General features: G+C 45.7%; 2 protein-coding genes across 4 annotated transcripts; one reads left to right on the forward strand and one right to left on the reverse strand.

Annotated features, from left to right (window-relative positions):
* Positions 1 to 9367: 9367 nt before the first annotated feature.
* Positions 9368 to 278580, reverse strand: PROSER1 (proline and serine rich 1). 2 transcript variants are annotated; one of them, XM_085621762.1, is made up of 14 exons: positions 277081 to 277804; positions 214050 to 214115; positions 194656 to 194724; positions 193055 to 193149; positions 184022 to 184115; positions 168210 to 168320; positions 166636 to 166719; positions 149239 to 149317; positions 127336 to 127431; positions 101501 to 101545; positions 74048 to 75779; positions 48534 to 48693; positions 15307 to 15354; positions 9368 to 11289 (listed from the first exon to the last, which is right to left on the reverse strand). In XM_085621762.1, exons 1-14 carry the CDS (start codon positions 277123 to 277125, stop codon positions 11164 to 11166), a joined length of 2850 nt encoding a protein of 949 aa, XP_085477888.1. In that variant the 5' UTR covers positions 277126 to 277804; the 3' UTR covers positions 9368 to 11163. The 2 variants fall into 2 exon arrangements, with proteins under 2 accessions (XP_085477888.1, XP_085477889.1); XM_085621763.1 differs by lacking the exon at positions 15307 to 15354 and having other exon boundaries at positions 277081 to 278580.
* NHLRC3 (NHL repeat containing 3) lies at positions 278212 to 443269 on the forward strand. 2 transcript variants are annotated; one of them, XM_085621765.1, is made up of 7 exons: positions 278212 to 278897; positions 326734 to 326853; positions 353640 to 353790; positions 380079 to 380279; positions 425067 to 425158; positions 436629 to 436741; positions 441105 to 443269. In XM_085621765.1, the coding sequence occupies exons 1-7, from the start codon at positions 278808 to 278810 to the stop codon at positions 441331 to 441333; spliced, it is 996 nt and encodes a 331-aa protein (XP_085477891.1). In that variant the 5' UTR covers positions 278212 to 278807; the 3' UTR covers positions 441334 to 443269. The 2 variants fall into 2 exon arrangements, with proteins under 2 accessions (XP_085477891.1, XP_085477892.1); XM_085621766.1 differs by having other exon boundaries at positions 278218 to 278272.
* The last annotated feature ends 133447 nt before the right edge of the window (positions 443270 to 576716 follow it).

Raw genomic sequence — 576716 nt, forward strand, 5'->3', positions numbered from 1 at the left:
CTCAGCTGTAGGGCCCCCATGGACCTCGCAGTCTCGTTTTCCTTCTTGAGCTGGGTGAGCTTTTCGTCCACCGTTGCTCCGAACAGTGTCTCTCCGTTGAAGGGGGTGCCGAGGATGTTGTTCTGCACTTCCGGTTTGAATCCCGAGATTCTTAGCCATGCATGCCTCCTCTCTGTGACCCCTATGGCCATGAGTCTTGCTGAAGTCTCTGCCCCATCCAACGCCGTCTTTATACAGGAGTTGGCGATGTTCTTGCCTTCATCCACCAGGTGAGAGGCTCTCTGGCGGTATTCTTCGGGGAGGTGCTTTACTAGCTCCCCCATCTCATCCCAGTGTTGGTATTGGTGTCTATTGAGGAGTGCATTCGAATTCGCCATGCGCCAGTGCATTGCGGCGTTCCTCTCGACCTTTCTGCCTGTGAGGTCGATCCTCCTGCTCTCTTTATCCGGAGGTGGGCCCGAAGTTGCTGGAACGTTGGCCCTTCTCCTGGCCGTGGAGGCTATGATGGAGTCTGCGGTGACGCTACCCTTGATGTAAGGTGGGTCCAGGGAGGAGTGCTTATATTTCTTCTCTGTCCTGGGCGTGATCGACCGGCAGGTGGCAGGCTCCTTGAAGGCTTCTCTCCCCTGGTTCATCACGCTTTGTAGCATGGGGAGGAACTGACTCCTAGTCTGGATGGGGAGCAGTGTTTCGACGAGAAAGTCGGCTTTCGGCCTCTCCTCGTCGAGTTTGACGCCGAAGGCCAGTGCTGCGCTCTTCACCACCATATTGTATACCCCGATGTCGTCGGGTGGCGAAGGCCTCGAGGGGTACGTGTCCACGGGCTCCTCCGGGTTTTCGGTGTCGAGATCGTGCCATTCGACGTCGTTGCTGTTAGATGCCGCCGATTCGAAGAACGACTGTTGGTCTTCTTCCTCGGCTTCTTCCTCATAATAGGGCGCCTCTTCTTCTTCGAGATCCCTTGTCAGCCCTTCGGCGTCGAACTCGTCTTCGACCTCGACGACTTCCGCCGATGAAACCGTTGGAATCTTGAATTCCTTCATCCTGGCGTCGAACTCCTTCTTCCTTTGAAGGATGTTCTCCATTTCGGCCTCGAGCCGCCTCTTCTTTTTCTCCATTTCGGAGATGCTTTCGGCGTCGACCGCGGGTCTTTTCGATGAAACTTGCGTCGACGTCGAACGTTCTTTCTGCGTCGATCGGCCCGTTTCATGGGATGATTTCGACGACCCTTGCCTTTCAGCGTCTTTCTGCACCAGGGAGTCCTTTTGTAAGGATCCGCTGGGCCTTTTGTCCGAAGTTCCCCCTTTGGACGTCGAAGTTTTCGGCGCCGGGGCTCCCTTCGTGGACCTTGACTCAGTTTTCCTCGAGTCACCCTCGTGCTTTCGAGGTGTTTTTTGATTTGCGCTCGACGATTCTCTTACCTCGTCTTCTTTTTTCTTGTCGGTCTCTACGACCGTGAAGTTTTCGGCTGTCTCGGCGACGTTGTCCTCGTCGTCCGTGTCGAGGCCCAGCTCATAGAGTGTCGGGGGTTTCCCTTTGCCATCCATGTTGGCGTTGGCTCTTCTCTGCCTCTCTCTCACCCTGAGTGTCTTCGGCGCGAAGGCTGAGCAGGCGTTGCAGTCGATACTCTGGTGATCCACCGGTAGGCAGAGGTTGCAGACCGGATGCTGGTCTTTCTGCGCGAACTTGTGGTGGCAGTTTGGGCAGAACTTGAATGGCGTCTTGTCCATTTCGCTCAGGGTCTCTGAGCGTGCATTCTCCAAGGCTGTCGAAGAAAAAAGCTCGCTGGTCCTCTTTCTTCGCGCTCCTGATGAAATCTGTTCTATTCCGGATGTCTTCTCTTGATTCTATCGATGAAACTCGCTTTTCTTCCTTCTTCCTCCGAGTGAATTTCTGGAGCTTCCCGATGACGATCCAGACCCAACGGCGGAAAAAAGAATCTGAAGATGGCGCCCCAAAGGTGGGACTTCCGCAGGAAGCACGACAACGTCACGGGAGGTGCACCAAATGGTGGACGTCGACGCCCACCTGGGCTACAAAAAAAAAAAAAAAAAACAAAGAAAAGACTACGAATCCGGACCCAACCACAAGATCGCGGAATAATGCACAGCATAGTGAATCCAGAAAGATTCACGCTGCAAAACCTTTTATTTTGAAAAGTTGTCACGAATTAGAAAATGACGTGCCATAATAAAAGACTTCATAGCTACATGTAAATGTTAAAAAACACAATCGGACAAGGTTGTATGTCAGTTTAAACCACTGAGTGAATTTAATTATAAGAGTGCTTACTGGTAAGTAATTTACCTCCAAGCGCTTTCGAATAAGATGCACGACGAGCTGTTGAATTCAGACCAAAAGCGGCTTACAAGTTAGGTATTTCTTTCTGAAGATCTCATGCTTGAAAATGGCTCTACAATCCTAAACGTGTTATTGTGCTTCCGTGTGTTATTCATGGGTTAAAATATGTTCTTTACTTCCTGCCTCAAGGGTCCTGATTTATTTAATCATGTTTTTGATAAGTGTGAGCGATATTATCTGCAGTTTAATCTAACTAAGCACGCTCCTAGAACTCTGAGCACGGATAAAGTTAAAACATTTCTTCTGATCTTAGAAATGATTCAGTGCAATATAATCCTGAGCCCATGTCGTTTATCTCATTTTGTACTTTAAGTTCACTGACAGACTTTAATAACCTCTGATTGCAATGCTAACCAGGAAGTGAACAAGTCACGCCCCATGCAAGTCATCATTTTCACATGCCATGGCTGTCTGCCAAAATTAGTGAAATATTGTGACTTCAACCTGGACTGATTTTCGACATGGCTGCTGTGTCTCTGACAACAAGATGTGCCAAAAAACATTGGTAAAGCCAACGGGTCTCGCTATGTAAGATCTATTAGCTTTGTCAATGTGTTTTTAGCCATGTTGTACTGCAGCATGGCTGTTGTGCCGCATGGCTGAAAGTGAAACAAGCACTGGCATAGCCAATAGGTCTCACCTTTGGGACCTTATAAGTGTTTAGCCATGCAACAGTTGTTGTTGCACCAAGGATATTGTGCTGCATAACTAAATACTTATAAGGTCCCAAAAGCAAGACCTATTGGCTATGCCAATGCTTGTTTCCATAGGAGGGTGCTAGTCTCCAAGCTGATTTGCACTTCTTTTTTCTGCAGACTTTGTAAATTGTGACAGAGAATGTGATCTGGTGAGATTTCAGCCTAGCATGAAAGCTTGTTTCTATAAGGGCTCATTCAGGGTGCCCTGGTATTTTGGCAGGAAATACTGCGCCCAGTAAATACTGATACTGCTGGAAGCGATATTTACTGGGTGAGTAATAACCTTCCTACTCAAAATTAACCTCAGAGGAATCAGGATTTACACAGCAATATTGTATTTTTCCCCTCCAAGCTCCAAAAATGAAATATATATGTGGTATTTTCACAGCACCAATTGCACTAGGCTTTATCTGACCAAAAGAAGCATTGCAATAAAGTGATATTAATGTACATATTGTTCTCCCAAATCAGCTGCAAAGCACTAGTTTGTGGCTGAATAAAACTTTTTCTAGCTATCTCATCAAGAATTTTCAATTCTATTAAGGACACATAGATGATTAAGCTTTTCTTTCTTTTCCCAAATTACGGCAACCAATCAGAAAACAGTAAACACAAAAAAATACATTTCACACATTTTACCCCCCCACATAGTCCACCAATCACAGCCTTCACTGCTCCTCAAATATGACCAGCGCCATCTTGACTGCCACTCTCCTACTGTATGCTCAGTCTCAACAATTCAACCATGAGCAACTAGATCCTCAACTGAAATCAGGGATCGCCAACTCCAACACACAACGGCAGCCCTGTTCTGATCCTCGTAGATAAAGATCATTGAGCCTCAGAATGATCAAAGCCCCCAGGCTTGGTGTTTCGGGACCGAATAAGGGACACGTACACCACCGTTGTTATGAGGGATTAACGTCGGCTTCTTCTCAGGTTCGGCACCGTCTGGGGATTAGCTTCAGCTCCACCTCCGTAAAAGAAAGTAGGAAGGATAGAACGGGCGTCAGCTCTGTTTAACAGTGAGATTTGTTAATGGGAAAGGAGGTGAGGGAAAACACTTGTGAATCACTCCTTCAACACGGTGAGGGGATTTCAGATTAGGAGTGTGTAGTGAGAGTGCAAGGGGTAGGGTATTTACAAATAAATGAGAGCAGCTGGGGAACGCCGGGCTATTTAGCGGTGCTCTGCCTCCTCCCAACCCAGCCCGCGAAGCGCTCACGTACCTGGCCGAGCCACGCTCCTCCTGGGGCGTGGCTGGACGAAACGTGTTGCCATTGGCCTCCGGGCTCTCCCACGGCGTCTGGCAGTCCTTCGGCACGATTCTGCTTCTCTCTTTTCTCTCGGCTTCTTCCTCCGTCTCGGGCGTCTTCTCTGGCTTCCGGGTTCTCCTCTCTGGTGTCGTCACACACTGGCAAGGGGGAATCCCATACCTTTATTGGTCCTGGCAGTGGCGCGTCAGCAAGAGGGGGCGTGTTTTTTCTCTCTCGGCCTTCCCAATTAAAGGGACCGTCATATTCCTCGGGTTGGTGCATAAAGGATGACGTGGCCCATTCCTCCGGCTGTATGGAGACAAGAAGGAAGATAGGGATGTCGGGATCCACCAGTCTACTTCAGTCCCCTCCTCTCCCTGCCCCGACCTCCCTTTGTCACACTTGGGTACACTCACTTTTGAATCTGGCCATTATCTTTGACAGCTAACGTATAGCGTAAACTTTGTCACATATACAGTAATAATGCATAATACCACATATAACCCATCCCATTTCACCTAGAGCAACACAGTCAATGGGTGGGCAACATACACCAATCATTAAAACAAAATATGGTGTTTGCTGTATTGGGAGGAATAATCCTCGCTTCTGTGTACTTAATGGAATTGAACAATCTTGACACGATGGGTGGAACTTTTTTTATTCTGTCAGGACTAGATGCCCAGACTAAGATCGTTCAAAGATGCCCCACCACCACCAAAGCTACATCCACAATAGGTTTATGATAAAAAAAGTACAGAAAGTAGATTATTTCGACAAATTGGCCACATTCATGATATCTTCCAAGCATGAACCCACAGCATAACGTTTTAAGGTCATGGCTCATCTTATGGAGTGCGCACCAAAAACAGAAACATCAATCCCAGCCTCCCCCGATAACCATCGTAACCGCCTAGCTAATATGGCCAATGATACATGTTTAAATGACTTTTTTAAGGCAATCAACAACTGACCTGAAATGTCCAGCCTATACATCCTTGTAACATCTTTGAGGCAACGAGCAACACATTGCTTATAATGGGAAAGGAAAGCTGGGCAGTGAATATTTGTAGGATTTGTTTGAATACATTTAGTAATGTACAACGTCACACCATGAGGAGAAAATACTCTACCTGTTAAGTCCAGTGCAGGAACATCAGACACCCTTTTACACAAAATCATACATAGGAGCATGGTTGGCTTATTTGACAGGTGTTTACGAGAAAGAACAAAATTATCTGGCCGCTCAAACCAAATTAATATCCCACATGCTATTGTAAAAGGTCTAGGGGGATTAGAGAATTCAATACCTCGTAACAGTTTACTTATGATAGGGGACTCTCCAATAGGATGACCATCCTCCTGAAAATGTCCAGCTGAAATCACAGACCTGAAATTGTTCGTAGTTCTATAAGCTAGCCACTTGTCACTAACTCAGACAAGTACTTTACCACCATGGTAACAGGGGCTGCCATAGGATCCAAACTTTGTTCACCACACCAATGACCCCACCAAGCCCAGGCTGAAGAGTATCTTTTATGTGTACTTTTCAACCATGCCTTTTGGATGAAGAAAGAAGCCTCTTTCAAAAGTCCTGACATCTGCCAACGACTCCAAAAGTCTAGATGCCATGAGTCACAGTAGATTGGATTGAATTAGAGGGTGATGGAGCCCAGCTGGATCCATGAGGATCGTTGGGAAATTTGACAAAAGAATCAGAGGCTCGCAAGCCATCTTGAAAAGGACTGGAAACCAAGCCTTAGTCCTCCACATAAGAGTTATAAGAAGGCCCGGTAAATACACTGCTATCACCAAAATGCAGTGCAGGAGGCAAAACTGCCAAGAGTAATTGGAAATTTCCACCAACATTCATGACCTCGCTCCACCGAACTTGTTGATATAATGGATAGCTGAGACATTGTCCAACCTCAACAAATTCGTAGCTTGCCCTGTATGGCGACAATGTCCTAATTTCAAACGAGCCAGCAATGAGCTCAAGACAACTGATGTGTATCTTAAGTTCGTCTTGTGACCATCTGCCCTACAAGGAGAATGTTCCGCACATAAAAGATGGATCTCTTCCATTTTGAAATGCCTATATAATATAAAGTGGTTGAACTCCCTCAGGTTTAATACCAAATGGTAACCTCTACCTTTCGCAGGAAGAAAAGGGTACTGTGGAATCCTCTTGGGTGAGGAGAGGACAAAGAAATTGCCCCTTTAGTATGAAGATATTTAATTTCAGCATCTAGGAAATTCTGCTGTGTCTGGGGAAACAAGGAGAGGGTGAGATCTGGTTTCTTGGACTGGATTACCCTAAAACTCCAACTTGTTACCTTGCACTGTGTCGAACACCCATGCATCTTGTGATAAAGCCCAAGTGCGAAGGAATAGTTGAACTCTCCCCCCAGTATTATAATAAGAAGATGGAATGACGCGTACCTGTAATTCCTAATGTTTGTTTCACAGTACTGATCACCTCTCTTTGGCAATGGTATCTATCTCTGAGCCCGCGATAGCGGGATTGGAAAAAAGGTTCCTCCTCTGGCATTGTCTGTCCAGGTTTTGCAACTACTGGGGTGGAATTCTCTGTGGGGATCTGAGTATGAGGATTTGTCTGGACATCGTACTCGATAGTGCCAGCCGCAGCCAAAAAGACCAGGTTGAAAAACCTTTTTAATTTACATTTGGGCCTTGTCTAAGTCTGTAAAGGTCTTCATAAAGTGTCCTAACTCCCAGACAAAGTGATCATGAAAAAGGAGGCCGTCAGCCACTGGACTGGCTTCCGCGATTACCAGTTTCAATACCTTAGGGTCTATTCTCAGTAATATAGACTTACTTATGGCAAACAGTAGACATAGCACTGTTGGCGTTACACAACTGGCAAATGGCCTGTTTGGGCCCAGCCCACCAAAACACTGGGGTCAATAGGGACATTCGTTTCTTTCATCTAAAAGCCCATCTTTAGGATTTTCATCAAGGGGCCAGACATGTGCCTCAGCTTGTCTTGGCATGCTTTCGAAGATTTGTCCAGACTTTCTTAGGATCTCTTGAAATTGTTTTCATAAAAGTGTCCATATGGGGATCCACCTCAAAGGATTCAGCCACCTTACAATTCTTTCTCGAGGGACTTGCGCAGCTGAGCCGGCATATATTCCACAACCCCCTCAAATAGAGTCCATTTAGATGACCTCAGAAGATATCGTCTGGGTTGAAGGTAGAAGTGGGTGTCTTAGGATGTTTAGATTTACACTCCAGCCTCACCTTACTAGGCCCAGAGGGGTCTTGTGAGGAATCTGAGCGAGTGGAATCAGGGTCGGAGTCAGTAGAGCTAGGTCTAGTTTGAGAAGGTGCATCATAGAAATTGCTTGCCACCACATATTTGATGTGGACTCTAGGATAGGATTTGGCCTGCCTATCCATAGCCTCCGTGTGCGCCCACGTTGTACACAGCTGAGAAAGGCCTGCAAACTCCTTGTCACTGGCAACCATGTGTGTTTTGCCAGAGGACCCTGCTATTTTATGTATGTTTGAGCACATAGCTGTGTAATTCACTTGAAATAGGCTGAAGTGCTTTAGCTAGCGCTTTATTCACTGATTGCTGTAATGAATCGTCCAGAGTCTCAACCAGTGCTTCAGCAAAGTAGGCATCTGGGCCCCCTTCTTGTAAAATTACGGATAGCCTACCATATCAAAATATGACTGATCTATAATTATAATAGTAACAGGTTACAAATCCCAAAGATTAAATTGGGAGGGCAAATCCTCAATGGGCCAAAGGCGTTAATATGGCTAATAAGTAGGATCATTATGATGCAAGATGTGAAGTGAGTGGCCAGCTTGAATCCATTGGCATAGCGAACACGTTTTGTTTTGTGTTGCTAAAAATGCAGTATGACCATGTTCTCAATATGCAGCCAGACTCCAGCAGGAGAGCAAAGTCTTAGGCCTATACGCTCCCCTTCCATGCAGTAGCATCAATTGATTATTGGAGCCCGACCACGGTATGTCTTCTGAATGATTCGGAACTGGCGAATTGAGCCGCGCATTCAATTGATGGTGAGAGAACTGAGCACCCCCCAGTTAGAGGGAGCGCAGTCCGCCCATATCTTCTGCTCCACTAAGCAATTGAAGACTGTTGTCTGAACCTGTGGGGACGGAAAGAACCAGCAGTGCACAAAGCGTTAGGGGTTGGAAGAGGGTTCCCTGCCCTAATTAGCAACCATAAGCAGAACTGCCGGGGGCGATGGGTGCCTGCAGTTGCGTGACTAGATTCTCGAACCAGTGGGGTAAATGACATAAATCAATATATCTACAGAGGATATAGAAGACAAATCCAGAATAGTGATCAAAATCAAGGCAAATAGCAAAACTTCCAAGTACATGTATATAAATACAAGAGACAACAGCACTTATCCTGACTGCTGAGCAGCAAAGAAAGAAGCAGTGAAGATGGTGATGGCTGTATTTGAGGGGCTCTGAAGGCTGTGATTGGTGGACTATGGTGGGGTAAAACGTGGGAAATGTAGCTTTTGTGTTTACTGTTCTCTGATTGGTTGCTGTTTAATTCAGAAAAAGAAAGAAAAGCATAATTTGAGCCTCCGGTCCTGACAGAATATGAATTGCTGCAGGACGTGAAATGGAGCAGTAAGAATTTTGCACTTCACTGCCTCATTGTACTTGCACATGTCAATATCATAGTGGTCAGGCAAACAAAAGATACTGAGAATCTTTCATAATCATGTTCCTCCTACATTTGGTGCTGTTTCTAAGCAAAGTAGAAATGATTTAAAAAACTGTAGCAGAAAAACAAATAGGTACTGTAACTGCAGAAACCTTAAAGGGGCAGCGCCCCATTACCTGGCTAGTCTGCCATTGCTTGTTTTTTTTATTTTAGAGGACTTCATGTGTCTTATATTACAATTTCTGAAATAAGTAAGGGTACAGTATCCTAATGGACTCACTGATTTTTTAATTTTTTGTAAAAAAATTTTTTAAAATCGATCAGCAAATAGAGAAATCTCATGACTGAAAAATAGATGCAGACAACGATTGACCATTTACACGGTTTATTGAACTACAAAACTGCGTGCATTATTCAGTGTCCATTTCCAATGACATATACCTTTCACAGTGCCCAAGTCTTTTTGGAGACTTCAAAATTTGTTAAAAACCAAAGTGTGAACCAGTGCAAAAAACCAGGATACAACCATATAGTATATCAATAAATAACCGTTGTACACCATATTTTAAATAGATTTAGCCAACTTAAAAATTTCAGTACAATGACCACCTAAAACCAAGTGGATCAAAACGTTGGGCTGCGCATGTGGTTTCACCGGAAATCGTATGGGTAAACCGCAGACATACAAGAGGCAAAGTGCATGCTACAGAGTCTAATGGTCTACTAAATGTTACATGGTAGTTCAAAAGTTAGTGACATTTGTATTCTAAATATTACCACATATTTTTCAAATCTTTATGTTTAGCATTTTGCATCATTTGAATATCAAAGAATATTTCTTTATGTTATGTGTGTGGTGTGCTTATGCAACAACATGTATAAAGCACTAAAGTTCTGTTCACATTTTCAAGAGCCTACTTGTAGTCAAATGCACACTTGGGGAACCTTAGAGCACCAAAGTTAGGCAGTGTGTATAAGCATACATTATAAAACAGTTTTCATTACGTATGAGCAAAAGCCACATTACCTAATACGTTATTATTCCACTGTTCTATCTACTGCTAAAGGCTATATTGTATCTTTTCAATCCCTTCAAGCAGTGTATGGAGCTCAAAGGAGCAAAGACTAGCATCAAAGTCTCAAACAATAAACATTAAAGTATGCAAAATTAGTCAACACCTGCTTGCGAGGAGGGTATACAATGAACGCCCCAAACACAAGATTTTGATGGTTACATTTAGAATCCATTTCCAATAGAATTGAGATGTGCCGTTTTGTCTCAACATATTTTCCTTTAAATGGATCAAAATCAAGTCTCGAAAATTGCATTAATGCAGTTATCCATCTTTCACCATCCTTTAGAAATAACATGTTAGATTAGCTAGCAGAGGGGACATCTGATATTTCTACAGCTGTAATGTAAATTACACACATGCATTATGTTTTATTCTTCTCACATCCCGAGGGGCAGGGCAACATAAAAACAAAGTTCCGCACTGCAAGTTAAATATATAAAAATCCTTTTTAAAAATAGTCCATACCTTCTATTTTTGCTGGTTTCACATTTTTGCATCTGCCTATATTAAAATATATTTCGGTCAACATTCTGCTAATATATGTCAGCATTTATTGTTGAGGGTTTTTCTTCCTACGTAAAACCAATTTAAAAATACCTACCGCAAAAATGTAGACACACTTCTAACAAAAGACTTGTATGTTATTTCCTTGTACATATCCCACCTCAGACATGAGGACCCACTTAGCACCAAATACTTATGTTACCAGGGTATTGGTTGCCAAAAGCTGCAAATAATAGTGCACTGTCCACATTATAACAAGCTACTACATTTAAATCCGGTACCTACCTACCAAATTCATTTATGTAGGTTATTTAACTTAGGACCAAAAACGATGAATAAGAATCACAGCGTGCATCAATATGATACTGAACTGTAGTTTTATAACTCGCCTGCTCAGTAGAATTGACTGAACAGTTTGATATATTCTGATCTGAAAATTGAGCCACTGACGCTGCAAAAAACAGTATTCATTGGCCTGGATCATTGCCCATGAAGTCTCCAATCCCTCCACAAAGGTTGATTTCTGTTACTATGCAGGCATCTGTCTCCTTGTTCAGTGGGTAGCGAAACACAATTTGTGTTTATTATTGCCATCCGCGCTGTGGCATCCCAGCTTGTAACGAAAACGGTGCTCCTGGTGAAGCAGCGTAGTTAACAAGTCCATCTGCCTGGACCTGGAAGTTCTCCAAAGCAGCTGCAGCTGACTGGGCCTTAAACAAAGCAAAAGAACAAGGTGAAAGTGAGCAGACAATCTTTACATAAGCAAGTTTAACGTCCAACGTGAAGAAGAAGCATATGAAACAAGCAGTGGCAAAGCCAATGGGTCTCGCCTTTGGGATCTTATAATTTTTTAGCAGTTGTTGTTTTTGCACTAAGGATTTTGCTTTGGATAATTAAACATTTTTTTGCTTTTATTGTATATGGAAATAAGCTTTCTAGCAGTTTGGCTTATCCCTGAGTTAATGTGTAAAGCGTTTGCGCAAAACGTACATAGCAACACCATACCCTCCTTTAACTACATACTATATCTCAAGCTGAACTAAAACTTAATGTAAAGAATGTTTAACAAAATGGCAAGCAGAGAAGTTAAGGACAATGTAGCATTTTGTCAAGCTGTGAAGTGGAATCCTTTAGCAATGCATCAACACCTTGTTTGAAAAAGACTCCCAAGTGTAGCCGCCATCTAGTCTGGACTGGTGTGAAACGTCCGAACAGTTACTACCTGTGGTTAAATGGGAGTCTGCCAAAGTTGAATAAAGACAATGGTTTCCTCCTCATAAAGATCAGTATCAGTGTTAGGAGAGGCAAATGTGGCGTCACTGCAGTTGCACATATGGGTGAAGTTTTAAAAGAAATTTAGGATGTTTGTAGCAGTCAAAAGCAGAGACCAAAACAGAGATGTTCAATAATGAAGTCAAAACAAAAAAAGTTATTTGTACAACAAAAAGAGAAGCAGGGTTGTTTGGCGTTTAGTAAATGCTTAATTTAATAATAACCGTGACAGAGGGAATTGCGAAAATGAGCTCCAATTAGATAAAGTATTTTACTTGTGGACGAGGTTGGCTTTAGGGAAACAGCACGTGAGTTCAATATCCAAAAGGCCCGCGCTATATTTATTTTTTAATAATAAGCCGGAAACGTTTAAGAACGAAAATGTTTCTAAATCATGTACGAGGATGGCTTTGATGAGAGAGCACCTAAGTTGAAAATGCAAAAGGGCCGCGCTCTATTTATTTCACAATTATGCGCCGGAGATGTTTGTTTAATGCCTAAAAAGTGTATCAATTGTGGACAAGGCTGGCTTTGAGAGAGAGCACGTGAGTTCAAAATGCTAAAGGGCCGCGCTCTAATTATTTAATAATACCGCGCTCTAAATGTTTGTTTAATAACGCAAAAGTGTACAAATTGTGTACGAGGCTGGTTTTTGTGAGAGAGCAGGTCAGTTGAAAATGCCAAAGGGCCGCGCTCACACGCCACATGCGTGCTTGTAAAAGTAAAACAAAATCACACTGCTGGCACTGCAATGATGTGTTTGCTGGGGCCGCGCTCTATTTATTTAACAATAATGCGCCATAGAGGTTTGTTTAATGACTAAAAAGTGTATCAATTGTGGACGACGCTGGCTTTGAGAGAGAGCACGCGAGTTTAAAATGCTAAAGGGCCGCTAATAATAACACGACAGAGGTGTGTGTTTAAATAATGAAAAAGTGGTGTGCGATGTGTGCCCGCTGTAAGGGTGCCCGCGAGCGATGCGCTTAATGAGCCATGACAAGAGAGGAAAACCAGATGGCGCCTGTGCGCGTAACCGCAAGCTTTAGGCCACAAGCAAAAGCGTGTGGTCAGCTTTTTGAAGCCCCCTTACTAAAAGTCTCGCCAAACAGTGCATGCGCTGCCTCAGGCGAGACCTAAAAATACTTACATGGAGTAAAAAGCTGGCTACAAGATATTGTGGATGGTGATGTAATCGACCAAAGAAACATTGCAAAGCAAGCAAACCAGTAACAAGGGGAGTAGTCCAAACCCTCTATGAAGCTTTGGCAATTGCAAACAGTTCCCTAATAGCGTGGCCCGTAGAAAAGTCCCCAATGTCCCTGAAGTGACCGTATCCACGTCTAAAGCCAAACTCAACCCACGGTGTTGTTAAATAGGAGGAGGGCTGCCAAAAGCACCATATGAAAACTTTCACCCAAACAGTTCTTCCTGGTACTATAGATGAATAAAAGATGTTTTTGTAAACCACCTCAACATTACACATATTTTCAGTTTTGGGAGCATGAAGGCTGAGTGGACACTCTGGGATTCGAACATGTAACCATGATGTCCAACACAGTTCCCGATAGTAGATACATTAGTCCTATGAACAAGCAGATCATCTTACGTTCTTCACATCACCTATTTAATTGGAACACCCAGAGGCATAACCCTAGAATTTCCTACTTCTAAATATTTTACTTAAGAACATCCTAGGGAACAAGTTACGTACCTTCAGTAACGCCATTTCTGGTGGAGACTCTATCTAACTGCAGATTCCTCACTTTAGAATATTCCCCATGTGGCAGACTGGATCAGGAGACTTTGAAGCAGTACCCCTGGTGTGCCAGGAGGTGGCATTCCCGCTGGATGTGACGTACGCATACCTATATAGGCACCATCCATGCATGCTGACTTCAGTTGCTTTTGTTCCTCTTCCAAGCCTGGAGACTCAGAGGCAAAGCCAATTTGGTCATTTCCAGTGTGCAGATACCTAAAGTGGGATCTTTTTAAGTCAAAGAGTCCAGTTCACAGAACAGGGCAGATCAGTGAGAAATCTGCGGTTAGATAGAATCTAATAGCAGAAAAGGCTTTACTGGTAGTAACTTGTTACCTGATAGAGACACTTCTAACCGTAGATTACATACCTTAGAATAGATACCAGAGCAGTACCACCCAGGAGGTAGGTTCGTGAACTGGCTGAAATCAAAAAGTAACTGAGGACCGAACAGGCATAATTGCACGTTGTGTTGGACCTGGCTGTTCAGGGAAGTGCTTCATGACTATATGAAGTGACGTCCACATCGCAGCAAGGCAAATGTTAGTACAGGCACTCTGTGTGCTAACGCAGTAGAAGCAGCCTTGGCTCTGGTTGAATGAGCTCACAAGCCGTCAGGAAGGTGCTTATTTACTAAAGAGTACAGAGGCAAACACACCATAAGATGTGTAGAGATCAATCAAGAAAAAATATATAAAGTAGGAAAAAATTATATAAGTTCCTCCATGTGGGCGCCTAGTCCCCAGGTAGTTACTTTAAATAATTAACCACTCACCGAACTTTCCACAATTCTTTCAAACCAATATTAATGTCTTTTTTGTAAAAACTTTTTAGGTAGTTTCACACAGCCCGAAACATTACACATAAAACATTAGAACTCGATGTTTAAAAAACAAAAAGCGTTCCTAGCCCCTTTCTACCCATCCATTCTATTACCGGTTGCAAAACAATACAAATATGTAGGCAATCCGAGGGGAGATAGTCTATTACACACAAAAATGAGGGATGCTTTCACCTCCACTTGGTCCATGTCTTGTGTGTATTTGTACAGTACTACATATAATTTTGATTAAATATTGAAAAAAAATAAAAAAATTGGTTGACCAGAAGAAGAGGAGGGGACCAACAAATTGAAAATTATATGTAGTACTGTACAAATACACACAACACATGGACTGAGTGGAGGTGGAAGCATTCCTCATTTTTGTGTGTAAGGAACTGATATAATTTTTTCCTACCTTATATATTTTTTCTTGATTGATTCCCACACAACTTCTTGTGTGTTTGCCTCTGTTTGCTTTTTGCCCAGATGTGCTGGGGGAATTAGTGCGAAACCCCTTGCTCTTATATATATTTACTAAAGCGTAGCAGATTATTAATGAAGAGCAAGATCCAGTGGGATATAGCCAGTTTCTTCAAACCTAAGAATCCGATTAAAAGACTGATCGTCCACTCGGTGGGGGTGTCTAGTTAGATCAGTACAGAAGCTCAGAGCCCTCTTCGAGTCTAGGCAATGGAGACGTTCCTCTTCTTTAGAGGGGTGAGGTGGAGCAAAGAATGTTGGAAGGGTAATAGTTTGACCAACATGAAAAGGCATCACCACCTTTGATAAGAAGGATGTACACATCCGGAGAATCAACTTGTATGAGTAGTAGGAAGTATAAGGAGGGTTAACAGAAAGTGACCGAAGCTCACTCACCCTCTGGGGAAGAAGACAGTCTTCAGGGCAAGCAATCTGATGGAACATCTATGGATGGGTTCAAATGGGGAACACATAAGAAGGGTCAAAAAACAAATTCAAGTTTGTTGGAAATTGGGCTACTGATTGAGAGGGGTGAAACCTCAATCAAGCAGCAACCACATTTTCTGTCAAATTAACTTGTACTTAACCCTCTAGTAACATGGCACAAAAGCAGTTATGTTTAACTTAAGTGGCAATGTGTAAAGTATTTATGCATCACTTCAAACAGTACTAAAGTAAAAACACAACACAAGAAAAATCCCACACAAATATAGAAAAAAAATGTAATGAATCATTTGAGACCAAAACGACAAACATCCAATCAGTAGAAACAGAGATTTGCAATTTTAAAGATTTAAGCAAAAATAGTGCCAAGTAGCTGAAAGCACCAACTGTGGCTATCTGGCCACACCGGACCGGGACAAAGTCACAAATTCAGGCCAACCGCGATGAAGTGCAGGCTACATACAGGGACCAAGTTAGACCTGCCGAACAAGAGTACCTTAAATCCTGGATCAATCATTCAATCAAGTACTTGTATAGGGTGGTTTCTAACCCCGGGGGGTATCCATGTGCTGGGAAACTGATGTCCTCTAGTTGAACAGCCAGGTCTTGAGTCCTTTCCTGAAGTCAGAGAGGGTGGGCATGGTTCGCAGGTGGAAGGGGAGTCCGTTCCAGGATTTGGCGGTGAGGAAGGAAAAGGAACGACCTCCGCAGCGGTTTTGACGAATGCGTTAGAGGTCTGCGAGGAAGGTTGAGCGGAGTTCTCTGGTGGGTTGGTGAAAAATCAGGCAGAGGTTGATATGATTGGGTCCGATGTTGTGTGGGGCTTAGTATGCGAGGGTCATTACAATGAAATGGCATCTGGTGCTGACGGGGATCCATCTGAAAATATTTTGTAGCATGTGGAGGATGTGAAAACAGGAGAACATTGCATTGATTTGTGGCTTGAGGGTGAGTTGGCTATCGATGATGATGCTGAGGTTGCGGGTTTGGGCTGTTGGGACAGCGGTTGACCCGAGTGAGGTGGGTCACCAGGTGTCGTCCCATGGTGAGGTGTTGTTGCCTAAGGTGAGCACTTCCGTCTTGTCTGTGTTCAGGATCAGACCGTTGAACCTCATCCAAACAGCAATGCTGGTCATGGCGTTCCTGAAATTGGATCTGGTGGTGGGGTGGCCATCGGTGAGGGAGAGGATGAGTTGAGTGTCGTCAGCATAGGAGGTGATGTTGACGCCATGGGTGTGTACGATGTCGACCTGCGGCATCATGTAGGCGTTGAAGAGGGTGAGGCTTTAGGAGAACCCCTGGGGGACGCCGCAGATGATGTTCTTGGGTTCAGAGGTAAAAGGTGGTAGGCAGATTCTCTGGGTGCGTCCTGTGAGGAAGGAGTTGATCCACCCTGAGGGCGTTGTCCCGGATGCTGATGTGGTGGAGTCTAGCGATGAGGGTGTGATGGGAAATGGTGTTGAACACCGCTGAGGGGTCGAGCAAGATTAGGGCTGCCTTCTCTCCTTGGTCAGGGAGGGATCTGATGTCATCCATTGCAGCGATCAGTGCTGTGGTTGGCGTGGAAACTGGATTGAGAGGTGTCGAGCAGGTTGTGTTCTTCCAAGTGTTCACAGAGATTTGTGGATGGTTTCTTCAGGAGTGGCTTGACCTCTGCCTGCTTTCATGAGTCAGGAACGGTGGCCGTGGTGATGGAAGCATTGAGGATGGGAGTGAAGGTGCTGCTGATTTCCTCGGAAGGCATTGTGGGGCAGGGGTTGGTAGTTGCTCAAAAGTGAATCGTGTTCATGATGGCTGTGGTGTCCTGTGTTAGCGGAGTCCAGTCGGTGAGCAGGTAGCTGTGGGTGGCGTTGGCTGGTGTCAGGAGTTGCTTGAAGTTGGTCGGTTAAGGATCAAATTTGCAGTAGATGTCTGATATTTTGTCGAAGTAGTCTGCTAGAGTGTCGCAGAGGTCCTTAGAGCGTTGGATCGTGTACTCGGTGGCTGAGGGTCAGGAGAACCCTCTGATGATGCAGAATAGCCCCTTTGTGCGGTTAGCACTAGCCTCGATGCGGTTGTGCAGGGTGTCCTTCTTCGCCGCCCTGAGGTGGTGGTATTTGCCGAGGGCTGCTTTGAAGGTGGGGAGGTCTGTGGGGCTTTTCTGCCATTGTCTTTCACGTTGCTTACATTCTCTCTTTAGTGGTCGAAGTTTGGGTGAGAACCAGCTGGGGTGCTTGCTGGATCTGCTGCTGTTAGATTTCCTTATACGGGCGACAGCATTAGCGCAATTAAGGATCCAGTCGGAGAAGATGCGAACGTCGTGCTCAATGTTTTCGGGGGGTTGGGTCTGTTGGTGTTAAGGGTGGTGGTCCATTTGGTGTCAAGGATTCTTCCCCACTTGTGGTGTGGGGGGATGCGGATGAGGGTACTGGTGAGCTGGTGATGGTAAACTGTATGATGCTGTGGTGAGTCCAGAGTGCAGAGCGTTGCGAGGTTGCACGTTGAGGATGTGCTGCTCAGCCGAGGCGATGAGAGATCCTGGTGTAGAGATGCGTTGTGCAGTGGCGGGTCAGAGGAGCTACGAGGCTGTGATGCAAAGTCCTGCATCGTTGTCCAGGATGCCATCGTAGAGGGGTTTATGATGCAAAGTCCTGCGTCAAACATGTGTTGCGCACCGTCCCGTTCCGATGAAGTTGCGGAGCTTGTGATGTGGAGTCCTGCGTTGTTGTTGAGGATGTCGTCGATAAGAGGCTTGCAATGCGAAGGCGTGCATAGAGGATGTGTAGTGTAGTGGCGGTTCTAAAGAGACTGCGGGCTGTGGTGTGAAGTCCTGCGTCAGGGATGCATTGGCAGCGGTTCTGATGAAGAGTTTTGGGAGGCACTGCATTGGTTCTGCTGGGACCACAGCTGGGCTGGCAGAGCACCTTCAGGTCAACTTTCAAGGGTCTGGAACTGGGGTGGCACAACTTGGGGAACAAGGTGCACAACAGACGGAGTTCAGGTGCTGGGTTCAAGATGGGAGAAGCCTGTTACATCCCTGAGGCTTCTGAACAGGAGGGAGGCCAACTCGACCTTGGAGTCAGTCTGGTGGTCCTGGGTTCAAGAAACAGGGACAATCCTTTCACTCAGGCAGCAGAAGTTTCTAGAGGCTTCCACCCCTCTGAGGTGTCAGGCATTCACTTCCTCCTTGCCCCGGCCTGAGATTGTCTAGGGTCACATTAGACTACTGTCAAACACTTTGTGATGAGCGAGTGTGGTAGGTGACAGCTCTGTCCCCTCATCAAGTCAGAAAAGGCTCATCCTGACAACACCTGTGGCCCTTTGTTTTACTGTCTGGGAGCAATACACTAAGATCAACTTCCAGCTACACCTAGTCATGTGACCCAGGATATAGGCAGAAGACAACAAATGGTTAGGTCAAAAACATGGCAACAAGATAGCAGGACCATTCCTGCGTGTGCAAAGCTCTTGTGTACACCCAGAGTTAAGGCCAAAGAAATGAGCAGTCCTCTCCCCTGTCCACTCTAAACCAGTTCTGAGGGTTGCATCCCTCCCGCTCAGTTCGGAGCCAGCCTAGCTAGTGTGGGCCATGGTGACAACGCCTTTCCCTTCATCAGATCTCTCCTTACACTAAACTATGAATGAGCAGGCATTACCTCCGTCCTTTTCAAGTTAACAAATTTCCTGGGTACACCCCCACGTTCCTTCCTGGGCTGATACCCAGTCAATCTTATCACAAGTCCTTAGCCATTATTCTGCACTGGGAGCAATTTTCACAACTTATTAAGGTCAAGCATTTGGCTAGACAGATGCTGGAGAGCCAATGTAAATGTTGCTGCACAATATACAAGGGACAGGTAGGAAAGTTAAATAAATATGTAAGGGGTAAGCCAATTTAACCAAATTGAAGAGGAGAGCACAGATACTTTGCGCCTTTTTAGCAGTGGTAAAGCACAGAGTTAGAACATCGAATAATCTATGGTGGCTATGCAGAAAAGACAGATTTACTACATATATGAATTGTGCAGAAAAAACCCTGTTAGATTTTGTTCCTGAGGACCTGATCAATAACCTTGTGTTAGTTTAAGAGCTACAATCATAGTAATTTTCATTGTCGGTGATGATATAGTAGCTGGCTATTTCTTTGTTTACCTGTGCAAGACATGTGAATGTGATAATCTCTGAAGCCTACAGATCGCAATGAAATCACCTCAATGTGGAAATATTTCAGAACTTGCCAAGAAAAAAACAGAAGGCAAGTTGTGCCGTTCTGATGTTATCTGGCATAGGCAGTTCCAATGCTAAGCCTATGACTTTCCAGTTCTTTAACCATTATAACTAGTATGGAAAGATTGGGTAGCGTCTGAAGAAGTTATGCTAGCAACAATAATTTTCACTATAGAACATACTGAAATAAGCATTTAGAATCAACCCAATATTCTTCAATTTGGAAAGGTGACACTGATCAAGGACACATCAGAGACTTGATGTGTGAGGACAACATTGGAAAAACATTGCACAATGCAAATTTATATCTGCACTCCTGAAAAAACGATCTTGGGATATTCCATGGGGAGCTATCGGACGGAAATTCTGAATTTAGTATCACCTATATCTTGACCATGTTTATGTGATCTACCAGTGCCCCTGGTTATGCTACATCTTTCGCAGGCTTTCCACTAAAGCAATCTGTAAAATGATCCTAAATTCAATTACAATGCTTGTTTTGATCTGATGTCCTGCGTATCCAAATTGTGATCTAAGAGGTTGTGATGTGGTGATATTTTAAACCATGTTCTCCGTCTTACACGGTTTGCTTTCTACCCAGACCAACTCGCACATTCTGATGCTAAATAGTTTAATGTGGGCAAATCTATGTGGAGGTCTGAAAGGCAGATGAACAAGTACTCACTCAAAGGTTACTAGACTTCTTCAATAGATGGAAAACGTTTGCCTACATAAGGGGTGGAAATTATTCAACTCAACACCATCTGAATGCTATACTTTCATATTGTTTCTAGTGCTATCTCAGATGCAATTTACGAGCCAGTCTCTAGATTTTAGTAGGGAAATTTGTGTTTTGTTTTTAAAAAACAGGCTAACTTGCAAATTCCAATTTTTAGAGGGTAGAGGATGTACCTGAGATGGTGAGAGGGCTTTCAGAACAGTCAAAGGAAGGGTACAAACAATGGAGCACGGTTCGACTACACAAGGTAGATTGGGTCCAGTCTCGACTTATGTTTGGACCTAAAAGAAATTTAGAGGAAAAGTTCCTGAGAAGGTCAAGTTCAGTGGGGCAGGGCAGCAGTGGTGTCCGAGGAGACATTGCCATCGGAGAGCCGCTGGACTGAGTAGCAGTGAAGATTTCTACATTCGGAACTTCTAATTTTTGGGGAATTTGAAAATCTCCAGTGGGATGAAGCTGCAGGCTGTAGCCAGAGAAGGCTCCACGAGGCTGGATACCGTTGCTCAGAGGTCCAGCTGAACATTATTTTGCTGCTGTTGAGAAGACTGTAGTGGGAGCTACCACACAGTCAGGCTGACTGGCGATGTACTTTGGCCGTATTGGCGATCAGGTAGGTCCTGGTCTCCTGCCAGTTTTCAGGCCACTTTTTGTTAGAAATTATTTCTACGTCTCAAGTTTCAGGTTTTGGCTGAGAGATCCCCTTTAGCACCCCTTTCAAGGATTCAGGACTGGTTGAGCACCACTTGGTGGGTTAGGACTCACTTCAGGTAGAGGCCAGGTGCAGGGTTAAAGGACTCTGAAGCATATGTCATGTCCCTGTAGCTCACACTGGAGGTCATCAAACTAGCCCTCGTGTCACTTTGATAGTTCTAGGATCAAGCAACAAGGTAAACCTCAAGGAGTACAGTCTTCTGAGGGTAGAAGGCAAGCCTTACGGGACAGAGCAGTCCTCTGGTAGCCGCGAGGCAGTCCTCTGAAGTACAAAGCAGGCCTTAAGCAGAAGGGCAGTCCTCTGAAGTGCAAGACAGCCCTTCTGGGTGGCCTCCGCAGGTCCAAAAGTGTACTGAAGAGTTGGTTTGAGGGGCCAATATTTGTATCTAGTGGCAGCCTTTTAAGTGGGGAAAACGTCTAGGCTACTCCCACATTTGCCTCTGGAAAGTTCCTTCCTTCCCCCGCCCAGACTCCATGTAGTCTAGGGTGACAAAAGACTGGTATCAAGTTTCTTTGTGAGTGTTCTGGAGGCAGCCCTTTGAAATGTAAGTGGGGCAGAGAACAGCCCCACCCCTCCCATCCGGGCAGGATGGCCCATCCTGCCAATACTTAACCCCACTTCATCTCACTGCCTGGGAAGATATAGAATGGCCAACTGCCAACTATTAACAGTCATGAGAACCAGGACACAGGCTGCAAGCAGCAAATGGTTAGGAAATGAAAATGGCAACTTTCTAAAAGTAGCATTTTCGGACTGTGGAAATTTAGCGTGCAAACTGAACATCATCTGCGCCATCTTGCCTCTCCCCAGCGTCACGCACAACGAATGCACGGCCGCCATTTTAGACACCCCACTCATTGTCAATCGCCAGCGCGGTCCCCTTGGCGCTGCGAGCATCCCCCGCGCGCTGGCCACCCCCGCTCTCTCATACAGGCCATAAACCCTCTCCTTCTGCGCGATCCTGCTACGGAACCACTTCCGACCGACAAACCCATACATGGTCATGCCTCTCCTTTGATAACCCCCTTCCTCTGCGCCCCATTGACCGAACTGGTCCCAGGCCATCACCTAGCCCTGCGGATGCAGTTTATTGCCCCTACTGTAAAGGAAACACCCCACATCAAAGGGATTACAGTAGAATCAAAGCCCCTACCCCCTGAGACCCGGCCAGTTGCACACACCCCCGGGAATTAGCGGAATTCCCTGCTGCGCGATAGCCATCTCCCACTGCGGGTAGGGTGAGAACTTCTACTGTATCTATGTGTGGGATCGGATCTGAACCGGGGCTTCAGGGGATATTTCCCCGCACATCAAGGGAATCACAAGAATGTACTATGTGTAATAAAGCAATAAACCAGTGTATAAGAGACCAGGTCTCAGAGATGCAGTTAGAGCACCTCGTGACGATACCTTGCTGTCTGATCTGATGTGTTCTGCTCCGACGGAATAAAACCTTGTTTCCTGCCTTCCAGTCTCCGGCGCCTGCCTCTTTTATTGGTAAATTATCGAGTGGTATGAGAGGCGATTATCGCCGGGCAAAATACTTGGAAGATATCGACTGAAACTGCCGCTACCATTTAACAATTGGCGGCCCAAACGTGGGGCCCATCAGCGACACGTGGATCCAGTGGGAGAGGTCCCGACGACAGAGTGAACGACTGCAACGATCGGGAGAGCTCCTGCCCAATAGACCCTCGTCTGGCAGCCGATCATCCGAACTTCACTGGTTCCGAGCAGACCTCTCTCGAGTGATCTACGGTCCTGACTGGGAACCATCAGGAGTGCCGCGGCAAATACGGAGAATAGAGGACGATCGGGCGCTGGAGGCGGAAGACGAGAAACTGTCCATGCGGTCCGGGTAAGGTCGTGAAACACGACAAAAGTGCGAAATAATTGATTGATTGATTGAATACTAGTATTGCTCATTGATTGTGCTCATTGATTGTTCTCTTTTGAGATATTCGCTGTCTACAAACGGGGAGGAGTAGAAATACTCTCTCTCTCTCTCCCTTTGCAGATAGTGAAGGGTAGGTAACGCAGACTTTTGTCCCCGTTGAAACCCGTCGTGCCTATCTTTATCTCCCCATTGATTGATTGTCCGAACATTGATTGTTTTGAAGAATAGTGCTTTTTGAGATATTCTCTGTTTGCAAATAACGTAGAATAGGAATATTCTGTCTAGTCTTTGCAAATAGTGAAGGGTAGGTAACGCAGACTTTTGTCCCCATTGAAACCCGTCGTGCCTATCTTTATCTCCCCATTGATTGATTGATTGATTGTCCGAACACTAGTTGTTCGATATTGGTTCTTTGGAGGTATTCTCTGCTTACAAATAACGAGGAATAGAGATATTCTGTCTAGTCTTTGCAAGCAGTGAAAAGATAGGTAGTGCTGACTTTTGTCCCCGTTGAAACCCGTCATGCCTATCTTCTCCCCACTGATTGGTAGTTGGTTCTGCCCGGACCGCTTATTAGAGGTGAACCACCCGGCTCCACTGGAAGGCACCCCTAATAAGGACATGTTCACTAAATATGGACTAGTCGCCGTGGCTTATAGCAAGCTGTGGCATAAATATACCAAGAAGGAGCCCGAAAGTCAGTGGCCACTGATGGGATCCTTCGACGATCGCAAGATAGAAGCGCTAGAAGTAGCTCTGCGTAGCAATAAGACGACGCCTACTATGCTTGACAGTATTGGCATGTGGCGTAAAGAAGCGACGCAACGGAAAAAGAGGGAAGAAGTAAAAGCAGAAAAGGAATTACGAAAGGCAGCTCACCTTGCCGCTAAAAAGTTAGAAGAAGACATAAAAGAGAGAAGGGAAACTAAGCTAAGCCAGGAGCCCGAAACCTCAGGCCAGTACGCTGTTAGGTCCCCTTCTTTGCTCTACCCTGTGTTGTCCTCCAGACAGCAAACGAATGACGAATTACTGTTAGGTCCCCCGACCATTTACATGCCCCCTCCGTATGCACCCTCCCAATCAGTAGTGCAACACCCACAACCCCCGAACACGAACGAAAGCAGTACAGGGGCCTCGGCCCTCACGGCCTCCGCGCCGGCTGAACCTCTTGTACTGAACCTAACGTCGACTACAACGCTAGACGACCATGAGATAGGAAAGAAAGAGTCCACCAGAATGAATCGGTTAACTAAAGATGAACGAGCAGGAATTGACAAGATAGTAGGGACGCTGGTGGAGCGAAAAGAAAGTGAGGAGTATATAACGGACGTGTATAAATCGTATGCCGACAGCCGCAGACGACACTTCGTCGTACGGCTCTGTTATCGCACCCTGAATACATATGAGAATAGGTACCACGATAAAGGTCCCGAAGGCCTAGCGGCCCTATATAGGAAGGTAGACATTGGGGAAGAAAGAGAGGGCGATGTAACGAACCTCTTCACTCGTACACTCGAGGTCTACCGACACCTTAAAGAACATGGACAGACAACCACAACGGAAACCCCCATGGCAACTAAGCCCCAGGGAGGAAGGGCCGAGGCCATGATGCCCATTAAAGAAGCTGCCCCCTACTGGGTCCCCCCACGGGGTCAGGGAACACACGACGACATCAACCACCAAGATGCGAAGGGAAGGGTTGTATATAACTGGGTCTACCAGCCGTGGGACCGGCAAGATATTTTGACCTTTAGAAAGACCCTACCCGACTTGAGAAAGAACCCGACTGCCTTCTACACTGAATTAGGTACAGCCTTAGGCTCAACGATAATGACGTTAGCAGATATCGACTTGTTCTTTGGGCTATGTCTGCCGGCTGATGTGTGGAAACAAATCCGGAAAGTTGACCACGCTGAGCCGTTCGGATATACCTGGGTACAACTCGATACCATAGATAAACAGCGAGAACCAGGACAGAAACCCCCGAAAGCCATCCTAGAGCTCCCAGATAAGATTGTACAAAAGCTGAAGACTCTAATCCCTGAAAGAAAGGTAGACTGGTCGATAGTGACGGCTTGCCGCCAGAAACCCCAGGAAGACGTGTCTGAATACTTCTCCCGATTCGAGACTGTGTTTTCCGACTACAGTGGCCAAGACATGACCACCGCAACCGGACACCACCTCTTTGTCCAGAATTATGTAAAGGGTCTGTCGCCAGAAGTTTCCCAGAAACTACAGACCAGCGAGAGTAGTTGGGCAGCCTCCAAACCCGCAGCAATTCTCCAGATGGCCCAATACTACGAAAACCAGAAAAACGAGAACGATAGGGCGTCGGAGAAAAAGAAAAAGGAATTAAAGGAGAGGGTGATGATAGCTCAGTTGCAAGGGGTGACCATAGGAAGGGAACCCCCGAAAGAGAACTACCAACCAACCGCCCCTAGAAAGCTACCCCCTAGAGACCATACACCTACACCCTACAACGGACGGAGAGACTTAGATGGAAATCAATGTGCGTTCTGTAGAGGGTTCGGACACTGGAAATCCCAGTGCCCGGTCCTTCTGGAATTGAACAAGAATAGGGGCCCCAGAGACGCAGCATATGACCCCAGAAATAGAGAACAGGGACGAGGGCACACGAACAACACCATCAACGACAGGCCAGGCAGACCAAACACCTTTGATCGCCCCCGGCAAAACCAGTGTCAGCAGTCCGACTATGAAAGCACTCATGACTTCGCATAGGACCGCCAGGGGCAAGGGAGGGATCCAGTCGAACTCCGTGTTGACCAGCAAGGTCCTTACGTCACCGCTAAGGTCTTGGGCACAAAATCTCCATTCCTGGTAGATACTGGGGCGACACGTAGTGCGTTATCTAAACGACTGATTCCTAGGGCACCCTTGTCTGGCTCACACGTAACCTCAATAGGCTTTGACGGAACGCCCTCCACTAACCCCTTATCGGCACCAATCCCCTTTGACTTGGAAGATAACACCACTGACACGACCTTTCTGCTCTCCTCCAACACCCCCGATGCTATTATGGGACTCGATTTGCTAAAACATTTTCGAGCCACTATCAGATGCTCCCCAGACGGAGTTCGAGTCATCCTACACGATAACCCAGATCTGTTCAGACCCTGTCACACTCGGCACATGCTCTCTATAACCGATGCTGATATGTCCCTACTCGACACATTACCTTCACATCTATGGGCTAAAACCGACTCAGATGTAGGGCGCATGGTGATCGACCCGGTACACATAACCGTCCGACCGGACGCAGTGCTCCCAAAACTTCCTCAGTATCGGATATCCCCCGAAGGCGAGAAGGCATTGGTGGAAATCATCGAGTCCCTGGTCGAGGCAGGAGTGGTAGAAGAAGTAGTGAGTAATGTTTGCAACAGCCCTATCCTACCCATTGTAAAGAAGCAAGGCGAGGGGGATGAGAAAGCCTACCGTTTCATTGTTGACTTGCGGGAGGTTAACAAAGTAGTCATACCCCAGTACCCCGTAGTCTCAGACATCACCACCATCCTCACCCTGATTCCATCCACCGCCACCATCTTTACTGTTATTGACCTCAAGAACGCATTCTTTTCCATCCCCATCCACCCAGACAGCCGCTACCTGTTCGGCTTCACCTTAAAAGCCCGTTCGTACAGATTCTGTAGGGCACCCCAAGGCTACACTGAGAGTCCCAGTATTTACAGCCAAGCCCTCAAGAGGCAGCTAGATGCAGTCCAACTACCCGATGGAGTGGCATTGATACAGTACGTCGATGACATTCTTTTGGCGGCCGACACCACCCCTCTTGCCGTCACGGCCACCATTCACCTCCTTCGCTTCCTTGCGGAGAACGGTCACAAGGTCTCCAGAAAGAAATTGCAATTCTGCCAGCCCCAAGTAACGTATCTAGGCCACCTACTATCCAAAGATGGGAGGAAACTTACCCCTGACCGAATTCAAACCATCCTAGAAACCCCTGTTCCCAAAACTCAGAAGCAAGTGCGGTCCCTAGTGGGCCTCACCTCCTTTTGTCGTCAGTGGTTGCCAAATTTCAGTCTTATCGTAAAACCTCTGCTTTCCCTGCTGGCCAAAGATACCCCCTTCCCCCTCCCATGGACACCCGAATGCCAATCCTCCTTCAAGGAATTACGAGACGCCCTCTGCTCAGCCCCAGTCCTAGGAACCCCAGACTACACTAAACCTTTCTCCCTGTACACCCACGAAAGGGAGGGATGCGCATTGTCTGTCCTAACCCAGTCCATAGGCCCTAAACAACGCCCTTGTGCCTACTTCTCTGCCACTCTCGACCCCGTAGCCAGAGCCTTGCCCGCCTGCCTTCGAGCAGTAGCCGCCGCTGCTGTCTCTATCCGACAAAGTGAGGGGATCGTGCTCTCGAACCCCCTCACTGTATTGGTGCCCCATGCTGTTGATACCCTCCTGAACCAAACCAAAACTCAACACCTGACTAGCGCACGACTGACTGGGTACGAACTGACTCTGCTTGCACCCCACATCACATTGAAACGATGCACCACTCTGAATCCAGCCACTCTACTACCTCTCCCTGACACTGACCCTAATGCGTCCCCTATACATGACTGTGTGACCCTCACCGACGAACAGACCAAGAGTAGGGTTGACCTCCGGGATACTGCCTTCCCGAACCCTGACGGAGAACTGTGGGTGGATGGCTCGTGTATCAAGCTCCCCGATGGCACCACCTCAGCTGCCTATGCAGTCACCACGGCCCGAACCGTTGTTGAGACAGCCCGCATCACCCAGCGATCCGCACAGGCGGCTGAACTTATTGCCCTCACACGAGCCTGCATCCTGGCAGCAGGGACAACCGCAAACATTTACACAGACAGTCAGTATGCCTTCGGGGTAGTTCACCACTTTGGGCTCTTATGGAAAGAGAGGGGATTCTTGACCTCGCATGGCACACCCATCCTGCATGGAGATCTAGTCTCTGCCCTGACCGAAGCAGTCCTCCTCCCCACACGGCTGGCTGTGATCAAATGCCAGGCACACAAGAAGGTGACAGACATTGTAGGACAGGGAAATGCACTAGCTGACGTTACTGCCCGAACCACAGCCGAGAATAGGTCCACGACCCGCATGTACGTGACCAGGTCACAAACTGAGAATTGGAAGGATGCTAGGGAAACGATTAGGGATATCCAATTAGCCAGCACACCACACGAATTAACTGAATGGGCCCGGGTAGGATTGAAGGACGATGACGGTTGTTGGCGAACTAAAGACTCGAACAAATGGTTGCTACCCGACTCATACTTGATCCCCATGCTGACCATGGCACACTCCCCCGCACACATAGGGTCTGCCCCCATGATCGAACTCATCTCCAAAGTCTGGCACAACGACAGAATACCAGACTCAGCCAAACGACTGGTCCAACAATGCCTAGTATGCCTCCAACACAACCCTGGGAAAGGAACTGCTGTACCCCGGGGAGGGTTTGGGGTCCCCAATCACCCCTTTGAAGTCCTACAAATGGACTACGTCCAGTTAGAAAGGTGCCGAGGTTTAAAGTATGTGCTTGTCGTTGTGTGTGCCTTCAGCAAGTGGGTGGAAGCCTACCCAACCCACGACAACACCGCTATGACTACTGCAAAAGTACTACTGAAGGAATTCTTCCCCCGATACGGCCTTTGTCGAATTTTGTGGAGCGACAATGGCCCCCACTTCGTAGCCGAAGTTATCCAACTCATCTTAAAAGGGTTGGGGGTAAAACAGAAGTTCCACGCGGTCTTCCATCCCCAATCTGCAGGCTTGGTTGAGCGACACAATGCCACGTTGAAGCTTAAGATAGCAAAAATAGTCGCCACCACAGGGCTAAGATGGCCAGACGCTCTCCCGCTAGCATTGCTATCAATGCGTTCCACCCCCACCAAACACCACTTAACCCCCTACGAGGTCGTCTTCGGGCGGCCCATGAACCTTTGGACTGCACCAAAACCATCATCCATCCACGACGTCCCGGACGTCCTCATGTCTGACTATTTGTATAACCTAACTAAGACATTGTCTGTTATCCATCAGCAGGTGCTGCACGCCATTCCCGATGTTTCCAGGGGCCCGGGACACGACATCCAACCCGGCGATTTCGTCTTAGTGCGTAACTTCCAACGCACCAAGAGTCTGGAGCCCCGGTGGACGGGTCCCCTGCAAGTCCTGATCACCACCCGAACAGCTCTTCGAGTGGAGGGGAAACGCAATTGGCTGCATGCACACCACTGCAAGAAGGTATCACCGACCCTGAACAGCATCACCGCCCAAGAAGAACTCCTGGACAAAGATCGACCATCCCTGAGCCGCTGCCCAGATACAGAGACACTCGAGTTAGTAAGATATCCTGATCCCACTGTGCCATCCAAAGAAGGGTATAACTTACGACGAAAGGAGAGAACTTCGGCTAAGCAGACCACAAGCTAAGTGAGAATCTCAAAGCGGTAGCCTAGTCACCCCAAAGGCCACCAGGAGAGAAACCAAACAAAGTCTGTGGTTCTGCCCGCTACCGAGTCTCTTGAAGGTGATGGAAGCGCCCAACATGAAGATGATGGAAGCAACCGGACGTCCGAAGATCCACTACAGAAACCCAAAAACTGACCGAATGCACAGCTTAAAGACTATTGCACTTTTCATTACCCTTCTCTTTTGCCTTCTCCTCATGGTCGCCTTCTGGATCATGGAGGAGAGCACACCCGCTCATAAGACATTACTGGCCACCGTTCAACCTACCACCACGAAAGAACATCATCTGATCTCGCTTTCACCCCAACTCCGAGAAAGGCGTAAGGAGTTCTGGAATAACTCCTTTGTGCAGTTGCTCCACCAACACAATCTTGCTACCAACGCCACTAATTGCTGGATCTGTGGACTGCTACCACATGCCACTGGACACTCTATCCCTTTCATCCCTTCACCTTTTTCTGTCCATGGCTCCTGCCTCGCCTGGCTAATCCTCCTGCAAGAAAGCTACAAGGACAATGCCACTTCCGGCAGAACCATATCACACTTCTACCATGGGTTCTGGCTGAACAAAACTGGAAGAACTTCTGCCCTCTTCTGCCCTCTGAGATCGAACACTTCCTTTCACATGGACATCCCTGCCAAAGAACGAGTTGAAATGCAAGTGTTCAACAATCCAGCCAGACCCACCTTCTCCTACCTCCGGAAACGAACGGCCGCCACCCTAACAGTGGCCCTGTCCGTCATCAACGTCACTGGGTCTGTATGCCTCGAAGGCCTGGGGGCACAGCTGGTGGGCCACAGCTCCTGCCTCATCACCCGAACATTGGACTCAGTTGACCCACCCTCCTTTGTTGCCTCCCCGAATATGTACTTCATCTGCGGTACTAAGGCCTATACCTGGCTTCCGAAAGGTTGGGGAGGCACCTGCTACATCGCCTTTGTCCTTCCTCCGACGTATGTGGCTCCAGCAAACCATCACCGACAGAAACGGGCCAAAGACATTGTTCAGGCCGACTCCACCAGAGCACAGTTCATGGACGCAGTCAAAGGCCTTGTTCCTCTCTGGGGTCCAATGGCAAACAGCCGTGCCATCCGCCACTTAACCCAGGCAGTCGAAACGGCAATGAACATTACAGCTGGCGCCCTCGCCGACAACACCGCTGAGCTTCAGGCCGTCCGCCTGGTGGCTCTCCAGAACCGCCTTGTTCTAGACGTGGTTCTAGCAGATCGTGGAGGAGCATGCCGCATCATTGGGTCCAGCTGTTGTACCTACGTACCGGATAACTCACCCTCAGTCTACAAAGCAATTGAACACCTCCACAGACTGTCCGCAGAGGTCCATCAAGAACAAGAAGAATGGTCGCTGGGGAGTTGGTTTTGGGACACTATTAAAGGTTGGGGATGGAGGCTGTTTTCATTTATCCTGATACCCATTGTGATACTATGTGGATGTTGCTTGGGGATTCAGTGTCTGCCACCTTTATGTTCGCTTTTTATGAACTGCATCTGCCCTAAGACTTTGGACTTTGAAACCGAGCGGATGAAAGCTCTGAACGAGGTGGAGGTACGGGGTATTATGGGGATAGATCCAAACTAGGCAAGCTGGCGAGATATGTTAAAAGGGAGGACTGTGGAAATTTAGCGTGCAAACTGAACATCATCTGCGCCATCTTGCCTCTCCCCAGCGTCACGCACAACGAATGCACGGCCGCCATTTTAGACACCCCACTCATTGTCAATCGCCAGCGCGGTCCCCTTGGCGCTGCGAGCATCCCCCGCGCGCTGGCCACCCCCGCTCTCTCATACAGGCCATAAACCCTCTCCTTCTGCGCGATCCTGCTACGGAACCACTTCCGACCGACAAACCCATACATGGTCATGCCTCTCCTTTGATAACCCCCTTCCTCTGCGCCCCATTGACCGAACTGGTCCCAGGCCATCACCTAGCCCTGCGGATGCAGTTTATTGCCCCTACTGTAAAGGAAACACCCCACATCAAAGGGATTACAGTAGAATCAAAGCCCCTACCCCCTGAGACCCGGCCAGTTGCACACACCCCCGGGAATTAGCGGAATTCCCTGCTGCGCGATAGCCATCTCCCACTGCGGGTAGGGTGAGAACTTCTACTGTATCTATGTGTGGGATCGGATCTGAACCGGGGCTTCAGGGGATATTTCCCCGCACATCAAGGGAATCACAAGAATGTACTATGTGTAATAAAGCAATAAACCAGTGTATAAGAGACCAGGTCTCAGAGATGCAGTTAGAGCACCTCGTGACGATACCTTGCTGTCTGATCTGATGTGTTCTGCTCCGACGGAATAAAACCTTGTTTCCTGCCTTCCAGTCTCCGGCGCCTGCCTCTTTTATTGGTAAATTATCGAGTGGTATGAGAGGCGATTATCGCCGGGCAAAATACTTGGAAGATATCGACTGAAACTGCCGCTACCATTTAACAATTGGCGGCCCAAACGTGGGGCCCATCAGCGACACGTGGATCCAGTGGGAGAGGTCCCGACGACAGAGTGAACGACTGCAACGATCGGGAGAGCTCCTGCCCAATAGACCCTCGTCTGGCAGCCGATCATCCGAACTTCACTGGTTCCGAGCAGACCTCTCTCGAGTGATCTACGGTCCTGACTGGGAACCATCAGGAGTGCCGCGGCAAATACGGAGAATAGAGGACGATCGGGCGCTGGAGGCGGAAGACGAGAAACTGTCCATGCGGTCCGGGTAAGGTCGTGAAACACGACAAAAGTGCGAAATAATTGATTGATTGATTGAATACTAGTATTGCTCATTGATTGTGCTCATTGATTGTTCTCTTTTGAGATATTCGCTGTCTACAAACGGGGAGGAGTAGAAATACTCTCTCTCTCTCTCCCTTTGCAGATAGTGAAGGGTAGGTAACGCAGACTTTTGTCCCCGTTGAAACCCGTCGTGCCTATCTTTATCTCCCCATTGATTGATTGTCCGAACATTGATTGTTTTGAAGAATAGTGCTTTTTGAGATATTCTCTGTTTGCAAATAACGTAGAATAGGAATATTCTGTCTAGTCTTTGCAAATAGTGAAGGGTAGGTAACGCAGACTTTTGTCCCCATTGAAACCCGTCGTGCCTATCTTTATCTCCCCATTGATTGATTGATTGATTGTCCGAACACTAGTTGTTCGATATTGGTTCTTTGGAGGTATTCTCTGCTTACAAATAACGAGGAATAGAGATATTCTGTCTAGTCTTTGCAAGCAGTGAAAAGATAGGTAGTGCTGACTTTTGTCCCCGTTGAAACCCGTCATGCCTATCTTCTCCCCACTGATTGGTAGTTGGTTCTGCCCGGACCGCTTATTAGAGGTGAACCACCCGGCTCCACTGGAAGGCACCCCTAATAAGGACATGTTCACTAAATATGGACTAGTCGCCGTGGCTTATAGCAAGCTGTGGCATAAATATACCAAGAAGGAGCCCGAAAGTCAGTGGCCACTGATGGGATCCTTCGACGATCGCAAGATAGAAGCGCTAGAAGTAGCTCTGCGTAGCAATAAGACGACGCCTACTATGCTTGACAGTATTGGCATGTGGCGTAAAGAAGCGACGCAACGGAAAAAGAGGGAAGAAGTAAAAGCAGAAAAGGAATTACGAAAGGCAGCTCACCTTGCCGCTAAAAAGTTAGAAGAAGACATAAAAGAGAGAAGGGAAACTAAGCTAAGCCAGGAGCCCGAAACCTCAGGCCAGTACGCTGTTAGGTCCCCTTCTTTGCTCTACCCTGTGTTGTCCTCCAGACAGCAAACGAATGACGAATTACTGTTAGGTCCCCCGACCATTTACATGCCCCCTCCGTATGCACCCTCCCAATCAGTAGTGCAACACCCACAACCCCCGAACACGAACGAAAGCAGTACAGGGGCCTCGGCCCTCACGGCCTCCGCGCCGGCTGAACCTCTTGTACTGAACCTAACGTCGACTACAACGCTAGACGACCATGAGATAGGAAAGAAAGAGTCCACCAGAATGAATCGGTTAACTAAAGATGAACGAGCAGGAATTGACAAGATAGTAGGGACGCTGGTGGAGCGAAAAGAAAGTGAGGAGTATATAACGGACGTGTATAAATCGTATGCCGACAGCCGCAGACGACACTTCGTCGTACGGCTCTGTTATCGCACCCTGAATACATATGAGAATAGGTACCACGATAAAGGTCCCGAAGGCCTAGCGGCCCTATATAGGAAGGTAGACATTGGGGAAGAAAGAGAGGGCGATGTAACGAACCTCTTCACTCGTACACTCGAGGTCTACCGACACCTTAAAGAACATGGACAGACAACCACAACGGAAACCCCCATGGCAACTAAGCCCCAGGGAGGAAGGGCCGAGGCCATGATGCCCATTAAAGAAGCTGCCCCCTACTGGGTCCCCCCACGGGGTCAGGGAACACACGACGACATCAACCACCAAGATGCGAAGGGAAGGGTTGTATATAACTGGGTCTACCAGCCGTGGGACCGGCAAGATGTTCTAGACGTGGTTCTAGCAGATCGTGGAGGAGCATGCCGCATCATTGGGTCCAGCTGTTGTACCTACGTACCGGATAACTCACCCTCAGTCTACAAAGCAATTGAACACCTCCACAGACTGTCCGCAGAGGTCCATCAAGAACAAGAAGAATGGTCGCTGGGGAGTTGGTTTTGGGACACTATTAAAGGTTGGGGATGGAGGCTGTTTTCATTTATCCTGATACCCATTGTGATACTATGTGGATGTTGCTTGGGGATTCAGTGTCTGCCACCTTTATGTTCGCTTTTTATGAACTGCATCTGCCCTAAGACTTTGGACTTTGAAACCGAGCGGATGAAAGCTCTGAACGAGGTGGAGGTACGGGGTATTATGGGGATAGATCCAAACTAGGCAAGCTGGCGAGATATGTTAAAAGGGAGGACTGTGGAAATTTAGCGTGCAAACTGAACATCATCTGCGCCATCTTGCCTCTCCCCAGCGTCACGCACAACGAATGCACGGCCGCCATTTTAGACACCCCACTCATTGTCAATCGCCAGCGCGGTCCCCTTGGCGCTGCGAGCATCCCCCGCGCGCTGGCCACCCCCGCTCTCTCATACAGGCCATAAACCCTCTCCTTCTGCGCGATCCTGCTACGGAACCACTTCCGACCGACAAACCCATACATGGTCATGCCTCTCCTTTGATAACCCCCTTCCTCTGCGCCCCATTGACCGAACTGGTCCCAGGCCATCACCTAGCCCTGCGGATGCAGTTTATTGCCCCTACTGTAAAGGAAACACCCCACATCAAAGGGATTACAGTAGAATCAAAGCCCCTACCCCCTGAGACCCGGCCAGTTGCACACACCCCCGGGAATTAGCGGAATTCCCTGCTGCGCGATAGCCATCTCCCACTGCGGGTAGGGTGAGAACTTCTACTGTATCTATGTGTGGGATCGGATCTGAACCGGGGCTTCAGGGGATATTTCCCCGCACATCAAGGGAATCACAAGAATGTACTATGTGTAATAAAGCAATAAACCAGTGTATAAGAGACCAGGTCTCAGAGATGCAGTTAGAGCACCTCGTGACGATACCTTGCTGTCTGATCTGATGTGTTCTGCTCCGACGGAATAAAACCTTGTTTCCTGCCTTCCAGTCTCCGGCGCCTGCCTCTTTTATTGGTAAATTATCGAGTGGTATGAGAGGCGATTATCGCCGGGCAAAATACTTGGAAGATATCGACTGAAACTGCCGCTACCATTTAACAGGACCTGTGACTTAACGTCTGACCTTCATCAACAAAGAGGGCTTTAAATGACATCTTTATACACCAAGCCCCTCACTAACAGGACATATAAAACTTAAAAGTTCATTTCTAACTTCATAAATACACTGCACTCTGCCCTGTGTAGGGCCTACCCTAGGGGTGACATATATACTAAAAAGGGAGGTTGAAAATGTTGAAGCCCTTTAAGGAAATGCATCACCACTGGGTGTAGGAAACTGTCATTGTGTTGCAATCCCCCCCCACACACAATTTGTGACACCATTAATACCACTAGGTGCTGGATTTCGACTCGGACAGTGCACTGAAGCCTGCTAATAAGACTCCAGTGTCAAGTGCTCTTTCCCTAAAACAAAGTAACTGTTTGTCACAGTTGGCACACACGCTAGCACCCCTGTAAGTCCCTAGTAAATTGTACCCCTGGTACCTAGGGCCTGGGTACTAGAGAGGGTCTCTAAGGGCTGCAGCATGTATTATGCAACCGCAAGGGACCAAACACAAATTACATGCAGACTGCCATTGGAGGCTGCGTGACATTGTGCAAACCATGTGCGAAAACATAACATGGCTGGCTTAGTGTGCCATGCCAAAGTCACTGCATGTAATATATGCAAGTCACCCCTACAGCAGGCCTTGTAGCCCTAAGGCAGGATGCTTTATATTATATATGAGCGCATATCTGCATGAGCAGCTATACCCCTGGCCTGTCAAATTCATTTACTAGATGGTACAAGTGAGCAGGGAAGCCATTTTGGGTATATGAACTGGGCACTGGTCATTACGAATTACCCAGCTACATGATGGCTTTTCTGAAATCTATGGTGTTTGGTATCAAACACCTTGACTTAATAAATCTGTACAGCTACCAGTACTAGATTTGTTATGACATGCACATAAAGGGCAAACTAAATGTGCTCCCTGAAAAACCTACCAGTATCTAGTGTGCTGGCTGACTGGTATCAGCCAGCCTGTCACCACAGACAAGTTTCTGACCCCCTGGAGGTAAGAGCCCACGCTCTCCGAGATCAGAAATAATGTCTGCTCCGGAGGAATATGTTCACACCTCCTCTAACATGATGGCTAGTGATTTATCATACCAAGGCCAGAGGCTTCAAAGCCCCTGCTGTCTTTAATATGCAACCCCGGTCTCCTCCAGATCTGGGAGATGCCACCCCCTGCTTGAGGCTCATTTGGCACCAGGACAGTTGGGAAATTAGCTAAGCAGTAGGCATGTGGCACCTTCAGGCTAGTCACACCCCCAAAGGTGGGCTACCAGATGTACTGTTTTTTGTGGAACTAGGAACCCTGGGTAAGGGTTATGAACACTCCATACAGGAAGTGACCTAATAGGGGAGAGGATGTGGTCCGTCGGCTAAACTGCCGACTTTGGTGCTGGAAACCAGAGTTCGAGCCTTGAGGTCGCGTCCACATCCTGTGATTCTGGGCAAATCACTTAATCTCCCCGTGCCTGAATGTGTAATGTAAATACGGTGCACGTAGAGCACTCCAATACCTTCGGGTCGAGTTCGCGCTATATAAATATGCAACAAGAAAAAAAATAGGGTGTGCAGTGAGCTCAGGGGTAAGTAGCCTTTTGGCTACTACCCTTCTCTCCCCTTAACACTCCTAAATTTAGTATTTAGGTGGCCCCCTGACACCAGGAACTTTGATTCGCCTGCCTGTAAGAAGAAGGACAATGTAGAGCTGAAGATGTGAGAACTGTGGACCAGCACATAACCTGGCGCAAAGACCTGTCTGGCTGCTGCTCTCCTGACAATCATCAACTCAGACACGCCCAGAAGCAAAACAGGCTCCCCAAATCCTTGGAGGTCTGCTCAGGACTTCACTGACCCAGCAACATTTCTCTTCAAATGGAGGAGCCACTTCGTTGCAGCAGCAGGAATTAATAGCATCTGCCCGGTACAGTGTTCTGTAGACCCCGTGGCCCACCGAGGGAGCACAACCACAAAAAGAAGTCTTTGTTGCTCTAGGAAGTCAGGTCCATCCCTCTCCCGAGTTTGGAGATGCCAGGACCCACAGGAACCGCCCAGCACCATTAACCAATATATTGCAGACAGTTGCAAGTACCAAGGCTTGCTTGTGTTCTGTCAGAACACTACAGCTGCCAAAACTTACCTGCATGTCGAGGGTCTTCAAGAGAGGCCAGCCCCACACTGAGAGTGGCCCTGCTGTGTTTCTTTTCCCTGTTCTGCAGGTACACCAAGAACCGTGAGCCTCTAACTCACCGATCTGCCAGAAAAAAACACTTCTGCACCCGAGCTCCCCAGCCCGGGCCCACGTAAACCGATAGTATATCTCTGGTCCGGAGACCCTCAAAGCCGAGCCCCTCTGTTGAATTCTGCCAGACTGGTCCCCCAGTTCCCTTTTGCAGCCTTTTTCTTACAGGTACTTTTCCCCATTGACTTTAGCGTGTAGCGTTCAAGGCTACCGCTGCTTAAAGCACCTCTGCACCCAGGCACCCCAGGGCAGGTAAATTTGAACTGTTTGGGCTTTCTTGGACCTTGACCCCTACTTACCTTAAATCCAGAAGAAGGGTGTTGTAAGTCGTCTGTAAGTGTGTCTATGCAGTGAATGTTTCTCCCATAGGATAGCACTGCTGAGTTTGAGGCTCATGCCAAATCTGACAGCTGTCATTTTCTTCTGTAAAAATTGATAACACCTAAAGTACTTACCTGATTCTGATAATCTTGATGTCAACATTTAAATAAAAATCTGTGTTACTTTTTCTAAAATGGTCTTGAGTTTCTTCTTGTGTGTATGACTAATTATTGACTTTTTGTTTACAACAAATGATTAACACTACCCTCTGATAAGACTAAACTGCTTGCCCACATTGAGCATTTGGAATGATTAATTTAAGCCCTGCAAACAAATAAGGGCCATCTGGACTTTCTATATAGTATATCTCATTTTTGTACATTAAAAGCCAGCTTCCTACACTGGGGACTTAAACAAGGAAGGCTGGTCCGCAAATTGCAAAAAAGCTGAAATGGCCGACAGAGAACACTTATTTGTCCCAAAAGCAAGACTTTGCTGGGCCAAAGACGCCAAAACATCAGACAATTAAGTAGGTCGACCTATTTATCGTGTACCATGCCACAAACTTGTCCCATCAGCAGGCATAAACAGATTTGGTAGAGGGATGCCTGGCTGCCAAAATAACACCCACAACCACGGGAAGAAGGTCAAAAGCACTCAAATTCCGCCAATGAATCTAAAAAGCAAGGAGATGAAGTGTGCGTAGGCTCCGGTGCTGCTCTGTTGTGACAGGAGGGACTCCCGAAGGGGCAGCTTGATTGGAAACATGCTCAGGAGTTCGGGATACCAAACTCTTCTTGCTCAGTCTGCTGCCACCAGCATAACTTGGGCCCAGTCTTTCTTAATCTTCCTTTAGAACTTGAAGCAAGAGGGGTATCAGTGGAAAAGCATACAGTAGTCCAGAGTTTGACTCTACGCGGAACGAGTCTACGAACAAAAGCCGCTTTGGAAACTCCAACACACAGAAATGTTGACATTGTGCGATCTAAGCAGTTTAGAACAGATCGAGGCGAGATTCTCTCCCATTAGCAGAAGAGACTTTGCTCCACCTCCTGATGTAACTGCCATTTGTGATCCGCTAGACACCGATGGCTGAGTTTGTCCGCCCTGGCATTCAAAGATCCTGCTAGGTGCTGCACCACCAGGAAAATCCCCTGGTGCTCCAGCCACGTTCAGAGGTGAAGGGCCTCCTGGTACAGAGTACATGACCCCACCCCGTCCTGCTTGTTGCAGTACCACATTGGGGTGGTGTTGTACATGAATACCTGAACCACCCTTCCCTGAATGGAGGGCAGTAAGGCTTTCAGCATCAAGTGGATGGCTTGCAAGTCCAACAGGTTGATGTGGAGCGCAGCCTCCCCCGGAGACAAGAGGCCTCTGATCTCTCCTTCTCTCAGAAGGCTGCCCCCGCCTAGAAGTGATGCATCAGTTACCACTGTCAGCTGTGAGTGGGGTAGAGTAAACGGTATGCCACTGACCAAATTGTGGTCCTATAGCTAGTACTGCAAGTCCTGTACAGTTTCCTCCAAAATCTGTACAAATGCGGAGAGGTCCCCTTTATGTTGCAGTCACTGGGACTTCAGATCCCACTGCATATGGCACGTGGAGTGCTTGACCAGCAGGAGGCCATCAGCTTCAGAGAGTATATCATATATATATCACGACGTAACAGGACTCAGCTGGGCCTCCACCAATGGGATGTTGACTTCCAGTATGAATAGCGGACCGATGCAGACACCTGGCTCCAAGCATATGATTAAGGTGAAACCGCCAAAACGAGTCATGCGGATGCTGTCTGTCTTGCAATAAAGCTTTGGCTCCATGGAATCCCCTGCTGTGTCCCCTCCGGTTCTTCATGTGAAGTAATCCTTTCCTTGTATATATATATATATATATTTATATATATACACACACAAAGCACTTCATCACAACACTCCAACTGTGCAGGAAGGACGAATGCACAGCAAAGTCTTCGTGCAAGGTATTTATTAGTTTAACCACCGAGCACTACCGCCATGACGCGTTCCGGCCTTCGGAGAAGCCTTGATCACATGACGTCATGAGGAGTGACCGTGCTTTTAAAGTGAAAGTATAGCAGCACGTGACATTTTACAGCAAAGTGCAATAAACATAGAGACAATATGCATTACTTAATATACCAGTCAATTGGTAGTATATAATCTGCAGCAATCCAAGTATTATGTGCAAATATAGTAATAAATACAATACTTAAAAAATGTGCATAAATTCATGAACATTTTTAAAAATTGACTAAAAGCAATATCTTTCATAAAAACGCAATAGAGACCCAAATATCTATGGTCGTTGTTCATAGGTAATTTAAAGAATAATACCCAAGTGGATGTACCTGTTTACTGTTGACAATGCAACTACAACCAGAAATTATCATAGACCATGTCAGATTTTTTGAATTGCACGTTAAATCATGAATAAGATTGACAATCTTAGTAAAACGAATTGTCCTGTATAAATATGCACAGATAAAAATCAATCTTTTAAGAATATTAACATCCAAAGGTGCAGATATTCAACCCCTTATCCCTAGTTGTGTATATTTTTTTAAGGTGCATATCCTGCACATATACCGGTTACTGTGCAATTTTAAAACACCATAAAATTTCTAAAATGTATAAATTCATAAATAATTAAAAATAGTTCATAGTGCAAATGGACAGTTCATGCAGAAAAACAGTTGTGTTTCAAATGACTGTATGATATCAACAACTTTTGAATGTTTAGAGGCTGACCTGGCTTGCTGGGGTTATCTCACCAATTGGATGCTACTATCAGCATGAATGCTGAGATGATCTCTACGTTAGACTATTGCTGTATTTGAATGTGAGCGATATTACCCTAGTGGGCTACGGCTGCATCTCCATGTTAGTTATAACAAAGTGCAAGTGCGCGGTGGTACCCAATAAAAATTATATATGTAAAAGTGTTAAATTTGTACAAAAAATATATATCATAGGATGCGAAATATTGCAAGGGCATCTAAAATGATTACAAGGCTGATTGGAAACATTATAAACATGTATATAGGTCATCACTGGAGTTGAGTCCATTGGGCACCTTGGAATCCAGCTCCAGGATGTACCTAGTTTCCAATTTTCTAAGTAAAGCCTCGCGATTACCACCGCGTTTGAGTGGTGAAATCATATCTACCACAAAGTAGCTTAGGTGATCCAGGCAGTTGCCATGGACCTCCTTGATATATATATATATATCTCCTCCCAAAGCAGCCTTGTGTTCCTCATCTCTGGGGCTAATACATATTTGCAAAGGGGAGGTGTTGCCTGCCTCACCTCCCTGAGCCACAGAGGGCCCTGGGGACCCCCAACCTCTGGGGCCTTTAAGGGGAGGGGGCACCTACTCTCGTTCATTAAAATATCCGCCGCAGGGATGGTGTCCCCAGGGTCTCTTAGAGGCTTGGGGAAGGTGGCCATATGCCCTCTCCCCCTAATTTATCTATGCGTCGCTCCCCCCACCCGAGTTTTTTTTTCAAAAATCGCATGGGAGCGTTACTTTTTATTTATTTATTAATTTTATTGCGGATTAGTAGTTCTTTGCCGCAAAATGTTTTGAAAAACCAAACGTTTTTGGACCCAGCTGGGGTCTTTCTGAGACCACACAATCAGGCATAAGGGGTCACGGTCCTCCTTCCTACCATGCCCCCTTATGTCTTTTTTTCCCTTTTGTTTAGGACTCAGGACTTAGTCCCAAGTCTTAAGATGGCTTTTGCCACATCGTTGTAGATGTAATGGCAGTCAATCAGATCTTCCCAAGAGATCTCTCGAGTCCGCAGATCCTCAGCAGTGTGATGGATAACGTTACTTACCCAGTAAACGTCTGTTCTTGGCATGTACAGCAGTAAATTCACATGCTTTGCATACTCCTGCCATCTAGTGTTGGGTCCGGATGTTTGCAGTTTGTTGTTGTTCGAAGAAGTTTTTTCCAGTCACAAGGTGATAGGGCGCATGGGCATCGGCTCCATTGTTAGATTGTTTTTTCTGCCAGAGGGTGAGAATGGAGTTAGAAAGAGTAGAATAGAGATGTCCATGCGTATGTATGTATACTAAAGAGAGAACTGCAACAGCTATAGGTACCCGGGGAGGCGGGTGGGCGCATGTGAATCTACAGCTGTACATGCCAAGAACAGATGTTTACTAGGTAAGTAACGTTATCCGTTCGAGGCATGTGAGCTGTAGATCACATGCTTTGCATAGACTATATAGCAATAATCTCCTAAAGCAGTGGCTAACCTGTAGCTGTTGGAGTTGTATGAAATAGTCTTTTAAGTACTGCTTGGCCCACATTAGCTTGTTGTCTTGCTAACACATCTACACAATTGTGTTTTGTGAATGTGTGCGGTGTAGACCATGTTGCAGCTTTGCGAATGTCCCTATGGGAATGTTTCCTAAGAAGGCCATACTTGCCCCTATCTTGTGAGTGGAATGCGCTCTAGGGGGTACAGTTAAAGTCCTTTTTCCTTTTGCGTAACAGGTTTGAATGCATTTAATAATTCACCTTGCAATTCCTGATTTGGAGATAGGATTGCCTTTGTGTGGTGGTGCAAAAGCAACAAAAAGTTGTTTGGTCTTCAATGTAGTAGAACAGTGTTCTTCTGACATCTAAGGTGTGTAGAGCTCTCTCTGCAACAGAATCAGGTTGAGGGAAGAATACGGGTAATTCTACCGACTGATTTATGTGAAATGCAGAAACTACCTTAGGTAGATATTTAGGGATCATACCTAGAACCACTTTATCTCTGCACTTGAAAAAATGGTTCTTCTATGGTTAGTGCCTGTAGTTCACCCACTCTCCTTAGTGAAGTGATTGCAATGAAGAAAGCAGTTTTCCAAGAGAAAAACTGTGGCTCACACCTATGCATGGGTTCAAAGGGTGGTCCCATTTATCTTGTGAGGACTATGTTAAGATTTCACACTGGGGCAGGTGGAAGTCTTGGAGGTATAACTCTTAAGTCCTTCCATGAAAGCTTTAATTACAGGCACTCTGTAAAGCGATAGATGTTGCCTATTTTGTAGGTACTCAGCTATTGCAGCAAGATGTAGCCGGATGGAGGTGGAAGCCAATCCTGACTGCTGCAAGTGTAACAGATAGCAGATAATGTTTTGTATGGAAGCATCAAGAGGGTTGATGTGATTGGTATTGCAATAAATACCAAAACAATTCCATTTTGCCTTTTGGCCTCCCTGATGATGCTCATTCAGTCTGGTGGAAGGTTCGGATAGCCCAACTCTATGACTTCAGGAGCTAGATCGCGAGGTTCAGTTGTTTGGGATCTGGGTGTCTGATTTCACCATGGCTCTGTGTAAGGAGACTGGGTGTTAGGCGCATCTTTTGATGCGGGACAAGACACAGCTCCAACAGGGTTGTGAACCATGGTTGACGGGCCCATCGGGGAGCATCTAGAATCAATGTGAAGGATGTTTGCCTGAGCTTCCGAACCACTGGTGGTATGAGTGGGAGAGGCGGAAAAGCGTAAGCAAATATCCCAGACCAGTTCATCCATAGTGCATTGCCCTTGGATACCTGGTGCGGGTACCTGGAGGCAAAGCTTTGGCATTTTGGTGTGTGGCGAACAGATCTATCTGAGGGAATCCTCAACTTTGAAAGTATGGGAGGAGAACCGGAGGGGGAAGTTCCCACTTGTGTATCTGCTGCCTCTGTCTGCTGAGGAGGTCTGCAATCTGGTTGTTCACTCCTGGGAGGTGTTCCACTAGGAGATAGATTTTGTAGTGAATGGCCCCTTTCCAAATGTCCTGGGCTAAGTGGGACAGTTGGAAAGAGTGTGTCCCCCCTGTTTTTCTGTGTAGTACATGGCCGTCATGTAGTCGGTACGGACTAAGACAGTTTTGCCAACCAGGTATGTTTGAAATTCCTTGAGAGGTCGGAAGATCGCAAGCAGCTCTAAATTATTTATGTGGGGCAACTTTTGTCGTTGGCTCCATGGGCCTTGTACTGTGTGGTGCTGAAGATGAGCTCCCCAGCCAGTGAGGGACGTGTCCGCTGTTAGTACTATCTGTGGAGCTGGGTCAGTAAAAGGCCGTCCTTTTGGCAAATTTTGTGTATTCCACCACTGCAGAGAGCGGTGAGTACGGCCGCTTACCAACACTAGATCGGTTAACAGACCCTTTGCTTGGTTCCACTGACTCGCTAAACAGTCTTGAAGGGAACGTAGGTGCAGCCTGGCATGGAGAACTATTATGATGCAAGATGCCATCATTCCATGTAGTTGCATATACAGCCAGGCTGGAAGCGAGTGATTGGATTGAAACTGGAGAACTAGAGCATGAATGTTGTGAATTCTGGCTGCATTGGGAAAGCCAAAGACTTTTGCGTATTTAAGGTGGCTCCTAGATAGTTTTGAGTATTTGCAGGTTGGAGATTTGATTTTAGCACATCGACTGTGAACCCCAGTTGATGTAATAACTGAATTGTTTTGTCGGTATGTTGGAGACATTTTGGATATGTGCTGGCTTTGATGAGCCAGTCGTCCAAGTAGGGGAAAACATGGATGTGTTCTCTCCTCAGGTGAGCAGTGACTACCGACAGACACTTTATGAAGACTCTGGGGGCAGTGGTGACTCCGAACGGGAGTACCTTGAACTGGTAATGTTTACCCGCTTCCATAAATCTGAGAAATTTACGATGAACGGGATGGATTGGAATATGAAAGTAGGCGTCCTTTAAGTCGAGTGTAGACAGAAAGTCGTCCTATTACAGAAGTGGTAGTACTTGCTGAAGTGTTACCATGTGAAAATGGCCTGACTGTATGTAACGGTTTAGTTCTCGGAGGTCCAATATTGGTTTGGGAGAACCATCCTTTTTTGGCATTAGGAAGTAAAAGGAATACACGCCCGACCCATGGTGTTGGGATGGTACGAGCTCTATAGCCCCTTTTAGAAGGAGAGACTGAACCTCTTTTTAGGAGGTGTAAGTGATCCAGAGAGAGTTTGTGTGACCTTGGGGGAATGTTTGGAGGATTGTTGGTGAACTCCTGACAGTAACCAGAATGGATAATTTCTAGCACCCACTTGTCTGTTGTTATAGAATGCCAGACTGGAAGGAATACCGAAAGGTGTCCCCGACAGTTGTTAAATGTTTGGGGGGGGGGGGGAGTGTAGTTAAGTCACTGTTTTGCATTGGAGGGAGAGGCGCGTGTGGTTGAGCCTCGACCTCTGCCTTTGCCGTTGTTGCCTCTATACCCCCCTCTGAAGTAACCCTTAGAGGGAGAGGGTTGGTGGTTACCCTTGTACGTAGTGGTGGTAGTCTCTGAGGAGGTATTTTTGAACCCTTCACGATAGAAAGGGCGCCGAAAGGAACTACGTGTTTGTGTTAATTGAAGGGCTCCCATGGATTTGACCACTTCCGTATCTTTTTTAATTTTTTCCAGTGAGGAATCTACGACCAGGCCAAAGACGTGCTCCTTGACGAATGGTGTGTTCAGGATGGTAGTCTGAACCTCAGGTTTAAAACCTAATATGCTTAGCCAAGCGTGTCTTCTTAAAAGGATGCTGGTGTTTACAGCTCTAGCAGCTGTGTCTTCAGCATCTAGATAGCACCTGGTCGCATTATTTGAAATAATTTTGTCTGTCCCGCACTAAATATTGCGCTTTGGCATTGTGTTAATCGGGCAGATATTGGAGCAAGTGCTCCATTTCGTCCCAATACGCACTGTCGTATCTTGCGAGCAGCACTTGAGTGTTAGAGATGCACCAGAAGTTTGCTGCCCGAGAGACTACCCTTTTCACTGATGCATCAAGAAGCTTGGATTCTTTATCTGGGGGCGGAGCATCTCCTGTAGTTTGGGAGTTCGCCCATTTATGTGCGTTGGACACCACTAGGGAGTCCAATGGTAATTGCCCCTTAATGTAGGCTGGGCCAGATGGTGCTGGCTTGTATTTCTTATCTACCCTTGGGGTAAGAACACGGGCTCTGACAGGGACATTAAATATGTCATCAACGTGCCTTATCATACCCTTTAACATGGAGAGTGAGTGTGATGGCTTTTTGTGTGCTGCTCAATATTTCAAAGAGGAAATCCTCCTCAAGGGATTCTTTGTGCAGCTGCCCACCATGATAGTTGGCAGCTCTACCTAACAACTATGTGGCCTACACTGTCGTCCGGTGGAGAGGGTTTCGTAGGGTAAAGATCAGGATTGTTTCCCGTGGGAGAGTTGGTATTGTAATCTGTCCAGGGGTCTGGAACTAATGGTACTTTGTCCCCATCCCCATCCCTAACCCCATCATCATCATCCTGATCTTCAGGTGGGTGTGGTGGTGAGTGCTCAGGTGAAATCATTAAATGTTGAGGTTGAGGAGAAAGAGGAGATGGAGGAGGAGAAGGATTAGTCCCGACATTCTTCCTCTTCAAAGGAATATGGTAGGCCTCCTCTGATTCAGGTTTTCTCTTCAGTGTCAGTTTTGTTGAGGTATGTCCAGTAGTTGGATGGATGTACAACTCTAGTTATTTTGGTTCCGGCTTGCCATGCAGAGCATTGAAAAGTTGTTCCAGAGATGGAGCGGGCACATCCAGTTCGTTCAGTGCCGAATCTTTTACTGCAGATGGTTTCTGAGAGGGGTCTTGGGTCCTGAGGATTTCGGATCCGAAAGCGTTTTCAGTGTCGAAGGTGGTTGGCCAGAGCCGGTCTTCGATTTCGTTCAAGAAGGTTTCGGATCGGAGCCCGATTTCTGTTGGCGAGAGTCTGAACCGGAAGGCTTTTGGCCGTGTTTTGATGCCGAGCCAGAGCGTCAGAAATGTGTTCTCGGTGGTGACCGTGGCCCGGAGGCAGGGGTTGGACCGGAGCCTTTTTCTCAGGTTGAGGTGTAGTCAGAGATGGCGATGGGATCTTGTTCTTCCTCGGCTCCCATAGCGTCTCTGGCCTTTTGTTCCGAATCTTGTCCGAAGAAGTCCGGAACGGAGCTTGCATATTGGCTCTGCATGTCGCGACATCGAGTACGACAGTTGCGAAGTGTCTTCTTGGAGCAGAAAGCCTTGCATGCGGCGCAGTCCTGTTCTCTGTGCTACAGAAACAAGCACAGGTTGCAAATTTCATCGGTGCGCGGAAACTTCCCGTGGCACCGAGGGCAGAATTTAGATGGAGTCCGTTCTTTCGACTGCAAGGCGGACCGACGCGGGTAGGCCCGAAGGCCTTCCACGAGCTTCCCGATTGAAAGAAGGTTTTTTAGAAATAAATACAATATGCGGCGAATGGGATACGTGATCAAAAACAATACCGTCGAGGGTGAGTGTATTGCGCACCAGGGAAAACTGAAGAAACGTTGTTGAACCCGGAAAAAAACAATCTAACAATGGAGCCGATGCACATACGCACTATCAACGAAAGGAGGAGTCATCTAACTCGTGATTGGAAAAGACTTCTTCGAACAAAAACAAGCTGCAAACATCCAGACCCAACACTAGATGGCAGTAGTATGCAAAGCACGTGATCTACAGCTTACATTTCTCGAACATATAGTTTTGGGGCATTATTTGCACAACATATACTGAACAGAATTACAGCAAATCTCAAAAAGTACTCTTTCCAAGATCTAGCTTTATGACAAATTTGCTGTAAATCCATTTAGCCATTTGGGTTGTAGCTGTTTCTAAATTTCCCGTGGAAAAATTGAGAAAATGTGTTTTGGAACTCCCAACCCCTCCCCTTTTTCTAAGACCCCGCTTGACAAATCCCCCCAAACTTTCCAGGCACAAACTAGACAAAAAATAGCACTTTTTTGGATTGTCTTGTGGAGATTTGTCAAATGGCGCCAAAGTTATTAGCAGCACAAATAAAGAATTTCCAATGGAAACACGATTCTAACTAAAACTACCTGGTGGCGACTTCCTCTAGGTAAAACACACACTTTTTTCTTGGGAAATAAACAGACCACCTTAGATGCCTGGGACCAGGTTTTTTGACTGATTTTTTAAGGGGATGCTTCCAAAGAAAGAAAACACACCACATCTGTAGCTCAGATGGCATTGTGCAGATATTCTAGGAATATGTACACTCTCATCTCAAGGCCATTTCCAATATTCAGTTCCCACTGGACCACTGTGTTGTCTTTTTGGGCACTCTACATCAGATGATACATAGGATCCCTCTGTGTTGCATAGTGCTCTCCTTTTTCTATTGCTACTGGCTGTCTGAATTACACAAGCTCACAAATGGGTGGGTATTTGCAGCCAATCAACTTATTCTGAAGTATGGTCTAGCTTCCATGGGAAAAACAGCAGCAAATCTCAGGAAAATGCTACAATTTCACCTCACACTTTGGCACGGTTCCTTAATATAATTGCCAAATAATCCAACAATATTACCACCCAAAATCTTATAATCATGGTAAAAAGAATGCAAAACACCAAATGTTCTCAATATGTTCAGGGTTCTGAATTTACCATAAACTGGGTACACTGACCAAATATATTTTCTTGTTGTTGCTGAGCAACTGATTGTTTTCCCTTTGCCGCCTCATTGATTATGCCCCCAATGCATGCTTTAATGTTGTGTACCTTGGTAAGAGATTAGTTTCTCAAAAGCACTGATACCATCCAGGTGTTTGTGTGTTTATACCAGACATTTGACTTCCTGAAGCAAAACAATGGCAGTGAAGTACAAAAATTAAGAGGCAGGTAGAATGTGGTATTTTGAATAAAACACATCCAGCAAATTGTTTCGAAACGCCAAATCTTACTCCATTTATATTAACAAGAATTACATAAGCAACAGTACCTGCAAGAGTGCTGACTGTGCTGCCACTGCTGCTGCCGCACTTTGCTGTAAACCTTGCAATGTGGATGGGGAATGGCTTGGAGAAAACCCTGGGAGACCCGCGAGTGATAGAAGTCCAGGAAAAGCAGCATTACCTCCTGCTGGTAACCCAGAAGACAAGCTGAAACAAATAACATTTAGTTGGAATTAAACTGTTTTTGATCTATGTACATTCTTTTCTGCAGAAGACTTCAGAGTGGCTTTTGAACATATCTTGGCAAGAAATGCAGGCATATTTGGCCACTAATCAGTGATGACTGTGTCCTTTCCATTAAAAATATTATTAAAATTCCAATCATCCTTAATACTAGCAGACTTGCTATGAACAAAAGTCTATCCATAGACCAGAACATAGAGACTCATACTCAATAAACAGTTTATTTCAACAAAAGTGTCATAAAACAAGTTAAAATACCATAAAACAAGTACAAAGTCCTCAAACCATATGACAGTGTAAACAAATAGTTTAGTCATAAGCATCAAGAAACAAGGATAAAATTGGATAATCTCAACCACCATCATCTCCCTTACTGAAATAGCAGCATGAAGTGAAATGTAACAATAAATGTTTTAAGAAATAGGTTTAAAGTCTCCTTTAGAGGTTATTACAGGTTTAACGATTTATTCCCAAGACAGCAAACAATTTATAAATAAAAAAAAAGAAAAGAGAAAAAGCATGCATGACTGAAGTGATATACAGCATGGAACTTTCAGCTCTGGAACCCTAGTTTTAGTAAAATGAAGGAAGACAGTCAGGAGGCCAACTATAAAATACTTTAGAACACTCCCATCATATCGATATAAAATCATGACATTTAAGATAAAATACTGAACTAGTATTTAACAAGGAGATATGCTTAAATGGGGGATATCAATGGTTCAGACTTCACACTCATCGGTAATTTCTGCAACAAAAAAACAACACATAGAGCTGGTATGGAAGTTGACTGAAGAATGTCAGACCACATAGAGCTCAAACACATAGGCCCAGTCAAATGTTTACATAAACAATCATAACAAGGTATGCAATTCATCATTTGAGTTTAACCCCTTCGATGCTCATGACGGAGCGGTTCCGTCATGAGCATCGGTTGGGCTGTGCTTATGACGGAACCGCTCCGGGGCATCGATCTTGCCCCCACAGAGGGTGATGGCAGCGGAAGAGTTTCCGCTGCCACCCCCGAGCCCCCCCACGCTTCCCCATGACGTCAGCGCGCACAGCGCGCGCCGACGTCATCAGGAAGCGCTGGGCCGCCTGGAAGCCATTTGCTTCCAGGCGTCCCAGCGAGGAGGAGGTGAGTTTTGTTCTCCGGTGGGGCTGCGGGGGGGATTTTTGCAAGCATTGAGGCATCGGGGGAGAGGAAAGAGTATTTCCTCTCCCCTGATGTCTCAATGCTGGGCATTCCCGCTTCGCGATCGCGCACAGCGTCGCGATCGTGGAGCAGGGATGCCCCACTAAACACCAGGGATGTCTTTTTTAGCTTACGGAAGCGACCCCTTGGGCAAGGGTCGCTTCCTGGGGGGCTAAATTATTATTAAGACTTTTCTGCTCCCCCTGGGGGCAGATTGGTCGTTTTTGTAGTCGTTTCTGCTCCCGGGGAGGGCAGAAAAGCCCACTAGACACCAGGGATGTCTTTTTAGCGTGAAGGAAGCGACCCCTTGGGCAAGGGTCGCTTCCTGGGGGGCAAAATTAATATTAAGACTTTTCTGCCCCCCCTGGGGGCAGATCGGTCGTTTATGTAACCGTTTCTGGTCCCGGGGGGGCAGAAAAGCCCACTAGACACCAGGGATGTCTTTTTTAGCGTTAAGGAAGCGACCCCGTGGGCAAGGGTCGCTTCCTGGGGGCCCAAATTTTTATTAAGACTTTTCTGCCCCCCCCTGGGGGCAGATCGGTCTTTTGTGTAGCCGTTTCTGGTCCCAGGGGGGGCAGGAAAGCCCACTAGACACCAGGTAATTAGTTTAAATAAAAATGGAAGTGACCCCTTAGGCAAGGGTCGCTTCCAGGGGGCAATTTTTTATAATATGTATTTTGCTCCCCCCCTGCCCCGGGACAGATTAGCCTGTTTTTTTTTCCTGCTGTTTTCTGCCCCACCTGGCACACAACCCGATTGACCATTTGGGTAGTAACATAGCATGTTATAATGTTTATTGTTATATTTTTTGTGAATTGCAATGTTTTTTCTTTTTTACGTTTTTGTTCTAGGTGAAGGCTTTTGCTCTTTCCAGTTTGCGGTTTCGTTACTGGTGGTTCTGCTGTTTGTGTAGTTTGGTAAGAGACTTTTTTTTGTACAATGTAAATGTGTTTGATTTGTCTGCATGAATTTTTTTTTGCAAATGGTGTAATAATAGCAGTATGTTTGGTTTTTGAGTGTCAAAAACTGTTTGCATTTGTGCTCGATGTGTATTTTGTTGTCTTGTGAGTAATTTTTTTTTTTTTCTTCTTTCTAGTTGGATATCGTTGGTTTTTGCTGTGTCACTGCAGAGTAGGTTCTGGTGAGTGTAGCTGTCTCTTGTAATTGAATTCTATAGTTTTTGAGTACATTGATCTTTGTGATAAAGGTACACATTTCTTCACTTACTTAGTTTGCACATTGTTGGTTGTGGTTGACTGGTTTGTGCAGTCTTCTATCATAGTAAGTATAATGGCTAGCCGCAGGATTACTGCTCAGCAGGTTGTTGGTTTGCTTTTTGAGTCTTCCTCTGACCATGGTTCAGAGACTGACTCTGCATCTGAGGCAGAGGAGGCAGGGGACGATTCTGGCAGTGAGTTTTCTCTCCATATGGAGTCATCGGATGATGAAGATACTCTTAGTGCGGATGAAGTGCCTGTGTTAGAAAAGGAGACTGATGTGCCGATAGTGCGGCAAGAGGCATCTGGGCTGCAGCCTGGGTCTGCAAGGCTTCCCGTTGGTGTAGTGCGGCAAGAGGCTTCTGGGCTGCAGCCTGTGGCTGCAAGGCTTCCCATTGGTGTAGTGCGGCAAGAGGCATCTGGGTTGCAGGCTGGGGCTGCAAGGCTTCCCTTTGAAAGTGATGACCTCTGGGTTGCCCCTGGCATGGTGCAGCCGGCATTGCCAGACTTTACTGGTGTTCCAGGGTGTAGAGTGAATACTGAAAATTTTTTGCCGATAAATTTGTTTCAGTTGTTAATGGACGATGTGTTTTTGGCAGAGATTGTTGAGCAGACTAATTTGTATGCCGAACAGTTTTTGAGGGACAACAGTGCCAGTCTTAAGCCACACTCTAGAGCTACCCGGTGGACTCACACAAATCTTGGAGATGAAGAAGTTCTTGGGTTTAACTTTTTTGATGGGCTTGCTAAGGAAGCCATCAATGTCTTCATATTGGTCTACTATTCCCTTGATGTCAACTGCTATTTTTCCGGCAGTCATGAGTCGTAACAGGTATTTGCTTCTGCATTCGGATGATGCATTTTGTTGATAATGGTTTAGCGTTGCCACAAGATCACCCTGTGTGACCGTCTTTTTAAGATTAGGCCTGTCCTTGATCACTTTGTTGATCGATTTTCTGAAATCTATGCTCCTGGGAAAGAAATTGCAGTGGATGAGTCTTTGGTGTTGTTCAAGGGCCGCTTGGTTTTTAGGCAATACATTCCTAGTAAGAGGGCACGCTATGGAATTAAGCTGTATATGCTGTGTGACAGTAGGACTGGATATGTCTCTAATTTCAGGGTGTACACCGGTAAGGAATCAAGGATTAACTCCCCTGGTTGTCCGTCCACTTTTGGAGTGACTGAGAAAAATGTTTGGGAACTTGGTAGAGGATTTTTTAACAAAGGCCACCATTTATATGTAGATAACTTCTACACTGGTGTGCGGTTGTTCAGGGAATTGGCCAAAGTGGACACTGTTGCTTGTGGCACAATCCGCTCTAACCGTAAAGGTTTCCCGAAAGAACTTGTTTGTCAAAAGCTTGTGCGGGGACGGGACAGTGCGTTGCGTTGCGAGGAGCTTCTTGCTCTGAAGTTTTCAGACAGGAGAGATGTCTACATGCTGACTACCATCCATGATGAAAGCACTGCACCTGTGACTGTTTGGGGTCAGGTCGCTGAAGTGCGCAAACCTGTGTGCATTTTAGACTATAATAGGCACATGGGTGGTGTTGACAGAGTCGATCAGAGGTTGGAACCTTACGCTGCTCTTCGTAAGGCTTACATTTGGTACAAGAAGTTGGCTATCCATCTTTTCCACTTGTCAATCTTTAATGCTTTTGTTGTGTTCCAGGATTCTTGCCCTGAGTCAAAGATGACTTTTGCTAAGTTTCAGGAGTCTGTAATAGGCAGCCTTGTTGTAGTGGAACAGGCAAGTGTTCCTAGAGTTGGAGTGGTGGAGGATGTTGCTAGATTGAGAGATCGCCACTTTCCTGATCACATTCCTCCCACACCCTCAAAAGATTTTCCCAGTAGGAGATGTAGAGTCTGTTGGCGAAGAGGTACGCGGAAGGAGATTCGTATGTACTGCCCCGACTGTCCTTCTAAACCTGGGCTGTGTGTCCCTGCTTGTTTTAGAGCGTACCACACGCAAAAGAATTTTTGGGAGCATTCATGAGTGGTAAAGTGAACTGCCTGATCTGTATTCTTTTGAAAATTTGATTCTGTTTCAAGGTTGGCGTTAGTGCAATGTATTTAGTTGCTGATTTTGTGTTTGTAGATTTGTATCTATTTGCGATTTGTTTGTGTTTTTTTTTTGTCTAAAAAAATCCTAAATGTGATGGCGGTGTGTGTAGGCTGGCGCTTGGCTGTTGGTGTGTGTGGACTGGCACTTGGTTGGCGGTGTGCGTGGAATGGTGCTTGGCTGGCGGTGTGCGTGGACTGGTACTTGGCTGGCGGTGTGCGTGGACTGGCGGTGTGCGTGGACTGGAGCTTGGCTGGCGGTGTGCGTGGAATGGGGCTTGGCTGGCGGTGTGCGTGGACTGGTACTTGGCTGGCGGTGTGCGTGGACTGGCGGTGTGCGTGGAATGGTGCTTGGCTGGCGGTGTGCGTGGACTGGTACTTGGCTGGTGGTGTGCGTGGACTGGAGCTTGGCTGGCGGTGTGCGTGGATTGGCGATTGGCTGCCGGTGTGCCTGGACTGGCGATTGGCTGGCGGTGTGCCTGGACTGGCGATTGGCTAGCGGTGTGCGTGGACTGGTGTTTGGCTAGCGGTGTGCGTGGACTGGCGCTCTGCTAGCGGTGTGTGTGGACTGGCGCTCTGCTAGCGGTGTGTGAGTAGTGACTTGCTGCTGGTCACTACACACACTGCTAGCTGAGTGCCACTCCACGCAATCCATCAGCTTGTGTAGTTGCTGTGTCAGGAATGTGGGCGTGTGAAAGTGATGGGCCCTTGAATGGCGCTGTGTGCTGGTGTGAGTTTTGTTATGTGATGGGCCCGCGGCTGGCAGTGTGAATGGTTTTGTGTGTCTCACACGTGTGAAAGGTGTATGAATGGTCTGTAAAGAGGTTGGTGCCTTGTCGTGGCTTTACAGCTCATGAGCTGTGAGTCAATGGTTCAGTTTCTCGCCCTTTCATTTTTGTGAAATCACTTGCTAATACAATTGTATATACTGAACCATCACTCACCCTCGTGCCAAATCCAACCAGTATGTGTGTGTGCTTGAGGATTAGATGGCTGTGCAGTAATATTTGTCTTTCTGAAGCAGGGTGTACCTTGTCCCTTTTTGTGAATTTTGTAATGTGTTGCTTTTGTGCCTGGTGGTGCGAATCGTCTTGTTTGTATCACGTATGAAAGGTGTGTGAATGGCCTGTAAAGTGGTTGGTGCCTTGACGTGGATTTACAGCTCACGAGCTGCGAGTCATTGGTTTGGTTTTTTGTGAATTTAATTATTGACAGTGCATTTCATTTTTGGGAAATCTCTTGTTAATAAAATGTAATACACTGAACCATGACTCGCCCTCGTGCCAAATCCAACCAGTATGTGTGTGTGTGTTTGAGGAATAGATGGTTGTGCAGGAATCTTTGTCTTTAGTTTCTCTGCCAAGGTGTACTTTCCATGTAAGAATAACCCACCAACTGTAGATATTGTCGAAAACCCTTAGGAGTTCATGGTGATGTCTCTCTTGTGAATTCAAAAAGTTTTTTTATCCCCAATGTCCTGCAAACCTCAAAATGTCTGTCACATTTCCATTGCAATATTGTTCCAAAATTCTCACGCTGTAGAAACAAACCAATAATTATGTCTAAACAATCTGGTTTTGCAAGGGGGGTCACTTGGGTTTTTGGCCCGGTGCTCGGCGGCCATCTAGGGAAACCTACCAAACCCATACATTTCTGAAAACTAGACACCCTGGGGCTTCCAGGGAGGTATGGCTTGCGTGGATCCCCCAACATTTCCTTACCCAGAATTCCCTGCAACCCTCAATTTTAGCTGAAAAAAAAAATCACTTTTTTCACACATTATGGTGTAGGAAAGTTGTGGCATCACCGGGCTCACACAAATTTACCACCACCCAGCGTTCCCCCAGGTCTCCCGGTAAAAATGGTGCCTCACTTGTGTGGGAGGCCCAAGTACTAGGGGTAGGGTTCAAAAACTACAGCTAGGCACTTTGCCAAAAAAGGGTCATTTTTCACTGCAAAATTGAGGTGTGACCACGTTGCGTTTTGCGCCGTTTCCTGTCGCGGGCACTAGGCCGATCCGCACAAGTGAGGTACCATTTTTCTCGTAGGACTTTGAGGAACGCGGGGTGGGTGGAAATTTGTGCATCCATGCAGATTCCAGAACTTTCCATCATAGAAATGTGGGGAAAATGTGTTTTTTGTCAATCTTTTACGTTTGCAAGGGATTCTGGGTAACAGACCATGGTGAGAGGCACTCAAGTCACCCCATCCCGGATTCCCCTGGATGTCTAGTATTCAAAAATGTATAGGTTTGCCTAGGTGCCAGCAGAGCTAGGGTTCAAAAACTACAGCTAGACTCTTCGCAAAAAATGTGTAAATTTTCATTGTGAAAATGTGGTGTGTTCACGTTAGGTTTTGAGCCACTTCCTGTCGTGGGCACTATGCCTACCCACACAAGTGAGGTACCATTTTTATCGGGAGACTTAGGGTAGTTCATATTTGTAAAGCAACTATTATTACCTATTGATTTGTGATGCATTTCTCCCTTCCAAATGAAAGACCTTGTGTAAAAAAAAAAGTCATTTTGAAAAATGACCAATAATTCTCATGCTAGTAAGAGTATTCCCAATTTCGAAAATGTGCAAATATGCACTGTTTCTAAACTCTGTAATTTGTTCCCATTTCAGAAATACATAGGTGTCTTTCATACCAATTTTTCCATGTATACATTTTCCCACAATAATTGCTATATACCCGGAACAAAAAAAAAAAAACATTACAAAATGCTGCTCAGTTTTTTACTCTGGGTTCGTTGGGCTCTGGGTGAACCTACAAGTCCTATATATCCCCACAACCAGGAAGGTCCAGCGGATGTAACGGTACATTGCTTTCAAAGAGATGTCATAATTAGAAGAAGTTACAGGTGAAAACGTTGACACAAAAGGCTGCTTTTTTCAACTAATTTTTAATGTTTCCTATATTTAACTGTTAGTTTCTATAAAGAAACCTTGATGGATCTACAGAAATGACCCCTTGCTGAATTCAGAATTTTGTCTACTTTTCAAAAATGTATAGCTTTCCAGGATCCATTATTGCTTTTGTACCCATTTCTACCATTAACTGGAAGGAGGATGAAAGCACAAAAAATAGCAAAAATAGGGTATGTCCCAGAAAAATGTCAAAACTGTGTAAAAAATGTTGGATTTCTGACAAAATCTGTTATTCCCTAAAAGCTGGAGAAATGGTGATTTCAGCCCCACAAACCCTTTTTTGATACCATTTGCAGAGAAAAACCCAGACGCTTTAATTTGCAGCCAGTTTTTCCCATTTTTCACAAAAAAAAAAAATGTTGCTGTATTTTGACTAATTTCTGGGAACCCTCTAGGAGAATCCCCAAACCCTGGGTACCTTTAGAATCCCCATGATGTTGGAAGAAAAGGACGCAAATTTGGCGTGGATACCTAATGTGGTCAAAAAGTTACAGGGGCCTAAGTGCGCACTACCCCAAATAAGGCTTAGCACAGAAGGGGAAAAGGCCTAGCAGCGAAGGGGTTAATAACATAATTTAAAAACTAATCCGTTTAACATCCCCCAAAAAATTACCTAGACCAAAGTCTTTCATTTACATATGGCAGTCAAGGCGCACAACTAACTAACTGTAACTAACTAACTGTAACTAACTAACTAACTGTAACTAACTAACTAACTGTAACTAACTAACACACACACACACACACACACAGGGTGACAATTACCAACCTAATAAACACAATCTGGTTTGGTCAAAATACAGTCCTGAGAGAATCTAAACTCATCTCCTTATTGCTAAGGCAGAAGCAGCAGGCAATCATCAGAGAAGTGTTTGCTAAGTTCAAGAAGTACCAAATATTTTGAAGTAAAGAACACAAAATTCTCCCAAAAAATGTAAAAAAAGAGAAGTTAGTGAATGAAAATACATCCAGATCCTTAAAATAGGATAGAAGTCATCAGAGATATGCCTCTTTGAATTTTAAGACAAACAGGACCTAGAAAAAGTAACTTGTCATTAAAACACACAACAGTTAGCAGTTGACTGGGATCTTCGGCACAATTTCAGGCTAACGCGATGGAGCTTAGGTCGGATACACAATATGGGGCATTATAGTGAAGATTTTGCCTTTGGTCTCTGAAATGGTAGTCAAACTTCTTTGGGATGAGGTCCAAAGATGAGCCCAACGAGGGCCCCTTGAAGCCAGATAACTCATTGTCGAGATCCAACTGAAGCTCTTGGTTTTGTAGCCAAAATCTCAGAGCAAGACAAAGCTGGATTTGTGGGCCAGACAGATGCATCTCCTGACCCTTGTACATGGTCTAAGCTTTGGACTTAGTTTCTTTTTTGGTCATCAAAAATCCTCCAGTGGGAAAAGACCAGACAATGGGTACCCACAAACATTTTCTCAGGGGTCTAAAGGTTTGGTCTGTGATGTTCAAGAGGGGCGAAATTGATATAAGTGGGGTGGCGGTCGTGTAATGGGGTTACGGGAATTGGTGGTAAGGTAGGTGAAGCGAAGGATATATATCTAGTAGCTGAATTGAACAATGTGAAACCAGAAAATCTGGGGCTAATCGCGGCTTCCCCACTTTACAAAAATGTGCGATTCTAGGCAATTATTTAGTTTTACTTTTGTTCCTTTTTCTTCATTATGACATATAAGAGGACCTCAATATACATGATTTCAGGGTGTGCGCAGTACAAAATCTCCTCCTGTGTTTGATTTAATAAACTATAATTTTGTTATTGCATAATAGTAACTCAGGCCACCCAAAGAGTGCATATAAATGACTCGCCTCTTTAGTTTATTATTGGGGATGTTGTCATGGTAGGGAGAAGAATTTGGCCCAGATTACGAGTCTGACGGTCCACGGACCTGCCAGACTCGCGGGGTCATGTGGTGTCGGTCTCCCAACCATCCTATTACGATATGGGTAGTGGGACTGCCAAAGCACTGCCGCAGCCCCAAGGGAACTGCCATTCCCTGGCAGTGTTGTGGCAGTCAGGAGGTTGTAATAAGCTGGGAGGGACCACTGCAGTCCCGCCAAGCATATTATAGGTTTTGTCTCCACCATGGTTTTCATGAAGCCCTACAGGGCCCCCCGGTGCCTCATGTCCTGTGGATGCACAGAGGAGAGCACAACATGGCCCCCTTGTGTGCATGCACCCCAGTTCCTGCACAGCATGGACTTTTCAGTCCATGCCATGCAGGAACTGTTTTGGCGTTCCCATTGCGGTGCCCATTTTCGGGGCACCGCCTTGGGAATGTACAAAACAAAGCCCATCAGACTCGAGGAAACTCTTAATCTGGTAGGACCACGGCTTTGGCGGTGTGGCCGCGGGGCAGGACCTGGCGCAGCACCACCAAAATGTAATCAGGCCCTTACTGTTTCTAAATTCATGTTTGAAAAAAAACCTATAAGTTTTAAATGAATACTTGTCCCCTCACCTCATTTTGCAGCACTTCCTCTTTGGCTTATGCAACATTACCCAGGAGCCACTGTCAGTACATCATTAAAAAAAAAACACTCACTGAAAATACACAGTCAAATGTCGATTACAATTCAGCAAATCTGAAAAGCCCTCGCCAGTTTTAGTGTACAAGAGACTATGCACACCATAATTCACACATATGCTATTTACACTTCCGAGCTGACAGTATGTTAAACAAGCATTGGCAAAGATGTCTCAGTAAGATGCTGGGCATCATAACACAAAAGTAAAATAGAAATAAATGGTGAAAAAAGGGTATAATTATGTGGTCTGCGTATGCGTGCCTACAAAATGATGCTGGCACCTTTTTTTCTTCTTCCTTCCATTTACTGTTCCAAGATAGATTGGTGAATACAATTTTGTTTTAAAAGTACTGTGAAAGTTTTTTTTTTGCCTGGTACTCCCACACCCTAAAAAAACAAGAACGTGGGGGCAAACGAGTGGCAGGTGAGTGAGAGGAAGCAACACGGAGTGAGGAGGGGAAAAGCAGCACAAGAATCAGAGCAACAACACAGAGGTGAGAGGAGAAGCACACCAGTGTGTAAGAAATATGGAGCGCAGGGAAGGCAGGAAGTCTGGATAGGAGAAGCATAAGATAGAGAGCTTGCAAAATGAGGGAAACAACACAGATGGGGTTATTTGGTTGTAGGGAGAAAAACACTTGGGAGGGTGCTGGAAAACAAAACATGCACTGTCATGAAGTGTTTAATGAAAAAAAAAGCAGATTATTAAAAGTGAGTAGTGGACCAGCTGATCAAAGAGATGGTAAAGAGACTGATAAAGAGACTGTGCTTCAGGGGACGGGCAAGCTGGGACAAGAAAATCCATTAAATATGAAGCAAATAAAAGAGTGACTATAAAGCCAACCAATGGTAAGGAATGGGTGGGATGTAAGCCCCCTGTAAGTTCTTGGTAAGCCAACATTAAGACTTTTGCATTCAGCCAGCTTGTGTGGTCTGGTAGGCTAGTCCATAAAAAACATGAATGTCTAGAAAGCTCAAAATATAGCGGGATGTGAATTATGGTGAGCAATTTAAAAAATAACATTGGTTGACCCACAGACCTCTACCTCCACCTATATTTCATTTTGTGCCTTTTCATATTCGTTTAGAAGCCCATAGTGGTGCAGCAGAGCTAGCACATTCCCTACTCCTCTGTGTCTCACAGCATTTTGCAGCCCAGGGACAGGAAAGATTAAAGCTCCCTCAGTGCTAAATTTGCAAATGTGAAGACGGCAACTGGTAGCTGCTATGAACATTTTACAAACAAGCTCCTGTTCTTGGGCAAGGTAAGGGGCTACTAAAGAAGTACCAGTACACTAGGGCAAGTGGGGGGAGGGAGGAGGCGGGGGGTGGAGCAACAAATATACCACCACCCGTGGTCAAGGCCGGGGGCAGCAATGGAAAATTCCCCCATTTTCAGGAATGCTGTGGTTTGGGAGATATATGCACCCCCTTCTTCCACGAGTAAGCCATGGTTGATTACAATGTTGCAATTTCCACATTAGGGGACACAGCGAGGTAGACTTCCTAAGCCCTTAGAGCTATGACTACAGCAATATCTCTTGCAAAGAAAGGGAGCACTGACGAGAAACTTACACTCCTATCTGTAGGCGACACACATTTGGTAGAAAGACATTTTAAGGAAAACATTATCTGGCACAAGAATAAAGGGAATATGAGGAACCAACTCAGTTTTGGAGCCCCCTAATTAGTACATACACAATATTCAATTCTATTAAAATTGAATTATTATGCCCCAAACTATTGTAAACAAGCATTGGCATAGCCAATAGGTCTCGCCTTTGGGACCTTATAAGTATTTAGTTATGCAGCACAATATCCTTGGTGCAACAACATCAACTGTTGCATGGTTAAACACTTATAAGGTCCCAAAGGCGAGACCTATTGACTATGCCAATGATTGTTTTTGTTAGGCACGGGGATTTTAAGTGATTTACCCAGAATCACAGGATCTTCAGCGTTGTTGCCAAGACTCGGACCCAGTTCCCCAGATTCGAGGTCGACCGCCCTAGCCGTTAGGCCAACTCCTCTCCCTCTCAGCTATGAGGTGAGGCTGCTTAGACCCTGCTAAACTGTGACTGAGACTCGGGCCCCTAATCATGATGGGTAGGTTACCAAGCTTCATACTAATTAGGACGGGAATCCTAAATAACCCAGGAGCAAAAGATTGTACAGTAGATAGTGAAATATCAACTGTCAAGGGTAAGCATGTCAAGCAAACCAACTTCAGCCAGTATTGGCTTTTAGCTACCAGTATGTTTGTTGCATGCTGGGAAATGAAGTCCTTACTTCTAATGCGAACAGTACAGTTAGAAACCCAGCCATGCAAAGTGTGTGGTACAATGCTCTGGATTTACACTGGATTAGCTATTTGCGATTCTCACTGCCTGTGTCTAGTTGACATCACAGTCTAAAATAATCCACTGCATGCTGGAGTTAGCACAACACCCAGTCACGTGTTACAATGCTTGCTGCACGCTGCAGACACTGATGTTGATCAAAGCAGTGCAAGTTACATATGTATTGAAGAACCCTTATTTGCTGCAGTGGCATTGCAACCTCAGTATTTCAGGACCAAGTGTGCCTGGCTGCAGTGTATGACGGCCACTGAAGGCCACTAAGGGTCACTTGTTGTCTTGCATACCGGGTAGTGCAGTATACAGGGTTACTCTCCACATTACATGATAGGTACTGCAGAACCCAGCTTGTTGCCCTGCAGACTGGGTATTCTAGGACGAAGTGTTACTTGCCGAATTTCAGAATGGATATTGCAGACCCCAGGCTAACGTGTTGCCATGCATAATTTGTACTGCCGGATGAAGAGTTATTTGTAGCACCGTATACTGGGTAATGCAAGGTCCAGTGTCACTTGTTGCATTTAAGCTGAATATTGCTGGACCCAGCGTGACTGGTCTGGCTGCACTGTATACTGTCTGCAGGACCCAGTGCCATTGGTTGCAGGGCACCGTGGGTAGCCCAGGACCGAGGTCAATGATTCCACTGCATGCTAGGTATTCCAGGACCCAGTGTCACTCAGTTACAGTGCATGATGGGTATTGAAGGAAACAGTACCCTCTCTACAATGCATGCTGACTATTACTGGACCCAATATCGCCTGACATACTGCATGCTGGACCATGTAGGACCAGGTAAACCTAGTTTCTGAATATGCTGGATTGGCATCACTTGCTGCGACTGATCCTTTTTCGCGCATTACATATACTCTGAACAGTTCACCTTTGCACCGATGCCCGCCCCATCTTCAGCCTATTCCTACTTGCTCAAACGAAAAATGTGTAGTTATCTACCTGCCCTCACGTCTCTCATCCATCAATGTTAATAACTCGTTCACTGTTGTAGGTGTTGCAAAGTGCAACGCCTTTGTGGCTTTGACAATACACAGTGCTTTAAGTGGGAAAAAAAACTGGGGGTGCTCTAAAAGGGGCGTGGTTAATGTCTTGAAGGGGCGTGGTCTATCCGAGTAGGGCGTGGTCTATCCGAGTAGGGGCGTGGTCTAAGTCAAAATAACTAGCACTGTGTGCTTAAGAAAATCATGAGTACCGGCACTTCTCCGTGTTCTCCCATTGAGTACCGGGACAACTGGTGCATAAGTGACTGTCACTCTTTGTGCTCTGCAAATAGGCAAAGGATCAGATGTGCATGTTTTCTGAACACTTTTACATGAGTCACTGATGGTCACCGTGAGCAGCTCGCATTGCACTCAACTCCTACTACAGAGCTCTCAATAGTGGCCTGCCATAAAGACCCAACTACAACATGAATTCACACCCAGACATATGGAGGCAACTCAGTTCACTGTGCTCTATACAAGAGCTGCATGACAAAAACTACAGAAACACAGCATCAGCAAAAACAAACACTTACGAAAAGAGAGATGAACTAATATATGTGAAATGTAATCAGAGACTGCAATATTGATATGGATTACCTTTGGGTTTTTACAGTTATTGTTGAATAAGCAAGGCGTGTGGTTGCCTGTAAATGTAAGGACACGAATATGGGGTCCGGTAGGGAACGGCTTCAAGTCAGTTTTTTATTACTAATGGGTATGAGACCGAGAGGACCCGTCCAACTTAAAGGCCTGAGTCCAAGTACTTCCACTCGTTATGGAGTAATGGAAGGCAATGTCCGTCGGAGGGTGCACAGACAGTGATAGAGATGTTGCATTGTATTGATCGGAGTTAGGTGCTCCTGGGCGTTTTTTCTTAGCCAACTGTGCAGACTTCAGGCTTGGAGTGACTGGTCTGTCAGTCTGATGCATGAGTGGGCCGCACAGAGCTCCTACGTGCATCATTTGGAAGGTAAGGTCGTGTTTGCAGAGGGATATGCCTTTTCTTGTCTACCGCAAGCCCCAGAAATACAGAATGCTAGTATTCGGTGCTGCCACTCTAAGGGCAGAGGCGCCCAGTGTCGTCGGATCGTCTGGAAACAAACAATGTGTGATGCAACTAGGGCGATTACGGGTCAGAGGCGCAACTAGAGCCAAATTTCGGGGGGGCTGAGCAAAAGTTTCGGGGGGGGGGCTGAACTTTAAGCAATAGGCAGAGTGGAGCTGCAGGGGCTCTTAGAAGGGGTGAAATAACAGCAAGGCCTCATTAACATGCAAATGGTCTTTTAAAGACCTGTGAAGTGCTCGGGTGCGGCTGCTTTTTTGCCCGGGAAGGTGTCTCATCCCGGGCTGCCATACACGACGGGGGGGGGCTGAAGCCCTGTGAGTCCAATGGGTGTTGCGCGCCTGTTACGGGTTGCATATTAACTTCGGTCTCTGGCGGCACACGATGTAAGGTCTTGTGCGCTTACAGAGTCTGAGCACCGGCAGTTTTTTTTTGGGCCCTCAAAACGGGTCCGAAAAAAATAAATAAAGAACGGACTACCTTTAGTAGTCTCGAAAATAGAGCCCGATAGAGACCCGTTTCGAGGGCCCCCCAAAAAAACTGCCGGTGCTCAGACCCGGACAGACCCGGCCCACTTAAAGCCCTGACAATACATGATTGCCAAATTCAGCTCTTCCGTTCAAAGTGCTTCGGCTAATCGTGAAATAACTAAGGGTGGGCGTAGTTCGCGAAGTAGCACTTCGCGAAGCTACGCAAAGTGAAGTTCGCACTACGCGAGCTACGCGTAGCACTTCGCGAACTGCGTAGTAACATGTTCGCACTGTGCAAGATGTTGTTTTCAATGATTGCACAGTGCGGACAAGCAACCGGCACTGTGCAATCATTGAAAATGGCATCTTGCACAGTGCGAGCTGTAGTTTTCTGCTGCTCGAGTAGATTTTTACTCGAGCGGCAGCTTTCTCAACGCGAACTGGTAGTTTCTCATCGCGAGCAGTCGCGAGCATACGCGACCCCTCGCAATGAGAAACCTGACCTCTTCGCGTTGGGAATCTCGCCGGGAGGTTTATTTTCCATGCTCGCGATCGCGAACAAGGAAAAAGTCTCGCCGGGATGTCATTTTGCTTGCTCGCGGTCGCCAACTTGACGTTGAGGACCGCGAGCAAGCAAAAAATGACCGCAGCACTACGCAACACTACGCTACGCGTGTTCGCACTGTGCTACGTGCAGTTCGCGTAGTGCGAAGTAGCGCGAACTTCGCAAACTACGCGAGCGTAGCGTAGTGCTTCGCCCAGGCCTAGAAATAACCCGGTGTCCATGTCACACTGCGCATGGGGTATGTGGATCGGCACTTGTTGGGTATTACTGGACTGGAAATCATTGGCTGCAGTTCATGCCAGTCGTTGCGGGATTGACGGTCACAGCTACAGTGTATGACTGACTGAATGTTGTTGGTCCCAGCGGGTGCTAACTATTGCAGAACCTGGCATTGCTATCTCCAGTACATGATGTGATTATAGAAGCCTATGTCCGTTCAGGCTGTTCATGCATTGCAGCGCCCTGTACATCACAGTGTATCACATTCTTGGAAACAAAGCCTCTCACAGCACTGCCAAGGCCAAATAGCCAGAGCCCCCGCGGGCTTCGTTTGTACAAAACAAAACAAAACAAGGGCCGATGCAGCAGGGGCAGCTGAAACCCTCCGTGTCCCAGTTCGCCCAACCCCGGCACCTGCCGTACTCACTCACCTCTGCCCGTACTGGACCTGCGCCTGAAGCTGTTCCTCAGGAAGTTGGCAAACTGCGCCATAACCCGGTCCCTCGCAGAGCCCGGCCCGCTTCACCTGTGACCCGCTCCGCACCGAACAAAGGTGCTCAGGCACCCTGCGAACCCCGCACGCGGAAGTGCTACACGCTGCCATCTTTCAGCTGACTCGGTCACCTCAGACCTGCGCACACCACTTTCGCATTCAAGGGGTGCGCGCGGCTTTCGTTTTCTCTTCACCTTTCAGGACGTGCCCTGGAAGTCCCTGTTTGGAGCCGGAGGAGTTGGTGCCTGTATTCTAAGAGCAGCGAGGGAGCGCGACTATGAAAAGTCCCCTTCAGCGCCATATGCCTCGGATTCACGAGCCGACAAAACTGGCGTGCTGTCTTTCTTAGAAAGATGCACGAAAAGCCCAATAGACTGGGAGAAAAAGAAAAGCACGAGCGTGTGGTGAGCTTTCTGAAGCCCATTACTAAAAGTCTCGCAAGGGCTCGACCTAAAAATATGGATAAGAACTGTCAGATTATCATACAAACACAATCAAAAACCAAACCAAAATCAGAGTAATTGTTGCTGCCTAGTAGCGAGTTGCTGGGTTAGAACACTTCGTAGCCTTTTACTGGGTATTTTAGATTAGTTATCGGTTACTCTCAGCAAGGTGATACAGCAACCACATGCTGTAGAGAGTTCACTTACAAACACAGCATACAAGCCATTAACTTAGCACACATTATTGTTATGGCTGTGTCAAATTACAATCTGATTTCTGTCAGAAAACATAGAGTTAGACCTATAATACTGTTACCACAATATAGACACAGCCAACCTTAGGAATGATGCATTACACCCTTAGAAGTGGTTACTGTGTTTTCCTATTAAGGGACTAAACCCCATAAAGTGACTTTTCCGATGGGCAAGGCAGGGGTAGGAAGCTAACGAAAATGTAGGTTAAGCAGTGGGGATAAAGGCAGCCCACATGGTCTCTCTTTTCTATTGGGTATACCTCCACCTGCATTTTAAAAATTAAAACAAATAACTCTACAGATTTTCACAGAAATCAGAAGAGATTAAAAAAAACATTTACATATAAAAAAAAGCCTCCATCCAGAAATAGAACAGGGAAGAAAGACAAGTCACAGTTCTTGTGCAACACAAGGGGATTACGCCCTACAAAATAGCAGTTTAGTTTAAAACAGACATTTTTCATAATAAAATTGCAATTTCATCAAAAAAGCAGGCACTGCATGCCAACTTCTCTTCTGCTTCTCACCCATACCCCCACCCCCTATGTAGGGGAACAAGCCAATAAAGAGGTTTAGAAAAGAAATAAGGCTTTGCAATGTCCTCAGCGATGTGGGGTTGCAGGATGGAAGGAGCAATCTGTCCCAACACCCTTGGCTAGGGTGTTAAAGCACTTAAATGTACTCCTCCACCACCCCCTGACATCCTAGAGAAAAAGAGGATGAGTCAAAGAAGCCTATTTCCTATCTCTACTGAAGTTCCAGGAGAATTATAAATGCAGCACTGGTAATGCTACAGAGATTGATTTTTTTGGGGGGGAGGGGGGTATACACCATCACCCTTGACAAGGGCAAAGGGGGGGGGGGGGGGTATACACCATCACCCTTGACAAGGTAGGGTTGCCCAACAGTAATCCAATACTCCAGGTGGTAGCATAAAGCCACTAAACCCATCACTATTGGGCAAGGCAGGGGGCAAATAAATGCTGCAATGTTCCATTGAGAAACAAACACCCCTTTGGAAACGTTGAGGGAATAATAATAATAAATAAATAAACCACACAGCCCACATGAAAACATGAGGGGGGTAAGCATCGTAAACACAACCCTTACTTTGAGAAAGGTGTATGTGCAGCGTTTGGGTCAAGTACTTACCCCTGTCCATGGGAAAGTCAGTGGTGAACAATGTGTTTTTCACACACCAGGTGAGAGTACGTATGGTGAGTAAACTATAAGTAAGGTGCTAGTTGGAGGGTGTTGCAAAGGACTGAAACAGAGTGAAGCTCAGACTGTGGAGGAGGAAGACAGTGGTATGGGTGGGAGGGAGACACTGCTGTTTGTTTGCACTCTTGATTTGCCAATTATATAAATAAGGGAATACATGAATGCACAAATAACGCTCATTCTGATAAGAGCAAGTACCACGGTGAGGCATTTTGTGAACACTCTGGGAGCAGTGTTGACCCCGAATGGCAAATCTTTGAATAAATAATGATGAGCACTTACTACAAAACATAGGTAGCGGCGATAAGTGGGATGGATAAGTACGTGAAAACAGGCGCCCTTCAGATCGAGATCTGTTATAAAGTCGCATTGCTGCAGCAGAAGAATGACATCCTGCACAGTAACCACGTGGAAAAGGTTTGAGAGGTTGCACCGGTTTAGGGGCCTCAGGTCGAGTATTGGCCTTTTTGGGCTTGAGGAATTAAAGGGAGTACATCCCGTTGTCATGATGTAGCAATGGTACCGGCGCTATTACTCCTTAAAGGATAAGCGGCTGAACCTCTTCCTGAAGGCGGCACGGGTGCTGTGTGGGGAAGGTGTTTTTGTGGGGCAGGATGTTTGGTGAGGTCTCAGTGAGCTGCAGGAGAACCGCATTTAATGATGGAGGACCAACTGGTTGAAGGTCATCTCTTCCAAGTGCAGAAGGAACCCCTGTAGTTTCCCCCGACAGATGTAGTGTGATCAGGGAATGTGTATTGGGGGGGGGGGGGGGGGGGGGGTTGGGAATGCAAGAGATTCACTGCTTGGTGGAGGCAGCTCCTTTGGTCAAGCCTCCTTCAGCTCTCATTTTGGCGAGAGAATCTGGGAAAGTTGTTTATCTGTCCCTCCTATACTGTGAACTGCAAAAGGAACCAAGGAGAGTTGATGTCTGAAGGATATCCATCACCTTGCCTGTGGTCCATAGAGTTTCACTGTTGAGCAGCAGGTTCGGAAGATGCTGTTGCACTACTGGCTTGAAGTCAGAGACAGGATGCTAGGCTAGTATTAACAACCCTGGCTGCAGTGTCAGCTGCGTCAAAAGCAATGTAATGGTGGCATATGAAATGGTTTTTCCTTCAGTAACCAGCTCTTGTCCACACAGTCTATACTGCTCTGAGAGGTGATTGAGGAGTTCTGCAATCTCGTTCCAATGTGCCCTGTCTTTTCAGGAGAGTAGGCCAATGGAGTTAACAATTGGCCAGTGTACGGCTGATTGCACTGCCACCTCTTGACTGCTGCTCAATATTTTTATTCTCCTTGTCAGGTGGAGTGTCCCCTGTACTGTGGGCATCAGCGTGTTTCTGCATCATTGAAACAACAAGGGAGTCTGGTGGAACGTGGCCGCAGATGTAGGGAGGGTCATTGGGTGAGTATCCCTTCAGCAAGGGGAGGAACTGGAGGGTGCACTGTGTTTTTGAGAGCATTTATATCAAGAAGTCATTGTCTTCTTGGACGACGTTCATACCTTTATGAAAAGTAGCCACCTTTGTATAACCTCCTAGTACGAGGTATTGTGATCAGGTAGGGAAGGTTTTGCCAGGCACAGATCACGGTCTGTATTGCCCGGGGGAAATCAACATCTTAGTCGTCCCTCGGGTCGTCCTGGGTTCAGGATCACAGAGGGCACTACAGCGTTCCCCCTGGATACAATGAGATGCCCTCTCCATAAGAAGAGTTTTGTGACACTTCCAGTGAAGATGGCACATATGGGGGTGGCAGTAAGGTAGGAGGGGAAGCTTGAGCAGGGAGAAGGGCTAGTGCCCCTCTGTTATGAAGTATACAGGACGCCGGGTAAACAAGAAGACTCCTTTATTTGACCATCCACTCTCCAACTACAGATCACTACACTCAACATTCTAAGGTAAGCTCTAACCGAAGATTCCATTAGGGAAAGAGGGGAAGGGGTGGCAGAGTGTACCACTATAAAGTACAAGTTACAACACACCTCCCTTACTTATTCAACATTTTACAATTTTGTCATAGCACCACAGTTGACTATTTTCCAACAGAAGTACATTATTGAAAACTTTAGACACATTACATTGTGGGTAAAACATGCTTTGGTTACTGTGATCTTTGAAACTGCGTCTGACCTGTACCAAGTCTCCTACCTCATAATTGTGGTGTTTGACACCATATCTGGTGTCATACCAGTTCTTGTAAGATTCTTGATGGCGTAAGATCTTCCTTCCCACCTCCTCAGTGTCAATATTAACAGGTTTACCCCCACCTAGCCAATTAGGGTTGAGTTTCGTGCCCGGTTCTCTACCCCTGAGAGAAACAAAAGGGGAGATACCAGTAATGGGGTTGGGCGTGGTGTGATAAGCCCACAAACATTCACACAAGTATGATTCTACTTCAAGATTACTGGCTATAGCCAACTGAAGATGTTCCTTTATGAGTCGGTTGGCCCTCTCGACCAACCCGTTGGCTTTAGGGCAATACAATGCTGTTTTCTCAATTTATCTTTCCGGTGAACCTTCTCTCCAAAAATGCTCAGTTCTAAACAGACTTCCCAGACATTTTTTAGGTCGTCATCAACTTCCGTACGCTTGTCTGGCCAGCCCTCTACTATGACCTTCTTGAGTTTATTGAGCTGATCGTCTAGTTGCATAGCTTTTTCCCATTCTTCTTCAGTGATTGCTGGACCATTCACAGCTAGAATTGGACTATCCAACAATTCTTCTTTAAACTCATTTTCAAGAGGTGACCTGGACAGAAAATCCGCAACTTGGTTCTTGTTTCCTGGCATGTATTCAACTTTGAAACAATAATTTTCCAGTCCCAATATCCACTTTCCTATTCTGGGAGTACTGTTTTCCATACCTTTCACAGAGAACACATAAATGAGCAGCTTGTGATCCGTTCTTATGGTAAATTTTAGCCCCCACAGGAAAAATTTGAAGTGCCTCACTACCTAGAAGCACGCCAGCGCTTCTTTCTCTATAACAGAGTAGTTTCTTTCGGCTCCTGAAAGGCAACAGGAGGCGAAGGCTATGATCTTTTCTTCTCCCTCTTCTTTTTGTATTAGTGCTGCTCCCAATCCTTTATTGGAGGCATCGGTGACGAGAATAGTTTTCCTCCTGGCATCAAAAGTGCTCAAGGCAAGTGACTTGAGAATTAATTTTTTCCTTCAATGCGTCCACAATTCTCTTGTGACTGTTTTCCCATACAAATTCTGCATTCTTTTTAAGAAGACTGCGCAAGGGGTCACATTTGGTGGCAAAATTCCTGACATACTTGGACATATATTCTAGTAATCCTAGTAGTGACTTGAGTTCTTCCTTGTTCTTCGGTTGAGGAGCATCACGAACAGCAGTAAGAAGGTTCAGTTTGGGACGGAATCCCTTCTCAGATATATAGTGCCCCAAATAGTCCACAGACGGAACCCGGATCCTACACTTAGACTTTTGAACTGTTAGGCCAGCATCCATAAGTTTGGTGAATACCATTCTGAGGGTGTGGTTATGCTCCTCCAGAGAGTCTCCATACACCAGAATATCATCCTGGAAACCAGGCATTTTTCCTCCTTCCCCAGGATATGGTGCATAATGTTTGGGAATACGGCGGCCGCCGATGCCAGTCCAAAAGGTAACCGCTTAAACATGAATGCGCGCAGTGGGGTTATGAATGCAGTCAAGGGTGGAGATCAACTTGATGGTACGCTCGCGATAGATCGAGGACACTAAAAACTTTGGCGTGACCTATGGTACTGAGCATGTGATTTATGTTAGGTAATGGGTACTTTTCCACCCAAATGCTCTTGTTCAAGCTACGTAAGTCTACACAGAGCCTAATACCATCACCACTAGCCTTAGAGGCGATAACAATCAGGGCCAGCCACTCCGAAGTGGTGATGGGTTGAATTATGTCTAACTCACACAACCTTCTGATCTCTTTCTCCAAGGGTTCCTTCATTAGATGAGGAACGGGTCGCAACTTGTGTACTACCGGTTTTGTGTTGACTTTGATCTTGATCTTATGCTGGAAGTCATGGAGGAGTCCAAGTTTGTTCTCAAACAGCTTGGGAAATTCTTCACATATGTCACTACCTTTAGGGTCTTCATTGGTCAAAAGGACTTGTTCCAAGTTGTTGGGGTCCAGGATAATACCCAACGCCTTCTGGTGTTGCCACCCTAGTAAATTGGAACCAGATTCGACAATATAAACTTTCCCTTTAGTGCACCTCCCTTTAAACTCTATGTGCATCTCTTTCATGCCAACTAGAGGTATAGGTTCCTTGGTGTACCTAGTGGGTGAGATGTCTGGCTTCATAACAAATGAATCTTCCTTGTTGTCCATACCTTCAAAATCATTACGGTTAATTAGGGTGAAAGGAGAGCAGGAGTCGGCGAACATAGAGACGGTAGAATTGTCAAGTAGTACTTCACATTTGGGGTATACCATGTTAACACAGCCAGATCCATCCTTGACTTGGAAGACATACTTCTTCTCTTCAGGATTGTCATTACTAATTTCTTTTACTTGGTTATTATCCTTGTTAGGTCCTTCTTTGCTGTGTGGTTCACCTTCTTTGCACACCCTAGCAAAGTGACCTTTCCTATTGCATTTTTTACAAGTGAAAAGCTGGGCAATGAACGTAGTTGGCTAGATGGTTATTGCTTCCACACCTTTAACATCTAAGTTTCCTACTAACATTTGAACTAACACCCTGTTGTACATTCTCACCACTTTTAACTTTGCACACTTAATTTTTTACTTCTGGTTCCTGTACATTGGCTACTAATTCAGGGGATGCTTTCATTTCTTTAATACATTTCGCCGTATGTTCTACAGATATAGCAATGGCTACCGCTTCTCTGAGATTAGGGTTTCTAGCAAGTAGTTTCTCCTGGATACGTGTGTTGTTAGTGCACCGCACTAATTGATCTCTAATGAGGGAGTCAGTCAGATTACCAAAGTTGCATAATTGACTGAGTCCTCTAAGGGCTGCTATATAATTAGACACAGTTTCCAGCTTCCCTTATGACCTAGTAAAACATGTATGCCTTTCAAGAACAACATTTATCCTGTCCCCAAAATGTGTCTCCAATTTTAACATAGTGTTAGCAAAGACATCAATACCCTCTGCTTGTTCTCCCTCCACCATTTCTGGTTCAGGTAAGGTCTCATATATTTTCCTACCATGCACCCCCAAATTATGCGGGAGGATCCCATCCTCGTTGCCAGTGTTTTGAAGTATACAGGACACCGGGTAAACAAGAAGACTCCTTTATTTGACCATCCACTCTCCAACTACAGATCACTACATTCAACATTCTACGGTAAGCTCTAGCCGAAGATTCCATTAGGGAAAGAGGGGAAGGGGTGGCGGAGGGGACCACTATAAAGTACAAGTTACAAAACCCTCCTTATGTCATTTGTGCTTTGGAGTGGGGGGTGGATCCAAGGCAAGTTGCTCCTCAAATGACTACTTTCTCTTACTTGGCAGTCTCCTGTGGTTTGGTGGTAGCTTGATGGAGATTTTCCCAGTTTGTGGGTAAATGAAGTCACTTTTGGCAAGCGTTCTGATCCTGGAGAATCGGTTGCTCCGAGTCGTCAGGGCCAACTGTAGATGGATATTTCAGTGGAGAATGGGTTTTTGGCGTTGCCAGGGTCCTCAAGGTTGATGTCTTTGGTGCCAATGGCAGCTTAGATGCTTCAGTGCGGAGGTCTGCTTTGGTGTCAATTTTGGTAACACCTTAAATGCCAGAGCCCGCCGTTTCAGTGGAAGGCCACAGCTTATGTGGGGTGTTTGTGCCTGGAGAAGGGAGCAGTGTCAGCTCCGAAGGCTTCTGTCAGGGGACAACCATGGCCCCAAGGCAGTGGTGGAACAGCAGTTTTTTGCTGAGATTCTTGGCTTGACGCCCGACCCCCCCACCTCCCCAGCTGCAGCAGAGCCCTGCCTGTCCACAGGATCACTGTGCAGCAGTAGGTTGTGACTAGATAGCGACCCCACTCAAAGACGAAGTACTCTGGGTTGGTGGACCTTGGATCTTGTTGCTTCTCACCCCCTTTGATTCAGAGAGCAAACTTGCCTCTGAACTGCAGCACACCAGTTGGGCCTCGGAAGGGCAGGCTTCGTCCTCCATCCTGACGTTGGGCGTTTACCGAAGATGTTGGGGGTGTTGTCTTCACATCTGCATTCTTCGATGGACCTACCTCCATTCACATTAGTATCGGAGGGTCTTTTCTTCAGCTGGAAGGAGAGGCAGATATTTCACGTGGTCTAGTCGTGTCTGGAGGAGAGGTAGAGATTACAGACTATACGGTGGTCAGTCCAAGGAAACTTGGAGTGACACTGGGGCCAGTATTGGGAAGGTGTCTTTTCCATCACTGACCTGGAACTCTCATTGAGGAGGTACTGGAGACGAGGGGTGAAAGGCCCCAGGAGAGGGCTGAGACCCGGCCAGAAGAAGTCGAAGTGATTTGGGGTGTCAAAGGTTCGCGAATGAGGAAGAAGGGGGATCAAGGATACATGAAGATGGTCTCATGAATACGGGAGTTGAATACTCTAAGAGGCCTGGCAGTAGCACTATTAGACACTGAACACGGAGCACAATCTGTACACATCCAAACCTGATGGTGGAAAAGAAACAATCTAACAATGAGCCAGTGCCCTGCATATTACCAATTAAAGGAGTCGCTCCATCTTGTGACTTGAAACACTTCTTCGAAGAAAAACAAATTGCAATGTCAGAGCCACAATGCCAGGAACCTTGTATTTCTAGTATCAGTATGATAAATATAAAGTAGCCTACATCATTGGACACAACAACTCTAAACACTGGTGCAAGTTCACAGTTCAGAAACCCCAAAATATCAAACAGCTCAAACCCTATATAGGAGTCAAACTATCACAAATGAAACTGAAAACACACCACTTTTAATCCACATTCGGCTACATTTTCATCAAAGAAGTACCTGGTGAAGTCAGTTTATCATGACAGCTATAAAAGGTTTGGATACTCTGAAGCAATGCTCAGAAAACTGCCCCATTAGATTACTTTCACATTTTTACCACTAACCCAACTTTCAGAAAAATATTTCAAATAGCATTTGGAGCAACTGCCATACAAAATCCCAGCAGGATTGCCCTGAAGCCATATGGGCCTTTACCCACTCAAAGCATTACAACCACAAATTATTGTTGATTAAATGGTGCTGAAACAATTTGTTAAATAGGTCCTACGAATAAAGGAATACATACGTATAATCTTCCTTGATTCGTGATCTTACCTTGCTTGTGCAACTAGTGCAGAATTGAAATTCGAACTAAAAGCCGAAGCAAATCCTGGCAGAACAGAAGCTGCTGATGGGCATGATGAAGGTGGTAGTGGAGCGACAGCTGCAACTGTAGAAGGAATTTGCATGCCCGGGAATGTTGGAAGACCAGAATTTATAGGTGGTGTGTTTGAGACTGAAAATCCAGGGAAGGATGGATTGGATGAGGCCAAATGTCCTTGAGGAACAGAATAAAGAGAGGGTACAGCAGCAGATAGGTTCACAGGAAAAGGGGACGCGCAAGCTGTGGAAACAGAGACAGGCAGACCGGAGAAAATTGAAGAAGCTGAGGTGGAATGAGGAGAGGAAGCTGCTGAAACCATTGTGGTGTGGTCAGAGAATAAAGATCCTGCCAAGCTAGCAGATGAAGTGAGGATGTGGCTGCCAGGAAATGATGTAGTACTAGAGAGGGAAGTGAAAGGGGGAAGTGAGGAAAAACCAGTGGGGACAGTAGAGGAACTATGCTGAGCAAGAGCCATTGAAGAAAGAGTTGAGTTATTTAATGTTGTACAGAAGGATGATAAAGCAGCATAACCTGGATTCATGGCATTAGATAAACTGCCTGGTCCTGAAGCACCAGGGGCAAAGACATGGCCTAGCACTGTTGACAGATCAAGACCGCTGTGAGAAGGAGTAGTGGAACGAGAAGGACCCTTAAAGGCAGAAGGGATGGGACTTGCGGGTTCAGGTTTTATAGGAACAGGAGTACTTGGAACAGGTGTTGCAGAAGAGATGGCACGCTCTGCAACAGGTGTGGCATTGTTGTGGAACAAAGGGCCAACAGAACTACATCTTGCTGACACAGATGAATTGGATGGAGTTACTGCAGGAGAGTGGGCAGGCACCTTTGGAGGTGTAGCACTGTAGCTGGATGCTGGAAGAGAACTGGGGCTTGGGAAAATAGGCACTCCTGGAGTAGAAGCCTTCTGAGGTGTTGGTGTTGAAGTGGGGTTGTAGCATTTGTTTGCAAAGGTCCCTGAAGAGTCAGACTGTTGCGAAGAAGCAGCTGTAAGAGGAGAAGGTAACGGAGAGGAATTTAGTAATGAAGCATCATTTGGTGTCAGAAATCCTTTCAGGACAGACAGAAGAGGGTTACCCATTGCAGTTTGTCCTGGGCTGCCTACAGCAGAGGCTCCAGTAAGCTCAGATAGGGCTGAATTAGGTAAACCCTGTAAAGCGGGATTTAAAGGCAAAGGAAGACCAGTAAAAATGGAGGACATTGGATGGCTACTCACAGAGGCAGTTGAAGTAGTGGATGAATAAGGAAAGCTTGGGAAAGGGGAAGACACGGATGTGAATGCTTCATTCTGTACAATAGTAGGGCATGGTGTGGAGGAGCCACGAGGTGTTGGTGGGGCTGACGGAAGTCCTGAGTAAAGTGGCGGAACAGGTGTGGTTGGAGAACTACTAACAGATGATGGAGGCAGAACAGATGATGGGCGGCTTTTTATAACAGTCGGTGTAGGAGTAGAGCGCTTAGGGGATGGGACAGCAGGGGAGACTTGTCCAGGGAAACCAGTTAGTGTGGGCGCTGGCAGGTTCTTCCCAGAAGCAGATGGAGTTGAAGGATGACTCATGGGCTTAGCTGGTGAGGAAATCGGAACTGGAGTAGCCGCTGGAGTGGGTGGAGCAGACGAAATAGGAGGAGCAGGAGGAGAAAATAACTGATTTGCGGGTGCTGAAAAAGCTGAAAAGAAAAAAAACAAGGTTTTTTTCAAACTGTAGATGAGTAGTCAAAGTTAATTAAAACACAAAGAAACATATCAAAGCTGTTCATATGTATTCATACATACATAGCAAACATGTAATAGGGAGTTTATTACCACTATTGAGGAAGTATGATACACTTCTACCCCTCAACAATAGTAATACAAATCACAACATAACTGGCTGATTTACATATATGGTTTATGAAAAAAGGTGGTGGCTATCATTTGCAGTAGCCTAGGTAAAGAAAACCATATTAGGGACTTGTAAGGAGGAGATCGTATGAAGGACTTATTTTAACAGACCTTCACAGAAACAGCCTTAGACAGTATGTGCCTTTTTGAATGACTATCTGGGAAATAGTAATTCAAATGCATTTCAATTAACTATTTAAAAACCTTGGCATTGTGGATGTTGGAATGAAGGGAAATTTGCCAAACTATGTTCATTCATACAGGGAGTACAACTAGAAAGAGTGGTATTTTTTTCTGTAAATCATTCAGCATCACAATGAGCCTTCAGAAAGTGGTTCTATGAAATGTGTTCTGTTGTTTTGTTGAAGGTAAGTCCAGCTGACATATAATAATAGCTTTTAAATATGTATTGCACCTGGTGTGTTGTACTAGATATTACACCTTGATGCATTAAAATAACTGCTGTTTGATGACAAAAAAAAACTAAGCCTTACTAAGAAACTAAATGAATTTTGAATGTAGCACAGAATGCCACCTTTAATTATTTTTCAAACTGTTCATGCTGCGTCACTGAAAATATATTTATGCACTATAGTTCATTTAACTTACTAACAAAAGTATTTCAAACAACATTACACCCCTATGCAGTTATCTAATTATTATACCATAAGTTCCACATTGTATGTGTCACTGAGAACCAGGCAGAAAACTGAAAAAACCTCTAACAGACCTATATTTCTTTCAGGTATAGCCTAAAGCTTATAAACGCCCCCAACAAGCACAATTTTTCTTTTACCTTTTACAAGAAAACATTTCAAAATGACAATCTTTATTTGAAAAAATATATTATTTTTTTATTTTTAGATTTTACTTTTCAAAGAGTGATAATTCATTCATAAAGACAGTGAATTCGCAAATCGCAAAATTCCATAATTACTATATAATAGCAAAATTCGAGATAAATACGCACAAAATAATTTTTTTAATAATTCAATTCTATTTAACTACCTACCCCAACCAACTCATACAAACGCACTGAGAACCACCTTGTGTCCTATGATAAGTAACAAACAGCTCCAGTACAAATGATTACTGGATGGATTGAGGTACCCGCATTGTTTTGTATCACAGTGAAGCACTATTTATGAGGCAATGTATATTTCGGGGACAACAAAGTAGGCTGCTGCTATGCGTTCCTGTGTTTTTAGTCTTTATTGTGCTTAACTTTTAAACATAATGAAAAATATCAGAATAACTAATGTTGTGGCATTGAAAGCACTGCCAATCTTGTTGGTCTTCAGGCTCTCACCACTCTATATATACAAGATTCATTATTACAAAATTAAAAAACCTCAACACTATAGGTCCTATTCCCGAAAAAAGTAGTAAATCTGCACCTACAGAATAACACCTACATAGGTTGCAGATGTAATACTAAAGAAAATTCACAAAGATTCCCAGAAGTAGAACTAAAGACCTGCACATGCCACAGGTCTCCTGGCATACTACTGAGTATGTCATGTGACATCTTCTGCAGGCTCCTATTGACAAGTTAAGGGAGTAGGGGAGGGCACGTTTGTGCACATTAACAAACTTACAAGCTAACGGCGCTTTGTAATGCCCACTTCCCACCACTTGCTTGAGATGAACTGCTGTGGAGATCTCCGTATTCATAGCAGAGACTACTGCAACAGAAAATCCATTTACACCTGTCAGGAATCCTCCAGTGAATTCCTGGCATAAATGGAGGCATTTTCAATCTGCAACGTATTTAGAGCTGAAAATGCCTTTGTGAATTGCGCCCTGTGTTTCAGGAGGCACTACCATATGCTATTACACAATGTCACCATGTGTTTGTTAATATATTTTACAAGGGTCCTAATTTCTCCACTCTATCAGATGATTACATCATTTAGGCTTGTTTTATGAATGGCAATTGACTTTGTAAAACGTATGGTTTAAAAAAAAAACCAGTTCTATAATAAATTCTACATCAGCTTAGGTATTTTAATCATGTTTCAAGTCACATCTCGCCATGGAAAGATTTGTTTTTCTGTACTGATGCTGATGCCAAATGTCATGCTCCAACACTGTATCGGTGGTGTAGTACCAAAGCCTTTATTAAACACTGTGTGGTCGCCACTGGGTAGTTACAGTTAGGATCATGTCTCCATAGAAAAAGCTTTTTTTTTTTTTCTTATAATTTTGGCGCCGTTTCACAAATCTTCCCAAACTTTCCAATAAAATGTCTCATCCACCAAAAATCCTTCCTGGAAAGTTTTGTGATGACGCAGTGATACCACAAAAACAGCTGAACAGGATTACAGGATTACATCACATTTGGCAGAAAGCTAAATGTTGGTCTAGAAAACGTGCTTTTTGTGATTTGGTCTAAATCCATTTATGAGTTTTTGAGTAATTAAGGCTCACGTTTTTTTTATATTTCATTCCACTGAAAATCTGTGGAGCAGACTGATCTCCACAGGAGATCTGATTGGCTGCCACCACATCAACAACGGAGTGAGTTTTATAGCTGGTATTAAGTGTGATTTTACAATTAGGTTGTTTGGGCTTAGTTTGTAGCTCGCCATTATTTATGTACTATATCTGATGCTATATATCTTGGCTGTTTACTCTTATTTTTGTGTATTTTCCTGTTCAAAACAAAAAAACAATGTGGTGGCAACCATCTTAGGACTCTGGACTAAATCTTGAGTATTGTAAAATCCAAAAGAAAAAAAGATATACTGCTGCATATTTGCTGAGGATCTGAGAATCTGCTGCAACATTTTTGCGGACTCCAGTACTACCAAAATAAATACCCTATGGGGTGGCTTGGGGCCTGGGGGCGGCACAACTAAATATTTAGGGGATGGGTTGTGTGGCCCTGATCTTTAAGCCTGAAAAGACCCCAGGGACCTTATCCCCTGGGGCCAGCTCACCCCCAGTTTCATGGAGAGCCCACCCAGACACACAGTAGTTTCCCTGCCTGCGAGAGCACAGCCAGGAAACACCTGCCTGCTCCCACCCTGCAAGAGCTTTACAAATGTGACACGTATGAAACTCAGAATGCACCTGCCCCGCATGCATGCATGCAAAAACAGCTCCTCCTGCTAGGCGAAAGCAATGTCAGCTCCCGATGCTCCCAGGATGGGTGCATGCAGGCTGCAGGCAGGCAAAGGGGACCCTAGGGCTCCCCTCACCCCAACATAGTTTTTTTGGGTGGTGTCCTGGGTGGGTACTGGGGCATCCATGTACCCACCTCCTTAAACTACTGGTTTAAGGAGGGGGGCTGTGTGTTCCGCCCCTTAAAATAATAAATGCCTCGGCGAATGGGGCCACAGTGGCTCGAGGAGGAGGGTGCACACCCCATACCCCTAAAATTTTTAAAAGATAGGCACGTACGGATGGGGTCCTCCTCCCCTTAAAATAAAAAAGGCTCGCACTATCATTGCCCGTATTTTGAATTTTCGCGATCAGGATGCAATCCTTCAAGCAGCTAGCGTGAAAGGCGACCTCCCTTACGATAATGCGACGATCAGATTCTTCCCGGATTTCACCCTGAAAGTGCAGCGAGACCGTCGTTCCTTTGAAGGCATCAAACGGGCGCTCAGGGACAAGGGACTTAAATACATGATGTTCTTCCCAGCTAAACTCCAAGTACTGGATGGGGACAAATCCTGGTTCTTTACGACGCCAGAAAACGCACAACGTTGGCTTGAAGGGATTACTGCTACATCCCAACACCGAAGAGAAGAAACCGCCAATGGAAACGCCGACTATCACTCCAAAGACTCTGAGCGCAGACGTGGAGACAGACAACGCTCCCCGTCAAGATCCAGACGTTCCAGATCTGGGAGTCCTGGCAGCGACGTCGCACGCTCCGGTAAATGAAGGACTGCAGGGACTACAATGGTCTGTAGATATCTCATTTATTGTCCTGTACATGATGGTGGGTAGAAAGATCCCGATTTGAACGCCTCAGCGGCCCACTACGAACAAATTTGGGGGGCACCGCTTTAGTGGGAAAATAATGACAATTGTCTGTATTCTTAGGGGACTACTATGTGATTTTTAAGAATGTTGCGGGCCTGAGAGGGAGAGACTGTTAGGTGCTAACACCGCACGACCCTGCGTTTATGGTTTATTCATTGTTGGGGATCATAGGCACTCTGCTATTGGGGTGGTGGGTAGTTCTGAACCTACTAGGCAGGGATGCAGGGAAGGGGAGGGGGGAGGTGTTCGGGGGGAGGAGGGTAGGAAGGACCTTACCGATACCTATTTATTTCCAAGGTAGGAACGTTTTTCATTTTATAGTTCTAATGGTTATTGATCTGCAATTATCACTGTATATTCACTTCAGAAATGTGCGAATACTGGCCTTCACACCTAGACACGTCAAGACTACAAACATACCCAATGACATCACTTGACCCAACGGCACAATGCACCACACAGCCAATGATGTCCTTCCTCTCTTGGAATGTCAATGGGCTAAGGGACAAGATAAAACGGGGGCTGGTATTACAATACTTAAAACGCATGTCGCCGGCCGTTATACTGCTACAGGAGACGCACTTAACGGGCTCCATGTGTAAAGCCCTTGACAGATGGGGGTTTCAATTAGTGGCACATTCAGAGTTCACCACCGGATCCCGGGGGGTAGAAATTCTGATACAAAAACGGTTTGCCCTCATCATCCATCGTAACTTTAAAGATGACCAAGGCCGCTTTACGGCAATCTCGATTCAATGGGAGGGACGTAGGATCAATTTTGTATCTGTCTACATACCGCCTGCGCTGCAATCCCCCGTCCTTCAAGATCTGGGTAGATTTCTCCTATCGTTGCCAGAAGGGGACTTAGTAATAGGAGGCGATTTCAACATGACCGCAGATGATGCACTAGACCGTACCCCTATTCGCCCACAACACCGGGCCAGCTCGCCTCTGGCCGAATTCTTTAACGCGCACGGCCTGCTAGATGTGTGGAGGTTTCAAAACCCACGTGAGAAACAGTACACATTTCACTCAGGTGCTTATAATAGCCTTTCTCGTGTAGACTATGTACTAGTAGCAATAGACAGCTTAGGTAAGCTCGGCAAAACCACACATTTGCCCAGGGGAATCTCAGATCACTCCCCGGTTAAAGCTGAAATGCTGGCACACTGTACTACTCAAAGTCGAATGTATACTATTTATCCGGGGTTTCTCCTGAGCTCTAAGATCAAGAAAGCCTTAATCACGGCAACCACACACTATTTTCAAGACAACGAAGCGTCAGTCTCCTCCCCGGCTACGTTGTGGGAAGCATACAAACCAGTGATAAGAGGTCAGGCTATCTCACTTATCGAGGGACATAAGAAGGGGAAAAAACAAGATACAGAGGCGATGGAACATGAGTTAGAGCACTTGGAATCCCAGCAAGCAACAAATCCCACAGAGGGGAACAGTCACACAATGCGCATAAAAAGACAGGAATATCAAGAATATCTCCAGAATGATGCCATGTCCCGTATGACAGCAACCCAACACCGGATCTATGAATCTGGAGATAAAACGGGCAAGCTCCTCGCATGGCTCAACAAAAGGGAACAAGCACATAGATGGATAGCGCAGATAAAAACGGATAAGGGCAAAATTACATCCGACTCTCAACTCATAGTTAATACACTGGCACAACACTATGAGCGAGTTTACACCTCCACAAATACCACCACTGTACAGGAAGCACTTGCCTTCCTTAAGGATATTCATATGCCGTGGCTCACACCCCAAGAAACTGACAGTTTAGAAGTCAATATTACAGTGGACAAACTCAAGATAGCCATCACCAAAATACAATCTGGAAAGGCATCCGGTCCAAATGGTATTCCAAATGAACTATATAAATGCACAGCAGACAAAATCGCCCCATACCTGTTACGTATGTATGAAACAAGTCGGGACATAGGGACCCTCCCTAGAGATCAATGGCTGGCTACTATTGTGGCCATACATAAGCCGGGTAAACCAGTGGAGGAATGCACATTGTATCGCCCGAACTCCTTAATTAATGTGGAGGGGAAAATATTAGCCAAAACGCTGGCGCTTCGACTTGCGCTCTATCTCTCCAAACTGATTCACCCAGACCAGTCCGGTTTTATGCCCGGTAGAAACACTGCTCTAATCTTAGACACCTACACGGCGAGTTGGGCAGAAATCACACTATACTGGAAGATGCCGCAGTCCTCTCTCTGGATGCAAAGATGGCCTTCGATTCAGTGGAATGGGCCTTCCTATTCGCGGTCCTCCAACATTTAGGATTCGGACCGAAATTTTGCTCATGGATACAACTACTCTACACCAACCCCATAGCGCATGTAGTTGCTAATAGTCACATATCAAAGGAAATCACCCTGGGTAGAGGGATGAGACAGGGCTGCCCATTATCGCCCTTACTATTTGTGTTGGTCCTAGAGCCCTTGGCGTCCTGGATAAGGTGGGACCCCATGATCCGCGGTCTAAAGTGGAGGGAGGATTGGGAAGATCGTATCTCCCTCTATGCCGATGACTTATTACTATATATCTCCTCACCCACGCGATCCCTCCATGCAATACTTAATATCTGCGCTGTGTTCGGCTCGGTATCGGGTTATGCCATTAACTGGGCCAAATCGGTATTATATGTCCTACATGGAGCACCCCCATGGTTAGCGAGAGGCTGCAAGGTTAAGGTAGTCATGAATAGTTTTAAGTACCTGGGCATACATATCACCTCGGATCACGATTCCTTTTTTGCCCTTAACCTTCAGCCCCCTTTGCAAAAACTGAAACAGGATATTAAACACTGGAAGGCGCTACCGCTCACGCTGCTTGGCAGGGCGGCCCTTTTTAAAATGATGGCCCTGCCCAGGTTCCTATATGCCCTGCATAATACGCCGTATCCAGTCCCTGACGCATATTTTAAAGCAGTTAACTCAGGGTGTTGCAGCCCTTTTATGGGACAGCAAACCGGCCAGAGTGGCTGCACATAAACTGATGCAGAGTTGGTATGATGGCGGGATAGCCCTACTGGATGTAAAGGCATATTACTGCGCCTCACAACTCACAGTGATCAATCAATGGCTGCATGTACCAGACACAGACCCCGCATACCACCTAGACAGAATGACCCTGGGGAGTGGAGGGGTTATTAGAGCACTTTACAGCCAACGATGAGCTCGCAACTTCATGGGCCCAGCGATGCACACTATCCGCATATGGCATACGGTTAACAGACATCTGGGGTGGGCAGGCAGATTTACACAACACACACCCTTATGGGACCCAAGCCGACTAGGAACATTAGGCAACAGTAAAGGGTTTCGAAGCTGGGACCTGAATGGTGTCTCCCAGCTGGGGGACCTTTGGCGTAATGGAGAGGTAGTCAGCTTCGCCTATCTGCAGGAACAGTACGCAATGGACCCGAGAGAGCAGTTCAGGTATATGCAAAATAAACATGCTATAGAGGCGGTCCTTTCTCCTGCCGAGACTCTCCCGGAGTCATCACCTCTAGAGGACCGATTGCGAATGGACTAGTTATATAAACGTGCGACTTCACTAACACATAAGAAAATCATCAATAACCGGGCAGATCCGCTTGTCCGGGTCAGGGCGTCCTGGCAGTCAGAGGTGGGAGATATGGATGACCCTGACTGGCGAGAAGCCATAGCGTCGCCGAAGGAGGTGGCAATCTCCTCCAGCTTACGACTGGTGCAGTTCAATATATTACACAGGACCTACTACACCAGGGTTGTTTTACACAAAATGGGGAGGACCCCTGATCCAGGTTGCCTACGACAGTGTGGTGACATAGGTACCTTTTATCATACCTTATGGGGCCGCATGAAACTTGTACCATACTGGGAGACAGTGGTAAGAACCATTGCAGAGGTTACAGGGAAACATGTCCCGCTAGAACCTAAATGCCGTCTTCTTAATGTGTGGGGACCTGCGGATCTCACTCACACCCAACGACAAAGGGCAACGACAGGCATGACAATAGCCAAGAGAAACATTGCGCAAAAGTGGGGGAGCGAGAATGTACCATCTGTAATGCAATGGGGTAATGATATGGTAATGGTAGCGGAGAAGGCCACATTTATTAATAGGAAATGCCCCCAAAAATGGGGAAGAGTGTGGGGAAAGTGGAACACATATAGGGGAGACATCTGTACCCCCCCAGAAGATAAGAGTGATTCAGACGATGACATGTAATAGTGTTGGGGACATATGAGAATTAGTGAGTTTGCAAATGTATTGACTAAATGTAAAGACGTGATATTAAGAAGGTGAATTGTACATGTGGATCTCTGTTGTTTTCAATAGAAAATATTTAATTTTTTTAAAATAAATAAATAAGAAAGGCCCTAGGAAATGGGGTCCCAGAGGCCTGTAAAGTGTCTAGCAGGGGGCTGTGCACCCTCCACCCCTTTAAAACTAAAACGACACAATGGGACTGTGTCTCCAGGACCTGTAAAGGCTTGGGTGGGGAGGGGGGCAGCCCACTCTCCTCCCCCATAATTATAACAACAAGCATTTACAATGCAATGGTCTTGGCATTGGTAAAGTTAGAGCTATTGGCATTGCTCACGACATTATTTTTGTTTATGTTTTTGTTTTTAAAACATTTAAAGAAACGGCATTGTCATGAGCAATGGCAATAGCTCTAACTTTACCAATGCCGAGACCATTGCATTGTAAATGCTTGTTAAATCTCGGATCGAGACTGCGCAAGCGCAGCCTTCGAGCCGAGACCTAAAGAGTGCCTAACTCGCTGAGTTACCTTGCCTTGTACCTCGCCCCCCAAATGCCGTGAGATAGTATACCAGCGACGTGAAACCATTTACAGAGAATAAAATGAATTGAATGAACAAACGTGGGTTGCCCCCATACGCAACAAAATCTGATATGCAAGTATATAGGTGTACAAGGGAAACCTGTTGATGGAATTTGGCGTATCGGTCTCTTTTTACACAATTATAGCAACCGCCCCAAAATAATAACGCCCCCACCCCCGCTACAAGCACTTTCGTCAGAGGGTGAGAACCTAGCCCCCGAGAGTTCGCGTTTCTGAACACAGTATTGCTGCGGCTTGAGGTATGCGTCTCTGTAGCTGGAGGGAGGACGGGCGGCATCGGGCGGGAGGGGGCTTCTGGTGGATGGCTGCAGACGGAGTGAGGCTGTTTGCAGGCGCCAGCAGCGGCAAGATGAAAGGGACGCTCCTGGGGGAAGCTGCTGCTGAGTCTGACCGGCTCCAGGAGGGGGCGGGGGAACCTCCTCCTCACCAAACCCCAGAGACGGGGGCCTGTGCCTGCCAACCGCCCCGTGTCCCTCCCCTGCCAGGAAGAAATGGCAGCATTAACAGTCATTAATCATCCTATTATGAGGAACCTGCTGATCTGAGTGACTGGCACATGGACGCTCTGCGTCCAGGCACGGCGAAAGCGCAGCCCAGAAGTGGAGCACGGGAGCTGACTGGGCTCTACCAAGAGATGCGAGAGGGGGCGTCGTGGGGGCTGGGAGACAGCATGGTAGTGTAAATGGTGTATTAAAAGAGGCAACGCAGAACCGTCCACACAAAAATTAATAGAACCTCAACCAGGACCTTTTATCTATTCCTGAACTATGGTGAAACAAAACTTCAGTAGTCAATGGTAGAAAGTTACAGGTAAAGTCGAGTGGCTACTTCAAATAAAGCTCAGTCGTCTTGAGTAGTAACCGAGTCTCACCGTTTAATACGGCGCACTACATTTGGATATTGGATGGAGAGCTTACTTTGTGCCTTTTATTTCTGTGTATCTGGTTCGCCTCTTGAGTCTGTCTGTCCATCTACTTGTCCATCTGAATCCCTCTGTATCTATGTGCATTACCCTGTCTGTCTATGTGCCCATCCTCCTGACTCATTTACCTCTACCCATCCTTCTGTTTCTATATTTATGTGCTTCCATGATCATCTCTCGTCGTTTTCACTTTCCATTTCATGTGCGTGGTTCTTTTTTCCCCTGGACTAATGCTCCTCTCCCTACGTTTCGTTGTTTCTGCCTCATATTTTGAGCCTTGCAAACTTTTCTTGGTCTATTTTTCCTTTTCTCTACATTTCGTGTTTTTTTCTGCCTGTCCCTTTCGGTCTCTTTACTTATTTTATCTTTGCTTTTAATTCTATCTTTCCCGCTCTGCCTCTGTTTTGACTCATGTTATAATTCTCATTCCCTATTTCACATCTTGCTGCACACGACGCTCCAAGCCACACTGCGCCACTCGGTTCACACCCCGGGATTGTTCCAGTCATCCCTCATCCGCGTTCCCTGCGCCCACAGTCCCCTTCAACCGTCTGTGTCTCGCCCTTGATCCGCACCACATCTTAAACACTGAGACGTTGTAAACACACATTAAGCGGCTTCTCTGGGGAAGAATTACACGGAGGTTTGGACTCTTTTTGAAAGAGTTCTGAACAAGCTTACAACTTTTCGCGAGCAGAAGGCTGCTGGGATTGAGGGGGGTTCCTGAACCTTACAAAGGCTGACTCTTAAAAATGCCATTAAAACAATTAGTGCCCCACGGAAGCCTAAGCACGCTGCTTTCAACAAGCGATTACCTTTGTCAGGTCTGTTAAAAACAAGCATTATCAAGCACACCACCGCCTTTCTCCGAGGCAGAGCAGAAATGCCTCGGAGAAACGCAGCGTCCAATGGCTGGAGGAGATAATTAGACTTTCTGCAAAAAACACGCCCCCCGATCCGAAAAGGACGGGGCCTGATCGGAGTGACGGGACCTCTTCTCCAATGGCTGGCCAGCATTGAAGAGGCCAGCCAATGGAGAACAGGGGAGAAGAGGGGCGGGTTCAAGCCCCTCTTCTCCAAGTCATTAAATCTCTCGACTTCCGGTTCTGCCTTTGGCAGACCGAATGGTCCCGAGACCTAAAAAGGGTGTCCTGGGTGGGCACCGGGACACCAAAATGAAAAATAAATGAGCAGCAGAAGCAGCTCTTTTAATATTCACTGTTCCTTGAAGGAGTTCCCCATTTTGCCCTGCAAGGGCTTTACTGTTTATATTTTTTTTTAGCTTGGTGGTGCCCCAAGAATTAGGAGGAGCACCACCAAGCACTTTCTTATTGTTGTTGGGGTGGGGCTGAAGGGAGAACAGCAGCCCCCCAGCAACATTAAAAATAAAAATTAAAAAAAAACTAAGACTCGTGAGTCATTACATCCATCACCGAGGAGAACTAAGCATATTTTTTAAAGCACACCTAGCTGAGTTTGAGCTCAATGCTCTTGCTTTTATTCCTTTTGTGGGATGAAAAATGTTAAGAGAAAGTTTCAGAGATCTGCTGGCTTAAACTTTTTTTAAATTAAAACCAAGTTTCTGATTTTGTTTTCTGGTTTTGTCACAGGCAAGTTTTTAAAAAACGTTATCACGCATTTTTATATTAATCACTATTATAGTGAACTATACATGAGATTAAAAATATTGGTGATTTTAGGAGAAATAAGGCAGATCTGGTTTATATGTATTGCTATGTTCACCCCATGATAAAGCCAGTAGGCTCACATTTTATATTTTAGAGTTGGGACTCTTAAAAAAAATCATTAAGCCAGTGTGACCAGCACCTGTGAGACCAACCACAGGCTGCGCATGCCAGAAGGCTGTGCGTGGTTGGCTGCTCACAAAGTGTAGGACGCAGGTCAATGGGCCAAGCCCTGTGGTAAACTCCACTCTGTGCACTGCCAATGGTCGGCATGGTGGGGGCGCGAGTTATAGTTACTATATGGCACGAGATATAGTTATCTCAAGTAAGTATAACTGGCGAATTTCAGTGGTTTTGCATGTTTAAAAATTGTATGTCGTCACTGGGTGGTTATGGCTAGGACCACATTTCCATAGGATAAGCATTTTTGGTTTGTTAATAACTTTGGCACCGTTGAATGAATCTTCCACCTCAGCTCCTTTCTGAAAAGTTACAGGGTTATCCGTTAACCAGTGGCTGGGAAAAAAAGGGGGGAGTGTCCAAACCATGTTTTCCACATTTATTTTTCCATAGGAATTTTAGAGACACCTACAGCCCAAACGCCTAAACGGATTTAGACCAAATTTGGCAGAAAGCTAGATCTTGGTCCTGAAAGATTGCTTTTTGTGATTTGGTGTAAATCCATTAAGTAGATTTTGAGCAGTTGATGCTCAGAAAACTTTGTATAGATCAAGCTGCGGCTGCTCCACGAACCAGACAGATCTCATGCTGAGATCTGATTGGCTGCCACCACATTAACAAGGATGTGGTGAAAGCCATCTTAGAACTCGGGGCACAGTCAGGAGTCCTAGAAGAAAAAAAACACAAAAAAGATATAAGGGGCAGGGTTGAATTACCCTGACACCTTAGGCATATTAGCAAAAAACAATCTGCAGCAAAATAGAAAGTTATATTAACACTATAATAAATAGTTAATATTAATTATTGAAACCCCCCCAGGGTGAGGCGGAGAAAGATTATTTTTAGTGAGTGGGGTGTGTAGCTCTACTTCCTGAGCCTTGGGGAGGCGCTGTTGTTCAAAATAAGGAGAGATGGGAGTATGGCTCCCAAACCTTAATAGGCCCTGGAGTCCCCATGCCCCAGAAACCCTATCCTCTGGGCAGAACGGAATGTTAAAGAGAGGAGGGCCGTGTGTCCCCCCATCACTGAGCATGTTAAGGCCCCTGGAATGCCATCTCCCGGGGCGGCTCAATTACTGTGTCTTGGGGAGCCCAGAATAAGGACACGCAAGGAAACATATGTCTGCTCCCACGAGGCAGGAGCATTTTCAAAACTACTGCTGGGTGGATGCAGCCTTGCCTTCCTTGCCTGCAAGAAAACGGACAGGAAAGGCATAGCTGCTCTCACTTGGCTGGAGCTTTAAAAATGCCCCCACTGTGTGGGAGCAAACTATTTCCTTGCCCGTGCTCCTGCAGACATTACTCCAGCCTGACAGGAGGCATGAGAAGAGAAGACAGAAAGAAAATAATAAGCACTGCCCCCGCCGGACGGGAGTAATGCTGGATCCCGCAGCAGGGAGCCAGCTGGGGCTGCGTGGTCCCTGGGGCCAGTACCCAGATGTTAAATCAAACTTACTGAGGAATTTGGCAGCTCCAAGCCAATCAATGAGCTCATGCGCTCTGGGGATGGCATGTGCATCAGTCTCAGTGAACGCATGGAGCCTACACAGAACTGGAGTTAAGGTGTGAACCTGGGTGGAGCAGCCTTGGAGACCAAAATCACTGGGCTGGACCAAGAACTGTTGGAGGGCTCAATAACCCCTAACTCAGGCATCTTAGAGACTTCCTCTTTAATGCAGGCCCTCTCTGTCAGGCAATCTGTAAGGTTTATGCTGAACAGGAAGACTATTTCAAGTGTCAATGTCATGGGTGCACCAATGGGTGTTTCCTGGGATGAGTGAGAACAGAGTGGCAAACTGTCTTTAAAGTCAAAGTAGGGGAGAGGCTCACACTCTCTACTGAACCATCATGCTCTTTGGACGACAGGAGGTCGGGGAGAGGTTCACTTCCCCCATCCATCCCATAATCTGTGACCAAGAGCATGGTCAACTCAGACCTTTCGATATGGGGCTTGAGGCAGTTGACATGTAGGGCAGTTAAAGGGTTCCTAGGAGTCCGCAAGTTCACCAGGTAAGCTCTTGCACGTCTTCACCTCAAATGGGCCAGACGACTGATCTTGCAGAACAGAGGGCTCTATGGGTGCCATCACCCACACCTTTTGGCCAGACTGAAACCCAAGCAGAGTGGTATTCTGGTCAGACCAGCATTTCATGTGCTCCTGGCTGAGTTCCAGATTTTACTGGGCAGGTTTCCGGAAGCAGGCTGTCTGGTTGCGGAAGGCCATCATGTAACTGAACACATACAGACGCTTAAGGCTGCTCCTGAGCGGTCGTTTTTACTGGAAACGCTATTTTAGACTTTTAACAAATAAGCCTTCAATTGTGTGTAGTATTTCCCCTTGTGTCCGCCCCCCCCCTCGAGTTATTTCTTGCACACCTAGGGGTCGATAATTATTGTTAGGACACGCCAGCAGCTTTAAATCATTTTTCCCCGCTTCCCAGGTGTTGCTTGGCCGTTTTTCGAGGCTAAGTCACCGGGTCCCGGGTTGTTGGTTTTGGCGGCCATCTTGGGTTGGGCGCTATTGAACGAGCGCTCTACTCGCTCTATTTAAGGAAGGGCTCTTCACCAAATCGGGAGATTGCCCATACAGACGCTTAAGGCTGCTCCTGAGCGGTCGTTTTTACTGGAAACGCTATTTTAGACTTTTTAACAAATAAGCCTTCAATTGTGTGTAGTATTTCCCCTTGTGTCCGCCCCCCCCCTCGAGTTATTTCTTGCACACCTAGGGGTCGATAATTATTGTTAGGACACGCCAGCAGCTTTAAATCATTTTTCCCCGCTTCCCAGGTGTTGCTTGGCCGTTTTTCGAGGCTAAGTCACCGGGTCCCGGGTTGTTGGTTTTGGCGGCCATCTTGGGTTGGGCGCTATTGAACGAGCGCTCTACTCGCTCTATTTAAGGAAGGGCTCTTCACCAAATCGGGAGATTGCCCATACAGACGCTTAAGGCTGCTCCTGAGCGGTCGTTTTTACTGGAAACGCTATTTTAGACTTTTTAACAAATAAGCCTTCAATTGTGTGTAGTATTTCCCCTTGTGTCCGCCCCCCCCCTCGAGTTATTTCTTGCACACCTAGGGGTCGATAATTATTGTTAGGACACGCCAGCAGCTTTAAATCATTTTTCCCCGCTTCCCAGGTGTTGCTTGGCCGTTTTTCGAGGCTAAGTCACCGGGTCCCGGGTTGTTGGTTTTGGCAGCCATCTTGGGTTGGGCGCTATTGAACGAGCGCTCTACTCGCTCTATTTAAACGGCCAGTCATGCCTCCGCGCAGCGGACGCGGACAGCGGATGCGCCGGACCTGCGCCGGAGGTTCGCCAGAGGTGAGCCCATCTTTGCCCATCCGTGACCATCCGGGGCCTGGGGCCAGAACCCCTGGCCAGATTGTGGTTTACTCAAGGGCCGATCTATTACAACTTAATTTGGGCAAGTCCCTTCCGGAGCCGGCTACCCTACACCGGCTGGGCTGCGAGGGTCTGCTTATGTCACCTAGAGGCGCCAGAGGGCGCCAGCGCACGCCCAACATACATACCCTGAGCTACGGTCTACTGAATACTCGCTCTCTGCAGAGCCATAGGTTAGAGGTTTTTACACTCCTGGAAGACGGGGAGTTAGATGTCCTCGCGCTTACTGAAACATGGCTGGAGGACTGCTCAGCGCCCGACTTGGTGGCGGCCCTCCCAGATAACTATTTGGCTATTCATTTTAACAGGGAGGGAGCTAAGAGAGGAGGAGGAGTAGCCCTTCTTTATAAATCATGCCTCCGTGCCAATAGGTTCCTCTGCGAAACCCTTGGAGGAGCTGAGGTTATGGGGGTTAAGCTCAGGAGGGGAGCAGTCTGTGTGGTGTGCCTGGTGGTTTATCGGCCACCTTGGACATCGCCTGACTTCCCTATCCTCTTTGTAAGATTGGTCCAGGACCTGTGTACAAGATACGATAAACTGGTGATCGTTGGAGACTTCAATTATCACTGGGAAAAGTCCCCTAAAGAAGGACAAGCATTACAGATCGAGGAGGCGATCTCCTCCTTAGGTCTCATCCAACAGGTTAAGGGACCAACACATGAGAAAGGTCATGTGCTCGACCTAGTCTGGACCACCATGCCAGCTCAGGGTATCACGGAAATTCTTCCTTGTGCTTGGTCTGATCATTTTTTAATTAAGGGTAGACTCACATTGAGGGGCCCCCTGTCCAAACCTGAGGAGGGCTGGAAAACGGCCCGCAAATGGAGAAACCTTGATGAGGAAAAACTGGTCCACCTCTTAGAACATCATCCCTCAGACATAGAGCAGGATGCCAACATTGATGCTCTATGCAGACATCTTCAGCATAAACTGGGGAGTGCCATTGATGTGGTGGCACCTCTCCGCAGGATGAAGAAGGTGGCGAGAGGAGCCGGGGCGCCTTGGTATAATGATTCCCTTAGAGAGATGAAACGCGGGGTGAGGAAGAAAGAACGGGCATGGCGTAAAAAGTATGACGCTATCTCCAAACAAGAATATACCTCATCCTTAGCCCAGTACAAACTAGCCATACAATCAAGGAAGGCTGCTTTCTTTGAGGAAAGAATAACTACTGCTAGAAATCCGCAAAAAGGAATCTTCCGGGTCCTGGCAGAGCTCAGGGTGAACAAGGAGCAAAGTCCTGAGTTCACCCAGGAGGAGTGTCAGAGGTTCCAGGATTTCTTCGTAAAGAAGATATCCGACATCTTGGATGAAATTGCAGAAACTGCACCCCTCGAATGTCCGCACATACCGGACCTCAATGGCCCGCTAAACTTTCCACCTCTAGCTGAGCTATCCCTTATTTCCAAACAGGAATTACTTAAAATCACAGGCCGAGTCAAATCAGGCTCCTTGGTGGACCCCTGCCCGCCTGACATATTCAAGATGGCAATGCCAGGAATAGAGGAGGAGGTTCTGCACCTATTGAACACCTCTCTCCGGACAGGACAGATCCCTTCAGCTTTTAAAGAGGCTCGCCTGATCCCTTTATTGAAGAAACCTGGAGCAGACACAAAATGTCTGAAAAATTTTCGGCCCATCTCCCAGTTGCCTTTCTTGGCCAAGGTAATTGAGCAGCATGTGTTAGCTCTATTATCGGGCCATCTAGAGAGTAACAACCTGTTGGAGACCAATCAGGCAGGGTTCCGTGCTAATCACAGCACGGAACTAGTTATGCTATCCATTTTGGATGAGCTAAGGATGCGAGCTGATGTAAAAACACCGAGCGCCCTGGTACTATTGGATCTCTCCGCGGCGTTTGACACCGTGTGCCATAAACAGCTTCTGTCGCGGTTGAGATCCTTTGGCGTCGTGGGTACAGCACATGCATGGCTCTCTTCATTTCTGCAGGGTAGGACACAACGAGTACAGCTGGGGGATCTACTTTCTACCCCTGCTCCGATCACCTGCGGGGTCCCCCAGGGATCTGCCTTGTCTCCACTACTTTTCAACATCTACCTGCAACCACTAATTGCTCTCCTGAATAGGATGGACTGCCTAGTGTACAACTATGCCGATGACACCCAGATAATCATCCGGCTGGATGATGGTCCAGGAGCTCCCACCAGGCTACAGGACATATTGAAAACCACAGTCAATTGGATGTCCGAGAACTCCTTAAAAGTCAACCCGGATAAAACGGAAGTATTACCCATTTCCATCTCGGGTAACCCTTGGAGTGATAAATTTTGGCCAATGGAGCTGGGTGTACCCCCAAAGCCGGCAGTTGCAGTCAAAAGCCTAGGCCTATATGTGGATAATAAATTATCCATGGAAAAACAAGTTACCACCGTAGTAGGCACCAGTATAGGCTTGTTAAGACAACTTAGGAAGATCGCGGCCCTACTCTCATTCTCTACCTTGAGACACGTGGTCTCAGCCACAATTTTGGCTAGGCTGGACTACGGGAACTCCCTTTATTTAGGTTTGCCACAGCGGCTGCTGGACAAACTACAGGGAGTCATGAACGATGCAGCTAGGTTGATATTTAAAAAACCCAGAAATGCCCATGCCTCTCCCCTGATGCAGGAGTTACACTGGCTACCAGTTCGCCAGAGAATTGTCTTCAAAGGGATGTGCATTGCTCACAAGGCTTTGCATGGTAAAGCACCAAAATACCTAAAATCCCGACTATCCCCTTACATACCGGGTAGGACTTTGCGTTCGTCGGACGCCACCCTTCTGTCTCAGCCCCGCTTTAAATTGACCACGGTGGGGGGCCGTGCTTTTTCCAACACAATCCCAGCCCTATGGAACAAATTGGATCCAGAGCTCAGGAAGGAGAGTAATTTACTTTCCTTCAGAAAAAAATTAAAAACCGTACTATTCAAACAAGCATGGAGCAGACCTTAGGTGTACAGCTGGTTTCAAGTGAATATAACATCTATCACGTAAATATGGTCAGACAGCGCTTAGAGACCCCTGTGGTTATAACGCGCCATACAAATTAAATAAATAAATAAATAAATACAGGGATGGCTTCCTGGGAGCTTGCTCTCAGCATTCTTTCACCGAAAAGCGGTCCTCTCACAGGGTGCCTGTACAGCAGTTTAAAAGGGCTGAAGCCAAACCCCTTCTGTGGTACCTCACAGTATGCGAATAAAAGACATGGCAAGAGGAGGCCTCACTTATACTTCATGGGTTCCGAGAGACCCATAATCTTGCCTTTGAGGGTACGGTTGAACCTTTCAACCAACCCATTGGCTTGGGGTTGGTAAGGGGTGGAGAATTTGTAGGTTACTATATGCCTTCCGCACGGCCTTCACGTACAAGGACATGAAGTTGGTACCGTGATCGGATACCACCTCCTTGGAGAAACCCATGCGGGTAAAGATCCCCATCAGTGCCCTCGCCACTGCAGGTGCAGTCACTGTCCTCAGAGGGATAGCTTACGGGTACCAGGTGGCATGGTCCACCAAGACCAAGGCAAACCTGTTGTCCATGGCTGTCTTGGGATCCAGAGGCCCTACAATGTCAATACCCACCCGGTCAAAAGGGGTGCTGCTCACTGCAGGAAAAGGTTGCAGGGGTGCCTTACATCTTTCACCTGTCTTGCCTCTCGCCTGGAGAATGCATTTGAGTTTTTCCTCATTTGGGGCCAGTAAAAGTGGGTGACAAGCCTGTGAAAGGTCTTGGCCTACCCCAAATGACCTGCTAGAAGTACATCATGAGCCAGACCCAGAGGGAAGGCTTCAAAGCGTTGGGGTACCACCAGCACATGGGCTGCCCCAGGCTCAGCAACTTTAGGCTCGCTACACAGGATATCATTCTCACAATAGATCGGGTGAGTTCCAAAGCATCACCAGCTGCCTGGGCCTAAGGCCCACAAGTGTAGGGCACGCTTTCTGTGCTGTGCAAAACTCCTCCCTAGAGGGACCTCCGTCCTGCTATCACTGGGACAGCTCAGGCAGGTTCCCCAGTTTGGCCACATCTTCCCCTGTAGGTTCCCAGGCGTCTCCTTCGGGTTCAGCCACCTCCTGGACCATGGGAATTTCAGGAGAGGGTTTCCAGTGCACCTTGCCTTTCTTCTCTTCTTTCCAATCACCTGGCCCACTATTTCAGAATCCAGGTCCTTCTAATCACCTCTCGAGTTGCCATGGACCGTGTGGTCAGGCACACCCACTCAGGCAATACCAACATCTCCAAGTGTAACCTGAACTCCACCTCCTTCCAGGCGGTAACCTGCAGGTCGTTGATCAGCAGACAATTCACAGGCATGGATGGACTCACAGCTACCCTCAAGGAACCGGATATCCCCCTCCCACATTCAAAGGGAACTGGAGCCACCAAACATTGGAGCTCACTGTTGTCTAAAGCAACTACTTGGTGGACCACATTAGGGACTACCTGCTCTCAAGACACCAGATGACACTGGACGGCTGTCATGCTGGCTTTGGTGTCTCTCAGAGCCTCTGCCCGCTTTTCACTAATGCTCACCCACTGCCTGTACTTCCTAGTGTTGTCAGGTATGAAGGTTATCTGGACCATCTTGCTGTCACCAAGGGACACTAGGGTTCATCTCAGCTGGCCTCCCACCACCAACTGAAATCAACTCTTCCCCAAGCACTACACTTGCCATCTCCAGTGACTGCCCACCAGTGGGGGGCTGTGCACGCTTGGGACACTTGGGATCCCCCACGAAGTGCCCTTCCTGAGTCAAACAAATTAGGGGCCCCTTTTCTGCAGGCTTTCCTGGAGGGAACCACTTCTTTTTCTCAACAGGGAGTTGGGAATCCTTAACCTGGGAAATAGTTTAGGGCCCTTTAGAAAACTCCTTACTTTTATTCACTCCCACCCCCTTTCCGTTGTTCGGGACCCTGCTGACCCTTGGCTGAGTCTCTCACATACAACGTCTTATGGACCCTGGTACTGGGTCTGCGGTCCGCCTCCTTAGCCAGCTTCCTAGATTCAGAAAGCATACTGTCAATTAAGTGCTGGCACAGCTCTTGAAAACAAAGACTAAACATGTGGTCTTGTGTAATCAACTTGTACAGCCCCTGATAGTCTGTACCTCACTGACCTTCACCCAACCATCCAGTGGTCTGCAAAGAGAACCAACACACTCTGCCCAAGTTTTTAACTTTCCCTAAACGTCTGCCTGTAATTCTCTGGGGTCAGATCATATCTCCTAATCAGGGCCTCCTTTATGGCAGGGTACCTTGTCTTGCCCTCTTCCCCTACAGCCAGTAAGGTGTCCCTCCACTCTACTGAGAAAAGCTTCCACAAACCTGCCCCTCAAACTCTCATGGATCCTGTGCATTTGCAAAGCTATCTCATAGGGCTGAAACCACTGATCTAGGTCATCTCTAACTCCCTAATCAAGCATGAGACTTTTGGGTATGTGTACCTTTCCCTCTGAGTGTACTGAAGAAATGCAGCCACCTTCTGTGCTGTACTCAGCCCTCTTGGCTTTCAAATCCAGCTCTTTAAAGCTCATCTCCTGAGCCAAAAGCATTTTCCTCTCCTCCGTTACCAATTTCAGCTTTTCCACTTCCACACTGCGTTTTGCTAGCTCCAGCTGCAGCTTCCTTTCTTGCCGCCTGTCCTTCAACTTTGCTGAGGACAGGCCTTTAAAGGAAACACTGCTGCTAGCTCGGGAGGGAGCTCGTCTACCATTCAGGTTGTCCACCCGCCCCTCAGGCAATGCTGGATCCTCCAGCCATTCCTGATGCAAACTTGGTTCCTACTCCTCCACAACATCATTCACATCTTCTGAGTGCACAGCTGCATTGCAAGCTGCTAACCAGGCCCTCAGTGCCTTTTGTAGCTCCTCCTTTTTAGTGATACATTTAAAAGAAAATTTCAGTTCCCTGCAGAACCCTGTGAGCTGGGTCACAGTGTAGGTTTCCAACTTCTCTTGCTCAAACTCCAGTACTGCAGGTACAGCTGATGGCTCTCCAGATTGAGACATGGTTGTTGCAAAAACTCAAAGGGTTGCAAAAGAGGAAAATGAAAAAAATAGTATGTTGATATGTAGTGATTTGAGATATGCAAGTAGTGTGAACCAATCACTGTATGTAATGTACAAATACTAGTCCTATCCTCACCGCTTAACACCAAAGTTAGAAATGAGGTCTCTAGTTGACAGAGGTATGTACTCTGTCCAAGTTGGGACCACCAATCTAGTCAGGGTAAGTATAGTACACACTAAAGGTTTACCTGTGCTCACCCTCTGATAGCTTGCCACATAGCTGGCAGACTAAACTACAGAGGCAATGTGTAAAGTATTTGTGCACACAATCACAAACAGTAACGCAATGAAAACATCACAAACAGTTCTCCATACTAGTTTAGAGCACTAGCTATTATTTATCTGAGTAAAACAAGATCATAATTACAAAAATCCAACATACACAGGCCAAGATATGAATTTTTCAAGATTAAATCACAGTGCAGTGCTCAAAAATAGATAGCTCCAACTGGGGCTATCTGGTCACGCCTGACCGGGACAAATACAAAATTTCAGTCTGACTGCGTATGGAGCACAGGCCAGATACAGGAGTCATGCAGACCTGCTGACAATACCTTGGATGCATCAGAAATCGTAGACGATGCGGTGCACAGTGGAGGTGAGGCATCTTGGATGCAGGTTATGCATTGGTTTCTGGAGGCGGTGCAAGGTCGTCGAGGCTTTGGCGCTCGGGGAAGATGCTGTTTGCAGAGGAGGTGATGCGTCGGTTGTTGCTGCAGGGCCTCGTTTTCTGAAGGTGGTGCGGCGTCAGAGATGAGTCGGTCAAGACGCAGTGAGACGGTTCCACGGCGTCGATGTCGAACCGCTGGACTGAAGGCGATGCGTTGGTTGGAAGCCAGACAGGGCCGGGACTGCGTAAGAGTCGGGATGGTGCACCACGGATGTCAGTGATGTGGGGTTCAAGACTCATCCAGCGGCAGTTCTTCTGGGGCGCTGAAGCAAAGTCAAGGCTGCGTTGTAAGTTGAGGTTGATATAATGTGCAGTCAGCGAGCGGGGACCACGACTTCGGTGCAGGCAACGGCAGTGCGGCAATTTTGCAGGGATGCGCCGGTTCCAAAATGAAGCCATGGAGTTGATGCATCAATGTCTTCGGTGCAGCACCAATATTCACTTACAAGGGCCCAGACTGGATTTGCACCACTTGGCAGAGCAGGATTCACAGCAGAGTATCCCAGGTGCAGGTAGCGAGATGCAGGTGAAGTTATTGTTGTCCCTGAGACTTCAGTAACAGGAGGCAAGCCCAAACAAGCACTTGGAGAACCTTTAGATGCAGGATGTAGAGAGTAAAGTCCAGTCCTCTCACTCCCAAGCAAGCGGCAGCAGGGCAACACAGCAAAGCAAGCAGCAGGTGGCAGTAACTCCTGGCAGCACAACAACGCTTCTTCCTGGCAGACTGTCCTTGGTCCAGAAGTGTTCCAAGTATATGGTGTCGGAAGTCTAGTATTAATACCCCTTTTGGCATTTGAAGTTAGAGAGACTTCAAAGAAAAGTCTTTGTAGGGCACAGACCCTGCTCTTCCTGGCCTTGGCTCCAGACACACTACCGGGAAGATATGCAGCTCTTTGTCGGGGGCCAGGCACAGCCCTATTCAGGTGCCAACTCATCCCTCCACTCTAGCTCAGGAAGACACATTAGCCTCGTGATGAGCAATCAGGATATGCAGGGCACACCTCAGATCAGTTTGTGTGACTGTCTAGAGGGAATGCACTAAGCCCAGCTGTCACCCTGACCCAGATGTGTATTCTAGGGACAGACATGGGCACAGAATGGTTAAAGTAAAAAAATGCAAACTTTCTAAAAGTGGCATTTTCGGACCAGCAATTTAAAAACCAATGTCGCAGAAAGATTTTTTTAAAATGAGAGTCCAAAGACACCAAACTCCAATTTTCTATTGGCTCCGAATTGGAAGCTATACTTGTAATGGGTTACAAGTCAGCTCCAATGCTAACCTATGGGAGAGATAGGCCTTTGCTATAGTGAAAAATTGTAAAACTCCAAAGTACATGTCCTACCATTTAAATACACTGCACCCTGCCCATGGGGCTACATAGGGCATACCTCTGGGGTTACCTATATGTAATAAAAGGGAAGGGTTCAGCCTGGTGAGTAGGTGAACTTGCCAGGCCAACATGGCATTTTTAAATGCCATGTGTATGCAGGGCCTGCACACACAGGCTCTGCAGTGGGAGGCCTGAGACAGGTGGGAAGGGCCACTCATGTGGGTGGCACAATCAGTGTTGTAAGTACACTAGTAGCATTGGATTTACAGTCCCTGGGCACATGTAGGGCACTGTACTAGGGCCTTATTAGTAAATCAAATATGCCAATCATGGAGAAACCAAATCCCATTACATTTTAGACATAGTGCACTGTCAGAAGCAAAAAGACAGGAGAAACCATGACAAAAGATGCCAGGTCTAACAATATTTAGTCAGGGTGGTTAGCCATCTTGCACACCGTCCTATCTGCATTGTGTTTGATTGCTTCATTTATTCTCTCTAGGTTGTTTTAAGACAAGGGTCTATTAGCTTATTGATGATTATCTTCTAGATCAGTTAACTGTATCCTTTTCCAGTGCATTCCTCCCAAACGTGAGGCCCTACATTGGCCACTAACTAGGACTAAGGTCAGATAAAATAAAGGTGCACATGAGGGACCAATGTGGGTGCGCGCTGAAACAGAACCAAAGAACCATAGCAACTCTGTTTCCAGGAGCATGGAAAAGATGCTGCTTTATAGCGACTTTGCCACCTGTGAACAGGGGGCATGTGCAAGTGTAGAAGTGTACCAGAAAGACCCTGCCGCCTTTCTGAATGAAGACACAGTTCTCAGCTACCGACCCACTAAACCCCAGCCCTTCTGCTAAAATTACCAAGAACCTGAAATCCTCTGAGGAACGCCTGGAGGAGCATACGTCACAATCCTCTACAATGTAAAAGGTAAAGTCTCAACATAGCAGTGTAATATGCTGATCCCACAAGTCAGGACTTGACAGTAGCTTGCCTCTAACATGACCATAGGACTTGTAAGGAAGAAAGAGATGTAAGGCACATACCAATTGTGTGGCATTTACAAAAGATTTTGGTTCCCAGAAGCTTACTGTGGGCCCATAGTCACTCAATCAGTTAAATACTACAAAAGGTTCCTCACCCTTCAGGACTTCAATTGGCCTTGACTTCATGCACAGGGGACTTTCCAAGAACCAGATTGTGGGGAGAGGATTGGAGTGGGACAGTAGGTTAAGGTTTTACAAGGGAGACATGGAATACAGGATGAATTTTCCAATAAACGGGAACGTTCAATTGCAAGGTACTTGGATGATCACCTTAAAAACCAGGAAAGGCCCTACACAATGGACACAAATTTAAAAAAGGAAACAAGGGAGTTTCAAAAACCAGTAGATAGCCAAGCTGAAGCATTCACTTTGGAAAGAGGAGCTTGTTGACTATGAACATCAGTTATATCTTCTATTGATGGATGGCAGCAGTAAGAGTCTTATGACATTCTTAAGTATTACTTGTAAGGAATAGACCAAAACTATAGCAGAGAACACAGTTGCTTTGGGCAAAATTATAGATAACATACAAGGATGCAAGCAGTATGTGAAGAAAAAAAAAGACAAAGGCTTTAGAAAAGTGTCAAGTAAACTGTTGTAAACACATTCTGCTATGAGTAACCATCAAACTCAATCTTATTGGCTCTGGGTAAAAAAACAGTTTGATGGCCTAATGTACCCTATCTGTTTATCAATCCATAGATGGTAGCTGCCACATTTGTGACCAGTGATTCCAAGACACTGTAATAAAGCTGCCCATAATCATGATGTAAGCCAGAACCCCCAATGAGTGATAATTACAGAAGGTAACCCATGTAATCTCACAATGTCCTTAATAAAGTAGCATCCCATAATCTATGACATAGCAAAAGAGTTCATTGTAATAATGTGTCCTAACTTAGTAAAATAGTCTGACAAGAAAGATCATTGTTTCTACAGTATCTAATTGAACCCCTCCCCAAAACGTAGAGAAGACCTCACACGTCTACTCCCTCTCATGTATATCTTTTCCAAACTCCCCTCTAATTTGAGAAGACTCTGCAACTAAAGTCTACATCTTTGCTTCAATTGCTTTCTGCTGACTGAAATCTAAAAATAATCTGCATTCACTGGACTCAGCAATTTTCGACATCACTTCCATTGATCAACAGATCTGCTTGACTGGGGCCCTTACATATCACAGCATTTACCCCAGACACAAAATGTGTAAAACCGGTAGATGCACAAAGTCCTATTTAAAAGTTGACACAAGTAATTTAAATGCTTCCTTTAGAATAATGAAGCATGAAATAATAGGCCATTCAATATTAGAAAACTCACCTTGAGTTTGAGAGGGTTTTGCTTGATTTGTCGCATCTTCATTTTCTAGGAGACAAACATGGACATTTCATGAAGAAAAAACAAATGATCGATTTAAAAAGTACATATCTATCATAAGCACTGATCACAAAAATATAACCAACAGGTAAATTTGGGGGATAAACAATGTATGTTAGTAGAATTCTAAAGCCCAGATGAACTTGCAAGCTGTATAATGTGTCACGCATTGAGTGTCTTAGTGGGAGATGGTAGCACACAATGCAAAGACAATGAACATACTATTCAGTTTTTTGCTTCTTCTAGCTGTTTCTCCTTGAAAAATTCTACTTTGTGTAAAATAGTTTATGCAGTTCGTTGCCACCTAACCAATCACTGATAAGCATATAAATGATTAGTAAAAAAGGAGGCCCAATGATTCTGACAAACAGAAGTTGAGTAATTAGTTTTTTCTATATGACAAAGTTCAAGGTCCAGTTACGAAAAAAAAACTGAAAACAGGCACATTCATGAAATACAACATCGATCCTGAAATGCTTAATGTATTAGGTACCCTGCTGAACAGCTAAGGACAAAAGTACCAAACATCAGATGAAATTCCTCTACACTATCCAAACAGTTAGCCACCTTTAAGGGTTGTCTGTTCTTCAACCCAGATTATAATCACTTGTCATTATTTCACTATAATTTGTAACTTGTACATCCTTCTGTTTACTGCAAACTTTGATATGTGTATATAGCAACCGGATACAAAGTTGATTAAGACTTGGTTTGACTGAGTATGCAATTTTTCTTAGGGCACTTACTTAATTTGTACTTTAGAGATGCATGCATACACGAATACATTTGTCAAAACTAGAGAGGCAATGATATGAGTAATTTGAATCTCACAACACTCTTAGTAGAAGCACAGCAAAAAATATAAAAGTATCAACTGAAATGGTTCAAAGCACAAAACTGTTCATTTAAGATTTAGAGTCCACCAAAGAATCTTCAAGATTCATAATGTATACAAATTCTTCTTCTTTATTCATTTTTAACTCTCATAAGAATGAGCGAATGTGTTTCACTCTCACAGGAGCTTCATCAGGGCTCACAATATACTCAGTTCCCATCAGTAACAAATCCATTCCTCTGATGGAAAACTGCTCCTGAACAAAGGCCTTATTGTCCTTGCATGTCAATTCACGTGTGCCAGTCACCAATTGTTTGAGAATAAAATTTGAATAAAGAGTTCTTTATTGTTGTGTGTTGGCATTTATTCGGTCTTGGAAGACCATTGTCTTTGTGGGTTTGAGGAGAAGTTGGTGTGCGTTGATGGTGGATTTGAAGGTTGCGCTATCATCAACACCTCCTTAACCACCTTCCTGTCTTGCTGGAAAAATGCATAAGTCAACATCCTAATAAAGAAACCAACAGCAGACCCGAACACCCTCAGCAAACCCATCTCGCTCTTAGTCCCTCAAGGATTGCTGCTCAGCCGTTCACTTTTTAACGTCTCCATGACACGGACATTGCCAAAACCCACGGCATCAACATCCTAATATCCTAGTATCCTATAGCGATGACACAGCTTATCTTCTCCCTTACCGACTCAACCAGCACCGCCAAAGCAAACTTCACCAAATGCATGGTAGAAAAACAACTGCTTGCAGCTCAACACAGACAAAACCGAAGTCCTAATCTTCGGCAACATCCACCTGGGACGCCTCTTGGTGGCCCTCCTAACTTGGCCCCCACACACCCCTGCGGACCATGCCAAGAACCTTGGGATCATCCTGGACACCAACCTCTCCATGAGCACAGAGATCAACCTCAGAACCACCCCCTCCCTCATGGACTTCCGAAGGAAACTCAAGATATGGCTCTTCCATATGAACAGGCATGATCCCCTCCTCCCACCTCAGGCCTGCCCTACACAGCTTCTGGACAGCCTCACAGGTGATTAGCCGTGCTCTATTTCGTATAACATAACATATGTACAGAGTTCTTGGTTGTATGTGTTTATGGTACCTCTGCATGTATGGGGTTTCTAAAACGAATCAAGGCTGCCACCTATTGTGATGTAATGTATAATGTAAGTGCTGGAAACCTGGTAATGTGATTCCAGGAGGGACAGTTGGAGAGGTGAGCTGCTGGTATGTGAAGTTATCCTGAGGCTTACCATGCCAGGTTGTACTACAATTAAGCCTTGAAACTTTGTGTGGTTTCGGAGTCAGCACTACAGTATGAGTCTTGATGAAGAATTTCTGGGGAGGATCAAATTGCTGTACATGAAGCCTACTGCTAGGTTGCATGTAAATGATAGTGTCTCGTTGCCCTTCTCAGAAGCACGGGGCACCCGCCTTTGTAACCACTACTATTTGAACTAGTTACCAAACAATTAATTAGTATTTTGAAAGACAGACACTCGCATCGCGGCCCATGGATAGCGGGTAGGAGTTGCTTGGTGTCACTGTAAGCAAATGACGTTGTTCTGTATGTCAAGCACCAGTCCTGTAATCTCTTTCCCTGCTGCGGGAGATTGTTCATTTTGAAAGCTAGAAATAAACTGGAGAAAATCTGTAATAATGCCCCTATATCCCAATATCACCCAGCCAGCCACTGAGTTTCCCTTTTTTATGTTGCGAACACCCAGTCAGATATTAGAAGTTATAGTACACTGGAATTCAGAACTGGTAATTCCTGAGAATTATGACACAGCACTGGAAAAACATCTGAGAACAGTCTGAACGCTGGGGCTGCCTCCCCTTATCCTTGGCAGGGCGCATAACAGTTCTAAAAATGATATTACTGCCTAAACTGCTCTATTTATTGATTCAAGAATATACCCATGCTGATGTCAATGGCCTTTTTAAAATGTTCAAATTAATATTTCTACGATATGTGAGTGCGAGGAGTGAAGCAAGGGTGGAATGGGATACTTCTGATTATTATTATTATTATTTGGTGGCCCGGGCTAAAGGATTGTGTTACTTACCTGTAAGCTTCTGTTCTTGGCATGTAGTACTGTAGATTCATTATCATGCTTGGCATACTTTTGCCATCTAATGCTGGGTTCGGATGTGTGCAAGTTATTTTTCTTCAAGGAATTCTTTCGTGTCAGGAAGTAAAGTGACTCCTCCTCTTGATGATAATACTCCTTTGTTAGATTGTTTTCCCGCAGGCGGGTGAGAATGGAGTGTTAGTAAGAATCAGTAAAGAGATGTCCATGCATGTGAAAAACAAAAAGGGAATGCAACGGCCACAGGTGTCCGGGGAGGAGGGGAGGTGCATGTGAATCTACAGCACTACATGCTAAGAACAGATGCTATTGAAGAGAAGTCAAGACCAGCCAGCTGTAAATGGAGAAGGTAGCAAACAGTGTTTTGTATAGTTGCATTAAATGGATCAAAGTGTTAGTTACGGCAATAATAATCAAATCTTTTCCATTTAGCTGCATTGAATGCTCTAGTAGTGGGCCTATGAGCTTCCTTGAGAATGGTCATACATTCAGGTGGGAGATTCAGATACGCAAATTTTATGACCTCAGGAGCCAAATCGCTAGGTTGAGTTCATTTTGATTTGGATGTCTGATTTCTCCATGGTTCTGTGTGAGAAGGTCAGGGTTGAGTTGAAGCTTCTCATGGGGAACTACAGTGAGTTCAAGCAGGTTGGTGAATCATGGTTGCTGAGAGCCCAAGTGGGAGCAACTAGAATGAGGGTGAGAGGCATTTATCTGAGCCTCTGAACCAGAAAGGGAAGAAGAGGGAGAGGCGGAAAAGCATAGGCAAATATCCCTGACCAGTTCATCTATACAGCATTGCCTTTGGATAGCAGGTGTGGGGACCTGGAGGCAAAGTTTGGTCATTTTGCATTGCTTGGGGTTTGGGGTTGCGAACAGGTCTATTTGTGGAAACCCACCACATGTGGAAGTCTGGAAGGAGGACTCTGTGGAGGTTCCACTCATGGAATTGTTGCTGCATCCTGCTAAGGAGGTAGGCAAAGTCATTGTCTGTTCCAGGAAGGTGCTTCACAAAAACACTGATGTTGTGATGTATTACCCAACGCCAAATGGTCTGAGATAGGCGTGATAACAGCAGAGGGTGTGTCCCTCCCTGTTTTTGTATATAGTACATAGCTGTCATATTGTCCATCTGGACTACAACAACCTTGCCAATCAGGTGATGTAGGAATGCTTTCAATGGTAAGTGAATATCTTGAAGCTGGAGGTAGTTGATGTGGAGACCCTGGTGTTTGGTGTCCCAGAGACCATGAACTGTGAGAGTGAGCACCCACCCTATGCAGGTTGAGGAACGGCTGCTCTTTTAACAGGTTTAGTATGTTCCATCACTGCAGAGAGCGATGATGATTGCAGCTGTCTATCAACACTAAATCCTCTAACCAACCCTGTGACTGAGACAATTGATGTGCTATATATTCTTTGACTGCTAATTGTTCATTGGCTTGTAACTGTGGTAGCAGTGGCAGGAAATGTTGAATGCGTGCTGTATTGGGACAGGCTAATCCTACTTCTGTGTTGAGAATATCCCCCAGATAGGGCTGAACTTGTAAGGGTTGAAGATGGGATTTCTTGACATTGATGGTAAACCCTAGTTGATAGAGTGGACCTTTGGTGACCCGAGTGTGTAGGTGACACAAAGGGAGGGTGCTGGCTTTGATAAGCCAGACTTCAAGATATGGAAAGAAATTGATTTTTTGTCGGTCTAGATGTGCTGCTACCACCGCCAAGCATTTAGTGAATACCCGGGGTGCAGTGGTCACCCCGAATGGGAGGACTTTGAACTGGTAATGTTTGCCAGCTGTGACAAATGGGAGGTATTTGTTGGATGGTTTGGGATGTGAAAGTAGGCGTTCTTTAAGTCTAGTGCTGACAAAGTCGCCCTGCTGTAGAAGTGGGATCACATCTTGAAGGGTGACCATATGGAAATGCTATGGCAGGATTTAATGATTTAAGGGCCTGATATCTAAGATTGGCCAAAGTGAACCATACTTTTTGAGAATGATTGGAGGCGTGGTGATAAGGTCCAGACAATAACCATGTTGTATAAATTGTCCAACACCCTCTGATCCGATTCTATGGAATTCCAGGTGGGGAAAAACTGCTGTAATTGCCCCTGGACAGGTGTGAGATGATCGGAGGGCAGGAGAAGGGAGTCACTGCTTGGCGTTGGTTGGTGCACCACTTGAGGAAGCACCTCTGCCGCCACATTGGGGGTGGTTACCTCTGTATGTGCCTCTGAAATAACCTCTTGTGGGAGAGTTGTGAATTTGGGGTCTGTAGGAGGAGGAAGAGGCATCAGAAGATGCGCTTTGGAACCTGCCCTATATGATGAACGACTAAAGAAATCACTGGAGGTGGGTGTTTGGAGCGCACCCATGGACTTAGCAACCTTCGAGTCCTTCTTCATCTTTTCCAGCACTTGGTCCACTTGTTGGCCAAACTGGTGTTCCTTATCAAAGGAGATGTTTAAAAGTGTCTGCTGGACTTCTAGCTTGAAGCCAGAGATACACAGCCAAGCAGGACACGGGTGTTAATACCTCTGGCAGCTGTATCTGCGGAGTCTAAGGCACACCTAATGGAGTAATTGGAGAGGAGTTTGCCCTCATGAACAAGTTCTTGCTCTCTCTTCCTATGCTCCTCTTAGAGGTACTGGAGGAGTTCCTCCATCTTGTACCAGTGGGCACAATCATATCTGGCTTAGAGGCATTGTGTATTTGCAATCGCCAGTGATTGGCAGACTGCGCAGCCGCACGTTTTCCCTGAAGCACCAATCAGCTTAGACTCTTTATCAGAAGGTGGAGCGTCAGCAGTGGTTTGCGAAGTAGCCCTTTTACAGGCATTAGAAATGACAAAAGAGTCAGGGGGAAGTTGCCTTTAAATACAAGTAGAATCTGAGGGTGCAGCTTTGTATTTTTTTCTTTTGTTTTTAAATCGATCCATGGCATGATTATATGTGCTCGCACAGTGTCTTTAACCCCTTCAGTGCCACGCCCTTTCCCCCTCCTGTGCCGGGCGTTGCATTAGTGGGTGGGAATCATGACGAGATAGTCTCGTCATGGGCACAGCGCAACCGTGCTCCATGACGAGACTATCTCGTCATGGGCACTGAAGAGGTTAAAGAAGTCATCTGTGTGACGCATCCTGCCCTTCAACATAGGGAGGTAGTGGGAAGCCCTATGTGAAGCAGATAAGGTTTCAAAAAGAAAATCCTCCACTATGTGATGTGAGGTGGTGTCATCAGGAAGTTCTGGATCAGTGTCCCCAGGGGGATCCACACTATAATAATCTGGCCAGGGGACTGTGGTGCATCATAAGAATCATCCACCACTCCTGCCCACCCATGAAAGAATGTGGGGATTCCTGTAAAGTAATGTCTAGGGGATCACCCTAAGAATGAGGTCGGGAAGGTAGGTGGTGGAGGTAGGGGAATGAGGAGTGGCGGTGGTGGTAATGGCGGTGGAGAAACAGATGGAAGAGGGTACAAGGGGCTAGTGGCCTTATCCTTCTTCCTTGCACCGGCAAGTCAATTGCTTCTACAAAGGAGAGTTGGTGCCTGACACCACAGTCTTTGTTAGGATGCGGCCAGTCTGAGGCTGGATATGTATCTTCTTTTGTTTTGGATCAAGCCGCTCCTGCATGGTCTGAAGGATTGGCTCCACCAGAGGACCGGGAGCCGATTTCAGTGCCGGTCCCAACATTTTCGGTGCCAATGCAGGTTTGGGTTGTGGTACCAAAGTGGTTAGTGCCAAAGTGGTCGGAGCAGAGGTTCTGGAGTGTGGAACCGAAAGGGTTCATTTGTGCTTTTGGTGCCGAACCCCAGGGCAGGGAGCAGTAGCTTTTTCGTGCCCACCATGGCCTGTTGGCAGTGTGGATTGAATCGATTGGCAGGCCTTGCAATTCTCTTCCTTGTGACCTGCAAGAAAAAAAAGTATCTTTTTCATCTGCAGAGGACTTGTGGAGTTCGTCCTCCTCGACATCCTGGTGTCTGCAGATAGGTGTGTCATCTACCTTCCGACGCTGCATCTCCCTGCGATGTGCCCTTCGGGCCAGTAAGGTCTTCTTGGATTGAAACGATCAGCAGGCCTTGCAGTCCTCTTCCTTGTGATCGGAAGACAAGCACAAGTTGCAGACCTGATGAAGGTCGGTAAGTGGGTACTTAGCATGGAGCTTGGGCAGAAATGGAATGGAGTCTGTTCCATCAGCAGGGCATTCTAGGCGAAGCTGAAGCAATGAAAAGGTAAGCCCGAAGGCCGAGGTCAGAGCGCGTCGATTTGATGAGCGAAAATATTCAAAATTTCGAACCATAAAGATGGTTATGCATTCGATAACAATGCCAACGAGGGTATTGGTGGATTACGAACTGAAAGGAGTCCGAAATGGTCTTCAACTGGAGTGCAGTAATACACATTTGAAACCTGACCGCGCAAAGAAAATGAATGTAACAATAGAGTCGATGCTCATGCGTATCATCACCAAGAGGAAGAGTCACTTTACTTCGTGACTCGAAAGACTTCTTTGAAGAAAAACAACTCACACATATCCGGACCCAACACTAGATGGCAGGAGTATGCAAAGCATGGGTATATACATCCACACACGCCTCAAACTATACGTTTCATTGAATACATCATAAACACCGACTCCCTTCATTTACAATACAACAGGATATGGCTGGGAACACCCTTATATAGCCAGTATAATAGCCAATAGAGTGATTTGACCGTGACCACACACAGATGCAGTAACATGCATTATACCTGCGTGGTATCGGTTAATGGAAGCCTTAGGACACTCGCTGATTTTCTCGCCTTGATTACGGATATTCTAGAATCCGCTGATCCCAGCATCATATCAGATGACAACTATGAAACATGGGATTGCTCACCATTGGGATCTCTTTGTTGACTGAGAATTAATTTCACTGGAGCATGTTTAACCAAGGTATAGGAACACCACTAGACTTCAGCAAATAATCAGAGGATTCATCCCAGACTTCCAGAACATGTTTCCAATGTCAATGGCTCTTTTTATGATACACACATGTACATCCCCTCGAGGACTAATAAACAGATTGTACAATGCAACATGGGACATCTGAAGCAATCGTAATATCAGAAACAATTGCAAAAAAAGAAAAATGGGAAAGAGATACGAAAATAACTATTGATGATAGTCTGGCAATATTTCTGTGCATAAATGATGACAGTGCCATTGAACAGCAGACTCTGTTTAATACACTTACATTTTATACATCGGGTATACTGTTCTCCAGCTGGTTTGCAGTGAATGGGGCTCACTGTCAAACCAAAGTGTAAGCACGTTCTAGGGAAGATTACTATTATTTGGCATGGAGCTTTCCAATAATTTACTCATACTGGGAAGAAGTATTCAATACTTTATCAAAAAGACACTTGTGCAGAGGACCTCAGAACTCTGACTGGCACGGATTGGCTGTGTTAAGGATCTACCCAAATCCACACATAAATCTGAAGCGATTGCTTGTGTAATGGCAATGATGCGATGGGAGAAGAGGCCAGATACCAATGGAGAAAGCGTTGATTACAGATCAGCATTTCATTACAATTAATTTGAATATTTATGTTACGCTCTTACTGTTGAAATCCCGACCTAGGGACATATGGGCCCCTCTACGAGAATATCTCATACAGATTAATGACCATTCATAGTGTGATGAGGAGCCTGTTATACAAACTCTAAAATGACTAAGAGCAAAACAGGACAATCTGCTAAACAAAACAGATGAACGTTACTCACATTTACCCTGTAGAATACTGCAAACCGAAATGATTGCATTGTGTGTTCTTGCTATTATATGAATGTATGTATAAACTACTTTGAATACTGCCATAAGACAATTATGAATAACTGGTAATGCTCATTTAGTTTTGTCAAATATTTTGAGTTACCATCACTGAGCAGGATGCAAACTTCTGTTTCGGAATGCTTATTGTTTGATTAAACTATAAGGAATATGCTACTTACCAGTATGCATCTGTTCTTGGCATGTAGAGCTGCAGAGTTGTACACTTTGCATAGATCGCCATCTGGTGTTGGGCCCGGATGTTTGCAGTTTGTTTTTGTTCTTTGGAAGTCACGAGTTCGGTGACTCCTCCTTCGGTCCGTACTGCGCATGGGCTTCGGCTCCATCCTCAGATTGTTTTTCGCCAGCAGGGAAATGATGGAGCGTAGTGATAACAGTGAGAAACCCATGTGTGGTGTATCTAAATAAGATAGACTGGAACGGATACAGGTAGCCGGGGAGGCGGGTGGGCGTGTACAACTCTGCAGCTCTACATGCCAAGAACAGATGCATACTGGTAAGTAGCATATTCCGTTCGAGGCATATGAGCTGCAGATTGTACACTTTGCATAGATTATATAGCAGTACCCAACCTTAGCGGCGACCACCGGTATCCGTTGCAGCGGTTTGAAATAGTGTCTTTAGTACTGCCTGGCCCACACTAGCTTGTTGCTTGGAGTGCACGTCTACACAGTAATGTTTTGTGAAGGTGTGCGGTGTCGACCATGTGGCTGCTTTGCAGATGTCATCTAAGGGTATGTTCGCTAGAAAAGCCATAGAAGCCCCTAACTTTCTTGTAGAGTGGGCTTTAGGTGGAACAGATAATGTTCTTTTTGCCTTTTGATAGCAAATTTGTATGCACTTTACAATCCACCTAGCTATCCCCGATTTAGAGATGGGGTTGCCTTTATGCGGTGGAGAGAAGGAGACAAACAATTCTTTAGTCTTTCTGAAAGGTTGCGTTCTTTGTATGTAGTACAGTAAAGCCCTCTTAACATCAAGTGTATGTAGAGCCCTTTCCGCAACAGATTGAGGTTGCGAGAAAAAAACAGGTAATTCCACCGATTGATTGAGATGGAAGGGGGAAATTACCTTGGGCAGAAATTTTGGATTCGTACGAAGTATCACTTTGCTGTGATGTATTTGTAAGAAGGGTTCCTGTATAGTGAACGCTTGTATTTCACTAACCCTCCTAAGGGAAGTGATAGCTACGAGAAAAGCAGTTTTCCAGGTGAGGAACTGTAGCTCATATTTATGCAGTGGTTCGAAGGGCGGACCCATTAGCCTTGTAAGAACTACATTCAGATTCCATACAGGAGAAGGTGGTGCCCTGGGTGGAATTATGCGTTTAAGGCCTTCCATAAAGGCTTTAATAGCGGGCACTCTGAACAGTGATAAATGCTGTCTGTTTTGCAGGTAAGCAGCAATCGCTGCTAGGTGTAGGCGTATGGAAGAATATGCCAGGTTACACCTTTGAAGATGGAGTAGATAGCATATAATGTGTTGTATGGATGCATCCAAAGGGTTGATTGTATTGTTACGGCAGTAAACAACAAATCTCTTCCACTTTGCGGCATAGCATGCTCGAGTGGTAGGACGTCTGGCTTCCTTGATAATATTCATGCAGTCAGGGGGAAGGTTAAGGTACCCAAATTCTAAGATTTCAGGAGCCAGATCGCAAGGTTGAGCTGAGCTGGGTCCGGGTGTCTGATTTCTCCATGGTTCTGAGTTAGGAGGTATGGGGACAGGTGCAGTTTTTGATGTGGTACCACTGATAGCTGTAATAGTGCGGTGTACCACGGCTGCCTGGCCCATGTTGGGGCTACCAGAATGAGCGTGAGGGAGTGCTGTTGTAGTTTCCTGACCACTAGTGGAATTAGTGGGAGAGGTGGAAAGGCGTATGCAAATCTGCCTGACCAGTTCATCCATATCGCATTGCCTTTGGACAATGGGTGTGGGTATCTGGCGGCGAAGCTTGGGCATTTTTTGTTTTCGTGGGTGGCGAAGAGGTCTATCTGAGGATGCCCCCACTTGTGGAAGAATGGGCGAAGGACTTGTGGATGCAGTTCCCATTCGTGTATTTGTTGCGTTTGTCTGCTGAGCAGATCTGCCATGGTGTTTTGTATGCCTGGGACGTGCTGTGCCAGGAGAAAGATGTTTTGTGGAATTGCCCATCTCCATATGCTCTGTGCTAAGCTGGAGAGCTGGGGAGAGTGTGTGTCCCCCTGTTTTTGAATACAATACATTGCAGTCATATTGTCTGTGCGAATGAGGACTGCTTTGGCTGAAATCTGTTTCTGAAAGGATTTTAGGGCTAGAAAGATCGCCAATAGCTCCAGATGGTTGATGTGGAGCGATTTTTGCTGTGGCGTCCATAGACCTTGCATTGTGAGGTGTAGGAGGTGCGCTCCCCAGCCGGAGAGCGATGCGTCCGCTGTTAGAATCACCTGAGGAACCGGGTCCAGGAACGGCCGCCCTTTGGAAAGGTTTGTGGTGTTCCACCACTGCAGAGAGTGATGGGTGCGGCCGTCCACCAACACCAGATCCGTCAGCTGTCCTTGGGCCTGGTTCCACTGTCGTGCTAGGCACTCTTGGAGTGGACGCATGTGGAGTCTTGCATGGGGCACTATGAAAATGCAAGATGCCATCATCCCTATTAGCTTCATGAACACTCTTGCTGGGAGAGAGTGCTGAGCAATGAACGTTTGGCGCAAGGCTTGTATGCTTGCAATCCCGGCTGAATTGGGATAGGCTATACCTTTGGAGGTGTCTATAGTGGCCCCGAGGTATTGCTTTGTGTGAGATGGTATGAGGTGGGACTTTTGGTAGTTCACCGTGAAGCCTAGCTGGTGGAGCAGTTGGATAGTGCTGTTTGTATGTTGCACACATTGGTCGTAGGACGCGGCTTTTATCAGCCAGTCGTCTAAGTAAGGGAAGACGTGAATATGTTGACGTCTGAGGTGTGCTGCTACTACCGCTAGGCATTTGGTAAACACCCGTGGTGCGGTGGTGACCCCGAAGGGGAGAACCGTGAATTGGTAATGCTGACCGTCCACCACAAACCTGAGGTACTTCCTGTGAGAAGGGTGTATTGGAATATGAAAGTATGCGTCTTTCAGATCCAAGGTAGTGAGAAAGTCTCCCTGACAGAGGAGTGGGAGGACTTGTTGTAGGGTGACCATGTGGAAATGGTCTGAATGTATGTATGTATTTAGAGGCCGGAGGTCCAGAATGGGCCGCAGGGTCCCGTCTTTTTTCGGTATTATAAAATACATAGAGTAGACCCCTAAATTTTGCTGATTGACGGGGACCTGCTCTATAGCGTGTTTTTGGAGGAGGGAGATCACCTCCTGTTTGAGCAGTGTGGAATGTTCCTGTGACATTGGACGGTGCCTTGGTGGGATATTGGGTGGGGTAGATGTTAGCTCGAGACAGTACCCTGACCGAATAATTTGGGTCACCCATTTGTCCGATGTTATGGACTCCCAGGCATGAATAAAGTGTTGTAGTCTGCCCCCGACCGGAGTGGGATGGTCTGGGGGGAGCGAGGGGAAGTCATTGTGCGGGCGGTGTGGCAGAACGGGTGGTGTTGGTTTTGCCCCTGCCCTTATTGTTGTTGCCCCTGTATCCACCTCTTTGGTAGCCCTTTGAGAAGGTATTTTGAGGAGGGGACTTGTAGGAGGTAGAGGCGCTATCGGTGGAGTAACCTCTGCCTGTGCTACGAAAGGACGAACGTCGAAAGGAGCGTCTAGGGGTTTGGGATTGTAATGCCCCCATAGACTTTGCTGTGTCCGTGTCCTTTTTCATTTTTTCTAATGCTTCGTCCACCTTTGGCCCAAATAGGTGTTGTTGGTCAAAGGGGTGATTTAGTATGGATGCCTGGACTTCTGGCTTAAACCCTGAGATCCTGAGCCAAGCATGACGGCGAAGCAGGACACTAGTATTTATAGCTCTAGAAGCAGTGTCCGCTGCATCGAGGGCACATTTAATGGAGGTGTTAGTAATAAGCTTTCCCTCTTGTATTAGGTCATGAGCTTTACGTTTGTGTTTCTCCGGGAGGTGTTGCATAAGAGCCTCAAGCTCATCGTAGTGTGCTCTGTCATAACGCGCAAGTAGCGCCTGTGTATTCGCAATGCGCCAGATGTTTGCGGCTTGCGAGGCAGTGCGTTTACCAGACGCATCTAAAAGTTTTGATTCCTTATCTGGCGGTGGAGCCTCACTCACCTGAGGACTGGGAATTGGACCGCTTTCTAGCTGTGGACACAACCAGGGAATCTAAAGGAGCAGGGCCTTTAATGTATGCAGGATCTGTGGGTGCTGCTTTGTACTTTTTTTCTATTCTGGGGTTTAAGACCCTGGCCCTGACAGGGTCTTTGAACACCTCTGCAGCATGTTTGGTAACACCCTTAAGCATGGGCAAGATGGCTGTGGATTTATACTGAATATCAAATGTATCCAGTAAGAAGTCGTCTTCCACTGGTTCGCTATGTAGTTCCACCCCATGATAGTGTGCTGCCCGCTGCACTAAGTGGTGAAACCCTAGTGAGTCCTCCGGGGGAGATGGCCTGGATGGGTAGAGGTCATCTTGGGGCACATCTGGTATGTCAGGGTTTTGGTAATCCTCCCATGGGTCTGGGGTCCCTGGGGGTGTGGGGTCCATCGGGGCGTCCGCTGGATCATAATCTGGATCCCCGTAATCCGGTTCTGGGGATGGGGTTGGGGAGTGATGAGGCAAGGGTGGCGGAGACCTGGGAGGGAGAGGAGGTGGAAGAGGTGGAGGAGGCGGAGGAGGTTTAGGAGGTGGTGGGGAGGGCACTCTGAGAGGAGATGTGGCAGAGTCCTTCCGTTTGGGCGGTGGAGGAGGAGCTGGTGTGTCAAGACGTCTTTTCTTGACAGACAAAATCAATAGCCCAGTCTTTGGATCCTTTGATAAGGTTTTTTGAGAAGGATCAGGTGTAAAAAGTTCCGTTGGCGCCGAATCGTCCGCTGGTGCCGATGTTTTCGGAGCCGAGGACTTGGGTGGTTTCTCTGCGCCATGCTTTTTTGGGACCTCCGGTTTTTTCGGCGTCGAGGTAGGCTTCGACACGGGAGCGTCGGTGCCGAGAGATTTATGCTTGTGTTTCGTCGGCACCGAGAGTCCAGGCTTCGGCACCGGTGGCTTCGGAGTCGAGCTGGGCGTCACTTTCTTCGGTGCCGAACGGTGCTTATCGGCACCAAGAGTAGGCTGGCTCGAGCCCGAGCTGCCGTGAGACTTGTGATGCTTCGACACCGGGCCCGAAGGTGGGGTGATAGAAGCTGCATGTTTGGTTTTCCCTAGGCCCGAAGGCGAAGGTGTAACCTGAGTCTCTTTGGATATGGGCGCGGGGGTGGGAGGGGGTAGAGTACTCACGACCCTCTGCGCCGGTGTGATGTCCTCCAGGTCGGAGTCGTCGGCCTCGGAAGCGCTGACGATGTCTTCCTCCTGCTCGGTGTGTTGTTGCCCCGAAGCTCCGGGGTCGTCTCCGAAGATGTCCGGAGGAGCCGAGGTCGATAAGTGCGCCATGGTGCGTCGAGCTCTTCGATCCCGAATGGTCTTTTTTGATCGAAAAGACTTGCAGGCAGGGCAGTCTCTGGCCTCGTGTTCTGGAGAGAGGCAAAGGTTACACACCTGATGGAGGTCGGTGTGGGGAAATTTAGACCCACATTTTGGGCACTTTTTGAACGGAGTCCTTTCCATCGGCCGGGACCGGAGTCGAGGAGGGCCCGAAGGCCGGTGCCGATGTGTGGAATCGAGAAAGTGCCTCTACGAGAGATGAAGAAGATGAAGAATCTCGATGAACGAGGATTTTCCATCGAGGCTGGAACCGGAAAAGTTCGAAGCCGGAGCACGAAGTATCACATCCGAGCCCGATGGCGGAAAAAAACAATCTGAGGATGGAGCCAAAGCCCATGCGCAGTACGGACCGAAGGAGGAGTCACCGAACTCGTGACTTCCAAAGACTGTCCAAAGAACAAAAACAAACTGCAAACATCCGGGCCCAACACCAGATGGCGATCTATGCAAAGTGTACAATCTGCAGCTCATATGCCTCGAACATAAATTTTAAACTTTGTTGCAACATAGTGAATGCTGACTTTTAAACTCCTCTTTAGGTCTCGCAGACCTAGCGCTGGAGCGCACACGCGCTCTGCTCTACGAGGGCTTTTTGTCATCAATACGCTTTCCGCAGGGGACTTGAAGCCAGGTCCCTTCTTCCCATTGGATTGCGTCATAGTTCAGGGTAAACGCTGGCTTTCTATTGTAAAGGAGGCTGTTTAGTCCCTCCCTGTTACCGCCCTGTCTACTTTTGGGCCCGTCCACCCAGACTGGATCTTTTACGTGCGGCGTTACACATTCTCCTTCATTAGTCAAGACGCACTATATTTTTTTCACAATGCCGCTTTCGGTTCTTTGTCCGAGTTTGCATGAGCGGCCGTACATTGCGCCTCGAAATGCGCTCCCGGTGCAGACAGCTGTGAGTTGGCAGGTAGGAGGACGTTGTTGCTGTTTGCATGGCCCTTACAGTGTTCTGTAGATATAGAGCTGTTCTTTGTTGATCCACGTCTCTTAATCCTTGTTATGGTGTTGTGTGGCCTCGCTTTTTTTGGGTGTACCCGTTGTTTACATCGATTATTTCCGGTTTGCCCTGCTGTTGCTGCCTTTTGCTCATGTTTGGGTTTTTGGTTGTTCTTTGCAGACATAGGCTTCATGATTGTGGAGCTGTCCTTTCCTCCTGCTTGTGGTTGATGCCGTGTGAATAGCCTCTTTTGGCCTGCCTTTCCCTTGATGCAGTCATGTTAGTGGCTCGCGCAGAATGGGCGTCCCCTGCAATAACATCATGTGGGTGTTTGCCCATGATCCCAGTTCCGCACCTGTTGCACGCGCTGGTGCTGCTGTGAACAGGGTCGGGGCTTGGACCTCGGCACGCGACGAGACACGTAGAAGCGAAGAGAGAGACCTCATGGGCGACGCCGGGAAGAGTGAGAGGCTGGAGGCCTGGAATAGAAGTCCAGGGCTTGCTTTGCACATATACTTACATTACAGTGCCAGCCCAGGCAAATGCCTTTTCAAAGCATGCTTTATCGTGTGCCCAGAGGCCTGTCACTAACTAGACCTCTGCACAGATTCAGAATAGTTGTGTAATTGTACGGGCTGCCGTCATGTGCAGAGGAGATGGTGGTGACACAGAGGTCAGCCTGTCGGAGGCCTTGTGATCTGCATAAATTGGGTGACTTGTGTCCGTGTGAGAAGGCATGTCTCAGGGTTGGACATGTGCATTGAAGGATGTATGTCTCAGGTCTGCGTGTGTGCTTAGAGGGGAGTCTGCCTCACGGCTAGTTAAGTGCAGTGAGGGGCAGTCTGTCTCAGCGGTGCATGTCTGCTTAGAGGGGAGTGTACCCGAGGGCTAGTTGGGTGCATTGATGGGACAGTCTGTCTCCGGGACGGTGATGTACACGGAAGGCCTTGTGATGTAGTGGTGTGCTCATGAGCTCATCTGTGCCACCGCAGTCCTCGGTGCTCAGTTGTTACTCACACGCCACAGCTCCGACCCGGGTGCCAAACACTCACTCTTGGTGTTCAGTCTTTATATGTGATGACCTTTCTACTGTGTCCCGCTCCTTCATGCCTCTGGTACACACCTTCCAGATGGTCTACTTCTGCATGCACCGAGGCCTCCGCTCTCACACCTGGACCCTCCCCAGGTGTGTCTCCTGCTCCATTCCACTTCCCGGCCTGCCTCTCGCCCTCACTCCATCCCTTCCCCTCTCAGGCTATCCCTTTGTACTCAAACTGCCCCTCCACTCCCCCTTCCACCTTCGTACATCATCCCTTCCCTTTGCTTCTTCTTCTCTGCCCTCTTTCCCTTCCCCGATAGTCGCTTATCATATATTTCTCACACTTCTCAGCACTCCCCCTTCCTTTCATTGTATTCTTTGATTGTTCCTTTCCCACTTTGTTTCCTCTGTTACCCCTTGCTCTTCACTCGTCCCCAGCGCTTCTGCACCCCCAACCCCCAACCCCCGGCCTCGGACTCTTCCCATTCATAGCTCCGCTTGGGTGCACAGCCTCTACATTGCAGGCGGCTCACGGCTCGAAGGTTATAAATACCCCCTCCCCCACCCTTTCTACGTCGTCGTGCTCGGCGCAGGGCTGGCACGGTTACCGTCTCTGCCCCGCTGTACACCCACCTTGCCGTGAACGCCTTTAAAGCGAGGCTGTCATAATTCCATCTTGACTCGGGAGGGCCGGACCTCTCTGGGGACTGGTGGACTGTGTCTCCTGAAACCCGCCCTCTCCTCTCTTTAGAGACAGATGGGTGGAATGCGAAAGGGAATCCCACGCAGGAAACTGACTATGTATTTTGGTCCCTGTTCCGAACCCTGTGAACAGAACAGGACGGGATAAGAAGGAATTATCTCTTGTTAACTGACTCTGGCTTCACAAAAGAAGAGACTTTATTCAATAAAGCCTAACATGACCTGGTGTGTCACGTGATCTTTCCTTAACGCTACAATTGGTGGAGAATGGGGGCAACCTGTCTGTTAGTAGGAAGATGATGGATGCCGTTAAACAGCACCTAATCGCAGGACAAGATAAGCTAGGATGGGCCGTGGAACGCCAGTTGAGTTCGGCCCAAGCAGACACAGATGTCTTCAAAAACAGCATGACCGCCCAGTTGGAGGAACTTCAGAGGCTGGCCACTGAACAGTCCAAACACTGACCAAAGGAGGCATTGGGAGCGCCCACTCCAGGGCCCACGGGTGTCTCTCTACAGAAGTATGTGACCAGGGAGGACCCAGATGCCTTCCTACTCAATTTTGAATGGGCAGCCAGGGCCTGTGGATGGCCTGTTGAGAAGTGGCTTTTCTTTTTGGTTCCTTTACTGACTGGCGAAGCCCAGGTCACCCATCAGGTGACCAACAGTACGGGGAATACACCATATATGGAGAATAAAGCCATCATCCTTGACCATTTAGAGCTCGATGCAGAAGCATTCCGGATGCGATTCCGGAAGGAAAAGGGCCACCCCGGAGAAAACCCCCAAACGCTGTATTTTCGGCTCAAAGCAGCCGCTGGCAAATGGCTGAAGCCTGCCGAAAGCACCAAAGACGAGATAATAAATCGTATATACCTCGAACAATACCTGGAAGCACTTCCCTTCAACACTCAGAGGTGGTTAAGACAACATTCCCACTTGACCCCTGAACAGGCGGTCGAAATGGCCACTACATTCTCTATGGTCCAACCCCGTGCCTTGCCATGGGAATCCAAAAAGTCAAATCGCTTCCCTCTTTGAGAAAAGGAACCATAGGCCCCCCTTAGACACCCCGAAACCTCATCTACAGAGACATGATCTTCCTCCGTACAAAGGGCCACAATGTTTCGAGTGTGGTGAATGGGGACATATAGCACGATTATTTCCCCGCAAGAAGACCTCGGAGGAGCCCATGGAGGTTGGGTACATACCTCGCTCCATCCTGTATCCAGCAGAGTTGGGGGGTGCCTTCTATGTGAGTGTAGAGGTGAATGGGAAAAAGGTGAAAGCCCTATTTGATTCTGGGTGTAGGAAATCTGTTATACAAGGGGATCTGATACACTCCACACAAATCCTACCAGAAGCATTGGTACCCATCAGGTGTGTACACAGGGACGTACGACGATATCCAGTTGCCTCCATTTGTATCACCCCGACAGGCGGATCACCCCACGACATTCTGGTGGGGGTTTTGGCAGCACTCCCGGAGGAGCTAATCATTATGACTGACAACCCGGTGTTCCTTAACATGTTCCTCTCAACACTGCTTGTTAAGACCATGCCAAGAGAGAGGAAGCTACTCGAGGGGACCCACAATCCAGCCCTTGTAACCTCTGAGCCCTGGCTATTGGACAGGAACTTCAAGTTTGCACAGTCCAATGAGCCCCACCCACCAGCATGCATGGCAAATGCCAGAGACAGTGACGTCACCCCTTCCACGACTTACTCCCACTTCATTACCGTAGGTGGGTTGTTATACCGAAAAGGGTCTAAGGAGGGGGATCCACAATTGCTTGTTCCTCTGACTTTTAGGGACCAACTTCTATTCTTTTCACACTCCCACCTCATAGCGGGGCACATAGGGGCTGAGAAAGTCACCCAAAACACCTTGAGATACTTCTATTGGCCTGGGATTTATGGGGACATAAAGAAGTACTGCCAGTCATGCAAAACCTGCCAGAAAAAGAACCCCTATCGCGCCCCCCCCCCCCAGTTCCTCTGCAGCCTTTACCAATCAAAGGCGTACCCTTTGAGCGAGTGGGTATGGACCTAATAGGCCCCCTTCCAAAAACACGAAAAGGACACCAGTATGCCCTAGTTTTGGTGGACTATACCACCCGCTACCCCGAGGCCTTCCCTCTGACAGCCCCCACCACCCATAATATCGCTGACAAACTAATCAAGCTCTTTTCCCGAGTAGGGTTCCCCCGTGAGATCTTAACAGATCAGGGTACCCCTTTCGTCTCGCAGCCAATGAAAGAGGTGTGCAAAACGTTAAACCTTAGACACATCAAGACGTCAGTGTACCACCCTCAGACTGAAGGCCTAGTTGAGAGGTACAAAGGGACCCTGAAGCTGATCCTCAAGAAGATGTTGGGTGGTGAAGGGAAGGAATGGGACAGGCTTCTTCCTTTAGCCCTATACGTGATCAGGGGTCAGGTCCAGAGCAGTGTTGGTTGTTCCTCTTTCGAGATGCTTTTTGGGAGACAGTCAAGATCGCTCCTAGAGATGACAAAAGAGGCCTGGGAAAAGGAGGAGGCAGACAAAGCCCGGGGGTTTCTGGAGTACACCAAAAGTCTCAAATCCAGAATAGGGAACTTGAGGGACCTCGCCTAGTCCCACCTGGAAAAGTAGCAAAGCAAACAAAAGTAATTCTATGACAAAGGAAAGAAATGGCGACATATGGCCATTGGGGATTGGGTTCTGGTCCTGTTGCCCTCTTTCTCAAGCAAGTTCAAGTCAGAATGGTTAGGTCCATAAAAGATAGTGGGGAATGTGGGAAATACAAGTTATAAAGTCGAGATACTACCTACGCGCACGCAGACCTATCATGTAAACTTGTTGAAATAGTGGATAGGTCCCCTGACCTCCTCTACCCATTTAACCCTGCCAACCCAGAAAGAAAGAGCCAATTGTACGCTGAACCAACTGATCATGAACGATGAGTTGGCATCTCAAGAAAGACACTCCTTGGAGGCGGTCCTGAAACCCTTCTCTTCCATCTTTTCTGACAACCCAGGAAAAACGTCCCTAATAGAACACACCATCACGACTATCCCGGGACGAATCATAAAACAGCGCCATTACCATATACCAGCCTCTCACAGACAAGCCATACGAAATGAGGTCAAGTCTATGTTGGAGTTGGAAGTCATTCGCCCTTCCAAGAGCGAGTGGTACTCTCCAATAGTGACGGTCCCCAAACCAGACGGTACCACCAGGTTCTGCATGGACTTCAGGGCCCTTAACTCAATCTAAGTTCGATTCATACCCAATACTCCGGGTGGATGAGTTGATCGAGAAAATGAGGGAGGCACGCTATATCACCACCTTTGATCTAATGAAGGGTTACTGGCAGGTCTCCCCTTTGGTCTTCACGGAGCACCTGCCACTTTTCAACGTCGAATGAACACAGTGCTCCAGGAACACCTGGCCTTTTAATCGGCATATTTAGATGACATCGTGGTGTTCAGCCCTACATGGGAAGACCACCTAACACACCTACGCCTCATACTACAGTCCCTGTTACGAGCTGGGCTCCATATCAATTCAAAGAAATCACGGGTGGGTTTTCAATTAGTCAACTACTTCGGGTACGTGCTGGGTCATGGAGTGATAGCTCCTCAAAAGGAAAAGGTAAAAGCCATCGTAGACACTCCTTTCCCGTCATCAAAAAAAGAGCTGAGAGCCTTCTTGGGGTTGCTCTGCTATTACAGGCGCTTTATCCCTCAGTACTTAGAGAAAGCAGCCCCCCTGACAGACCTCCTCCGCAAAACGACAAAGACACAGGCAATACTGAACCCCCGAGAGAGGCCACTAGAAGCCTTTACCCTTTTAAAACAGGCCATAACCACTAGCCCCATATTGGCCTCTCCCGATTTTAACAAACCTTTCCTACTGCACACCGACGCCTCTGACTATGGGTTGGGAGCTGTGTTCTCTCAGCTCTCCCCTGATGGCATCGACCACCTAATCCTTTTCATCAGCAGGAGACTGTTCCCTCGGGAAGAAAAATACCCAACCATAGAAAAGGAGTGTCTGGCCGTAAAATGGGTAGTGGACAAACTTTTATCCTGTATACGGACCACGCACCCCTCAAATGGATGAGCAGGAACATGGGCCATAATCTGTTTTTGTCCCTACAGCCATTCTCGTTCGAGGTCAGACATCGAAGGGGCGCCGACAATGGGAGTGCGGACTTTCTCTCTAGGGTGTTCACCTCCTCCCATTCAGGAGAATCTAGGGGGTTGGGTGTGTCAAAGGAAAGAAATGGCGACATATGGCCATTGGGGATTGGGTTCTGGTCCTGTTGCCCTCTTTCTCAAGCAAGTTCAAGTCAGAATGGTTAGGTCCATAAAAGATAGTGGGGAATGTGGGAAATACCAGTTATAAAGTCGAGATACTACCTACGCGCACGCAGACCTATCATGTAAACTTGTTGAAAAAGTGGATAGGTCCCCTGACCTCCTCTACCCATTTAACCCTGCCAACCCAGAAAGAAAGAGCCAATTGTACGCTGAACCAACTGATCATGAACGATGAGTTGGCATCTCAAGAAAGACACTCCTTGGAGGCGGTCCTGAAACCCTTCTCTTCCATCTTTTCTGACAACCCAGGAAAAACGTCCCTAATAGAACACACCATCACGACTATCCCGGGACGAATCATAAAACAGCGCCATTACCATATACCAGCCTCTCACAGACAAGCCATACGAAATGAGGTCAAGTCTATGTTGGAGTTGGAAGTCATTCGCCCTTCCAAGAGCGAGTGGTACTCTCCAATAGTGACGGTCCCCAAACCAGACGGTACCACCAGGTTCTGCATGGACTTCAGGGCCCTTAACTCAATCTAAGTTCGATTCATACCCAATACTCAGGGTGGATGAGTTGATCGAGAAAATGAGGGAGGCACGCTATATCACCACCTTTGATCTAATGAAGGGTTACTGGCAGGTCTCCCCTTTGGTCTTCACGGAGCACCTGCCACTTTTCAACGTCGAATGAACACAGTGCTCCAGGAACACCTGGCCTTTTAATCGGCATATTTAGATGACATCGTGGTGTTCAGCCCTACATGGGAAGACCACCTAACACACCTACGCCTCATACTACAGTCCCTGTTACGAGCTGGGCTCCATATCAATTCAAAGAAATCACGGGTGGGTTTTCAATTAGTCAACTACTTCGGGTACGTGCTGGGTCATGGAGTGATAGCTCCTCAAAAGGAAAAGGTAAAAGCCATCGTAGACACTCCTTTCCCGTCATCAAAAAAAGAGCTGAGAGCCTTCTTGGGGTTGCTCTGCTATTACAGGCGCTTTATCCCTCAGTACTCAGAGAAAGCAGCCCCCCTGACAGACCTCCTCCGCAAAACGACAAAGACACAGGCAATACTGAACCCCCGAGAGAGGCCACTAGAAGCCTTTACCCTTTTAAAACAGGCCATAACCACTAGCCCCATATTGGCCTCTCCCGATTTTAACAAACCTTTCCTACTGCACACCGACGCCTCTGACTATGGGTTGGGAGCTGTGTTCTCTCAGCTCTCCCCTGATGGCATCGACCACCTAATCCTTTTCATCAGCAGGAGACTGTTCCCTCGGGAAGAAAAATACCCAACCATAGAAAAGGAGTGTCTGGCCGTAAAATGGGTAGTGGACAAACTTTTATCCTGTATACGGACCACGCACCCCTCAAATGGATGAGCAGGAACATGGGCCATAATCTGTTTCTGTCCCTACAGCCATTCTCGTTCGAGGTCAGACATCGAAGGGGCGCCGACAATGGGAGTGCGGACTTTCTCTCTAGGGTGTTCACCTCCTCCCATTCAGGAGAATCTAGGGGGTTGGGTGTGTCATGATTCCATCTTGACTCGGGAGGGGCAGGAGCACTCTGGGGACTGGTAGACTGTGCCTCCTGAAACCTGCCCTCGCATCTCTTTACAGACAGATAGGTGGACTGCAGATGGGAATCCCCCGCAGGAAACGGACTCTGTGTATTTTGGTCCCTTTCCTTTAACTCTAACTCTTCTCCCGAAGACTTTACCCAGAGCTACAACGTCATCCCTGACGAGGCAGAAGAAGAACCCGGAAGACGCTGCGAGGGGGCACGCGAGGAGTCGGTGGAGAGCCGCATGGAGAAGCCGAGAGAGAGACGACCTCTATGAACCCCGACCCTTAAGGGAGAAACAGGACTTGGAGAGCCAGGAGGCCAATGTTCCAGCCCAGCGCTCAGCCACGCTTCTGGAGGAGCGTGGCTTAAATAGGTACGGGAACGTGTCTCAGGGTAGGTAGGGAGGAGGGCGAGCGCTAGCGAATAGAATCGCCCCTCTATCCTCTTAACATACCCGTTTCCCAGCACCAACCCTCACATCACAAGATTGTATTCAGAGCACCGGTGGTCCCTCACTCCCCCTCCCCATATTTGACAACTTGAACATTGGCCCTCACGTCTCCTATACTCTCTCTTCTCTTCCTGAGCCTCCCGAGGTACCGAGATGAGACTGGAAGCAGAAGGGAAGAAGACGAGATCCGAACCCTGTGAACAGAACAGGACTTGATAAGAAGGAATTATCCCTTGTCAACTGACTCTGGCTTCCCAAAAGAAGAGACTTTATTCAATAAAGCCTAAGGTAAACCGACCTGGTGTGTCACGTGACCCTTCCTTACTGCTACATAGGCCAAGAGCCGCATCAAGTTTACTTAAAAGCACCAGCAGGGGAAGGGAGCTGGTGCGTGCTGAGGCGGGAGTGCCCCTCTGTCAGATCTAAACACTTGAGCAAGAAATCTGAAGGCTGCATAAACAGACCCCTCTGTGGTGCACGGATTTCAGCGTGCAGAAGGCTCTCCGCTCACAGAGCCACTCTTCCTGCTGACAGAGGGGTGGAGCGGGAGCCAAGACGGAGCAGGCATTTCTTCTGGTGAATGTACTTCATCTGGGGCTTATCTCTGCCCGTGTCCGACTGCAACTTCTACTACCCGAATGTCCTGTATTCGGGCGGGTGAGGGGCCCCCGGGACATTTTATGTTACTTTTCTGAAGAATGTCGACGTGAAAGCGAGCTGAGATTTTGAAACATTTCAATCTATCTTTGTGTAAAAGACATTGTCATTTACAATGGCAATAGCTCTAACTAAAACAATTGTGAGACCTATTGCATTTTTAATGCTTGTTTTAATAGGGTCAGGAGAGGAACAGGAAACTAAAGTTGACATCTTGAATTGGTAAACTTGCGTGCCAGGAACAATGAAGCATCTTGGGTTGGTCTTCTAGGCTTCACTTCCAAATGCAAAAGCGCTATCGATAGAGAACTGCCATGGTTGTGCAGTAAATGCGGTCTGCACAGCTCCAGTACCTTCCGAACCCAGCTCCCATGCAGTCTGGGGAGCTGGCACAGCACTCTTGAAAGGAAGCTCCATCCATGCCATAAGCATGTATGAGCAACACAGCCTGCCAAGATGAGAGATGCTTGAAGTGCATCCAAGCCGGTATCCCCCTGTGAGACTTAGGCACCCTCGTCCGCTAAGCCAAGTGAGACACTTGCCTGCACCATAATAAAGAAGCAACAACAAGAGTGTAAAGGATTCTCTGTATCCAAAAAGGTAAAAACAGACAACTGTTTTTTTCTGTTGGAATGAAATTTATAAGGCACTCTGGGGGAACATACAGGGTTTAGCCTTAAAACAAATTGTTGCTGTGAAACACTGTGAAAAAATCCAGGCAACTAGAGTTGTGAGCATCTTCATAGACGTTCTCTGAGGACAAAACAGGAGGGGTTTGAAAGGCACTACTAGTCAAAGAAATGCTGATACCTAGCAAAATAGTACAGACTATCTCTACTGATTTCCAGTGACCCTACACACGGGCTGGTGGAAATACAAACTTTCCCACGTGGATGGTCAAACTGGTTTGGGCGAGTCTTTTGTGTTCAGGTAGGGTTCTGGTGTTGATTTGTACTGAAGATAAAAAACAAATAAGAGTGAAAATGTTGAAGTATTTCCAAGGCATAGGCCAGCGGACATTCAATATTCAGAATGGTGATTTTTGTTTGCAGGGATCCACCATTGTGTGTTGCATGCATGACAAGATTAATGCTACAACTTGAACACACCATATACATGTGGGGAATAGAAGGAACTCACTTGTAGTGAATTTTAATGAGAGGGGGCAGAGTAAAACCCCTCTACCATGCAAATAGGTAAAGAGACCTGTAAATTGGACTAGCATCTCAAAAAATGCCACCAACAATATCCAGTCTGACCCTAGCGGGAGGGCAGAAACCCTGTTTTGCTACGACTGAGAAAATGACTGAAGAACTTCTAGTTTATTAACGCCTTGTGCTCTATTGGTAAGCAGCACAAAAACAGAATATGCTATGGTGTACAGTCCACTCGGAGAAAAAGGGTCACTCTGAATGTCAAACAAATGGACAAGGTGGCCACAAAGTGCCAGTGGCCCTCACAAGAATTGATTTTTTATGGTATGGTTTCTAAATCTCCCTGACTAAGGAGGCTATGGACATGGCTGAAACACAAAAATAAAAGTCTTAAATATACATATCTGACAAGTCAGCACATTTGAATGAATACTTCCAAATAGAAAATATTAAACGGCAAACCTATGATTGCTTTATCAAGATAATAGACAAATATAATGACAATATCATAGAATTAACACATTGCAATAATTGTTTTAAACCAATTTTGTATTTTTTTATCAGATGCATTTGCACTTTATTACCTGATGTACTTTGATTGGAAAGGTACTGAGTTGGAGGTGGTATGCCTGGGGCTATAACGTTGGCTAAAGGAACCAAGCCTGCATTGTTGTATGCACCTAAACAAACACAAAAACCGGTGATTATTTGTTTGCATTCGAAATAATGAACTGTTGCTATACAGAAACATTTGATTATAACCTGTATGCCTAATCTCATCATCAACCGATGCGCACTGCTGACATCTCTCAGTAGCACTAGAAACAACTTCCTCAAAAGCAATGATATTCACATTTGGGTGTAGCAGGCCTTTCATAGGATTGCCAACTCTTGTCTCATTGCTACACCCATTACCAGCAAAATCTCACATGGACGAACAGTCCTGTGACTTCAATACGTCTCACAATATACTTTTAGATCCAAACGATAGAGGCAAAGAAGTCTGGAGTCAGTTTGTTCACGCAGTATGACACCGTGTAAGGTTCTCTAACAAATTTTCCTCTACTGAAGACACTGATGCTATTTTTCTAAAAGTACTAACCCCATTGTCCTTGGGTCGACCTGAGATTGTTGTTACAAAGCAAACTCTTCAAAAATCAACATTTCTGCTGGTTTCTTTCCCACTGCAGTACCCATCTGATGGTTCCACCACTGATACCTTTATACCACACGACGAAGTATGAATGGGATAAAGATTTTAAGTCTCCTATTGTCAGTCAGTGGACACACATATACCACAAAACATATCGAGGCAGGCCTCCTTGCCAGTCTCAAGGTTTTTCTAGCACGTATTAATGCCCTAATGGATGTATATTAGCATCATGTACTGGTTGGTGCAAGCACGTCCCTGTTGTCACACTCATTCCTAGGGTACCACACCACCATATTACCTATTTAGGCCACCAATTTACCCTATTCTCACGGGTGAATTGGTGGCCTAAATAGGTAACATGGGGCCAGGTACCCTTTGAGTGAGTGTGACAAAAGGGATGCATTTCCACCAACCAGAATAGCATGACACTAAAAGGGTGTGTGAGGGTCCCTAAACAAGCTTTTTTGTTACAAATAATCATACACACTGGCAAATAGTTACTAAAGATGCCATAAGATAAAAAAATAAAACAAATAAGTGCCTGATAGCATATGGAGAAAGAAAAAAGCATACAATAGTGGGGAAAAGTTACTATGGGTGGAGTCATATTCAAAATGGGAGAAATAGAAGAGAAGCAATAAGAAAATTAGCCGGGTGCAAGGTGGTAACGTTAGTCATTCAGATAAGTATTTAAAAATGTAAAAGTCACTCATTTGTGTTTTTTAGGTCTCGGGACCATCCGGTCGGCAGACCGGAAGTCCGGAGATTTAATGTCTTTGAGAAGAGGGGCTTGCACCCGCCCCTCTTCTTCCCTGTTCTCCATTGGCTGGCCTAGTAAATGCTGGCCAGCCATTGGAGAAGAGGTCCCGTCACTCCAATCATGCCCCGTCCTTTTCGGATCGGGGGGCGTGTTTTTTAAAGAAAGTCTCATTCTCTCCTCCAGCCAATGGCTGGAGGAGAGAAAAGACAAACACGCCCCCCCGAATCCGAAAAGGACGCTGTTTCTCCGAGGCATTTTTGCTCTGCCTCGGAGAAAGGCGGCGGTGTTCCTGGCATCCTCTCCCCCTGCTGTATACACAAAAACAAAAATAGTAATGAAAGTAAACATATTTAGTTTGCATCGTGAAAACAGCAGCTCGACAGCTAAGTGCGCGTGGAATGTCCGCCTTTTACAAGACAAAGCAGCTCTGGGCTTCAGCAAGATCTAGTTGGCAGGCGGACAGTGCCAAGACACGATGACGTTATTAAATTAGTATTCCAAGCTTGTGACATAAATGATATTCGCTGGGTAGAAAAAATACACAGAAACAACATACAGACAGCACGTGACGGCACACGTAGGGTCCGCATTTCCTCTCTAGGATGTAAACGGGCGTCCACGTTAGGATCAGGCAAGCACAGCGGTAAAACAAAGCTGCGGCACGAAATGGAAAGGAAGGGGGAAGGAAATGTGTGGCAGCTGATGCGACGTATTGAGTCACATGCGCAGCATCAGACCTTGGATTTTAGGCATCCAGTGCCTCGGTTACAGGGAGGGTGACTTCATTGAGCTACCAATGAGCTTCGTCGCTTTTCTCCGACCCTTCTTGTCTCCTGTTTCGCTGTGGATGATTAAAAAACAGAACCGTGGAGACAGAGCGGGAGAGGGACGGCTCTCCGGCTCGGAGATAAGTGGGAAGACAAAATGATCCAAGCCACACAAGCCCTGCCTCGTTCTATCCCTCCCCCCGTCTTTCCTATTTAACCCTCTCCTTTTCTCGACCCACCTCTTTCTGTGTGTACTCTTTCTCGCCGCATCTATAGGCCGCTCTCGCCCTGTTTCCAAGCTTTTAGCTAGCTTTCTTTCCCTTCTATATATCTCTTCCGCTCATCTGGTTCCTTTTCTTTCTCATTCCTTATCTCATTCACTCTCCCTCTGCCTTCCAGTCACATTTACTTCCCCATCCCTCTGTCTCAATGTCTTTCCCACCACTGTGGTTGACAATTTATCTCTCTCGGCTCTGTGCCTGTTTTTTCTCTCTGCATACCCAGTCGCTCGTTTCCTAAACCTACCTACCTACCTACCTATTAGCTATTTCGTGCTCTCTCTGCCTTGGCCTTTCTCTCCTCTCTCCTCTCTCTCTCCGAACCTTCGCTTCCCATGCGGGCCATTTGCTTCGTTCATTCTTTTTATCCTTCCTTTTCACATAACCTCAGCTCCCCCCCCCCCCCCCTCACTCTGGAAGGTTGCCCAAAAATCAGGAAGTGGCCATATCGATTATGCACTGAATACTGTCTTGGGAAAACAGAACTCGTCGTCTCCTCCACGTATACTTCAAGGCAATCTTTATATAGACATGCATACAGGTTTCTGTGTATTCAGGTGCATTGACATATAGCTATATAATGTATATGTAAATGCGTGCATATATACTGTATTTACAAAGGCTTCCTACACACATTCAAGAAAACACTGACGCGCCTGCAGCACGCGCATAATATGTGCCGATCTATCAATATTTAGCGTCTATAAACATTCACAAGTCGGTGGATCATTAGGCACCACTGCAAATCTCTCACAAAGGAACCTTTTATATATTTACAAATCTTTAAAAATTAAGCTTTGCATATTATTGTTGCTAACAAGCCCTCTAGGTGAAGTTTTCATCCTTCCTTGAAGGATTTCGCTGTTCTAAAGTAAAATGTAGTGGAAGTGCGAAATTAGCATACTTTGTTTTTGCATAATTTCAGGCAAAATATTCTGTGTGATTACTGAAACACAAACCCTGCGTAGCATAAAACGCGACATCGCATCCGTTTTAGACGTGACAAGGATATTTCGCGCGCAAAAATAAATACAAAATAAATACAACTGCTCCAAACAGCAGGCGCGTCCATTCTGATTGTCCACGTTGTTCCTGTGCAATCTCGCTAAATATGCGATGTGGCATATAGAGTAATTTCGAGGATGTTACATAACAAGCGTAACACAGAATTACGCAGCAAACAGGAAATGTCACTTGGGCCTCGTAAAATGATAGTGTATGCCTATACTATATACCGCCTGCTGCACTACTAAAGTCCAGTTCTGGGTGGAAAGATGGAAAATATTCTGTTTTTAATTAATATCTCATTCCAGGTAAGTTATTTACTCAGAAGAGCTGATTCGTGTGAAAACTGGTTACCAACTCATGTGGACGCTGACTGGGTATTCTTAGCCATGCATTTTGTTGTTCTTATTGCACATGCTTAGTTGTTTCTTTTTTCCATCAGTTCCCCCGGTAGGCCACCTACAGTCTGCCTGATCCCCTAGCTGCCAACATGCCTCCCTACCCGTCTACCTGCCTCTGTGTACATATCCATCTACCTGACTGCCCACTTGCAGACCTCCCTGCCTGTCTCCCCATAGAATCCTGCAGGCATCACTATCTGCCTACGTATACACCTACCTCTACCTACCTAGTGCCCTGCCTGCCAGCCTCCCCCTTTCTATCTACCCACCTGTCTGCCTGCCCGCACTAGCTGTTTATGTCTTCACCTACCTACCTTCCCATCAGTATGTGCCTCCCTACCAGCCACCCTGCCTACCCATCTACCCACCTACCGGCCTGACTGCCTTTCTGACCAAGTCTCATCTACCTTCCTGTCGTCATCTCTAGCTACCAGCCTGCATATCTGCCCACTTACCTTCAGAGTAGTGTACAATGCATATATGTATACTTATTGTATACAATCTAACGCCTACAGACACAGACACGTAGCTTTACGTCAGCGTGTGTGAGCACGCACACACACACACAGCAGCAATATAATCATGTCCACGCGCGCGGACATGCAGGGTATGGACGCACGCATACCTGCACTTACAAATGCATATATTTATGTGTGCGTTCATTTATTTTATTCCACACTCTGGAGCTAAGACCTGAGCCTGCATCTCAGAGCTGGTGTCAGGCTTCCCAAGTGTGGGATTTACTTCTCTGCTGATGTTGGGGGACGGAGGGGAGGGTGTAGAGGAGGGGTGGGGGGAGAGGGATGCGGGAGGGAGGCAGGGAGGGCTGTGTGCGTGTGTGAGCCAGGATTCCGCTCGGCTTTCCCCTCTCTGCAAACTCACCGGATCCGTCAGCTGGAGGAACAAGCATTTACAATGCAATGGTCTCGGCATTGGTAAAATTAGAGCTATTGGCATTGCTCATGACATTATTTTTGTTTATGTTTTTGAGTTTAAAACATTTAAAGAAACGGCATTGTCATGAGCAATGCCAATAGCTCTAACTTTAACAATGCCGAGACCGTTGCATTGTAAATGCTTGTTCTTGAAGGGAAGCAAGTTGGGATTGAGAGTAAGATACTCCGTACATATTCCAGATTTTCGATGCTTGATATGAGATTTCGTTTTAAATATGCCTTAGATATTATTCTTTTGAAGGGAAAATAAATGACTTACACAAATCTGAGTGAATGACGATCCTCAGTTTCTAATACAGGTTATAAAACAACACTGTAACTGAATCGGTCATACCCATGTAAGGCTAAGGCTAAAACTTAAACATTAGTCATCTGATAACTGTGGTAAAGAAGCTTTGCTCCAAGGAGGGAGAAACACACGGAGAGGAAGGGAAGGAATCACATAACAGGCAGGGATAGATGACTTACAAGAAAGGCAAGCAATTGGTTGATGCAATGTCCACAGTCTAAAGGAGACAACTAAAAATAGGTTTAGGAAAAGACATTTTCAGTCCTGACACAAGATGGCAGCAGTTCCCAATAAATAGGAGCACCATAGAAGTGAGTGCCTATTTGTACAATATTAAGGCGCTCACCGGCAATTACATTTCATTTAATCTTTCTTTAATGGAACATATTCTGATTAAGATTTAATGTTTTCAATTACTAGAAGTAACAGCTCACATGGAACGTCTGACACACTTCATAGCATATTTTACTAACACCCTTCCAATTTCTAGAATATATATATATATATATATATATTTTAAACTTTATTAAGAAGAAGAAGAAAAAGGCAGGTTACAAAAACAACACATTTGCAGTCAGGGCGGTTCATACAACGGACAGGCTCTGCCCTCTCCCCTCTCCTGGAGCACCTAGCACAATAACTAGATAGTGACCTTGTCATACAGCCTCCAGACCCTCAGTGACATCCTCTCTGGTCCGTGGCGGTGCACAAATCTCCCCTCTGTAAGAGTTCCACTGTCCCCAGACTTGTGTCCATTTTTTTGATTATCCCCTGGACTCGTAGATGGATTTCTCGGTCACCATGTATCAATCCATATCGTGCCTCATCATATTTTCAATATGCAAAGTAATGGGGTAACCCAGTATCCCTCAGAACCTAGGCATATGCACTATACACAACAATTGGTTCTGTCGGGTGAGAACAATTTCTTTGTGGTTTTATATATTTAGAAAAGTTATTGAAGTACACATAACGAATGAACACACACAAAGAAAGACAAAGAGTGTATATTATTCTCAAACAAGGCGGTATTTTAATATATGTTTAAAACATACAGTAAAATACCGCCTTGTTTAATTCCGCCTTCTTTTAGACTAATATACACTCTGTCTTTCTTTGTGTGTGTTCATTTGTTATGTGTACTTCAATAACTTTTCTAAATATATAAAAACACAAAGAAATTGTTCTCACCCGACAGAACCAATTGTTGTGCATCATCATATTTTCAGGCAACTTAAATGTCAGCATTACAGCAAGTAATATCCCTTTCCTGATGCCTACCCCTATTCATCTGGCCATATATCGCCCCAGAGACTGAACCTAAATCTTGGATGTATAGCTTTCAAACGCCGCTCCCATCCCATTAACTTTCAACAGCACATGTGGGCTGAATGCACTCTAGAACTGTTCAAACAACCACACACACACGGGACTCTAGGGAAACCTTTCATTTACGGTCGTGAAATATGGTTACATAATGTAACCGGACTCTTTCAGAGACAGACAGAAAAGTCGAAGGGTCAGCCACATTTCAAACCTCCTTTGAGAAGAGGAGCTAGAAATCAAAATGACAGGAATTGTGGGGCACTACACTTTGTCTTAAGGATGGAAAAAGAGAGGTGAAAGGATTAACATCTGATTCTGCCTTTCCCCAACATTTCCAACACCCCATGTAAACCTCATTTCGCCTCTAAGCCTCGTACGAGCATGCAGGTTGCTCTACCTCACCATTAGTTGAAATTTATCATTGACATGTATAATCCCCGTAGCTACCCCACCGGGTTTCCCGACGCAAGGGAGCTGGGAGGGCTGCGAAGGAGCATCAGATTAGAAAAGCCAGGTCTTCAGGCCTTTACAGAAAGCAAGCAGTGACATACAGTTTCTCAGCGACTCTGGACGGGCACTCCAGAGTTTCGGGCCTAAGGATGCAAAGGAACGCCTTTTCATGCGAGCCAAGCTGAACCTAGGCACACTGAACAGAGCGCGGTTCAGAGCTCTCAAGGACTGAGAGGGGTGATAAGGCACCGTCAAATCCTGAATGTAGCGCAGAGCAACTCCTGCCTTAGCCTTGAGCATGTAGCATAAAGCTTTAGATTTAATGCGTTTGGAAATCGTGAGTCACTGCAGCTCATTAAAAAGATAGGTGACCCAAGCAGATTTAGGAAGTCGGTAGAATAACCTAGCGGCTGCGTCCTGCACTATCTGCAGCTGAAGAATTGTAGTTTTATTGGATGCTAGGCATAGCACATTGCCATTACCCAGTGTATAGAAGGTTAGGGCTTGAATCAGTGCTTTGGGATGATGAGGGGGATTATCCAAATGATCTTTTTCAGCCACTTGAGCACCACAAAACAAGTGGCAGTCACCTAGGCCACTTGAGGCTTCATAGATAACTTACCATTCAGAAGGAACCCCAGATTTTTAAACTTCTGGGAAGGAGTAGGCCGAGCCCCTAGAGATTCTGCTCAATGTTGCAGGCCCCAAAGAGAAGAGCTCTTGCCCAGATTCATGACCTCAGTTTTTTCACCATTGTGCTTGATTGAGTTTTTAATCATTCATGAGGAGATGCAACTCAAGCCCAGGTTAAGATCCGAAGGTCCATGATACTGTGCAGGTGACAAGGTAAGGATGATCTGTGTGAAATCTGCATAAGAAAAAAGGGTCAAGCCACAACTCTCCACTTCATCCGCCAAAGGACAGACATAAACGTTAAACAGCATGGGCTCAACACAGAACCCAGAGCGACGCCTGAGGTTAAAGCTTGTGTTTCGGACCTGGCACTGAATGAAAAACTTGAACCGAACAATCTTTTAGAAAGGATACAAACCAAGCCAGAGTTAAATCTTCAAGGCCAAGCAACAATCTTTTCACCAGGCTGGAGCTAGAGACAATATCAAATGGCGTGCTAAGATCCAACAAAAAGAGCGAGACCAGAGCACTTCATACCGGCCAATCTCCCTCATCAATGCGGACATTAAGATCTTTGCCAAAATCCTGGCAGTTCGTCTGACGCGCACCCTTGCCCATCTCATCCATTCAAAACAATTACAGTTCATGACGGGAAGAAGTACGCGTCATTCCATCTGACGAGAACAAGTGGCCCTCTCCTAAACACAAATGGTGGACGGTAATGTAGCCCTTCTCTAAGTAGATTTCACCAAAGCTTTTGATACTCTTTCCTGGGAATTTTTGGATGCCGTTCTGATGGGAGCCTGCCTAGGACCAAGATTTCGGAAGATGGTTTATCATAACCATAGAGCACAGGTCTTGGTCAACGTCATACTATCGGCACCCTTTTCGATCTGATAAGGGACACGTCAAGGGTGTCCACTCTCCATATTACTATTCACTTTAGCGATTGGTGTGCCTTCTACACTGAGACGCACAGGTCAGTGGGTGGAGATGGGGAAGGGGATTTGAAGATCGAGTGGCACTCTATGCAGATGATGCTTTGCTATTTCTCTGGGATGCTCCGAGCTCTGGCCCCCGATGCCTGGAGATCATTCGCATATATGGCATAGCTTCCGGCCTCCTTATTAACCTGGCAAAATCTGTACTGGTAAAGGTGAGGGGCGAAGCAGAAGGCTGTTGTTGGTGCCCAACTATTCCACTGTGGCGTAACACATTAAAGTACCTGCGAGTCCATATATCTCACTCGCTGGACTTGGCTTGGAAATTCAATCTCCAGGGCCTGACTGCCTCCCTGGACCACGACCTCCTTCAATAGCAATGACTGCAACTATATCCAATGAGGCACAATGCAGTTTTTAAATGATGTGCCTCCCCCCGGCACATATATCTTAGCAAACTTACCGTACCCCATACCAAGTCAATGGTTCTACTCCCCGACGTCTAAGCTAACCTCCTTTATCTGGGCTGGGAAACGACACAGGGTGGCCTTTTGGGTGGCAATGAATTCTCCCTTTGATGGGGGACTATGGGTCTCCGACATATATGCAAACTACTTGAAGATGCAATTGGTATCTGTTAATGAATGGTTCACAGGGGGATGGGGCAACCCGGCATATCACCTGGAGCTTCATGCAATAGGCTTTCAAGGACTGTTTGGTGGTCTTTATGGAAACCCAGTGTCTAAGGGGATGCCCTTGAGAACCCAGGTAGCGATACAATGCTGGAGAGTGGCACTGCGTCAGATTTGCTGGGACATAGGCTAACTGAGCACACACCCCTGTGCTGGTGCGCATGGCTCCACCAACTATCTGTCCTAAAGGGATTCCACCAATGGGACCAGATAGACATCACATATTTGGGAGACATTTACAAATGGACTACGCTGATGTCCTGCCAAGAGTTACAGGAACAGTTTGCCCTGGCAATTACGCAGTTCTTTCGTTTTCTCCAGCTAAGACATGCTCTGGTGATACATCTTCCCTCCAGCACACAACTCGCAGAATACAGACCATTGGACTCAAGGTATTGATGGGGTGCGGCTGGAAAAAGGAGTGATACCTCAAATCTACTGCACATTGATTATCCATGCTCCAGATATCTTTGACTCCCTTCGCCAGAAGTGGGTTGGATGGGTGGAGGATTTCGATGACAATGATGACTGGCGGGAGACTTGCATGGCCCCCTAAAAGAGCTGGCAATTTCTGCACGTTTATTTATGGTACAGATAAATTACCTCCATGTGTGGAAAACTAGCTGCAATAGCTGTTAGCATCTGCTGAAGCCATTTTGTTTGTGGCAGCCATTTTAGTTAGCTATGTGCTCGCCATATACTTTCTCCCTCTTCACTGTTGACTGCCCTTGTATTCTGCTTGTGTCATGTGATATAGTTAACTCTTTCAGCACTGAGCCAGAGCCTTGCACATGCTCAGAAGAGTCTGTAGCTGCTCATGCACCTGCCTTAGACTGTAACTGTCAGGCTGTTCTAACTGATGTCAGCAACTCATTACTCCTCCTACTTGTTGACTGTGCATTTTCTGTATGGCCATCTATGTGTGCAACTCTTCTCATGTGTACTTGTACCGCCTCCTTTTGAGTCCCTGTGTGGGTATAAAAGGCCCCTGTTCTCTGCACTCCTTAGACTGTCTCCTACAGTGGCCTGAGGGTACTGTATGACACAGTCTCCCTCATGTGAGGTTAATAAATGCATTATTTTTATATTACAGCTTCCGTGCCAATCTCTTCTTTGTTGGTTTAAAGGACCAGGTGTATCAGTGAACCCCTAGAAAGGTTTTTATTTCTTCAAATGGCACCAACGTGGACCTGATCGGAGAAGCAGCTATCCAAGGGAGTGGTCTTGACAGGAGACAGGAATCTACTGAGGAGGACAGGGCAGGAATCTATTGAGGAGGTACCCTGCGCACGGATTCTTTGTCTTTGCAGATCCATGTGGTTCTGGTTTCCCTGCTCTGGTCCTCCAGGTGTTAGCCGCTCCTGGCTGAGACCTTCTTTGGCGTGAGTATTCTAAAACGACCGTTAGGTCACTCAGAACTTGGCAGTGAGAGGCTGGCAATTTGTGCTTGGTAAGGTCGTCGACATTTGTTTGCTTGTTTGGCCAAAATGTTGACTTGTTTGGAAATATGCAAATTGCAATTTGCATAGGCAGGTAATGAGAAACTTTGAAAACTTGAACGGCACACTTTGAGTTAAGTGCTACTTTGTGTATAATATTTTATATCTTACAACATTCTTGGCATGCTTGTTTTAAGCGCACTTCGTAGAATGTGCTGCTTTCTTGGAGGTACCAATGTGAATCTTGAAAGTACTCAGCTGACTCCCCCCAGAGGGGATACCTAAATAGGTTTAGGTATATTAAAAAAAATTGTATTTCTTCCCTGGTGACTAGTACATCATGGAACCAAATATATCTATACAAAGGATCCGGATCTGTGCACTTAGTAACATTCATAAGTGGTGATATGCAGAGCGCTTTTGAGTGTTCTGCCAGCCAAACTAGAATTTTGGTGTATTTTTGAAAAAGGTCTGAGGCTTGCACCTGGGTTTTTAATATAGCAGTCTTTTGGCTGTCTATTTCTCTTGGTGTAATTTCTGTAAGTTTTTATTTTTAGAGCTCTTTTTGTAAATATGACTTACAATTAGTATTTACAAATGGTCTGGTTCGAGTACAGTCTGTGGGCTGTCTCTTGCTTTGTCCTAAGTGTTGATTTGTGGGTTAATTTTTGTTGTTGTATGTGGTAGTGGACTGACATGCTTGACAGTACTTGTTTCAGTAAGCAGACTATGTTTTTTGTGTGAGAATGGCTTGCTTTAAACAAGCAGTGTTGTGTATTCTGAGTGTATGACTCCCTTGTTGAAAATGTTTGGAATAAGCTCAATTGCGTTGTTGTTGTTATTCTGTTATGAAAATGTAATTGAAAGAATTACATTTTAAAATTCAAGAAATTAATGTTGTAACATATGCTAAATAGCACATTGGAAGTTAAATAGTGACAAAGTCTGGATGTGCAAATTGTCACAATGGTAAAGATAAATTATAATTCACAATCAATAGGAATACAATAGGCCTCATAGAAAGGAAGAAAACACGAAATTGTGAGCTTTACACACCTAGACTCAATATAAAATGTTACAGCATTCTCCTTAGATACATTGTATTAGATATTAAAAGGAATTCACATTATCTGAGTAATTAGTTGCTGGTGAAATAAAAGCACCTCTTTTCTACAAACATTCAGAACGATAGATATTGACTGGCTTGCAATGCCTGACTTTTAAATAGATTGAACCGTGCTTAAATTTCCTGCACCAGGAAAAGAGCTTTCAAACAGCTGTGTTTAAGCTGTCTCACTGAGGAGAAGCTGTCTGACACACCAAAAGGAGATTAAACTTTTTCAGGACATTACAATACAGTAAAAGGGGCTTTCTCCGGAAAAAGCTTAAGTTGACACCTGCTGGTCGTAAAGAGCACAGCTGAGTAAATAACACATGGCTATTCGAGGTCACAAGCCACACGGAAAAATGTTGGGTCAACTAGATCTTAAGTTAGTGCAAACATGGTTTGAAAGCGTGCATTAAAAACTGCTGATTTTTAAAAGTTAAGAAAAGACAGTTTCATTATTTTGGATAACAGTGAAAGGATTAAAAGTAGGGATTTTCTTTCTTGTTGCCTTTTTAATAAGCACATCTGTGGTTCTGATGTTAAATTACTACTGTTCTTTAAAAAGTGACACAAGCTATTTTAGGTTTAAGTAAAACTTCTGTGTTTAGTGTTATAAATAAATGCATTTAAAGGCAAAAGGGAAGGAATGAGGCTTGCTTTTCATATGTGGAAACATCAAAAGGGTTGGTGATAATTATTTTATTTTTTTAAACGTGACTATATGAAAAAAAATTATTAAAAATAGTTGCACTAAATTGTTTTTTCTTTGTAATGTCGAATAATCATACTGTGAAAAATATAAGCTCCTAGCATCAAAGCTGGATTTAAGTAGCACTTAACAATGTAGGGAGTGAAATTTCACTTTACCCAGGAGTCTAAAAACTCATTTTTAGGTCTCGCCTGAGACAGCGCTTTAGCGCTGCTCTGGCGAGACTTATAGTAAGCACTTTTGGAAGTGCAAACGAGTGCTTTCAGGCCGCCAACTACAGTGCATGTGCTCCGGGCGCGCGCACCATTTGGCAGCCTGAAAGCACTCGTTGTCTTTCACTTTCGCGGCCGCTCGGCCGCTTTGATGTTTGATCACTTTCACTTTCGCGGCCGCACTTTAACAAGCTCTAAAAGCGTATTTTTTTGGCTACGTTTTAGAGAAGAAAATGTTCTTAAGATTAATTTGTAAAGCCTCAAAATAGTTACATCCCACAAAGAAGTAACTTCTTACACGCAGAATTGTAAATTGTGTTTCTGTTGCTGGTTTGTTGTTCATGAACATGCCTCCGGAAACAAATAGCAAACAATCAAGGGAGTATGTTTGGGAAATATCATTTGTAAGTAATACATGCTTTATAAACACATGAACATGTTTTGTTGGCTGCCATAGCATAGCAGATCTGGCCTGGTCAGAAGTGAGTTTTGATGCATTTAAGGAAGTCCCATTACTTCAAGAGTATTCTTACTGTGTTTCACTTCGGATACCAGGCGCCGCCTGTAGTGTGGAAACGCCTCTATCGCGCCGGTAAAACTTATCCAGAAAGAGCGGTCGTGCTTTTTCACACGAAGAGTGAATATTGACGGACGTGTGTAGAGCTAGGTGGCCCCGCCGTGGGAGCGGGTGCACGTCACGGCGCCTGGAATCCCAGCGCTGCACCTTTCATTGCGTGAAGCCGGACAGAAGAGCTCTGTTCCTTGGCCCACATATTTTGTCTAGCTGCAGGGGAAGCTTTGTCCCGGCTGCTCTGACAATAGACTTGAAAGTAAAGCGCGGTGCCCGGGGGTGGGGGCCCGCGCCCATTGTGGCGCACAATGAGCTCGGCTGCCGCATTCCTGGCCCGCTCAGGGCCGGTGGCTTCCACTGACTGACGGCCTCCGTGGCACAGGCGCTGAGCGCGGCCACGGCTTGTGTAGCCGCAGACGAGCGCCGTTTAGAAATGTTTGTTGCATCCGGTGTTTGTCACCGGGAGGCAACAAAACATGGAAACGCACCAGTTTGGAATATGTCAGCAGCGTGCGCATAAGGCAGGCTCGGTAAAAGCGCGCGGACTGGCACAGCACAGGCGCCTTGCGTAACTTGGCTTCTGTGCTGGAAAGGCTTGCGCGAGGTGTTCACACTGGCAGGCAGTCATGCCCCACGGAGTGCTGTCGTGCTTCCCTGAGGTGACTTGTGGAGAATCCACCACTACTTCCAGGGCCCGCAGGGCCTCCCTCGGACCAGAGGGTTCCCTTCAGGTCAGGGACACCTCCGCTGGCGCGACGGCCTATGTGCGTGTCTGACACCAGTTGAGTGTGTTACTGTGGGTCCATGCACTTCAAGGCTCTCCTCGCAGCAGGGCCACTTTGGTCGCTAACCTCTCAAGCATCCTTTGCATTTTCCCTTTTAAAACACACTTGGGAGCAATTCCAAATGATGTTCGTTCGTTCTCGTTCTCGTTCTCGTTCTCTCTCTCTCTCTCTCTCTCTCTCTCTCTCTCTCTCTCCCCTCGCTTCTTCCATGATGACTTTTCTCCATCTTTCTTGCTGTCCCACTGTGCTTTGTCTCTCTCCTCCCCTCTCCCTCCCTCTCTCTTTCTTTCACTCTCTCTCTTTCTCTCCCTTTCTCCCTTTCTCCCTCTCCCTCTCTTTTTCTCTTTCTCTGTCCCCCTCTCTCCCTCTCTCTCCCTCTCTTTCTCTCCCTCTCTCTCCCCTCTCTTTCATTCCCTCTCTCATTATGTTTCTCTTTCTCTCTCTCTATTTCTCTCTCCCACTCTAGCTTTCTTTCCCCCCTCTCTCTTTCCCTCTCTCTCTCCCTTTCTCTCTCCCCCTCTATCTCTCTCCCTTTCTCTTTCTCTCTCTTTCATTCCCTCTCGCTCTACTCTCTCTCTCTCTCCCCCTCTCTCTCTTTCTTTCTTTCTCTATCTCTCTCCCCTCTCTCTTTCTCTCCATCTCTTTCTATCCCTCTCACTTTTTCTGTCCCTCTCTCTCTCCCTCTCTCTCTCCCTCCCCCTCTCTCTTTCTTTCGCTCTTTCTCTCTCTCTCGCACACACACACACACTCTTTTTCCCGAGATCCATATATTTATAACCACATCTTAAACTTATGGTGGTGCGATAGGTGGCACTGCCTCCTTGTGATTGCTCCCTGATGGAAAAAATGCAAAATGTAAAAAATATTCAGTCTCTAATTTGTATTCATGGCTACAAAACCAATGCTTGATTTCCAAAATGTGGTAAACCATACATTGCTAACAACCTTCCTCAAATATGCTTTTTACACAGCATAAAGTGAATATAAACTGCTTTCTTAGCACCACAAAACATATTTTTTTAGGTCTCGCCTAGGCAGCATTAGGGTTAGTAATGCTCATTAAGAAAACATTTATGGTTGTGGTTGAAGCAAAATCAGCTAATAATTTTAAGGATGTTGGATCACCAGCATGTGTCAGATAGCTAAGTTAACAGAAAATACAGAACATGAGTAGATAAACTGGTGGAATAATTTTTGGTTATAAATGGAACGTCGACAGATGAGGCAAGGATGAAAAAGCATGTACCAATGACTGGTAACAACAAGCATTTGCAATGCAATATGTCTCACATTTACGCGAGTTTAAGCTATTAGCATTGAAAATGACAATGCGTTTTATTTATATTTCAAAAACCAAAACATAAATAAAAGGCCTTTTTATTTACAATGCCAATAGCTCATGCTCAGGTAAATGCGAGACCTGTTGCATTGCAAATGCTTGTTAAGGGTGTACCTTATACATTTCTGATCCCCCACCCCTGGGTTATCTAGGGAAGACCCTGGGGGTCCCTAATATGCTAAAACATTTTAGGTTATCTATTTTTCAGTGCCCCTACCACCAAAGTCGAATTTGGGCATCATTTCTTTTTAAAAGCATTTCTGCCACTCAGGGCAGTTTTCAAACTGATCTCAGGCTTCAGTAATGCACACATGCAAGTATAGAACAAGCAGCTGACCTCTAAACTGCTAGAAAGCACACCACACACTGCACACAAATGAAAATAAGTATAAAGAAACCAGCAGAAATTATTATCCTACCTTTAAAATTATTAGACCACAGGTACGGAACAGGACTGCCTTTCAGCTGTAATTCTTCAGAGTTGCTTTGAATTGGAAAGACCGCATGGAATAGCCTTACTGACAGGGGACAACAGGTTTAAGAGTCAAAGGCCAAGGTCTGTTTTTAGAAACTGACCAGCCCTACTGAACGTGAAATTTCCACGCAGGGAGCCACTGTGACAGTCCTGTTTATCACATTGTAGGGTAAAGCACTACAGATCTATTTTTGGTAACATTAGCTAAAGGAAATAGTGCATATTCTTTTGGGAGCACATGGGGATATCACTGTTGTCTTGAGACAAAATACAAGTGTAGGATATATGCAGGTGGGGTTTATCCTATTGAATAACATTATCAAGTGATAGCAGCGTTTGTAGGTCATATGCAGAGAAAAGCTCTGCCATGTATATAGCACTAAAGCTTTTAGTTTAAAGATTACTGTGCAAGACTACAATGAGAAGGCAATGGGATTCAGTTTGCATTCATGCGCCCTCATGTTACACTAGTACAATTGCTAAAGGAATTGGTAGTTGGTTATTAATGTTTTCTAGCTAGCTCAATGTGCTATTTACCTCCTAAAAGTTTGTTTGTGCTAAGCTGCCAAAAATAGGGATAGATAGTGTCGACAGAAGTTAACCTGTTTCAGGTTTCCTACTGTCGAAATGGGGGAAAGGAGGTTAGCTCCTGGGCAAATTAAGGGTAAGCAAATTTATGTTCTCTCTCTTTTTCTCACTCTCTTTTGAGCCTGTCTAAGCTGTCTACGAAACGGTCACGAGACATTTAATTGGCTATTCAGCAATACTGTTTTAAAATTGTTAGAATTAATAAAATGAATAAAAAATACGTCATGTTACTACTGCCCATCCTGTCTGATGAAATTATGAAAGGATGAGTAGTCTAGATTGCTGTTCCCTTATTTGACCTTTAAGGGGAAACTATATGTTATTCTCATGCTACATACAGTTTTGCAAGGGCATTGCTAGTCTTTTATTAGTTAGTCTGTGTAAATAAGCTGACAGCCCTTATTAGAGCTGGTGAATAGGGTTTTTTCCTTTGAAAATGATGTTGCATAGTCCACATCGTGAAAAGTAGAATGCATAAGGTTTATAATGTCAGGAAAGACGCCCATGTGATCCTTCAGCAAACATTTTTGAAGGAAAATATTGTTTTATAGGAGTTTGTTTGTTACAACATGTTCTGCTGGAGAAATTTATGTACCCACTACGTTGAGTTTTTTTTAGTTCTTTATGTAAAAAGAATCCCGGTTAAAATAGCAGTTTTAGATTTTCCCGCTGCGCCTATAACATGAGAGCATGGTCCTAAGTGTACAATGTTAGATAGAAGAAGTGGTTCTTGGGTGCCTTGCTAATGTATGGGGTACCCCAAGACTGAGAAGGTATTCTGAGACTATCATCTCTGTTGATAGATTATTTGTATGCCTGGTCTAAAGACCTTTTGTTCTGTCCACCAATAGATATTTGCTGCCCTACAACCATTGCCAGAGGGGCCCGGACATCAGATCCAGCCTGAGGAGTGAGCACCAGTCCAGCTTGAAGCCAAAGTGAAGGTAACCAGCACAGGCATTGCTGGCAACTAGGACCTCAGTGAAGGTAGAAGGCCGGAAGCACTGGGATGTGAAGTGTGTACCCCTGCCACTGTCTTGGGCGAAAGACGAGGTCACAAATCAGAATGGAGAATTGATCCTTTGTGTTTCCAGTTTTTGTTGCCCAGCTGAGAGAGTCACAGACCGAACAGGATGGCAAGGAGGCTTTTGCTTGAGGTGACCCCTTTTGAAACAAGGGTTGCTTCAGGTACTTCAGCATCACACCCCTGAATCCTGGCTGTGAACTGAATGAAAGTTTACACCTTTGTTTGTTGATCAAGAGATACCTGGGCATACTGGGTGCAATCTGTGGCCCCAACGAAAGAGCAGTGTGCCAGAGGAGCAATACAGGAGTTAGGGAAGGACTTGAGTTCAGGGTACAGGTGCTGTGCCTTTGGTGCCTGTTAGATTAAAGTGAAGAAAACGGGTGCACTGCCTGAGACACTGGACAGGATTAATGAGGGCATTTGCCCCGGAAGGTGATTGCCCTATCCTGAAAGAAGAAGCTTTTCCCTTGAAACTGGGCCGTGATTTTATTTTTTTTTAGTTGCAAGTTGTGCCGCTCCACCGTTGGATGAACTATAGGAGCCTGCCTGTGAGGCTCAAATGGACACAGGGAGAAGACTCCCCTCTGGCTGGTTGTACAGCGGCTTCAATTTCCCAAGGACTTCTTTTTGTTAGCAATGTACCCCTTTGGTCGTCCCATTTTTGAGAAGGAGCAGCCCTTTGCGGCTCCTCGTCCCAATTCCCATGGCCCAGTTTGGTCCTCCTGGTCCCCTCAAGCAAAGATTGTTTTTGTAATGATCCTTGTATTTTCTTTAATATTTGCATTAGTAATGTTTATTCTGCAAGAGAAGTATTTTGCTAAACAATCGATAAATTCTTCTTTGCCCTCTTCCTAAGTATATCAAGTGATACTCTAGCCCTCATAAAAAGAACATTGGAAAAGTCTATTGAAAATGTTTATTAGATATGTGTTCTCCTCATACCTGTGTGTTAATTATGACCCAATGATCTGTTCCCTTTGTACTCCTGCTTATACCTTATATATACCCGCTTAATGAAATGTTTAGGTATGAAAACGCCCACCTAGCAATGGATCAGAATATTAATGAATTTATGAGAATAAATGTGCAAAATATTTCCTATATTCCTTCTAGATCATAATGGATGTCTTCAGCTGATGCTAAAATGGCCATCTGTGGAAAACTAGCTGCAATAGCTGTTAGCATCTGCTGAAGCCATTTTGTTTGTGGCAGCCATTTTAGTTAGCTATGTGCTTTCTCCCTATTCACTGTTGACTGCCCTTGTATTCTGCCTGTGTCATGTGATATAGTTAACTCTTTCAGCACTGAGCCAGAGCCTTGCACATGCTCAGAAGTGTCTGTAGCTGCTCATGCACTTGCCTTAGACTGTAACTGTCAGGCTGTTCTAAATGATGTCAGCAACTCAGTCATTACTTCTCCTACTTGTTGACTGTGCATTTTCTGTATGACCATCTATGTGTGTAACTCTTCTCATGTGTACCTGTACCGCCTCCTTTTGAGCCCCTGTTCTCTGCACTCCTTAGACTGTCTCCTACAGTGGTCTGAGGGTACTGTATGACGCAGTCTCCCTCATGGGAGGTTAATAAATGCATTATTTTTATATTACAGCTTCCGTGCCAATCTCTTCTTTGTTGGTTTAAAGGACCAGGTGTATCAGTGAACCCCTGGAAAGGTTTTTATTTCTTCACATGTGACCTATCTATCCTCTTTTTACATACAACAGATGTTTCCTTAAGTGAGATCTCTGCGTGCACGCTATCAGCAGCCAGCTGTCGACCTTCTACATGTAGCATGGAACTGTCAATGGGTGAGGCCCTTCTGGACTGGAGTGGGAATGGAAATTGTTGAGGTTCTGGTCACCCAATCGTCTTGACCCCTAAAGTGGCCTTCCTGGGGCTGGTGGAGGAACTAGGGGGACCCGTGCTGACCGACTGTTTGTAGGCCTGGCATGCCTACTTGCCAAGCGTGATGTGGCTAGTGTATGGAGGCAGCCTGTGCCACCCTCGAGGGCGGGAACAGGTATGTGCAGCAAGAAAAGCCCACATACAAGGCTCAGGAGTGTTCTCAAAAGCACAATAAATTTCTGGGAGAATGGTGGCTTATCACTGTGACTGTGTAAGCTGAAGGCCTCTGCGCGGGATGAGGTTGTAATTGCTGCTGGTCTGAACAGACATATTGTTTTTTCTTACATCCTTTCTGCAAATTGCGATGTATGGACACTGCTCGCTGTATCTTACATCAATAAAATTGGTTATACAAAAAAATAAATGAGCGTGGTTGTCCCGCCCTCATCAAGGTGCTGCATCAAGTGTTCGGTAACGCCCAAGAGGGTGGATTCAGTGCGGTGTCCAGCCCTAAAGCCCGACTGGGATGAGTGAAGAAAATTCTGAGCCTCCACAAAAAAAGTGAGCTGAACATCAACATATTTTTCTCCAGAATGTTCGGAGAAAATGGGTAGCAGAGGAATTGGGCGAAATTTCGACATATATTGACCGGGTCAAAATTAGCTTTCTTCAAAAGTGGAAGAACTATTGTATGTTTTCACTGCTGGGGTACAAACCCCTGACATAGAGAGGAGTTTAGAATATCAATTATCATTGAATGCTTTAAAAGTCGCAATGTCTAAAAGGGATCATGTCCATAATTTAGATGTAAGACCAGAATTGGTCAAAGTGGCCAGAAAACCTGTATGACTAAGATTCGGAGTATCAGTGTCTACAGCAGTGTCACTCAAATGAGCTACATTCGCATAGTCCTTTGCCAATTGAGAATTAATATTTTCCACTTTTGGATAAAGAAGAGAGCTAGCTCCTCACATTGAGTCTGAGCAAGAGAGGCAAGTTACAAAAGTCTGATGGTTCTTTACCCACTTGAAAAAGTGTCTAAATGCGATTTTGAGGGCTTAAAATTTCATCCGAGTAAAACGCTGCTCGAGCAGATGAACAAAGCCCATGATTTGTTTCAGCGCTGCTCTATAATTGATTTTAGCCTCCTCCATATAGGGCTTTCTACAAAGTTCTTCCAAAACCTTGCATTGTTTTTTCACGTCTCAGTATTTTGTTAAACCAGGGAGACAGCGGATGAAACCGGCCTGAGCATTTTACAGTGGCCAGTAAAATTTCCTTCATGACCTCCATAAGCCAATTGTGAACAAGATCCAGATGCTTGTTTTAAAGCTGGCCTGGTACGCTGAAGTTGCTGATTTAAGGCTGGAATGTTCAACTTAAACCAATTCCTAGACTTAGCCGTGTAGTTAGGTCGAATTGTTAAGGGGCAAATCGAAATTCTAACATAAAAAGGCACGGCAAAGTGGTTAGACCAGAGAAACGGGAGAGGAGAAGCAGTAACCAAGTCTGACACACTGGAAAAAATATGGATCCAGAGATGGCCAGCCACAAGAGTGGGAGCAGAATTACACAAATTCTGATTAATGACACGCAGCTTCTCTATAAAGGGAGAACTCTGATGCACTTAGGGTATTCTAGGTGGAGATTAATATCCCCAAGTAAGGTAAAATTGGCTGATTTTAGTATATGTGGAGCTACTAGGTACGGAAAAGAAGTACACCAATTTCCAGCATACCCTGGGGGATGATACATCAAAGCCCCTAATTGGGTGAATCTGTGTGTGAGCGAGAGTGTGAAAAGCAGAGCTTCACAGGCAGGAATAGGGAATTCTTCAATTTTACACTGAAAATCATTATTAAAGATGATAGCAATCCTCCCACCTATCCTCTCTTGTCTATCTTTCCCAACTATAGACAAGTTGAGGAGTGGTCCTCAATTACATCAGGTGAAGATCCCTTATGCAGCCAAGTCTCTGTAAGGAACAGGGCATCAGCATTGTGATTCCATAGAAAATTAAATAGATGTTGATGTTTCAAAAAAGACCGTCAATTCATGCTAAAAAAGTAAATTTCCTGCCATGATCGGAAATGTTAAACGTCCGTTCTAGTCATTACGTCAGGGCCATTTGCAGAGGGTTGATCCATACATAATAGCCATTACAAATTTGCAGAGGTTAGGCAAGAAAAATTACAGCCACTACAAATTAATGGACTCAACCATAGATCATAAACGTGGCAGTTATTATGGCAGGCAGGTTGCAGTGCCTTTAACTGATCTGCAGTATACAGCTGCCTCTTCGATTGAGTGGGACCAGGGTTCCTGGCTCTGGCCGGCTGCAGACAGGAGCAGACAGGCTTGCCTTAGGCGCGCCAGCTGCATGCGTCCTCTCCCCAGCCATCCTAAATAGGGCCGTAGTACTTGGAGATAGACAGCTAACAGCAGAGGTTGGTGGCACCACCAAAATGCCCGCCAAGGCGAGGAAAAAGCACTTGAACACATGCTTTCCTACAGCCCCAAAGGTTAAAAACATAATAGGCCCCAAGTCCCCCCCAAATGACACTACGTTTTGAGTTAAAAACGATTTGTGAGAATAGTTTTCAAAACAATGCCCACAATGGAGGTAGTGATGCCCAGAGCGAGCCCCTAACTACAATAGGCATCTAGCCTACGAGGTTTATCAGCAAATCCAAACACATGCAGTTTCACAGAAAAACATGTTAGAAAAAATAAACTTACTTGGAGCAATAGTTGCATGCGAGCGGCACGGAGGAATTGGATAGGGAACGGGTCGATGTGGATTGTATGTCGAGGGAGCCTAATACAAAATAGAAAGTTACATCAATGATGAAAATAAATTAAGATATTAGAATAAATAACAGGTGCGGTAGTCAATAACTAATAGCTGCAAGGGTCTATTACGAGACCAAACAAAAAATTATACTGGTATATGAATCACAGACAGAATTTATCTCAAGTAAGGTGTTTCTATGCGTTTATCATATTTCAAAAGGAAGGAAATGGAACAGGCATATTTACTTATTTTCAATCTAAATTTTCCTGATATTCTTGTGTTTAGTTTCACATAAGTGAGGGATCATAAAAAGGATGTTCAAATATCAATATACTGAGGAGATATCCCATAGCATCGTGATGACTTCTCTATTTGGGTACTCTCTCATTTATCCAGGGTGCAAACTAAGCTGGGATACATTTGAGGATTTTGGATGGATTATGGAGTAAAACATTTTACAATCTTGTTCATAATTTAAATCTCCACAATACAGTCCCCGTCTTTAATTTTTTTGGCATGAAGTTTATTTAGGTGTGAGGACTTTGCTTTTTGTTTTTTCAATAGACGGACAACGCATCTTTCAAGTATACTCTTCATGAAAGCATCCGGAGGAGTGAAGGCCATTTGTAACCTCTGAAAACGTCAAAATAGTAGCACACACTCCAGAATGGCATGATCTTTGCTGAATAAGTAATGAAATTCCAATAGGGACCAATCGAAGGAGGATTCTGGTCTATCATATGGATAAACTGTATTACACTTCTAAACTGCTTCACAAATATTTCCATACCAAGGCAGTTGGTATCCTTTTTGCCAAAATATGGAGAGGCACAGTTGAACAAGTAAGAGTGGAATGCCTAGATTTAGGAAAAGAAAAAACTGGACAGCAATAGAAAAAAAAACTTAGTGGGTGGAGGGAAACAACATAGAGACTTGGAAATACAGATTGTGGGCTGAACAAGCAGCAGGAGGAGGATGGGGGAAGCAACATTGGTGGTGCAGGTCATGGGAAACAACATAACTGGCATGGGGATGGAAGCAATCCAAGAGAGAGTAACGTGGAGTAGGGGGAAAACAAACTGACGATGCAGCGCAACACAGAGCTGTGGGAAGAATCAAGAAAGCAAGATCGAAATGCAGGGGAAGAAGCACAGGACAGTGAGTACATTATGGAGGCAGATTAGTGGAGAAGCACACAGTCAAACAAAAGAGCCACATGAGCGTAGAGGAGGGAGAAGTACATAAGGGAGAAAGATGGAAAACACTCTTGAGGAGGGCTTAAACAAAAAAGAAAAAGAAGAAGAGCCTAAGACATGGAAAGACACAAGTACTGAGCCCATGCTCAGTAGGAGGAACACATGCATGAAGAGAAAGTAAAGCCCACAAAAGCTAACAAATAAGAAGAAGCAAATGATTGACAATGAAGCCAACCAACAGTAAGCAATGGGTGAGCTCTAGGACTACTGACAATATGACAACACATCTCATAATAGACCGCATATTGGTTGGGACAAGAAAATACCAACTTTCTAAAAGTAGCATTTTCAGAATTGTGCCTTGAAATCCGACCTTACCACTAAAAAGGCTTTTAAATGACAATTCTTTAGGCACCAAACATGACATTTCTACCTTTTTCCAAGAAAATGTTTTCACTTATTAAATATACCAGGGTAAGCAATGCTGTCCTAATGGAGCGGTAGGCCCGACTGTAGTTAAAAACTAATGTAGGAGTTTTTCACTACAAGAATATGTAAAACTTAAAAGTACATGTCCAACTTGTTGAATGCGATGCAACCTGCCCTATGAGACGTTTAGGGCCTAACTCAGACTTCTATGTATTAACAAGCATTGGCAAAGACAATAGATCTCGCCTATGTGAGAGCAGTTGGCTTTGGCAATGTTTTTAGCCATGTTGTGCAAAATGTGGCATCTTATTCAGCATGGCTAAAAGTTAGTGGGGTAGACAGAGGAGAAGTGGAGTGGGGTAGATTGCAGTGGAGTGGGGTGAATTGGAGTGGGGTAGATGGGGGTATACTGGAGAGGACTGGGAAAGCCGGGCATGCGGTGGATTGAGGTAGAGTGGAGTGTGGTAGATTGGAGTAGGGTAGATTCAGGTGGAGCGGAGTGAGGTAGATTTGTGTGGGATAGATGGGGGTAGATTCGGGTAGGGTAGAGTGGGGTACACTGTAGTGGAGTGAGGTAGATTGGAGTAGGGAGGGGTAGATTGGATTGGAGTGGGGTAACACAGAATGTAGTGGGGTAGATTGGAATGGAGTGTGGTAGATTGGGTCGGATTGGAGTGGAGTGGTGTTGACTGGGATAGAGTGGGGTGTATTGGAGTGAGTTGGATTGGAGTGGGGTGGATTGGAGTGGGGTAGACTGGGGTGGAGTGGGATGGATTGGAGAGGAGTCAGGCAGACTGGAGAGGAGTAGGGTAGATTAGGCTAGAGTGGAGTGAGTTGAACTGGAGTGGAGAGAGGTAGACTGGAGTGGATTGGGGTACACTGGGATGGAGTGGGGTATATTGGGCTACATTCAAGTGGAGTAGATTGGAATGGGATAGACTGGGGTGGAGTAGATTGGAATGGGTTAGAGTAGGATCGATGGGTGTATCGGAGTAGGGTAGACTGTGCTAGAGTGGAGTGGGGTAGATTGGACTGAGGTAGATTGGATTGGGGTCGATTAGGCTAGAGTGGAGTGGGCAGAATGGAGTGCAGTGAGGACGACTGAAGTAGAGTGGATTTGGGTAGATTGGAGTGGTGTACACTGGAGTGGAGAGCAGTGGGGTAGATTGGAGTGATTTAGGGTACATTGGATTGGGTGGATTAGGGTAGAATGAGGTGGACTGAGTTGAAGTGGGGGAGAATGTGTGGATTGGGGTAGATTGGGGTGGGGAGTGGAAAGGGGCAGATTGGAGTAGATTGGGTCAGACTGGTGTAAATTGGTATAGAATTGGGGTAGACTGGAGTGGAGTGGAGTAGACTAGAGTGGAGTTAGGTAGATCGGAGTGGATTGGGTTAGAGTGGAGTGGGGTAGAATATAGTGGGGTGGAGTGCAGTAGATTAGAGTGGAGGTGGGTTAAATTGGAGTAGAATGGTAGATTGGAGTGGGGTAGATTGAGGTGGAGTAGGGTAGACTTAACTGGACTGGGGTTGAGAGTGTGGATTGGGGTAGATAGGAGTGGAGTGGGGTAGACAGGTAGATTGGAGTGGGGTTGCTCGGGGTGTAGAGTGGGGTAGGGGTGTAGATCAGAGTGGAGTGGGGTGGATTGGGGTAGAGTGGTGTGGGGTAGATTGGGGTAGAGTGGGGTATAGCGGAGTGGAGTATATTTGGTTAGTGTTGGGTAGACTGCAATGGAATGGTGTAAACTGGAGTGGGGGAGATTGGGTTAGAGTAGATTGGTGTGGGGCGGGAAGACGAGTGGAATGGGATAGACTTGGGTAGATTGGAATGGGGTAGACTTGGGTTTGGTATATTAGGGGGGTAGACTCTTGTTGGGTAGATTGGAGGAGGGTAGAGTGGGGTGGGGCAGAGTGGAATGTGGTGGATTGGGGCAGATTGAGTTGAATTGGAGTGGGGTAGCTTAGAAAGGAGTGTGGCATATTGGCTCAGCTTGGAGTGGAGAGATGTAGATTGGGATAAAGTGGGGTGGATTGGGTTAGAGTGGGTGGATAAGGGCAGAGTGGGGTTGAGTGGGGAAGATTGGCGAGGGAAAGAATGAGGTGGAGTGGGGTAAATTAGAGTGGAGTGGGGTAGACTCGATGGAGGGGAGTGGGATATATTGGAGTGGAGTAGAGTAAAATAGACTGGGTGGATTGGAGCAGAGTGGAGTGGGGTAGACTGGCATGGAGTGGGGTAGATTGGAATGGGGTATATTAGGCTAGAGTGGAGTGAGGTAGACTGGAGTGGAGTGAAGTGGGGTAGACTGGAGTGGAGTGCAGTGGGGTAGATTAGGTGGAGTGGAGTAGGGTAGATTGGATAGGTGTGGACTGGTGGGATTTGGGTAGATTGAGGTGGAGTGGGGTAGATTGGAGTGGAGTATATTGGAGTGAGGTGGGTATATTAGAGTGGGGTAGAGTGGAGGGTAGTGAGGTAAATTGCAGTGGGGTAGATGGAATTGGGGTGGATTAGGGTGGATTGGAGTGTGTTAGATTAGGTCAGAGTGGAGTGGTATAGATTGGGATAGAGTAGGGTGTACTGAGGTAGAGTGGAGTGGGGTAGATTCTACTTGAGCGGGGTCGGGTAGAGTGGAGTGCGGTAGACTGGGCTAGATTGGAGTGTGGTAGATTGGGGGGAGCGAAGTGAGGTAGATTGGGGTGGATTGGAGTGATGTAGGTAGATTGGAGTGGACTGGGGTAGATTGGAGTGGGTAGATTCTAGTGGAGTAAGGTTGGCTAAAGTGGAGTGGGGTAGATCGAAGCAGTGTGGGGTGGGGTAGAGTGAAGGGTGGGGTGGAGTGGTATGGATTGGGATATATTGGAGAGGAGTGGTGCAGTTGGAGTGGGGTGGGGTAGACTAGGGTAGATTTAGGTGAGGTAGATTGGGGTGGACTGGGGTTGGAGTGAGGTAGATTGGGATGAAGTTGGGCGGAGGGCTAGATTGGAGTGGGGTGAATTGGAATGGAGTGGGATGCACCGGGGTAGACTGAAGTGGAGAGGGGTGGGGTGGAGTGTGGTATGTTGATGTGGGGTGGACTGGGGTAAGGTAGACTGAGGGGGGGAATTGGGGTGGAGTGGGGATGAAAGGAATGGAGTCAGCTGGAGTGGGGTAGAGTGGAGTAGGGTAGACTGGGGTACAGTCGAATGGGGTAGATTGGAGTGGATTGTAATAGAGTGGAGCTGAGTGGGGTAGATGGGAGTGTAGTTGGGTAGACTGGGTCCGATTGGAATTGAGTGGTATAGATGGGTATAGAGTGGGGTAGAGTGGGTTGTGCTGGGGTAGACTGGAGTGAGGTAAACTGAAGTGGAGTGGTTTGGGGTAGAGTGGAGTGGGGTAGAGTGAAGAGGGAGAGAGTAGAGGGTAGGGTGGAGTGGGGGAGAGTGGTGGAGTGGGGGAAAGTGAAGGGTGGGGTGAGGAGAGTGGAGTAGATGGGGTAGATTTGACCATGGTAGATTTGAGTGGGGTGGAGTGGAGAGGGGTAGCTTGGGGTAGACTTGAGTGGGGTACAGTGGGTCTGAGTCTGTGGATTGGGGTAGATAGGAGTGGAGTGAGTAGGTTAGAGTGAGGTGGGGTAGATTGTGGTGTATTGAGTGGAGTAGGGTAGAGAGTTAGGATGATGTGTGGTAGATTGGGCAAGATTGAAGTGGCATGGGGTAGATTTGGATGGAGTGAGGCAGGCAGGAGTGGAGTGGACTGAGGTGTGGTAGGCTCGATTGGGGTGGCTTGGGGTGTATTGGGGTAAAATGGATTGGGGTGGAGTGGGATAGATTGGGGTGCACTGAATTGGGGTACATTAGGGTGGATTGAAGTGAAGCGAGGCAGATTGGAGTGGGGGTAGATTGTGGTATATTGGAGTGGAGAGGGGTGGGCTGGAGTGGAGTGGATTAGTCTGCAGCAGAGTAGGGTAGATTGGAGTGTAATGGGGTCGGATGGAATGGCGTAGACTGGAATGGAGTGTGGTACATTGGAGCAGAATGAAGTGGTGTATATTGGGATAGAGTTGAGTGGATTGGGGTAGATTGGAATGGAGTGGAATGGGGTAGACTGTAGTGGAGTGGAATCGGGGTGGAGTGGGATAGATTGGAGTGGGGTGGATTTTGATGGACTGGAGTGGGGCAGATTGGGGTGGAGTGGGGTAGATTGGAGAAAGTAGACTGGGCTGGATTGGAAAGGAGTGCGGTAGATTGGAGTGGGGTGGAATAGACTGGAGTAGGGTAGATTAGAGTGAAGTGGGGTAGATTGGAGTACTGTACATTGGAGTGGGGTAGACCGGAGTGGAGTGGGATAGAATGGAGTAGGGAAGGGTGGAGTACGTTGGAGCAGGGTGGGTTAGGGTAGACTGGGATGGAGTGTGGTAGATTGGAGTGGATTGGCATAGATTGTAGTGGGGTAGATTGGAGTTGGGTACATTGGAATGAAGTGGGGTAGAATGGAGCGGAGTAGGGTAGAGTGGAGTGGAGGTAAGAGTGGGATGGGGTAGAGTGGGGTAGATTGGATCATTGGAGGGGAGTTGGGTAGATTGGATAGGAGTGTGGTGGATTGGGGTAGACTGATGGAGACTGGAATGGGGTAGACTGGGGAAGACTGGAATGGGGTAAACTGGGGTGGAGTGAGGCAGATTGGAGTGGAGTTGAGTGGGCTAGATGGGTAGATTGGAGTTGGATGGGTTGACTGGAGTGCGGTATATTGGGGCATTTGTCGGTCGTACCTTCCAAGAACTGCTAAAGAGTTGGCTGCCCTGACTGTTAGTCCTGACATTGAGGAAAAATCTTTCCCACCATTGTCAAGACACCTACCCTGTTTATCTGGAGGCGCTGAGATAGGGGCCGAAGTGTTCTTGGAGTTGCGCTGGGCCGCTTCTGTGACAGCAGAATTCTGTTTAGATTGCCCAGTAAGACATGCAGGAACATCCTCAGTAGTCTTGTATTTCTTGTCAAGATGCTGTTACACTGACACCACCGAAGCTGGGGTCTTCATCACCTTAATGCCTTCTTCCAAAATATAATCAATAACTGGCATAGCTCTAACATTTTTACGAAACGGCTTCTTAAAGCGATACTGAAAACAGTCTGTTTGCTTTGTAGGCATTGGGAGATCGAACCTCTTTGCAGCTCTTGAGCAGGTTTTGAAATCCACCAATATCCTCTAGAGGAGATTCAGCCGGAGGCGGCATTGAAGATGAGCGGTGTGGCATCATGTAATCTTCCCATTCAGTATGAGTGTCCCGCAGCTAACCCTCTTCCATGTCATCTTCTGAGGGTGTTGGATCATGGAGGGGAGCTTTTTGCTGGGTACGTGGAATTGGCGTAAACAATAGTGGTCATGGAGGCAGTGATGGTGAAGGGTCCCTTGGTGGCAACCTTGTTGGTGGAGATGGAGGCCTGGTGGCAGGCGTTGGTGGAGGGAAGCACCGACGATAGTCACTATTTCCTCTTGATACTGTTGATGGTAATGCTTTTCAGGAGTGTAATAAGTTTGCTCATAAAACTCATCCTTATTATCCTCTGGTTGACAACTGACATGCAACTCGGAGGTGCTGCGTGTCACGCCAAAGGGGCCCTCTTCACCGGACTCATCCAACCGATGTGTTGGGTAGTCGACCGTGGAGTCTTCGTCGACCGTGGAGTCATTGACGGTAATAACGCTGTTTATTTATTTATTTAGCGCACTACTGCCCAAGGGCGTCTAGGCGCTTGCAGCTCAACATAAAGACCAGCCAACCATCCGGATGTTTACGAGATGTTATTGGGTGTACAGCCAGGTTTTTAGTTTCTTCCTAAAGGAGCGCAGATCAGGTGAGTTTGTTTTAGCACCTTTGGCATCTCATTCCACCATCTGGATGCGACACATAGGAAGCTTTTATCACCCCATCTAAGCAGGTGGAGCTTGGGTTCTTTCACAAGCTTCAATGAGGCAGACCGAAGTGTGCGTGCTGGCAGATGCCATTGGAAGCGGTCTGCTAAGTAGACAAGGCCAAGGTTATGTACAGCTTTGTAGGCGATGCAGAGAGTCTTAAACTTAATTTGTTTCGCCACAGGCAACCAATGCGAGGTGTCGAGAGCCTGTCTGGCTGATGAAAATTTGGCTAGGCCAAAGAGCAGCCGGGCTGCTGAGTTTTTGAGTACCTGTAGTTTTATCACTACCAATTTGTTTGCTCCAACCAATAACCCATTACAGTAATCGAGTTTTGATAAAATTAGAGTTGCTACCACTGTTTTCTGTAATGCCGGTGCGATAAATGGAAGAATTTTCCTCAGGATTTTTATAGTGAGAGAGATTGACGAGGAGATCATCTTTGCATGATGTGAAAAGGATAAGGAGGTGTCAATAATGCCTTGGTGACTGGAGAAGGAGGGATCCCCAGCTCCAAGGGCCACCATTCTGGAGACCAAAAAGATGTGTGTCTGCCGAAGAGTACAACATCCGTTTTATTTGAGTTCAGTTTGAGGCAATTATCTGCCATCCAGACACCTACATCTCTCATTCATTCTTTGCAGTTGTGGGCTGTGTTGTGATTTTTGCTCGCAATGGAAACAATCTGGGTATTATCTGCACATGATACTAAGTCGAAGCCGTGGGTTTTAATCAAGCGGGCCAGGGGTGCAACGTAGATATTAAACAGGGTAGGGCTCAAAGAAGAGCCCTGTGACACCCCACATAGAAGCTTGAAACATTGATATTTAAAGCCTTGTACTTCGACAAACTGTTCTCGATCTGACAGAAAGGACTAAGGAGAGCAAGAGCTGGGCCTACTATCCCAAGCCTCTTGAAGCCGCTTTAATAGGGTACCGTGATCTACCGTATCAAAGGCGGCTGACAGATCTAATAATATCAATGCTGCCGAACCTCCGTTGTCAACCGCATGTCTTATTTCCTCAGTTGCGGTGATTAAGGCCATTTCGGTGTTGTGCTTAATTCTAAAGCCATATTCAGTGGAGTGTAAAACATGATTGATCTCAATGAAGTGTGCTAGTTCTTGATTCATGTGTTTCTCCAAACTTTTTGCTGGCAGAGGTAGGTGGGAGATAGGGCAGTAGTTCCCTGGGTCTGATTTATCTAGACTGGGCTTTTTTAGCTGGGGTAGAATGGAGGTTTTTTTTCTCCACATTTTAGGAATCATTCCTGATTCAATGGTGGTGTTAAGTACCTCCAGGAGTGGGCCTGCAACTGTTTCCACTATCATGTGGATTACTTTGGGAGAACAAGGATCCAACGGTGAGCCTGATTTAGTTGCCAAGAGAAGTTTTACAATTTGATCATACGAAATTTTTGCGAATTTGGAAAATTGGAATGGATCAGATTCTGAATATGAGTTGAGCGGTGGTGCAGCTGTGATCAGGATATCTGTTGGCTTTGACTGGTAGCCGAACTTAAGGCAAAGGTATTATAGGTAACAGACACTTTATCGCAAAAAGAGGATGCTAGGCTATCGCAAAATGCTTTATCTATGGTCCTCTGATTGGAGTCCTGCCGGCGGCTTAATTTCAGCACCGTCTCGAATAGCTCTTTCAAGCTATTCTTTGCTCCTTCAATTTTTGCTGAGAAGTAACTGGTTTTAGTATTTTGAATTACTTCTTTGTATTGGGCTAGTTTTATTTTATATAGTTCTTTCTCCCTTGGATCATAGTGTTGACGCCAACACCTTTCTTGACGGTGGCAAAGCCTTCTTAATAATCTGAGTTCCTTAGAGAACCAAGGTTCGGTGGTTGCGGTTCTGCTGATTTTCCCTGCTCTCTGGGGATGGTGGCTTGTACCGCTGCAGTGATCCAATCGTGATACTTTCATGCAGCTGCCTCTGAATCACAAGAAAGGCAGGGTTTATTCTGATTCAAATGTGAGGAGAAGACTGTTTTATCTATACGCTGCCATAAATATCTTTTTTGATTTCTAGCTACGTAATGCTTAGGACCTGTTAAAGGAGGCAGACTAAGATTTAGCATGACTGCTAGGTGGTCAGAGCAATTAAGTCGTAAATTGTTCTTATGTTTTAAGAAAGGGCAGTCCGTAAAGACAGCGTCCAAAAGGTGTCCAGCTCTGTGAGTGGTTCCTTTCACAATCTGCTCTAGTCCTGCGCTAGTTGCCTGGTCTATGAGGGCCAAAGAATCATTATTAGAACAATTATCTAGGTGAATACTAAAATCGCCTAGAATAGTGTAGTCTTGAGTATTCACCCTGTGTTCAAGGAACTGGACCATTGATTGCAAAAAATTAGTTCTTGGTCCTGGTGGACGGTACACTAGTAAACCGTTAAAGGAACATAAATGATTGACTGTAATTTTGAATGAAAGCGCCTTTGACTCTGCATCTGTGCGAATGTTTTTAAAAGATGCTTTTAAGTGGTCTCTATAAATTATCGCCAAACCTCCTCCTTTTTTCTGCACCCGATCCTCCCTGGCTATCACTAGCTCAGGCCCTGAGCTTTCATCCGCCCACGTTTCCACAACAAAGATAAGGTCAAGGGCGTGAGAGTCCACAAACTGTCCAAATTCATGTTTATGCTTAATTAAAGATCGTGCATTTAGTAAAGCACATGACAATTCTTGGGCATATTCTCTTTTCTTTGCAGCACACTGTTGACAAGAGTGCAATAGACGGTGGTGCCTCCACCGGGAGATGACTATCTTCGGCTTTGACGGTACTGGTGCTTAGTTCATCAACGATAAGGTTGTAATTGAGGGCGAGGATGCCATCAAGAATGTAGCAAGAGTGGAAGTAATGAAGGCGGTGGACGCCTTCGCTGTCAACGGTGTGGATAACCATTTTCTAGTCGACTGTGAGACACTCATTGACGATCTGTCCGTCTACGGAGTAGAAGAAGGTTTCTTGAAGGAGTGACTGACCTGTAGTAGATGTGTAGGAAGCTCAGAAGTCGATTTAAAATATGCTTTTGAAGACAGTTTTTTCTCTGGTTGACAAGAAGGCTCTTTTCTCTCATGTGTGCATTCTGAGTGAGAAACAGAGGATTTTTTAGAGCTTTTTTTGGGCGTCTCTAGAGAGGAATGAGAATGGGAAGAGTCCCTCTCTATGTTTTGTGATTTTCTGGAAGAAGATGATGATTCTTCACTTTCAGTGTATGACATGGGCTCCTTTGTAGATTTAAGTTTTTGGAGCGGTAACAGCAGCCTACCTTCACGGTCCTTCAGATTCTTCGCAGAAAAGGTACAACATACCTTACAGTCTTTAGCCTTATGCGATTGGTATAGGCAGTAAAGACAGTCCTGATGAGGGTTATCCGTGTAGAGCCTCTTTTTACCACATGTAGCATAGTCTCTGATTAGATGCTTTTTTGCTTTTTCTGACATGGTAAAATCAGATTTTAGTAGGAAAATGTTTTTTGCTTTTTCTGACATGGTAAAATCAGATTTTAGCAGGAAAAAATACAGATACACAGATGTATTCATATATCTGCATGTATACGAAGAGTTATGTCTCTCAAAATTCACGGCAGAATCTGTCTGGAACGGGAAACCTGAGCAGAGCTCAGGGGAGACTCCCTAACATGACGTAGAAAGTCTGATTTACTGGAGCTTTTCATAGGAGTGTTCTAAAGGGTGATACAACCTGATTGGTTAAGATCTAAGTTTGGTCTCTTTTTAAAAACAAGCATTTGCAATGCAATCAGTCTCGCCTTTGGGACCTTATATGTATTTAGCTATGCAGCACATTAGCCTGAGTGCTGAAACATCTACTGTGCTTTAACATGGAGGGAAAGTAAGCACCAAACTGCGTGACACCCGATATGGGAACACATGGAGAGAAATATTGCTTTCGGCTGGAAATGGTATAGTCCAAAGCTCTGTTTTTAATATAAAATCAGGGCCTTCGGTGGTCATATCACTGAAAATGCAAGATTTAAAAACAATATTATTTATCTACTTGTGCGCGTGGAAAAACAAATCTATGGATTGGAATCTAAAGAATCGTAGAGTGATTCTGGTATTTTTCTGACCTCTGCTGGTCGTTTTCTATCAAGAAAGTTAAATAGAGGAAGTTGCCAGAAAAATTCAAAAAAAGAAAGTCCCTCAGCAGAAAGCAATTCTGGTATTTTACTGACCTCTACTGGTCGTTTTCAATGAAGACAGTTAAATAGAGGCAGTTGAACAAGCAGAAAGCAATTCTGGTATTTTACTACCTCTACTGGTCGTTTTCTATCTTGACAGTTAAATATAGGCAGTTGAACAGAAAGAAGTCCCTATGGGGAAGCAGACAATTCCTAGGGCTGATCTCCAGAGCGCACAAAGTACATACACATATAAGTATATACTAAAGTATAAACAAGAGGTCTCAAATGCTCGACCTAAAAAATGACTATGAACGCATCAAAGATTAAAGCAGAGGTGTGTGCTAGCACCTCACCTTTTTAACCTCTTCTTGGCAGACCAATCACCAGCCCTGGATCAGGAAAATTCCCATCCAGCCCAGGCTGGGTCCCGTCCGCCTTACGGATATCTATCTATCTCTATCTATCATATATAGATTACATTGTGCTATTTAGTTGAACTAAAGTAGGCCTACAAAGATTACTGAACATCATTGCACTGTATGCAAGAACCAACCACCTGGAGGTAAATGTGACAATAACTAAAACAATGTCTGTATGTAATTGACTGGGACACTCCACCTTGTAGGTCTTAAATGATACCCAACTAGAGACAGTATCCAATTATAAATTCCTGGGGCTTTACCTCTATTCAAGACAAAACTTCTTCTTGCAAAAACAACACATAGAGAAGATGGGGATTGCATTAATGCACGCATTTACCACCTTGGCAAAAAAAATGGATGGGCCGTCATTCCAACCACTCTTAACAGTTATCTCCCCCAAGCCTCCTCTGGTGATATTCTTGCTCTCTCAGCGCCGGGACACCCCCGACGGGGGTAGCTGCGCGCTTTATAAGCTTCATAAATAAATAAATAAATAAATAAATAAATTACCAACCATCACAAATGCCAGTTTGGCAATGAGAGGGCACAATGCTGCAATAGTGGATAAAATGCAGGTTAATACCTTCAGGCGAGCATTCAATTTTCCACAAAGCTCATCTCCAGCACAAATATGCCTTGAATTCGGACATATAAAGCAAGATCTAGTCAGAAGATCAACCGTGATAAAAAGGGTCTACAAGATCAGTCTAACCCAAAATTTCACATTAAATAGCACATCATGGTCAGGTCTTCAAAGGTATCAGCAGTTGGCACACTATAAATATCGAATATTTCCCTTTCTAACTGAACTATAGGCCACAAGTGTGCTGTATGACTCCTTTAAAAAGGCAACCAACAGGGCTACAAAGCTACAATCTTGCCTGAAAGAGAAATACAAATTCACCTTCCAATCCCATGCATGGATGGTAATCAAATACTATGATACTCTGACCCCAGCACACTACCTGGCAATTCCATTTCCAGCATGCATAAAAAGCAGTCTCAGGACCCAGCGCATGGGCAACATACTAGCATTATTAATCCAACCAACTTGGAAATACACTAGTCTGACATCATGGAGACTTTGCAAAGGAACAGAAGAGGACCTCATTCATTTGATCTGCATCTGTCCCAAGCTGTGTATGCTTCGCTTACAACTACTAAAGAAAAGCTTTAACAACAGAGTTTTCTGTATATGCAGGGAATCTATAATAGCATGCCTCAACCCTGGGGACCCGCAGTTAAACTGCAAACTTCTTGCAATGGCCTCCTTCGAGAAACCTGGGGCTAATTAAAATTGCACAAATTTGGTCTCGGATATATTCTTAGTGGAAACAAGCCCATATTGGTTTAGTGGATTTGCACAAGCTTTGCACCAATTTTTAAAACAATCGATTTGGTTAATGATATTATGTTTTAGAAAATATGCAATGTTTCAGGCAATGTGACTATTGCTCTCTTTTTCAGGATGTCCTATGCTATGACTACCCACGGATGGTCTCTGCCAATCAATCTCAATATCATCATGGTCAGTTTTATTGGCAACATTTTTTCAATTGCACTAATCCAAGGACGTTTGAGATTGCGGCTGAACATCAGTTTAAATCGGTTGGCATATTTGCACTAATAATGCACCAGTTTTAAACTATCTGTTTTAAGATATGCCGTAGCAGGAAATACGTAATTCTCAGAGTTGAATGATTATCTGTACTTTCTCTCTGGATGTACTATTTTATGATGTTTGCCTATCTGCACAAATATTGTACTGGTTTTAAACTTTTAATCCGTTTTAAGATATACAGTAGTAGGAAACAAGTAATTCTTACAGTTGGATGACTATCTGCACCTTCTCTCGTGATGTACTATTTTATGATGTTAATCATTTGAAATGTATCACAGTTTAAAACTATGAAATTGTTATGGTTTTAATTAACTGAAACAATAAACTTCAACTCTCCCCACTGGTCACTTGGCAGCCTGCTGACCACCGGCAAGGTCTGTTCGAGAACAGCTAAAATCAAGATACAATGACTCAAGTGACTAGTAATTTAAAACCCAATCTAATGTGCAAGTCAGATTTAAATTACTATTTTTAAAAAGTGGCGCTTTAATTTTTTGTTTTCTGCCTCTAATAGCCTTTACAGAGTTAATCCCCACTTTGCAGCCTGATGGCCCCCTGCAAGGAAATGTAAATGGCTCCTTGGATAAAGGTCCTTGGCTGGAAGGAGGTGTGACCTCCTCCAGTCTGGATGCCCCAGAGGGTTGTGTCCACCAACGCACAAGCTTCAAAGGGGTATTGTCCCATCATAGGCAGATGTAACTCACACTCAGATCTACTACCCTGCCATTGTCCAAGTAGCCAGAGCGGCAGCAATCCCAGTGAGGAAAAAACTGGTTTGCAGGGGAGTGGTCTCCTTTCCCTGGATACACCCCAGGGTTGTGCCCAGAGCTCTGCAAAAGGAAAGAAATGTTCAGCCATATTAGTATTAGGTAGAGAGGGGCACTGTGGGACTGTTTACAGTAAAAAACACAAGACGTTCTGCTAAAGTGGGTAGAGGCACCACTGGAAACTATTACTCCATTAGTTAGGGGGTGTCCACAAATCTCCCCAACCGACAGGCAGGTAAACATAAAAGTGGCACCCTCAGTAAATTCTTCAGAACACCTCTGGACCTGTGGATGACAGAAGAAAGGCTGTGCCTGCTGTTGAACCTAAAATCCCAAAAGCTGCACCTACTCCTGCTTGTAATCAGGACAGAAAAGTGGCCTCCAATGGATAGTTGGCTATCCTCCTGTTGAGGTCCAGGAAAACAAAAGCTGCACCAAGCCCAACTCTCAGCTGAGCCGGGCTGACCAGCTCCAACTCGACTTTCCCTCGACCCTGCTAGTAGCTTCTGGGAGAAGGAATCCCAATGCCCTCAAGTGGTGATCAACAGGACCCTGGGCAGGTGCCAGAGTGCACTCTTTGCCCCTCCAAAATTGTATGACTGGACATTGAGAAACATTTACAGAACTTTTTGCAAAAGGAAAAAGAGGCTACCAACAGACTGCAGCCAACAAACTGCCAACTTGCTGGTTTTCACCGCTGAAAGAATCCTGATTTCCAGAAAGGTTTCAAATTCTTAACACAGAGGATTTCACCAAGACCAATGCTGAACAACACCCAGTTTATGGCTTCACCTTCCTGGACCCGGACTTTGCTCACTTGAGAGTTTTCCCACCATTAACGTCCAGAGCCTTAAACTTCCTGGTGGTGCAGAGGCTCACACAGAGATCCGGTGCTTCAGCCAGCTGCTATGGATGAGCCGGTCTTTGAATCCAGCCTGCACCTTGAACCGTTAACAACCTCATCAACGAGGACTTTTCTCTAGAAAAACAACTAAGTTAGAAGGCAAACTTTCCAACGGAATGAACCAGTTCTCATATCCGACCTGTGCTCCATAGTGGTTGGCCTTAACTTTTAACTTTGACCCTGTCTAGAGCAACCAGATACCCACAGTTGATGCTTTGTGTTTTTTCGGCACTAAAACAGCTACAAATTTGAAAAATCACATCTCTGGTTCTCTACATCAAAGTGTTCTCTATTATAGAAATTGGAGGGGATTTTTATTGTGTTGTGTTTTATACTTTTTGTTTTAAACTGTTTTGGTACTGAAGATGCTTTACACATTTCTTCTAACTTAAACCTGTCGGCTATGGGCTACAGCTACCAAGGTTTGAGCTCAGGTTTAAATTACCGAGACCCAACAGGACTCATCAAGGAATAGTGCCATTATAACGTGAAGAGGACTATCATTCACTTCAACTAATAATCCACTTTCTCACAGTTATGATCCGGTTTCCTAAATAATTATTGAATGGTATGGTATGAAACCAAGAATCAGAAAGCCTCCCATTTAATATAGATTTAATATGTGGCAATAAACCTTATACAGTCCGACCAGCACAACAGCAATGAGACAGATCTGTGAAAAGGCATGTATTAAAAATATATTCCTCCAGAAGCCTCTATACAGGAGGGTGCTGAACAGCAACAAACGGAAGAGCCGGTATTTAATGGTTAAATGCTAACATCTTGGGAACCTCAAAACGCATTTGGGACTGTTAAAACTCAGTTTCTGCTGTATGCTAGACGATTAAAGGCAGGTAAAAATACATGGAAGCAATTCCACTGAGAAAGCTATGCTCACCAAAATACACCAAATAATTCTTTATATTTCCTAAAAAAATTAATAACACAAACCTATAGGGCTATAAGTGCATGCCATAAAGCGCTACAGGAAAGGGATTGTCACGAAGAGATTACAGGAATAGAAAAAACCTATAGATTAGCACAAAAAAAGCCAGTAAAATCGGATTCAGACTGTCAAGACTTCAATGTATTACACTGAACGTACCATATACTGAGTTTACTGAAAAGGATGGGCAATAAAAAAAACAGGATAAGTGTCACAAGTGCAATCAAAGTGATTTCAGCAGCATGGTGGGGTATTGTACATATTACTAAACACTGGAAAAGACTTGAAAAACATACGCAAGACAAATTTAATCAGTTTGAGATGGCGGGATAAATTAAAGTTAGTGCACTATGAAATCATGCTAGCCGGGTTTAAAACCAAAATTAAAACTAAAAAGTATTAGTACTGACTATGGTGCTAGTGAGGTGTAAGAAGCCAAAAAACAACTGCGTGCAGAACTAAAGACTTTTGATGACTAGGTGAGAAATGTTGACAAATGGTCCAGAGTTTAGACCACCATATATATATGGAAATATCACAAAGTTATTGAGGACTTAGAAACATGAAAAATGGTTGAAGGATATTCTATTTCCCCAAAACAACAGGCTGCCCTGAATCAACAGTTTAAATAAATAGCTAAGCAGAGATGAAAGAAACAATATTTAGGAAATAAACATAGACTATTATGGTTACTACTGGAACAGGTTTTATAAGAAAAAGGAAAACGACTGCTCTTGAAGACTACTGACATTTTATGATCTACCATGTTAGAAAATGTAATGTGTACCTCCAAACTCATGAATATTTGATTTCACCACTAATGGGTTTGCTGTTTATAATGGTTTAAAATAAAATAATAATCCAATTACTGTGCAATGTATTGCGAATATGCAAACTGATTTTTTAAAATGTTATAACATTTGTAATCATATAATAAAGGCAGTTCCACAAATATAAACGGCAATTAATAAAATACATTTTGAAAAAAGTATTTGCCATAGATATGTTTCTCAGACATACCGGTTTAGATGGTCCAAGTATCCGCGCCGCTATTCCTTTTCCTTCATTGGTATATTCTTCACCTTCCTTTTTCCCTGGGGTCCCCTAAACCCCCCAAAAAAAAGAGTCAGTTACAAAATTATGGGTGCAATGCATGCCATTGTACATTATTTAGACCAAACATTACCTGAGGGTAACTACATACAAAAGGTTGGGTCAATGATGAACTGGTGTTATAAACTAGCACCACGTCATTGGAGAATGTACAACTTTTGGGACTTAAATTATAATTGAAGACATAACCCAAATTATGAATAAAAACACAAACAGACTGGAAACCTGAACTTTTGTAATATTAAAGGACTATAAGAGAAAACCACCTGCTTAATATGCATCTTACTTTACAATTGATTGCATTTTTTATCATAACTAAATCAAGACAAAGATTAATGATATCGAAAGACATGAGACAACACATAAGAAATCTTAATCAAACAAAAACATTTGCACTGGATAAAATAAGTTGCTTATAACATGTGTAGGCCTTGCCAAATATGTCTGGGTTGTTATGAAAAGACTGACAGAAGACTGAATGCTTAAACGGTTCAATATTAAAACACCACTTGAAAGCCTTCACTACACGAAAGTGTCTGTCACGCATAATTAGAAAAAGAAACCCAGCCTTCCAAACTCAGCCCTCTCATAATTACTAGAATATTGGAAAGACCAAAGAAAACCTTAAGCAAAGCATATGCTCCGAGTGGAGAGGTAAGAAATCCAGGAAACTCATAGCCAGACACGTTTGGTTTTAAAGGGCCAAAGCACGCGGAGAGCCATGAAAAAAACACAGCATGCAAAATGATATAGCAAAAGTGATGGAAAAATGCGAAAAATACTCTTCTAGATTAAAAGAAGGTTACTTGAAAAGACTTGGGTTTCATTTTGACTAATTCAATTAGCTCATTGTATTTAGCATACGTTTAAATAGTTTTTCAACACAAACCTTTCCCCACCCTCATATTTCCAAAGGCACTAAGTAAATCAAGAGATGTCCGTTTGTCACTGTACATGTGGAACAACAGTATTCTCTCTTAAACCATACATAAGAAAGGATTATAGATACCAAACTGTCTAAAATGATTTTCTTCATGGTGCTCTCAGATTTCAACCTCACTTTTAACTTTACAAGTTTTGTCTTAACTCCACAATAGAGGGGGCCAATTATCGTGCCTAGGATGTTTAGCTCAGCACGATAAAAGGGTCCAGTCTAAGCCATTTATTCAGCCCAAGCCAAGCCCCTTGGTTTTCCCACCTCCATGTAGTATACTTATTACATTTCATTTGTTCATAAATTGTACTTGATTTACTTTTCACCTGTTCCTTTAGGTGAAAAGTAAATCAAGTACAATTTATGAAAAAATGAAATGTAATAAGTATACTACATACCCACAGCCTACTACACTCCAGCTGACCAAAATAGACAATCAGGAGGTAAAACATTAACACAAAAAAATATCTGCGATGTAAGAGATCTCTGACATTAATGGGAAGATTGTGATCTTGTAGCAAAGAAAACATGACTGGACTATACTTACAGGAAAAATCCCATTTATGATGCTGGGTTTTCCCTTAGGGTAAGGATTTCCAGGTATCATTCCACAAGACGATATCATGGCATGTGGCGCTTTACAGCCGACCTTGGAAGCCTGAAAGAGAACTGAGTGTTAACAAAAGAAGTCAAAACGCAGAATGTTAAATAAAATAGTTTGCTCCCGTACTAAAATTAAGCAAACAACTTTGCTAATCATCACAATAAAAATCTCTCTTATGGAATTCCAATCTTTTTTTACATATGTACTCAAGCCTGTGCAAGAGACAGAGGAAACAGACAACATTCTGCTACAAAGATAGAGGGTATATTTATTTGTTTCAATTAAAAAAATATATAGGGTTAGGCACACATGATTATTAGAAAAGGGGTGCTGCAAAAAACACACTGCTTTCCGCATCTCATTTCTTTATTCTATTGTTCGACTGGTGATAGACAGATATATAAAGCATTGGAACATTGGAATGTTGGGAGCTCCATTGAAAACAATGGAGTGCTCCGGGCTTATAATGGCTGGTGTAAGCCCGGAGCACCAACATTCCAATGTGTCTTTGTTCACAGCTGTGGCTGTGAACAAAGGCTTCAGGGAGCCGGAGGGGATTTGAATCCCCTCGCGCTCCCTGAAGGCTTTGTTTAACCCTTCGTAGCAGGGCTATACCGGCTATTAAAGTCCCGCTGCTTTGTTAAAAGCCCTTGCCTTCAGCTCGGGCCTTTAACGATGCAGCGGGCCTTTAATAGCCGGTATAGCCCGCTACGGTGGGCTATAATGCTATATTAAGTTGAAGGAAGAACTTGGGAGAATTTAAAGAGGTATATATGTCAGAAGGTTGGAGACAGACATTTTTATGGTTTCATAACCACATCATTAACAGCGTCCATTTTCACACTCGATTTAACATGCACATACTGATCTACTACTGTTGGTTTTGAAACAAATATTCTATGACACGCAGAAGTACGTTTTTCTGATACATGTTAAATAGACCACAAATCAAGTACAAACGCCATGTTGTCCAAGATGGAAGTCATTTTGGTCACTCATTTTGTTTTTCCCCTATTCTCTGTTTGTAATCTCTGACGCACACAGTCAAGCTGAGATACACTGATTTATTTCCACAGGTATTATTTTGCTCTTGATGATCTCCCCCCCAATTGAGTCACAACTTGAAACATTTCCCAATGTTCTTCTGTTTGTTCACTGTGTCCTATTCATCACATAACACTTTATTGTTAATGTTTCATGTGCTGTTCGAGCATCTCCAAATGACATTAGCACAGAGGGTGTTGAATAATTTTTCATGCAGTGTGATAGTGCTTGTGCGTAACAGGTAAAATAATGTTAATTTTTCATGTGCTCTGATTTGCTTATGAAGTATTACATTTTCTTACACTGCAGTGAATCTTCAGGTTTTGCACTTTCATATGCGAAAATAATGTATAAAGATACTCGATTTTGGGGGTGAGCCAGAAGACCTTCCTGTTCTACTAGGGATGCTTTCCGTTACTCTACTTAAGCTGCGCCCACTTGGCACTTAAAATAATTTCATATTTTTACATTCTCTGTATAATTCTGCATTGAGAGCCTTCAAGGCGTTGACTCTGTATCGCTTTATTTTTTAATTCTGTGATCAGATCCTTTAACTTTACATTAATCTAGAACCCAATTATTGAGTGGGCACAACCAGTTATAAAATTGATTGCATTTTCTGACTGATGCTTTGGGCAGTGCCTTAAAGCGTGGGACACACTGCCTCATGAAATTGAGGTTTAATACCTTCTCAGATGAAGTGAACTGTGAAAAATCTGTTTTAGGGTGTCTAAATTTTGGGGTATCTTTTTGCTCCCAAAAGGGTCATACTAGAATTATAGATAGGTCACTAAATAAAAATGATGGTTTTTCACTGAGCGTTTCTAAGTGACATCAAACAGACAATAAGAGCAAAGCACAATGCCATTTAGAACCCACTGGTGAAAAACATTCACTTTATTCACAGTTGCACCTCCTCCAGCCCTGCTCTAATCAACTGTACAAGGGCAGAGAAGTCATGGGGAGCCATGCATGACTTGGCATAACCTGCATCCACACCGTAACACATAAGGTGTCCTGATCTGGCCATCCCTCATCCACATCAATTTAAAGATTTAAGAAACTGACATCTTGTCACCCTCCCACACCATTCTTTGCATTTCCTGCCTCTTTCCTCTCAAATATTATGCTACAAAAACACATACACACACACACCCCCGCCAGATGTCCTGTCAACCACCTAACGAATTTACCCCACGCTCAGCCATCAAACGTTTTAAAAATAAAATCTCAACTCTTACCACCCTCACCACCATCTCTACAATTTCCCCCTTCCCCAAATATAAAGAACACATCCACAGAGCAGTGTTAGTGAATCGTTGCATTCCCTGTTAGCACTGGTCTGCAGAGACATGTGCTGACAGGGAAAGGGGCAGATGGTGAAGGCAGGATGTTACCTGCCTTCTCCGGCCTCCATGAGTCTACGGAGAGGTTTGAGAAGGAGGGTGAAACCATCAGCTGGCATTCTGCTGCTTCCTTCTGTAGTCTAGAGGCACATGCGAGGTGGCAGAACTACGGAGAAGGAAGGGCATCCCATGGTGACATCACAGTAGTGGAAAGCAATGTTGGTATTCAAATGCTGTGATGTAAGTCACAGTGGATAGCCGGATTTAGAATCCAGTCTTGTACTACTGGCTCTCAATGAGGGCCATAAATAAGACCATGCAAAATTAGGTGGGAAAATGTGCACTAAAATGCTAAGATCGATATACGAGGGAGAGACAAAAGGATGTGGAACAATACCGAACGTATGAAAAATAAAACAGTGTGTTTCAATGCGTTATATGGCCCTACCATGTCACTCTGCTTTATATGGCACCAACACATCACAATGTTTCAGTGAGACGCCGTAAGCCACTGTTAAGTGCACAGAAACCCACATGCCCAACATTCAAGTTATCCAGGGCCATTAAGTAAGTCTAGAATGCTTGTTTTAGCAACCCTGAAAGAGGATAAAGTGCTAAAAACATTTCAATTGGAGTGCAATTGTAGTGTGGTCCTGGGATATTAAGAGTAAACCACCTTAGCCACATAAAATAAGGATCTTACTACCCCCGAAAAACCCTTTCACTGCACAGCAAGCAGTGGAATCCCAGTCTGAGGAGTCACTAGACTCCATTTAAGAAAGTTTAGTTTTAGTCATAAGGAGGACTTAAAATGACTGAATGGTATGTGGGGGGGGGGGGGGGGGGTTGAACTGCTGATATGAAGGAAACTGAGCTGAAGGTGCTTTGAAAGGACATGTGTCTCAAACCCTATAGGAATAGCAAGATAAGCACACTACCTCTATCAATGCCTTCCAACTCAGTGGGATGAACACTTTTGACTTTTAGGACTGTGACCACAGATAGATTGCCACACTTCCTTTACCTCAATTTCTAAAGCCCCTTCTTAGATTAGTTCACCACTACAGTTGTTTTAAGTTTAAGATTATGTTTAAGTTTAAGACGCTGTAGCTATCTATCCACGAGGCAACCACCAGGGAAGATGGCAATATCTAGGACTTTTGAGCTAGGGAATAGAATGCTAGTTTATACAGAGGAAGAAAAGGGAAAATAAAAAAAAGACATTTGAAAAAGAAAAGACCAGAAACTTGAAAATGGAAAGTTGGAGCTAGAGGAGAAAAACTTTGCCAACATTCTTAAGGCTAAAGAGATGGAAATGGAAACAGATAGGATATCAATATTCCCTACTCCAGCAGTCACTGAGACCCACTCCCATGTTTTACGTGCTCTGGACATTGTACCTTCCATTACCATTGGAGCAGGTGTGTTAGCTTGGCTTGAAGATTTGCTTGTGCAACTCAGTCATTCGGCTTCAAAGAGCAGGCAGGCACTCTACTAATTTGTTTTCCTTTGGGGGGAAACAATGTCATTTGGAATGGAGTGATTCAAGGAGACCGCAGTATGAAAGGATGAAAGATGTTATGTGTTGATCCAAGGGTTTGTGCTTACTTCAACCAGACAAATGGTTTAAGGATAAGAGTAAGAAAGGCAGGTCTCTTTGAAACCTGGCTGCTTGCATGAAAAGGAAGCTAGGAAAGGTAAAATGGATGAAGGCTATGGATTTTGATTTTTTTAATCATCTTTAACTGGCTAAACAACTCAGAAAGGAGTCTCAGGGTAGTGCGGGCGAGGAGTCACCAGCTTTTCAGGAAAGCAGTGTGGGGACAAGAGCTCAGATCTCAGCTATCAACCAATAGTCAAAACAAACTAAAGTGCAGCACACTGCTTTTCTTTTATGTACAAAGTACTTACTCACATAGCAGAACTAAATATACAATCCAATGAAAGCAGACCGTGTTGCAAGCTAAGCTGCGTTAAATGGTGAGGAGCTGTAGCTACTTCTTTCCAGGATCCCCTCTCCACCAACTATGGCTGGTGCCGTATCTACAGTCCCCAACACACTACGGGTTTAGACAGGGTTAAGCGCAGATGGCTCAGATACTACCACAGGTCAAATGTACAACTCATCTCAATGTTTCTTTACCCTTTTGTCAAAAAAGTCAAATTTAACTGCTGGTACTTTAGCATTTTGGCCTGTGCTCAGACGTGGTTTGGCCTCCTGCCACAATTGCAGAGGTCTCCACTTATGTGGGAGCAGCATCCACAGCTTTGCTCTAGACAAAGTTTGAGTGCTATTGTTAAGGCAGATCTGTGCAGCATCTCTCCAAGCCAGCTGCAGACAGATGTTTTTGTGCAGTTACAACTTCCAGACAAAATCCCTAGTGGTGGTGTGTCTCTGTCAGCATCAACAGCACCAGTCTTTGAAGCCCACAGAAAACTGCGGGTCAATACAGGATACTTGTTGTGGTGCAGTCTTACGCAACTGGTCACGGTAACTGTGCAAAGAGACATTCGGGGACCGATATCTCTCCATGAAATGGTCACACCTGGCTTCGCTCGATGGGCAAGTCAGATTTCTGCAAGTACTCTTCACACCAGTAAGGTGCTAAGCTTTCCTTCCTTCCTGACAGGCTCTCTTCCCGCAAGGCCAGGCACACTTCTTACCTCTCTTGGCAGGCTTTCATGCACTTCAGGTAGACCCTCAGCTCCGCCAGCAGAAAGTGCAGAGTTCAGGTGTTAGCCACATACCTCTGGAATACTGGCTGCCAGGCAGACATCATCCCAGGTAGTACAGGAGCTTCTTAAGTACTGTACAAAGCCCTCCCTTCCATGGTTAGGAAGAAGTTGGATCTGGAACAACGTGGGATGGTTAGGATCCATTTTAAAACTAATTTTTGACACAGGGATTGTAGGTCCATTCACTTCCTAAGTTTTCGAAACCCGTTTGGTTCTCTTTTAAATATCAATACCTTGTTGCTCTCCACGTGTCTAGAAATTTACAGCACTAACCTGCACCAACTTTGGTGGAATACTTCAGTGAAATTTCAAGTAAGCATGAACCATGAACTGCATTTACCATCATGCTAAGGGGTGAACTGTGCTGGGAGGTGAAGCAGTGTGAACCCACCCCTTCCTGCACAAATAGGTTGCATCGTCTTTTGCTACGCTCTTCCATGCCATGTCAAGGCATTTGATATCTTTGTCTAGGACAAACAGCATGAGTAATGAAAGGTGCAAATAATCAGAAAAGATATTTTTAAACTGTTACCCAAGTCGTTTGTCAGCCTGCTTTAGAGGATATTACTGTTTGTTAGGAGCCTTAATCAGGAGTCAAACAGTAAATGGCAAAATGGTAAGTTAATAATACAGCCTATAAATCCTATTTATAATTATATAAATTATATCACTGCTGAGATAATAAATTAATTGAATTGGAATGTCTTTAATGTTTTCTCAGGCTTCCTGATTTATGGAACGTGTTCTGTTGTACTATCTTTAAAAAGACACTGAATACATACCATTATAGGTTATTGTGTGGGTTCAAATATATGAGAAAACTAGAGTAAACATTTAGTATCTTACAGTCACTCTGTGCCAGTGGGCAAAATGTTCAGAAAGTTGATATTGTATGGCTGCAGTATCACTGTGCACAAAGATTAATAACTAGTTGAACACTGAAAACTAAGTTTGGAAAGCTGAGTTTTTTTTAATTTGAAAATTCAAGGTTGAAGAATGCACAAAGGTAAGATGAGTCCCAGAAGTAGGATCTGTCAACTGAATAATATAGTGCTCCATTAAAAACATTACTAAATCACAGATGTATGCTCTTGTCAGTGTTAAATCTGCAATCAAACTTTGTTGACTGTATACTCCACCTAATCACCACAACAAAATACTGTTTAGCTGATACAATTACACTTATACTCAAAACGAATTTAGGTCAGTGACATCTTTTCTTTTAAAAACTGTGCATAAACTTTGCGAGAAAATTGGCAAAGAATGAAAAGTCCTCGTTCATGCAATGAGGCTTCTGATACTTGCTAGAAAAAAGGCCTACGAACACTGCCTCCTCATTCAGCTGAGCACTCCACTATCAATTTCACCAAGAAAACATTACCAATTCTGTCCATCCCTCTCTTGTTAAACTTTCTAGATCTGGCACAAACTTTACTTTGCAATTGTAATTTTTGGGTGACTTGGCAGAGAAAGGTTTATGGGGAACGAGTGGTCAATGGCATGGACAACTGGGATTCACACACTGGTCAATATCTCCGCACATGACGCAAGCCACAAACTCAATCTGCCCTTCAGACAAACCCCGAAGCTCGCCATCACAAAGGATCAGGCTCTTACTCGGACCATGCTGTTGCTCACACCTGCAATAGCAATAATATCAGGAAAAAGACGGCCACAAAGCTGCTTCAACATGCAGTTTCTTGGATAAATATTTGAAACAATTTGCCCAAAGTGCACCTCTATACATTAATTTGAGCTTAATCACTGATCTCAGCTGTAATAAAACATGTTACCAAGAATATCACTGACTCAGTAGCTACGCTCATGAAACAATGCAAATTGCTTAAACCTCTGAATAATTAGAATTGTCTGATGAAGGGTAAAGGTGCGACTCTTGAAAGATTCATGTCTATCAAAGGATAGGATGGTATGTCTGATCACGATCAGGAGTATTATCTTGCCACACTCAAAACAAAAAGGATTACTATTAGACATTCACTGTAGAAGAAGATGGACAATTTAAGGGAGCCACTCAAAGTGATGAGACGAAATTTCCCATCATGCACTTAACCCCACGCTACAAGACTGCTTCTTCCACCAGCCCTGTGAGTTTGCACTAGTTCCAATGGATACTGTCAACATCATCGACTATCTGAAACCTTCAGCACTACTCACTGATCTATACAACACTAAAACCATCAAATTATGCCTTGATTGTGGGCTAAAGGAGTAGTCATGCCATATCTTGAGATCGAAAACTTATTTCAGGGATGTGGAATTCCTATAGTCCGACGCCCAGGACATATTGTTTGGGGTCAAGGGCAACACGTTTTCGTGTGTGTTTTGTCCTTGGGACAAGTAGGCCCAACCCCCTACAGCACAGACCCTTTGGCTGAGAGTTTACAGTTCTACATCATAGATAAGGGAAGGGCAATGTCTGCAATGAAGGTAATATTTGTGCCCTTGTGTTAATGCTGTTTAAACTTGTATTTATGGTTCATTAATGCAAAGCCTTTATTATTAGGGTGAGCGCTCTTGCTCTAAGTAAATGTTGTAAGATAGGACAGCACTACTGACAGTTCCAATATAAAAATGTGTACAGGCGTTTTCAAAGTTTAGCAATATGAGGCTATGTATAATGCTCCCAGAATGCTCTCTGATTAGATGCAAATATTTGTAAAAGCTTGAAAGCAAGATTGATAGTTCTTTGCTTTCAAAATAAAATGTTCACAAAAAAATGCAAGTAGGAAAAAACATTTAGCTAAACTACTGTAAAATTTTAAGTACCATTTCTTTGCAGTATAGTTTAGTAAAATGTGTTGATTTATACGCATTTACCCAAAATATTCATAATGGAAAATCAGTGTAACCAGTTTCAATAAGATATGGGAAACAAAAATAAACAAGCGTTGGCAAAGCCAGCTCTCAAAAATATTATCAATTTTCAATCCTTCAAGAAGTCCCTGAAAACGTTTTTATTTGTTGCCTGTTAGGTTTCTCCCCCCCTTCATTTTTCTGTTTAGTATAATGATCTTGGCTCCTTGGTAAAGCGTAAGCGCGGAGATACCCTTTTGGGGGTTGATTTCCAGCACTATACAAGAGTACAAATAAATAAATAAATAAATAAAGGTCGGAAATTGGTGGTCAGCCTTTTGGTTTGCCAATGTGTGACTTGTTTTGGCATGGGTTTTGTAAAACCTTATTGGTGTGGGAGCTGCCTGGCCCTCAACATTATAAAAACATTGGCAATAGCAAAAATTGTTTTTGGGCTCAAAAAACGCACATTGCCACAGACCTAATAAGGGGCCCAATTAAAAAAGAAAGTCTCAAAAACGCACCATAGTATATTTCCTTGCATTAAATGCAGATATATGGCTTTCGTGAATTCACAAGAATTTACAGAAGTAGGCCAAGAAATAGTACTGTGAACTGCATTTTAGCATGAGCAAATAGGAGTGTGTAGAATGCTCATGCCAAAATCTGAGTGTTTGCAAGTTCACTTTCCCTCCAACCACTTTTTTCCCCAATCCTGGGAAGATGTTTTACATCTAAAGTTGTCAGGAGTACATTTCTAACCATCCTCAGTATGGGAAAAGATTAGAGAAGAGTTGGTAAAAACCCTTAAAACATACAAGCTAGTAGGCTTGCACAGACTTAAAAGGACATTCCAACCATGGAACTATTGCTTACCTCTAACTTCGGCCACAGTATGCAGATCTCCGAAATCGTGGCATCATAGGGGAAGTGATAGTATTCAAACTCTACTGTGGTATGAACACTGGCATAATCAGAGAGGCTATATCCGAGCTCTTATATAAGGAGGCTGCTGCCATAATTTTTCGCTGCAGTACATGGCACAAATGGGACAAGTGGATTTTGTTAAAGGACAAGTAGATTTATGAAACAACCTGTCCCATGGACAAGTAGATATTTTATTAAATTCCACACCCCTATTATTTGATGAAAGACAACTTGGAAACGTCTGTGGCGAACACTAGATGACAGGAGTATGGTGAGCTATGCGACTAAAAACATAAAATCACAAGAAAGTTCTGAAACTGTTCTATTTCATCATTAACTTCAACATTTTAGGCGGCATCTCCTTTTCAGCAAACATGCAGTCTTTAAATCTACAGTTGTGTCTAAAACACAAATATTTAGAAATTGTAGGAGGTTTAAGATTTCTTCAATGTTATCAGCTTCACATAGGCCATAGTGGACAGAACTACCAAAGAAATAAAGTTAAGAAACAGGCATTGGCAATATCAATTGGTTTAACTTTAAAGTTCTGCACCCTGCCCTGACAAAGCAACAAAGATCACTCTGAACTTAATGGGGCACACTACTCATATACAAGCAAACCAATCGGGCACCCCCCCCCCACACTCTGCATGCATTCACACACCACTCACACATCTCTGACCATGTGCACAAAGGCACATGTTTCACCATGCAACCACACAAGTATATTACTCACTGTGCACTTACACAGTCACATGTCTCATCATGCAGTTACAAAGCCACACTCAATGTCCCACACTTGCACTGACAGAATGCTCACCCTGCATTCACACACCACTCATTGTGCACTCATGCAAGCACTGTTCTCATCCTCCACTCATACAAATGCATGCCAGGATTCACTGAGGCATACCCTGCACTGTCACAGGAAGACCATACACCCAGGACTCATAGGAGGAAACGTGGGTTAAAGGGTGGGTGTTTGCAGGGGGTACAGTGGAAGAGGAGTGAGTGAGTGGCTTGGCAAAGGGCAGATAAGTGCCAGGGGAAAAGAAGAAGGGATGGTGAATGCAACAATAGAAATCTGGAAAGCACCAAGATTGAGATGGGAGGTAAAAAGATATATATAAAAAGGCAGAGTGATCCTATTGTGGGAAATTCCAAAGGCAAACTTCATAATGGGAGGGAAGTACTAGATCAATAAAGGAATTGCCACACGTGTAGCTGGAGAAAGGACAAAGGGGACAGGATTTCAAGGAAGAGTGCAGCAGACTGTCCAGAGGGCAGAACAAAATTAAATGACAGTAAAAAGGGGCACACAACCTCTGTTTTTGTTAATCTGGTTATTGCTTTCATTAAAAATGTACAGACCTTGAGATACCTTCTTTTGGTATTTGCATCTAGTAAACATTTACTGATCCACTGTTCCGATTTCTTTTACCAGAACCAAAAAGTCAGGTACCAAAATATATTCTAGAACAAAAAGGTAACAACGAGCGCACATACGTATGTAACCAGGTCGCTCTTACTTTAAATACGAAACTAATAGTTAATTATAATTCTCAATTCTTAGGATCTTAATGACCTTCAATAGAACGTGAGACTTCAGTGGTTTTTGACAGTTGCAATTATAACGGTAGACTGACGGTAACATTATAATATATGCATATCGTGCCAGTGCATGCCAATACTTTTCATCCATTTTATAATGGCCCATTTTATAATGAACCATGTAAAAATATTGTGGATTGGCGATTTTAATTACCGGGCCAATGACACTCTGAGCGGCCCTCATGCTGGAGAACTAACTGACCTACTTAATGGGTTACATTTCACTCAGCTGATAACTTCTGCCACTCACATCAAGGGAAACACCCCAGACCATGTCTGGATGGCCAAACTTACAGTGTCTGCTTTGACAGTCTCTCCCTGTACATGGTCTGACCACTATTTAATACAGTTTACTATCAACAATATAACCAAGTTCAAACCACCACCAGCTAAAGGGACAATGGCCAGGAACTGGAACAGTATGGACTGAACTTCCTTCCTGAATACACTGACAAACACAGACCCTGTCATCCAATCTTCCATCACTGTCAGTGAGGAAACCCTCACTGCATGGTAAACAGCGGCCAGCAACATACACGCCCCTCTTAGGATAGTGAGATCTGCAAGGCGCCACGAAGCCCAGAAATGGTTGTCTATTGATCTAAAATGAGATGGCGATGTTCTGACAAACGAGAGATCTATTTAGCCCAACTTAAGCTATATACAAACATCAATTTCCATAGCCAAGGCTACATACATTTCTGAAAAAATCATGAATTCTTCTAACAGGTCGAAATAAATATTCTCCGTTATCAATAAATTATCAAATCCCGATAGAGGCACAGTAAAACCAATACCATCTCAAGCACTGTGTAGCTCTCTTAACATCTTTTTTATAGATAAAATTGCCTCGATCAAAGACAGTATTCCAAATTGCAATACCCTCAAGGCACCTCCATCTATGCCGAAAAATTCCCATTCTCTTGAGCAGTTTCCAGCAATAGACAGCCAAGGATTTCTGGACCTATTGACCAAAGTAAAATCGGGGTCCCCGACTGATAGCTGTCCACCCTACGTCTTTAAGAGAGGTTTTTTCTTTACTCCCCAGGCCTGCCCTTTCCCTCCTAAATGAGTCATTGGCTCAGGGCATCGTCCCGAGAGCCTTTTTAAGAGGCAATCATATTTCCCCTTTCAAAGAAACCAGGGGCTGACCCTCAGACGCTGACTAACTATAGCCCAATCTCAATGCTCCCCTACCTGGCCAAGGTACTAGAATCCTATGTGGCAAAATGCCTATGTGCCTTTATCGAACAGTTGGAATTTTTCGACCCCTACCAAGCAGGATTTTGTCCAGCTAATTCAAAAGAGGCAGTTATACTGACCGTTCTATACACACTTTGGTATGAAACAGATGAAGGATCTCCCCCGGCCTTGGTACTGTTAGACCTGTCTGCCACATTTGACACTGTTGATCACGGTATTTTGATTGATCTTGTCTAAGACGCTGGTCTTCAGGGATCAGCTCTTAGCTGGATAGGGTCATTCTTGGAAGACCGTTCCGCCTATCCCAGTTCACAGCATCTAAAAGAAGTATAACTTGCGTAGTTCCCCAAGGGCTCCTCGTTATCTCCTCATCTGTTCAACCTATATCTCCTGCCACTGATCCAGTTTTAAAAGAAAGGAAGGTGTGTACGTTTAACTATGCGGACAATCTATAGCTAATGTTCACCATTAAGAACACTCCTGAATCTGTGCTGGAATTCCAAACCACCATGCTGCACATCTGTTGTTGGATGAACAGCAACCAGTTGAAACTCAATCCAGATAAGACCAAACTTATCCTGATAGGAGGTGCTCAGGACCCTTGAAGCCCCCAGTTTTGGCCAACCAAGTTGGGTGCCTCCTCCACTCCATCCTCCTCAGCTAAAAGCCTTGCGGTGATAATTAACATTGACCTCACCATGAAAATCCAAATTGCATCAGTTACATCGACCTGCTTTTGTCAGCTAAGAAAGATAAGGAAGATCAGCAGACTCCTTTCTAGGAAAGCACTGACTCAGGCTGTTCTAGCCATGGTGATATCACATTTAGATTATGCCAACTCTCTATATTTTGGCATTCCATCGTATCTCACAAGGAGACTGCAACTAGTGCAGAACCAGGCAACTAGACAGATCATACAGCAACTCAGATGACAATACGTTTTCCCCCTCATGAGGAAGTAACATTGGCTCCCCATCCCACAACGATCAGCTTTGAAAGTGGGCAGCCTGATTTTTAAGTCCTTGTATGGTCCAAGCCCAAAATTCATCTCCAGCCTTAGTCAAAGACATGTATCTATTCGCAACCTGCTGTCATCCTATATGAACCTCTTGGCCACACCCTCTTACAAACTGAAGCGACAAGGTGGCTGCAGATTTACAATGCTGGCACCTGGATTCTGGAATTCTCTTCCACCAAACCTCAGAGCATGCACGGACCTCTTGAAATTTAGAATACTACTCAAGACCTGGTTATTCACCCAAGCCTATGATTGAACCTAAGTGTATGACAGCTCAACAGGGCTCCAGCACATCCTAGATTTAGCGCCAAGGAACCAATTAATGTATGTGCACTTTACAAGAGATTTTAACATTAAACATCACAAATAATTCAAGTAGAACACTATGGATTGTTCGAACCAGCATATAAAATATTAAAAGTTAGCCTTCTTTCTCACTCTTCACCAAAATATCACATAGAGATTTAGTATAAAAAAGGTAAACAACACAGCTGGGATTTTATCATGAATGTCATCACAGGTGTGCGGTTATAGCGTGTCACTCTTGACTATGGTCCTTAAACGTAAATCTAAAAATGCCAGTAACTACATGGTGTATTTCGTGAAATTTCAGCCTTGATAAAAGCCCAACGCTTGTGTGCCAAAGTAGGGAGTGAAACACGTGTTGGCTGGCTACATAAGTATTTATTAAACTTCAGCAATCAAACTGTATTGAACCATAAAACTATACAACCAAATTATATACCAAAGGATGTATTTGGAACTAATATATATATATATATTCACTGAAAAAAACATAGGTTTCACACACGTTATAGTTAGGAATTAGCATTTAAAAAACCTGGCAAATTCACTGAAAAAACCATAGGTTTCACACATGTTATAGTTAGCTGTACATTTTACTGATAAAAAACCAATGAAATTCCCCCGTTATAGTTACTGTAGGCAACTATAACTCACGCGACCGTAATCCTCTGCTGATGCTAATACTGTATTTAGACACTTATTTGCCCATGTCTTCTTCCATTAAATTTTAGCTATACATATATTACAAATATTTTTTTTTCATAAAGACACATGTCATCAGCAGAGGATTACGGTCGCGTGCCCACATTATGCGAGATGGGCCATGTACGCACGATGCGCTTCGCGCACCGTGCGCACATGGGGGACATATTATGCGCATCGTTGTGAAATGTTTTGTTTATTAATTTCAATTATTTCATAAGCCATGCACAAATGGTGCCCTTCGGGCACCATTTGCACATGGGGTGGGGAGAGTGTGGAAACTTTTTTTTTTTTTTAAATTTTTTTACCGTACGCGTACGGTAAGCGTAATCGGCGATTTTTCGAAAAAAAAAAAAATTTTTTTTTTGGCATTGTGGGTTGTTTGGGGGCCCGTATATCATAGCTGGGTGATTATTATTTCAATATACTGCCCCTTTACCCATTTTTGGGCTTCATTTATGCTGCCCTACTCAGAGTGCGAGAGAGAAAATGGCGGCCGCCGCTTCCTGGTTTCGGCCGATTCGAATGTTTACTAAGATCTAAGAACCAATCAGAATCGCGCTCGCGCACGTCACCGTACGCGTACGGTAAGCGCACCGTAAGCGCACCGTAAGCTGGCTCAGATATATATATTGATTTAAAGGCTATTTTCTCGGAATCTACTGAACAGATTTACACCAAACCTACAAAAGGCACTTCCTTGACCTGAGGACTACCTCTCTGCCAAATTTCAAGTAATTCTGTTCAGCCGTTCGGGCTGTAGCTGTGTCTAAAGGTCCTATGGAAAAATGCATGGGAAAAACGCGTTTTGGGACCCCCCTTTTATCTCAGCCCCCGCTTGAAGAAACCCCCCGAGACTTTCAGGGTAGGAGCGGAGCGTAGCGCCCCACCTATTTTGAAAAATTCGCGAGGATTCGTCGACCGGCGCAAAAGTTATTCAAAATAGAATGTTGCGGATTTCCTATGGAAACAGGGTCCTAACTATAACTACCTACTGGCGACCGCCAGTAGGATATATATATATATATATATATATATATATATATATCAAGATACGTGTAATACTGATAAAAAGAAACTAAATCTGAGTTTATTCAACAAATATTTTTTAAGCATCTTTGCAAGAATTGGGATCATAATGGGAATGTATTGGGAATAACTGACTCAATCTAATACAATTTAATTACAAAAGAGACTATAAGCCCTACCCTCAACGAGTGTAAATGCCCTAACTAAAACAGAATCATGAAAAAATTGAATAGCAAGGGCATTAAGAAACTAGTCTACTGTGGATCGGACCAAACTAAAGAACTGTATATCCTTGTACTAAACAATGGCTGCTCAGCTCGCAGTAGATGCCCTGAGGGGATTGCGTCCAATAAAAACTGCTGCTACCTAGGTCAAACGTTGACTCTTCTCACTGAGGTAGCCACTGCTTGGTAACGTCAAAGTCAAGCCACGAAGAATCAAGAGATACCCATCGGCATTATGATGCTTTTGCTGGCCATACTACTGATGACTCATTCAACATGACTAGGGGAAAGCACATTCAGTCAATGATATTTAAGCATGTTTGAGGATTTAGCCCTTGCATAATGCTTTGTCATCATGTTTTAAGGTGGTAGCTCTGTTAGGGGAAGGGAAACCACCCCCCCAACAACCAATAGGAGAGCAATACAAGCACACAGGAAAAGTGGAAGCACTCCACTTCTATGCAATCAAATTGTGTAAACATGGCTACCAACAGTTGGGTGGAGTCAAAGCCTTTATCAGTAGTACTCCTGAAAGCTCATGTTTGATTTGATCACATAAGCTATAGAGAAAGCTGTACTGTCAAGCCAGACCTAAAAAGCGAATTAAAATATTTTCGTACTGTACAAGACTGTAAACCTGAAAGTGTACATTGTGCAAACATCATGGTCATTCTTTATTCCGCTGCATTCCTTTTTTTTACATTTTAACTTGGAACTCCCGTCGGAAGAACATTGCGATAGTAGATTAATAAAAATCATATGTAAACACAATACATCATTAAAAGTTAAAAGTACCTGATCAAGAATCTTCCGGCATCGTTTTCTTTCAATCAAATTTATCTTGAAAAGGTCCTCGACAGGATGATAATTATTAGAATCAAGTATATTTCTATAAATCAATGGAAAAAATTCAGAAAGAAACCAAGTTTAAAGCTTAATGTCTCGTAGAATGTGCACAACTAGGGCACAAAACCAAACAAGGGCAAGTGAAGGGCAGCAAAATTGAAGTGAACAGAAAGAGTAAAGGCTTTTGTAGTAAATACGACATAAAAAACAATCATTATATTTTACACTCTTCTTTAAAGTTTCATCACTCGAAACATTTCAGGAAGCTCACACATAAGAGCAAATGGACAAGAGCATAATTTAGTTAAAACACTGGTCTTCAAATAATGCTCTTTGAACAGACACTCCAAATTCAGCTACTACTTTATGTGTGCACCAAAAGTCAATGGGTCTATTTCACAAAATCCACTTTTAAGTAAGTTTACACTTTTGAGTGAGTTTATTACTTTTCAGTATTGACAAACTGCACTTTTGTAGTAACTTACACTTTTTGCAGTAAGTCCAGCACAACTCATGGCAAAACATTGGTACTGCAACAGCCTTCCTTATAACATATAGGTTCATAAAATAAAACTCCATAGAAGTCAAGTTAAATTAAATTAAATCATTCAGTAGTTGAAAATAAAAAGAAAGAAATATAGTACATATTTATTATTAGAAAAAAATATGTAATAGGATATTTTGAATAAAAAGAATAAGGTAACAATAAATGTGATAAGGTGTTACATTATTTAATAGGTTATTAAATATGTTATAATTAAATAATAAATATACACTATTTTATATCTTTAAGATACACTTATTATTTATCTTTGCAACTACTTTAAATATTTTAATGCAATACTATTGCGCTCCCCACAGATAGATGAAAACTTTAATCTTGATGTTTAAGAAATATTTACAAAGATAAAACAGACAATGTTGCTATTTCCTCTATCTCAGACAACAATATTTTCCCCACTATGTTGATTATTATTCATATTGAGTCCCTGCATATTGAATAAACAGAACCGCATTCTTCACTCAAAAGGATGTCTAACACTTTTACTATCCACATTGAAGTGACAAGACTCAGCGAACTGAGCTGTGAACCCTTTTTAAAAGTGAAGCAGTGAACAGATGATGATAGTGACAACAATGTTCCAAAATACAAGGCTAGTATGCGGTCCTCGTTCGCTGGCTCCTGAGGCTTTACTAAACCCTACAAGCTAAATTCGTTCTTTAATGCCACTACATAGCCTGAAGCACACATCCAGAATCAAGAGAATCACCTCATATCAAACATCTTAGTACCAGTGTTATCAAATGTAATAGCAATGCAGAAGTGTGTCACTAAGGTTTGTGTGCATAAATGAAGTATAAATAAAGTAGTCAAACAACTGCTCAGTAGGTAAATACTCCAGATTTTATTGGCCTTTTCGAAGTAGATTTTGTGAACTATTATGACCCAGCAAAAACAGAAAGCAGATCTAAATGCTTGAAATAACCACATGTAATGTTTGTTCTTTAAACTTAATTGTTTTCATAACTTTTAGTTTTGATGCAGATTGTAAGCATATAATAACTTGCAGTGCAAGATCAATATACTTAGTTTTAATGCAGTTCTCTGTTTCTCCAGTGCCTTATAACGAAGTTAAGTGGACTCTCATGAGCAGTGATAATTTGTTCATTTATATTCCAAAACAACTTTTTTCATAGATATAAAACACAGCATGGTTACATCATTTTATCTTCCCTTACTTTTGCGTTTACCTTGGTTGTTTTTAATTGCAAAAGTATTTTTTTTACTTGTAAATTCCTTTTATTTAGTTATGGTTGAACAACCTACCCTATATTTTTCAGCGTGATTAAAATAAATGAGTAATAGCCTTTCATGGTGAAGACCCACATGAAATAAAGGCTGTGGATAAGTAGGGTTATAAACAATACATACACCTATCCAGTGGACATGAATAAAGTATTTACATTAGCTATTTCTCTGCCAGATGGATTTTAGTTCTAAATTAATTTGAGTGCTGGATTCCTTGAAGCTGTGAATAAGTGGTTCTACTGAAGGTACTGACCGGACCTGGGACGCTGCTCTGGTTCCTTAGCCCCGCTGGTGTTGGCAAACTCAATCCGCCGTTGCTCCTTGCCGCACCCGCTTTGCGGCCTGGACATTGGGAGACGCTGTTTGGGGACTCTGCGTGCTTGTGGCGGTGAGAGGCTGATTCAGGGGTGGAGCGCTCCAGGGACTCACTTTCCCAGGAGTCCCTGCGCGGCCTTTAGACATCTGGTCCGCGCCCCCTGCTAGCCCCGCCCCCAGCCCGCCACACTGCCTAATAAACCAGCTGACTTCTACCGCTGCGCGGGACGCGCGTGGGACGAGCCGGGCGAAGTCCGGGCAAAGGGCGGGCCGTCTGTGGCCGTCCGGGTCTGGCCAAGGTTGGGCTGGGCCACCCCCCTGATAAGTCGTCTGCGGATGTATGTTCAGTTAGTGATTTTCTGTGCTTTGTTGTCTTCTAGCTAGGAGGTCCTTACTATAGGCACATTCCATACATACTGCTTAGAGTGGCCAAGCTAATGTCTACCCGCTCGGGTAAGAGTTTGAGAGGGAGTGGTGGGGGAAGCCCTGGTTGTGTAACGGGTACCATGGACCAGTTTATTACCCGTGTTGTCACAGTTATCGAGAAGGAAATCGCCATGACAGAGCGGCGTCTTTCTCGGGAACATCTTGCTGACAAGCGGTCATCGCTGGGTCCGCTGGCTCTAGTGCCATTCCCAGTACGTCCACTTGATCCCTTGGTGGCTGCTTCACCCACTTCAGATCATCCACGGGTTGCAGCTCTAAGGGCCAGCTTGGACAGGCTGGAGAATTTAACAGCTATAGTACAGCTTAACGATAATAATGCTGCATCAGACCCACTCCCTAGTGAGACCCTAGTCCCCATGCTCCCTCTTGTTATTCCCTCTAGCAATGGGGTCTCCATCCCTCAGCCAGTATTGGCAACGCTGGCAGTAAACAATCCAGCCCTTAGCAAAAGAAAAAGAACTGCTAGCCCATGCAAAGGAAGTCATGCCAAACCCTATAAGAAGCCTAGGAGGTCAGGTGCTAGGGGGGGGCGGGACCCTTAAGAGAGTAGGGCAGGGTGTTAGTTGCCCCCAGGGGGAGAAGGGGGAGGTACCCCATGGTGTCATAGTAGAGAATACCTGTGTGGACCTGACGGCTGGTTCTGTTGAGGCTCCATCCCACGAATCTCTCTCCATTGCCAACCTAGAGAAAATGATGAATTATTGATTCCGGTTCTGGAGAGAGTTAAGGGGCTCACAGAGCGGTTGGATAGGTTTGAACAGGCAACCCTGGACAATTTTTTCTCCATAAAATCCCTTATTAAACTACATTCAAGAATTAGGGAAGATGGTCTGGGGGGGAATCTGTACCCCGGGCGACACCTACATCCCTACAAGGCTCCACCACTGTAGCCGTATCAGTACCCGGGGTGGTCGTGGCAAATGTTCCTGTTGTACATCCTGTGGCTTCCTCTGGGGCCGCCCGGAAGTCAGGGTTGGCCAAAACGGATGGCATAGTGCGACCCAAGATACCTAAGGCTAGTACCATCCCTACTAAAAGGACCGTACGGTCAAAGGACTCTGGTAGCAGTTGTCCAGCCAATTCAAAGAATTCTGGAAATAGTAATGGCCCTGAGACGAATAACGCTAGTATAGACAATCTGATGATAATCCCTACCCCACAGCCAGGAATGAATTCTGACGCAGGGCCGGCCCTTACTGTCAATTTACCCCCTGACTGCCAGCCTCTTGTGGCAGTTCTTACCAGGGTGCCAGTCCTTAAGCCAGGCAAATATGAGACTTATGCCGAACTTAAGAACAAAACAGTATTCTGGCTAAAGGAAAATAGACCCTTGCCTAGCTCGATGGGTGGCCGGGTCATCCACGTAAGGAGGGTCAGCTGGATTGGCACTAGGCCGAAAGATATAAGGGGGGGGGGGACTGTATTATAATTAACTTTGATGATCCTAGGGTTGCCAGCTATGTGTGTAGTCTTTCCACTAGGGAGGGCAGTTCAATTGGAGGTAGGGGAGATATTGGCATATATGACCTCAGCTACTTTAAGCCCCGAAAAACCTTTGCTAGGCCAGTCAGAACCCCCATTTGGGAGGGATGGGCCGGTAGACAAGCCCACCAAAACCTGTCACAATTTAGCCTGTTTCGTAATAATCCTTGTCCACCGTTCAATTGGTCATGGCATGGCTATTGACACGCTGTCTGCCAATCAACAGCAAAGCCATTCGCAGTGCTTGGGGAGGACGATTGCGGTAGTCTAGCCACAAGAATGGAAGTAGTGAGGCCATTTATTTACCATCTTTCACCTCCTGTTACTAATGTCGGCCTTTCAGAATGGGAGTGTACTGAACATCCTGAGCCTGCTACGCCCATCTTGGTGGTCCATAGCGGGGAGGGCCTAGTTTCAGGTGTGACATCTAACTCTGGCCCTCGGGATAGCTCTTTTGTAAAAGGGTCTTTCCCGGGGCAGGCTGTGGATGGCAACAGGGCCTTGAAGGTTGTCAGCTGGAACATAGCTGGTTTGGCACGCAACATCGACATACCCGAATGGAACTCATTTATTGAATCATTCGGGATATGTATGTTCCAGGAAACCTGGTGCTTGGAGCCCCGACACAAAGTGGGCTATACTAGTTACTTTGTACCGGCTATCCCATCGCCCGGAGGGAGAGGTCGCCCTTCCGGCGGCCTACTAACCTGGGTAAACATTTCCTTGGGCTATTCCATTTGGTGCATAGATACTAAGTCCCTGGACTTACAGAGACTAACAGTTAGAGGGCCACGTGGGGGCAGGGCGCTTGAGATTCTTAACATTTATGTTAGAGGTACTAGGGGTGGTATGCCGACACTGTCCCTTACGGGCGTTGATGACGAGCTTAGATCCTGTGGTGCGGACTTGTTCGTCATGCTCGCTGGGGACTTTAATTGTACCTTTGAACCCCTAGCAGCGGAAGATATACTGGGCACCCAGGAGGACGACGCTAGGAGTGGCATCCCCAATCTCTCAGTATCACCAATTAAGAGATGGACTCAAAGCACCATTGATCTTAATGCCCTCTCCTTGGAACACGATGTAAGGGCTGCAAATGGCAGGACAAAGTCAGATTCTTGCGGGGCACATACGTTCAACAGGGTAGGTCAATCTTCCAGAATTGATTATATCCTGTTGAACTATAAACTTTGGGGTCACTTGATGGATATGGTGGTTCTCCCCTCTACTGATAGCGACCACAATCCCCTGTCCTTGTCACTGTCCCTTTTGTGGTCGGCAGGGACTAATGAACAAACTCCACATGATTGGAAGTCAACACGCGAAGTATGTCCCTTACCTTCTCTCACCAGGCGGCCATGGTTTCAGCCACTTGTATCGGTATGCTCAGGCTCATCAATAAAATTCTCTCCAGACTCCCCTTCGAAGCCAGACAGATCATGACACAAGGACTGGTACTTTCTCGCCTGGATTATGGCAATGCCCTTTATCTAGGGGCACCCCAGTCCACTATCAATAAACTACAGGTCATTCAAAACGGTGCAGCACGAATGCTCCTGCAAGCCCCTGTCTTGTCTCTATTAAACCTGGCCTAAGGAAATTGCACTGGCTCCCAATTAGGGAAAGAATCGCTTTTAAAAGCTTATGTATCGCCCATGGCGCCTTCTGGAAGGTTGGTGCTACCATTAACCATTCTCGAATCTCCCCTTACCTTCCTAACAGACATCTTAGGTCGGCTTCCCTGTTTCTGACCTCGGTGCCAAAAATCGAGAGATCCAGAGCTGGCGGACGATCGTTTTCCTATAACTCCTCAAGACTCTGGAACTCCCTCCCTCTCCATCTGCGTTCAGAGCCTAACCATCTCTTATTCCGCAAGGGGTTAAAAACACTACTGTTTACTACCGCTGACTAGGTCCCCCCTTCTACTCATGTATGCTCAAGTTCGCTAGCGCTGGGACGCCTCAGGGTAGCCATCGCGCTTTATAAAAACTCTATTCATTCATTCCTTCAAATTGTGGGAGGCGGCTAAAATGGAGGAATATTGTTGGCAATGAGGACAAGATGCTGGAAGCAAGATCAATCATGGCAAACGACCAGTCTAGTTTGGACCTTGCCACAATTAGCGCCCACGAGATCTCCACGTTGTTTGTCCAAACTACTAAAGCCCTAGGTGACCTCTTTTCAGTTCGCAATGTAAGCACTAGGGCCAACAACAGATGTCGCCCTAAGGGCAATCCTGGATGGTATTCGCCTGCCTGTCGTAACGCCAAAAGGGACCTAATCAATGTAGTTAAACTTAAGGACGGTGGTTTGATTAGTACTGCTAGGAAAAGTTATAGAGGTGCCATCTCTAGGGCAAAGCTAGAGTGGGAGAACCAGTTTTGGTGTGATCTGAAACTGGCAAGCTCCGCTAGGGACTCGAAGGGCTTTTGGGAACTGATTAGAGCTAGAGATAAACCTGTGGACTCGCTTATAACATACAATATCCCTGAGGCCTTGTGGTTCGACCACTTTCCCCATCTATATAATGTGGTAACGGGTAATGGGGAAGTTTCCATTGATGCCCCTTTATTAGACCACCTTGAGCTGAGTATAGACTCTTTGTTTACGGTCAAGGAAGTGGTGGACGCAATTAAGTGTCTTGTCCCCAACAAAGCTGCGGGGCCGGATGGCCTACCAGGGGACCGGTTACGCATCAACCCGATAGAATGGGGGAAACTTATTGCCTCATTATTAAATGCTAGTTTTGCAGACGCAGCTCTCCCAGAATCCTGGAGGGGTGCTAAGGTCGTCCCGATTTTCAAGAAAGGGTGTCGGGACGACCCAGCAAATTATCGCCCTATAAGTTTATTAGACTCCACGCAGAAGGTGGCAGGAAAGGTGGTCCTGGGGAGGGTTTTGCAGTGGGCAGAGGAGAAGGGTATCCTGTCCGATTTCCAGGCAGGCTTTAGAACAGGTACTGGGACCATTGAGCAAACATTCCGGTTGATGATGCTCTACTGGAAAGTGGTTGTACTGGGCAAAGGCAGTCTGTACCTTGCATTTATAGACTTGCGGACTGCCTTTGACCTGGTCCCCCGTAGCCATCTCTGGAGGGTGTTATCTGGGCTGGGTTTGCCCCCATATTTATTGTCCCTGTTAATCAAGTTGCACGCTGAAAATTTTGCGCAGATCAGGTGGGGAAACCAGGGTCAAAAGACATCACGAATACCTGTAAACAGAGGTGTCCGTCAGGGATGCGTTTTAGCCCCCACTCTGTTTTCATTGTATGTTAACGGAGTGGTGGACCACCTTTTCAAACCCCTTCAGATGCCCCTTCGTTGACAGGCAGGAGGGTACCCACCCTTCTGTTTGCAGACGATACCCTCCTGATTTCCAAGACCCCGGCAGGGCTACAGAGCCTTTCAACTAGCTTCCAGTCTTTCTGTGATTCGAGGGGATTGGAAATTAATACTGGAAAGACCAAGTATTTGGTCCTGAATCCCCCAAAGAAGATTGGTAGGCCACCCACATTAAAATCAGTCCCCCTAGAAAGGGTCAAAGAATTTGACTATTTAGGAATTCGCCTCTGTGACACCATGAGATGGAATTGCCACCTCCACAAGATGTTGCTGAGCCATAAGAGGGTGGCGGGGGCACTACTTAAAGAACAACGGGCCTCATCCCTTAAACCAATTGCTCCGGTACTTGATATTTATAGGGCAAGAGCCGTGAGTGCGGCGCTTTATGGGGCGGAATTTTGGGGCGCGCAAAATGTGGACCAGCTGTCTTGATCAGAAAATAAATTTCTCAAGGACTTAATGGGGCTCCCATACAGCACTCCAACCTTACCACTACTGCTTGACATGGGTAGTTGTCCCATTAGTGATCAGGCAAGGTTGCGTCCCCTCCTTCTTTGGGCTCGCATTTGGAGAGTCTCCGAACTGGCCAGCTACGCAGACGGTTTGAAAGAGGTCCTATCGATGCCTGGTTGGCCCAAAATTAGCTGGCTGAGGGAAGCCAAGCGACTACTGATAGAATTGGGTTTAGAAGAAGCTTGGCAGTTAAGAACTGCTCCCCCCAAGTCTGTCTTGAAAAAACTGTACTGGAGATGGGTGTTAGACGGGCGAAACACTAATCCCAAAAAATGTAGGTCCACTGCTGAATTTCTTTTAGTGAAGGAGGTCCCATTTTGCGAGCCCTACCTTGATATTATATCAAAACCCAGAGACAGGGCATTGTATTTTAAATTTAGAGTACGAACACTTCCTGTGGGTGATCTAACTGCTAGGTGGAAGGCCCCGGCCCAGATGATTCCTTTTTGTCTGCATTGTATGACAAGGATAGAGTCAGTTCCCCACTTCCTATTCGAATGCCCTGCTTATGAAGCTCCACGTCGCAGGTGGTTGAAACCTCTTTGTAGAGAGTTAGGCACCAGACACCATAGGGAGGCCTTGCGAATTTTGAAAACTGATTCACGGCCCCTTTTTGCCTGTGGCTTGGCGAAGTTTTTAAGCTGGGCATGGCTGATCAGATCAAATAGGCTTTTGTATCTTGTTTAATCCTGGTTTTACAATGTATTTTTTTATGTAATTTATTGGCGCCTTCGTACTATGAATTGTATGCATTTTTTGCTATGAACTGGCTCCTTTTATCTTTTAAAAAAAAAAAAATGTGTGTATATGTATTGCTTTTTAAGACATGCTCTTTGTCGAAATAAAGCCTCTTTGGATTGGATTCCGAAGACTTGCTAATGGAACATCTCAAAAATGCCATGTAATCTCACTAGGTGTTTTTGCCTTCATTAAATAATAAGCAGCACATCAAAAGTGATATCCAAAAGGAAGCACAAAATACATGTATATGCATTTAAGTGTCATATGTTGCCACCTTAAACAGCAGCAAATACAATGAAAACACTAAAATCCAAGCAATGAAAGCATACTTACAAGGCCAATAGTTCTAGAGCAATGAGTTTGTCTTTGCTGAAGGTGAAGCAGTTCAGTATATTCACTACTTTGGTTGTAGGCACTGCTACCATTTTCTATCAAAACAAAACATTCCAAATAAAGATAAGACTTCTATTCCACACGGTCGAAATACTCATCACACGTGATCAGAACTAGTTTCCTTTAGGATGGTCTGCTCATTGCCAGCAATAGGGGACCAATAGAATACATCTCAGAAAAGAAGTGACAAGTGCCTAATGTTCTAAAAACACCTCAAGCTGCAAAATAAATAAGTATGCAAAAATCCTGATCAATAACTTGTACATGGAATTCTGCTACAAAATCAATAATAAAATGTTACGAGTTAGCATTGGTGTGTTAATCTCCAACAAGTGCTTAGTGATTGACAAAACAATAGATAGATATTCCTCCACAACTTTCAAAATAATGTTGAAGGAATTTGTTTACAATCCTGCACTTTACTTTACAAACAGTTAAGACATTTTTTTAAACAAGAGTCAGAACATGAATGGGTGAGATATCTAACAATGTATCCTACAGTAACTAGAAGTTAGGTGTGTAATCAAAAGAGCAGACTCAAAACACAATCTTTCTGATAACATTGAATTTTTAGTTCATAGAAAACATACAATCAGCAGAAAATAGCATCAGTGATTGTCATCACTTAAATTCCACTGAGAAATTTGCCATTCTACAGACCAGAAAGAAAACAATTATTTTTGGACTTCGTAAAACAACAAAGAGAAACATCTAAGGTAAAGAAAATGTAAAGAAATACAATAGATCTAGGTCAATCACAGATACAGAAGATTGAAGGACAAAACGCAGTGATGAAGTACATGAAGATTGTTGAGAAACACACATTAAATATGAACCTCTTTTACTTCATTTTATATGTGCCCAATGGTAAAACATAACTATATTGATAACTGAAGTTCAAATTGGACGAACCTATAGAGAAGGTCGGGATCACAACCTTATCCTATTTGGAAATGCACCTACTACTGTATTTGCCTCTTAATTTCAGTCACAAAGAAAGATGCAGACATGATCCGTTCACACAACTAACCAATCACCAATGTTACTTTCTCTCTGTTTACCTCAAAGATGCCTTTCCATTGTCATCCTCCTATCACAGGACTATTTTCATCCATTTTCCCGTTTAGTCAAACAAATAGAACCTAAAAGCTTCCACTGGGATCATGCTAGCAATTCACCAGTATTGGTTTAATAAATATAAAAATGCATCAATCCCAGTAAACCGGTTTTCCCACTTACGCACCCAAACAGCAGTTACCAAGTTCCTTCGGCAATCCACTCATTACTATGCCTTATCCTGAACTAAAAATCACCCACCACTTGAAAACAGCAAGCTAAATAAAAGAAATCCTGCCACTTGCAGTACCTTGATAATAAGGCTCTCAGCCTACACAATCATGCAACTGTCTTCCTGTTTTAGGCACCCCAATATACAGCACTCTATACATTAGTTAGTGTATCGCTGAAGTAAAAAGATAATTTGAGGTAATATAATTATATTGGAAAACACAGTTAAAGAAAGGAGGAAAGCATGTACTTACGTGCTGCAGGGCTTTCATTGCTTTCAATTGGGGTTCAGCCCATGAAAAGTACTTTAGTAATTCAACGACCTGAAAAAAGAAGAATATAGTCAAATGAATACTATCATTTTGATTTCTCAAAATTAATGACGTACACAAAAAAAACAATATCAAAGTCATCGGCGTCAGTCAGTTGATTACATCACAGCAAAAAAAATTCTGATAGTAAAACTTCTCCTGGTACCAGCTGAGATAAAAAAGGAGAAAATCTCTGATACATAATGAACTATTAATGAAGACAGGCAAGTGTAAATATACTCTATCACACAAGAAAAAAGTCTACTTTGTGACAAGGTTTGTGCAAGCTATTCTGTTTCATTACTAACTCCCAGCCAATACAGTAGTGGCTTTTGACTGGCTAGACGTGCTCTTTTCCCACCGTAAAATGCATAAAGCATCCCAAGTTAGAATATTGGGCCCGATTCTCAAAAGGATTTTAACAACAAAAAAATGAAAATACATCCCTAAGACTGCATTAGTTGAAAATGCACATAAAACGTACGAAAATCTGACAGTCATAAGCATTTTACAGGGTCATAAATTTGGTGCTGGGATAGGCAATAGCATGTTACGTATTTATGAAAAATCAAAATGAACATCCGCAAATTCGCAAGACGTCTTGCGAGCACTTCCCCACTGCATGGAAGGGAGGTAGGCACGCTCAGTTTCACCGGGGTCCAGAATAAGCAGTTTCTCTAAAGGAACAAATATTTTCCCTGTGGAGATCACAGTCCTACTATGCTTACTTCAGGGGACTGGCAGCCAAAGAATGGATGGGGAACTTGGAGAGCACCAGGAAACCTACAGGTTCATAGCTTTCCATATGCACATCTTTTAAGAATGACCAAAAAACATATCGTTCTATGCAAATCATAGACATAAGTCTACAAGGTGTAGAGTTATGGATATCTCTCTTGTGGGTCTATGTAAGTTCTGCTAACCGCAGAAACCTAATCCGGTCTTATGAGAGGCAACTAAAAACAGATGGTGAGTACAGATGGTGAGTACAGAAAAGAGAAACATCCTCTCATCTCATGAAGGGTGCTCCCCCAGCACTGCAGTAGATATGCCGCCTGCAGCAGTCTAAGCCCGGTAGAGATCACTGTGCAAGCTGGTCCATGAAGACAACAACCATTCAATACCACATAATTCAACACAACACCACACAATTCAGTGGCACACAATTCCACAACACACAAATACACACAGTATAATTACACTGCACACAACATATTTAAACATCTCATAATTCCATGCCACACAATTCAACCACACACAATTCCATTCCATGCTACACAATTACAATCCACCAACTTCAACTCCAAATATTTCCACTCCACTCCATGAAACATAATTCCATTTCACATAATACCACTCTACAAGACATAATTCCACTCCACGCTACACAATTCAACTCCAGATAGTTCCACCACACAGACTTCACACCTCATTTACACTCCACATATATCCACTCAGCTAAACAAAATAATAATATCACTCCACGAAGTTTAACTCCGCAACATGCAACATAATTCCACTGAACACCATATCATAATTCCACACGTCACACAACTTTACACCACACAATTCCACACCACACAATATAATTACACTCCACATAATACCACTCAACACCACATAATTCAACTCCACAAATTTACACTCTACTCCATATCACATAAAAACACTCCTCGTGAAATCCACTCTATGCCACATAGCAACACTCCACATAAATAAACTCCACATTCTGCCACATAATTTCATTCAATGTATTGTCACTCAACGCCACACAGTTCCACACCACACAATTCCATTCCACACCACATAATTCTACACCAAACCACAAACTTCCACTCCACAACACACAATACAAAATTCACATAATTGCACTTCATGACACACAATACAAACTACAAAAGAAATTCAACCTGAACACACTCCAATCCCAGTTCATGAAAACACCACTAATCAAACATATAACTGAACTTTATCAGCTCTTTCTCAGGCTCTGCTACTTTTAACAAGACGTAAATACAGACAGGAAATAGAATTGGTAATAAACAATGGGAAAAAAAAAACCTACTGACAAGCTCACACTCTGCCAACAGTTAAGAACACAGGGAAATGCCAGCAAAAATGGGAAGATGTAAATGTATGCAGTATCAAAACCACAATAAAGGGAAAATTCAAAACAATAAAAATCCCAAATCACATTAGAAAAATAGAGTACAATTTAATAAACAAACCAGAGGTATGATTTTTTTTTCAAGTTTTAAGGAGAAATAGCACCAAAAAGCACTAGGAGCCAATGATAGTCTATTATTGAGGTAGGCCTGGGTATATGTGCAATTTCAGGCTTACTGTGATGTAGCACAGGTCAGATGCCCAGACGTGGGTCCCTTGCTCACTTTGCCCCTGGATTCAAACTAGCCTGGCTGATGAGGGCTGTTAGCCCGAAACCGGTCCCAGGATGCTTGTTTCCGGTCCTGGGAAGACATGGCTTGGCAGTTCGGGCTGCACTGTTACCATGAGGCACAGGGTCAAGACTGATTTGCATATAGCTGTGTCTGAACTGGGGTGGCAAAGTGAGCTAAAGAATGATGATGGATTTAACCCAGATCTGAGACTGGGGGTGAGTGTTTGAAAAGTTTCAGCACTCCGTCAAATATTGTATTTGCCGACAGAGTCTTTTAAGTTCCAATCAACCACAAAAACACACTTCTAAAGCCCCACAGGACCTCAGAGGAGGTCCTTTGAGACTCACAAGGTGTCAGGCCAAGGTCAATAGCAGAGTCCAGTCCAGGTTCTATTGCCAATGGTCAGCTGGGTACTTCCAGGAAAAAAGCCTCTTACAGCTTTTTGTGTCAATGTAGCCACAGAGGAGGTCAGCCAACTGACACCTGGAGACAATTTCCTCGTACTAGGCACAAGAGGGAGCACATCCAGTCATTCAGGTCCAGAAAGTATTCCGAGCAGGGTGCCTGGGGATGCCACATTTATGCCTGGCACTAGCTAGTAGATGAGCATGACTTCCGCCCCCCTCCCTAACCTATGGGGTAAACGTTCCAAAACCCTGACCTTCCTACTTCTAAAGCAGTTCCTGTTTGTCTTTCGGCACGCAGGCCCAAAATGCAATGTGTCTGGCCAAATCCAAAATGGCGAAGGTATTCAGCCACACTAGACATGGGTTCTGGGGGCAAGGAGTGTGGGTGGGGAGTGTACTATGGTAATGCTAGTGTCCTTCCACATCTAAATCTAAAATCCAGTTTGAAGCAGGTACTGTACCTACAACAAACCCAGAAACAGAGGTGTGGTAGGACAAAAGCAAGGTCCTTCAGCCACCAGACAGGGGATCATCAAAAACTGTTTTGGTATCCTGTTTTCATCCTTTCATGTGTGCCCTAAGTGTTACATGTGGCCACACAGACCTGGCAAGCAGAATTCGAGTGTGGTGTCACAGGGTGCCCACAGACTCATCTCAGATTATTCTGTGGCGTTCATAGGACTCATCTCTGCCTATTTAGGTCAGCCTTTGGTTTGCTGCTGGGAGGCATTTCACATCTATTTTATACCTATTCAAGACTAAGCACAGGCTGAGAGCTAACAGAGACTAAAGCTACTTAGTCTCTGTTTGCATGATCTGCCAATTATGCTGGCAGTTCATGCAGGTACATTTTAAGTTTCTAAACGTTACTTGTCCTTTATATTTATAAAACATCTAACTTAACCATTGAATTGGACTTAAAATACCTATTAAAAATAGCTGTTTAGTTAATTTTCTAGCTGGTCTCATTCTTGACATACAGTATTAGTATTTCAATCTGTACTCTGATTTTCTTCAGAAAATAGTTAGGCCTGCCACAGTGAAAATAGCTTTTACTGCCTGATCGCTCTACAGTCATGTTAACTACTCCACAACCAGGCATCCCAACATTCCACAGCACATCCTCACTGGCTGAGCAGCAAGGGAAAGGAAGCAGGAAAGATGCATTGCACTGGGAAACAGATACCACAGAAGGTCATTTTGACTTACCAGTGTCAAAAGGTCTTTGACACCCTTAAGAAAGCTTTGGGCTCAGCACCTGTCCTAAAGACACCTGACTTTAGCAAGGAATTTGTTGTCTAAACAGATGCTTCAGAAAACAGGATTGCAGCAGCGTTGGCACAGCCTAATGACCAGGGTCAAGATCAACCAGTTGCCTTTATTAGCAGGCATCTCCTCCCCAGAGAGCAGCGTTGGAGTGCATTGAGAGGGAAGCCTTGGCTGAGGTTTGGTCCCTACTTTTTTGGGACTCACTTGAGAGTTCAAACTGACCACAGACCTGTCAGATGGTTGTGCAGATGAGAGGAGAGAACCCCAAATTGTTGATATGGTCCATCTAACTACAGGGTATGGACTGTACAGTGGAACACAGACCTAGGACTGACCATGCCAATGCAGCGGGCCATTCCAGGTTCTTCCACTTAGAGAATGAGAACCACCAGGACAGAGGCTAGTTACTCATCACCTTTCAAATGAAGGGGGATATGTAAGGAAACAACTCTTTTTGCATGTTCACCCCCATATAGTTGGACTGAAGCTGCTGGTTTTTCTACTCAGAGTACACTGAGGCCTGCTAACCAGACCTCAGTGCCAGTGTTCTAACCCCCTGCAAAGTGTATGTCGAATTGGTTATTCCCAATTGGCAAGTATTAACTTACTTATAAGTCCCTTGTATATGGTACCCGGGTTATCAAAGGTATCGAAGGCAGAGCATCCACCCAAGGCTGCAGCACTGATTGTGCCACCCCATGTGTGACAAAGTACAAAATGGCTCCCAGCCTGCCACTGCAGACTGGAAAGGCAGTGTTTACATTGTCAGTGCGACTTTGTCATTCAAACCAATGGCAAAGCACCACTTCCCTAAGCAATATATGCAAGTCTTCTCTATGGAAGGCTTAGAGAGCCCTAAGGCAGAGAGCTGTATATTATTAAGTGGGACATGTATGTTTATATGTGTCCCTGCAGCAAATCCCCTCATAATTCACAACTCTCGAATGGGACTACCTAACTGGGGACTGTAAGGTATCAAATTAATTGTGGCATTGCACCAGACCTGATGCCCAGGTCGAATTAAAGGTCACTATTAAAGTAGGGCAAATTTGAGAAGATTCCCATTCTTTTCCCCAGTGGTCTAGTAGCCTCACCCAGGCTATGAGCTAAAGACCGTTTTCTTCCCGCCAGGGGAGTTGAGTGAATGACTCCCAGGCTTAAGATCAAACACAGCCTGCCAAAGGGTGGGATGTTACCTCCCCTTTGCTGGAAGTCAATCAGGTGTTACCCCAAAAGGAGAGCTTCAAAGGGGAAGCTGCCTTTGATGGGTAAACGCTGATAACACTCCTGAGGGGCTGCCTTTTGTTCCTATAGACTAGCTGAAGGCAGTTCCAGAGAGGGAAAATCCCACCCCAAACAGATTTTTCCACGGGCATGCAGCCCAAAGATAGCCGCTCCTTTAAGGTGGGATATGGAGCTCCTAACCTCCAAGGAAGGGTCCTTACATCTTGAGAGTGGCCAAAATGATGCACTCTGGGATTGTCAGATGCCACACATCACTGGAAAGTTGTAACCAAAAAAAGGGGACCTGGTAGCCCATTGGCTAGTGACCACTTTGTCCCCTCGGGTCACTTTAGCTGGATAAATAGGGCACTCCATGCACCCTGGACTCTTAGATCATGCTGGATTCAGAAAGAGGGCTGAAGGACTGCCAAGCTGCCCTTGGAACTCTGCAAAGAGAGGTTGCACTGTATGCTGGACTGCACCTGCTGCACTTTGGGCTAGCAAAGTTTGGACTTTGCCTGTGGCTCCTAGCTCATGGAAAACTTGATCCCCCAGATCAAAGAAGTGACTCGAAAGAGCAGTCTGATCCCCTGGAACCAGCTCCAGGGACAAGCTGAAGAAGCCCAAACCAGCAAGCTGCAAGCCAATGGATAAGATTGGGTGCAAGCTGCTGCTGGGTGCCCCGAGAGACTGATCCTCAAGTCCAAAACTTGCACCCGAGTCAGCTGGATCCAGGAATGCCCTCAGAATCTGGATTGGTTGCCTAAGAGGGAAACTAGCCCCCACAGAAGGATTTCCCCTCCAAACGCTGCACACCGGTGGCCCAGCCTCAACTGGCCTACTGCTGTCTCGAAGAGGACTTCGTGGGACCACCACTTCTGTGGCCAAAGTCACCCCACATCACCTGTGGAATGAAGAACCACCACGAAGGCACCTCTGGCGACTGCACAGCAACCAGAGCATATTTTCATCCTGTATCCCCAGCATCAGGACCACTCCATTAACTCCTATGGCGGTCGGGCTGTACATTTTGGAACTGAACTGGAAATGCTCTAGTGGCCAGGCAACTGTCGAAATCTACTCCATTGGCCAGCCAGTCCTGCATCCTGTTGGCCTTGGCCGCCCAAGCTGGGTCGGAGTAGTTGAACTAACTTTCCCAAACTTTTGAAACGTTTACAAACTTTTTGTTGACCAATGTTCGTTTGTGGTTGCATTAAAAAGTGATAAAACCTTTCAAAATGAGCATCTCTGGAACCCTCTGGGGTATTTTGTTCAACATTTCTCTTAACAATTCAGAAAAATATAATCTATTTGTATAAATTGGTGTCCTGTACCTTTAGGGTTGTGTGGCTTTCTTATTTCGTTGTTTGGTACTGTTAAATGCTTTACACTAGGTTCCCTTGTCCTTGCTGTTCGAAGTCACAGCTACCCAGGGTTGAGCATACGGCTTACAAATGAGCCTGAATGGTCCCAATAAAGGTTTTGCAAGTGTATTCCATGATAAGGATACCCAGCCATATCATATAATACACCCAGATCCTAACGCCTTACTTTGTTGTCTTTTGATGGATGAGGAGGTTTATTTTAATAGCATCCTAAATAGAAAACAAGTGAATAGAAGACTAGTATTGTCACTTTCTTCTATTCATAAAAACACAATGTATGTACCTACACATAGTGAAAAATATTAGTTGGTTCCTTTGGTATTTGGTCGGCATCTCAAATATTGTCCCCTAGAATTAGTCTAGGAGATACATTTGATCTCCGGAATCTTGGGGTGTTCCATTGATGCATTTTTATTAAAACCGATGAGATGATTCCATGCTTACTGCCAACATACCTTTAAAAAACAGAAGAGCAAGCAAACTGTATTTTTCCTTACTGTAGGAAACTGTCTCTCTATATAGTGCACTGAAACATAGTACACTGTGTAAGAGAGTCCAGGCATATGTTACTGGTTTACAGGGCTTTCTTCAAGAATCCCAAGTGTTCCATTCTGTGGTAGTGTGGTCGAGCAGCTTAGGCTAATCAAAGGAGAGTGTTGAGCATTTGTTGTACACACTCAGTCAATAAATGGGACACACACTCAATAAATAAATCCGAAACCAATTTACAAAAATAACACAGATATTTATATTATTTTAGGCACCAAGATCTTCGTGATCAGGTAAGTACTTTTAAAGATAGGTTTTTAACAGAGTAACCAGCCACTCACAAACCCCTCTAAGGTCTTCCAACACAGACCCCCCTAACCACTCTAGCACGGTGCATGGCTTTGCCTACAGAATTTCCCCATGACCTTTGGGCCCCTCCGTACTAGCCCCCCAAACAGACTATGCCACCGGTACACCCCTAAAGACCTACGATACAGGTCGAGCTTGCCCTCCCAGCCCTCAATACAACCCGCAAAGGGGCTCCAACATAGATCCAACGACCTACATCACAGGCCGTGCTAGTCCTTCCTCCCTATCACCTACACATGCCGACAGAACGGCTCACGACCCACTGCCCCCCGCCCTCTATCACCTCCATCTTATAGGGACATGGTATCTCTACACTCCAGAGCTGCCAAACTAACTCAGAACATTCATATCTCCATCTCTGAACTTATGAACCTCCTTCACCTCGCTGAACTCTCTCTCGCCAACCTCATGCCCCTGCCAAACTCCACCCACCCCCCGCATTTGACAGAGCTCCATAAACAACCTCTCCCGCTATCCTGGAGACATCTTCGCCCCCACAAGCAACTATGCCACCTCTCAGAGGAAGAAACCCTTGCTCTTGTCCTCTCCTACAACTCTACCCTTGCCACTACAAGTCCACTAGACCTCACTGAAATGGAAATCCTTGCCATCCTCCGGGATTACAACTCTACCACAACTACCCCTTGTCCTGTCGACGTGAATGCCGAACATGCCATCCGCACGTTCACTATCAACCCCAACAGGCCAGCTACCCTCCGCAACAGAACTGTGGTCAAGAGTAATCTAGCACCTGTTCACCTGTCCACCCAGACTCCCGAAACTCCGTCCAAATCTTCTCTGTCTGGTCTTTTAATCAATTGCCGAACGGCAGCTAAGCACGCTGCAGATATTGCTCATCTCATCCATTTCAAAAACTTTGACTTTGCAATCCTAACAGAATCTTGGCTCAATGAATCCTCTTCTCCATGCCTGGACCTCCTAGTCCCTCCTAACTACAACATCGCAAGGCTGGTCAGACAATCTAACAAGAAAGGAGGAGGCATCGCCTGCATCTACCGCTCTAACCTTCTTGTCACTGAACTTTTGGCGGACACCACCAAATCCTGCTAATACCTCGCCCTTGCTATTTGCAGCAATCCACCCAACTGTGCAACCTGCACATCTTTTACCACCCCCAGGCATGAAAGACTCCTTCACCGACCACCTTATGGAAATCATCACAGCTAAGATCCCCACCAATGACAAAGATATCTTCCTAGGTGACTTTAACTTACACTGGAACGATCCCAAGGATTCACATATTAACGCCATCAAAGACCTCCTGGCTGATCAAGCCCTAACCCAAGCCTGCTCACTACCAACTCATTCAAAAGGGTCCACTCTTGACTGGATCATATCCAAAGAATCAACAGTCAAGCTCATCTCTATTGACCCATGCGACTGGTCTGACCATCATACCATCACCTTCCTTCTACCTGGCACCCACAAGACAAGAGCTCCGCAACCGGTGATTCCTACACGCTGGATCAGAGACACCAAGAACCTGGAACGCAGTGAACCCTAGGCTCACTGCAACTCTGACCCGCCCCACTCCCCATCGCACATCACAACAGTCAGTGGCCTCTACGATCACTACTCCGCGACTATATCGAGCATCCTGGATGATCTAGCCCCTCTAAAACTGAAAAGAACCCAAATTAAAGACAGAAACCCCCGGTTCACGGGATCCCTTAACAATGAGAGGAAAAGAAAGATCCTGGAGACAGCACCCTTCTGCCGCACATCTAAAACTCCTCCGCCAGGCCAGAAATGTCTACAACAGGAACATACTCAACTCTAAAAAAGACTTCTTCAGAACTGAACTAGAGAAGGCCAAGAATAGACCCCACAAGCTCTTCGAACTGGTCAAACATCAATCTAATAAACTGGCTAAAACATCGAAAGAAACCCCCAAGTCTCTTATATCCTCAGAGGAATTCTCCTCTTTCTTCGCTGACAAAATCTCAGCCCTCGGAAACAACCCCTTCCTGATCCGCCTCACCCCGCCGTGACGCACCCACAGGCTGTACCCAAAAACCATGCTCACTGGACTGTCTTCAAAGACTATGACGAAGACCCTATCTCTAAAATCCTATCTTCCTTAAACCCGAGCAACCATTTTAATGTCCCGCTCCCTTCCAAATGCATAGCTGCCGTCGCCCAATCCATTATTCCAAGCTGGACTACAATAATCAACGCCTCCCTCCAGTAGGGAACGATGCCGGACTCTCTAAAAGCCGGCCAAGTCCTCCCCATTCTGAAAAAGCCGTCGCTGGATCCAGCCTCTTCCAACAACTTCAGACCCATCTCCAACGTCCCCCTCTTAGCCAAAGTGCTGGAGAAATGCGTGCAGCAGCAGCTAAGTCAACACATCAACAACTTCCACCTGCTCGATGATTTCCAATCCAGATTTAGACCAGGGCACAGCACCGAAACTACCATGCTCCACATTGTGGATGATGCCCTCCAAGCCCTTGACCAAGGCAAAACCTATCTCCTAATCCTCCTGGACCTATCCTCTGCCTTCGACATGGTCAACCATGAAAAACTACTCGAACGCCTCAATCTCAGGATGGGATTGGATGGCACTGTTCTAGAATGGTTTAGGTCCTTCCTTCAAAACCAGTCACAGAGATTCCTAATCAACGACAACCTATCATCACCATCCCCGGTCATGGTTCAAGTCCCTCAAGGATCAACCCACCCTGTCCCCCACCCTCTTCAACCTTTACCTAGAACTGCTTACCAAAGTATCAAGTACTGCTAATATCTCCTACCATATGTACGCTGATGACACTCAGATCTGCATCAAAACCTCATCTCTCGAAGAGATTCTCTCCCTGAACGAAGCCCTGAAACCCACCGTCCAATGGCTAGCATCCAATCAACTTAAACTTAATGCAAAGAAAACAGAATTCCTCCTGGTCTCCCATCCCAATACCAACCTTGAGATCCAATCGTGGATTAAGGCTATCACAGCCTTAAATTGTCCACCGACCTTCGTGGACTCGGCCAAATCCCTGGGAATTACCCTCGAGAGCAACCTGAACATGCGGGACCACATCAATTCAATGGCCAAATCAGCCAGATTCCACCTGAGTTACATTAGGAAATTGAAACCCTTCCTCGATGCTCCATACCTAAAAATGGCAGTCCAAGCACTTGTCATCTCCAGACTGGAATATGGCTGCTCTACCCTCTCGGGTTTACCCAAGATCTCCCTGGCACCTCTTAAAGCCTGCCTCAATGCGGCCCCAGACTACTTACCGGCACACGGAAATACGATCATATCTCCCCACACCTGAAAGCTCAAAACTGGCTTCCCCTGGAGGCAAGAATGCAGCTCAAACTAGCATGCATCACGCACAAAGCTTTATATTCTAACTCCCCTGCATACCTGGCACAGAAACTCGTGATCTCCGGAGGAATCAGAAACTCCCGTTCGGCCAGAAACCTTTTACTCCAACCTTTCGGAGAAAAAAAAACCTACAATCGGGCCTTTACTGGGGCTGCTCCAAGAATATGGAACTCTCTCCCACAGGACATCAGAAGAATTCCCTCTCTGGCTCGCTTCAAAAAGGATGTCAAAACCTTCCTTATGGGTAAATTTCTTGTTTAAACTTTGCCTCAACCAACACATTGGCCCTGAACTATGGCCATCCATTGCCTCCCCTCGGACTACCTGGTCACCCCGGCTGAAACTTGGGGCCTTATCTTGAACATTTGTAAACATAATCTGTAATATGTTATCTCGTCTTGAGTACCTCGTTATGTAATCTGTAAATACGTGCCCTTCTCTCCCTTATGTATCCTGCTCCCCACCCCCTACTACTCGATCTGTTACTGGTTGATTCAAAGCTTGACTGTATATTGCTACGTTACCCTGTAAAGCACTCTGATATCCTAACGGGTCAAGTTTGCCCTCTATAAAACAAATAAACAAACAAACAAACAAACATTTAAATAGACTATACTGGATTCGCTGTAATGTTAATCTATGGGGAAAACATGCACTGCATAGGACCACTTGTCTACGACTTACAGGACTGTTCTTCAGGACTTAAGATAAGTAGAGGCCAAGGTCCAGGCCAGCACCAACAGGTCACCTCAGTCGGCTTTGGCGCGTCCAGGTGCAGAGGTGCTTTTTAGTGTTGGGCAGCCCCTTGAAGTCAATGTGGTACGGTGCCTGTGAAAAGAAGATGCAAGCGGAGACTAGAAGAAGCAGACGGTTCGAGCCCAAAGTGGAGTTCTGGTCTTTAGGGTCTCTTCAGCCAGGATGTACAGTCAGTTAATCTGGACTCGGGCTGTGGGGCTCGTGTGCAGTGGTCTTTGGTCTGGCGGGTCGTGGCAGTCAGAGACACTTGCTTCAGGTGATCACCTGGAGATGGGGACACAACAGGACAGTGGGTCCACTCTTGATGATGGCTTCTGCAGTAGTGATGTCCCTCGTCGGCTGGCCGGTCTCTGTGGGGTCGGAGTCCGGATTGGACCACCATCAAGTCTTGGCTGCTGCAAGGGGTCCGGTACCCCAGTTATTGGTGCTGGAGGGTCTAGCATCTCGTTACTCGCTGGGGAGACGGGGCTGACCTCTGGAAGCATGGAACATCTCCTCCTGGGTGACTGCTGCGTCGGTGAGGCCGGGGGTCAGCAGTTCAGTAAACCAGAACTTTCGTTTTGGTGCCTGCAGGATGCCGGGGGGCGCTACACCACATGAGATGCTGGCTGTTTTGTGAAGTGCGGGAAGCCCTCCTAGGCTTTTGGAGGCTGAACAGTTACAGGATGAGTCGTCTTTGTCGCAATTGATGGGGCCAGCAGGCAGGCCGGCAGGTTTGGCACCAAGTCAGTAGCTGCTCCTCAGTTTTTGCAGCTCTTCGGAGTCCTTGTTCTTGAGTCAGTCGATGCTGCTTTTTTTGTGCCAGGGGCCCCCTAAATACTAGATATAGGGGTTTTAAGGTGAATGAAGGGAAGAAGCCAATGGACTACTTAACCTTGGGTTCACTACACCCCCTATATGACCACTTCCTCCAACGAGTGGGCATAACCATGTCACAGAGTTCCTAGTTCCACCAAAAACAATATGGTTGAACCCTTCCTTCATGGAGCACACTGGGTAGCCCACCTTAGGGATGTGACTGGCCTATGTGTGCAACATGTATAGCTAATTTCCCACCAGTCCTGGTGCCGAATGGGCCTCAGGGCAGGGGGCGGGATTCTCCAAGTCTGGAGGAAGCTGGGTTTGCAGATCAAAGGTGGTAGAGGCATTGAAGCCTCTGGCCTTTATATGCAGATCCATTAGCCATCTGCTCTGAGGAGGTGACAATACCACCTGCCAAAGCAGGCACTGTTCCTGACCTCCTGAGAGCGCAGGCTCTCACCCCTGGGGGTTCAGAAACTAGTCTGTGGTGGCAAGCTGGACAGGACTAGTCAGACACCACACTAGAGGACTAGTAGTTTTCAGGGGCACCTTTATGGTGACCTCTGGATACATGTCATAATAAATCCAATACTGGAATAAAAATGGATTGATTAAAACAAGGTGTTTGATACCTAACATCATACGTTTCAGTGAAGCCATTATGTAGCTGGGTAACACATAATAACCAGTGTTCAGTACATACCTTAACATGGCTTCATGGTTCACTTGCAATATCCACTAATCTAGACTAGACATCACAGGGGCATATCTGCTCATGCAGATAGGTCTTCACATAGTATATTATGCACCCTACCCTAGGGCTATAAGGCCTGCTGTAGGGGTGACTTACACACAACCTATGCAGTGACTTGGGCATGGCACACAGGGGTGCGTGCCATGTCATGTTCTCAGCATGGTTTGCACCATGTCACGCAGCCTGCAATGGCAGTCTGCATGCAATTTGTATGGGGGCCCCTTAAGATGGCATAAGACTTGCTGCAGCCCTTAGGGACCCTCTGTAGTACGCATGCCCTAGGTACCAGGGGTACCATTTACTAGGGGCCTACAGGGGTGCTACTGTGTAAGTCAATTGTATCACAATTGTATCTTTTATCTTGTTGTAGGGCAAGAGAATTGGCACTGGGCCCTGGTTAGCAGGCTTCCAGTACACTTACAGTCGAAAATATCAGTATTGACGAGTGGGGATGACTAGGACCAAAAGTGGCACTTTCCTACACTCACCAAACTGTACTCCTGCATGCTGGAAAAGGTTGCAAATTTAATTAAATGTAAATAAAATTTCCTCAAGATGTCAAGGGTCTTTTGAAGGGCGAGTTATATTTTGTCTGCTGGACTGTACAAGAGATTTGGTTATCATTTGAATAAGTAAAGCAAAAGCTGCATTCCTACTGTCTTACATATTTGTAGAGGAGTTTTTCAGGAGGGTTGATAATACACGTTTTATTGCTGAGTTATATTAGTGTATTTCAGATCAAAAGAATAGTGGCAATGCATTTTAAAGGGGTCCAGCACTCCAAATAGTCAAAATGCATAGAAATGGAATAAATTAACTGGACGTTTATGCCACACTTTTCAGATTGCACAATTTTAATTCAAAGATACCTTATATGCTCCATACAGGGGAGAATGAATCTGTCGCTTAACTTGTGGTTTAGGCCTAGATACAAATACAGCATGGTTGAGTATTCTCCTTTCAAATAGATCAAGTATGTCTGTGATACTGCACATTTCAACAAAGGGCTATCGTAGAGAGTAAATCTGAATGTAAAACTGGAGAACGCGCTGCTTCATGACGTTTGGGACTTGTGCTTTACATTTAGCAATGATTAGACTGCTAGGAGTCAGAAGGTGCACAGTGATGTGACAAATTACTTTCACGTATTAATGTGTGAACAAATTGTTGCAAGTTTCTGGGTAGGTCTGTTTCCGAATACTACCTAATCAATCTCCCCGAATCTTTCGAATACTGCCTAATCAATCTCCCCTTAAAGTGAAACAGCCAACATAATAATAATAAATATATCACATGCAGTATTCATTTTCCCTAAGGAGTGGCTGGTCAAAAATATCTATAACTAAAAGCTAATGACCTTGAATTCTGCTTCGCAAACTATTCAACCAAAAAATCCTCACCTTGGAATCCTCCACTCACATATGCTCCTACACCCAAGTATCCCCTCTCTGTCCAACAACCGTCCCCATCTTCCTGCAATCAACTCTCAACTAAACAGTGTGGGATACTCATTAAGGCGGCCAGTGGCACTGCCAGCTATTCTGCAGATCTGCACCGTCCACAAGTATTTCTAACCTCTTTCTCAACCTCTCCGATGCCTCTATAGACAGAGCCATTTTCAAAAAGTCTGTAATGCGCAGCAGGTACACAAAAGATCTTTAAAACAAAACCAATTCCCATGAAAGAAGGTTTTAACCCAGCAGACACACTCAGGTTCTGATTACTATGCACAGGCTTGTTTCTCTGCAAAGGTCAGTGGAAGATCAACAATCTTAACCCATATCTCCACATTCTTCGAATGAAGCAATCTTTACTAGGGCAACCAAACACTATTCCACCAATGGAAATTAGCGAAAGCGGCCTCGTTTGCCATTAAAGTGCTTTCTCCAACATGTGAACCCAAGGCTGTTTCTTCTATTATCTAGATTTCCCTCAAAGTGTTTAGCCTCCTTTACCTTGTACCTATACATTGACTTCATCTGAACACCAAAAAAGAACCGAAGCACAGACAGGAATTCTGAATAGTTCAACAACATCAGAACAAGTAAAATGCAGTAAAAAATAAATGTTTTAGTCCAACGAGTTCTTTTTTCCTCAAGGATTCTTTTGCGTATTCAGTATCTTGAACAGTAAAAGGACAAAAGGTAGCCTGAAAGCTCCAGAAAATGTAGAATGCAGCTGCCAGACAACTCTGAATCCACATATACTTGACCTTATCTCACCATCTCTTCACACTGTCTACTGGCTGCCTAGGGCAAGACAATGTTCTTTCAAGGCTTTCTACACCAAACTATCTCTGGTATCAGGCTCACCTTTCAGCAACAAAAACAATGACAATACGTTCAAAGAAAGAGGCGTTGTTCCAAACTATCCCTACTCCTGCACACTGCTCTCTTCGGGAAAAACATGCACACCTTCTTAAGTCTTACCCGAGACAGTGCTTGCGCTGTCACTTGCAAGACATTTTGTCCCGCCCATTGCTTACCATTGGTTTGCTTTGTGACTCATTTACTTGCGCCTTTTTAGTCAGTGTGTGCAGTTTCACTTCCTCTTTGAGGGTTTATCCCTCCCTGGAGTGTGGCCCAAGTACTTACCCAAGTCTGTCCTTGCCCCGCACCTCGCCCAGTGTTCACGCTGGCCTTGCCCCTCGTACCAGGAATAACAAGCACTGGCAATGCTAATAGGTCTCACCTATGCAATATTCTTTTACCACTCTGTACTGCACCATGGTTGCAAGTAAACAGAAAAAGGCTATGAGGTGGGCAACGTTGGCCACTATATAGTGCTTTGTTTTCTTTCTACCATGCGGCGCGGCATCAGCACTGATGTGCTCAAGAAGGAGCTTTGCAATGGTTTTTTACTTTCAGCCATAGACAAAGCCAACTAGCTCTACTATTCCACTTTGTAAATGTTTATTTAGTTTCAGCCATGCTGCATGCTCAGTAGCGTGCTGCTGTACAATAAGGCTAAAAAAAAAGAATTGACAACGCTAACAGATACCGCGTAGGTGCAAACTATTGTCTTTGCCAATGCTTATTTCTCATTGAAGCTAGCTAACTCTGGAACTAGCCAACAGAATGGATAAGAATCACATACGGTAAACCAGAATTTTTCCCAGACACACCACACTGTAAATCCAGATTCTACCTTGCATGCTGTATAAATATAAATTCTACCTTTCCAGCACAACTAATTGAGTTGTCATCTAATTAACTGTAAGAAGGCACCTGTGTATATAGATAAGGATATGAGTCAGTATACTCCTGCTACAGTGCAATACAATGCAAAATATAAAAAACAACTTTGGATGTCACAGACTTATATTGGCTGACAAAATGCTTGCAACCATCCTTACTGGTCAGTTAATTTAAACCCCAATCTCTATCACAAAAACAAGATCCCATTAACCTCTGAACCTGCTTAATTCCATATTAATTGGCATAGCAAAGCGTTTTGTTTTTGCTGACAGACTCCATGACTTTGTCCTCCTACCCTTCTAGGAACTAACACATGAAGCCAGTAATCAGTCACTTGTTGTTTCTCTGATGAAACCACTTGGCCTGGTGCCACGTATGTCTCTCCCTTTAGGAGGGGCAAATGACTGCGTTGCTGAAGACCTTCAATTAGCTATGCCTTGCTGCAAGTATTTTACAAGTATTTTAAAAGAAAATAAAATCATTTGGAGCCCTGGCTCTCTACTTCGGACGGATCAGGTGCACTATGAATTCAGTTGCTCTGCGACTTTACATGGGCACAACTACAATCTAACAAATATTTATTGATGGAAGTGTGACGCCAATTCCATCAATCAATCTGATGAGGGTGGAGATGAAATTCAATAATAAATGGCTTAAGATTGTGAGATTTGATAATTTACCACTGCCTTCTGCCATGGACACAGTCGAATGCTTAGGATTCTAAATTTCACAATACTATCTAACTGCATTTAGTTACTTTGTTGAGTTTAATCCACACCTGTTCTGAGAAACCATGATCAAATGCCTGCCTTTCTAACAAGACCAATCCATTCTAGAGCTTTCTATTTCTTTTAAAAGTTCCAACTGTCTTGACAGAAGGCTTCATAAACAGAAGCTTCTTCAAGAACTGCTCTTGTTCAGAAAAAGAAGAGATTTTAGCGACTCCTCTCACCACTTGCCATTTTAGTCAGTGTACTCCCCAGTACACAGCTGTGATACACACTGACTGGAGTACTAGTTGCCACTCTTAATTTCTAATTAGATTGCCAAAACTCATGGTCGCAGTTTATTATTAAACACAAACATTTATTTCTCATGGTTATACATCACATCTGTTCTTTGCTTAATGATTTGCCATAGTGGCTCCTTTAGTCCATTTTTTGTTGTTCTCTTCTCTCAGACAGATCACCTTCTGGGAGGGGGGGGCCCCAAAACCATGGCCACTATTGCCAAGGGGTTAGGCTTCAACTTGCTACTGACTTGGTGGGTGTCCGGCCGGGCTTGCCCGGGCCGCAAGTGCCGTCCCGCTTGCCTTCAGTACCATCTTGGACAATCCCTGCTCTTCAGGGTCCCTGTTGTGTGGCATCCCAAGGACCCCATGTGAGCACCTCATCTATCCAGCATGTGGCTGGGTTCTACCTCTCGCTCCTTTGGTACCCCTGCCGTGAGGCATCCTAAGGGCCCTGCAGGAGCCTTCCATCTACTCTCTCCGTGGCTACTGGCCACTGCTTGCTCCCTCCGTGTCCCTACCATGAGGCATCTCAAGGACAGTGTGTGAGCTTTCCATCTACTTCTATCAATTTATCTTCCTTTCCTATCCTTCTAGGTTGTCTTCGCGCCTCACCTCAACCCTGCGGCTGCGACGCCCGCCTTTCTGCCTTTCTCTGGAGTGGGTGGGTGAGATTCCTTCTTCCTCTATGCCGTTGGAGGGGATTGAATGCTTGATGGGGCTGCTTGCCCCCTTCTTAATTCCCTCCGCGGCTTTGCGGCATGCCCCCCTGATTGGGTGGGGGGGGGGGGTTGGCCCGGGCCCCCATTGGGTCCGGCTTCGCCTTCCCCGGCCCAGGCTCCATTCCTAAGTAGATTGCTAAAACTCGTGACCTTTATTATGCATGTCTCTTGTGCAACTGTGCAAAAGCCTCACAGCTGCATTTGACATGCTGTACTTGGCAAAAAATAGAGACAAGCAGACTAACAGATCGCAGTACAATGCCTGTTTTTCGGCCTGTTTAGGATATTTAGTGGCCTACAATGAGATACAAATGTAATCCTGAAGAAGAAAAACTCATAGATATAAGGAAGAGAATCTTACGTGAAACAAAGCATTTGTATGCATGACACTGTCTGTGGGTTCAGATCCAGCACTGTCCATGAGAAATCTCATGAGGTTTCAGAGACATTTTAATCTGAGAACTGGATCAGAAAATTGGTTTGGAGTACACCAGAGGTGCTGTTCTCACTTTGAGGAATCAGAAGCATTCAGTGCCTCACAACAATTTAAAACACCTCTGCACATCTGTGAAATACTTGAGACTATGAAATCCAGAGCGGGTGATACAGGCTCATCGTTACCATTCTCTGTCTCTATAGAAAAGCATAGGCTTACACCAGATAAGAAAATGCAGTGTGCCAATTTCCCACCTTCTCTATAACAGGCTGTCACTGTATGCTCATTGGCTTCACCCTTATGCTCACAGTATTAGTGCTCCTGCATATGTACATCCTGACACGTCCGTTGGTGGAAATCATATCTCTGTATAAAAATAAGTTGTCTTAGTCTTGCAAACTTTGTTATTCAACAAAAGATTTGTATTGTTAACATGCAACCATAGACCATCTGAAGATTATAAACTAGTATCAGGAACAGCACTGCAAGTAAGGAAATGGCATTAACCATTTTACTCTACTAATCATTTCTCATTGATATGCAGCACCATGCTGCATGGCCGGAATAAAGGTCAGCAGAGCCCGATTCCGTGAACAGTATCCAAAAATGACAAAACAAGAATGACTGACGGCCATTGGAGAAGTTCGGTCTGATATCATATAGGCAGAACTAAAACCGCTATAAAATATCATATCCGGTTATGCACATTGCCTTGTGAGACACTAACGCTCATGAGTACATTTATCCAAAATTAAAAATTACCTGTTCACTGGAAAAATACCCGTGGACATGTTCAATTGCCTTCAATTTGTAATCTGTTAAAACAGCCTGTTAAAGAGGGAAAGTTTCAAATTAAAATAAAGTAAAGGCAATGTAAGTCATAAAAACAACTGCAGTACATTTTAACTAGGCCATAAATATTTCAAATGTAGGAAATTTAAATCATTAGTGCATGCAACGATTTATTAAAAAAAGTAAAGCCACATTCTTAAATTTATGCTTCTTTTATTAAATTCTACATTACAAAGTTATACACGTGTTGGGCCATTAAATGCAATGACTCATCGAGGGGCGTGGTCTTGCCGAGCAGCATGATTACCGCTCTGTGAGCGAGCTCTGCCGCCGAGCTATTAATCCGCCAGAATCCGGTGCACCGGCGAACCCCGTTGGTTCCTCTGCTACGGGGCTCAATAGAGGACTTTACCAACCAGCATCTGGGGCATCCTGGAGCCGAGGGTGCCCCTCCGGCTGCATCACGATCGCATCAAGAGGCGGGCGACGCCAGTGGCCTATCAGCGACTCTGACGATGCTGGGGTGGCTCTCGCCGGGAAGGGACCTTGACCAGTGACTGCAGCAGACTGTGAGGATTCCATGTTGCACCCGCGTGGACCACTGACGACGCCTACCAAGTTATCTGGTGAGGAGAGGGGAGCTGCGGTGTGATTGCATGGTGCAGCAAACACGCAGAGCGGTACTATCCCGGATTGGCCAGTGCGGTCTTCTCCTCCACCGGGGCCAAATATTGCCTTTTCTTACGTGCGGCGCCTGAGACTTTGGCCGTTGACCTTGCAGCATTACGTCCTGCACCATCCTGGAAGTGGGAGAGGCGCGGCACTGAGCTTGAGCGTGCACACCGCTGGCTCATGCACAGGCCAGCCCGGTTCATGGAGGGCTGCGCTGCGGGCCTTTGGCTGTGAGGATCCCTGCTGTGGGACGCGGTCCTACTTGTGGATCGTTCCCCCACTCACCTGCTGCTGCAGACCCTCTCGCCTACAAGTGCGCAGCACACGGCCGCCGCCGTGGCTGACTCAGCCTCGATGTGCTGGCGGCCCACCCTGCTCGGCTCCGCGACCCTGCTCAGCTACCGACAACTCGATCCCTGCTGCTCAGGGGAGAAGAGTGCTTCTGATGGACTAATAGAAACCTCGTTCCCGGCCCACACATAAATCCCCCACCTGCTTTTCTGCTAATTCAGCACCCCTTCAACCGAAACTTACACACATCTACCTAGGATCTGAGTCTGCTCGTGCCCCTTCCGTGGTACTAGCTATGGGGGAATGGTGGGCCTGGGATGGAGCCTAGCTCATAATTATAGGCTCGGCTGCATCGCACTTTGCGAAGAGGGGCTCACAACTGGTGGACCTGAAATCACCACTCTTTAATGTAAGACTCTCACTACACTTGCCTCTACAGAACAACAATGGGCAAACCTGACGGCAAGCAGCCCAAACTCTCAATTGAGAGGAAACGCACCACTCAGCAAATTGAAAAACTCTCTGAAGCCGCTGAACAAGAACTGAATCTCATAGAAATACTTCTCGATGTCAAAACTAGTCTGAGGACAATAGACTCCAAGCTCGACGTACTCACATCCCGCCTAGACCACGTAAAGAAACGAGTCGACTCCCATGATACAAGACTCAACCACCTATAAACTCGCATCTCGGACGTTAATGGCATCCAAACTACCTTAAAGGAACAACTCATTCACATGGACAGGGTGCTGTGCATTGTTTGTGTGAGCCCCCGGCGCCCTGCTCTGCCCTCCCCTCCATTTTGAGCCTGTTGTTGTTGTTGTGCTCCGTCCCTTGAGCCCGCCACGCCTCCCAGCTGAGCCGCCCTCCCACTAGCATTAAAGCGCGTCCTCTGACCACGCAGCGCTGTGATTCACTCGTCGCTTCCTCCTCGAGTGATCGCTCCCCTGCCTGCGCTCTCTGTGCAACGTGGTATCGTTATTTCAAAGCTGCACTGTTTGGGGATTTTAAAGCGCGTGCATTTCTTTGCCATTACTCGCTCATTTTAAGTAGACCTGTGCATTGTTTGTGTGAGCCCCCGGCGCCCTGCTCTGCCCTCCCCTCCATTTTGAGCTTGTTGTTGTTGTTGTGCTCCGTCCCTTGAGCCCGCCACGCCTCCCAGCTGAGCCGCCCTCGCCCCTCCCCCTCCACTCTCCATATATGACAGTAGTTCCCGCGCGCAGCGTTTACGCGCAGCGCCCGCGCCCAACCCGCGCCGAAGGTGCGCCAAAGGTAAGCCCGTCTACGCCCGTCCGCGCCTGGACCGCGCCCAGCGCCAGACCCCCTGCCCCTCGTGCTGCGCTGCCCTCCCGCATCACCTACGATGCCGCCACCCTCCTAGCCCTCAACCCCGGTCGCGCCCCCAACTGCGTCCACACTCATGGACCTTTCTCCTGCTACTCCTGCAAATTCAGCGGCACCGACAACATCTCCGCTACGACCACACCACAGATTCCCGACCCCAACCACCTACAATGCATCCTTCTCAACACCCGCTCGGTCCACAGGCACACCATTGACCTATGGAACCTACTAGACACCATCTCTCCAGACGTCGCCTTCCTAACAGAAACATGGATGAACGCTTCCTCCGCCCCAGACATCACCATTGCCATCCCTGAAGAATATAAGATCACACGCAAGGACCGTACCAGCCACACAGGAGGAGGCATCGCCATCGTCCATAAGAAATCTATCCGCATCTCAACCTGCTCTGACGCCAACCTCGCCAACTCCGAACACCTTCACTTCCAGATCCACATCGACCCCAAGACCACACTCAGAGGCACCCTCCTCTACAGACCACCAGGACCCCGCGCAAAATTCAGTGAAGACATCACGGACTTCATCACTCCACACGCGCTCCCCTCCAAAGACTACATCCTTCTGGGAGACCTCAACTTTCACCTTGAAAAGACCAACGACCGCAACTCCACCACCCTGCTGGACAACCTCGCCAACCTCGGACTTAAACAACTAGTCACTTCCCCCACCCACATCGCAGGGCACACACTCGACCCCATCTTCACCTCCAGCAACCATGTCTCCTTCAGCCACACTACGGATCTCCTCTGGACTGACCACAGCTGCGTTCACTTCACCTACAACAAGCCAAAACCCACCAACCACCTCCAACCAACTCTGCAAAGAAACTGGAACAAAATCACCACCGACCAGATCTCCGCATCGCTCCTTCTAAACACCCCAGCCCACTCTTCTAACCCAAACCAAGCCGCCGCCAACTTCACCCTATGGCTATCCAACACCGCCGACACCCTAGCACCACTGAAAAAACGTCAAAGCAAACCTGGCAGCAAGAAGGCCTCATGGTTCAACGATGATCTTAAGAAGTCCAAGAAACTCTGCCGCTCCCTTGAAAAGGCCTGGAAAAAAGACCCATCCACCAGCACCAAGGACGCCTTCAAAAACGCCAACCGCACACACCACCAACTAATCCGAAAGGCCAAGAAAACAGCATTCAAGGATCGACTTGACAACAACACCCACAACAGCAAGGAACTTTTCAACATCGTCAAAGAATTCTCCAACCCCTCAGCCAACTCCAACGACATCACCCCCTCTCAAGCCCTCTGCGACTCCCTAGCCTCATTCTTCCACAACAAGATTGCAGACATTCACAACAGCTTCGACAACCAACCCGGAGACCAACCCACCCAACCATTTGCTGAACATTCTCCCCCCGTAAACACCCTCAACGACTGGAACCCAATCTCCACTGAGGACACAATCCGCCTGATGAATTCCATCCACTCAGGATCCCCCACAGACCCATGTCCTCACCACATCTTCAACAAAGCAGACTCCGTCATAGCACCGCACCTCCGAGACGTCATCAACTGCTCCTTCAACTCCGCCACCTTCCCGGAAAACTGGAAACACGCTGAACTCACCGCCCTTCTGAAAAAACCCACAGCGGACCCCACCGAACTCAAAAACTACCGCCCCATTTTGCTCCTTCCATTCCCGGCCAAAGTCATCGAGAAAGCCGTCAACAACCAGCTCGCCGCCTTCCTCGAAGCCAACAAATCCCTCGACTCCTCACAATCTGGCTTCCGAGCAAAACACAGCACTGAGACCGCCCTAATCGCAGCAACAGACGACATTCGAACTCTATTGGACAATGGAGACACAGTCGCCCTCATCCTCCTCGACCTCTCTGCAGCATTCGACACAGTCTGCCACAGCACCCTGTTACAACGCCTCAATAACATCGGAATACAAGGAAAAGCACTTGAATGGATCACCTCTTTCCTCTCCGGAAGAACCCAGAGAGTCCGCCTCCCACCATTCAAGTCCGAGGCCACTGAAGTCATCTGTGGCGTACCACAAGGATCATCACTCAGCCCCACCCTCTTCAACGTCTACATGAGCCCCCTCGCGGCCATCGCCCGCCAACACAACCTCAACATCATCTCTTACGCGGATGACACTCAACTAATCCTTTCTCTCACCAATGACCCCAGCACCGCCAAAACTAACCTACACGAAGGAATGAAAGAAGTTGCCGAATGGATGAAACAAAGCCGTCTGAAACTGAACTCAGACAAAACAGAAGTCCTCATCTTAGGTACATCCCCCTCTGCATGGGACGACTCCTGGTGGCCGGAAGCCCTTGGAAAAGCACCCATCCCGACAGACCACGCACGGAACCTAGGCGTCATCCTGGATTCTTCACTCTCAATGAACAGACAAGTCAGCGCCGTATCCTCATCCTGCTTCAACATTCTTCGCATGCTCAGAAAAACATTTCGCTGGATCCCCACCGAAACAAGGAAAACAGCCACCCATGCTCTAGTCACGAGCCGACTGGACTATGGAAACACCCTCTACGCAGGTACTACCGCTAAACTCCAGAAGAAACTCCAACGAATCCAAAACGCCTCAGCCAGGATCATATTAGACATCCCGCGCAACGAACACATCTCCAGTCACCTGAAAGACCTCCACTGGCTACCCGTCAATAAGAGAATCACTTTCCGACTGCTAACTCACGCACACAAATCACTCTACGACATCGGACCAGAATGCCTCAACTCACGACTGTCCTTCTACACCCCCTCCCGCCAACTACGTTCTTCCAACCAAGCCCTCGCCACTGTACCTCGCATCAACAGGACCACCATGGGAGGCAGATCCTTCTCATACCTGGCTGCTAAAACATGGAACTCACTCCCCGCTTACCTTCGCCTCACCCAGAACCACCTGGCATTCAGAAAACAACTTAAAACGTGGATATTTGACAAGTAAACCTCCTCCCCTTTCTAAGCGCCTTGAGACCCTCTGGGTATGTAGTGCGCTATATAAATTCTCTGACTTGACTTGACTTGACTGGAGCTCATCAAAGCCAAGAATGGGGACCTCGAAGCTCGCTCGAGACGCAACAATCTCCGCATCGTGGAAGTGCTGGAAACTATGGCTATGTTGAATATGGAAGACAATGTTGAATCTCTTTTGAAGTAGATCTTTGGGGCTGAGCTATCCTCCATCTTCATTGTCGAGATAGCCCACAGATCACTCCATCCAAAACCACCGGCCAGGGCCACTACCTATCATAGCCCATCTCTTGCATTATAGAGAATGTGACAAGATCCTTAGGCTGGCCCGAGAAAAAGGGCAGATCAGCACCAGAACAACGTTCTATATTTCTACCCCGATTTCACCGTAGCGGTACAGACTGCCCACCGGGACTTCCTTCCTGCCAAAAAAGCTCTTCAACAAGTAGGTTTGCAATATGCTCTTCTATACCCAGCGAAACTCAAGGTCTCCCATATGGGCAAATCACAATACTTCACAGACGCTAAGCTTGTCCTGAAATGCGCCAAGCAGCAGGTTAAAGATAATCGGTCTCCAACGCACTCACTGCATTCCTCTGCTGAGAGGCGCAACTCAGTGATAATGACCGATATCTCGACGCCCCTCATACGCATAAGCCCGGATATAATGGTCACGTCTTAACAGTGGTGCCCCGGTCTGTATGCACATCTCTCCGTCATTGTGGTTTATCTACTACTGTTTAAAATTGTTCTAACTGCCTCCCCTTGTATAAGTTCCTTTAAAACTGCTGCCAACGGGTAACCCCCAAGGACTCCTACGCTCTGCCACCCACCCTCCAATGCGGGTTGTCAGCTCAATGTTAATGCAATCCAGAGGGATAATTCCAATTTGCTGATGTTCTGGGGTGGGATTTCACAACCTATTTAGGGGGTTGGTGGGGGTATTAGGATGGGTTCATTGGGGTTCCGGGTGGGCGTGTTTTGGGGGTTTCAAAACTTGTTGGGCTACAGCAATGTGTAGTTATCTCAATCCAAGGCATGTTTTGACACATTACACTCAGTGTGGGCGGCTCTACCACATCATATCCGAATAGGCACATAGCCAGGTTCTCACGGCTAGGTCATAGATAAGGAGCCGCATGTTACTTGCCTCATGTGGAATGTACATGGACTAAATGCTGGCCGCAAGGTCCGCCTCGTACATCTGACATGAAATTGAGATATTTGTTTCCTACAGAAAACTCACCTAGCTAAAGTGCCGCCCACTGGGCTTCTCTCACGAGGATGGGGAGCAACATACTCCTCGACTTACTCCAATTATGCTAGATGGGTCCCGCTCTTAATCAAAAAGGGTGTGCCATGGCAAACATATTAATGTTTCAGAGACAAGGATGGTAGATATGTCATACTGGCAGACATGCTGCACAGGCATCCCGTGACTACAATCTATGGGCCTAACACGGACAATCCTTCACGAAGATCTGGCAATTAATAATAACCGACATCGGCCTCCGGACACTACTCTGGTGCAGTGACTTCAATGTGCCCCTAGATGACTCACTAGACAGATCAGGTAGCTCTCGACAGCCCCATCTCCAAGCAGCCAAAACCCTATGCAAGATACTCACACATTACGATCTCATTGATGCATGGCACGCTGCACACCGTACCGCACGAGAAAGCACCCGGCACTTTTCCCACCATAACACATGGTCCAGAATTGATTTATTGCTGACCTTTAAAGATGCACACCAATGGATTTCCTCCATCTCACATTTGCACCACACCCTCTCCGACCATGCCCATGTGCGACTAACTCTGCATATTCCCCTCACTCCTCCCCATGCGTTCTCTTGGGTGATCACGATCTGGTGCACTTTGAGATGCAGTATTTAGAGAAGAGATATGCACATCCATACTAGATTATTTAGAAAACACTGGCTCGGTCAGCTCCCCCGCTTTTAAAGTTATTAAGGGCGTTTGTATAGCCAAGCAAAATGGTGTCGCTTATGCAATTAGAGGCAGACATCAGCGCCCTAGAATCTGAGCTTTTTTGTTCTAATGTCTCGGCCACAATAGCTAGTATCCATGACACTTTTCATAGGTAGAGAGACCAGAGCTCGATGGTAAGGAGAAGGTGATCGCCCGGGTAGAACTCTGGCTGGTATGCTCCAAAAACCTCTACTTTTGTCTCAGAACTCCAAACTCCAAACTCCGGGGGGTCAGCACTGCTCCTCCCCCTCTGACCTTCTACATATCATGTCCGCATTCTGTGCCCGCCTCTATTCCACTGCGCGGGCGGCAGAACCCACGGATCTCCGGGCATGCCTGGACACCGTCCAGCTGGTTTGGCGGTCTGCTGCCCATTGAGAATTTTTAGGTTCCCCTGTTAGAAATGGGGGTCCCTAGTTGGCAGGTTGTTAAAATGTCCAAATAGGGACCCTTCTTTCTAGTCAGGATAAGGGGGATACACTACTGAAATAACCCCTGCTCACTCTCTTGGTAGCTTGGCCCAAGCAGTTAGGATTATCACAGAGGCAGTGTGTGAAGCATTTGCACATAACATACAGTAATAAAGTGAAAACACTACAAAAGCACACCACTTCTAGAAAAATAACCAATATTTATCTGTGCAAACAAGAACAAAATGATAAAAGACCAACATACAGTAATCAAAAATATGCACTTTGCAAGAATGACTTTAAAATTCAGTTTTTTAAAGCCAGTAGCAACATCTGGGGCTAACGCGGTGCTGAAAACAACAGAATCCAACAGTTCTGTCCGACCACGTCGGTGCGGACCGGCATCAGTGTCCGCAAACTTGTAAACAGTACCTTTGGTTCCGATCAACCGAGTCGGTGCATGCCGGTCACGGCAACCGTTGCGATGTGAGGCGTAGCGGTGTGCTGTGCCCTGAAGTCGCAGTGCTGGCAGCAGCTCAGTGATGGTCATCCAGCGGCATCGATGAGACCAGGGCTGTAGTGCAAAAAGGGGGGTGCTCGTTGCGGTGTGGACAGGTCATGGTGCAAGCAGCAGTGCCGGTTGATGGGCGCTGGCGTCGGTCGGCCCAGGCTGCGGTGTGGGACGGGGCGGTGCGTCGTGTGACTTACGAGCGTTGCCCCCAAACCATGCTACAGTCACGGGTGTCAAGGTCAGCATGCATCGTCGTCGGTGAGACCAGGGCCATGGCTTGAAGCGAGGTGGTGTGTGGTGCCCACAGGTTGCGGTGCAAACAGCGGCTCAGTGGCGGTCGTCGTCGGTGAGACCAGGGTTGTGGTGCATAGCGCGGCGGTGCCTTCTGTGGTGCCTTCAGGACACAGAGCCAACAGCGGGGTATCAGCTGCTTTTCCCCTCTGTGGCAACTGAAACCCATGGTTCCAGAGGCGGTACCCAGAGGTAAGTGAAGTCTGCTGTCCCTGAGACTTTGTGAACACGAGGCAAGCTCTATTTCAAGCCCTTGGAGATACTCAGCAACAAGTGAAGAAAGTTCAGTCCAGTCTTTTGACTGCCTAAGGCAGAAACAGCAACTGCAGGCCAACTCAGCAAAGCCACAACACAGCAAAGGGGCAGTACTCCTTCTGGCAGTTCTTCCAGCTCTTCTTCTTGGCAGGTTCCTTGATCCAAGTGAGTTCTAAAGTTCTGGGCTCAAATATTTATACCCAGTTTATCTTTGTTCTCTTGGGCAGGTAGTGTCTGTGCTCAGTTCAAATCAATTTGGTCCCCTCTGGCCCAGCTTCCTCACAGGAGGTGGAGACAGCATTGTTCATGGTAGACCAGGCCCATTCAGGGGCAAGGAAATCTCCTCCCACTACTCTAAATGCAGCCTAGTCTATTCAGCTCAGCCCTGACTCATCCAGGAAAGGCAGGATACACCTCAAACCCCCAGTGGCTGTTTGAAGAGAATGCACATCCCCAGCCCCTGCCACTCCAAAGCCAGACAGTCAATCCACAACCCAGTAGAGGCATACAGGATGGCTAAGCAAGAAAATATCTACTTTCTAAAAATGTTTTTTTCAAACATAGAACATAAATATCATCTTTACTAAAAGATGCTTTTCTACATTCTGAGTTCAGGCATACCAAACCCCATTTCTCTATCTTGTCCCAATGGGAAGATATACTCGTAAAATGTTACAAAGTATTTCCCATTCTATCCTATAGGACAGATAGCCATTCAATGGTAAATAAAAAAAACAGTATTTCACTATCCGGACATGTCACACATACCAGTACATGTCCCTCCTTAGGGGTGACTCACATGTAATAAAAGGGAAGGTTAGGGCGTGGCAAGCGGATGCACTTGCCAAGTCGACATAGCAGTAAAAACTGCAAGTAGACACTGCAGTGGCAGGTCTGAGAACCCTTTGAGGGGCTGTTCGTGTGGGTGGCACAATCAGTACTGCAGGCCCACTAGCTGCATTGATTTACAGGCCTCGGCACTCTCAGTGCACTTTACTAGGAACTTACCAGTAAATCAAAAATGCCAATTTTGGATACACCAATCCATAATACAATTTACAATAGGAGCACTTGCACTTTAACACTGAACAGCAGTGAGAAAGTGCTCAGAGGCACAAAACCAGAAACAACAGAGTCAAAACCGGGAGGTCTGAAAGCAAAAAGACAGGGAAAACACGCCATAGAGATGCCAGGTCTAACATCCCCCATCACCATAGAAGAAATAACTCAAAGAATCTCAGGACTACCAGTAGACAAAGCTCCCGGCCCCGATAAGCTAACCCCAGCTTTCCACAAAGAATACTCCCAGATCCTAGCCCCCAAACTTCTCAATATGTATCAGGACTCCCTAAATACAGGTTCTCTCCCGCCATCCCCGAGAGAATCTGTCATAACTACACCTCTTAAACCTAATAAAACCTACAGAACTCTGAGACTCCTATTGCCCTCTATCCCTTATCAACAGTGATAATAAGATCTTTGCTAAAGTGTTGACGAACAGACTGCTATTACTATTACCCGTGATGGTACAACCTGATCAATCTGATTTTATTTCAAGAAGATTGATGAGACCTCCAGACTCTTTTTGCAGTAATGCATCACCTAAACCCACAAGTCACAGCCGCTGTGGCCCTACTGGACGCCACAAAGGTGTTTATTTCAGGCTTCGAAAAAACCACTTGCAATGTTGAGTGAGATGTTATCAGGTCGAGACTCGACCTTGCTGGCGAGTTAATTTAAACTGGAAGAAACAGGTCTTTCGTCCATTCAGAAAGTGAATGAGCAGCAAATAGGCCTTTAAAATTTGTTTTTGTCTTGACACATTTCCTGTCTCTTAAGAGGACAGAGGTCCAATGTCAGTTTCTCTTTTTACTAATTGTTACTTATGTATTCCTGGAAAATGTTTTTTTACTTTTCTTTCTCTTATAGTTAGTGCTTTTTGTCAAGTGAGTTATTGGTCAATAACTGTGAAACAAAACACTGTAAAATGTCAGGTTTTTTCTCTAACACAATATTTAAACAGCTTGTAAATGAATAGAACAGGTACTTCAAAATAGATTAGGAATGATGAAAGAATTTTGTTGCAATTTAGAAGTGTGATGCAAAGAAAGATTTACATAGGAGCAAAACAAATCAAAACACTTTACTTGGTGATGTGAAAATGACAAATATTTGCAGAAACTCGATTTCCAGACATTGTACACTATATAGTTATTAAACCACATGTCAGTGGGAAATTGTGGGCATTTTAATGTAAAATCTGCTGATTGCAAATGACAGTGTGCTGCTATGTCATGCTTTAGTTATGTATTTATTGACAGTTTTTAAACACAAGTTCAGAAACATTTCTGCCCCTGCACTGATGTCAATGCGTTCAATGAACTGAGGCAAGTCAGAGGTCATGTGTATCCAATATGTGGCTAGATTCGTATTATATATGGAGCAAACGTTTAGTCTATTAAACCAAACAATAGTTTTCTGTACAGCAGACATGCTGAACTCGCGTATTTGTAGGTGCTCCCATATGTGATAAAGAAGAAAATGGCATCTCGGTAAATTAAAATACTTGCCCAGGATCACACAATTTAAAACCACTTTATGGGTCAAGAGCATTATAATTAGGTTGAGTATATTTTTTAAGTCACTAGACCTGCAGGTCTAGTAACATTTTTCAGATTTTTCGAGGCCTGTGATTTGCTGGAGTGGTAGTTTCTTTTCCCACTTCTAGAAGTTGGGACTAGGCACCAGATTTATAGCACAAATCCAACTCCTATATACCGTCCCTGTTGCTCAGGTGCGACTTAATGGTCTAATTTCTGAGCCTTTCCCGGTCACGCGTGACACAAGGCAGGGGTGCCCACTTTAACCCCTGTTGTTTTCCATTGCTATGGAGCCTCTCGCTGCACGCTTTCGCCAACACAACACAAACAGAGGCTTATGTTTCTCATCCCGCTGCCTTATAATAACGCTTTATGCAGATGATATTACCATTTACATGACTGACCCGCCAGTCCAATCTAGCTCCACTGGTATGTGAAGTAGTGAGATTTGGCGGTTATTCTGGCATACAGGTGAACTGGGCCAAATCAAGCTTTTTCCCCTTTGACAGGCAGCACCATACCCTTCTCCACAGAATATTCACTGACCTGGGCCACAGGCCTAACTAAATACTTGGGAATTTGGATTAGCAAAGATCCCGAGAAGTTGTGGCAAGCCATCTATGGATGAGCTTTCAACTGGCTGGAAGATTGGATCCTGGTGTGGACCAGATTGCAACTGTCCATGGCAGGACGCTTCGCCCTGGCTAAGATGATCATTCCTTTACTTGCCTCTGATATGCAGCCGCTCCACCGATCGGCCTTTTCTGCCACCGGTCTGTCCCTCGTGCTCACAGCTCCCCCGCCCCGAGGATGGGGCTGCTGCCGGTATAGGACTTTGACCGTCCCTTCGGCTTACTCTTCACTAGGGCATGAGAGCCCCGCCATGTCAGTCAGCCGCTTCACTCAGTCTCTTGCTGCTCTCGCCTCAGCTCCTACAGGCACCGAGCCAGCCACAGCAGCTGCGCTCCTCACCTCCGATGCCCAAATGGGGTCGCCTTGCTCCACCACGAGCCTGGCCAGCTCCAGACTGGTTCCTCTGGCGTGCTCATTTCGGCATGTGCTGCCCGCGTCCCTGCCTCAATCGGCGAAGAGCACCAGCCCCTCAGTCAGATCCCTCAGATTGAAATTTCAGGGGCACAAACATTTTCGGGGAGCTCCGGGGTACATCAGGGGTGTCCTAGGCAGCCGGATGGCAGCTTATGTGTGGGATAAATTGCGGATGATTTGTTTGTGTAGCGGAGTGAGGTTAGATGCCGTTGGCCATCTTGCTTGCGCAAGCCACATCCCCATCGACCCCCTCCCGCCATACCAGGACACTCCTCGTCTGCTGAGGGAACCACGGGGGACCCACAAAATGCTACTCACGAGACAAAGATATTGTAGAAGGTCTGCTGCCTAGTCACCAATGCCCAAAACACACAGTTAAAATGTACGAATATCAGTTTTCGAAATATAAACCATGTTTTATAAATCTGATTGATATGGCCCACCGTCTTGTTCTGTGCAATAAGTGCCTACTTTGTAACTGTGTTCACTATGCAAGTTTCCTGCAGTATGGAATGATGTTGATTGTTTATCTGTTGCCAACTGCTAATAAATAAATACATTTAATTTTTAAAAATACGATAACTGATCTAAAAGTAAACAAGCCTACAAGATAGCGTTTTAAACATCAGATAATTCATATAAACTCTCTTAGGTACTAGTTCGAAACGTCTAGATAGATATTACAAAAAATATTGCACCAGGCCAAAAACTGAGCAAAATTAATTTATACTATGTTTTCTGCTTACATAATAGACCAGGAGGTTCTTAATCTCTGGTCTGGAGGGCCACAAAAGTTACTCGGGGGATCCACGACTGCTAAGAATATTAAATGATAGAATCAGATTAAATAAATATATAAATAAAAAAGCACACTATATAAAACTGAAAACTTTAAAACTTTCTGTAAATGTGAAGGAATTGAAGTTGGAGGCTAAAAATTATGTTAGCATCCTCAGATTGATTAGTGGGAGCAGTGCAAGTGCATCAAACAGAATATAGTATGCACGATGAGTGGCCTCGATTGAATTTAGAAACATTTCAGCCTTCCCATTAAAATCTACTTTTTAAAATAAATTTTTGATTTTAAAACGTATTTCATAATTTATGTATTTTTTTGATGAACGCTTTTATTTATTTTTTGTGTATCGTTTTGCAGTTCAAATCATCGAAAACGCTTAGGTTGGGGTCCTGGGCTTCCAGTAATGCGGTTTGCTGGATTCCAATAATGATTCAGTGGGGGTCCCCGTAATCCAGTAATGATTAAGTGAGGGTCCACACAAGTCAAAAGGTTAAGAACTACTACACTAGGCAATACAGAACAATGAATTTCTGCTAATTTAACATGGCTCACAATGTTTGAAGTTAAATTTCAGGTGTCACTCGGAAGAAACGTACCAAACTAAATGAGGTGAGGCTGTCTTCGGCATCAAGAGACTCGGCAGCTTATTAAATGGCCCATTCAATTTTGAGAACAACCCGATTCATCTCAGTGCTGACTTTTCAGCTGAAACTAACTCTTTGAGGAGACAATTTCTGGCGCTCACATCCCGGCTGCGGAAGCAAGACCTCAGATACGGCCTGTTCGAACCAGCACTGCTTATACTCACACTTAATGGGACCACTACTGAAAAGGACCGACGTGTAACAACTCTGCCACCCTGGAAGGTGCTTCCATGGATACTGCGCCTCATCCTTCCCAACACTCAATGCACACCCTACCTACACCGGTTTCTGTTCTGGAGGAAGCGCCTGATGAACAAACATGTCTGGCCACCAACATCTAAAAGTGGTCCAAGGGCCTTAAGCATGGGCGATGGAAACCCTCGGAAGCACAAGTCAAATCCCAATCGCAGCACAAAACCTAAACACTGCGGCTGCTCCATGGACTACCCTCCTGGTCGCTCCTACTCCTGTCTCTGGAGAGGTTTTTACATAACCTCGAACAACTTAAACCATTACAATACACTACCCGGGTGAATGTCTGGACCGGCACTCATGGACTGCCTCAACAGCCCCTATAAGAATTCAACCCCACCAATTGTGGAAATATGGATTTTTCTGATCAGTTATGTCCCCTATCTTGGACCCCAACGGTTCTATGTGCATGTCACAAGTACATGTATGTTCCTTCCAGTTCCAGTTATGAAGACGCAAATACATGTGCGTCCACCGTCAACATGTCCTCTATCAGATCCGCCATGAATAGGCCGGATATTCCATTCCTAAGTATGAAAGGCCACCGGCTTTGTATGGTTCACTTATGCCATTTTACAGTCCAGGCAAGTAGGCCCTGATTCTGTCATCAAACTCTTCTTGCCTTCTGCCTCTGAAAACTCGAGTCTGAGCCTGCATCTGTGACCATGAACTTTGTCTCATTCTCTGCGCGGCTCACGAAGCCTGACATCAGCCTATTCTCTGCCAAGAACTGTATTTCACCTTCGAATTATCTGTTTCACTCCTTAGCCGATGCATTCCTGTCTAGCAGTTTAAGTAAACATTCTTCCAGCGACCGAGCAAAGGCTCGGCTTCTCTGTCCTCATGCAAGTAATTCATAGCCCCGTTACCATGGAATATTCCTACCCCCCTCGCATTCAGTGTAGACACTTAGACGCTTGTACACGCACGCACAGTCAGTATAGAATAGATTCTGTCCGAGAGTCCTTCTTTTGTGGATAACATAGTTCTTTAAACATAGGATGTTAGATATGATTTGGGATTAGGTTGACTTGACCCCCCAGACTTTTTGTCTCCACATGTAGAGCTAAATGTCAAGTCCCCTTCACCCCCTAGTTGCACGTCAATTACACGTCATGCTGCTGCGCGCGCATCTATGCCAAGTATTATCTTATAGATTCACCTATATGTGACATCATAACCAATTATGTTCCTTTTTACTCCTTATTACACCCATTTTCGGTTACGCATATGAATCGTCATTTTCCTTATCAATTGTTACGCCTACTGCATTTGCTTCATTGTAATGTATGTTCTATAAAAATCATTTCTTGTCAATAAAGAATGTACTTCACTTCCTGAACCCCCGTGGTGATGGAACTTGGAGCAACCGATTATAATCGACCATTGGAATAAAGCCCATTCCGAACCTCTAATACCACGGATTCTGCCTCTTATTTTACTGAGCTATTTTATTATGTTTCTGTATCAAATTAGGTCCCGGTAATGAATTTTATTTACCACATGAATGGCGCCCGAATAGGGACACTTTCTCATCTCACGCGCCGGCGGTGAGTTGCAGGCCCGGTCTCCTGCCACAGCTGGACGGACAATAACGCGTACCAGCAGGATTTCCTGTATCTCCCTCCGGTCAAGCGGGGGCGACTGAGGCTGCGATCAACACCCAGACGAGGCGGTGAGAAGTGCGAAGTATCCCGACCAGAGCCTAGCTGAGAGAGCAAGATCCGAGGTATACAGAGGCCCACCAGTTCGAAGTCGAGTCCAGTTTCTGACGAGTCGAGTCGAGTCCAGTCCGGTCCAAGTTCAGTTGCCGAGGCCTTCCGTTTCCGAAGCTACCCGGTGAGTACCATTACTGGGGAGGCATTTCTGACGTGCACATAGGTTGTGCCGGTCAAGACGGGTTTGGGTACACAAATCCGGTCTGCACTGTTTAGCAGTGTATATGTACTGTTTAGCAGTATATCAAGTATTCCGAAGTATCTAGTTATTATCAAGAATTATGCTTGGTGATTAGTTATGCAGACGATCATCATTGTTGTTTATTTTAAAGGTTAAAAAAATGTTTAATGTTTAATGTTTAATGTGTTAAACGTCCTGCATATTGTGGTATGAATGGTTGTTCATTATTGTGCTTTTATATTAAGTGTGTTCAAGATGAAGTATCGGATCAGGTGTCAATATGCCGCTCTTTTCGAAATTAAGACAGATCACTACTAGAAAAGGGGTACTCGAAGAAGCCGTCCCTATTCCTCCTAGGGACACTCCAGGGCACTTCATGTATCACAAACATGGCTTAGACGCTATATTATTCCTTGATTTATGGGTAGACTACACCAAGGAATTACCAGAAAGTCAGAGGTGGCCCGCAGCGGGGACCTGGGATGCAGAGTGCATCATGAAAGTCGAGGAAGAGTTATGGAAAAGGAAAGTCAGACAGTCACAGAAAGACGCCGTTGAGTTATGGCGTAAAGAATCTCATAGACGCACAGAAAAAGCACTCCGACAGGAAGAAAAGAATAAAGAGAGTTCAAATAAAGTTCGAGAAAATCTATTAATTGAGGAAGGTATCCGAGTGAAATCAGAACAAGTAGATAGACAAAGAAATGCCCTTATGAATGGTATGTATCCCCTTCTAGCCGAAGGATTACCTAAGGCTACTCCAGAGATACCGAAAGACTTGCCACCCCCATTATTCCCAATAAAGGTACATCCTAAGGGGCATCCTAGAACCGCAGAAGATGTTTTTCTTTCCTCATATTTAGATGACGCAGCTCCCGAGTATGCTAATTCCGCCCCACATAGACCGCATACCAGGGAGGTCCAACGCCAAGATCCAGTACCCGTATCCCTACAGCAACAGATCGAGTCACAAGTTCCGGCAAGCACATCTGTTTCTGCATCTGTTCCTACAGCTACTTCTATAGCTGTGTCCACACCTATAGTTGCTGTGTCACGTTCAACGAATCCTTTCACACCCGACACCCCAGATGGGGCTACGGGAGGTGCTAAATGCGAAGTGGGTCGCACACCGCTCGTCATACTAGCAAATAGCCCCATAGGATTCTGGAGGATGTAGTGACAGCGGCGGGTACACCTATGCCACGAGTAAAAAGTTTAAAATGCCATCCCTGGACACGTGTTTCGAGGTAATTGCCTCTCGTCAGCAGGGAGCAGGTACGTATGAGGGGTGCTGTAGACTGCCAAAAATTATCAGGTCTAGTACCTCTCACGGCGCGCGGGTGCGGGATCCGGGCTCGTCAACCCATAGCTCAGGGAGCTTTAAATACAAAATGCGAAGTGGGTCGCACACCGCTCGTCATACTAGCAAATAGCCCCATAGGATTCTGGAGGATGTAGTGACAGCGGCGGGTACACCTATGCCACGAGTAAAAAGTTTAAAATGCCATCCCTGGACACGTGTTTCGAGGTAATTGCCTCTCGTCAGCAGGGAGCAGGTACGTATGAGGGGTGCTGTAGACTGCCAAAAATTATCAGGTCTAGTACCTCTCACGGCGCGCGGGTGCGGGATCCGGGCTCGTCAACCCATAGCTCAGGGAGCTTTAAATACAAAATGCGAAGTGGGTCGCACACCGCTCGTCATACTAGCAAATAGCCCCATAGGATTCTGGAGGATGTAGTGACAGCGGCGGGTACACCTATGCCACGAGTAAAAAGTTTAAAATGCCATCCCTGGACACGTGTTTCGAGGTAATTGCCTCTCGTCAGCAGGGAGCAGGTACGTATGAGGGGTGCTGTAGACTGCCAAAAATTATCAGGTCTAGTACCTCTCACGGCGCGCGGGTGCGGGATCCGGGCTCGTCAACCCATAGCTCAGGGAGCTTTAAATACAAAATGCGAAGTGGGTCGCACACCGCTCGTCATACTAGCAAATAGCCCCATAGGATTCTGGAGGATGTAGTGACAGCGGCGGGTACACCTATGCCACGAGTAAAAAGTTTAAAATGCCATCCCTGGACACGTGTTTCGAGGTAATTGCCTCTCGTCAGCAGGGAGCAGGTACGTATGAGGGGTGCTGTAGACTGCCAAAAATTATCAGGTCTAGTACCTCTCACGGCGCGCGGGTGCGGGATCCGGGCTCGTCAACCCATAGCTCAGGGAGCTTTAAATACAAAATGCGAAGTGGGTCGCACACCGCTCGTCATACTAGCAAATAGCCCCATAGGATTCTGGAGGATGTAGTGACAGCGGCGGGTACACCTATGCCACGAGTAAAAAGTTTAAAATGCCATCCCTGGACACGTGTTTCGAGGTAATTGCCTCTCGTCAGCAGGGAGCAGGTACGTATGAGGGGTGCTGTAGACTGCCAAAAATTATCAGGTCTAGTACCTCTCACGGCGCGCGGGTGCGGGATCCGGGCTCGTCAACCCATAGCTCAGGGAGCTTTAAATACAAAATGCGAAGTGGGTCGCACACCGCTCGTCATACTAGCAAATAGCCCCATAGGATTCTGGAGGATGTAGTGACAGCGGCGGGTACACCTATGCCACGAGTAAAAAGTTTAAAATGCCATCCCTGGACACGTGTTTCGAGGTAATTGCCTCTCGTCAGCAGGGAGCAGGTACGTATGAGGGGTGCTGTAGACTGCCAAAAATTATCAGGTCTAGTACCTCTCACGGCGCGCGGGTGCGGGATCCGGGCTCGTCAACCCATAGCTCAGGGAGCTTTAAATACAAAATGCGAAGTGGGTCGCACACCGCTCGTCATACTAGCAAATAGCCCCATAGGATTCTGGAGGATGTAGTGACAGCGGCGGGTACACCTATGCCACGAGTAAAAAGTTTAAAATGCCATCCCTGGACACGTGTTTCGAGGTAATTGCCTCTCGTCAGCAGGGAGCAGGTACGTATGAGGGGTGCTGTAGACTGCCAAAAATTATCAGGTCTAGTACCTCTCACGGCGCGCGGGTGCGGGATCCGGGCTCGTCAACCCATAGCTCAGGGAGCTTTAAATACAAAATGCGAAGTGGGTCGCACACCGCTCGTCATACTAGCAAATAGCCCCATAGGATTCTGGAGGATGTAGTGACAGCGGCGGGTACACCTATGCCACGAGTAAAAAGTTTAAAATGCCATCCCTGGACACGTGTTTCGAGGTAATTGCCTCTCGTCAGCAGGGAGCAGGTACGTATGAGGGGTGCTGTAGACTGCCAAAAATTATCAGGTCTAGTACCTCTCACGGCGCGCGGGTGCGGGATCCGGGCTCGTCAACCCATAGCTCAGGGAGCTTTAAATACAAAATGCGAAGTGGGTCGCACACCGCTCGTCATACTAGCAAATAGCCCCATAGGATTCTGGAGGATGTAGTGACAGCGGCGGGTACACCTATGCCACGAGTAAAAAGTTTAAAATGCCATCCCTGGACACGTGTTTCGAGGTAATTGCCTCTCGTCAGCAGGGAGCAGGTACGTATGAGGGGTGCTGTAGACTGCCAAAAATTATCAGGTCTAGTACCTCTCACGGCGCGCGGGTGCGGGATCCGGGCTCGTCAACCCATAGCTCAGGGAGCTTTAAATACAAAATGCGAAGTGGGTCGCACACCGCTCGTCATACTAGCAAATAGCCCCATAGGATTCTGGAGGATGTAGTGACAGCGGCGGGTACACCTATGCCACGAGTAAAAAGTTTAAAATGCCATCCCTGGACACGTGTTTCGAGGTAATTGCCTCTCGTCAGCAGGGAGCAGGTACGTATGAGGGGTGCTGTAGACTGCCAAAAATTATCAGGTCTAGTACCTCTCACGGCGCGCGGGTGCGGGATCCGGGCTCGTCAACCCATAGCTCAGGGAGCTTTAAATACAAAATGCGAAGTGGGTCGCACACCGCTCGTCATACTAGCAAATAGCCCCATAGGATTCTGGAGGATGTAGTGACAGCGGCGGGTACACCTATGCCACGAGTAAAAAGTTTAAAATGCCATCCCTGGACACGTGTTTCGAGGTAATTGCCTCTCGTCAGCAGGGAGCAGGTACGTATGAGGGGTGCTGTAGACTGCCAAAAATTATCAGGTCTAGTACCTCTCACGGCGCGCGGGTGCGGGATCCGGGCTCGTCAACCCATAGCTCAGGGAGCTTTAAATACAAAATGCGAAGTGGGTCGCACACCGCTCGTCATACTAGCAAATAGCCCCATAGGATTCTGGAGGATGTAGTGACAGCGGCGGGTACACCTATGCCACGAGTAAAAAGTTTAAAATGCCATCCCTGGACACGTGTTTCGAGGTAATTGCCTCTCGTCAGCAGGGAGCAGGTACGTATGAGGGGTGCTGTAGACTGCCAAAAATTATCAGGTCTAGTACCTCTCACGGCGCGCGGGTGCGGGATCCGGGCTCGTCAACCCATAGCTCAGGGAGCTTTAAATACAAAATGCGAAGTGGGTCGCACACCGCTCGTCATACTAGCAAATAGCCCCATAGGATTCTGGAGGATGTAGTGACAGCGGCGGGTACACCTATGCCACGAGTAAAAAGTTTAAAATGCCATCCCTGGACACGTGTTTCGAGGTAATTGCCTCTCGTCAGCAGGGAGCAGGTACGTATGAGGGGTGCTGTAGACTGCCAAAAATTATCAGGTCTAGTACCTCTCACGGCGCGCGGGTGCGGGATCCGGGCTCGTCAACCCATAGCTCAGGGAGCTTTAAATACAAAATGCGAAGTGGGTCGCACACCGCTCGTCATACTAGCAAATAGCCCCATAGGATTCTGGAGGATGTAGTGACAGCGGCGGGTACACCTATGCCACGAGTAAAAAGTTTAAAATGCCATCCCTGGACACGTGTTTCGAGGTAATTGCCTCTCGTCAGCAGGGAGCAGGTACGTATGAGGGGTGCTGTAGACTGCCAAAAATTATCAGGTCTAGTACCTCTCACGGCGCGCGGGTGCGGGATCCGGGCTCGTCAACCCATAGCTCAGGGAGCTTTAAATACAAAATGCGAAGTGGGTCGCACACCGCTCGTCATACTAGCAAATAGCCCCATAGGATTCTGGAGGATGTAGTGACAGCGGCGGGTACACCTATGCCACGAGTAAAAAGTTTAAAATGCCATCCCTGGACACGTGTTTCGAGGTAATTGCCTCTCGTCAGCAGGGAGCAGGTACGTATGAGGGGTGCTGTAGACTGCCAAAAATTATCAGGTCTAGTACCTCTCACGGCGCGCGGGTGCGGGATCCGGGCTCGTCAACCCATAGCTCAGGGAGCTTTAAATACAAAATGCGAAGTGGGTCGCACACCGCTCGTCATACTAGCAAATAGCCCCATAGGATTCTGGAGGATGTAGTGACAGCGGCGGGTACACCTATGCCACGAGTAAAAAGTTTAAAATGCCATCCCTGGACACGTGTTTCGAGGTAATTGCCTCTCGTCAGCAGGGAGCAGGTACGTATGAGGGGTGCTGTAGACTGCCAAAAATTATCAGGTCTAGTACCTCTCACGGCGCGCGGGTGCGGGATCCGGGCTCGTCAACCCATAGCTCAGGGAGCTTTAAATACAAAATGCGAAGTGGGTCGCACACCGCTCGTCATACTAGCAAATAGCCCCATAGGATTCTGGAGGATGTAGTGACAGCGGCGGGTACACCTATGCCACGAGTAAAAAGTTTAAAATGCCATCCCTGGACACGTGTTTCGAGGTAATTGCCTCTCGTCAGCAGGGAGCAGGTACGTATGAGGGGTGCTGTAGACTGCCAAAAATTATCAGGTCTAGTACCTCTCACGGCGCGCGGGTGCGGGATCCGGGCTCGTCAACCCATAGCTCAGGGAGCTTTAAATACAAAATGCGAAGTGGGTCGCACACCGCTCGTCATACTAGCAAATAGCCCCATAGGATTCTGGAGGATGTAGTGACAGCGGCGGGTACACCTATGCCACGAGTAAAAAGTTTAAAATGCCATCCCTGGACACGTGTTTCGAGGTAATTGCCTCTCGTCAGCAGGGAGCAGGTACGTATGAGGGGTGCTGTAGACTGCCAAAAATTATCAGGTCTAGTACCTCTCACGGCGCGCGGGTGCGGGATCCGGGCTCGTCAACCCATAGCTCAGGGAGCTTTAAATACAAAATGCGAAGTGGGTCGCACACCGCTCGTCATACTAGCAAATAGCCCCATAGGATTCTGGAGGATGTAGTGACATCATCCAGAATCCTATGGGGCTACTTGCTAAAGACCAGCGGAGTGCGACCCACGTGAAAATAATGTTTGAAGCTCCCTGAGCGATTGGCTGACGAGCCTGGAGTCTGCACCCGCGCGCCGCCACGAAAGGTACTTAAACCTCATATCTTTTGGCAGTCTACGGCACCCCCCACACAGTCCTGCTCCCTGCTGACGAGAGGCAACTACCTCGAAACACGTGTCCAGGGATGGCATTTATTATTACACTTCGTAGCATAGGTGTACTCGCCGCTGCTACTCTATCATCCAGAATCCTATGGGGCTACTTGCTAAAGACCAGCGGAGTGCGACCCACGTGAAAATAATGTTTGAAGCTCCCTGAGCGATTGGCTGACGAGCCTGGAGTCTGCACCCGCGCGCCGCCACGAAAGGTACTTAAACCTCATATCTTTTGGCAGTCTACGGCACCCCCCACACAGTCCTGCTCCCTGCTGACGAGAGGCAACTACCTCGAAACACGTGTCCAGGGATGGCATTTATTATTACACTTCGTAGCATAGGTGTACTCGCCGCTGCTACTCTATCATCCAGAATCCTATGGGGCTACTTGCTAAAGACCAGCGGAGTGCGACCCACGTGAAAATAATGTTTGAAGCTCCCTGAGCGATTGGCTGACGAGCCTGGAGTCTGCACCCGCGCGCCGCCACGAAAGGTACTTAAACCTCATATCTTTTGGCAGTCTACGGCACCCCCCACACAGTCCTGCTCCCTGCTGACGAGAGGCAACTACCTCGAAACACGTGTCCAGGGATGGCATTTATTATTACACTTCGTAGCATAGGTGTACTCGCCGCTGCTACTCTATCATCCAGAATCCTATGGGGCTACTTGCTAAAGACCAGCGGAGTGCGACCCACGTGAAAATAATGTTTGAAGCTCCCTGAGCGATTGGCTGACGAGCCTGGAGTCTGCACCCGCGCGCCGCCACGAAAGGTACTTAAACCTCATATCTTTTGGCAGTCTACGGCACCCCCCACACAGTCCTGCTCCCTGCTGACGAGAGGCAACTACCTCGAAACACGTGTCCAGGGATGGCATTTATTATTACACTTCGTAGCATAGGTGTACTCGCCGCTGCTACTCTATCATCCAGAATCCTATGGGGCTACTTGCTAAAGACCAGCGGAGTGCGACCCACGTGAAAATAATGTTTGAAGCTCCCTGAGCGATTGGCTGACGAGCCTGGAGTCTGCACCCGCGCGCCGCCACGAAAGGTACTTAAACCTCATATCTTTTGGCAGTCTACGGCACCCCCCACACAGTCCTGCTCCCTGCTGACGAGAGGCAACTACCTCGAAACACGTGTCCAGGGATGGCATTTATTATTACACTTCGTAGCATAGGTGTACTCGCCGCTGCTACTCTATCATCCAGAATCCTATGGGGCTACTTGCTAAAGACCAGCGGAGTGCGACCCACGTGAAAATAATGTTTGAAGCTCCCTGAGCGATTGGCTGACGAGCCTGGAGTCTGCACCCGCGCGCCGCCACGAAAGGTACTTAAACCTCATATCTTTTGGCAGTCTACGGCACCCCCCACACAGTCCTGCTCCCTGCTGACGAGAGGCAACTACCTCGAAACACGTGTCCAGGGATGGCATTTATTATTACACTTCGTAGCATAGGTGTACTCGCCGCTGCTACTCTATCATCCAGAATCCTATGGGGCTACTTGCTAAAGACCAGCGGAGTGCGACCCACGTGAAAATAATGTTTGAAGCTCCCTGAGCGATTGGCTGACGAGCCTGGAGTCTGCACCCGCGCGCCGCCACGAAAGGTACTTAAACCTCATATCTTTTGGCAGTCTACGGCACCCCCCACACAGTCCTGCTCCCTGCTGACGAGAGGCAACTACCTCGAAACACGTGTCCAGGGATGGCATTTATTATTACACTTCGTAGCATAGGTGTACTCGCCGCTGCTACTCTATCATCCAGAATCCTATGGGGCTACTTGCTAAAGACCAGCGGAGTGCGACCCACGTGAAAATAATGTTTGAAGCTCCCTGAGCGATTGGCTGACGAGCCTGGAGTCTGCACCCGCGCGCCGCCACGAAAGGTACTTAAACCTCATATCTTTTGGCAGTCTACGGCACCCCCCACACAGTCCTGCTCCCTGCTGACGAGAGGCAACTACCTCGAAACACGTGTCCAGGGATGGCATTTATTATTACACTTCGTAGCATAGGTGTACTCGCCGCTGCTACTCTATCATCCAGAATCCTATGGGGCTACTTGCTAAAGACCAGCGGAGTGCGACCCACGTGAAAATAATGTTTGAAGCTCCCTGAGCGATTGGCTGACGAGCCTGGAGTCTGCACCCGCGCGCCGCCACGAAAGGTACTTAAACCTCATATCTTTTGGCAGTCTACGGCACCCCCCACACAGTCCTGCTCCCTGCTGACGAGAGGCAACTACCTCGAAACACGTGTCCAGGGATGGCATTTATTATTACACTTCGTAGCATAGGTGTACTCGCCGCTGCTACTCTATCATCCAGAATCCTATGGGGCTACTTGCTAAAGACCAGCGGAGTGCGACCCACGTGAAAATAATGTTTGAAGCTCCCTGAGCGATTGGCTGACGAGCCTGGAGTCTGCACCCGCGCGCCGCCACGAAAGGTACTTAAACCTCATATCTTTTGGCAGTCTACGGCACCCCCCACACAGTCCTGCTCCCTGCTGACGAGAGGCAACTACCTCGAAACACGTGTCCAGGGATGGCATTTATTATTACACTTCGTAGCATAGGTGTACTCGCCGCTGCTACTCTATCATCCAGAATCCTATGGGGCTACTTGCTAAAGACCAGCGGAGTGCGACCCACGTGAAAATAATGTTTGAAGCTCCCTGAGCGATTGGCTGACGAGCCTGGAGTCTGCACCCGCGCGCCGCCACGAAAGGTACTTAAACCTCATATCTTTTGGCAGTCTACGGCACCCCCCACACAGTCCTGCTCCCTGCTGACGAGAGGCAACTACCTCGAAACACGTGTCCAGGGATGGCATTTATTATTACACTTCGTAGCATAGGTGTACTCGCCGCTGCTACTCTATCATCCAGAATCCTATGGGGCTACTTGCTAAAGACCAGCGGAGTGCGACCCACGTGAAAATAATGTTTGAAGCTCCCTGAGCGATTGGCTGACGAGCCTGGAGTCTGCACCCGCGCGCCGCCACGAAAGGTACTTAAACCTCATATCTTTTGGCAGTCTACGGCACCCCCCACACAGTCCTGCTCCCTGCTGACGAGAGGCAACTACCTCGAAACACGTGTCCAGGGATGGCATTTATTATTACACTTCGTAGCATAGGTGTACTCGCCGCTGCTACTCTATCATCCAGAATCCTATGGGGCTACTTGCTAAAGACCAGCGGAGTGCGACCCACGTGAAAATAATGTTTGAAGCTCCCTGAGCGATTGGCTGACGAGCTTGGAGTCTGCACCCGCGCGCCGCCACGAAAGGTACTTAAACCTCATATCTTTTGGCAGTCTACGGCACCCCCCACACAGTCCTGCTCCCTGCTGACGAGAGGCAACTACCTCGAAACACGTGTCCAGGGATGGCATTTATTATTACACTTCGTAGCATAGGTGTACTCGCCGCTGCTACTCTATCATCCAGAATCCTATGGGGCTACTTGCTAAAGACCAGCGGAGTGCGACCCACGTGAAAATAATGTTTGAAGCTCCCTGAGCGATTGGCTGACGAGCCTGGAGTCTGCACCCGCGCGCCGCCACGAAAGGTACTTAAACCTCATATCTTTTGGCAGTCTACGGCACCCCCCACACAGTCCTGCTCCCTGCTGACGAGAGGCAACTACCTCGAAACACGTGTCCAGGGATGGCATTTATTATTACACTTCGTAGCATAGGTGTACTCGCCGCTGCTACTCTATCATCCAGAATCCTATGGGGCTACTTGCTAAAGACCAGCGGAGTGCGACCCACGTGAAAATAATGTTTGAAGCTCCCTGAGCGATTGGCTGACGAGCCTGGAGTCTGCACCCGCGCGCCGCCACGAAAGGTACTTAAACCTCATATCTTTTGGCAGTCTACGGCACCCCCCACACAGTCCTGCTCCCTGCTGACGAGAGGCAACTACCTCGAAACACGTGTCCAGGGATGGCATTTATTATTACACTTCGTAGCATAGGTGTACTCGCCGCTGCTACTCTATCATCCAGAATCCTATGGGGCTACTTGCTAAAGACCAGCGGAGTGCGACCCACGTGAAAATAATGTTTGAAGCTCCCTGAGCGATTGGCTGACGAGCCTGGAGTCTGCACCCGCGCGCCGCCACGAAAGGTACTTAAACCTCATATCTTTTGGCAGTCTACGGCACCCCCCACACAGTCCTGCTCCCTGCTGACGAGAGGCAACTACCTCGAAACACGTGTCCAGGGATGGCATTTATTATTACACTTCGTAGCATAGGTGTACTCGCCGCTGCTACTCTATCATCCAGAATCCTATGGGGCTACTTGCTAAAGACCAGCGGAGTGCGACCCACGTGAAAATAATGTTTGAAGCTCCCTGAGCGATTGGCTGACGAGCCTGGAGTCTGCACCCGCGCGCCGCCACGAAAGGTACTTAAACCTCATATCTTTTGGCAGTCTACGGCACCCCCCACACAGTCCTGCTCCCTGCTGACGAGAGGCAACTACCTCGAAACACGTGTCCAGGGATGGCATTTATTATTACACTTCGTAGCATAGGTGTACTCGCCGCTGCTACTCTATCATCCAGAATCCTATGGGGCTACTTGCTAAAGACCAGCGGAGTGCGACCCACGTGAAAATAATGTTTGAAGCTCCCTGAGCGATTGGCTGACGAGCCTGGAGTCTGCACCCGCGCGCCGCCACGAAAGGTACTTAAACCTCATATCTTTTGGCAGTCTACGGCACCCCCCACACAGTCCTGCTCCCTGCTGACGAGAGGCAACTACCTCGAAACACGTGTCCAGGGATGGCATTTATTATTACACTTCGTAGCATAGGTGTACTCGCCGCTGCTACTCTATCATCCAGAATCCTATGGGGCTACTTGCTAAAGACCAGCGGAGTGCGACCCACGTGAAAATAATGTTTGAAGCTCCCTGAGCGATTGGCTGACGAGCCTGGAGTCTGCACCCGCGCGCCGCCACGAAAGGTACTTAAACCTCATATCTTTTGGCAGTCTACGGCACCCCCCACACAGTCCTGCTCCCTGCTGACGAGAGGCAACTACCTCGAAACACGTGTCCAGGGATGGCATTTATTATTACACTTCGTAGCATAGGTGTACTCGCCGCTGCTACTCTATCATCCAGAATCCTATGGGGCTACTTGCTAAAGACCAGCGGAGTGCGACCCACGTGAAAACTACGGGAGGTGCTACCAATATTTTTTCTACGCCACCCAGAATAAATAAACTTACTTTTCAAGAGTCAGCACATTCACGTACACCCAAACTCATAAATGCCCGTACGCTTAAGGAACTTCTTGTAGATTGTAGATATGACCCTGTGCCCGGTAAAGAGGACGAAATGACCCTGGCATCATTGCGTATCAGACGAGCCGCAGTGTATTTAGGGAAGTTACCAGGAATGACTGCGCATCTAGATAAAATATATAATTTTGTCCAAACAGGGCGAGATCCAGAATGTATTAACAGAGCTATGGAATACCAGAAAGTGGAGATACAGGGGGAACTGTTACGTTTCCTCATAAATTGTGTGATCAGAAATCAAGACCGACCGGGGGTAGACCCGGAAGCAATGCAAATTCTTACCAGATGGAGCCAGAATATATCAGAAGGTAGACATGATAAGAAAAATTGTATAATAGCCATGTGCCGAAAGATCCGTAAAGAAATAGAACGCCTACACGAAGAAAGATTAGCGGTAGACGAGTTCGAACAAAGCGAGGAGGAAGGGTCAGGACTGCCCGCGGGACAGTCAGACACCATAGCCTATGTAGGTAGAGGAAGATCTTGTAATAATAATAGATGTCTTACTGACTCGATACGTCCGATATGTCCAGATAATAACAGGAATTTCCAAATACCTATAATTAATATAAGGTCTAACGAGCATTCGTTCCAAGCCGCCGACAAACTACTCCGAGAACGAAGGGGTTATCATTTTCTCGATTCTATGGATGAACAAGATTTAGCCAGGGCAGCTGTCCATTGGGTGGACAGTCCCGGAAAATATAGTGATGATACAGTAGCACGCACATTTTTGAATCTCACCCCAGATGAACAGAGGTTAGCTGGGATTTATATGATTCAACAACTCATTATACTATATCGGAGTCAGCATTCGGACCCTGGTCCCTTACCTGACATATTGACTGAATTGCTTATGAATAAATGGAGAGGTTCAGGTACTAAATTAATTAAAGAAATTCTAGAATCAAGAAAGCAGTATATTCTTTTTGTATGCTCAGAGCATGTCTCATTGCCCGTCAAGGAAAGAACCACGTATTACATGGATAGACAGAATCCCTTACGAGAAGTGCACCCAATAAAAGGCGAGGACAACGAGTTTAAGCGCGTATTTGTATATACGCCCATATCGAAAATAGAATTGTTACAAATGAAGAAAGTGGTACCCAGTCATGACAAAGATCCAGCGGGTTTTCACCGAGAAATTAAAGACATGTTACTCATGGGAGAGTATACCTATCCCGACATTATGACAATATTAAAGGTATTGATGCCTGCTGGTATTTATGAGAAACTCAAGGAAAAAGAGTGGGAGGTAGGAGACCAAAAGATAGAATGGTCAGTGTTAGAAGCGGAAGAAAAGGCCCGAACTGCAGGAGCAGGACTTGGGGATAAAACTAAAGCACTACCAGGTTTATTAGTACAGGTACTGCCACGTTTATTAACTACGAAAAAGGAAGATTGGGGTACAATTTCAGCCTGTAAGCAGAAGCAAGATGAAGACACTAGTGATTACTATGCCCGATTTGAAAAATGTTTTGGTATAAATAGTGGCCTAAAAGCAAGTAGCGAATCATACCCGCATCTGTTTGTAACAAAATTAGTAGAAAATGCCCTGCCCCAAGTAAAGAATAGAGTATTAAAATTCGAGAGTACCTGGCAAGGTAACACTCCATCACAAATGTTACAAATGTTACAGTACCATCACAATAGAATTAGAGAGGAACAAGAACATGAACACAGACGCATGAAAGACACGAAAATGAAAATGCTAGTTTCCCAGACAGTTCCAGCTGAAGGACATAAAAAGGGTATGACACATTCCGATTCAGCAGGACCTGTAAAAGGGACATGCAATTATTGTAAAAAGCCAGGTCATTACGTACACGATTGTCCAGTTTTAAAACATAATATCGCCATAGGTAAAACACAAGAAAGACCACGGCCACTCAGACAAGATCAGAATGAACAAGGAGCTCCGCAGCATGCACAGGCCATGCCAGCCGCACAACAGCCAATACAGTTTGTGCCAGCTGCACCACCGTTGCCTGTTGCTGCCACACAGACAACAACACGACAAATGTATCAGACCGCACAGTATGAATATCCTGAGTATCAGCGTTACGCATGAAAAAGCCTAGAGAGGGAAGTTGACTTACCCCTTATTGAAATCCCAGTAGATCAAGAAGGACCTTATGTACATAGTGAATTATTAGGCCAAGATAGAAAATTTTTACTTGATACAGGGGCAAGTCGAACAACTATAAAACGTAGTGAAGTTCCAGGGGCACCCCTCTCAGGCTCTCAGAATATTTCCCTTGGTTTTTCAGGAAAACCTATTGTTAATGAAGTGTCACAGCCTCTTCCACTTACGATAGGACCTTTGACCCGAACTACAGATTTATTGCTTACTAAATCATGTCCAGAAAACTTGTTAGGAATAAAAACACTGAAAGCTCTAGGAGCCATAATATGTTGTTCTCCGGAAGGAGTAAGGTTGTTTTTACGTGATTTTAAAGGTCACTATGTGTCTAGAGACATGGATCCCCGACTGCAGACTTTACCTACACATCTATGGGCACAAGGCCCTACTGATGTTGGTTGCATGAATATTACACCATATCGAGTCACATTAAAGGCAGGAGTGGTGCTACCACGAATGCGACAATACAAGTTACCACCAGATGCTGTAGTGGCTTTACTACAAATCATTGACGAGCTCATTGCCCAAGGAGTAGTTGTGGAAACAGACTCCAATGTATGTAATTCACCGATAATTCCGATTCTTAAACGAACAGATCCTAAGGCCCCGCCAGTATATCGATTGGTTATTGATCTGCGCGAATTAAACAAATGCATTGTGCCACAATTTCCTGTGGTCCCAGATATCTCGTCATTACTGACAGCTATTGATTCCGAAGCGACATTCTTTACTGTAATTGATCTCAAGAATGCCTTTTTCAGCGTCCCAATAGATCCGGAAAGCCAATATTTGTTCGGATTTAGTTTAAATGGGCGTAGCTTTAAATTCTCACGCGCACCTCAAGGATTTACAGAAAGCCCCAGCATCTATAGCCAAGCACTGAAACGAGAACTAGATAGTATCCACATGCCAGTTAACACTGCTCTGCTCCAATACGTCGATGATCTGCTGATCACCGCGAGAAGCGAACCGGAATGTGAAAAAGCATCACTGACAGTTTTACAATTTCTAGCCGAAAAGGGGCACAAGGTGTCCCCTTCTAAGCTGCAATTCTGTGTCCAGCGAGTTATTTATCTTGGACACTCGCTGTCCAAGGAGGGAAGGCAGCTTACACCCGACCGCATTCAGTTAATAGCTAACATGCCAATACCCAAGACACAAAAGGAGGTGCGGGCTTTCATAGGCCTCACGTCATATTGCAGGCAGTGGATCCCTCAGTATGCATTTCTAGCAAAACCACTCATTCAGTTAACAACACAGGAGGCAGCCACATCGACTGTTCTCCCTGGGACTCAGGAACATATACAAGCTTTTGAAAGCCTAAAGAAAGCTTTATGTCAAGCACCTGTTTTAGCAACGCCATGTTACAGAAAACAGTTTACACTTTTTGTTACAGAACGCGAAGGTACTGCCTTATCAGTACTCACACAGGAACAAGCAGGATCACACAAACCATGTGCTTATTTTTCTAGTACATTAGATCCCGTAGCCCAGGCTTTGCCTGCATGCCTAAAATCAGTAGCAGCGACAGCTTTAGCAATCAGACAAAGCGATGCCATAGTGTTAGGACATCCATTGACAGTTCAAGTACCACATGCAGTAGAGGTTCTTGTGAATAGAACACAAACACAACACTTGACTATAGCGCGACTTACAGGGTACGAACTTACATTGTTTCAGCCACATATAGAAATCAGACGCTGTAACACATTGAATCCTGCCACACTGTTGCCAGTAACCGGAACAGACCCACTAGCCCATGACTGTATTGAAGTTATTACTATAACGACAAAACCCAGACAAGACTTAACCGATGTCCCATTGTCAGATCCAGACCTGACATTGTATGTAGATGGTTCATGCATGAGAACAAATACAGGAGAGTTAGCGGCTGCTTACGCAGTCACAACAGATACTGAAGTCATTGAAACTAATCGTATAAATACTTTGTCAGCTCAAGCCGCAGAGCTTATCGCTCTGACACAAGCCTGTATTCAAGCCACGAATAAAAAAGTCAACATATACACTGATTCACGTTATGCATTCGGAGTTGTACATAACTTCGGCGTGCTGTGGCGAGAGAGAGGTTATTTAACTTCCCACGGTGCCCACATTCAGCACGGACCCCTCATTCATGCCTTATTAGATGCAATACATCTACCCACTGCAATATCAATTATGAAATGTAAGGCTCATACGAAGGTTACTGATATCATTTCCCAAGGCAATGATCTAGCCGACAGAACAGCTAAACAGACTGCTCAAACTCAAACCCCCGACATGACAAAGACAATAGTCCCGATGCCGACACATTGTATGACAGTTAAAGATCCTACTCTTGACGTAATTGACATACAGACACATGCTACACCAGACGAAATAAAGAAATGGACTGAATTAGGAGGGATCCAAACGGACCAAGGATGGATGATGAAGGAAAAGTCTGTGTGGTTCCTTCCTGATTCAATGGTCCAAGTTATAATTAACACTATACATAGTCCAGCACATCTCGGAGAAAAAGCTATGCTAGACAGCATTCAACACATTTGGTTCAATAAACATTTACGAGCAGCAGCCAAACAAAAGGTTCGTACCTGTATGATTTGTTGCCAGTTCAACCCAGGAAAAAGCGTTCCCGTAGAACAGGGTGGATTTCATCCTCCTAATCACCCTTTTGAAGTACTCCAGATGGACTATATCCAGATGGAACGATGTCGAGGATTCAAATATGTTCTCGTAGTTGTCTGCGCTCTGTCCCGTTGGACAGAGGCATACCCGGTTTCAGATTACACTGCCCCGACTACTGCCAAACAGTTGGTTCGAGAATTCTTCCCACGATACGGTTTACCACGTGTTGTTCACTCAGATAACGGCCAGCCGTTCTCATCCGAATTAATGAAACATGTTTCACTTCTGTTAGGTTATCAGTGGAAATTCCACTGTGTCCGACACCCCGAGGCAGCAGGTCTCGTAGAAAGACATAACCAGATACTGAAAATCAGATTGTCCAAAATATGCAGAGAGAAAGGTGTCGACTGGGTAGTAGCGTTACCCGTTGCACTCTTTTACATGAGAATGGTAGCACACTCTCGAACAGGGCTATCCCCGTATGAGGTGATCTTCGGCAGACCACCAAATATGTGGGGGACGCCCATACCACGCAAAATAACTGATATGGACTGTAATATGCTGACAGATTACTTGGCTTCCTTGATGTCTGCACTACAATCTTGTCGTTCACAGGTAGCTGCCGCCTTTCCCGACAACACTGAGGTGAAACCCCATGACGTAGTTCCGGGGGACCTCGTACTTGTGAGGAATTTCGACCGAAAGACTCAGCTGGAGCCCAGGTGGAAGTCACCCAAGTTGGTCCTGCTGACCACAAGAACAGCCGTGAAGATTGAAGGCAGAAAAGGCTGGATTCATTCAAGTCATATCAAGAAATTTCATGGACTACCAGCCGATGTGAATACCCCACCTCGTGTGACTTCACCCATTGACTCAAAACTTCCTTTTGTTGAACAGAGTAACTCTGAACACTATAAACTAAAGCTTAGGCCCAACCAGTCGAGCAATTTGATTGTTTAAGTCCTCTCCAAGGTGAAGCGGTTGAATTGTCTCTGACATGTATCCCTTGGACCTGAGTAGAGAAGACACCCGGAAAATGTTGAAACGACAGGCGTATTGTAAATCACTGCGTAGTCACTGCATAGTGACATTATTAATCTTGTTTTTCTTGAGTCTTTTAATAATTACTGCAAGTATATTGTTGCACATATATTACCCTATTGCCAGAAACGTTTACAATGTTACTACTGAACATTCTTTTAGTGACTTACCTCCGCATGAATTGTCTTATAGACTTGCGCTGCGCAATAACACTTTCATTAGTATGTTACATCAGTCCCATCAGACTAGTAATGCCACTAATTGTTGGGTGTGTGGCCGGCTCCCTCCCTATCAGAATTATGAAGGAGTCCTGCCTTTCTTTCCACATCCGTTTACACATAATGGCTCCTGTGGAGCATGGTTTAGTTTAATCAATTCCATAGACTCAGACACAGCAGTTTACCAAGATCATTGGGTATGGGGAAACCTGAACCTAGTTTTACTCAAGGTCTGCTACCCTGACAAGGAGGGTCGCCCCAAAAGAACAGGAACTGATCTAGAAAATGAAGTATATGGATTAGGTAATTTTACACCTAATCTCATGATTCTGAATGTCGAATCCGAAGTTGAACTAATTTTGCCCACCATGTCAGTATTCCCAGTAAAGGGTGAATTGTGTGTAAGAAAGGTTGGTTCCATACATATGGGCCATAGTAAATGCACTACTATAGTAGAATTCAGTGATCAAGGCAAATCTTCATTTAGAGCTTATCGCCACTCCTACTTTATATGTGGTCAGACTGCATATATGCGTCTACCTCTAGATTGGGATGGTACCTGCTACATTGCATTCCTTTTGCCACCTGTTTTCCTAGCTCCTCCTGATTATTATAGAAATATTCATTTAGTACACAACAGAGAGCGGAGAGATCTCCCCATTGTCGATTACACTGAGACGGCATGGGACAAGTATGTAGATTTTAATAAAGGCATCTTTCCCTATATAGGTACTGTTACTAATAGTAAGCTGATACGTAGATTAACTAGAACCCTTGAAGCAGTAGTGAATGAGACTATTTCCGCCTTAGGCAATTTAACAGAAGAGCAGTCTGCTATGCGGATTGTTGTGCTTCAAAATCGTCTTGTCCTTGACGTCATCCTAGCTGATAGGGGCGGAGCTTGTAGGGTCATCGGATCAAGCTGCTGCGTATTCATACCAGAAAATTCGCCATCTGTATATAAAGCCATCACTCGCCTTCATAAGATTGTAAACCAGATACACCAGAACCCAGGCACTTGGACTTGGTCCAGTTGGTTTTGGAGTGTGATATCAGCCTGGGGATGGAGAGTTTTATCCTTCCTAGGTATTGGCCTTCTCATACTATTCAGTTGCTGTCTATGTCTACAATGTGGACCAGCGATTTGTGGTCTGTGTGCCACATCGTGTATTCCATCACCAAGATTTCATTCGTCACGGAAGAAGAAAGAAGAACAAATGATGTTATATGAACAGATCAATGGATTGATGAAGATTGATATCTCTTAACGGGCAAGTAGGGGACAAGGAGGGAATGTGGAAATATGGATTTTTCTGATCAGTTATGTCCCCTATCTTGGACCCCAACGGTTCTATGTGCATGTCACAAGTACATGTATGTTCCTTCCAGTTCCAGTTATGAAGACGCAAATACATGTGCGTCCACCGTCAACATGTCCTCTATCAGATCCGCCATGAATAGGCCGGATATTCCATTCCTAAGTATGAAAGGCCACCGGCTTTGTATGGTTCACTTATGCCATTTTACAGTCCAGGCAAGTAGGCCCTGATTCTGTCATCAAACTCTTCTTGCCTTCTGCCTCTGAAAACTCGAGTCTGAGCCTGCATCTGTGACCATGAACTTTGTCTCATTCTCTGCGCGGCTCACGAAGCCTGACATCAGCCTATTCTCTGCCAAGAACTGTATTTCACCTTCGAATTATCTGTTTCACTCCTTAGCCGATGCATTCCTGTCTAGCAGTTTAAGTAAACATTCTTCCAGCGACCGAGCAAAGGCTCGGCTTCTCTGTCCTCATGCAAGTAATTCATAGCCCCGTTACCATGGAATATTCCTACCCCCCTCGCATTCAGTGTAGACACTTAGACGCTTGTACACGCACGCACGCACAGTCAGTATAGAATAGATTCTGTCCGAGAGTCCTTCTTTTGTGGATAACATAGTTCTTTAAACATAGGATGTTAGATATGATTTGGGATTAGGTTGACTTGACCCCCCAGACTTTTTGTCTCCACATGTAGAGCTAAATGTCAAGTCCCCTTCACCCCCTAGTTGCACGTCAATTACACGTCATGCTGCTGCGCGCGCATCTATGCCAAGTATTATCTTATAGATTCACCTATATGTGACATCATAACCAATTATGTTCCTTTTTACTCCTTATTACACCCATTTTCGGTTACGCATATGAATCGTCATTTTCCTTATCAATTGTTACGCCTACTGCATTTGCTTCATTGTAATGTATGTTCTATAAAAATAATTTCTTGTCAATAAAGAATGTACTTCACTTCCTGAACCCCCGTGGTGATGGAACTTGGAGCAACCGATTATAATCGACCATTGGAATAAAGCCCATTCCGAACCTCTAATACCACGGATTCTGCCTCTTATTTTACTGAGCTATTTTATTATGTTTCTGTATCAAATTAAGTCCCGGTAATGAATTTTATTTACCATTTTCTGTCCTTTGTTATTGGACAGTATATTACGCCTACCGCGACTCCGTCGTGGGTTTCTGTTTATTACAGGTGCCTGTTAGAAGTTATCCTGGCCCCTCATGTGCCTTCGAAGTGGTCTTGGGTGTGGTGCCCGTGACTCCACTGGTTGGGCCACATTCTTCAACCTGTGTCACAGATTAGGTGCACTGAAAGCATTAGTTTCATTGTTCTATCCACACTCCCTTAGTTTCTCTCCTAGTTGCAGCATCAAGTTATTAGGAACTACTCACAAGCGTTTACAACAGGGACTACCCTCTCTGAGAGGCCAAACTTGGGCAGTCAATGCCATACCTCCTACCTACACTTTTGACCGGCGTCCTTTTGGCCCCCTCACTTTGGTCATCACAGTGGTTACCCGGTAGGTGATCTCTTTCACACACATTCACCTCAACTACCTCAAGTCCACAGCCTGTCATATGTCTGCATGATCCTCTGAATTGAGGGAACCGATACCACTGAGGGCGGCCTAGGCTATTCACCATGTCCTCCCCTCCATGGGGGACACACGCCTCCGATCACGCCATGGCAACACCTGGTGGACCACCTTTGTTGTCCCTATCCTCACGCAACATTAAAGACCTCATGCATTACATCCATTGGAAAAAGAATCTCTGTTTTTGAAGGCTAGGCAAATGGATATAGCCCTCCTGCAGTAGACAAACCTGTCTGCCGATGAGGGTGACAAGCTGCGAAGGGACTGGGTCGGAAAAGTGCACCATGCGCATAACACGGACTACCACACAGTTAAGGATGACTTCACCCTTATGCCATAGAAATAGAGGGGTCGCAGCAGTCATTCACAAGTCATGGCCTGCAAAAGTCTGAAGACATAAATTGGGGTGGACGTTATGTCTTTGTACAACTCGAACTCCAAGCCACATATTTTATAGGGAGATCGATATATGCCCCGGCAGGAGATAATACTGGATTCCAAGCTCACCTAAGGTGAATCCTTCTCTTCTTTTGCAGCGCTATAGAGCTCATGGGTGGAGATTAAAATGTCACTAGAGACCGCTCTGGAAAACCCAGACACGATAGTGATAGATGCACCCTAAGCGACATCATTCAAGATCATGCACTTCAGGATCCCTGGCTCATGCTGCAATGCGGGGTAAGAGAGTATATGTTTACCTTCTGTCCCTATTGGTATGCATATATAAAAGACTATTTTCTGCTGGCACCCACCTTTGCGCTGCATTTAGTATCTTCCTCTATTTTCCCTGGCGAGATCTCCGACCACGACCTAATTGAGATCAAGTTCGGGGTGGATCACGGAGAGATTAAGCCACCCCATGACATGTGGTGAATGAACATATCACGACTAATCAATTTTGACGCCTGTTCTCCACGAACCAACTGCTCTTAATTTACCCTAAAACATTGAATTTTGATACATCAAGGTGATTTTGGAAAAAGCCTTTTGATATTGGTGGTGGTATCTGATGACAAAGTTTAATGTCTTTATTAACTTTTGTGTTGTGAATTTAAACTTGTGGTTTTGTTTTTAATATTGTTACTTATTGGAGGAAAAAGGACTTTTCTTCTTCCTGTATGAAATGTTTTTATTTTGTATTATTATTTCAATAAATTGACTATACTTATGTATAACTTGTAGGTTTCTGGGCCAATACATCTGCAATTGATTTTAATAGTGATCCCTCTGGTTGAATGAAGACTGCTGGCTGTGTGGGATAGGACTTTATGTATGGTGGAAGTGGTGTTTCAAGTATTATAATTATTCCTAGGGGACATTCCTTCTTGAGCTTGTGAATGAACAAAGCCCATTATAAGGACCTTTCTAGATAAATGACGATTTTGGTCCCATCTCCAACGTTTTTTATTTGCCAATGCTGGCTCAGTGGTCTCAACGTGAGCCCTATGAGGGGTGGGCAAGACATGCATATACGATGACATGAGAGAGACTCTACCCTAGCCAAATTGGAAGCTCAATGCTTTAATAAACATGCATACTGGCTCTTATCCTCTCACTCAAAGAGCTTTACGCCCAAAGACCCAACACAGTCCACACTCAACAGCCAAACCCAGGGAAAATACGACATGAACAACCTACTTACAGCACAAGCTGAGAATTTCCTTTTCCAACTGTGCCAACAACACTAGGAGAAGGGTGAAATGGCAGGGAGGGTGCTGGTGTTAAAACTCAAACAACGAGACTCGGACAGAACAATCTCTGCCCTCCCTAATGCACGCTCTGACTTACTGTCCAACCCCTATGACATTTTGGCGGAACTCTGCATTCTATACCTCTGAACAACAGGGTACGTTCACAATGAAGAATGATTTTATGACTAAGCTGCCTGTCCTGCAACTGACAGAGATGCAATGCAACTTGTTGGATCTTACCATCACGAAAAATGAGGTAGCGGTGTTCATAGACTTCATGGCAACCAGTAAATCTCTTGGAGAAGACAGATCCCCAGCGGAATTCTATAAAACCACCAAACCCCTGATAGTTTCACTACTAACAGCAGCCTTTGGAGAAGTGTGCAACAAGGATTTGTTCCTGACTCTTAACAGAACTAGGATCACCCTGACCTTGAAATCCACTTGCCTGTCCCAGCTATAGCCCTATCTCACTCATCAACACGGATGTCAAAATTCTTGTGAAGGTGCTGGCAAACAGGCTGGGTAAATATATCAGCGCTCTCATCCACCCATCCCAAGTGGAGTTTTGCACCCGGACAGACATCTGCCAATCACCTCCGCACCCTCCTAAATCTGATGTGGCAGGTGCAGAATGATGCTGATGAGAAATTCCTGCTGTTGCTTGATGCCGTAAAGGCTTTTGACTGAGTAGAGTGGAGCTACCTCTTCCATGTGATGGACTGCATGGGCCCCAGATTTACCACCCTAGTCAGGGGACTCATCCCTCAGTCTCATGCAGAGGTTCTCTCTCACCTTATGTCCCTATTCACAGCAAACTGTGCAGGGGTCCCCCTCCTCGTTATTATTCCTGAATTCCCTTTAACCCCTAGCCATCACAATTCGAGGGTAAAACTGTACGTTTGCGATCCCCAATGTGAAGGGCGAATATAAAGTTCTCTATTATGCAGAAAATACCCTGATCACAGCAGCAATTACATAAATTACCCATGGAGTCAATAGAAAATACATAGTGACAGTATAACAAATAAGAACACTATAGGCAATGGGATATGTAGATGAAATAGTTCGGAGGTAGTTGAGGAAGGGAACTCCTGAACTGGGGAGAAGCACAATTTATTCCCCGAGGTAGAGATGCTCAGATTTATCTGGAGGGAGTGAGGTAGGAGCCTCATTCCAGTCATATGATTTAGGGGGGAGGGTTTAATAAAATTCACTGACGGCTAGAATTATTTACAACCATTTAAAATCCGAAGATCATTAAACACTGTGCGTATGCCACAAACATAGATAAGACCTAAATATAAATGTAGAAATCCACATATGCAGCTCCGTCTATTATCATATTTTTGACACCTCATACGTATGCGCAGCAGTGCTGCTGTACAAACTTTGGAACATTCTTTAAACTACAAACACTTCATCCAGCATCTACATAGGCCTAATCCCAACAAACACCCTGTTTGAACCATACACTCCAAAGGAGACCCAGGCTCCAGGAGCAAACAGGAGCGTTTGCAACCCGCCAGGGGTATGAAGAACTGTTAAATGATTCGATACAAAACACCATACAAATCACCAAATAATAAAAAAGTAATAAAACGATTTCGTTTCAACCACGTATCTCTCATTCCTAGGGCTGTTCATACCCACATATTGTCCCAACAATAACTCTTAATGCACTAGCTATGTCCAAATGTCTTAATCATTACCTTCTCGTCTGTCCACCTCATCCAGTTTTTACTTCCGGGGTAGATTTCTTTCCCACAGATATCAAGTGATTAGCACAACTCAGAAATACCAGAATATGGCGATCTAATATACCTGTCCTTTGGAGTGCCTGCTTGGTATTTCTTCAGGATGGCTCACTGTGGTCTAGGCAAGATGAACATGCATCATTACGTTAGGGTAAACATCGTTTACAACGCATGTGTTACAACGCATGCCATTACCCTGCATTTTTTACTCCGCAAAATCTTTTACAACGCAGAGCTTTACACCGCAAACAATTACAACGCATTTCCCAAATTAATGCCCAGGTTGAGTTAGAATAGTAAATTGCGTTGTAATGATGAATGTGTTGTAATGGATTGCGATGTCAGAACAGCTGCCTGTCATAAAGACCATAATGTTCACTCAATTTTACTGAAATCAATTGGATAATTGTATCTGAGGCCTGCCACCTGGCTCCAGTGGCTGAGCTGGGGTGAAGCAGGATGTGACAGCGCAGACGCAGGATGAACTTCTTGTGAAGGCACCACACGTGCAGAGCAAAGTAAAAGTGTGTACGCAGCCCACATATTGCTTGTGTTGCTGCCTAGAAATATGCTGGTTTGCCGTCATTCTGCCCTTGTTGCTGACCCACCACCAACTTCAGTTGGACCGCTCCGCCTACCAGTGTACTGCACCACACTAGATGTCATCACCACCCTAACTGCTGGGCTGCATGAATATGGCAACATTATGGAGTCAGAGAGCAGGTGGGCAGCCAGCACGGCATGATATGCTGAGTAGTGGACACTCGTCTGGCCTGTACAGATTAATTAAGGCACTAACCAGCACTGTGGTGATCTGCTGTGACCAGTCATCATCCGTCGCAGAGCGGGTAAGCAAAAGAGAGAGAGACCATTACCAGCGGTGGGCCCTTGATGCTTATTGTCATATATGTGCTTTTGATAGAGTTACCTTGAAGCCTTTCACATTTGGCAACAAAAATGGCACAGGCGTGTAATTGTGACAATCTTGACAAGTATGGTTCTGTACAATTTATGCATGCACGGTGTGCTCGTGCTTTCATGTGTATCATCTTTTGTGCTCAAGTACATGTGCACACACTTTCACTGATTAAAAAACATAATTCTGAAGCAAGCGCAAATGGAAGCCTGTGCCTTTCCGAGAAATCTGCGTTTTCACATTTATACCGCCAGTATGTCTGACTAACGCCATTTATGGGGGGATTGGTTTATTCGAACCTCTGTTATAAATATCTATAAAACACACACGCACGCACCTGCTGATATGATAAATAAATCTTCAAGATAAAATAGAAAACAAAGAAGACCAATGTACTCTGTATTTTCCTAAAGGGCGCATACTAACAGCCACTAAGGGACTGACCGGTTACTCACCGGTAATATTCATTACTCCGAGTCGTAGCCCTCCCTGTCCCAGTCCTAACCACATGAGCATAGCTCCTCCCACCAGAAACTCCCAAGCAACTTAAAACCCATCCCTTCCCTCCAGGCCACACCCATACCCTGAGGCATATAACTCCGTGACCCGCCAGGCCACATCCTGTACCAACCAAGCACAAGAAGCCGAACAGGGAGGGAGGGATGGGAACCTGGACGAGGAGGGCTACGACTCGGAGTAATGAATATTACCGGTGAGTAACCGGTCATTACCTCCTCGTCAGCCCTCCCTGTTCCAGTCCTAACCACATGAGCAGATACCAAAGCAAGAATCGGCTTCACTCAGTAGAAAAAACAGACTTTATTAAGCAAATAAAAAAGTCACCCCACAGGAGCAGAACGCAACACAGCGTCCCCAAACCCAGCAGAATCAGTCCACCCTACCACCAAACGATAATGGGACATAAACGTGTGAGGAGAACTCCAGGTAGCAGCCCTGCAGATCTCGATCATTGGAAGCCCCTTTAAAAGAAGCCCAGGAAGCCGCCACCCCCCCGAGTCGACCTCCCCTGAACTGAACCAGGAGCCAACGCCCCAAAGGCCTCATATGCAGCACCCACAGCCCACCGCAGCCAACGACTGAGGGTAGCCCCAGAAGGCTTCAGACCTTGACCAGCCAGTCCAAAGGTCACAAAAAAGGGATTCCACCTTACGAAAAGGGTCAGTATGCATCAAATAGATCTCCAGAGCCCTCCGAACGTCCAAACAGTGCTCCTCCGAAAGAGGACCAGGACAGAAAACAGGTAAAACCAGATCCGACGAGCAGTGAAAAGAGGAAGGGATCTTGGGAACAAAGGAAGGATCAGGTCGCAGAACCACCCGATCAGGAAAAAAACGTAAAAAAGGGACCGAACAAAGCAAGGAGCCCAACTCCCCAATCCGCCGAGCCGAGGTAATAGTCACAAGGAACAGCACCTTGATAGTCAGAAACCTCAAAGACACCTCATGCAGAGGCTCAAAGGGAGCCACCTGCAAAGCCCCCAAAACCAGAGGCAGATCCCAACTAGGAACAAAGGACCGAATGACAGGCTTCTGAAGGAAACAACTCCGCAACAAGCGGGACACCAGGGGAACCACCGGGTCACAGACCGAACCCCGAAAGGCCCGGACCGCAGCCCACTGAGCCCTCAGGGAGGACACAGCAAGACCCAAGTCAAACCCGTCCTTCAAAAACTCCAAGACATGCACCAGATCCACCTCCAATGCAGACCACCCACGCACCGTACACCAAGACTGAAAAGAAACCCAATGCCGGGCATAGGACTTGAGAGTCGAAGGGCGCCTGGACCGCTGAATAAATTCCGCCACTGAAGGAGAACACCCTAAAGCCACAAGGTTCATCCTCTCAACAGCCAACCCGCTAGTCGCAGGCGGACTAGACACTCCCGAGACAGAGGGGGAAACGACAAGGGACAAGGTACCACCGGCAACCTCCAGCAAGGCCCCACCGCCAACTTCAATAACAGAGGGAACCAAGGCCTCCTGGACCAATCCGGAGCCACCAGGATCACTAAAGCCCGATCCAGCTTGACCTTCAGGAGAACACGCGGAAGCAGAGCAATAGGGGGAAAGGCATACATCAGGGCCCCCTCCCACCGAAAGGACAGGGCATCCACCCTCCAAACCGCGGCAGACCGAACCAGAGAACAAAACCTCTCCCTCAAGGCGTTCCCCGGAGCGGCAAACCGGTCCACCACCGGGACCCCGAACCGGGCCATCAGGCAACCAAACATATCCTGCGACAGGCACATGTCCGACAGGGAGGGAAACACCCTGCTCAGGCGATCCGCCTCCGTGTTCAAAATCCCCGGGAGATGTAAAGCATTCAGAGACAGCAAGCGAGACTCCGCCTACAGGTCGATACGTTGTCCCAACAAATTGAGGGAAGCCACCTTCGCGCTCCCCTGGCGGTTGATATAACACACCACCACCGTGTTGTCTGACCGCACCATCACATCCCTCTGGAGGACACAAGGCAGAAAATGAGTCAACGCCAACTGAACCGCCTTCAACTCCCTCCAATTCGAGGACATTCCCGCCTCCAGCACAGACCAGAGACCCTGCACCGACTCCTGACCCAAGACCGCACCCCAACCCAGTTCGCTGGCATCGGTCGTCAGGACCAACCTCTCCTGGGACACAAAGGACGAGCCCTGTAAGAGGTTCCAATCCACCAGCCACCAGGACAACTCTTGGGCGATGGACACACCCCCCGGTATCAACAGCTCGTAATTCAGAGAGGCCGGATCCCAATGCTCCAGAAGATGATTCACTAGGGGGTAAAAGTGTAATCGGGCCCAAGGAACAATCATTACAGTAGCTGACATCAGCCCCTGGACACGCAACCACTGGCGAGCCGTGGAAGACTGAGCCCCCAACACCTTCCTCAGCTCGTGCATAAGAGTTAGTTGGTTGTTGGAAACGTGCCTTGCCCTTTGGACTGTGGTCGCTGCACCGTCCCAGCACCTAACTTGCTCCTTGCTCCTGTCTCCCGCCGCCGCGCTAACATCACACGCGGCCGCGGTGTGAAGACGGGAACTACCTTCCCCATCAGTCCTTGCGGCAGGAGAGCCGCCGACGCCCATTTCCGCGCCAGGAGGCGCATAAGACAGCGTAGCAGCCCCGGCAGAGCGGGTTTCCTATTCCTACACCACTTACCGGTTACCAGTGCCTTGCCCTTTGGACTGTGGTCGCTGCACCGTCCCAGCACCTAACTTGCTCCTTGCTCCTGTCTCCCGCCGCCGCGCTAACATCACTCGCGGCCGCGGTGTGAAGACGAGAACTACCTTCCCCATCAGTCCTTGCGGCAGGAGAGCCGCCGACGCCCATTTCCGCGCCAGGAGGCGCATAAGACAGCGTAGCAGCCCCCGCGTCACGGGACCGCGCGCGGGCTAAGCCCGGGCAAGGGCGGGCCGTCTGTGGCCGTCCGGGGCAGGCCGTGGCAGGGCAGGGCTATCCTCTTTACATTCGGTAAGAGCGACTTGCTGGTTGGAGCTTTGCCTGTGATTATTTGAACTTGGAGGTATCGACATTTGTGGACTATTGCTGATTTGTATCGTTGCTGGAAGTGTACTTGGGACATTTAATTTGAGTAGGTTATGGCTAAAAATATTAGCAAGGGTTCTGTCATAGGGGGGTCTGGGACATTAGATGCCTACTTAAAAAAAGTTGAATATGCTGTTTCTAGGGAAATTTAAATGGTGGAAAGGAGGCTATCTTTAGAGCCTGTAAACCAGCCTAACCCGGAGTTACAATTTAGCGATCCTACTGTAGGTTTAGGCGGGGACCCAGTTATATATCCGCTCCCGCAGGGCTCTGTACCAGAACCCACCCCTGTTATTATGCCCCCTCTCACCAATGTACCGACCCCCCTTTTTTCCCCTCCTGTGACACGCACCAGGCAGTTAAAGCTCCCTCCGGTTGCACCGGTTAAAACTTCTAAAGGAAAGAGAAAAGCAAATAATGTCCCCAAAGGTTGCCGTCAACAGGCTAAGTTACCCAGGCTTAAAGATTCCGCCCTGGGGGGCGGATTGCCAGGAAAACTGGCCTGTGGATCAGCAAATGGGGAATAAGGGATATGGTTGTCATGTGCATTCTGCCCAAGGGGAAGTTGCCATAACGGGGGATAAATCAGATGATTTGATTAAGCTAATGGATGAGCGTCTGAGAGCGATTATTTCGCCAGTTATGGACAGTCTCAGCAAGATTAATGATAGATTGGTTATGATCGAACGCCACATAGCGGGGCAAAACGTTTCGTCATTAAGGCAAAACGCACCTGAACTCCATTCTCTTAACGTAGCTACTTCAAGAGTCTCGGAGTTGGTTGAATCCATGACGGCCCCTATTGTAGGTAACATAAATCCACCCCCAGTGGTTTTGGGATCAAATAATGGTATTAATGTGGGGATGAGTGGGCTGATTGAAAAACCATGTCCTCCGGTAGAAGGCACACGTAAGAAATTTTCTTTGCACTTACCGCCAGAGGCTTGTCCTTATACTGTCATTTTAGCTAATGTTCCAAAAATTTCTGATGGGAGGGACGAGCACTGGTCTTCTTTAAAAAATAAAGCCCTTCATTATTTGGCTGGCAAGACTGTCTTGGGGAGCCGTCTTTATGAATGCTTTAAAATGGTTAGAAGGGTTCCATGGGTGGGGAAGTCTAATAAGTCACTCAACGGTGACTGTGTCGTAGTGAATTTTAACTCTCCCGACATAGTAGACCTTATTTTGAGACAGGCAGGGTCAAGTAGATTGCATCAGGATTATGTTAATGTTCTCCCGTTGGGTTTCTTTTACCCACCTCACATTCAAGGGCTGGTAAGACCTAGAGAGCATATTTCTCATTTAATTCCTGTAAGTAAATCATTGGCCTTAAGCAATAGATACGAGGTACTTAGTTCTTTGGACACCAATGACTGACTTAGTCTGGTTAGTTCTAATACACTTAATGATCCAGCCAGCGTAGTTCCATCTAAACACCTTGGATCTTTACTACCAAGGTCTATTATGGTACATGGGGAGGACGGTGGTGATTTGTTGGATACCTTTTTACCTGATCAGGTTGTTAAACAGTTAGGAAATGTGCAGGGGGAATCCCATAATGTTCCGCTGACAAGGAGTAGTATAGTTCCTGCTGATGTTATTGGGAACCTGAATGTTGCAGTGCCCGATCAGAGTGGGGAAGTTGATTTTCATTTTTTATTACCTCATATAGACAATTTCCCAACACAAGAGTTAGATAGCAGGGGAGGTATTCCAGTGACGGAGAAAATCACCATACTCTCATGGAACATAGCTGGTTTGCGTTCGAAAAGAGAGGACAAAAATTGGAGGGACTTTCTTTCATCGTATCATATTTTGCCCTTCAAGAAACCTGGGAGGCGAATGACCCATATTATCTGGATGGGTTCCAGTCTTTTATTAAATATGCAGTCCCTTCCGCCATGGGGAGAGCCCGAGGGGGTCTCTTGTTACTATTTAGTTTAAAGCTTTTATATAATGTTGAATTGATAGTGACTAATTCTCCACACATTTTGGCAGTAAAACTTGAAGGGCCCAATTTGCCCTCTTTTTTAGTGGTAAATTTTTATAATTCATTTGTCAGGTCTGATGAATTAGAGCACCTGAAAGCGCTGAACATTTTCCTGGACGAGTATGATACAGGAAGAGTCACACCTTATTCTCTTTTACTTTTTGGCGATTTTAACATTCATGTCATCTTAATTGTTACGGTTTTAGTAATTATGATATATGTGGGCAGGAGGCTATTCACTTTGAACACTCTAAGGGTGGGATATACCTGGAGAGTATTATTTCTGCTCTTCACTTATATACACCGGACCAAGATTCTTTGTCTTGTGTTCCTACATTCACTGGTCAGGGTCATTATAGTACGATTGATTACATTTTTTTACCTTATCCGCTGAGGGACTTGGTAGGTTCCTTTTGTGTTATTGAAAATCCTTTAAGCGATCACAATCCGCTTAAAATGGAACTTAAAGTGAATGCATTAGCAAAGGAAATTTTATTGCCTTTGACATCCAATACAAATCTAGTCTCTTCTAGTCAGGGTAGGCGCTTGAGATGGGACGTTATTACTCCGGTCGCTTTCCTTGAGAATTTATATAATAACAACGAGGAATTTAGTTTGTGTTTGTCGACTGAGTCGCTTCCAACGGAAGTTCTTTATGCCTTCGACAGGATAACCAAACAAGTTTCGGGTAATTTGTTAACCCATGGGAAACCAAGGCCCAAGAAATTTAAAAGCTGGTTTGACCATGCCTGTTCCAGTGCCCACTCCGCGCTTTTGTTAGTATTGAAAGAAAGAGACAAAGATCTAAAAAAGATTGTAGAGGCAAGAAGGGCTTATAAAAAATTTATAAAGCTCAGGAAATCCCAGTTAAGAAATCTGGCTTGGGATGAACTGACAGACGCTAGCGTTCTGACAAGTAGTACCCAATTCTGGAAGGTGATTAACAGCCCACTTTTCAATGAGCTGGAGAATACTAATAAGGATTGTTTAATCCCACCAGAGAGATGGGTGGACCATTTTAGTGGCCTTTATTCAGAAATTGATGACCCTGACACTGTGAACTATGCGAATAGCATTTTAGCCTCAAAAATTATTTTTAATGAAGAAGAAGTGACAAAGGCTATCAATACAATGGCCAAAGGTAAAGCTCCAGGCCCAGATGGCGTTCCCGCGGATCTTTATCGGGCAGACCCAGGGTTCTGGGCAAAACTTCTAACTGTTGTTTTTAATGCCGCTTCTAAGGCTGGTGTACCTAAATCATGGGGCAAAGCCGTGATTGTTCGACTATTTAAGAAAGGATCTAGAGAAGATCCGGCATGTTACCGGCCCATTTCTCTTTTGGATTCCGCCATGAAAATAATGGGTAAAGTTGTCCTTGCTCGTATAACAAATTGGTTGGATGATAAGTCTATAATTTCCGACCTTCAATACGGGTTTAGACCGGGAAAGGGTACAGTGGGTCAATGCCTTAATTTGCACCTTATTATCGGGAAATACACGGTCTCGAAGCAGGGGGACCTTCATTTAGCCTTTAAGGATTTGTCCACTGCTTTCGACCTTGTGAACCGGCAAAAATTATGGGCTTTATTGGGTGTTTTGGGGCTTGACCCAGTATTGATATCCTTCCTGGCCGTCATGCATGAGGACACTACCGCTGTCGTCCGCTATAGTGAAGATGGGAGTCTATCAAACGCTTGGCAGGTGAAGCGAGGGGTTAGACAGGGGTGCATTCTTGCTCCCCTGCTTTTCTCGCTCTACATCAACAATTTGGGTGAGGTTTTAAGTTCAATCAATACAGACATTCCTAGAGCCGGCTCAAAATTGATTCCCGCGTTACTATATGCTGACGATACTGTTTTACTGGCGAGAACCGCAAGAGGTTTGCAAGCGCTTTTAAATGGATTTAATGGTCTCTTTAGACTTATTAATTAATTTAAAAAAATCTCATTCCATGACAATAGGTGCTGGAAGAGCCAAAAGGGTTAAATTCTATTGTAATGGCCAGGAACTCACAAAAGTACAGACTTTTCCATATCTGGGGATCGTATTTGATGATAAAAGTTCCTGGGTTATGCAACGCTCCCAAAAAAAAAATATTTTTGCTAGAGCCACAGGAGCGTTGTTGGGTTTTGCAAAGCGTTTGGGGTGTAGACCACTACCTGCATTATTGAAAATTTATAGAGCTAAGTGTATACCCATGGCCCTATATGGTAGTGAGGTATGGGGTTATAAGACCTCGGCAGAAATGCAAATAGTGGAAAATAGCTTTTTCCGTAAACTGCTGTCCCTTCCTCCTTCCACTTCAATTTTTAATATTCACGAAGATCTCGGGATGGGTTATCTTACTGATGAGATTTCTGTTGCCCCATTACTAGGTTGGCTTAGAGTGTGGGCTCAGCAACCCCCAAATTTAGGTCAACTTATCGTACAAGATTGCCTGTCCCTTGATGGGGCTATGTCTATCCCTTGGTTTAGGTACGTCAGAAATAATCTGAAGTCACTTGGGTGCCCTGAATTGTTTTGATAGGCCATGTGCATTGAGTAAAATGAAAATAAAAACCGTGAAGAGTCAATTCTTGAGCAAAGCCATGTCACTAAGGGAAGAAGAAGAATTGGGAAAGCCGACAGTTAGGAGGTTTGTCATGCTAAGTACAGACAGAGGGATTCAATTTTACCTGACCTTTATAAACAAACCTTTTCATCTGTTTCTGTTAATAAGGTTTAAACATGGCATGCTTCCCTGGCTTTTGGCTCACCCTAAGGGTTTTTTCAAAGAAGGAACCCTGGGGCCTTGCCCCTGTGATAATACTTCCGAACAAAATTTGTTGCACATGGTTTTCTTTTGTGAATTTTACTCTTTACTCCGTAAAAAATACATTGTGCCTATCCTGAAGAAGCAAAACTTTGTGCAAGTGAGACCTGCATTGGTATATTTGCAAATGCTTGACTCCCCTGTGGTATGTTTTTGGGTAGCAAGCTTCATTACAGGTGCTATTAGGCGCAGAAATAGGGTTTAATCCTATTAGAAATGATCCCCAGGCCTTCGGAGTACCGTTTTTTAATTATGATATTTGGAATGTGATGTAGAAATGTTTTTAGAGAATTGTAATTAATTAGATGTATTTATTGGACATACTTTTATTGTGTTTTGCGCCAATGTTTTGTATTATATTTCTTGTGAAATTCTTTTGTACCTGCCCGTACCATTAATTATTGTACCGTGCTTTGATGGTTTTAAATATTAACCGAATAAAGCAAATCTTTTGACTTTGACTTTGGCATAAGAGTCAATCTGCGAGGTTCCGACAGGAAGACCTTTCCCAACCTGGTGTTGAACACCCCCCCAATGAACAGCAGTTCCTGAGTGGGGTGAAGATGGGACTTCTCCAAGTTCAGAATCCACCCGAACTGTTGAAGGAGACTGCAAACCTCCAGGGAATTTGCCTGAGCCTGAAGGAAAGATGAGGAAGAAATCAACCAATCGTCCAAGTAAGGGAACACCTTAATACCCCGAGCATGCAGCAAACCCACCAAGGGAGCCAACACCTTAGTAAACACCCTCGGAGAGGCAGACAGGCCAAATGGTAATACCTGGAACTGGTAATGATCAACTCCCACACAGAAACGCAGGAACCTCTGCGAATTCGCGTGCACTGGCACATGAAAATAAGCGTCCCGGAGATCTAGAGAAGTCAGGAAATCCCCCACCGACAGGAAGGGAAGAATCAACTGTAGAGTCACCATTTTGAAGGACCGATGAGGGATACATAAGTTCAGATCTAGGACAGGACGGAAGTCCCCATTTGGTTTCTGGATCAAAAACAGGATTGAGTAAACCCCCCGACCCCTTTGACTCACAGGCACCTTCACCACAGCCCCCTTGGACACCAAGTCCCGAACTCCGTCCAACAGAGCACGGCATCTCGCCGGAGACCTGGGAACAGGGGTAGTCCTGAACACATCCACCAGAGGAGTCCCAAATTCTATCCTGTAGCCCAGCCGGACCACCTGCATGACCCACTGGTCCCGAACGAACTCCTTCCAGACTGGAAAAAAAGAAGTGAGGCGACCCCCAACAGGTATCCCCAAGGAACTCATCACATAGTCACGACTTGGAGGGACCTGCAGAAGAGGAAGCACCCTGTTGACCCCGGGACTTGTGGAAGGAAGGGACACCCCGGCCACGTCCCCTACCACGAAAGGGCTGGGCCGCCATTTTAGACTGAAACGCCTGCCCAAAAGCCCGCTTATAACCCGCAAACTTCCCCCTCTGAGAAGAGCGGACCGGAGCCAACAATTTCTTGTCCTCCGCTGTCTTCTTTATCAAAGCCTCCAACGGCTCCCCAAACAGCTTAGAGCCCGTGAAGGGAATCTTCATTACGGCTGCCTTCTGAGCAACCTCCGCCTTCCGAGACTTAAGCCACAACTGCCTCCTAGCAGCTACCAAGGCACCAGCAGCCGCCGCTGCAGCGCTAAGGGAGTCAAAGGACAAATCGGCCAAGAAACGCAACTGTTGTTCCAACATGGACAAAGACTCTGAGGGATCCTCATCCTGCATGAGCAGCGCAGAAATACCCTGACAGTCCTTAAGAAGCGACTGAACAAGATAGCTGGTTTAAGCTGCAGACCGAACTGCAAGATTAGAGGCAGCAAAGGACCGCTTCAAGGCCCCCTCAACTCGCTTGTCCCCAGGATCAGAAGGAACCGCATCCTCAGACACCACCAGGCTCTGAGACGCCATACCAGTAAGCAGGGAATCCACCTTCACCACGGCCGGAAATTCCTCCGTGAATCCCTGTAAGGGATACCTCCTAGCCAGAAACCGGGGAAAGGCATGTTTGTCAACATCCTTCCATTCCCCCTCCAGCACCCTCCACACAGAAGAATGAATGGGGAGGCTTTCAGTTTCTTTCTTCAGGTAATTAGCGAAGAAGTCTACAGACTCTCCACTCGCCACGTGACCATGGAACCCCAAATTGTCCCGAACATGCTGCAGAACACAGCGAAGGTCTGACCCCTGGACAAAACGACCCTTCACCTCCTCATCAGAGTCCATGTCAGGATCGACCTCCGCCGAGGCATCCAACTTCTGTTTCTTAGGCCCCTTGGGATCACGAGCCACAAAGGCCGCCGCCACAGCCGCCTCAATCATCCTTTGAATATCCGCCAAGGAAGGAGCAGTGGAAGACCCAGCGACCACCACCTCATCCACACAGCCGAGCTCACGTACGTCCGCACCTCTACCCTCCATGTTGTGAACAGGAGAACAGTGAACCAGACCCCAAGAAATACCAAGCCCAACAAGGAAAAAAATCCCCAAGGGCCAACCAGGGAAAGCCCCACCGATCCCCAGCCAATCCCCAACAGGACTGAAGGCCGGCCTAAAAACCGGCCAATCAGAGACATCTACAAATCCCATAAAAAGAAAAAGACAGGACAGGGCCCAACTGTAAGGATACGAAGGAACCCAGAAGCCCCCGCCCCAGGAACCAGCGAACACAGAGGTAAGAAACTCCCCAAAGCCCCAGCAGATCTGCAGGTGATCAGAGCCATCCAAAAACCCCACACGACCCCCACAGACAGCAGAGACAGACTCGAGGACAGGGAAAAAACCTCACCAGGGCTCCCACCATGCAGCTCCATCTAATCAGCAGGAGTGGAACACCCAACCCTGAAAGCCAGAGTCAAAGACCCGAGTAAGCTTGAAGCGGACTGCCTAGCAACTCCCCCCCAGCAACTCAAAACGGCAAATTGGAAACCGATCTGTCCGTAGAGGGAGCATATATTGAAATATTGAAACGTAGCGGCTCGAATCAAACAGGAGACAAGAACCGAAATCCCCAACATCGTGCCCCCACCGACGAAATGGAGAAGCCAAACCGCCACGCCCCCGGCTCGCAGAAAAGCAAGCCGCGCCTCAGACACCCCCCACCCCCACCGGTGATCCCGCTAGAGCAGGGCCGAACTCCGGCCCACCTGGCATATCCCCGCAACAAACACCTGTACTCCGTCTCCCGACGGACCCTCTGCCCTCGGACCCCTACTCATCACGGGGTCCAGCCCCACCGGCTTTCCCGGCCGGGTCAAGCCGCCATCTTGGGCCCTGCACCACGCGGCCGCATGGCCTCCCCTCGACCCTAACCCCGGGCCTGGCCGGCCCCGACATCCCGGCACCACCATCCACCCAGGAGGTGAGCGGACCACTTGGCAGGTCAATGGGAGAACGAAGTGTCAAGGGCTCTCCCCCGCCAGGTGCCGATCGCCCCCAGCTCCCCCAGGCACTGGCTCCACCCCCTGCTGGGTGTCTGGACACCTCCATCCCGGACCCTCCGACCTCCAAGTGCGAGGGTCCGGACATCAAAGGGCACCAGCCCTATAACTGAGGCAGCTCCGGAGCAGGAAGGCAGTTGTATCCTGGAGTCGAGAGACACCGAGTGAACTCAACCCTGACGGTCTACTGGCGCTGCCGTAGCCGCTCTTGTGAACCATCGTCCTGCCTGCTGGCGCTGCCGCGGCCTTCTGCAACCTTCATCTTCCTGGGACCTGCTGGCGCTGCCGCGGCCCGTTGTAACGACCATCCTCACCGGGACCTGCTGGCGCTGCCGCGGCCTTCTGCAACAGTCATCTTCCTGGGACCTGCTGGCGCTGCCGCGGCCCGTTGTAACGACCATCCTCACCGGGACCTGCTGGCGCTGCCACGGACCGTATATCTTCCGGGGACCTGCTGGCGCTGCCGCGGCCCGTTGTATCGACCATCCACACCGGGACCTGCTGGCGCTGCCGCGGCCCATACCACCTAATCGCCAAGCTCGAGGATTGTGAGCTCATCATCATCTCATCCGAACTACCTGATTGGTAAATAGACTGTCCCGCTACCCCCTTCCCTACCTTGCGAGACTCTAATCGAGGGGACCCCTGAGTCCAGACCTCCTTGTACCATTTAACCGTACCTTAAATAAGTGCTTATAAAGAACACTGAACCTTATCCGTGTGTGATATCTGTCTGTGGGGGGGAAGTTACTTGTCTGTACGATCGCTGGAGACGGCTCTCCCCGGAGACCTCTCCTCCTGACCCCGGCCGACCCTCCCGGTCCATCTACCTTTTCTAACATTGGTGGCCAGCGGCGCGATCCGAATCAACGCGTAATCGTACAGAAAGTAGCTCACCCCACGACAAAGCACGATGTCGACCAAAGATAGCAGCTCCACCGAGAAGTTCCAAATGGAGAAATTAGAAGAATACAACCACCGCGAACTGAGACAATTTTGCATAGAACTTGGCATTGCTACCACCGGCCTGAGTACCAAGGATGATCTAAAGCGCGCTCGAGTCATGGACAGAAACTGGGGTCGCAGGACCCTCCGACCAAAGCAGCGTCACACCAGACCAAAACAGCATCACACCAGAGGGGAACGCCACGGCTCCCGAGGAGCGGGGAACGGGCCTCTCACAGGAGGAGATACGAGAAAGAGACAGAGTCAGATTACACGAATTAGAGATGGCACAACTCAAGATGGATGGGGAACTTAAGTTAGCTGAACAGAAAATCAACCTCGAGCATATGCGGCTTCGAGAGGAACGAGAAGAAAAGCAGAGACAAAGAGAGCTGGAAGAGAAAAAAATAACGCTCGAGCACGAGCGCCGACTGGCGGAAATAGAACTGCGCAAACAGAATAAGGAACTGGGGGTGCCTGAGCGACCACACACCCCGGGGCCTATTGAGAAAAAAGTTCACATCCCCAAGGATGTGGTCCGCGAGTATGTCCGAGAAGACGACATACAACAGTGGTTTAAAGCCTATGAGATCGCAATGACCTCCCACCGGATCGACCGGAGCGATTGGGGAGCCGGACTTTTGGGGGAGATTCATCAACGAGGGTCGCGATGCCCTGCTGCAGCTCCCCGATCACCAAATGTCGTCCTACGACCACATGAAGGCTGCCCTCCTCACCCGCTACGGCCTCACGCCCGAGATGTACCGCCAGAGGTTCAGAGATTGCACCCGGATCCCAGGTACAACTTGGGTGGAATACGTGAACTATTTCAGCCGGGCCTTCGAGGGTTGGATCAAGGGAACTCAGGTCACCACCTACGAACAACTCTTTAACCTTATGGTATGGGAGCACCTGTCAAACAACTGTTTCGTCGAGCTCAGGCAGCACCTACTCGACAGTAAGCTGACTGACCCCCGGCAGCTCGCCGCCGAAGCTGACCGGTGGGAAAGCACCCGAGTGGGCCGGAAAGGGCCACACGACCAGAACAGAAGCAACCAAGGCCAGCACCGTCCTCGGGGAGGAGGAGGGGGCCAGGGGCGAGGGAGAGACGCCTTACCAGCAACACCCGTGGCCAGCACCCTACCTCCGGCCGGCCGGGGCAACCCCCCGTTGCGGCCTGGGTACCGAGCCAACGTCACGTGCCACCGGTGCCAGCGACTAGGCCACTACGCCAACGATCCGAACTGCCCGCTAAACCAACCACCCAAGCCCCGCCAGGTAGCTGCCGCTGCCCTGGGGGAAGAGCAATCATCGGAGGGACCCGAGGAGTATGAGCCGGACCAGCAAGGGTGGGAACCGGCCGCCATGGTCCTGGCATGCTTAGGGGGAAGGGACATGGTTCCGCGGGCTCCCCTACCCGCCAACACCAGAAAATACGGTCAGTGGGTGACCATTAATGGACAGAGAGCCGAGGCCTTGCGTGACACCGGCGCAAGCGTGACGGCCGTCCGCTGTCACCTGGTGAAGCCCGAGCAGATCCTGCCGAACATTCTCTGCCCCGTCCGCTCGGCAGATAACTCTGAGAGCATGTGTAAGATGGCCTGCGTCCCGTTTGAATGGGGAGGGCTCTCCGGCCTACTGAAGGTGACGGTCCGGGACGATGCCCCCGTGGACTGCCTCCTGGGGAATGACCTCGAGAGTTCCCCGTGGGCCACCGTCGAGAGAAGAGAGCACTTGGGGATGCTGGGCCTCCCGGACTGGGCCTGCATAACCACCCGATCCATGGCCGCCCGTGCCGCCCCCCGATCAGAAGAAACCGAATGGCCAGCACCTCCGCCCCCGGTTGCCCCCGTAGAGGACAACGGCGAGTCCGACCTCCCGGACCCGACTACCGAAGAAGACGCGCAACATCAGGAACTTCCGGATCTAGCTCAGTGGCGGCAAGAAGGGGGGCCCACCCAAGAACAGTTCCGCCAGGAACAAAAGACCTGTCCCTCCCTCGAGGGACTCCGCCAACAAGCCAGCACCCAAACCGCCGGGGACACCACCGGAACCCACTGGGTCTACTGGGATAACGACCTGCTCTACAGCGAGCAAAGAATCGCCGAGCTGGGGGCCGGTCGAGTTCTGGTGGTACCGCTCCGCTTCCGAGACTTTCTGCTCAACCTAGCCCACGATGTCCCCCTGGCTGGACACCTGGGCCAGGACAAAACGTACAGTCGCCTGGTGACCCATTTTTTTTGGCCGAAAATGAGGAATGACGTCCTGAACCACTGCCGATCGTGCCCCACATGCCAAGCCAGCGGGAAGAGTGGCCGGAAGCTGAAGGCCCCTCTACAACCCTTCCCGGTGGTCACCACCCCGTTCGAGAGGGTGGGGATAGACATTGTGGGACCTCTGGACCCCCGCACGGCACAAGGGCACCGGTTCATCTTGGTACTAGTGGACCATGCCACCCGCTACCCCGAGGCGGTGCCCCTACGGACAGTGACCGCTCCAGTGGTTGGCCGGGCCCTGATGGGGATCTTCTCCCGGGTAGGCTTCCCCCGAGAAGTCGTCAGCGACCGAGGCACGAATTTCATATCGAAATACATGAAGTCCCTCTGGCAACAATGCGGGGTCACCTACAGATTCACGACCCCCTATCACCCCCAAGGGAACGGACTAGTGGAGCGTTTTAACCGCACTCTCAAAGGGATGATTGGGGGATTGGAAGAACCTCTCCGTCGCCAGTGGGATGTACTGCTCCCGTGCCTCCTCTTCGCCTACCGGGAAGTTCCCCAGAAGTCCCTCGGTTTTAGCCCCTTTGAACTCCTATACGGACACCCTGTGCGAGGGCCCCTCAGCCTAGTCAAGGAAGGTTGGGAGATGGCCCCCCTAACGACCCCTCCAGACGTCTTCAAATACATCCTGGCCTTACGAAACCAGACCCGGCGCTTCAGGGAGATGGCCAAGGCGAACCTCGAGGCCAGCCAGGAGGACATGAAGAGGTGGTATGATCACAATGCCTCCTCCGTTGAATTCGAGCCTGGGCAGCAAGTATGGGTGATGTCCCCCACCGAACCATGTGCCCTGCAAGATAAGTGGACGGGGCCCTTCAAAGTGGTCGAGCGCAAAAGCCCCGTCACTTACCTCATCGACATGGGGTCCTCCCGGAACCCCCTTCGGGTCCTCCACACCAACCGGCTCAAACCGCACTTTGTGCGTTCCGAACTAAGCCTCTTGATGGCTACAGACAGTGGCACAGAAGAAGACTCCGAGCCCCTCCCGGATCTCCTGAAGACTCAGGAGAAGGACGGCTCCGTGGACGGGGTCCGGCTCTCTGACGCCCTCACTTCGGAGCAACGCCAGGACTGCCGGAACCTCCTGCTGCAGTTCGCTGCCCTGTTCTCCCTCACCCCCGGGGTCACCCCCTGGTGTTTGCACGACGTAGACACCGGGGACAGTCCCCCTGTCCGGCACCGGGCCTACCGCGTACCAGATCGGGTACGGGCCTGCATACAAGAGGAAGTGGCCAAGATGCTCACGATCGGGGTCATCGAGCCCTCGGACAGTCCCTGGGCCAGTCCGGTCGTATTAGTTCCCAAGGCCGCTGCCCCCGGCTCCGCCCCTGAACTGAGATTCTGCGTCGACTACCGGGGCTTGAACGCTGTCACCCGGACCGACGCTCATCCCATCCCCCGAGCAGACGAGCTGATCGACCGGCTGGGGGCCGCCCGCTACCTTAGTATCTTCGACCTAACGGCGGGCTACTGGCAGATCGGCCTCACACCCAGGGCTCAGGAACGGTCAGCCTTCTCTACCCCCGATGGCCACTATCAATTTAAGGTCATGCCCTTTGGCATGAAGAATGCCCCCGCCACGTTCCAACGCCTTGTGAACCAGGTCCTGGCAGGGCTTGAAGACTTCAGCGCTGCCTACCTGGACGATATCGCTGTATACAGCCGCCACTGGACCGACCACCTCCGTCACCTCCAAGAGGTCCTACAAGCCCTCCAGCGGGCCGGCCTCACCATTAAGGCCGGCAAGTGCCAGATTGGCCAAGGGTCTGTGACCTACCTTGGGCACCAAGTGGGGAGCGGGCTGGTGGCCCCCCTACAACTTAAGATTGCTGCCATCCAGTCCTGGCAGCCCCCCGTCACCCAGACCGAGGTCCGAGCCTTCTTGGGGCTCACCGGCTACTACCGGCGGTTCGTGAAGGACTACGGCAGCATCGTGGGGCCCCTCACGGGTCTCACATCCAAGAACCAGCCGAAGCGGGTCAACTGGACTCCTGATTGTCAAGCGGCCTTCGAGGAGCTGAAGGCCGCCCTGTGCACCGCCCCGGTGCTCCAGGCCCCCGATTACAGTCGGGAATTTGTGGTGCAGACCGACGCCTCCGACCACGGCATCGGGCCGTCCTCTCTCAGTTGAACCCCGAAGGTCATGACCAGCCGGTGGCCTTCATCAGCCGACGTCTCCTGGCCCGAGAACAGCGTTGGAGCACCATCGAGAGGGAGGCATTTGCAGTAGTGTGGGCCCTCAAAAAGCTCCGACCCTATCTCTTCGGTACCCACTTCCGGGTACAAACCGACCATCGACCCCTGCAATGGCTGATGCAGATGCGGGGGGAGAACCCAAAACTCTTGCGCTGGTCCATTTCCCTGCAGGGAATGGACTTCACCGTGGAGCACCGACCAGGCCAAGACCACGCCAACGCAGATGGCCTGTCCCGCTTTTTCCGCCTCGACGAAGAGAGTCCCCAAGGAGATGGGTGACTCTCCCCGCCTTCAGCTGGGGGGGGACGCATGTTGGACAGGCCTCACAGACGGCTTGCTCCCTCCCCGCTAGAGCAGGGCCGAACTCCGGCCCACCTGGCATATCCCCGCAACAAACACCTGTACTCCGTCTCCCGACGGACCCTCTGCCCTCGGACCCCTACTCATCACGGGGTCCAGCCCCACCGGCTTTCCCGGCCGGGTCAAGCCGCCATCTTGGGCCCTGCACCACGCGGCCGCATGGCCTCCCCTCGACCCTAACCCCGGGCCTGGCCGGCCCCGACATCCCGGCACCACCATCCACCCAGGAGGTGAGCGGACCACTTGGCAGGTCAATGGGAGAACGAAGTGTCAAGGGCTCTCCCCCGCCAGGTGCCGATCGCCCCCAGCTCCCCCAGGCACTGGCTCCACCCCCTGCTGGGTGTCTGGACACCTCCATCCCGGACCCTCCGACCTCCAAGTGCGAGGGTCCGGACATCAAAGGGCACCAGCCCTATAACTGAGGCAGCTCCGGAGCAGGAAGGCAGTTGTATCCTGGAGTCGAGAGACACCGAGTGAACTCAACCCTGACGGTCTACTGGCGCTGCCGTAGCCGCTCTTGTGAACCATCGTCCTGCCTGCTGGCGCTGCCGCGGCCTTCTGCAACCTTCATCTTCCTGGGACCTGCTGGCGCTGCCGCGGCCCGTTGTAACGACCATCCTCACCGGGACCTGCTGGCGCTGCCGCGGCCTTCTGCAACAGTCATCTTCCTGGGACCTGCTGGCGCTGCCGCGGCCCGTTGTAACGACCATCCTCACCGGGACCTGCTGGCGCTGCCACGGACCGTATATCTTCCGGGGACCTGCTGGCGCTGCCGCGGCCCGTTGTATCGACCATCCACACCGGGACCTGCTGGCGCTGCCGCGGCCCATACCACCTAATCGCCAAGCTCGAGGATTGTGAGCTCATCATCATCTCATCCGAACTACCTGATTGGTAAATAGACTGTCCCGCTACCCCCTTCCCTACCTTGCGAGACTCTAATCGAGGGGACCCCTGAGTCCAGACCTCCTTGTACCATTTAACCGTACCTTAAATAAGTGCTTATAAAGAACACTGAACCTTATCCGTGTGTGATATCTGTCTGTGGGGGGGAAGTTACTTGTCTGTACGATCGCTGGAGACGGCTCTCCCCGGAGACCTCTCCTCCTGACCCCGGCCGACCCTCCCGGTCCATCTACCTTTTCTAACAACCACCCAACACCAGGTAGTCCGGACCCCCCAACCCCATGGTCCCGCTAAAGCAGGCACTCAAAGCATATGCCGCTAAATTATAAACCGGCACACAAGGGGTTTAAACGGGCGCTAAACATCCCGTTTCACACTTACCTGACAGGAGGCCAGCCCCAGCACCTTCTGTCACGTTGAAGTGATTCCGCAGAAAAAACAAACAGGATGTGGCCTGGCGGGTGACGGAGTTATATGCTCAGGGTATGGGTGTGGCCTGGAGGGAAGGGATGGGTTTTAAGTTGCTTCAGAGTTTCTGGTGGGAGGAGCTATGCTCATGTGGTTAGGACTGGGACGGGGAGGGCTGACGAGGAGGTAATTATTACGAGTTTGGCGGTCCTCCTGCAGCACTGCCACCGCTGTGCTGGCAGGAGGACCGTCAACCCCATGGTGTGCCCACCCACCATATTCTGAGTTGAATCTAGGGCGGGCAGGAGGAGCTGCGGCTGTCTCACAGAAGCGGCTGTGTTAAGCTCATAGGAGAGCCTTAACAGCAGACTGCAGCTGTGACAGCGCGTTCCTGCACAATGTAGCACCAGAATCAACTTCCAGAAACAGTTGCCTGAAGCTCAACTCGAAGAAGCCAGAAGTCCTCGTACTCAGAACCACCCCCTCAGCATGGAACAATACCTGGTGGCCCAACGAAATTGGCAACCCTCCGACCCCCACAGATCACGCCAGAAACCTCGGCATCGTGCTCGACTCCTCCTAAGTATGAACAAGCAGGTCAACGCCGTCGCGTCCAGCTGTTCCAACACCCTCCGCATCCTCTGCAAAACCTTCAAATGGATCCCCACTGAATCAAGGAAGACAGTCACCCACGCAATCATAACCAGCAGGTTGGACTACGGAAACGCCCTCTACGCCGGCATAAACAAGCCTCTACTTCGCAAACTCCAGTCGATACAGAACACTGCAGCTAGACTCGTCCACGGCATCCCCCGACACGAGAACATCAGCCAACAACTACGGAACCTCCACTGGCTCCCTGTCGAGAAGAGAGTCAGCTTCAAGATACTCACCCATGCCTACAAATGCCTCCACAACACAGGACCCCAATACCTCAACGAGAGAATGGCCTTCCACGTACCCAAAAGAGACCTCCGCTCCATAAACCTCACCCTCGCCCAAACCCCACGCATCCGCAGAGCCAGAACAGGGGGGAGAGCTTTCTCCTACATCGCGGTCAAGACCTGGAACGAGCTCCCTGTCGACATCAGACGCACACAAGACCTGGCTTTTCAACAAATCGGAACTGCTGTTGTTCCCCCCCCCCTCCTCCCCCCCGCCCTTGGTGCCTTGAGACTCTCACAGGTGAGTAGCGCACTTAAAACCCCCTGATTGATTGATTGATTATTAGGTGAGACCTATAAACAGCTTAGGGCAAATTGAGCTAGGATTGTAATTCTGTTACAGCCACAGGAAATGTCACTGAGTCCCTCACCATCCCTTGTCACACACAAAGTCCAACATTTACATACCTGAAAAAGCCATGGTATCCAGTTTGACAGCAAACTATGCATGAGCATCCAAATAGTTGGCATATCAAGGTAGTACTGTTTCAACTGAGCCAGATCAACAAATACTTCCTTTACCACTGTCAGTACACTCCACGCCGCCTTATTTAGCACCTCTTGTCAACTTCAAACTTGAAGATGTCAGGGGCCCTCAACAACAGCATTTCAGAATAGGAGCTGGGCTAAGTCCAGCATGTGGTCACACCATTCATAACGAGTCTGACAAATAACTGGCAAATGAGGATCCTCAACAGAAATTTCAACATTGGTGTTGCAACAAACAGTCATTGTTCCTGTGGAATGAAATAAACGATAACAGTTTTTCATGCACACTAAGCATTTTACACGGTTAAGACCTCGGTCAGCATCAGGCCCCTATTCTCATTTACCAACATAAAGCATTACTGCCCAATACGTTGAGCAAACCGAGCTTCACTGAATAAAAACAATTACATCAGATAACCATGAGTCAATGAGAAATCCAAGATTGTTTGCACATAACGCCCAAACTCTCAAAAGTAATAAAGTTAGCTTAATATAAACAGATCAGGTGTCTCTCACCAACAAAGGAAGAATACTGGACACTCCCAAACCTGTTTTACTAACCGGAGCTGCCAACCCATACCAATTAAACAAAATTGCTCCCTGCACTCCCAATCACGCCATAATACTCTAATACTACAACTTTGCTTAAAAAGAATTGTTTTGACTCATAGTGCGTCCTCAACCTTACATGTTTCAGAGCAAAGTACTATAATTTGGAACAAGTAAAAATAAGTCCGGTTCCAACATAGGTAAATCAGCGGAACGTCAAAGGTAAGATTTACTACTTAAGTTTTTAAAAAGCAATCGAATAGGATATAATGTTACATTAGCTAATAGCATTGGTATAAATAGAGACCTGAGGAACTTCTCCATGAAAGCTCAGCTTTTATATTATTGCTGAATGTCCTAGGAAGGGGCAGAAAACGAAGTATGAATATTGCTCATTTGCGAACAGAACTGCATTATTCACATGACTGGTGAAACAAAGTGAAGTACTTAAAGAAGGAAAAAATGAATACATGGAGAATAAGAAGTTAACACAGTTTTATTTGAGGTGTCATGCTTTTAGCGGCAATGAAGAATGTACAGATAAGGATAAAAACCTAGTGTTCATGGTATACAAGCACAAGTCAAGTATGTAGGAAAGATGCAGAAATGGTGTGTGTTAACATAAGACATTTGAAGAATGGATATCAAATTGGTACATCGAAATGCTTCTAATGAGTAGAGAGTTGTTTTGTGTGTGAGATTTACAATATGTACCCATGCACTGTATCATATTTCTATCGCCATTATATACCAACCACCAGCCTAGACAAGTTTCTCAAGTCCTTGAGTAACTAGCTGCTCCAGAATAGTTGTTTTCTTTACATTCTCGGACTTGTCTCTTGTTTAGTCCACTACTACAAAATTAGGACTGTACATCCCAGCATGCTAAGAAAAAAAAACGCCACGGGAGTTACTAGCTATTCACGAATGGACCGGGTTGACTTGACAGCTATGCACAAACCTCCGGTTTTAGCTCTCTACAACATTTTAAAACGAACTTTTTTATTTTACCTTTCGCACTTCATCCAGCACCACGTCAAAGGATTTCTTGTCCATTGTTGAAGATCTGCTGGCGGACTCGCAACTGTTTCAATGGTTCGACAAATCAATGTTATAGGAACTTCATTGAAACCCCGATCACCGAAGACTGGATAAATTAAAATAACAGACAACGCCCGTGCTTCTGAGTGCAGAGCCCTTCTGTGTTCGTGGCACATTAGACGCAGAGTACTTCGTTTCTCCAGTCACTAGCTGTGTGGTGCTTCGGTATTCTAGGAAGCAAGGCAGGAAGCACTAAACGCATTGCGTCTTTGTATTCATCGGTGCAGGACATTGTTGACAAAAAGCTGGCTCCCTTTCTGGACAATGGACAGCAAAAGCGTTACCAGGGTTTCAAAGGGATGGACACGGAGACTGCTAGCTGTCCGATAACAAACAGTTCGATGTGGGAATATAAAAACAAGGGCAGCTAGCGCTAGGAGAGCGAAGCAGAATGAAGAGGTGAAGAGAGCTGTCAGGATTGAGCTCCAGGACTGTCCTTCGTTAAGGTGGTTGCCATTTCCAACTGCAAGGTGAGAGGCAGAAGGTGCGGAAACACTTTCCAGGAACCACTTTGCTCCAGACTGACAGTGCACGAGAAAATAGTTAGCCCTCTTTGTTTATTACCAGAGTAGTAAAGCAGTTCCCAGACCTGCAGTTAGCTGTGCTTCCGGGTTGCGTAGGCGGCTGCAAGTGGGACTATCACCCTCTTGCACTGGGACTTATTCAGCGACCAACTATTCGGCACAGTAAGAAAGCTATCACTGCAGTACAACAGGTTTATATAAAATGTACGAGAAATCACAGTTTACCTTTTGTCCCATACGGAAATGTATTACAAATATGTATGTTGTGTTATTTTTAGGTGACGCCAGCAAGAACATTATATTAGCCTACTTTCAATTTCTTAGTAAGAATGTGGAGTTAAACAGAATATGAGATTGTCAACCAAAGTGACAAAAAAATACTACATTCAGGTACCCGGTGTAGACTTAGAAGCAGTGATTTACAGCAGACCCCATTCCAATATGGCGGCCTACCTTACCAGAAGTGTCCTTGGACACCTACAGCAAAATTAAATCAAAAAACGAATGTTTCCGGGTCGTGACCAGAGCCGAACTATGACGATGGGAAATCATTAGCGCTGATGGGGACTAGTCTAAGGGTAGCTTTTGATCTTTGAATTCCAGTTAAATGAGTTTCGATACTTAAAATATCATTCTAGACATTGGAGTATTTGTTCGCAATAATGGGCAATTTGTAATTTATATATTGTAAATTGGGAATAAAGTCACATTTGCAAATCTCGGGAAACATTGTTTTTCTTCCCTTAGAACTGAAAGTGCAGTGCTTATCCCACGATGTTTTTGCTTCTACTTAAGTGTTCTCGTGCACTTTGGCAACACTGGTGTAACCCGCTCTGCCCCTCACAATACCACAATGAATTGGCATGATGCTGAATCGAATCAAATGACAGTCTCGGGTCGGGGAGAGGTTCTCCTGGACAGCTACAGTGAGAGCCGCTCTTGCGTGGGCGGTGCTAAGGCTTTCCACATGATATATCTCTTGGCTTGGGAGGAAGTAAACAGAGGGAGTTGGCGGTTACTGTCCCGTGAGCTTGAAAGCTCGTGGTGCTGGAAACGCAGGATGTGCAGGGGAAGTCTTTTTAAGTAGAGGTCTTGGAACGAAAGGCAGACGAGATGGCTCGTACATGCAGGTCTCGTGTCTTTGCGGTGGCGGCGAGTGTTCTAGGAATGCTGCTACTTTTGAACTCTTATTACCCGATGAAGGTGAGTGATTCTGTTTAACTCAGGTTAGTCTGGGAGTGGCACTGGGAGTTTGAATATTACCTGGATTCCCACACGGGTGATGAGCAGGGCTTTACAAATACTGATTGATTGCTTGCTGCGTGGCAGTCAAAAGGCATGTTTTCTCAAAAATGTTCTTTGTCTGCCTAGCTTACCGACTCCCGATTTGCCAACTCTGTCCCTCGTGCACATTCTAACCACACTTGGTGCACCATTCTTTCCAGCATATAGAACAAGTCACCTGTATCAAAATGTGAATGCATTGGACACATGGACCAGCAGACTTACACTACAACCTGAACATCGATATCATGATAACCCATGTCAAAAAGGCACCTCTCATGTTATGAAACATGCAGGAATCTACAACTAACTCGTGTTCTTGAAACATGATAGATTACACACACTGACCTGTCCACCCTTGCACATATGTGATGTCACGTGACTCATCAGTCTTTAGGCCACTGTACACCAAGCAGACCATTGTCTGCAACATGGAAGTCACATGCTGACGATTCTGCCCTGCCTCTCTTAGTTGCACATTGTAGCTCCTTAATTGCAGATGCATTCAGCGTGTGGGTAGTGCAGGGCAGTTTCCTTCCGTAGTGCCACCATAGTTGTGTGCCATATGCCTTGAGCTATTCCAAAAATACTCCAGCAGGCTCAAATCTATTCACGAGGCAGGAATGGCTCAGCACACAGCTATAGTTATGTATAGTATGATAATCAACAATTATATACGTCAGTAACAGATGGTAATAAATACATGAACAATAACACAATGTCTCGCAAAGGATTCACAACGGACTTCAGTTTCTTAATGATGTGATTTTCCTTTTTTCTTTTTTCAAAATTTTCTGATCTTTTGTTAAAAGCACAGCATACAAATCGTAGCCGACACGGCGCGTTTCGTCCCAACGGGACTTCTTCAAGGCTATAAAAATATATATAGGACAAACATTAATATATACAATTAAAATATGTACACAAATTGATTTAGACTGAACAGATAAACCAATATCCATAAAGTACTTTCCATTAACCATTTTTTAACACCTAAATTCTTACATTTGAATCATAAGGAGACATTTGGCTGGGATCAAACTGGAATGGCATGGTGAGCAAAAAAACGATGGATTTAGGCCCAGATCTCTACTGGGGTGAATGTATGGCATTGTTCTGCATTCAGTCCAGCAACTGTTGTTTTTGCATTTGCCACCCTGAGTGGGACGGGTATGCCCAGACGTGGGTCCCGTGCTCTCCATGCCACTGGAATCAAGCTAGCCTGGCTGAAGAGGGGTGAAACCCTGAAACCGGTCCTAGGATGCTTGTTTCCAGTCCAGGGAGGACCTTGCTTGGTAGTTCGGGCTGGACTGTTCCCATAAGGCACAGGGTCAAGACTGATTTGCATATGGCTGGGTTCAAACTGGAATGGCATGGTGAGCAAAAAAACAATGGATTTAGGCCCAGATCTCAGTACTGGGGTGAATGTATGACATTGTTCTGCATTCTGTCCATCAACTGTTGTTTTTGCAGTTATTGGGAGATATATACAGCACAAAGGAGATACTTCACAAGAGATATCACAAAATTATTCTTGTCATCATTTTCAACATATTGTCAGTGATTTGTGGATATATAGCATTCTAGTCCTATCAGGATTGCCAGAAGGTCACATATAAACCTTTCTATAGTGACACTGCTAGATGATATCCATTTATCAGACAAGTACAATGAGAGACCAGCTCATATCACTATAGTGGTGGCCAATAGTACAGTCTAAGATTAAACGGAGCACAGATGTAGTTCCGTTCATGTTTTATAACCAGAAGGTCACATATAAACCTTTCTATAGTGACACTGATAGATAGTATACAATTATCAGACAAGTACAACGATAGAGCAGCTCATATCACCATAATGGTGACCAATAGTACAGTCTATGTTTAAACAGAGCACAGATGTAATTCTTGTCATATTTTATAAGACCTTAGATTTGTCTGTAATCACACTGGAGTCACACATACCTCAACAAAAGCGATGCTTGCAAGATCCAATGTAATGCAAAATACTGTATAGACGAGTGTTTGATAATCATAAATCTATAACAAAAAACAATATTGGTTTGTGCTTTTAATTTAGGCATACGAAATTATACAAAATAATAGAAGGTACTGTTTCTGACTCGAATTATGAACAGAAAAGATCTTTCACTTTATACGTCTATACGCACGGTCAAATCATTCTAAATCATATTATGTTTATTTGCTGTGAACACAGAAAATCGGTACAATTCTAGCAATATGCTAGTGAAATAAGTCGCACTGACCATTAATGTCAGACATACCTCTGTATTGAAAAGACGTAAAACTGTATTATGTTGACGAAAATAGGTAAACAAAGGTTTGGTAACCAAGACCCTATAAAAATACATGAGATATGTTTAGGCTTACAATTGAGCCATTATAAATTCACACTTTCATGGACTGATCATAGTCCCAGAAATGACGATCACTATTAACATGATATGTATGTTCTACATTCAATTTTAAAATATTTTAATCCAATCAAAGAGCCTATTTATACATGGGGCAATGTATTAAAATACCCATGCTCGAACACGTTCGAGCATGAGTTAACCAAAACAGCACTTCTCAGCCGAAACGATAATAATGTTAAAGTCAATACTACATCCTAACAATATAATATCCTGGTAGACATTGCATTGAAGAATGCTTCTTTGTAGACTGTATTACTAGATTACAAGACCCAAATATTTTTGTATTAAGCATGTTCCTAATACACATGAAACAATTGTGTAAAAATGCATTATGCGTGAAAAAGCGCTAAATTGGCGAAACTGATCTGGATGTCGAACTTGATGGCCAAAATTATGCATGGAATGATGGTAATACACACACACACATATAAATCCTGAGATTACTTTTTTACAGAAAAGCGTCCCTATAAGTGAAGTATTAGATTGTTATGGTGAGACTAATATGTGTGCAAATGGGCGCCATATTGAAGGGCTAGTTAGGTCATATTACACGTCCAGAGTCAGCTTATAAAAGGTTACATTAAAGAATATTTCATTGTGGACAATATTACTAGATTTCATGACCCAAGTATTAAGCATATGGCATGCTTCTAATTCACATGAAGCAGTTATATAAAAAAATGTGCATTGTACACGAGCAAGCGCTAAATTAGCAAAGCTGATCGTGATATCTAGCCTAATGGCCAAAATTATGCATGGCATAGTTGTACTATACACACACACACACATATAAGTCCTAAGATTAATTTTTATCGGAAACGCGTCCCCATGAGTGAAATATTTGACCGCCATGGCAAAACCAATATGTACGTAAATGGGCGCCATATTGACGGGATTACTAGGACATATTAAACGTCCGGAGTCAACCAGTAAAATGTTACTAAATGTTTGAACGTGACAACAAGACGAAAAACTCTAGAACAAAAGTGAAAACTCTGAATCCTCATTTTTCCCAACTATGAAGACCTGGACCCTGATTTACTGGAAGAGTGGGAGGAGGGACTGCAAGACTCATCTTATAAAATGATGGATATTCTCATTAGAAACTCAGAGCGTAAAGTCAAAAAAGTCAGGGAAGAAATAGCCAGATTAGAAAAATAAATCAGTGACATGAATATGGGGGATGTTACTGCTAAGAATCAAGAGATTATAAAGAAAGAAATAGCAAATTATCAAATATATCTTAAGGACAAAAAACAACAAAAAATATTATGTGACCAGGGAGACTACGATAGAGGTCGCATATTTACGTTTGCACGTAAATATGACGACATGATTCCTAAACAGACTTCTAATACTCTAAATGATGCGAAGTTTACTAATATTTCTTCCAGTAGCACTTCCATCTCGTCGGTTGACAGTGATCCCGGCGAAGGTACTAGCACAGTCCTTGCCTGTAACGCACCATCAGTTTTTTTTAACGAGAAGTCAAGCGCTATCGCCTGGAAAACAAAACAAGCATTTGCAAACATGCATTAGGTCTCACATTTACGCGAGTTTGAGCTATTGACATTGCAAATAACAATGCCTATTGGCATTGTCATTTACAATGCCAATAGCTTTAACTCGTGTAACTGCGAGACCTATTGCAATGCAAATGCTTGTTTATTGTGTAGTGCCTTTTTAGGGGCTTTGAATGTTTCATCCTTGTAGCCAGGGCTTTAAGTGGGGGGTCTCTGATAGGGGCGTGGCTGATGAACTTAATGGTGTGGCTTAAAAGTACTTGCGCTAAAAAAACTGTGCTTAGTTAGCATAGAGTTGCGCCCGACCGGTATTTTGCTTCTTCTGTCATTGGATACAGATATAGAATACAACAAGTAACATTACACCTACAACAAGCCTGGACTATTGGCTTAGTCAATAGCTGTTAGTTGCATAGGATAAAAAAAGCAACAAGTTTGGCTTCGTTGTATATAGAACATTGAAAATGCCTCAATTCTAAAATGATGAGAGCGTAAAAGAACTACCACCAGTGTATTTGAAGTTACATCAAAGGCAATGCAGAGTTAAAAAAAAAAAATTCCACTGAGGGTGAGTGGAGGGGGGCAGAGAAGCACATGGTGCTTTAAAGTAACACAGAGCGCGTGACGAAGGAAAGCATAGAAGGGAGGCCACTGCAAAAACACGCAATATACTCTTGGCATCAGATAAACGTAGGTAATGTAATTGGCACGCATGTAAAGCGCTCCGATACCATTAGGTAGGGGTTGAGGTTGCACTATATAAATCAGTACAAAAATAAATGTCACCTTAAACATGTTTATCTTCAATACTGGAAAGCAAGAATGGGGGGGGCAGCAAACTGGGGCTGCTGGGGTCCTGTGTAGGTCAGGGTGTCCTGCACTTTCTGATAGCCGTGGAAGGCAGCAGCCCAGCTCTAATCCCTATGTGGTGAGTGCAGAGCAGTTGCAGCAGCAGGTAGAGCTCTGGGCTGCAACTCGTTGTTCCACTCGCAACCATGCACACAGCCCCCGTGGCCAGGCTCCAGCAGCAGGAAGCCACTGGCACGGTAAAAAAACACAGAAGGCAAAAACAGAAGGCAAACAGTAAAGTGGAGCGCTGGGGTGCTGAGAAGCACATGATGCTTCAAAGTAACACAGAGAGGGTCAATTAAGGGAAAACGTTATCTCCCTCCCCAAAAAGGAATGTGAATTTAGGCAATGTAATCTGTGCTCATGTAAACGCTACGATACCTTCAACAGTCAAAACGCAACACAAATTCTGTCCAATTTAGCGGTGCTCAGCTCTGCTCCTTAAATTTAAAGTTCAAGTGGCACCCTTTATAAATAAATAAAGTTGCACGTAAAATGTTGAACAATTAAGAACAGATGCTTCCGAAGCCGTAGGCGGAGGTGTTGGGGGAAAGAACGGAGAGATCACGAGAACTGGCTCTGGAGGCAGCGCCCTGCACCCCTAAGTGGCGAGGAAACGGTGTAAAGAAAAACTTGTGCAGTAAAAGATTTCTTTACCAAACGCTTCCTTCTAGCTTTTGATCCTGAAGCGCCTGGCCAGCGGTGCCCCCAAGTCCCTGTGTACTAAGGCAGGAAGGGAGCAGACAGTCAGAAATAGGGGAAAATAAAAAATAATGAAAAAATACAGAGAAGGATGAGAAGGGTGCAAGGGGTAAATGTATTGGTCGAAGCAAAGGGACAGAAAATAAGCTTTGGCAACGCGGCCGCGTCACTTTGAAAGTGATCGCGATTACGATCGCGTGCTAGGAAAGACACATGGCGCTGCGCGCGTGCACGTTCACGTGCACTGTAGCTTTAGGCCACGGCAGCACTTCGAAAAGCCTGTATACAAAATGTCTCGGCCAGATCAGCGCAAGCGCTGGATCAGGCGAGACCTAAAGAAAAACCCTACCGAAGAACAAGGAGGGGTGGCCAAAAATACAAGGGCAGGCATAAAGGCAAGAACAGAAACACAGCAGAACAAGAAATAGTGAAGATTGGGAACCATGGAATGGACAGTGATGATAATGATGTATCTAATACTTTGAGTATTGTCAATCTATCATCTAGAGCTCTAAATGAACATGAGACGTCTGTATTATTCAAGGGTCTTAACTTTTGTATAACTGAGAAACCACTTTTTGAAAATGTACATCTTGATTTATTTAAATTTACACGTAAACTTAAATTAAAAAAATACTTTGCCGATCATCCATCTGTTCATTATTCTGTGCCCAATACTGTTCATGACTCAGAATTCACAATTTCTAATCTAAATGTGATTCATCTTATTACCACGCTAGATGATGAGAACAATTCTATTGACTTAATGGATTTTGCACAAGATCTTAATATATTTGAAGATACATCTGTAGACAGCGATTTGCGTCGAAAATCAAAATTTACTCCCCCGGGGCGTGGCCAGGCATGGAGTAAAAATGGCCGCGTAAAGCCTGGTACAGATCCGGCCCGTCCGACAGCAGTCCTGCACGTCAGAACAGCAGCGGTCGTGAACCCGCCAACCTTGGTTCGTCTCCGACGCCGGAGATCGAAGCTACAGCCGTTACGGAAGTGCAGCCTACCCACGGAGCTCACGCCAGGACCCACAGTGCGGCGGATGGCCGGGGACGAGACCCAGACAGTCAAGTGCCTTTACGCGTTGGCGCCGCGTCTAGAGAGCGCCACCGCTGAGAGTGGAAGACCTTTTCCCCGTCGGAGGTCTGGGGCCCGATCAACCCGGCTACGGATGGTGACTGCGCATAAGTGCCCTGCACGGTGTGAGGAGACCCGTAGTTTGTGCCGGATTGGCACCTGAGGTACTACAAAAGGCGCCATTGCCTCACTTGGCCCTGTCGTGCCCCGGCCTCCCCCCTGCATTGCATGCAGTAATCAGCGGCTGCGCCAGCTGAACACGGACTCCTGGGGACCACCGGCTGCACTGGCATTGCGCCCCGCGGTGCCCCGATATTTCAGAGGGTGTGTGGGCAGTACATTAGAATCCCCACATCGCTACTGGAGTAGAAGAAGGGCCCACCACCACAGAGGGGTAGAGGCCCACAGCCTGGCACAGGAAACATAGCCAGCATATTGTCTAGAAACGACCGGGGCAGTTCCTGCTGCCGCCATCACCCTTATAACTGGCGCTGGGGCATATATTTCACCAGTGGGAAGCAGACTGGGAGTGGGCCCATTGGATACCCTCAGTGGCGAATTGGCACTCTCATCATCCAGTGAGTCCTTAGCATGCTGTTGGTGACAGTGTGGTCGCTTGGCCTGAGTGCCCTCGGACAGGCTGGCAGTGAGTGACGCAATGGAGCGCAACAAGGCCGCAGGGGCCCGTGGGTCGAAAGGTAACGCAAACCAACAAACTGGACCGATACACCGTGTCTAAAGAGGTGCAACAGCCCCGGTTGTCCAGAGACGCTGCTCCAGGGGGCTTGGGTGAAGAGGAACAGGAGATCTCACGGACGTGATGGAGGCCATCACCGGTGTCAAGACCACCCTGGACACAATGGCGATCGACGTTAACCTTATCAGGGCGGACCTGGCGAAACTGAACGAGAAGGTCAAGCCAGTAGAACTTACCACCACTAGTCTCGTCGGTGTTGTTGCCCTGCTTCAGGGGGAAATCCGTGACCTCCAGGACTTTCGCAAGCTTACTGACCTCAAGCTGAAGGACTACGAGTGCCGTCGCCGACGCAACAACCTCTGCATCCTGGGTGTTCTGGAAAAATCAGAGGGGCAATCCCCCGATCTCTTTGTTGAGCACCTTATTCTTAAACATCTACAGCCCAAAGGACCCAGTAAGTTATTTGTTATCGAACGTGCCCACATGGTCCCGGGCGTCCGTTCCAAACCGGGCGCTCCCCTGTGGCCCATGCTGGCAAGGATTTTGAACTATCGTGACAGAGATGTTATCCTTCAGAACTCCAGGGCGGGCGCACACCTCCGGTATGAAAACGCGGATATCTCCTTTTTTCCGGATTTCGCCCAGAGGGTACAACAGCAGAGGAGGTCGTTCCTATCAGTCAAACGCGACCTCAGGGAGCGGGGTCTGAAATATTCTATGTTGTTCCCGGCACATCTTCGGATTGAGGCAGAGGGGAGAGCGTTGTTTTTCGAACATCCTGAAGCCGCGGCAGAATGGATCGAACGCCGCGGAATAAGGAGCCCAATCGATCATGGCGGCGGAGAGAGTGCAGACAGTCGACCAGCCTGAGACGGTGTCTTGTTTGGAAGCGGAACTTGAGCGGAGTAAATGGGGCCTGGAATGGGATGGGCCTGGGAGGGGGGTTTTGTATTTCGTATTGTTGGGGTTCACGGACTCAATTGGACCTGAGGTATTTACTTTCATAGGGGTGTACATTTGACCTGTTCGGGGTCGGGAAATGGAGTGCTTTAATTTCCCCCCTTTTACTTCTCTTTTCTATCTTGAACCTTTTCTGGGGCGACAGGCACTCTGCAAGTTTTTGATGGGCCGTTTTAGGCCCAGAGTGCAGGGCAGTTGGGTGGGGGGTTGTTAGAAGGGGGTGTTATGTTATGTTCTTCTGGCATTTATTGCATCAGCGACTTCTATTGCAGTTTTAATTGGGGAAGTAGAAACGTACTGCATTCTCCGCAAAGGATATGGAGAATTTTATAATCTACTATGGCAACATGTTGGGACGGTGGGATTAAACTATTCAGTTGGAATGTCAATGGATTGGGGGACAAGATAAAACGTAGTGTGGTCCTCCAATGCATAAAGCCCCAGGCCCCTGACGTTATCCTACTTCAGGAAACTCATCTTATTGGTAATGCATGTAAGGCACTGCACAGAGGGGGTTATGTAATGTTGGCCCATGCAGGATTCACCACGGGCTCCTGAGGGGTAGGCATTCTGATGAAGAAGTCCTTCCCCCTTGTAGTGCAGGAAACCTGGACAGACAACAGGGGGTGATATGTTGGGATCTCGGGCACCTGGGAGGGACATCCAATCACATTTTTGTCGGTTTACGTGCCCCGGGCCTCCAAGCCGTCACCTTTAGGGACCTAGGAACACTACTATTGGACATCCCAGAGGGTCTGTTACTGTTAGGGGGAGATTTAAACTCAGTGGTCTCAGGTACATTAGACCGCCATCCTCCGCGTGAGATCGCTCAGTCATCTGGCTGGCTACCTGAATTCCTCGAGACTATGGGGCTGGTTCACGGTTGGCGGGCCTTTCACTCAAACACACTGCAGTACACCTTCCCGGGGCACATGGGAGCCTATCCCAGATTGATTATTTTTTGATTCCCGCATCTCAAATTTCCCATGTTCGGGAAGTTAAACATCTCGCTAGAGGCATCTCTGACCACTCGCTGGTCTGGCTTCACGTGGCTCTTAATTACAAACAGGTGGGACAAGTGGCCCCCATTAACTCCTGGTACCTTCGGGATTCTCACATACGTAGGGAACTCCTTGTGGCCATGGACAACTACTTCATTGATAATGAGGGCTCTGTAGAATCCCCGCAGACACTATGGGAGGCCTTCAAGACGCTAATTCGGGGTCAGGCCCTCTCTTTGATCTTGGGGAAGAAGAAGGAGCGCCGAAGGGAGATGGAGGCCATGGAGGCAGAAGTTAGCCAGTTAGAACTAGACTTAGAATCATCAGATGTCACACCCGACAAACTCCACCTTCTCAAACTCAAACAGAAGGACTACAGGGTGCTGGCGACTGATCAGGCTAAGGACCTGGGGAGAGCAGCGCAGGGGCGGTTGTATGAGGTGGGTGACAAAGCTGGTAAACTACTAGCATGGTTGGATAAGAAGGATTGGGCTAGCCGACTAGTATCGGAGCTCCACGGGCAAGGAGGTAGGTCCATTACCGACCCACAAGACATTGTGGACCTGTTTGCGGCCCATTTTGACACAGTCTACTCTTTGGTTGCTCCCTATTCTAAAGATGATTCCCACCAAATGCTTGTCAACATAGCACTGCCCAGGCTGTCGGTGGACGACCATGATTTCTTGGAGAGTAACATATTTAACGACGAAATAGCAACAGCAATGAGGTCCCTTACATCGGGCAAGGCCTCTGGCCCTAATGGGTTGCCGATCGAACTTTACAAACTCAAACCAGACAGATTAGCCCCATACCTAAAGGCTATGTATGAGGACTCTAGAGACACAGGGCTCCTACCTCTAGACCAAAGGACGGCAACTATTGTGACAATTCATAAGGAGGGGAAACCTAAAACGGATTGCAGATCATACAGACCGATTTCCTTATTAAACGCAGAACCCAAGATTCTGGCTAAACTCTTGGCCAACCGGCTTTTAACGGTGGTCGAGACCCTGGTTCATCCGGATCAGTCAGGTTTTATTCCACATCGTAACACTGCACTTAACTTGCACAGGGTACATGGTGTGTTGGGCAGAGCAGCCTATATCCTGGAGCCGTCAGGCATAGTCTCCCCAGATGCCGCCATGGCGTTTGACACCATTGAATGGCCATATTTGTGGGCGGTGTTAGAGAAAATGGGATTTGGCCCGAAATATATACAATGGGTGCAACTATTATATTCCAAGCCTTTAGCCCAAGTTGTGGTCCACAAAAAAGAAATTTGCCCCCGTTGGGTAGGGGGACCTGGCAGGGATGCCCCCTATCCCCTCTTTTATTTGCCATGCCCCGACCCTGTTCACAGGCCAGGTCGCTCCCCCACCGCGTCAGCGTCCCCCTTGCTGCCTCAGTGTTTCCACCTTCTCTCCTGCTGTTTTCCGTGCTTTCCCGCTCCTGCCGCTGCCTCCTCTGCGGCCCCGCCCCCGCGCCTTATTCGCTCCCGCTCCCCGTCCCAGCTGCTCCTCCCTCCCTCCCTCGCCCCCTTCATCATGGAGGCCGCTGCGTGGCCGCGCAGTGAACGCGAGCAGCGGGCGCACCGCTGGCACGTTGAAGGCACGCCTAAGGCAAGCCCGTCTGCGCCTGGACCACGCCCAGTGCCAGAACCCCTGGACCCCACGCTCGCCACGACACCAGACTCCGATACGATGCCGACTCCCTCCACGCACTCAACGCCGGCCGACGCAACACCTGCATCCAGGCCGCCCGAAGCGGACCCACGGACCCTTCTCCTGCCGCACCTTCACCTGCAACAAACCCACCAAACCTCCTAGAACTGGACCCAACCACCTCCGCTGCTTTCTGCTCAACACCCGGTCTGCACGCAAACACGCTGTCGAGCTCTGGGACCTGCTCGACACCTTCGCCCCAGACGTGGCCTTCCTCACCGAGACCTGGTGGAACGACTCCTCGGCACCCGACATCGCCATAGCCATCCCGGACGGCTACAAGATCACCCGCAGGGACCGCGCCAATGGAATCGGAGGAGGAATAGCCATCGCCTACAAGTCCACCCTCAAGGTCACCACCCACGCAGACGACCTGAATTTCCACCTCGAGAACAACAACGACGCCAACTTCGCCACTCTGATCGAAAACCTCGCCAACCTCGGCCTCAGACAAATCGTCACCGCACCCACCCACGCCGTAGGCCACACGCTGGACGCCGTCTTCTCCACAAGCACCCACATCACCTTCGACCACACCTCCGAACCCCACTGGACCGACCACCGCTGCATCCACTTCACCTTCAAAAAACCAACCACACACCATCGCACCCAACAGCTGCCGCGCCGCTGCTGGAACAAAGTCACCGAAGTCCAGCTGACCACCACCCTCACCCAGAACCCACCTATCAACCCCACCTGCCCTGACGCCGCAGCCCGCAACCTCAGACAGTGGATCGACGACTGCGCCAACACCCTCGCCCCACTCAAGAGTCCATCCCACAGCCACGCCAGCAGGAGAGCCACCTGGTTCACCGACGAGCTCCTGACCTCCAAATGCGCCTGCCGTAAGCTGAAGAAGAAATGGCTCCATGAACGAACTCCAGAAAACCAAGCAGGCCACACGGACGCCACCCGCAGACATCACCACCTCATTAGACTAGCCAAGAGATCCTCCTTCAAAGACCGCCTGGATAACAACGCACATGACAGCAAAGAGCTCTTCCGCATTGTGAAAGAACTCTCCAATCCCGACGCCAGCGGCAATGACATCCCGCCCTCACAAGAACTGTGCGACTCTCTGGCCATCTTCTTCCACCGCAAGATCGCTGACATCCAACGACATCTTCAACTCCACGACCGCTCCAATGATGCACGACTCCACCCCCCGCGATCACCAACAGTGCCAGCCGCCTGACCTCCTGGGCCAACACCAACGACGACGAGACACGCAAGATCATGAACTCCATCCACTCAGGATCTCCGTCAGACCCATGCCCACACCACGTATTCAACAAAGCAGACGCGGCCATCGCACCCCAACTACGGAAGGTCTTCAACATCTCCTTCGAAAAAGCAACATTTCCGGAAAGCTGGAAGCACGCCGAAATCAACGCCCTCCTCATAAAACCCAAGGTGGACCCCAAGGACCTCAAGAACTTCCGACCTAGCTCCCTGCTCCCGTTCCTGGTAAAGGTCATCGAGAAAATCGTCAACATTCAACTGACCCGCCACCTCGAAGACGACAACATCCTGGACCCGTTCCAATCCGGATTCAGACGAAACCACAGCACCGAGACAGCCCTCATCGCCGCCACAGACGGCATCAGACGCCAACTAGACAACGGTGAAACATCAGCCCTTATCCTCCTGGACCTGTCAGCCGCATTTGACACAGTCTGCCACCGCACCCTAAAGACACACCTCCAAGAAGCCGGAATCCAAGAGAAGGCCCTTGACTGGACCACGTCCTTCCTCTCCGGTAGAACCCAGAGCGTCCGCCTCCCACCTTTCCGGTCAGAAGCCACCCACATCATCTGCGGCGTCCCCCAGGGCTCATCCCTCAGCCCGACGCTGTTCAACATCTACATGGCCCCCCTCGCACAAGTGACCCGCCACCACAACCTCAACATCATCTCCTACGCCGACGACACCCAGCTCATCCTCTCCCTCACCAAGGACCCCCACACCGCCAAAACCAACATTCACGAGGGCATGACGGCCATCGCCGACTGGATGAGGAGCAGCCGTCTGAAACTGAACTCGGACAAGACGGAGGTCCTCATCCTCGGACCCACCCCCTCAGCCTGGGATGACTCCTGGTGGCCGACCGCTCTAGGGACAGCACCGACACCAACCGACCATGCACGCAACCTAGGATTCATCCTCGACTCCTCCCTTTCCATGTCCAAGCAAGTCAACACCATCTCCTCCTCCTGCTACAACACCCTACGCTTGCTCCGCCAGATCTACAAATGGATCCCGACCGAAACAAGAAGAACAGTGACACAGGCCCTCGTCAGCAGCAGACTGGACTACGGCAACGCACTCTATGCAGGAATCCCAGCCAAACACCAACGGCGGCTACAACGCATCCAAAACGCCTGCACCCGACTGATCGTCAACGCCCCCCGCCACAGCCACATCACCCCCCCTCCTGAGAGACCTGCACTGGCTCCCCATCAACAAGAGGATCACCTTCACCTTCAAGCTCCTCCCCCACGCACACAAAGCACTCCACAACGCCGGACCAGCCTACCTGAACAGCAGACTATGCTTCTACACCCCCACCCGCCAGCTCCGCTCCGCCAGCCTCGCCCTCGCAGAGGTCCCCCGCATCCAACGTACGAGCGCCGGCGGCAGATCCTTCTCCTACCTTGCTGCCAAAACCTGGAACACCCTCCCTACTCACCTACGACAGACCCAAGACCTACTCGCCTTCAGAAGACTCCTCAAGACCTGGCTCTTTGAGCAGTAGCAGCAACCGCCCCCCCCCCCCCCCACCCCACCCCTCAGCGCCTTCAGACCCTCACGGATAAGTAGCGCACTTTACAAGTACCCTGATTGATTGATTGATTGGCATTGGAGCCATTGGCAGCTTGGGTACGCAGAGACCAGATGATTCGGGGCATGCACTGGTCTTCGGAATGGAAGGACAGTATCTCCCTTTATGCTGACGATATCCTTCTTTATTTAACCTATCCGAGGCGATCCTTGATTGTGGTCCTAGATATCCTCATGATCTTTGGCAGATACTCCGGATACTCTATAAACTGGAGTAAATCCCTGTTGTTTGTAGTGGCAGGCGAACCTCCGATCCCACCGCGGGAGTGTCCTATACAGATATGCACAGAAGGCTTTAAATATCTGGGAATCTTTCTTTCCCTGGACCCCTCTCCTTGCTCAGGCCGCATAAAGATATTGACAGATGGAAATCGCTCCCCCTTTCCCTGTTGGGAAAGGCGGCCCTTTTTAAAATGATGCCTCTACCCCGGTTTTTGTATGCCCTGCAGAACTCCTTAGACCCGATACCTGCGTCCTATTTCAGAGAAGTGGAAGGCCTCCAGCGAGATCTACTATGGAATGGCAAGCCGCGTATCGCTCTCAGTAAACTTTCCCTGAATTGGTACGATGGCGGCATCAGCCTTCCTAATATCAAACTGTACTACTGGGCGGCCCACTTGTCCTTCATCAACCACTGCACTTACGCCCAACCAGGAGACCCGGGTTATAGAATGGCTAGATGGCTCCTCTCTGGAGGAAACTTCAATAGAGCCCTCTACTCTAAGCCCCGGTGCTATACACTAAAGGGCCCACCAAACATGCTGTACATGTCTGGCACACTGCCACTAAATGCCTTGGTTGGGGGCGCAGGCTTACACTTGCAACACCATTATGGGACTCTAAACATCTGGGTAATTTGTGGAGGAGTAAAGGGTTCGACAAGTGGGATCTCATAGGCATTTCCCGTATAGGTGATCTGTGGGGAAAATCAGACATTAAGTCATTTGCGATTTTGCAAAAGCAATTCAAATTAGCCGACTCGGAACTCTTCCGCTATACACAGGTTAGGCACGCATTACGCACTCATCTGAAACCTGGGGCCACGCCACCTGAATCCTCCCCGCTAGAGGATAGAGTATTGGATGGTCATATTCCTGACAGCACCATTTCATTGTTCTACAAAAAGCTGGTTAACATCATGTCAGATCCTATCCGGGCCCTTCGAGAGAAGTGATCCAGAGACGGCATAGAAATGGATGATGAGGAGTGGCAGGAGGCTGTCTCCTCGTCCAGAGTAGTGGCAATACCAGCTCGTCTCCGACTTGTCCAACTAAAACTCCTACACAGGGTATATGTGACGGGGCCTCAATTGGTGCGGATGGGGAGGGCTGACGGGTGGGACTGTAGACGAGGATGTGGCCAGTTAGTATGCATATAGTTTGGGAATGCGGACTGATCCAACCCTATTGGCGTAACATTCACGATATTATTAACACTGTCTTATCCGTACGTCTCCGTATGGAAGCCCGCAGGTGCTCATTAAATATCTGGGAGCCAACAGATTTGAATGTCTGCCTGACACAGTGGGTCACTTTGGGGCTCATGCTCGCCAAGAGAAACATTACCCAGCGATGGGGAGCGCCGCTCCCTCCTACGGTGGGGGATTGGGAAAAAGACTAGGATTGGGCAATGTTCCTGGAAAAAACAGTGTATGTTGCCCGGGGATGTCCCAAGAAATGGTCCCGTGTTTGGGGCTTGTGGAATTCCTACCGGGGAGATTTATATGTCAACCGCCCCTCTTCCTCAGTAACGAAGATTCCCTTCACCCTAGACCTTCCAAAGTATATTCTGTGTAATGTATAATACCATTGTTCCCATGAAGCCTGATGTACTACTTCCTCCGAAATGTGATTGAAATGCTGATGTTTGTTTAGCAATAAAAAGTTAATTAAAAAAAAAAATGTATTCCCCAAAATGCCACTGATTTGATTATTGATGAATTTTCAAAGAGAGTAACTCAGGAACTACACAAACTTGAAGACAATCATGTTAAGAACAATAAGTACACACACCCCTTTAATCTGACCAATGATGATAAAGAATTTTTACAATCCATCAGAGATGACACTAATATAGTGGTCCGTGAGACGGATAAAGGGGGCAATAGTGTACTAATGGATAGGGTTGACTACTTGGCTGAAATTGATCGTCAACTGGATCAAAGTAATTGCTATGAAAAACTCAAAGGCAATCCAACTACAGTGATCAAAAAGACAATTAATGCACAGCTAATCGATTGGCGAGAGTCATGTCTCATCACCGATCTAGAATACAGATTTCTCTCAGCACAAAATTCCAGACACCCCTATATTTACGTTCTTCCTAAAATACATAAAGGGGGCCCTTTTCCACCAGGTCGACCAATAATATCAGGCAATGGAGGCCCCACTGAGAGAATTGCAGAATATGTAGATAATTTTCTACAGCCTTTTGTATTAAATTTACCATCTTATCTGAGAGATAGCAGAGACCTAATATGCAAATTGGAAGATTTCAAATGGGAACAGGATATCTTCACGTTCGTTACTATGGACGTGGAAGGTCTTTATACCGGTATACAGACAGAATATGGATTAAGAGCACTGAGATTTTACCTGTACAAACGTAATGCAAAACATTTACAACATACACATATGCTGTTGCAGATGTCTGAGTTGATTTTAACACAGAATGCATTCATGCACAATGGTGAGTGTTTCCTGCAAAAACAGGGCACTGCGATGGGCTCCAGGTTTGCTCTATCTTATGCGAACCTTTTTATGGGGTTGTATGAGATGGAGCATGCCTGGGGCTCAGGTGCAGGGAAATGGATTGAAAACATTCTATTTTTCAGTAGATATATCGATGATATCTTCCTCATATGGAAGGGCAGCAGTGAAGAGCTTGAGGAATACTATTTGTATTTGAACAATAACAGGTTTAATAACAAACTCACGATAAAAAGCTCCAAACAGGAGATAGACTTTTTAGATCTCAGACTATATGTGAAGGAGAATGTAATACATAGTGACATCTTCAAAAAATCGACGGCCTCTAACAGCGTTCTTCACGCTACGAGCTGTCACCCTAAAACCACCATCTCAGCGATCCCCTTTGGGGAAATGGTGAGAGCTCGTCGTAACTGTAGTGAAGAACATACGTTTGTGTCACAAGTTCAGAAAATAAAGAAAAACTTTAGCCAAAGAGGTGATGATGCAGATTGTCTACAGAAAGCTGAAAAAAGAATTATTCGATTGGACAGAAAATCAACCCTTTCCAAGACCAGTCATAAGAAAGGCAATGCAAGTCATGCTGACTTGGCATTAATAACAGAATACAATCCATATAGTGGGCACATTTTTAACATACTTGGAAAAGACTGGCACCTACTCACATCAAACAATCTACCAGTAGATATGGTTTCTCCAAAACCAAAGGTAATATACAGAAGAGGAAGAACCATAAAGGATATCATTTGTCCTAGTTATGTGAAACAGCCTAAGACATTCTTACAAACTTGGTTACCAGAAAAACCTTGTGGGTTCTTCATTTGTGGCAATTGTAATATATGTAGCTTAGGTGTAAACAAGATATCAACTTTTCAATATAATAACTCAAAGGAATTCAAAATCAAAGTGGTGGATACTTGAGGTGATTGGCCATATAAGTAAGATGCATGGCAGGGTGACTTTAATCTCTTCTAAAGTGTTAATTATGTGCTCTTTTTTGATATGTTGGTGGTATATTCTATATAATCTCTTTCAAAGTGTATATACGTTTATATGTATGATGTCCTCTTTCTTTATCAGGCTCAATGGCAAACCGTAAATTGACCTGTGCAACCTGGAATATTTGTGGGTTAAATGATCCTAAGAAGCGTAGGATTTTTTATAAGCTGATGCAGGTTATGCAAGTGGATTTGATCTGCTTGCAAGAAACTCATATTTCTTGGGCCAATAGGCACTATCTTAAGTTTTTGGGCTATGATTTAGTGGTTACCACCAGACAAACCTCTACTATTAGGGGCGTTGCTATTATCTCAAAAGCTGGAGTTGCCCAACTCAAGAGAACTAAACAAGATAATACAGGTAGATGGTTAATCGCTGAATTGCTCATCAATAATTCTGTACTTTCGATCTGTTCAATATATGCCTCTAATCTGGATGACCCACAGATTTTAATGGATTTAAATGTAGAATTAGCTAATTGGCCGCACCCGTTAATCTTCTGTGGTGATTTCAATATCAATATTTCTAGTGGGCTAGATATCACTAAATCGATCAATTATATCGGTAGGAAACCTCAGGTGTATAAAGCACTTCGTATATTAATATGTGAGCATGGTCTAGTAGATATATGGCATGTTAGTAATCCAGCACTTAATGGGTTTACTTTTTATTCAATACCCCATCAAAAATTGGTTCGTATAGATTACGTCTTTGCTTCTGTTGAAGTTTTGAAATCTATTAAGGCATGGCTCGATCCACGGACTATATCTGATCATAATCCTATAATTTTTAGTTTTTCTTGGAATCGACCTCCGCACTATATTAGATCTTGGACTTTCGACAGGAAGCTGTTGTTGGATAAACTTTATCATGAACGGATGTCAGTTTGGATTCCAGACTTTTTTTTAATCAATAGCAACTCAGCATCTGTAGGCCTGGTCTGGGACACCTTTAAAGCTGCCCTGCGCGGGGAAACTAAGAGAATTGCGTCTTATCGGTGGCAAACCGAGCAGCAAAATCTTAAAAATAGGGCTTTAGCACTTCAACAAGCTGAGCTAGACCTAAGCACTAGCATCCGTATCGGTGGCGATCTAACCATTTGTCAGAAAGCGGTCGCTCTTGCCAAGGCTAACTTTCTTGATCCTTTATATGCTGATATAGCTATTAAGTACTTTCAATTTCGTACATCAATGTATGAGTTCGGTGAAGCATCAGGCAAGGTTCTGGCAAAAAGAGTACAACAAAGGGCAATAGCTAGTCAAATAACAAAGGTTAAAGACCGATTTGGTACTTTACAAGACTCACCCAATGGTGTTTTAAACACCTTTGTAGATTTTTATTCTACCTTATATACCGAGGAACCAAATATTTCTCAGCAACAACAAAGTCAATTGGATCATTTTCTAGAATCCTTTGAAACTCGGAAGACTGCTTCCGAACAGAATTCAATCTTGGTCGAACCTATAAGTTGGGAAGAAATCGAAGCTGCCATAAAATCTCTGTCCTCTGGCAAGGCCGCAGGACCTGATCTCATTCATCTTGAATTTTATAAAACTTTCTCACATCTATTTAAACAACAGATGCTCGAAGTTTTTCAGCTTGCTCAGAAGGGGGTCATTCCTGAGACCTGGCGACAATCGACCATTGTATTATTCAAAAAGAAAGGAAAGGATGAACTAAGTCCAGCATCTTATAGGCCTATAGCACTAATTAACACTGACAGCAAAATTTATTCCAGGGTTTTAGCATTTCGTCTCGTCCAAATTATTTCTCCATTAGTTTCTATTCGTCAACACGGTTTTATTCAGGGTAGAGATACCACTGATCATATCAAGCGTGTTATTGCACTTTTAGATTGGGCTCAGACTACAAAATCTCCCCTGGGTGTGATCCTGTTGGACGCCGAGAAGGCGTTCGACAGGGTCTCCTGGGGCTATCTCTGGGCTGTTCTTCGTTGGAAAGGGATACCGCCTGAATTCATTCTTGCCTTGCAAACATTATATATTTCCCCAATCGCTAAAATCCGTATTTCAGGAGAGGAATCGAGTTATTTTCCTATTACTCGTGGCACCAGACAAGGGTGCCCTTGTTCCCCTCTCCTTTTTGCTTTATATATCGATCCTTTTCTATCCCTGATAGAACGAGCACAAAACATTTCTCCGATTATCGTTCATGGCACTGAGTACAAAACACTGGCATATGCTGACGATATAGTAGTGTTAACAAATAACATTACTGCATCTTTTCCTGTATTGGAGATTTTAGCAGCTCAATTCGGCTCAATCTCTGGATACAAATTAAATATTACAAAAACTCAAATCTTGCAATCGTCAGCTATGCCAATAACAACTGTTTCTACTGTTTCACAAGCGACGTATTTAGGTATTCAGATATCGGCGGACGTAGGCCAAATTTCAGATTTAAATTATTCTCCCATCATCGATCAGCTTCATAATAAACTAGAACGGCTGAACCACCTCCTTCTCTCCCTATTTGGGCGCTGTAACGTTCTTAAAATGTTGGTACTTCCAAAATTTTTGTATTTATTTCGGTCCATCCCGCTATTAGTTTCTAACCTCACTCTAATAAAGGCACAAAGAATCTGTCAGAGGTTCTTATGGGCATATCGTAAGCCACGACGAGCTGCCAAATGGACTTATCTCCCGCAAGAACGCGGGGGCTGGTCAGTCCCAAATCTTACTTACTATTATTGGGCGGCGATGATTCAACACTTTGCCTCTCCACTATTTGGTAAGAAGGTGGTATTACAGCCATTTTTGGCTCCTTCAATCTATTCAATTTCATTAGGTAATGCTACACAAGGGATACTAACACGTATTTTAGAACCAAGCTATTTTAAAAAAACAAGGTTTAAGGTAGCCTGGGCCTTGTTCACGATCTGGCAAAAAATTCGTCGATTATTCTCTAACTATAAAATTAACTTTTATACTCCATTGAATGCGTCCGGGCTTCCTCCAGTGATATTTCAAGACTCAATAACTGCTGTCTGGGCTTTGCAAGGCCTTACCGACATAGGCGACCTAGCTGATTCTGGCATGCTAGCATCTTTTTCTTTTTTACAACATAAATTTGAATTGCACTCTAACCAATTTTTTAAATATCTACAAATTAGAAGCTTTCTTGAGAAAAAATTGTTAGAAAATCCAGCATTGTTTGACAAGATTTTGATATTCGAACTGGTTAAAAAACAAGCCAAAATTGGCATTTTGTATCAAACTCTGCTGTCTCGACTATCAGACGATCTCTCGAATTTCAATAATAAATGGGCAGTTAAATTTGGGGTACCTACTATAGATTTAAAGGTACCACTTATGCTAGCCAAGACTGTTTTTGTTTCCGGTACTCTCCGCACTCAAAGTTATATGGCTTTGTTTAATCTCTATTATACCCCAGCTAAATTAGCAAGATGGGGGATCGCCTCGGGGGCCATAAGTTCGTCATGTCCAAGATGCAAATTTCCATCTGCGGATTCTCTTCACATGTTTTTTGACTGCCCTGAACTATCACTCTTCACTAATCAAATTGAAATATTCCTCACACAGATAACTCAATCTTCAATTAAAATTTCTGCTGAAATGGTGATTACAGGTTATCAATATGCCATGGATACTGCTAGATCAAGATATCTTCATTCCTTTCTGTTCATTGCAATGGCAATGTTTAGACTCTGTATTACCTCTATTTGGATAAATCCTCAACCTCCTACTTTCTTTCATTGGCAGGCCAGGATGTTGGCTTGGTTTAAGCTAGAAACTGCTGTACGTAAGTTTCAGGGAAGGAGAAGACGTTTAATTGCTGCTAAAAACTGGGCCCCATTTCAGGATTGGTTAGCAAATTAATAAGTTGTTTTCTATAATCAACTGTCATGTATTTTTTTTTTCTCTTTTTTTGTTGTTTATTTTTAACCTATTGTATATATTTCTGTATCTCTTTTTATGAAGTTTAAATCGCCAATACCTTTTCCACCACTGTAAAAAATGTAAAATAAAAAAAAAAAAAAAAAAAGGAATTCAAAATCAAATCCTATATCATTTGTAGCACCACATATACTGTTTACCCTTTAAAGTGTGCATGTGGCAAAGCATATGTTGGCAGCAGTATCGTAGTTTGAAAGCACGTATATAGGAGCATGCATGGGCTATAAAAAATAAAGATGAAAGATATCCTGTATCTGTCCACATACTTGAAACGCATCCAGAAGATACAAGAGTAACGTTTCATGCCATAGATCATGTTATCGGAAATGAAAGAGGAGGGGACAGAACAAGTTATCTTAGACAAACTGAGCCCCGTTGGGTTTGTCGTTTGCGAACTGTAATGTTCGTTCTAAATGTCAATAATGAATTCCACCATTTCTTATAAAGTAATTTTTCTTATAAGGTAAAATTTTCTTTTTTTTTTAAATGTACGGAATTCCTTGAAAGAAAACCCTTTCCGAATTTACTGTAACTCATTCATTAATGCTCTCATTTGGGCTGATTTACATTAAATCAAAGTTAATCTCGGTTAGAAGCCCTTTTTAAAATGGTCAACATGTTTTACATTTCTGGCAAGGTATTCCAATAGTGAATCCTTGATGATGGGTATGGCACACTGGCAATGTAGGGATGCCCTTGACCGTCACTGTGATCTCTTTCCAGTGAATGATCAAGTGACACTAATACATCTGTCCTACTTGTCTTTATTTTGCTGACGCGCTACAACTAACTAACTTTTTTTGGGTCCACTTACTGTTAGAGCCCCCTTTTCCAAGATGGCGTACATGTTTTGGTGCATCTAACTGGACGTATCAGTGGGAGGTTGCTGGTGCTATTTGTGACATATTGGCGACATGCAGATAATCATGAGTGTCATTGCTATATTTTAGGTGACTAATCATGATATTCTGATAGTCTGACCTATAACTCAATGTGTCGATGGCACTTTTTAAATCTACATAAATGTTAACGATCATCTCGATTTATGGTATATGCTTACTAATTCATTTTCTTTCACAAAGTGTGTCCCTATTTAAATTTGTATCGTTTTACCGCGGTGTGGGGAAGGGATCAATTATAGCTTTTCGTTACTTGAAACACACTCCAAAATGGCCGACATGTTTCGCGCTGTCGACCGGATGTGTCAATACTATTCTCCCTTTTTCTGTGTCTACAGCTCACTGGCCACACACAGGTGTTGGTAGTTCAATTTCACATATATATATATATATATAGATGTCTTATTCAGGACATCAGTCTCTGACGAACTTTCCAAAATTCTTATTTCGGACCACGCCGCTAAACGACATCATGCCTGTAAGTAATTGTAGACCAGTGCCTTGCACTGTAATCTCGGCCTCTCTCGTGCAGAATATTAGTAATTTAATTGGATATATATATTTTTTTTTTTCACTTTTGTTCTAGAGTTTTTCGTCTTGTTGTAACGTTCAAACCTTTAGTAACTTTTTACTGGTTGACTCCGGACATTTAATATGTCCTAGTAATCCCGTCTGTGAGACCGGCCTCAAGGCGTTGCCCTCTCCATCATCCAGCCAACCTGCAACCACCCTCAAGACACGACATCTCCGACTCCGGCCGCCCCAGCCACCTCCGATCCACGGGCCGGCCAGAGGCCTGACGGACTCAACACCCTACCACGCATGCCCAACCGAGGGAGCGGGAACCCTCGAGCCAGACCCAGAGGCGCCCGCCCAGTCACACCTCGGGTCGCCTTCCCCGGGAGGACTCAATCGGCCACCAGGCCCCTGGGGAGCAGGCGCCTCCCCTACCGAGCGTCTGGGGTCCCTCCCAGACCCACCTGAAAAGACTAAAGAAGTGAGCGGCAGGAAATCCCGCCGAACCCCCTCCATCACCCCAGTCCCCCCCTCTGCGAGCACTCCGGACTTCAAAGAACCAGCGGAGTATAACAAGGGGTGCCGGAGAAACAAGGACAGAGAAGACCTGGAACCATCTGAGCCTGCTGACGCTGTCGCGGCTCCTGAACGCTGAAGTCACCTGGGCCTGCTGAGTGACTCGCGGCCTCTTGCTATTGAACCATCTGAGCCCTGCGGACGAGGTCGCGGCTCCCGAATACTGAACCACCTAGGCCTGCTGAGTGACTCGCGGCCCCCAGCTATTGAACCTCGGAGCCCTGCTGACGAGGTCGCGGCTCCCGAACACTGAACCACCTAGGCCTGCTGAGTGACTCACGGCCCCCAGCTATTGAACCATCTGAGCCCTGCTGACGGAATCGCGGCTCCCGAACTCCGACCACCTGTGCCTGCTGAGAGACTCGTGGCGCTCCCCTTGAGGACGACTCGGTAAGAGATCGCCCAGAGATACGACACCCTCCAGCTCGAGGATTGTGAACCTCCGCAGGGTATTTCGCAGAGACACTATCTTGAAAGACTGTCCCGCTACCCCCATTCCCCACGACTGATTTGTGGTACGTTGTGCCACTGCTGTACTACTTGCCTTTTGGATCATAAAGATCCCTTGAAATCCTCGATAAAAGAACCTATCGTCCTACAAAGAATACGTGTGGTGTCACTCTGTTCGTAGTGCATCTCAGGGTGTGCGCGCCTGGTTCGGCTTACTTGGGAGAGGTGGGTCAAAGGGGTGGGCAAGACGTGTATCGAACCCCCCTCCGGCGAACGCCTTTCCAACATTTGGTGGCAGACGACGGGATCCGAGCCGACACCGAAAGAGAGCGTGCAGTGAACGACTGACGCACTACCAAACAGAGATGGAAGGAGAAACCTCCCTGGGTGCCGCAGGTACCGAAGTAAGCTCACCGTTCCGAGAGGATCAATTGGACTATTACACGCATAGAGAATTAAAACAGTTTTGCAAAGACCTTGGCATCGCTACCACCGGACTAAGCACAAAGGAAGACTTCCAGAAAGTACTGAAAGCCTGGGTCGAGACGGGGGCGCCCCCGACCCAAACGGAAGGGGATTCTACCCATGCACCACCAAGCATCCCAGCAAGAAACAACGGGCCAGAGGGGAACCTGTCCCCCGAGGAACTAGCGGACCGAGAGAGAAGCCGAAACCACGAACTTGAACTGGCAAAACTAAAAATCGAGGGAGAGATAAAACTGGCAGAGAAGAAGTTAGCCGTCGAGCAGTTACGGCTACAAGGGGAACTCGAAGAGAAGAGACTCCAAAGGGAGCACGACGAAAAGAAACTCCAGCTAGAACATGAACGCGGCCTGAAGGAGATTGAGTGGCGGGCTAGAAACGAAAAGTCACAGCCACCCGGGAATCCACCGTCCACTCCCACCGGGGAAACCAAAGTTCACATCCCCAAGGATGTGGTAAAGGAGTATTATAAGAACGATGATATCCAGCAGTGGTTTAAGGCCTACGAAGTCGCCATGACCTCTCACCGAGTCCCGCAAAAGGATTGGGGGGCTGGCCTATGGGGCCGGTTCTTAAGCGAAGGAAGAGACACTCTGCTAGATCTGCCCTCCACGGTCATGAACTCCTACAGCCACATGAAGGAAGCCCTCGTGGGCCGGTACGGACTCACCCCCGAAATGTACCGACAACGGTTCCGAGATTGCAAGAAGATACCGGGCACCACGTGGGTAGAATACGTGAACTTTTACAGCCGAGCCTTGGACGGGTGGATCAAGGGCAGCAAGGTCTCCACCTTCGAAGAACTGTTCGATCTGATTGCCTGGGAACATTTAGCGGCCAATTGCTTTATAGAACTGCGCCAGCATCTCCTGGACAGTAAACTCACCGACCCTCGGAAGCTGGCCGCTGAGGCTGATCGTTGGGTGAACACCCGGGCCACCCGGGGCCCCGTGGGGGACTACGGCCGCCACAGTCAGGGTCCCCCCCGCCAGAGGGGCGGAGGGAACCACGGCCGACCCAGAGACTTCCCCGGGGGGTCCTCAACCAGTCCCCCCAGCAGCCCACCAGCGGCGGGTTCGGCACAGTCCCCAGCAAGCACCGGAGCCCCAGGACGACCAGGTCCACGAGCTAGGATCACCTGCTTCCGCTGCCAGCAGCCCGGACACTACGCCAATGACCCACAGTGTCCCCAGTATCAGCGAACCACAACGACCAACCCCACGGCCCGGCAGATGGCCTCCGTGGCTCTGGGGGAAGAGATGGAAGACTCCGAGGAATGGGAACCGGCGGCCATGGCCCTGGTCTCCCTTGGTGATCGAGAAATGGTCCCCGGGACACCCTTGCCCGCCAACACAGAAAAATACCGACAGCGGGTGACCATCAACGGCCACCGAGTCGAGGGCCTTCGCGACACCGGGGCGAGTGTCACCGCGGTCCACCGCAGCCTAATTTCAGAAGACCAGATCCTAACCGGGGCCCTCTGTCCAGTCGTATCCTCCGACAATTCTGAGAGCCTCTGCCAGATGGCGCTGGTGCCCTTCGAGTGGGGAGGGGTCTCCGGAGAACTGAAGGTAGCGGTCCGGACATCGCAGCCCGTAGACTGCATCCTGGGCAACGACCTGGAGAGTTCCCTGTGGGGGCAAGTAGAACGAAGAGCCCACCTGGAGATGATGGGCCTACCAGAATGGGTCTGCGCCACCACGCGCTCCATGACCGCCCGAGTGCCTCCCTCCAAGGGCGGTGAAGCCCTCTTACCGAACACCATCCCCGAGAGCCGGGACCCCCTCCCAGAAGCAGACAACCCTCCTTCCGAGGGAGAAGGAGACACTAACCCAGGGGAAGGATCGGAACCTTCCGCCCCAGAGGCCCCGACGGAACTCGAAGAACTGCCCGAGTTGGCCCAGTGGCGCTGCGAAGGGGGGCCCTCCCGCGAAGATTTCTGCCAGGAACAGACCACCTGCCCCTCCCTCGAGGGACTTAGACAACAAGCCAAAGCCCAGGCCGCCGGTGACCGAACCGCAACCCATTGGGTCTATTGGGACAATGGCCTCCTATACAGCGAGCAAAAGTCCGCCGAGCTAGGCGCAGCACGAGTACTGGTGGTACCCCTGCGGTTCCGGAGCCTCCTCCTGGGCCTGGCCCACGATGTACCCTTGGCAGGACACTTAGGCCAAGACAAGACATACCAGCGATTGGTGACCCACTTCTATTGGCCCAAGATGCGAGCGAATGTAGAAGCACACTGCAAGTCCTGCCTCACGTGCCAGGGCAGTGGGAAGAGTGGCGGAAAACGCAAAGCTCCCTTACAACCGTTCCCCGTTGTGAGTACCCCATTCGAGCGGGTCGGCATCGACATCGTGGGACCCCTGGATCCGAAGACCGCCCAGGGCCACAGATTCATCCTTGTCCTGGTGGACCATGCCACCCGCTACCCCGAGGCCATCCCCCTCCGCACCGTGACGGCTCCCGTGGTGGGCCGGGCTCTCATGGGGATCTTCTCCCGTGTCGGATTTCCCCGCGAGGTTGTGAGTGATCGCGGCACTAACTTTATATCCCGCTACATGAAGTCCCTGTGGCAGCAGTGCGGAGTCACGTATAAGTTCACGACCCCCTACCATCCCCAGGGCAACGGCCTAGTGGAACGCTTCAACCGAACCCTGAAGGGAATGATCCTGGGCCTCGAAGAGCCCCTGCGCCGGAAATGGGACGTCCTCCTCCCTTGCCTCCTGTTCGCATACCGAGAAGTCCCCCAAAAGTCTCTGGGGTTCAGCCCCTTCGAACTGCTGTACGGACATCCCGTCCGAGGGCCCCTGAGCCTGGTCAAAGAGGGCTGGGAGACGAGCCCCCGGGGGACACCCCCTGATGTGTTCCGCTACATCCTGGCGCTCCGCAACCAGACGAGGAAGTTTAGAGAACTTGCAGAGGCTAATCTCGAGGCCAGCCAAGAAGAAATGAAGCGCTGGTATGACCAGAACGCAACCCTGGTCGAGTTCCAGCCGGGCCAGCAGGTTTGGGTCATGGCTCCGGTGAAACCCTGCGCCCTACAAGACAAATGGACTGGTCCCTTCAAGGTGGTCGAGCGGAAGAGCCAGGTCACGTATCTGGTCGACGTGCAGTCCCCACGGAACCCCCTCCGGGTCCTCCACGTGAACCGTCTCAAGCCCCACTTTGTAAGGACGGAATTAAGTTTGCTACTGGCCACTGATGATGGGGCGGAAGAAGACACCGAACCCCTGCCCGATCTCCTGTGCACGAAAGACCTGGACGGTTCCGTGGAGGGAGTGAAACTGTCGACCACCCTCACTCCCCAGCAGGCCGACGACTGCCGCCAGCTGCTCAGACAATTCGCAGACCTCTTCTCTCTCATTCCAAGGGTCACCGACTGGTGTGTCCACGACGTGGGCACCGGCGACAGCCCGCCTGTGAGACACCGAGCCTACCGGGTGCCTGACCGGGTCCGCACCTGCATCAAGACCGAGGTACAGAAGATGCTCACCCTGGGAGTAATCGAACCCTCCGACAGCCCCTGGGCCAGCCCGGTGGTTCTGGTCCCGAAGGCGGCTTCCCCGGGGGTCGCCCCCGAACTAAGATTCTGTGTGGACTATCGGGAGCTCAATGCGGTCACCCGCGCAGACGCTCACCCTATTCCCCGAGCCGACGAGCTCATCGACCGCCAGGGGGCCGCCCGGTTCCTCAGCACTTTCGACCTGACCTGCGGATACTGGCAGATTGCTCTCACGGAAGGAGCGAAAGAGCGCTCTGCCTTCTCTACGCCAGATGGCCACTACCGCTTCAGGGTCATGCCGTTCGGGATGAGAAACGCCCCAGCCACGTTCCAGCGGTTGGTGAACCCGGACTCGAGGAGTTCAGCGCAGCGTACCTTGACGACATCGCTGTATTCAGCTCTCAATGGCACGAGCATCTCCAGCACCTCCGACAAGTACTAATGGCCCTGCGCCAAGCCGGACTAACCGTGAAGGCCAGCAAATGCCAGCTCGGGCAAGGCTCCGTGGTCTACCTGGGGCATCAGGTGGGCAGCGGCCAGGTCGCCCCTCTCCAGCCGAAGATCGAAGCCATCAAGTCCTGGGAGCCCCCCACCACGCAGACAGAGGTTCGGGCCTTCCTGGGCCTTACGGGGTACTACCGGAGGTTCATTAAAAATTATGGTAGTATCGCAGGGCCCATCACAGAGTTGACCTCCAAAAAGCTTCCGCAGAAGGTGCAGTGGACCACCCTGTGCCAGCAGGCGTTCGACGCCTTGAAAACCGCCATGTGCACCGCTCCCGTACTCAAGGCCCCCGACTACTCCCAAGAGTTTGTGGTCCAGACCGACGCATCCGAACACGGCATCGGGGCCGTGCTCTCGCAGTTCGACGACAAGGGCATTGATCAGCCCATAGCCTTCATCAGCCGAAGGCTACTGCCGAGAGAGCAGCGTTGGAGTACTATAGAGCGAGAGACCTGTGCCGTAGTCTGGGCCCTCAAGAAACTGCGGCCCTACTTGTTCGGAACCCATTTTCGAGTACAGACGGACCACCGGCCCTTGCAGTGGCTAATGCGGATGAGGGGGGAGAACCCCAAGCTACTACGATGGTCCATCTCTCTCCAAGGGATGGATTTCACTGTCGAACATCGCCCCGGGACGGATCATGCCAACGCCGACGGCCTGTCCCGGTTCTTCCGCTTCGGCGAGGAGAACCCCCCAGTGGATGGGTAGTTCTCCACGCCTTTCAGCTGGGGGGGACGCGTGTGAGACCGGCCTCACGGCGTTGCCCTCTCCATCATCCAGCCAACCTGCAACCACCCTCAAGACACGACATCTCCGACTCCGGCCGCCCCAGCCACCCCCGATCCACGGGCCGGCCAGAGGCCTGACGGACTCAACACCCTACCACGCATGCCCAACCGAGGGAGCGGGAACCCTCGAGCCAGACCCAGAGGCGCCCGCCCATTCACACCTCGGGTCGCCTTCCCCGGGAGGACTCAATCGGCCACCAGGCCCCTGGGGAGCAGGCGCCTCCCCTACCGAGCGTCTGGGGTCCCTCCCAGACCCACCTGAAAAGACTAAAGAAGTGAGCGGCAGGAAATCCCGCCGAACCCCCTCCGTCACCCCAGTCCCCCCCTCTGCGAGCACTCCGGACTTCAAAGAACCAGCGGAGTATAACAAGGGGTGCCGGAGAAACAAGGACAGAGAAGACCTGGAACCATCTAAGCCTGCTGACGCTGTCGCGGCTCCTGAACGCTGAAGTCACCTGGGCCTGCTGAGTGACTCGCGGCCTCTTGCTATTGAACCATCTGAGCCCTGCGGACGAGGTCGCGGCTCCCGAATACTGAACCACCTAGGCCTGCTGAGTGACTCGCGGCCCCCCGCTATTGAACCTCGGAGCCCTGCTGACGAGGTCGCGGCTCCCGAACACTGAACCACCTAGGCCTGCTGAGTGACTTGCGGCCCCCAGCTATTGAACCATCTGAGCCCTGCTGACGGAATCGCGGCTCCCGAACTCCGACCACCTGTGCCTGCTGAGAGACTCGCGGCGCTCCCCTTGAGAACGACTCGGTAAGAGATCGCCCAGAGATACGACACCCTCCAGCTCGAGGATTGTGAGCCTCCGCAGGGTATTTCGCAGAGACACTATCTTGAAAGACTGTCCCGCTACCCCCATTCCCCACGACTGATTTGTGGTACGTTGTGCCACTGCTGTACTACTTGCCTTTTGGATCATAAAGATCCCTTGAAATCATCGATAAAAGAACCTATCGTCCTACAAAGAATACGTGTGGTGTCACTCTGTTCGTAGTGCATCTCAGGGTGTGCGCGCCTGGTTCGGCTTACTTGGGAGAGGTGGGTCAAAGGGGTGGGCAAGACGTGTATCGAACCCCCCTCCGGCGAACGCCTTTCCAACACCGTCAATATGGCGTCAATTTAAGTACATATTGGTTTCGCCGTGACGGTCTAATATTTCACTCATGGGGACGTGTTTCCCATAAAAATTAATCTTAGGACTTATATGTGTGTGTGTATAGTACAACTATGCCATGCATAATTTTGGCCATTAGGCTAGATATCACGATCCGCTTTGCTAATTTAGCGCTCGCTCGTGTACAATGCACCTTTTTTTTATATAACTGCTTCATGTGAATTAGGAGCATGCCTTATGCCTAATACTTGGGCCATGAAATCTAGTAATATCGTCCACAATTAAATATTTTTTAATGTAACCTTTTATAAGCTGGCTCTAGACGTGTAATATGTCCTAACTAGCCCTTCAATATGGCGCCCATTTGCGCACATATTGGTCTCACCATAACGGTCTAATACTTCACTTATAGGGACGCTTTTCTGTAAAAAAGTAATCTCAGGATTTATATGTGTGTGCGTGTATTACCATCATTCCAAGCATAATGTTGCCCATCAAGTTAGACATCCAGATCAGTTTCGCCAATTTAGCGCTTTTTCACGCATAATGCATTTTTACACAATTGTTTCATGTGCATTAGCAACATGCTTAATACAAAAATATTTGGGTCTTGTAATCTAGTAATACAGTCTACAGTGAAGCATTCTTCAATGCAATGTCTACCAGGATATTATATTGTTAGGATGTAGTATTGACTTTAACATTATTATCGATTCGGCTGAGAAGTTCTGTTTTGGTTAACTCATGCCCGAACGTGTTCGAGCATGAGTATTTTAATACATTGCCCCATGTATAATTAGGCTCTTTGATTTGTTTAAAATGTTTTAAAATTGAATGTAGAACATACATATCATGTTAATCGTGATCGTCATTTCTGGGACTATGATCAGTCCATGAAAGTGTTACTTTATAATGGCTCAATTGTAAGCCTAAACATATCTCATGTATTTTTTTTATAGTGTCTTGGTTACCAAACCTTTGTTTACCTATTTTCGACAACATAATACAGTTGTACGTCTTTTCAATACAGAGGTATGTCCGACATGAATGGCCAGTACGACTTATTTCACTAGCATATTGCTAGAATTGTACCGATTTTCTGTGTTCACAGCAAATAAACATAATATGATTTAAAATGATTTGACCGTGCGTATAGACGTTTAAAGTGAAAAATCTGTTCTGTTCATAATTCGAGTCAGCAACAGTACCTTCTATTACTTTGTATAATTTCGTATGCCTAAATTGAAAGCACAAACCAATTTTGTTTTTTGTTATAGATTTATGATTATCAAACACTCGTCTATACAGTATTTTGAGTTGCATTGGATCTTGCACGCATCGCTTTTGTTGAGGCATGTGTTACTCCTGTGTGATTACAGACAAATCTAAGCTCTTATAAAATATGACAAGAATTACATCTGTGCTCTGTTTAAACATAGACTGTACTATTGGTCACCATTATGGTGATATGAGCTGGTCTATCATTGTACTTGTCTGATAATTGGATATCATCTATCAGTGTCACTATAGAAAGGCTTATGTGACCTTCTGGCAATCCTGATAGGACTAGAATGCTATATATCAACAAATCACTGACAATATGTTGAAAATGATGACAAGAATAATTTTGTGATATCTTTTGTGAAGTATCTCCTTTGTGCTGTATATATCTCCCAATAATATACAAATTCGCAAAATGTCTCCTTATGATTCAAATATCAGAATTTAGGTGTTAAAAAACGGTTTATGGAAAGTACTTCATGGATATTGGTTTATCTGTTCAGTCTAAATCAATTTTTGTACATATTTTAATTGTATATATTAATGTTTGTCCTAAATATGTTTTTATAGCCTTGAAGAAGTCCCGTTGGGACGAATCGCGCCGCGTCGGCTATGAACTGTATGCTGTGCATTTAAAAAAAGATCAGAACATTTGGAAAAAAGAATAAAGGAAAATCACACCATTAAGAAACTGAAGTCCGTTGTGAATCCTTTGGGAGAGATTGTGTTATTGTTCATGTATTTATTACAATCTGTTACTGACGTATATAATTGTTGATTATCATACTATACATAACTATCGCTGTGTGCTGAGCCATTCCTGCCTCTTGTATTTTTGGCTTTGCCAAATAATAGGGACGTAAGGAGGTCACGCCCCTGGCTCTCTGCACTGCACTTTTGCAAAAAGCTATCAAAAACTAGACTGACTGGTGCAGGCCCCTAGTGCCCTGACCTTCTGTTCTTTGCTTTGGCAGATCTTTCTTTTTAAGTGCAAGAAAAGGTTTATTGAAAAGATTAATAAGATCATAAAAACAATACTTTGTATATGCAATTATTTGTTAATGCATAAATACATGAAGGTGTAATAAAGAATAATAATGATGTATAATATCCATTAAAATAGTAAAAGGATAATATAGAAGATAATATGAATACAATCAAACGTTCACAGAAATCGTAAATAACAGTACATTTCAATAATACACAATTTTAAAAAATATTATAGAAAATGATAAATTAAACATAATTATAAATAAACAATAGGAAGTCAAGGAGGCTTGGTAACTTCTTGTTGTGAGGGAGCAGGTAAAGAAGTTTTCTTCACGGTACCGTCTAGAAATTATGCGAGTGGGCCTCAAAGGTGAGAACGTTTAGTAGCAAGATAGATAGGATGCTATATCGAGTGCTGTATCGAGGCGATGATTGTGACATACAGCATACCACCAAGCTAAATAGGACAATTTAGAGGAATCTTTCCAGTTTTTTTTATATTTGCTGAAAAGCTACAGCTATTAACAAATCAATAAGTGGTAACTGGGATGGACTTCCAGTCCGGTGTTAAACTACCTAGGAAAATGTTTGTAGGGGAGAGGGGAATTGTGGTGTGAAATATAGTGTTGATTTGGTGCCAGACCTGTTTCCAGAATATAAAAACATGTGGACAGGTGAAAAGCATATGATGGAGATCAGCGTCAACCCGGGAACATGTCCAGCAAGTGTTGAGATTTGTGTTGTGTATTTTATGTAGGTATGTGGGGGTAAGAAACAATCTGTTGTAAATAAAGAAGAGTGTTTGTGTTGTGCTGGCCGCACTGGATGATTTCCTAAGTTTCGTCCAAATTCTGTTCTAAAAAGAGATAGGCCAATTCGTTATCAGATCGGATTCCCATGAGAGTTCCACTTTGGTTTTTTCTCGGATCTCAGGAGGTACCATTAAACGGGAATAAATGGTGGACGCTTTGGGGTTTATGTGCAAAAGGTTATGCCATGGGAAAAGGGGGTGGGAGGGCGAGGAAGGTGAAGATTTGAGTTTAGCATAAATATCAAGTATTGCCTTCTGCAAGGTCAAAAATTTAGATTTAAAGGAAGAAGGCAAATGATAAAGAGTTTGTAATTGTGTAAATTGAATGGGTGCGCCCTGATCTAAAAATTGATGAATCCAGAGTAGACCTTTATTTCTCCAAGCCTTCCAATATATAGGTTTCCTATTAAGGATTTGTTTATTGTGCCAAATTATGTACTACTAAGTGGGGTGCAGTGGATAGTAGTTTACAGGATTGCCTAATTATGAGAGTAGAGAGCTTTTGTGGTTTGCGAGTAAAGGAAAGATATTCCTGAAATGAGAAGGGAGCTAAGAATGAGGTCTCAAGATCCACCCAGAGAGGTTTATCTTCCGATTGATTAGTGATCCAATTCGATAGTTGTCATAACAGAAAGGCTTTGTGATAATTGGAGAAATGGGGGAAATTGACACCGCCTTCAGATTTTGGTCTTGCTAATTTTTGTAACGCCATTCTTGGTTTTTTAGCGTTCCATAAAAAAGAAGTCAAAATAGAATTAATCTTTTGAAAGAATTTAGATGGAATGGAAAGTGGATAGTTAGAAAGGATATACAAAACTATCGGAGTCAACATCTTTTTGATTGTGTCCAGATGACCCCACCAAGAAAGATGAAGGGGATGCCCTCTTGCAATCAATGTTTCAAGTTTGGGAGAACATTTGTCTATGTTTAAAGAGATAGATGTCTTTATAGAGGGAGAGAACCAGATGCCAAGTTATTTTATATGTTTAGGGTTCCAAGTAAAGTTGGAGATCTTAAAATCATCCTTAAAGGTATATTTGGTTAAGGGTAGTATCTCACATTTTCCTCTATTCAGTTTATAGCCAGATACCAATCCATAGCCCTCCATCTCCCCCATGAAAGTTGTAAGTGAAGATTGTGGTTGGGAGAGAAAAACTAAAATATCGCCAGCATATGCTGCTAGCTTAATTTGTTGAGGATTCGAGACAAAACCTGTGATTGAGTTATTCTGGCATATTCTTGAGAGAAAGGGTTCTAGGGCCAAATTGAAAAGAAAAGGGGACAAGGGGCATCCTTGGCGTACTCCTCGTTTAAGATTAAAGTAGGGGGAGATGAGACCATTGGTAGATATGGCAGCCTTGGCCTCAGAGTAAAGTTGGGCTATTAAAGAGATGATTTTCGGTCCAAACCCAAACCACTTGAGAGCATGGAAGATAAAAGGCCAGTAAACCCTATCAAAAGCCTTTTCTGCAGCTAGCGCAATTGCCGCCAAGGAGTCCCGATAATGTGATGATTTAGATAAAATGTCAAAGAATGAGCGTGTATTGTCAGTGATGTTGCGGCCTTTGATAAAACCTGATTGTTCTTTTCCAAGCAGCATGGGAAGAGGCGGTTGTAATCTTAGGACAAACAAAAGAAGGAGTACATCCCGGAGACGGATCGAAATCTCGCAAGGTATCTACTCAATGTTTTTAAGATTGGTCAGTCGCTCCAGAATAAATCTTCATAGTGAGTGATATCTGGCCTATTTTTAATCCACTATTCACCCACTTGCACCAAAAAACTACCTGCTCCACTGTAATCAGGTGTCGAAGCACACCTGGATGGCACTCGGCTATCTGGGTGGGACCCCGATGATGAAGCATGTCACCAACCTGGTTGGTGAGTGAGGGGTCTTCTAAAGAAAAGGAAACTTTTCTTGCCTTGTGCTCCTTTCCCAGCAATTTGGAGATTTCGATCCGTCTCCTAGATGTACTCCTTCTTTTGTTTGTTTAAAGTATCTCAAGGGGACTAGGAGTATTTCCCTCCATTTTTATGACAATTCCCTTTTCTCTCTTACTTGTTTTGTATATGTTCTAATCTTAGGGCCAGAGCTTTCGAGAAAATTTTATAATCTACGTTAACTAAGGATATAGGTCTATAATTCTTACAGTAACGTAAATCCTTATCAGCCTTTGGTATTGGACACATCAAGGCTTCAGAAAAACAGCCAGTGGAATTACGGGAAGCGATAAAGGAAGAAAGAAGATTGTGTAGGTGTGAGAGTAATAGATGAACGAATAAATAAAATTCCACCGTGAAGCCGTCTGGGCCTGGGACCTTGTCTTTTTTAAGAGTTTTTAGAGCATTTAACAATTCTGTTTGTCTAAGTTCAGCTTCCAAAGAAGCTAAATCTAATTGGGGATTAATATGTTTTTGAATTGTGGAGAAATATTGAGATTTGCTTTGACAGAGCTATTCATGGCGGAAGGGTTGCTACAAACGTGAATTTCTTAGACTCATTCTGTAGTAATCAGGTCCACTCTGTTGTGATGATTCTAGTAGGTTTATTAGAAGATGGTACAAGATCACAGGTAGATAAGAACAGGACCAAATGAGGATCAGAGGGAGACCAGTACAAGACCAGAGTAAGACCAGTACAAGACCCCACCAGGAGCAGCCAGCAGGCAGCTCAGCCCAGTCAACTGTGACTTCTCTGACAGATCCCCAACATTCTGACAGCATCATCACCTTAACATTCCACTTGTGGTAGAATGGCATTGTATTAACATTAGCAGGATATAACATATTCCTAATGATGATCATGTGCACCTCAACTTTAGGGGTCGAAACATTGTCACCCTTATAACTTTGGACTGGCTAACTTTACGCTGACCAAGGGAATTATTACTGTAACTATCTCAAACTCTTAAACAAAATCTCAGCGAGCTGTTGTTTTTTACTACCTGCAACGATGTCTTTTAAAGCTTTTTGCTCATTTGAATCAAGCAAACACCACGCTGCTTCAACTTTCACTATTGTAACACATTTTTGGCAATTAAGCTATGATTGATTATAATTATGGCTCCCAGTGTTATGGTATTTATTTTTTAAACATTTCCGTCTGTACTTATCCATATTTATTTTGTATTTTGAGAATAAATGGAACTGTAAAACGATATATATCCATGTTTATTCAACTCTTGCATGTTCACTCATCCATTGATGCCTGTCACGTTTTAGCAAATTAAGCAGACAAGTATAACAAGACACTACACTCACAGGTGCATATTACCATTATACTGCAAATATACGTTTAACATATTCCTGTATTTAAGGAAATCTCATCCTGTTTTTGAACTCTCCATGCTATCTATCTGCTCAACCGTTGCCTGGAATTTATGAAAGACAGCATGGAGAGTCACCCACAAGAAGCACAATTTTTCGTATTTTTCCACTTTTAAAAATAAATACGGACAGGAAACAGTGTTTGCTGTCTGTATTTATCTGTAAAAATCAGTTAAAACCGAAAAACTGTAGCCTTAATTATAATATAAATGCTTATTTTCATTTGAAGCCTTGTTCTTCTTTGTATGTCCATTATGTGTTTTTTTTACATTTAATGTAATTCAATCGCAGTTCAGTTTCCTGTTGAACAACTTAAACCAGAGCTTTAAATGGGCCGGTACTGTCTAGTACTAAGTACCAGTACTTTCTTATTTTGAGAGGGCGAGTACTTGCACTTCTCAAGAGTGACGTGATACTTTTAATTGGGGAGTACCTGCATTTCTCAGAAGAAGCAGGTACTTAGTTATAGGGTACCTGCACTTTTATTTTTCTATTTCAAGCACTGACTCAAACCAAATGTAGTTAGTTGGGTAACATTTATTTACACTCACAATTTAGTAATTTTTATGTCTAGTAATCTGAAGGAAGAACTGTTTTGTTTGATACTAAGTCACATCCTTACTAGTCTGAGATAGAACCACTGTATCACACCTCTGCGAAGCACCTCCTTTTTAGGTCGAGCCTAGCGCAGCGCCCATGCGTTGCTCTAGGAAAACGACCTTTTGGAATCAATCTGAACTTTTCACACGCTTGTGCGTGTGTTTTTTTTGTTGTTCCTTTTTTGCTAATGGGCTTTGCGTGCGAAGACAGCACGCAATTGGGCAAAGGCGGGTGCATGTCCCACCTTTCCCAGGAAACGTATCCGCCTACGGCTTGCATTTATGAGCAGTGGCGCACAGTGTGCCATCTGTTATTCGTGTGCAGCGGCGGGCACAAGCGCACGTGCACACCACTCCCGGGCTTGTTTTATTTATTTTTAAAGCAGCCCGGCCTTCCACACTTCATCATCATCAGCCGTGCTCATTTTAAACCTGCGATGAATACTTTCAAATGGCGCCTCGTTCTTTTCTTCAATTAGTGTGCGTTTTCTCTTTTATCAGGAGCTAAAAGTTATTTAAACGTGTGGCTGCCTGGACGTAAACAGAACTTAAGCCTATCAGAGTGCACTCTGAGTTTGCAGGTTAACCCACCTTCAAGCTGTCTCGCAGCAAACGATGTTGGTTTCTCTTTAAATTCTGGCCCACATAAAGCACCTTAGTCTGACGGGGAGATACGACACGCTTCGCTCGAAAAGGAATTTGAAAACAATACCTTTCTGAGGAGCCAGGTGTGCGCTGCATACATTATTGAGGGGCCAACTTAGCAATTTAGTAACAGCAGACCTGCTGAATGGCCCGGACCCCGTGCACGCTAACTGGGTAACTCAATGCACATGTCCTGCTGCTGCCCCGGGGCTTCCATTCATGAGCAAGCTGTCTCCTACCCCGCTGTGCTTTTAACCCTGATCTGCCATGGGGTTGGGGGTCCCCCCCCCCCTACGATTTCGGTTTCTGCAGACCAGACACTGTTTTAGCCGAGCCGGAGGTAGGAATAACATCTTGCCATGTGCGGTCGGCAGTGAATAAGCCCGGGCACCAAAATAAAAGCGGCCTATCCGACAGCTGACAGAAAAGAGTGGCCTTCGTTTGCAGATTGGCAGTTCTATCTTGCACAGACACGCTGCTTAGGTTTGTACAGACTCACTGTAAGGTCTTTTGCGAGCTATGAACGGCTATGCATTTGGGGTCACAAGAGGAAAGTGGTCATTATTCGACTGTAAATGGGAGTGAAATGTCGGCCTGGGCCCTCTAAAGGGATCCGTTGTGAAATATCCCTTAGACTACAGGGATGCCAAAGGGGGAATCTGTCTCAAGGGAATGGGCACAGTCAGTGCTGCATACTGTGAAACTGGGAAACCAGGTTAGAGCTTCGTCGTCCTCTCAGCATCCTGTGATTATGGGCAAATCACTAATCTCCCCTGCCAAAAATCAAAAGAAAATGCCTACCCACCACTAAGGGTGTACAAAATCACATCATTTTATCAGCCGGAGACTATTTCACACAAAAAAAAAGTCTACATTTTCCGCTCGAACCAGTCACCTGCTGGTAACTCACAAGACTTTTTTACCCAAGGTGGGAACTCATTTAAAAGAAAATAGTTACAGAAAACCACACCATGCTAAAGTTTTGAGATATTTCACATACATTTTGCGTGATCTGAAATCCAGAAATTTCTTAAATTGTGCTGGAGTAATTACATTTGTTCCTAGGCCTACCCAAAATAACAGCAGATAAATAAAATAAACCTCTGCAGCCAGAAACAATGATGTTGGACAGCTTCCGGTTGTTACAGCCCTACATTATTACCATCCCTCTTACTTAGCCCCCCAAAAAAGAATTGGCATAGCCAATAGGTCTCGCTTTTGGGACCTTATAAGTATTTAGTTATGAAGCACAATATCCTTGGTGCAACAACATCAACTGTTGCATGGCTAAACACTTATAAAGTCCCAAAGGCGAGACCTATTGGCTATGCCAATGCTTGTTCTCCTGTTGACATCCATCGGTTAAGGGATGGAAGCCTGAACTTCCCCCTAGCCAACCCTCCACAACACTGTAGCTGTAGATGGGGACCCTATAGGAGATTGAGGAAGACAGGCACAGGCTAAGCTGCTGTTTCAGGGCCAGACTGAGATCCAATTGGCTGTGCCATTGAAGCCCCAGCTTTAATCACACAATTGTGAGTTTCCACCTGGCCAGTTTTATACCAGCATGATATTTATTTAAATTTCCCGGCCGGTAAAAAAATTTGAAAAATCACTGGTATTTTGCAACTTCTTCATATCATAATTTAAACAATAAATATAAGAAAAAATGCTTTCAGATGTGTTCTACAGCTGCCATAATGACCCCTGACTAACAATTATAGTGAACAAAGACAGAAAGGCAATGTTAAAAATGAATACAGGCTATTTCGCATACAGTTGTACTTAAGAATCATGTCTTGGCCTTGGCAGATTGTTAAAACATTAACAATTGGCTGTTATTTTTGTCTGTGAAAAGTGACAGCCCCAATCACACACTGAGCAACCTGACCTGCCACTGTATCAGCCAGTACTAATCCCGCTTGCTTTAGGCACTGTAGTCCTGAAGTTCTGCACCAAAGGGTGGGATCAGGAACGGTCGTTGCCTATTTGGGCTACCAGGGCTCGATGGACGAACACCCTGCACCATCACCCATTCAACATATAAAAAATAGGTCATACACCAAGACCTGAGAAGGTAATAAAATGAGTTCAGTTGTCCAACTGTATAATTACTGTAACAGCTTACAAAGTAATTATTTTGATACTGAATAGTTGATACCAGTGGTATTTATTTTAGGTAAAGGCGCCACAGAGATTATTCACATATATAGTTGACCAGAACTCAGTAATCGACGGTGCTAAAAGGTGAGAAGAACCACCCAACTTCCCAGAATCATGAGCCTTGACCCTGTACAATGTAATAGCAATCCTTAGCACACGTTATAATTATTCAATGTCCATACATATAGCGTGTCTCCACATAAGCTTCAAACAAATGAATTTGTCTTTCTTCTTCTTGGTTGTTCTTTTATTAATTACAAGTCTTCTTAATTATTCAAAACAGCCACAAGCCAACACGTGTTTCGTCGCTACTGGGGAGTGACGTCCCGCGACTTTTTCAAGGCTATTTCCTGCTTGATTGTAGCATATTGTAGGTGGTGATAATTCCAAACCGCCAATGGTTTCTGGTGTGGCGGCGTCACACGTGACCTCAAGAATCTGTAGTCCTGTTCTTGTGTATGTAGTTTACCTTTCAGTACTTATTCGACTGGTACAGTAGTCCTTGCGTGACGCCTGTCAAAAATCAGTGCCTAATTATTTTGATACATTAGTTACATCTCGTAAAACAGCATCATATTGAACCTTATTGTTGTGACCATTTCATACCATTTAGTTTTGTGATTCACCTATGACATCACCATGTTGGTATTTGTTATCCTATCCCCTCTCCTCTTAATCCCAGGGCCACTGCATGTATGTTATTCTGCAGCTGTGTCATTTACGCCATGGTTGTGAATTTACCACACTTGCTACATTATCCACCATCAGATGCACAGCTTGCTCGTTTAAAGGGATTGTTATGTTTCTATCTCAGATGGATCAAAAGTTACAAAAAATCAACCCATGACGTGTCACACATTTGCAGAACATTTGTAAAGGTTCAGTAGAACCTCTCTATTTCTGATAGTTGTATTCAGCTGTTTAACTGCTACCCATGTGAGCCATATCCCTATGTTATATTAAAGTTAAAACGACAAAGTAGCGCAATAATGCTGCAACAGATTGTGCGGCATAATGCTTTATAATTTTTCGTTTGCTGCCTCATAATTCAGCAGTGGTGCTGTAATCTTTTTCAGAGAGAGGGTGCTGTCATCATTGTTACATTATTGAAGTCATAAGGATTGTGAAAAATCCAAGGGCCACACAAAGAACAAGATTAGCAAATGAGTCACAGCCATTCAGCAGGAGAGTGGTATGGGGGTGCATTTTGGAGCACAGTGTCGCAAATAAATTACAAAGAAATGGTGTGGTAGCCCGCTGTCATTTACAGACCGTACATTTCTATTGAAATGGCAACACAATTCGCACTGGCATGCCGTTTTACTGGTCAAGTGCTGATATATTTAGAAATATTTGTTCAGTTCAATTACATATATTTCTGTTTTGTCATGTGTTAATATGTAGGAAAAAAATGACATCCTACATCCCTTCCTTACACACTACCTGTACCCCCTGTCAGATTTCCAGATGGTTCATTAGGCAAATTTCGCCGCGGCGCCGGGGGGTGCGGGGGGGGGCAGCGCGGTGGCCCGGTGCTCATGACGGAGCCGCTCCGTCATGAGCCACAGTTGAGCTGTGCTCATGACGGAACGGTTCCGTCATGACTCCGCCCAGTTGCGTTGTCCCCCCGCACAGGCGGGGAAACAGCGCCGCGTGGGCGGAGCGGCCGCCATCGGTCGTGTCATGACGGAACCGTTCCGTCATGAGCACACGGCAACCGTGGCTCATGACGGAGCGGTTCCGTCATGAGCGGGGAAGGGGTTAAAGGAAAAAGCCGCAATTAGTCAGAAGACATAGCCTGACATTTCACCTCAATCTCTGAACACACGGCGAACGTGACGAGATAAAAACAAAATGTAAATGAATCTTTATTTCTTTTTTAACTTCTGAACTCTAGCATGATTATTTTGGGGTTGCTGCAGCACCCCCTGCACACCTACTCCCAGCTCCTATGTAATGCAATCAACATTACTGCGTAATTTGTTTCTCCAGTGCAGCATAAGTCTAGTGTCCCTACTTGTATATTGCCTTCTCCAAACCCTACACAATCAACCTTATTACCAATACCACATATCAACAATTTTCCTTTATTACTGATCCAGGCTTGGCTGAGGTAGTCAGGGTGTTAACATTTTGATACAGTTCCTACATTACTTTCAACACGGTTGGTAAGCTCACAGGGGACTATAACATTGTGACAGGTGTCCCTCAAGGTTGTTCGATGGCGCTTTTTCTTATGTACAATTTAATTCATGGCATTGATGCTGCCTTAAAGGCAGTTGTGTGTGATGTTCCTGCATTGGGTCCCAACCAAATCTCGTTACTACTGAATACACATAGCACCATTTTATGTGCTTGGATTGAGAATTAACTCTTGCATTTTTTCACTGAGTTTGAAAAGTTCATTATTGGATCAACCCTTCAGTGTACTGAAATAAAATGTCTGTTGTTGGATAAAAAAGCTTAAAATAGTTAAATGTATATGATATAGTCTTACCACTTTGTACAGAATTCAAATATTTGGGAATTTTGTGTGCTGCTTCTGGATAGTGGGTGTAACAAATTGAGTAAATCCAGCATTTACAAGGATGGAGACAGCACTTTTTCGGCTGTCTTGACTGTTTATGATGCTAAGTGCCTGAGTAGCTCTCACTTTAGTGTGAAACTTTGGAGATAGCCCATTGCCAATTGTTTGCTACTAAAATCAAAGATTTAAATCCCTACTCTGTCTACTAAGTCATTCCACCTTGCTTCTCCATGAAGAATTACGTATTGCTCACTGTGCTCCCCTTCAAACCTTGCTCTACTGGATATGACTTTGGACCAATCCATATTAGTCTGTTTTCATAGACACTACGAGTGATCTCCATGCTAGCAGCGAGTTGAGGTTTTCTTTCCATGTATAAACACATAAAATTGCTGGGTTTTCATTTAGGTCTCGCTGGTATATGGCACTCGACAGACAGCCTTCTCAAGAGTCTTAGATATTGTGACTTGGTCCAGAAATGCAATCTGGAACATATTTTCTTGATCTACAGAGGCCATAATTACCTTGTTAACAAAAGTGCCAGGGGCTGCAAGCCTTACATAAACAACATGTAACCCACACCAGGTAACATTATGTCAAATTTAGATTTGGGGTTTTACCAATTGGGGATGTGACAAGGAAATTAAACCAGTGCCATAGTTGCATTTGTTGTCTGTCTTCGCCCTAATGATGTCACTGAAAGAAGTGTGCACTTTATAGTATTTTGTTGTATATATAAACATCCAGCAAAAGAAGGCTTTTCCCATTGATCAGGCTCTCTAACATAAGTCATGCAACTTCTGTTGTTCCCCAATGCTATTTAATATTTAATATTTTATATTGTTTCTTTAAACTTTTCAAGTTTTTAACTTCTGCTTGGCAGATCTCTACAAAGTTATAAAAGCTATAGGGATGCTGGATCTATTAACAGGCGCTTATTGGATACTCCATGAAATGTTGGTCTTATTGCGATTTTTATGACTTTACCTGTTTGCAAAATCGTTGTCACCTTTGTTCTATGTATTATGGTTTACCAATAATAATGTAAACATTTCTGTGGGTGCATGGATTTTCAATTCAAATAAATCATTTTTATCACTGAACATTCTGACTCACAAGCCTCCACTACATTTGACTCGGATTGACCTTAAAGACTCAAACACACCCAGAGATATGTCTGCTTGCCTAGCTAAACTCTTACACCGGAAGAGAGGGAGAACAAGTATTCTATTCAGCAAATCACACAAACCATCCTCCCATCAACATTTGAATTTTATCCCACGTCAGTCAAAGAAGACCTTATCATTGTCTGTAACTATCCAAAGACACCATGGACTACTCCTTGTGAGATCTTTACACTATACATAACCGCCCTGCACCCTTTAAGCAATTACTCCTTAGAGAGCTCAACTTTGCACTCAGCAATCAATTGCAGTACAGCCTCTTCTGGCAACTTCTCCTGGACCAAACAGTAACTAATACTCATCTCTCACAAACGCACGATCAGAATAAACTCATACATTTTATGCTCATATCTTGCACATTGTCCCACTCTAAACCCACTATCAATCTATGTTAATCTGATTATGACCTGGAACCCATGTAAGACAAAATTACTCCAGCACTTCCTCCCCCAACAAACACTCCCATATCCAAGAGGAGACACCCTCCCACCCTCACAACTGTATTCCAGCATTGCTACACACATGTTTTTAGAAATGTATTTATTCAAGTGTTTCATGGTTTATCAACAAAGACGTATAAAAATACTTAAAGGTGCCACTGTTGCATTTGAGTTACAAAGAGTACAATTTTTCTCAAACCATGAAACGGAAATGTCCCCCCCCCCCCCCATCTGCTCATCTAATACCCCGAAAAGTTACCCCATTACATCCTTCACTGTGAGTTATCTGTGGTGGGGTATGCTATTTCCAGAACCATATACCCCAGCGTTGTCATGTCTTCTGCTGCACGCTCGTCCCTGCCGGTGTACTTAATGTGCTGCTCATCTGCCAGTGCCCACTCCGGTAAGACCTGCCTCCAAGCCGAGATCTCTGGTGGCCGGGGTGCCCACAAACCAATAGCGATCCTGCGTCTCACCAGCACCACTCCTAGAGCACCCATTCAGGCTGGCGTTTTTGGTATCTTATTCCCTTGTGGGAGGGTTCCCAATAGACACAATTTTACCGTTTGTGGAAGTAAAACCCATGTTATGTGTGACAAAGTACCCACCACTCCGGTTCAAAAGCTTGTCAGCTGCTCACAGTCCCAGGTCATATGCAGAAACCCTGCTGAGGACTGACCGCATTTACGAAAACCAGAAGAAGAGCCGGGGTATATTTTGGAGAGTTTGAGAGGGGTCAAATAGGTCTGATGCAAGTAGTTAAATTGTGTGAGTTTATATCGGACCTGCTTACAGGCTCTACGCCACGGCGAGCCAGTCAGTGCCTCCCCTGAGTCCGCAGTTCATCTCTCTTTTGCACAAGATGTGTGTCCCCGCCCATCCATAATCAGAGTCACATGAAGGTGTGTGGTGAGGTGCCTGCAGCCTACCAAGTTGCTCTATCTGTGTAATACCTTGTGCTCCCTTGGTTAGTTCGGAAACATGGTCCAGACACCCTGGGCCATATGTGCCAGTCAGGCATAGTGCAAGAATTGACATGGGCCAATTCCAAATTGTTGTTGGGCTTTGTTAAACATGATGAACCATTTATTGGCATAGAGGTCTGCAGCCCTCTTGCATCCTCCCTCCCACCATCGCTCGAATGATATATCTTTTACTAGGACAGAAAATAGAGTATTCAAAGGAGCAAGTTCTTGGCATACAGTACCCTACTTAAAACGCTATGCCAAACACTACCCATTTGGCACAGCAATTAGGGGAGGGAATTGGGGACCATATTCTCCATCATAGGAACCTCCTCAAGGATATATGGGCCATAGGTTCCCGCCAGGAAAGTCTTTTCCCAATTCAGTTCTTCGTCCAACCAATGCACTGTCTGCAAGAGTTGCGATGCTGCATTGTATAGATAGGGTCAGGCAGTCCAAGATCACCACTCCGAAAAGGGAGCTTAAGAGTGCCTAATTTGACCCGACTTCTACCATCCGCCCAAACCAGGAGTGCCAACAGTCTGTCCAACTTTGAAAATATAGCGTGCATCGCATTGTGCAAGGCAAATAGGGCGCATCCCATTGTGCAGCACAAATAGACAGCGCAGCAGGAAAACCATTTCCGCTACTGAGATTCGCCCCATCCCGGATGGGGAAAGCGTCTTCCAGAACTCAACTGACTGAGCCAGACCCTCCACCATTCTCTCCACATTGAGTGCATAGTGGGCCTTCGGGTCTCACTCTGCCCAGATCCGTAAATATTGAAAAGCCTCTAATTCCCAGCGCAGACCTAGCTGCTGTGGGAGTTCTGGTCCCCTTGCACCAAACCTGCCAAGAGAAACAACCTGGACTTTGCCCCATTCATGTACAGTCCCAAAACTGCAGCAAATTTGTTCAGTTCCTTCAACCTTAATGGGGCCAAGCTTTATGGGTTCCAAAGGTAGATCAGAGCATCATCAGTATATATGGACACCACATATGGACTACGACACAAATGGACCCCCCACAGTCCAAGTGTGGTGTGGATCACGCTCGCCAAAGGTTCCATTGTTAATGCAAATAATATAGGAGACAGAGAAAAATCCTGGATTGTTCCCCTTCCCAGGTATCTGAGATCAGTCCCCCATAGGAACCCATACTGCTGGATGCAAGTATAAGAGTCTCACACATTTCATGTATTTGGGGTCAAATCACATGTGCTGGGTAACCGCCCACAAGAAATACCACCCCACCGTGTTGAATGCCCATTCTATATCCAGGGATGCTACCGTGTAACTGTCTGTGGAGGAGGCGAGCATGTGTGTGACGTGTGCTATAGATTATACATGGTACTTCAGCCCAAGATAAACCCAGTTTTGTTTGGATGTTTGAGCATTCGGACTACTCTCAACAACCTGCTGGAATTGCTACACTAAACTGACAATAACCTAACTCGACCTTTAACTAAGCTTGTTATTCAAATTCTTCAACAGTGCTATTAGGCAAACTTTCAATGTACACTACACACTTTCAGCTCCAATTTTCCAGGGCCGCAGAGATGGATAACTAAGCATTAGTACGCAAAAGCTAAAACGAGAGCATTGCTCTGCAAATGCCACAACGATAAGACTACCCAAACCCGGACAAATGCAAACAAGGCTTAAGCTAACTGGTCAGTGCACTCATCGACACTGACTCTTCATACTTGCAAACCCTCATCCCCTCTCACAACCCCACCCTCACAACTAGCATGCAAGATCAACACCAGACTCTCTCCCCCATGACCACCCATCAATAAGACTCAGCAAACACTACTTCAACCTTTACGTAGTCATAGTTAAGGAAAGTAAAACCTACAACCAAGCCTTCTCCTGCTCTACCTCAAGGATTTCCAACAGTCTGCCAGTGACAGTTTGTCAAAGTTCTGACCTTTTCCCTTTGTAGAAAGCTCTGAAGACCCGACCGTTGTGTTCTGATTTGTGCGAATCATTCATCTACCAGTGCTTATTCTTGTTTCTTTACTGACAATCTCTTGATGATTTGCAGAATTCAGACTTGTTCAGTTCCATACTTTCTGTCAGACTGTCTCCTACCCATGTGGCTATATTCACATGTGAAATATTTAAATGGGTGACCATAACATTTATGATTTACAGCAGTTAAATGACAAAGTGCAGCATGAAGCGCTACCATAAAAATGAAAGTTTTTCGTATTGCTATAGTTCCCAGACACCTGAATTGCTATTTGTAAGATGACTGCTAATAAGGAGTGCATTTCTTCATGTAATTTTACCCAAAGTAAATTTCTAGATATGTATCTCACTTGCAAGCAGTTAGTTAATTGAGCCTGGTATGCCCACGGTGGTTCCTATGTGAGTTTAAGATATTTTGTCCCAGGCTGAGCCAGATCTTCCAGATACACAGCTCAACTGATTTCCACGTGACAAGCATAGTTAAATGTTCTGGAGTTCTTTTCATTTCTATTAATAAGCACGCTTTCTCTGTTTTTGTTTTAGAAGGCTGCAAGTCCCCTCTATCAGCTTGATTTGAAGTGGCCTAAAAATTCTGAACTCTTCAGTGGACAACCTTTTGGTGTTGCTGTTGACCCACTTCTTAGCCTGGTATATGTTGCCCAAGTAAGTGGTAGAATATTTACATCCTTAATTTCAAGTGCCAGTACTTTTGTGTGTCTTTACAGTGCATGGCTGCTGTTTGGGACAATTCAATTTTTTCAAATGTTATGTTATTGGCATTTGTGTGGTGCATATTAATCAGATCTTAACTCTTCATAAAATATGTGTGGGGATGGTAGAATGTCTTGGTTATTGTGCAATCCAGGTACCAAAACTGTAGCTATAACACTTTCAAATCTCGGGAAATTCAAAACTCATGGACGATCATTTGTCACCACTGTAGTATGGTCATCCTCCAATGTGGTCTTATTTTGTCAGCGATTTCTGGCATTGCTTAGCAGTGGCCAACAGAGGCAAGACAATATAGGTCACTGTACTTCAAAAATAAAATGATATCTTGTAGTTAGTGTGTCTCACCTAACCTAGTCTGCAGGTCTGGGATTAGGACCTCCATGTGCCCCACAAAGGGACCTGAATTTCAAATGGTGCTAAAAGGCATAGAACAATTCATTGTGCCATAAAGTCCAGATCTCTAAAGTTTCTGCTTTCATTTGCTTTACCAAAAATGTTTCTTGATGTGTCGGAGACAGGGCTACTAGGGACATTTTCAATGGAGTCAGGCTTGTGACAGGGACAGCCTGCTCCACCGTTCACAATCCCTGGTGTCTAGTGGTGCTTTCTGTTCTCCTGGGGTACACAGTTTTGTGGTAAATGCCATGACCGGTCCACCAACAAGGTAGAAAGATTGTACTCCGTGGATAGTAGGTTATGGTCTGATACTCGGAAGTGCTGCCCCCTCCGTTTGTTTTATGAAAAAAATCACTTGTGTCTGTTGGTGCTTTCTGCTGTCCTGGGGTGAGCAGATTCTTGGTAAAACCCCTGATCTACTCCCCATTGTGGCATAAAAGCTGTCAGTGCCCACAAGGTTGTGTTCTGATGCCAGGAGATATAAATCCTCTAATCAGCTCCCCACCAGGGAAAGAAGGACTGTACATGGCCAGAGTAGGGTGGTGCGGGCAGATATCAGTTTGGACCTGTCCCCACCCAATTCATTTTTAAAAAACAATTTGGTGTCTAGTGCACTTTCCGCTCCCCTGCGGTGGCCAAATTTGGGTAAAACCCACAATTATTCCTTCAGGGCAAGGTGTATGTTTTTTTTAAGTAAAGTTTGACATTTAGAATGCATTCTGGGTAAGAACAAGCATTTTCAATGCAATAGGTCTCGCATTATTAAAGTTTGAGCTGTTGGCATTGCTAATAATAATGCAACACCAATAGCAGCTCAAAGATTCAGTAATGTGAGACCTATTGCATTGCAATTGTTTTTTTAATATTGCACGAACTTCAGTGAAAGGTGTGTATTTATGTTGCATTGAGTACAGTGTAATTATATGCTGTGTTATTATGTGGCACAGAGTGGTATTGTGTGGAGTGTATTTACCTTGCATTAAGTAGAGAGTAATTATGTGACGTGCAATTATGTAGTACTGAGTGGTATGTGGAGTGTATTTATGTTGTATTGAATACAGTGTAATTATGTGATGTGTAATCACACAACCACACCCAACCACACACACACAACCACACCCACACACAACACACACACACCCACAACCACACACACAACCACCACAACCACACATACAACCACACACACAACCACCACAACCACACAAACAACCACCACCACACAACCACAAACACAACCACACACACAACCACACATACAACCACACACACAACCACACACACAACCACACACACAACCACACACACACACAACCACGCACCCACACACACAACCACGCACCCACACACACAACCACGCACCCACACAACCACGCACCCACACACACAACCACACACCCACACACACAACCACGCACCCACACACACAAACCACACACACAACCACAAACCACACACACAACCACAAACCACACACACAACCACACTCACACACAACCACACTCACACACAACCACACTCACACACAACCACACACACAACCACACTCACACGCAACCACACACACAACCACACACAACTTAAGGGAATCCGGTAACAGAAAGAGAAAGAACTCTATCCAAAATCACACGTTTTCAGTCCAGTCAGAAAGTATGACTTAGCCCCAACGAGTCCTTGTTTTGTAGCTAAGCAGATACAGTCAATTATTTCAGTAAGCCTGACGCGACATTAGAAAAAGAGAAGTATAGTGTAATTATTAGGCATGCATTGTTTACCTTGTAACCGCGTAAATATTTGCCACACATTTTCATTTTTTTTACCTTGTAACCGCCTTCATTTATTTTACCTTGTAACAAAGTAAATATTTGCCGCGCATTTTCATTTACTTTGCCTTGTAACGCTATTTTACCTTGTAACCGCGTAAAGATTAGCCACGCATTCCTCCCAATTAAGCAACAAACTGTATTGCAGCCGCAAAGCCACAAGTAAAGTGAACGCAAAACTGAAAGCAAAGCCACAAGATGTATTTGTTTTACTGTCTGTTTCTTCTCTCATAGTGTATTCATCTTTTTCTTAGTTTGTGCGTTTCTATCTCTCTCTCAGTCTATCTGTGTGTCTCTGTCTTTGTATATGCTCCTCTGTGCCTGTCATGCTCCGCTATAAGTGTCTACCTATGTGTACACTGTATTTGCGTGTATGTATCAAACTCTATATGTGCCTTTTAGTGTTTATAAGTTTGTCTTTATCTCTGCCTCTGTTCTTCTTTGTCTATCTGTCTCAGTTTCTAGCTTTGTGTATGTGCCTCTGTTTCTGTATATCTCTTTGCTTGTTAATCTCCTTTTCTATATGTGTGTACATCTGTTTTCCTGTACCTAGATCTAGCTCTGTGTATTTCTGTCTATATGTCTATAACTCTATTTGTAAGCAAGCGCCATTTTAGATTAAGGGAATCGGGTAACGGAAAGAGAAAGAACTCTATCCAAAATCACACGTTTTCAGTCCAGTCAGAAAGTATGACTTAGCCCCAACGAGTCCTTGTTTTGTAGCCAAGCAGATACAGTCAATTATTTCAGTAAGCCTGACGAGACATTAGAAAAAGAGAAGTATAGTGCAATTATTAGGCACGCCTTGTTTACCTTGTAACCGCGTAAATATTTGCAGCGCATTTTTAATTTTTTTTACCTTGTAACCGCCTTCATTTATTTTACCTTGTAACGAAGTAAATATTTGCCGCGCATTTTCATTTACTTTGCCTTGTAACCGCCTACATTTATTTTACAATGTAACCGCGTAAAGATTAGCCACGCATTCCTCCCAATTAAGCAACAAAATGTATTGCAGCCGCAAAACCACAAGTAAAATGATCGCAAAACTGAAAGCAAAGCCACAAGTAAAGCGATCGCGAAACCGAAAGCAATTGCTTTTGGAAGCAGAGACAGCCGCCAATGGTGCGCGCGCACGCGCCACAGACAGCCATATGCTTTCAATTATCGCGCCCGTGTCTGGGCACGATAATTGAAACCAGATAGGCTTTAGTGCGCGTAACAGACACCAATAGGCCGTGGGCGGAGCGATGCGCCCGCCTTTGGGCTATTACGTGCTCTGTCTAAAAAATACAGCCACTAAAAGTCCAATAATAGAAGACAAAACAAAAAACACACGCACGAGCGTGTACGATTCCAGGGTCCATTTCTGAACCCCGGACAAAAGGACTCTCGCTGCGCAGTGCAACGCTAGGCGCGAGACCTAAAAAGATATTGACGCACCAGAATATCTAAGCATAGAAAATACTCACGTTATAAAAATATGTTCACAAGTTTAAAAGTATCACTTTTTTTTTTTTTTTAAATGGAGAGGTTGAATTTGATCTTTTCAGGGCTTTTCTGATGAGTAAATGGAATCTCTTTTTTATTCCAAGTATGTAAATATATAAGAATTAATTAAGAAAATAGAAATAGAGAAATCTGGACTTCGATCTGATAAAACGATGTAAAATTCAAGTAATCATGACATTTTGAAAAAGTATTTGAGGAAACATAAAGGCAACCTCAGAGTATTATATTTCACAGTAAATGATTAATCAAAGAAAATAGAAGGACTTTCTACAAACTCCGATACTTCGATGCACCTACCGTGTCTGGCAAAGCCAAAGACCACAGAGCCTACAAAAATACCATGCAACCAACAGCAACGTTCCCCAAAGAAGCCTAATCGGAAAAGCATAAACAAACATTGGCAAAGTCAATAGAGCTCACCTTTTGGCTTTGTTAATGCTGTTCAACAACTGAACACCCAAAACAAAAAGACACCTCAAAGTGCGACGTGTTTAAAGCCATCCCAAAAATAATTAAATAAAGGGTATTTAAGGAGTGTTTGTGTTTTTTTAGAGCACTGAGTGGGGCAGCTTCTTTAAAAAAAAAAAAAAAAAGATTTATAAGTCACTAGGAACAAAGTGATTCATAGAATAATCACAGCAGAACGTGAAACAAACCGTGCACATGAAGGGAGTCACTACAGATCTCAGTGTAATGCAAGGTATTGGGAATCTCCACTAAACATCGTAACATGGAGTCGACAAAAGCACTGGCCTGTGTAAGCTACTATTGTAATGGTGTCTGATGAGCCCCATGGATCACAGTGAAGATGGTGTCAGAGTGCCACTGACATTCCCTTGTCAACCTCTGCTCAATGGGTAACTGTTAGACCTGGCACCATTGGCGTGGGTCACCCTTCCATTTTTGTCTGTGCCTCAATGTGTTTTTGTGTTGGTGTTAGCTGCTCAGGGCACTGTGCCACTGCCATCCAGTGCCACAGTGTAAGTGCTCCCTATGGTAAAATGTATTATGTGAATTGACTTCCACGTTTGGCATATTTGGTTTACTGTCAGTCCCTAGTAGAGTGCACCAGGGGTGCCACGGGCTTGTATATCCAAATGCTGCTAGTGGGCTTGCAGCACTGATTGTGCCACCCACAGAAGCAGCGGGGTAAAATGTGTCTAGGATCTGCCACTGCAGAACCTGCGCGCGGTCTGGTACCGTCGCGCTGACTGAGCAAGTGTCCCCACTTGCCAGTCCCTAAACCTTCCCTTAACTACATGTTAGTCACCCCTCTGGTAGGCCCAAGCGCAGGGTGCATTGTAGGCATAAGGTAGGACATGCCCTGATGTGTGTGGCATGTCTTAATAGTGAATTACAGCCATTTTCGTTTTTCACTATTGAAGGCTACCTGCTCTCCATAGGCCAGAATGGGCTGCTGGGATCGCTACACGCTGTGACCCCAGTGGACTCAGAGAGCATGGTAGAAAGTCGTTTTTAGTACGCCTGAACTCGGGATCATAAAATACATCTTTTAGTAAAGGTTATTTTAATATCCTGGGTTTGCAAATGCTACTTTCAGAAAGTTAGCCTTTGCGTGCCTGACCATCTCAGTCCGCCTCTGCTGTGGGTGTGTGTTCTGCCTAGCAACAGTACAGGAGCAGGACTGGGGGATTCCAGGAGACAGGTTGGCTGCCAGGTGGTGGGTAGAGAGATTACACCAGGATGGGTGGGAGGAGTACACCTTGACTCTTGAATAGACCTGTGCTCTGCCACCACAAAGCCGGCTCCGCCCCCTGTGGAGCGGCTGATGTCTCTGCCCTGCTGCTGAAAAGAAAAAAGCCAAGTCACCACAACAGAGTGCTCCAAAACTGGACTGAGCCAGGCCCAGGCCCCCTGGCGACAAAGAAACAAAGGATTTGCGCTTTAAAAGAAGGAGCCCTGCTCCTAAGAAATCAGATCCAGATTGAACCACGAAGGAACTCTGCCCGACTAGAAGGGCCTGGAAGAAGCTGAAGGAGGAGTAACTTTCCCTGACCTGGGGGATTGGCCTGCAGTAGGTGCCTTGCTGAGGAAGGAGAGGAAAAAGACTGAAAGAGACTTTTGCACTTTGTTCTTCAACTATCTCCAAGGGCTTGGAAGAAGAGCTTGCCCCCTGAACCGAACCCCAGGACCAGTGGGTTCACCGTGACTCCGCTCGTCTGAGAACTCGAGCCGTGTGCTTTCTGCCGCCGGAGTGCTCTGCGCACCTTGCCACCCCTCCTAGGGCCATGACACCCAGAAGCCTGGCCGCCTCCCCTCGCCCAGAGCCCCGCTCTACCTGAGTCGCTCTGGACCCATCGAGTCTGTCCGCCCCGCTTCCCTGTCACCTGCCTGCCACTGGAGCGTGCCTGGTGCCCTCTCGCCCTCCCGCCGGATTTCTAATTGGGAAGTGAAATCAAGCCTCGGACGGCCGCCCGTACGTCGTAACGTATCCGGCCGCCCCGCTTCACCTCCCAGCCTGAGTCGGACCGTGCCGCCCTCCGAAGTGACCTCCCGCACAGTCCGTGTCGGAGGCCCTGGGCCGCGCCTGTCTACCGAGAGCCGCCCGCTGAATTCTTGATCCGGAGACCCTCGAGGTGCAGGACCTGCACCTCTCCCAGAAGACCCGTCCAGTCCCCGCACGCTCCCAGGTACAGTGAATTCCCTACCGGACTCGGGGTCCGCAACGTTCTGATTTCCCCGTATCACTGTACCCAGGGCGCCCTGCGCATCACCTTGACTGGACCAACACGACCACGCACTACGGTGCGCCCGTAAGAGACTACTTTCCCAAAGAAGAGAACAGTGCCTGATCGTCATCTTGTGGCCTCCATTTCGCAACCGTTATTTATGGTCTTGTACATGACTGCGTAACAAAGAATCTTTTATATAAAGCATCCGTATTTTTGATATAACTTACGCCTGGTGTCCATTTGTGGGGGATCGTTGTGGTTTACTGTGTGTGATCATAAATGCTTAACTGACTAGCGCCCTGAAGTTTAGCCCTGACTGCTCACGCCACACTACCTATAGGGTGAGCAGGGGTTGTTCTGAAGGGGTAATTCTCTCGCCCTGAATAGAAGAAGGGGCCACTGCTTGTCACAAGTACCTACCTGTGCCAACCAGAGGTTCCCCATTCTAACAGTAACCAAGAGATGCAGGAGGAGAGGGATATGGTGAACCATCAGCTCCCACTTTTTCACCGCCCTTGGGTCCATGGAGAACCTGTGGAGGTGACGGATCAGGGCCTGCCCTAATATTACATTTTAAAGATTTTTTTTTCTAACGACCGCTTAAAAGAGATGAAAACGAAACTCGTTGTTGGTGCGGTTATGTCCCAGTATTGGCCAGGTTCCGCTGGGTGCATCTTATGTAGAACACCATGGAGTACAAACTCACAGCAAGAGGGTGAAGCTTGCATTAGGTAGCTCCCTGCAATGAGATATTAAAGGATCTAAACCATGGCTATCCAAGTTAGGTCCAGAAGGCTGGTTCCTTGTCCACATTATCAGTATACTGATAACTACTGGCTAACTAAATAAGTTGGATTTAGATTAATTGCAGGTAAGAGGGCAATATACAATGACATACTGGGGTTAAGGCATGGATCCAGCCCTCCTAGACCTAAAATGGACATCCCAGATTTTGACAGTGTATTTGAACCTCCTTAGGAAGACTTAGGTACTCATGTAAAGCTCGTATTAGGATTTTTGAGCTTTAGTAATGTTTAAAATCTGGTACCATCTGTTGGAGGGAGGACCACCGGGGAGTCAGGGGGCCCACTCCGGGGCACCTTCCTACCGCAAAGTTATAGCCGAGCGCCGCTGAGAAGCCTCCTAGGAGAGGTCTTTCTCCTATGATCGTACTAGGCCCAGTAACACCACCACACAGGACTCCGTATCAGTTGCTTATCTAGGTACTTTATCAATAGTAGCACATTCGAAATATTTACAGGGGGATCGAGAGATCCAGAAAGAGTCTCAATGTTTTTGTAGGGACAGGGTAGCGGGACAGTCTTAGTACCAGCCAGGTACGGGGAAGCTCTGCGCCAGACCTTGCGTTAGGCCGAAGGTGGCTCCGGGGATCGGAGCGGCAGGTGCTGGTCTCAAAGCAACTCGGACGTGGAGAGCCGCGACGGTGTCTGCAGGGCTCGGGTTGTAGTTCCGCTTGGGTCGAGCCGCGACACAGTCAGCAGGGCTCCGGTGGTAGGTCCGCTTGGGTCGAGCCGCGACAAGGTCAGCCGGGCTCTGATGGCAAGTTCAACAAGGTCGGGCCGCGACAGCGTCAGCAGGGCCCCAAAGGTTCGTGAAGGTCTTTAAGCACGGTGGAGCCGCGACGTAGTCAGCAGGGCTCAGAGTGTGGTTCCAGGATGAGTCTTTCTCCGTAGGGTCAGCCGCGATCCGATCAGCAGGGCTCTTGACTCCGGGATACAACTGCTGTCCTGTTGCAGGGTCGCCCCAGATATAGGTCTGAAGCCCTTTGATGTCCGGACCCTTGCGCCCGGGGGGGCGGAGAGGCCGGGTCGGGAGCGGCCAGATGCTCAGCAGGAGAGGCGCCAGGCCCAGAAGAGCTGTGGGGCGATCGCACCTAGGTGTGGGAGGACGGTGGGGGGTCCCATCGATACTGCCCTCCACCGGGAGTGGGGAAGTGTTCACGTGGTACCCCCTGGCCAGTTGTTGGTGCCTTGATGTCGGGGCTTGCTGGGGCCGAGGCCGGGTTGAGCGGGGTCACGTAGGCTGCTGCGCAGAGTCACGTACAATCCAAAATGGAGGAGCCCCGAGGTGCAGGGGACCTCGTGCGGCTTGGCGAGGGGGAACAGGACCACGCCACGAGGCCGGCTCCAACAAGCGTCCCCCCCCAGCTGAAGGCAGGGAGAGTCACCCATCTCCTTGGGGGTTCTCCTCGCCGAGGCGGAAGAATCTGGATAGGCCGTCGGCATTGGCGTGGTCGTTGCCGGGCCGGTGCTCTACGGTGAAGTCCATCCCTTGCAGCGAGATGGACCATCGCAACAATTTGGGGTTCTCGCCCCGCATCTGCATTAGCCACCGCAGGGGCCGGTGGTCAGTCTGGACTCGGAAGTGGGTGCCGAAAAGGTAGGGCCGGAGCTTTTTGAGAGCCCATACCACGGCGAAGGCCTCCCGCTCGATGGTGCTCCACCTCTGTTCTCGGGGCAGCAGTCGGCGGCTGATGAAGACCACAGGTCTGTCGAGGCCCTCGGTGTCCATCTGGGAGAGGACCGCCCCAACCCCGTACTCCGAGGCATCTGTCTGAACCACGAATTCCTTGCCGTAGTCAGGGGCCTGTAGTACAGGGGCAGCGCACATTGCCGCCTTGAGGGTTTCAAAAGCGGTCTGACAGCGGGGTGTCCAGTGCACCGTCTTGGGCTGCTTTTTGGAAGTGAGCTCCTTGAGGGGGCCCACAATCCTGCCATAGTCCTTGATAAATCGCCGGTAGTAGCCTGTGAGGCCTAAGAAGGCCCGGACAGCTGTTTGGGTGGCAGGGGGCTCCCACGCCTGGATGGCATCGACCTTCAACTGGAGGGGCGCCACCAGGCCACTCCCCACCTGATGGCCCAGATAGGTCACTGATCCTTGACCGATCTGGCACTTGCTGGCCTTAATCGTGAGCCCGGCCCTTTGGAGAGCGGCCAGGACTTCTCTGAGGTGTCCTAGGTGCGCGGCCCAGTGGTTGCTGAAGACTGCAATGTCGTCTAAGTAGGCCGCGCTGAAGGCTTCTAGTCCAGCCAGGACCTTATTCACCAGTCTCTGGAAGGTCGCTGGGGCGTTCTTCATACCGAAGGGCATCACCCGAAAGTGGTAGTGCCCATCGGGGGTGGAGAAGGCGGATCGTTCCTGGGCGCCGGGGGTGAGCCTGATCTGCCAGTACCCAGCGGTGAGATCAAAAGTGCTTAGGTAGCGGGCGGCCCCTAAGCGGTCGATCAGCTCGTCTGCCCGTGGCAGGGGGTGGGCATCGGTCTTGGTGACTGCGTTTAGGCCCCTGTAGTCCACACAAAAGCTGAGTTCCGGGGGGGTGCCGGGGGCGGCGGCCTTCGGCACCAAGACCACAGGGCTGGCCCACCGGCTGTCGGATGGCTCGATGACTCCGAGGGCGAGCATCTTGGAGACCTCCGTTTGTATGCAGGCTCGGACCCGGTCGGGCACTCTGTAGGCGCGGTGTTGCACAGGGGGGCTGTCCCCGGTATCCACGTTGTGGACGCACCAGGGGGTCACCCCGGGCGTGAGAGAGAAGAGGGCAGCGAAGGGTTGCAGCAGCTGCCGGCAGTCATGGCGCTGTTCTGGGGTCAGGGTGGTGGAGAGTTTGACGCCCTCCATGGAGCCGTCTTGGTCCGAGGACCCCAGGGGGTCGGGTAGGGGCTTGGAGTCGCTTTCGCCCCCATCGTCGGTAGCCAGCAGCAGGCTCAGTTCGGTTCGGGCAAAGTGGGGTTTAAGCCGGTTGGCGTGTAGGACCCGGAGGGGGTTCCTTGGGGACTCCATGTCGACCAAGTAGGTGACGGGGCTCTTCTTCTCAACCACCTTGAAGGGCCCGGTCCATTTGTCCTGAAGGGCGCAGGGGTCCACGGGCGACATGACCCAGACTTGCTGGCCCAGCTCGAACTCGATGGTCGAGGCATTTTCGTCATACCAGCGTTTCATGTCTTCCTGGCTGGCTTCGAGGTTGGCTTTTGCCAGGGCCCGGAACTTCCGAGTCTGGTTCCGCAGGGTCAAGAGGTACCTGTAGACGTCGGGGGGGGCATCTTGGACGCTCGCCTCCCAGCCCTCTTTGACCAGGCTGAGGGGCCCTCGGACGGGGTGCCCATACAACAGTTCGAAGGGGCTGAAGCCCAGGGATTTCTGTGGAACCTCTCGATAGGCGAACAGGAAGCATGGCAGCAGGATGTCCCATCTCCTCCTCAGGGGCTCTTCCAGGCCCTTGATCATTCCTTTCAAGGTTCTGTTGAACCGCTCGACCAGTCCGTTCCCCTGGGGGTGGTAAGGGGTGGTGAACTTGTAGGTGACCTCACATTGTTGCCAGAGGGATCTCATGTATTTCGAGATGAAGTTCGTACCCCTGTCGCTCACCACTTCTCGGGGGAACCCCACCCTGGAGAAGATGCCCATCAGGGCCCGGCCCACCACTGGAGCTGTCACAGTTCGGAGGGGGATGGCCTCTGGGTATCGGGTGGCGTGGTCGACCAGTACCAGGATGAAGCGGTGGCCCAGGGCGGTTCGGGGGTCGAGGGGCCCCACGATGTCGATCCCTACCCGTTCGACGGGGTGTGGACGGCTGGCAATGGTTGGAGGGGGGCCTTGACTCGACCCCCAGTCTTCCCGCTGGCTTGGCAGGTCTGGCAGGACCGGCAGTGGTGGTCCACGTCTCTCCGCATTCGGGGCCAATAAAAATGGGTCACCAAGCGGCTGTAGGTCTTGTCTCGCCCGAGGTGTCCGGCGAGGGGCACGTCATGCGCCAGGTTCAGGAGGAACTCTCGGAATCGGAGGGGAACCACCAACACACGGCCGGCTCCTAGTTCGGCGACTTTCTGTTCGCTATATAACAAGTCATTGTCCCAATAGATCCAGTGGGTTCCCGTGGGGTCCCCCGTGGCCTGGGCGGCCGCTTGCTGTCGGGCCCCCTTGAGGGACGGGCAGGCCTTCTGCTCTTGTTGGAACTGTTCGCGGGTGGGGCCCCCGTCGTGGCGCCACTGGGCCAGCTCGGGGATCTCGCTGAGGGAGGCGGCCTCATCGGGGGAAAGTTCGGATGGCCCGGCCGCATCGTCAGGCTCCTCCGTGCGGGAGGAGGGTGGCAGTTCTGGACCCGCAGGCTCGACGGGGGCCGCTGCAGCGGCTGGTTGGGCGGTCATGGACCGGGTGGTGGCGCAGGCCCATTCGGGCAGCCCTAGCATCCCCAGATGCTCTCGGCGCTCCACCTGGGCCCAGGGGGAGCTCTCCAGGTCGTTCCCCAGGAGGCAGTCCACTGGAGCGTCGTCGCGGACAGTTACTTTCAGGGTGCCTGACACTCCTCCCCACTCGAAGGGGATCCGGGCCATCCGGCACATGCTTTCGGTGTTGTCCGCGGTCCTGACAGGGCATAGGACATGCGGCAGGATCTGTTCGGGGGTCACCAGGTGGCAGCGGACAGCGGTCACACTGGCCCCAGTGTCACGGAGGGCTTCAGCCCGTTGCCCATTGATGGTGACCACCTGCTGGTACTTCTGGGTGTTGCTCGGGATGGGGGCTCGGGGCACCATTTCTCGGGTGCCCAGGCATACGAGTGACATGGCAGCCGGTTCCCACTCGGGGGACCCGACGTCGCGGTTTTCCCCCTCTTCTTCTCCTTCCCCCAGGGCTGCGGCGGCTATTTGTCGGGGAGGGGGCCCAGCTGTCCCGTTTCGTCGGTTCATGGGGCAGGCCGGGTCGCTCGCATAGTGGCCTGTCTGTTGGCAGCCGAAGCAGGTCACTGTTGGTCTGGGTCCAGGCCTGGCGATGGGGGTCCCCCTACGGACCAGGGTCGGGGACGTGTGGTTGGCAGCTTGGCCTCGTGGCGGGCTTCGGGGCGGCCCGGCCGGGAGTTCTCGACTGCGGTGGGACCCTCCTCCTCCGCCCCGCTGGCGAGGAGGTCCCGTGGTACTCCGTTGGTAGTGCCCCACGGGGTTCCGGGGGCCCGGGTGTTGACCCATCGGTCGGCTTCGGCGGCGAGCTTCCGGGGCTCGGTCAGTTTGCTGTCAAGGAGGTGTTGCCTTAGTTCGACAAAGCAGTTGTTGGCGAGGTGCTCCCAGACAATGAGGTCGAACAGTTCGTTGTACGAGGTGACCTTGCTCCCTCTTATCCACCCTTCAAAGGCTCTGCTGAAGAAGTCCACGTATTCGACCCATGTGGTACCGGGGAGCTTCTTGCAGTCCCGGAAGCGCTGCCGGTACATCTCGGCTGATAGTCCGTAGCGGGTGAGTAGGGCCTCTTTCATGTGGTCGTACGAGGTCATCACCGCGTCGGGGAGTTGCAGCAGGGTATCCCGGCCCTCGCTGAGGAACCTCCCCCATAGGCCGGCACCCCAATCCTTCCGGGGTACCCGATGGGAGGTCATGGCTACCTCGTATGCTCGGAACCATTGCTGGATGTCGTCGTTTTTATAGTACTCCTTGACGACATCCTTGGGGATATGAACCTTTGGCTTGGTCAGTGGCAGAGCGTCCCGGGATCCGGGGGTGCTGGTCTCCCCCGTTTTGGATTTCAGTTCGAGTTCCTTGAGGCCCCTCTCGTGCTCGAGGGTTAGCCGTTTCTCTTCTAGTTCTCGATGCCGTTTCTTTTCTTCGATTTCCTCCTGCAGCCGTAGTTGCTCCAAGGCCAACTTTTTCTCCGCCAGCAGGAGTTCACCGTCCAGCCGGAGTCGTGCGAGTTCCAATTTGTGTGTCCGGACCCTCTCCCGTTCTCGCATTTCTTCGTGGGATAGGCCGGCTTCCGGGATGCTTCGTCCCCCATCTGCCGGGGTCATGGTCGGCGGCAGGTTTTCGTCCCGGGCCGAGGTCCCTTCGCCTTGGGGTGGAGTGGCCTCGGATTCTGCCCAGGCTTTCAGGGCTTTCTGCATTTCTTCCTTGGTGCCCAATCCTGTGGTTGGGATCCCTTTGCCCTTGCAGAATTGTTTCAATTCTTTGTGGGTGTATTCTTCCAACCTTTCTTGCTGGAAGGTTGCGGCCACGGTTGTTTCTTGGCTGCTCATGGTTCTCTTTCTTTTTCCGTCTTGTTAGGCAGCGGGTGCGTTACTTGCCTGTACGATTGCGTCTGGCTCGGATCCCGTCGCTGGCCACCAAATGTTGGAGGGAGGACCACCGGGGAGTCAGGGGGCCCACTCCGGGGCACCTTCCTACCGCAAAGTTATAGCCGAGCGCTGCTGAGAAGCCTCCTAGGAGAGGTCTTTCTCCTATGATCGTACTAGGCCTAGTAACACCACCACACAGGACTCTGTATCAGTTGCTTATCTAGGTACTTTATCAATAGTGGCACATTCGAAATATTTACAGGGGGATCGAGAGATCCAGAAAGAGTCTCAATGTTTTTGTAGGGACAGGGTAGCGGGACAGTCTTAGTACCAGCCAGGTACGGGGAAGCTCTGCGCCAGACCTTGCGTTAGGCCGAAGGTGGCTCCGGGGATCGGAGCGGCAGGTGCTGGTCTCAAAGCAACTCGGACGTGGAGAGCCGCGACGGTGTCTGCAGGGCTCGGGTTGTAGTTCCGCTTGGGTCGAGCCGCGACACAGTCAGCAGGGCTCCGGTGGTAGGTCCGCTTCGGTCGAGCCGCGACGAGGTCAGCCAGGCTCTGATGGCAAGTTCAACAAGGTCGGGCCGCGACAGCGTCAGCAGGGCCCCAAAGGTTCGTGAAGGTCTTTAAGCACGGTGGAGCCGCGACGTAGTCAGCAGGGCTCAGAGCGTGGTTCCAGGATGAGTCTTTCTCCGTAGGGTCAGCCGCGATCCGATCAGCAGGGCTCTTTACTCCGGGATACAACTGCTGTCCTGTTGCAGGGTCGCCCCAGATATAGGTCTGGAGCCCTTTGATGTCCGGACCCTTGCGCCCGGGGGGGCGGAGAGGCCGGGTCGGGAGCGGCCAGATGCTCAGCAGGAGAGGCGCCAGGCCCAGGAGAGCTGTGGGGCGATCGCACCTAGGTGTGGGGGGGTCCCATCGATACTGCCCTCCGCCGGGAGTGGGGAAGTGTTCACGTGGTACCCCCTGGCCAGTTGTTGGTGCCTTGATGTCGGGGCTTGCTGGGGCCGAGGCTGGGTTGAGCGGGGTCACGTAGGCTGGTGCGCAGAGTCACGTACAATCCAAAATGGAGGAGCCCCGAGGTGCAGGGGACCTCGTGCGACTTGGCGAGGGGGAACAGGACCACGCCACGAGGCCGGCTCCAACACCATCTTATTTCAACATTGCAGTAATGGTCAAGGAAGCCAGTAGCATTTATAGAATACCGGATGGACACCCGCATCACCTAAAAAGTGGAGTCCCAAAAGATATCTGCAGGTGTAGATGCGTTACTTGGTGTTAACCAATATATGTAATCCACGTAGGCCTTCAATCAAATAAAATGTAGATTCCAAACAACCACAGCAGGTGTTGACGTGACTTTGGACATCCTCTCAACAGCGGATGGCACAGAAGTGACTGGGCAAAGTATGATCCACGGCTACAAAAGGCATACAGTAAACTGCAACAGTCATGCCCTTCACTGTGGTGAGATTCCATTTCAACATAAAAGTACATCCTTTAACTTGGAAAGGCCCTAATTTCAAGCGATAAAATTGTCTCACTAGAGGGACAGGAAAAAACATACAAGTTTCCGCAGGGCTCAGGAAATATTATCAAACAACCACGAGCACATTCCATCATAAGATATTGTATAGCTGTGGTCAGTAAGAAACTCAAGCAAAACACGCTTCTAGGATCAGGAAAATTAGGTATCTGCAAACTGTTTTCACAACTCTTTGCCTAAGCTAAATTACTTCCCATATGCGCCCCACTCCTTACACCTGTCCTGCAAAACACAAGGCTGGTGCACCACTTATCTGCACCACTTATACAACTGGAAGCCAGGTGCTTCTGTAAGCACCATGCCTGGTGAACAAGACCAACCGAGGTACTGCCTGGTCTGGTGCATATTTGTACCAGGAATTGCATCTGTTACCACTGATGATGAGAGGGAGTGAGAGATTCGAGTGGGGGAGACAGTGTTCCCAAGTAGACTATATTCAGCAACAAATGCCTGCTCCAGTGCTAAAGGCTCGAGCAGAAGGCGAGGGCCAATAACGGCCTCCACAGCCCACTGTGGCAGACTACAAAGTTATTAGAATATTGTCCTTACATTTTTTTTTTTAAATCACACATCTCAGAAGCTTTCATCTCTGCTGTTATCAGTGCGCCTTCTATGCTGTTCATTCTTCTACTGTGTTCTCTCCCCCACAGCCTCTGTCGCCCTCACTCCTCTGCAAAACTACCCTTTTAGTGAGGCAGGAGAGAAGAGAGAGGGAGTCAGAGGATGTGAAATGCAGCATTGACATGTTGATAGTGTGGTTATGCTGGTGTTTGTGACCTGCTGCTGAGCCCATGTCTTGGTTGGAGGTCCCAACATCTCAGTTTTCTAATTAACCGTTACTGCCCGCACTGTCAGATAACAATGCTTGCAATAATAGCTGTTAATAACTCTTAGTTAAGGGCCCGGGCCGCGGGCAAAGACGTATAACAGGGGGGTCATTAAGAGTAGTTATTGGCCTGCAGGTAAAGGAAACAAGGCTATTGGAATCCTTAATATTTTTGTTTAAATGATCGTAGAAGGAGCAATTTCATAACGGAAGACTGGGAGTAACACACAGCTCCGTTCTCCGGCAGCGCTCTCTCAGCCACTCCAGGACTAGCCTGTTGGCACCGCTGTCTGGACTCCGCCCTTCGATAATAAAACAACAGAATTACAATCAGTCAAAAAACAGGGGGCCACAGCGCACTGGAGGGACACTGGGACCTGAAAAATACCCCCTCAGCTGAACTATAACAAGGGCTATAGCCAGCAAAGGGAGAGGTCTGATTGGCTGACCAGCTCCCAGCGTTCCATTCAGGGTGCCAATACGATTTAAACTGATTGAAAATGTAATTATACAACATTATGACCCCTTGCTGAATATCCTGAAACTCTGTAACCTGTATCAGCATCTCACATACAGCTTCCGGCTGCGATTTACAGATTTTATAATGACTGCTCTATAACTTAATTATTCGGGTAATTACAAAAGAATGGTTATGTTACATTCCCAGTAAAGTAGCATGCAATGCTGTACGTGTGTGTGTGTGTACAGTCACAAGTACAGACACCCATCCAAGCAGGGCAAACCAGAATTCAGTTAGTTTGATTGAGTATAATAGGTCAACATACAATGTTTGGAATTACTACTCGACATACAAACACGTGGACTGCCATGCGTTGTCAATTTAGGAGTACATTGACTTTTCCAACATTGTAATATTCTGCGAGCATATGAAAGTCAATGAGAACAGAAGGCCTCGGCCAATGGCATTGTCTTCTATCATGTCATGGAAGACCCCATAGCTTAACATATGTCGAGTAATGTGCAGCGAGTTCCTTTTTATGCTTTACTAAACAGTACTTATTGCCCATATGAATTTCGTCTGATATTCTAGATTTCCAACAACAGCAAATAGCAAACGCATCATCCTCATTATGATAATACCTCTCTACTTATAGAGCACTCGGTGAAACAGCATTTCAGCTTTAAATCACAGTAAACGTTGTGAAGCACTGAACACTCAGTGGTACTCATTTTATTCAGCAAGGAAGGATGTACTGACTGGACCTAATAAATATGTTACATTTGCTAAACTATTAACTAAACTTCTGCATGTAACTTTGTTTCCAATCATTAACCACCTTGGCACGTTTAATGCAGTTCCTACTAGCAAATTGCTTAAAATCGGGCTCTATTATGCAAATTCACATCAGGAGAATAATTCCTCCTGCTGTCTGTGTATAACAAAAACAACTACCAGGGCTAGTGGGCCCGCGAGGACCATACATTAAAAAGCACGGATTTATTTATTATTATTACTTCTTAAATATGAAACACAAAGGGTTTAATCTGATATAACATCCAGGCGTTTTTTTCCAAGTATAAAAGAAACGGAACAATTGCATTTAAAAAAAAAAATCATTTACAATGCAATGGTCTCGCCTTTTGCATAAGTTGGAGCTATTGGTATTGTAAATGACAAACTTTTTTATTTATGGGTTGGTTTTGAAAACAGATAAATAAATGGCATAGTCATTTACAATGCCAATAGCTTTAGCTCTCGCAAAGGCGAGACCTATTGCATCTATACACACACACACAGACACCGAGCCCCACACACAATCCTTTGGTGAATATGTAGTGTTGGAAGGGGTCCACAGGGGGCACAGCGGTGGGGAAACGAGTGGGACAGAGGGCAAAAGGGGCACAAAAGGGAAAAAAAACGAGTGGCGCAGAAGGGCACAGAAAAACGAGAGGAACAGAGGACAGAAGGGCACAAAAAACGAGGAAAAACGAGTGGCACAGAGGGCAGAAGGGCACAAAAAACGAGTGGAACAGAGGGCACAAACAACGAGAGGAGCAGAGGACAGAAAGGCACAAAAAAAGAGTGGGAAACGAGTGGCACAGAGGGCAGAAAGGCACAAGAACGAGTGGCACAGAGGGCAGAAGGGCACAAAAGACGAGAGGAGCAGAGGGCAGAAAGGCACAAAAAAACGAGTGGAACAGAGGGCAGAAGGGCACAAAAAAGAGGGAAAAACGAGTGGCACAGAGGGCAGAAAGGCACAAAAACGAGTGGCACAGTGGGCAGAAGGGCACAAAAGCGAGAGGAGCAGAGGGCATAAAGCAACAAGAAAAGAGGGAAAACGAGTGGAACAGAGGACAGAAATGCACAAAAAAGAGGGAAAAACGAGTGGCACAGAGGGCAGAAAGGCACACAAACGAGTGGCACAGAGGGCAGAAGGGCACAAAAGAGCCACACACCGACCAACACACACACAATCCTTTGGTGAATATGTAGTGTTGGAAGGGGTCCACAGCGGCGGGGAAACCAGTGGGACAGAGGGCTAAAGGGGCACAAAAGGGAAAAAAACGAGGGGCACAAAAAAACGAGAGGAACAGAGGGCAGAAAGGCACAAAACACGAGGGAAAAACGAGTGGCACAGAGGGCAGAAGGGCACAAAAAAACGAGTGGAACAGAGGGCAGAAAAAACGAGAGGAGCAGAGGGCAGAAAGGCACAAAAAACAAGAGGGAAAAACGAGTGGAACAGAGGGCAGAAAGGCACAAAAACGAGTGGCGCAGAAGGGCACAAAAGACGAGAGGAGCAGAGGGCAGAAAGGCACAAATAACCTGCCTCGGTGAGGAATCAAGCTGGGCGTGCGGGGGATGGTCCTCTCGTTCTCCGGATGAAGCTGAAGCGCCAGCTCCAGGACATGCAGCCGGACCCCTACTCCGCGGCCCTGTAGAAAACAGCGCGTGCAAGAGATGCCATGAGCGAAAGACTCGCCACGGCGTGCGCGCAACACTCACCCAGTCTGTCTGTGATTGGCTGCCCATGTAGCAGGCGGATAGTGATCGGCCCATGCGTGCTGCTGGGGTCTTGCAATTTGACTGTGACCAGGGGGAGTCACGCGCCTTCCGGGAACCCGCCAGGTAGGACTTAAACAAAACAAACCCAAGGAAAGAAGCATGGAGGGTCCGGAGCAGCGGAAGCAGCAGCGGAGGGGGTGAAGAGCATCACCGGAGAAGGGCAGTCCAACAGTAGGTGAGTGCAAGGGGGAAGAAACAGAAAATTATATTTGGGGAGGGTGAAAGGGACCTGCCGCCAAAACTATTGTTGCCGTGATGCCTCTCAAGGGAGACAGACCTGAGCACGAGCCGATTCTGGTTGTGCACAGGTCTGTCTCCCTTGAGAGGCATCACGGCAACAATAGTTAATCGTTGGCGGCAGCGCTTCGCGCTGCAACGCCAGCGAGACCTAAAAAGTAGTGCAATTCATGCAAGCCCCAGTACGCTGCTCTTGAACGGTGACTAGTTTTCCAGAAATGTCTAGGTTTTTTTTGTTTCCCTTTGAATTCCAGGGCTCAAATACTGTAGCTACCCGCACACCAAAAATTCAGTCTATATTGCAAGGTATCATTTTTATTTTTATAATGTATGATTTACTCTTTTTTTTCCCCAGGCCATAACCCTACCAACACAAGTGGAGTACTGTATATTATCAGGAAAATGTTGGCGCTGGTGGGTAGTTGAACTTTAGTTTTTTCCTGCAGATTCCACATTTTTCCATCTTAGACATATAATGAAATTCTATTTTGTGAAGCAAAGTTTCCCAATTGCAGGGCATTCTGGGTAAACAAAAAAAAGTTAGTTGCTTCTACACAAATTATGCCATCATCAACTCTCAAGGACCTATTATTGTCCGAAATGTCTGGGGTTGGTAGATTTCTTTGAGTGCCCACTTACAATGGGGCCAAGTATGACCCTAACATAGAAGTCTGTCTTGTCCAAACATCATTGCCTCTCTTCTTATGGTTATGTTTTTTCACCTTTGTTTTCTTGTTCGATATCCCTGCTCCCACAGGTGGGTACCATTATCATCTGAGAAGTGTGGAGACGCAAACAATAGGACATTTGTCATTATCTACTGACTTTTTCCACATATTTGGCTGCCAGTTGTCTGTGCTTAAAAAAAGAAGAAACGCCTCCAGAATTCGGAATGGTACAAATAACCACTAGCCATAAATTCAGATACTTGGGTACATTTAAAAAGTGCATAGGTTTTCTTTATTCACATGTTTTAATTAGTATACATTTCATTATGAAGTGGTTTCGGGTTCCGGGTTCAGAATGTTTGAATTCAAAACGTCAGTGGTCGGAGTGGGGACCAGTCAATCCGGGTCTTCCAACTCACTCAGGGGTAGAAAACGGTTGCTTAGTTGTAAGGTAGTTGGATCAGTTAAGGTAGGGGGGTTGGTTAGCTCATGGCATGACTTTTTCTGAATCAGATGCCAGCCTCTCCTGACCGGGACATCAGAGTTTAATTGCGGGTTGGAAAAGCGCAAAGGCAGAACCAATATACCGTCCATTGATGCGCCTTTTTCCCCCAGGGCGTGACGGATACAGCCAGCTCATGTGGGGTTGTTAAAATTCCCTATTTTGCAATCACCCAGAGATGTTTTATTGGACTGGCTTATCCAGCCCACCCTTCGGGCCATTATAATTACTTTTGCCAATATCTGGGTGGGGGCTGATGAACGTTCACCCTGGATGCCAGCCAGTGAACTACTTTATTCTTGAGTAGAGCGTAGTTTTCCTGTGTGTCCTTTCTCAAGAGATGTACATCCATCAACACAACAATATAAGGTGTGAACGCAGGAGGCAGTTGTATGGTAACATTAGGGGGGTGGTGAACTTAAGGGGTGATTTGGGGTGTGCCAAGAGCTGCTGCTGATATTGAGTTAGGGTATTTTCTCTGAGTAATCAGCTGGGCTGTAACAGAAGATAGCCAACTGGGATTGCCCTCGGTTGTACAAGGTGGTACAATTTCATGCTAAGTACAGGCACTCAAGGGCGATTTTAGTAAGGCTGTTGATGGAGTCTGGACCTGAGAGGATGTTCCAGCTACTAAGTTGCCATTGGCACCACTTAAAAGAGTTCTAGTGCCTGTATTCGGCATAGTTCTGGGAAAGTCATTGAGCAAGCTGCTAATGCTTGAGTGTAGGTTATCCACAGACCCTTTTAACGTTCCCACTATTTGCTCCAGTTCAGTTATCTGAGTATCAAAGTTATTTAAAGCTGCAGAGATCTTGATTTCAGGATTTTAAGAAGTGCCGTAAGGGAACCCACTAATGTGTCCTGCCCACAAGCTGTGAAATTGTCGAGTGCAGGTGTGACTGGAGCCTTCCTATGACCGGTAATAGCCTTCCTAGTTGGTTTGGCGGGGAAAGGCTGACCGGGATAAATGTTTTGTGTCGGGCACTCGTTTTACAAAGTTTATCAGAACATTTCAGTGTGGTGCCACTGGATGTGGGATGTGGAGCCTGGGTGCTGGAAGGGCCAGTCAAAGGGGCTTCGGTGGTAGAGGGAAGCGTAGGGGATGAACTGGTAAGGATATTAATAGTCTGCACCCCCCTCGATTTGAGCGTCTGTATCTTGTGTTATTGCACGGTGGTTGACCGCCAGCTCTATTTCGACGCTGCTGATCACATCCGATAGCACCCCCACGACCTGGTTCAAAAAGGACAATATAGATTTGCTGGCTCTCAGCCTTTTATCAGCCCCATTAGTAGTTTTCACCTTTCTCTTCCCCATGCTCCAGAGTCTAATTGCCTTTGATCTACAGGTCAAACTAACAAGTTACGCAGGGAAGTACAATTCCCAGAGTACTGGAGGGCCACAGAGGCAAGTAATATACCACAGCAGCATGCCCAACTCACCGTCACCAGGGTCCGGAGTCCAGAAGTAAGCGGGGTGGCCCAATCCAGTCTCTCTCAGTCTCTTCCAGGTGATGACGTCAGGAAAACCGGGGAGCCTGGAGCTAGTGGTTCTCTCCCCTGATGTGGTAGGTTACGGTGACCTTCCCCGAGAAGAAGTCAGTGAAAATGAGAGAGGCACAGTGTTTTTAAAAGGCACTACTCCCTCAAGTGTTCTTGCGGAGCTCAAAAAGCAAATTTCAGGGGGGTCTCCCAGCCCAGCCTCTTCTGGGCTAAGACGGGCCCGTCTTGGGCCCGTCTTGGCCCGGTCTTGGCCTGGTCTTGGCCTGGGCCAAGCACGCGCCCGTACCCCGCTGTGGGACGCCTTGCTTGTTTTTATGGCGCTCCGGTACCTTTGCAGGTCGTCACTGCCCCTCTTGCAGGCCGGCAAGGAAATGATCACCTGGTGCGGCAGGCATGTGAAAGAGGCTTCCTGGGTATGGAATGATTTTGGACGACCTTCAAATACTCTATATCTGTGGCAAGAAGAGTCTCCCCAACATACACCTTTTATAGATCAGCCTTTACAGAAAAAAAACTTACAGATGAAAACCTTCTTGCTAATTTCTCTTTTTTCCTAATAACTTTCACTATTTTGTTTATTTCATTGTGTAGTTTCTGTGGGAAAACTTGTGTGATCCACAGATTCTCCCTTGCTTTATTTAAATTGTTGTTTAGTTTTTACAAATCTGTAGCTTTGTAGCTTTTTGGGTTTACTCTTGGGTTCATAACCTCCTTCCTTACAAGTTTCAAGTTGGGAGAAGCTACACAATTAAGAAATAATGACCAACATTTAGAAAATTAAAACAAGCATTGGCATAGCCAATAGGTCTTGCCTTTGGGAACTCATAAGTGTTTAGCCAGAGATATTGACTTTACCTATGTCTTTAAGCTGTGCTGTACAGGAGTCTGCAGCATGCTGAAAAGTTATAATAAAGAAGTGACAGAAGCATTTTTGTTACCTTAAATATGACCAAAAAACATTATGTACAACTGAACGACCATATTAAAAAAATTGTATTTGCCTGTCCCAATGGTTGCTTGTTGTGTGTTTTTTTGTTATGGAGGGGCATAAATAACAGGAGGGTGAAGGTCAGTCAGTTAGTAAGAGTGAGTGAGAGAGAGTCAGTCAGTCAGTGAGAGTGAGAAAGTCAGTCAGTCAGTGAGTGAGTCAGTCAGTGAGAGGGAGAGTCAGTGAGAGAGTCAGTGAGAGTCTGTCAGTGAGAGAGAGTCAGTGGGAGTGTCAGTGAGATAGAGTGAGTAAGTCAGTGAGAGAGTGAGTCCGTGAGAATGAGTCAGTGAGAGTCTATCAGTGAGAGTGAGTCTGTCAGTGAGAGTCTGTCAGTGAGAGTGAGTCAGTCAGTCAGTGAGAGTGAGTCTGTCAGTCAGTGAGAGAGAGTGGGAGAGACTTTCAGTGAGAGTCTGTCAGTCAGTGAGAGTGAGTCAGTGAGTAAGTCTGTGAGTGAGAGTGTGTCTGTGAGTGAGAGTGAGTCTGTCAGTCAGTGAGAGAGGGAGAGTCTGTCAGTGAGAGTGAGTGAGTCAGTGAGAGAGAGTGGGAGAGTCTGTCAGTGAGAGTGAGTAAGTCAGTCAGTGAGAGAGTGAGTCAGTCAGTGAGAGAGAGTGAGTCAGTCAGTGAGAGAGAGTGGGAGAGTCTGTCATTGAGAGTGAGTCTGTCAGTGAGAGTGAGTCTGTCAGTCTGTGAGTGAGTGAGTCTGTCAGTGTGAGTGAGTCTTTCAGTGAGAGAAAGTCTGTCAGTCAGTGAGAGAGAGTCTGTCAGTGAGTGAGTCAGTCAGTGAGTGAGAGAGAGAGAGGGGGAGAGTCTGTCAGTGAGCGTCTGTCAGTCAGTGAGAGTTAGTCAGTGAGAGTGAGTCAGTCAGTCAGTGGGAGAGTCAGTCAGTGAGAGAGTCAGTCAGTGAGAGTGAGTCAGTCAGTCAGTGAGACTGAGTCAGTCAGTCAGTGAGAGTGAGTGAGTCAGTGTGTGAGAGTCAGTGAGAGAGAGAGAGAGTCTGTCATTGATAGTCTGTTAGTGAGAGTGAGTGAGTCTGTCAGTGAGCAAGAGTGAGTCTGTCAGTGAGTGAGAGTGAGTCTGTCAGTGAGAGTAAGTCAGCCAGTCAGACAGTAAGAGAGAGTGGGAGAGTCTGTCAGTGAGAGTCTGTCAGTCAGTGAGAGTGAGTCAGTCAGTGAGAGAGAGTCTGTCAGTCAGTCAGAGAGAGTGTCAGTCAGTGAGAGAGTGAGTCTGTCAGTGAGTGAGTCAGTCAGTCAGTGAGACAGAGTGGGAGAGTCATTGAGAGAGTCTGCTAGTGAGAGTGAGTCAGTCAGTGACAGTCTGTCAGTGAGAGTAAGTGAGTCAGTCAGTCAGTGAGAGAGTGGGAGAGTCAGTGAGAGAGTTTCAGTGAGAGTCTGTCAGTGAGAGTGAGTCAGTCAGTGAGTGGGAGAGTCAGTCAGTCAGTGGGAGAGTCAGTCTGTGCGTGAGAGAGAGTGGGAGAGTCGGTCAGTGAGAGTGAGTCAGTCAGTGAGTGAGAGTGAGTCAGTCAGTGAGTGAGAGTGAGTCAGTCAGTGAGTGAGAGTGAGTCAGTCAGTGAGTGGGAGTGAGTCAGTCAGTCAGTGAGAGTGAGTGAGCCAGTCAGTGAGTGAGAGAGTGGGAGAGTCAGTCAGTGAGAGAGGGGGAGAGTCAGTGAAAGTCTGTCAGTGAGAGTGAGTCAGTCAGTGAGTGAGCGTGAGTCAGTCAGTGAGAGAGTTAGTGAGTCAGTGAGTGAGAGAGAGTGGGAGAGTCAGTCAGGGAGTGAGAGAGAGTAGGAGAGTGAGTCAGTGAGAGTCTGTCAGTGAAAGTGAGTGAGTCAGTCTGTCAGTGAGAGTCTGTCAGTGAGAGAGAGTGAGTGAGTGAGAGAATGGGAGTGTCAGTCAGTCAGTGAGAGAGTGAGAGTGGGAGAGTCTGTCAGTGAGAGTGAGAGAGTCAGTGTGAGTGAGAGTCTGAGAGTCAGTGTGAGTGAGAGAGTCAGTGTGAGTGAGAGTGTCAGTGAGAGAGTCTGTGAGAGTGTGATAGTCAGTGAGAGTGAGTCAGCCATTAATGCAAGGCATTTGAAGTTAAGGTGAGTACTCTAAAGCTCAACTTTCATTGTGACAATGGTTCGAATATAAAACCTGTACATGTTTGCAGAGTTTAACGATTTGTGACTATTCGTAATGCTCTGAGGATACTACATTATTATATAATATTATAAAACAGAATGGAAAACGGGAGTGAGGTCATTGTTTTACTTGGAAAAGTCGTGCCCCCTTGCACTGCAAAGCCCACTAAAGACCGGGGCTTATTAATGTGACACTTAATGGTGTCACTAACATATTGAGATCTGTTTACTCAGCGAACAGACACTTGAGAGTTTTTAAGACTTTTAGCCTCTCTAGTACACAGTCGTTTATGTCCAACTTCTCAGATAGACTTTTTTTTTTAAAACAATAGTATCTGTGGGAGTCATGTCATGCATACACAATCTGAAACTGCTTGTTTTAGGGAACAAAATCAAGTAAGCTGTTCAAGTTGTTAATATTGTAAGTTTATGTATACAATATAGCAAGTAGTTTAAAGGCTGCAGTGATCAGCAAACGTTTTACCAACCTGGCTGATTATGAAAACGTTTAAAAAAGCATGTGTTTGCTGGCTTGGGAGTGGTGCGTGCGTGTGTGCGTGCGCGCGCAGTCTGCTCTTTTTCGAAGCACATATTTGTGCTTGTGATGCGCTCCTGCAAGGTGGATGCCGCCACAAGCACGAGTATATGCTTCGAAAAAGAGCAGAATGATGGCTAAAGGTCTCCTATGCAGCGCATGCATGCTGCGTAGGTGAGACCTAAAAACAGTGGTAAAAAAGCAAACCAATCCCACGCTGCTGATTCTGATAGCTGGGAAGAAGTAGCACAACAAATGTTTTGCTGATACCAGTTTTAGGAAAAAACTCACACTTTCTCACACACTACTTTTTTCTATTTTTTCTGATAAAAACAATATTTTCCTAATATTGTTGCCTTTTTTTCACTGGCCCATTCAGGGAAATCTACAAACCTTTGGTACCTTAACAAACACTACATGGTGAAGAAAAGTAGTCTGTATATGATATGGAGCGTAAATGTTATAAAGGCTTACGCTAGAACTGCCCCAAATGTCAAGAAAGGTTTCAGCCTGAGGAAGGGGGTGTTAACCATCAGTACTTAAAGGGGCAATTATAAATGTGAAAAGTTTACTTGTTGCAGTTTGTACTTTACACAGACTGCAGCTGTGGCTTTCTGTACAGCACAGTACACCCATCTGTATAACTCCTAGTGCATGGACTGTGGTCATTTAAAAGGATAGGACCACATACCCAGCGCATGCCCTGTGGGAACTGTCTGGTAGATAAGCCATACAGTGAAATATTCCTACTCCTAGGACATTAACTATTACACTAACCCATGGCATGGCCTTAAACCTTGCTCTGTACACAAAAAATCCTGATTATAGTACTCGTAGGACACAACCAGTGACTGTGATATCTGGGTGCCTTGCAAACGAGATGACCCCTGGTAATGCTCTGCGCGTAGTGTCTGTGCACACTGGAGTGCAGGCTGGCTGCAAGGCATTGCCCTTGGTCACTGTCTGTACACAGCACCAATATCTAGAATAGTCTGTGAACACAAATGGCCTTAGCTCATGACTGCCCTGTAAGCAATACCCACAAGGCACAGTCGGTGATAAATATATGGCCAAAATAGATTTTACGCAGGGAGTAAATATAATATCTTTCAATTCTTTCTTTATTTGATTGTGTACGTATTTGCTATGTTACGTTTTCATGTTATGAAATTACCAACCCTTTTGAGATCCCACTGAAAGCTGCTGTGATGTTTCTAAATTATGTTATGAGGCGTTTCTGATTGAGGCATTTATTTAGGCTTTGTTTAAATGTATTATCTTTTCTTGTTTTTAGAGAGGGGAGAACGTACCCAAGGTCCTTGTCTTCACAGAAGATGGTCTGTTCTTGGGTGCTTGGAACACCTCATCAATTGAAATGCCCCATGGTATATTTTTCGCCAACAATGTCACTCACCAGTCAGTGTGGATAACAGATGTTGGAAAAGGTAATGCCTCGTAAATACATCCTTAACATGCTAATCAGTGGCTTTGAAATACCTGTCATTGGCAATTTGCCGAATTAATGAAATGTCTATTTAAATGTGCTGTTGGTGAAAATTGCTTTTTCACCAACTGCACATTTAAAATAGACATTTGGTGCCATTATGGTGCCGAACGTTGGTGCCTGGTATTGTTGTTGACTACTGACTAAGCACACAGATCTCTGAGTAACACAGGATCTCATTGCATGCTTCAGAAATCTGAAAACATTGATGCTTGAGATGTACTTATTCTGTACATTGTAGAAACATGTGCCAGTTGTCTTCTGAATAAATTCTGTTGATATTTAAGATCTGCATAAGGATGTGAGTCCAAGGTGTCTCTCTAAAATACCATATTCTCACTCTTACGGAGGCATTTTGAGTATGTGAAACACTACTAAGTCACATGGTACTGAAGAAATTCACCAATTTGCTGGTGGGAATGTCCACCTATGTCTGTCCTGTATCATGGGCCTATTTCACAAAGGGACCAATTAACAACTATGAAAGCCATAAATAAGCCAAGAGTACTGCAAATGGGTAACTCAGTTACAATTCACTAAAGTTACACTCACATATACTACAGTAGTACTACAGCCCAACCCGTCAGGTGAAAGGATCTGGATATTTATGTTAGTCGCTGTGTTGTTGTTCATTTAAATTCCGTTTTTATTAGTTTTCACATTCGCTTTAAATAAAAGCAAACACACCATGCAATACATTTACAATAATTATATTCTTAAGTACAATTTCTCGATTAGAATGGCATGTTCCTAAAATACTTTTAAGACTATTAATATTAAACCATTGGCTTAATTCCTCTGAGTGGTACATTAAGCTTAATGCTGCTGCAGGTTTTTTGCATTCGGAGTTCAAATATATTTTTCGTAATTAGCAATTCCTTAGGGTCTTTTTTAGTGGGGCAGATTAAAATTAATATCATGACTCACTTGGCCGCATAAGCCACGTATATGATTTGTCGTTGAGCTTTTCTTACGGCAGTCCAGGCTCATCTCAAGAGGAAGCTCCACTGTAGGAATCTGTCGCTTCATATAAACTTGCTTTTGTATAGCAGTTGGAAATGCCTTTTTGAGATGGATTTACATAGAATTGATAATCCGCATCTAACTTTGGATGGGAGGTTGTTGGAAGGCGGACCCCGAGGAGTCGGCGAGACCACCAAGGGGGGCCCTCACACTGTATGAAGTAGCCGAGCGCTGCCGAGAAGTCTCCTGAGCGATCCTTCTCCTATCACGTACTAGCCCAGTAACACTACCACACAGGACTCAAGGAGGTTGTCTCAAGACAAGCAATTCTTTATCAGCAATAAAAAGGTTACGAGGTCAATATTTACACGAAGGGATCGAGGGATCCACCAAAAGTCTCAGTGTCTCTTTGGAAGGGTAGGGGTAGCGGGACAGTCTTTGGCAGGAGTGCGGTACGAGGGTACCTGGGGCCCAGTTCTTATCCTCAGCTGGAGGACCTCCGGATCTCGGAGGGGTCGAGCCGCGACGGCGTCAGCAGGGCTCCGAGGGAGGTTTCAGCGAGGTTGGGCCGCGACAGCGTCAGCAGGGCTCCGATGTTCCAGGTGGCTTCAAAGTGTTCACAAGAAGGAGCCGCGACGCAGTCAGCAGGGCTCGTGATGGTTCCGACAAGAGTTCTTCTCCGTAGGGTCAGCCGCGATTCAATCAGCAGGGCTCTCGACTCCGGGATACAACTGCCGATCTGTGGCGGGGTCGCCCCAGATATAGGTCTGGAGCCCTTTGATGTCCGGACCCAGGCGCCCGGGGGGGGTGGAGAGGCCGGGTGGAGGTGGCCAGACGCCCAGCAGGAGAGGCGCCAGGCCCAAGGGAGTTGCAGGGCGATCACACCTCGAGAGGGGAGGACAGTTGGGGGTCCCATCGATACTGTCCTCCGCCGGGGGCGATGAATGGTTCCTGCGGCACCCCCTGGCCAGTTCGTGGTGCCTCGATGTCGGGGCTTCGCTGGGGTCGAGGCCGGGTTGAGCGGGGTCACGCTGGCTGGTGCACAGAGTCACGTGGATGCCAACAAGATGGCGGAGCCACGAGGGGTATGCGACCTCGTGCAGCTCAGGATGAAGCGCCTCGGTGCAATTCAGAAGGGTGGCCCGTGAAGGCCGGGGCGGGGAACGGGCACAATCCACGGGGTTAAGGACCACGCCACGAGGCCGGGTCCAACATGCGTCCCCCCCAGCCGAAGGCATGGAGAGTCACCCATCTCCTTGGGGATTCTCCTCGTCAAGGCGGAAGAAGCGGGACAGGCCGTCGGCGTTGGCGTGGTCATTGCCGGGCCGGTGTTCAACGTCAAAGTCCATCCCTTGTAGCGAGATGGACCACCGCAGCAGCTTGGGGTTCTCGCCCCGCATTTGCATTAACCACCGCAGGGGCCGGTGGTCGGTCTGGACCCGGAAGTGGGTACCGAAGAGGTAGGGCCGGAGCTTCTTGAGGGCCCACACTACAGCGAAGGCCTCACGCTCGATGGTGCTCCATCGTTGCTCCCGGGGCAGTAGTCGTCGGCTGATGAAGGCCACTGGTCGGTCGAGTCCCTTTTCATCGGCTTGGGACAGGACGGCCCCGATCCCATACTCGGAGGCGTCCGTCTGCACCACGAACTCCTTATTGTAGTCAGGGGCCTGCAGCACCGGGGCCGTACACATTGCTGTCTTTAGGGTGTCGAAGGCTGCTTGGCAGCGGGGTGTCCAGTGCACCTTCTTGGGCTGCTTTTTGGACGTTAGCTCTGTGAGGGGGCCAACAATGCTCCCATAGTCCCGGATAAACCGCTGGTAGTATCCGGTGAGACCCAGGAAGGCCCGGACAGCTGTCTGGGTAGTGGGGGGTTCCCAGGCCTGGATGGCATCTATTTTCGGTTGGAGAGGGGCCACCTGCCCGCTCCCCACTTGATGGCCCAGGTAGGTCACGGATCCGTGGCCGATCTGGCATTTGCTGGCCTTGATTGTGAGCCCGGCCCGCTGGAGGGCGGCCAGGACGGCTTTAATGTGAAGGAGGTGCTCTGCCCAGTGGTTGCTGTACACGGCAATGTCATCTAGGTAGGCCGCGCTGAAGGCCTCAAGCCCGGCCAAAACCTTGTTCACCAGTCTTTGGAAAGTGGCCGGGGCGTTCTTCATTCCGAAGGGCATCACCCGAAAGTGGTAATGCCCATCCGGGGTCGAAAAGGCGGATCTTTCTTGGGCGCCGGGGGTGAGCTGGATTTGCCAGTACCCGGCGGTGAGGTCCAGCGTGCTCAAGTAGCGAGCGGCCCCTAGGCGGTCGATGAGTTCGTCGGCCCGGGGTATAGGGTGGGCGTCCGTCTTGGTCACTGCATTCAGGGCTCGGTAGTCCACGCAGAATCGTAACTCTGGGGGGTGGCCAGGAGCTGCGGCCTTTGGCACCAGGACGACAGGGCTGGCCCACGGGCTGTCGGAGGGTTCGATGACCCCCAGGGCCAGCATCTTCGTTACTTCGGCCTGGATGCATGCCCGCACTCGGTCGGGTACTCGGTAGGCTCTGTGTCGCACGGGGGGGGGGCTCTCCCCGGTGTCGACGTCGTGGACGCACCAGTGGGTCACCCCCGGGGTGAGGGAGAAGAGGGCTGCGTAGTCCCGCAGCAGTTGCTGGCAGTCGTTGCGCTGTTCCGGAGTCAGGGAAGAGGCGAGTTGGACACCTTCGATCGATCCATCATGGACGTTGGACTGCAAGAGGTCGGGCAGGGGCTCGGAGTCGTCCTCGCCCCCCTCGTCGGTCGCCAGTAGCAGGCTCAGTTCGGTCCGGGCAAAGTGGGGTTTTAGCCTGTTAGCATGTAGGACCCGGAGGGGGTTCCGGAGGGACTCCAGGTCGACCAGGTAGGTGACGGGACTTTTCTTCTCCACTACCTTGAAGGGCCCGGTCCACTTGTCCTGGAGGGCGCCGGGTTCAACCGGGGCCATGACCCATACTTTCTGACCTGGCTCGAATTCTATGGTAGAGGAGTTCCGATCGTACCACCGCTTCATGTCCTCCTGGCTGGCCTCGAGGTTGGCTTCGGCCATGGCTCGGAACTTGCGGGTCTGGTTTCGGAGGGTCAGGAGGTATCGGTAGACGTCAGGAGGGGCGCCTTGGGGCTTCATTTCCCAGCCCTCCTTGACTAGGCTGAGCGGTCCGCGGACCGGGTGTCCATACAATAGTTCAAACGGGCTGAACCCCAGGGACTTCTGCGGGACCTCCCGATAGGCAAACAGGAGGCACGGCAGCAGGACATCCCATCTCCGCCTGAGGGGCTCTTCCAGGCCCTGGATCATTCCCTTTAATGTTCTGTTGAACCGCTCAACCAGTCCGTTCCCCTGAGGGTAATAGGGGGTTGTGAACTTGTATGTGACCCCGCACTGCTGCCACAGGGACCGCATGTATCTGGAAATAAAGTTTGTGCCTCTGTCGCTCACCACTTCGCGGGGAAATCCCACTCGGGAGAAGATCCCCATTAAGGCCCGGCCTACCACGGGGGCCGTTATAGTTCTTAGCGGGACCGCCTCCGGGTACCTGGTGGCGTGGTCCACGAGGACCAGGATGAAGCGGTGGCCCAGGGCGGTCTGGGGGTCCAGGGGCCCCACGATATCGATTCCGACCCGTTCGAACGGGGTCCTGACGGCTGGAAAGGGTTGGAGGGGGGCCTTGACCCGACCCCCCGTCTTCCCGCTGGCTTGGCAGGTCTGGCAGGACCGGCAGTGGTTGTCCACGTCTCTCCGCATCCGGGGCCAGTAGAAGTGGGTCACCAGACGGCTGTACGTTTTGTCTTGCCCCAAGTGTCCGGCGAGGGGCACATCATGTGCCAGGTTGAGCAGGAACTCCTGGAAGCGGAGGGGGACCACCAACACTCGGCTGGCCCCGAGTTCTGCCACTTTTTGCTCACTGTATAGCAGGCCCTCGGCCCAGTAGACCCAGTGGGTGCCGGTCTGGTCCCCGTTGGTTTGGGCGGACGCTTGTTGGCGGACCCCTTCGAGAGTGGGGCAGGACTGCTGCTCTTGTTGGAACTGCTCCCGGGTGGGGCCCCCTTCGTGTCGCCATTGTGTCAGCTCTGGTAGGGCGCACGGGGAAGCCATCTCTTCGGGGGAGGATTCACTAGGTCCAGGGTCGGTGTCCGCCTCCTCCTCGCTGCTGGCGGGAGGGGGTGCGCGCCCCTCGGGCTGGGCGGCCCCGGAGGCCGAGGATGAGCGGGGGGCCCGGGCGGTCATGGACCGGGTGATGGCGCAGGCCCAGTCAGATAGTCCCAGCATTCGAAGGTGCTCTCGTCGCTCTACTTGAGCCCAGGGGGAACTCTCCAAGTCGTTCCCCAGGAGGCAGTCGACAGGGGCGTCGTCGCGTACCGTCACCTTCAGCAGGCCCGTCACCCCTCCCCACTCGAAGGGGACCAGGGCCATCTGGCACAGGCTTTCACTGTTGTCGGCCGTCCGGACGGGGCACAGCACATTCGGTAGAATCTGTTCAGGGGTCACCAGGTGGCAGCGGACAGCGGTGACACTGGCGCCGGTGTCACGAAGGGCTTCGGCCCGTTGTCCATTGACCGTGACCTGCTGCCGGTACTTCTGGGTGTTGCTTGGGATGGGGGTGCAGGGTACCATTTCTCGGCTACCCAGGCAGACCAGGGACATGGCTGCCGGCTCCCATTCAGTGGTCCCTCGGTCGAGGGTCTCCTCTTCCTCTTCTCCTTCTCCCAGGGCGGCGGCCGCCAGCTGTCGGGGCGGGGGCCCGCCGGCCCCGTTTCTTCGGTTCAGGGGGCAGACCGGATCGCTGGCATAGTGTCCGGTTTGTTGGCAGCCGTAGCACGTTACTGGTGGCCGTGGTCCGGGTCTGGCCGGGGGCGCCCCCCTTCGGGCTAGGCTCGGGGAGAGTTGTTGCTGCGGTGGCCCTCGAGGGGGGCTCCTGGGGGCCCCGGCGGGAGGGTCTCGGTTCCTGTTCGGCCCTCCCCCTCCACCGCGTTGGCGGGGAGGTCCGGCGGGGTTCCTCTGGTACTCCCCCATTGAGTTCCGGGGGACCCGGGAGTTGACCCATCGATCGGCCTCGACGGCGAGTTTTCGCGGGTCAGTCATTTTGCTGTCGAGGAGGTGCTGTCTCAGTTCCACGAAGCAATTGTTGGAGAGATGTTCCCACACGATGAGGTCGACCAGCTGCCCGTAGGTGGTTACTTTGCTACCTTTGATCCACCCTTCTAGGGCCCGACTGAAAAAGTCCACATATTCCACCCAGGTGGTACCCGGGATTTTCTTGCAGTCTCTGAACCGCTGGCGGTACATTTCCGTGGTTAGCCCGTAGCGGGTGAGCAGGGCCTCCTTCATGTGATCGTAGGAGGTCATCACCTCCTCCGGCAGCTGGAGCAGTGTGTCTCGACCCTCACTCAGGAACCGCCCCCACAGGCCCGTGCCCCAGTCTTTTCGGGGCACCCGATGAGAGGCCATGGCCACCTCGTAGGCCTTGAACCATTGTTGGATGTCGTCATTCTTGTAGTACTCCTTGACGACCTCTTTTGGGATATGTACCTTGGTCTCGGAAGGCGGTAGAGTGTCTCTAGTACTGGGGGCGTCGGTCCCTCCGTTCTTGGCCTTGATTTCGAGCTCCTTGAGACTGCGCTCGTGCTCAAGGGTCAGTTTCTTTTCCTCCAACTCCCGGTGTCGTCTCTTCTCCTCTATCTCCTCTTAAAGCCGTAGCTGCTCTAGGGCCAGTTTCTTTTCCGCCAGCTGGAGTTCGCCGTCCAGCCGCAGTCGTGCGAGCTCTAGCTCGTGGTTCCGGACCTTCTCCCGCTCTCGTATTTCTTCTTCAGAGAGGCCGGTTTCTAGGCTCTTTCTTCCTCCGGTCGCCGGAGTCAGTGCGGTTGATGTGGTCTCAGTCAGGGGTAAGGGACCTTCTTCCTGGGAGGGGCCTGCCCCGGCCTCCAGCCATGACCTCAGAGCTTTCTGCATCTCCTCTTTGGTCCCTAGGCCGGTGGTTGCAATGCCTTTGTCTTTGCAGAACTGTTTTAACTCTTTGTGCGTATATTCTTCCAGCCGTTCGGGCTGGAACTCCATTGTCGCGTTGTTTTCCTGGCTGCTCATGATTACTGTTCGTTTGGATGGGTAGCTAGTGGGTACTGGCTGGTACGTACTGCGTTCGGCTCGGATCCCGTCGCTGGCCACCAAATGTTGGAAGGCGGACCCCGAGGAATCGGCGAGACCACCAAGGGGGGCCCTCACACTGTATGAAGTAGCCGAGCGCTGCCGAGAAGTCTCCTGAGCGATCCTTCTCCTATCACGTACTAGCCCAGTAACACCACCACACAGGACTCAAGGAGGTTGTCTCAAGACAAGCAATTCTTTATCAGCAATAAAAAGGTTACGAGGTCAATATTTACACGAAGGGATCGAGGGATCCACCAAAAGTCTCAGTGTCTCTTTGGAAGGGTAGGGGTAGCGGGACAGTCTTTGGCAGGAGTGCGGTACGAGGGTACCTGGGGCCCAGTTCTTATCCTCAGCTGGAGGACCTCCGGATCTCGGAGGGGTCGAGCCGCGACGGCGTCAGCAGGGCTCCGGCGTACAGTTCGTGGAGAGCCGCGATCCAAACAGCAGGGCTCTCAAGATGGTTTCTGCTCAGCTCGAGCCGCGACGTCGTCAGCAGGGCTCCGAGGGAGGTTTCAGCGAGGTTGGGCCGCGACAGCGTCAGCAGGGCTCCGATGTTCCAGGTGGCTTCAAAGTGTTCACAAGAAGGAGCCGCGACGCAGTCAGCAGGGCTCGTGATGGTTCCGACAAGAGTTCTTCTCCGTAGGGTCAGCCGCGATTCAATCAGCAGGGCTCTCGACTCCGGGATACAACTGCCGATCTGTGGCGGGGTCGCCCCAGATATAGGTCTGGAGCCCTTTGATGTCCGGACCCAGGCGCCCGGGGGGGCGGAGAGGCCGGGTGGAGGTGGCCAGACGCCCAGCAGGAGAGGCGCCAGGCCCAAGGGAGTTGCAGGGCGATCACACCTCGAGAGGGGAGGACAGTTGGGGGTCCCATCGATACTGTCCTCCGCCGGGGGCGATGAATGGTTCCTGCGGCACCCCCTGGCCAGTTCGTGGTGCCTCGATGTCGGGGCTTCGCTGGGGTCGAGGCCGGGTTGAGCGGGGTCGCGCTGGCTGGTGCACAGAGTCACGTGGATGCCAACAAGATGGCGGAGCCACGAGGGGTATGCGACCTCGTGCAGCTCAGGATGAAGGGCCTCGGTGCAATTCAGAAGGGTGGCCCGTGAAGGCCGGGGCGGGGAACTGGCACAATCCACGGGGTTAAGGACCACGCCACGAGGCCGGGTCCAACAGAGGTGCAATGTATTAAATATGGTTGTACTCCCAAACCTTTGTATTTATTTAAAACTATCCCCCTAGAGATACACAAGAGCTGGCTGACTGAGCTGGACAGCCTGTTCAATAGTTTTATATGGCAGTTTAAGAAGCCAAGGCGGGCCTCGAAATATATGATGTTAACGAACGATCTGGGAGGAAAGGGAGTTCCTACTACAGTACTATATTAATGGGCTTAGCTGATACCGCATCTCGCAATATTAATGAAGGGTACCATCCAGGATGACAACCAGGCTGTAATATCCTCTCTAATCAACTCACACTGATAACTGCTGTGAGAGGTTGCTTTTTAAGGAATATAGAGAAGAGTTATTACAAAAAGACTAAGTTTAAAACAGTTGATGTAGCTTTTAAAGTTTGGTGTCAAATTAAAAAGAGATTTCATATTACTTTTTCCCTCAAACTTTATTTACCATTTAAACGTTCAATACCATGGTTTGTGAGTACTCACTGTATAACATACAGAAAAGAAGCCAGAATCAGAGAATTATTACAATACAGCATTGGCAGCTATATTAAAAAGGTGTAAAGACGGCTTCCCATATCTGTCCACCTGTCCCACCCGCCCTAGTGCATTCTCTCTCACATTGGGATACCTACTTAACATTAACCTGTGTTGCGTCTTCATTGAGCAATGTGTCAGTAGTCTCAAAGGCCGAAATATTCCCTATTAGCATACTAGATTTCATATTACTTAAATAAATCGGTATACCCCGTTGTGGGACCCTTCATTTTTCCCAAGCTTATTTTCAAGATGACGTGTGCAATCGATATAATGCGTGAGGAATTTTAAAGCTGAGGGATCTTCTAGATAATGGACAATGGGTTTTTTGTAGCTGCAGGAAAAGTCTGGATTAACTAAGGAGAAATTTTATAAATATTTTCAGATTCGGGACTACTTTGGAAAGTTGGATGAAAACAAATGGTCTGGCGTTAAATATCCAATAATAGACAAAGTTGACCAGGCTGTTTGAATCGGGCCTATTTATAGGACCTTGATAAAAGATCTCCCAGATGACATAGAATTGCTGAATCAGATGTGGGAGGTGAGGGTGGGATCAAAGGGACCGCATCTGGAGATGTCCTTGTAACTTTGTAAAGAGACACTCCTGACGGCTAGTCTTAGGAGCCAATATTTTAAAACAGCTTTTGATTTATATAATACGCTCAAAAAATATGTAAATGGGTTGGATTGTAAATGCCGAAAATGTGGCACAGAAGATGCCGATATAGTACATATGTTTAGTACATGTCCACAGGTGGCTAATTATTTGCAAGACATCTCACGCTTTGTTGGAATGATTTTGAATCACCATGTCAATCAATCAAAACGAGCTTTATTCAATTTTAAACATTAAAATCATAAAAGCAGGCATATAAAAGAATATATCATCATAAATTACATGTAGAATTACCATGTCAATATTACACCTCAAGAAATTCTTCTTGGGGTTAGTGAAGACGAGAAATTGTCCAGAAGTGGGGCGTATGCAATTTGTGTTGCAATGGCTATGTGTCTGGCAGCTGGATGGATTAACTCGGATCCCTCGACGTTTACAGAATGGAAATTTTACTTTTTTGTTATGTATAACATGGAGAAAAGCCTTTATGTGCAAAAAGGGAGGAGAGCCCGAAAGAGTGGTAAATTGATTTGGGCTTCAGTCGATGAGTGGAAGGAAGGTATGAATGGGGTTAAAGAAAATAATCCGGGGGGTCCTCAGGGGAATTAGGAGCACTTATGCATTTGCCACTTTAAGGTCACTATTTGCCCTTTAAGGCTTACCTTATTGAATTCATGAGATGATTATATTGCTATTATGAAATTCAGTGTGGTTTATATCTCCATTATTTTTGTATTCGATACCTTTGTTATGCAATGTTTGCACTTTAACGCCTTTTATGTTTATGGTGTTATCAGATTGTGATTATATGGCTTTGTAATGATTAGCATTTATTCTGTTTATCATTCTCAATTTTATGGTGTCATTGGGACTCATTTTTAGGATGTTTTATACCTCAATTCATCTGATAGCTTTATTTTTTAAACTCTTTTTATTAACATGTAAAATCACTGTACATACAAAGAACCTTGATATTGCAACCACAATCCCATTTTTAAGGTTGATAACATCTTCTTCCTCCTGTATGTATTTAGTAGTTGACAGAATGGCTCATTTTATCCTTTTATAGTTCCCGATATGTCTGCCATGCCCCCTACATTTTCTCCCCTTTCTTGGGGTACCCTCTGCATTTGTAAAACATTAATTCTGCTTGCCAGCACCAGTCCAGGTCATTTTTCCAGTCTTCCAGTGTAGGGGATGTGGTCGCCCCCCTGCTTTTGCTACATTACTCTTTGCAACCACCGCTGCCAATGTTAGCCATTGTTTTACTTGTCGTGGCCAATCATCATTCGCCCCCGTTATCAGGAGGCGCCATTTGGGTTCAGCTGGTACCTCCATACCCACTACTTCCGACATTTTTTGAGCATTGTTTGTCCAGTATACCTGAAGGTCGGGCATTCCCAGAGCAGGTGGTAAAAGGACCCCTGCGACCCACACATCTCGTGTTGTCACTATGCCCCATTTTGAATAAGGCTGACCTGGAATAGTATACTCTCTGTAGCACTTTTAGCTGTATAAGATAGAACCACACCCGGATCTCCACCTCTCTTGGGCTCTGTAGCAACTCCACCCTTTGCTCTTCTTCCAATGAGCCTATATCCTGTTCCCATGCCGACTGAAGTGTTATGGTGGGGTCTGGGGCATTGTTGACTATCTTTTTATAGAATAGGGATATGGTTTTTTCCCTGATCTGCTCGGTCAGTATCCTGTATTCCAGAGGTCAGGCCACTTCCAACATTTTCCCTTCAATAAAGTGTGTTCGCAATGCATGACCTAACTGGATGTATCCAAGCCATTCTTCTTTTCCCATCTCATAGTCTCTTTGTAGAGCGTAAACTGTATATTTGCTCTTCTGCTCCAGATATCTCCTAACGTCTCCTGTCCTAGAAGCTCCCATTTGGTGAAGCCATCTAGTAACTTCTCTAAGAAGGTCACCCGCCCACAGGGGCATCATCCCTGATAGTTTTTTTTCCCACCCCAGAACAATGCTGCGCGTCCCACCAACGTCACCAACGTCAGCGGAAGCGTGCGCCAGTGTTTTGCATCGGTTATGAGCCTGTCTAGCTGTTACCCCATATCCTGATTGTAGTGGTCGTCTGGGTCTCGGGTAATGCAGATCCCTAAGTATTTGAAGCCTTTCTCCCGCATGGGCACAGTGCATCTGGATGTTAAAGTGGGGAGCCCCCTGCTATTTATTTATTTATTTTCGGCAGTTATAAAGCGCACTGTCACCATTGCAGGCATCCTGGCGCTGACTGGATCAAGAGAGACGTAAAATGAGGCAAAAAAAAACTGAAAGTTATCAGACAGAGGATTTGGGGAATAACCAGGTTTTGATCCTTCTCCTAAATGGGAGAAGTTCAGAAATATGCCTAATATCGGCAGGGAGCAAGTTCCAAAGCTTGGCAGCAGTTACCTCGAAGGATCTGCCTCCAGATCTAACTCTCTTGAATCTGGGAACCACTATCAGTTTGGCCTCAGAGGAGCGAAGCTGCCTAGCTGGAGTATACCACGTAAATTTCGATTGTAGGGAGGCAGGGCCAGTTCCATGGAGCGCCCTAAATGCTATACAAAGGGCTTTGAATTGTACTCTCTGCCTCACCGGTAACCAGTGTAGTTTACTCAGAGAGGAGAGCCTGTGTGCTCTTCTCGGATGCCCCAAGGCCAGCTTAGCAGCTGCTGATTGAACCCTTTGGAGCCTGTCCAGCAGGAATCCAGGGGATCCCAGCAGAAGGGCATTGCAATAATCCAATCTGCTGAGGATGGTGCATCTTACCACTTGAACACGAGCATGTGGGGGAAGGAGAGGAAGTACTTTCCTTAGGGAACGGAGGATGGCAAAGCAGCAAGCAGTAGTCTTATGGATATGCGTCTCCAAACTGAGCTTGTAATTTAGCATGACCCCTAGGTTACGCACTGATTCCACCGGCCGGACAGTGGTCCCCGTTTCAGGGGGCCAGAAATTATCAGGGAAGGGTCGGGAAATCTTAGATCCAGCGCAGAAGAGCACCTCCGTCTTCCCTGCGTTAAACTGAAGGGAGTTGTCCCTAAGCCAACGGGAGGTGGCACGCAAACAGTTGTGAAAGATCTCAACCGAAGAAGAGTCCTCACCTTCCAGCGAGAGGATCATTTGCGTGTCGTCGGCGTAGTTGACAATTTTAATATCAAAACTTTTAATTAGCGTAATCAGGGGTCTAAGATAAAGGTTAAAATGATTGGGCTAATTGCAGAGCCCTGAGGGACACCGTGTGAGATCAAAGTAAAGGCTGACTGAAAAGGAGGGATAGACACCGCCTGCTGCCTATCCTGTAAAAATGAGTGGAACCACTGCACTGCCGACCCTCGTACTCCCGCCTCAGACAGCCGTTTCAACAAAATCTTATGGTTCACCGTGTCGAAGGCGGCAGACATGTCAAGCAGGATCAAAAACGTCGCCTGCTTTCTATCTGCGCGCCTTTGGAGTTCGTCCATAGCGGTGATAAGGGCGGTCTCGGTACCGTGAGCGGGCCGGAAGCCGAATTGATCAGCATCTAATAGTTGAAGACGTTCCAAATGATTGGAGAGGGTGTTGCTAACCCATCTCTCGACAATCTTAGCTGGAAATGGTAGCAGAGAGATGGGACGATAGTTTTTTGAGCAGTCCGGGTCTAGAGAGGGCTTTTTTAGTAAAGGAGATACTAGCGCCCGCTTGCATTGAGCTGGAACAGTCCCAGTCGCAAGAGATTGATTGCAAATAAGATGGAGGGATGGGAAAAGTTCCTTCTCAAATTCCTTCCAAATTTTTTGTGGAACAGGGTCTAAGGGAGACCCCGAGGAAATCTCCCTGGCTAATTTACCGAAGGCTTCATACGTAAGAGGAGGAAACTCGAGTAAAAGATCATTAGAAGCCAGCGTTGGACCTACAAATGGGTCCACTAAGGATCCCAATCTCAGATCAGGGGAGGGATAAAGTCTAGCGAGACTTCCAAGTCCTTAATGATAAGCTCAATTTTTTCCTTGAAGAAAGCAGCAAGGTTCTCACAGAGTTCTTGCGAGGGGATGATGGAGTTTTTGGCGCATTCCGGATTGGTGACACTATTCAGAATATTAAAGATGTTTCTGGAGCTGTTGGTGGAATTACAGATCGTGGAGGAATAATAATCCGCTTTTGATTTATTAATCAGGTTCTTATATTCACGAACTTTATTTTTCCACAGCTCCTTAAAAGTTTCTGAATAGTCACGTCTCCACCTTCTTTCAGCTTGTTTACAACATTGCTTCAGATCTTTTAAGGATTCATTGAACCAAGGAGCGGAGTCATTGCCCTTACAGCTGCGAGATTTTAAAGGGGCATGGACGTCAAGGATAGTTGTCATACCTGTACAAAGTGAGGAGTAGTTTTCATCTACCTGTTTTTTCTCATCGAAGAATTGTTCCAACTGGAACACTACCCCTGAAGAGTGCAGACGAGTAAGAGCTTTCCAATCTCTACAGTTAATTCTTCTGGTCAACCCAGGAGCCTTATGATGGCCATCGTTCACGTGTATAAAAAATGTAATAAGTGAGTGGTCCGTCCAGTCCATAGGTAGGGTTTCCCCCATCACAACTAACTGGGGATCTGCAAACAATAAATCTAAAAGATGTCCGCCTTTATGGGTTGCTCCGGTGACCAACTGAGAGAGGCCAAAGCTAGCGCAGGAGTGAAAAAGGTTATTGAGACCCGAATCGAGAGCGCCATTGCGCCTGAGATTAAAATCCCCAAGAATGAACAGCTTGTGATGGGAAAGTGCGATATTAGTCAAGGTGACCAAGAGCGCTTGTTGATGCTGGAGGCTAAATGCCCCAGGTGGGCGATAACATACTATCCCGGTGACAGTAGTGCCAGGGTGCGCCTGAATTGATAAACCCAACAATTCAATGCCAACGGTCGGGTCTAGGGCGAGAGTTTTAATGCTAAAAGATGCCTTAAAAATGACACCTACCCCCCCTCCTCTCCCACTAGCCCTAGGGGTGTGTAGAAATTTATACCCAGGAGGACATGTAAAGCCGGGATCAACCAGGCAATCAGGGCGAGTCCATGTTTCAGTCATAAAAAGAGCATCTAGTTCATGAGTTTCAATAAGTAGCTGGATCTCAATACTATGCCTAGGCAAGGACCTTACATTCAGAAGGCCACATTTTACCAGATTGTTGCCCAGAAAATCGGCTCGCGGAAAGGCTGCATGTAATAAGGTAACAGTGCCTTTGTTTGCATGTAGCTTACCCAGTTGCAAGAGCGCCTCTCTGGAGTAGGGAGGGCCAGCTGGAGGCATGCTGAAGTCTGTTGGGCTAAAACAGGCAGCGTAGCTGGCGCAAGGCGCTACCTTAGCGCGGACAGGCGCAGACGGGCTTGCCTTAAGCGCGCCTTCGGCGCGCAAACGGTGCGACCGCTGCGCTCGTCCGCTGCGCGTACGGAAATGTCACATGATTTATGGAGGAGGAGAATAAAGGAGGGGGGGGTGTGGCCTCGAAAAGGGGCGTGGCCGCAGCGAACGCCGGTGATGGCGGCAAGAGTGAACCCTGTGCAGCTTCCGCGACAGCGCTGAAACTGCTGCGCGGCCTGGTTAGGAGCACACAAGTTGCTTGAAAGGTGCAGGAGGGAGCGAGGGTGAGTAAAAACACAATAATTAGTGACACTCAAAGTTTTTTTAAAAGCAAATCACGCTCCCGGCTTTCCGCCTCAGGAGATCAAGTCAATCTAAGCAGCGTATGTATTCCACGCCTTTAAAGGCTTGGAGGGGGCGTGGCCTCGGAAAGGGGCGTGGCCGCAGCAAACGCCGGTGATGGCGGCAAGAGTGAACGCTGTGCAGCTTCCGCGACAGCGCTGAAACTGTTGCGCGGCCTGGTTAGGAGCACACAAGTTGCTTGAAAGGTGTAGGAGGGAGCGAGGGTGAGTAAAAACACAATAATTAGTGACACTCAAAGTTTTTTTTTAAAAGCAAATCACGCTCCCGGCTTTCCGCCTCAGGAGATCAAGTCAAGATCAAGTCAAAGACATGCTAGTGGGAACAGTAAGGATTTATCCCAATTAATCTGACATCCTGAGTACTCGCCAAATATTCGGAAAATCTGTAGTATACGATCAATTGACTGTTTCGGTTTCTTCACATACAACAAAATATCGTCCGCGTAGAGCGATATTCAGTCTTCCCACTCTTGTCCGATTGGTATCCCCCATATCATCGGGTCTTGCCTCATCCATGCCGCCAGTGGTTCCAGAGCCAGTGCGAACAGAATTGGAGCGAGTGGGCACCCCTTCCTAGTTCCTCTCTGTAGAGTAAATGTGTGGGGTACCGTTGCGTTGACTCTCACTCTGGCTAGGGGCTGGTTGTATAGGAGCTTGACCCAACTGATGAATTTTGGTCCGAGCCTCAACTCTCTAAGACTGCGTATAGGTAATTCCACTCCACACTGTCAAAGGCCATACTAGCGTCTAAAGATAAACATTCTGCCTGCTCCTGGGGGTATGTCCGGGTTGTATGTAATATTCTAAAAAACTGACACAGGTTCAACTTTGTATCCCTGTTAGGCATAAACCCCTATTGATCTGGGTGGATGTGGGTCTGTATGACTCCTGCCAGTCTCGTGGCTAGGAGTTTGGCAAGTACCTTTATTTCGAAATTCAGAAGTGAGATTGACCTGTATGAGCCGCAACTTGTGGGCTGTTCCCCGGTTTTTGTATAACGGTTTTCACTGCTGTTCGCTGGTACACTGGCAGCACCCCTTCCTGCAACGCCTGGTTGAACATGTTTAGCATATTCTCTGTTGTCACATCTGGCATTGCTTTATATAATTCTACTGGCAAACCATTGGGACCTGCTGCTTTCCTGGTTTGTAACGCATGTGATGCTGCACTAACTTCCTCTACCATTAGATCTTCATCTAAACGATCTTTGTCTTCCTCTTGAAGGAAATCTCTGCAATCTTTCTCTGTAGGCTTAATATAAGAAGTCTAGTTTTTTTCATAATATTTTGCAAATTCATCCGTTATTTCTGCCCCTGATTTGTGCTTATTCCCTTTCTCATCCTGTAGCCCTGGGACCCATCCCCCTCCTCTTCTGTCTTCTCTCTAACCACACCAGCAATTTGTTGACCTTATCGCCTACGTCATAGAGTGTGTGTTGTGTTGCTCTTGCTTGCGTCCTGGCGCTATCCTCCACCAATTCTCCGAGTTCTTTTTGTCGGATACCGAGCAGATGTCTGTCTATATGTCTATAACTGCTTTGGGATCTGCCCCAGCTACCTGTGCATCAAGACGGATTATTTATGTTTCTAAGGCAACGCATTTGATATGTTTTTCTTTTTTCATGGTTCCTATTTTGGCCTGTGCCTGGTTTCTAATAACCATTTTAAAGGCATCCCAGAGGGTTACTGCTGAGTCTACTGACCCCCGATTTCCCCCAAAGTACGGTTCTGCCCCGTCCCTCATTTCATCTCTGAAGTCTTCATCTTTTAGATACCAGGGTTCAATTCTCGGAGGAAGTGTAATATCTTTCACCAGGCCAGCTAGCTTCACCTCTACCAGGGAATGATCAGATATACCTCTTGCTATATGTGTAGCCTCCCAGAATTCTGCCAGTCTCGAGACTTGTGTTATGATATAATCTAATCTTGAGAGGCAGCACGTCACTGCCGAAAGATGTGTATATTGTTTCGTATCAGGTTGTTTTTTTTTTTTTTTTTTTTTTTTTAAAAACCTTTATTTGTGCACATTAAAAGAACAAATACGGGCCTACAACCATCAGGCCGGCCACAAAACGGTTAAGCACTGAGACAAACATTACATCCCCTGTGCATCAATGGTCAAGATTAGCAACGATTCAGGAGTTATACACTGGAGAGATCCTTGACACCAGGGGAAGGAGAAGTGAAGGTTAATTTTAATGTTTTCAAAATAATTTTATCGAGAAAAAAGTCAGTAGAGGATAGAACCAAGGAGATTCGAGTCCGCAAGATGGCTTCATCACACGGGAGAGCAGCAGCATCATTAAAAACGGCCAAAGAAAATCTCAGACAGTGAGGCGATGCAGTTATATAACAGGATAGTCACATGAGTAAATACGCACCCCTTCAAAGCCGCCCCCACTCAATCCACCCCACACCCGGACCCCGAATCGGAAACAAGGATAGCGCAGAGACATAGAAGAAAAAGGCCCATAGAACTAAAAAGAAACAGTAAATTACCCCCCCACCCTACACCAATGCGGAGGCTACGGCCTGCCCCCCCCCCAGCATAGTGCCTGTCGCCCAATGAACCCGAAATATAGACAAGAGAGAAAGTAGGAATAAAGGAAAGAAAATAAGAAAACAAAGAAGAAAGCGGGGAGGAGCCCACGTAACCTCGGAGCGCCCGAAACCACCGGCCAACTACGTCTCCACACACTGAGAACCCACTACACCCAAAGGCGGTCGTGTGAAAATAACGTGTCACAACAATATAAATGAAGGCAGACAAATCGCGACGAGTGTGCACGGCATATGCAGACAGTTCCAGTCCCAGTCCAGCCCATCCGTAAAACCATGGTGATAGAAATCAATCTAGCCCTGGCCCGATCGCGGGCGCAAGACTAGACCAGCCCCCACATGAAGGCCCCGCAGCCCGTGCAGACAAAGACAACATGGCCGCTTGGGAGAAGATAGAGAAGTAGAGTCACAAAATGGCCGCCGATCATCTATTGAGGTCCCCTTGTGCACCATATAAAATCCAGACCTGGCCAGTAAAGTACAGGAGTTCCACATAAAAGAAGCCGTAGGCCACCGTGAACGGTTCCTCGAGGACGTCAGGTGTCGCTCAGCTGGATACTCTTGCGGGCGCGGTGAGGCAGGCAACAACAAAGCAGGCAGCAATGAACGGGGAAACAAAGTGTCCACAATTGGGCAGGAGATCGATTGATCCTGGGTGCCGGGAAAGCCAGATGCAGACACCAGTGTAGCACGGTTATACACAGCCGTTGCGTCCCCGCAAGAGGACAGAAGCACTGGCAGACCCACGTCTTGTTGAGAACAAACGGGGCGCTCACGACCCGCAGCCGACAGTATGGAGTCGAACCGCTCACTCAGCGTTTGCAAGCCAACACACAATTGCAGACGAAAGTCCCGCAGGGCAGCCAGAACGGAGCCGCATGTCAGCGGAAGCTGCGCCCCCACATCGGCAGCAATCCGGGACGGCACTGTGGAGCTGGAGTCTGGTAGAGGGAGGGCGAAGCGGGCAGCGGGCGAGACCGGAGCATCACCCCCCAGCAGCGAGCAGGCAATCAACGCCATGTTGTACCGCTGAACGGTACAGTGGCCAGGGGGGGGTCGTAACAAGGAGGCAATTCCCCGCAGGTCTGCGCCGCAACAGATGAAAGCCAACAGTCGCTTCCCCTCCCTCGGACTCTCTTTGCAGCCGACTAGGCAATAGAAGAAGGGGGTCTGCAGCCTTCCACAGCGCGGGCCACAGAGCGGGGCAGGAGACCCGCCACACCGGGGCTTACCCTATAGCTCCAGCCCGTCAGGTGAAAGGTGAAGGAGGTGTCCGGGCGTCTCTCCCCCGGCTCGTCTGGCGACAGTCCGTGGTGTGAGGCGGGATCGGGGCCGCGGGGCTCAGATTTGCGCCGGGGGTCCAGTGACTGCGGAGCTTCCAGGGGGCCGGCCAAGGCCACAATAGAGCAGGGGTCCAGCGCGGAGAACATAGGCACCAAGAACTCCGGCATCCGGGCGGGCCCAGACTCCGGGAAAGCGGCGGCGCAGTCAGCGCGTCGTCGCGCACGTTGCACCTCGAAAATCGGCGAGGATAGGAATCAGGATGATAGTCCGAGGCCAAGGGCCGGCGGAGCCGGGCGCTCAAGCGTCTGCTCCGGTCGCCATCTTGGCTCCTCCCCCTCGTATCAGGTTGTTGATGACGGCAAATGCCCCCTAGGCCCAATGTCTCGAGAAACCGCTGCAAAAGACCTTGCTGTCTCGTGGTGCCCGTGCCAAGTAGACCCCTACCTAACACATTTAGTTCAGGAGAGATAATGTCGTTCATGTCGAAGACAGGCGCGAGGGCTGCAACTTGATGATAAGATCTTCTAGGAACAGGTCGACACTCTGCCCCTCTGCTCCTTCAGGTACTCCCACCACCCGTATGTTGTTTCTTCTCGCTCTCCCTTCTTGGTCCTCCAGCCGTGCCGCCATGTGCGTCGCTTGCTGCATTAGGGTGGACACCTGTTCTTCTAACCGCTTCGTCTTAGACTGAAATTGTGCATTATTGGTTTCATCAGTGGCCACTTTTTTGTTCAATTTTGAAAGATCTGCTCTAATTAGGGTGATCTCCACAGAGACTGAGTCAAATTTGGGTTCTAGGGCGCCTTTGACATCCTGTATCGCTGCCATGATCTCTATCAGGGATGATTCATCCTCCTCTCTGTCTTCATTTGCCTGCACCGCGGGTTTAATGATTGCGTAATTATCCATTTTATTGGATTGAGTTTGGCCCGCTCCTTTGGTCTTCTCCATATTTCCAATATGTATCGTCTGACTATTTGCCAATAGGGACTCTTGGGCCAGTCTCCTGCGGTTGCCACCAGCCGCTGTTCTTATTGCCTCAATTGTGGGCTAGTTTCTGCTGCTCAGTCCCCATTTCCAGATGAAGTCGGGGTGCTATTGTCCATGAGAGGCCCGCTGCCCATGTTCGGTTAGGGCTTTGCCTCGTGCTATTCTGGTTAGGGTTCTCTCCCCTCTCCCAGTTGTTCACTGAACCGCATCTGTATATTTGGTTTAGGGGGGTTAGCGTGCTGTGTCCCTTCGAAGAGAAGTAATCTCTGTCCTGGTTTCCAGCCCCTGCACTTGCTTAAAGGGAGATATGGCCCTCTGTATTGCACTGGGCGCTTCCTGTCGGGGAGTCAGTGCGTTTGTTCTGGCATCTACTGTCTTCAGGCGCTACCCCCCTTTTTCCTCTGGCCTCCAATCAATTGCAGGCTCGCCACTATCGGCTGGTGCTGCTGAATTCCGCTGTGTGCCGAACTATCCTCTAAGTCTTTACAGCTGTATAGTATGGGAGGTGTGGTTCCCGTACATTTGGGTAAATTATCTACGTGCTGCGTTAGCTTATATCTCCCTGCGCTGCCCGCCTCGCGGGGACCCGGGCTGCCTCTCCTTACGTCCTGGGCCGTTTCTCTGAGCCATCTCTGTCCTGTCTTGGCCTCCGCTTCTAGATTCTGCAATCCCGCTTATCGTCTTACTGTACGGTCATCAGAGCTACCACCTCTGTCTCTGCATCCCTGCATGGCCGCAGTTATCTGCGTTTATCTTTTCGGCCAAGCGGAGGCAGTCTCCAGGCGCCGTTCACCTCAGATCTTGCGCCTCTCCACCGCTCTCTCGACTCAGCCCCTGCATTTACTGGGCACACCGGTCTCAGCTCGGCCCACAGCGCGAGTGCAGGCCCAGCTGCTCAGACTTCGGACTCCACCCTCAGCCTCGATGTCTGTTGTCGTGCTTTTGGGGCCCCCGGGGACAATCAGAGCCCCAATATGAGTGTCGCCAAGACTATTCCTTTTTGTTGCTCTGTTGCAAAGAGTTGATGCAGCAAGGGCTAAGGATAATTACGGATTTAGCAGGCCTGGGCGGGAGCTCCGCTACACTGCGGCCAGCTTGGTCCATGACCAAGCCACGCCTCTCTTGTAGCTTTTATTATCGGAGTTTTGTCAAATGGATCACATTATATTTAATATTTAATTTTTTTAAATATTTCTATCTGTGCTGAAATGTGTTTGATTAAATTACCTGTCTATTTTTGAGTACATGATTATGTATGAAATGTTACCCATACCTTGAAAATATTAAAAATATATAAAAATGTATTTTCTCTAAACCTATATACCATTGATTCAACTTTTAAGACTTTGACTTGGATTGTTCAGTAGCTCATGTTCGTTTACTGACGGATCTTTCAGTGCTATTTCATACAGGATATGACATTTACAGTTTTGAATACTTTCTTCTTTGTGGGCTGTGTACAGGCTTGACGCTTTGTTCATGGAAGTGCAGAGGGAAGTCCGTACCACCACCATCTAACTACAGCTAATTTAGTTTGCATCTAAATCCCTAAAAGCGTAAAATCTAGTCTAATCAACTGGGTTGGTCATGCTTTCTTATTGAGAGAATTATTTTCCTAGGTCATTACTTCAACTGACCTAATTTTTGTTTAATTTGTGCATAATCCATTATAAGAGTCAGTCAGTCAAACTCACTTTATTCGGTTATTTAAAACCATAAAAGCATACTACATTAATATCACAATAAAACATTATATTTTTCCTTAAAAATGGTACAAAAACACGACCATCACAAAATACAGATAAATAAGAATCTGGATCATCAAAATACACAAAAATAATTCATTAAATTTTAAAACATACTAATTAATAGCGGTCCTTCCTTTTGTATTCTTACTGCTGCAGTCAAAAAGCTAGCTATGTTAAAAATTTCCCAAACATTGGTCAACATTTGCAAATATATAAAAGCAGGACTAGCCTGTATAAAACCTTTGCCTTTTAAAATGGGTAAAATAAACCAATTTCTAATGTCCAAAATGTGCTCACAAAATAAGACAAAATGCATAGAGTCCTGAGTGGAAAAAGTATCACATGTGCTAACATTCAGGTCCGCCGGCTTTTCCCATCCCAATGGTTCTGCAAGAAATGAATGTAATTGATTCAATCTAAATCTCACGAGGAGGAAAAGATGATGGTGGTTAGTAGCTATGTTTAGATGTGGTTCAATTGTGTGTGGTGGATAACAGCTGGTGTGCCCGCACAAGGGGCGTGGGTAATTCTACAGCCTCTCTATCCATTTCTGATAAATGCAGGTACATACTTTTAGCCCAGCGCATGTCTACCTTTCGGAGTTTCTCTGGGAAGCTAAATAGCTCTTGTCTCCGCAAATAAGATGCAGACCTTTTAACGTGGCTTAACCAGGGGATACTATTTGCTCGGTCAAGAGCTAAACAATCGCGGATTATATCGCGGTTCATCCCGAGCTCCGGGTTTGTCCAAATACTTATCTATTTGAGTAAGGGTGCCATACCTATAGTATCTGATATGAAACCTAAACCTGTTTCGTCCATTTCAATACCACACAGAAGAAGTATTGTAATTTTGGCTTTAAATACTAGTTTTAGCCGTTTACTAGTCTCTTGCCTGTACTCTGGAAGAAACAGTTAAGACCATTTCCGCATTCTATTCTATCATTGGTAAGAAAAACCTGGTTGTTATGACTTAATGTTTACGTTAAAACCCCTCCAACGTAGGTATATCCACCCCCTTTCTCAAAGGGAATTTTTCCTGAATACCAGGTATAAAGAGGGAGGTTTACGATGACCAGCTAGGAACACTGTTTTAATTTTATAGCATTTTATTGTCATGTAGGTCATGTAGTTCATAGTTGAGTAATTAAGTTGGTATTTTAAACTGTAGCCCAAGCAGGATCAAAACAATGCATACTGTATGTTCCACAAACATTAAAAGAGGCCAATCCCAGGACCTATTCTTGGGGGGGTTGGAGGGGAATATTCCCAGCAGATATGAGACCATCTCATTCATAAATCGAAAACAAAGTTTAGGCCAGTACCCAACCCTGACGTAAACAATTTTAACTGGGATTCTCTGAGTTAGACTACAGTCTGAGCCCAAGAGGATCTTTCATTAATTATCACTGTGGATTGTGATAAGTACAGCCAACTGTGCTTTTTTGATTCCCGGATTTGCCATTTGTTTTTGCCATAAAATATGACGATCCATGCATTCAAATGTTGTCTTACAGTCTATAAATGCCAGACTCTGCAGTTGCCCTTTTGTTTTTATTTCATTGGGAGTTATTAAATTGATCATCAAGACATTATCACTGAAATTGTGTCTTTTCCTAAATAGTGTTTAATGTATAGGTATCCTGTAACTTTCTTTATCTCACTTTTGGAGATAGTTTAGGTGTTTACAAAATAATTTGCCACTGCAGTCTAAAAGGGCAATAAGGCAATAGTTTACAGGTTTGGATCGATCACCTTGTATATACAGGGAGCCCATAATATTGCCTTTCCAGAAGTCAGGAATGCTGCACTTAATAGTACACTCATTATAAAGAGGTGGGTAAAACCAATCCCAAACTGGTTGCTGTTGTTTTAGTATGAACATTGCTAAGCTATCTGGGCCCATAACCCTGGAATTTCTAACTTTTCTTAAAAGTCTAACTACCTTGGAACACAGATCAGTGTGATAGTCATTAGAGAATGGTCCATCGATGTGGTGTGCTTGAATAAAGTATATATAAATTTCAGCCAAGCAGAATCATCTAAAGGCATTATGTACTTTTCCAAAAGTTACCTCGATTCAGTGGTCAATTAGATACCATAACTTACTTTCGTCCCCTGTTGCATTTGATTTTCTCATTTTCTAATGTGTCAATAAGTGTGAAATTGCCTTTATTCTCATTAACAAAGACACAATTTGTTTATTGATTTGTAGATCAGGATGTATTCTTCTTTTGAAATAGGGACAGGACAAATAATAAATGGATATGATGATAAACAGGTTATATGTTTGACTTTTTAATACATAGAGGACTCCAAACATTTGGTAAATTTCACAGTGGGATTCACAATGTGGTGGAAACCCTTGAAATTAGATGAAGTAGAGGTCATTATAATAACGTAGTTATTTTTATTCTAAAGGTGGTGTTGGATTCCCGCCCCCCCAACTATCCCGCCCCCCCCCCCCCCCCAATTATCCCGCAAATATGTATGATACTAAAGAGACACCCAAAGACTTATTGCAAGACATAACATTCAGGAGGGATGCCAGAAATGAATTTGCCTGTGGCTTGGTTTCAGTTCATTTTGGAAATAGATACACCTCACAGCCAAAACTCGTTGTTTGACAGGTATTTGTCATGTTGCAGGTATTGAGTATTGCACATTTTCCTGTAGGCGGAGTTGTCCAATAGTATGTTGGTTGACCTGCATTGGGAGCGTTGGCATGCTTCATGAGTCTGAAAGCAAATACTTTGAAACCAGGGTGCACCGTTGAGATTAAAAATGTAACATCTTTGTGTTTCCCAAATATCCTTTCTTTTCTTTATATATTTTGAAAATAGGATCTAGTAGTGTCTAGGGCCATTGCTTTTCTTGTTTTGACTAATTGGTCTTCGTTTTCAGGAAAATCTTATCTTTACTTTCTAAAATGACCAGGTACATGTGATCATGCTCCGCAAATGTCTCTTCTATTTTGTGCACATGTGCAAAAAAATAAAAACAAGCAGACGAATGACAGGTATCACACATGCATCATAGAAATTAATTGCCAACAAATTCCTACCATGTATCTGTTGAAAAACAACTGCTGGGCTAAAACTGAGTCAATTTTAGACAATGGTAATTACTCTGAATGTACACACTTCTTTTCCAGAATTCAATCTATGTGTTAGGTATTAGCATCTATAACTGCACACCTGACTAGGAAGTACTGGACCACTAGGCCCAAGATTAAGGATTAAGGAATATTCAGTCGAATTGTGGTCATAAATAGTGTGCAAGTCATAGAGTGTTTTTTTGTTGTGTGCTTATTGTATTGAGTCCTTTCTACCTCAAATCAGCAAATGGTCCAAATGAGCAGTGTTTGTATAGAAAAACTTTAATTCCATATCTGTGAAATCCAGGTTGATTTAAGCAAGGCATTCTATTGTCATAAAATGGACAGTGTGACCTCTTAAGTGTCACATCATTCACCAATAGTCATTTGGGACCTACTGTCCCAGATATGTTAAATGTTGCACATTTGTGCAGATTACATCTCGAGATTGGCAGCTCAGTACATATTGATTAGCCTAGGGCCACAAGAGTATATTCCCCAGAGGCCTATATGTTCTTTTTATTTTGTATACAGCACACAGTTCCCATGCATATGTTCTAGTCATTATGGACTGAAAACCTAACGACTTGTGCATATCATTTTTTTGGTGTCTCTTAGTTCAAAGAAATTCAACTCCTAATATGTTCTACTCTGACATTTGCACTCTTACCTGCTACTACTCACTCTGTTACAAGTAAATCACACTCAAGGCACTTTCACTCGTCCTCCATGTTGTTGGTTTCCAGCTAGGCTCACACTATACAAGTGCCAGTACTCACATACATATTTTAAACGTATGACTGCACAGGAAAATAGAAACGTTTTTGTATTCGTCATGGACTGTCACTTTGAAGTCTAAGCCAATCAGAAGCTGTGGATGCACAAATTTGCTCCGTGGCACACCCGGCATTTATTTTCAATTGAACCAAGCAATGTGTAGCATGATATGGTACTTATACATTTACTATATTAGTCTTTTTCTATAACTTTTCTTAGCAAACTCATATTTATTTATGTTTGACTAGTTTTTGGGAACAAGCTTTCAGTACTGAATAGTCATTTAAACATTAAAGTCACCGATGAGTCAAGCACATATTCCTTTGATTCCTTTAGTTCGTTAGAAGCAAAACTTATTTTTTTAATGACATTTCATTTGCATTATTGCAGAATGCGCTTTGTCTCTTGTAAAAGGATTTGTTTAGTCCCTGCTTGCATATCCAGAGTTGTCAGGGAAACTTTAGGATCAGGAACCCCCTGCTCTTCTCTCTTTTACTTAGAGAGCGGTCTTCCCTCTGCTCTCATTTTTATACTATAACCATGAATATTATTGCAGCGACCTGCTGAAGCTTGATTTATTTTTGTTAATTTTTTATTTTTATTTTTGTTTTTTACTTAGGATTGTATGGACACACCATTAAACAGTATGCTCCTTCAGGAAAACTGGTTCAAGTCCTGGGCACTGCTGGTAAGGCTGGCTCCGCTTTGAACCCACTCCAGTTTGACCAGCCGGCTGAGATATGTGTGGACACAAATGGAGACATTTACATCGTGGATGGAGATGGTGGACTAAATAACCGACTTCTCAAATTGTCACCAGGTGAGTATCTCTGCTACCTGTGCCGGACTGAATATCTAGTAGTTATGTAGAAACAATGTAAACAATATAGAATTGCTGTGAACCCAAGTGTGATACATCTACTGATGGGTTTGCACTCCACACTCTGTCACTGCAGCTATGCAAGTTTGATAGTAGTGCTAGGGGCATGCATCATGGACATGTGGGTGAGTTTTTGGCTCGCAACCACATTGGGCCTTAAATAGAGGCAGGCGTGGGTCTGTGTATAACAGTGTAATTAACCGCAGGAGAGCACCGGCCTTGAATGTGATCTACCAGGGGAAACCATGCTCATACCACAAATGGGTGTCATTTGCAGGCCATTGTCGGAGACAGGGGTACCCTCCAAAAATACTTAACTTGAGCATTGTTGGATACTGAAAAAGCACTTAAGTCAAGATGTTTCTGTTTTCCTTATTGGTGCAGAGGGCCACGCTGTTAACATACCTCCCGATCCTATAATTATGTTTAAAATGGGGAGTTGGTAGGCTCACCCACAGCAAGCTCAAGCGACTATTTAGTCCTTGACAATGGCAGAGAGGATGATTCTTGCTAATGGTGCCTGACCAACCATAGATGCCTTAAGCCTTGGAGAGTGGATATGATAAACCCATTGTTCTCGACAAATGGTCCTATTCAGCAATTAGAAATGGCCCATTAAGATACTTCAGCATTGAAAGGAGTGTAGATTGCAGGGACAGAGTCCCTGCCTATATACAGCTGGTGGTGGCAGCAGTGGGATGTGTGAAGGAATTGCCTTAATGTTTCATGGGGCACATTAGTGGCATTCACCTGGCCTACACTCTGTTTGCCTCATGATTGCTGCAGTGGTGCATCACTGAATGATTTGTCCTATTGAGTTGTGCAATCATCCCATGCATCCTATCAATTGAATGTGTTTCTAGTCAGAGCAACTAGACATGAGAAAATTCAATTGATGTTAGGATGCCTCGTTCTTTCAGCCACTTGGCTGTTATTGATCATTAATGCAGCGGTGGTCGTTTGAAACCTTCCCAGGCACTAGAGGGATTAATTAGGCCACTTGGCAGTCTGCGTATTAAATGCTTTTTTTAAGCACTGTCAGTATTTATCTTAGATTAACATGCCAATCGTGAAATTCATTGTATGCACTAGCTAAATGTATCAAATACCAGCATGCACATGATCCTGATTTTTATGTCTTCATTCTTTAGCCACTGGTCAGTTATCAATCATGTTATTTATGGGTCTGGATGTTGCATGAATTTTAAGCACTGGCAGAACTTATCATGATTCAACGTGTTTTTTTTATTTACATGCCTTCCTTTTATTAATCTTAAGAAAATTGCTCATGTTCTGTGAAATGTAAGCTATTACTGACAAAGGCTGAGCATATTTCTGTGTTTCCTACAACAGTCTCTTTTGAGTTTTTTATCTCATGTTCATCACTAAATGTATTCTTTAAGGGAGATTGGGCACGATGTTTGTAATTGGGCCGTCACCAAGACCCGGAACGGTTGAAATGCGTTGCCTTTAAAAATGTCTTAGAACCAACACGCTATGTGCAGGCTTTTGAATCGTGACCATTGCTCAGGATTTATGCTTTTAATGAGTCTCACACTTGCTGACATGCACTCTCCTTTAATCCGGTGTGTGGGGCCAACTTTGCTGTGGGAACGACGTTAAATATATATATATCGGCAGTAGGTAGTCACAGTTAGGATCATGCTTCCATAGGAAAACCGTTTTGTGACTTACCTATATCTTTGGCGCCGGTTGACGAATCTTCACAAACATATCCCCAACAAGTGCCATAGTAGGTCTTATTGTGCTTGGAAAGTTTCGGGGTGATCTGTCAAGTGGGGGCTGAGAAAAAAGGGTGTCATAAAAAAATGTGCGTTTACCCATGTTAATTTCCATAAGACTTTAAACACGCCTGCAGCCCGAACCACTGGACAGATTTACACCAAATTTGTCAGGAAGGTATATTTGGTTACGCAGATTGTGCTTTTTGTTATTTGGTGTAACCCTGTTCAGTATTTGCTGAGAAATTAAAGACGCCAACATATTTGTGCTCCTGTGCTCTTGCTGGAAAGGGGGAGTAGCCATGCCTCAACCACACGCCCACAGCTGGGGACTCCAAGTCCCATCAACCCTCCTGCTTGTCAACTTGCATAAAAGTGTGACGTCGATGCGCAGCGAGTATAGCCGCCGAAGCACTTGTGTTTCTGTGTTCTTGCTGAAAAGGAGGAGAAGCCGTGCCTCAACCTCACGAGCACTGCTGGGGACTCCAAATCCCTCCTGCTTGTCAACGCGCATAAAAGCATGACATCGATCTGCGGGCGGAATGCGCACTTGGACGCACCCGGGCCACGCCTGGGCGAGGCCCGGGTGGGCCCATCCATGCCCGTCATCCATAATCGCCTGGAAGAGGCTGGGCTGGGCCACCCCCCTAACTTTTGAGCCCCGTCTCTGGCACCCCTCCATTCAAAGACTGGGTAAGCGCAAGGCTAAAGCTTCAGAGCCAGGGCGAGAAATTATCAACACATTGGATTCCTTTCTCACGAGAGCAGCGGGTGTGCTTTCTAAAGAGATCAAACTCATTTAACGCCACCTCTTGCTGGAAGAGGTAAGAATTATCCCAAATTCAAATGGAGTAGGTATTTTAGTAGACCCGATAAGTCTTAATACTGTGACTAACACTGTTACTCAGGACGATAGTTTAAAGGCCACTGAAGCTGATGGCAGGGCAAGGGCTAAAAACTCTAACAACTAATCCAGCAAAATCTACCAAAATCACACACTTGGACATTGCAGCTAGAACACACCCACCACTCTCTAGTGATGATTTATGCCCAAAACTGGAGCAGGTATTTTCATTACTCCTACAACCAGTTCTGTGCAGACTGTCTAAAATAGAGGAGAGCTTAACCTTGCTCTCCAACAGAGGAGCCGAAGTTGAGCGAGTAAGGGGCCCTGAGGAAAAACATGCCCAAGTCCAATTATTATCTAGGTGCCCGGGTCATGTTACAGCCCCCACTCTGTTGTCACGGGAAACATCACAAACAAAGGCAAACGAGAAATTGGATGGGCTTTCTAACATCCGAAGCCTCAATCCCGTGGTTGCAGGCACTCAAATGACATCAATAGCCCACCAGGCTTCACAAGGACATCTCAAAGGGCCAGAAGATGGGTGCCAAATGTGGAGAACTGGGGTCTATAACACCCCCAATGGCATCAGCGCATGTGAGGGTGGGGGGAGCACTGCTGATGATGACCGAGAGCTTATGAATTCCCAGAGGGCACAGAGATCCATACTAAGAGGGAGGTTAGATCTTCCCCGACTGCATGCCCATTTGTCATTATCTTAGCTAACACTCCTGAATTGAAATCTACCCAGTAGGAATTCACAGAACAATTAATGGACAAGGCCTTACATTAACTGACCAAATTCCACATGGGTAGAACAAAGCTATATAACCACGTTATTATGGCCAGGATAGTGAACTGGGTGGGACATGCACCCAAAACTATAGTGGAGATTGTATAGTTGTACATTTTAACAGTCAACAATTGATAGGGGATTTATTGAGTATATTGCCCACTACTCCCTCGTCATATACTTAGATCTTTTCACTCCCACTAGGCTTTTTTTCATAAACCTTTAAGGCCAATTTAACTGTCCAGAATAGGGACAGATCTGTAAAACCCTTTCACCTTCCCAAGCCCCACTCCGACCCAATGAGTGTAATATTACCCCTTGAAGCTTGTGACTGACTTGCTAAATCTCCAACTAATTTTCGGGAAAATAATAGCATGGTTCCCTCACAGAAGGAAACCGATCTAGTGGGGGAAGACACAGAGAGGTTAAAAATAATTTTTGGGAATATAGCGGGTTACAGACAGAAAAAAAAACCCAGTTGGCTAGCCCTGGTGATGAACTTTGACATCTTATGTTTCCAAGAAACCTGGGAAGCTGACCAGATCTATATAGACGGATATTGTTCCTTCCAGATAGATGCTGTACCCTACAGAGCTGGCCGTCCTAGTGGGGGCTTCATAACCCTAAAAGCCAATACAGCTAGGCTTAAGGTAGTTACATTTTTAAATGTCCCACCTTTTTATCATATTCTCCTATGTGAAGGTCATAAAGGACGGGACTGGATCCGGAATCATTGGAGAAGGATATTGGATGCCTTATGAAAGCCCATCACAAATGCCTTGACATACTACCGATGGGCGATTTTAACGCCCATAGCAGCAATAAGATTGACTCCACAGTGTGTGATCTGACTGATGGGGATGGGGAACCTATCCCCCTCTTGATGCACAATGAATATGGCAATGCACTTAATAGACTGCTAATAGTTAATAGTCTCGAGTTAATCAACTCATAAGATCACAAAATGGGCCTCTTGGGACACACGGTTTTTCTCGGTCTCCTCACTCGACCGTTGACTATATCTTGGTCTCAGAATCCATTAGGGGACAATTTAATCATATTAAGACCAATTTCTATTCAGTTAGTGATCATGCAGCCACTACATGCCAAATGGACTGGGGACAAACGTGAATTGCTCCTATGGAACCAATACCGAAGCCCTCTATTGCTAGAAAGAACTGGATCGTTTTGAAATGGGAAAAGATTCATACATCAGATTTTACTCCCAGAATTATTGCTAAAATGAACGAGGAAATATTGACTTGTCTAGACCTAAACTCAACTAGGAAGGAAATACGAATAGCTTTTGGGCAGATCTTAACTGAAATCCAATTCAATCTGCTCCGACCAAACCCCCTGCCCCCAATAGCCCCAAAGTCACACGTGGGTTTGAAGATGCCTGTGCAAGGTCACTAAAAAACCTTCACACAGCCTTAAGTACTAAACCGAGTGACACCGACTTGGTAAGTTCATTGCGTCCCACATACACAGAAGCTAGAGCAGCCAGGATGAGAGCTTTGAAGGAGGAGTCTTGGAATAAGTTACAACAGACGGCAGCATCAAGGAATAGTAGGGATTTTTGGAGCATAATTAACGCCCCATTGCTCAAAGATAATCCAGAGATAAATTTAGAATTGCATGTGACCAAGGAGGCATGGGTGGTGCACATTCGAAGAGGGTTTTGGGAAGTCTGTGGAGGAAAATTGCTCGCCATCTGGCTTCCCCTTGATCGCTCCTGATAATTGTATGCCCTTCGGTTTGGAAGAAATGAGACTTGCTCTGGACCAGTGTTGTAGAACTGAGGCCCCTGATCCTGATGAGATCCCCATTGACTTCTTTTTAGATAATCAGGAGCTGCAGGCCCCATTACTAACTAATGTTTCAATGCCATAGTCAAAACAGGTATCTCCCTTTCCTGTAAAAAGATGGTTATAATCCCAATCTATAAAAAGGGGGATAAGGCCACGCCTAAAAATTATAGACCCATATCAGTACTAGATAGTACAGCCATGTTAATTGGTCGATTATTCCTAAACAGGTTAGAGGTTTGGGATCAAGAAAGGAACATATTACTCCCTACCCAGTACTATTTTAGAAAAGGGAAATAATGCCTTAATCTACACTTGCTCGTCGCCAAGTACACAGTGGCCAAGAAAGGCCATCTCTATATGGCCTTCATGGAACTATCAGCCGCTTTTGATTGTGTAGTCCATTCAATGCTATGGGTAATTATGGAAGGCATGAGAATAGAGGTGACAATAATAAAATTATTTAATGAAATGTACTCACAGGCTACTGCCTGTGTCCGTTTTGGAAGGTAGGGGGAATGTACAAGACAATTTGGAATTTCTCGCGGTGTCAGACAGGGGCGCGTACTCGCCCCATTCCTATTTTCAATATATACTAACGCCGTGAAAGCGGCTTTGGTTGGGTCTACCATAGATGTCCCTTTAGTCAACTCGTCCCCTGTTCCGATACTCCTCTATCCAGACGACTCAGTGTTGTTGGCTGGGACTGGCAACACACTGCAGAAGCTCATGGAGGAGACATGAACTACTTGGACCTGGGGGTTAATGAGTCCAAGCCAACAATGTTTATAGAAGAGAGAAGGCTGGAGGTGGTGGATACCGTCTCCTACCTAGGTGTCTTATTTGATAGCAGAAATACCTGGCAAAATATGGTGACTAATAGAGGGCTTCAAATGTAAAAGGGCATTGGAGCTCTGTTTAGATTCATAAAAAAAGCTGGGATCTAAACCAATGGATATAATAAAAAAGATTTATTAGGCAAAAACCATATCTGTTGCTATGTACGGGGCAGCCGTATGGGGAACAACTGATATGTCAACCCTACAACGAATAGAGGACGGCCTCCTGAAAAGACTGGCGTCTTTCCCACAACCCTGCTCCAGCTATAATTGCCACTCCGAGTTGGATGTACATTACATCATGGACCAGGTCTGCATTGCTCCAGTTCTGTTGTGGCAGTCAGTTTGGAGAAGGGAATTCCTAAATTTAACTCAAGATATTCTCAAGGATTGCCTAAAGCTAGATGGCACAGGGAAGATAAGGTGGCTGCAGTATATTAAGAGCAACTTGCAGTCGATTGGCCTCCATAAACTATTTGAGACTCTGATCACATGTCTGACTGTCTCAAGTACACAGTTGAAGGGATTTTTATTAGCTAAGATGAGTAGAGATAGGTGGGAGCTTAACCGTAAGAAGTGTATGGTCAAACAATATCACTCAACCCCTATAGTAAACGAAATTACAACTTTGTATCTATCCTTTGTCATGAACCTCCAACACAGATTTGTATTACTGAAGTTTCGATTGAACTACATCCCGGTTATGCTAGGTTGCCCTTCCAACAGTTATTCTATAGAGTCCCTTCCTGTTTAGTTCAAGAAATTTTTATTCAAGAGGTAAAGGATGTCTGTATATGATACAAAGTATTAAAACAATAACAATACACCGCAAATCTTGTACAATAAAAGTATGTAAAACGGACTTTCAACAAGAGAGAAAAAATCAAACAAACTAAATAAAATATGAATACTGATAAAATAAATACAATTTAGGAACATATCAGGGAAATCAAGGTGGTTTCAAAACTTTCTGCTGGAGTGGCTTAAGCGTGAAGGCATTTTTGGCACAAGCATTAATGTACAGTGTAACTGGTAACCACAAATCCAAACGTTTCATTGCCATACATAGAGGATAAACAAATGTGGTATCCAATCTGTGATTATGGCAACCCGCATACCACCAAGCTTTATAGGAGATTTTTGTAGTGTCTTTCCAATTACTTGTGATTTGCTGGAAAGCAATTGCCAACAGCAAATCAATAACCCTGGGATTGAATGAAGTATTCTCCCAAATAGAAGAGAGACTGCCCAAGAAAACGTGAGTAAAGGAAAAAGAGAACTTAGTGTCAAAAATTTAATTAATTTGAGACCATACACAACGCCAGAAAGTACGGACGTGTGGACAGGAAAACAACATGTGAAAGAGATCAGCTTTGGGCTCCAAACACGTCCAACACGTATCCGGAGTACTGGGAAATCTTTTATTTAAAACAGCCGGTGATAGTAGAAGCCGATTATAAACAAAGAATAGTGTTTGCGTTGTGGAGGCTGATCTTGATGACTTGCGTATTTTAATCCATATTTTTTTCCATAGGGATAGTGGCCATTCAGTCAAAAAGTCACGTTCCCAGCTCTCCTCTACTTTGGATTTTTGTCTGTCTATAACTGAATCTTTTAGATATCTATATATGATAGAGGCTTTAGGTGATGTTTGTAACAAAGCGTGTAGGCGTGAAGGGGGATCTAGAAGGGCAGGAGTATCATGTGTAGTGGGGAGTTTAGAGAATACATCTGTAACCGTTAACTTAAGTAAGTTATATTTGTGAATGTAGGAAGAGGGTAAACCAAAGGAATGGCTGAGTATGCGGAAGGATATGAAAATCGAATCTGAAAATAGCTGGTGGATCCATATTAATCCTCTTTGTCTCCATGACTTCCAATAGAAAGGCTTACCTCGGATAGTTAAATGCCTGTTGTGCCAAATTGGGGATGCAAGGAAAGAATCTTTAGTAAGGGGAGTAGAGGAGGTTGTGAAGTCAAGAAGTTTGGAGGTATGTTTTATTATAGGGGTAGAAAGAGATTGAGGCTCATGTGAGAAGGAAAGGTATTCATGAAAGGAAAAGGGAGATAAAAAGAGGTGTTCAAGAGAGGTCCATAAAGGACAGTTGTCCGTAGAATCTAGTAACCACATGGAAGCTTGACGTAAAAGGAAAGCCTTCTGGTAAGCTTGAAAATCAGGATAGTTGACTCCACCTTCTATCTTGAGACGTGATAACTTAAAAATAGACATTCGAGGTTTCTTATTACTCCATAAGAAAGAGGAGAGGATAGAGTTAACTCTCTTTAAAAGTTTAGCCGTAACAGGCACTGGAATATTGGAGATCGTGTATAGAACTATGGGTGTTAACATCATCTTTATAGTGTCTAGACGATCCCACCAGGAAAGGTATAAGGGATGCCATTTAGCAGTTAACTCTGAGAGTTTTTGAATACATTTTTGCATGCATAGTGATCTTGTAGTTGTTACTGAAGAAGTAAAGTGTAAACCTAAATACTTAATATGATGAGAACTCCATGTAAACCTAGAAGTACTAAAATCCGCTTTAAAAGTATATGTGGTCAGGAGTAAAATTTCACATTTATCGTTGTTCAACTTACAACCAGATATGAGGGAATATGACTGTGTTTCTGCTAAAAAAGCAGGAATTGATACCTCTGGTTGTGATATGAAAAGGAGAATATCATCAGCGTAAGCAGCAAGCTTAATATGTGCTTTTGAAGTTTGAAAACCATGTATGTCAGGATTCTGACGTAATTTGGATAAAAAAGGTTCTAATGCCAAATTGAATAAAAAAGGAGAGAGGGGGCATCCCTGGCGCACACCTCTACCTAGTTTAAAAAATTGGGAAATCAAGCCATTATCACAGACTGCTGCACAGGGGTTACAGTACAGGAGAGATACTAAATTTATAAAATTCGGGCCAAAACCAAACCATCTAAGAGTATAAAATAAGTATTTCCATTCAACTCTGTCAAAAGCTTTTTCTGCATCTAAAGCTATGGCTGCTAGCGAGTGTTTTAGAAAAGGAGACTTAGATAAGACATTGAAAAACAGACAAGTGTTATCTGTTATAACCCGTCCTTTAACAAAACCGGACTGTTGTTTCCCCAGCAAGGAGGGTAAAAGGGTATCCAAGCGTATGGCTAATGCTTTAGAAAATATTTTATAGTCAATGTTCACCAGGGAAATGGGTCTATAATTTTTGCAATGTTTGGGGTCTTTACCATCCTTAGGAAAAAGGCAAATGTGAGCCTCCGAAAAAGAACCTATAGAACTGTTTTTGGAATGAAAAAATTCGAGAAGGGTATATAATTTGGGTAAAAGAAGTGTAGAAAAGTGGAGATAAAACTCAACAGTAAAGCCATCCGGGCCAGGTGCTTTCTCTTTCTTAAGGGTTTGGAGGGCATTTAAGAGTTCTTGCTGTGTTAACTCAACCTCTAGGGAAGACAAATCTAGTGAATCACGTTGAGGATAATGAATAGTTGAGAAAAACTGTAACAATGAGTGATCCGATGGCTGCATTTCGGAGGTATATAATGATTTATAAAAGAGAGAGAATTCATCTAAAATTTCAGTATCCTTAAATTTTAAAGCAGATTGATTGTCATAAACAGAATCAATATTTAACTTGTTTTGTCGAACTTTTAAATAATTAGCTAATATTTTCCCAGCCTTGTTTTTGCCACCATAAAATTTTGCACTAGACTTTAGAAGATATAAAGAGGCATCGTCAGTTGATCTTTTGTTAAATTGGAACTTAGCCTTTATGAGAGCCGTTAGATTTTCTTGTGTCTGTGAAACATAGTAAGAGTGCTCCAGTTTCTTAATGTCACTGAGAAGAGCATTAGTGAATTGACGCACAATTCTCTGCTTCTTTGCAACATAACCAATAATAAAGTCCCTAGCAGAAGCTTTAAAAGCATCCCAAATTATAGAAAAAGACAAGGACACATCTTGGTTCACCGAAAAATATTCGTTACAAAATGTGGCAAAGGAGGCTGTAAGTTTTGGATCTAAAAGGAGGCTGTTATTAAACCGCCATCTTCTGGGGGTATTAGCTTTGGCCAATAGCTCCAAACCAATTGAGACGGGGATGATCAGAAATAAGGATGGGACCTATATCAGCATACGAAAGGGATTGTGAAATATTATGGGAGACAAATATATAGTCAATCCTTGACTGAGTCTGATGGGCTGGGGAATAAAAAATATATTCTCTGGTGACTGGGTTGCAAAGGCGCCAAGCATCAATAAGTTTATGTTGAGTAATAGTATGAACAAAGGATTTATGGGATCTATTGGGAGCATAAGGCACTTTGCAATTCCTGTCTACAAAAGGGTCAAAAACTTGATTACAGTCACCTGCTAAAATAAAATTATCCTCAATGCAGTGAGAAATCTGCTTAGCTAAAGCAGGCCAAAATGATGCTTCTCCTCCAGTAGGGGCATAGACATTGAGAAAAGAAACTGGAACACCCTTCAATAACAATTTGACAATTAACCATCTGCCTTCCATATCTGAATGCTGTGATATAAATGTAACTGGAATGGACTTACGACATAAAATCGCAATTCCATTTAGTTTACCATCTCCTTGAGAAAAGAAAACTTCCCCAACCCAACCTTTTTTTAATTTCAAGGATTCATCTTCCTTAAGATGGGTTTCTTGAAGGAAAGCAATATCAGTATTTACTTTGGCAAGATCAGATATAACCCTTTGCCTCTTAATTGGAGAGTTTAAACCCTTAACGTTCCAATAAATTAATTTTAATGACATAAAAATGGAGCTACGTAATGACACATGACATCATAGTGAAAGTCCAATGCAAAACAAACAAGTATGATAATGCATGAATAAAATACAGAACGGTAATGAGAGAGATAGGACTAAAGCCACAAAATAATAAAAGGTGTACGTAATTGAGACCAGAAACGGGATCTATGTAAAACATTAAAAAAATAAACAAAGTTGATAATTATATAGTAAAAAAAGTGCTGATGAAAAGAAGATCAGAAATATTTAAATAAAAAGATTTGTTAAGAGAAACAGCGAGAACGAAAGAAATACAGACAACCAAAGCTTTAAATAAAAAGAGAAGCTGCAAGATAAAATAAAAAACTGAAGACAAAACAAACAACATACCTACTCTAAGGGAAGAAGAAGGTAGGGGTAGGTGTAACCTCATGAAGCAGACGAGACGACCAATGAGGACCGGACCAGACCGAAGAGGAAACTTGCCAAAAATAATGCAACTGTGGAAGCAAATAGGAGAGAAGATGTGAGGAATAAGTTATATGATAAAACAAAACATGAAAAAGATAAATTTGTGTAGCATCAAGTAACATCATCAAGGCAAAACTAGGATGCACAACCAGTAAGAATACATAACAGCAAAAATCCTGCAATCAGTGAGAAAATAACAACTTGAATTAGAGTTATAGGTCATTCAGGTAACATGTGAAGAGGATGGTCTAGAAGAATCCATAAGATCCGTCTTGTTCGCATTGATGAAGCTTTGCAAGCGCACTGGATCCTCATAGGAAATAGTTTTATTGTTATAGGTGACTTTAAAAAGGCATGGATGAAAAAGTCCATATCTGGCACCCATAGAACGAAGGGCTGGTCTCATGTCGAGAAAGGTTTTGCGTCTTGAAGCAGTAGCTTTTGAGTAATCTTGTGCAAAAAATAGAGTGGCACCAGACCAAGAAATTTTTTGAATAGTCCGAGCAGCTGTCAAAACTTTTAGTAGATCGGTATACTCCAAGAAATACAAGATGACGCCTCTCGGTCTCTGTGAAGATGTGGAGTTAGCGGAGATACGACCCAGCCTGTGAGCATGCTGTATATTCAATGAAGAGCCTTCTGGTAGATGAAGAATCTTGGGGGGAAAGGATTTGAAGAAAGTGATGGGATCTGTACCTTCGATTCCCTCTGCTAGATTAAAGATGCGTAGGTTATTCCTCCTATTCCGATTTTCAAGGTCCTCAACTTGTTTTTGTAGTGTTGAAACTTGAGAATTTAAGGAGGTAACGCATTTGGCAGTATCCTGAAAAGAGAAAACATTCTGCTCCACTGTCGTAAGTCTGGTATCCAGCTGCGTCCAATTATCTGAGAGGATCTGTAATTTAGCGTTTGTTTCTACTACAAAGGGTCTTAGGGCTCTTATTTCCTGGAGTAAAAAGCTCCATCGAGACTGGGGGAGCCGATTTAGGCGGTGAAGGGGGGGTCTTTTTTCAGGCGCTTAACATTAGACTTTCCTATAGGTAATTGTGCAGGCTCCATAGCAGTGGTACAATAATCTGTATGGAGATCACCCAAACTTTCCAAACGAGATAACTCAGAAAAAACCTTTGAGTTCTTAATAAAAATACGCTTTGGTTTCGGGCGCCCAGAAAAATTACCTTTCGAAATGCCCATCAATCTGCAACAGCTAAAGTCCTGGGGGCATAAATGATATTGATATGTAAGAGAACCAGCCAGGAGGACCAAAGAATAAACTGTATATCTGAATAAAGCAGCTGCTCCAAAAAGAATGTTGAGAAGAAGAAAAAAGACGAAAAGAAACAATTCAAGAGTTGTTGGGAATTTTGGAGAAAATGTAGCCAATGTATGCCTCTTCACAAAAAAGGGTAGAGCGTATTATCTGAGCCCTTATTTAAAAATGCAGAAACAGTAAGCGCCAACCATAAATATTTGCAGGACTTCCTAGTACTTTAGAAATAAAAATTGGCATGCCTCCTGGTGCAATCCTCCGTAGGCTGAAGACAAAATGGCGGCAGAAATCACAGTACCTCAACAATACCTCAATGACAATGACAAAAGGAAAATAAGAGGAAACTGGGTCACATCACTTAACAGATTGCTGCTGATGGAAGTGGTTGTGTTTTCTGAGCAGGAGGGAAGCGAAGAAGAGTGATGCAGAAAAAAGTTGCCACTTCTGAGAGGAGGAAAAGCACTCGCGTCGCGCTAAAAACAAAATGGCGGCCGTCAGCGCTACCCTCCAGACGCGGTTACATTGAGAAAAGAACAGATTAAATTACCGCATAAGCGTCTGGGAGGGCGCCATGAAGGGAGACAGCATTCCAACGTTAATTCCGCTGCAAAAAGCGTCGCACGCGAGTCATTTTATGAGCGTTTCGTCCGCCTCAGTCCGGGAGCCTCAACGAATCGCCGCCATGTCTGCCGGGCTCCAAGCCACGCCCCCCTATAGAGTCCCTTCCTATGATGGACAATACTCTCAATGTGAGTTGCATTTTATATTCTTTTGTAAGTTGTACACAGAGGAAAGGAAAAGACATATTCTCCAGCTTATGTGCAGGTTTAACTTTAGACAATGTCGCCCAGCTCTTTACTTCCTCCAATTGCTAGCTACATGCTATTGCCAAGCTTCCTTCCTTTGATGTGCCATTAAAAGGAGGAGATGGCACCTGTAGTTTTGGAATATAAGGAAACAAAGGGGCTAGAGGGTCTATCTCTGCACACATACATATGAATTCATTTTTAGATGTGATTTATTTTATTTTAAAAATTTTAATTGTAAGCTTTTATGAATTGTACATAGCTTTGTGTGTTTAACCTAATATGTTTTTCTTTAACATTTTATCCTTAACTGTATGTAGAATGCTTTTTATGCTGTGTATGGAACGACGAAATAAAGTTTTGATTGATGATGATGAAGAAAATAAATATAATGATATCTCTGGGCGCGACAACTTCATGGAAAATAACAAGCTCTTGCAGGGAAATGCAGAGCTCTGATTGGCTAGTGTTGGCAGCCATCTTCGGATTCTGCTTCAGCCAAGTCCCCAAACAAATGTAAAGAGAAAAGGGGGCAGAGTAAGAATACCCTGATCCCCAAGCATTGGGCTTGGGGTCCCCAATGGGCCCGCCACAGCTTAAAAGCATTTAAACAGAAAACAATTGCTGGGAATTTGTGATATTTGTGAATTTTCAGGGAAAAAATAAAAGTGCAGACTCCCGCACTTGCTTTTAAATTACCCTCCAGGTGGGCCAAGTCCTGGGGACATATCAGAAAAATAGGAGGGGGGCGCACAGGGCCCCTTAGGGCTTATAAAAGCTCTGGGGACCACCGCTTTCCCGTGGCAGTGCTTTTAAGTTATGCGAGGGGTACCCACGCGGCAACCCCCCACACCCTAGGGACCGCCACCTCCCCAGGGGAAATCTGAAATAAATAATAGTGACTAGATAAAGGTGAGAAATGAGCAGAAAGAGGTAGAATAAAGGTCAGGAAGAGGCAAGATAAAGGTGAGAAATGTCAGATAGAGGCAGAATAAAGATCAGAAACGAGCAGAATGAGACACAATAAAGGTCAGCAATGAGCAGAAATAGTCAGAATAAGGTCAGCAACGAGCATAAAGAGGCAAGATAAAGGTGAAAAATAAACATGAGGAGGCAAAATGAAGGTCAGCAATGAGCAGAAAGAGGCAAGATAAAGGTGAGAAACGAGCAGAAAGAGGCAGAATAGAGGTCAGAAACAAGCAGAAAGAGGAATCGTAAAGGTGAGAAAGTAGCAGAAAGGGTGAATAAAAGTCTGCAACAAGCAGAAAGAGGCTTAATAAAGGTCAGAAACAAGCAGAAAGAAGCAGGATAGAGGTCAGAAACGAGCAGCAAGAGGCAGAATAGAGGTCAGAAATTAGCATAAAGCAGCAGAATAAAGGTCAGAAAGGAGCAGAATAAAGGTCAGCAATGAGCAGAAAGAGACAAAATAAAGGTGAGAAACGAGCAGGAAGAGGCATAATAAAGGTCAGCAACGAGCAGAAAGAGACAAAATAAAGGTCAGCAACGATCAGAAAGCCGAGATTAAAGGTGAGAAACGAGCAGTAAAAGGCAGAATAGAGGTCAGAATTGAGATGAAAGAGGGCTGATAAAGGTGAGAAACAAGCAGAAAGAGGCAAAATGAAGATGATCAGCAAAGAGAAGAAATGTGGCAAAAAACGGTGAGAAACAAGCAGTAAGAGGGTGAATAAAGGATTGCTGGGACATTGTCGGAGGCCCTGCCCCCTTCCTCATCCACTTTGCAAAGGGGCCTCCCGGCATACTCCTGGTTGGGGGATGAAGTCCCCTTGGCTTCTGATGGTCATTGGGGCCAAGAACCCCTATTGTTGCTACAAGTATGTCCCCCAGAGCATGATTACTGAGACCTCGTCAGAAGCCCCGCCCCCTTTCTCAACCACTCTGCACAGGGGCTCCTGGCACACTATTGGTGTGGGGATGAAGTTCCCTTTGCTGCTGGAGGTCGTTGGGGGCCAAGAACCCCTATTGTTGCGACAAGTAAGTCCCCCACAGCAAGATTGCTGAGACATTGTCGGAGGCCCTGCCCCCTTCCTCATCCACTTTGCAGAGGGGCCTCCTGGTGCACTCCTGGTTGTGAATGAAGTCCCCTTGGCTGCTGATGGTCGTTGGGGGCAAAGAACCCTTATTGTTGCCACAAGTAAGTCTCCCACAGCCAGATTGCTGAGATGTTGTCAGAGGTCCCTCCCCCTTTCTCAACCACTCTGCAAAGGGCTCAGGCCTCCTGGTGCACTACAGGTTGTAGCCGCAGTCTCTCATGCTCGACCATGCTCACATATGGCACAAAACAATTCTTTTCCATTGAAGAGTGCAGAGTTTATCGGTAACTCCACGTTCTTCTCAGAGGGCGGAATTGCCGAATTCCGCAAACTCCGCAACCGGAGAGGCATTTCATGCTCAGGCCTAGTTACCATTCACAGACCCACTCCCAGACTCGTGCACCCACTCCTAGACCCACTCAGACATTCACGCTCCCACTTACTCACCCACTCAGAGACTCTCACAGGTTACAGTTAGGAAAATAAAATGTAAAAATCCTTCGAAAGTCACTGAAAAAAACAAAGGTTTCAGGGACGTTATAGTTAGGAAATAGAATTCAAAAACTGTTGAAATTCACTGGAAAGACCAAAGGTTATAGGGACGTTATAGTTAGGAAATAGAATTAAAAAAAACTTAGAAGATCACTAAAAAAAAACCAAGGATTACAGGGACGTTATAGTTAGGCTCACATTTCACTCGTACAAAACCAAAGAAATTCAGCAGTTATAGTTACCTGAGCTAACTATAACTTATGCCCCCACAATGCACTGCTTATGACTTCACATATTGCATCACTCATGACATGGTCAGTGACATCACTAATGACATCACTGATGACATTTAAAATGGCATCACTGATGACATCGCTGATTATATCATCCACACAACCACTCACACACCCATTCACACCCTTATACAACCTCTCACATACCCTATCACAGACCCACACAACCACTCATATACCCATTCATAGACCCATACACGTACTCACACAACCACTCACTCAACGATAGAGCCACTCACACACACACTGACTCACCTATATAGGCACTGCCACACACCCTCACTCACTGAAACAGCCACTCACACAACCACTCACTCACCCATATAGCTACTCATACATCTAGTCACTCACCTATACAGACACTCACACAGCCACACACTCACCCATACAACTACTCACACACCCACTTATTCACCTATACAGCCACTTACATACCCACTCACTCACTCACACACTTGCATACCCATTCACACATCCATACAAGCACTCCCACATCGCTCACTCACCCACACAGCCATTCACAGAGAGACACTCTCCAATACAGCCACTCACACACCAACCCATTCAAACACCCACTCAAACAGCCACTTGCTCACCCATACAGCCATTTACACATCCAGTCACTCACTCATAGAGTCGTTCAGACACCCACCCCTCATCTATATAGCCACTGACGCACCCACTCACTCACCAATATAGCCACTCATACATCAGTACAGCCACTCACACACCAATACATCCACTCACACACCAATACAGCCACTCACACAGCCACTCACTCACCCACACGACATTGCAGGGACGCCAATGCCTCACAATGCTGCATGCGGGTATAAGCTCATATCAAGCACATCAGATATGACAATGAAGCACTGTGAATGGTCGGCGTCACTCACCAGCCTCTGGAATTTGCTCAGAGTCAGACGCGTTTGGCGTTTCCAAACAATGTGAATAACAGGCATTACTGGTACACAATTTAATGGTAGCTGTTTTATCGACCTCTGAAGACTGGAAGGCCTGAGCTTGCCTGGTCTGGTATTCAGCACGTGACCTTTCAGTCAGTGCAAATGGCTGCAGCAGTCTTTACCTTACTCAGCGTTGTTGCAGGTATATTCCTGCCAATATGGTGCTCTGCATCACGTCTGCACGCAAGTCTCCCCTAAGCTCCATGTCCATGCCTGTGCAGGCGAGGTTTACTGAAATGCAAATGCAGCTGGTCCAGTATAGCAATTAATTTTTGTACAAGAAAGACTTTCCCCAAGTTGGTTCGGTCAACACGGTATAAGCCGTTTTCGAAGAAAAGTTTATCAGAAACAGTTTGAAGAAAATAATTGTAAGAACCAGTTTCTTACGGTATGTTGTCCGTTGAAACCCATACAACCGAGTAGTTTTGGAAAATAGGATACATCTAGGGTTTAAACTGACGTAGACTTAACCATGGCTTTGCAGTTCAATAGTACTGAAGAGACTGACTTAGAAGCTTATTTGGGAGGTTTGGGGGCTATATCTCTTGACAATATTGGTAAAGGTGATGCTTTAAGGAGATGTGTAGACCATTTTCGCTCCAAATGTAAATGTAGTGTAAATTTGTTTTATATAACGCGCGATTACCCGGGGGTGTCTTGGCGCTGGTGGTTAGACGGAGAAAAAACAGTAAAGCAGAAGCGGGGAACAAAATTTGACTAAGTGATTCAGTAAAGAGCCAGGTCTTCAACTGCTTCCTAAACTGCAGCAGGATGGGATGGGAATGTAGAGTTAGTGGCAATGAATCCCAGAGTTTCCCCGCACAGATGGAAAACGTCCTTCCACTCCATCTTGCATCTTCCATTCTAGCTGAACTGGATCTTGGATGCTGACTGGGAGTGTACCAAGAGAACAGTTTCTAAAAGTATGTTGGACCGGTCCGATGAAGAGCTTTATGGACCAGGTATTGTGCCTTGAAAATGATCCTCTTCCTGACTGGGAGCCAGTGCAAATCATGTAATGATTGGGAGATTGACCAGAAATTGGGAGTTTTTAGAAGCATTCTATAGAGATTGAAGTTTTTTCACCAGATGCTTATGAGTGCCCACGTACAGGGCATTACAGTAGTAAATCTTCAAGATGATAAGTGCTACCATCACTGTCTTTTGTAAGTCCTGGGGAATTAACGGAAAGATCTTTTTAAGGACCCAGAGGAGGTGGTCTGGTTTATTTGTTCTGAAAGCACAATTTAGTATCAAAGATGACATCCAGGTTTTCCAATTTACTAAATTTGTGTGTCATGTTGGTGTTGAGTTTAGGCAAAAACATGACTGGATTCAGATAAAGCCAGCACAACAAATGATGAGTGCTAGCGTGAGAACTTAGAGCCAAAGGAAGACAGAGTTGGAGAGGGCAAGTGTGAGGGAGTAAGAAAAAGACAGGGAGAGCTAGTGAGAGAGAAGAGAAAGCTATAATGAGTTCAGCACTGCACATAATCCACAGTGGGGCGGGCAACTGTTCACCAGCATATTAGGTGGTGTTTACACCTTGCACAAAACAAGAAAGGTTAAAACTCGATAATTGTTTTGCAAATGTTACCCAATGTTTATTAGCTGTATGTATTTCAATTGGGCTATGTTTGAGCTAAGTTTGTCATGTAGCAATTCATACATCAACCTTTTCCTAACACTGTGATTTATCCTCTTGCAATTGTTTGTTAATGGAGACATAGGATTCATTTGCATTGCTTTGAACTGTAAAGACTTCCAGGATGCGTACAGCAGGTAAGTAGTATCCTTTATTAGAGCAAGCAGGTATGATCTCGCCTTCTCAGTAACCGCCTCCAACTGCCACCCTCACATCACCATTCTCAAATCCCACTCGAACCTGTGACATCCTGTTACCTAGAAACCGGTAACTAGGATACCACATCTCCCTTCTTTACATAAGGAAATCTAAAGTTTTGTCGCAAAACCCAAAAGAACATAGCACCCAAATCCCGAGTGCAACAAGTGATGCCAATTGTGTTAACATTTCGTTCACAATTGCACATGTAGAACATCAACGAAAGTTACACATACAAGCTACAAAACCCAAAATACAACAAGGTATTCCATAAGGGAATCCATTAAGTTGGCTACAATGTCAGGATATAAAGTTAATTTACATAGCATAAATACACAAATAGTATACCATAGTCACACCCCCATACTCTTCCTCAGAAAACAATTCGTATGACAAAACTTCAAAATTTTTGTCAGTAAGATTATCTGTCTGTCCTTGCGTGTAATTGTTACATCTTTAGAGCGACCAGGAGATTGTAACAACCACTCAGACTGGTCATGGGGATGCGGCAGACATTCACTAGTCGCAGTTTCCATTGAAGCAGACACAGGTATAGGACCATTACCTAAATTAGTATTTGTCACTTCCTCCCACATCCCCTTCATAGAAGTTGAAGTGTCAACTTTTCCTCCCTTACAATCTGGAATTTTATTATACTTTTCCATTCTGCTGTGATGTCATTCCTTATTGTCACTCAATTTTGACGATCTGAAATATGCTTCGATTACTTGCAATGGTGTAGAAAATGTGCCTTCTCCCTTTCTTGTTTTGGATCCCAATTTTACTCTCACTCATACTCTTGGCTTCAAATATCCATCCTTCTAACCGTGGTTCTTATCAAAATAAGATTTGTATATTTCCTCACATTGGATCTCACCACAGCAGGTGACAATTTACCACACACTCTCTATTTATTCCATGCAACATTGTCCTTAGTAAACAATTCCCTGCCCCTCAGAATCTTAAATGGGCTATAACCAGTACCTGTGGGACTAATTCTATAGTCCCAAATGGTGCTATGGAGTTCCTGTATCCAATCTGTACCCATATTTAAAGATGCTTGAACGCTCCCCATGATGACCCTGTTAAAGCGTTCCATGATTCTATTACCAGCAGGATGATAAATAGGTGTTCGTTTCCCACAGATGCCATTCCTATTTAGAATCTTCACAAATATCTCAGAAACAAATTAAGAGCCATTATCACTAAGAATGGATTTAGGAATGCCTTCCCGCAAGAACAAATTTTCCCAAAAATTCACAACAAGTTTGCTATCACAATTGTCAGTTATTTCTATTTCAAGCCATGTAGAATAATTGTCTATGGCAACTATAACATGCTTGTACACTCCATTGTCATCCAAAACAGGACCCAACCAATCTATGCTTAATTCCTCCCAAGGACATTCAGGAATTTATCAGAAGCGTTTTGTCAGAATTGGCACATGTTGTACACTGTTTTACAAACTTTTCAACATCATTGTCCATGCCTGGTCACCAATATGTTGATTTGACCCTTTTCTTTAATTTGAGAATGCCTAGGTGTCCCTCATGATTTATTTCTAGCACCCTTGTTCTCAACTTCTTTGAGACCACTAATCTTTCACCTCTGAAAACATAATTGAAGTTGTCGCTGGACAACTCTTCTTTGATCTCCCACAATGCTCTTAACTCTTCCTGTAGATCGTTTTTACTTGTCCATTGTTTAACAATAAAAGTAGACACTTTACACAGCATTGTGTCTCCACTGTATTCTAGATCCCAGTCTTCCTTCAGAATTGCGTCATTCTTTTCTCTGATGACAACTATGCTCAAATCATCCCAATCTTCGCCAAATACCTCACTACGTGGTAAGGGAGATCTACTTAGGTAATCAGCTACTTGATTGCTTTTCTCTGGAAGATACTCCACCTCATACCTAAAATCAAGCAATTTTAAGGTCAGCTTCGCTATCTTGGGCGTAGCTTTAACTATCCCTTCAGAAATCAGAACCTTGACTAAAGGTTTGTGGTCGATCTGCAAGGTCAATTGGGAGCCCTACACAAATTGTCTGAATTTCTCCATAGCCCAAACCATGGCCAGCATTTCCTTCTCTATCACAGAAAGGTTTTCTTCTGCAAGGGACAGAGATCGAGAAGCAAATGCTACTGTGGCTTCCTCACCTAAATTAGTTACTTGTGTCAGGTCCGCTCCTAAACCTTTCCCACTAGCAACAGTGGTTATGATACTACATGCCATAATGTCGAAACCTTGTAAGGGGAGAGGCGTAGCCAAACCGTGTTTTATCCCTTCAAAATCTTTTTGCAGGTTATCATTCCAAATAAACTCCTGTTTGGATTTCAATAATTGCGTTTCCATCGCAAAATTTTGCAAAGATTTATAGTAAAAATCTGCTAACCCTAAGAAGGACCTAACTTCTTCTTTGGACTTGGCAGCAGACGCATTACTAATGGCTTTAATCAAACCTTCCCAGTGAGAAATACCATTGCCTCCTACTCCATTGCCTAAGAACGTAACAGATTTCATGGCAAACTTGCATTTTGTAAAATTCTGCTGTCAATCATTTTTCTGCCAGTCTGCTTAAAACTGTTCTTAACCTGTCATCATGTTCAGATTTGTCTTGGCCCATCACCAGAATATCATCTTGGAAGTATGTCATCCTTTTCATGTCTCTAAACAACCTATGCATCAACCGTTGGAAGACAGCAGCAGCAGATGCGAGACCAAAGGGCATACGTATGAACCCGTAACAACAAAAGGAAGTAATGAATGCCGTCAAGTTCTTACTTGAAGCGTGCAATTGAACCTGGTGATAGGCGAGGGTAAATCAATGGTGGAATACCATTTCACGCCTTTGGATTGCGCAAGGAGCTCATCAGTCCTGGGTAAGGGGAATTTATCCACCACTATGTTTTTGTTCAGGTCACTGAAATCCATGCATAAAAGCAAACAACTATCCAATTTGCGTGCGCCGTCCAAGGAAGCTAACCATTCTGCACTTTCCACCGGTTCAATTACGCCTTTGCTATCCAATGCATCCAACTCAGCCATCTCTCCCTAACGCACGCCAATTGGAATGTTCCTTGCTTTATGACATACAGATACAGCACCTTCTTTCAGCACTATTTTGTGTACGAACCCACACAACTTCCCAATCTTGCCAAACAAACACTAGGAAATCATCCCATTCATTAAGTAGCATTACTTGATCTTTCCTGTTGGGATCAAGGATAATCCCTAGAGTTCCCTGATCGACCCATCCCAATACAGATGGTCCCTTCTCCCCCACATATAATTTCCCTCGCGCCCGTCTGTCTTTGAATTGGATCCCCTCCGCCACAAACTCAACCATTGGAATCTCTTTTACGATGAACGTCACAGGATGAATATCCGTAGGTTTCAACCCTTTATCTATCTTTTTCTCAAATTTATTCTCCCACACAGATCGTTGTATTATGGTGTAAGGAGACCCTAAATCAGGTACTATTGCAGTAGTACACCTCCAATAATTATGTCATTCATCGGCTTCTTCTTTGACCTAGAACTTATGTCTAACACCACATTCTCGCCATTCCACATATTCTCAATGCATAAAATCCCTTCTTCACCTGAGGACTCATTATTCTCTACTTCTTCACCATCTCTGTCCTCCACACACTTCACCTATTTCTTGTTCCCTTTATTCAAATTCCTCCTACAAACTTTTGCAAAATGGCCTGCAACTCCACAAAATGCACATTTAGATTTTGCAGCTGGGCAACACCTATCCCTGGACATATGACTCTTGTTACCACACCTGAAACAGGAGGGATGCTTGTCTTCCCCTTCCAATTTTATAATAACTATACCTTTCTTACTCACTTCCCTGTACCTGCCTCTATCACTCTTCTTTCCTTCTACTTAAGAGTTTGATACATTACCAATGTTTTTTTCCTCACTATTGTTTTTAAAAGCTACTTTAGCGCATCTTTTAGACATTTCACCTTTCTTTATAATAGTTATAATTTCATTCAGGGAGGCATCGACACACACCCAAAAATGTTCTTGAATCGCTGCATTGTTGGAATGCATCACCAGTTGATCCCTGATAACGCTGCCACATAGTCCTCAACAGATTCAGTTTTAGATTGCTTCCTTTGAAAAAAAGAATACCTGTCAATGCCTACACAAACAGTTGTATGATAATGTATATCTAAATCCTCCAGCGCTTCCAAAAAAACATTAGCATTCTCTATGGGCCTTTCTGTTTTTTTTGCATCTGGTTATACACTTGTGACCTTTCCGGTTAAACTGTGTAGCAGAATTTTCGTTTTCCTTGAAGATGTGAACTCATCTTCCTTTTCCCTCTTCCAGTGTCGCTACGTAATTTAAAGAATGATCTTTCCAATCAGACTATTTGAGTAAAGGTTTACCAGGGCAAAGAAGAAAGGGTACTGGAGGTACAAGACCACAACTCTAAGAAGACATTTAACATAGATAAATGGGTTTACTTAAAATGTTGTCTAATTCCTACAACCACCTCAGAATAAAGTAAAAACCAAACACATTGCAGCAATTTAACATTACAATTATAAGGAGACAGGGAAAAGACTTCATGCGATCCTTTTCCCAACAACTAGTACAGTATATAGAGAAGGTGTAAGTGTAAGTACATTTGTAACAATGTCACAGCTAAAATATGTGTGTCACCTAAAAAACACAAAAAGAAAAATCTCATGAACTTTGAAATGCTGTTCCTAAGGTGTGCGCATCACTGAATGAGTGTGGCCTCATTAACCTCAAAATGCCTCATGTTCATACTCACAATACAGATGTGTGTGTCACCGTAATGCTTGCACATGAACAGGTATAATTACCGTGCAAAGGTGTGTCCATCACTGAATGTGCGTCAACAAACTGAGCTGTGCGCCACAACGCGAAAGGCAATTAGTTACCATCCAAAGGTGTGCGCATCACCGAGTGCACGTAGACGAGCCTTCGGTGTCAGAGCCAAACGATCCTCTTTCTGGGTAAGGCAGATTCAAATGTAGCATAAAGCAAAATGGAGTCGCGTAGAGTGGCATGCGTGACAACGCTTAAGGGTACTCAAGGTAATGCACACGCCGACGCTCTCACACACAGGCCGGACACCAACGATTAGTTGCCAAGCAACCACAGACCTGCAAGCTCGCACACCCGCTCACTCGATGATCCTAGATTCTTGCGCAGCCTCAGCCTCTCCGCTGACATAGTTGGCTCACACCACTGACGTAGTTGGCCGCCTCCCCAAATCCTTCTAAAACGTGAAAAGGGAACCTGTTGCAGCACCTACAGGATCCCTGGGCACTGGCACGAAATTCAGCAACCACCAGCTCTTCTCCTTTGCTTGCTCTCCATGCTGGGCAGGAACCAACGCGAACCAAGTTGGTGGAACGAAGTACACCAGATCAGGAGCTGCATAAAGTACACCATGGGTATCACTAGTTCAACTTGTCGCCAAATGTAAAGACTTCCATGATGCATAAGGCAGATGAGTAGTATCTTTTATTAGAGCAAGCAGGTACAATCTCTCCCTCTCAGTAACTGCCTCCAACTGTCACCCTCACTTCACCATTCTTGAATCCCACTCAAGCCTGTGGCATCCCTTTACCTAGAAACCGGTAACAAGGATACCACATGAACTTCTGAGATACCTGGCATAGATATGTAATATTGTCTTTGAAATAAAGAATGCGGAGTGTGCTCAAAATGGACATCGTTATGTTTGCATTCAGTACACATTACAAAAGGCTGTCTGGAATATCGTACTCCCTCTTGATATATTTATTTACACTGCTGTGAACATCAAGGCACAGTATGTTTTATAAAGTAAAAGTAGCCTTTCTGTACAGTCTCAGGGCAGGATGAAAATAATAAACTCTTCTATCAAAAGCACTTACAGTGAAATGCTTTCACCTTACAGTGTTAGCCAAAGCTGGAATCCCTTTGTTAAACAGCTACAACTGAAAAACGTCAGTACCTACGTGTTTAAAAACTTGAATTAAGTTTTCTGAATTTAAAAGATAATCAGGGAGACAATTTCTGTAGTAATGTCAAAGGTTTTGTAATTGGGTCTTAATTGCTACAATGAACACCTACTGTACGATTGCCAGAATCTTCCTTAATTCAAATCAGAACATTCAACAGATGCACAGGAGAGGAAGATGCTTGAGGTTCTTCAGAAGTAATATCGCTTAACTCCACCAAGCTTTACCGGACCTCCACCCACTCCAAGATGTCCACTGCTATCAAAGTGAATGGAATGTTGAAGTCTGGTGTGAGAGCAGCAGTCCTCTCGGAGTGCATATGGAATACCGAAACACTGTTTGAAAATGAATTGAGAGAATATCTCCACAAATGTTAACCAGCTGCTATTAGAGTAGAATGTTTGTGTCCTTCTGTTAGTGGGTTATTTGATATTCTGTAATCTTGCCATTGTAGATGTATAGAGTAACAAAGGGCATGGCTCACACTGAGCACAAATGCACGGCAGATCCCCACTGGTGTCATCCAAACATGATCAAGGAAAGTTTCAGCCAGTAAAAATAAAAAATAAAATATTTTCTCTAGATAAAGAATATCTCTACTTTTTGTACTGTCCAAGATGAGAGTGCCAAATGTTTCTTCTGGCCCGTGCTACCAGGGGAGTCGTGCACTGAGACAAAGAGGGGAATTCTTTGGTTTGTTGGCGCTTGACATTTTCACATACTACAGGCAGTAAAAGTGAAAATGCCATCACTCACACTGCCTGATGCTGAAGACAACAAGTGGCTATCTTTATGGGCTGGCTTAGTGAACAAACACTGGCAATGTTATACTCTGTCTGTAGATTCAAAGATCATGCTTCCAAGCTCCGTCCTCCCATTTGGCTGTGAGGGATTAACAAACCAGCAGCAATGGGGCGGGTGGGAGAGGAAGCGGGGTAGTTGTAAAGCACAAAATAACATCAATCCAAAACAATGCGTGAGGCAATCCATAAAATAGTTTGCACAAAAGAGCATAAATTATAAAAAAAAAAGTAAGAGCGCATGTAACAGGGGCAGTCTCCTGGGAGGGTCTGAAACACCAAAAGGTGGGACTAATTAAGCATATTCACCAAACAAAAACAAGCATTAATGAAGGGCACTAGCCGGAATCAGTGGAAAAGATAGGAGGTGCTTGAAGCCCACATTATAGATACAGCATGTCTCAAAAGAGACAGTGCATGTGCTGCTTAGGTGAGCTGATGTCTGGGCCCTGGCCTAGCCAGCAGAGCAAAGTTTTAATATGGGCAGAATCCTTTCTTTTTATCAGAGCTGCTTATCCTCTGTGGATCGGTAGTGCCGATTTTGGTCTTCGTGGGCCTAGGGGTGCAGGGGTTGGGACTGAGTACCCAAAGTCCTAAAATGGCTGCCGCTACATCTTTGTTGTGATGGCAGTCAATTCAGTCAAATTCTTTGATCTGTTGAATCCGCGGATCTTCTACAGCATGATCTATACAATTATTTTTTAACCTTAATTTATCCAAAACTATGGAACAATTTTACACCAGTGGACAAAAAGCACACTTTCTGGACTAAGTTCTAGCTTTCTGACAAATTTGGTGTATTTCCGTTCAGCCGTTTTTGCTGTCGCTGTTCTAATTTTTCCTATGGGAAAATGAATTGGGAAACCGCATTTTGAGACCCTCCCCCGCCTTTTTTTCTTAGCCCATGCCTGATGATTCACCAGAAAATTCTCAAACAGGAACTGAGGTGGATGAACTTTTTGGGGGCAAGTTTCATGATGATTTTTCAAATGGTGCCAAAGGATTCTGACTATAACTACCCAGTGGCGACCACCACTGGGTAATATTTAAATCCAGGGCTACTGGAACTATGCAGCAGGGGAGGACCAAATTATGCGGCAGGGTTGACTAAATTATGCGGCACAAAGGCTAAATTATGCAGCATATTGCAGCACATTTTGTGATAGAATTAGTTTTTATGGTTGTTACAATTGTTAACACTATCTGGGCATAGGTTGCACTTTATTTGTAGCAGTTTAACACTCAAATTTAGCAATAAGTAACAGAAAGCTGACCAGTCAACCTTTGCAAAGGGCCTTCCAATGCATGCAACATGTTTTGCTGCGTCTCTAGTAACTTTTGAATCATTTGAACTAGAAACAAATGTTTTTTTTGTTAAAATCAGCTAATCCATAATTATGAGAAAATTGCATGGGGAAATTGTGTTTGCACCCCCCCCCCCCTTTTTTAGTTCTAGTCTAAGCAGTGCATGCGCTGTCTCTTCGAGACATGCTGTATTCACTGTTAGGACTTACAGCCCACCCTCGCCTTTTTATTCCTCACTTTGATTGTCCTTCTAAAAGTCTTCTTCGTTAGTGGTTAATTCTTCTTCTTTGTCCCGCCTTATTGCCATTTGTATCCTCCCACAGAGCAGCCCCTAAATTCCCATATCTTTGCGCTTTCATCTTTATGCTTTGTTTGTCACTGAGAAGCTGTGCTTTGCGTGCAGCTCCTATTCATCATCATACGCTGTTTTCACCGTATGCCTGTTCTGTGTCCCAGCCCCCCCTGGGGCCTCCTTTAAATCATTGCTCTTTTTTTCCACTTTTTTCGAGAATTAAACATTACCTGACCTAAGCGCAATTGAGGCGTTCTTTTAAGGGCGAGGCTTATCACCCAAGCACTGTCAGTCTCTGATCGGGTCACTGTGAGGAGGCAACAACCTGAGCCTAATTACCCTTCGCAGCTAAGGTTTCATAAAAAACATGTTGTCCGACCAATGTGAAAACTGATGAGCTCGGCGTGATTGGCAGGTGTACTCTTACTGGTGATTTATGTGTTCCTACGGCATTAAGGCAATCACCTATGTGCCACTCATAAGAACATTTTCACTTGCTGCATGGAAGATCTTTAAGAATAGCCAATCTTTTGTTGAAAATTGGACACAAAAGTGCACCGGTCCTAGAAATAAACAAACATTTGCAAAGCAATGGATATTGCATTTACGAGAGTTTGAGCTATTGGCAATGCAATAGCCTAAACTCTCACAAATGCGAGACCTATTGCATTGGAAATTACTAGTGCCTCTGCGGCGCTTTCACATTCATGGAGGTCGCGCTCCTTTCTTTAGACAAGCTGCCTCTAAAGAAAGGGGCGTGGCAGACATTTAAGTCGCTTTGGGGCGCTTTGACAAAAAAAGCATCTATTTGACAAGTTGTTAAACATATGGGTTTTTCACTTTAATGTCGGACACGCCCCTTTCTTTAGAGGCAGCTTGTCTTAAGAAAGGGGCGCTGCCTCCATGAATGTGAAAGCGCCACATGGGCGCTAGTAAACAAAACCAGAAAAAGTATGTGCGGCCGCTATAGTTAAAGTGGATCGCACTGCTAAAATAAATAAAGAAATGTGGCTGCTATAGTTAAAGCGGACTGCCATTAGTAAATAAAATAAAAGCAGGCGGCATGCTGCGACATAGTAGGTGGTATAGGGACAAATCATTAAACAATATAGCGCTCACAGCCAAGATCAAGCAGACCATGTAACAAGACAAATAAAAGGTCCAGTTGTTATGAGAGGTAACAAATGCAGACAAGGCGGTACCAAAGAGGGACGAAACCTATTAACGACTGGAAGCCAGCGTTTCCAAAGGACAATGACACAAGCCGATTAAAAAATATGGGTGGAGAGTGGGTGGGGCTTCAAAGCCATACTCCAATACAGCATGCCTCGCAGCAGGGCATCCCTTGCCCAGTCTCGACCTAATAACGGATCGGGTAATGGAAGTCGCTTTTATGTATGGCTTTGGATGCATTTACAATAAAGGTTGCTTCAGGTCAATATGAACTAATCAGAAGCAGATATGTGTATTAAAATAAATAATAGTCGAACCTCTTTACATTGTTTTAACAAGTGCTTGTTTGTACAGCTGTAAAAAGCTGTAAAAAGGATAAATAGGACTTCTCTTATTCTCTGCTGCTGTTGTGGCGAACAGCTGGCTAGCTCATGCTGATATTGCCAGCAAGCGATTGCACTTTGTAAGTTGGAAGGGAGTTTATATTGATGCATGTATTTCACAACTGTGCAAAGAAGAGGAAACATGTCCCTGCAGAGCCGCCTATTCCAAGTCGCTCATGTTCTGCAGGGTTTACTGTGTAACTAAGGGATGTATATTTGCAGGTGGTTGTATGCCATCACTGGAATTGGGGGTGACTGTATTTTATGTAATACTGTGGTAAGTGATCTTCAACAGTGCCAAAAAGATGCTACTTTCGAGGTATGTTGTGCAGGGAGGGGATACTCCGAGGAAAACTAGCGTGAAATTGATGGTTTTGTGTTGAAGTTTTAACCTTTTAAACTGTACTGTTCACATTGCATATTTGCACAATCACCCCCTGATAGTAATTGTTTTAACAAGCGCTTCCGGGCTATCACGGCTTCCCAGTGCCGATTGAACAGAGAAACGCTCTAGCTTACTCCTCCCTCCCACCCATTTAGACCACTCCCACCTCCGGCTGTCTGGCGGGCTGGTGGCGGTAATTCTGTAAAGGATTTAAACAAAATGCTCTCTTGTACGCGCAGCGGGCGCGCCAAAGGCAAGCCCATCTGCGCCCGTCCGTGCACCGACTGCGCACAGCGCCAGCCATGCTGCCCGTTTTGGGAGAAAAGAGGTTGGGGAAAGGAGACTTACCTACACAAGTAAGGAATTGCGGGACCTGGGGAAAACAGGAGGTCGGTATGGTATGCCTAGATATGCAGAGACAGCGGGACTAAAGTCAAACGTGTATTGTAGGGATACCCTCGCGTGCGGTCTGCTTAATGTCAGACCCCTGTCCAAACACTGGTTACAGACCCAACTACTATTAGAAACACATGATTTAGATGTCTTATTTATTACCGAGACATGGACACACCCATGATCAGAGCTGGAGCCGGGATTAGCCTGTCCACCAGGATACAAAGTATTCCACAAGCCACGACCCAAAGGGAGGGGTCGGAATTATTTTTAAGGAGATATGGGACTTTGCCCCCATAAACTTTGAGCTGCAGGCGATTGTCGACGTTTTTACTAATATGGCACTTACCCATTCCAGGTAATTTATCATGGGGAATTTTAACCTATGGTGTAACGGGAGTCTGGATTCAAACTACAATAGTCTTACCAACTCCTGTAAGAACCTGAACCTAACACAACAGGTCACTTAACCTAAACATAATAGAGGGAACATATTGGACCTAATTTTTGCAGAAGAACAAGCTGTTGGAGGGGTAGACACCCTGTTGGTGAATTGTTGGATTGGTCTAACCACCACCTGATAAAAGTTAGGGTATTTAACCTGAAAAAGAACAACCCCGACATCACTGGATCGAGGAAATGCCAAGTTAGGGACTGGAAGGGACTTTTGCAAAGAGCAAAGCTCTCCCCGGTATTTTCTATGGAGGCAATTTTTGACGAAGATAGGCAGGTAGAGGAAAAGCACCTCAGGAAAAGGAAAGAGAAAGCATGGGGGAAAACTCCCATTTCCTAGATCACTTTGAGCCCCCATCCATGGAGGATTTCAACAGAGTAGCATTAGGTATTTCCTCAGGCTCGCCTTTGGACCCATTACCACATCGAATTTGGAAAGAACTGAGCTTGGAGATATTTCCGATCACCAGACAAATCTGTAATCAATCACTGTCCAGCGGGTCAGTGCTGAACTGCTAGAAACAAGCAGTAGTGACACCTTTGCTGAAGAAAGCAACACTGGACCCAGCCTGCCCTAAGAATTACAGACCTATCTCCCTGCTGCCCTACCCAATAAAGATCATAGAGCGGGTGGTCAGTAAGGCACTCTCCCAGTTTCTGGAAACTAACGATATACTGGAAGATGTGCAATTTGGCTTCCGCCCAGGACATGGAACGGAGACAGCTCTGGTAACCGTGCTGGACAATCTTCAAATGCGGACGGACAGGGGGCAGTTAGCAATACTGATTCTGCTTGACCTGTCCGCCGCGTTTGACACAGTGAACCATGAGATACTTCTAGCCAGGCTTAAGGGCATAGGGAAAGTGGGCACAGCATTGAAATGGTTCCAATCGTACCTCTCCAAAAGACGACAGGCAGTGGCTCCTTTACCGTTTCAATCTGACTTCACTAACAACCCTCATGGTGTTCCTCAGGGTTCTGCTATCAGCCCGATTTTATTTAACGACTATTTGAGACCATTGTTGGCTGACATTTAAGCTAACACAGTTCGCCTTTTTTATTACGCAGATGACACGCAGCTCATCCTGTCATTGGAGGGGAACCAATTTACCTCACTAGATGATTTCCACACCTGCATGAAGGATGCTTCAGAGTGGCTGAGAGAGAACTCTCTTCAATTTAATGCAGACAAGACAGAGATCCTGTGCTGCGCAGCAGGCAAAGTTCCTTGTTTACTACCAATCGATTTCTGGCCTATACCGACCGATATTCCTCTAGACCTTCAGAGACGGTGTGTAATTTGAGAGTGGTGTTCGACTACAAATTGAGCCTGGAAACCCAGGTTAATAAAACTGCTGGATGCTGCTTTGCTCTCCTCATGGTGCTCCGAAAGATCCTACCGATGCTACCCTCACAGGCCAGAGCACTGGTAGTCAGAAGCGTTATCTTGAGTAGACTAGACTACTGTAATGCACTGCTGTTAGAGTTTTCAAAGTACCTAATTGAGATGCTGCAGAGGGTCCAGACAATGGCGGCCAAGTTGGCTTTATCAAGACCAAGATACTCATCCGCCTCACAAATGCTGGCAGAGTTACACTGGCTCTCAGTGTCGGAAAGGATTACGTTTAAATCCCTCTGCCTGGTGTTCAAAGCTCTGCACGGTATTGGACCTAAAACCCATGCAGCACACATTTGCATGGTATGTCCCCACCCGGAGTTTACGCTCATCCTCGGCCAATCTGGTTAAGGTGCCCAAATTCAGAAAGATAAAATCAGGTGGGAGAGCCTTCAGCATTGCGGCAGCAAAGCTTTGCAATAAACTCCCTACCAATATCAGACAGTCAGAAGATCTGATGCAGTTTAGGAAAGGAGTCAAAACCTGGCTCTTTCCCAGGGAATGAACCATCCCATAATCAGCCTGCCTCGATCAATCTGCTCACGGCCATTTATCCATCCACGGCTGATTTGAGCACATGTTTGACAGCACCAGGATACCCTTTGGGTGACATGGCGCTTTACAAGTGCTTAATACAATACAACACAACACAATACTATACTTTATCTTTCAAGATAACCTATGTCCGACCTCGGCCAAGCTGAACCAACCGGCTATCACCAATGGCCCTTTGGAATAAAGGATGATTAAAAAAATTGTCTCACTGAGATCTCTGACGTCCAAGGACAAAACAAGGTGTTTTTTGGTACTAATTGGCTTCCCTTCAAATATAATGTGAGGCTTTGAATCGGATACTGCTGTATGTTTTAGGTGTCTGTGAGCCAGGTATCTAACATCCCCTTCTGATTTCAAGGAGGACCTGCTGTTGTCAGTGCTTACATGAGACACCCCTCTCTGAGATGAGAGTCACCGCTGTCTGACCTGCCAGTGAAGAGGGAATTTCACCAATAGCTCTGTGGATTCTTAGCTTTTCTACTCCCTTTGTGTAATAGGGTGAGCTCATTGTGTCCTGTTTTTATTGTGGGAAGAGGATGGGGGCTCAAACCGTCCAGGTGGATTACTACCTTTTTACATGCGTGTCTTAGCTGCTGTCTTCGTCTTGTGGCACTGCCTCCTCCTACACTGCATCTCTGTTGAGATTTCAGAAGTTGTTGGCAGAGTGATTTCTTGGTAGCCTAAAAATAAGCGATGCCCTGTCTCGGGAGCCCTCCCGCACCAATTATATTACTCTCCAGTTGCCATTTTGCTCCATCATCTAAGCCCTGTTGTGCAACATCACAAAAAAGTCAGTGCTTCAACTGCACAGTCCTGCACAGATTGTCTTCTCCGCCTACCAAGCTCTCCCAAAACCTGTTCCGTCGACCCGTAAGTCTACAGGGACGGTTGAAAACATGTTAAACCTTCTAAAAGCTATCCAGTCATGTGGAGCCCTTTTGTTTCAATTTGCAAACAGACAGGCATTAGGAAAGAAATTGTTCCACGGTATAAGATGGAATGGTTACAATACTGAACTTAAATGAAGGGGTAGTCTGTTAATTGTTTCAGTGCACAGTATGAGATATTTTACTGCACAATGCCTTTAGGGGTACCTTTGGCTGTTCAGCATCACTGCTAAGCTAACACCTAAAAATTAGGTCCTTGGCAATGTAGTGATCTTGCAGTAGTTTATACTTGTGGTTCAAGAAACAACACACTGGATCACTTGGTTGTCAATAGGTTCCACCAACGCCCAGACCAAATATTTGTTCTTTGTTAAGGCAATACTGTATGTAGGATACAGGGATGTTCCAGATTCTGGGTGCATAGATGAAGCAAGCCTGTTGCCTTGCTTTTTCTATCTTTTGCGTTTGTTTTCCGTCTAATAGTGACTTGGCTGCGAGAGTGCCAAGAGCCACGAGAAAATGTGATCATGTCACCCTGATAGGCATGGGTGCCAGTTGTGGTGGCTTGATAGATGATGCAGCTAGTTTTGATATTCTCTTCAAATGTGGAGGTTAGATTACATTTTTTGATAATCTTAACAGGCGAGTGGTAGCCTTAACACTAGTTCCGGGACAGTGGTTTGAAGGCGCCGGTCAACAAATATACATGTTTTGTGATTGCTCTGTCATTACCAGAGTTGATGGTTCAAGCAGGGGTTGTTATTTTTTTATATTTTGTGAACCTTATAAAACCCTGTGTAATTTCTACAGTCTAGGGACAATTATTTAAGGCTGGCGTATTAAAGATTTTTTTAAGTAAGATTTAAATAGCCATGGGTTGCCCGCAAATAGTTTTGAATTAAGTATATATTACAATGAGGCTGTGAAGTAATGCTTTTTTAAGTGCACAAAGGAGGGACACCAATTGGCGATTTTCTCCAAAGAAGTTCAATTTAATTACATTTTAAAATCTATAATCTTTATATTGCTGAGATGGACTGGAAGCAAATAGGACTGAGGGCATAATCTTAGGCTTGTTAAGGAGTGTTGGCCATGTACCTCTGTCTAGCCGTTCTTGCATCTGCAGCCGGTTTCGAATCTTCAGTGGGTTGGGCAGATTAAAAAAAAAAGTTTGTTAAAGGTTTGAAGTTCAGTAATCATGTATTTACATTTCATTGATATTTGGTATTGTAAGTGTGTGATTCATACTTCTTCATTGTGTTTTGGAAAGGACAGAAAGGTCATCGGTCAAATTTGAAATAATACTTCATAATGTCTAATTTTTTGCATAATGTTTGGAAAAATGTAAGTCCTGATTTTCTTATTTTACAAATAATGAAGATGAGGTGGAAAATTGGAGAGGTGGGATTGTTCCTGGAGTTGGGATTGTGTATGCAGGAGAGGGAGGATGCTCTGTGAGTGACTGCAGGCATTGATGAATGGAGCAGAGACATGGTTGTATGTTATTAGCAGCTAACCAAGACCGCAAACCAGAACAATTTTATGGTTTATTTATACTCTTGTTCTCAATCTGTGGGTAACTTTATGGAAGTAATTTTTCTTTCCTATTTTAATCTTGATTAACAACTGTAGCATGATTGCAAGATGTGAATGAAGAAACTTTAGGCAGTTCTGCACAGATGTAAAATAATCTGTGACATGCTGGTTGCATACTTGGATGGCTTCTTGTGTTGCATGCTGCAAATGTTACACAGCAGAGATTTCTGTAATTTGTGTTTTTCTTATCAAAGAGATGCAGGCTGCTTTTTATGACTCGCACAGGCAGCACATGCACTGTCTCTTTGAGACATGCTGTATCTACTCTTTGGACTTACAGCCTTCCCATCTTTTTTAAAGTATTGCTTTGCGTGTCCTTTACAAAGGGTTGCTTCTCTGTGGTCGGTGTTTGTTATATGTCCCTCATTTTTGTGTGACAATCCCGCCCATGGAGCATGGCCTTATTGCATATAGTCTTGCCCTTCTGTCGATGTGGGTTTGTTTAAGCGCACTATTTTTTTCTTTTGTTTCCAAACTTTCTGTATGCATTTACCTGAAAGGAGTTCAGCAATAATTGCCATACTGCTACTAAAAAACAGTATCGGAATTCGGCTTTTGTCATTTTGTTTACGTTCCCTCCTTTGTCTTCACTCTGCAATTTTTTGGGTTTCGCCATTGCTTCATTTTGTTTTGTTTATGATCTGCATTTTTGTATGTAGGCACAGGAAGAGCAGATGCTGAGACACAAACCCGGCTCCCCAGTTCCAAAGTCGGCAGCTCTGAATGTTACGGTATATCGTCTCGGACCAAGATCAAATTTCAGACGCTGTTTTTTTCTCTGACGTCAAAGTGATTGCTTAAATGCTAGGGTCACCGGCGCTCGGGGTGTATGAATCCTTCATTTACATTCTTCGAGCAGCCTCTAAAATCTCCTCCCACCTCCCTTCTTCTGAACTCGTCCATGTTTTCGTGTGTTGCTTTGTTTCCGGGTTACCTACTTATAGGTGATTTCAGTTTCTCTGAATTGGAGTGCAGTGGTTCAGAATTCCTAACTTAAAAAGCAAACATGTTTTGTTTTGCTGACCGTATTAATTCTGGGTGCCGTTCTCATAATTACAGCGCTTCTGGTATACTCTTTGCCAACGATTGCTCAAGAGCTTGTAAAGCTCTTCTTTTATTTGATGGCTTGCACTCAGTTTCTAGTAGCTGCTGTCGGTCACAGAAGCGCTTCTATAAAATCTGCTTTTCATAATAACTCATTAACAAAATGCTTTTGAAACTAAAGTAGCCCAAAAACTTCAACAAGCAACTGGCGAAATTATTAAAAAATAACTTAGATGAAAAGAGCTCCATGTCAGCTTGCCAGAAGTGTGCATAACAACAGAGGGGCCATGTTTTCTAGGGGTGAGTATTTTTTCTTACCAATCGTAGGATTTATAGACACCAAGGCTTTCCTATTACTTTCCCATCTCCTGTCAATCATTATAAAACTAGCTTTCTGGGTTTTTCCTCTAAGCTTCACTTACTGAAATTGGTGAAAGTCTGCAGGAAAGCCAAAGCAATTGGAGTTTTTTCAGCATGTTTGGGATCCGGGAGGTGAGAGTAACATTTGGGGATCCCCTCCACGATTTGGGAGTGCTGGCATGTGTGTTTTGTGGTTGACAGTGGTTTGCCGGTATTGCAGTACCCGTTGATGTGAAGTTTCTTTGATCTTGAGTACAAACAATAGGCAGTACCTAAAATGTGAACATTGGTTTGACTACAGGAGTGCGGATGTTGCACAGAACACAGCCGGAGGAAAAAGGGTGTAGACCACGAACGTAATAGGGTAGCAAGCGCATTACTGGTTTTGCAGCACTAATTACGGCATCCAAATTATTTTGGTTTTTTGAGCGAAACAGTCAGTTTTACAGAGTCTACATTTTGATGAATCCTTTGGGTCCTCTCCTTTTATAGGAGATAGCTAAGGCATAGGGCTGCATTTCATAAACATTCTGTCAGTGCAGTTTTGCTTTAATATTTGCACCGACCACATGCAACAAGCATTGGCATGGTCTGTTGGCTTTGCCACCGTTCGTCTGAAAAAAAAGGATCAAAAATAATATATCACGAGTAGGCAAGACCTATTAGCTTTGCTTGTTTGCTTTGCCAATGCTTGTTTTCCTCACCCTTCGCATGATGATTACCTCAAACATTTCAAAGAAGGAACTGAGGTGGATGAACTTTAAAAAAATATATATATATTTTGTCAATATTGTCAAACGCTGCCAAAGTTATTAACAAAACAAAAAATGCTCTTCCTGTGGTAACTAGGTCTTAACTATAACTACACAGTTGTGTCTGTGTAATATATATTCTATTGGTAGGTGAATCATTTTGATTAGAAGGTGCACACTTAAAAGGCACAGCTATGGATATTAGAAGTGCATGTGCACTGTAACGAAAGCTGTATAACATATGTTCATTGTTACTTTTCTGTTGTTCGCACTGTCTTTACCACTTCAGAATTCCTGCAGTTTGTATCCACATCATTGACTGTGTTGCTGGTAGTGGGAATTCACTTTAAAATAACTATTTTCAAATGCCGATATTCTCTTTGTCTCTGAAAGACATGCTTTTTAGTCTGGAGTGTCATTGAAACAACTCATTTTCTTCATCTCAAGTCTAAAACAGTTTGTTCCTAAACGGGAATTAATCCATTTCCACAACTCTGCAGGTTCATCAAATTTTTAACACAGCCTCACTCTGACACGCCGTGCTGTGGAGTAATACCTCCCTTCGCCAGGGTTTCACAGGAGCATTTGATTGAAACAGCACTAAATTTTGAAGCGTTAAACAGACTCTTGTTTTGAAAAAAAGTTGCAACTTGCAGTTCATTGCACAAAGTATTCCTTGTTGTTATAGGTCATTCTATGAGAATTCCCAATCCATAATCTGAACTAGTAGATTATTACAAGTAACCAACCATGGCTCCGTTTACAAAGTTTGAAAACGAATATCCTGCCTTTATAATAAGGTGCATGGTTACTGGTTACCATCTCCGATCCTTGCCCATTTGGCATAATTTTATTCGACAACTTCCCTCCCTTGCACGTTTCCGTATGAATTACTACTGGGCCTTCTCTGATTACCTCCACATCTTTGGTGTACACGCACAAGGCCCTCTGCTGCCCCTCTGGCTAGTTTAGGACTGTTTAGCTGCCTATATGTTTTAGTCAATAAGTCAATCAATCTGGATTTGTAAAGCGCAGTTAAACACCCGTAGGAGTATCCCTGCGCTCTGGGGGGGGGGGCTCAGTCAAACATCCAGATCTGGAGTCCTTTTCTGAATTCCAGAAGAGAGGAAGAGGGCAGTAGATGGAGTGGAAGGTCGTTTAAAGCAAGGTAGGAGAAGGAGCGTCCCCCACTGTAGCTGTGGCCCATGGGGGTTTCCAGGCAAGGCAGAGGGAGTCTGAGCATATGTGTCTGGAGGGAAGGTGGAAGTTAAGTCGATGACTGATGTACACTGGTCCCTGGTTGTAGAAAGCTTTAAAGGTGTAGATCAGCATCTTGAACTGGCATCTCTTCTGAATAGGGAGCCAGTGGAGCTTCTAGAGGTGGGAGGTGAAGTTGGTCCGTTTGGTGAGGACTAGGATGAGTCTGGCCGCGGTGGTCTGTATTGTCTGCAGCCCTGCCAAGTACCAGGTATCAGGAGTGACACTAACGCATTTTTGTGCGGTCGTCCGCATCACTGCACTAAAATGCAAGGTCACGCATTTGTAGCACATCCTTGACACCCCCACCGATGCAGAGGAAGAACTAAGCGGGAACGAGATCGCCACCCTGGCCAAACACTCCTAATGATCTGAGCACGCAGCGCGGACCACGTGCTGTTCTGGTAGTGTGTCTAAGTAGTACTCTATGGGTGAAAAGTCTATTTGTGAATGACTCATTGCTGCGCTGCCTGCAGCAATGAGCATTCATTATTAGCAAAGCTGCTGGGAGCCGGTTGGGAGGCACGGCATTCACGTGACCTGGTGAGGTCACGTGATTACAACAGTGTATCCCTAACTCTCTCTGCATAGGAGGCAACTGGCGAGCACAGTTATGCTTTTTAGGTCTCGCCTACGCAGCGTGCATGCGGTGCATAGGAAAAAGATCTTTAGCCAGCGATTCCCTTTTTCAGGCAAAAACATGCACGCGTTGCATTGCTTTGAATGGCAACGCGTGCACGTTTGGCGATTCCCTTGCAGGAGCAAGCGGTGCCATATGGTAGCAGTTATTGCGCTCACTCCCACAAGGGAAACGCTGCGCGTCCCTGCTCTCGGCCGCACTCCCCCCACTTGTGAGCGCGAGGCGCGCGCAATTGTTTCATTTTACTTCTTGAACTACACAACCGCATCAGACAGTCTCCAATTTAAGCACGTTATACGCCTGTTACCTTTTCGTGCTCGGAAGGGGAAAGGGTTAAGTGCGGTCTTCAGTTCCGGACAGCTGTGGAAGAGATTCTTTGAGTGAGCCTGCAGAGACCACATGTTAACATCTTGGACAGCTGCAAGTAATGACCTTGATGAGCTCGGCCACAGGACACCATTTTGTAAGTGGTAAACCACCATGACCCATAAAGTTTATAGAGCAAGTAATGAGCGAGGGTCTTTTGCGAACATTAGGGCTTTAGAATCAGGAAACCAGTGTTTTAGGCCTGGCTTCCCCATCTGAGCAAATAGTGTGATCCTCGGCAAATCATACTATCTCCCTCTGCTTCACTTACCTCATTACCATCAACTAGGATCGCTAATCCTACCAGCGAAATAGCAGTATTAAGATATACATACAAACCTGGACAAGCCACTTATGATTTCAGTCTGCATGCTGACTGGGGTACCCCTCTGCCTCCTCAATGTCTCCACTAGTGCCGTCCTTTTCCAATTCACCCCACTCCAGGCACATTTTTCAAACACCCCCTATTACTCATTCACCTATGCATTCAGGCAGGTTTATGCACGAGCATTCTTATACTGGAATTGTTATCCTTACAATGAAAATTTATGTAAACAGGATTCATATACGGATTCTCGACAGGCACTGTAAAATACAACATTGATAACACAACTCAATACATCCTCTGGTCTCCTAGCGTATCACAACTAACTCCTGGTAAGCGCCAAGTCACAGATTAACAAATCTTAAACAACATAAAACGCCTCCTGTCCTTCCGTGCATCAACACATGTTGGTGTTTTGTTTTTAACACAGGCAAAATGGCAATGTGGACATAGGTTAAAGATTTACATTTGTTGTAAAAATCTATCCACTATTCATTGGATCATATTTATAAGTCTAACTTTAAAATCTTAATCCAAAGAGCAAAGGAAGAATCATATATTGCATATTTCTAAACATCTACATCGCCGACTGACAAACCACAAGACTGAATGGTTAGGATGAAGATGAGCATTTCATCCGGTCACAAAGCAAATCAAGATATCCAGTGTTAAGATGCCCGCACACCACATGTAAAGTCCTGAAGTGATTCACTCAAGGAAACATTATAAATAACTTACTGGGTGCCCGCTCTTGTTCATGCAGAGGTTGAATAACAGACATGTGGCCCAAAAATGTCCTTAAACCCATGATGCCAATTTCAGAGTTTTTAAATTACACGGCTAGATTTTCAACAGTGCCACCTCCTACTGTTTGCAAAGCAGCTCTATTTGTGTAAATTGAATATAATTATGTTAAGGGGACACCCTTTAATCTGGTTCGATTCCAGCCCTCTTTCGATTGTTCGCAGAACTCATGGCTTAAATGGATCCCAAACAGAGTTACAATGCCAGATAGACCTGCCCATGGGGCCTCAAAAATCAACCCTCTGGGCTGGGTACATATAGCATACATCAGCAGGTACACGTGCCTTTTGCAGCTGTTAAACCATCCAGGATTTTAAAAATCCTAAAGAATGAGATGAACATGGCTGCTGTGATACATAAGATGCATATAGTGGTAGGCCACTTGAGGTCTGGCATCCAGCTTCCATGCTTGGCCTAACTGTGTGATCCTGAGCGATAACTGTCTCCCCTATCTCGTCCCTTATTGGGAAAAGCTTGAAGTATTTAGAAACAGGGTACCATCCCCTTGATAAATGGACAACCATGCACAAACACTGACTTTACCGTAACCAATCAAATTGGACAACACACACCCCAGGGCTGGTCACGAGGAAGAACGTGCGTCAAATAGAAGCAGAAGCGCACGAAAGAAAAGGCTAAGTGTTGATTACTTCGCACCTCAGGTAGGAAAGCACATCACTGCGTGACATCAGCGAGCACGTGCACCGCTTTTTATACACACCTGCGGGTACTTGCAAATTAATTTCCTGCCAGATGAGCACAAATGTCCACCGAGCCGAGGAGTTAAAGACCGAGAGAGGAGCAGAACTTTCTAGTATCCAAACTGCTCCCAACACGACTTGAGCATAGCTTCAATATCCGGTGTTGCCCGGAAAAGATAAAACAGTAGGTTGCCCCATTTTTTTTTCACGTTGGGCCCTCGAAGTCAAAGGTGAACCGTTTCATCTTCCTCGGAGCCGTCTCCGGCCCGGAGCATTAATCTGCTCTCGCTGTGCGCGGCTGAAAACGTTATTGGCCCACAGGCCCACTTGGTGTTCAGCAGACGGTTGTAACTCAGTATTTAATAAAACAACCTAAAATATCTGACACAATTGCCAATGTAAAGCGTGACTCCCACGAGATAGCTTTCACTGCTGTACAGTTCAGCTGGGTCACAAGCACATTTATCAAGGGGGTTGGGCGAAAAGGGCAAAAAATGGCAGGTCAAACTTAACTGCGTTCCCCTACCACACTTTTGAGAAGTCTATGTGCTTGAAGTCAGTGGTTTTCATCCTGGCGTGTTGCTGTTTTTCACCACATGATTACATCTCATTCATTAGACTCACTTACCTGCAGCTGTTTTTTTGGTCGAGCCTGAGCAGCGCCTGTGCGGCTCTGCCAGGCATGCTGTATTCAGGCATGGACTTGAAACTCCGCCCATTTTCCGTCCATCTTGTCAATTGGCTCCTGTTACTGCTCTTTCTAAATGGTTACTTAAGATTCATGAATAGGCTTAGTAGTCCCTCCTTAGTACCAGCCTGTCTGCGTTTGTAACCTCCCATAAGGACTGGACTTTTTACTTGTGTTGTTACACGGTCGTTTTATCTACAGTCTATTTTCTTCAATGATTTTCCCCGATTGCAGGCATGAAGTACTTTCCTGCAAGGGGGCCCACTTTGTCTCTGGGCGCCGCAATATGATTTCAGCACGTTGCCCGCTTTTACATTTTTATTGGACCAACTAAACAAACAAATGCTTTTTTTGTAAAAGCACCCCATACCGCGCTTACACTTTAATGGCAGCCACGCACCTTTCTTTAGACGAACCGCATCTAAAGAAGGGACGTGGCTACCATTATAGTGAAAGCGCGGCATGGGGTGCTTTTACTAAAAAATAAAAAAACATTTGTTTGTCAACTTAGCAAACAAATGCTTTTTAAAAAAAAGTAAAAGTGTTGTTTTTTAAAACAAATAAAAGCATGGTCATTTACAATGTCAATAGCTTAAACTCTCCCAAATGCGAGACCTATTGCATTGCAAATGCTTGTTTAGTTTGCCGTGCCCCCCACATCACTCGCAATAATTATTTGGGTGCCTCCTCGCTCATGCGCGCAAACACCGGCTTTAACTGGACGGTTAGACAGGTTGGGACAATCATGGCAGAGGCAGGGTCAAATAATTTAAAAGTCCGGGGATTTTGGTTAACAGTACGATCAGCTTAGAAGGGCACTAGATGCTTCAGTTTCTGGTGCTTTTCAGCAGTTTTTATTACATCTTAGAGTGTCTTGTTGCTCAAATGGGTGTAATTGCTGATATTTATATGTTGTTCTAGTCTTCATTGCTTGATTTTGCTTGCGAAAAAGTGTCACTCAAAGTCTTTGGAATGTCACTGAAATTCTGAAAATGTCACACTTGGCAATCTCAAACCTTGGCAGGTATGTGTCTGTAGTCTTTTGAGAAGGTGCAAAGGCCTCCTAATTATCATTATTATTTGCGTGCTAATCTTTCACACTTCAAGCCATGATGAAAATGTGCCTCTCCGGTTACTGATACTGGACACAAAATGATTCCCACTTAGTTACAAAACAAACACAAAACTCTGTCGCTTGGTGCGAACTTGGCCCAAAAATGCAATTTACAGAGCCAATATTTTTGAAGATTAGGTAACGACGCCATCTTGGGGCAGGTAGTAGTACTGCACCTGCAATTTTAACATTTTCTTTTTGTGTATATTCAAAGTATAGTACGGAATTTTTATTTAATTTCTCTCTGTTGCAAAGAAAGACCGGTCTGAATCTGATTCTTTATTATGTCCTTTCGAGCGCGCAACGTCCATTAGGATAGGAGGGCCTTACCCTACAGCCGACCACATTGAAAAACGAAAAATATTTTATAATTTATATACATAAAACAAAAAATGACAAAGTTAATGGGTCAGGCCATGCAAACCCAGGCATTCACAAATGCTCTTTAAATACCTAAGCACTTCAATGGCAGCCTGACTGGCTTTGCTATTTTTTGGTTTTATTTCCAAGTATTTTTCAAACCATTTCGTAAATATTTATGAATACGCTTTTTAATGTTAAATTTGTTTGCTCCTTTTAGAATAGCGAGAGTCTCAAAAGTGTTTTTGTTGCTTTTCTACACCAATCCAGAATATATCCCGCCTCTAGATTGCGCTGCCGACAATCACAAATCATTGGCTCTCCTGGGAGAGTGAGTGGACAGACACCTCCACCCCATATCTCTCAGAGGTTCTTTAATGCATATCATCAATTGATTGTCCACAAAAGGAGAAGGCAAATAAAGCTCTTCCTATTCGCTAGCGTAGTAAGGCTCTATCCTTTTCCATCACTTTTCCTGCTGAGAAGAAGGCCCACAAAATCAGAGATGTCAATATGGCCATACCCTGCATGAGCTCTTCATGTGTCAGGCAGCTCTGTTTCTCAGACTGTCCTTGTTTCCCGTAAGTACCTCATGCAGGGCCTTATTTGACCCAGTCGGCGCAGGTGGGGCTCACCAGCACTCATTTTTGGGGACCTGACTTAATCATCACCATCAGACTTAGACCAAGAACGAGAGAGATACAGCAGAAGTGGGGTGAAAGACGCAGTACAGAAAAACAGTGACGTAGCGAGAAGGCAAGGATTAAAAAAACCTGCAAGAGTGAGATAAAAGGGCAGGCAGTGCATGGTGGTGGATGAAAGTGGCATGAAGTGGAATCAAGACTAGACAGCCTTGGTTTTTGGCACTCCTGACATTCGACAGCATCTGTTGTAGCCAATGAAAAGAAATGTGGGCCCTGGCACTTGTTCGTTTACAGATTAAGCACTACGCATGCCATATTTCAGAATGCTGCTTGATGATGGAGAGAATGCTTAAATTAAGCTCAACCACTGGCGATTGCTTCAGCCATATCCAGTCCAATGTTTGTCACCCACATGCCATTGTAGACAGAGACCAGCTATCTGCAAATCACCCTAGGTCCTGCTCCAAAAGCAGCAGTCCAGCCTGAACTGCCTGGTCATGTCCTTTCCAGAGGACCAGATAACTACTACTCCTCTCATGGAAATGATTCCAAGAGCTAAAATCTGCATATCACTGAGTGTCTGGATAACACCTCAATTGCTGACTCAGGAGATCTAGTCCACCCTCAAAACCCTCTTCAGGTAAAAGATCATCCTTCAGGATGCGCCCCTTGTTTCTTTTTTTGCTGTCTCAATTTGCGCCTGCACTGCTAATTGACGTTTTCTTTAAAATTGTTCGAACCACTGAACCTTACTGAGAGAAAATATGGTATTAATTTTTAAGTGTCAGAGTTCTGATAGAGTTTGACCCGATGCATGTATTTGCTTCATTGATCTTGGTTTATAGCCCACCGCCGGGGGTAAGAGGGTTTTTATTAGAACAGTCCACCATCTATGGAAGGGAAAAACAGAAATCAAAACTTGGTAATGTTGGAGCTGAAGGTCTGTAGCGGCCATTTATGGTGATTTTTGTATTTTTAGAGCATTTAATGTGTGAGTAGTAAAAAGGAGGAAGGAAGTTGCAAGAACTGTCTCAAACATGCTTGAACCTGATTTTGATTTCCTAAATTAAATCACTAGATTTCAGAATGCTGTGGATGCATGGAGAAAATGGCACTGGTCGCACCCAGTTTTACATTCCTCACAGCGTCACTGTTGACTCCGTTGGACGGGTAATTACCAGTCTTTTTACGTCCTTGCTGTCTGTTGCTTCGTATGTGAATGACACGTTCGAACAGCAAGAACTCATGTTTGCTTTAGAATCTGTTACCAAAAATGTAATGAGAAACCTGTTTTTCTGTGGAGTAATCCTTTTTCACGTGTGTGTTTTTGTTTGTGTGTGTGCATACCTGTGTGTTTGTTTTTAGGGGGTATTGTAAGCCATTTAAGGCTCTCTGCGAGACGGTGGAGAAATTCCCCCTCCACCCCTAATCCCAATCAGTTAAGGAAGAAGAGAAGCTCTTATAACATACACATTCGCATTGCTAAATCGGATCATTTCAGAGCGCAGCTTGACAGCGCTAATAACCATCCCAAAAAACTGTTTGATATCATCAAACAACAGGCTAATCCTACTCCTACAATCAAAACCGCAGGTCCCAGTGAAGAAGACTTCTCAGCGCACTTTTCGGAAAAGTCTGAGTATTGATCGGGAACTGCAATGTGCCGCCGCTAATCTGCTGTCATTGAGCTCCCTGTGTGTGACAGTACCTGCAGCAGTGAGTGCTCCGCCTTTCTCCATGGAGTACACCCCCAAAAAGAATGCTTGCTGGAACACCTTCATACTCCCTGATTTGGAGGAAATATCACACTCAATGGCATCTCTTAAACCATCCAACCATTTCAGTGATCTAGTCCCCGCTATGCTGCTCAAAGACCTCAACCCGGCCATTCTGCCTCTCTGGTCCAAGATCATCCAACAATCTCTCTTACAGGGGAGGATTCTGTACTGCCTTAAAATGGGGCAAGTCACACCTATCCCCAAGAAGCCCAATACAGACCTAACTGACCCCAATAACTACCGGCCGATCACCAGCATCATGTCTTTAGCGAATTTGCTCGAGAAGTGCGTTCACACTCAGCTATGCAACCATATCGAGAAATTTCAGCTGCTTGACCGACATCAGTCAGGCTTTAGACCAGCTCAAAGCACAGAAACTGCCCTTACGCACATTGTGGATGACGCCTTCAGAGCTCTGGACCAAGACTCACCTTGTCTTCTAATTCTTCTAGACTTGTCCTCTGCTTTTGACACTATCAAACATGCTAACTTGATTAACCTTCTGCAATATAGGATGGGGTTATCTGGCCCTGTCTTAAACTGGTTCTCCTCCTTCCTGCACAATTGAATGCAGAGAATCAAAGTAAACCAATCTTTGGCTGCAAGCACCCCAGTCACTATCGGGGTACCTCCGGGATCTGCTCTCTCGCCCACGCTCTTCAATCACCTCATGGAACCGCTAACTGCTATTTTGAACGGGTCAAACATTCAATACCATATGTACGCAGACGAAACACAATTGTATTTGAAGATCTCCTCTCCAGATGACATTAAAACTCTTAATGGAGCGCTCCAAAAAACTCAACAATCGCTAACACATAACCATCTGTTACTAAATGCACTCAAAACAGAATTTCTCCTGATTAAACCCTGCACACAAGAGACCCGAACGCAAAACTGGATCAAAGATATCTCTGCACTCAAATGCTCCCCGCACGTGGTGGACTCCGATTGCTCTTTAGGTGCCACCCTGGACAAATTTCTAAACATGCAAGGACACATCAGAGCCACTACTAAGAGTGCGAACCATCAGCTCAACACTCTCAGGAAAATCAAACCTTTCCTACCTCCTGAGGATGTCCAATCAGCAGTCCAATCACTTGTTATCTCGCGAGTTGAATATGGCTTGGTAACCCTAGCAGGGCTTCCTAAAGCCAGGTTAGCGCCACTAAGAGCTACTCTGAACGCCTCTGCCAGACTAATCACATGCTCCAGAAAGCATGATCATATTACACCTGACCTAATTCAACTTAACTGGCTTCCCATTGAAGCAAGGATCCGCTTCAAGATAGCTTGTCTGACACTTAAAGCTATTCACCGCAATAGCCCCGTTTACCTGGCAAAGAAACTCGAGCTCTCTGGTTCCAGTTGAAACTTAAGAAGCTTGAATACCCTACTCCTGAAACCACCCAAATTCAACAAAAAAAGAACCTACAATCGCACCTTCTCAGGGCTGGCACCAAGAATCTGGAATGCCCTTCAGACGGAAATCAGAACCAACCCCTCTGCTTCTTTCAAGAAACAAGTCTAATGGCTACTTTTGGAAGAACTTCAGCAGCAATAGCCTCTATGTATCACTTCCCTCGAGTGCTTGACAATCTTTTTTACTTTGTGTATTGAAATGTATGCCTGACAATCTTTGTCTCTAATATGGTTTAAATTTGTACTCAATTCGAAATGTACTGTATCGTTCTTGGTGTGTAGTGCTCTGCTTAAACTGCACAGCCTCTTCTAGTAGGGCCTTCACCTGGTCCTTCCTATGCTACCCTTGTTGTATTGTAAATTTACTGTCTCGCCATGGCAACGCTAATTGTCCTCTCTGTGCAGCGCTCTGATACCCGTTCTGGGTCTTGTTTGCGCTTTATAAAACCTTTCAAATAAAATAAAATAAGAAACTATAGAAGACAGTAGGAATCCGGAATACTGTTCCTGTGTGCTTCTTCTGTACACCTCCACTGGCTGTGCTGCCCTTACTTCATCCTGTGTGCCGCGAGCCCTGCAGCTCACTACAATTACCACAATGTCCAGTCAACAACACTACAGCTACAGAACTACATCTGCATCATTACAATAGCGAATCTGTTCCTGCACCACCACATACAATGACCCTACACTGACAGCATCAGAACATTACAACCATAACAAAATAGCAGAACTACTGTGCTGCAGGCAAAACAACACTACCAGCACTAATGCTCTTCTACTGTACCATTCCAAAAGCAGGAAGAGGAAAATACACAACTACTACTTCCATACTACGACTAATCTGCAACACTACACTACTATGACTGGAAGCCTACTAGTAACACACTGCAGAGTTACAACACTAAAATAAATCAACAGAGCACCGACAATAACACAATTGTAACACTACAAAAGCTATAATACTTCAGTTTCACAACTAAACCAATATATCCACAACGGTCCAGCAATATTTTTTTTTTTTTTTTTTTTGAAACCGTTTATTGCTATCTCAAATAGTTACAGGTATGGGCCTACAACCGTCTGGCCGGCCGCTAGAGTGGCAGAAGCATATGACATATATACAGAAAAATCTCTTGGCGGTGCAAAAAGGGTAAATCAGGAGATATCAGTAATGCAGGCCACATAACTCCAAACCCACAATACGGTTTCCTTTTGTCGAAACACAACAACACAAAAAAAACCACACCCGCAAGGCAACCCGCAATCCCAAGTGACAGCACGCGCTCCTTAAGTGGGGGACCCCAACCAATCGCCAAACTCTGAAGAGGGGAATGAGAACAGATCAGGGACTGGGGAACCACGTGCCCAGGCTTACCCCTCGCAACATACACCACCTTTTCACGACCAATCCATGTGTTCTTTCCAGGCCGACACCGCCGGGGGCCTCTGGGATCCCCACAATTGAGCAATGTCACGCTTAGCTATCATGTATCCCAGAGTCACCCACCGCGTCTGCGGAACCGAGTAGTCAGTTGGCTCCCACACATTCAGCAAGCATCTCCTCGCTTCAGGCAACAGCGCGACACGCGTAACCACTCGCAGGACCTCGTGCACACCACGCCAGAATCGCTCCACCTTTGGGCATTCCCACAGAATATGCAAGAAAGTTGCCAAAGCACCACAGCCACGCTTACACAGTCCATCCTCAGCAAAGCCCATACGTAGAAGCCTTGGCCCCGTCACGTAAACCCGGTGGAGGATCTTAAGCTGGACGAAGCGAAGGCGAGCCGGGATGGCCACCTCCTTCGGAGAGGCCACCGCGGAAATCCAGTCCTCGTCGTCCAATTCCAGCCCATCGGCAACCCAGGCCTCGCGGAGGCCAGTCAGCAGGCCCGATCGGTCGTTGATCAGTTTTTTATATATAAGGGAGATCGTGCTGTCTGGGACATGGCCATCCAGCACTCTGTCCTCCAGGGGGGAAGACTCCGGAATGGACGCGACATCCGGGAAGACGGAGCCCAGCGCGTGGCGGACTTGTAAGTACCGAAAGTACTCACTGCCTTGCAACTGAAACTCCGTCTGCAGCGTCTCGAAAGTTTTGAATCCCCCCCTCGTCCAGAGATCTCCCACTGTGCTGATGCCGATCGTGTCCCACTTCTCGAAGCCCTTCGAGGTCCACAGGGAGCCCAACCTCGCAGACGCATATAGCGGTGACGCCCGGGTCAAACGGTCCTTCCACCCCATAGCTGCGTTAGCCGCGTGCCATACACGCACCATGACACGCGTCGGTCCCGTCAGGCGAGGGTCCGGCGCGCCAGAGTAGAGCGCTCGATTGTAGTCGCCACCGGGCAGGAGCATCTTGTCCATTTCAAATGCCGGGTTCAGGGCGGGCCCGTAAAGGCCATGATTAATCGCAGCTAGCTGGGAGGCCCAGTAATACCGTTTAATATCCGGGAGGGCAACCCCCCCATCGTACCACGGGAGCGTCAATTTAGCCAAGGCAATACGTGGCCTCCCGTCCCAGAACAGGCGACGCTGCAAACTCTCCACCTCACGGAAGTAGCGCGCCGGGACCAAGTCCATAGTGTTCTGGAGAGCGTACAGAAAGCGCGGCAACGACATCATCTTAAACAAGGCCGCTCGGCCGAGCGGCGAAAGCGGCAGACGCCGCCAACGCACCACGTCCTCCTTCAAGCGCTGGAGGGGGGGCAGCAAATTCCGCTCGTAGCGGGCCTCCGGGTCCAGAGTAATATATATACCCAGGTACCGAAACCCCTGGGAGGCAATCTGGATCGGACAGTCCCGTGGTAGGACCGGAGCCTCCCCGGCAAGCACATATACACAGGATTTCGCCCAGTTGATGACGAGGCCTGAGTTGCGACCGAATGAGCGCAAAACATCAACTAGGACGATCAGTGATTTACGCGGGGAGGCGAGATATAGAAGGATATCATCAGCGTAGAGGGACACACGGTCCTCATGCTCGGGGGTCCAGCGGAGACCACGGATGGAAGGGTGCCACCGCAGCCACTCCGCCAGGGGCTCCAGGGCCAGTGCAAACAGGAGAGGCGACAGGGGGCAACCCTGTCGCGTGCCCCGTCCCAGTGCGAATGGGGCCGAAACTCGTCCATTCACCACCACCTGCGCCAATGGGCCGGAATACAACAACTTGACCCAGCTGATGAAGCCCGGTCCGAAGCCAAACTTCGCCAGCATCGCCCAAATGTATGGCCACTCGAGCGTATCAAACGCCATGGTGGCGTCCAAGGACGCCAAGATGGCCGGTTCCCGCACGAACGGAACACGCGCGAGCACCCCGTGCAAGCGTCGCAGATTAAGGGCCGTGTTACGATGGGGTATGAAGCCGGATTGGTCTTGGTGGACCAAATCGCCCACCACGCCGACCAGCCGGTTGGCCAGCACCTTGGCGAGGATTTTGGGCTCCGCGTTCAAGAGCGAGATAGGCCTATAGGATGTGACCCGCTCACGGGGTCTCCCCTCCTTGTGGATCACCACGATCGTGGCCAGACGCTGGTCCGGCGGAAGGGAACCCCGCGAGCGGGCCGCCAGGAACATCGCGCGCAGGTGGGGCGCCAGTACATCCGGTCGCAGCTTATACAGCTCGATAGGGATGCCATTGGGGCCCATGGCCTTGCCAGATGCGACCGAGCGTATAGCAAGGGCAATTTCGTCCGAGGTGGGAGGAGCGTCCAGCGAATCCCTGTCCTCCACCGAAAGGGAGGGCAGCACGATGTCCCGAAGCAGGGCATGGGAATCCTCCTCCGAGCAGGGAGAAACCGGGGAATACACCTCGCGGAAATAATCCGCGAAGCAGGAGACAATGGCGTCCGGCTCGGTGACACACACACCATCCATCCTCTCGATCAACGGAACCACACGACTCGCTCTCTCCTTTTTGTCCAACCACGCAATCAATTTACCAGCCTTATCACCCACATCATACAGTCGCCCCTGTTGCTCTCTACTGAGGCCCCTGGCCGCCTCCGTGACGAGGGCCCTATAGGCCGCCTGCTTGAGGTGTAGAACATGCAATGTGGCATCTGTCACCCCGCTCCCCAGGTCACCCTCTAGTTCAGTAATTTCGGCCTCCACCCGGGTTACCTCCTCCCGCTCGCGCCTCCGGGCATGGGAGATAAAGGAGAGGGCCTCCCCCCTGAGAACTACCTTAAAAGCCTCCCAAAGGGAGATAGCCGAAGGGACAGACCCCACATTCTCCTCAAAGTACCGCTGCAAGGATTTGATCAATTCGGCTCGAATAGTGGGGTCACGCAGGTACCAGGCATTGATTGGGGCTTCCCTGCCCTCCCCCCTCGGGAAGACATCAAAGTGCAACAGTAGTGGGGAGTGATCTGAAATACCCCGCGCCAAATGGCGCACCTCTCCCACTCTCCCAGCATAGGCCGCAGGGACAAGGACATAATCAAGCCGCGAGAGGCTACCATGGGCACCCGAGTGGAAGGTGTATTGCAGCTGCGCGGGATGCTTTAGTCGCCAGCAATCCACCAATCCTAGTGTATCTAAAAGGCCGGACAGCCACGCCTGTGCCCGGGGGAGGTCCCTGGGGGGATGACGATCCATAGACCCAGAAGCCACCGCATTGAAGTCCCCCCCAACTACCAGAAGCCCACCCGGGAGGTCAAGGAGGAGGCGCCCCAGGTCCGCAAACGTAGTAGATTGCAACCCCGGCGGAACGTACACTGATACAAAAACGACCACTCTGCCCTCCATTCTACCCACCAAGACAGTGTAACGTCCCCTCTCATCATGGCGCACCTCATCAATCTCCAATGGGAGCGAGTTCTTAATCATGATGCCCACCCCCCGCGAGCCCGAGGTGAAGCCCGAATGGGCCACCAAGCGATAGCCTCGCCGATTCATGGCATGAAAGGAATTACCTATAAGTTGTGTCTCCTGCAGGAAGACCACATCTGGTGAAATTCGTTTCAGATACTGCAGGACCACACCACGCTTAATCCTATCCCCCAGTCCGTTAACGTTCCATGATAACACAGTCAAATCCCTACCCCCCATCATACATGGAAGCCATCAGTCGTCCCCCAAAGAGCATCTCGAAAACAACAATACAGTAAAGGGTTCGCCTTGCGGTGCAAACAAACAACACTCCACCCCCCCCCACCCATCCCAACAGAACTCCCCCCTCCCTGCACCCCTGCATGAGCCCAGACAGCCCCCCCAAAGTGCAGTGTGCCTGTCGCCCCATAGACGAAAAACTAACTAGTCCCCCAGAGGAGGAGGGAAAGCCCCCAATGGACCCCGTACGACCTCCATAGGAGGGAAACATACACGATCAGTGAATGGTAACCGGAATGTTGTCCAGGGCAAGGCCTACTATTCACCCCTCAGTTCTGATCCGGCGAGCCCTCCCCGCCAACCGCACCCCCCCCCCACCCCCCCGGCCCCGATCCCCAGGCAGAGTATCCAACCAGTCCCCAGCCGCCTCGGGACGGTCAAAAAAGTGCGTGCGACCATCCACCTCCACCCTCAGCTTAGCTGGAAAAAGCATTGAGTACTTAAGGTTCAGGTCCCGTAGGCGACGTTTAACTCCGAGAAAACTCAGTCTCTGCTTTTGAACCGTCGGAGTAAAGTCAGGGTAGAAATTCACGTCCATATTATCGAGCTTGACCGGTCCCTGTAGCCTGGAAGTCTGCAGGATAGCGTCTCTGTCCCGAAAGTTAAAAATCCGGGCAATGAGAGGCCGCGGCGGGGCTCCGGCCTTAGGTCTTCCTCCGGGGACCCTGTGAGCACGTTCCACCGCAAAAAGTTTACTCAGCCCCCGGGGCTGGAGACGGGTGAGGATCAGGTCTTCCACAAACAAATCTGCCGCCTCCTCCTCCCGTCCCTCCGGCACCCCGACAATGCGAACGTTGTTCCTCCGGGCCCGACCCTCGGAGTCCTCCAATCGACGGTCCATCAGGGCGCTCGCCTGGCCAAGCCGGTGCACCTCCTTTTGAAGGGCCGCCACGTCTGTAGTGAGACTCGAGGTGGTGTGGGCCAGGGAATCGACCCGGTCATTTGTTTTAGACAAGTCGGCTCTCACCAGGCCCACATCCACCAGGGCCGAGTCTATCTTCTGCGCCAGAGTATCAAAGCGCTGGTCCACCGAGGCCTTCATCTCGGCAATGGCGCCCATGACGTCCCGGAGGGTCAGATCCGCGGGCTGAGCAGACGCCTCAGTCGGGCCCGCGGGGGATGTACGCTGTGCCTCTGGAGATCCCTTCTGGAGGGTGTAGCGGTCCATGCTGTTAGACTGATGTGCCGGGCCACGGCGGGTCGGTTTCACCTTTGCCCGGTCGCCATCTTGCTTTGTGGACATGTCGCACTCCCAAAGTCGTGCCAATCTCCTCGAAAGGGCCGATAAACCAGTTCACGGGTTCCGGGGGGGGTGACCACTGGACCGCAGGACAACTCACAGCCGGCGGGTCAGCCGGGCACCGGGACAAGGCCACACCACCGCACCCCGCTCCGCAACCCTACCTCGCTTGAGGGCAAGGAGGGCGCAAAAGCGAAAGTGAAAGCGCGGGGTACGCGAGTCGCCCAGCCCTGCCCGCCGCTGTTGTTCGCTTTGTCCCCGGATCGCCCCACAACTCCAATCCGGGGGGCCGGCACGGAGAAGGCCGCAATCTTCGATCGGTGCTCCCACCAGTGTCCGGGGTCCGATTCGAAAACGGGAAACGGGTGCCGCCTCAGCTCGGGTACACAGACACAGTCCCCTCATCAAAGACAGGATATAATCAGGATTAATTCAGGAGGTCGCGGAGGTCCTCGGGAGCTTCGCACCTACGCGGCCATCTTGGTTGCGCGCTAGGCTCCTCCCCCGGTCCAGCAATATTACAAAACTATGATTACAACAGTGCACCTTTACTACACTACAAAACCACAAATGCTGTATCAGTCAGTCAGCAGCAGTTCTTATGTTTCATTGTCTATTGACTATTGTCTGCACACGCTGTTTGTCCTTTGCGTACAGCATTTTAAAATCTTGTTTATTTTAATTGCCCCAATATTCCAACTTGGTTTCCTTTTGTGGAGGCGGTCCACATGCTCTGTGCATTATCCTTTTAATTAATTCTGTATTGCTCTTGACTACCTGTGTCCTTCCGGTCGTCAGTGGAGCAGCTGAGCTCCTGGAATTCGATTTCTGGGTGTTTATGCACCTCTTTACTCTGTAGTCATCTCACAAGGGTCTCCAGTTCATTAGCATTGACTTCTAACCACCTCATGGGCCGGCCCTCATCTCATCCTTTTATGTCCACTTTTCTTGTCTTGTATGAGAACGGTGTCTGTCACTCAGTCTGCTATTTGTTTTATTTTCTTCATTTCATCATCCATGCTATGTTTACTTGTTTACTTCCATGTTACTCCTCAATGGACTTTTCTGTGATCTTCCGCATCATGTCCTGGCACCACACATCCGCCTCCATATTTTATTCCTGCAAGGTATTTCTTTTCATGAAAAACACCTGAGTGCACTGACTGTCTGGGACAGCCCACTTTACGTGCCTACTCATCAGAATCAGATCTGTAGCAGTCCTTGCCCATGGTTGTATGATGTTACAACACATGCCATTACAACGCATGCCGTTACAATGCATGCTGTTACAATGCATACTTTTAACCCCGGCTTGCTGTCGGGGGTGCACTGGAAGTTGGAATAGTATAATTTACTATTCCAACTCCAGTGTGTGCAACAGTAGGGAAGGTGTTGGAGTTAACTCCAACACCTTCTACCCCCTGCAACATGCCTTTCGTGTTGTAACGACATGCGTTGTAATGGCATGCGTTGTAACGCTTCCCTTGTAAAGGCTGTTTCCCCTGCCCATCTGTGCCTGCCTATCATTACTGGTGCTGGGTCCAGAACCATATTATGACAAATTGTGACACTGGTCTGACCCCTTCTACTGTTCACCAAAAAAGCTCATAGTCCTCCATGAAGACTGTGATCCCAATTTTCTAAGATGGACCAACCAGTTTGGTATTGCCGCTGGAGGACCTCTTTCAAAACTGGTAACTCTAGAAAATCTATTTCTGACCTTCATAAAGTCTGTACATTCTCTAGCCAGGCCCTTTACTTGCTTTATTCCACGACCATTCTAACTCTAAACCCAAATGGGATCATTTAATTACACATTTTTAGATTTCAATTTTTTCTTAAGTGGATTAACTTGTCTCTACTGAGACTTCATTCAAGGTACCCCTGCCCCAGATTGGATTCATGCTTGCCAGATGATCACATACTAATTTTTTGTGCAACAAAGCATACACTGACCTAAGATGAGACACACTTTGTGTCTTTTGAGAGGGACAGGGCATGAACAGCTTTATCATTGGTGACGCTGGGTGACTGCAGAAATACTCTACTCAGCAGTCTGCTGAAAGTGGATGTTTCAAATTAAACCGCATTTGTAAAACGCAACACTGTCACCCCTAGAGGTATTTGGGCTCTGTGTCTGCGTTAAAGAGCAAGATCTTGAATCCCTTGGGTGGAATTTCTCAACAACCTGCGAAGAGGTACCCAAATGAGGATACTAAGGAACTCCCTGTGACTATCTGATAAGGTTCAAGGTTGGAGTGGTACATTCATCTGTTGATTAGGGTGTCATGATTGAAAGCCGCTTGGTTTTGCACTGCATTAAAATCCCAAAGAGAAAGTTCACATCTGTAGCAGCTGCTGGAGAAACTCTCATGGTGATACTATATTCCTCAGATCTTACTGGGGCAGCAGGAAAAAGGCAGTTCTTTCTTATGTTTTCTGAAATACATCCTGGTGCACCGGCAAGAAAGAGACAAAGTGTACGATGGTTTTAGGCAGAGATGGGAGGAGGGTTCTGTCCATTGTTGGTGGGATGAGACCTCCCAGATGGTGTTGTCACTGGAAGACATAATGGACCGAGGGCCAGATGTACTAAACAGTGGTTGCAAAATACTAGTCGCTATTAATTTTGCGACCAGTGTGGCATTTTTACGAACCGACCTATGTACTGATAGGTTTGTATGCAAAATATGAATCTTGGTGATCACAGTTCTGCCTACCTCATGAATACTAATGCAGTAGGCTGCAAATTGTGACCCACTATGATTCGCCACCATCACAGGGATTGGGGCCTGGTGGGGTCAGCAGATCTCCGTGTCTATGATTGCTTTTTAATAAATCAATCATTTTTTTTAAAGTACCGCCTTTTTTCATAAAGGAAAACGGGTTGCATTTAAAAGAAATGAGAAGTTTAACATGACATGCTGGATGGAAGATAAGGTAGCTGCTGAACTCAGTTGCGAGCATATCCTACTGTAATGACATCTGTCCATGTTAATCGTGTTCTCTTTTCACTGCCCATGGACTCCTCTGCCTGTTGTTGAGTTCATAAGCTAGTCCTTCTGTTTCTTTCCTGTGCTTCCAGGTGTGGGTGGCTGATAGAGGAAACAAGCGGATTCAGGTTTTTGACAAGAACTCTGGAGAGTGGTTGGGAGAATGGAAAAGCTGTTTCACAGAAGATGGTCCCTATTCTGTCAGGTAAACACATATTTCAGGTAAAATTAACCCCTTCCCCACTCATGACGGAACCACTCCGTCATGAGCCACGGTCGCCGTGTGCTCATGACGGAGTGGTTCCGTCATGCTGCGGCCGTTGGCGGCCGCGCCGCCCATGCGGCGCTAATTCCCCGCCTGTGCGGACGATTAGCGCAGTGGGCAGAGTCATGACGCAACCACTCCGTCATGAGCACAGCTCAACCGTGGCTCATGACCGAGTGGCTCCGTCATGAGCACCGCGCCACCGCGCTGCCCCCAAATCCCCCCCAGCGCTGCGGCGGAATTCCCGCCGCAGCGAAAGGGTTAAAACACACTTCCCTGTTTTACCTACACTGTGATTTGGGAAGGTGTGGTACCAGAATATCGTTGCCAGGATTCTCTCTCTCATAAATATCTTGTCCTAAATATCGGCAACAAACATATTGCCCCATCGGACTTAATAATAGAAAATCCACACCAAGTAGGCTGTTTAAAAAAAACTAAAATATTTAGGACACTATATTTATGTCAGATGTCATACAGTATACTGCCTTACAGCAGTTGGGAATGATATTTATTAAACCCAATTTGGTGCATTAAAACGAATGACAGTATTATAATAATTAATGTGATTTATTTGTGTATTAGTTAGCAATGATCTTTTAAAAGATGAATCATTTCATAATGCCTAGTGTTAATTTCAGTAGCATGGGCCACTGTTGTTACTCTCCTCAGTGAGATTTATGGATGCCTTGGATGTTGCTAAATTATTGTTTGTCCAGGATCACAAGTAGGGGCAAGCAGTAATGTCCCCAAATGAATATTTCATATTCACCCTTAATCCCTTTCTTTATCTAGTTCTTTATCGGAACACAAGCAACCATAGACTGGGCTCTCCCTGAATGGGTTTATTCACTCGGGTGTAGCTCGATTCCAGTGGCTCAGTGAGCACAGGGCCCATGTCTGGACATACTCTTGCCACATAGAACTGTATATCAAACAGGGCGAAACTGGTGTTGGGTTGCTTGCATTTCATGTAAGGGAGGACCTAGCCTGGCAGTTCGAGCTGGACTGTTCCTATTGGAGCAGGATGAAGTCTAATTTGTATATATTGGTAGGTACAAACTGAGGTGGCACAATGAGAAAAGAATGATTGGTTGTACTGCTGTCCTGAGCATTTGCCATAGTTTAGACAAATTGCAAGCATTCCTCCCATCACCTTTTGTTTGGAGTTCAACAGTACCAATAAAATGTTATATCACATGACCCAATGGTTACTCTGGTTAGTGGCTCCACGTCTGGACCACAGTGGAAATTGGGTTGTGGTCCCACAGAACAGACACATAAGGATTACACAGGACCTCTCTGTGCTATGGGATATGGCTAGCACAATAGACAATTGACATACCCCTGCACAGCTAGGTGTGGTCCAGGAATCCCCAGGTCTGGCTGTATGACACTTTTTCCACCACCCAGGTCGCTGATGGGCCTGTACTCAATGTCACACTGGATGAAGAATAGTGGGAACCTAGAAAGCCACATGATGCGGGCACACAAAGGATGAACAAATCAATAACCTGTCATTAGGAGTGTGCCATGCCATGACTTCACTCCACTCACCTGCAGTTTGTGATGATCCTGTGAGCCCTCCTGCAGTTCTTAATGAGTGCTAGAGTGAGCTGCTTCATGCTCTGTGTCCTTGTCTCCAGACTCCTTTGTTTGACATGGGACTTTTACTTAGGCAAGGTCGGCAACAGGGCAAGATAGCAGAGATTCAGTCGTGCATCATGGTTAGTCCTAGCTTTGAGGAAATGGGAAGACTGCAGAACCAATGCCAGTATGGGGGCGGCGATGTGTGTCAAAATAGCAAAGTCAAGAGTTTTGAACTGTACATTTCAACTCCACAATATGTACTACCACTACATCGTCAATAGTAAGTATATGCAGGAAAATGTAGAGTTACTATTCTAACGGCACATCTACTTACCTTGTTGACACAGTGGGTGACAACATTGCGGATTAGATGTAGGTGCAAGGTCAAAACTTCAATATGTGAGCTGTACAATCTGCAGCAGGGTCCACAAAGCTCTATGTCAATTTAGATGTTCACTTTGCTTCACACAGATTGGAGCTTGTACGCTTAGTCAGACTGAGTGCTTTCTTGGAGCCCTCCTTAGAGCGCTGGCTATAAAAAGATTTTGGCCTGCTCCCAGGAGGTCGACTGTGGGCTGGACACCTACATGACACAATGCAGGTACTTCCTGGGGATAGAGGAGCAAGAGGAGAATGAGGGAGTGAGAAGTACGGAAAGTTTTCGCGATGGACTGAAGCCTGTGATATTTTCTGGGCAGCAGTCTCCCTCCATCTTTACTCCAGCTTCCATACGGAAAGATGTTTGTGAACATCTGTGTCTAACCCAGCAACAGTTGCACCAAGGGTGCTTCTTGTCAGGCGTCCCGATGCACTTGTTCCACTGTTTGACATCATTATTGCATGCAAAATCCAGATAAAGTTTGTGAAACTTTTCAGTTGTTAAAATAAAGAACATGGAAGTGACCTTATTTGCCAGAGGTCATTGGACTTAATTATAGACTGGGTAAGTTGGCATCGTCCCTGGAATAGCTACTGCAACAGAAAAGTCAACACCCCGCAAAGCAGTTAAGCCATGTACATCCTCAAGACTGATGGGTACAGAGACCGGTTTAGGTCTTCCCATCCATAGGAAGCACAAGCATATGGAGCCGACTTCACAAAGTATTCATAATCCCTATACGCCTATGCACTACATAGCATTAACTCGTTATTACACTGTTCAGCTGTGAGCCAGGACTGACAGGGGAAGTTTACTATTTCTGTTATCTTCCTAGTGCTTTATTGTGTCCCCCTACATTTCACGAGTGGATTTTAAGCAGGGAATTTCCCAAGTACATTTTAATATTCTTTTTTGTTCTCATGGGATAACAACTTAGCGCACTACAATTTCTATCACATCACATCACATACTCTTGAAAAATGGGGTAATTTGTGAACTCTTCAATACTTTTTGCATCGCATATAACCGGTTCATTCAGGTGTAATTCAAGAGTAATTTACAGTGCACGAAGTTCTGTACTTGTGACTACGCATACAGTTTTAGCTCTGTGGTTGTCCATCGCATGCACATTAACTGCTGCCCAGGAAGGCACTGAGTTGTCCTTTATGGGACTCATAAGACTACAGTAAATCTGCAGGAATAGCAGCATTTGCTTATCAGCAAGTGACACCTTTGCAAGTAAAAGTGTCTTTTTGAATCACTTATCAGCAATTGATTCATGCGGCAGATTGCCAAAACAATTTATTAGTATGGGAAGTAGTACTGAAGGAGTATTATTTTTCATGCTCTTACATGAATACCTCAACTCCCTAATAGTAGAAGTGAAAAGAGGGCTAAGTCCTCAGTGAATTTTCACTAAACAGTCCTATTTTATTGCCATTTGAGATGTTTTCGGACAGTTCACAAAGTCCCGTAATCAATCAATCAGAACATTTGTAAAGCGCACTACTTACCCGTGAGGGTCTCAAGGCGCTGGGGGGGGGGGTAATGCTGCTACTGCTCGAAAAGCCAGGTCTTGAGGAGTCTTCTGAAGGTCAGCAGGTCTTGGGTCTGCCGCAGGGGGATGGGGAGGGTGTTCCAGGTCTTTGCGGCGAGGTGGGAGAACGATCTGCCGCCGGAGGTCATTCTTCAGATGCAGGGGACTGTGGCGAGGACGAGGTCGGCGGAGCGAAGCTGGCGGTTGGGGGTGTAGAAGCTGAGTCGTCTGTTGAGGTATGCTGGTCCGGTGTTGTGGAGTGCCTTGTGCGCGTGGGTGAGGAGCTTGAAGGTGATCTCTTGTTGACGGGGCGCCAGTGCAGGTCTCTCAGGTGGGGTTTGAAGTGGCTGCGGCGAGGGATGTCGAGGATCAGGCATGCAGAGGCGTTCTGAATGTGTTGAAGTCGTTTCAGGAGTTTGGCTGAGGCTCCTGCGTAGAGGGTATGAGTATGTAAAATATTACTACAAACGTACTACTATATGTTCTACAAAATCTCTTTGCGAACAAAGTCCCAGTATTACCTACTTTTACATATGCAAGTATAATTTACGCACAAAATAATCTTTGTGACCAAGATCCCAGTTGTCATGTAAATAAAACGTCCTTGAGCCCAACACGTGTGATGAGCCAGGGTAGCTCTTTAGCATCCTTGGTTTTCAGTAGTGCTCAAGGACATCTGTTTTACTAAGATGTTGAGTTGTCTTCTGTATTATTTTTTCTCAGGAGCTCTTGTTTGAAAATGGACACTGTGAGTTTACAAGAACATTAAACACTTGCCTCTCATTTCTTCTTTTTAGGCTGACTACTGGTGAAAAGTATCTCATTGTAGTCCAACTGAACATTAACAGAGTTAACATCTTAGCTGTGCCGCCCATTGGAAACATTGGGGACTGCATCATAGTGAGCCAGATTCAACTCGCTGATGGAGTTCGGCCTCATCTTGTGGATGTAAATGTGAAAACTGGTGCTTTTTATGTAGCAGAACTTGGGTCAGAACAAGTGCAGAAATATGTGCCACACAAATGAGCCACGTGTTGATGATAATGCATTGTTTTTAAGATCCCTCTTTGGGTCTTTAAGTTCAGTTTAATGGAGACCCAAAGTCAGCCTTAATGTTCAGTGCATTATCTGTAAGCTGAAAACAAAGCAGCAGCTATTTCAAAAAAGCATGAATGTTTCTATTCCTGAGTCAACCTTGTCTCTGTTTTAATTCCATCACAAATAATGGTGAGTGAATGGTTTTGAAATTAAAAGAAAATAGACTTGTATAGCCCATGCTTTTTTGGGGACGCTTGTACGTGAAGCTGGCTTCATTTGCTTAATATCATCTACTCAGATTTATGGTAAAGATGGATTGATGTTTGGGCAGCAGATATTGTAAAATGGTGTGCCCTTGTCGAAGAGTCTTCGATATGAATGAGTCAAAGGCATCCATATATTGAAATGCAAAGGTTGTTGGTGATTATTATTTTTCTCCTTCTAATTTAGCTGGTGGTCTCGACTGAGACGCACATAATGATGCCGAATGTGCAAGTTTAGTGGTAAGAGAATAGGTGTCCTCTGCAACCAGTACTTTGTAATATCCCTGTTTCGTGGTCATCTCATTGAACGTCTGTTGAATCACCCATACGCACTAGCCCCACTATCTATGGGCAGCATACGGCCTAGGCACAGGTATGGTAAGGGTTCACAAATAAGGCTCTGGTGGGTTGGAAAATGTTGATTTACGTCATTCAGTGTGACAGGCAAAAGGTTCTGACTGCATGACCGGTCGAGGTGGCCACAATGTCTACTGCATCTCACTCTCCCCTCTGCCTTTATGACTGCATGACTGGCCAAGGTGGGCGTAAAGTCTACTGCATGTCCCTCTCGCCTCTAGCTCTACAGGAAGAGCCCATTTTGATACTGACAAACATGCCAACCTTGCAACTATTCACCAGTGCTGCACACCACACTATATCTATGCACCTCTCCTCCATCTCCTCAGATCCAGTGTTGTCAAAAACCACAGCAATTGCCAAAGTCTCCGAGATGCAACTGTTTACGCAGATCTTCACAACACAGTGGCTGAGGAAGAGTGGAATGGGGATAACTCTGTGCACATACTATGTATATGCAAGTTATGTTTTGGGGCCGTTTACTGAATGTTCGAAGCTGGTTCTTTGGGCCATATTAGTAAATGTCGCTAATTTGTCTAATACTTGAACCGCATACATGTCTAATCACTGGATTTATCAATTTAAGCTTTAGTTTAGGCCTAAATCAATTAATTTACAGAAAGTTTGAAGCTGATCTTTTGAGGCTAATTTTAATATGCCCTTTTGGGGCACAATCAATTAGTTTACTGAGTATTTGAAGCTACTTTTTAATATAAATACGCATACATACAGAATGTGAGCTGAAATGTTTAAGTATAAATATTTACACAATGATTAAAGCTGATATTTTGTGACTAAATTAGTCTATTTACAAATTTTCTTAAGCAAGAAAATTAAAGCTGATGTTTTGGGATTTGTTATATTCATTATGAGACATAGACTAGTGACAATTTGACGTCAAGTGATGAATCAGATCAAGAAAAGACGAGCCTCCGCTGTGTGCCTTCCCTTGCCCCACTCATAACTACACAAGTGTTGCTATACAGCACTCACTTGCATATTGAGACAAATGTTGTGCCATTGCCTTAGTCCCTACGTGACTCACTGATTGTAACTACTTGTAACAATACTGTTGTTTCTCTGTTATTTATTTCTCTAATAATTGTGCTCGAAGGAGGTATTGACAACACCAAACGTATACTACTGTTACATGATGCAATGATTACATGTCTTCATCTTTCTCTGTATAACTGTTGGAACCCACGTTTGCCATGACTGTATTGTCATTTGTCAATACAAAAGCACTGTGTTGTAAATTTGGTACCTGTATATCAAAAGAGCAATAAAGAAATGTTAAAAACAAATGAGTGGACAGTGGACCACTGTCTTTGTAACTTCTTGGGGATATTTCTTTATTCATTTCGGTAGGACAAAGTTTCTATTTGACATCCCAACCTCTTCTGACTCCCGTCATAAGGCTCTAACATAGTTTGACCAACAATTAAACTGTGTAGTTACCATTCTGAAAACTATTTTTAAGAGGCCCTTCCGTCTCCTATTAACATTGTTTTTAAAATTAAGACCCGTTTTGATGTGTCAAACAATAGAAGAAATTTTGAATACAGACACATTTTCTTTTATCAACAATAACATGTACATAGTTAGAACCTTTGAACAGTGCCAAATGCTCATGTTGTTAGTCTTATCCAATGGCAACCCTTAAAGCTATTGTTAGTCTGGTATTATTTATGCTTTATAAGTAAAAGCCTAGATTCTCTCCTTTGGCAAAATTAAAAGAAGGACAAGGTGCAACTTGTTCAGCACCTTCACTCTTTGTTATGTAAGAGAGCATATCTCTGTATTTGAAACTCAAGACCAATCATGAATCCAGGCCGTAGGGTACCAGGGCTGACAGGGTTTACTGGGCCCACAGTTATTACAAATGGAGGTTCACCACTAGTTTCCTGGGGCTCCCATACTCTAGAGCCTTTTTCTGGGAACCAGGCACCCCTTTTCAATACTTGACTCTCAGGGTAGCGAGACCAAGTAGTGTAAGACGTACTCCTGGGAAATGCTGTAGGTTAGAGACTCAGCATTCAGGAACACAACAAACAATACTCAGTAAATCATTGTCCAGTCAGTATTTTGACTTGTAAAAAGTAAGAGTTCTTTATTACATGCACCACTAAATACTATGCACACATTTACAAATGCTTACAGAACTGCAGTGGGTGATCCCTATGATGACACCCTGTGTAGGAACTCGCAACCAAGAGGGGGCGCACACTGAAGACAGGTCCACTGATCAGATAGCACATTAAAGGTACTATATAGCCCCTGTGCTGTAGGCATCCATAAAGGTCTCTGCAATTGCATGCACTGAACCCTAAAACCAGAATCATCCCCTCTATATGCAAAACACAATATAGTAGGTGCAGTCAATAAAATTCAGACCTACTGACTTTGTAAAGTTGTCACCACAATAGTTAAAAGCAGAAAGATAAGGGCATAATAGAATGCAATCATCATTGAAGTATTTAAGAATGGTACCACCTTTCAAGTGAATTCAATACCATGTGCAATGATTCACTGTTAGCCTTGTTGCTGTCAATAAAGCTTTCAGTATTCAATACGCTGCGGTGTATGAGTCTTTCTTCTACTTTCTTTCTGTCTGAAAAGCGCCTTAGGACCTAAAACCAAAGGTCAACACAACCCCAACTTTGTGAGTGCTTACAAAACCAACAAAGGTCAGCCAGGTCCCTCTGTCAATGACCTGGGAGACACAGGATTACAACCAGACTGGCAAGGGGGTCTGCCATACTTCTGGCAACCCCCTTGAGAGGGTTCAAATTGTAGATGGTGCTCTTTCCCTTCTTGGGACACCATAGAACAACATATACACATCTTTCGATCTTGCTGCCCTGCTTCTGGGATAATCTCATGCCTTGAGGAGGTCATTTTGGCATGGTTTCTCTTTTTTCTTTTTCTTTAAATTGAATGTGCCTTCAGTTTTTTTAGAGCAGGGCCACATAGGGTGCCCACACAAGCTGCTGAAAGGCCACACAAGAGCCCCAAGCCCGTGCTGCTATGCCTGCCAACTGCACTCCCCACCAGGCACTCTTATCCCAGCCAGCAGAGATAACCTTGTTTTCGTCTTTGCATTCTCACCTGCCGAAACAGACGCAGGCAGTTGCAACAATTGCTTCTGCTTTTAATCTATCACACGGAAGAGCGCATTGATGCTGGCCAGTTCTGGCAGGCCCTGAATCTCTTGGTGTAGTGAATTTTGCTACTTGCGGGGTACATTACTTTTTTGGGAGGCCAAAAGATGAAGACCGGGGGGTGTCATATGTGCTCCCTCTGGGCATATTTCACCTTGGGTCCTGGCCACTCCTGTGGATTAGTTAAAGGTGTGCTGTGGAGGAGAATGCTGTTTCAGGCTCCCTGAGGTGACTTATGGTGAACCTGGTGGTACAATGAGCTTCTCTTTGGCTTGGGTGCATTGGGGGCCCACTTGGCCTTCTGGAATTATTCAGGCTAAATTAAGGTGAAATGATTTGTCCCTGGGTGGATGAATTTGACTAGGCTCCAACCACCAGGAGTTTAATCCGGATCTGTATATTTGTTTTTAGATTTTCTGGGGGGCTTGATTTGCAGTGCTCTCCCTCTGACACAGGGGGCTCTGGGCTGCCCTCCTGCGCTTCAGTTCCTCACAGCCTGCTTGATACCTCTCCTGCAGCTCTTACACCCAGATGCCTCTCCAGCAGCAGTGGCTATGCCAGACCCTGGACCTACTCATCTGTCTGGGCTCTTGGCTTGGGTTCTTCGTCAGCAGCACCTGGTCGCCGTCAAGCCTGGTTAACATTGTTTCATCCACTCCTTATGCCCCATGGCCTCCTGGCTACTTGCTTGTGGGTCCAGCAGAGGTCAGGGGGTTCCTCTTTGGAGGTCGCCCCCTTACAGAACATGTCCACAGATTCTGAGTGACCCCCTCCGCCAGGATCCCCAGCAAGTTCTCCTCTTTACTATGCCCCAGATGGAGTGGGAAGACCTATGCACTGACCCTTGAGAAACCTATCCGCAGAGTGCAAGTATTGACTTATACTGACAAGTCTAGAGTGTCCCACCATTTTATACAGACTTCATTCATGAGGGATCCAGCTGTTCTTGTGCTTCTCGCTTGTGCAGGGATTTTGAAGTGTGGGTGGAAAGTTCTCCAAGGAGGCCTAAACCCCACACTACAAAACACTCCTCCTTCCTACACATAGGCATGTAGTTGCAGTAGTACAATACATTACAGTTGAGTCAGACAAAGAAAAGTGTGGCTTCATGTTTTTCTACTTGGTTCTTGGTTAGGCAATGCCAGAAATCGAAATTGTTTTAAAAAAGAAAGGCAGATATGGTAGAAGTCTGGGTGCTTTACACTAGCAGGTCCTTGTACTTCTCAGTGTTCGAAAGAATGTATGCAGGAAAATAATTATTGTGGAGTGAAGAATTAAGTGAATGTTGAAATAGGACAGAGTGGAGGAGATAAGAATAATGGAGTGAATCTGTGAGCTAAGCCTTCTGTAGAGGCGCTAACATGTATCTGAGGCTCTGGCTTTTTTTCTGGGTGCCATTGTTTTAGTTTCTAGTTTCCGTCACTCCCATTTCTGCTGGAGATCATGCATCTGTTTTGCTAATTTTTAGGGTCCTCTTCATTATCATCTATAGATTCTTTAACAAGTGACTACTTTGTCCAGGTGTATATTGCTGAGTAAGCACCTCCTCACTGATTGTCCCTTTTCTAATACCTGCCCGTGTCATCAGTGTCCTCTCAGGCATCTCATTCCTAGAGATGCTATACACAGTGGTCATTTCAGTGTCACACGAGCAATGGATTATCTTAGCTCTGTTGCTGTCACGGATATTCTGGCTCTTTTCTCCTACATTCTTTCCACATCACCTGTTGCTTAAATTGAATTCTGACCAGAATGCATGACTTGGATAATAAGCTTCTTGGAGGTGAATATAAAGGTGTAATCCTCCAAAGAAATTTTATTCAAAATTTAAGCTGTGGGGAAACCTAATAACTGCTACCGAGAACAATGATTCACAAGTTCTTTGTAAAATAATTGCTACAGACAAAGTAGCAGGAGGTGGCAGGCGCAAAGTATAGTTAGTGTTCATGTTTTGTATAATCATTCTGCCCCTTTATATGACCCCCCCCCTATTTAATGTATTTCTGTCGATTTAAACCAATGTTCCCATCGTTAACCTTGCTTGAAATGTAGATTCAACACAATTTTTAAATCAACAACCTTGCTTGATAATTTGGCAAGTCATATGTGGGGACAAAAGTATATATTATTTTTATTTTTTAATTTAAACTTTATTAATCATTTTATCATGGCATAAATAAACCAATAACAACCCCAAAGTACGGGGAGTATTAGAGTGTGTACAATATAGCAATGTATCTTTGAGGACACCAGTTATGGCGGCTAGTAATATACCAAGAGCGAGTCCTGGTACATGGGAGATAAGTACAGGCGGCAAGGAACCCAATGAAGTCGGCGCACAGACCACGTATGGTGTTTACAGTTGCAGGTGTACAAGACCTACCCAAAATACATAAAGACAACACCCATGGTCAAGAATTAAATTCTGTGGACTCCGACGCCCGCAGGTAGTCCTACAGGGGTTACCAAATGCCCTTTGGTCAAGAATTAAATTCTGCGGACTCCGAAGCCCGCAGGTAGTCCTACAGGGGTTAGCAAATGCCCTTTGGTCTGGAGGTAGGAGGCTGAAGTGTGGCATACAGTTCACTGGTAGTGTCGCAGTACATTAGGCTGTTTAACCAGGCTTTGGCAGTGGGCAAATCTCTGCTCCCCTAATGCAGAGCAATCTTGTGTTTAGCCAATAGCAATGCAATCGTTGAACACTCTTTGGTATATCCTGTACATAGCCAAGTAACGCTAGCCGCGGATCCAGTGCAAACTTCCTGTCAATCTTGGAAACAAAATTATACGTTTCTGAGCCCTGACCTTGTGCAGGCTGAGCTGAAAAAGTGTACACAAAATAGGGGTGCTAGGAGTTTTTAACTCTGTGATTTCTGCCCAAAAAGATCACGAACACTGGACTTAATTGCTTTTTCACACTAGCTCATGGGATGGAACCGTGTTGCTACTATCCAATTTCATCACTGAATACAAAGTCAAAATTGTTTGGTTGAGTGATATACATGAGACTACACAGGGTACAACAAGCAAATAATGGCTGGAGAATATGGGTTCCAGGCAAATAAAAACACAACACACCAGATATAGATTTTTGATTTTTATATGTCAGGACAGTGCATGCAGAGAACCAATGACGTTATTTTTCCTTTATTGAAAAGCAAGCTTCTTCAGTGTAATTAATAGAAACAGACTCTGGTCCATGTAGCGTGGAATGGGGATTCCCATGGTACTACTTAATTCCCTAATGCTCTTAAATGGCCATTATAGGGCTAGTGTAAATACAGGGAAGTCAAGTGAGTCTTTTAACTGCTTTAAATTTGCAGAGAGCTATCCCAAGGTTGCATCTGACCCCCTCACCCCACCTGCTGTTAATTTTATTGATCAATTCTGCATGATCTGTTTTGGCAGAGCCTGAATATGATGTACCAAAAGCTGAGAATGTTAGGGTATCCATGATGCTCTTTGTGAATGATACAGCATTCATAATATAGACTGGAAATGTACTGCAAACATTCAGGTTTTTTTCTTAAACTCTTTTTATTGAACATTTTGCATGTAAGCATCACCTTATACACATTTATGTATTTAAGTACAGCAATTAGGCATATTATACCAAAACCAATTTGCTTGATATACATAGTCCGTTTTTGTGAATATCGCAGTCTTTTACATGACGATATATCGTTCAACTGTCTTCCGGCAATAATTCCTGAGACGGTAATGTACAAATGTTCCCTCTGTATTCCTTCCACCCCCCCAAACCTGTTCCCACTTCTTGGGGCATCCTCTATTTACATTTACCATTTACCACCTTTTCAGCTACCATCACCCAGTCCATATCATTACACCATTCGGAATATATTGGTGAACTTTGCACTCCCCAGTGTTTAGCGATATTGCATTTTGCGATCGTCATATCCAGTGTCTCCCAGTCTTGGGTTTTGCGATTTAAGATCGGGGCCCGCCAACGTGTTTAATTGTTTTCATGAAAGCCTCCCAGTATGTTTTGATTTCAGCACACTCCCTTAGCATGTGAAAGAATGAACCAGTGTCCCCACAGTTCCGCGAGATGGGTGTCGGAGTTCCTCATTTTGGCTAACGTTACCCTGGATAAATATGTTCTGTGGAGCACTTTAAGCTGCAGCAATCTTAATCTTGAGGGTATTGCCACCTCCTGTGGTGATTCCAGCGCTTCCTGCCAATCAGTATCATCTAATTCTCCGATGTCTTTCTGCCATTTCTCGCGGAGGCTCAGTGTGGGGTCTACAAAATTATTAATTAGTCTCTGGTAAGTTAGGGAAATAGCCTTTCGGTCAATTCGCTCCGTAAGTAACCTGTCCTCCAGTGGTGAAGCCTCTGGAAGAGTTGTGTCTGCCGGGAAAGTGGCCAGGAGTGCATGTCTGATTGGCTGAACATGACACATCGTCAACGCAACTCCCTCGCCCATCGGCCAGGATCCAACCCATGGACCGGCAACATTATATAACTGTTATAGAAACAAGACTTAGGGATGCAAACGATCATGGGGGATAAGCTATGAACATGGCTGTGCCCTGCCTAAAGCAAGTACGACACTTCGAGCACCCACATCCAGGAATGCTCGTAACAGGGAAACGGGGACATACACAAATATGCATGGACAGGACACCTCGGGACGATTGCCTCACGTCTCTGACATGACTGGATCTCACCCACATACAATGCAGCACTTGGGCAACGTTCTCTCCTCATCACTTTGCTCCCATAACCGTATCCAATGCAACGGGGCCCACCAGTCAGCACTCTGCATGAGCAGCATATTATGCAGATTTATACATACGACATATATAGAATAGGCACAGTAGCACGTGGTATCAAGTTTGAAAGTTTTCTATGTTTCTTCTCTTTTCTTTTTCTCTTTGGCATTGAGTTCCAATATAGCTAGTAACAGAACTATCTGTTGATAATCTTTGAAGTGACTTATGCTTCGAATGTTCGGGAGTCAAACTGAATGCAGCACTCCCCCCCCCCCCCCCACCTAGAGGGCACAAACATGCAAATAAAGATGTATTATGTTTTGTACTTTATTATGACGTATATAAAGCTGCATGATGTGCTGAATAGAAAACGAATAAAGATTATTCCCAACAAAATAAATGAGTGCATGTCTGATTTGTAGGTATCGGAACATTTCCGTTGGTGCCATGTCATATTTTTCTTGTAGTCTTGCAAATGGGATAACCTTCCCCTTATCCCGGAGATCTACCACCCTCGAGATTCCTATCAGGTCCCATTGTTTGAACTAGGCCTGGGCGGTAAAATCCGTTCCGCTCGCGAAATTTGCGGAATTTGGGTAATTTCGCGTTCCGCGGAGAACGCGAAATTGACCAAAAATCTGCGTTCCGCGACTTCGCGAAATTTTTGGCTTGTTCGCGTTCTCAATATGCGTGTTTGCGAGATATTTCACCCCGAGCACGCAAACAGCGATCGCGAACAAGAAAAAAGTATCGCGAACAAGCAATTCCGCGTGTTCGCGGAATTTCTGCGTGTTCGCGGAGATTTTTTACCGTTTCGCGGAGATTTGCGTTACGCGATTACGCGAATTCCGCCCACCCCTAGTTTGAACCCTTTGCCCCAAAACATATTGATCCATACGGAACGCAGGTTTAGTCTAGGAGTTAATCTATTGGTTGAGAACTATGAGCAGAGAGGCCCAATAGGATGCCTTTATATTTGGGAGTGCTATACCACCATCGTACCATCCCCTGGTCAGTTTGCTCATGGCTATACGGGATGGTTTCCCCTCCCATAGCAGGTTGTGCACTTCCGCCTCTATTGCCCTGAAGTGTAGTTGGGGAACTTGAAATGGAGTGTTCTACAGGGCATAAATAAATCTGGGCAGAGCCATTCATTTTAAAGAGCGCTGCTCTCCCTAGTAGTGTTAAAGGGAGGGCCTGCCAGTGTTTGACCTCTCTTCGAAACGTTTCAGTGGTTCTTGAAGATTTCTGTTCATGAAATCCTCTGTGTTTGCTGTGATCATAATACCCAGATAGCGAATGCCTTCCTCCACCACTCTCAATTCGCAGCCCCTGGGTATGACTGGAGAGGGCCGTTCAAGACATATAGGATTGATTTGCTCCAATTAAATTGTGTATTCGGAGTACTTCCCATAGTTCTCAAAGATGTTTAGTATTCTGGCCAGAGAGCGCCTCGGGGAGGCCATGTATAACAGAACATCATCCCCGTACAATGATATCCGGTCCTCCCACTCCTCCGTCCAGCGGAGTCCACGGATGATGGGATCTCTTCTCACCCAGGCCACCAGCGGTTCCAGCACTAGGGACAATGGGAAACCCTGTCTTGTCCCTCCCCCCAGGGGAAACGCATCAGAGAGTCTGCCGATCACCACCACTGGCACCAGTGGCTTTGTATATAGTAGCCGTATCCAGGACCTGAATTTGGGCCCTAGCAAAAAGGAATGGCCATTCGATCGTGTTGAAGGCCATATGGGCGTCGAGGGATAAGATGATGGCTTCTTCCTGGATAGTGTGGCTACAGCCTAACACACCCAGTAGGTGACGCAAATTAAGCGCTGTGTTTCTGCCCGGCATAAAGCCAGATTGATCTGGGTGCACAAACCTAGTGAGGTGGGGTAAGTCTACTGGCAAGGACTTTTGGTAACATTTTGGCCTCAGCATTGAGTAGTGAAATGGGACGATAGGAGGTGCACTCTTGGGTTGGCTTACCCGGCTTACGGATTGTTACTATTGTTGCCATACGTTGGTCCCTGGGGAGCTCTCCCTCTTCTAAGCTGGCCCCATACATTTCTAGTAAGTGTGGCGCTAATTTTGTGGCTGCCTTTTTATATAATATAGGATATAAAAATAATATAATAGGGATACCGTTTGCTCCCATGGCCTTTCCTGCTTGAATGCCGCCTATAGCCTCTGCTATTTCCTCTGTTGTGAGATCGCTCTCAAGTTGCTGGGTTTCTTCTGTCATGAACGTTGCGGTACGGATATCTCTAAGAAATCACTCAGCCTCATTTAGTGTTGCAGTGGCCACAGGGGTATAGATTTTTTCATAGTAATGCTCGAATGTGTCCACTATATGTTGCGAGTTTGTAACCAAATCCTCAGTATCGAGTTGAAGCCCAGTCAGTCCTTTCCAGTCTATCTAACCAGGCAAGGAGCTTACCTGCTTTGTCTCCTACTTCATAGATTTTGTGTTGGGTAGATGTTAGCTTAACCCTGGCACCCTCCCACATGTGTTCTTCATATTCCTATTTTTTCGTGTTTAGTCTGCTTGTGTTGAGGTCAGAGGGTTCTTGGGAGTGTATGTTTTCTAGGTCCCGCACCTCCTGCTCTAAGGCTTCTGTCATTTTTGTCTTCTCTTTGTTGTGGCCGGAAATAAGGGAAACTGATGTCCCCGGATGACTGGCTTGCAGGCCTCCCATAGGATAAGTGGGGATGAGACAGAGTGTTCATTTTCATCAAAATAGTGTTGAGTGGCTAAAGAGAGGCATTTCCAAATCTTGGGGTTTTTCAGGTATCCTGGGTAGATGGGAAATATACGGCGTTGGGCTGGGGCATCCAAGGTGTATTTGACTAAAATGGGGGAGTGGTCCTAAATGCCTCTTGCAAGATGACGCATCTCTTTGAACATCGTCACCTTATCCGCTAACATGAGCACGTGGTCTATTCGTGATAGGCTGTTGTGTGTGCCTGAGTGAAATCTATATTTACGTGTTTGTGGGAATCGTGTGCGCCAGATGTCTGCTAGGCCAATGGCCTCCTAGAAGTCGGCGAGTCGGAATGTTGTTCGGTGTTGCTTTCTGAGAGGCATGCAGATCTCTGAACATGTTGCATAAGCAGGGGGGCGATGACCTCTTCCCCAAGTTTATATAGTTCTATCGGCAGCCCGTTGGGCCCTGATGCCTTCCCCGAGTTAAGTCCCCTGATTGCCAGTGCCACTTCCTCTGGTGTGAGTGCCCCCTCAAGATATTCAAGCTCTGACTCTGCGAGTTTAGGAAGCGTTATGTCTCTTAGGAGGTCGATAGAGTCTTGTGTCGTGTAAGGGTTCTGGGAGGTATAGACCTGTTGGAAGTGGAGGGCAAATGCATTAGCTATGGTCTGGGGGTCCGTGATTGTGTGTGCATCTTTGTCGATTAGTTCCAGAACCAGTCTACTTGCCAGTGTTTTTTTGTCTAGCCATGCGATTAACTTCCCTGCTTTATTTCCCTCGTCTTAGATCCTGCCCAATGTGTCTCTTCCCAGTTCTTTGGCCCTATTTGTCACTAGGGCCTTATAGTTATCTTGTTTTAAGTGTAGAGTGTGTAGGGTGTCTGGATTAGGCCGCTCCGCCAGTTCTTCTTCTAGACGGAAGATTTCCATCTCTAATGCTTCCTCCTCCTTGACCTTTTCTTTCTTGAGCCCCGCTATTTGGGAGAGGGCCCCTAACCACTGTCTTGAATGATTCCCACAATGTCTGGTGTGAGCTCACCGATCCTTCATTTTCTAGGAAGTAATGCTCCATTGTGATATGGACTGCTTTGTGGACTACTGGGTTGTGGAGATGCCTGGGGTGGATTGGGGCCACTCTTCCCACTTTATTATGGCCTACCACTAGATGCATCCACAGCGGGGAATGATCAGATATGCCTCTCGCCATGTGCCTGACCTCCTGTACGTGTTGTAGCTGGTCAGGGGGGACCAATAAGTAGTCTATTCTGGATTGTGTGTTATGGGCACTGTAGTGGAAAGTGTACTGGGTGGTGTTTGGGTGAAGCGAGCGCCATGCATCCTGTAACCCCAGGGCCCCCCAGGGAATTCGGCAACCAGCTGTTGGAGGGGCAAAGTTGTCTTGGTGGGTTTCTGTCGTGTGTGCCATCTGCCACCGCGTTCATGTCCCCTCCCACTATTAGGAGTCCATCTGGGGCCGTCATCAGGATGGCTCCTAGATCCTTAAAGGCTGGCTCCTGGAGGGCTGGCGGCACGTACACCGACAGGAGTGTCAGCACCTTTCCTTCCCATTGGCCAGTGACTCCCGCATATCTCCCCCGTTGTCTGCCCATGTAGATTTGATTGTGAGGGGAAAGGAGTTCCTCAGTAGTATGCCTGTTTCTCTCGATCCCGAAGTGAAGCCCGAATGTGCTGCCAGATTGTATCCCCACCTATTAAGGGCTTTACAGGAATTATCCACCAGGTGCATCTCTTGTATCACGTCGGGGCATGCCTCTTAATATATTGTAGCACCACAGTTCTCTTGACTTTGTCCCCTAGACCATTTACATTCCAGCTCATCAATCTGAACCCTTTATCCCATTGCATGTTAACTGACATTCACGCCTCACCTAAGTGTTTAAATCGCCGAGTTGTGATGCCTGGATGATTCCTTAAAAACAAACAACCGAATATAAACCCCTCCCAACAGCCCCCCTCCCTGCTCCCCTGCACTCTGGACTTGAAGCTGCCCATAATTACAAATATGCAGAGTGCCTGTCGCCCGTTAACCTAGTCTAAATGAAGAAAATTGGGGGGGACACTCCCTTCGATCTCTCCCCTCCCTCCCATGACCCTTATATAGTGACGACCTGTGCCATTCTGTTATCTCACAATACAATTTGTCCCATATCCCGAGTACCACATAACTGGGAGATGATCCAAACCAGGGACTCGGCCAGCACCTCGATAACCCCAGAGTCAATTGGCAGAACCTTTGTACCTCCTATTCTCGTTGAGGGCCATGACCCTCCGGGTTTCTCCATTCGTCCAGCCAAGCAGCAGCATCCTCGAGTCTCGAAAAACCTGGTCTTACCACCGGCCTCTACTCGGATCCGCGCCGGAAACAACATGGCGTACTTGAGGCCTTTGTCCCTCAGACGTTTTTTAACCCCCATGAAAGATCTACGCTGTTTTTCAACCGCTTGGGTAAAATCTGGAAAGAAGCTGATTTCCAAATTTTTAAGTCTTATTGGAGGTGCTACTCTGGCTGTTTGTAATATGAGGTCCCTGTCCCTATAGTTTAGGAGTCTGGCTAATATGGGGCGAGGGTGGGCCCCGGGCTTCGGTCTCCCTCCGGCACCCGATGGGCCCTCTCGATGACGAAGATGTTGGACAAGCCCTTGGGTTCGAGGTGTTTGGTGATCAGACTCTCGACAAACAGGTCTGTAGCTTGTCCCTCCGCCCTTTCAGGAACACCAAGAATATGCACGTTGTTGCGCTTCGTGCGGCCTTCATGGTCGTCCAGCTTTCCTTCGGCATACTTCCTAAATGCTTGTAATTCACGTATTTCCGTCTGGAGCTGGTTGGTATCATCTATGAGACTCGCTGTGGTTATCTCCAATTGCGTGACTTTCTCCCTGTTCGTGGCCAAGTCTGTCCTGATAAGCATGACTTCCGAGGAGAGTGCGTCCATTCTCTGCTCCAGCGATGTTCGGATCCCTCCTATGGCGTCCAGCACGTCCTTCAAGGTGGGCTCCGTGGCTCCTGTCTCCGGGTCCTCTCCAGCTATAGGCGGAGGTTGCGCCGTCATGGCCGGCTTGGGGCACGTGTATTTGTCCAATTTATTGGTCTGAGTGGTCTTTGGACCCCGTGAGCCGGACATTGCCTTCGATGAGTCGCCACCCCAGAGTATAGGGGAGGTGCGTTTCGAGCCCCCGGCGTCTATAGGCCCGTTTGCCCGACTCTGTGTAAGTCTCTAAAGCCCCCTTCAGCTGCCTCTCGATGTCTCACGTTTAGTGTTCACCCCGCGGGTCTCAGGGGGCGTCCAGGAGCAGCGCCGTGATTTGCGCGCTTGTCCCATTATGGCCGATCGGTGAGTTTCAGCCTATGACGTGGCCACCACAGCGACGGGTCTCTGCCTCCGTCGGTAGTGCAGGTCAAAGAAATTCGTCCGCAACCGCGGGGGGGAAGGTCGCCCCTATTGCACACCGAGGGGTTCAATTTGCTGACTGGATCTTCCTTTCTTTCACCCCCGGTCTTCGACTCTGCTGCCCCCCCCAGGGGGTCTGCCACCAGCACTTGAGGCCTATGCTGCTATCCCGACTGAACGATCTTTTGAGGGCTCCCAGGGGCGCGCTCCACCCACATGCGCCCTCTTGCACCCCTCTGCTGTCCGTATGCTGCGCCGGTTGGGCCCTCCACGATGTGTATTCTGCGCTTGCCGCCTGCTTCTCGTTGTCTCCCGATCAGTGTTCACGCCCCGGGTCCGGGGGGTGTCTGGGAGCAGCGCCGTAGTCCGATTGTGGCCAAATGCGCCCTCTTGCCCCCCTCTGCTGTCCGTGCGCGGCGTCGGTTGGCCCCACCACGATGCGTGCTCTTCGCCTGCTGGTTGCCACCCCCGGGTACTCCGCCACTCCGGGCAGCCCTCAATTTTATCGCCACCGCTCCCCGCAGCAAATATGGCTCACCTCCTCTGCGCAGCGTGGTCTTGGCGAGGCCTGTCCTTTTGCACTACTTTATCTCCCCCCGGGGGCCTCTGCCCCTAGTACAGCCAGCAGGTGGGGGTCGGCGTTTGATGGAGGGGGTTGGGGGAGGGGAGGGCTCCCCCTGATTCGGCAGGTCTTGTCTCCAGGCGCCTCCCGGGAGCCACCGCAATTCGAGGCTGCCCAATGGAGCCGCCGCCCGGGGCACTCCAACACTCTAGGTCCCGGTTCTTTCACCTCTGTAGGCCGTCACCCGGGCACGCTTGCATCTCCGGCACCGCGGGTCGGAATCCGCCAGCCGAGGGCTCGTTCTGCTGCTCAGGACCTCCGGTGGCTGTTTCCTGCACCAGGGTACGGATTCATGAGGCGGATTGATGCGGAGGGAGAAGGAGAGTCCGCGAGAGTCCTTAACTCGCGGCCATTTTGCTTCGCCGCTAGGCCATGCCTCCCCCTCTCTGGTAGATTAAGAAGAAAAGTACTTAGTGCAGGCAAAGCTATCGAGTGAAGTGCTGGGGGCATATATACTGTTACTATGTTGATTGGACGCCCCTCCCATTGGCCCGATATTGCTGCAAATTGGCCCTGTTCATCTGTCCATGTTGCTGAACAATGAGAGGGAATTGTTTCCTCACCAGAATTCCCACCCCTCTTGAGCCCGATGTAAAACCAGAGTGCACCACTAATTTAAACCCCATCTATCGAGGGCTTTACACAATATGCCCACCAGGTGGGTCTCTTGAAGTAGGACCACAGCCGGTGTTTGTCTTTTAAGATATTGTAGAACTAGCTCTCTCTTTAATTTGTCCTTTAGTCCATTTACATTCCATGAAAGGATCTGTAGGTGCTGGCTACCTGGAGGGTGGCATGTGGGTGTAGGTGGAGTGTGGCCATGTGTGTCATCCCTTTCGTCTGCATGTACGAATGTGTCAGGATATTGGAGCTGTGTTACCGGGCGATGCCTACCGAATTGTGCTATCAATAGCATCAAACAATCATAACTAAAAACACAATACCTATTTATCTCTACCTCCCATCCCTCCCCCTCCCTGCCTCCCTGCATGATTGATTCAGAACTACCCTCCTCCCCAACAGTGCAGAGTGCCTGTTACCCCTTTCCTGGTACCTCTGTGGGGGGAGAATTTCCAGTATCCCTCCCCATGTCCATTCTCGTAACGCAGTTGTACTTAACCAGCGATGAATTATCCAATGGAAGTAGGTGCCTAAGTGTGGAGAGAAACAGCAAAGCAGCTTATGTATATTACACTAATCTGGGTCTCATCCATTAATGACTCTGGGGCGATGTCAGTCCTTCCTGATGACTTAATCTGTCCTAATCCATTTTTTTGGGGGGGGGGCTCCCATTCCCCCAGTGCTGCATCTCCTCTGTGCTCGTGTGAAAGTCTTTGGAGGGGCCTTTCGCATCCCACCTTCAGCTTCAGTGGGTGCCTTCACTTGGGGTTCCCAGGGTCGTCTGTTACAGTCACGGAGGTCGTCTTCGCGGCCCCCGGCTTGGTTGTCGCTGACAAGTGTCTGCTTAGTTTTTCCCCGGCTTTGCCATGGTTGGTGACTTGGCACCACCCTTCAAGCCACTCCTGGGCCTCTTCAGGTGTTATGAAAAACCATGCCTTCCCCTCTGCCTCAATTCTGAGTTTTGCGGGGAAGAGCATGAAGTATTTGAGCTTGCGCTTCCTGAGTTACTTTTTTATTTCGAAAAAACTGCGCCTTTGTTTTGTTATTGCCGCTGTATAGTCTGGGAAGAAAGTTATTGTACTGTCTTCGAAACGTAGCCGCGGGGCTGCACAGGCCGTCTGTAAAATTAAGTCTCGATCTCGGAAATTAAAGATTCGGGCCAGGATCGGCCTCGGGGAGTTCCTGTTTTAGGTCTGCCCACTGGAACGCGGTGGGCCCTCTCCACGAAAAAGAATTGGATAAACCCTGTGGTAGAGATGATTTTGAATGAGGTCCTCCATGAACAGGTCGGTTGCCGGTCCCTCTGCTTTTTCTGGAACACCGATAATTCTGACATTGAGCGGCCCTCATAATCGTCCAGTTTCACAGCCAGTGTCCTACTTTCATTCTGTAGCTGTTTAATTTGCCGCTTGAGGTTATCTGAATCTTCACAGAGGGCCGCTGGTGCGATCTCTACCTCTGTTACTCTTGCGTTCATGTTTTTTTAGATCTGCTTGGACCAGTGAAATGTCTACAGAGACAGAGCCAATGCGAGATTCCAGGGTTGTGTGTGCCCTGTTCAGTGTGGCCATAATGCCCTGCAACGTGATGTCCTTCGCCTCCGCCGCGGTGCGATTTTCGGCTTGCGTGGTTGGTGGATCTGCCGCATCTGATTGCTCCTGACCCATGCGTACTTGTTCAGTTTCGTATGGTGCTTGTTTTGCGGGACTCTGCCCACCCGTCATCTTGGGGCCTGCGCTACTCTGCGCAAATTGAAGTGGGTGCTAGGTAGTACTCACCATTGCCTGCCTGTGAAGTATGATGCCCCATGCGGCCTTTCGGGTTTCCTACCACTGGTTCACTTCTTGTGCGCCTTTGCGGGACTGTAGATGGTGGTGGAAAACCCTCCGCTAGGCACTGATTCATGGCCTTCCTTCCCTTCTAGAAAGTGTCGCTGGTCACTCCCAGTGGTCAAGCGTGAAGTCTCCCGGGGGGGCCCGCCATACTGGCCCCTTTCACCACATCTCATTATTCCCATCCTGATTGTCTCTTTGTGCCAGTCTTATAGCCCACCGAAATTCACTGCAGCAGGGGGCTCTGCCCGTGGCGTGCCTGCGTTGGGTCCGCCGGGCACCTGGCTGTGCTGTTGATATGGATGCTGTTTATCTTTGTTAGTCGTGGTTAGCTTCTTTGCGGCCTTTGCAATGTGTGTTTTGTTGGGGGGTATCTCTCAATGCGGTGTTCTCCCGTCTCTGACTATCCCCAGTTTTTCACAATGTCCAGGCTGCCCCACATAGTGCTTCCTACCTCTGCGCCCGAGGTTTCGGCCGTATTTCGTCAACCGGGCTCCGGTGCGTCCTCTGTCTGCCGGAGCCCAATCCTGTGATCCCTCTGTCACCCGGTGCAGACGGGCCGTGTACGGCACTATTTGGCCGAGCCTCCCTGAATCTCTTACTTTGCAGCCAACAGGGCTGGGATTCCGGCGATTTTTCCTGTGATCTTGCCTCCACCAGAAGCCCCAGCCTCACGTCAATGTCTGGGCCGTGGTACCGAAAACAGCATAGTCGGGCTCAATTCCACTGGTGCAGGCATGTGGTGGTTGCAGGACGGTCCTCACAAGTTCAGATTGCACCTCAGCCGGTCCAGGTCTCTCGCGGACTCGCACCAAGGGGAGGATCGCTTTGACTTTGTTTCGGCCTCACTTCTAATCGAGGCGGCGGCTTCACCACATCATCCAGGCCGCAACTTTGCTCACGGCGTAGCCGGGTCAATCTGCACTGTTTGTAGAATATGATCGGCTCAGGCTGTTGTCCGCTGATTCCGATTGCTCCTCTACCACTTTAGACTTGTCGCCTGGGGTTATTTGATCGGATTTTTGTGGGAACGGTCTGGAGCTACTCTAGTCGGCGGCCATTTTGTTTGGCAGCCGGCCACGCCCCCCCTACTACAAACATTCATAAATACCTTTGAAAAATGTGCAGAGATGCGTTTGAAGATAGATTATGGCAAATCTAGAGGAATGGATGCACCAAACCGAGAAAAGCTGCCATTTGTTACTACTGGAGGAGTTAGATTTGTCTACAGTGTGGCCTGTAAGACCCTAATAAAAAAGGTGTTGCTAAGTTTATCTCAGATCAGACCAAAGCACCAGGGAAGATGTAAAACGCTGTGTAATATAAGGTAGTCTTCAATCCCTGTATAAAAGCCGTCCCTAATTTCTTTAATACATGCGACTTGTGACTCATATAGGGCCTTATTCACAAAGGTGAACTTACACTTTTGGTGTAAGATTACTATTGTCAACCTGCGAGTGTAGTTCTACGTGTAGTATCTTTACTTTGTGCAGAGACTGTCCTATCTTTTTATGTACCGACTTCTCTGCAGTTGTAAAGATACTACATGTAAACCTACACTCGGAGTTTGTGAATAGCAAACAAATAGTAAACTTACACCACATGTGTAAGTTTACCTTAGTGGATAAGGCCCACAGTTGCCTGGAATAAAGAAATGACATAGCATCTCAACTGTAATACCTTATTACAGTTGAGTTATGATATACAAGCAACCAAGGGAAAAGGCATCACATAGAACATAATTAAAGCTCCAGTTTTAAAACTGAAACATGGCTTTTCCTTCTTCTGTCCTGTTTTTCTAGATGAACAGAAATAAGCAGAAAGGAGATGTTTTTGGTAGCACAAGTATTTTCTACACTTTAGGTAATTATAGAATAAATAGACTCTGCATGTTTCTACGCATTCTGATCAGCAAAGTTTTTTAAAATCTGACTTGCATTAAAGTGATTCTACTAGCTTTCTGCAACACATATCTAACTGCTTTTTGGTGTTTAATTTTTCAGTAGAGACTCTAATTGTATTCTTCATGTGTTGGAAAATTGATTATTAGTAGTGACAGATATGCATTTACCACTGGGAACCCTACCACTGACATGATATAGGGCTTAGAATAGGTCTTAGAAAATTATTCCCAAGCTCAACCCTTGGTAGCTTGGCTGCGAGCAGGCAGGCTTAACTTCAAAGGCAGGTATGTAAAGCATTTAAAAACAACAATTCAGTAATTAATTAAGACACAACACACAATAAAAATATAAGACCAATTTATAAAATAAGAAATGGCGTAATCTTTAAAATGACATCAAAACTAAAAGAAATCCACTGTAGGGAACCAGAGATATGGATTTTCAAAGATTAGATACTTTCTAGTGCTTAGAAACCAACAGTGTCACTTTTGGACATTTGGTTGCCTCTGACAGGGGCAAATTCACACTTAGCAACTTTTCTGGAGGATTTCTCAACAGACTCGTGCAGCCTCCTCCAGCAGGCTTAATTCCTTTAGGAAGTCTTTCCTGAAGTTCCTCTTGCGGGTCCAAAGTGTCCAAAACACAATCCAAGGGTCTGGAATCTCCAAGAGGTGTTATATTCCATATAGGTACCTTATATAGGGGCAGGTAACATCACAACCTTTTACCTATATTCTTCCCTACATTACATACATAACGGTACTTAGGCACTGACCTTTTATCTAGATACAACACTGCATTCAGAACACAGGTTTTTCCCTTGTCCGAATCTCATACATTATGCATGAGGCTTCTTGGAAGCACAGCAGGACTGATTTCTCCTGTAGACGTCATCCTATAGGCCGACACAGTAACAGAGCAAGGTAGGACCCCTGGGAGGCCTATGGGTATATATACATCATGTCTTGCTTAGAGAGACAGAGGAGACCGTGACTTCCCGGCTGGCACACTGACCAGAGACACTGAGGTTCCTGCATGCAAATGCTCCAGCTAACAGTGGTCTAACATCCCTCTCAGGGTGTCCCACTCGAGACCAGGACAGGGTCCCACATTCTCTAATTCTCAGGTAATGGGGTTGACTAGATCCTAGAGGGATTCTTGGCATAACACCGACACAGATGCTAGGTACATTTATGTACATCTAGTTAGGGAGGCATAGTAGGAGTACGCACTTATTATCATGTATTTTATGTACTTATATATATTCATGATTATTGCAAGATGGTAGAGCTCTACCAGCCCTTCACTTTTGTAGTATTGCTAATCATATATCTCTGCCCCGTCTAATGGTTGTTGCAGCTCATTTATTCTACACTAGAATAGCAACTGTTCAATAAATTCTTATTGAAACGCCCAGACTGTTTATTCTGTGTAACTCTAAGACAAACTGTGTGTGTGTGTGTGTGTGTGTGAGTGAGTGAAAAGTAGTACATTGTTTCCACAATCCTGAGGGATCAGGGTTGTCATGTTCTGAGGTTGCCAGAAACTATTCTCTCCACAATAAGAGGAGATTCTAGTGGCACTGTAAGCTAGCTAATACGGACAGGCTAACGTATCCGGTGAGGGTGCACAGAATCAGTCTGTCACCAATCCCACAGTTTATGTTATCCAAAATGTGCAGATCCTGTATAGGTAATATAGGAACTACACGACATGGCGCCGCCAACGTTGGTTGGGTATTTATTTAACAGTAGAATCTGAGTAGTTCAGTCATGCTATTCTCAGTGACCCCTACACACAAAACACCAGAGACGTCTGGAGTTGGTGGGCACAAACTCCGCCACAGCTGAGTAGGAGAAAAATCCTATTTTTTAGCTGTTGGTTAATCAAGCTTGTAGGACAGAGTGTTCCTAAAATTGTGCTTAAAACCTTATCTTAGTTCCCTTGCTCGAACTTCTTCTTTATAAAAATGACTGAGGACAGAGATAACGAAAGAGTAGATCTACATATCTCAGCCGGAGAAGAAGATGCGGAGGAAATTCCAATTGCAGACAAATCCAGACATACAGTCACCCTGAAACAGTTAGAAAATGATTTATCAGCTAAGGGTGGCTTATTAGTTTTTCTGATTGAGGCACACAAATCAAATAAAACAGAGGTATTTTATTCATGGGTTGCATTCCCAGCAGCAAATGCAAGAACAAAGACATTTCACTCTTACACAGAAGGAGATGCACCAGTGGACTATTGTCCGTTCGAGGACATTGAGGTTCCGCTCACTTACCAGGAACACTTATACTGGTTTAAAGGCGCCCTACCCCATATAAAAGAAGGAGTAAGATTAGGCCCACTCGGAGGAGAAGGGGCAGCATGGCCGACATTAGCGGCCTACACACCACATCCTGACATTGAAACAATGCCACCAGGAGACTTACTTATGCAACACAAAGATTTAATAAAAATATACAGAAACGTGACACAATTCGTCATGAGGACATTTACTGTCCACCCAGCAATAGTTGCAATAAATGGAACTCAAACTCAGGGTACAGCAACTAAAATCACACCACAAACATTACACGCAGTAATGGGCAAAATGCCTTCTAAACGTGAACAAATGCCATTCTGGGTAGCTCAGAAAAGAACACAGCTCAAGGCAGTATTCCCGAATACCACCCCATATGAAAAACACAAAATGCTAACAGTCTGCTTGCCCATGGGATAACATCACAAGTAGAGGATTGTACCACTTGGGGTACAGTCTTTGCTGCCATTTATACCAGAACTCATGGTATTCCTTCATTAGCAGTGATACCAGATGTATTAAGAAAAAAACAGAATGAGTATAGAGCAGAGCCTGCTCTGAATTTAGGGATGAAGTTACTAGGTAACTATGCCCAGGTATCAGCCATAATACTAGCTAATATTAAAGGGAAAGCAGCTTCAGTGGCAATCCGCCAATGCCTAATGGGGTTCAGTCCTTTAGAACAGGAACACAAACTACCCAAAATAATTGAAACTACATATGCAGAATTAGACAGAAACAGTTTGGGTGGGAAAGCGTTAAAACCACAGCTAATGGGCAGTTCTGAAAAAGACACTACCAAGCAGACACCTGCTTCTTCTAAAAAGAAGTGGGATAATAAAAAACAACAAACATTTAAAGGAAACCGATCTCAAGCCCGAGATAGATCTCCTCCACAGGAGCCCTACGAAAAGAGGGATAAGCTCAGGAATAGGGATAATATTAGGAAACCTGACAGGTATTAGGATACTGATACATGTTCCTCTCAATTCTTTCAGGGTTCATCGAAAAACTCCGAGAGGGAAGGACGGTCAGACAGACAAGAAGAGCGTACAAAGTCTAGAGACAAGCACCACGCTCAAGATTACACATCTAGAAAAGAAGAAAAACCAAAGCAAAAGCCACAGTTAAAAAAAAAGAAGGTTGCAGGTCTAAAGATCAGACATGCCCAGAATTCTGAGGACTCGACTACTGAACAGGGAATGGGCTCTAAAGATGCTAGACAGTGCAGCAGAGATAACAATAGCTTGCCAGAACCTGATGGAATTTCTGGTGACAGCGGACTTGAATGATTATATCACGGTGGAAGTAAGTATATGAAATAACGCTCCAAAATGAGGGGGACAAAAGTAGGAAAGTAAGAGGTCTCTTTTGGGAGAACCTTACATTTGGCTATGACATTTTGTTAGCTGAACAAGATTGGCCGCCAGCATTCTCCATGAATTGCCCTAAAGGAGAAACCGTAATTCTACCAGCCTTCTCAGATCACATTTCCATTCACTTGCAATATACATATGCGCAGGAGTGGGCGGTAGCTCAGGCTCCAGCATTATACACAAAAAAAATGTTGGATGGGATGAGGATTCAACCCACCACATAATTCCTTTAAAAAATACACCAACTGCACAGAGGCAGTACCCAATAAAGCAAGAAGCTAAAAAAACAGGTCAGGGAGATCTTAGATCAACTTGAATACCAAGGGGTGATTGAAACTTGCACCTCTCAAATGAACAATCCTTTGTTTCCAGTCATGAAACTGACAATACATATCGTCTAGTTTTAGATTACAGACATTTAAACACTTGCACTAAGACATTTGCAGTCCAAAATGCACACATGCATTCATGAATAACATTGTGCGGAAAAAATACAAAACGACACTTGATATCTCAAATGTTTTTTTTGCCAAAATATAGCACCTACAAGCAGGTATCTAAGAGCATTCTCAGCGTTAGGGTCAAAACGTCAATTTCGTCGACTCCTCCAAGGGTATAAGGACAACCCAGGGTTGTTTTCAGGCAGAGTAACAGAGTTACTTCAAAATTTAGATGAAGAGGCATTGTCCTATCTGGATAATATTTATCTGACAGACGATGACCTGGAGGAACACTTGAACAGAGTGAATACCATAATTTGGGGACTTGAATCTGAGGGCTACAAATTCAACTTTAAAAAATCTAAAATCACCCACCTCATAGTCCTGTTTTTAGGATATGAGCTTTCAAGTGAAGAAAAAAGCCTGACAGCCAATTTTTTTGAAAAATGTGCACTGCTCCATCCCTCCAAAATCATTAAAAAATCTGCAATCAATACTGAGATTCCTAAATTTTGGTAGAACTTACATTTTGGATTACACCGAAAGAGTAAAACCTTTCTACTACTTAATAAAACCTGATTTTTCAGTAAGACAATGGACACAGGAACACACAGATACACTTCGTTCCTTACAAGCTGACATGATAGCTTCAAAACACTTACAGACACGTGTAAACGTACGCAACCTGGTGATCCGTATAATTGAGGGTCAATCTGGGTACACCTATCTGACATACAATGAAGCTGAAACAGTACCAATTGCATACAAGTCACATTTATACACAAATGCTGAGCTGTGCTTTGCATCTACAGAAAAGATTATAACAGCGGTACAGACTGCTGTAGTGAGAGAGAGCACTGGCACAGGGGAAACGAATAATAGTAGTGACTCCGGTTTCAGCCTTAGAGGCTGCGACAAACGCAACCGTTCCTAATGCTAAAGCCTTACATCCGAGATGGATACAATGGGCTAATTATCTCACTGCTACAGATGTAGAATACAGGTACGACCCAAATTTAGAGACACAAGCATTCCTACAAACAAACAAGAATATCCTCTACCAAATCAAATAATGCCTCTAGATCAGTATGAATATATTATTTACACTGACGGATCTGCTCAACCGGCCATAGGGAGTAAGCAACAATATAATTCAGCATGTGCAATCGTTAAAGGTCGCATGCGGGATGGAAAGTTCCATCCAAGTTGCACTAAAACGCAATCGCTAGGAGTCTGCACAGCACAGTTGGCAGAGTTAAAAGCTTTGATACTGGCACTGGTAAACACGGATCGAGAATTCCACACACTAATTGTGTGTGATTCCTTTTACTATGTGCAGTCATATAATGAATACTTGCAATACTGGGTTCAAAACGGGTTCAAAGACGCAAAAGGTGGCACAATTAAGCAAGAAAATGCAATGGGAACAGGTAGTGAAGTTTAAGTGTGAGCTACCAAGGACTCACGTGATACATACACTGAGTCATCAGCGTGATGGCTTTCATGTTGACGGGAATTCATTGGCTGATGAAGCCGCAAAGGGGGCTATACGCAGGACTTCCGTAGCTGCAATCACTCATTCTAAAATGAAAATAGACGGTGAGATTATGGTGGCTGTTATTTCTTCATGCAAAAACAGGGTGCAGTACCAAAATATTTCCACTCAAGTACTCCTACAAGTTAGATACAAATAACATTCCATTTGTTCAGATTCCTGGAGTGGGGGATAGAGTAATTCCAAACATGGATCATAGCTTAGGTTTAATTCTAGCAGTACACAAAGGGATAGGTGATGCTCATGCAGGAGTTACAGCGACAGTTTCTTTATTGAAACACCACTATTGGTGGCCTGGGTTAACAAAGCAGACTAAGGACTATGTCTTGAAATGCGACATCTGCCATGCAGAGAAAAGTTTCCACCGTAACACGTCCTGCGCAGACACCATTGTTAATATCTGACAAACCACTATCGCGTGTTTACCTAGACCACTGCGGCCCCTTAAAAAGAGATCGGGCTTACAGATATATAACGGTAGCGTTGAATTCCTACTCGAGGTTCCTATGGGTGTGGCCCCAGCGTTTGGCTGATGCTCAAACTGTTGTAAAAGATCTGCGAGTCTTCATACGGACATACACATTTGGCACATTACATCCTGACCAGGGCCCTGAGTTTAGCTCTTGGGCTTACAAGGAGGCCATGCGAGGATTGGGTGTAGCATTGCTGTACTCCTCTCCGTGCCATCCCGTGGGAAATTCGGTCGTGGAGAGGAAAAACAGAGACTTAAAACAGTCTTTAACAGCTAGAGTATTAGGCACGGGTGAGAGCTGGGTAAAACATCAGTTTGGAGTCCAGAGGGCCCTTAACAATATACCAAGAAGTTCTCTAGGGGGTGTCACTCCTTATGAGGTCCTATTTGGGACTAGAATGTGGGTACCTGATCTTGATTGTGAAGGCACAGTGGCGGATGAAAAGCCTTTTGACATCCATGATCGTCTGGCTGTTTTACAGGATCTAAATGAATCCAGGACACAACAAAGTAATGTCCACCTGAAGCAGACAGCCACTGGGGAAGTCAAATCAGTCACGGCAAAACCTGTCTAGATCCCAAAAGTCGGGGATCTGCTCAGAGAAAAAATATCGGCCAAGAAAGAATTTGGGACATTCTACAGAAAGCCTGTACCCGTCCTATCCATTGAAGGAACAAGAACTGTACTTCTACCGCCTCTTGCCAGAAAAAAGGGGAAAAGATTTGTCTCAATTGACCTAAGCAAACCACACTATGTGGCTGATACTAAGTAGCAGGCCACATGGACTCCAAAGTAGCAGACGCCCTCATCTCGCTACCATTCAAGAAGTTCAAACGGAAAGACTCATCACTTTCGAAGAGCCTCCTGTACGGAATGAAGGACTATGCAACAATGCTATGGAACTCATTCCCCTTGAACCTGAAGTTCAAGTTCAAAATCAAACTAAACAAAATAACAAACAAATTGCTATAAGAGCAAATACAGATGTCCACGTCAACATGCCTCGACAAGAGCAAAATACGATTTCAACAAATACCGAAGCAATTCCAACAATTGATCGATCTGCTTCTGGCTACTTCATAAACTTTGATACGTTTTCTTTGGATCCAAGTGAAGCAGAAACAGCGCCAGCCCAAAACTCACGCAAGTTAAGGACTTTCTGAACTTTCTTAAAAAGACTTACCTGGTATCACCGTGGGTAGAACTATGGATAATTACCGGGAGGCTTTTCTTTCTTTTCTGGTTAGGGTCAGTGATAGTTTTTAACATGCTTATTAATGGACAATACATTCGGGAAAGCTCTGAAGCCCAAAATGTTAACTTACTTTTAAAACCACTTCAATCATCTCATCGAGAACAAAGAGACTTGTCATCAGTGAACATTACAGCAGTTCCTATACCTGATGGTATAGTTTGGGGCAAGGTTAATTTCAACATATTCGGCCCGACCGAACTTTTAAAAATTCCACATTTATTTAAAATATCATTAAGTGATATCATTACCTCAAGTACATTTTCCGATGATTGGGATTTTGAGACTGTTACTAACATGTTGTCTGATTTGGATAAATCTGCTGCGTTATCTAATAGTGAAAAAATGGAAGGCACGTCAGATTTCAAAAGCATGTATTGTTATCAACATTATGGTCATCACTTTCTGCATAAATCTGCCAATCCTAGAAATATGTTCACACACCACCAGCGGGAACATTGACCAACACCGCCAGCAGTTCAAAAATCTTTGCACAAAAATTCCCATATTTTTCAGGGTTTAATATGTCTGACCCAGCCTCATTTTATTATAAGGTTGCACCAACATCAGCACAGAAAAATATGTTGACAAACACCAAACAAATTTACTCTGCATCCTTTATTGCCCAGTTGTCTGAACAGGGTATGACTTACGGAAAGACACTATAGACTTGAAATCAGTCTGTGGTACTAGAGAATGGCAAGTGCAGGGGATAGAAGCTTTATTTAGAGCATGCCTCCTCCCTCAACAACTCATGTTTTTGAACGAGACAGTGCAATAGATGTCTTACCTTGGGCTAGCCAAGAACAAAGACTTGAACACATCTCAGCTACCAACACCATCACACACCGAGGATAACGAAACATCACAGCAAGTGATTACAATAGATGACATTATACAATATAACAGATCAGACCCCAGTTGGAAGAAATGGTTGATTTGGACCATAGACACTAATAGCTGTCAAACAAGATTTATGGGTAAAACTGAAGGGTTTACAATCCATAGGCCAGATCCGCGCTATGTACAGAGACAACATCCAGGGGTGGTGACGTCATACAGTGTTGGGAAGTTGTGCCTCGATTGGCTAAAGACCTCAACACACACACAGGTGAAACAACACTTATCTCTACTCACACAGGATATGGATCTTAGGGATTTTTTACTAGGTCCCAGGAAACCAAGTCAAAAACGTTTCATATATGCTGCCATTTATGCTGCCTACAATGAAATACGGAAAATATCCCAACAAGAGGCCGCGGAAGGACTACGGGACATAGACCGTATAAATCTAGAGAAATCTCTAGCAGTGGTAGACAACAGGTTAACTACATTGACCTCCAGGATATATTCCTCAGGCAACATTATATCTTCTGCGATAGACATCCTAGAACAAGATTTGGCCATATTACAACACAGGCAATCTCAATTACGTTCTATCATGTTGTTGAGCTGGATGCTGCAATCTTTGCGTGCAGGCTATGTGCCATGGTGTTTTATCAACAGTACGTCCTTGTTGTCTGAATACAATCTAACAGATAAACAGATAGAAATGGCTCAAAGGGGAGCAAAATATACAATGCTGCGTATCGAAAAACTGGATAGATTGCCATTTAAAGTGGCAGAATCACAGTCCACAGAATGGCTTATCTATGGCCACATAACTCTACCGGTCACTACTTTCCAGTTTCAATATTGCCTTGAACAAAAGCAGGCTGGCAGATATTAAAAAACGGTTAAGGAATACATTAGGAATCATGGGAATTACCATACAGATGCCGTAGTGGGGATTGAGAAGTGTTTCTTAGCGGTACAAACTGTGAGAATGCTTTATGTGGATCACTCATATGTCAGGATATAATGCTGCACGGGGCTTGTAATGGTTCTGTAGTGAACTTGTCCTGTCATCTGAGGAGTTCCCCAGCTGCAGTGATTACTCCAGCGTTCGGGCTACTTTCAAATGGGAGTTACTTGATGCTGAACAATCAAGGCTACTGCGGAATGCTTGCGGGCATCGCATATCTGGTAACTGTGAGCTCCAGGGTTACTTGTTGTATGCAAGTATTGTTTCCACCGACACATACAGTCAGGGAGGCGCCGTTATGGCCTTCACTAAATGTTTCTTCAATACAGTTTGATACTCTAAGCAGAATGAAAGCCATGCTTTTAGAGAAGTCTGTGGCCTTAACCTTCGCTCGAGAGACTTTTGATCTCCAGATCGCAAGGTCTTCAGCAGAGACACAGGTGTAACTGCCCATGTTCTGCAATGTCCCCAGCGTATTCCTATGTTGATGGCGGCATTCCTCGAGCCACCGCAGGTAGTAACTGCACCTGTTGATATGGACACCGGCTCCTCCACTGACACCCTGGCTTTGGATGGCGCACAGGCTGCCCCAGCACCAGCTGCAGACAGCGTGGAACATCCTCTGTGCTCAATTGACGTGCTTTGCGAGGTGCAACAGAGGCCGTCTACTGCAGAAGCAAGCAACGAAAATGTTGCGTCTACCAGCCAGGACACATAAACTTTTGACTCTTTTGGCTCGTCATGTGCTGGGAGAAATTCACACTTTTTTAAACAAGCTCCAATTTGGAACTCAAAACAAAATTGACATTGACACTCCTTTCATATATTGGGCATAAATGGCGTTCTAATGCTTATAGTGGATTGGACCATAACTCCGGACACTTTTTAGAGCTATAGTTTGCAAACATTTTTTCTTTTAACATTTTTAAAGCTTTTTAGAAGTCTTTTAGAAATTTTAAATATTTTAGCAAAACGAATGTTTAATGAACTTTGTGCATACCTATATCTAGTTAGGCTAGTAGTACGCTATAGGTTACATATGTCGTCCTGTTGGAAAAGGAGTGGGTGTTATTATCCATATAGGTACCTTATGTAGGTGCAGGTAACATCACAACCTTTCACCTATATTCTTCCCTACATTACATACATAACAGTTCGTAGGCACTGACCTTTTACCTAGATACAACACTGCATTCAGAACACAGGTTTTTCCCTAGTTCGAATCTCATACATTATGCATGAGGTTTCTTGGAAGCACAGCAGGACTGACATCTCCTGTATAATATCTGTGTATAAAGTTCAGGGCTGACGTCATCCTTTAGGCCGAGACAGTAACACAGTAAGGTAGGTCTCCTGGAGAAACCTATGGGTATATATACATCATGTCTTGCTTAGAGAGACAGAGGAGACCGTGACTTCCCAGTTGGAGTATGCACTTATTGTCATGTATTTTATGTACTTGTATATATTCATGAGTATTGCAAGATGGTAGACCTCTACCATCCCTTCACTTTTGTAGTATTGCTAATCATATATCACTGCTACTGTCTAATGGTTGTTGCAGCTCATTTATTCTACACTAGAATAACAACTGTTCAATAAATTCTTATTGAAACGCCCAGACTGTTTATTCTGTGTAACTCTGAGACAAACTAAGTGAGCACGAGTGATTAAGCGAAAAGTAGTACATTGTTTCCACGATCCTGAGGGATCAGGGTTGTCATTATCTGAGGTTGACAGAAACTATTCTCTCCCCAATAAGAGGAGATTCTAGTGGCTCTGTGAGCTAGCTAATACAAACAGGCTAACGTATCCGGTGGGGGTGCACAGATTCAGTCTGACACCAATCCCACAGTTTATGTTATCCAAAACACTCAGATCCCACAATCCACTTGAACAAAACCCTTACAAATTCACTGGTACTACTCCAGGCTGAGGATTCTTTGTGGTGATGGTCCAGGTTAGCTCTGTTAACCTGTAGCTTGCAGGTAGTCCACTCTTTGTTCCCTTTGAAGCAGGTTTGATCCACAGGGCTGCAGTTTCAGATGGTGCAAAAGGTGCAATATTCTGAGTGCAAGGCCTGGTTAATGCACATCAATCTCAGCGTGGGCCCTTCTTGCTCTCTTAGGTTTCAAAAAAACAGATCTTAGAGGCACTACCCCTCTCAGATACCTATTCAGTGTTCTCTGGGGTCAAGCAGGCGGGCACTCCTGTCCAATGAGGTGCAGGGCAACACCACAGAGGATGACCACTTCCTCCAAAGTGTAGTACAATGATATCCCAGAAAACACTATTTCTCCAAAATTCAATATGTCACAAATTTCAGCAGGGAGAGAAGAGCTGGCTAAACACCCCCCAGCATAGCTAAATCTCCATAGTCTTGCCCCCTTGCATCTGCTCATTCCTTCCTTATGCCTACCATATGGTTGAGTTTAAAGAGGAGAGTTGTAAATGAAAACTGGTTTCTCTAGCTGGTCTCCTCTTTCCCTTGAAGAGCATTATTTACTACCCCTCCCCCTGGCTCTGGCATTCCTATGCCCAGCAACTTCTCCTCCCCGAGAGTCTTCCTAACCCCAGGGGTCATTTAGCACCTCTTCAAAGCAGCCAGACTAATACATTCATCTTTGACCAATCAAGGCAGAGCACTCAAGGGTTGAATTTTGGCTTACAGACTAGAAAGTACCATAACTTCTTGTCAGTACATTTTAGAATAAATTCAACAATATCAAATTGTTGGATTTGTCATTAACATTCTACTGAGTCTGTTAATCCTAGTTTTACGGCTTTTCTTTCTACAGTTATTAACTAATAACCTCTTCCAATGTTAACCTATGGGCTGGGGATCTGCAATGGAAAAATGAACTCCAATACCAGGGCATATAAAAGAGGTTTTATAAGGACCCTGTTTTTACCTACAGGACCCCGCACTCCGAGAACACCTAGGAAAGACTTTAGGGGTTCTGAATATATAAAAATATTGCAGATCCTCATTTCACAGTGCTCCTAGCACAAAAGTCGATTTTGGGAAGCCCTTTACTATAATGTGTGGAATGAAATATGCAATTTCACTAACCCCAGGGAATATAAAAACCTTTTCAGAAGGATTCTCTTTATAAGTACCTGACCCCCCCACCTTTGGGACACCTAGAGGAGACCCTAGGGGTACCTACCATGCCCAAACATTGTAGTTTATTATTTTTTAAGTGCTGGGGGAACCAAAGTCAAGTTTAGGCACAATGTGCATTTTTAAAAGCAGTCCTGCAACACAGGGCTGCTTTTAAACTGACCTCAGGCTCCAGCAGTGCACACATGCAAGTGCAGAAAAGGTTGCTGGCCTCTAAACCGCCTACCCTATTCTATACTAGGGACTCAAAAGTAGTTTCAACCTATATGTACTAGGTCCTTATAGGGGAGGTCGTGGCAATCACAGGGGTACCCTAACCTATAGTGTACCCTAGGGTATGTAGGTGTTTTCACTGTATTCTAAGTGTCTCTTTCAGCATAGCACTGGCCTGGGCCTGCTTAGGCAGAGCCCAGGGTCAGTCAGAGTCAGTTACCACCAGTACAAGTCAGCAAAACGTTGGGGGGTGCACATGGCACAGGATGACTTTGCAGCATCATGTTTACAACCCTCCTATGTGTTTCACATGAGAGTAGTGCAGCAAAGATGTAAGCATTTTGTTGGAAGGGTGATGGTGTGGCCATGTATTAAATAAAGCACCCCTGTTGTACATTATAAGGATATTGAAGGTCACCTTAGAGCTTCAGGACCTTATAAAGAACTCTGCCTTTGTCCACATTCCTCTATATGGTCACGAAACTCCTCAGTGACTTGCAATGTCCTTAAAATGTTTGGTAGGGGGTATTTAACCCCATATATAATAGCAAATGCACAGTATGAGGCAGATGTTTAGAGTGTGTCTAAGCAGACTTTTGAATATATTTCTGGTGTTTCCTCAAGGGGAATAGTGACACCATCAGAGGGTGCTTCTAAAGACACCGGCTCACTTAGTTTCGCTCTATGACCTATTGTATCATAAGCTGCAGACAGCACAAGAAGGAAAAGGGGTTCAGGTTGCTCTGAATCTCTTGAGATGAGGATCTATTTTCTGATATCTGCCCCTGTTGTTTCTGTCCCTTGCCCCAGTCTGAAGCCTGACTGTCTGCAATGAAGAATAGCGTTTCATTCAGCAGATTCATGTAACTGGTGAGGTACTTCTGTTCCATGATCTCTCGGATGCCATTTCAGAGTGGCCTGTTAGCTGATTCCAGCGGGTTATCAGTCGGTGTCACTAACAGGCACAATAATGGCATGTTTTAGGATTTTGGATACTTGTCTTTAAAGAAGAGATGAGTTTATGATTCTTGTTATCCCGTGGCCAAGTGTAATCAAGTGATCTTTGTAGACCTTGCTGTTCTCTTAAATGAGTAGTTTAATTACAGGAAGAAGACAGATGAATACTTGCGTGTAGTCTATAGAGTTATAATATTTTAAGTAAGTAATCAAAAACAATGTACCACAACGATGAGGGTCCCGCACCCATGACTCCCTGTGCGCATGGGTGCGGGAGCCTCATCGTTGTGGTACATTTTTTTTGATTAGTTAATTAGGGTTTGTAGCACGGGAGCAGATAGGTGAATTTGAGTGAATTTGAAAGGATTGAAGGCCAACATGGAGGACGATAGAGAGAAGTTAGCAGCAGAATTATTTCAGCTAAGTAAGACAACAGGCTCAGGGGTGAGGAAGGATGTTCAGACTAAAAGTCTTAGGGAGAAGTTTCTGAGATTAGAGAAATTAAAAAAGTTGGAATTATCAAAATGGTGGGATGGGGTGACCTTAAAAAATTATCTAGATCAAAAGAGGATACCAAGAGGACTGAGAATATTATTTTTTCCGACATTTGATGATTTAGAGGAGGACCATCTCAAAGACTGGGAAGAAAATTTGTACGCTTCATCATTCACAATGATGAATATTTTGATTAAGAATGCAGAGAGGAAAGTTGAGAAATTGAAGAATCAGATCATGGATTTAGAGAAGGAAATAGCGGATATGAATGTAAAAGAATTAACTGAGAAAAATTATGGTATTTTGAAGGAAGTTATTAACAGACACCAGTTACAAATCAAGGATAAAAAATTAAGCAAGATACGCAGAGATGAGAGAGATTATAATCAGGGAAGGGTTTTCACCTTTGCAAAGGGTTTTGATGACATTGCAAAACCAAACCCGAAAGGGGGTCCCATGAATCAAGAAGAATTGAACTCGGTTAATTACAGTAGCTCAAGTATCTCATCAATCGATGAACCAACAGGACTAGGGGGAGCACTGCCAGCAAAGAGTTTGTCTTTTTCCGAGGAAATCTCAAGAATCAAGAGGGGTCGAAAGAAAATGCCCATAGAACAAGAAGGGGGTGGAAACATAGGAAATACCAGGATGGGTACCTGCAGTCAGAACAGAAACAGGAATTAAAACAGGAAAAAGACTTAGTGGGGCAAGTAAGAGAAGATGAATTAGAAATAATTAATTTATCTGACAGGGATTTGAATGTGCATGAGCTCTCGGTTTTGAAAAAAGGATTATCTTTTTGTCCAAACAATGAATGTAAATACACGGATTTAGAGATAGATTTGTTTACATTTTCTAGAAAATTAAAGTTGAAAAGTTTTTTTTCTATGTTAGAAAAACCCTTGACTGTACACCCTGTGATTAAAAGTTCAGACATGACTATTGCAGAATTGCAGAATGTTCATTTATTAATGTCATTGACAGAAGGAGAGAGGTTTGAAATGGATGATATTGCAGCAATGTTGGATGTACCTACTGACTATGGTTGTACTAGTGGTTTAAGTGTGAAATCCAAATTTATACCACAAGGGTCACAATTCGCAGCAATTGATATTTTTGTGAAAAAGACTTTAGAGGAATTTCATAGAATGGAAGATGTAGGGTCTCAAGGGAGGTGGTTAAAAGATAATATCACCAGGGAGGAGAGAATAGCATTGGAGGACTTGAAGAATGACAAAAAGATAATCATACGAGAAGCAGATAAAGGGGTTAATATTGTTATAATGAGGAAATCAGATTATGTTCAGGAAATACATAATCAATTAAAGGACCCCTACTGCTATGTGAAGATAAGAGGGAACCCGATGGAGCAGGTGAAGAAGTTAATTTTGGGACGATTGTTTGCTTGGAAAGAGGAAGGTTTAATAGATGAGGCCGAGTATAAATATCTGAACGTATCTAAACCTACTTTCCCTTTTATTTATACTCTACCGAAAATTCATAAATCAAAAACGGATCCACCAGGGAGACCCATAGTGTCCAGCATTGGAAGTGTTACGGAACACCTGTCTGAATTTGTAGACTGTTTTTTAAAACCCTTAGTGGTAAATTTACCAGCATATATTAGAGACACTATGGATGTCCTAAATAAATACCAGACTTTAAGTGGGAAGATGGAATGACTCTTGTGACTTTAGATGTAATCGGGCTTTATACTTGTATCGATAATGATAAAGGTAAACAAGCCTTAAAACACTTTTTGAGTAGTCGCAGTGCAAGCCTACGTGCACATTCGGAGATGTTGGTCCAAATGAGCACTTTGATTTTGGAAAATAATTTTTTTCTTTTTGAGGACCAATGGTTCCAGCAAATTAAAGGTACAGCGATGGGGGTCCAGCTTTGCTCCTTCGTATGCCAACCTCTTCATGGGGTTCTTTGAGAAGGAGCATGCCTGGGGCCAAAGGGCAGCAAGATGAACGGATTTCATTTTATTTTGGGTCCAATTCATAGATTACATTCTATTGATATGGAAAGGGAGTGGGGGAGAACTACATGAATATTTTGATTTTCTTAATAAGAATGAGTTCAATGTAAAGTTCACTATGAATTACAGTTCAAAGGGTTTAGCGTTTCTGGATGTGGAACTTTTTACGGAAAATGATCAAATTAAGAGTAAACTATACAGAAAAACCACGGCCACTAATTCTATCTTGTGTGCAGATAGTTTTCATCCAAAATCCATGATCAAAGGGATCCCTTACGGGGAGATGATCAGGTTAAGAAGAAACTGCAGCACCGAAGGGGATTTTGATAATGAGTTGGATGGTCTGTACAGCGGATTATCAAAGAGAGGCTATAAAAGGACTGATCTATTAGAGGCCAGGAACAGAGTAAGAAGGGTACAGAGGGAAACTACTCTTGTTCAAAAGAAAAGAGGACAACTCAAGGAAAAAGTAGCTTTTGTGACCACGCATTGTATTGAGAAAACTGGAATTTACAAAGCACTCAAGAAAAATTGGGGCTTATTGACGGGTGTACCAGGATTAGTCAGTTCAATAGGGGACAAACCAGATATAATCTACAGGAAATGTGTAACTATAAAAAATATTATCACAAGGAACTATATACCATCAGATGTAACGGAGGGTCTTAACTGGTTACCCAAGCAACCAAGAGGCTTTTATGTGTGTGGTACATGCAATATGTGTGAATTGGGTATTAACAAAATCAAAGAATTCATGTAGAACACAAAAAAATGATTTGTGATAAGAGAATTTATTAACTGTAACAGCACGGGAGTGGTTTATGTAATAATTTGTTCTTGTAAGAAGATCTATATTGGTAGCACGAAAAGGACTTTGAAATTGAGATTACAGGAACATAGACGTGCTATTCGCAATTGTGATACCAAATCACCTCTGTACATGCATATCAAGGAATGTCACAATTCCCAACAGGATTTTAAATTCCATGGTATTCAAAAGATATTTCCCAGTAAGAGGGGTGGAGACTGGGAATTGCGATTAGACAGGAAGAAGCAAAATGGATCAGTAAATGCAGAGCAGTTACTATGGGTTTAAACAGTGATAATGAATTTCATTATTTTTTGGCCTAAGGACTTTATTCAATGTTGTGTGACATAGCAAAGGGTGTAGAAACTTCTTTGATAGATGATATTTTGGGAGTGAGGATTGAAGTTCAATTTTGATAATCTGACAAGTACCTTGTGTTTTAAGGTCGAGCTACGTGATCAGGTGACAAATCTGTAGATTAGGAAAATAAGGAGTGGTGAAGTGGAGGGAGGAGCCGCATAGTGAGGATGGAAATGAGTCCAATTGAGTTGAGATCAGAAGATAACTACGACTCCACTATATGTTGCTTTGGATGAGACTGGGGATTTCATGTGGACTGGAAATTCACACACTTTGGAAAGGGGCACTAGAGTATTGTGTTGTAACTTTAGAATATGGAATGGCTGCCCATTGGTAAAAATACGTAGTGGAGACAATATGGGGTAACAACAGTACAGTTATAGGAATAACGCATCATGATGAGGCATCGTGAATAGGAGATTTGAGGTGATTGGTGGTTGATATAAATAGTTGGAGCAGGAGAATATAGCGTGAGTATGGGCCACCATACTACTGATGATTTCAAGAGCGGGAGGTATGAGTGTGTGGATTATGTTGAAATATCGTTGACCGATTGATGATTTTGGACATGGATATTAACCGCATATGGCGGAATAATTCATACAGAGGGTTTTTATTAAACTAACCGGGAAACCCACGTATTTGGAAAATAACTGGATTCAGATATATATGCGTGTTGGTAGCAAGATATGATTATTGGAATTTTTGTTTTAATGACCATGATTACAGTCGTTGGACTAGGCGGGATATATAGGAAACTGGATTATTATTCTACAGTTTGAAACGCCGCGTAGTGATTGGCCCGCTTAATAGCGGACTAGAGAGGGAACAGGGTTAGGAAACAGAAAGGAGGCTTAGCGATCGGCTACTTTGCCTGGTCAAATTAGAGGAGCGGATTTGTTAGAATACGAAGTGCAAGTAGATGAGAAATCGTGGGGAAGTAAGGTTTTGAAATGCCGCTTAGTGATTGGCTCGCCGAATGAGCAGGACCAGAGAGGGAACAGGGTCAATAATTAGAAAGGAGGCTCAGTGATTGTTTACTTTGCCTTGAGACCAGGGAAGTGCGGTTTTGAAATGCCGCTCAGTGATTGGCTCGCCGAATGAGCGGACCAGAGAGGGAACAGGGTCAGGAATTAGAAAGGAGGCTTAGCGATTGGCTACTTTGCCTGGTCAAATTAGAGGAGCGGAATTGTTAGAATACGAAGTGCAAGTAGACAAGAAATCGTGGGGAAGTAAGGTTTTGAAATGCCGCTTAGTGATTGGCTCGCTGAATGAGCGGACCAGAGAGGGACCAGGGTCAACAATTAGAAAGGAGGCTTAGTGATTGGTTACTTTGCCTTGTGACCAGGGGAGTACGGTTTTGAAATGCCGCTTAGTGATTGGCTCACCGAATGAGTGGACCAGAGAGGGAACAGGGTTAACACTTAGAAAGGAGGCTTAGTGATTGGCTACTTTGCCTTTATAAACCAGAGGAGCGGACTGTTCAAAATACGGCGTGTGAGTTGCAGAGAAACCGCGAGGGGATGCGTAGAGGATGGTGAAGACTTCTGAATTTTCACAGGTACTTGGACAGAGAATTTGGGAAATAGGTTTTTGGAATATTTAGGTTACTTTTTATGTTGGGGAAAGGTTATAGAAAGTGTTTTCTCCTTTTTCTCTGATACAGATAATATTTGTGTTAGTCGAATTGGACAGACTGCATTAGAAATAACGTGTCTTGGATGCACTCACCAATATTACTGGATAAAGGTGAGACCGGTTCAACTGTACTTGATCTGGGAATATAGAAATGTAGCTGAGAATTAAATAGGGTGGCGAAATTAAGGATGTTGTAGATGGTTGGTTCTTAGGACTTTGAGTACAGGACAGAGACAACAGAAGTAGGGTCATAAAAGGGGCAGATTTCGATCAGGAATGTAGGAATTGAGACTAAGGAGAGAACAGGGACAGATTGATGCATACGAAGAGGGTTCTATAGAAGGATTTTGCTTTTGGTACAAAAAATGGGGTGTTTATTGCAATGAGTGCTATGAATATTACCCATGGGGTTTATTATATCACCAATTGTGTCATCTTTTTTGACTGATAGAGATGATGTCTGTTACAAACTAGAACTACTGGTTTAACATCCTGATTAACTTGGGAGCCTGTTATATAGGTAGGAATAAATTAGAACAACTTGTTTACTATTCTGATTTACTTTGGAGCATGTTATATAGGCAGGATTTGATTTGAAGGTGTGAATATATGGACAGGAAAGTCTTGATTATGATGGCATGTTCTCATTTATTTCACAGCCCTGATGATGTCCCGGGAGGGGACGAAACGCGTCAGCTGTTGAGAGTATTGGACATTAGGAATGGAAGTATAACCACTCGATCTAATGATTGGATCATACGATATTTTATATAATTGGAAAGTAACGATGGATGGATCAAAAGGATGATAAAGTGATTGGATCATAAAAAATTGGTAACAACGATTGATGGATCAAAAGAAAAATTTGGATGGATTAAAAGGAAAAAAAAATTTGGGCAAGAACATTTATTAATGGATAAAGGACTAACCGAGGCATCAAAGCAATAACACATTGGTACATGAACAATTGGACATTCTCCATGTTTAAAAAATACGAGATTTGAGAATAAATGTTTTTGAATCAAAGATATTTGTTTGGAAATATTGTGTATATTTGTAGTGCTCCTTACAAGTGTGAAAATATTTTAAGTAAGTCCCAAATGTGAGAAGGAAAGTAAGCCCAACTAATTCTGGGCTTCGAAAGCAAGTGGCACATTTTATTGGAACGTCGAGTAAGTTGGATGATCTGTTTTGGAATCCCATTATCTTGCTTAGAGTATAGCATTGGGGGTGAATAGAGGTTGATATAAGAAAAGATACAGTCACGAAAGAAATTTGGTATTAGAATTATCAGTAGCCTGGTTCGGACCAACTCTGTGTATGGCACAATACTACTACTATAGGTTTAGGCCAGAGTGTAACTTGATCGTCAATGACTAGTGGTTTGGTTTGCATCCACCTTTGGGTTTAGGGATATTTGTTGTACAAGATGGATTTGTAATAAATGAACTATGCTAGACATGTAACTTTAACTATGTATTGCAACCTTTCCTATAGAAGAACGGTATTAGGGTTTTTACTATAATAACGTGTAGATTGAACATCAAATTGTGTCGTTTTATGTGTTTTTAAATCAGGATTGTAGGAATTACATTCCTCACTCTCAATTTTTTTTTTTTTTTTTAAATGTATTACCCTTCGTTATCCACGCTGTGTTTGTGGCTGGATTTCAGCCTTGCAGATGCATGTTCATTTCCAAATTCAAAACTGATAATTCACTTAGCAATATAATATTTAATGCAGTTATGTTTTCTAGTCTTGCCAGTCACTATCCTGTATGATTGACCTCTTAACACAATGAAACCGAACACATTGGCTCCAGCCAATGAGAAGAAAAGAGCTCCCAGACCCTGAGCATCCTTCTGGACCATACTAATTGTGGGAAAGGACTCTACAGATGCATGTGGCAATAATGTTGTGATTTCCTACTAGTTCCAGATTTTGGGATCTTTTTTTCAATGTTCACTCTGTGTAGCTTGAAGAAACTCTCTCCGGATTTTCATTGATAAATTGTCATCTACACTGGTCTGTCTATTTACTTTGTATGAGATCAGTATCTAGCATCCCTTTTTAACCTAAGAAGACTGGTCTGTCCGTCCTGATTGTTTCAATCGGTGCATATCTTTCCAGATTCTCCTTTCCAGTATTAAAATTTGTTGACAAATAGTTTTCACTGTCAGATTTTTGTTCCACATAAGTAAGTCCTGCCTCCTTTTTCTTCAACGACCTTGTTTCCAATAAGTGCTGAACTGTGTGCCATTGTTAAATCACATTTCTTTATACTTTAATGTGGGCCTATTTTGACACGAGGCTTTGGTGATGTGAGCTACCAGGTACCTTTTTCACACACTGATAATGCCCTAGTAGGGGAAATGTTTGACTGTCTCCTATTGTTGTTTGCCTTGGTGCCCTCGTCCACACATTTCTCCTTTCTTCTTCCACTAACTATTACTTTACATTTTTTTCACATTGAATTTGTTCTTCTTGCAGTAGGATGGTGTTATTGCTTACAATTCTCTTAAATGCTTAGATGCAAAAGAATGAGGGTGGTGGCCACATAAAGTAGGATTACTACTTTCTTACTACCTACTTTCGTTTGACCCTTCATAGTTTGAGGTAAAGATGCATCGGTGTGAATCGCCCCAGCTTAAAACCAGCCGGCGCGAGAAGGCATTCTTGTTTCACTCCTTTGTTCACTGATCTTTTAGCTTCCTGCCTTTCTTGTTCAATTCTTAATGAGAGAAGAGAATTTGTTGACGGTAAGAGGGTGAATGGAATTGTGTGAGGTGAGGGGCCTGAGTTGAAGGTTCTCAACATCTTTTTTTGTTCCAACCACCCACAAAACATTGTGACCATCTGTTTCCTGCTGGCTTGTTTCTAGGAGTATCTATAAGAACTTTGTGAATCAATTGCTTCAAAAGTCAGGATCTACCTTGAAGAACCCAGGTTTTGTGTTTTGAACAGGCCTAACTAGCTGACACTCGACTGCAGTATAAGAAGCATCCAGATGATCTCTATTGGAGGGAAATATCCAGGACCTCAGATCCTTGTTCCCACCCAGGCAGTACCATGTCATGGTTCAGGTGCACTATAGTTGCCCACCACAGCAGTGAGACAGAACACCTCAACACATGAGAATCAGCAAAGGAACAGCACCAATCATCCTGGTGTCAAAAAAGGCGGTGGCATAGCACCCAAGGCCCAGCAGTACCAGCAGATCCTGTATCAGCTCGCCACTAACTTTCCGCAGAGTGCTCAGGCAGGACACAAGACACTTGAAACACTCACCCAGCATCACCTGCCTAACCCAATGTGACAAAAGGTGCAGCCATGGTGATATAGTTCTCAGCCAATCACAGCAGCTTAGAGGCGTGAAGCAACGCTTTCTCAGTGGGAAAGGATTTCTGCTGTGTGATCTTCTGCTTGTGCCAGAGGGCCTATCTCTTCCCCGCGCGGTGTCACCTTCCACGAGTGGTACCTTCTCACTACTTCGTGATATTGGGTTATGGCGGCTTCCTCGGCGATGGTTTCTGCAGTGTTTGCCGTATCATTGATATTGCATTGCGACAGCGCAAGCTTCAATCAGCAGTGTGAGCTTCACTGCAGTGTCTTCTACATGCTAGAGTACATAGTTGCAAAATAAAAAAAACTCACTGAGTTTATCTTGTTCTTTGTTTTACTTCATAACCCCAGCGTTGTTTTTATTTATACATACATGTTTATAAGGATTCCGGGACTTTGGTAATAAGTTTGCCTCCATTTTGGGTCTGACAGTACTAACGCTTTAAGACTGTATCTCAAGAACCTTTTATCATTTGCATCCAAACTTTCAGGTGAATGAAACAGCTTGTTGTTAAACGACGATTACACAGCACCAGTTGCGCTTTTTAAACTAGGATAGTCATGCATTCTTTAGTTACGGCCCAGTCTTCGTGTTAGCCCTTTTGTGCACTTTTAATAGGATAAATAGATCTGCATCTGGTTTTGCAGTGTTTAGACACTAAACGTCTAATGTCACTGAGCGCTCTTCTGAACTGTACGCCAATTCATTTATTTCAAGCTCTTGGCTAACGCCACCTGCAGGGCAAGTCTAAAAACGTAAAGGAATTCCCTCTGACACGGAATAAATCAGCCATGAATCTGGGAGTAGTAAAACATTGGTTTAATCTCTAATTCCTAAAAACCTGGCAATGTAGAACCTAACATCAGATGTTAACACTCTTCAAGTTAAAGACAACGAAATCCTGCTGGGGAAAAGAGCAATGTTTGAAGGTTCGTTTCCGAATTATTGTTCTTTTTTCTCCAAAGAAGAATTTGGGGAGCATGTAACCTACTAATCGGTCGAGTTTTATTTTAAATCAGTCGACGGTTCAGGTAAGTTTGGTACTGACGATGGTGCAGGCAAGGGACTTTTGCTGTCCTTTCCGATGTTATTTCTCAAAGTATTACGTATGGGATACGATTATTTCGTATGTGGCTAATTATCGAAATACTCATTACAAATAGATGTTGATCGTTTAAACAAATGATCTAAAAATAATGAAAATAAATTGCACAGATTGAAGAAGGAAGGGTGCGCTTAATCACCGTTACGCGAAACTACTGTGTAGAGAAAAAACAGAACCATTGAAATAGACTTCTGCTGCTGGACCACTAGATGGCAGACCAGTATTGTGCCTTAACAAGAACTTTTTTTTCAATAACATACTTATTTTTTTGTGACGCTTCAATGTCAAATATTGGTTTATGTGTCTGTCTGGTACTCAAGGTCTACGATCAAGAAAGAAAGATGTTTAACTTAAAAAAAAAAAAAAAAAAAATATATATATGTATTCACTGAAAAATACACAGGTTTCAGGAACATTATAGTTAGAAATTAGCATTTAAAAAACCTTAGAAATTCACTGAAAAAACCACAGGTTTCAGGGACGTTATAGTTAGTGGGACATTTCGCGCGTAGAAAACCATAGAAATTCAGCCGTTATAGTAAGTTCAGCTAACTATAACTCGCGCCCCTGCAATGCACTGCTGATGACGTCACATATTACATCATTCATGACATGGTCAGTGACATCACTGATGACACCACTGATGACATCTCAAATGACATCACTAATGACATCACTGATGACATCTCAAATGACATCACTGATGACATCATCCAGTAACTGTGTGTTTTCGTAAAGTTTAAATATGTTTTATATATATAGGCCAAGGTGTATTGAAGAATGAGATGGGTGTATAAGTCTCTGAATGGATGATTTAGTAGGTGCGTGACTGGCTGTATAAGTGAGCGATTAAATGTGTCTTACTGAATGCATGGCTTAGTGACTGATACAGACATTCACACAGTTTAGTTTGTTAGTTGGTGTGTAAGCGGTTGCATGGGTTGGTGAGTTGCTAAATGACGGTCTATATGGGTTATTGATTGGTTGTCTGCGTATCTGTATGGGTGCCTGAGTGTCTGTGTGGGTGGGTGGGGGGGTGTGACTGTGCATAGATGTGTGAGTGGGTGATTCACTGGGTGTATGGGTTCAAGAGTGCATCTGTGAAGGGCTGTATGGGTGGGTGAGTGTGTAAGGGTGTGTTGGTGAGTGAATGGATGTCTCAGTGGTACATGTGTGAGTAACTGTATATCTAAAAGGCAGTGTATGTGAGTGTTGGAGTATATAAATGACTATACGTGAGAGTCAGTGATTGTGAGAGTGGCTTTATGAATGAATGTGTACTTGTATTAGTTATTGTATAAGAGTGTAAGTATGCATTAGTATCTGCTTGAATAAGTGAAGTGGTGTGTGTATAACTGTATAGGTGAGTAAATGGAAATGTGATTGATTCTTTGCATGACTGACTAGGTGTGTGAGTAACTCTGGATGAATGGCGGTGTGTGATTGTTTGTATAGGGGTATGAGTGCATATGATAGTGTTGTATTGATGAGTGACTGCATGTATGAGTGACTGTATGGGTGAATGAGTGGATGTGTGTGTAGACCTAGGAATCAGTGAGTGCGTATGTAGTAACTGGTATTGGTGTGTCTATGGTTTCGAAAATGGTAGTCTGGATTTTAGAGGGGGTGTATCAAAAGTTATATTAGGGTGTGAGGAGGTGCATCAGTTTTTCACGTGGATGATGTCATGAGTGATGTCATTTGAGATGTCATCAGTGATGTCATCAGTGATGTCACTGACCATGTCATGAATGATGTAATATGTGACAATTGCAAAGAAGAACAAATTGTCTCTGGGAGAAGAATTTGTTTTTTTACAAGAACAGAGGCGCCAGACGCTGCGCCCCAGGAACACACAATCGGGACAAAACAAGGAAGAAATGCAAGGCGCCGTGAGAGAAGGCGGCGAAGGCGTCAAAACACAAGGGGACAAGAGACCGACAAACAGAAACTGGCGAAGCAAATAATACAATCATCAACAAGTGCCAATACCATCATAAATCTGTCCACTGTAGTCCTCGACCAGGCTGAACAACAACTGCTGGCACTGGGACTTTCATACTCTCCTGAACATAACTTTGACTACCCATAAACAAGAGTGGACATTCATAAATACATACGAAAGTTAAAATTGCGAAAGTTCCATCTCCTCAAGCAGAACAAGCAAGTTGAAAATACCCCTAAGGATTCATCACCAAGCAATATTATTAAATTAGCTGCCTCGGATGTCACTTGAACGGGATGCAGAAAGACAAGAACAATTCGAGTCTACACAGTCATTTATGGATGGGCAACAAACGAACATCATGGCCACAATACACTCAGGTTTCAAACCGAAATCAACTTTTGTACCTATCATGCCCAGAGACAACATTGACATCTTCAATGAACAAATCACCAACGAGATCAAGACATTGTATGGCAAAAGTCAACTAAACAGCAAAAAATTGAGGGCACATCAATACAAATACAAACAGTTGGTTCAGAAACTCCAAAAGAATGACGCAGTAGTGGTCAGAAATTCGGACAAGGGGGGCAACGTTGTCATATGGCCAAAACAGCAATATCTGGAAGAAGCCGTGAGACAATTGGGGGACAGGAGCTGTTGCAAATTGGCAAACAAACAAATCGTTACAACAGCACAGAATGAGTTATTTTCAAAACTTTTGTCTTGGAAAATTATGTGTATGATCAACCAGGAGGAATACAAATGTCTGAAAAGAGACTACCCCATACTACCTGTCATATATTTCATACCAAAAGTACATAAGGACAAGTTCAAACCCCCCAGGAAGGTCCAATAATATCAGCTAAACAGAGCCTACTGGAAAATGTATCGATGTACATTGACTCTTTTCTGCAAGATTTAGTAAGAACGTTGCCATCATATGTACAGGACACAACAGATTTCCTGAAACAGATACAGGAGGTGCAATGGCGTGATGATTATCAATTGTTAACAATGGATGTATCAAATTTAAACACTTCCATTAATCCCAGTGATGGCTATAGAGCATTAGATCATTTCTTGGGCACCAGACCAATAGAACGATATATGCATAACAAAATGAGTGTTGACCTCACTAGATTTTGTCTGGAAAATAATTATTTTCTGTTTCAGCAACAGGTGTACCATCAGTCCAGAGGTGTAGCTATGGGGGCTAGTTTTTCCCCTAGCTACGCCTGCCTCCATATGGGGTGGTGGGAGGAGAAAATTGTGGCCACTTCATACGCAGATGTCATAGCTAATCATGTTATCAAATGGGTTCACTATATTGACGACCTATTTGTAGTCTGGCGGGGTGACATACGAGATGCAGACGATTTCATCTTGAAACTAAATAGCAACAACATAAATCTGCACCTCACACACATTATAAGCGCAAAAACTGTTTGCTTCTTAGATGTTGAGGTCTATACAAGTGAGGGTAACTTAAACACCAAGTTACACCGCAAACCAACAGCGGGTAATACCATATTACACTTAACCAGCTTCCATCCAAAACACACCATATGCAGCATTCCTTATGGAGAAATGCTGTGGATACGCAGGATCAGCAGCAATGAACATGACCTCATTGAGGCCCAGCAGGAATGTAAGGCCAGGTTCCTAGCTAGAGGTTACACTAGTGCAATCATTGACAAAGCCATCTGCCGCACAAGATCTATATCCATGGAGGACCTGCTGTTCAAACCTTCCCATACCAAGGCCAAGAAGACACAAAATGCAGGACAGAAGGTAGGCAACCCAAGGCTTATCATGACATTCAATAAACAAAAAGATAGCCTTGTTAGGATCATCAAAAAGAATTGGCATCTCGTCTGCAATGATCCCGTCTTAGGTGACACACTTGCTCAGTCCCCTTGGATTACGTACAGAAAAGCTCCCAGCACCAGTGATTTTCTGGTCAGCAGCAGTCCCAAAATTAGAACTGGCACCAGTTGGCTAACTGGTAGCAAGGGATTTGTAAGATGCACCACATGCAGAGCATGTAAGTTTGGCATCAGTAAAACATCCTTCAGTACACCATTTAGGGACAGACCCCTGAGTATCGACAAACATCTCATGTGCAGAATGGAGTTTCCAATCTACGTGCTGGAGTGCTCTTGTGCTACGGTACGTGGGAAGCACGAAACTGCCAGCCCACAAGAGAATTCTCCAGAACCTACGAGCCATAACAAATTCGGACATAACCTATCCGGTGGCCCGCCATTTCAGTGAAGTCCATGATAAAAATCTGGACCACTTGAAATGTTTTGTAATCAATTGCATTCCCCCACAAAGAAGAGGTGGCAATAGAGAGCCTAGCCTGCGGAGACTAGAAACCAAGCCTATTTTAGAACTAGATAGTAAAAGTCCCCAAGGATTAAACACAACAGAGGACTTATATACTTGGCTCTAAATGTACTAGCCTGACCTCTTGCATACTAAACAGCACACATTCATTTCCATGAGCGATATTGAACCATTATGGTTGTTTTATGTACTATAGGCCGCTAGTCCATCTGACCGCGTTTCATGAAGATAACTATTTTCCCCCTTTTTTCCCTTTCTTTTCTTTTATGGATACGGGTAGATGAGCAATCATTTTTTCCATAATTATTTCTTAGGCACCATGCACTTTTCCTGCATATGATCGATATGCAGGTAAGCACTCAATTTGCACGGTCCCTGAAAATATGCGATCCCGCATACTTGTAGACTTGCTGCATAGGGCCACTGTTGGAAAACGAGGCAGCATCTGTGAGGCCTGCACAAATAACATGACTACATTTGGCCTTCACTGGGAACCAAACACCCAATTGTAGCGCCTGAATCTCAGAGGGTAGCGTTGCAGAGCAGTCTGAGGTTTACTCAAGGGAGGTGGTGTGGGCTAGTAATCGCCATTTGCAGGTGCACAGAAATAACACTCAATAATTGATTGTCCAGTCTGTACTTTGCTTTATAAAAGTATGAGTACATTTATTAAACACACACACTACTCAATATTATGCACCGATTTACAAATATACATAAGCTGTTGGAATTACTTTATGACATTGTATAACATCTCCACCCTCCCGCAGGGGGGGGGGGGTGGGGTTTAGTACCACCACTCCCATGTATGCACATCATCTTGTCCCCAATGCATTTAGTTGAACATAACCTGGAGCGAGGGTCCTGCGCACTGGCACCATCCCAGTGGCGACCCACCCCATTACCTCAACAAGCATTAAAAAGGGGTACGCCTGCCTTGGTGACACATGACCCTGACTGAGCATCTCCTACTGACTATAAAGTATGCACCTCTATATCTTAAGGGCTAGCAGTCTGGGGTCTTCACCTAAGCGCAGCAGCAAGAATCCATGATTACGCACACTTTAGAATGACAGTACTCAGCACATTTGTGGATCTTTAGAATGAATTGCAAAGAATCCATGATTACGCACACTTTAGAATGAGAGTACTCAGCACATTTGTGGATCTTTAGAATGCATTGCAATTACAGCCCCTAAAGGAATCACAGATGAAATCACATTATTACGCCTATACAGTCAGACACACTAGCAGGAATGTCTGGTCACATAACCCCCCTTTGCTTATGAGATCACCTTACACCAGTACTTCACTTTACCCATGAGACCTTCAGAGCTACTGGTGCAATTGCACCTCTTCACTTCCTGGGGATGCACTTCTCCTGACATCCCCAACTCAGTCCTTCTTTCCTCACTGCACTTTTCACAACATCCCTAGCTGTAGAACCAAGGTTCCAGCCCAAGAGACATTCTAATGCACCAAAACGGTAGATTTCCAAATGCCTGGCAAGGCATTATGGGGTGCTTCGTGCTCCTCTTCGTGAATAATAGATGAGCGGCTCTCCCGCTGTCCCGGGGAGAGCCGCGCTTGTGGTGCTGGCGCTTCGCCACCTTGTCAGTTTTCGTTGGGGGGGCCAGAGACGTTTTAATGCATGGGCAAAGTGGGCTCTGGCCCAGGGTCCCAGCCTTTCAGGGCGCCCCTGACAGAGTTAGCTCCGTTCTCCAGAGTTTTGCCCTAATGACCTTGAATATTCTGTGTCTGTAAATAAACGCAACTCCAGCAATGTGTCCTTTCACATGGGGCAAGCCCTATGTGAAAGGGCCTGCATCAGTCTTACCCTGCTGTGAGGCAGGTGTAAGATATTGATGCAATGGCGTCCTAGAAGTGGCGCACTGAGTTCTCGTAGATTTCAATGCGCCACTTCTACGAGGCTTTTTGCGGGGGCACACCCACCCTGCCTACATTATACCTGGCGCAGGTGTAATGTGGTGCAGGGGTTTATAAAATAAAGCATCAGCCTAGATGCGTCACTTTGTAAATAGGGCGCAACATGGCACATTTTTTATGCTGCCTGTGCGTCATAAAAAGTGACACACCGACGGCATAAAAGTGAAGCAAGTCCTCATAAATAAGGCCCTTAGAATTTAGACGAGTGTTCCTTTGCACTGTCAGGGACCTAATGAAATGAAATAGTGTATTTAATAAAGCGTGCAGCTACTCAGACTAGAGTCTCCTGGCGCCTGACAGCGGTAGGAAAACATGCGTAAAAGACCCATCAGTTATTAAAAAGCCAGCAAGTTCTTCCTGAAAGAGAGTAGGTCTGTGGTTAGGTTCAGAGACTCAGAGAGTCTATTCCACAATTTTGCGCCTAGGAAGCCAAGGCATCTGCCTCCAGTGCGGGCATGGCATATTTTAGGCACGATGGCCAAGTTGGCATTGGAAGATCTTATGGGTCTAGATGTTGTGAAGCGATTAACGCGCTTATTTAGGTAAACGGCTCCTAAGCCGTGGAAAGCTTTAAAGAAGATGGTCATCGCTTTGAAGTCGATCCGTTCTTTTATGCGCAGCCAGTGTAGAGACTTAACAATAGGAGTCATACTAGATCTGGGTTTAGGTCTCAGAATGGCTCTTGCCACCGCGTTTGGTACCACTTGTAGGCACTGGATAAGGGATTTTGGAAGACCGAGGTACAAGCTGTTGACACAGTCAAGCTTTGATGTCTCCAGAGCCTGCACCACAAGCTTTCTGTTCTCAAGCGGTAACAGTGGCAGGTATTTATTTTACATCCAGAGTATGCCAAAGCAAGCGCCAGTTAGATTTTGGATTTGAAAGCGCATGGATAGTGTCTTGTCTATGACAATTCCTAAGTTTTTGACTTTCTCCTTTTCTTCAGTTTTGTCTGGAATGCACTTCAGTTGATTGTCTTAAGCCAGTTAAAAACCTTCGTGAGGCAAGACCTAATCATTGCCCCGTCAAAGTCGGTTCCTTTTTCACATGTAAAAATCAGCTCAGGGTCATCAGCATAGGAAACAATTTTGGTGCCCTCTTTCTCTACCGGAAATGCAAGGGGGGATAGATATATATTAAAAAGGGTAGGACTGAGAATGGAGCCTTGAGGGACACCTACATTCATGGCTGGAACTGGGGATGAGAAAGGGGGGAGCCAGATGTTCTGAGATCTATTTGCCAAGAAGGATGACATCCATGTTAAGGCGGTCCCCCCCAGGCCGATGTTTGCAAGTCTCTCCAGGAGCATGTTGCCTGAGAAGAGAGAAGCATTAAAGAGCTGGTTTACTGTGGGGTTTATGATGGGAGCTAATAGGTTCAGGATATTCGCTGGACATGGGTCGGTAAGTGAGCCGGACTTAATGCTTTAGAGAAGGGTCAGTGACTCTTCAAGCTGAAACTCATGGAAAGCCAGTAAAGATGAAATATCCAAGAGGTGAAATTTGCTATAAGAGCTAAGGTAAAAGGTCAGTTCTTCCTATGAGATGTTAGTGAAGGCTTATTGGATCACGGAGATCTGTTTGTGGGAGAATTGAGCTATTTGCTTAGACCATTCTTCCGTGCATGGCCCTTCCTTTGTGCTGGCTTTCGGGGCGGTAAAGGATTTAACTATGCTAAAGATATCCTTACTTTTATTTTGGGCATTTTCTATCTTAGTTGGAAAGAAGTTTTTCTTGGCTGCCTTCATGAGAATGTAATAAGCTTTTAAGGTGTCTTTATACTCCTTCCTGTCCTCAAGTAGATAGGATTTACGCCATTTACGTTCCATTTTTCTACAATTTCTTTTGCTAGATCTGAGGGAATCGTTAAACCATGAAGCTGGTAGGGCCAACCTCTTTGAGGAGCGGGAAAGGACCGGTTCTGCTGCACAATGTTGGTTCCGAGCCAGGAATCTATTGAGAGGCATCCGATTCGGGGCAGACAGACAGCTCCGGTGAGGAACGACCGAGGGCATCTGCTAACATCGGGATGGATATTTTATGGAACGTCCTGTAATTAGGGACCCTCTGCCCTGCGTTAGCCCAAGGGGCTGTGGCAGAGTTGGGATTGACACATTTTAATAGGAGGTGATCAGACCAGGTAATGGGAAGAGGTAGGCTTACTGATATGTCAAAGTTGGGAAAGATTTGGTCTAGGGTATGGCCCGTCTCACGGGTGGCAGAAGAAATAGATGGAAACATGTTGCAGGCCTGCAGCGTCTCCAACAAGGAAATTGTTTGAGGGTCTTTTCCATTGTCCATATGTATATTGAAATCTCCCAGAATAAGGCAGTTATTGTATTTTAAGGCCAGGAAGGTGGTGGCTGTATTAAGCGTAGTAATAAAATTTCCAATTGCACCGGGAGGTCTGTAAATCAGAAAACCAGCTATTCTATGATGGGGGGGATAAGGTACAGTGGAAGCCTAAGAACTCTGTGCCCTCCATGTTTTCCATTGGTATAGGAGAGCAGTCTAGTTTTTGATTGTTAATTATGGCGACACCGCCCCCCTGCCAACTCGGTTTGTCCCGCCTAGAATTTTATAACCCGTAGGGATGGCCGAGGTGATAGTGGGGTTGGAGGCTTCAGACAGCCAGGTCTCAGTGACAAATAAACAATCAGGCTGTTCATATAAAAGTAGGTCATAAATGTGTGGTTCATGCTTTTGCATAGAGCGACAATTTAATAGGGTGGCCTTTAAGTCCTCTGTTTTCTTATTGTTTTTACACTTATTGTTTCGTGGGAGGATCTTGGGTGTGAGTTTCCTGGGCTGGAGGAGAGACCAGTTGCACTTATTGCATCGAAAGTCTACCTCCAAGCTCGGGTCTGCAGCTGTACCCTGACATAATGGCAGCCGCCTAAGGCTAAGCAGTTTTTCCTTATTGCAAAATATTGGAAGAAACTCACTGGAGGGGAACTGGGCACCATGGCCGGTGCCGGACGCCTCCGGGACGCTGATGGGCACAGAGGGACTTGCCTTTGGCGCGCCTTCTGAGCGCCCGCTGCGCGCGTCCGTTTGCTGTGGAAATATATACGCTAATGCCTATGATGCAAACTGGATCGCTAACGCAGCTGAGGAAGCGGAAACTGCGTGGGCTGAAGTGAGGAGCCTGATAGTAGCCCCAGTCCTCCGCACAATCAGCGTATCAGCCGTGGCGGACCAGGACTGGACGAAAAGCGAGATTCGAATCCGAGCAGCTAGGGAGGTGTAGGCAAGCAGAATCAAGTAAAGTGCAAGTGCGTGTAGGTAGGAGAAATTATTAAAAAGCACAGAGTAATTCAGCCACACATATACAATCTAAAAAGTATTGAAAACCTAGTAGCAGGGCAGGAAACACGAAATCCTACCGCTGTAAGCTGTGCGCGTCCGTTTACATGGCAATATATAGGCTAATGCCTAGGATGCAAACTGGATCGCTAACGCAGCTGAGGAAGCGGAAACTGCGTGGGCGGAAGAGAGGAGCCTGATAGTATCCCCAGCCCTCCGCACTATCAGCATATCAGCCGTGGCGGACCAGGACTGGAGGAAAAGCGAGATTCGAATCGGAGCAGCTAAGGTGGTGTAGGCAAGCAGAATCTAGTAAAGTGCAAGTGCGCGTAGGTAGGAGAAATTGTTAAAAAACACAGAGTAATTCAGCCACACATATACAATTTTATGAAAACCTAGTAGCAGGGCAGGAAACACAGATCCTACTGCTGTCAGCTGCACGCGTCCATTTACATCAGGAATATATAGGCTAATGCCTATGATGCGGACTGGATTGCTAACGCAGCAGAGGAAGCAGAAACGGCGTGGGAAACAGGGGCTCAAATTGGATAGTAACTTCAAAGCTGTTCTGAACAGCGGCCCCCAAAATATGTTTGGCCCAGGGCCCCCAAAATCCTTAAGATGTTCCTGGGGGGGGCCCGGTCCCACCCGGACCCCCAGGTGAGTGTTTGCGGGGCAGGGAGCCCACACCCGGCCGCTCTGCATGTTCTCGGGGCCCGGTCCCACCCGGGTCCCTGGCACCTGTTCTGGGTCTTCTCGGGGTCCCGGTCTCTCCCTCCCTCCTTCTAGGAAGCTTGTTTCCGGACCAGGGAAGGCATGGCTTGGCAGTTCTGGCTGGACTGTTCCCATGAGGCACAGGGTCAGACTGATTTGCATATGGCCATGTCTGAACTGGGGTGGCAGAGTGGGCTAAAGAACGGTGATGGATCAAACCCGGATCTGTTGACTGGGTGTGAGTGTTTAATTGGTTCTGATGCTCCGTCCATCACCACCCACTTTTGTACCGCTTTGTCCGCCATAAGTTGGCAGGGTATGCTCAGACGTTAGTCCCTTGCTCACTTTGCCACTGGATTCAAGCAAGCCTGGCTGAAGACGGCTGAAATGCCAGAAACCAGTCCTAGGAAGCTTGTTTCTGGTCCAGGGAAGGCATGGCTTGGCAGTTAGGGCTGGACTGTTCCCATGAGGCACAGGGTCAGACTGATTTGCATATGGCCATGTCTGAACTGGGGTGGCAGAGTGGGCTAAAGAACCGTGATGGATCAAACCCGGATCTGTTGACTGGGTGTGAGTGTTTGATTGGTTCTGATGCTCCGTCCATCACCACCCCCTTTTGTACTGCTTTGTTCGCCATAAGTTGGCAGGGTATGCTCAGACGTGAGTCCATTGCTCACTTTGCCACTGGATTAAAGCAAGCCTGGCTGAAGACGACTGAAATTCCAGAAACCGGTCCTAGGAAGCTTGTTTCCGGTCCAGGGAAGGCATGGCTTGGCAGTTCGGGCTGGACTGTTCCCATGAGGCACAGGGTCTGACTGATTTGCATATGGCCATGTCTGAACTGGGGTGGCAGAGTGGGCTAAAGAACGGTGATGGATCAAACCCGGATCTGTTGACTGGGTGTGAGTGTTTGATTGGTTCTGATGCTCCGTCCATCACCACCCCCTTTTATACCGCTTTGTTTGCCATAAGTTGGCAGGGTATGCTCAGACGTGAGTCCCTTGCTCACTTTGCCACTGGATTCAAGCAAGCCTGGCTGAAGACGGCTGAAATGCCAGAAACCGGTCCTAGGAAGCTTGTTTCCGGTCCAGGGAAGGCATGGCTTGGCAGTTCGGGCTGGACTGTTCCCATGAGGCACAGGGTCAAACTGATTTGCATATGGCCATGTCTGAACTGAGGTGGCAGAGTGGGCTAAAGAACGGTGATGGATCAAACCCGGATCTGTTGACTGGGTGTGAGTGTTTGATTGGTTCTGATGCTCCGTCCATCACCACCCCCTTTTGTACCGCTCCCCACACAGAAAAGCACCCTTTGGCCACTGGCCTGGCTCCCTGATAGGACCTCAGACCGGCCTCACCACCACACTGGCAGTGCCAGGAAGGAACACTGAGGGTGCCTCATCAGACATCCTACAGCTCATTCCCCCCGTCAGTAGCTCCACACGGAAACTACCCCGGGAACCTAGACCCTTCCTTGTTCTCCGCTGCGAGAACAGGGCCTATGCACCCTTCCCTCCGAGAGGTGCGCTCTCCTCCCGGAGTACCCTTAGAGAGCCTGTGGGCCCCGAGTTAGCTAGACCCAGGACCACCTTTCATGGCTCCCCCCGGTCTCCCTGCAGCGCCTTGGGAGACCCCCCAGGGACCTACATGGTCCCTGGATGGCCTGCACCACCCCTTCTGAAGAGCAGGGTCCATTCACTTAAGATAGGTCCCACCTGCCTTCAGGGTAGTACTACCACTCTCAGCCCGGGACCCTAAAGATCCCGGCTAGGCCTGCACGACCCCTTAGCGAAACACAGGGTCCCTTCCCTTAAGATAGGCCCCACCTGTGTTCAGGGTGGTACTACCTGGCAGAAGTCCACCTCCTGCCTCGAGCTAGGGGATCACTCCCATGCCCCTGGTCCTGGGGTTCAAGTCCCAAAGGGACTACCTGACTGGTCACCAGCCACCCGACCCTGACACCTCAGGGTCCACCACTAACCCTTCACCTGGAATTAGGGAGCACATCGCCCCACTCAGATCTCCACTGGGTCAGTTACCTAGCCCACCTAGGTACCTAGGAGTTACCACTACACACCATCACTCAAGAACTACCCTCCTTGGGGGCCACCCACTACCAGGGGCCACCCCTGGGTGGCTCACCTCCCCACCAGTCAACCTGGGGGACCTGCCGGACACCCAACTCTACCACACCCTCTTCCCACTGTGATGTAGGTATCAGTTGCTGTCCCTATCTCTTGAGGAGACACCCTCCTCATGCAGGTGTAGTGTATGTAGTGTTAGGGTTCAAAGGTGTACAATATGGCTTAGAACATTTGTATGCAATCATTTCCTGGAAAGCACCATCCCGCTAGCACATGATAATCAACATAGCGAAGTCATATCAATACAGTTTACATTTAAACCATAATAACTTCACATGACACATATGGGCGCGGGGCTTTCCTTTCCCATACCGTTAGTTCACATAACCAAAACTTTGAACCCTTTTCGGAGCCTTGCGCTCTTCCATTTGCTCATTGCTGCATAGGTAATGTGTGGCAAAACTGGACTTATCAAATGCTATAAATGTGCACCAGAATGGGATACTATGTTTCCCGCCGCTAGACACCAATGTTGGAAAACGAGGCAGCATCTGTGAGGCCTGCACAAATAACATGACTACATTTGTCCTTCACTGGGAACCAAACACTCAATTGTAGTGCCTGACTCTCAGAGGGTAGCGTTGCAGAGCAGTCTGAGGCTTACTCAAGGGAGGTGGTGTGGGCTAGTAATCACCATTTGCAGGTGCGCAGAAATAACACTCAATAATTGATTGTCCAGTCTGTACTTTGCTTTATAAAAGTAAGAGTACATTTATTAAACACACACACTACTCAATACTATGCACCGATTTACAATTATACATAAGCTGTTGGAATTACTTTGTGACATTGCATAACATCTCCACCCCTCCCGCAGGGGCTGTGGGGTCTAGTACCACCACTCCCATGTATGCACATCATCTTGCCCCCAATTCATTTAGTTGAACATAACCTGGAGCGAGGGCCCTGTGCACTGGCACCATCCCAGTGGCGACCCACCCCATTACCTCAACAAGCATTAAAAATTGGTACGCCTGCCTTAGTGACACATTAACCAAGACTGAGCATCTCCTACTGACTATAAAGTATGCACCTCTATGTCTTAAGGGCTAGCAGTCTGGGATCTTCACCTAAGCGCATCAGCAAGAATCCATGATTACGCACACTTTAGAATGACAGTACTCAGCACATTTGTGGATCTTTAGAATGCATTGCAATTACAGCCCCTAAAGGCATCACAGATGAAATCACATGATTACGACTATACAGCCAGACACCCTAGCAGGAATGTCTGGTCATATAACCCCCCTTTGCTTATGACATCACCTTACACCAGTACTTCACTTTACCCATGAGAGCTACTGGTGAGGTTCCGTGGGAATCGGAACGACACTTTTTGGGTGTGTTCGAATATGGGCGAGTTTGGTATCTACGAACCGCAAATGACGAGTTTAGTGGGTGTACGCGGTTTCGCTACGCTACTACGTATGGTTCGTCTCATTTTTAGGTATGTCCATCTGAACCCTCGGGTTCCATTTTGGATGCGGCATCCATTTTGTCTCTTGCCCTCAAATAGCCAGCGAACGGACCTTGTCCGCTTTGTGACCCTGGGATTCCCAAGCTTACACGAAGGACACGTGTTTCTTTGAGGGTGTCTTTTATGATAGGGGAAATGACACGGCAAAGGCAGATGGCCCCGCTCAAGGCTCATCTTGCCGTACCAGTCTATTGTTTCAGTCATGCATGCATTAGGCACGAGGTCTTTGATCCTGCAATCAAGTTTCCGTTATTGCTCTCAACACTCTTTTTCAATCTGTTGTGCATCCATGTTCTTTCTTTACATCTGTTTCTGTCCCTTCTCCTAATGTGTTTACAGTCAGAAATGGAATGTGCTTAATGTGGGGATAATGTGCTTTTACAGTTGGGAACCGGCAATGTTGCTGTAATTATGTTCCGGGCTTCTGAAACATGAATGCGACCCTTTTGAAGTTTATTGTGGGAACTGAGTTGTAACCTTTGTTTGCCATGTTGTGCAATGGCGAAAATGTGTATAAAAGGAGCGATCCACTTTTGCAATTCGAAGCAGTCTCCCAGAACCTACACGTTGTGTACTTCTTGTGACTTCTGTATCCCTGCAGTAAATAAACGCTGATCTTTGACGCCGCCGGAAGTGTCCCGTGTCTCTGTGTTTTGTACGCCGGAACAGGTAACCCACGAAGGTTTCAGGTGTTGTCCCCTGGCACCGCTGGGCCTTAGAATAGCCCAGTCCTTCAGTTGGCGCCCAACTTGGGGCGACATCAGCGGTACCGGTCCAAAGCCCGACGATCGTGAGGAACTTCGTGTGAAATCTCCGAGGGAAGATGCACCCCGCTTCATCGATCCAGTTGTCGAAATAAGTGGCCCGAAGACTTTTCCCGCGTAGATCCCCACCTCCTGACGGTTGCGACGGACTGATTCCCTGACTGTCGACCTGTTTTGGCGCCTGGCGTAGTCCTTTGTACGGCGAGACGATAGACGGGCCTTCCTGGTGACGCCATTGCTCTTTCAGTTAAGTATTTGTGGGTCGCTCCCAGAGTCCATGGTTTTGTAGTTCCTTTTTGGGACGGTTACTTTGTTGTTTGCATGGTTCCATTGCATTTGTGGTTCTTAGTTGTTGGTTCTTAGTTGTGGGGTTTTATTTGACGATTGCAATTGCCAAAAACTGAGGGTCTTGCATTTTTGCGAGGACATCGTAATTCGATAGCCCTTGAAGTTTGTAAACTCGGTTAGTGTGCACGATGCCTGGCCGTAGTACTTTGTTTGGTTTCCTTAAATGTTGCACCACGGATTCCCGACTGGAGGATTCATGTCCGATACCTCCAGTTGGAACTCCAATTTATGAGCTCTATAGTCGCCACGGAGTAGGTCCTATCGTATATAATGAATATTGGATTTGTTACACTAAAAATGATGGTGTTCTTAGTTGGCCATCACATGGTAGTTTCGAAACTGCAATCTTAGATAATCTTGAAGCTAAATTGTTTAAAAAGAAGGCTAGGCCGGCCATGTTTGATTCCTTTCGATTATGGCGCAAAGAGGCCAAGCAGAAAGAAATCAAACAGATTAAGAAAAATAAGAGAGAAGGTGTCATCACGGTGATGCGAAATGCAGAACAGTATCAGCGAGACAAAGATGAGAAGGAGCAGGAAGTTAGTGCTAGGCTTCATCATATGGCGGTGGATAAATGTTATCCGGTTTTACCGTCTAGTTCTGATAAGACGGGAGAGGAAGCGATAGAAGATTCCCTATTGTCTTATCTATTGAAATCACCACCTCCCTATGCTCCAGATACTGTGGGTCCTGTGATTCCTCTTGTTCCTCAACCTGTTGTTCTGGCGGCTGCTGGTCAGCCTGTCGTTCCTCCTGTTCTTCCGAATCCCCTTGTGCCGCAAATTGTCCATCCTCCTTTACCCGCTCTTTTCCCTACTGCTCCTTTGCCAGTATCTCATCAGCCCAATCTTACTACTACTCCTGTTACCCCGACTACTGCTACTGTTTCTACTCCTAATGTTGTTGCTCCTGTGCCTCCTTCTTCTTCCCCTTCTGTTCGTAGTCGTATATTTAATGCTGTCGCTACTCTCTATTCTCTGTTTTTTGGACCAGTACTCGGGTCGAATCTTTCTGATGTTGCTCAGAGGCGCAGTCAAATTCCTGATGGTAGGGAACGTGAGTCGTTGGTAAAAATGGCGCGTAAATGGATTAGGCATCCTGTGAAGTACGCTTCGCGTATAGTTTTTGAGACATTTTCTCAGTTTAATGAGCCCACTCAAAGATTTGTGTTCGAGGAAATGTGTAAATTCTTGAGAGAAGAATGGGATAATGAGGAGGTAGATAATGTACCGCCCGAGATCACTGAGCTTCAGAATCAATTTACGACGGGTATGATTGTAGGTGATAACGTCCGGCGTGCTCTAGAGCGTCTGTTATCTTTTCGATCTACAGTGCAACCTCGAGCATTGTTTAAGGACGAGACTGAAGAGTGGATGGCGAAACCTGGTCAGTATCCTATGCGGGAAGTTCCCCCAGTATGGATGCCAGGTGATCCTAATGCTAATCCTGCTATTCCGCCACACTTTCAGAGAGTCTGGATACACCTCCCGTGGAAGCGATCGGAAGTTTTGCAGGTAAAGCAAACCTTGCCCGACCCTCGAAAAAATCCTGCAGGTTATTATAAGAAATTATCCCAGTTAGTGGATGCTACTGTTATGAACCTTGCCGATATTGACATGTTGTTTGGTAATGTAGTACCTCAACCGATTTGGGCGAAAATCCGTCAAGAGAATCACGCAGCTGAGTTAGGCGGTGATTGGGCTGCTCTTGCGGCGGCTGACGGACGGCAAATTGGTAGGGCTAAACCTGAACAGCTCATTGAGAATCTGCCCCAGAGGATCATTACACTTATGAAGACACTTATGCCAGCAATACGCGTTAATTGGGACAAATTGTCTGCGTGCAAACAAAAGAAGGACGAGAGTGTCTCCGATTTCTTTACGAGATTTGAGGAGGCAATTATTGATCATAGTGGTCAGGATATGAGCTCTGAGGGAGGTCAGCGGTTGTTCGTTGATAAATTCGTATCGAATTTGTTGCCTGAACTAAGCAACAAGTTGAAGAATTCTGAAAGTTCGTGGGCTGTTTCTACCACTGCTCAGATATTAGCCACGGCCCAATACTACGAAAATAGAGAGAAAGAAGAAAGCGAACGCGCAGATAAGAAAACGAAGGATCTTAAAACAAAGGTCTTATTGCAGCAAGCGTATCCTCCGCGCTCGAATCAAAATGACTCGCAACAGCCAAATCGCTTGCAATCGCAGTTTTCTAGATCGCAGTCGCGTACTGACTCCTTTACACCTCGCTTTGTGTTGGGGTACAATCAATGTGCATATTGTAGGGGTGAGGGCCCTTTGAAGTTTAATTGTCCAGTTTTGCGTGACCGGAACAATGGTGTTTCGGCTCGAGGAGGTCGTAGTGGTCCTCAACAAGCGTCACGTGGTAGAGGTCGCGGTGTTACTCAGAATCAGAACGAGCGTCTTGCCACTTCATCAGACTCTCAAAATTGCTTTGATCGGCGCGATCCATCGTCTGGTAGATCTGCACAGTATCATGTGGATGACTATTATGTCGAGCATGATGTTGATGCGGACGGTACTTACTAGGACAGCCGTAGACAAAGGAAGGGAGAAGTATCAGTTCCGGTTGATCAGAGAGGGCCTTATGTCGCAGTTGCTACATTGGGCGTAGTTGAGCCTTTTCTGTTGGACACTGGTGCAGCAAAAAGTTCCATCATGCATTCGAAACTCCCTGACGCGCCTTTGTCTGGCTTAACGAATGTTTCCGTTGGATTCTCTGGCGCCCCCGTTAGCAATCCAGTTTCTAGCCCTTTGCCCCTTACAATTGGGTCTCGTGAGTTAGAAGCTCCCTTGATTTTGACTACTGGTTGTGGTGAGAATCTTTTGGGCTTGGATCTGTTGAAGCGGTTATATGCGACTTTGTATTGCTCTCCTGCGGGAGTGGAGCTTACATTGGGTCAGAGAGTGATCTCTCCTATGTATTTGTCGACTGATAAGCTCCCACCGGAATTGAGTTCTCTTCCTGATTCTTTGTGGGCGACAGGTCCCAATGATGTGGGCCTGCTGGATATACCACCTTATGTTGTTCAATTGAAATCCAACGTGCGACTGCCACGCATTCCCCAGTATCGTATCTCCCTTGATGGTGAACGAGCGCTATTAGCGATCATTTACGATTTGATCGATAAAGATGTCATCGAGGAAACACGGGGTAACGTGTGTAATAGTCCTGTGTTACCTATTTTGAAACGAACTGATCCATCCAAGCCTCCTGTGTACCGTTTTGTTATTGATTTAAGGGAGGTAAATAAAATTGTTGTTCCACAGTTTCCCGTGGTGCCTGATATTACAGCTTTGCTGACTCTGATTCCAGCTTCTGCATCATGGTTCTCGGTAATCGATCTGAAGAATGCGTTCTTTAGCATTCCGATTGCTGAGGAAAGCAGAGATTTATTCGGTTTCTCATTAGGTGGTCGCAGCTTCAGGTTCAAACGCGCACCTCAGGGCTACTGTGAGAGTCCATCGATCTACAGCCAAGCTCTTAAGAGTCAACTTGATGCGTTTGTGTTGCCGGCTGGTGCGGCTTTGATTCAGTACGTTGACGATCTGTTGGTAGCTGCTGACACTGAACAGATTTGCAAAACTGCTACAGTATTACTGTTACAGCATCTATGTGACTCACATCACAAAGTGTCACCTTCTAAACTACAATTTTGTTGTCAAGAAGTAACCTATCTAGGTCACTTATTGTCAAAGGCGGGAAGAAGGTTGACCCCAGAAAGAATTGCAGCGATCGCTCGAATGACTGTGCCAACAACTCAGAGAGATGTGCGTGCCTTTCTAGGTATCACGTCATACTGCAGACAGTGGATTCCAAACTTTTCACTGTTAGCGAAGCCATTGATAGCTCTCACGTGCAAGGATGTCTCGACTCCTTTGCCATGGACGGAAGAATGTCAGAAAAGTTTTTCTGAACTACGTGATGCGTTGTGTTCGGCTCCAGTGTTAGGAACTCCTGATTACAGTAAGCCATTTACACTATACGTTCACGAGAGAGAAGGTTGTGCGTTGAGTGTTTTGACGCAGCAGTTTGGTGGTAAGCAGCGTCCATGTGCGTATTTTTCCTCGACCTTAGACCCGGTAGCTAGAGCGTTGCCGAGTTGCTTGAGGGCGACAGCGGCAGCTGCAGTGTCTATTCGACAATCCGCAGGTCTGGTCATGGATAATATGCTCATAGTGATGGTTCCCCATGCAGTTGACACTCTCTTGAATCGGACAAAAACTCAACATCTGACGAGTGCTAGGTTGTCAGGGTATGAGTTGACCCTTTTGGCAAGTCATATACAGATCAAGCGTTGTAATGTACTGAATCCGGCGACATTGTTGCCGACTAATATGGAATCAGATGATGTACCACCACATGATTGTTATTTACGAACTGAGGAAGAAACAAAGGGTCGTGTGGACCTGAAAAACACTCCGTTGACGGATCCCGATGGTACTTTGTATGTTGATGGTTCATGTTTCAAGTTGCCGAATGGTGATGTGACGACTGCGTATGCTGTAGTGACGTTGAGCACGGTTGTGGAAACTGCGAGATTGAGTCAGAATTCAGCGCAAGCGGCAGAGTTGATTGCATTGACAAGAGCGTGTGTTTTGTCTAGAGGAAAGCGAGTGAATGTGTTTACCGATAGTCAGTATGCATTCGGTGTTGCACATAGTTTTGGTCGATTGTGGAGAGAAAGAGGATTTATGACATCGCATGGTACGAAGATCCAACACGGGCAGCTCGTGAATGATCTTTTGGATGCACTTACATTGCCTAAACAGGTAGCGATTGTTAAATGTAGTGCGCATCGGAAGGTTACGGATGACGTTGGTCATGGTAATGCATTTGCGGACGAGATTGCTAAGGAAACGGCTAAGAATCTTGCAACCCGAATGTATGTTACGAGTTCGGTGAGATGGCCGACGGAGACTGGTATGTGTGAAGATACTGTTGAGAGTGTGAAAGCAATTCAGAATGAGGCCACTGAGATTGAAAGGACCAAGTGGAAAGAAAGCACAGGAAAGTTGGAAATGCATGGATGTTGGGTTGACTTGTCGGAACGTCAGAGGTGGATGTTACCGGATGCTTATGTATTAGCCGTCGTGACTATGGCTCATGGGTTGTCACACATTAGTGCGAAAGGTATATGCAAGTTATTGTCCCCTGTATGGAAGAACGATGGTATTGCTAAGTGTGCTGAGAGAGTGGTTAGGAATTGTATGGTGTGCTTGATGCATAATCCTGGCAAGGGCACCCCCACTCCACCTGGTCATTTTGCTCCTCCTGCCTGTCCCTTTGAGGTTATCCAACTGGACTTCATTCATATGGAGAGATGCAATAATCTGAAGTATGTTTTAGTTGTGGTTTGTGCGTTCTACAGATGGATCGAGGCCTATCCTCTTAAGGATAATACTGCCCTGTCCACAGCGAAAGTCCTAGTGAAGGAATACTTCCCTCGGTATGGAATGCCACGGATTGTGTGGTCAGATAACGGAAGCGAGTTTGTGGGAAGCGTGATGCAGAGTGTGTGTAAGGGCCTTGGAATTCGACAGAAATTCCATAGCGCCAATCATCCTCAGGCAGCGGGTTTGGTTGAAGGGTACAATGGTACTCTGAAGCTGAAACTTGCGAAGATACAAGCTACGACTGGTTTGTCATGGCCTGATGCCTTGCCTCTGGCTCTCCTATCAACCAGAGCGACTGTACACTCTCGAGTAGGGCTCAGCCCATATGAGATTGTGTTCGGCCGCCCTGCGAACATTTGGGGAGTTCCGAGACCTAAGGCCTTTGATAGTCTTGAGTATCCAATGCTGATTGATTATCTTCATGATTTGACTGCTAAACTGAGGTTAATTCATCAACAGGTCTTTGAAGCTCTACCGGCACAGACAGAGGGTCCTGGACATCGGCTCCAGCCAGGTGACTGGGTCGTTACCCGAAATTTTGGCAGAAAACGTAACTTGGAGCCGAGATTTGTGGGACCCTTTCAAGTGCTATTGTCCACAAGGACTGCAGTTCGGTTGGAAGGCAGAAAGAACTGGGTACACGCCGGCCATACCAAGAAAGTTCCGATCCCCTCACCAACAGATGGTTGGGTGAGAACTGGTGTTGCGGCAACGGAAACTGAGACCCCTCTATGCTTTGTGCCGTTTAGTGATGCTCAACCTGTAGGAGACAATTCATTGCAGCCAGACACACCTGTTGAGTCATCAGTTGTTGAGAACTCAAGGTCTGAATCGTCATCCAATCGACTGAACACTGTTTCATCAGCTGAACAATTGTTTGAAGAGCAGACTCGACCTGGAAGAAGTCGATATTTTCTTCGTCCACGTAACAAAGACTAATAAAAAAAATTCTTAAATCTTCTCTTGCTGCTGCCACGAACATTAAGAACAATTACATCCTTTTCTGATTTTGTAAGTTTCTTTTTATGTGTGCTTTTCACAGCTAAAGAGATTCGTATTAAGCTGAGTGTTTTAGGAAAACCTATCATCCGGGTTAACCGTAGGGCCGTGCGGGTACTCCTTTCTGTTTAGCAGGTTTCTGACACTAGGTTGGTTACTTTTGTCGACTCCTGGGAACTCCTGGGACTTGATAATCGCTACTCAGAACGAAGTGCGTCAAGTACGTCACAGACGGTTTTTAGAGGATGGCATTCTCTAAGCTGTTGGAAGTAGAAAGGATGTCGGCGCAAAGATCAAAATTGCATAAGATTGTACGAACGAAATGTTTTTTGTTTCAGGTATTTCTGCTGTTTTTGACTGTGTCTATGCTATTGGTGGGCGGAGTGTATTTTGGAATACAGTCGTTATTGCCTTCCATTTCACCTACTCTTTCTCCTAAACCAAGCTCTATTACCACTGTTTCTCCACATTCCTTTCATCCTCTGCCCCAACATGAACAGGTTAGACGTGCGGAATTCATGAATAACTCCTTTGTTCAACTCCTACATCAGCATCAGTTGGTGATGAATACTACCAACTGTTGGGTGTGTGGGTTAATGCCACATACCATGGATAGGGGTATTCCATATCTGGTTCTTCCTTATAGCTCCCAAGGGTCAGCTCGAGCATTCCAAACTATGTTCCGTAGTGCACTAGATTCCTACCCCAGTCGAGAGCCACGCTCTGCAAACTTCGGTCCTGGTTCGTACCACAAGCCTTTGGCGATAGCGATTGCTGATTTAGATAGAGATATTTTTGATGCATCGCTTATTCCAGATGAAGAGGTGCAAGCCTATAAGGACCTGAGTGAGGCTGAGTATAGTATGTCAGTGGGTGATAGACAGCTCAAGAGCTCGTCTCCAATATGGATCGTACCCCACCTCGGTAATTTCTGCTTGAAAGGTCTTGGTCGAAATCCCAGAGCACAACTTGGGAACAGTGCTTGTACTGATACGTATGTTCTACCGATGCTCTCTTCCCCTGTTTTTCTGACTGCCAAGGGTACCTATTTCGTATGTTATGAACGTGCATATACATGGTTGCCCCGTGACTTCTCGGGTACCTGTTATATTGCGAATCTTTTGCCACCGACTTTTACAGTTGCCTCAGACTATCATAAGACTAGAGTTGTGAGAGGCGTTATTAGCAAAGAGGATACTGCCGGTCAAGAAGCAGGAGACTTCTTTAAGGGTTTCTTGCCGTTTTGGGGACCTATGGTTAATAGTAGGAACCTAAGACAGTTGACCCGTGTAGTAGAGTCGACTGCTAACATAACTGCGAGCGCTCTTGGTAATTTAACAGCAGAACTTCAGGCGGATAGACTCATGACGTTGCAGAACCGTATGGTTCTAGACGTTGTTCTTGCAGATAGAGGTGGTGTGTGCAAAGTTATCCACTCGAGTTGTTGCATTTTCATCCCTGACAATGCTCCAACTGTTTACCAAGCCATCTCGAAGTTACATAAGATCTCCGAGTCCATACACGTGGACGAAGGTAATTGGACACTTCTAGGATGGTTTTGGGGTCTGATATCAACCTGGGGTTGGAAGATTCTGATGATCGTAGGGGTTGTTGTAACGTTCCTGTTCACGTGTTGTCTTTGTGTGCAGTGTGGCCCTGCCTTATGTAGTCTCTGTGCTACAACGTGTATAAGACGGCCATCTGTTACCAAGGAGACATTGATGGATAGAATGATGTTCCAGCAACAGCTGAACGATTTGATGAATATCGAAATCGATTCTGATCTCGACTAGTGCTTGCCTACATGAGGGCAAAAGGAGCGTCTGAGGTTCCGTGGGAATCGGAACGACACTTTTTGGGTGTGTTCGAATATGGGCGAGTTTGGTATCTACGAACCGCAAATGACGAGTTTAGTGGGTGTACGCGGTTTCGCTACGCTACTACGTATGGTTCGTCTCATTTTTAGGTATGTCCATCTGAACCCTCGGGTTCCATTTTGGATGCGGCATCCATTTTGTCTCTTGCCCTCAAATAGCCAGCGAACGGACCTTGTCCGCTTTGTGACCCTGGGATTCCCAAGCTTACACGAAGGACACGTGTTTCTTTGAGGGTGTCTTTTATGATAGGGGAAATGTCACGGCAAAGGCAGATGGCCCCGCTCAAGGCTCATCTTGCCGTACCAGTCTATTGTTTCAGTCATGCATGCATTAGGCACGAGGTCTTTGATCCTGCAATCAAGTTTCCGTTATTGCTCTCAACACTCTTTTTCAATCTGTTGTGCATCCTTGTTCTTTCTTTACATCTGTTTCTGTCCCTTCTCCTAATGTGTTTACAGTCAGAAATGGAATGTGTTTAATGTGGGGATAATGTGCTTTTACAGTTGGGAACCGGCAATGTTGCTGTAATTATGTTCCGGGCTTCTGAAACATGAATGCGACCCTTTTGAAGTTTATTGTGGGAACTGAGTTGTAACCTTTGTTTGCCATGTTGTGCAATGGCGAAAATGTGTATAAAAGGAGCGATCCACTTTTGCAATTCGAAGCAGTCTCCCAGAACCTACACGTTGTGTACTTCTTGTGACTTCTGTATCCCTGCAGTAAATAAACGCTGATCTTTGACGCCACCGGAAGTGTCCCGTGTCTCTGTGTTTTGTACGCCGGAACAGGTAACCCACGAAGGTTTCAGGTGTTGTCCCCTGGCACCGCTGGGCCTTAGAATAGCCCAGTCCTTCACTGGTGCAATTACACCTCTTCACCTCCAGGGGATGCCCTTCTCCTGACATCTCCCAACTCAGCCCTTCATTCCGTAATGCACTTTTCACAACATCCCTAGCTGTAGAACCAAAGTTCCAGCCCAAAAAAATTTCTAATGATGGCTGAGCCCTTGAGGGGTTATTCTTTCAAGTTCCCAGGACATCTAGGGTGACTTTTCTCTTCATGCTGGGGGGGGAAGACTGCGCTTCTCCAGCAGCTCCCTCCAGCACCTTTCCTCATTTGAGGGTGATCCCCCTCCTCTGGGGGCTACTGAGCACCAAAACGACAGATTTCCAAATGCCTGGCAAGGCATTATGGGGCGCTTCGTGCTCCTCTTCGTGAACAATAGATGAGCGGCTCTCCCGCTGTGCCGGGGAGAGCCGCGCTGGTGGTGCTGGCACTTTGCCGCCTTGTCAGTCTTCCTTGGTGGGGCCCGGTCCCACCCGGACCCCCAAGTGAGTGTATGCGGAGCGGGCAGCCCACCCTCGGCCGCTCTGCCTGTTCTCGGGGCCTGGTCCCACCCGGGCCCCTGACACCTGTTCTGGGTCTTCTCGGGGACCCGGTCTCACCCGGGACCCCCGCAGGCCTCCCATTGGAGGGCAGCCTGGGGTGTCCACTCCCGGCTGCCCCCGCTGGCTCCCCTGCCGGCCAGCACCCTCGTGTGCTGCCGCGGGAGCCGGCGCTGCAGGTCTGTTCTGCCTGCTCTGGTGGGCAGACACCAAGACTCATGCTGGCTGCAGGGGAGTGTGCGACGGCACTCCCCCGTCCCCACTGCACTTCGGGGCCCGGAGATGGGGTCCCGGGCCCCTCCTCCTCATGACGGGGTTGCGCGACGGCGTGCCCCCATGACCATTTTCGTCGGGGCCTGGGTGGGCTCCTGGCACCCCGTGGGAGCATTTTCACGGGGAGCGTGACGGCGCTACCCGGCGTCCCTTTTCGCGGGGGTCGCAATGGCGCTCCCCTGCCTCCTTCTTTGGTGGGGGCCAGGGTGGGCTCCTGGCCCCCATGCAGGGCAACTTCACAGGGAGCGCGACGGCGCTCCCTGTCTTTACTTTCCCCGGGGGCATCTCTGAGACCGGCGGCGGAGCCCAACACAGTTCATCGTCAGTCTTCTTAGGGGTCAAAGGTTGCCTACCTTCTGGGGGCCATATCTCAGCCCCTGGGAGTCCGATCTGCCCCAATTTTGCATCTTCTTGCTCCTGGTGGCATCCCCCAGCCACTGGGAGCACTCTCCTTCACCCTCCGGGTCTCCAAGAGGGTGGATTCAGCAGGGAGCTGTCTTCACTGGCTCCCTGCTCCAACCTATCGCCTGGCTCTCCTCCTTGGCCTCTCTTATCGCCTGTCTCTCCTCCTTGGCCTCTCTTCTCCCTGCGCAGAGGCCCCTGCTTCTGCGCACCGGTCCTGGGCTCTTCTTCTGGCGCCGTTAGGGCCCAAGGGGACAGTCAGGGGGTCTCTCCTTCCAACTGCCCATTGCACCAGGCTCCAGCACCTTCAGCCTCAGCAGACCACACCCCAGAGAGAGCTTCTCTTCCTGTGCAAGCACTTTTTAAAAGTTGAGTAGGTGTCTGGCAGGAAGTCTCTGTTGGTACACATCACTTCCCTGCCCCTGCTCCCTCCTTCTTGTCCAGCCTCTGGGTTTGTTCAAAATGGCGTCGTCCAGTGTCTCTGGCCACATGTCCTCTAAAACCCAACTCCTTCCCTTCTTGGTGCAGCCTGGTGCCTGGCACCTAGTGATGGATGAGCCTGTAGCCACACCCCTCATCTCTTCATGGAGAGGAGGCCCAGGCTTGTGGAAGAAAGGTTATCAATCCATCCAGCTGAGGTTAGCCCTTAGCCTGGGTATGGTCATGGCTGGCTCAGAGAAATATGACGGTTCTGGATGACCCAAAAGCAGTACAAATATGACTTTGGACGCTGCAGAATACTTATTTTCACATCCGCTACAGTGGACTTAAGCGCGTGTCTGGAATCTGTAGGCCTAATGGGAGTTAAACTAGCCCATAGGCTCCACATTCCCATAGGGGAATAATGAAGTAAAAAAACAGTAAGACACACTGACTTTCCCTGGCATGTTTCTTTCCAGTGTATAAAACCTATTCCATGTCACCACCCAATACTGCATAAGTCCTGCCACACCATTCACTTTGTAGCTGCTCCTGGACTGCGCACGCTAGGAATCTCCCCTGCACAGCCCGTACACGTGTGCACACGCATGTACACATGTGTCTGCATGTAACCAGCCCGGTGTCCCTTACTCCAGCTGCTGCGCAGTGGCCTGGTCAAGCCAGGGGGACACCAGTAAAATCCCCATGCAGTCTGTTACATCCTGACTTCACTGTGGGTGAGTCCCACCTTATGAGGCTCCCCCACAGTAAAAGCTCAACAATCAGGTGCTCAAAAAGCGAAATATCCGGGCGGCCCATAGTGTCAGAACCACCTTCTAACAGCCACATAATCTATTATCTGCTGCATAATTTGCAGATTTCAACAAAAACATATTGTTTGTTGGTCAAACAAATCAAAAGTTACTAAAAACACAGCAACCCTTGTTGCCACATAGTGAAAGGCCTTTTGTTTTTTACAGATTCACTGGTCACCTTTTAGATTCTTATTGCTGTATTTGGGAGTTAAACCGGCACTGAGCTGAGACCTTTACCCAGGTGGATGTTTGACGGAAAAACAACAGCATTTTTCACGAATGTCTTTACAACGAAGCTGGAACCACAACAGCGTCATGACAATGAATGCCTTAACAAATACATGTTTTACCACGAGTATGCCTTTACCACAAATGCCTTTACAAAAAAATGTAACTATTTTACAGGTAAGTATAAACCCTTTAAGAAAAAAAAGGACAGGTTTGTAAGGGATGAACATCTTAAGGAAGTCATTGGTACAGGCCCCCGGATAACATCAAAAAAACAAGACCATTGGGTGACATTCTTACACTAAGTTTTTATGAACCTGGAAAAGAAAGAAATTTGCTATCAAACAAAATGAATGGTTTTATTAAATGGAATCCTGCAAAGCTTGCCAACATGGATTGAGCCAAAAATGTTATCGGACAAATAAGGTCCGCATTGTTATGATTCAGGACTGAATAATATGTGACACTGATTATGTGGTATACGTATTGAAGTGTGACTGCAACAAACTTATACATTGGCAGCACCATCAACAGACTGATGGTCAGGATACTGCAACATATGCGAGCCATAAAGAATGGGGATAGGAGTTACCTCATGACCTGTCATTTTGAAAAACACCATGATCGATCATTGGCAGGCTTACAATTTTATGGAATAAAGCATGTAAAGATGAATGCACGAGGAGGTGATAGGGAAAAAGAACTGAGAAGAGAAGAGGCCAGGCTCATTGTGACATTGGGCACAAAGACCCCTTGGGGCCACAGCACTGATGCAGAACTACATGTATATTTATAATCCTGCACTGCTTTGTTGTATATGGACCTACATCCCTACTCTCCTCGACGCAGTACCTCTTGATCCACCCAACGTGAGCAATGATTACAGTGATTCACCACATTGTTGATCATGTTACCTGTTGGATGGTCTCTTTACCCTCATGAATCTAGGGAATATGATGTATCCTCGACTTATGTTGAGAACATTTGCTCATTCATGTATACTAGATGTATAATCACAGTTGGTTTAACATAGGTGTTGGCATGTAGCACTCTAGCTGTGATGATATTGCAATAAAATTATCCCCCTATGAAATATCCTCGTTTGCTCCAAGATGAGATATTCCACATGCGAAGGGTGATTTGGATACCCTAAAATATGGTCATCTGACATACAGATGCACTGTCCTACTCAAATTTATACAAAGCCAGTGACTAGGGGTCCACACATACGTCCAATTAATTATGGACACTGCCCCACATACATTTTGGACACTGACACTATTGCCTTTGACTTCTGCACACGGAGTTAGAAATATCCAGAATTACCGACTAAGGGTCCACGTATGTGATCAATTGATCATGGACCCCTTCCCTCCTACATTTTGGACATTGACATTATTAGCCTGGACATATGGAAATGGAGTTGGAAACCCATTGTTTATAATTGTATTGAGCGTGTCACTTTATTATACATTAGAATTGATAATGAACCCCTCCACTCATGCATTTTGGACGTCAGCACTATTCTGGCACTGGAATTAGAACCCTTTGCTTACAACTGCACTGAGCACATGTCACTTTATTATATATTGAACAACAATCCCCTCAGTAAGATCCATTTTACATACTTATACATTTGCACTAACAATCATTTTTATCTTATACTTCTCTAGATTTATAACAATTTAAATAGCAAATTGATGAAATTCAATGTGTGATTTGACCTAGTTGCGACTTTAGTTCAAGGATGATGAATGTGGTATCATATGGATCCTCTCTTTGACCACGTTGGACCTTATTTGGGGACATGGACAATTAACAGATAAGAAACGGATGGCATTTTACATTAAGCGTTTTTGCACATTATCTAACCCGAGTTGAATCTTTTATAGAATGGGATTAATATTGTTGATATTAGTGGGTGCTATTATATCATGGGTTGATGTCTTAGTATAATACAGTGGAAAGTATCTGCCATATCACCTTAAGAAAGTGTGGCTAACTGCAATAACCAGTAGAGGAAACTAGATATTTCAAGTGTATGGTCTTGATACATATGCAGTAGGTAAAGTGTGGGCATGTGCAACATATATGAAAGGGAATGTGCAATATGTACAAAGAAAGAGCACAGATCACTTTACATCGGAATATGAATATTTATAACATTAAGCATGGGGGCATACCAATGAAAATGTATTGTCACATTATGTATGATGACTCACAAGTGAGAGACACTATTTGGATATTCAACCCATATGCAGTGGAAAGGTTTGAACATGTGCAATATATGTAAAAGGTAATGTGTAATATGTACAAAGAAACGACACATGTCACTTTATATCAAAATATGAATATCCATAGCATTATGCATGGGGGCATACCAATGAAAATGTATTGCCACATTACGTATGATGTCTCACAAGTGAGAGACAATACTTGGGATATGCACCCTATTTGCAGAAAATGGAAAAGCACTCACTAATTCAAGGATAATGTGAAAATACACAGAATTGAGTGTGAGGACACAAAAGTTCAAAAAGTTTGAAGATACAGACTGTGTGGAACTTCATAGCCTTGTTGGGGAGAATAATTGAATAAGGCAGGGCCGAAGTGCCCTCCTACAGCGGCTGAAAGGACCCATGTGGTTGGAGCTTAACTCTCTAGTGTTTTATGGAGCAATGTCATGGAGATAGGACTTTATAAAAGAGTATTGTACGACATGATGGTTAAATAGGCCCAGTAGAAGGCATCACGCCAAAACGTGTGGGGTGCATAAAGTCTTTTTTTTTTAAATTCACACTTGTATTTGCACTTTATTGGAGGCACATTATTAAAATCTGCACCTGCATAAAGGAAACCGCCGTTGAGTGTTGTTTGGTGCCGCCGCATCGTGCATTGGTGAACTAATGACACAAGGGAGCATATATATTTATATGTGTAATGGGTTTATACTCACTTATAAAATACTTACATTTCCGTTGTAAGTGCATGTGTGGTAGAAAATTAACAGGTAAGTTTAAGCCTGTTTCTATTTTTATTACCACATTTATATGTGTATATGTGACCGTCCTCTACCGTTTGTAATTGCACTATGGTTTATTAAAAAGCACTTTATGGAGCACCTTCTGAGCGTGGTGCTGTGATCCTTCACCGAATCCGACTGTGGAACGAAGGAACGGAGAAATGTTGAATATATATATATATATATATATATATATATATATATATATATATATATATATATATATATATATATATATATATATATATATGTATTCACTGAAAAAACTAAAGGTTACAGGAACATTATAGTTAGGCTCAGGTTTCACTCATACAAAACCAGTGAAATTCAGCAGTTATAGGTAACTGAACTAACTATTACTCGTGCCCCTGCATGCATTGCTTATGACCTCACATATTACATCACATCCTGTTCCAGAACAGCCCTGGAGACCGCATCCCTTGAGGCACGGCCATGACTTAATGGGGGAAAGGGTCTGCACAACCACTCTCCCTGGGCTGATTTCGGTCCTGGGGCCCCATCCCTCGGGGCTCGGCCACATTTTAATGGGGAGGGAGGCGGTGCAGCCTCCCTTCCAGGCCAATTTCAGCCACAGGGACCCCTTCTTTCGGGGTCTGGTCGCGTCCCACGGGTGCCCTAGTCTCACCCAGGGCACCCAGTCTGTATGTTGGGAACTGCTGGGGGAGCCACAAGGCCCCTGCGGTCCAGCCGGTTGCGGGAGCCAACATTGCTGTCGCACAAGGAAGCTTCTGAAAAGGCAGCTCTCTGCATGCAAGAGCAATAGTTTCATCTCATTCCCTGCCTGCATGTCTGCCACTTGGCCCTCCTCCCTGGTGATTCTTGGCCTCGGGATTACCCCCTCCCCGGGGCAGGCCTGTGAAAGGGAAAGGAGGGAGCCTAGCCCCCCTCCTGAAGCCATTAATGGCCATGGGGACCGCCACCCCCAGGGCCAGCTGCTGCTATGTCCCAGGGTGCCCACCCCTGGGAGAGCTGTTTGCTGTGACTTGGGCAGAAGCCCCCGCCCCCCCTTAGTCCAAGTCAGAGCAAACACTCCGCTTCCAGCAGGTGGGAGCTGACAAAATGCTCTCGCTTGGTGTAAGCAGGGAAACAGATGAAGCGATTGCTCTCACGTACAGGGAGCTGCATGTTTAGCAGCTCCCTGTCTTTCAGAGCAATGCCTGCTGTCGTAGGAGGTGGGGAGCCGGCAGGGACCACGTGGCCCTTTAGGCTTCCCTCCGCGGTCCTGGAGGAAAAGAACAGAAAGAGGCAGAATAACGGTCAGCAACGAGCAGAAAGAGGCAAGATAAAGGTGAGAAACGAGCAGAACGAGGCAGAATAAAGGTCAGCAACAAGCAGGAAGGGGCAAAATAAAGGTCAGCAATGAGCACAAAGAGGCAAAAATAGAGGTCAGAAATGAGCAGCAAGAGGCAGAACAACGGACAGTAACAACCAGAAAGAGGCATAAAAAAGGTCAACAATGAGCAGAAAGAGGCAAGATAAAGGTGAGAACGGAGCAGCAAAAGGCAGGATAAAGGTCAGAAACTAGCAAAAAGAGGCAGAGTAAAGGTCAGCAATGAGTAGAAAGAGGCAAAAAAGATGAGAAGCAAGCAGAAAAAGGCTATTTAAAGGTGAGAAATGAGCAGAAAGACGCAAAATAGGGGTCAGAAACAAGCAAGAGGCAGAACAAATGTCTGAAACAAGCAGAAAGAGGCAGAAAACTGGTCAGCAATGAGCAGAAAGAGGCAAGATATAGGCGAGAGACAAGCAGAAAGGCAAAATAAAGGTCAGCAATGAGCAGAAAGGATCAAAATAGAGGTCAGAAGGGAGCAGAACGCCGTAGAATAAAGGTCAGCAACGAGCAGAAAGAGGCAGAATGAAGGTCAGCAACGGGCAGAAAGAGGCAAGATGAAGGTGAGAAATGAGCAGAAAGAGGTATAATAAAGGTCGTCAACAAGCAGAAAAAGGAAGAATAAAGGTCAGCAACAAGCAGAAAGAGGCAAAATAAAGGTGAAAAACTAGCAGAAAGAGGCAGAGTATAGGTAAGCAACAAGCAGAAAGGGGCAAAATACAGGTGAGAAATGAGCGGAAAGAGGCAAAATAAAGGTCAGCAATGATCAGAAAGTGGCAAGATAAAAGTGAGAAACGAGCAGAAAGAGGCAGAATAAAGGTCAGGAGGGAGCAGAAACAGCAGAATAAAGGCCAGCAACAAGCAAAAAGAGGCATTCAAACACTCACACACCCACTCACAAACCCACATAGACTCATGCTCTCACTCACAGACCTGATCAGTCACTCCTGTACCCACTCACAAACCCTCTTAGAAACTCATGCACCCACTCACTGGCACTCAGGCACAGACTCACCGACCCATTCTGACACTCATGCACCCACTCACAGACCCGCTCAGAGACTCATGCACCCACTCACAGACCCATTCAGGTACCCACTCACACACCCACCTACAGATCTACACAAGCACTCCTATACCCACATACACAGCAATGTACACACCCATACAGTCACTCACACACCCGCTCACAGACCCGTACAACCACTTACACACCCAAAACCCACTCACACACCCAATCAGAGACCCATAAAGCCACTCACATAGCAACTCACCTACCTGTGCAGCCACTCACACACCCACTCTCAAAGGTTACAGGTTACTGTTAGGAAATACAATTAAAACATGTTTTTACTGAAGAAACAAAGGTTACAGTAATGTTATAGTTAGGAAATAGAATTAAAAAAAACCTTAAAAATTCACTGAAAATGGCAAAGGTTACAGGGAATTTATAGTCTGGCTCAGATTTCACTTCCACAAAACCATTGAAATTCAGTAGTTATAGTTACCTGAGCAACTATACATTATACCCCTGCAATGCACTGCTTATGACCTCACATATTAATCACTCATGACATGCTCAGTGGCATCACTGATGGCATCATTGATGACGCCTCAAATGACACCACTAATGACATCACTGATGACATCATCCACAGAACCATTCACACATTCTCATACAATCTCTCATACACCCACTCACATATCCCTACAACAACTCACATACCTATTCAGAGACCCATATAACTACTGACACATGCACTCACTCACTCATAGAGCCACTCACACAACCACACTCTCACCCATACAGCCACTCAGCCACTCACAGACTCATACATTTACTCACATACCCTCACAACTACTTACATACCCACTTATAGGCTCATTGAGCCACTCAGACACCCATACAACCACTCACATAACCATTCACACACACACACAGCTACTAACACAACCACTCACTCACCCATACAGCCACTCATTCACACATACAGCTACTAACAGAGCTACTCGCTCACCCATACAACCACTCACATATTCATTCACTCATCTACAAAATGACTTACATACCCATTCACATATCAATACAATAACTCATGTGCCCACTCCCTCATCTATACAGCCACTCACACAAATACTTACTTTGCTAAACAGCCAACAACTCACATAACCATATACCCAAACAACCACTCACTTACACATACATCCATGTACACACCCAGTATCTCACCCATAGAGCCATTTACACAGCCACTCAATCACTCATACAGCCACTCACTCACACACTCATCCACCCATAGAGCCACTTACACAGCCACCAGACACTGATACAGCCACTCACATACTCACTCACCCACCCATACAACCACTCACAAAGTCTCTCAATCACCAATACAGCTACTCACACACCCACTTATTCACCCATACAACTACTGAGACACACACTCCCACACTGATACAGACAGTCACAATGCCACTGAGATGACATATATTAGAAACAGTATCACTCATTAGTAGTACAAAAAAAATAGTAATTTAATGTATGCAGTACCTTAGTATATATCATTAACTCAGAAACGTTTACGAAACACTTACACTCATTGGATGATGCCATCAGTGATGTCACTGACTTGTCATGAGTAATGTAATATTTTAGGTCATATGCAGTGCATTGCAGGTTTGTAATTTATAGTTAGCTGAGGAACCACAACTGCTGAATTTCAATGGTTTTGTATGAGTCAAATCTGAGCTTAACTATAACGTCCCCGTAACCTTTGGTTTGTTCAATGAATATATGTATGTTCATTAAAACACTTAATACTTACCTTTAATACTTACCAAAATACTTACATTTACATGTACATTTTTTACTGTGATTATGCCTTTACTGTTCAAGCTTTTACAACAAAATTTGTTGTAAAGGTATCCGTGGTAAAGGCATATTCATAAAAGATTTTGTTGTAAAAACAGTCGGGTTAGAGTGCTTCATTGCAAAGCCTTCGCTGTAAAGGCATTTGTTAAAAATACATCATTGTAAACGATGTTTACTGCCCAGGCAGTGTTAACATGTGTACAAATGACAAAATAATGAAGTAATATCACAAAAATGGACAGCATTACGCAGCTTAATTTCCCTTTTGTATGATTTAATCCACGTTGTCACCTAATTTGGTCATCCACTACTGCATAATGCTAATGGCCTTGCAGCAATATGTGATACAAAGGCCAATTGTGTTATTTACTATTCTATAAATGTGTGTATAAAAGTAGACCACACTTTCTGCAACAACTTAACACCATCCAAGACAGAGATCTTACAAATGTTTTCCTGTGCACGATAGATGTTACAGCGCTGTACACATCCATTCCCCACGAAGCGGGATTAGAAGCCTCAGAGTGGGCTTTATTACAAATTTCAGAAATCGACACAGAGAGATTGTTCATCCTTAAAATTCTCCACTTCTGTTTACATCACAGCTATTTTGAATGGAAAGACAACTACTATGCACAACTTACCGGCACATCAATGGGCTTTTCAGGAGCACCTGCCTACGCCAATACATTCATGTCATTATTTGAATCTGAGAACATCATGTCAAACAACTGTTGGTGGAAACATATACTGATGTATTGCCGTTATATTGACGACATTTTCATCCTATGGACGGATACGACTACAACTTTTGAAAATATGATATCCACACTCAACACAGTCAATCCAAGGATCCAATTCACCCACAGTATTCAACAACACCAAATACACTTCTTGGATGTTTTGATTTCTAAATCATCGGATAATCGAACCTTTGAAACTTCAGTTTTCCAAAAACCAACAGACCGCAACAGCACACTGGCTTTCACTAGTTTTCATCCAAAAAGTTTGCTGAGGAATTTACCGTACTCACAACTTCTCAGAGTCAGACGCATCTGTTCCAACCCAGATAACAGCCAAATGAAAGAACAGGAATTTGTTCAACGATTTAAAGAACGGGGATACCCAGACAACATACTACAAGATTGTTTGACAAGTGCCCAAGGAATTGACAGGTTTAAGCTACTACAACCCACAACCAAATCACCACAAGATCGCACTGTCTTTGTATCTAAATTTTCCACAGCATCTAAATCCATACGAGACATTATCAACAACAGATGGGAAATGTTATCCACAGAAGAAGACTTTAACAACATTTTTTCAACTAAACCCTTGTTTGCATACACAAGAGGCAAGAACCTTAAGTCACTTCTATCTACACCAACGCACACAGCTCCCAAGCATGAATTCAAAGGCACTATTAAATGCAATAATTGCATTCACTGCAATAATGTCATTTGTGGCAATATCTTGACTCATCCCACCTCCGGTAAATCAATGAAGCTTAATCACACAAGCGACTGCAACACCACCAACGTTATCTATTGCATCAAATGCCCGTGCGGGAAAGCATATGTTGGTAAAACAGAGAGGAAAATCAAAGTAAGAATCACCGAACATAAAAGCAAGATCAGGAACCACAGTACCACTTCACCATTATCTACTCATTGGCATGAAACTAAACACACCATTTCGCAACTTAGATTTCAGATTATCGAACCCGTGACACCCAAGCCAGGAGTAAACATCACTCAAAAACTTCTCCAAAGGGAGATCTATTGGATCAAATCCCTAAACACCTTGTTCCCAAATGGTCTCAATGACCATATTGATATGAGCTGTTATCTTTAGTAGCTTGGTCTCCCTCCAAAACTTTTTAAACGGAGACTACCACCATTTTTTCCATTGGTTATATCTGTCAAATGCACATTTGTTTTTGCCAATGCTCATTGTTCATCTTTACGTATCAAGCAAGAGTATGACATAGTCATGGTTTACACTAGAGATGTTTTATATGTTTGTACTCATTGAATGCATGAGCATAATTTCACTGTTTTGCACTCCGTGTTTGTTCCTACACACAATACACGCACACATTCATGTTGTACACACACTACAGACACAACAATTTCCAGATCTTCTGATTTTTTAACGTTTGCATTTACCACGTCCCCTTTTTCGTTAATTCTTTTCATTGAAAACTTTATTGACATTCACGTTCGGAATTGCCTTTCCCTCTCCCAGTCCTATTTCTACTTTCATGGATGCATCATTATAATACGCCCCGTCACCCGGTCTCGTCGTTCCGCGTCTTCTCGCGACGATCGCCGGCACTTCGCCACCACCAGTTTACTGCCGTACTTATCCCGTCAACCTTCATCGTCTCAGGTACGCTATGGTTACTTTGTAACCCATTTTAGAGACTGCCAAATGCACCGTGAATATGCGTTTCACTATACTTTGGTCATACTTTTAGAATTGACGAGCACTACCTGCAAAGGTTGTCTATTGACAAAACCCTTACCACGTGACTGTGTCCTGCCGACCAGTTCATCACGAACCGTCCTTCCGTCAGTCTCTCTGAGACCACAGGTACCAGGTTTCCTTCATTCGTTCACGTGGGTGAATATGGGTCACACCATTCAGTAGGATCCCATCACGTTATATCACTGCTTTCTTTTATGGAATTCCAAGAACTCACGCTCGAGTCTATTACCGGTTGACCACTTGACTATCTTGACTTGTACTATCCGACATTATGGATACACTAGGTGAGCCTACCATTTATATGTTTCTCTATCACGTCCCGTTCCACGATTTCACAACATGGCAGCACTGAGGTGCATACGTTACGTTCCCATTTTTTCATCGGTTTATTAACACCCATCACACTTTTTAGGTATTATCACTGGTTTGTCATCATTTGCCTTTTGGTCACTGCCCCCATATAACAGGATTCGTAGAACATCACAGCATTATCTACTGCACTTGCCAACTTTACTTCAATATGAACGGTGCACATTGACTACTAATTGACAGGTCCCACCATAACCTCTGGTCTCTTCCACGTCAAACTTCTAATAGACTATTGATTTCACATACACCACCAATTTATCCAGCATACTTACTCATTAGCACCACTAGCGCACTGCACGTATTGTCCAAGTAAATGAATTCCTACCCATGTACCATCAGATAGACTTGTATTAAGAAACTGATCAGTTTTCATTTAGAGATATGCTACTGTTTTTTGTTTACATTTTAGATTGCCCCTGACGAAGGGATACTTCAAATCCCGAAATGCATTGGGCTCCAACATCCATGAAGATAAAAGCAATTTGATTGATTCGTTTTTTCCCTAATGAAAAATTGTGTAATTCACATAAGATTTTTTCGTTTATTGTTCAATATATTGTGAAATCAACAATATAAATGTGACAATGTAATAGCTTTGGTCTTGTTTCACATTTAAGGTTGAAATTGACTGTTAATTAACATCAGACTATCTGTTTACAATTTATGATATATCTGTTTAAAACCTGTTTTTTGACTAAACACATCCAGGGTTTTTGTCCCGCAAAGTGAACAGTGCGAGGTACTCAGTGGGTATTCCCACTTCCTTTAGCTCCTCATTAATTACACATCCGTAGTGACTTCGGATGCTGTACCTCAGCACCCTCCAGAAATTTTTTATCTTAAGCAGCCTCAACCCTTTATCAAACCACACGTACAAACGAGAGTGCTCCTTACTACCCATTTCTCTTTAATCTCTTTGTCACACTAAGGAAGCACCCAATCAACAAAATGTCTTTCGAATCCATCACCAACTTAACGGACAACAGGGCCATCACAAAAACTTTTACCACAGATGAAGCTTCGGAAATATATTCACTAATACAAGAAGTCAAACTTTCTGATGCACATGGCGGATCTATAACCCAACAACTCAGACAATTAGAATTCATTACTCGTCGTCAACTCAACCAGAAACTCCACGCATCCACCCTTATACAATACCACAAATCCAAACGTATACCGAGAGGCCTGAGACTGGCCATAAAACCTATGCTTTTCCGTTTTCACTTGAATGCCACATTCATGGATAAATGGTACGCAATTTTAAACAAGTGTTTATTGGACCTGATTTTGCTTATCATAGAAGAACTCGCTAAAACCATCAGAGATCTTGAAGAGGAAATTTCCAACCTTAAAAGCGAACTTCAACTCAGGGTTGAGGCAGATTCCTGGAAACTACAATTGGAGATAATCAACCAAAAGCTAGAAAAATATGAAAAAGAGCTACAAGAAGGCAAGCTCCGGAAATTTAAAAGGGACACAATCGACTACAAACTTAATGAAGTCTATACGTGGGCCGACATTTACTCTAGAAGAAGGTTTGACAAGAAAAGCACCACATCGTCAGATGAAAGCACGGTCTCCGATCAAGAATTGTCAACCAAAAGAGGACCAGTGTCCACAAACATACCAAGCACAGGAACACCAACCTCACCTGTAGCCTCAACATCAAATCAAGCACCATCCTCTTTTTTATCTCAAGCCACGGATCTCAACCGCCCTCCAGACCAACAAGGCGGTCAAAAAGACAAAACAGGCAAATCACTAAGAAGCGGGAAAACAGTGATTTAGTAATCAATATATCATCACACACCCTAAGCTCGCAGCAACAAGTGATTTTATCCAAGGGAATGTCATTTGTACCTACCAACAAAACTACTCAACTTAATGTGGAAGCTGATCTATATAAATTTATGAGACAACTTCGCCTTAAGCATTATTTTTCCAACATCGTGCAATCCGAAGACCAGAGTACAATGTCTGCGCCTACTCCTTTCAAACCACGCAGTAAATTTATTCCTCCGGTTTCGCATAAGATCCTTGACACTTTTGAACGCTTGATACGCAGAGATGTTGCTAATATCAATTATCAACACATCAAAAACAATAACCTCTCCCAATTTGAAAGATCTACCATCAGACAACTGGCAAACAATCCGGACATCACTATGAAACCGGCGGACAAAGGGGGCGCCATCGTGCTAATGGACACTACATACTATACGTCCAAAGTCGACACCCATGTACAAGACCCTAACACCTATATGAAACTTTCTCGAGATCCTACCACACAACTGGAAGACATCTTGTCCAATATCCTTCAAGAAGCAATAGACCAGGATTGGATAACTGAACAAACAAAAAACTTTTTGACAATCAAAAATGCTAGGAGGCCCAAACTATACATGATACCCAAGATACACAAAAATCATCTTGATCCACCTTTTCGACCCATAGTTTCTGGCTGTGGGTCCTTGTTTGAACCTCTGGGCAAATTCGTGGACCACTATCTTCAAATATTCGTCCAGAAATGGTCCTCCTACATTAAAGATACTACACACTTTCTGCAACAACTTAACACCATCCAAGACAGAGATCTTACAAATGTTTTCCTGTGCACTATAGATGTTACAGCGCTGTACACATCCATTCCCCACGAAGCGGGATTAGAAGCCTCAGAGTGGGCTTTATTACAAATTTCAGAAATCGACACGGAGAGATTGTTCATCCTTAAAATTCTCCACTTCTGTTTACATCACAGCTATTTTGAATGGAAAGACAACTACTATGCACAACTTACCGGCACATCAATGGGCTTTTCAGGAGCACCTGCCTACGCCAATACATTCATGTCATTATTTGAATCTGAGAACATCATGTCAAACAACTGTTGGTGGAAACATATACTGATGTATTGCCGTTATATTGACGACATTTTCATCCTATGGACGGATACGACTACAACTTTTGAAAATATGATCTCCACACTCAACACAGTCAATCCAAGGATCCAATTCACCCACAGTATTCAACAACACCAAATACACTTCTTGGATGTTTTGATTTCTAAATCATCGGATAATCGAACCTTTGAAACTTCAGTTTTCCAAAAACCAACAGACCGCAACAGCACACTGGCTTTCACTAGTTTTCATTCAAAAAGTTTGCTAAGGAATTTACCATATTCACAACTTCTCAGAGTCAGACGCATCTGTTCCAACCCAGATAACAGCCAAATGAAAGAACAGGAATTTGTTCAACGATTTAAAGAACGGGGATACCCAGACAACATACTACAAGATTGTTTGACACGTGCCCAAGGAATTGACAGGTTTAAGCTACTACAACCCACAACCAAATCACCACAAGATCGCACTGTCTTTGTATCTAAATTTTCCACAGCATCTAAATCCATACGAGACATTATCAACAACAGATGGGAAATGTTATCCACAGAAGAAGACTTTAACAACATTTTTTCAACTAAACCCTTGTTTGCATACACAAGAGGCAAGAACCTTAAGTCACTTCTATCTACACCAACGCACACAGCTCCCAAGCATGAATTCAAAGGCACTATTAAATGCAATAATTGCATTCACTGCAATAATGTCATTTGTGGCAATATCTTGACTCATCCCACCTCCGGTAAATCAATGAAGCTTAATCACACAAGCGACTGCAACACCACCAACGTTATCTATTGCATCAAATGCCCGTGCGGGAAAGCATATGTTGGTAAAACAGAGAGGAAAATCAAAGTAAGAATCACCGAACATAAAAGCAAGATCAGGAACCACAGTACCACTTCACCATTATCTACTCATTGGCATGAAACTAAACACACCATTTCGCAACTTAGATTTCAGATTATCGAACCCGTGACACCCAAGCCAGGAGTAAACATCACTCAAAAACTTCTCCAAAGGGAGATCTATTGGATCAAATCCCTAAACACCTTGTTCCCAAATGGTCTCAATGACCATATTGATATGAGCTGTTATCTTTAGTAGCTTGGTCTCCCTCCAAAACTTTTTAAACGGAGACTACCACCATTTTTTCCATTGGTTATATCTGTCAAATGCACATTTGTTTTTGCCAATGCTCATTGTTCATCTTTACGTATCAAGCAAGAGTATGACATAGTCATGGTTTACACTAGAGATGTTTTATATGTTTGTACTCATTGAATGCATGAGCATAATTTCACTGTTTTGCACTCCGTGTTTGTTCCTACACACAATACACGCACACATTCATGTTGTACACACACTACAGACACAACAATTTCCAGATCTTCTGATTTTTTAACGTTTGCATTTACCACGTCCCCTTTTTCGTTAATTCTTTTCATTGAAAACTTTATTGACATTCACGTTCGGAATTGCCTTTCCCTCTCCCAGTCCTATTTCTACTTTCATGGATGCATCATTATAATACGCCCCGTCACCCGGTCTCGTCATTCCGCGTCTTCTCGCGACGATCGCCGGCACTTCGCCACCACCAGTTTACTGCCGTACTTATCCCGTCAACCTTCATCGTCTCAGGTACGCTATGGTTACTTTGTAACCCATTTTAGAGACTGCCAAATGCACCGTGAATATGCGTTTCACTATACTTTGGTCATACTTTTAGAATTGACGAGCACTACCTGCAAAGGTTGTCTATTGACAAAACCCTTACCACGTGACTGTGTCCTGCCGACCAGTTCATCACGAACCGTCCTTCCGTCAGTCTCTCTGAGACCACAGGTACCAGGTTTCCTTCATTCGTTCACGTGGGTGAATATGGGTCACACCATTCAGTAGGATCCCATCACGTTATATCACTGCTTTCTTTTATAGAATTCCAAGAACTCGCGCTCGAGTCTATTACCGGTTGACCACTTGACTATCTTGACTTGCACTATCCGACATTATGGATACAATAGGTGAGCCTACCATTTATATGTTTCTCTATCACGTCCCGTTCCACGATTTCACAACATGGCAGCACTGAGGTGCATACGTTACGTTACCATTTTTTCATCGGTTTATTAACACCCATCACACTTTTTAGGTATTATCACTGGTTTGTCATCATTTGCCTTTTGGTCACTGCCCCCATATAACAGGATTCGTAGAACATCACAGCATTATCTACTGCACTTGCCAACTTTACTTCAATATGAACGGTGCACATTGACTACTAATTGACAGGTCCCACCATAACCTCTGGTCTCTTCCACGTCAAACTTCTAATAGACTATTGATTTCACATACACCACCAATTTATCCAGCTTACTTACTCATTAGCACCACTAGCGCACTGCACGTATTGTCCAAGTAAATGTATTCCTACCCATGTACCATCAGATAGACTTGTATTAAGAAACTGATCAGTTTTCATTTAGATATATGCTACTGTTTTTTGTTTACATTTTAGATTGCCCCTGACGAAGGGATACTTCAAATCCCGAAATGCATTGGGCTCCAACATCCATGAAGATAAAAGCAATTTGATTGATTCGTTTTTTCCCTAATGAAAAATTGTGTAATTCACATAAGATTTTTTCGTTTATTGTTCAATATATTGTGAAATCAACAATATAAATGTGACAATGTAATAGCTTTGGTCTTGTTTCACATTTAAGGTTCAAATTGACTGTTAATTAACATCAGACTATCTGTTTACAATTTATGATATATCTGTTTAAAACCTGTATTTTGACTAAACACATCCAGGGTTTTTGTCCCGCAAAGTGAACAGTGCGAGGTACTCAGTGGGTATTCCCACTTCCTTTAGCTCCTCATTAATTACACATCCGTAGTGACTTCGGATGCTGTACCTCAGCACCCTCCAGAAAATTTTTATCTTAAGCAGCCTCAACCCTTTATCAAACCACATGTACAAATGAGAGTGCTCCTTACTACCCATTTCTCTAAAAGTAGACCATGACATATAAAATGCTGGTAATAAATTCTTATTTATGTAGTGCTAAATCCCAACTGGGACAACCGAGTGTGTGCTCCGATTGTATTGGCCAGCTGCTCTGCATTCTTCTTTGCTATATCACTTCATCCCGCTTCCTCATCACAGTTCGTAACTAGAGCAGGTATTTAGTGCCGAAGATTGGCATCTATCAAATAATTTGTTTACATTTCTACTCCCCTATTTATGGATTTTCCCTATAAATAAAGCTGTATGAAGACATTTTTCCTATTTTTAGGCAGGGGTTTTGTCAGTGCAGCTGTCAAACGGACTTATTGCTAACAATATACACAGGGATGGTTTTGGGGCTGTTCCTTTCAACTATTACTGAATGTGTATCCTTCCGCTGTCACATTAGTATTTACAGTAAACTGCATGAGGGACTACATTACAACTATCGCCCTCTCTATTTATTCTGCTGGATCCCTCCCATGTGTCTCACTCACTTGAATATGCTAACCCTGCATTTGTTGGTATCGTAAGCCAAGAACTATGTAAGTGGAATTCTGACCTAGATTGCAGTCAGGTATTTCACTGATAATAGTTGTAGCTTTCTTTCAGTGCAGGTCCTGCATGTCGCTCTTTGTTTGCCACCTCTGCATTGGAAGGGTTTATGGTGGACGCAGCTGATGGGAGCATTGGTTTTTGGCGTCAGTGGATGCACCTGCAATAGGCTTCACTATGTAGATGAAAGATTTCCTTTCATGCAATAATCCTCATGTAACTCTTTCTCACATTGCAGGGGTTGCAACAGCTATGATGGGAGAATTCATTTTGATGTTTAAGAAAGAGCAACTTACTAATGCCTAAGTTTATCCAACTGATGCGTCTGGGTCATTTGCGGAAGTATGGGGTTGCAGCGCAGCTTCTGCGGATCACTATTTTGTATGATGTGTGCCTGTGGAGGAGGGTGAGGTTAGTCTGTTCAATTCACTTATTAGTTATTATAATAACTAGATGAACCAGAGATGGCTGCCAGAGTCCTAATGCCTGACACATTAAACCCTGAAAACCTTGTAGCTATGAGAGCCACTGAAAGATGCAGATTCCCACCTGAGACTGGGGACCAGCCGAATGGAACACCAGGGGCAGAATCTCTTGCCTGACCCCATGTTGGCCCCCATGAGATCAATCTGACTCAACTTGCCTGACTATAACATGGCAGCCTATCCTCATTCCCTTTCCTATACTTCCACCCTCGTCTTCTACACTCGCCCGTCTCTGGACTCAAGACCTTTGGTCACTTCCTGATCTTCACACTAAGCCGGCTGAGCACGAATCACATGGCCGATTCCCGGTGGAACTGCTCCGACAGCTATAGGGGAGATTGGCAATGGCACACCACTATGTCCGTCACCTACCCAGCCGGACTTCGGACATATGTCTCGTCATTTTCTCCACTGCTGTCTCCTTCCTGTGGTCTCCCAACTCTCCTTGGTCTTTTTTGGGTCTTGATTTTCTTGTTCGCTAGTGACTCCTGTCTTGACTACGTAATCATGCTGTAACTAATGTGAAATTTTTTGTAACTTGTAACATGCGGTTTCCTTATATAAAGCGCTCTGATACCTCCGGGTCAAGCCAGCGCTATATAAAACGCAAATAAATAAATAAAATAAATAAACCAAGCGGCTCCCATACAGCAGATTTGTCTCCTGTTCTCCTGGGTTTAGTTGGTGGCACAAGTCCTAGATAAAACTAAGTACATCACATGACAATTCTCCCTCGCCTCACTCTTGTTCCGCTTTGGGGATCCCACCTGCACCTCATGTCATAGTCACACTTTCAGTGTAGACTACATCTGCTGCTTCTGGCAGCTGAAGCTGTGGCTGTGCTGAAGCTTCTGCCCATGCTGTATTGGGTCTGCATTTTTTACTGCTCCTGTCCGCAAAAAATCAAGACTTCATGGCAATGAAGTTTGTGTGCGTTTGAGGTTGTTGACCTTCTCTCTTCAGGCAGATATGTTCATGGGTAAGTGTTGGTGCACATATAGGCTATCTTGTGTCTGCTGCAGATTTGCTGATCATCGCCCTCTTTGGCTCCTGATCCTCCAGTTTATGATGGCTTCAGTGTATTTCAGTCATTGAATGTGCCTGGCCCAGTATCTGGCCTCTGATTCTCTAGGATGCATCGCAAGTGTAGTGCCCTGCTTTCTGCAGAGGTTGTACCACCTTTAGGTTGGGCTTTCCAGGCATACTAATGATTGACTTACTAATGCCTACGCTTGTGGTGTGCACAACTGTGAGGAGGCTTCCCCTGCTGATGCTGTTGATTAGTGATGGAGGTGTAATTGAAGAGGGTCCATTCAACAGTCTTCTCTCTCCACTCATAGACTTATGCAGAACATGCTGCTTAATCCCAGCACCATGACTCCCAGACCCACCTCACCACTTTGGGTGAAGGGGAGAATTATGGTCCGCCCAATTAAAATTTGGGAAAAACGCTGCAGCTGACCCCTAATGTGCCCTGAGATGCACTAAAGATGGATGTTCTCATTGTAATTTCTGCAGCAGTTGGCAAAGACCTGCAAGGGTTATGTTTCCTGCAAAGCACTGCTCTTCAAAATGCACTTTCTGGGACACTAAATGTTTGGTCAGTGGAATGGAAAAATTTACGAAGAAGGATGTTGAGTACCCTCCTGTCCTCCATCCCCTGCATGGTGATGTACAGCGTATCGATCCCAGCCTGCTCTGCCTTTTCACCTCCAGGTATTGTTTCTTACGTAGTTCATTGGCAACTGACACAGGTAGGGGCTTTTACTAGTCCAGTCAGGGCGGATTCTCTCTAAACCACTGTGTAGTTATTAACAATACACTAGACTCCCTTCCATGGGATCAGCAGTGGCTCACCTTCAAGTGGTTGAATGTGGGGGGAGTCTTTCAGAATTTAGAAATGTTTGCCTGGCTCATGTTTTAAATGCTTGGGTGCTCTGAGTTGTCCGTGTTGACTATTTGCTCGGATTCCCCCAAATTTCTTCTGGACTCTACGGTGCGTCTGTCTCATTGGTTAGGCAACTCCTGCAGGAAGCTAATGTTTAGCAGGGAATTATAAACTTGTGGCTGAGTGGGAGAATCATCATTTTCCTAAGGAGATTCAGGGGTCTTCTCGATTCTCTTTTTGGTTCCCTAACCTGGTGGTGTGTTTCATCCTGTTGAAGGAGGTAAGTGAGTCACTAAGGTCCGTCTCCTTTGTATGGAGTTAGTGTAGGGGATTATTGTGATGGTGGCACCTGGGGGAGGGGGATTCTTATTGCCTACCAGGGTGTGCACACAGTATCTGGCTTGCTTGGGAGATGTTTCAATTCATGGGGATTCACATCCATGTGTCTGGGTTACTCCTTAGTCAGTGCCAATCTCTCTCCCTGTTGCAACTCTCATGGCTGTAGTCTATTGTTTTTGAAGTCCTCCGTCTGGTGGCTAAACCTCAAAAATTCTATTTCAGCACCTGAACAGGGAATTCATTGGGGCTCTTTCAGACACCTAAGGCATATTTTTCAAACTTCCGCATTGGTCTCCTGAAGAGGCATGGGACTCTGGCTCGTCAATGGTTGCAGTCACTGGACACATGGCTGCTTTCATCTTTGTGATAAGATTCTACTCTAAGCCTCTGGTTTTAACATGTGTTCTCCTTTTGGGACCCAGACTGCTGGGACCACGATCTTGACATAAATTTCCAGTGGCTGCCGGGGAATTCTACATCGGTGACTGATGCAGGAAAATCCCAACAAGGATATTGAATGTTGTCTACCAAATGCATTGGTATCAACAAGGCTTGGGGCATGACTCTGGGAATCAAATTTTTCCCGGGATAGTGTTCTTGGAAAATCTTGTTGTGTTCTCCAACTGGAGCGAACTGTAGGAAGTGTCAGTGGAGTGGTAGTCTTTATTGCTTGGAGGAAAGAGGGCTACTCTGTTGGTCAGTGCGGACAACCAAGTACAAAGACCTGCATTAACAGTTAGGGTGGCAACCTATATTTTCCCACTCCCTCCTGTCCTGGTGATGGAACTCAGCCACTGCTCGATAAGGACTTCTTACTTTCCAAGACCAGAGAATGTTCAGGCAATTCACCTAGTTACATATATCCCGGCCTCCTATGTAGACCTTTCTCTTCACCCAGAGGTGTACTCTGGGGACATGCATGCCATCTGGGTCAGCAGTAGTTGGTACTCTTTGCGCCTCAATGCTCTGCACCGCATGTATTTCCTTCAGCCATTGGAGCTGTTTACATTTCTTCTTTTTCTTGCTCTTCCCAGGTTTATTCATAAGATTGTAAGGGGGGGGTTTCCATTCTGGCGACAATATTTTTGCCTCACCCTTACACCTTTCCTCTGCTCTACCCCTAAGCTGTTTTGCCACAGTGGATTCTGCCTCCATCCTCTGAGCGTGGCTGACTCTGAGTTGGCTCATTTGAAACTGACACCATGAAATCAGAACGATTATTCCTGCTAAGCAAGGGTTTTTTCCTGGAGGTCGCCGGCACTTCACAACAGTCCCAGCGCCCTTTCACCCCTCATTACTATTTCAAGCACTGGTGTTTTGTTTGGTTTTAGTATTTTGGGCCTCATTGACAAGAAAGTGCCGCAGCGCGGCACTGCAAGCTCTTTGACTGTGCCACCAGGGCCGGCTCCTCCACTAGGGCGGAGGAGCATTGCCCCACTGCTTTCTCGCAGTGCGAGAAGCAGAAACATAAAATGGTAATAACTTCCTGTTATTACCATTTTATGTTTAATTGCGGGTGGGCAGGGCTGCTCTTCGAGCAGGGGAAGCTGCCCAAACCAGTCATGCGCACTTAGCCCTTTCTTCATGCAGGCTGCAATGCAGCCTACATGGAGAAACTGGACTCCAGTAAGCCTCTGGCTGGGCAGCGTCCCCACCAATCACAACGCTGCCATTGCAGCGTTGTGATTGGCTTATGGGAGGGGAGGGTGGCCATCTGCTTCCTCTTCCTGCCGGAGGCAGCAGAGCAGGAGCCGGCGCCGATAAAACGTGAAATCCGGCCCGCGGACAGGTACGTTTTTTATTTATTTTTAAATTAACCCCCCTCTCCCCGCGTGACCCTCCATCCCCCCACGATTAATGCCGGCTGCAACTGTGCGCTACACTGCGGCACTTTCAGAGCATAGGGATGCATCATATCTACAACAATATGACGTATCCCTATGCTCTCCCCTGCGCTGGTGTACAATTAGCTGCCATGCACTGCGGCAGGCACCCTTGCACCATGGTGCAAGGATGCCTGCGTCACGGGGATGATTTTTTATGTGCAGGAAGGTGCCCCTTCCTGCACATACACAATCTGAAATGGCATTTTTCAACTTCTGTGTGTGCTGCATTAGCACACATAGAACTTGTAAAACATAATTTTTTTAAAGAACTGTTTGTGTGCAGGAAGGGACACCTTCCTGCACAGAAACAATCATTAGAGGTGATTTCCCCGTTCTATGTGTGCTGCTGTAGCACATATAGAAAGAGGAAAGAAACCAGGGAGAAATGAATACATTTTTCCTCGTTGCGCCTCCCTAAGCCTCCCCTGAGGAGGCATTGCATTCAGACACATTTCCAGATTTATGATTTCTTGTAAATCTGGAAATGTGTCAGGTTCCATGGGTGTTGCGTGGCACCTCCCACAGCAACACCCATTTAACGCTCCTTTCACGCAAAGTACTGCGTGTAAAGGGGCCATATTTACAAGGACAAGAATAGCCACACAGAGTGGCTTTTCCTGTCCTTGTAAATGTGGGTCAGAAAACTGCACAGCGGCATAAGGGACTTGTAAATAAGCCCCATAGTACTTACTCTCTCTCCACTGTCCTGTGATACTTTGAGAACTTTAAACTGCTTAAAGGATGGGATTGAGTTGGGTATGAATCTTTGCTCTCATCACACGCAGATGGCTGTTATACTCGTCTTCTGTCATTCTTTGTGGGTCTGTTGGGGTTCAAGGAAGTATCCCCGGGTATGCTTCCAGATTACTAAAGCAGTTCAAGCTTGCCTGTATAGGGATGAAGCCTGTGGTGCTTTTTTGGGAATATCTCTGTTGCTTAGGATTCAGTGTTGGTAGTTCCCAACTATATATCATAGGGATACCACGTACATTTCCAGTCCTGAAGAAAGTCTATTGACCCATGGCGGCCCTAGATACAGGCTGAAAAATGCCAACCCATTGATGTTAGGGGTCATTACACCCACTGAACATCTCACTGTTTTTATTCTCACCAAAGGACCTTGTTAGTAAACAGGATTTAGGATCATGCAGTCACTTTTAACTTGCACTTATTATCCCTTAGACAAAAAGCTCCGCTTAAAAACTGAGTTGAGCCCTCCCACTCACACTAGGAGCTGTGGGTGTGGATCTGATGAAGCAGCATACAACTGGTGGTTCCTGTGGTTGAGGATCCTACTACTATATATATACGAGATGCCAGGGATGCACCAATTTACCTGGGTGCACATTCCCCACTATCTTAAGATATATTAAGACCAGATAACGGATCTCTTAGATCTTAAGAGTTCATTTCTAGTCAGGCTAACCCTCTCTTGTGTAATTATTCCTTCTGTATTCTCCCCAAACAGTGAGACGTAAGGGACTAGATATTGATAGGATGGACAATCCTGCTAGGATGGGAGGAGTGGAGCTGTTCTCTGCCCCACTTACATTTCACAGGGCTGCCTCCTGCACACTCACAAAATAACTTCACATCAGCCTTTTTTTCACCCTAGACTACTTAGAGCCTGGACGGTGGAAGGAAGACATTTTCCAGAGCCAGATGTGGGGGTAAACTAGAAGTTTCCTCAACTTCAAAGGTTGGCAAGAGGTATAAATATGGACCCACAGGCCAACTCTTCAGTATAGTTCGGGACTTGCGGAGGCCCCCAAGTAGGAATGCATTTTATCTCAGAGGACTGCCCTGCTGCTTGAGACTTGCTTTGTATCTCAGAGGATTGCCTTGCTTCTACCAGAGGACTGTCCTGCTGCTTAAGACATGCCTTCTACCCTCAGATGACTGTCCTCCTCGAGACCTGCCTTGCTGCTTGCTTTCAGGATTATCAGAATGACCCAAGGGCTAGTTAGATGGTCTTTCTATGTGAGCTACAGGGACATAAGCGTCAGAGTCTTTGAAACCTGCACCTGGCCTCTACTTGAAGTGAGTCCCGAACCGCCAAGTGGTGCTCAACCAGTCCTGGATCCTTGAAAGTTGTGCTAAAGGTGCCCCTCCAGCCTAAGCCTCAAACCTGGTACTTAGAAACCTTTTCACCAAAAATTGTCCCGAGACCTGTCAGGAGACAGGACCTACCTGCTCGCCTTTCCCCCAAATTGCATCACCACTTGGTCTGACTTTGTGGTAGCTCCCACTACGTTCTTCTCCACAGCAGCAAATCCTTTTCAGCTGGACCTCTGAACAACGGTATCCTGCCTCGTGGAGATCGATTACAGCCTGGAGCTTCATCCCACTGGAGCTTTTCGACTTCCAAAAAAGTGACAAAGTCTGAATGCAGAAATCTTCACCGCTACTCAATCCGGTGGCTCCCTAATGACTGCGCCTCCTCCTCGGACACTGCCGGCTGCCTTTCCCCACTGAACTTTACCTTCTCAAGAACTTTTCCTCTAAATCTCTTTTAGCTCTGAACATGAGCTAAGACTGGGCCCAATTCCACATCATGTAGCTGAACCATGCTAAATTGCAGTCTGATTTAACTTTTAAATTTGCCGAAGTGTCACACAACCAGATCTTTTGCGCTTTGATCTTTTAGGTGCTGTTTATCACTTAAAACTTTAAAATTTTATAACTCTGGTTCTACTGACTGGATTTAATTAGTTTTGGTGTTATTTTGTTTATTAAAATGTACTCTAATTTCCTAAATTTGTGTGGGATTTTTCTAGTATTGTGTTTTCACAGTATTACTGTTTGGGTGCTGCATAATACTTAACACAGTGCCTCTAAGTTAAGCCTGACTTCTTTTGTGACAAACTACCAGAGAGTTAAGCACAAGTTAATTTAGTGATTTTTGTGGTTCGCCCTGACAGGGATTGTTGTTCTTGCCTGAGAAGGTTGTTCACCCCCTGAGTCAAATACCCAATGTCTTATACCAGGAATTAGCAAAGAAAAATGCTGTTGCTCAGGGCCAGGGTTACTTCACGAGAGGGGTGGCTGCTGCATGGGAGAATGTGAGGAGGTGTGTCCATGGAAAATATTTGCAAGGCTGCAACATTACCCCTCACCTTATAGCTTAGTTATTTATTTCAAGTTAGTTTTCTCTCGTCTCATTTGGATACAGCTGTTCCCCTATGACTCTAGTTCGTCAGCTGCTGTTTCCAGATTTGGGATGTTTTTGTTTTCCCATTCAAATTAACCTGTATGTTGCACATCCTTAAGCTTTGATTTTCTCACCATGTCAGGATATTCTTGTGACATTATGTATGGGCCGTTACGAGGGAGCGGGGAAATAGGAAAAAGGCCAATTTACAGACCAGTAATCTCCATTGCTCCTGCTCTGCCTCGTGACTGTTCTGAACCCAATCTCACCGTCCCAGCCTCCCCCCCCCCCCCCCGCTTGTTACTGCACGAGGTTATTCATAGGGCTTCACTTGCACGGGGTAAGCCCGGAAATGGAGGGATCTATATTTTAAAAATATATATGTGCTGGCTAGACACCTGTCTTTGGGTTGAGTTAACCTGACACTCGTAGTCTGTGGCTAGCACTCATAGTATTGGAGATGAATGGTAAGTAATCCAAGCATTCATGAGAACTGTGAGCTATGGAAAAACTCTTCATTGTCGTGGGAATGAATGTGTGCATGCATTACGAAATATGAAAGGGTTTTGAATTTCAATTTATTGGAACTGTAAATAAACGTGCAAATGTTGTGACTTTTATATAGTGTTTTACAACTTCTACCCTCTAAAAATTGGAGTTTAGAAGTTGGCCAATTTTTCAAAACAAATTTCCACCACTAAATTGTTCAAGATGGCTGGTAAATTGCATCTGAGATAGCACTAGATATACTATGAAAGTATAACATGCAAATCGAACTGAGCTGAATCATTTACACCGATTTGAAGCCACGTATTTTCTATCTATTAAAGAACTACACAAAAAGAATTAACCTTTTAGTGAATACTTATTAATCTGCATTTCAGACCTCCACATGGATTTACCTACATTAAACTATTTAGTATCAGAATGTGGGAGTTGGTCTGGGTAGAAAGAAAGCCAGCCTAAGACCAGGAACATGGTTTGAAACATCACCACATCACAACCTCTTAGAACACAACAATGTGGATACTCTGGACATCAGATCAAAGCAAGCGTGATTGAACTTCAGGTCATTTCACAGGTTGCTCTAGTGGAAAGCCGGCAAAAGCTCCAGAGTCCCCAGGGACACTGGTAGTCCTCATTCTTTCCACCTCCAGGCTCCTTCAGGTTGACATTCCAGAACCTTTGACCTGGATAGATCACTTTTTGATCAGCTTTCAGCTCCCCATTAGGGCCACCCGTTCAACCTACATCTGAAAAACATCTGGGATCGAGGTCATGGAGGCAGATCACGTTGAAGCCTTTTCAATCTGCCTTCCATGCCCTCAACCTTGGCAACTTGCAGGAAATCAACTCGGCCTAAGCCATGTATCATGACTCTTTCTCTAAAGCGCTCAACACTGTCACTCCTCACAAACAACAGTTCATTAAATCATGTGGACCCAATGCCCCCCCCCCCCGGACACTGCTGAACTGAGAGTAGATAAATCAAGCTGTAAACAACTGGAAGGAAAATGGAGGGCCTCAAAAACTAGCATAGACAAAAATAACTACAAACAAGCACTAGATGTCTGCCACAGCAAAATTAGGACATCATTTAGGCAATATATTATCAACAGGATAGATCAGGCTGGAAATTCCATAAAAGAATTGTTCAAAGTCCTAAATAAATTTGCCAAACCCCGTGCCTGCACGGCAGTTATACGGGCTTCCCAGACACTCTGCGAAAACTTAGCCAGCCACTGCAAATCTAAAATAGACAAAATCTACTGAAGCTTCCACACCAAGGCATTACAGCCAGCCCACTCCTGCCCCACTTATCCCTCCCGTAACAACACCATGATAGTACTTGAAACGGTCGATCCCATCTCTCTAATTCAGGTACTAAATCTATTAGCTAAAATTAAATCCGACTCCCTATCCCATCCATGTCCTCCTTGTGTTATGGTCACCCTGTCCACCCTTCTTGCGCCCATCATAACATAATTGTGCAATCCATGTCTGACCTTAGCCACCATTCCTCGAGAATGGAATGCAGCACATATTTTCTCCGTTTTAAAAAAGCCCAATGCTGACCCTAAGAAGCCAGCTAACTCTCATCCTATATCCCTCCTTCCTCTGCTGTGCAAGGTGCTGGAGTCCTATTTATTTATTTTATTTATTAGAATTTGTAAGGCGCAACAGCTACCCAAAAAGGGTTTCCCGGCGCCGGAATACAGCAAGAAAACCCGAACACAGGCTGATCGAGTTATTGGTTGAAAAGCCAGGTCTTAACGTGTTTACGGAAACTATCATAGTTTTCCTCCTTTCGGATGAAAAGGGGGAGGGCGTTCCAATTTGTAGGGCCAAGAAAGGTGAAAGATCTACCACCCATTTTCGCCAGTTTAAATCTAGGGATGCAAAACTGTGAAAGTGATTGGGAGCGAAGACTGCGCCTTGGATAATAGAGCTGGGCTAAAGATGAAAGATAGTTAGGAGCCGTGCCTGCTTTAATTTTAAACATCAAGGTCAGAGCTTTAAAGCGAATTCGGTTTTCCACCTTAAGCCAATGGAGTTTCCTCCGATGAATTGAGACCCCGGAATTTTTCGGGATTTTGCAGAGTAGGCGGACTGCAGCGTTCTGAACGAGTTGCAGTCGGTCTACTACCACTTTATTCGAGCCAAGATACAGTACATTACCGTAGTCAAGCCGAGAAGTTATTAAAGCATTGACAACGGTCTTCTGGGTAGAAAGAGGTAACATCCATATGATTTTTCGTAGCCATTTAATGATGGTTAAGCAAAGACCCACTACTTTGTTGACTTGCTTACTCATAGAAAGAGTACTATCCAGGATAAAACCCAAGTTACGCACATGGGTCACTGGGGAAGGAATAGTGGCCAGCTGGTCTGGCCAATGGGCGGAATTCCACAAATCATGCTGCTTACCCAGAAGAAGAACCTCTGTCTTATCTCCATTTAACTTTAGTTGGTTGCTGGTCATCCAATTCAGAATGTTTTGCAGCCCCAACTTAAGGGGAGATGAGGAAGAAGGACTAGGATCTGAGAGGGAAAAAATAATCTGCGAATCATCGGCTTAAGTCATCAAGGTGAGACCTGATTTTTCAGCAATGTCGGCTAATGGTCTTAAATAAATATTGAAAAACAACGGACTCAAGATGGAGCCCTGAGGTACGCCGTGGGAGATTTCAAAAGAGTCAGAGCAGGCTATGGAGGAATTAATTTGAAAAGTCCTTCCGCTCAAAAAGGACCGGATCCAGTCCAATGCCTTGCCACAGACTCCATTTCTCCACAGGGCCTTGATCAGGGTTTCATGTGATATCGTATCAAAGGCCGCGCTTAGATCAAGGAGTACAAGCGCGACCGTCTGATTTTTGTCAAGTAGGTTTCTAATGTGCTCAGTGACTCCAAGGAGAGTGGTTTCCGTAGAGAAACCGACCCGAAAACCCGATTGCGAGGGGTGCAAAAGAGAATTTTTTTCCACAAAGGAGGCTAAGATCGAGTGAACATGTCTCTCCAGGCATTTGGAAAAGGCGGGGAGCAGAGAGATAGGTCTGTAATTTGCCAGGCACTCAGGCTCAGCCGTGGGTTTTTTAAGCAAAGGCGTAACCATGGCATGTTTCCAAAGGGTAGGGACATGTGAACACTCTAATGAGGTATTAAGCGTGTCAACAATGACCTCTACAGACTGGTCATCCAATAGTTTTAGGATCTTCATTGGGATGGGATCCCTAGGGGAGCCAGACTTGATATTTTTAAATATGGATTTCAGTGAATCTCTCGTGATGGGGGGCCATACTGTTAAGATGTTCTCACCCGAAGAGACGGATTCGTAGTCGATAGAGGGGGGTGATACAATGTTGTTAGTGGAAATGTCCTTAATAATTTTCTCAATTTTCTCCACAAAAAAACAGCCAAGATCTTGACACTCTTTCGCGTTCAATGGGGGAGGTGACGCTGCGGTATGAGCTCCAGCAAGGTCCTTAACTGGACTAAACAGAGTCTTTGATTTATTAGAGGCTTCCGAAATAGAAGAAGAGACAAAGGAAGCGCGCGCTTTTATGCAGGCAGAATGATATAAATTTCTAGCCTTATGATAAATGCCTTTCGCATCAGGATTGTAATCTTTGCGCCATTTGCGCTCCAAGACTTTACAACTTGCTTTTTCCCTTTTTAATAGATCATTGAACCAGGGGGCAGGAGGACGGTGTCTGTTAACTTTATTTGCGATGGCGGGTAGACAATGATCTGCAGCCTCACGGAGCCATTTGTCAATGTCTTCCGCCAGGCGGTTTATGTCAGGACCTTTCCTGGGGGGGTTTGAATGAAGAGTCTGGTTCAATTCCACCAGGTCTACTAGCTTCCAATTTCTCCTCAATGTGGCCGGGGCAATTATTTTAGAGTGAGCAGTAAGAGGAAATTTAATACTCAATTTAGTGAGATAGTGATCGGACCAACAGATGGGAGAAGTATTTAGCCAATGGAGCTCCGTCATATTAGAAAAAACGGGGTCAAGTAAGTGCCCTTTATTATGAGTCGGACCCGCATTTATTAATGCAAAATTTAGGGCCTTTAAATCGTCTTGCAGATTTCTACAAGCTGCAATAGACTGGTCCTCCAAATGAAGGTTAAAATCACCGATAAGCGAAAAATTTGTTGATGCCATAAAATATGGGGTAATGTGATTAGCTAAGGTGGACACCCATTTAGACGGATTTCCCGGTGGACGATACAACAATATGCCGGACATGGTAAAGTTCGAATTTAGGGAGATTTTAAAAAGTCCTGCTTCGCACTCCGGGATGTTAATATGTTCTAATGAGCACTTCAAATTCCTGTCGAAGATAATGGCGATCCCACCCCCCAACTGGTTTTGGCGATCAATCCTGGTAATTGCGTAATTAGCTGGGAGGGCTGTCGCCACATCAGGGCCCGCACTCTCGTGCAGCCATGTTTCCGTCAGAAAAAGGACGCTGGGTTTGGCCTCTATAAGGAGGTTGAAAATATCCAGGTTGTGCTTGGGAAGTGAGCGACAATTTGTAGTATACAACACGTATTCCTTTGCCACTGCAGCACGAGGATGTTTGTGTTTTCTACGCCTTCTAACTACATCCGGGAAAGGTTGAGAGATGGAAGTGGAGAGATTGCATTTCATGCAGGCCGTATTTCCCATGATGCGGAGGTTAAGCAAGGTGCAGCATGGGTCACGCAGCGGGCACAGCGCTCGTAACTCCACCGAAGATATTGCCAGCCTCTCGCAGGCAGAAGGCACAAAGTCCTCTGCCCCATGCCCCGTACTGGCCCGGACGGGCACAGACGGGCTAGTCTTTGGCGTGTCTTCGGCGTGCTGAGGGCGTGCCCGCTGCGCACGTCCGCTGCGCATCCGGGGAGTGACCATAGTTATAGAGAACGGGAAGGCGTGGCTATCAGAGATGGGCGTATCCCTGTGTCTCGAGGGAGGTGATGGCGGCTCCGGACTCGCGCTTCCCACCCCAGCACAGACTCCGCTGAGCGGGGAGCGTCAATGCCCGGAAGCCCTGCCGATGCCAGGTAAGGAATAAATACAGTTTCTGACAAGTGAGCAGAAATGTGCAGGTTAGCGAAATGCAAGATGCTTAAAACATATTACACTGACAAACGAATATCCCCGGCTTCCGCCTCAAGGATAGTATTAAAACCGACAAAATAGGTAAAATCAATACAGTAATGTGCAAACTAGCAAGTAACAGAAAGCAGTACAAAATTGAGCAGCGAGACCCCCGGCTTCCGCCTCAAGGGTAGCTGTAAACAACAGCTTCCAAATCCACTAGTCAGCCTTTAAAGGTTTCCAGGGGGGCGTGGCTATCAGAGATGGGCGTATCCCTGTGCCTCGAGGGAGGTGATGGCGGCTCCGGACTCGCGCTTCCCACCCCAGCACAGACTCCGCTGAGCGGGGAGCGTCAATGCCCGGAAGCCCTGCCGATGCCAGGTAAGGAATAAATACAGTTTCAGACAAGTGAGCAGAAATGTGCAGGTTAGCGAAATGCAAGATGCTTAAAACATATTACACTGACAAACGAATATCCCCGGCTTCCGCCTCAAGGATAGTATTAAAATCGACAAAATAGGTAAAATCAATACAGTAATGTGCAAACTAGCAAGTAACAGAAAGCAGTACAAAATTGAGCAGCGAGACCCCCGGCTTCCGCCTCAAGGGTAGCTGTAAACAACTCCTAGATCAACAAACAGCTCTCCTCCTATTTGGAGAATCACTCTTTGCTTAACGCCTCTGAGTCGGGCTTTAGACCCTCACATAGCACCGAAACTGCCTACTAGCAGGAGTGGGCACAATCAGCATGCCCCTGGATGTGGGTAATCACGCCATGCATGTAAATCTTTTTTTTTTTGTGTCCTCATTTTGCCGAATATCTTGATGGGTTGATACTCTCGTCTATCTATGTTTTGTTTTGGGGGGGACCGGGCCGAAGACCATTGAGCTAGACCATTGCACCATCACCCACAAGTATACTGCTGTTTCCAATTCCATCTCCACACACACTATACCAACCCTGGAAATAAGGAGATAATATGACCAACAGAGTAGATGGCATAATCATCTGACTCACATTTCTTTTTCTCTCCACTTTACCAACGGAGCCCACACTCTCTCTCTGCTTTTTTGATCGCGCGCCATATCTGATCCACTAACATAAATAACACTCTTCAAATATTCAGAAAAAATCGGAGAATTCCCAGATTTCCATAGTTTACAAATTTCCCGCCTTGCTAGCAGGACAGCATAAAATAGAAAAATGGATTCTATTGCAGAAACTTGCATTTCTTGATCCAAACTGGATCCAAAAAAGATTAAACTAATTGTTATTTTTAGTTGTATTCTGATGATTTCATCCAGGAAAGCATTAATTGCATTCCAAAATGAAACAACTTTTGAACATGACATAGATAAATGTATATCGTCCGCCTCCATCTGTGCACAACTGGGACATGTATATACCTTGCCGGTAACCTTCGATAGTTTTTCAGGGGACCAATATACCCGGTGAGTACTAAACAAATGATTTTGTTTTAGTGGTGTAGACTTTACTACTTTACGCAGTGTGACATATGAATTGTCCCACATTTGCATCGGGTCTTGATTGTCCAGCTCTTCACCCCACAATTTATAAACTTCGGTTTCTATATTACCGTCCGCCTCCACAAAAACCCAAAATCAGAATGAAGTTTCCTTACGCCACAGTCCGATTCTCATTACTTGATCAGAGCTATCATCCTCCCTCTCTGCCCAGTCTTGCCTTGCCCACCAGGCACTGAGTTGATAATATTTAAACCTGGTCAGCAAGCGGTTAGTACAATCACTCAGTGCTTCCCAGCTCCAAGTTATTACCAACCTTAAGGTCTGCCCAGCGAGAAATACCACTTTTTTTCAGTGGTTGACTCAGTTGCTCCCTCAAACACTCGGGTGTACCAGGAGAGTCCAAGATTGGTGCCCATGATGAAAAATAAGGAATTCTCAATTGTTTTCGGATGTACATCCATGTTTTCAGGGCGGACTTTAAAATCTTAAGCTGCACTTTTTAAAAGAATTTTGGGTCTCTGTACTTAAAAAGAAAACCAATTTGACCATCTGGTACATCGCTCAATAAAGCCTCAAAAAGCGTGCTTATTGATGAATTGTCTAATTTGTTGGCCAGCATATGGGCATTCTTAAATTGGAAAGCGTAGCAATATGCAAACATGTCTGGTAATGCCAATCCTCCATTGTCTAATCTCCTACGAAACTTTTTCCAGGAAATCCTCGGACCTTTAGATGCCCAGATGAAGCTCCCTATTCTCCCCTGTTGTTTTTCTATGCCTTTCTTTTGGAACGTCAATGGAATCGTGTTAAATAAGAATGTCACTTTTGGCAGAATGATCATTTTTATAAGGTTAACCCTACCATAGATATTAAGAGGTAGGATTGCCCACCTAAAGAGTAAACCTATTACTTCGCCACTAACCTTCTTCCAGTTTACTTTTGTAATATTTTCCATCTTCTGGGTTATTTGTATTCCAAGATATCTTATTTGGTTCTTTGCCCCACAACTTACCACCCCCTGGTTCCAGTCCATGATCTGTTTTCCCCGGATTCACTTTATACCCTGAAATATAGCCAAAGACCTCAGCCTACCTCATCAAATGTGGGATTGCCTCATGCGGGTTACTTGTATAAAGCAACAAGTCATCAGCATAAAGCCCTAGCTTGACTTCAAAAGTGCCCGATTTGAAAGGGGTAATAGCCAAGTCAGACCTAATCAGGTTTGCTAGCGACTCAATATATATATTAAAGAAAAGTGGGGAAAGGGGGCAGCCCTGCCTTGTACCTCTAAAAATTTCAAACCATTCTGACAACCTCCCATTTATTAGGACTCTAGCTTTTGGGCAATGATATAGAGTCAGAATTGCCAATACAATATTTGTTGGAAAACCATGCATGTACTTCTTGACCTGTCGGCGGCGTTTGATACCCTCTCACACTCTAATCTGATTCAGCATCTTCACGTATCCAAGGCACAGCCCTCAACTGGTTTTAAGATTTTCTTGGCGACAGGGTCCAAACGTTATTCATTTGTGCTTTTCAATCCAAAAAACATTTCCCTGGGCAAGGGGGTTCCGCAGGGATCCTCCTTGAGCCCCATGCTCTTTAACATCTATGTAGCTCCCCTTGCCCAGCTAGTCAAGTCCTGTGGTTTTGAGATACTTTCTTATGCAGACGACACCCAATTAGTTATCTCTTTTGTGCAGGACATTAAGAACGTCAAACAGCGATTCTTTATCTACATGAGGAAAATTGCCACTTGAATTTCCCTTAACTGTCTTCAAGTAAATGGGGACAAAACAGAGATCCTTCTATTTGGCTAAGCTCATCTCCACTGGTCGGATGACTGGTGGCTGGCTGAGCTTGGCTCTGTTCCATCTCCCAGCAAAGCAGCTAGGAACCTGGATATACTCCTAGATGACGGTCTATCAATGAAAGAACAGATTTTGCCCATTTGTGAAACTTGTTTCGGCACTGTGTGCCTTCTGAGGAAAATCTCTCAGTGGCTTCCTTTAAGCTCTCAGAAGGCTCTCAGCCTGGCACTGATAATCAGTCGCCTTGATTATGGCAATGCCCTTATTCTAGCAGCCAGTGAATCACTCTTATCCAAAATGCAGGTGGTCCAAAACACTACCTCCTCGTACGCCTTCAGCCCCTAAGCTTAGAGCCCTTCATTGGCTCCTCATTAAGAAAAGAGCTCTGTTCAAACTGCTCTATGTAACTCATAAATCCATATCAGGCAAAAGCCCTAAAAACTAACAGGACAGACTCATCTTCTACCATCCTGACAAATATCACCTTCTTTTATGCTCTTGGCGCATCCGAACGTCAAAGGATGGTGGTCTGGCTTTCACCTATTTGGCCCCTTACCATTGGAACAGGCTCCCTCTGTTCATCCATGCATGCACTGACTTCCCCAGCTTTAAAAAACATCTTAACATATTAAAACCTGGTTATTTTGATTTGCTGCTACTCCATATGCCTGTCTTCAGAGTGCCGAGATGCCCCTTTGGGGACGAGTCTATTGCGCATTATCAAGAACCACATATAGCATAGCATGACATAACATAAAATAGCCATGGCCAAGATGCAGGTAGTACTAAAATTAACATTTCTGCCTTATAGCTCCTCTTGGAATATCCCAAGATATTTTTTTCAGGAGTGCAGATATGAATCAATGGCTTTGTGCAGCGTTTTGGCAATGTTGTCCATACACATCAAGTCTCTGACGTGTCCTTCACCGATGTCACCTTCCAAGTTGAAGAATATTGGGATGATTCTAAATGATTATTCTTTAGCTTAGCCCAAGTATGTTCTATAGTGCAAATTATTTTTTTCTAGCACAACTTCTTTAGGCACAACCCAATCTTTCCATGCTAGAGTTATAGGGGTTAAGGAACTGAAAAGTCATTGGCTTAGCATTGGTACTGCCTATATTTGGCATTACAGTCATGCCAGATAACATCAGAATGGCACAACTCGCCTACTGTTTTTTCTCTGCAAATTCTACAATATTTGCACATTGAAGTGGTTACATTGATATCAGTAGGCTTTAGAGATTATCACATTCTCAGGTCTTGCACAGGTAAACAAAGCAATAGCCAACTACTATATCAAAACCGACAATGAAAACTACTCCGATAGCAGCTCTTAAACGAACACAAGATTATTCATCAGGTCCTCGGAAATGAAATCAAGCAGTGTTTTCTCAGCACAGTTCACGTGTGTAGTAAATCTGCCTTTTCTGCATGGCCACATCAGATTTTTCGGATTTTTGTGGACCCTGTTTTTTTGTTTGGTGTTTGAACTCTAAACTTTCCCACTGCTAAAAAGACACAAAGTATCTGTGCTCTCCATTTCAATATGGTTAAAATTGCTTACCCCTTAGCCATTCATTTGTATTTAACTTACCAACCAGTCCCTTGTACATTGTGCACAAATGCACCCAAGCCCTTTCAGGTAAATGCCATCCGTGGTCTGCAGCACCTATTGTTCCATCCAAAGGACTGAGTGGGCCTGAAAAACCTGTCTTCAGGCCTAGCATGTGTAGCCTGGCTGCGGCACCCTACAATTCTGCAGTCAAACCTCTCACAATAACGTGACAGGTAATAATGTGACAGGTAGGATACCATGCTTCAAATATTAATAAATCATCCCAAAGTACACCTTGTTGCACACAAGATAGGGTGCCTGATATTTAAAAGTGGAACTTGTGCAAAATGTTTCTCAAGTGACTAGCCCCCCAAAACTATTTTCACCCCAAAACTATTTTCACTGGCAGGGCTGTAGCTGAATCATAGGAAATGTCAAAGTACAAATTGTAAACTTTAATCTGTAATTCTTTACAAGACCCTGTGACAAAAGCCATTAAAAGACTATTTTTATTATTTAGATAGACTGGGGATCAGCTCAGGAAGGACGGTAGGGGTGGGCCCAGGAAATTCATTAATTTGAAAGGGACAGAGGTAAGGCTTGCCCATTTATAGTTAAGTGTAAGGAGAGACCTGACGAATGAAGGTAAATGCTTTGTCACCATGGCCCACACTAGCTAGGCTGACTCCGAACCCAGTGGGAGGGAAGCTAACCCCAGAACTGGTTTGGAGTGGACACATGGGACAGGAATTCTCATGTCTGTGGTCCCATCTCTGGGTGGACACAAGAGCTCTGCACATGGCAGGAAGGGTTCTACTATCTTGGATTTTAGGAAAGAGGGACACTGTGAGACAGTAGGGCAAACAGGAACAGCTGAAAAAGTGGATAGGGTAGCCCCGGATATTTATTCCCATTTGTTAGGGAGTGTCCAGGAATCGCTGCCACCCACTGGATTGTGTCAACCATAAATTTGGAGCCCCCAAAGAACCTGCTTTAGAACACTTTATGGTCCTGTGGAAGATTAGAAGAGGACTAAACCTGTTGTCTGTGACTTGGGAGGGGCTCTGAAGGACTAGACCTGCTTCTTCTTGTATCTAGGAAAAAGAAGTAGACTCCAAGGGTCAGTAGGCTGACCTCCTATGTGGCTACAGGGATATAACAAGCTGCAAGAGGCCTTTTTTACTGAAGTGGCCAGTTGACCATTACCAACTGGACCTTGTTGGGGGCCTTTGCTGGAGTAAGTCCTGGCCCATAGGTGCTGTCCTGGGAACCTCAGAAGTGACCCAAAGGATCTGCTCCAGAAACCCTAAAAAGTGGGAATTTAGGAAACATTTGGACTTCCAAGACCTCCGTAGCCATCAGTGGCACCTTCTTGGCAAAGGTGTCCGACTCCGCTGCACCTTCCTTGCATACAGCTTCAGGCTTGCTGCCCAGGAGATTTTGAGTGTCCTAAAAAGATTAACTCAGAAGGTGAAATCTTTGAATGGGATAAACCTGCTTGGTTTATTTGGCCCACACTCCACTGTGGTCAGCTTCAAATCACTCTTAGTTCATGGTCTACGACTTTCACACACTATCATTGATGCTTAATGCTTTTTGTCACAATTTTTGCTTAAAACTTTACAAATTCATATCTCTAGTTACCCTTAGTGGTTTTTTGTTGTTTTGGTGTTAGTTTATTAATTTATTAAATGTCACTCTATTTTTCTAGTGCAGTTTGGAATTTGTATGGTTTGGTGGTTTGACTTTATTACTGTTTTGTACTAAATAAATACTTTACACATTGTCCTAATTTAAGCCTGTCTGCTGTGTGCCATAGATACCAGGGGGTTGAGCTCAGATTAATTTGGTGACTTAGGGGTTCACCCTGACAAGTTAGTGTTATTAGTCTTTGAGTTGGGCAACCGTCCCCCAGCCCCCAAATATTAATCCACTTTCTTATGATGTGTACTTATCCAATAGCCGTCAAATTCCATATATTCAATGTGCGAATTGTGCTGACGTCACTGTTATTAAAAATTTAGTCATGGGTACTGCTTGAGTACTGTGTCACTACATTGGTGGGGTGATAGTTCCTTAATACAATTAGGAGTGATTGGTGAATTTTCCATCCTGTATGTCTTCAGTGTAAGAATGGTGGGTGCCGGCAACTGCACCAATCACAATAGGAACACTAGCAGTGCTGTAGAAGCCCATGCAGTTCCAATTGTGTGCAGGGACATGAAGTGCAGTCAGTCATCATGTTTAATAATGCACTTCGAAATGCCCTGAAGCACCAGGATAGAATGTAGTGATTATGGCTCCTTCTGCAGTGGTCAAAGCCAGATGTCAGGCAGTGCTACCCTATATTCCGCCTCAGGAACCTGGGAAATACATGAAAAGATTCCCTTTAGTATATTTCCTCATGGTGTTGCCATATCCATAACAAACATGCAATCACATCAATTAATAAACAAACTGTACCAATCAAAGGTAACCAAAGTTGTAAACATTTCTATTGCTGTCAGGCTGCAGGTGTGGTGTAATGTGATATACAGTGGGGTACGTTTTGACATTATATCCTGTGGGTGGTCTTGTTCCTCCTTCTGTTCCAATATAGTTACCCTGGCACAAACAATAAGCGCGCGCCTTCTGCGTGCTATTTGGACTGCATCTGCCCCTATTCATAGTGTTGATTTTTTTGAGATTTCAGGGTCTCTGTTTGAGAGATCCGAAAATCTGGATAAAATTAGCTTTTTCCCACTTTCCTAAAATGTTCAATTCTACTAATTACCATTTAGTGAATTTTGCTAATTTATCTTGATTTGTAATTTTGCATATTAAAAACCATTCACTGTGCAGTACTAAGCATTGCAAACATTCACAAGATGTTTGCAAAGACTTCACTACATTGCCGTACTTTTTGAGAGTCAGTCTTGGGATATCTACTTCTAAGTCCTGTACCATTAAGCAACATATCTGTGTCTTGCATCTTTTCCTTTCCTCAGTATTTGATCAGTGCATTCAGGTAGTGATCCACTTCCACTCTCTGTGCTACATTTGCATTTGTAAAGTAAAAGACATTTTTTCTTTTTGGAAAAAACACTGTTTGAATAATTCGCTCACTCAATTCAATCGATAATCCCCCAGTGGGGTCTAGACTACTCACTCAAACCAATGTAACACTTACACGAAAAAACATCAATTTGTATCAAAACAAGCTATTTATTAGCATCATAAACTATTTTCATAGCAATATGCTCAATAAAAGATATACATTTCATTTATCAAAATATAAAAACAGTTAAAATCATTTTAGCATATGATTATGCAGGAGAAAAAAAAGGAAAGACAATATACTATGTCATATAGTGGTTAATTCAGACACCTATAGGCCACATCGACTAGGGATATGTTTTCCAATTTCGAATAGTTTGTTAGCCCCTTCCGAATTTAACACAAACTCAACGCATTGAGTTTGTGTTAAATTCGGAAGGGGCTAACAAACTATTCGAAATTGGGAAACATATCCCTAGTCGATGTGGCCTATAGGTGTCTGAATTAACCACTATATGACATAGTATATTGTCTTTCCTTTTTTTTCTCCTGCATAATCATATGCTAAAATGATTTTAACTGTTTTTATATTTTGATAAATGAAATGTATATCTTTTATTGAGCATATTGCTATGAAAATTGTTTATGATGCTAATAAATAGCTTGTTTTGATACAAATTGATGTTTTTTCGTGTAAGTGTTACATTGGTTTGAGTGAGTAGTCTAGAACCCACTGGGGGATTATCGCTTGAATTGAGTGAGCGAATTATTCAAACAGTGTTTTTTCCAAAAAGCAAAAAATTTCTTTTACTTTACAGTTATTTGGTGCTCAATTTTCTTTTTGGTTGATATTGAGCCCCTCTCTCTTTTGTTCAAAACTACATTTGCATTTGCCAGAGTGAATTGATCTTAAACTGCCACGGCGCCCATTAAGTTGTATACATGCTTTGCAATGCAATAGGGCTCGCATTTACGAGATTTCGAGCTAGTGGCAGTGTAAATGACAATGCCTATTATTTATGTGTTGTTTTTAAAACAGATAAATAAAAGGCATTGTCATTTACAATGCCAATAGCTTAAACTCTCGCAAATGCGAGACCTATTGCATTTCAAATGCGTTCGCACTATAAAAACAAAAAAGCGTTAGGAGAGCCTGTGTCCTGCTATTTGAGAAAAGAGTGCTCGAAGGCTGTAATTAAAGCCTACGTGTAACAACAAGCGTAACTGGGGGGTATCGCCATGGGAGGTTACAAAATTTGACAAGGCAGTACTAAGGAGCGACTACTAAGCCTATTGACCAATGAACAGCCACAGTTTACAGTGGACAATGACACAAGCCAATGAAAATATGGGCGGAGAGTGGGCGAACCTTCAAGTCCCTACCTGAATACAGAATGCCTCGCAGAGCAACGCATGCGCGGCCCAGGCTCAACCCAAAAATATTGTGCCACACATTCCCAGCAGTTTATCGCAGAACTGATCCAGCGATCAGGGATCGATAATTCTTCATAAACTCATGCCCATTTACACTACCCATCAATTCCCTTCATGCTTCAGTGAGATGCAAGTTTATGCCCCTCTTACCAATATGCATAATAGAACCTGCATTACTCCTTACAATTTATATCTGTGGTGATGGATACTGAAGTTGAAGAGTTGATGGCAACAATTATGTACTTATCTATTCTACTAAATAATAACAGACTCAGTGTATGGTTTATAATTTTATCGTAATATAATATGAAATTAATGCTCATTAAGTACAGTCACACAATGTAAAGACAGATTATCACGAAGAGAAAAATATTTGTAATGATTTATAATCAAAATAACAGTGCATTGAAGGAGTGGATAGGCGAAGAGAGAAAAGTTTCAGAGACAATATACATTTGCAAATAATTATGCAAACTCAGATTATTTCCATACTACCCTAAAGGAAACAAGAAAATCTACCCCTCTGGCCAGGTAAGGGTAGCAAGGTCCCTCGAGAAGAGTCGAGTGGCAAAGTTTAAGTCAGGAATCAGGAAACAGGTAGGCCTCTATCGTTGAACAGCAACCTACGACAGCGACGATCTCCCGCTAGCTAAACATCAGCCAACCCGAACCACACCCCACAGGGCGCCTCATTTAGACCCTAAAATAATAACGTCCAACCCACACATGTTTCTAAAAAATACGATCTCTTTCTCTCATTGGCTAAGAACGGGGCTGTACATGTCACACCATTCTCATCATGACCAGTTTTAAATGTCCCATTGTCCTGAACATTTTAGTATTACATCAGATTCCAGCCGGGAAACAATATTGAATACAATCACAGCACATATTTCCTAGAATATATTTTTGTGTATCAAATGTATCAAGACTTTCACACTTTCTTTGTTTGCCTCTGCAATCTTGCGAGGAAGTTGCATCACTTCCATTAGTTTATCTGGTTTGCTTTCCGAAGCCTGGCAGTCAGTCAGCACACTGTGAAGGACATTTTTCATGACTCTGCATTCTCTCTTCTTTGTTCAAAGCCCATTTCTTTTTATTAATTTTTCTCGAGCAAATGTTAAACCCAAACTGGCATGTATAGGACCCTGCTTGTTTTTCTACAAAGAACGAAACACAGACATTTATTATTTTCATGAAATGTAATTTTCAAAAGCGCACTATCCCAGCATTGTACTAACCCATGCACAACCCATATTATTCCTAGCAATTATTATTAACGTGCATAAAAGCAGCATTAGTCCTTTATTCTTATTTCAGCCAAATCATCTGCGGGCTAGTTTTTTATGTATTAGTACATGCATAAGTTTACGCATTAGTTTCATGCATGCGCAAAAGCATTTCCCCTTAGTCAGCGTTTTTATTAATGTTTTCACAGCACACTTGTTAGTAAAATGTTACTGAGGGTTCAATCCGAGCAGGTTTTATTTTCTCAAACCTAAAAATATTGTGGCACACATTCCCAACAGTTGATCGCAGAACCCTGTAATATGTGTGATGAAGTATCCAATTCTGTACATTATAATGATGTTGCAATTCACCAGGGGGGTTCTATGACCCTACATATTTACAAGACCCAAGGCAGAGGGCTTCCATTGGTCATGGAACTTCGAGGCGACTTGTAATATGCTTAATAATGTAAAGTAAGAGGGAATTTTATACAATACAACATGTGGGCCACTTGCCCCTTTATTCTATAAACACATTACGTAACTGCCAAGTGGACCCATGTCCTGTGTGACACATACCGCCTGTCCTGGCTTTTTATTCAATAGTACTTTGCATGTTCGCAAATATTTAGAGAAAGGCGCCATCTTGCAGAATGCAGCTTGCTTCAGGCTAAAAACGGAATCAGGGAAGGTGTTACACGTGACATGAGACCGCTCAGCAATTATGCCTAAGCAACAGCACCAGCTCATCCAAGAAACTAAAAAAATCATTCCTTTCACAGTGAAATGTACAAGCCCTTTTGTTTCCCCCCCGCTCCCCTGTGAAAGAAACCATCTTTGATTCTTGATGGGTCTGCACTGCTGCTTCGTGCTGTTTGCCTAAGAGACCCTACATTCTGGAATTAATGTGGAAGTTAGAACACTGGCCTCCACCAAACCTCTCTCTAGGGCTTAGGAAGTAACCATTTGTTCTACAAACTACTGCTTGCCTGCTGTTTAGACTACTCTGCGCCAGCTTCATTCATGTCGGAAGAAAGCCTTCCTGCACCGGAAGCACTCTGATAACACAGGTCAACTTCAGTGACTTGCTGCACGCCACTTGATGTGTTGGTTTCTTATTACGGGCACATTATGACGTCAGAATGCTTCTGTAATATGTAGAAGCATAGTTGTGTGACGGTGAATAATGCACATGCTTCTCACCAAGGTTTAATTGTCAAAGAGACAACAACAATTTCATGTTATGTATACCCCTCCCAAATAATGTGCCCCTGCTCCCAACAGCTGCGCTGGGCAGAAGAGTAATAGGGGGATCACACATAACATGGTGCCATGTGCTTCAGCCCCCTGCACTGCCATGTCATTTGCCTGGTGTCCTGCCTTCTACTCCACCACCCTCTTGCCATCCCACACTTCCCTCAGCAAAAAGTAAGAAAAGAATAACTGGCATCCTGCCACCCTCAACATTAACCCTTCCCACCCACTCCAAAATTTAAACAAATACCTGGCATCCTTCCCTACCACCATCTGCATTTTCCCTACACTGCTCAATTTGAAAGAAATGCCACGTCTGCTGCCCAGTGCTTAATTTGAGCCGGTGGTTTCCAGTGCTGGGCTCCAGCACTTAATTGGCAACACCGGCACTTAATTGCAACCCTGGCAATTATGACCGTCTGCCACATGGTGCTGCTGTTTGTCTACTTTAGAGATGAGCATATCAATAGCTGTTCATTAATTCATTATATAATAAAAATGACTAATACTTGCCTTCAAAGCCATTCTTATATCTTTGGGGGCCCGGAATAGTCTGAATTGTCACACTTGTAGGAGTGTGATAGTGGTGGTGTTGGTACTATAGTGGGCAGCGCTGTCAGGGGCAATGGTTGGTCAAGCTAACAAGGGCCCTGCCACTTTTGATTTTTACAAATTAAGCTATAGACATAATAGTAATGAATAACAGCATTCAGAAAAACCTGTTCAGTATAGTGGATGTATTTGGGACCCATATGTAAGATATAGTTCAAAGATAGAAGATTATTGGCTGGGAAAGTCAGTGGATTTAAAAAATAGTTGTCCTCAGCTGCAGGGCTGCATATAAAAGTGAGCAAACAAATCATTAAAAGCAATTTGCGCAAAGATGTGGCTAATGTACATTTAAAAAGTCTTACCTTCATACTTCACAATGCTTGCAAATGTTTTCATGAAGCCTGCTTGCTTCCCTGCTATGTAGAGGTCCTGGATTCTAGACTTGACACAGTCACAGATACACAGCAAGCCACAGGGCCGCACCTCCAAACCCGCCGCTTAGCATTAATGGAACGGGCCCTATGGAAATAATAAACACTTGCACAGGGAGTATAGACCACTATTGTTGAGATTGGCTTGGTTTCACTGGACTCTGAAAAAGACCCAAGCTGATCACATATTAGCTGAAACACACAAATGATATTGGGAAAGCAAGGTGGAAGTACGGGGAATGTGGGAAGTAGTTGGAGCTACTGTTGGTCCCTTCACTGGTATTAAGGGGCCTGAAACACAAAAGACCAGCACAGTTGACTTTGCAAATACAAATATCACTATTCGTAATATGTAGGAAGCTGCCTCTTTATGTGATATATCAATAATCTGATATACCATGTCAAGAGTTGAGGAGTTCCCTTACTAGTGGACAGGGCTTGCTATGCAATCCCAAAGTGGTCTATTAGGGGATAGTGTGATACAGCAACTTTAGGTTTAACACAGAGGAGTGCAAGACAGTTGCAAATACACACCATGTTTAACAAATTACGCCACGACTCAAGAAGGAAATCCACACCAATTTATAAAAATAGCAAGTATGTTTATATATGTTTAGGCATTAGAAGAAAATCATTCAGGTATGTACGTTTTTAAATATAAATTCTTTTCAGTTCAAAAAGTGGGCACAGTGCAATGTTTTAGTTCTGCAATGTATTCCTATGGGAGGCAAACAAGTTCTGCAAACACTTGCAGGACCAATCTCCGGGAGGTAAAGTGAGTGGTGGGAAAGGTCCAAGGCAGCACCAGCAGTACACCACCAGTGGTACGACAGCGGCCGGGTGCAGGGTGCAAAACAGCATCTGGAGCCCAATAGGTTTTAATGGAGATTAGTCACTGTGGAAAGAGGCTGCAGGCTCTGACTGGGAGACCAGTCAGGGCAAACCAACTAGGGGTTCAAGACTTCAGATGCTCGGGGGAGTAGGGACACCAGAGGTCCTCTTCTCCATGGCCCAGACAAGGATAGGATAGGATCATCACTTATAGAGCGCGAACAAATGCCGAGGCGTCTTGGCGCTAGTCCATAGAGAGAGACCACTTCATCTAACCCCGAGTCGTATCAAACAGACGTGTTTTTATCAATTTTCTGAAAACTTGGTGACTTTCCGTAAGTTTAACAAAGCCAGGGAGCTCATTCCACCGGCTAGCCGCATGAAACGAAAAAGCTCTACCACCCCATCTGGCTTTTTTGACACGATTAAGTTTCAGCAAGCTTTGCGTAGATGACCTAAGTGTCCGACCCGGGAGATATGGACTGAAGAGCTTCTGAACTTCCTGAGCTCCGCCCCCATAGACAGCCTTATGGACTAGGCATAACGCCTTGAACTGGGAGCCAGTGCAGTGCTTTGATTCCCTCGACAACAGACTGGTCCCTAGGTACATCCAACAAGAGTCTAGCTGCCGCATTCTGCAGAACCTGCAGTCTCTTCAGCAAGGTCTTGTTCAATCCTAGCAGTACTGCGTTACAATAGTCCATTTTAGACAGCACTAAAGCTACCACCACATTCCTGCGAAGATCAGGATTGATAAAAGGGAAAATCTTCCGCAATATCCTGATTAAGTAAAAGCAGGAGGAGGCAAGGTTACTGACATGTGCAGAGAAATTAAGTTGGTTGTCAAAATACCACTCCCAAATTTCTGACCTTGAGCACAGGACAGGGACATTCACCTGCCTCCGCCGGCCACCAGGAGCTATTCCATACAGGACTTCCCGGGCCAAATTCCATTATCTCCGTTTTCTCTGTATTAATCTTAAGAAAGTTTTCTCGCATCCATCTCATGATTTCGGACATACAGCTATGAAACTTCCTAGCCGTGTCATTCGATTCTTCACCAGCCGAAACTATAAGCTGGGAATCATCAGCGTAGGAGATTACAGTAAAGCCCTGAGCCCTAATGAGCTTGGCCAAAGGGGCTACGTAAATGTTGAAGAGCGTGGGGGACAAAGAAGAGCCTTGTGGCACACAACAAGTGCAACAAGTGCAGATGTGTTTTTTAGGCATCGGGGTTCCTTACTGGGAGCAGCCGTGATCGAGGGGGCCTGTGTGCAGAGGCTGCAGGCCACGATGGGAGTCCACGAGGGGTGAAACCACTCTGGACGTGGACTCTGGAGCTCTGGGGAACCTTGTTTGCACCCGACGCCTCCAGCTGAGTTGATGTGGCCCACTGGTGCCGAGGTGACTTCGGTTGTTGGGTCTCTGGTGGTTCTGTAGGTCTCAGAGTCTTTTCTTTGGAGGTTCTTTTGAACAGGTCTGCTGTTCACGGGAGGTCTTGGTTTTTATTGAGGGCAGACAGTCCTCCTCGTTTCTGGAGGCAATAAGCTGCAGGACGAGTCAACTTTGGCACAGATTAGACGAAGAATGGCAGACAGGTCAGCGGGGCTTGGACCAAGTTAGGGCCTCTCTTCTGCTTTTGCAGCTCTTGATATCCTTCTTCTTCGTAGGTCATCAAGATCTGCTTCTCCGGTGCCAGGGGCTCCCCTACATACTGCAAGTAGGGGCGTTAGGGGAGTGTAGGGTCCGTAGCCAATGGGCTATTGACCCCTGGGGCACCATTCCCCCATTATGACCACTTCCTGTGGGAAGTGAGCATATGCCTGTCCCAGAATTCCTAGGTATGCCATTGTAAAGATGGCTACCTCTGAAAAATTGTGTCCACCTCGCAGGTAGCACACCATGGGAGTGGTAGTAGCCTGTGGGTGCCACGCCTACCTGACTAGCTAATTTTACCGCCTGTCCAGGAGCCAAGTGGGCTCTGGACAGGGGGTGTGATTTCCTCTCCTGTGAGGGGAGCCAGATTCGCATTCCAAATGTTGCCGTTCCTTCAAAGCTGCCAGCCCAAGGAGGCTAATCAGCAGGTCCTCCTGTGGGAGGGAGTATTACACCCTCTTCCCAGACAGGCTTTTGTTCTGGGTCTCCTGAGAGAAAAGGCTCTCATCCTAGGCGATCAGAATAGGGTCTCGGGTGGCAGGCTTGTGGAATGTAGTCAGCAAGCACACCAGAGACTGGTTGTGTTTCAGGGGGCACCTCTAAGGTGCCCTCTGAGTGCATATATTAATAAATCCAACACTGCCATCAGTGTGGGTTTATCAAGACAAGATGTTTGGTACCAAACATACCTATTTTCAGTGAAGCCATCATGTAGCTGGGGAACTCATTTTCACAGGTGTCCACTCCACGGTTTAAGATGGCTTCCCTGGTCACTTGTACTGGCAGCACTAGGGCTGACCAGCACAAGGATGTATCTGCTCATGCAGATATGCCTTCTTATATGATATTTAGCACCCTGCCTTAGGGCAGTGAGGCCTGCTGTTGGGGTGACAACAAATATCATATGCAGTGGTAGGGGATATGGCACACAGTGACGCGTGACATGTCATGTTTTCACTTTTGTCTGCACCAAGATGCAGCCTGCAATGGCAGCCGTGCATGTGCTTGGTGAGGGGTCCCTTAGGGTGCCACAATTCGTGCTGCAGCCCTTAGGGATCCTCTTTAGTACCTCAGGCTCTAGGTACCAGGGTGCCATTTACTAGGGACTTACAGAGGGTGCTAAAGGTATTGCCAATTGGGGGAACAATTGTACAGTGTTGGGAAAGAGCTTTGGCACTGAGGACCTGGTTGGCAGGAACCCAGTGCACGTTCATTGAAAGTCACATCATGTACCAGCAAAAAACTGGGGGCAGCCATGACTAAAAGGGGCACTTCCTACATGATGCATTGAAGTACACTTGATTTGTAATTGCCATTATAAATTTCAATGCACATACTGCTAAACTCTTGCGAGTCGCAAGGGAAATGGGGTCACCCAGGGGACTTCCTTCCCCGTCTTGTTTCTCGCAATGGAATGCACATGTGCTTTGAGACCGATTATGTGTTCCCAGGACATGGAATGTTTACTGAAGAGGAGAGGTAACCATTCACAAAGTATAAGATGTCAATTTCTGACAGATAGGAAAGGATCTTAATTCATCCACACTGTGAGTAGAAAGCAGTGCTTAATTTGAGCCCGTGGTTTCCGTGTTCGGCACCAGCATATAATTGTTTGCACCGGGTCTTGAAACTGTTTGCAACATGGTGGCGCTGTCTGTCTAATTTAAAGATTAGCACAACAGTTGTTTATTAATTCAATATACATTACAAATGACTGTTGACTGTTACCAAAGCCATTCTTATAGCTCTGTGGACCTGGAATAGGCTGAATTGTCACACTTGTGTGATGATTAGAAACTGTGTTGGTACTGCCATTTGCCGTGCTGGGAGGGGCAATGTGTGGTGAAAGCTGCAGTAGCCTCCTGACAAGGGCCCTGGCTCTTTCTTGTTTTTACAAAGTATTAGAACATTGGAATGTTGGAAGCTCCATTGAAAACAATGGAGTAGCTCGGGGCTTATAATGGCTGGCATAAGCCTGGAGCTCCAACATTTCAATGCTTCTTTGTTCACAGCTGTGGCTGTGAACAAAGGTTTCAGGGAGCCTGAGGGGATTTCAATCTAATAGCGTTATAGCCCTTCGTAGCCCTTGTTAAAGTCCCTCGCCTTCGGCTCAGGCCTTTAACGCTGGAGCGGGCCTTTAATAGCCAGTATAGCCCGCTACGGCGGGCTATAAGGCTATAATCACTGCTGCTGACACTCACTCCATCACCACCTGTGCCTTTCCTCTGCCTATCTGTCCAAAGTGGCACTCTCCGTTCTCAGACTGAGAGCAAATCAGTGGTGTTGTGAATGCCCCCACACTAGCAGCTACAGCGGATGATGGCTTTGCCACTGTGCCCAGTGGGCTGGTAAGGTGAACCTGAAAAAGCTGCTTAGTTCTTTGTAGGATTCGTCTGTCTGAAAATTGGCAGACAAAATCTCATGAATAACAATGTAAGGGAAAACCATTGCACAGCTGAGAGGCACAGGCAAAGGCTGCCAGATTACCCTCGCCTAATAAAGGACACCTAGAAGCATAAATAATGAAAATGGAGGAAAAAGGATAGATAAGTAAGACAGAAACAACTAGAAAGGGTGAGTGAGGAGAGAACTGGCGAACAAATAACAAGTAAAGGAATGAAAAATGGGTGATAGGGAAAAAGAAGAAAGGAAGGAAAGAAAGAAAGGTGAAAGGAAAGAGGGTGAATTAAAGGAGGTAAATATAACATGGAAAGAAGGAAGGTGGAAGAAAGAGTATAATCAAGGACTGGGGGATTAAAAAAATGAGAGATAAAATGAAGAACGGAGGGTGGGAAGGAAGGAGGATGGATGGAATGGTAAAAGGACAATTTAAGGGTTAAAGGTGGGATTGAAGGGTGAAAGAATTAGTCAGTGGTTGAAATGATGGACAGAAGGGTGAAAGACTAAATGGCAGAAAAACAGATGGATGAGTATAATACTAAAAGGATAGAATAGTAAAAGGCAGGATGGAAGGGTGAAAGAAAAGATTGATAAGTGGGTTTGGATGGATGAGTGGGTGGATGATTGATGGATAGATTCGTGGATGGAAAACGAAAAGGATGGATGAATGAAAGGTCGAAGTGAACGTTTATAATGAGTGTTGGTTGCTTGCTTTGTGCCATTAGAGGTATGGATTAAAGTGGGGGTGTTTTAATGTTCTCCCTGCTCCCTGGAGAGAGATAACCAGCACCATGCTGGCAGCAGCTCCTTGAGTGACCAGTGGTTAACCAGAAATGTGGAGGTTGGAGGAGGTAGCCCGCCTCCAACATTTGCGCACTCCACTTAGGTCTGTGGTGACCATAGGCAGGAGGAACAAGGCAGATGTGGCCACCTGCTGCCATTCCGCTGCTGAATTGGGTCCCTTGTGATGATGACCAAAGTGAAGCAGGAATCATAGAGGAAACAAGTGCTTCCCCTTACTATGTAGCAGAGGTAGGAAACACCTTTAGCTTTCCACTGTTGCTACTGCATAGCAGTGAAAAAATTGGATTTCAAATGTTATTCATGTTAATGATTCCCCATGACAGCCATACATAACCAGAAGTAAAAACACTATTGATTCAAGGAGATTATAGTCTCCCATATATTATTTATAGGATATGGGACCCACTACCATACATTCTAAGACCTGTTCCTTTAAAAGGTCATGGAACTCCAAGATGACTTGCAATGTCCTTCTAATGCCCACAGAAGGTTTCTTGTATGCCTTCTAATACATAATATTTTTATCACCCTTTCTACACATTTGCTTAAAACCTTAGTTTCTTGGTCTTTCATGTGAAAGAGGTTGTATGTTTGCAATCAAGAGGAATGCAAGTAGAATATGTGGAATTAAATTAAACACTACAAAACAGTAACTTGTTATAAACAGATAATAGAATTAGTTTAATGTAAGTCAGGTTAAAAAGGTTGTCGCTCAGAGTTTGTAAAAACATGAAGAGATTCTTTCTTTTTTGTAATGACCGATAGCATGGAAATAAAATAAATATATTGCCTTAAATCTCTCCTCTCTGATCAGCAGAAGATAAAACCAGCTCTAATTTCTTTGTTTAAATTGTTTAAGTTGCATCTTTAGTTATCCACTGTCTGCCTCTTACCCTGATGTTGCAACTCAACTGTTATAACTTCTTACAGTTGAGGAGCTACATCATTTTCTTACTGTAGGTGAATAGATACGCTTCACCCAACTTGCCCTGGCCACCACCCCATGGATACGCAAGATCCCAGCTGGAGGACGATCCTTCTCCTACCTGGAACTCCCTGCCGCTACATCTCAGGCAATCACCGTCACTGCCTCAATTCAGGAAGGACCTCAAGTCCTGGCTATTCGACTGAACTGCAGATCCCCCACCCCCCCTCGCCCCCCAGCGCCTTGAGACCCTAACGGGTGAGCAGTCACACTTTACAAGAAACCTGACTGATTGTTTGAGCGAATAGATATGTTACACCTCAACTGTAATAAAGCATACTAGAAGCAAGCTTTTATACAGTGATTACAGCCTCCCATGTATTATAGGGTAATAAAGCTCTACCTCCACATTGTCAGGTAATAGGAGAAGCTATGAAGTAACGGAGTCGAATAGGTACAGTTTGGTAGTAAATCCTTTATTACCTGAGGAGCGCTGGTGGACATTACCATCTCCAAGTCCACCCAGTAACGTTCTGTCACACAACACACCGTGGAACCAGAACATACAATTGAACAGAAACATTCTATATAAGGCACGGGCATGCAAAGAGGCAACCTAGTTGCCAAGCAACACAACACTTACCCCTCTTTACACAAAACAAAAATAAAACGAAAATAAAAAAAATAACAATGAAGAGCAAAGGAAACTTACTAATTAGAGGAGGAAGCAAACATTAAGTAAATTACATATTATTAACCACAAAATCTTTAAGCCAAGTAGGGGCTCTTCTTGCACGGGGCAACTTCTGATTAAGAGCAGGAGAACCAGAAGGCGTAATACCAGAACTCTCACCAGAAGTTGGACCAGCCGAAACAACCCCATCCCCCTCCTCAACAACAAAAGGTTGAACAGTAGAATCCTTTGCGAAGTCAGGAGAAACAGATGAGTGGGAACAGGATGCACTATCAATATCATCCTCCAACCATTCCGAATTGTAAGGATTACCTCTGGTTCTCATGGATTGGCAAGGGCGATCATTAGCAACTCTTTTTAGATTCCAGACTTCACCATTTTTAAGTCTCACAGCATTTTGTAACACTTCAACAACATCTTCAGCATCAAAGAAAGTACTCTCACCCTTGCACACAAACCCAGGATTTTTTTACCCTAACCCAGTCACCAACTTCAATGATGACCGGCTTGGTAGAATGCTGAACTTCTACTTAACTTCTTATGATCTTTTGTGGGACGACGTGCTGATACCTTTGCTCAAAAATACAAAATGGCGTCATAACATAAAATGCAAAACTGGTAACCGACGAGTTTCTTGTGCCCCTGTTATAGTAATGCAACTGCTGAAGAATGCATTTCAGTTTTCATCAAATTCTTGGGGCCTCACATCCTGAACGCAGCCGATAACTGATTTTTTTTCTGAAGTAAATGAAATGTGGGTGCTGCACTGGCATAATGATGCAGCATGTATGAGGGCATAGAGCATCTGGCGACGTGGATGCCCCCATTATCGCGTAATGAACAAGCACGTGAGCACCAAGGGAACATGCTACAATGAAGTAACAGATGGTCTATGAGCAAGTGAAGAGCCACGCCAGCCTCTCCACCTCTCCACAATTATTCCAAGGTCATAGTCACAAAGTCCCCTCGGGAACACATGCACGGGGCAGGTCATGGTTCTTGTCTTCGGGTCAAGGCAGCCACTTGGAAATCTTGTTAAGCAGCGAAGACCCTTGTCTGTCGCTGTCCCAGTGACAGACAGCTCTCTGTAGTGCCTCCTGCGTTTCATCCCTCAGCCTTCAGGAGCGAGCGTTTGAAGCGAGCTGAGAGCTTTGCATAAATCAATGCGGCGCAGGAGTTCTGACAAAACAATGATCCGGCCCCTGATGTATGCAGGGGCTCTGGATTCATATCTTGACAGATAGACTTCGAAACTACAGCAAAAGCCTTCCTCTGAACATGCAAATGTGCAGCGATCTTCACAGAGAACAGACATTATATGCCACACACAAGATGATCATTTTAATTCCGCGCCAGAGTCTGAATAATCATTGGCAATGCAAATCTATTTGGCTGGTGTTAAAAGTTTCTGTTTTTTCCAAGATTGACTAGCATGCAGTAAAGATACAGCATGGGCAACAGATTCAGGGGCAGACCCACCTACACACAGAACAAGTGCTGCACGTGCAGGTCAAGCAAGAATGTGTCCATGTGGGTTTGTGACTCGCACAATGGTATTTGTGATGGCCCATTTTTGTGTGCATTTGTTGGGTGCACATTCAGTGAAGTGGGTGTTTGTTGTGTGAATCATCATTTATTGATGTGCTCTTGTGTGTTTGACATTTGTGTGAAGATGTGTCAGTGTGTGTGGAGTGTTTTGGGTGTTGGCGTGTGATGAAAATGTCTGATGGAGTGCGTTGGACGATGATGTGATGGTGTGATATTGTATTAATGTGCTTTGATGGTCAGTGTGTCTTATGTTGAGTGTGTGAAGCAGAATGGTGTGTAGTGGTTTTGTGGTGTGTTTGTGTGGTGTGGTGTATATTCGCACAGACATTTTAAGAGATGGTATAAATGGGCAACTGCCCCGAGCTCCCCCCTTTCAAGGGGCCGACTGCTGAAGTGATTGGGACAGTCCAGTGTCCTGCTATAGCAACGGCATTAATAAAAACCAGATTGTTTTTGTTTTTATTTGGCTACTGGTCGTGCTTAACATAAAGTCTGTCTGCCATCCTCGCCTACCCAACCTTAACCCTCACATTCGCAGGAAGCTACTGGCAAATAAATTGAAAAGTAATCTTTGTCATTTCTTTCTTTACTTCACCTCACCTCTTCTTCCTCAGCCTTTCTCTTGACTTTTTTCTACGCCTATTCCTACATCTCTATGTACCTATACCCTTTCTATCTCAACTCTCTCTACCTCACATATGTCTTCCTCATTTCTTTCAAAATACTTCTCTCTCATGACCTCACCTCTCACTGTACAACTCCATGTCTACCTCTGAATCTCAGTCTCTCGACCCCCACTCTCTCCCTCAACTCTCCCTATACCTCATCTCTCTCTCCCTCTCCCTCTACCTCACTAATCTGTTTCCATTATACCTTTATGTATTTCTCCTCCATCTTCTTCACTTCTCTCCCATCTTCATCACTCTATTTATCTCACCAGTCTATCTCTCTCCATCTCGGTACTATCTTACCTTTGTCAGTCCTTTTTCTCCCGCAATGATTCCCAGTCACCCATTTGATACACATTTCCCATGTCAGTGTCAGTGTTAGGTACACAATGCATAGACAAGATGGGTTGTTCAATGCTCTTTACTATTGATGGAGCAGGGTTTTTGTGAAATAAAACCTGCTTGGATCAAACTTCTCACCGTGTGGATCATTAACAAAAGTTGTGTGAAAATTAACAGCAAAAAAAACCTAAACATGGGATGAACATGAAATTGCGCAAATGCTTTTCTAGTAGGCCGCAAATGTGAATGATTAATGCAGAAATAATAGCCAAAAGAAAATAATGATAGAAGCCATGAATTTTAAAAAGAGACATTTTCCTTTGCTCTAACTGTCCAAAACTGTGTACATAACGTGTAGGGAAATGCAAAGCATTAATATTGAAGTTTTGTAGTGATATGATAATTATTTGAGTATTTGTATTTTTTATCAAGAGAATAAAGCACACTTTACTATTCTACAGAGAAGGCCTCAAAAGTCTTTTTCGGTTTCATTTACTTTCTAAAATGTAGGCTGCAAAGAAATGCATTTTGTCCTTCGAGAGTTCCTGATGAGGGCTATGGTTGTGCGGAGGACGTAATGAATGTTATTAATGGAATATCCTTGCCGACTGGAGAAAGTGTTCTTGTGGATAATTGGGCTGGAAGTTTTGTTACAATGCCACTGAGCTCCATGTGCAAGCTGCGGAAGAGATTATCGGAGTTTCCTCTGGTGAAGGACAATGACGATGGTTTCCTTAAGACAAAGGAACTGTTGAGAGACAAGTGCACTGGAAGTGGAGTGATCGGACACCCCCTGGCCTAGTCCAATCGGAAATGTGGATTTTTGTGTTTTGATACATGGGGGGCTGGATCTTTAGTGAAATGGGGTATAACTACTAGTGTTAGAACTTTTTGTTTGGTTTTAGGGAGAGAGACTTTGACTTTGCAAGAGGAGAGGGGGCCGTGTTGCTGTATTCCTTACTGGCTGGCTGTTGTTCTGCTGATCCTGATACCTTCGCGAGGGTGCGCCAGCTTACTCTTCTGGCCGGAGGGTAGCTCTTCTGACTATTAGCATTTCATGCTATTGTTATTCTTAGGTTTGTATGATATTCTGAATTTGCATTGATCTAATTTGCAAATGTTCTTTTGTCTCTTCACCTATCCACTCACTCATGGCTCATTGAGAGATGTTATTATGAATTACTGTATTTATGTTTCTCTTGTGTGATGATCTATGATTTAAGCTGTATTGTACTTGATGAGCATTCACAATTTCTTAAAAACTGGATAAAAGCAAGTTGATGAGTAAACCGAGTTTGTCATTATTAATGCCATTTGGTTATAGTGTTTGAATTATTTCCTTGTTTAGGTCCTCATAAGGTTAAGATTCTGTCTATCCTTTGCCAATCCCTGACTACTCTAATAGGTCCATTAGAGAGAGAGAGAACCACATAAATAATATGAATATCGGTAACCTGTTTTAGTATCATGTTTTAAATTAAGCAGCGGAAGGGACTGGAAGGTGTTGAAATTGGTTTCCCGTTAGCAAAATTTGGCAAAGCCCCTTTCCGCTGCATCAGTTTTGGGTAGCAGACTGTATGGTTAGATTGATTAAATTGGTAATTGATCATTTTTGTTATTAATATTGTGTATTTCCGTTATATGTTGTGGTCCGCCATTGACCTTAATGCAGTTGATCCTGGGATATTCAGCCTAAGGGGCGAGTCTTAGTGTGGCATACACTAAGCGGTATTGCGTTGTCTGCAGTTGATGCAGTACTGAACAATAGTTGCATTGTTAGTATTGCACAGGGAACTTTGGAGTTAGTATAGTGGGGATTTATTTGTGTACCTTTAGAAAGCGCAGCTGAAGAAGTCCCAAACATTTTCACTGATTGAGGGTAGGATAGCGCTGGTCGATATTCTGCTGATAGCGAAAGAATTCTTGGAATGATTGAATCTATTTTTTCCTTTTAGTGGAGCAGACAAACAGGTTTGTTTTATATGTTCTAATTTTATTTGTCTCATAAGAAAACTGTTTAATTTACTGCCGATTATTTTTGGAAAGGGAGGGTCAGTCGCAGGAGTTATACTGATGTCACAGAGAGCCTCGCTGGTATTGGTTAGCTAGTGGGAGTCATCACAAAAGAGTGCTGTGCTGTAATTGGTTGGTTGTTGTGAGTCGCACTGGTATTGGTCAGTGTGAAAGAATAGCGTTTGTGGAAATACGAAGAGTTTTCTCTGTTTGTTTGGGTTTTAGTGTAACGAACAAAATAAAATGAAGTTATTGAAATTCTGGAAGACATTGTTTAGAAAGGATGAGCCTATATCTATTAGAGAGGGAATTCCTGTACTGCCTGAGGGCACGCCTGCTTCCTTTATGTCTTTAGAAAGAGGATATCACACGTGTACATGGTTGGAAAAATTGGGTTAAATATACAGAAGGAGATGAGAATATGGCATTTCCAGAGTATGGTACTTGTAACGTGAGGATTTTAGAAAACCTGAGACATCAAATGAATAAATTGAGAAAATCCTAGACCTATGCAGTATGAAGCTCTTGAGGAATGGGAACGTGAGGCTTACAAAAGAGACAGAGACTAGTCTGAGAATAAATACAGAAATACAGTAAGTAAATACTCAGAGGCGAAATGGGATGCTCAAATGAAGAAGTGGAGGAGAGATGTGATAGCAGTAGGTAAAGAATCATATCCAGTTGTTTTAGTAGAGAATCAGAAAGGAGGAAAGTATAAAGAGAAAAAGAAAAATATTGTGGAAAAGTGTCTCGATCCAAATGATGTAGATGATGAGTTGTTGGATGAATTCTTGTGAAATAGACCTCCACCATATCAGGAAGAAAAAGAAAGAATTACCACTAGTGCTCTGTTGATTCAGGTAGAATTTCCTCAGTTTTCTCAAAGGAAAAGTATGAATGTAGTGAGCCAGGAGAAAGAGGATTTGACAAAAAAGATTACTCAATTGAATTTGAAATCAGAGGCTTTGTCAGTCCCCGTGACTATTGGTCCTGTAGTTCCATTGTATAGTGAGGGCCAGAGTATTTCACAAGTGCATGCATTGACAGTGCATGTTAACAATAGCACTAGTGGTGGTGTTGGTGAGACAGGATCATTGATTGATATTTCAGAAAGGTCAGTGGAAACCCCAAAGCATAATGTGCAAATAGAGCCAAGGAGGCTAGTGCAGAATGCGAGAGGAGTGACACCTGCATCAGGAGGTTTAATAGAACCATCTCCAGAAGAGTTAGATGAATGAAGTAGAGGGATGGTGTCTAATAAAATTGATACGATCATGGATGTGAGTAGATTAAAAGCGGATTTGGAAGAAATGATTGTAGGTACGATTAGTAAATATCAGGAGGAAGAGTTATTATTTTTGTGTGAGAATATTACAATGAGACTCTTCATGAGGGATTTGCAGAAGTTGTACAGACCTATGGTGTTGACATAGAAAAATCGAAAGCTTTACAGAAAACATATAGATTGGATTTTAGTGACAAGGACTTGAAGAGTTTGAATGCTTCAGGAAAGCGATTGCAAATTAAGGAGCTGATTAATACATTGAGACAATGGGGTGAATTGGAACATTGGAAAGGTAGATGGGCTAAAAAGAAAGAGTGACGTTTGCAAATCAAGGGGGTTCATTAATGTTTCCGGTGACAAAGATATGTACAGAGACAACGAATGAAATGACATATCCAATGAGAGAGGTGCCAGGAGGTGGATATGTTCATGTCCCTTGGTCAAGGCAGCATATACTGTCTTTCACGGATGAGTTCTCTAGATTGAGAGAAAAAACAGTTGAGTGGTATAAACAAGTAGAGCGGTTTGTGAAAGTTTCAAAGGTCTTGTGGAAGGGCTTAGATGGGTTGTTTGACATTGTGGTTCCAGCTGATTTGTGGGTTGAGTGTAAGATTGCTGTAGATTGACCAAAAGAAGAATATCCCAGATATGCAAAGCCTGGAGCGCCATCAGACGAAGTGATGGAAAAATACAATCAGGTCATCTCCTATTTAAAGGGAAAGATTTCACCAAAGGAAACAGACTGGGTGAAAATAGATAGAAACGACTCAGGAAATGAAAGCGACAGTGCATGCTTACTACGAAAGGCTTCTACAAGTGTTTAAACAGTACAGTGGAATTGAGAACATTACGGACAAAGATATGGGCCATTTTATATATAGGTTTGTGTTTGGATTGAAACCTGAGATTAGTAGCATGATTCAGCAGCATTTGATTTGTTGGCAAAACAAAGGCATACTGCGGTATGCACAATATTGCAGTGATGATATTGAAACAAGACACAAGAAGTTGAAAGAGAAATTAATGTGGGCTCAGATGAAAGCGGCACAGAAAGGTAGTCATTTTGTATATTTATTTCAAACAGGTTTCCAGGAAAAGGGTCAGAATCAAAATGTTCAGGATTGTCAGATTGCTGCCATGGGAGGTGTCATAGTGAATGGTGGTATTTTTACACAAGGAAAGGGAAGAGGTAGAGGTAATAAGGAGGATATGAAAAAGACATCTCCTTGTTATGCTTTGGCAAGTTGGGACATTGGAAGAGCAAGTGTAAGGCTGTCTTAGGGAATAATGAGATGAATCAGAACTCTAATGAGGAGATGCAGGTCGAAATGAACAAGAATCACCAACAACAGGTGATAACACAGGTTCGAATACCACAAGCCCCGATGCCAAATGAAAATATGAATGCTCAAGTACAAAGATACAGTGCGAATGTGGGTTTTCATACGTGTGAAACAGTTAATAAAAATGTACACATGGCTCCACAATATAGGTTGCAATGCCAGGAGAGTGATTCAGATACATCTCAATGACGGTGCCTGAGGGGGGAGGAGGAGTGCGTGCTTGGCGCATCTCTAGAGGTAAATCAGTGTGGTCCCTTTGTGGATGGAGAAGTAGAAGGCAATTACATTCCTTGTAGACATTGGTGCTACCCATTCCACTGTGAGACCTGTGGAAATCCCTAACCTACCCCTTTCAGGAGATACTATCCAAGTCGTAGGTGTTTCAAATCAATTGATCAGAACTCCAGTGATGAAACCAATGAAAGTACAAATTGGAGATTTTCGAGACTTGCATCATTTTGTGGTGTGTGATACAAGTCCAGTTAACCTGCTAGGTAGAGATTTACTATGCAAGATGAATTGCACCATCTATTGTACACCGGATGGAATAACATTTCATACACAGGATGAGGATGTGGTGTTCAAAATGATGATGGCAAGGGACAGAGGTGAATGATTTATATACTTTATTTACAGCGAAGGATTTGCTTGTTGAATTGAGAGACACAGTGTTGACTGATGTGTGGGATTTTTCAGGGAAAGACATTGGACTAATGAAAGGAGTTGATCATCTCCAGATTTCAGTCAAACAAGGTGCAGAATTTCCAAAAACGCCACAATAAAAAAATGAGTCCTGAGACCATTTCACGAGTATACCTGTAATATGATTGATGATTGAAGAGGGTATTCTGAGAGAGATACTAGGGAGTCCTTGTAATTCACCTATTATGGGGATTAAGAAACCGAGCAGTAAGTACAGAATAGTTTAGTATTTGAGGAAGATTAATAAGATAATGATACCATGTTGTCCAATAATGCCAAACCCCGCAGTTATTCTTTACCAAATTCCATGTGATGCAGAGTGGTTTACAGTGATTGATTTATGCCAAGCATTTTTCTCAATACCCTTGCATCCAGATAGCTAATATTTGTTTGTGTTCCGGTTCGTAGACGGTGTTTTGGCATTGTGCCGAGTTCCTTAAGGGTATACAGAGAGCCCCTCAATCTTCCATCAGATTTTGAAGAGGTGCTTAGAGTCATTGGTAATGCCAGAAGATTCAGTTTTGGTGTAATATATTGACGATTTGCTCGTTGCATTAAAGACTAGAGAAGCATGTGCGACAGATACTATTGCTCTGCTGAACCATTTGGCAGTAGGTGGGCATAAAGTGTCACCAGCAAAACTGAAATTCTGTCTAAAAGAATTTCTATATTTGGGACCCAAAATTGAGAAAGGAGTCAGCAAAGTATCACAAAATCAAATTACTGCAATCTTGCAAATGAATCCTCCCAAAACACAGAGAGAAGTCCCTATGTTTTTGGGAATGGTTGCATACTGCAGACAATGGATCAGTGTTTTTTCACTGACGGCCAAGCCATTACAAGGATTGGCACATAAAGATGTGACATATCCAATTCAATTGAATGAGGAATGCATGAAGGCATTTGTGGAATTGTGAGACAGCCTTTGTCGAGCACCCACATTAGGAATGCCAGATTACAACAAGGATTTTACATTATTCTGCTGTGAAAGAGATGGTTGTGCACTTTCAGTTCTAATGCAAATGCATGGAACAGTACGTCGTCCAGTGGCATATTTCTCTGAAACACTAGATTCAGTGGCTGCACCTCTACCAGGATGTTTGAAAGCAGTTGCTGTTACTTGTGTGAGTTTGGAACAGAGTGAAACAATTGTGATGGGAGATCCTTTGAGAGTGTATGTGCCTCACTCTGTTGCGATTTTGTTGACATGAACTCGAACACAGCACCTTACAAGCAGTCGGTTGACAAAATATGAAAGAGTGATTCTGGGAACTGAAAATGTGACTGTGACAAGATGCACAAATTTTAATCCAGCTACTTTGTCAATGAGTCCAGGTTGTGAGGAAGTGGTGGACGGAGCTGACCATGATTGTCTGGATGTGACTGAGCTGTGTACAAAACCAAGGCCTGATATAAAAGATATACCGTTGTCTGAATCAGATTGGGTAATGTTTGTGGATGGATCATGCTTGAGGGATGAAAAAGGTATATTGCATGATTTATATGCATTCTGTACAGTGGCCTTGGTCCGTGAGTTTCATGCTTTAAATTAGTAAATTCAGCCCAAATTTTAGAACTGGTTGCATTGACAAGGGCATGCATCATTGGCAAAAAGTTGAGAATAACCATATTCACTGATAGTCAATATGGTTTTGGAGTTGTCCATGACTTTGGACAGTTGTGGTTGCAACAGGGATTTTTAACCTTGTCTGGTTCACCAATTTGAAATGGAAATTATGTAAAAGAGTTATTGGTTGCACTACAATTGCCCAAAGAAATTGGAGTTGTAAAGTGTTCAGCACACAAATCGGGAAATGGATATATTACAATCGGAAATTGCTATGCAGACCAAGTTGCACAATATTGTGCTCAAAATTCAATTTCGATCAACAAAAGCACGCAGAAATCTGAAATAAATTGTTATCTGATGTTTTCTTCTGTGGAGACATGGGAAGAGATTAGGCAACTGCAGGAGGAAGCTAGTGAGGAAGAAAAAGACATTTGGATCAAGGCAGCTTGTTCATGTAGGGCTGAAGATGATGTATGGGTCTATACTGATGGAAGACCAAAAATGCCCAACAGCCTTTTGTCACAAATGGCTAGAATGTACCATGGCCTAACACATGTAGGAAGAGATGCAATGATTAGGTTATTTAAACAGACATGGTACAACCATAAATTCAGGATCATTGCAGAAAGTCTTTGCCAGAGAGGTATAACTTGCCAGCAGCAAAATGCAGGGGGAAATACTGTTGTCAGTTGGGGACGAATTGGAAAAGCAACAGGTCCATTTACTAGACTGAGATGCAGGGGAGTTTACCAGCTCTACACATTCATACACACAACACTCATTTGGGCCCATATACATTCATACACACCATGAGCTGGCAAATATCCACTGGTCATCAATTTTATTTTAACCTAGGAAACCTTTACACCAGTATTCTTACCATTCCTGTCTCCTGAGTAAATGTATTGAATCATAAGGGAATGGATCACTTGTAACTGGAAATAGGGGTCTTTTGGGTCGTTGTCTGAACCACTAATACCAAAATAGGTATTATGAGAACCCTCAATCACGTATTTGTGATGGTATTGGCGGTGTATCTTGGTTCTCCGCCTTTTGAATACGTGTAAGCATTATCATCGGGTCTCTTGTGTTATGCTTCCTCCACCTGGAGGCAACCGCTACTTCGCAGTAGTGATCAGAAATATTGGTGCAAAAAAGTGCAAAATAACGTGAAAAATTGGCTTTAAAAATGTCTTGCCAGTACTTCCTTCAAAAGCAAAATTTATTCCGTCGGGTGTATTGGTAGACTTCTAAAAACAAGGGTGGTGCAGTGGGTCAAATTATGTAACCCCAGCACTTTAGGTGTCCAAATCAAAAAAATGTGGTCGACATGTTTCTGCCCTTCTGGCGCCCCTGGAGGGGGTCGTTGGGCATTCCTCAGGACCTAGTGAATGTGTGAACCGGTATTCTCCAGTTTAGAGATATTGAATATATCAGTGTCTTAAGGTTATTTTTCCTACAAAAAAAGGGGGAACAAGTACACTAAACAATAAGTATAAAATTAAATGAAACAAAACAGACGAGACAGTACAATGAAATGTACACCAATCATGATGAATATTCAGCAGATGTCTTATAGAAAATGGCAATTCTTTACAATACTGTACTGTAAAGCAAACTCAAAAATGGCAAGTCTTTACTGTAATCAGGAAAGCGATCTCAGCATTTCGCATCTTTTGGTTATTAGAATACACAGAATCTGAGTTCCGAGCTGGGGTTGGGGGGAGAAGGTATGTAGGTCTCGCTATGTCAATGGTAATTAAAGATGTACAGTGATCTGTTAATGTTTAATACCGAAGGTTGGAGTACATGGCATTTAGAATGGCAGATCGCTTTGCCAAAAGTCTGAAATAAACAGAAGGCGGAATTTTGCACTTAACAACAGAGACGAGAAGAAAACATCGTCAGTTACCTTTTTGGGCGCGTCCGTATTGCGGCTGCTGCCTTGCCACCGTAAGCGCGTTTTGCCTGCAAGTAGAAACGGGATAGGGCTGGGATAGGTGGGGGTAGGGTGGGTTTAAATACCGTGTTGTAATCGAAGGCTGCAGGGCTGGTTGTCATTTCCGAGATTCTTCCTTCGTACCTCCTTTGTGGGCTCCGCACAACTTGTGCTGACGCTGGCTTGCAGGGCTCGTACTGAACGAGATCCCGTGTTTTTGCCGTTTTGTACTCGTTCTTCATGGAGATTGAGGAAGGACTCTAATCGTCATTGTTTGTATGAGTCGAAAGTGCTGGGGTTACATAATTTGACCCACTGCACCACCCTTGTTTTTATAAGTCTACCAATACACCTGACGGAATAAATTTTGCTTTTGAAGGAAGTACTGGCAAGACATTTTTAAAGCCAATTTTTCACGTTATTTTGCACTTTTTTGCACCAATATTTCTGATCACTACTGCGAAGTAGCGGTTGCCTCCAGGTGGAGGAAGCATAACACAAGAGACCCGATGATAATGCTTACACGTATTCAAAAGGCGGAGAACCAAGATACACCGCCAATACCATCACAAATACGTGATTGAGGGTTCTCATAATACCTATTTTGGTATTAGTGGTTCAGACAATGACCCAAAAGACCCCTATTTCCAGTTACAAGTGATCAATTCCCTTATGATTCAAGACATATAATTAGGAAGAAGAATGGATGACTACTCCTTCTAGCCCCCCTTTTTTTGATTATAAGATATTAAGCAGCGCACAGCTGTGGGAGCATCACTAACTACCTCCCTTAGCAAAGGAACCAGGACTTTGCTTATAATCGCAACATTTTCTAGACACTAACCTCAAACCTACTTTGCCAACCATGGCCGAAAATCTAGGTTTGAGTTACTCAGTGGATGAAATAAATGCAATTCTTTCCTTACCATCACTACTTCAGAATAACGATCTCACCCAAACATTAGAACAAAATACGGACTGGGAAGAACTTTCTGAGCTGAAAAAGGAGCAAGTAAGGACTGCTATTCACGGCATCATAATGACCGAATATTTGAGAGCAAATGCAGCCCCCAGGGGCCTCTGGGTACATAATGCACCACGTATTTTTCTAAAAGATTTAGCATTCCGTAAGGATTGGTCTGCGATATCGTGGAAGTGCACAAGAGATTACCTTGTGTTGATAATAAAGACAGCCACAAGACTGACCGATGCTCTAACTATCAAAATTCAACTATATGAAACCAAGATTAAGAACATGGTTCAATTATCAATCTACAAAAAAAGACTTGAGGAAATCAACAAAGACATGAACGAGACCAAGGAGTACATAACCAACAATAAAATACAGAAATTAAGAAAAGATCTTAAACGTTTCTCCATGGAGAAAATGCACCCATACAGCAAGGAAGACTACGAAATACCAGATTATCAGTCTGATACCGATAATAGCGGGTCATCAATTGACAGCTCCGACTGGAACAATGGAGAGACAAGACCACAAAGAAGGAACCGAGGTACCTACAGACGTCAACAACAGCGGAGACCAAATTTCTGGCGGACTCCCCAATATGGAAACCAACAACCACTCCCCTTCCAACCATATACACCAAACTTCCAAGGTTGGATGAATCCATTCACCCCAGGACCCCCACCTATGGGCCATTACCTAGGATCATATATGCAACAACCGTCTTTTTTAGGACGTGGCCAGACGAACCAGAGAGGACGGAGAAAAGGAGTGATGTGGACAGACCAAGAAAGGCAAGTCCAAACCAGGAGCATGTCCAACATGTCCAAGGAGAAACCAGGAACGAGCACGACTCGCTCGTAATTAATCTAACTGATACAGTTCTGACAGAGGTACAAGAAAAGGTACTCAATAAAGGACTCGGGTATGTACCAACACCAAACCTAGATATCTTCAAGATAAAATGTGAAGCCGCCGAATTTTGCAGAAAGCTAAAACTCAAAGCCTTCTTCTCGAATAAAGATACTGAGGAGAAAGTAGGTGACACACCATTACGCCTTAAATCCACCTTCTGCCCACCAAATCACCAAGTTCCCATCGAACTCTAGACATTTGAACAAGCAATAATGAAGGAAATCGGTGAACTGACAGAATCGACAAAAAAACCATTCATGAATCTAACAAGAGTTGAAAAACAAGCTCTGGAATCCTAGAAAAATGCCACAGACTTGATAATAAAACCAGCAGACAAGGGAGGAGGAATCGTCCTAATAAGTAAGGATGGCTACAATCAACAATGCCTAAACCTACTATCTGACGAAAAATTCTACACAATTCTCACAACAGATCCGACTGCAAGATTACAACAAACCATTAAGATCATGGTAGAAGAAGCCGAAATTAACAGGTGGATATCGCAGAAAGAAGCAGACTTTCTAAAGACTACATCCCCGAAAATACCATACTTCTACTCTCTCCCCAAGATACACAAAGAGAGGAGACCACCCCCAGGCCGCCCAATTGTGTCAGGCATTGGGTCTGTCCTAGAGCCTCTTTCACAATTTGCTGACTATTTTTTGAAACCTCTTGTTCAACAAACACCAACTTACCTGAAAGACACACGTGATCTATTGAACCTTCTGAAAAATGAAAACTACACATCAGGAACAATGCTACTGGCTGGTTTTGATGTAGAGAGTTTATACACCAGCCTACCCCAGCAGAAAACTCTCGAAACCCTTGAAATAATACTTTTTGACCAAGACTGGGCATACCAGACTCCACGACACTTTGTATTACAATGTTGCACCCTTGCACTTACAGAGAACTACTTCGAGTACGAAGGAAAACTATACCATCAACGACACGGAACATCTATGGGGAGCACATTTGCGCCGAGCGTAGCAGGATTATACGTGAGCACCTTTGAAAAAACCTATATACAAAATGCAAGGAAACTGTATCATACTCACATCCGTTTTTGGAAACGGTACATTGATGACATCATAGTGATTTGGGAAGGAGATCAAGAAAACCTGAGCAAGTTCCATCAATGGATGAATGAACAAGATGAATGTCTGAGATTCACCTACACAGCTAATGACACACAACTGGATTTTTTAGATCTCACGATTTATATTGAAGATGACATCATTAAGACACGTACTTTCTTCAAACCAACTGCCAGAAACAGCTTACTGTCATTCAACAGTTTCCACCCCCGTCCACTAAAAGAGAATCTACCATACAGCCAGTTCCTAAGGCTTAAGCGTAACTGCAGTGATCTAGCAGAATATAAGAAGCAAGCTGATGACCTTAGCCAAAAGCTTCTCAAACGAGACTATCCAACCAGAATAATATCAAAATGCAAGAAAAGGGCGAGAAATCAGCCAAGGGACTGCCTTTTGGAAACAATGCAGAGAGATCCTACTGATGATACACCTACATGTGTAACAACCTATAGTACAGCGAGCAATGCTGTAAAGAAAATAATCAACAAGAATTGGCGGATCCTGACCTCAGGTTCTCTAAAATGGCAAAAACCTAGATTTGCCAACAAAAGAACAAGGAACATAAAAGATATCCTGGTGCATACACGACCATCCCCTCCCCCCCCCAATAATGACTAACACCTTGTGGGACCTACAACCTGTCACAGGACATTACCCTTGTGGACAGTGCTCAGTCTGTCACATGACTACACCAACAAAGACTATCCAACTAACGCCAAAGTTGAAATGGACCATAAGACAACACACGAACTGTAACACTCCTTTTGTTGTCTATATGATCACATGTCCTTGCAACTTTAGATACATCGGCATGACATGCAGGAAGATCAAAACAAGAATTTGCGAACATAGGAGCAATGTAAAATGCAAACGAGAAACCACAAAGATGAGTCGACATTATATCGAACAAAAACACTCAGTAGATGATTTGAAATGGATTGTAATTGAGACATTATTGGGATCAAAGACCAATGCTGAGAAGATTCTTTTCGAAAGAGAACAAAGATGGGTACACCGTCTATGTACAGATACCAAAGGATTGAACGATAACATACCCTGGTTAAACTTCAAATAACTTCATGTAAGGTCTTAACTCTCGACAACCACGTGTGAGTAGTCCTTCCCAAACTAAGACAGATGTAGTCATTTATTGTACCTATGATGCGAGTAGCATTATGATGTTTAACACAATACCCCAACCTAATACCATAGAGATATACATATTTATAACAACATCGCAAGACTTTTTGCCTTAAAAAGAAAACAAACCAAATAAAGGTGTACAAACACTACTAAAAGTAAGCCATATACAGA

This window comes from Triturus cristatus, chromosome 8 (assembly GCF_964204655.1).
Source record: "Triturus cristatus chromosome 8, aTriCri1.1, whole genome shotgun sequence".
Lineage (NCBI taxonomy): Eukaryota > Metazoa > Chordata > Amphibia > Caudata > Salamandridae > Triturus > Triturus cristatus.

Bases quoted from the DNA above. Each gene is read 5' to 3' on its own strand.
- NHLRC3 (XM_085621765.1), top strand. From the start codon at position 278,808: ATGGCTCGTACATGCAGGTCTCGTGTCTTTGCGGTGGCGGCGAGTGTT. The intron at 326,854-353,639 runs GTAAGTGGTAGA...TCTTGTTTTTAG, and splicing joins GCCTGGTATATGTTGCCCAA to AGAGGGGAGAACGTACCCAA. The intron at 353,791-380,078 runs GTAATGCCTCGT...TTTTTTACTTAG, and splicing joins GATAACAGATGTTGGAAAAG to GATTGTATGGACACACCATT.
- PROSER1 (XM_085621762.1), bottom strand. From the start codon at position 277,125: ATGGACAAGAAATCCTTTGACGTGGTGCTGGATGAAGTGCGAAAG. The intron at 193,150-194,655 runs GTAAGTACATGC...TTGTTTTGATAG, and splicing joins CAATGAAAGCCCTGCAGCAC to AAAATGGTAGCAGTGCCTAC. The intron at 127,432-149,238 runs GTAAGTTTATTT...GTGTTTGTTTAG, and splicing joins GCATGCAACTATTGCTCCAA to GTGCATACAACAATGCAGGC.